The following is a 576716-nucleotide window of genomic DNA, read 5'->3' on the forward strand; positions in this document are numbered from 1 at the left end:
TGTGAAAACAGTTTGGCAGTGCTCTAACTCCTTGTGTTGGTACTCTAATTATGGCCTAACACAGCCATAGGCCTTATGATGCTTGTGTTAGAGTCACAAACCTGAGTATGAAAGCCATTTTTAATGTTAGAGTAAGACCTAAATTTTTCATGTTGATATGTAAATGGCTTTGAGGATAGTTGAGTCTCCTAGTTTAAGACCTACCAAGAGACTCTCTTGATGCTGTTACTGAGTAGCCTACTTTACATTACATGTGTACTTCCGTAGTTGAAATTGTGTAAGAATCACCATGTTAATTGTACAAAGGCTACCAGAGCTATCAGTAGCTTTACTATATCCAAATGGAGTGGCTTTTTTTGGCTAGAAAAATCCATAGTTGGGTCAATTTGATGAACTCTATTTTGTGATTGATTTTTTTTGTGAATTGAAGAAAAAATTGGAAAATATGCAAGACTTTGATGTTCCTTTTTAAACATGTTCAAAAGTTTGTATTTTAAAAAGGAAGATATAATTTGACTTTGAAGCATATCTGACTTCACTTTTAACAAGTTAAAAAATCAAGGTGCAAAATGTATCTTTTAATTTCAGTTCTAATTCGATATTTTATTTGATTAGAAGGTACTTTTCCCATCTTATTTTTCATCACAGGAGAAAACACGAAAAAAATTGGAAAGCTTCTTTTGGATTTTGGTGCTTTATAGAACACAAAGTCAGCTTTAACAACAACCAAATTTTCTTTTACACTATTAGAACTGTCAGTTGTGAAAGTTTAGTAGTTCTGCCCTCTTCTCTCTCATCTCCAAAACAGGGAAAAATGTTCCATTAACACATTGGAATATATTAACTATGAAATTCCTCTTCCAAGGATTCTTTTTTCAGCATAATACTTGAAGCTTCATATTCATCCTTCTAGTCTGCATAAAATATACAAAATTTTGGACTTACTGTTATAAAAGACAGAGGCTGTTGTGTTCTATTGTGGAATGTTAGGCTCTCAAAGAGTTAAACTAGACGTGAGAATATGTTTTCTGTACTGCTGGGCATGCTAGTTGACCTTTGCAAGCAGTAGAAGGTTTTCCATTTTTCCTTGAAATAAAAATATTTTACTTGATACAGTGATTAAATAAATCAAATGAAGCTTCAAATTATGTAAAACCTGAATAATTATTTTAAATTAAATGGTAACTTTCACTTCTGCCTTTCTGGCATAACTCAGTTTTAATGCTCATCTAATGCTGTAATGTCTCTGCTGTGTATATGGGCTGCTTGAATAAACTGTGTTAGTGTAATTTTTTGATACATGTTCAATGAAGGCAATTTTGTATTTCTAAGCTAGCTGGAAGATAAAGTTCTGTGACAAAGTTCTGTGACCTGGAGAAAAAGGAGGCAAATCAGAAGGTGTACAGGCATGGTTCCTGACTGTTGTAATGGGATACCAGGAAAGCTTCCCAACACCTGTTCAGAACATTTTCTTATATGGGTGGGTTGTGACGGAGTGGGAAAAGGCAGGTAACTTCCCCGGCTTTCTGAAGGTGCTATGCTGCAAAATGTTGTGAGTTAATGGTGAGGTGAAGTACAGTACTATTTAGCATCATGAATGTTAAAAGGAAAGCGTGGCCGTGGTGGAATAGGTTTGCGTGAGTTAAGTGTCAGCGTGGGTATGCTGTTTGCAGACCTCAGATATGCAGGTATGTTTTTGTCATCTTTCTTTCCAGATACTTAGGAAAAGTTAATTACGAAGAATATTACTTAGCCATGGTTTAGATTCCTGCAAATATGCAACTTTGTGTTTTGGCTTAAGTATGCCCTCCTAAGTGTGCATTAGACAGTTTCTAGAAAGTATCTTATTAATTACATGTTAATGCAAAGTAATACAAGGTAACTTGTAGCTTTTCTATTCAGGATGATTTAGAACTAAGAACTTGGTCTGATATGCTTTTGCTTGGCTAGTGCAAACTTCCTTAATGATTTTGAATGAAAGTTGGCTTGCAAATGCATTTGAACTCTCTAATATATTAGGATCTTGGCAGTGAGCCTAATAACTTAGAATGGTTCTTTCAGGTGAGGTATTTTGAAAGGGGTTACTGATGGAATCCACCAGGAGAATGACAGAGATATATGAAGGCATATGCACAACGATCATCTAGACAATAGTAACATTTTTTACTTAAGGAGAAGCTATTTTTTCTCCTTGCTTTAACCTGCTTTTAACCTACTTCTAGAGAAACACATTTTTTTGCACAAAATTATGAGTTATTAGTCTGATATAAAGGATGAATTCTATAAAAAATGTGTTATTTGAGGGAAGAGCTATTGAGTAAAAATCTAATTAAGAAGAAGGTTTTGAAGCAAGAGTTAATTAAAAAACAACCACCCCCACTTTGGATCGGGAGCGATCCAAGATTTCAGAAATGGTGTCTCATTTACTGATCTTTTCTAGAAAAGCTTCCATTTTCTTGAGATGAAAAATGTATCTTTGGATCAGATTTTTCTCTCCCGTTTCCTTTCAACCCTCCAGAGAATACAGGCAGGCTGAATTGCTCCTCTAATTCAATTAGCTTACCTTTGTGGGAGGAAGAGGTTGTGTGCAAGTGTATGGAATGCAAGAAAGGTGTTCATCTTGCTAAAGGAAAATATTCAGTAATACTTTTTAACCATCTGCAAGAAAACAGCAGCAAAGACAGCATGCTGAGAAAGACAGATATCTCTGGGCCTTTTGCCTCAATTCATTCACAAAAAGTATTGAACTCTTAAGAACTTAAGAACTGTGCTATTGCTGCTTCCTCTTTATATCAGGGGATGCTGATTGTGGACATAGTACTGTATAGATAAGCACAAAGGGTTCATTACTTCATATGTTGTATGCTTCTCCACCTCAGTTGCTTTCAGAAATAGAAAATCAAGTAAGGAATTAATCTAAATGGTGGCAGAGGAAAATGGAAATAGAGGCTTAACAAACAATGAAAAGCAGTTCATAGTTTACACTGAGTTTGTAGCAGGAAGGAGATTCCACTGAATCTGTGCTGTGCTAGCTAGTTAACGAATGCTCCTGAGTATTTAAAACAAACAAAATTATATCTGTGAGTGTAAATTCCAGATGAACTGTTTGATGAGCTTTCTGCTTTGCTTAGAAATAAAGGCTGTGGGAAAGGGCCCACTGAAACTGCATCCAGTCACAGTGTCGCCAGCACAGTTGTCTTATTTCTTTCCTATTATTTCCTATTTTGTTTTAATCTAGAATATGACAGAATGCTGTTAAAGTAGTATTTAATTTAATTACTGCCAAATATTAAGCTTTAGTAATTATTTCAGGTCCTATACATGTAGTTTACTAGTCTGCCTGGTTTTGCTGAAGCTTAATGGGGTGCATAACTTCAAGGAAGTTGTTTTCAGGTAGTATAGGCTGTATGTGTTTCAAATGGAAGCAGTTTCTTGTCCTACTGTAAAATTTAATTAACTAATGTTTTGTAAACCATTAAAAGATATGCCACAGAATATGGTTACAAAGAATAGACACATATGATTTAAATTCTTCTTTCAAGATTGGTCTATAAGCATGAGTACATTGGAATTGTACTAGCTGACTCCACTGAACACCTAGTGGATGTCCTACTACTTCGATGACTCTGAAATTTGCTTTTCTGAATGTACTCAACCTGTTGATTAACCTTTTGATTTTTCTTTTCCTGCAAAGACGTCAAAACCACAGACAAGGGAATGTGTCCAATGGAAGCAAACGTACTTTAGCCCTGGCAACTTGTTGTACAGGAGGAGGAGCTGTAACTGGAAAAGTTTGGGGGAATGTCACAACAGACACCTAAGACAGGAAATGCAACGAGCACCAAAATATCTCGCTAGTTCTTTTTGTGTGATATTATCTGAGCTTTGCCCTTGTGATTATTCAGCTCTGCAGCAATACTTTCTCTACTACTTCCAGATTGGAGCTAACAAAGCTTCCTCAGAAGGTTTGACAGTCCCCCTTGACACGTGCATAGTGTGGCCAGAGGTCACTGTAGCCCAGATCCACAGAAGGGAATGCGGGCTGTTATATACTTCCTGGGTTGGGAATGTACTTTGCCATTCTTCTTAAAGTGGGTTAGTTCAACAGCTGTATTAGTTGTGTACGTAGATGACCATTATTGACTATCTCATATTCAAAACATGCTTGCATATTAACAGACCATGAACACTATGGCAAAATGTTATACTATTCTCTTGTGAACTACGATTTTCGTGTGTGTGTGCGTACTCTGTGTACTTTGTGCCTGTCCTGCATGAGAGCATGTGCACATTATAGCTTTTATGCCACTTTGTTGCTGTGTCGGTACTCTGAAAAAGTGTCTGTATGATCTTAAAACTTGTTTAAACAAGTTTAGTTATCAAAAGTTAATGAGGTATGGGTTGGAAGCTAGAAATAAAGGACGAGAGAAAGAGGAAGACCTTTTCTGTGCCCAGGAAATGTCTCAGCAGAGTAGCTTTGTAGAGAGGGAACTTGACAAAAGTCATAATGGTTTTCCTCCATTATATAAAGCTCAAGTGAACTGCCACCCTATTCTTTTTCTCATGGTGCTTTCAGGTTTTTTGGGCACCCTCTCTTTTTGCAAAAGAGCAAAGCGGCGTTGTCTCTTTGCTTGTGTAGGTGCTACAAAAAACCTCTTAAAGCCTGTTGCCTCTACAAACATGCTACAAGTCTGTCGTGCTTTAGATAGTTCTTATTGCTAGCGACTTGTGAGAGAGATGTTGTTAAACAACATAAATTAATTTTTCTTCTCCATTTAATCAGATGTTCTAGGCACTTGGGTTTACTCCTTTGTAACCTCCCCCCTGCATAATTTCTTTTGAAAAACAAAGCTCTACTGGATGTTGTCCTATTGTAGCCTTCAGTGTTTCCCTCTCTTTTTCTTTCTAAGTAAATTGAAAAATTGTTTAGTTTTAGAAAATGGGGGGAAAGATATGCTAAATGATAACAGTATAGCTAAGGTAGGTATACTAAATCTCAGCAGCCTTTAACAAATAGGAGAAAAAACCATCCCACACTCTCTGATAATGTGAAGAATCTGCAATACTAAAAACCGTCCTGCAAAACACTCACGTAAATAATCCTTACTGTGGCAAGTGGTCCGATTGTTCCCAGTGCTGGTGAAAGGCAGTGGTCTGGCAGCTTTGAAGAATGAAGTCCTTTTCTTATTAGCTGGGCAAGTTTCCCAATACACTGCCTGGTCAGCCTGCTTAAACCCTGATCTGAAGAGGGAGGGATAAGCTTTCTCTCAGGATAACAGGCAGTTCAGTCTCCACAGCTCACATAATTCTTGCTTCTATTTGGAGGCTGCCAATTAGTGAAAAGTAAAGGGAGACAGTTTGCAGGAAATTGCAGCTCTAATCCACCAAACTTGCATCTGAGAAGGACCACCTCGCTGCCCTCTGCAGATTCTGGCCAGATGATGGCAAAAGACTGTGAACCTGTCAGTGCCAGTATGTCTTAGAGCGTAACGATGGGACACTCCCCACAGCCTCAAGACAAGGCACTGGGAGCAAACTGTACTCCAGCCTCCCTCTCCCATTTTCATTCACTCCCCCTCCAAGTCTGCTGTCTAGGAACAGCTTCCGTAAGGCTTGAGATGATTTCACTTGTCACTGGTGAAAAACATTGTAGCCTTTTGTGTCCATACCCCAGGGCTTCCAGGCCTGCTGTAACTGAATGCTTAACCGTCAAGAACAACTGCTGGCTTACTCAGTGGGCAAGGTCTGCATGTCCAGCTCTGACCTCAAATCTATTCCTACTTTTTAAATAAATGCAGAATCATTCTTAGTACTACTCTATCTCCTGCAATCTCTGCCCATCCCTCTCAGATGTAGGCAGCCAACAGATAATCAGAACTACTGTGGTTTTTTTTCAAGACACGGGTAATTGGAACTTCAGGACCTCCAAACCGACAGACCCAAGACTCTACCCTTCCACTGTTAGCAGTGCAAGATGTAATCCAATTTGTGGACAAGCTCCTGAGGCAAACAGGACTCACGGTACATTTCACAACTGTTTGTGAGCAGCCACCATTTGTGACAGAGGAGTGCAATAACGGTGATTAGACTGCAGAATGTGGATTTGTCCGGGGTTTACTGATGAGTTTCATCAGGTACTGGCACCAGCAGCATTGAAAGCCATAGCAAGGGTCTGGGTCGGCAGAAGGTAGCATATCAGCTGCTTGCATGTGACCCGGTGCTATTTGGGAAAAAGCTTGTACTGCTATTAGTGCTAATACTATGGTTTACTCAGGCCATGCTACCAGTCAGAAGAGTCAAAGCAGACAGACTTATCACCTTCTGTGCAGGAGGCAGGAGGGCTGCATGTAACATGGCCTCTGTTACACAAGAGGGATGTGTTCTTCAGCATGCAGTTCTTGGCAGCTGTTACTTTATTTTGAAATCAGGTAATAGACAAGGAGTTGACCATTAGTGAGACTATGAACTGCATGAGAGTGCTTGCAGAAGTCAGGCCAGGTCCAGAGGTTTTCTGGCACCTTGCTAGTCGTCATGTTTTGTCCTATGTCAAAGCGTGCTTTATCAGAAGACAGGTATTGTCTGAAAAGTTGCCTTCTCCGGCTGCACAGTTGCTAAACGTGTGGGTCCTGAGATGCTTAACAGAGCTGGCATCTTCTGATGCAGCTTCGGCTGGAACAGTCATGGGGGAAAAGACAGACCTGCCTAGAAGCTCATCCCACCAGTACTGGGGCTAGAGCTGGGATTCTCCGGGCGGGCCCGCTGACCCCGCTGGGCGCATCGGGTCGTGGGTCCCAGCCGGATGGCGGTCCCGCCCGCCGCGGCCCACAGCAGCACCTTCTCTTCCCCCGGCCCCGCTGGGGGCCCGCAGCGGCGCCGCCACCCCTTCTTGCCGCGGCCGTGAGGCGCCTCGCAGGCCGCCCCCGCCCCGGCGGGCGGCCGGGGCCGGAGTCGGTGGCCGTGGCAGGGCCCCGGGGCCACCCCGGAGGGCGGCGATGGCGGGCGCGGGGTGCGCGGCTGGCGGCGGAGCGCGGGGGGTGCGGGGGCGGGGGGGTGTGCAGCTCTCGCTAGCGCTGCTTGTGGTCACAGCCAGGCAAGCTCACATCCCATCTGGATCGCGCTCGCTCTCTCCCTTCTGCTTTCCTACCATAGAGTTGCGCTGGAAACAGAAGATAGAGGGAGTGTAGGAGCTCGCCATCTCCAAGCGATCTACATTGGGAAAAACATGGAGTCCGCTCCGGCAGCCCCCGATCCAGCAGCCAGTGAGCCGGGTAGCAGCGTCTCCGAGGCGGCCGCCGGCGCCAGGGACACCCCGGTGAACCTGGAGCCTGCCCGGAAAAGCGATGTGCCGGCTCCCGTCCGCAGGCAGAGCTACTCCAGCAGCAGCAGCAGCAGAGGTAGGGAGACTTGGGGAAGGGGGAGGGGGTCGGGGGAGTGGGATCGGGGGGTGGGTGGGAATAGGAAGAGGGGGGTAAGGCAGAAGGGGAAATGCAGCGATTTAATCCTCTGTTTTATTGCTCGTGCTTGTTGAAGACGCGTACGCAAACAAGCTACGCTTCTACCCCCTGCAAAACCTTGCAAACTTTTATAGCTTCTTTTAATTGCTGCAGGAGGAGGGACAAATGCGATGAAAATATTGAGCGGTGTTTGGTGCTCTCCTGTCTCTCTCGTTTACTCCCCGTGGTATCCGGATGGGTACCGTGCCTCTGAAATTACATAATTTTATAAATATATAAAGCAACAGCAGGAGTATTGGGATTCAAGGGAACAAACTTTTAAAGCTGCAGTGTCCTTCCTTCCCCCCACCCTTTTCTCCCCCTCGTCTGTCTCCTTTTGACAGTTTCTCAACTGGTGTGCTGTGGCTTGTTTTGAATGGGGGATCTGTGATTAAACAGGAGATTTGTGGTTTGCGGGTGACTTATTCACTCTCTTGCGCGCTGTTTTCCCTTAATTCATTTAAGTGTATCTTAAAAATTATTTCCTTGCGGAGTGGAGGATCTCGTAGCTGCTGTTGTTTCTTGGACGTGCACAACTTCGCAGAGGGTCTCTCTGCCTCCGTGGACTCTCCTTCGCCCCCCACCCCCACCCCCCCCGCCCAAATAAAGCGCTGCAAGCAAACAACCGAGCCCGGCTTTTCAGTCGCTGACTGCCTAGCCCGCTCCTGCCTTAGATTATTGCGTCTTTCAGTCGTGCGGGTTAGCTCCGAAGGTGCTGAGGAGTTTGGCTGCCGGGGGAGCGGAGCCGAGCGGAGTGGAGCGGGCCGGGCGCTCCCGCTCCCGCCGTGGGCATGGCGAGGGGCGCCGGCTTCAAACATCGCCGGAGTTTGCCGAGACGTGCGAGAGGGGGAAGGCTGCCGCTTTAATGACTTGTAAATAATTTATGAAGCGTTGCTCCTACGAGAGTGGGGAGCGCGCTAGAGAGGCTTCGCTCGGTAAAAATCACTCGGTGATGGGTAAAAATTAATTAAATAACGCTATGTAATAATACACACGGCTGTTGAAAGAGACGGCAGGCGGAGAAAAGTGTGTGCCCGGCGGGAGCGGCAGCCCCCGCCGGGGCCGGCGCGGCGATGGCCGGCCGCCGGCGGCCGTGGGGAGCCCGTCTCTCCTCGGACGGAGGGGTTTTTGGTTGTAGGTTGGAATATGGCTGATCATGTGTTGGCTTGTGTTTTACAGTATTTTTTTCCTCTTTTGGCCACACCCCCCGTTCCCAGGCAGCTTCCCACTCAGGGAATCCGCGTACAGTAAAAGCCATCGAGATGGCACGCCGAAACATTTAATTAGAGGCGATTTGCGAGGAGGGAGCGCGCAGTTAGGCGGGTGCCGAGGCGAGGAGGAGCGGGCTCGGCCGGAGGAGGCCGGGTGGCCACGGGCGTGTGTGCAGGGAGCTTTTGGCCGCGCGGGGTATATTTAGAGCTTGCGAGAGTGCATTTGGAATGCAAGCGCCTTATGTAACGAGGTTAATCAGAAACACTGGAGAAAAATGTCCTTAATTTGTCGGGAGTTCTCTGGATGTTTGTGGAGCGGTCGTAGTTGGTGGGTGTTATACAACCTCCCCGCCCCGGCTCTCCCGGCCAAGGGCTCCGGCAGCGCGGGCAGATGGCGCTGCCGGGGAGCGGGGACCCGGCGGGCTCGGGGAGGGGGGAACTTCGGGATCCCATCAATTATGTAACGCTCGGCTGTCGCTTCTGTGTCGATGCGGAAAGGGGGGGGACGGGGACGGGACCTGGGAAGAACCAGGCGGTTCCAGCAGCTAGGATGTTTTCTTTGCGGTCCCGAGTTGTTTAGGCTTTGGTACTGCTAACCTGGTGACCCATATGTCCCTCCTCCCCCGGGATTAAAGAGGGGAGGGGGGTCAGGCAGGGGCGGACGTAGGCTGACACCCGCCGGGGCTCACGCTCGCTGCAGGCAGGCAGGCAGGCAGGCACCGGGTTATGTAACCGGCTGAATGAAGAAGCGAAGGTCAGCGATGGAGGGAGGCATCCGTGTGCTGCACAATAGCGAGGGCTCCCGGGAGCGGGGGCTTTGCGGGATTTAAAGTGAAATAAAGCTTACGGCGGTAACGGGCTTGGGGAGGGAGAAGGGAGCAGGAAAAGGAGAGTGGAAGGGATTTGGGGGGGGGGGGGGGAAGAAATGTTTGAGGTTTTTCGGATGATGTAATGGAATTGGCAGAAAATACAAGTCTACTCCTAGAGTGCAAACAGTAAGAGAATTGGAGCTGGCATTCGGTGCTAATGTTGCATAAATTAGTGTATTGGAATTAAGTTGACCTACACACTACACACAGGCTGATTATGCCTTTCTAATAGTTCAATCCTGAAGATGCAGAACCATGCAGGAAAACATGACAGTATTAACAGTTTGGTCTCCTTGAAATCAGGACTGATGGGTTAAGTGTTGGGTGTCTCTATAGACTTGTAGCTCTGGGGTTGGTTTTTTATGTGGTGGGTTTTTTGTTTGTTTGTTTGTTTTAAGCTATTGAAATAGTATTTTATTTCTTGCCTTTTTTTTAGTATGGTCCTTTATTCTTATGGCAACCATGTGACCTTAATGTGTGACCAGTATAGGTGGAATTATTTTTAGAACAGCTACCTTATAAACTTATATGTTCAGCTGTGTACTGAGTTAAAGAATTTACCTGTTTGGGTCATGATTCTGCAACATGTTGTAAGCTAGCAGGTCTGGGCTCTTGTGCAATCTGTATGGAGTAGTGATAAAAATATACAGATACTTAGATATACATACACATGCACACACCTCTCTAAGTGTAAAAATCCTTGTTGTTTGATTTAGCAAACCTTCTAAACCACTAGAAATATTTTTTTCATAAATTTATTTTCATAGCTGCACCTGCTGTAGAACCACTTTGATATTTTGGAGTTTATAATAACCGGTTTACCTAGGGAAGGAAGAAAACAAGATTGTTGATGAAGAAGTGGGGAAAGTTTGTTGTGGAATAAATTCTTAAGTGAAGCTTCAGTTATTACAGTGCTAGCATTTCAAAATACCCTGTTCCTTGATACACAGACATATTCGGAGTGCCAGATCCTTACATAACTTGATTTTTTATTTTGCTAAGGTTATGCTGTTTGTATTGCTATGTAGAACGCTTCACTGAAAACATAAATGCAGGAGTGACCAAAATCACCCTTCAAATGGAGAATCGTTACCTGATATATTTAGTGTATAGGAGCATGCATGCATACCTGCATGTTTCAGAAAATTACCTGCAGTCTGATATAAAAATTGATCCTTAGAAAATTGACACCATACATAGAAAAAAGCAGGAAATGGATAAAAGGATATTTTTACTGCTGACACTAATTGTTAAGATTTTCCTAAGAGCAGTCACTGTCCAGCAGGTTGAATTTCAGTCAGCATGTGTTCTGCGACAGGGGTTTGTGGTTTGCCGTGGTTAGTAGGAGGAATGCTTCACTCACTAGCTCTGGCCCTGGACTGAGACTGCTAAGTGCCAGTCATTTCTCTTTGCAGGCTTTGACATCCACAGAGTTCTCCCCATGCTGCAGTCTAAGGCAGAATGTTCTATTAGTTGTGATTGAATAAACTATATTTTAGTAGACAACTATTGTCTCATTAAAAATAAGAAGTATATAAAAAGCTTTTTAATCTAATAAACAATGCTCTGGTTTTTTGGAACTGAGCTCTTGGTCTCAGTGGTAAGTCAATCAACAGAGAATGTCTTGCAGAAAAAGAAATTAAAAGCAGCTCTTACATCATTGGAAGATGCTATGTATAAATATTTTTATGATGCTTCATGTTTAATAATAGAAGGCTGCAGCTATGCAGGTACTTGTTCGCGTTTTATCACTTTTGAGGCACTGAGAGTATTTGCTGTTTTCCAGAAGCCTTTGGAATTTATTATCATGTCATCTGTTCAACCTGATCCTTTCTCTACTGATAAGTTGGGGGGAGGAGGGGACTTGCTTTTTGTGTTTTGTTTTAATTTGGGTGATGCTCCACAAGTAGGGTTGTGACATCATTAATGATGACATCAGTAGGTTTGTGGTAGTCTTTTCTTTAAAAAGACTTTATTGCTAGAGTTTCTCCATTTTTGGATTCAGACTATTCCATGGAGCATAGCTGCAGCACAAAATTTCATGTATTGTTTTCAGGAGTACTCTGAATTTTATAAATTTGTATGTTTTCTGTAGATTCTTTGGGTTGCCTTTGTCATCACTGGGGGCTATTCTGCGTGCACCACTGATTTAGTCCTATTTTGGTAAATGAAAAGTGCTATGAATCCTTTGAAGGACAACATAGTTTTAAATGTTTGTAGCATAGGAGCAATAATAGCAGCAGTATGTTGTTCTCTTAGGTACAACGCAGTTCTATTTCAATAAACTATAACCTAGTCTCTTATTTTATTTGCTTGAGAAACATCTCAGGAGCTCATAAACCAGTATGTAAATACTGTTACCATTCAACCAAATGCTGTAATTTTACTGAATAAAGAACATGTTTTGTAATTGAGATTAATGGGCTGTGTGACAATTTCAATTTTGGGTATAGTTCTGCATTTGAATGGGAAGGGCACTTTTGGCTTTGGGAGGTTGTCTTTTTTTTTTTATTATTTTTTCTTCTTCTAGTATTTGTTTTCAAAGTTATAAAAATGTGTGCTGAGGAAAATCTGGAATGACTCAATCTCAGTGGATTTAATCCAAGAGCTATCCCAGTGAAAAAGAGAGGGGAAAAACCCTACCTAGTTTTAAATTACTGCAATATCCCTATCACCTGTGACATTAATTAGTGAACAGGTGATCCATTCTCTGCTGAAACATTTTTAAGACTGTTTTCAGTGGCACACAGTTATAGGAACAGGTGTAAATAAAAAAATAAAAATGAAAATTGGGGGTATATCTAGACATACTGAGAAGCCTGGATGCTGTGTAGCTTAAGGATTGTTTAAAGTCTCTGTGCTTCCTTGCTTCTAAACATGAAGCAAAAGGGCTGTAGTTGGAGGCAGCAGTAACTGGTGTCTTGCAGTTGCGTAAGGCAGGGGAAGGGAAAGGGGAATGCTGGGCCCAGATAGTTTACAGGGAGCTGTCAAAATGGAAAAATACACTTGACTTAGGGCCTTCCATTTCTGTACTAGGAGGCAATTGTCACCTCCTCAGCTGTCTGTCCATCCTAGACCTTTTAGTTATAGGCACCTGTATTGTCAAAGACTTCCTGTCATCTCAGTGCCTTGGGGCAGGATATTGTGGGAGAGAAGCAGTGGCTGCTTCTCAAGTGGAGCTGAATTTTTTTTTATCTATCACAGTACACTTACACCTCGACCTGACCTCTCCAGGGAGGTTCTGTAGTTTTCTGAATTTCTGTGGCTTTTATAGAAGAGGGAGTTCCTATACGTAAGGTGTTGGAGAAACTTGGATGCATGGAAGCTTCCACACACCATATTCAGAGTTCTGCTGTCTTGTTTTCTCTTACTCTCATTCCTTTTTCAAGTATCTTGTGTTTCATCTATTGCTGAGACAGTCTTTGTAGCCTTGATAGTCACTTCTGGAAATGTATTTTACAGAGCTGTTAGCTTTAAGATTATATATATCCACAGCTGGCAGACAATCCTTGCCTCCTTACCTGCACAGATTCTTATAGATATGTAGAGGAGGGCCCTGCAGAGCAGAGTCTAAATCCTCTACTGTCACTAGATCAGTGTTACACAATTTGTGTGAGAAGCAGATCAAACTTAATTTTAAGGGTTGTTAGCTTTTTTGGCCCCAGTGTTCTGATAGGTGGCACTTCTACAGCTTTGCTGTTCTGATGATTAGAAAGCCTCTTCTTGCTTCTAACTAACTGCTTTCATGATCAGTTAGTTTGCTTACTTCTTTAAATGTTGATTATAAAATTGCCTTGGACTGAAAATGAAGAAGATGCTGTTTTTGTATTTTGTGATAGCTGAACTAACATACTGAGCTCTGTTCTCTGACTCATGGTTTAGCATATTTGTTGTAGATGGTCTGTGCTGATAGAAACACGAGAATAGCTTGGGCTGTATGTCACGAGGAGTTAATTGTATAATTTCGTGAATGTAAAGGTTGTGAATTATTCTTCATACTCTTATATGAAGTTTCATCTAGGTATGATTCATTGTCAGCAACAACTGAGCTCTTCAGAGACTAAATGTATTAGGGTGTGTACTTTTATGAAGAAATTGTGGGGCTTATTTTACAGCAGTTTAATCTTATAGTTTAGCCTCATTGCACTGTTCATTTGGAAGGATCCCCAGGTGTTTTAAACACTATTGGGAACCATTTTGCTTATTACTGAAATCCAGCCACTTCTTGTGTGGAATCTGACAGCTGTTTAATGGTGCTCAGCCATGCTAAGCAGATCAGAACAGAAAGCAAAGAATACCATACCTGATTGAAACACTCAGAGGGATTTTTAGGTACAGATAATATAATTATCTGCATTGGAATTGGGTCAAACAGCTCTATTCCTGTAGAAAATTACTAGATATTTTCAGTGGCAGTGTATGATCAAGAAATTGGTTAGCAATACCTTCCTGAAAACAATTCCCCCAGCAGTGAGATAATCAAAGATCCTGCTGCTTACCCCATTGTGATCACCAGTTGCTGAATGATCAATGTTTTCCTCAGGTATTTCTAGATGTATTAATTGCTTTGTCCCATGCTGTTATGTGAAATTTTGCAGACTGGGGGGGACACTGGGATGTTGCAGGTCTTGCTTTGTAAAGCAGATTCCTGTGCAATTGCGTTCTTTAAATAGTGAGTTGGACTGCTGTATGTGAAAAGTGCTCATATTAACAGAGGTTTTAAAAATGGTTGTAGGGGATCTGTTGACACTAAGCCAGTAGGGGATGGGGGAGGTGGGTGTCCCAGTCTTTTATTTTGAGGGTATTGGGGAGTATGGGGAAAACATAGCTCTTTTCCAGTTGTCTTCAATTTCACTTCCCATGTAATCTAGCAAAACAGAATATAAACAGAAGATCTGTAAAGGAACAAAAGTTAAAATTCATGATCAACTGAATGTACATAAATGTTTCAGTAATCATGACCAACTGCAGAGTCTTTCATTTGTAATTTAATAATTTCTATGCACTTCTAAAGGAACACACTATGAAGCTGGCTACTTCTGAGAAATTGCTGTGCTGTTACAAACAGCATTTGAGCTGGCATTATAACAGCATGATAGATAGCGAGACGGAGAACAAAGTAGCAGTTGAAACTGAGCTGAGAGAAATTGCTTGCAGAATGTGAGAAAGCGGAGTTGGATTATTATAACCTCCCTTGTAGAATCAAATTAAACCTTTTTAAAGGTTTTATTGATTTTTAGTTTATAGTTGTACTATGTATTTACCTCACATGGGTACATGAGATTAATGAGGCAGGTGTAGTGATCACGGAGTGAAAAACTGTGGTGCTGCTGTTCTTTTTAAATGTTCCATTTTGTACAGACTGTGGGATATTTACAGCATTAATTGACAATATGTCTGTGTGCTTTAGTTCTTCAACTGCTCAAATGGATTTAAAGTGTTTAATATACAGCGGCACTAGAAATGAAAACTCTTGGACTCCTAAGAAGGGAGCTTAACACAGAGCCCCCACCCCCTTTTTTACTTGCATAAAAAACCTTTAAAAGGGTGACCTCATCCAAAGAGGTGATTTGTGTGATTAATGTTGAATATATGGCCAAGAAGGCTGCAGCTGGCTTTGAAAATACGGCTGAAAGAATATTAAAAAACCCCCAAACAAACCCAAACAAAGAACCCAGACGTAGACCATTTGGCATAAGTGCTATCAAGTATGCATCCCATAGCATTGCCAACTCCTCACATATGAGAAAGGAATTTCTTTCCATAGTTATGCAGAAATGTATGCCATACACTTCCGAAATACATATGTATGCAAAACTGTAGACACCATGGAGAAGACTTAAATTATGTATTAGTGGAGCTTGACTTGACTGTTTTGGCACTGAAACGAGGTCTGTTAGATACAGTCAAAGATAAAACCAAGACCAAGGCGCGTGAAATACAGATTATAGGTTTTATTTTCCTCCTGTCATGGAAGTGTGACAATACTTTAAAGAAGGATTCCCCCTCATAGTTTCTCTTCAAAGGTAGAGGTGGGAAAAAAATGTCTTTTTATGAACTGAGAGATAGATGGCTTTGCCAAAGTCTGTACCAAATGTAAATCAGTTACAGGGCTGTGCTGCATTACATCTGTTAACTAAGGGCAGAAAGGTAAGGTTCAAACTATTCCTTTGAAAGAAGTCTTGTGATTTGATAAGATGGGCTAAAATACAGCTTTTGTTAATACTTGAAGTCAAAAACTGCCAGGATAAAGCATCGTCTAAATCCTGTGTACGTTAAAAAATAGAATAAAATTAAACCAATCTCAAAGGAAACTAGGGCATATCAAAAACCCCTTCTCTCTCTGCATCATACTTGATTTGTGTAATCTTCAAGAGAAGTTTTGTTAGTTGTTTGTCTTGTCATTATAGAAGTTAGGAAGGGTCCTTTACTGCCTGGGTTGTTACAGAGAGGCCTTTTAAAAATTCTAATGAAATACACCCCGAACTATTAACATCTGACATTGACTCATAGTGTTTCTGAGATAATACACGTAAAAGTAAGTCTATTAGCAAAAGCACAAAAGCAACTATTTCCAGGGTTGATGCTTGGAAGCATAATAGATGAAGGAACATGTACTTTCAGTCTCTAAGAATTTTTGCCAATCAGTCAGTGGCCAGCCAGTTTTTACACTTTGAGAGTCTTTAAAAAATAAACTGCGAAGTCACAGAATCACAGAATGGTAGGGATTGGAACGGACCTCTGGAGATCACCTCGTCCAACTGCACTGCTTGAGCTGGTACACCCAGAGCAGGGTGCACAGGACCATGCCCAGGCAGGGTATGAAAGTCTTCAGGGAAAGAGACCCTACAACCTCCCTGGGCAGCCTGTTCCACTGCTCCATCACTCTCACAATAAAGAAGTTTTTCCTCATATTGAGGTGGAACTTTCTGTGTTCCAGGTTGCGCCCATTGCCCCTTGTCCTGTCATTGGGCACCACTGAAAAGAGTCTGGCCCCATCCTCTTGTCACCTGCCCTTCAGATATTTATAAGTATTGATAAGATCCCCCCTCACTCTTCTCTTCTCCAGGCTGAACAAACCCAAGTCTCTCAGCCTTTCCTCATAAGGGAGATGCTCCAATCCCCTGATCATATCTGTAGCTCTCTGCTGGACTCTCTCCAGCAGTTCCCTGTCTTTATTGGGCTGGGGTCCCCAGAACTGCAGGCAGCACTCCAGATGTGGCCTCACTAGAGCAGAGTAGAGGAGGACGATAACCTCCCTTGACCTGCTAGCCACACTTGTCTAATGCAGCCCAGATTTCATTATCATTCAACACTCTTGATGTTTGTAATGGTAGATTATTTTTTGCTAAAGTCAAGTGTACTTTTAAAAGCTGAAGTAATCAGATTTTCATGAACATGAATCTGCAAAATTCAGGGGGCTGTCAACCAACACCCACAGGTCCTTTTCTGCCAGGCAGCTTTCCAGCCACTCTTCCCCAAGCCTGTATCGTTGCATGGGGTTGTTGTGACCCAAGTGCAGGACCCAGCACTTGGCCTTGTTAAAACTGATACAATTGGCCTTGGCCCATCGATCCAGCCTGTCCAGGCCCCTCAGTAGAGCTTTCCTATCCTTGAGCAGATCAACACTCCTGCCCAACTTTGTGTTGTTTGCAAACTTACTGAGGGTGCACTCGATCCCCTCATCCAGATCACTGACAAAAATATTAAACAAGACTGGCCCCAACGCTGAGCCCTGGGGAACCCCGCTCATGACCAGCTGCCAACTGGATTTAGCTGCATTCATCACAAATCTCTGGGCTTAGCCATCCAGCCAGTTCTTCATCCAGTGAAGAATACACCTGTCCAAGCCATGAGCCTCCAGCTTCTCTGGGAGGGTGCTGTGGGAAACAGTGTCAAAGGCTTTACTAAAGTCCAGGTAGATTTTATGTGTGTTTAATACGAAGTGTCATGAATGATTCTGTTGATGTCAGTAATACTACTTCACTGTATAGAGCTAGGGGTGTATGTGTAGTAAAGACAGAGGGAGAGTTGCTAGTAATCAAGAACTGCATTGTGAAATTGTTTAAGAAAAATACGAAGTTCTAATACCAATGAAATTGACTTTGGAAAAAAAGATGAATTGACTGTTGTTTTCAGGGTAGGTAGGGCTGGATGAGTAGTTATAATTACTTTTGCAGATGTATTGTTACCTTGCTATAATTTTGCGTGCGGGATCATAGTGTGGCTCTGTTGCTGGAGAAGAATTTATATCCTTACTTAAGAACAGATGTTAGGAGATGAGCAAGAATTTCCTCGTGTACGGAACTTGAGTTGCACTTGTCTGTCGCTGCATATGGAATGTGTTTGCTAAGATTACTGAAAGTTTTATTTTATAATTGCTGAAATCCTAGCTCTATACTTATAACAATCAAAAAGTCTTTTCTGTTTCCTGATGGAGAAGAAGGAGGGAGTGAATAGAGAACAAATTTTAGGGACTTACCTGTAGAAAACCTAGAAAGCTGACTGTTGAGGTGACCTGGCTTATTGGTATTTATCTCTCTAGATTTTGGCTAGTTGTCAAAATCTGTTTATGCTGTCTTGGCTGCTTCTAACAGGGTTTGACCGTATAACTGAATTATCTTCACTTTTTATTTTCTGGGTAAATTACACTATACCACTTCACCTCTTTTTAGAGATTCCTGGCTCTAGTTCATGAGAAGTTGAACTTGTTAATTTTTTTGACCATAATACTGAAATTATCATACTAGGTCAGCAGTGTCCCAGATATGCTTTAGTATGACTAGTAGTGTAATCTCCAAGGCTATGCAAAAGAACAAGGGAAGACAATTTTTTTTTTAAAGCAAAATCCTTCTAAAATTCTAGCTAGTCATTAACTTTCCACAGCAGTGCTTGCATCTCTTAGAAACAGGCTGAAGGAGTTCTGTCACTAAAATCTTTGGTTTCAATTCTCCAAAGAATGCTCCGCATACAATGTTCACCTTAGAGGGGATGAGGACAACAGATTCTGAACGCACCCAGGATCAACAGAGCAGCTAGGTTTACAGATAGCTATGAGCTTCCATTTAGTAGGCTGTACTGAGTCCCAGTGGTGGGCTTCTCTGTTCTAGCCATGAGCTGAAAATGGCCGGCTGACGTTCCCCAGTTCACCTTCCTGTTGTTTTCAGCTCAGTTTAAAGACTGTAGAAATGGCTTGTCACAGATCTCTGCAATTGGCAAGTCTCTTCTGAATTTCTTCCACATATCCTTTCTTTTCCACAGCAGAGGTTCAAAGCAGAATGTCTTTAGGGATTTGAGAGCAAATGATCACAAGTGCCTAGGTGGGGACTTGTGCCAATATACTGAAAATATTTTGTTACAATGCTTTTCTCTGCACACAGCAGAATGCACACTGGAAGCAAACTCAGCTCTGGAAACACAGCAATAGAAAATGTAAAAAGAAACCCAGAAAGGAAGTAAATGAAGCCAAAGGGGGAGCAGGGTAGTTTTGGGTAATGAACAGTAAAAGAAAGACGTGGCACTTAAGGAAGAAGTGTAATGAAAGGGCACAAAGGAAAGATGACTGATTTGGAGAGAGGCCTGAAAAAAAAATTTTTTTAGAAAAAGACTGGAGTAGTGGGGGAAGCTACAGTGGCTGTTGAGGGGAGGGGAATTTACTGCCTTATTTCTCCTAAGCAGCTCATATACTAATATTCTGTGATCCTGTCTTTACTGTGGAATGTAATAGAAAGTATTTTAGTGCGTGGTGGGTCTCAGTTAAATCTCACAGGTTTGCTTCAGCAACCTATTGTTTCCAATGAGCTCTGAGTAAATGCTTTCACCATAGATGTTGTGCTAATGTGTTATATGAATTCTTTGTCTTATCTTGATGCTGTGAAATTAGAGGCTCTTTCCCCCAGTGTGTTAAGCAGATTAAAAGGAAAGCCTGATTCTTATGGTCCAGGAACAGCGCAAATATTTTTTTTTAAAAAAAAAAGTTGTGATTTAACAGTGGGATGCTGTGAGGAGGCTTTATGAAGCAAATGCATTTTGTAACTTAAACGGTGAGATAAGATCCAAACTTCCCTTGAATAGGTTTATATTGTTTTCCCTAGTGCCTTAAATCAAGGGGAAGAGCTTGGGATTGGTAGTTTCTACTAAGATACCTTTTGTGGTTGCTGTCTTTTGAAATTAGCTTCCTAGGCAGCTGTGCAGTTCCTTCCTCAAAACCTTGCCAGTCACTAAAGGGCTATGTTTACTTTCTGGTATCCAGTCCTGGGACAGATTTTGGGCTTTTCTGAAAAGCACTAAACATCATATTAGAAGCTACTACCAGTTATTTTTTGTTTGTGAGAGAAATTGCTTTAAAAGGTAGTCAAGTGGTGGCTTTGCATGAAAAGGCATGAAATTTTGTTCACTTTGGATGAAGATTTTTGCATGAAATTTAGGATTCATGTTACTCTGTCACTTGAATTCCTGTCCTGTGTATCAGTCCCTCCTCCCTTATGGGTAGAATATATTTTAGTTGTACAAGTATTTTATTTCTGCTGACTTACTCTAATCTTATTGTCATAATGTTCCAAGACACTTTATATGGTAACAGCTTTTCTACCTGTGTGGTATTTGTCACATGAAAAGTCTAAAGCTGTAATGAAATTATTAGAGACATGACACGTGCTTAAGATAAAAAGAGTATCTTACTGTGTTTGAGCAATAGCTTAAGACATCATGTTATTGTAATATGTATTTGGGAGGGGACAGAGTAATGGTATGATGTCAGAGTGAGCATTGTACTTTTTCTGGACTCAGTTCCTATTTCTGTAGCTTTCTTATTAATTTATCTTATTTCCTACTATCAGTAGCGTTGCGCCTTGGGGACTCTTCAGGTCATGATCAGGATTGAGAAGTCATGGAATGCTTATGGACTACACTGTATGGAGGTTTAGGCTGAGATGCATTGAGTTTCAGATCAGGAGGACAGAAAAAGGCAGGAGATCAAAGAGAGCTGAGCCATTATTTCCCTGTCCCTGGAGTAAGTTAGCAGCACCAGGCCACTGAAGTGCCACAGAAGGTACATCAAGGTTTGATTTTTTAAAATTTCTTTGTTTAGGTATTTACTTCCTACAGATGGAAGGGGTAGGCATAAGTCTGGCGTTTTTCCCTCTGTCAGTGTTGGAGGAGGAGGCAGCAGCTATGCCTAAGTGGTTTTCCTTCTTATTGTCAAGCATCTGCTCTAGGTGTCCTTTCATAAGACTAGCTCTATGCAGCCACGTGTCTCTGGGATACCTGTGTGTTTTGTTGGCACAGGAAATGAGAAATCTGTGGTCTGCCACTGATACAGCAGTCTAAGCTACTGGTGTGGATGCAGCTCTGCCAGCAGAAGGGAATATTTATCCGTTTCTCATGTGTTTGGGGGAGGAGCATAGCAATGCCAGCGTAATTTTTTTTTTTCCTTAAAAATTGTCCTCTGTCAAGCTATTGCTTGTCATGCTGGAGGTAGTGAGGACTGGCGGGGGCGTTGTTTTTTTTGTCATAGCTGTGTTAGCAGAGGCTCTGCTGTATAGACAGTGCTTAATGACCTTCAGGAGATTTTAAGTATCTCCTTCTGGTTAGCCCTTATCAAGTGGCAATTATACCACTGCTCAGTGGAGTTACCTGGTTTAATTTATATGAAAGACTTCAGATGCCCCTGCAAACTGTACACTGCAGTTCTACAGTGTTCTACAAAAAGATTTTGCAGTATGGTATGTATTAAAACTTTATAAGAAATAGATAAATGGCAGGGGGGAGCAGTATTCCTCCTTTTGGTATAAATTCTTACTTGCTGTGAGGATTTTTTCAGCATGCCTTGACCACAGCAGCACAGAGAAATTTGTTTTTAGTCTATCTCATGTAGTGTCTGATCACTGCAACCACATTTAGGTGTAAATGTAAGCAGTTGAAGTTTTTGTGTAATGCTGACATTTCTATGTGATATTTGTCCAGAAAAGTAAATATTTCTACATTACTGTTTTCCAGTGTAATGTTTTCTCTGTAAACACATTGCTTTTGATTTGCATTTCTCTTTCATATTTTTCCAATATGTTTTGTTTTCAGCAGAGAGGCCTATGACTGCTGAACATTACTGAGGAAAAAAAAGTTGTAGACATAAACCAATTATATATAGGGAATAATGAAGCTATCTTAAAATTAAGACATTTGAAAATGTTAATACCTTTAAATGAGGTAACTTAAATTTTAAAACATACTGTAGATTTAAATCATATCATGAAGCTGTTCTGCATGACTTTCACCAGCCTTTTTAAGGACTAAGCTGCCTACTTGCCTCTTTTTAGAGGTTACACTTTTCTTTGTAATTTGTCTTCTAATGTGCACTTAGAATGTGTAATAGTAATACGGCAATCATTCAGTTTTGCAGAACCAGGTAGGCTCCTAGCACTGTGGAGAGATTTCTAATACAATGTAAAAACACATTATTCAAGGCACTGCCGTAATAAGTAGCCTCTTCACATTTTACTTTAGGACAATTTGGAAGAAAAGTAAATTCCTTTCAGTGGCACAGGTGTGAAATTCACTGAAGAAATTTGCTTATGAATATTCCAAATGGGAAGGTGTCCGTTCCTTCAAATTTGTTTAAAGCTTCACACAGTGAAACCGGAAGGAGGTAGTGCAGATGTGATGTGCTTTCCTGAATATCCCATTTGTTTGTCTGGATACAGGTGTCCACAGAGTTACTGTGGTCAAGAGTGGGGCAGGGTTCTGAAACATTCACACTGTTTGTTTTTTTTTAAACTGCAAGAAGCTAATTCAGTTCGTTGTCTCAGCTGAGAGTTCTTACTATGTCCATTGAGTTACCAAGGGGGAAAAGTCTTGCAGGAGAGCATAAAAGCAACAAACACAAACTCAGCCGGAATTCCTTGGTAGCAGAGTTCCATGAGGTTTAGTCTACCCGATCAAGATGTACTTAGAAATTGAAAGGGATGAATGGGCTTTAAAACTCCCTTTCTCTAGAATTACCTTCTCCTTCAGACACAGGGAAAAACACCTGTTTCTTTTCCACACACCCCCTTGCCAAGTTCAGCCATAGTATGTCTGAGGTGACCACAGTCACTGTGTGACTGTGCCTGACATATTATAGCCAGGAGCAGATATTAGCAAGAGTGAGCATTTCATGGCTCGGCAGAGCTAGGGGACGGAAGGGCATTGGGAGGGCTTTGGAAAGGGCATTGGGAGGGCTCTGGTTTGGCCACATCAAACAATACTGGAGGTTCTAAGCTTAAAATGCAAGGTTTTGCTCAACGTAAGTTGATTATATCAACCATCAAAGACTGTTTAATGTGGACTGGAGTTTCAGATCCAGGATGTGAAAAGAATTTAAATACCATATGTTATGTAACTTTAGGCTGCTAATATGAAGTTGTATTAGAGAGAAGGATTAAGGGCAAGTTTTATCCAAAGGCACTATCAGGAAGTGGAGATACCCAAAATACTGTTAGTCATCCTTTCAGCTTTTCATTAACAGTATCTTGCTGAGGCAGGTGATTGTTAAAACTGGTAAGGAAAGCTGGTTGGTAGTTCAAGTCCAAAGCTGTATTAAAGTGACCTTTCCAGCAAAGGGGAGATAGGTCAATGCCATTGGTTTTAGCCAGGGAAACAAGCATGATACGTGCTTTTTGGTTCATATGTTCAGGGAGCACTGGAGAAACCTGTGTTTGACAGGCTTCAGTGTAAAAAGGAGTATGAATCCAACCAGTTAAAATATTCTGACAAATGAAGTAACTAGTGAAAATGAGAAACATGCTAGCACAGGGAGGAGAGAACCAAAGAAGAAATTATTGGCCCCTTATGCTCATCTCTTGTACTGGGAAAATCTGGCAAATATGTTATCAGTGCATTTGGAATGGCATATTCTGGATGCAACATCTGTACACATTTGGTGAGAAGGGGGAAGGTATCCTTCAACAACAGAAGAGGGGCAGATTTGCTTGCAGCAATTGACACAGATGGATTCTCTTTCAGAGACCTGATGTTGAGATCCTTTGGGGACAACCAAGATAGAAGTCTTTCCTCAGAGCATAAGAGAACTGGTAAAAATATCAAGCCAAAGCAAAACTGTACAGGTTTCTGCTGCTTCCTTCCTGGTTCTGAACTTAGCTTAGATAAACAAATTTGAAATAGTGATAGTGCCAGCTGTCTGCCTTGAGAAGACAGGAGATTTGTGTACCTTTCAGAAGCTGTAGAAGAGATGGAATCCCAACCATCAGTAGGCTGTGGACTTTTCTCGTATCAAAACTCAAAGCACCAATTAATATAATTGAATATTGCACTGTGCATGGTGCACCACATACTTCAAGCACAGATTAAATTCTGCAGTAGGTTTGAATTAGGGCTTTTCTTCCAGAAACCAGCCCAAATAACAACAAAAAAATGTAATCTTAATATGAAGAGCTCTCACTGAGGTGTCACTGAAATCCTGTTAATAATGTAGTGACTCTCTGTTAACTCCTGTCACTGTTAGGTCAGTTAATTTCAGCTACCTGATTCCTCATGATTTTTCAGTTATATTGAAGACCATTTTTATATTCGGCTGTTAAAAAATGGTTTAGGTTTCTTACTGAGTCTCTAATTTTTGCATCTTTCCTGAGGTCACTAATGTTATGAATGAAAATTACCATTTCAGGAGTAGAAAATACCTCTTGAAATTCTATTTCCCTACCTGCTCAGTATATACACGTTGCCCTTTTGAAATAGATTGATTGCTTCCCAAGAGACTAGGGAAGCTTCTGCTCTTCTTTCTGTTTGAATCTTGATAATGCAAGTGTTACCAAGATACTATGTGTTAAATCTGCAGTGAAACAACACTGAATTTGTTCGTTTCTTTATGGTGGAAGGAAGAAGAAGAGGTTTTGCTCCTAGCATCTGTCACACCCAAGTGGGCATTGGAGTCACTTTTCTAACACAAGATTTATTTCTAAAAATGCTGTTATATTTTTTTCAAACTAGAAGCTTGTTTAAGCTTTCATTTCTGAGCTAAGCAGTTTTCTAAAGAGCTCTGTTTCCAACATGAAGACAGTGGGAGCTGCTGGATATTAAAATGTAAGTGAAATATTTATATTCCTGGAGGAAAGGTACATCTTCAGAAAAAAAATGAACATCTGCTTAATTGATAGTGACATGTGCTGTATTTCCTTTCAGTGAACACTTGTGAAAATTCATCTCCCCTTATGGGTGTGTGATTTTGAAACTCTGACCCCTTTGAATATAAGCATTTTTATAAATTATATCAGTAAGATTTTCTAAATTTGAGATTGAGTGCCAGTTAGGAAGATGGAGGTGACAAGCTAGAATTATGGTGTCATTAACCAGCCAGTAAAACATCCTGAATGTGAAGATTTCATTCAAAGCATTTAAAAAGCAGCTTTGTTAAGCAATTCTAAAATAGCAAAGAAAGGTTTTAGATAACAGCAAATGCAGGGGATGTCATGACCCATTAGCAGAGATCAACTCCTAGGCTGTTTTTTTTTAATTGACAAAATTATAACAAATGATGGACTGCTGGGATCAATATGTTGTAATGACCAATTAATGGAAACAAGGAGATGATTTTGTTTCAGAAATTTGATGTGGTGAACAACTGGAGCAGATGCAGGTATGCTCATAAATTGCTAAACTGATGTACTGAAGTACTGCTTCTGAAAGATAAACAGCTGGGGAAGAGTTTGAGGAAGTGTTGATTTTTGTCTTAGGGAGAAAAGTACTGACAATCGCACTAATAAAAATAATGTTCCAGTAGGTTATTATTTTACTGGCTTGTATTCTTTGTATGTTGAAAGTGTAATGGAACTGAGGTCACCCTCCGCTGAGAATTAATAAGCTGTGTTTCATTTGTGCCTTGTGTTGGAGTAACTTTGTTTTACTACTTTGCCTTTTTCTCCTCTGTGCTGCTTGTGTTCCAGCCTTCTCATTCTCTCACCTGTAGGTGTCTATCATTTTTATTCCGTATATATCTTATTCCTCTTTTTTAGCCAAATGTTTTTCATGTTGAGTAAACTTCATGATAGCTTAATGAAATTTAACTTTGCTCATTGCTGTCCTAACAGCCTTCCTTCTGGCTAGACAAAATTAAGCTCCAGTCTCTTTGAAGACATTCTTGTGTAGAGATTGGACAAGTAACTTTAGCTGATTGCTGAAAACAAGCTCAGATTATGAGCTGGCAGTAGTCACTACCAATTCTGAATATTAAAGAGGCAGTATCTAGTATTGGGAAAAAAGAAAACAGTATCTAGTATTCTGGGAAAGGAGTGCTTGTTACAACTAGTACTTTGGTAAAGGGAGCTGCTAGCCAAGCCTTGCTTCAAGAGGTGCCATGACCAGAGCTGTCTGGGGTTTTTTTTGCCATGAGGCTGATTACTAATGCTTTTGTTTTGTTTTTTCTTCTCTCTGTAAGACTCAGCCTGAGGGAAAGGAATGTTTTTGCGTGAAATATTCTGCAACTGAATTGCTTAGGTTAGCTGAGAGCAGACCATGGAGTCCTGCAGGTGCAGTCTACATGTATGCCCTCAGCTTACTGGAAGTGGCAATAAACATATGAAGAGGTTTAAATGGCTCTTGGAATGTTTTCTACATAACTCTTCATTTTTAAATCAATTTATTTAGAGTTTGTAAAAAGTAAAAGTAGTGCCAGCTTTTTTGTTTGCTTTCGACTTGGTGTTGCTGGATATGTGATCAGTATTGCATGGTATGAAATAGTCATGCAATGCAAATAACAGTCTTACCAAACAAGCAAAATCAAATTTGTGGGCTCCTAAATACAAAAAGAACAATATTTGTAAAACTTGTTGCTCAAAGAACAGTGTTGCCACTTCTGTCATTGATATACTATACAACCAAAACGGTGGCATTGTAATGTACATAAAAGGAATTTTTGGAGGGGGAATAATTTGGCCATTACTTAGTCACTTGCTTTAAATGATACAGTAATAGCTGCAACTTTAAAAAAAAAGAAAAAAAAGGTAATTGAATGTAGGCTTTTTTTCTTCTCCAGAGGGGCTATTACGGAATCCTAAGGAACCTGTACATTATATTGCAGATAAGGCTGCCAGTTTCTAAGCTAAGATATAAAGCGTTAGTCTCTCTAAGAGTGATTAGTGCTCTTCTTAATTTAGATTTTACAAGTAAGAGAGAGTATATTCTGATGCCTACATCAGGTTTCTCCTTACCCTTGTGTGGATATGATGTGTGTGCCAATGACACTGAAGAGTTCTGGCAGAAATTTGGGAAAATCCTAGTGGTATCCTGAGTAGATCTTGTCTCTGGAAGCATAAATCCTGAAAAGCAAGTGGAAATTGCTGTTTGGGCTGAGGAAAGGAGTGTGAAAATATTGTTTGTGTCGTAGCTGATTAATGGGTAAATTAAGAAAATGCATAATACAGACTGGGAAAGAGCAGAAGATAGGAGAAACCTGTTCTGAGAGGCTTGTGATGCCTGGAAACCAAATGAGTAATGTACTCCACAGGATTTGAGATTGCTTCAAGTATTTGATGTTGATAATAGTTACTTTAAGCCATGGTGGAATAATATGCATGCTGACTCAACTGCATTAGTTTAAGTCTGAGAACAAGTGCCATGGTGGAAGATGTTTACCTAGTTTGCTCACAAAGTCCAACTTTATGGCTGTTCTGATCCTCATTTATTCTGTAGTGGCCATGAAGCTCCAGCCATTTTCCTTGCAAACAAGCGAGTAAGGTCCGCATTATCTGTTTCCATCTGGTTTCCCTTTCTTAGTTGTCTGAAAAGCATTAGAAGCGAAGGGGGAGGTCTCCAGAGTTGATAAGAAGTGTTATTGTGTTTCACTTTCCACAGTGTTCTAATACTACTTGTCTTCAGGTATGCAACTGATACCTCTTACTCATCCAAATTACAGAACATGGAGTAGTCATCTCATGTAGGATTCATCTAACAATACATAGATGTTTGCACAGTAGATATACGTAGATCTGAATTGGTTCTTCAAAATGTCCCTTATTGTCTAACATTAAAAAGTGGGCGTTTATGTCCAGATAAAGTCAGGGAACCACCCTGAGTGTACCTGTTTCTCTCCTTTAAGTAATAAAAATTTGGTACAGTAAGCCCAGTGTGTTAGAGTACAGCAAATTTGGATATCAACATCATGGGTGTTTAAAGCTACGAGTGGGGAAGGAATCCATCTCACCAGCATGGTTTACAGGTAGGAATTGGAGATGGGTAAGTTTATTAGGGTGTACTTCCCCCACTTACAACTTCTAGGGCAAAGATAAATTGAGACCAAATGATCTCTTAGTACTTTTTTTCTTCTAGCCAATATTTTAAAAATTGTTGAGAGGTTGTGTTGAATCTTTGTGTATTTAAATGGCATAATTTTCAAATTGCTGAGCATGGCTGTCAACTCAACAAACCTGAACATGATTTTACTGAGAGATGCAGCCCTGTGTACTTGTTAATGCAGGAAGAATCCTTCCTTTCTTATAGCTGTTGCATTCTTTGCAGGCTTAATGCGGCAATCAGAAAAGTAATAATTTATTAGGAGGGAAAAAAAAAGGTTGAAATTGTATGTGGAGAATAGGTGGCCTGCTGCAGTTAGTCTGTTTCAGATACAATGCAATTATTGTCATAAACTGAGACCTCTTCAAATTCCTTTTATTCAAGCACTATATAATATTCTTCATCCTCAAGTAATTTACATCTGCCACTGACTGGGAAATATTTCAGATTGAATGAAGTGGAAAGACACTTCCAGCTCCATATATGCAATATCATTTAAATTTTTATGGCTGACTCTAGGGTCTAAATATGCTTCCATGTGCACTTATGAAGATGCTATCGGAATTTACACATTGCATAACTGAGTGTAGAATTTGGCCCTTTATGCCACTATATTTAAAAAAAAAAAAAAAAAGAAAACACCACAAGAAACACAAACCAAAAAGCCCCAAACCCAAAACCAGGAATCTTCATTAGATCGTCATAATACATATTACATTTCAAAGCTGAAAGTCTTTATTTAATTACAGTAATTAGAAATTTAACTGTTTATTTACACAGATCTCCCCATATATTCTCATTTTAGTTGCTTCTTTCTGACTCACCAAAGAATCAAATGATTTTACTCCAGAAACATTCATGGATCAATAGACTTTAAAGATTAGTAGGTCATGACCAGGTACAAAATGCATGTTGTAAAACCCAGGCTCTTATATTTGCTTGAATTCTTCCTCAAAAAAATGAGAGAAGGAGTAGCTTTGAACAACAGATCTCTTTGAATGGATTAATTCCTTGTGTATTTCAAAGGGTTGAGAATATACCAAAGAAATGACAAATGTGGAGTTAATTCCCGGTGACTTGAGAATTCAGATAGCTGACAAATAGTTTTCTTAGATAAGTCAGGATGCTGAGGATGAAAGTAAGACAGTGAAAAAGCCTGAAGAAGAGTGCTGTAATTGAGTTAAGTTTTTGTTTTTCCTTCCTTCCCACCTTCTATTGTAAATGGAGTTGCACAAAAATAGCTGCCTGTTACTTTGCCTTTTCAGTCACGTATTCCTGATTTCAGGGCTTTGTTTTCTAAGCAAGACTGGACACTAACTTCAACCTCAAATGAAGATAAATAGGACTAATTTGTGTCTGCTAAGAGTGCTTAAATTAATCTTTAACTCTTCAGCACTCAGTTACAGCCCCTGAAATGGTCTGTCTAGACTTTTTAGAGAAGCTTAACTAGATCCAAGTAGCTTTTGAAGGTGTCTCTAATAATTGTATTCCAGTGGTATGTTGCTCCACCTGCTTGTACGTGAAAATGGTGAGGTTTAAAAAGGGTGGAAGTGTTGAAATGGCAGATAAGTTAACAGTCTGAACACAGATGGAATGTAAAGTTGTGTTTGTTTCGTGTCAAAAAACTAACCATAGGATGTTTTCATTCGTTTTCCTTTTTTAGTCTCTTATCCTCAAGGTTGTCATCTTCATATTCCCTTTCATTCTCATTGTTTCATGGGGATTTCAGTTTTAGATATGTTTCCCCTCCCACCACTATTTTTTAATCCATCAGTTTTGGTCATGTTTGACAGAAGGACAGATGTTTCAAAGATAATGACATATCCACAAATTTTGTGAGAACAGGCATACAGAAGAGGCTTAATTGCATGCAATTAAAGGAAAGTACTTATTAGACACTAGAGAATCCATATAGAGGAGTGAATTTAAAAATTATTACTCTTCAGAAAAAAATGCCAGTGGAGTTTGTAATAGATAATGAGAATTAGACCTCTGTGAAATCTTACTTTAATAGTGCCAGACTCCTTGCTATGTATGCATTGGGCTGCATTTCTGATGGAGGCTTAGTAACAGTGGTAAATCTGGTTCTTCATCCGCTGGCTTACTAACGTAAAGTGCGTTTAATTCTCTTACTGCTGCAGCTAGAAAGGCTATGGACTTGCAATAACCACAAGCCCGGTATATGCACTCCAATTAGTAAATTACCTGACCAGGCCTGACCCACGGTACTGCTGGGAACTGAAAGATAATCTTCCCCAAGGCAATATTATCTGCTTTCTCCTCTTCTGGGATATTGCTGCTTTTTATTTTTATGCTGTGATATAACATGGGAACCTGTATTTGGATCAGCATATACATAGAAATTGGTATTTTGGGGGCTTGCTCTATGGATTTAATATGTCGTGAAAATGTTTTTGTTCTTCTGTATTGTTATCAAAGACATTTTGTGGGCTTTCCCTCATGCCTGTCTTTAGGGAAAAGAGATTTGTCTCTGTAGTTGCAAGGTGCGCATTGAATTTTTAGAGCCATTGACAGTTTAATTCAGGAATGATGTAATTAGGGATCCAGAGAACTGGATTCAGTGTATCCTTAAGTATTGGCTGTCCTGAGAGATACTCTGGCAGATGGTTAGTTCAAAGTGAGTTTACCTTGGGCTCAGTTTCTTTAGATTGACAGCTTTTTTTACTCAATTAAATGAGACAACTGTCAAAAGTACAGACTCTGAGTTGATGCAAATAACTCTGCGGCACAGATAAAGCTTAAATGTGTTCCTTGAGTCAGCTGAAACTGTCAGGTGCTTTGAGTAACTAGTTCAGCCAGCCAGAAAAGCACACTGGCAAGCAGAAGAAAAGGTTGGGAGGTGCCTAAAAATTAAACAACTCACAGGTTTTTATTATCTTTCTTCATTGATTTTACTTTTTATCACATACCAGTATGGCATGTTGGGAACTGTTCTTTGCTTTCACTCTTTTATTCATTTAAGTAAGGAATTCTCATTATGTTTTAATTATCCTCAGAACTTTATTTGTTGTTAACGTGCCCAAAGTCCTTAGGCTATGAAAGCATGAAAATAATGAGCTATTATGATGGATCTGTCAGGCAGTCCCCCAACTAAGTGTCCTTTGCTCTGAGATTTCAGCTGTTTGCAAATAAATTAATATGGTTTTTTCCTGGCAATTTAGAAATCCATCTGTGATGCTTAGAGCTAAAATCTAGAGTGTGCTCTTTACCCTCTCTTGCCCCCAAGAAAAGCTGAAGTAGCTCTTCCTGATGCTGATCTCACCAAGCAGGCAAGATCCTGCCTTTCTGTTCTCTCTATTCAGTCCCTGCAGCTTTGGTATCCCCATGAATTACTAGGTTTCATGAACTTTGGGGTATTGAGGAGCTCCTGTTGATGTTACACTGCTATTTGGATGACGTCTTCTCTTCACCATGCTTTATCCAAGGTAAACTGGAATTGAAACTGGTGAAAATAGACAAAATATTCTCATGGGTTAAGCAGAAGCCCCTTGTCTGCTGCTAACCTGAAAATGTGTTGCAAGCATCTTAAAAACCTAGATGTAAGTGTGGAATAAGAACAGCAGACACTGAAGAAAAAAAGCCAGAACCTGGGTTGCCTGTGGAGAAGGCTGTGATATGTGGGTACCTGCTGATGCACTTTGAAATGCAGAATGCTTGACTGTAAACTTGTTAAGACTTTTTAATACATCTTTAATAGAGAAAAGGGGAAAAATTACCTTCCCCTTACACTAGAAATTTCCCTATGAAGGAGGAGGAGTGGGACAGGGCAGGGTAAGAGCAGTGTTCGTCTCATGAAAAAGCAGATTAACTGCTCTTATCAAACCTCACAGCTTTTATAATACATTTTGTATGCTCTCAAACATGGACTTGTGGAAGTCTCATAACTTTCCATCATCTAAGATGATTAGAAAAGTTAACAAACCTGTGTGATTTTAAATTATGATGAAGTGAGCAAAAAGTCCCTTGTGAGAATGAGGTTTGGCTCTTGGTATCTAATACAAAGACAGGTTAGTTATGTTACTATAACATAGTTAGTATGTTACTATAATCATGTCCCAAGAAGCATTTTACCAATACGTTAGTAGACTTTGACTGGTAACTTCCGTTGGTTGGCTGATTGAGTGCTTTAACTTTCATTCTTCAAATATATTGGAAACGTGAAGCTTTCAAGTCCTACTTATGAAGCTTCTATGTTATTACTTAGGTGTGAACCGGGGAATCAGAAAGTCCATGTTCTACTTTGGGCACATGTTCCTTGCCAGCTTCCTGAGGCACTGCTTCCAATTGTCCCTCATATAATTATATATTACTCTGTTTCTTCAACTGTCATCGGAGTATAAGTCATAGAGGAGTTTACAACACCAAGCTCATGTAAAATAAATGTAACCAGTTCAACGTTAAGTTATATAATTAAAATTTCTTCCTCTCTCGTTAGGATGGGTATTTTCAGGACTTCTGTTGCTTGCTTGGCATTTCAGCTTGATTCTGAAAGAATCATTGTGGTCTCAAGTAAAAGAAGTCCAGTCCAATGAGTTTTGAGGGTTTTTGCATTCAAAAAAACATATAGTCACTTAATAGATTTTCATGAACTTACCTGAAAGTCTTTTTACACTAGGAGCATTAAGCGGTAATTTCAGTCTCAATGAAAATGCTGACTATAATGGAAGTTAAAGAGGACTGATGAGAACATCAAAGGCCTTGTTATGTCTATTAGGAAACAAGATGCAGAACTGTCTACAGACCTAGAGGGAAAAGGGAATGATGAAGCCAGGAGTAATTGGAAAGGTGGGTGTGGCTTGTGGGTGTAATCAACAGGCGTTGAATGTATGAGGACTGTCTGGGTTGATACAATCTTGTAGGTGGGCAGGGCTTCTGATGCCAAGCTTATATACAAAGGCTAACAGCTAGCTACTACCACTTACTTTTTTCTAGTTGAAAGAACATTTTATAGTTCACTTGCTAAAGGGAAAATTGTTGATTAGTATTACAACTGGGGGATAAGTATTTAAATCCAGTGCATTCTTCTGGCACAGCTACTTTCAAATAGGGCTGCAAAGGAACGATTCTGAAAATAAAAGTATATAATTCTTCTAGCAGATGTTGGCGGAAGAGATTCATGTTTACCTTCATGTGACCATAACTTATGGGTTGAAGAAGAGTACTTGGTCAAACCTAATTCTGAGCTTTTTCCTCTGTTGCTATCACTGAAGATTCACTTTTTCTAGAAATACTTTTGAAGGGGTGAAACAGTGAAAGTGAAAATAAAGAAAGCATTATGCCACCCATTGTCAGTCTTAACCTTTGAATTTTCTTAGCACTCTGCAGTACTGTAGAGCCAGGTCGTCTCAGAGAAGTTTGAACCTGTAGAATTGGTTTGGCCAAAGCTGTGCCATCTACTAATGGCTGAAAAGCACTTCGACCGGCTGCTTTTATCTCTAGGGAAGAGATCTACAGATCTAGAATGCTATAGTGCCTAGATCTTTAGCCACTCATCATTCTGATCATTATGTGAGTTTATTATGTTTTATTTATAGAAGTTATCACAGAATCACAGGTTGGAAGGGACCTCAGGGATCATCTAGTCCAACCTTTCTAGGAAGAGCGCAGTCTAAACAAGATGGCCCAGCAGCCTGTCCAGACGACCCTTAAAGGTGTCCAATGTGGCCGAGTCAACCACTTCCCTGGGGAGATTATTCCAGTGGTTGACTGTCCTCACTGTGAAAAGTTTTCCTCTGGTGTCCAATCGGAATCTCCCCAAGAGCAACTTGTGTCCATTTCCCCTTCTCCTCTCCATGTGACTCTGTGTAAAAAGGGAGTCTCCATCTTCTTTGCAGCTCCCCCTTAAGTACTGGTACACGGTGATGAGATCCCCTCTAAGCCTCCTTTTCTCAAGGCTGAACAAACCCACTTCTCCCAGCCTATCCTCATATGGCAGCTTCCCAGTCCTTTGATCATCTTGGTGGCCCTTCTCTGGACCCCTTCCAGCCTGTCCACACCCTTTTTGTATAGCGGGCACCAGAACTGTACACAGTACTCCAGGTGTGGCCTGACAAGCGCTGAGTAGAGTGGGATGATGACTTCTTTCTCTCTGCTGGCGATGCCCTTTTTGATGCAACCCAGCATCCTGTTGGCCTTCTTGGCCGCAGCAGCACACTGTTCGTTCATGTTGAGCTTTCTGCCCACCAGGACACCCAGGTCCCTTTCCACAGAGCTGCTCTCCAACCAGGTTATGCCTTTGAGCAACTGATGGGGCTCTCAAATTTCCTGCTGGAGTTTCCTTTAAAAGAAGAAGGAAAAAAAAACCTTTTTGTGCAATGCATGAGCAGTGAATCTGCTGGCGAATAAGGGGTTGGACTAGGCCAGCTGTGCACTCTGTAGGTGATCTGGGCACGGTCAGTTGGATCTCTTTGGATGTTGGGCTGTCCAGAGCTATTTTCTTGAGTGGTTTGTAGAATGTCTAGAAATCCCTGTTAAATTTTGTAAATCCTGCCTTTCAGCCCCAACAGGACTTGAAGTTGGAAGAAAGTGAATGTGTCATTTTCATAACCCCATTTTCATAACCCAGGTATGTAACCATTTGTACATGCCTGTTTATAAATATAAACAGATACCATATGCTTTTTTGGTTAATTTTATAAAACTATTGATTTTTCTTCACATTCCCCCTTCTTTTTTTCAGTTCCCATTCTGTTGCAGTCTGTTGTACTTTGCTTTTGAGCAGAATTATTTTTATGACTTTCAAGAGACTTCTAATGTGCTTGGCTTTTAGATGTATTAAAACATCTGTGGATGTTGCTTCAGTACCTGCTTTCGTCATGTCACAATAAGGTTTTACCTTGCAGGGTTTCAGCATATTTGCTTTAAATGGTTTTCCTTTGGAATAAAATAATCTACAAAAAGCTTTGACACATTCTATCCTTAACCTGAACTGGAGGATAAATTGTCATCAGGAGGTAATCCAGTAGAACTCAATGATGTGATCTTCTTTCCTTCTGCAATGTCCTCATTCATTTAAATTTGAAAACAAGTTTCTGTTTAGAAAAGTGAAAACTGTTCTAGCAGCGACAGAAGTTGGTTTTTACTCTCAAGTAAGCACAAGCATTTCCCAGTGAAACCTGAAAGCATTTCCTAGGCAGAAGTCAGAGTGACGTCTGGGCTCTGGCCTGGTCAGGAGGTGGCACAGCTATGCCGGCAGAACAGGGGAAGAATCTGTGGTGGTAGAAGTATCTCTTCACCTAAATGAAGCTCTTGAGCTGTGTGAAATGCAAAAAAAAAAAAAAAACCACCAACCCCGACGCCAACAACAAAACCTCAAAAAAAAAAAGCCCAGCCCCGAAAAACAAAAAGAACCCTCAACACCCCCCCCAAAAAAACAAAACCAAAAACCAAATAAAACCCCACGAATGTTTTGATATTTCAAATTTATTAGAGTGGTGTATGTAAAGGCCCTAAAATGAGACTAGAATCAGGCTCAAGGCAGCTTTTCTAGAAGTACTTCAGTTCTGAGATATTCATGTGTTTATTGCTACTCCTTTTTGTGTTTATTTTCAGATGTTAGTTGAGTTATTGTTACTTGACACTCTGTTCTGTCATCAGTGCTTATTCACCAGTTTCGGCTAAAGGTAACTCAATGACTTGCTTGTTGATAAATGATAGAAGGAAAATGGATTCACAGATTAATGTTAACTGATAGTCGTAGGCAAGCACTAATTGCAAGTGCTAAAACAGTTCCAGAACAGTGCTAATAATGCACTCTATTCTCATTTATAAGCCTCCCTGTTTTGATTTCATCACGGTACAAGCATGTGCACTTTGACTCCTCACTGCATTAAGCCCTAGAACTGTCTGTATTGCCAGTGCCTGCTGTCTGAATGCGTGTGGAGAAGAAGGGAGCCAGCTTTATTACTGAGCAGCCGTGCTTTCCTCGGGATTTGCTGTTCTTGAGCTCACTGTTAGAGTGGCTGTTACCACCAGGCTTCTGTAACAGGCAGGGTGGGGCCTTGATGTGGGAGTGACCTATCTCATTCATTATTTCTGTGCAAGAAGGGGCGGGGGGGGGGAAGCCCTGTGTCTTTAAACTTCTGTTATTTCACATGGTCTGCCTGGTGATAGACCTCTGTCCTAAACCTGCAGAGTTAAATTTACCCAGAATGACAACTGTATACTGAGGGTTTAGTTACATAACAGCAGTTGCTGTGTTTCACATTGCACTAATCCAAACACAGTGATAAAGGAGGCCATGAAAAAGCTGGCTGTTTTTGGTATGTTACATAGGCAGGAGGATAAAAAGCTTTTAAATTTTGTTTCTGCATTGCTTGAAACTATTCTCTGACTTGGGTGTTGGGCCATCCAGTGGCTTATTTAGTGCTTTAACCAATGTGTTGGCAGATAATGTTGTTTGCTGCACAACTTCATATGTTATGAAGATGGGTGAGAAGATGGTTGTGCTTGTAAGTAACATGCATACACCGCTGTATATGTTTAGATAACAGTATTAAGGCTGGCAGTGTTGTAAGGTGCTGCGGTGATTAAATACTGCTCAGCTTTCATATACTGCTCTGAAACTGTTCCTACCCCAGTTCCCCAGTGGCTTTTTCCAGCAGTACTCAGAGGAGAATCCTTCTGCTAGTGTAAAGCAATTACCTCTGCATGCTCACAAGTCCACAGTGGTCAGATCATCTATCACGCATCCTATCATAAATATGTTATGGCTCAGCCTTTGAGCCCTTCTGAGAGCACGCCCAAATGCACTGTTGAGCTCTCTTTCTGAGTGTAGGCATTCAGTTCCCCATGGGAGTGTTTGCAGAGCTTTGTTAAATAATAAAGACGTTTCTCCAACTTCTCGTGTGTTCAGTCAAAATATGAACTCTCCCAGGAGGTGAGGAAAGGCAATGGGGAGGAAGGCAGGCCGAGGATGTTGAAGGTTTGGATTCTTGAAAGGGCTTGGAGTTGGGAGACAGCTTGTTCCAGGCTGTATGTTTCCTCGAAACTTCTCGCAAATCATTGCTGAGCCCCCATGCTTCTCCGTGCCTGTTTTTGGACACCTCTGAAGCAGTAATGGTTTTTGTGTATTCTTTGCTAACATTGTGTTTGCCACTCTACAGAAAAATGAAGACCCTCTATGCCACATGAAGAGTCTGAAGGTTGGGTGTTTGTACCCGGATGATCCCTGGAGGGGGTTGTTTCTTTTTGCTGGCAAAGCGCCTGTGGCCTGCAGTGGAGCCTGGCAAAGAGCCATTAAAATCTTTCATGCTTTGTTGCACAGCGCGCTGTTAGGCTAACTTTGTAAAGGAAGCTGCAGCGTGCGAGACAGACCTGAGCACATCAGCAAGAAGGGCCCAGGGCAGAATTGCAGCAATAGTACCAGAGGGGATAACTGTCATGAAACTATACTGTGATTGTTAGGGGATTGGTTTCGGGTGTTGAGGAGAAGCCTTAGGAGTCTAGAAGAAAGAGCGTAAACCCAAGTTGTGGAAGAATGGAGGTTACCATAAACCTTGCTGGGTCTTGCCAAGTTGACATGTTAGCGTTCAGGCTCTTCAAACTTATTTGTGGTGCATTCAGAAACATTGCTGAATGTCACCGATAGTCAGAGATACCAATTAAAAAAAAAAAATTTGCAACACAGGACCCAAATGAATGTTCAGAACAGTATCTCATTATTGGTAAATACATTTTTTTATATGTTATTCTTAGCCATATAATTTATTTTTATTTTCTTAACTGTAGTCTTCCTAATAATTTTTATGCACAGAACTGTTAAAATTAGTTAAATAGCTATATGCTGGCCTTGGAAAGCATACACTGAAATTATTTGCATGGATACATTACTTTTGATCCCTCACACATCGTCTCTAAATTTAGAGCTTTTACTACTTGGTCAAGAATTCAGAAAAATATAAAAATAATTTTCTTAAGTCAGTGCTGCAGTCTGCAGTATAAGAAATCAGTGCCCAAAGTGTCCAAGAGCAAATGGTTTGCTTATTTCTGCGTCAAGCAAAGCTTACAGGAGCTAAGAATGAGCCATAATTAGATGATATTTGAGTGTTGGATGATATTGGAGATGGCGCTCACTCTTGCTACAGGATGATCTGAAAACCCCAGCATAATGGATTAAAATTTTTGTTTTATATTTTTCATTTTGGAAAGACAGAGCTCTATTTGTGAATGTTCCCTGATATTTGTCTTTTATTTGAGACCTAATGGGCTTATTTTCTCCTTTCAATGAGCACATGTAATGTTCATTCCAATTAGAAAGAGGACATATAAAACACTTGTTTGTTTTTTTTCTTCTTCTTCCTGTTCAGCTCTCCTGTGTTTCATAATTTGTGTTCCATTTCTTGGACACTGTTATATGAAGAGCCATTTTGGTTACTACTTTCAGGATGAGAAGACTCAAGAGAGTGTGACAGTGAAAAATAATGACAAGGAAAAACATGATTCCTGTCTCTTTTGAACATACTAAAAAAATATCTTTGGTTGTAGTAAATAACTGTTTCCTAGCTTCATCACTGTAGTTAATTCCAAGTTCTTAAAAAGCAGAAATGGATGAGCTAATGTGGGTCACTTCCTTTTAAAAAACTAAATCAGATATAGTACAGTTGTAGTTTAGGAGTACAAACTTGAGCTTTTAAAGCGTTAGTAAACGTAGAATTGATGCATTATATGTTTTTGCTTTAAAAAAAACGGGGGGGGGACACGACACGACAACAAGGGGAAGGGCCTGGTCTTGAGCTCTGAGTGTTAAATGAAACTGTTCTCTTAATAAAGACAACACCGCTTTCAGACACATTTTGTGTCCCTCTTTATTGATCAGCAGCTCCAATCTGTGGCTTTGGAGCAGCACTGCCATGTTGTTTAAGTACTTCATGGAGATCTGCAAAGTAAAAATGGTCTGTGCCTTTGATAGCTCATCTTCAGCTTTTTGAAACTTTTTCCTTCCCCTTCAAACGTCTATATTTGTTAGTAGGAATAATCTTCTATGTGTCAGAAGCTCTGGTTTGAGAGCAGTATCATGAAGTTGCTGTGTTTTTCAGGGTTTGGTGTTTGGTTCCCCCCCCAAATGGCCTGGGCAAGCAAAGCAGTGAAAGGTTTTTCAGATTGGGTTTTGTGGTTTTTGTGGGGTTTTTTTTGCTGCTACGGGTGACTTTTTTTCTTTAAACAAGGTAACTGTTTTCACCTCCTTATGAAAAGATACAATGTGGAGCTCCTTGTCATTTCAGCTGCAGCAACATTCATAAGAGATTTTAGCTGCAACAACATCTGTCACTGGTGTTCTGAAGTTTTCCTGGAATTTCTTGGGTGTCTGAATCCCCCCTTCCTTTTTTTTTTTTCTCTCCTGTTTGGTTTGAAGGTTAGTTTTCTTTAGGGTATCACTTTATTCCTGCCAATCTGATAAAGCTAACTTAATTAAAAATATTACCATTATATCATACAGTTCTCTTTATTAGTTTAGTCCATGGGGCTCCTTTTCTACTGGGAAATTATTTACTTCAGAACTTGTGAGAGTAGCCTTGGCGGGCTTTGTTTAATGCAGCTGCTTTAAAGCTTTCCATCAGAATAAAGTTTTTCCAGGTCTTTTATTGCAGGTACACTGTTATTCAGAGATAACTCTGATCACTCAGATCTGTGTCATTTGCTGCAGAGCAGTGCTCTGATTGGAGGTGTTTATGGCAAAGGAGACACAATGATTTGTTTTGGATGGTTGGTTATTTACCCCTTTTCTCTTTTCCTTTTCTTTCCCTTTTCCGTGCTTCCCTCCCCATATATTTTCCTTCCAAGTGAAAAAGCTGCCTTTTGCTGTATGGACTGGTAGAAGTACTTATTTTCTTCTACAAGGATTTTTTGGCTTTACTTGGCAGGAGAAGGGGGGACTGCTAGAGAAATTACATGACTATCCTCTATTTCTCACTAGCAGTTTTAAGCAGTAATATTGACAGCTTGTTCAGCGGAAGGTCTGGTCTGTAGGCTTTTATTTATACTTCCTATTCCCTATTGTGGAGGAGCCATACTGTAGTGGATGCTGGGAGCAACCTTATATATGCCATGTAATCTACAGATATAAGATAGAGGAACAGAGCAGTGTGTAAATTCTGTATTCTAAACCAAGTTGTGGTGTGACCTCATATATGTGACTTCACATCCATTCTTGTATTGCATTTTCCATCCTGTATCTGGCATACCTTATGAGTATTCTCTTTCCATGTGTTTCTGTAAAGCTTAGCATCATCCTTGATAGCTGTTTAGACCTCAGTACTACTCTGGTACAACTAATAGGTGGCAGTGAAACCCATATTATGCATTTGTTCAATACACTTAATTCTTCCATCACAGACACGTTTTTCTCTTTGCACTCTGCCAGCACATCTAATCTAGAATTCAAGTTTTTTGTTTTACTTTCAAAACCCCAATACAGACTAAACTTACATTAACACATCAGTCTGTAGAAGCAAATTGCCAATCAGTTACCGAGTGCTGCTGCATCAGTCCCAGCCTGGGCAGCTTCAAAGTCTTAGCTTATACAGTGGACACTAGGGACAAGCTGCAAGACTGAAGGCATCGCTGGATGCAACTGTGCTTGAGACATATTTTGAACCTGTTCAGTAATGATCTTTTCTTTGAGGTGTTTAAGATGGGACTGTTGTTTCCAAACGTCTGTCTTCTCAAGTATGTGACCTGATTACCTATATGCCTGTATTAGTCTGTATAAGAATTAATATTGCTTGTGCCCATAACATTTTTAGGCCCATCTCTGAATGTTGAATCCATTCTTGCGGCCAAATTCTATTCTCAGGCTAGCAGCCCTGCTGAAGCAAAAGTGAGCAGGCTTTGTCCCCCCTTATCTTGCCTATTTTGTTTTCCTGGGAAGTGACTACTGTGGCTTAGGCCATGTTTAATGCTAATGTGCAGGCGGCATTATTTTTCAAAATGCTCTGTCCTTCATAATTAAAATTCACGAACAGTTCCCCAGAGAGCCACCTGAGGTAACAGAGTCTTTTCAGTATGCCATTAATATACAGGAACACTGAATACAGGCATTTGGCTGTGTTTGCTCTTCTTTACTCTTCCCTGGCTGGTCGCCTGTATGAGTTGTGGAACAACAAAATTGAAATCTGGACAATTTATGTTTCAGTAGTGATGGGATAGCCTCTCTTTCCTTGTCACTTCACATTAAGGACCTGCCACTAATAAAACTAATTAATAACTCTTGGCTCCACGCAGAACTCTTGGACTCCCTAGTGCTGGCTCCATGCCACTGTAGCTTTTGAAGGAAGCGCTTCATCTTAGGGACAGGATGAATATTTCCCCACAGTTCTAATTGGACAAAGTGCCTCAGCATTTCAAACATAGCAGATTAGCAGGCAGTAGATACTCCAGGTAGGATCTCCTTTCTGTAGCCTTTGAGATGGTAAGCTGGGAGGGACTAGACCGTGTCTCGTTTCGGTGCTGTGACGGGGCAGGATGAGGTTGAGCACTGCATGTAAGAGGTAGTCCATGTTGTGAGGCTTCGCCCTGCACAAAGAGGGCCCTTAGGGGGGATGGATGTAACACCTGCAGAAAGCAGGATGTATAGGTAGCATAGTTCCTTGCTTGAGAGGACAATGAAGTACTCTCAAAGGGATGCCTTTGGCTGTTCTAAAATCTTCTGATGAAATGGTAGAAACTGTACTGACCAGATGACAGTCTTGCTGAAAAGTTGCATCTCTATGGGAGGCTTTGTTGGCATTGTGATGCCACTTGTGGGCGTTTTGGTTTTTTTTTTCCTTGCTACTGACATAACTAGGCCAGCAAAATTTTGTAGTATAAGCTGTGCTGTGTTACGTAAAAATATTGTTCTGCCTTCTACTCTCACCCCTCTCTTTCCCTTTAGAAATATTATTTGCTTGGGCACTCTAGCTTTGAGACCCTATCCACTGATATATTTCTGTTCAAGTCAAGGAGGTGGGCCTTGGTGGCCCTGGTGATCTGGAATGTCCTATTATATGTGTTTATTCATGAACAGCTCGTTATAAACAAGAAAGTTCTGTCTGACACCTGTGCAGTGCTCTCTGTGCATTAATTCCTGCTCAGGCAGCTGCAGTTCTTTCTTGACACCACCTTTCATACATGCTTCATTAGGAAGGGTCAATACAACAAGGAATACGGTTGAATGTGAAGCTGGCCAGAGAATTTACATCAAAGAAAATTTAATGAAAAACATCAATGTGAATGTACATAAAGAAAACAAATTGCAAACAGCAAGCCCTTTTGGATTTTCTGATGTGGCAAAAAAGTATCTAACACCTTACCACCATTTTCCTTGACTTTCTGAATGTGCCTCCATATAATTGGTGATTATTTTTTAGGCTAAGTTATTCTTCAGTGCTTTAGGAAAGGAGACGATTCAAGCTTATTAAAACAACTGAGTAGATTCATAGCTGGAAATACCAAGCATTGATTTTAATATCCCACATTGTATCAAGCAAATGAGCATCTTTTCTTCATCACACCCACCACTTTACTGTCAGTGTAAGACACAACTCATTTATTACTATTAATTTGTTATGGCTGTGGGTGTTGTTTTCTTGACAAAGGTGGATTCTCTGGCAGAACTTGTTATTCAAGTTAAATGAAGCTGGATGGGGTGGCAAATTTTGGCTTGGAGGTGGAGAAGGATAGCAGTGGTGAGACCATCTGCAAGCCTGGGTGCCTTCTAAGACTAAAGCTTTCATAACTGCTCACGGCTTGGACAAGTGCACTCTGCGCTGGGTTAAAAACTGTCTGGACAGCCGAGCCCTGAGAGCAGTAGTGAATGGAGTCAAATCCAGTTGGTGGCCAGTCAGGAGTGGTGTTCCCCAGGGCTCAGTGTTGGGGCCAGTCCTGTTCAATATCTTCATGGATGATCTGGACGAGGGGATTGAGTGCACCCTCAGTAAGTTTGCAGATGACACCAAGTTGGGCAGAAGTGTTGATCTGCTGGAGGGCAGGAAGGGCCTACAGAGGGACCTGGACAGGCTGGATCATTGGGCCAGAGCCAACGGTATGAGATTCAACAAGGCCAAGAGCCGGGTCCTGCACTTTGGTCACAACAGCCCCATGCAACGCTACAGGCTTGGGGAGGAGTGGCTGGACAGCTGCCTGGAGGAAAGAACCTGGGGGTGTTAGTTGACAGCTGGCTGAACATGAGCCAGCAGTGTGCCCGGGTGGCCAGGAGCATGTCCTGAGAAGGGCAACGAAGTTGGTGAAGAGTCTAGAGCACAAGTCTTATGAGGAGCAGCTGAGGGAATTGGGGTTGTTTAGTCGGAGGAGAGGAGGCTGGGGGGAGACCTTATCGTTCTCTACAACTACCTGTGAAAGGAGGTTGTAGCGAGTTGGGGGTCGGTCTCTTATCCCTAGTAACAAATGATAGGACGAGAGGAAACGGCCTCAAACTGTGCCAGGGGAAGTTTAGGTTGGACATTAGGAAAAACTTCTTCACCAAAAGGGTTGTCAGGCATTGGAACAGGCTGCCCAGGGAGGTGGTGGAGTCTCCATCCCTGGAGGTATTTAAAAGAAGGGTAGATGTGGTGCTTGAGGATATGGTTTAGTGGTGGACTTGGCAGTGATAGGTTAGAGGTTGGACTCGATGATCTTAAGGGTCTTTTCCAACCTTAATGATTCTATGAGTCTATGATTTGTGTGTGTGCATGGTGGGCTAGTACTCAAGAACACATTGACATGTTTTTCCTGAGTTCCTGGTGCCTCTCAGTGCTTGCAGAGCCTTTGCAGTCATGGTGGTGGAGCTGCATCAATTAATATGCATCAGGTGCTAGAAAAGGAAGGAGTGCTTCTGTTTAACTGTAGTAATGTCTCTGTTACTGGGAGGAAAATACTGTCAAATACATATGGAGTTGCTGCTTTTTCAGGTTCCCTATTCTGTTCGTTGTGTATTTGGTAAAAGATGTGAAGTGAGTCCAACTCTTTTATGATGATGTAAATCTGTAGTGCCACTGACTCCACTGTCTCTGTTTTGGAATTACACCAGTGAAACTAGAGAGAAGTATTTGCCTCCTGGTCTTGTTGCCAAGTAAACTTAAAAGTGTCAGTATTAAATTACTGAGGAGCAGCCCCTTGCTCCACAGGTCCTCGAGAAGTATTAAAATCCATGTTGTACTGTCAGACAAGAGGAAGAGTCCCTAACTCCCAGCTATATGCTTTTCCTACTCCCATTCTTCTAACATTCTCCTGGATGTTACACTTTAATCCTTTCCAGCAGAACAGCCAGTTGGCAGCCTCATGGTCTCAGAAAATATAGCAGTTGTCTCTTTGCCCCAGCATTAAAAAGGGGAAAGGTTGGCCAGAATTATGACTGGTAATTTCAGTTCCCTCATTACTGAAAAAGCTTTCAGATACTGCCATCTCCTTTAATTTTTGTCTGGATTTAAAAAATAAGAACACAGCTGAGCAGAAGTGTGTTTCTCTCCAGCTCTGTTGCACTGAGTTGTTTTCAGTTACTTACTTGTGAAGTCAGAGGTGATGTGCCAAGAGTAGGATCTGTGAGACCTGACCCTCCATTCTTCCTTGGATTTGCTGTTCCCTCTGTACCTGCTATCTGCCACCCCCCACCCCCAATCTCCCTGCTTTTGTGTCTCTTTGTGGATGATTTTTAGTAATAAAAGGGCTGCATTTTTTCTTTTGAACAGCAGTCACCTCGACAGAAATAGTTAAGCTGGGGCTGTCTTTCCCACCAGTGACTCCTTTTAAACAAATCCATGTTTTCTAGGCAAAAAAAACCCAAATAGTTTATTTCTTAGCTTAAAGACTTTTTGAAAGTGGTGTTTTAATTTTTTTGAAAGGTGTAATCCACAATAGTGTGCTGTTGGAGGAAAGCAGATACTGGGTTATTAAATTACCACTCTGATGCAAATCACCATGTAGTAGAGGAAGGCAGGAGAATGCTGCCAGCGATCAGCGATGTAGGAGAGTTGTCTTGGGGTGATTGTGCTTGAGGATTAGGAGAGAGCATCAAAGGAACTATGGGTGACAAAATGAGCTGGGTGTTTACGCAGCACCCAAGGAAATTTGGTTATGTAAATTACAGGAATGAGAAATCAGACTTCGGTAAGGCACAGGTACTGCTGAAAGCAAAGCTCTGCAAAACTTGTAATGAGAGGGCTTTGTTTCAGGGTATTGAACTATCGTTGAGATGCTTTATTCCAAGGTTATTCCATGTATAACCACACTTTGATACAATTATTTTAATTTAGAAGTGGTACTTTCAGTCAGGATCTAGGATGTGGATGGCTGCTTGCTTGGGGTTTTTGTCTCTTTCCCAGTATCTGTGCAAGTTGTTCTTAAGGAAAGTATGACATGGCTGCAGCTTCAGAAGTGCTTTGAGGTGTACTCAGCTTTAATCTATAAAAAAGGAAGTCCAAGTCTCACCACATAGTTAAATTCCTGGGTGTGTAGGAAACACCGTGCTATGTATTGCTCTAATTCTTGGAGACTGATATAAGGCAATCAGAAGCCTGGAAGTATTCCTATAACTGATTTCTCAAATGGGACTGCTGAGAGATGATAATGCAATGCTTGTTTGTGGTTAGTAGTCAGAAATGGCAGCACTTGATAGTACAGTCTTTGAAAGGTTCTCTAAAACTGTAGTCTTTACACAAAAACAACTGGTATATGTCAAATCAAAACACAGGATCAATTCCTGATTGCTGCACTGTAGTACACAGATTCTCACAGCTTATCTTTCCCTCCTGCTACAGGCAACTGCAGCTTCCTGCATCCTTTGTACACAGAAGGCAACATGGGCTGCTTAGGCAGTGCACTTTGAGGAATGCCTTCTGCAGGTTCACACCCCTTTGGTAGTCAATGTGCTTAGAGGAATAGGGGAAAAAGAATTGATTTGTCTGTAGCAACACAGTGAAATTTTTTTTTACACAAAGAGTTGTTGAAAAGGAATGTAAAAATTGAGGAGGATGTTTCAGCGAGTCACAAGCTGAAATGGAAAAGAAAATTGAAATGCTACTTAGTGCTCCAATTTGGCATACAGGTGATATTCTAAAATATCTTATTGGTTTTGTTATTGGTGTAGCTTTATTTTGGAAGTTAGGAAAAATAATAATTTAGACCCTAGTCTCCTCTAAAGATGCCTGTCTAAAAGCTCACTTGTTCAGAGAGGTGATTTATTTGACCGGGTTTGGGTGTCTTTAGAGCATTGTTCAATGCTGAGCTTACTTGTCATTTAAACTTATGTTGAATTAGAGTATTTGGAGGGTGAATACCATTTTGTATCTAACTTATATTTTTTGGCTGTTCATTCTAATGAAATAGCAGTGCAGACTTTGATTCCTGTGCATCTATTATCTATGAGAATTCCTCTCAGCTTTTGCTTCATTGTAAGATTCATTTATCAAAAAATAAAATAGTTCTTGGTTCTGTTACTTTTGATGATGATGTAAATATACAGCACTATCTGTATTGTCTAAACAAGTTGTGCATGAAGAAAAACAAAGTTATAAATCAAGATGGGAGATTTTTTACAGTGTCTTTAACTTGGGGATTCTCTTCTGTGTTGGTTTCATGCCATACACTTTATAGGTAAAATACATAATCTATTAGTAAATGAATACATGTTGGATATAACTAGTTTATTTGAAGTTGGAGGCCATGATATGTTATGATTTTGATAACACAGAAATGGAGAAGATCACTTGAAAATTGTGGGGTTTTGTACTTGCCAAAAAGTTCCTGCATTTCCTTTGAGTTTTCCATTGACAGCTGTTAGCACTGGAAATTTATCCTGTATTTTATAATCTGGACAACCTCTCAGGCTCTCTGATTTCTAGATAATGCTCTGCATGGCTATACAGACACAAAAAGTTTAATTTCCCTGATGGAGCTTTATAGTTGCAGCACTGATCTGCCATTGGGTTTATCAGAATCTAAGTGTGCAAGTGCTAGTACAGTCTGGTTTCATGTTTCCTTACAAAAGTTAATTAAATAAGGATTTATGATTTATTCACAGAAGTGCTTCAGATAAATGTAGTATGGGAATAATCTGTTGATAGCCTCTCTTGGTGGTGATGAAGATTTTATGTAATGTATATCTGCAAACAGCAAGTTCCAGCATGTTCATCTTTATGATGAACAAGACGTGGATAAGGCTGACAGGTATATAGCACAGTTTGAAAAGAGAGGAATTTCAGAAGAGGAGCTATGCAAAAGCAAAGCTGTGGTGGTTATGGAAAACACAGGCTAATTACAAGGACTTCAGTGCGGTATCTACCAGGTTATCAATACTGACAACAAATGTACAGAACTGTTTATGTGTATGTTAGTTCTTGCAACACTAAGAACAACACAAAAAGATACTAGGTAATATATTATACATGTATGAACAATATAAAGCCTGCATATAAAACCTACATAGTGATTTTATCTTAAGCTATTTTTCAAGTGTGCATAATAAATTTCCTAATAATGAATAAAAATTGAATCTAAAACTAGTGGCAGATCTCATGTTACTTCCTTGGCTGAAAACTGGTAGTCCAAGTGTATTGCCTGGCTAGGGAAGTCCCACACCCACTGATGAGCAGATGCTGAGAAAAGATGCTGGGAAAGGGATAACTACATTTGTATGTTGCTGTCACTGGAAATCTTGCAAAATGGCTTCTTACCATTCTCTCACATAAAATTGTTTTCGGAAATCCTCTCACCTCAAATGCTCTGGTTTTCCAAATACTTCATGAAAGAGCACAATAATCTATTGCTGCAGCTACAGAGTTCCAAAATACCTTCCTGGTACATTGGTTGCTATAGTTTTACCATCCTGTGATATACCTAGTTTTTGGAGCATGCAGATACCCAGGAAAAGGATGTCTGTTTTAAGACCCAAATGATCAATATTCAGTTTCACTGTCAGAAATTTGGACTAACTTAGTGTGCTTCCTATTTTAGTTTTTTTGCTCCTATTAATCTTTTTTTTTCCCCTGGGGAAAAAAATATTCAGATGTCTGCAGTACAGATTGTTCTTATAAGATCCTATAGAGACTAAAATGGTCTCTTGTGTAAAGCTTAAAATCCTAATTTGCAGTTTGCCATGATATGCTAGTGTGTTCAGTGCTTCTTTCAGGCAGGTTTATAGCTAAATACCTCACAGCAGTGCTATAATCATACTGATGAGACCCAGAATCTCTTAGGGAACTTCCTTCCCCTCCCCTGACATAAATTGTATGGTACCATGCCTGACTGCAAAAGGTATGTGTCAGAGGACCTTGGATACAGCCACTTTCTTCCTCTGAAACACCCTACATTAAGGTAAAGATACTTCATGCAATTCCAGGTAGAAATCCATGACACTAGAAAAGTTTTAGGAAAACAGTGGTGTGTTTAAAAATGCCACATACCCACAAATGGTTTTGGCCAGTGACTATATTATGTCAGTGGCTGATCTTTTTTTTTTTTTTCCTTCCTCGTTTGTGCAGTCATTTAAAGTGGGACTGTAATTTATTGACCAGTCTTGAATTCTGACACATTCAGCCTAAGGGTGAGGAATTTATATTAATGAAGAAGTTGTTTCCTAGCTTTTTAATTGGTATGGAGTAATGTTTAGCTTTGTGTAGACTTTTAGAAGTTATTTACTTGTATAAGACTTTTTTTTTCAATTCAAACCTGCAATTACTTTGCAGTGGTATTTTTATGCTTAATTGTTTTAAGCATCTGGTATTCAGCCACTTGAAGGACTGCTTCGTTTTCCATTTTGCACAAGTTCTTAAAATGCTTTTGCATGTGTTGAAGCTCTTGGCTGATCTGTTGTCTAGATTTTTAGAAATCTTTTATAGTGAAAGCATCATGTAAGTCTGTTTTACTACCTTGAAGCTGTCTGTATAGGCAGTGACATTTAGGATAAGACCTGAAGTCCATTCTATAACTCCTCCTTCCTTCCATCTATTATGTAAAAAGGATAATAACATAGTTAAGTGTCTGCCTTGTATATCAGGACATACATTACTGGTCACTGGAGTCTTGGCTGTTCTGTAGTATAGAATTGCATCAGAATAACCTAGTCTGCTGTTAATGCACGTTGGTCCTGCCTGACAGTGACATTTGGACATCACACCTATTTTCCCTGAAGGCTTTTTGTCTTCATGGAATACAAACTGTGATGACCTCTTTTCAACTTGCCAGTTTCCCACAGCATGGAGGGGATAACTAAAAGAACAGCTTAAATGGGGTAAAAGACACTTATGCTACCATTTGCTGAACAGACAGTGTTTTGCAGGCTCATGTTATAACTGAGAAGAAGCAAAGGAAGAAGGAGGCACTGGAAGTGTGGAAGGGAGATAGAGACTGGGGAAGGAGAGGAAGGCTCCTTGCTGGCCATTCAAGCTCCACTCCTGGTGGAAAAAGATATTTAAAAGGTCACTGTTTTTCTGTGATCCCTCCCCTCCCCCCCCCCCCCCCCCCCCAGTCCCAAGCGATAGAGATATTGAGAAGAGAATGCAAGTGCTTGTGATGTGCCACAGCACTAAGGCAGTGGTCTGTGTGGCTATCTGGAGTTTCATGTGAGGTAAAGAATGAGAAAAGATCTATCTTGGGGCAGTTGCTAACAAGTGCTGTGGGCTGCACAGTAACAGCATTGTGCGTGTCTCTGTTTAGCTTGGTAAGAATTTTTTTCTGCTTTAGATAGAGGCTTTTTGAGTGCAATCCTAGAACCAGTTTTGCAGTGTTTACATGAATGATACAACTTGGCTGGAGCAGAGCTTTCATCCACCTCTCCCACCTGCCTACTTGGTTTCTCTAGTATCATTTTTACCTCTTATCAATCCTTCCAAATCTGCCTGTCTTCTAGGGTGCATCTTTTACAATATATACACTGCCTCCTCACCTATGTCAACCTAAGCTCAAAAGATAGCTGATCTTTTTTAAGTATCATCTTGGAAACCTTTTTCTGCAGTAATCTTAAGTATGCAAGAGAATACAGTGGGAAGATGCTGCTGCATTATTGTATTGTATTCTTGGCTTGATAATGGAAACTCTTAAAGTAACTGAATGAAATGGGAGGAGGTTCTGTCATTTGACATTAGTCGCTCAGTGTTTTGAGGGTAACGTCTGTGCACGCACAGTGGGTGCTGTGATTTCCTAATTGCACAGCATAGGGAATCTGAATTTCTTCGATGCTTGAACCAGCTTCAGGGACTCTAGAGCAGCGGTGTGTTACAGCCTGGCTGGAACTACAATGTTTCTGCTCCCCCAGGACCAGCCATAAGAGGAAGCAGCCACTTCTGCCTGCATGATGATGAATAGCAGGCACAGTCTCTCACATGGTGGTGAGTTCCAAGTAGCTTCCTACTGAACAGCTTATTTTGGTGTACTGAGGCTTCATGCTCTGTCCCTTTAGAAACTGTTCCCTCCTTTCCCTAAAGACAACAGGATGAATGTTTCAAGTTAGTGTAACTTAGGCAAGATGGGGATTATCTTGCTATGAAGCAAGTTAATTGTTAACTTAAAAGATATTCCAGTGATCATTTTTTGGCCCAAGTTTTTTACTTTAGTATCTTAGCATTCACTGACAGAGATCGTATGCCTTTTCTAGAAGACACTTTCTGAGCCTACAGAGTAATTCTGTCATACATTCAGCAGCTTTAAACATTTGCTCTTAAATTTTTCAGATTTAAAATATGTCTATGAATGTGAAAACATGGTATTTCAGAGTTTTTGGGGAAGTTTTAAACACAGGCTTCTACATGTTAGATTTCCATTTGCAGAGATGATGATTTGTTTTTTAAATTAAAAACAATCCCCATGAACTCTAAACATCTAAGGACATATTTGTCTTTTCCTGCAGTGTAAGTGAGAACTTATATGCCTATATAAATATATACTGGCACATGTTTTATGCCTTCAAAATGGCTTGTGGGCCATAACTGAACAGAATGCTCAGTTACTATGCCTGGACTGCTTATTTAATACTTCCAAATTTAAATATTTTGTATGTGTTGGTTTGGGGTAAAAAAATGCAGTCAAAAATTAAAACTGGCAATTTATTTTTCTGAAGGAGAGTTACTCATTGGATGAAACATACGTTTCTCCAACAAACGGTCATTTTCTTTTATACTACAGACATTCCTTTTCAGTGCTTATAACTTAAGTAGGAGTACTAAGGATGTTGAATTGGGGCGTTGAATTTATCTGCAATATCTTGGTATAAGAAAATGTAATTCTGGTCTAGCAGAGAAATTTGATTTTTTTTTTCTATTTTTTAATGTGGAAGTGCAAATAAACGTGTATCATGTAGGCATGAGGTAAGCTGTTTCACTGAGAATCGGGCACATTACATAGTCTCTTGCAGTTTCTCTAACCTGGTACTGAAGTAATGTTTTATTAATGTAAATAAATAACATTCTCCTGTATTCCTGAACATCTCATAAGCTTTTCAGGCAATAGATGTTCTTGACCTGAAAATACCCTCTCTGATAAGCTTTCATACACATATTAAGGCAGACCAGCTTCTGTCACAGGTCACCTCATTTGCTAATTACTCAGAATTCAGATCAGGTATCTGCAGTGAAATTAGCATGCAGAAAGAGCGTTTCTGAAGGTGTTTTCTGCTAGAAAAAAAAAGAAGGGAGAATTTAGTGTAACATTGCATTTAGAAATGTAAAAACATTCTTATTCCCATGGACTTGGTTGCTATAGGGAATGTGGTAAAAGGGTGAATAATAATAAATAAAGTGGAAGTATTATGCTTGGAGATGGCCTGAAGTTAAAGCCTCAGAGTTACGTGGAAGGTCACTTCTTCCAAAGGCTAAAAAAGGGAAGCAACAGATTACATCTCTCCATTTGGTGGAAGCAGGAAGATCAAGGAAGGTTCAAGGAAAGTGTGCATGGAGGTAGAAGAAATTAACAGTGGCTGGAAAAACAAAAGGAATGAAAGGATTATCAATCTGGTGAGGCTTGTGGGGAATCTGTTCTTCAGATGACTTAGCTATTTAGTTGAGAGCCTGACAGGAGAGAGAAGAAAAAATCATGGGATTGATCTCTTTTCTGCCATCTGGATGATGGCTGTTTTCTCTCATGCTATTCCTTTGTATTGGTTTGTTTGGTGTCCCAGATTGATCAGCTCATAGCTAATTTCAAAATACATCCCCAGCATTCAGAACATGTTTATTCTTAGGTGATAATTTCTGGTGCAGAAGAAAAGGTTGTGATTTTTTTTTATTTCCAGCTGGAGAGTGTTTCCATATCTTTGTAGCCAACGATGCTAATGTTGTTATCTTGCCATCTCCTCTCTCCAGTACCTCAGCAAGGCAAAACTCTCTTAGGTAAATAACTTCTTACTCCCTTGCAAGTGTTTTGTCTTTCTCTATCATGGTGCTGGTATGTAATTTGGATCTTGTTAGGACTGCTTGCATCTTGAGTACTTACCTGGGCATAAGTGTCATATTGTACATATCAGATGATAGCTCTTACTCTCTGAATATATCTTTGTCCTGAAAGACTCCCATGTCTACCACTAGTAACTATGCTTTGGAGGAGAAGGCAGGCATGGGTAAACTTTCCAGTTTGTTTGCTGGAGCTCTGCTATGTACAGTGGCAAAGATCCATCACTCTCGTGCTCTTCACATGATGCTGCCTCCTTGTCTTGATAAGATGACAGTAGTCCCATTTGTCTCAATAGCTCTTTTAATATAATGAGTTGTGGTGCACCTAGTTACAGGCTCCTTTGGTACGAAACTTGGGTGGACAAAGGAGCAGCACTGGAGACTAAACTGTGAAATTGTTTACTCTAAGACAGCAGAATGGTAAGAGCTCTTAGCACTTCTTGTTAAAATACCAGACAAGAGCTTTTAGAAGTACTAGAGGAGGAGAAATGTTTCAGAAAAAGATAAGAAGGCAAATTATTGTTTCCCTCCAAAATACAGTGAAAATTTCTAAACCAAGTGCACAGTTTTATGTCTTAGACTTTGTTTCTTTGGGAATGGGACTTCAGGTCACCTGTGCAGAATCTGAAGGAGGATTGGTGGCCCAGGAACAGGAGTGGAAACAAAGCAGCACTGGTACTGTTCATCACTGTGGTACTTGGTAATGATTCTTCTGGGTAGTAACAATAATGAGTGGTTGAAAGAAGTACTTTATGTACCCTAAATAAATTGCTTCCAAAGCTCATAATTGCCACAGTTCTGGCTTTCAGTAGACCTGGTAATGAATTTTTGAGTGGTGTCCACATGTTGTGCCTGTTACTGTGCTTGACTTCCTTCCCATTTTGAGTCGTCTCATCAAGGGATGGATGTTATTATCTGAGTTGAATGTATTTGTCCAGTATTGGGTACAGTAGCGATGATGAGATTGAAATAACTCTGCAACTGACTGCAAGTGATTCACGCCCACAACTGCCACCCCCCCCACCCTCACCCCCCCTTCTGCTATATACTGATAGGTGTGTCATTTCAGATGGTACTACCTGGAAAACCCAGAATATTGATTGCAAGAATGAAAGGATACAGCAGTCTCTTAAAGGGTGCTGTTATACAAAGGAGAAAATAGATATCCTCTTGTCTTGGAAATACAGACACCACTGAGGTGCTTCGAATGCCAGAAAATGTCCTGGGTTCAGATGGGTATGATGAAGCTAAATGTCCCTTAAAGGCTCGTGGCACGTGCCTGTGATCAGAATTTGACACAGTTCTTGCCGTCTGCTGACAAAATAAAAAGGAGAAGAAGGAAGTGGGTTTGGGTTGGTTGGTGGTTTGTTTTTTCTTTTCTTTAAAGAGAAAAGTAGAGAAATCTGGAGAGACTTCACTTACATGAGCTCTTTCTATATGTATAATTTAACATGGCACCTTATATATAATTTAGTATGTGAAATAAACATAACATTTGAATTTCACAACTGGAACTCTTTTACTTGCAGAAGTGGAATTTTTTTCCATCTGTTCTTAATTTAAAAATGCAGTTTCTTAAATGAAATGAACACATATCATGACTTACAGACATTGAATCTGAAGACTAAAGATTGCATGACACCTTGTGCCCTTCCTAGGACAGTGAGCTGAACGGCAGTACAAGGTATATGTTGAATTGATGTCAGTGTCATGATGGATAAATCATTTTCATCCTGCAACAGAGCCTTATTTATAAATAGCTCTTTAATAGAATGCCTAAGTTTGCAATGATGCTTTTCAAACCCCTGAGAATACTGGCTCTTGCCTCAAAGAGCTTATAGTCTAAATTAAATAGATAACTAGGAAGAAAGGATCAAAGAAGGGAGAAGTGCAAAGGAGAGAAGCAGTGGGTGGGGGGAAGGGAGGTGGGCATAAATCTCAGGAGAGCAGGTCCTGTTTTTATATTCTTGTATCAGCTTCTTATATTTAGAAAGACTATTGTTCACTGTCATTATAATTGAAATCAGAGAATGTTTTGGAGTAGAGCTCACTGAACAGACTCACCGGTCTTGATGAGTTTTGTAGAGGAAGAGTGTTCTTTTGTGTGCAAGGAGACGAAAGGCTATCTTGGGCATTAGGAGTAGCATGAATATGCTGCTTGCAAGGGGATTTTACAATAGGTGAACAACTGGTATCAGTAAGGTTTGCTTCATCGATTTTGATTCATTCCAGCTGAGGATATAGCCCAGTGGGAGCAGTTAGGAGAAAATAATAGACCTAGAGGGGACATTTTTTACCTATGTTAAGCCTTTCGCCTTGCAATCCGAATTGCAGCTTTGCTCCTGAGTGCTTTGGCATATCATGCACAACAGAAGTGACTTACTGTGCTGGCCCTCTTGAAGAAACAGAATAAGGGTTATTCACGTTGCCTCTTCCCTGCCTTCTGACACATAGGTGTTTGACAGAGACTGCAAAAATGGGATGCTATGTTTATTTAAGGTTTCTTAGCATAGAGGAAAGAAGAGCTCAAAACAACAAAATTGATTTAGTTTGGTGCACTTGCAATTAAACAGCCACGCTGTGCTTTTTGTGTTTGTGGTTTTTCGTTCTGCAAAAAGTTTGGTTTTTATATTGTTTGTTCATCAGAGTCTTTGGAATGAAAAATAATTAAATCTGAGAGTCATTAGGCATTGATCTCTGACTTGCTGTGGTATTTATTAGCCATAATCTCTAAGCATTCACTTGCTGTCTTTTATTTTGACTACAAGGCAGTCTTGGCTTTGTTATTTCACTAATAGATCTGGTACAATTTTTACTTGTCATCATCTTGAATCTGCTCTTGCTGGAATACCAGCAGTGGTGCAGGAAGAATACTACTGGTACCTCAAGGAAGAAAGAACATGTAGAAATTGAAAGTTGAGCTGAATTGATGGATCAGCAGAAGGGGTTTAGGTGACCAAATACTAGCAAATGTAATAAGTTCGGATAAGACAAGTCCTGATCTCCCTGTTTTCATTTAATTTCCAAATAGGCTTAATGGAAAAGCAAAAAAATAGTGATGCTATATGGAGCTAAAAGTAGTAGTTATGTTTCAGTTTGTGATTTTGACCCTTCTCTTCCTCTGCATGTGTGGAAGGAAATATACATGTACGCATATGTAACGAATTAAGTAAAACTTTGAAGCCATTATAGAACCATAGAGTGGCTTGGGTTGGAAGGCACCTTCAAAGATCATCTACTCCAGTCCCCCTGCCATGGGCAGGGACATCTTTCACTAGACCGGGTTGCTCACAGCCCCATCCAATCTGGCCTTGAACACTTCCAGGGATGGGGCATCCACAGCTTCACTGGGCAACTTGTTTCACTGTCTTACCACCCTCATTGTAAAAACAAACAAACAAACCAACCCTTCCTTATATATGTATGAGGAAGGGCATTGCTTCCATGTATGTATATTAGATATATATTTCTCAGATATGACAAAGTACCTGCAAAAGTTGTAACTTATAATTCTGTTTGTAAAAGCAGAGTTTTACAAGGAGAGGCCTGACATGCAAAACTCTACCTATGTTTCTGGTTTTGTAGTCTTATCCACTGTCTTGTATTTGAATTTAAGCAGTTAGACTTCCTGGGAAGAGAGGGTAAACTAAAATTTTACATGTTAGATTTGACAGCATGTCCTGTGTTTCAAATATGCACACACATGGAGAGTTAATTCCAGGTTTGAATTTGCTATCCTCTCCCAAATTAGATATCACCTGGGAATCTTGAATCACAGTATGACAGAGAAAGTGGAAACCAACCTCACAGGATGCAGGTGATTTATCATTTACCATGATTTTATCTCTTATATTTAACATCCTGTCCACAGTGCGCTCTAGGAGGTGCCATTGTAGCTCTGGGTGAGATAGCTATGGAGGAAGTAAAGGAACCAATTTCTGGTGCAGTGCGGTAAACTAGAGTGGGGTTTCTTGTTTAATTTCATAATTTCCATAGATATTTTTCTCTTAAGAGTAAATAAATCTGCAGGTTAGAAAGTAAGTGGATGCATAGGAAATCCAAGTGGTACTTCTGGCCAGTTCATGTGTTCAGGTAAACAAATGCAATATGATTTTTACAGTAGTTAACTTTGGGAGTAAAAATCTAAAGGGTTTGTAATAGTACTTATTTTTATTACACTGCTGTTCTGTTCTGTTCTGAATAAATTGGTCAAGCTCTGAAGCTGCACAGCTCAATTAAGAGGTTCCCCCACATGCACACTGTGTTTCCTAGGTGTCTAGTAGGCAAGGTGCTTACAACCTGTTGGAAAGATTGGGGGAGAATGAGAACAATGTTATTGCAAACTGAAATCTTGGCAATCAGCTTGAGCATTGGTAGTGGATAACAGGGACTGATGGAAATTGGGGGAAGTCTGTTACTTTTCAGAGGGTGAGACAAGTTGTTGCTGCTGAGAGTGGATGTGAGTTTAGGGTCTGAAAGTAGGTGGTACTGACTTGTTCCATATCCACTGGAAATGGAAAGCAAATAAAAACCCAGAGATAGAGGATTAGAGGTTTTTAGTTTGTGGCAATTATTTTTAGAGCAGTAATGTCATTGCCATTCAGCTGCTCTCATAAAATGGTCAGAATTTATTAACGACTTACAGCCTGGTTATGGAAACTTTACAGACACTGGAGTTATGGAAAACTTTGCCTTTCAGTCCATATGCCATCAGTGATGGTTGTAAAATATTTCCAGTTCATGGAAAAGTTTGCCAGTCCAAGAGGAATTATCATATGTCAAATACAGCATCATGGTACAACTCCCAAGATGTCAAATCAATAGAAATGTAAGTATAACTAGTGAGTGTTTTTCCTTAAAAACAGTGCTAAACTCATAGCTTAAAAATGTATCTTGTGGAAGTGTGGGATTTGTATGCCATGATCTGAAGTGTAAAAATCTCTGTGCCCGTTTTCTTCAGTGCAAGGAATTTCAGTATAGAAGAGATGATCAAAATGCTCGTTACCACACCCACTTGTTATTAGGAAGGATGAGTAAGATGGTTTTAATTCCCATTGTATAAGCAGACAGTTCTGTAAGATCGGTATTGTGTCCAGGTTGTGGATATGGTGCGTACAGGTGAAATATTGTGCATTATTAAAAAGTAGTGAATTGAGAAATATTGAAGTATTGCTATTGCCACTGTACAGTGTTCATGTTCTTGACTATGCCACAACAAAACCATTCCACTTCTCATTTTCTCTTCATAATGTGCTGGTTTTATTTTATTGCGCAGCCATACCTATGTTCATGTTTTTAACTTCAAGTTACTGAAACATCTTGCCGATGTTTTTCCATTAACCTTGCTTGGATGAAGAAAACAGTGGGTTTTTATTGATTCCCTCCTTTCCTTCCCTGAATTGCTAAGCAAACACAGAGAGGAGTGAATAGCTATTTTTAAAATACCTGTTATGATTAAAAACTGTAGATAAAAGACACTGACAATTTTTCTCTCATACTGCTGCCTTGGTTGTTAGCTGTTATTGGAGCAATTTAACCTCCAGCTGGGAGGGTGGACAAGCAGCACCCTCTTGGATCTCTTTTCAGTGCAGGCCATGAAAATAGCTTTGTGGATGGCTTTATGCAGTGCCTCACCTTAGCCAGTTTTCCAAAAGCAAATTGGCCATTGCTGTATAATGTTTTATGTCAAGGAGGAGATCAGACCAGCAGCCACTTGTGCTGGAATTTCCTCTAAGTGCAATATTAGATTTTCTGTTGTGATGGTGATACCAGCTGTTATGCTAGTTGGTGTTTCCTCTGTTCCCCCTCCTGCTTTTTTTTGATTTAGCCTGAGTTGCCTCTAAATATGGCTATAGGAATCCCTACTGCAACTTGTAATGGCAGGGCAAGAAAGGGGACCCCTGAGTGTCTCAGCCTAAAAATACCATCCCTGTGGAGCTTGCTCTGTGCAGGTGTAGCTAGCAGTAATATCTTCTCTGCCTCTTCTAGTGGCAAGGCTGCATGTTGGGGCTTTTGCTGCAGGCTGGAATAGCAGAGACAGGTGGGATGTGGGCCCCAATCCCAGCCCTACAATCAGCATTTCTCTAGTGCCGTGAAACTGAACGAGAGTGGCTAAAATGTGTGCTGACTTACAAGATTCAAAGTGATACATTTTTCTGCTGGGCCTTCTTCAAGCTGTGGAAGGAAAAATAGAACAAGCTTAGGTTTTCCATAATTTTCCCCCCGTAGCTCTAAGGAGACTACACGGCAGAGATGTCTTCTCTAATCTTCTCTTCCTACCCTGCATTATTTTCTTTCCCTCCTCCTTTCCTTCTGTCTCACAGCTCCCCTCCCCACATGCATACATGCAGACTTTTGACAGCACACCAATTTTATTCTCAAGCTCTCTTTTTAGCCCACATGGGTGTCTAGTCAGTGCCTTAGCCCTGGCTAATGCACGAGAGTTTGAATAAATGTATAACAGCAGGTAGCAAGTGACTGTTGACAGGGTGACATAGTGACTTAATATCTTGTGTAATGTGATATGAAGGATGTGCCTTTTGGTGTGTATTTTCATTTTAATTTTTTTGTGTGTTTCTTAGGCAGGCATTTGTAGGCAGTTTTGAGTAATTGTCTGAAATCATTAACACGTTTATTAAATAAGGAAGCAGAGTGCATTATCTAACAAATCAATTATGTAAATGCACAAAAAGCATAAGAGATTAGTCTTTAACTGTTGCTGAACTGCATCCACTCTCCTAAATTATAGATGAAAGTGGGTTTTTTTTTCACTGTGTGTATATGTGGTGTTAGGGTCCACTTTGTGCTCTCAGAGCTTAAAGTAACAGCAATTAATTGGTGCTATTGTGCAAGAAGAGGGCATTTCTGATGTACACTAATGAACGCCAGTGTGCATACATCCTTTCTATACAGGGAAACAGATGGTCTGTAGTGAAGAACAGAAGTAATCTCAACTGGAGGGTCTGGATGACAAGATAAACTGACAGTGAAGCCCTAGCAATTTATTCTCTCATCTAGACACTGGGAAAAAAATCTCCAGGAAAATATGTTAATCTCTAGCATTTTTAGCAGTATGTTTTTTTTTCTGGTGACTTATAGTCAAATGAGACTATGCCTCTACGGTTTTACCAATCCTCCACTTCAAGTGGAGGGGAGAATAGAGCTCATCACTCACTGTGTGTGTGTAAAATTCACCCCTTTCAATTACAGCTCTATAAATGGTGTGTGTAGGGGACCATGTGGTAATAACAACACAAACTACACTGCTTCTTTTACACCCGCTGCATTTTCAGTCGTGCTCAACTGCAAAGAGAATACTCTTCTGTGATTCAGGCAACTGTGACTTATCTGCTGCTCTGAAGCATATTGCACAGAAAGAAGGAAGACTTGCATCTCATGTAAATGGTGGGTACAAGTGCAAGAGTCAGGGAAAAGGCTACATATATTTTTAGAAGTAAGTTAAGCTCATGGAAGCACTATCATTCTTCTATATTAACTACATGCATGGTCTCAAGCTTCCAGTAGGAGCTGGGGCCTTCTCAGAGGTTGTCACTGTGCAGCAGAGGAGGAGAACATATATCCTGCTAACTGGTTTTTTTTCCCCCAAAGTATTGTTTTGCTACCATGTCAGGTTCTGTACATCTTCCACAGCAGTGTGCAGAGGTTGACCACTTGCAAATGCCAGCACATGGGATGCAGAATTTCCCTATAACGTTGATTTTTCGGATGATCATAAATGCTCAAACTGTCTACAGCACAGTTGTCCTGAGGACACTCTGGAGTTTCTTCCCTACTGGAATGCTGGCACAAATAATCAATCTCTTTATTTCCATTGTTTTTATGTCTTACCCAAGCTTGAGTTCGGTTTGTGGAAGTGACTAACTTCTGTTGGCTTGACAGATCACATCCTGTTACCACAACCCAAGGTTACCTCCAAAGGAATGGAGGCAAGGAACTTTTTCTTCCTCTCTTCTGGTACTCACTCTTGTCCCCTAGTCCTGACAGGCAGTTTTGTGAAGAAAGGCTTTGTAGCCTTAACTCATTTTTGACAGACTGCATACAGTGAGTCATTACACCATGAATTGCAGGAGTTAACTTGTCATAAAATCAGTAACTACGCTACAGAGCTTAATATAAAGAATACACATTGTTTTCCTGTATTCTGACCTTGTTAGTTGGAGACAGCTATCATAATACAATTCGCTTTACCAGCGCTGTCATTTATGTCTGAATTGGCTATTTGCTGTCATTTGAAGACTTTCTGGAGTGTGTATTGCTGTAATGCTAGAAATGTGGAGATGTGGCGATTTAGCTGGAGAAAATAAATGATCTTATTGTACCTGGAAGTAGGATTGGTTTAGTTTCTCATGAAACTTTTGTTCATGAAAACCTTGTTTAAAGACAATGCCTTCCTAGGAGTTCTCAGTATTAAAGTAACAGGATGTTAAGGGTGTCGTGTTTATTAATTGTCAAAATTAAATGAATCATAGCAGAGCTAATAGATATGTCTGGTGGAGCTGAAAGATGAAGATGGAAGAGCTAGCAGATATCACCAAGGAGCTGAGAGATGCCAGGAGAGATAACAAATGTGGCTGGATGAGCTGAAGGGGGTGTGGAAAAATGCAGTCCCAGTCATTGCCTCAGGGAAGAAATAGTAAACCTTGTAGACAAAATGTCTTAAGGGAGCAGTGATGGAGGCGTCTGGTTTGTACTGTTGTCTCCAACTCTCAGTTGCAGTGTCTGCCTCTTCTTCATGAGAAGTTACCATAGTGGAATGAATGCTGTGATAGCTGGGATTTGGAATTTTATTCCTGTTTAGATTAAAAAGCAAACTGTAAAATATTATCGTGCTTGTGCTGATTCTTTCTGACCTTAGCAGTGTCCACTTGCAGCGACTTGAGAATTTTTAGCCCACAGTGTTAAAGATCTTTATCCTGCAATGATTCACTTGGGAACAGAATCCTGTACCTGGGCAGAGAGTAGGAATAAACTCAAGGTTGAAAGGTGGGTGATCCAAGTCCAGTGCTCTGCTTTCCAGGAGACTTTGGGAAAACAGATACATTGCTATGATCTGTGTGATTGTTTTAGTTCTTCTCTGTGAAGCGGGAAAAGCACTCTATGGTAATGTAAGAACGAAGCCATTGAGGTTTGCAGAGTACTCAAGTGGCTCTGATAATATGGCCACAGAAGGATTAGATACAGAATGGAACCTATATCATTAAAGTATATATTAATAAGAAAACAACATCAATATATGAAATATGGCCTTTTGAATTTATTAATATATGAAGTATATTATTAAATACAACACCCTACTTAAGGGATGTGTTTATCTGGAATGTGCAGGTGGCTGTTGCACTGAGGTTTTTAAGTGGAGATTGCACAATACCCTCTTCTGTTATTTCCAGTATGTTAAAAGCTCATTGGGTTATAATAAAAAGAATAATGGGAACACATCATAGTGCATTTAGTAAAGTATCCCATCCTTTTACAAATACTTGTTTTTGAAAACTTAGAATGAGATTTAAATTCCTGTGTGGTGTCTTTTTGAAAGGGGAGCTCACAGAGCTTTTTCAAATGATGTACTTCATACAATAAAGCTGCATAGGTATGGCACTTCTATAAAAGTTGGTTCAGAAAGTCTGCAGAACACCCCCTCATTGATACTATAAATACATCTTTGTGATGAAGCTCAAAATGTGATGAAAATATTTTGATACACTGTTGTTAACTTTTGATACATGTCTTGGCTTTAAAGATAAAAGGATTCACTCCTAGAACTTACACTCCTCTGATGTGATTAAAACCTGATAGGTGTACTGTAAATAGAATATGCTGTGTGTGCTGGTAGGTATGGCTGAATGTTTTTGAGCAGGAGGTCTCTTGCTGTGGAAAAACAGCTTTTCTTGATAAGTTGCTTGCCACTGTTTTCAGCAGCACCTCCTTTCATCTATTATTCATTTTGGAAGACTTAATAGTATGGTTTGGGTGTGGGCTGGTACCAGACATGAGTGGAGTATAACCCCTGCAAAAATAAGAGATCCACAGAGCTATCAGGGATAGAGTGGAAAACAGTACAAATGCATTGTGCTTTTTCAAAATAGTTCACCTATCCAAAAAAGAGCCACAATGTTACATGCTGTAAACTTTCTCCTGTAGCCCCCTATTTAAATGCCTGATTGAGCAGACAAAAAGATAAGTTTCTCTGCACCTTATGCCCATGTAAGGTATGATGTGAACCAAAACCCCTGTCCTCTGGTGAAGGGAGTAGATCTGTTCCCATTGTTTGATACTGATTGCAACACGGGACAGTATCTAGGAAGACTGCTTCTAATATTTATCTCTAGCCCATTAATGCAAACTAGGGTGTTTGTCGAAGGTCTATAGTTTCTTCCCCATGTTTACTGTGAGGTCTGTAGGGGTGCAGTTTGGTGTGCATTTAATGACTGTGAAGTCCTATGTGACCATGGATTTGTTGCAGCCATTATGTGCATATAGATAGATGTATTTATAGAAGAATCACTGTGAATGTGAGAAATAAGCCTTTGAAGTGTCAAGCCAAATATTCTGGAGGGAAAAAAGAAGATTTCTTGTCTACATCAGAAGCTTTCATTTCATACAGACTTGTCTCATTTTACCCAAAATATCTCCCCACAGGTTAGGAGAGCTGGAAACAATAATAATAATGGGGAATGTAGGGGGAGGGAATGTGTGTGTGAGAGGGAGAGAGAGAGAAGAGGGAAATAACAAATATCTCTGAAATGTTTTTTTCTACCTTACTCATGGCTTGTTTCTTTCCAGTAGCATTTTCTTTTACTTTGTTTGCTGTTCTGTCATAGAGCTGCAAGGGAGACAGAGCTGTGTTGCTTTCCCTTTGGTCAGACCCCTTCAGGTGTCCTACTGGCAAGTAACAAGTGATGGAGGACAGCTCCCAGTGTTCTCTGAGCAGGCTGGACCCCCTCACAGCTCTGTGATGTGATGCTAAATCAGGGTGATGGAAGGTATAAGATGGATGTGTGCTTCTCAGCTCCCAGCATGGCTGCTACCACAAAACTAGCCCAACCCTGACGTGAAGCTTTTTCTTTGTTTCGTTCCTTTCCTTTGGGAAAGAAAAGGCATACAGATACTCCATAGTCGTAAAAGAAGGTGTCCAGTAGTCTTTCATGAAGCTGCTACTGGTGATAATAAAAGTAGCCTGTGTGACTTTTGGATATGGATTAAAGCCAAGGAACATAACCGAAAGGAGGACTTTTGCAAAGCAAATTACAATACAGATGTTTTTCAAAATTAACTCTTCAGCTGATGGCAGTGGTTTTGTGCATTACTTCCATTCTAAAAATATGAAGGCATTCATTTTTATCGAGAACTGTTTCAGGCTGCAGTTCCAGGCTGGTAGGCGTCTTTGCACATGTTGCCACTGGGACATCTCAAAATCTTCAGTTGCTGCTGTCAGTGAGAAATCCTTGCTCTTTGTTAACAGGTGTAAGAAGTGACACACTGCTGCTTTTGCTGTATCTTTCTGGTTTGAACACAATTTATCCTCATTGCAATTAAAATTTTAAGTTTTGCTCTAAAAGAAATTGGTCTTGAGAGGACCATGTACAGTGCCTGTATAACCTTCAAAAACATATATTGCAAATATTTTGTGGTGTTAAGGTTGGACATTAGGAAAAACTTCTTCACCAAAAGGGTTGTCAGGCATTGGAACAGGCTGCCCGGGGAGGTGGTGGAGTCTCCATCCCTGGAGGTATTTAAAAGAAGGGTAGATGTGGTGCTTGAGGATATGGTTTAGTGGTGGACTTGGCAGTGATAGGTTAGCGGTTGGACTCGATGATCTTAAGGGTCTTTTCCAACCTCACTGATTCTGTGATTCTAAGGGTCAAAATTTACTTTCTTGCTTGTAGGTAATTACTTATATAGTGTGCGTTATTTCTGATACTATAGGTGATCTTTCTATTCTTTGTTGTTTTTAATATAATGTGTAGTATTGAATCTGAAGAAAACCACGAAGGCAAGAGGGTGGGCTTAGAAGTGGGGTGCAAGATATTTTTTAAAAATACCATATGCTTTGTAGTATTAAGTCCTTTCATGCTATGATGAAAGGTTGTGTGCTAACAGCATGTGCTGTTAAGAGGTCATTTCAGTCCTGAGCTACTAAATCCTTCCAAACAGTGTGATTTTAAACAAGATTTATGAAATCTAGCCCAGCTATTTGTGCTTTGTATTTGAAATCCATTATTTCATATCATATATTGCTGTGATCAGCGCAGTTGTTTTAGTTTTGTTCTTGGAGAGTGTTGGTAAAATAGCAGGGGCATTAATGTTTTTCTTTAGTGTCCTGGAGTCTTTAAAACCCCCCAACTTACAGTTAAAGTAGCAATAGGTTGCTAGCTGCCAGCTTTAGTACTCATTTTGAGTAATTTTAGACCCAAATTAAGCGAGCAAGAGTGTGGAATTAAGACAATGTTAAAATGTAGTCTCAAATAGCTGTAAGTATCAATAATTGCAAGTGCTTCGTCTTTTCATGGGAGCGTCTTGGTTGGACTGGGCCTGCACCTTGGCATTTGAATTGACTTGCGCTGCTGTAGGTAAATGTTAACATGCAGCAAACACTGCAGGCATATGAGCTGGCTGCCAAAAGAAGGGTATTTTTCAACTGTATCGCTGTAGCGTTGAATGAGAAGCTGAGAATATGGTTTCTTTGAGAGATTTGAAATATTAAAGAAGCCAGAAGCAATAAAGTGCACTGATTGGTTAACAGCATTTGGCTATATATCAAGACCATTTCTGGAAGTAAAACTTGTAACATAAATTACTGAATGCTGAATTACTGCAGTGTGTTAAGGATTCTTTTTAATTACAGGATGTTAAGGCTACAAAAATAAAATTCTTCAAAGTTAATCATGGAGCAAAGTAACTCCATATTTAGCTGAGCTTCAACTTCATTAAAACTGTTCAAACGGCTGATGGAACCCTAATAAGTTTTGTTCAAAGATATGACATCTTTGAAAATTTTCTACAAATCTAACTCTATTATCTTTGATACTCTCTAATTGGATATAGCGATCTCTATTCATGTTGTCTAGTGCATTGCATCGGTGATAAGGTGTTGTGAATGTGTCCTGTTGTCCTGAAATCAGCAAATCCAGGGATTGTAAGGGCTATTTTCACAGTAGTATTTAAGCCCTTCAAGGCAGTGTTTTATCATAAGGCAAGTACAAAATACGTATTTTGCCTTATATAAATGTAAAACTGCTTTGGGGAGTGGAAGACGGAGAAAAAATGGAATGAGCAACATTCTGACAGCATCAAATCATTAATGAGGGCACTGGTTCCTAAATTATTTACAGTGCGTTCCATGTGCTCATCTGTTTTAGAATTGTTAATATTGAACGTGTTGTTTGTTATATACAAATATGTTTCTCTCTTTTTCTTTTAGATTTCCTTTTTGTGATATAATTTAATTACTGATGCTGTTTACTCTCTGGAGCTGTAAAGATTTTTTTTTTCCTTCTGGAAAATGAAATCAGTAACTAATTTACTACAGAATAATATACAAGAGGCTGTTGATACTGTGTAGATGATGGAGAAGCATAGGGACATAATATTTATTGTCACAAACTGAGGTGGACCAGATATGGGCACGATGGGGAGCAGATGCTGTATTGTGTCATCTTCAGGAGGAAGCTAGCTAGTTTTTCTTCTTTGTCTTTTATATTCTTGTCTCCATCACTGCCTGGGCAGGGGAGCTGGGCAGTGTTCCAGTGCCTTCTCGCCTCTTTGGGAGCTGTTACTTTCAGGACCATCAGCTGCTCATCCTCTTTTTGGTGTCCCTTAAAGCAGCTTAAACAGCAGATACAGAAGTAGCATTTTGCCCTCTGCTGGGAAACTGGGTTTGACAAATAAGTGGTCTAAACTGTGGTGACAAACATTCTGTTTAAAGAAACTGCGCAAGCCTGAAGAAATACTCTTGAGGCTTGTAGAATATTTTTTTCTGTGCTTCATTTTCTCAGATGTTGTAGCAACAGTATAAGTTTCTGTTCTCTTTAAGTGTGTGATGTTTTTTCTCCTTTATGATATCTATTCTTTTTGTGTCAGTGTTGTCATTAGTACTCCTCTGTGGCTATTAGGCTCAGGTAAAGTCCTTCGTCCCAGTCCCTTCTAATAATATGAGAGCACTGAGCTACTGCATCCTACCCTGCCACTGTATTTATGGATCTGATTTGCAGTGTGAAATATGAAACACACACAAAGTGGAAATGGCCTTGTTTGGAAGCAGGCAAAGTACTTTTTGCATTTCTGGTGTAATTTCAGCTAAAGTTGTTGAAAGGCTAATAAAAGCAGTAATTTTTTACTTTGATGTTCTGAAATATAGTTAAGAACAATTCTTTTTTTCCACTGGTATCTTGAAATGTCCCTCAAATGAATCCCTACTTCTTGAATAATTGTAACTGTGCGTATGACCATTCCTCCTTCATATTTATCTTGTTACCAATGACATAGACTCTTTCACTACAAAGTGATAAAACTTCTCCATGAACATGATGCTTTTCATGATGTTTTGCTGGCCAAATACCTTCCTGCACACCACCAGCAATGGCAAAACCCGGTCTTCTGAAATAATATGTATATCATCTTAAAAATACCATTATAGTAGATAAACCTTATGCCTTCTCAGTGAAAAACATTGTTATGCTCAACTTTCAGCTATACAAATGAGAAAATATAAAATGAGAAGTATTAGTAAGATGAGGAAATATTGTATGGCATATTCCCTTGTATCCAAGACTCTCCATTTTACCATCAGTATTGTGATTCTATTGAACTTACTCTGAAACCGAGAGGCTGATTAACACAAAGCATCAACACAAAGCCCTTGTGCTTTGTTCATGGAAATGTAATGTATTACTGTATTTTGGAGGGTGAAATTTATAAATTTATTCTTGTCCCTGAAGTACAAAGCAGCTTTGCAAGACTTTTCAGACTCTTTCAGCCTTCTTTGATGTACGGATATTTTTAATTGTGGTTTTCAGAGCTCTTCTGTCTTGAGGTGAATGTTATCCTTGGGAGTATTTATCTGCAATATGAAAGATAGTGTGCTCTGTGGCTGGCATCCGTCAGGGATTGTAGGATTTTTGGAGTGAAAACTGTGGCTCATACAGAAAAAAATGGCATAAAAGTCCCATGGAGGACGAAGTTATTGAAGATGTTTAGACATCTATTTTCTGTTCATATACCTAGCATGTGTTAGAAGCTTTATCGGTGTTACTTAATAGTCATAAGGTACTGTGGAGGTTCTTCTTGTTAATACATTTGCCTTTGATACTCCATGAAACAAAAATTTCAGTCACTGCAACCAAGCTGAATTATCTCTTGTTTCTTACGAGTTGTCATTTTATATGCAGCTCTGCCCAGAAGAGGTAAGTGATTATTTTATTTTACTGTATCTTTCTGAAGGACCTTCTTTGCATTAAGAGAAATAGCTCAGGAGCAGGAGGCAAAATAAAGAATAGTTCCATGTTATTTCCATGATGGCTTATGAAAATGCCAAATGTATGCTTTGATTTTCTGCCCAGCTGAGAAGTTGTTTAGTTTGAAAAAACTGAATTCTCCTATTATTCATTTTGATAATTTTAATTGATTTATGAAACTTGATGATTTAAAAAAAACAACAACCCACTTATGAAGGTTGATTTTAAATCATTATGAAACCACTTTTCCTTGAGAGCTATTATCATGCTTTGTGTCACACACAGGTTGCGTACTTGTGGGATCAAGTTGCATCATCTTTCCCACCCATGTACTCGGTCTATTTTTTGTTGTTGTTTTTGTTCATGTGTGAACACATTTTCATGTGTATTATTAAATGAAACCTTGTTTAAAATTACTTGTTGTCTAAGGCTGCCGGTGAAGGGGTTTGTTTTTTTTTTTAATAACTCTTCTGCATTGTGCTTTTCCAGCTGCTTTTATACAATGTCCCACTTGATAGAAAGGGCTTGTTTGATGTAGTGTGGAAAGATTTATTGTGCCAGGATATTTGCAAATGGATGCAGATATATGCAGGTGCAGAACCCTGCCAAAAGCTTTGGTGAACATGTCTCTGGAGATCTGTCTCAACTTGGGGAGGGGAGGACGTGAATTGATGGGGTACAGAGGCACTTCCCTAAGCTTTATAGCGTTCTACTGCTCTGTGAGAAGTATTGTTTTGTACTTACGGCACGTATGTTGAAACTGTTGGATGCTGTTCCCAGCTCTGTCGCAGACTTCTGATGCAGTCACGCACAAGTTGTTTGGTGTCTCAGTGTCTCAGTTGTCGGTATTGTTGGGTTCCTGAAGGTCCTTTGATAGCACTGTAGAAGTGTGCACAGGTGCCTGTGGTGTGAATGAAGGCAATGAGATTCTTGCAATAATGGCAACTTTGTCAGGATTATTATACTAATATGTGTAAAAGCAACACTCTTAAGAATATTGCACCTTCACATTATTAAGTTCGAAGCTAAAGGGTAATAAATATAATTGTATGGTTTTAATTATATTTTAGGGTTTTTTTAATAATGTAAGTGGTTTTTCCATAATTCAGCTACAAGCATTTTAGTGTTCCTATGTTTTTTGGGTCTTGAAGAGAACACTGATAACATTCTTGGTTGTTATGTGGTACTACAATGCATAATTTGGAAAGTCTTTATTTGTATCATTTTTCTTCACATCAGACAAATCCCATCCCTTGTAATCCTTAGCGTTTCTCTGTCTTGTCAATGGTGTGCACTCAGTTTCACTTGTTTGATAATTCGAGTGTTGAAGATTATTAAATCTTTGTTGTCTTCTGAAGTAAATTGTTGGGTAATAGTGATACTAAATCTACTCAGTCATGAGATTGAGAGCCGGTTCTTTCTGCCCAGAGCTGTATTGCAGACATTGTTGAACACAGATTTGAGGCTGGAGAATCACAGTAGCTGTGAAAGTAGCTCATAGGTTAAAATTTATTGCTGTTTTGCTGTTCAAAGACTATCTTCCTTTATACGCATAAACAGGTGCTTTATGTGTATATTTACTGAATCTCAATAGTGACCTGATTTCTCACTTTTATCAGTGGATGGTGTCAACGCAGCAGTGCCATACACAAATGTCTCCTTCTTGCTATGTAACTTATTCAAGAATACAGGAAATAGATGGAAACAATTAAGCAGAGGGTAAATATCATCTGCACATATGTAGGGCAGAAGAATCAACTGTGGTAAGTGAAAGACAGCTATTTCAGTATTGAGGGACAGAGGCAGAAAGAGAGAAGGTAGCCAGCCTCCCCAGTGACCTTTTGCAAGTTAGTCAACAACTGTTGTCTTGAATAAATAGCTTATGCTGAAACTGTCCTAGTAACAGCTCTGTTTAACATCGCTGTCTGGAGCAGATTGTGGATAGCAGTGCAGGAAGAGTGATTTACAGAATGTCCTTTTATATAAGCAAGTTGGAAAAAGGACTATTGAGATACTATTTAAAAAAAACCAAACTATATCAAGGGAGGGATTGTAAGTAAGGTTAAATTAGTGTGTGAGTAGGAGATTACTTTACAAAAGTACAGGTAATGTAAAAGAAAAGTGATTGGTGAACACAGAAATGGAGAGGAGATGAAAGATGGGAATAGAGAACAAGGGAAGGTTAGGAAAAATATGAAGTTGCAACCAAGATAAACTCTGGCTTTTAGAGTTAAAGATGACAGATATTACAGTAGCTATTCATCTCTCTAGCTTGGCTGAATGCAGAGGAGTGTAAAAGTTAAGGTCCCATTAAAGGGCAGGTCAGCAGAGTGACTTCATCATTCTGTACTCCTGTTGCAATACAAGGGCTTGAAAAAGGGAATGAGATGAACTGAAGGTATACTGGAACTTAAAATCCTCCTTTTTCTTCTTTCTAGAAAGACATTATGATGATTCAGCATGAAATACAGGCAGTAATGTGCACTGCTTTGAATTGGATTTGTTTTACTTATATGTTTAAAACAGTTGCTGCTTTAAAGGTGGATATACCCAAAATTTAGGCTGTCTCCATCCAGATGAAAATTATGTAACTGAATCAGATCTCTGCCCTATTTAGTATCTCTTTTATATGACAGTGCCCTGTGTTGGCTGCTGTGAAGGAAAGTGTAAGAAAACCTACAATGCCCAATTAGGGAGTCATGTGGCCATATGTGATGTTTTTTCCATCTCAGCTGAAGACTGGCTTCTGCTGTGAAGTGTTTGGATTTCTATCCCTTCCACATTTACTGAATTCTGTGCAACATAATATTGGGTATTCTTGTTATATATCCTGTTATAGATATCCTTGTTATAACAAGGATATTCTTGTTAGCTATATAAATCTCAAAACCTTTTAAAAAGCTGGAGCACCACTTGTCTTGCGTATCTGGATCTCCATTCTTTGTCTGTCGTCTAATGTCTGTTCATGTGGTTACAACCATACTAAACATGATAAAAACATAAGCATAAAGATAAAGGTAAGATTAAAAAAAAGCAAAGAACTTTTTGTAATATACAAAGGTTCTAATGTACATTATCTTGCACAGTTCTTACAGATTAGACTAAACTATCATCATAGTTCCTGTCATAATATCAGAATTCTGTTAATTCCAGCATTTTCAGTTCAGAGGACAAAACCCACCAACCCTTCATTCAAGGATCTGGTTTTAGGTCAGGTGCTTTTTTAACATCATAGGTAATTAGAATTCTCAAATTCCCAGTTGAATTTCCCCTGTAAATTTCCAAAATACATTAGAGTCCTCACAGCCTCTGCTGTCTTTCTAACATACATAAACACACAATATGTGGCAGTTTCCAACTCTGCTGGGAATTTGTAGGTTTGCAAGTAAACATCTTTCTATTTGGCTATCAGAAGCCAGGCTCTGATGAACTGTGATAGATAGAAGCCAGTGTTCACACATACACCTGTGCTGAGACTGTTCTCCATGGAAGTGCCAAATGAAGTCTTGGTTCTTGTATGTGATTTCCCACATACACAAGTGTTTAGAGGTTGCTTCAGTTTATTCTTGGTACTTGAAAAATCTCAATATTTTTGTCAGGGCTTTTAAGCGATATTGCTTTGATATTTCTAATTGATACGCTCCAAGGAAATTAACTCTAAACCTCCTGGTGCCAGAGGATATCTCCCTACTTGATGTTGATATTCCATACTAGTTGGATTATTTTCTTAGTGTTGTCCTCCAATTGTTCCTTATTATAATGCCCAAAGAGATGATACATCAGTATCTTAGCACCCGACACCACTGCAGTTTGTCTGATAGCTGTCATTGAACTACAGGCAGTTTTAGAATGTCACATTTTTGTGTTAATAAAAGTTTTTTCCTGGCAGAGTGTTTAGGTAGTCTTTTTACCCTCTGTTGCATTGACCTGAAACTGAAGTTCAAATATACCTCAAACATTTGCCTAATCATTAAAATTAGGGAAGACCATACTCTTCTATATGGGGGAGAGCTTTTCTCTGAGGAGTGGGAGTTCAAAAGAAAAATGGGAGAAATGATAGTGAGACAAGTCACTGACTTCCTCTGATTTACAAATGGTCAAGGGACTTTCTCTGAAATACTTACGAGTAGAAACTAATTGGTTGAGCTTTCATCCAAGTTTCCAGTTGTCTGGCTTACTAAATAAAATGGAAATGGTGAAGTATAAAATTGTTCTCCAAATATAAAAAACTCTTAGCGTGCCTTGAATCAGGAGTCAAGTAAAAAGACGTTAAATTTTGGTGAGGATCATTAATGGAAATTAAGCAAACAGCTCTATTGCCAAGAGGGGAAAATTGTTTCGTAGATGAGTGATGATGTGTATCCTAATAAAAGACATGTTTTCACACCCACCAGGAACAAGACATCTTCTGTACTTTTATATCCCATCTTGTTTTGAGTAGGAAGAATATCTTTTTTAAGAAAAATGTTTTGTTATGAAAGAGAAAAGGAAAGAGGTTTTCCCACATGCAGAAGAAATTGATGAATCATTTCCATCAAAGTATGTACAAAAGCAGAGGAACATGCCATAAGAGAGAGAACAAACTCATATTTTTCAGCTGACCTTCAGCAGGGACATGATTTGGTCATGCTTTGACTGGGTTGTGACAAAGAAGTTGTCTTTAATGAGAGAAAAACAAAAATTAGGACCTCTTCGTTGGCTAGAATGCTAACTATATTGAAATACATTCTGCTGAGTTTTAAAAAGAAACAGTTAACACTGCAGTTGAAGACAACAGATCCAAGAGAGGTGACAAACAGGTGCTCACACCATACTACCTTTGCTCTGTAGTCTCCTACACCTATTGCTAGGTGGAAGGTGTGTGTTCAGGTGAGGAAGTTCAGCTGAGAGAGTCACAGCCAGAGGCTGGGTCATACAGGCAAAATCCCATTCTGAAATGGGGTTAACATGTGTGATATGAAAGGGAAAGAAAGCGGAGTGTAGGATTGTTCTGGGAGGAACTTGGGGTATGCAAAAATATTTCAAGACGGTGTTGAAGTGGGTGGCAGTCTCCCTTTTGTCTCCTCTCTTTCTTTCCTGGCATACTTTCTTGCTTCCTTGCTCCTGTCCTAGAGCATGTACCTCCACCCGATGAGCAGCAGCTTCCTCCTAGCTGCCTGTTGACACTTCCTTCTATCTGTTGGGCAGCTGCAAAATGGGAGAGAAAGGCAGCACCTTGTATCAGAGGGAAACACTAAATGGAGCCTGGATGGGAGGCAAGAAGGTGGCTGCATGGGGAAGGCATTTTTTTGTGGTTTTCAGGGGTCATGTAGTAAGGACTTTCTGCTCTCCAAACTCCAACCTATTCATCTACCTACAAGCAGGAGAGAAGGTGTTGTGGCTGGAGTAGCTGCTGGTGGCTGTTCTTGGCAGCCGTCTGCTCTGACTGTGCCTTGAGGCAGCTCTGGGGATAGATACTTGAATACAAGTTTGGGTCTCTTCCTGTACCAAGCTCTAGGTGAAACGAAATTGCTGAGAAAAGGCCAGGAGGTACGCACACCTTGGAGCTGGACAGGAACTCAATCCCTTTTGAAATGTAGTAGTGTTTTCTGTGAAGTCAGATTCCAGTATTCCATCTGCAAGCTGCTAGCTAATTGGTTTAAGAGCTTCTTGCCTTCTAATTGACTATTATTAGAAGAAATAAATTGCTTGCTGTATAATTTATTTCATAAAGTGATGTTCATCACTTTTCCTGTCGCTGACTTCAGAAGAGACCCAACCAATTGGATGCAAGGGAGCGTACCAGAGAGAGAACGGAGGGGTGGACCTGCACTCGTACCTGGCCAAAGAGCTAAGCGGAACTATTTTCATATATTTCAGAGCAGAAGGACATACAAATTGAAGGATGTGGGAGAAAGATTGCAGTGAAGTACACCAGTTCTTCCAGGGGACTAAAATAGGAAGCACTGAATTGTCTTACAGATGGAGGTATATTGGCAATATTATCTAACATCCGCACCGCCAGAAATGTGAAACCTCGAGATGGGAGGGTGTCCAGCTGCAGCAAGGAATCAGATGGGAACAGTTTCTACAAGAGGAGGCTGTTCAGAGTTATCACCAGCTAGAGACTGGTTTTATGGGCTCATCGATAAGATTAGGGGTTTCCTTAGGTGAATGAAGGCTCAGTCCAGTTAATGTAATCTGGAATCTCTGAGGTAAGCAGAAGCCTGGGAACAAGATGATATGCTCTTCTTGTCTCCTTTCTTTGCAAATTGCTTGACAGCTGAGTGGGAGAGACAGCCAGGGACAATTGAGGGAAAGGAAAAACTTAGCTTTGTTCTAATCCCTTTGTTCACTCTCTCTGGAACTTGCCCAGCTACTACCAGCTTACTTAGGTACCTTAAAAGAGGTTTCTTTTCCAAGGCCTTTCTGAGCTTAGTTGACACAACGTCATCTGAACACTCTGTAGGGTAAAATGCTGTTTGCCAAATCTGCAGGTTTTATGAGAAGATTCCTCAACTTACCCACTTAGGACATAGTTAAGATAATATACCAATAAAATTCATTTCAGCAGGAACTTCCATGCAGGATTTTTACTTGGTTTGACATGTTCGCATTAAGGTTTTGGAGGATGGTTTTTGTTTTAATGAATTACAAGGCCTTTAAGAAGTGGTATTTACCCAATATTTTATTTTAAGAAGCACGTTTACTTAGTCCTTCAACAAATGGTACAATAAACTGTCTTTTTCTTTTTAATGGTGTCCCAAGGAATGCATTAGTCCTTGAAGCTGAAATACTTTGACATCACACTGGGTGATGAGTTGCTATGGTTTCAAGGGCAGTGTTAATGCTAGAAAAAGACCACATCCTTGAAATGCGCACACAGGCAGTCCTGGACTCCTATATATTTCATGACGAGAACTTAGGAAGTAGCCTTCCATGTCAGTGGCTTCATCACAGGGCAGAAGTAGAATTTGAAGGAAGATGTGGAGCTAGATTCCTATTCATTAATAGCCATTTCCTTCAATTTGAGTAGAACTTTGTGTATGAGGCAGTTCTCAGCACTGTGATGGAAAGAAGGAAAGCTTGTGCCTAGTGCACTCTGTGTACGCAGGGGGCATTTCTAAGGCAGGCAGAAATCAGAGTGGGAGGCAGAGGATTCTTATTTTGATGGGGAGTAGACTCTTAATATAAGCCACTTGCTTATCTTCTTGAAATAAATTTTTCAACCTGCCAAAAATGGCATGTTTTTATCAGGTGCTGGTAACAACCTTAGAGTAAATGTGTATATATACTTTCTCTGAAGAAACAGTAATACAGCAGGACTTTTTTAGAATATATGTTGATTTTTAATAACAAAAAAAGAGAGATATATTAGCCACCTTGCATTACTTGGCATTTAAGTGTCTTTAAAAATAGACCCCTAATCAGTTTTCCCTTGAGTCCTTTAGAAATAGATAACCACTGTATGTTTAAAACAATACATTATTTCTCAATGCATCGTAGAAATGCAAATTCCTATGAGTTATATTTAGTGCATATATTTCTAGAAAATATGTAGTAGCTTCACTGGATATTGAAATGCATCTCTGAAAGAAAGAATGATTTCCTTAAGTCTTAGCAAGTGCCTTACTGATTTATAACGAACAAACCCTCTTCTCTACAGACAATCTATTTCTGGTCAAACAGGTACAGTTACCATGATTGACTCTTTTGTATTGTTCTCTGACATTTCAGCTCCTTCCTCAGTGTAGACAAGGATGGTTGAGAATAACTGCTATCCTTTAGAGCCGGGCTTGATTTCTCCCTATACCACATATACCTTTCCCTATTCCCCTAGATAAAACAATACAACTACTCATTAAGTCCTTTACAAGCTTCAGAAATGGGTCCCAGCCAGGTATCCTGTGAGCCCTGGGACTCTCCTGCATATCAGATGCTTTTGTAGAAATTGAGAGGTTAGGACTTGGTGTATTCACAGACACAGTGAGGGGTCCCACAGTCCTCTTCTCTTCCTTGAATTACTTGATTTGGGTTTGGTTTTTTTTGGGGGGTGGAGTGAGTGTGTCTTGATCCTTATTCCTTTACCTCAGTTTTTCAGTCTAACTGGCAACATTTGACTTCTCACAGAAAAGCTACCTGTAATTTTGGAAGTCATTATTTGATTCTTAATGAGTTTACTGATGTGTTCAGACCAGCAGGATGAAGGGAAACCGCTTGCAAATGAGCAGTGTTCATCTAGAAATTCAGCTTTCTCACCGAAGTGTTCAAGGAAGGAAATGGTGCCAGAGGAGTTCCCAAGACACTGAATTCTAAATCTCGGATTTCCAACTCAGAACAGCTGTATGTACACTGAGGCTTTTCATTTGTCATCTATCTAACAAGCTCATGGCACATATGTATATTTGCCTGTGAATTACAAGGAAATGTTTTGGAAGTCTGCAGGGAATCCAGTTAATCAATTTGATTCATTGCAGTACTTATTAGCCATGATGGCTGAGCCTCAGAAGGTTTGCCATTTTCTTTGGGTAAAGTTCACTGTATTCTAAGCCAAAATTGTTGAAATTAGTGTCTTAACTTTTATTATCCAAAGAAACTGTCAGACCTCTCTAATGGTTTCAGATGGAGTGAGACCACCTCTTCTTCTTTTTTTTTTTTTTTGTTTTAAAAAATTTCATCAGTTGAAATGCATAGTGCAGGCATACATAAATTGCAGGAGGGAGGAGTCTGAATTCAGGTCTGGGTCCTGCCCAAATCTTGTGAGGCCATTAAGGTAATCTTTTTTATTTTGTCTCTTCACCAACTGCTACTTAACAGCTTATAAAGACCTTTTGAAACTATTACTTTATGCATTAGAGATTTGCCTGTTTCCACCCTCCGCCTTTTGGGATTCTGTGAGGCTTTTTTCTTGTATGCTATGCCAACAGCAGATTTTGCCTGAGTATTCTTTTTCTCATTAACATCAATTGAAGTGAGATGTCAGAAATCCAGGATCGTTTGCAATGACAGGACAGTGCCAATGCTCTTCCTTTTATAACCCACACAAATAAAACTATGCAAAGCATCACTTCATTATTCACATTATGATAGCCTGCATAAATTACAAATCATGAGCTAGGGAAAAAAATTTTGTGATGTCCTTTGTCAAATATTCAAAGTTTAAATTTTGAGATGAAATATGAGGAAGAATAAGGAAAAATCAACATCACCAGGTGATTTTGGATATGTCTGTTTTCCTTCGTTAATAATTTTATCACAATACCGTGTTAGACTACTTAGGCAAGTGAGGATGAGTGCTGGACCATCTCTTTCTTCGCTGTTTTAGAGCAGATGTTTACTGAAAACCATGCTCATGTCTTGGGGTTTTTTTTCCCCATTCTATTTCTGTTTCCATTTCCTATTTCTGTTGAAGGTGTAGAGTTGAAATAAGATCCATTATACAGCCTTCATTTGGTAATGGATTAGGTGAAATCCTCCAGCATATCATGCACCTAGGTCCTACTAAATTGAGCAAAATGCCCAGCACACACTTTGCAGTATCAGAACCCTTGTACGTGTCATAAAAAGGACATTCTTTTTTCTTAAACTGAGAAAGTCCTCACTTCTACAACGGATTTTAAAATGTAATTCTTTATAGAGAAATAATTCAGCAGCTGTCTGTGGTTTAGTTTTCAAGCTCATGAAATTTTTGGTCTTACTTCACTGTAACTTTTTTTTATGTGAAGACCTCTGAAGAGAGCAAACACAAACATACAGTGATTATTGTAAACACTGATCTTCTTTTCATTAGGTAAAATATGGTGGTAAAATATGTGGGGTAAATTAGTGAGGTAAAATCCAGTTGAATTAAGTGGAAGGAAAGCCATGTTGTAGCATAGAGTAACTATGCCCTTTTTTATTGGATTCTGCAGACCTTGGCCTGTGGGAGCAGAATAAACCATTTTTCCTCTTGGGGACCAGCCAGAGCAGCTTCTGTCAGAGCTTAAAGCCATTCAGTTTGTCTGCACCTTCATGTGTGAATCTATTGCTCATGTTGGGATACAATAGCCCTCGAATGTGGCAGTAGGCTGTGTTCTCCAATATACCCGGACTGTGAGAACATGCTGATCAGGCACATGCTAAATACATTTCCTGGGTTAACATCTTGAGTCTTCCCACCTTTTCAAGCTACAGAAATGCTCATATGTTTCTTTGGAGAGGAAAATAGTAAGAAAAGAAAAAAGAGCTATCAACCTTTAGGTATCCCCTCAGGTCAGGTATTACAGTCATATGTCTCTTCTGTAAATAAGCATGCATTTTGGTTTAGGGAAAGCCTTTGGACATGGAAGAGGACACCTTCATTATAATGAAAGATACTTAGGAAAATTAAAGATGTTAAAGTAATAGCTACAGTTCAATACTTGTTCGAATTTATGGTCAATGGAAATTGGTAGAACTTTGTGACTTTGAGACTTAGTAAAAAAAGCCAAACCCCCCCCCCCCAAAATCCCCCAAACAAAACAAAAAACCCAAACCCACAAAGAAGATAAACCTATGTGATTTTTCTTATTTTCCTAGTTGCCTGGATTAAGGGATCTGTAGAGCACAAGTGTCTTCAACTTGCCTGGGAGAACAAGAGGCTTTTTTTTTTGCTTTGTGGGTCATGAGAAGGAAGTCTGGGCTTTGAAATGAAATAAACAGGGCAGATCGAAAGCTTGAGGTGCATTCATTTAAAGGTGTGGTTTAATGTGTATGTCTTTCCTTACTGTTCCTAGGAAGATATAAGTTTTAAAATATAGCAGGAAATGGATTAATTGTTGAGTTAATAAAAGGATCAGTGTATAGTTTAATAGGGTGTGTGGGGGAGGAGATCCAGAAAAGTAACTCTTTCTATCAAATTTGTTACAATCTAAGGGAGTTTGATGTTTTTTCTTTTCTAGATTAATAAAACACACCGCATTTACGAAGTAGCATTGCAGGGTGGTTGCAAGGCAAATTCAGCATGTTTAAGAGAAAAGGATTTCATCCCTTCCTGCAGGCAAATAATCTAGAGTTGCACCATTCATAGAACCCTTTCTTTGTATCCCAGCTTTCTGGGATGCAGGTTTCTGATGTGTCTGGAGCCAAGAGTCAATCAATGTGATAGGAATTGGAATGTACTACTTAATATCCTGTACCTATTAGTTTGTGCTTGTGTGCAATCAGCCAAGGTAATTTTTAGGTTGTTTAGAGTGTCAACAAATCACTTCAAGATGGAGGAAAATAAAGGACATTTAACAGTCACTTCACATAGTTCTTCTTAGACTGAAGTACAGTTCGGTATTAAAGATTAAAACAAAGCCAAAATATAGCCAAAGGCAGTGTTACTGTAACTCTAAATGTCATACATCCCTTACAGAAAGTATCTCTCAGATTAATTATGGAACCCCTGGATTTCAAGAAAGCAGTTATGGAGGCAGGAGGGATGGCCCTCCAGGGATAAATTGAGGATGTTTCATGCCAGCAATAAGAAATTGTTAAGGAAACTAATTGCTATGAAAGTCTTTTTAAAAATAAATAAAATAAAATACAGAGGAGTCATCAGCTTAAAGTAAGGAGGGAAAATGAAAACATTATTTGAATGCTATTTAAAGAATCAGTGGAAGAATAGAGAGGGCTTAGTGTGGTTGTGTCTGAAATGGATGGCTAGTTTAAACAATTTTTATCAGTCCTCCTTTGGAGTTACCTCTGTAGGTTTGCTGCCTACAAATGCAGCCCTTCCAAGCTCACACCACAGGCATGCTTCAAACAAAATATGTTGTGTTCTTTGTCATTTATTTGGATCTAAATCTTTTTTTATGCTATCAAATGTCATAAACTTATTTATCATACTGTGTGCTAGAGTGATTTTTCTTTTTTCTTTCTTTTTTTTTTGGTGTGAGAATTGGGGTTTTTTGTTTGGGTGGGGCTTTTTTCCCCCATAACATAGCAGCAGTACCTCGTTGGTTATGTCTGATCTGCAAATAAGAGCAGGGCTGGATTACATTTTGTCTGCACCTGTTTTTTCTGCTGTCCAGCTTGAGCAGCCCAGCTGGCCTTTACCATTTCAGGTACCACAGTTTTTTGGGATCCACGGAGTGTAAAACAATTATCAAACCATGGTGAGGTATGATCACCATGGAAGGTATTGTCTCTGAGATATATTCTGATATAAATATAAGTTAGTTTGTGAAGTGCTGCGCATTAAAGTTAGAAACATTAGAATAGGTGCACCTGTGTCCTTTGCATTCCTGTTAAGGTACTGTTTCTTGCATGATCATAATTACTTTTAAATGCTGCGTCTGATCTTATTCCGTTCCTTTAAAATCCAGAAAAATCATGGACTTACATGCTTTCAAGAATGTACGAGCACATGACAGAATAGGTTTTGTAGACTTGTGCTGATTTATGCTTAGGCTACTAGCAGGGTTCAGGTCTATGGTATAGCTGGCTGCTGCCTGGGTTATGGAGGAACTTTAATAGGCTTTTGCTGCCTGGGGACCAGTAATAGCAGAAGGAGGAAATGCAGTGAGTTGCTTTTTGGTAATAGAAGCATTGATTTACCAGATTTTCTGAAAGTCTGGAGTTGTTCTCTTGTTGGATGCAAGAGAAGGAACATTCTTTCCAGTTTGTCTGCTTCCACCTTGGGCCATTTCTGCAGTCCAGACGTCCCTCCCGCCTTGCCCTGTATCTAGAGCCTCTCTTCTTTACCCTGTAGACTCAGATAACTATGGAGCTTCCTTCTGCTCCTCCAGGGTACAAGGGTACGTGCTGTGAGAGGGCAAGAAGAGTCACCTCCTTGTTCTTTCTTCTCCTGTGCCAGTGTAATACAGTACTTTTAAGAGCAGCGGGGAAGAGGTGTCAATTTTTCTACAGTTTTAGGATTGTGCTACATCAGGTTCTGGAGACCGGACCCATTCAGTGCTAGGTGTGATGCTAGAACTGTAAAGGCACATAAAAGTGTTAGCTTGTCTTCTGGTTTTGAGGTACTTAAAATTTTGGTCATTTCTTGCGAACTTCCACCACACTATGAGAGAGGGTTATCTGTACCTCTTACCTGAGGGTCATCCTTAATCCCACCTCCTTTTTTCCCAGCAGCAGCGATCTGAGCTGCTGAAGTGCAATCGCAGACACAGTATGAGCTATAAATGTAGCTACCTGCTTCTTCTGGATGATGCTATCCCTGTTACCTTTGGTAGCACATCAGGCCATCTTCTGGTCTCACTGTTTGTATTGTCAGGCGCTTTTCTCTGCCTGTTACTTCTTTTTTTGGTTTTTGTTTCGGTTTTTTTGTGTGTCATGTCTCCCCCCTCCCAAATGCTAACTTTCCACAAATGCTAAGTTTCCACAAGAACTGCCTCTATGTGTGTTACCAGCACATGGAGAGAAGGGTAAGTGTGTGGTAAGGCAGAAACAAACACAAAACAATAGTACTTATATGGCAGATCTTGGCATTTATTGCACGGGACTGATGGTTGTGAAGATAAAGAATAAATGACAATGAGGAAAATAGAGGAAGAGATCTGTGGAGCTAGGGCTGTGTAATGGCCTTGGTGTTACAGAAGAGTGGAATACACCATGCACAGCTTGAGGCAGGACGGACTTTCTTTTTGAGGAGCACAGTTGAAGTCTCTGTAAGAAGTACGAAACAGAAGATCTCAGCTTTTGTGCCATTTACAAAGGGTTGCTGTGGCTTGCTTCGGCTTGCTTCAGCCTCATGGTTAGCCAGGGTTCAGGAGTGTGCTCCACCCTGAATGGAAGGCTGTGGAACAGGTCTGAAGACCTTGCCAAGTTACAGGAACTGACACAAAGACTTTTTTCAGTGTCTGTAAGTTGGTAATGGGCAGGTGGTTCAGCCTGAGACTGAAGTCCTTGTCTTCCCAGGAGCTTTGGGGCTTCACCAAAAATAGTTTGCCAGGAGTCAAGGATATTTGGATTTTACAGATTTGGTTTCTTGTTGTGCCAGATTTCATGCTGATGTAGGAATAAAATGTTTTTATTTAGCAAGAAAGCTTGACTGCATACTTCTGTACTTGTCGCATATTCCGATGTCATCCTCTTAGTTTAAGCCACTCTATTTTATCTTGAAATATAATCTATCAGATATGAGAAAAAGCGGAAGCGCAATATCTGTACAACTGTCTAATAAAAGCATTTCTGGTTCCTTCTTCTCAACTGACTGGTGTGCATCAGTCAGCTTAGCACATTTGCTAAGGAGCAGCCTTCGTTTGCAAATTCGTGGCTGTCAGCATGTCCTTCCTTTATTCCAGGTTTGAACCACTATCATGCCTGCTTCTTTTAACTAGGTGCAGTATGTTGCCTTGAGTAATCATCAGAAAGTACTGGTTTGTGATGATGCTGAAACACATAAATACCAAGACCAAGTGCAGTCCGAGAGCATCAGGAGTTGAAAAGTACTGCAGATGAGGGAACATGATCTCATTCATGGGTTTAAAGTTTAAATTGGTCACCAAATGGTGGAGAGAGATGAAAGTTCAGACACTCTTGGCCTCATTTCCCTGTTGCTCTACTATAAGACATGGCATGCCTGGCATGGAGCCTCAGAAGCATGGGGTGCATTCCTCTTACTCATCAGGTACTGCATATCACAGAATCACAGTTTGGGAGGGACCTCAGGGATCATCTAGTCCAACCTTTCTAGGAAGAGCACAGTCTAAACTAGATGGCCCAGCAGCCTGTCCAGACGACTCTTAAAGGTGTCCAATGTGGCCGAGTCAACCACTTCCCTGGGGAGATTATTCCAGTGGTTGACTGTCCTCACTGTGAAAAGTTTTCCTCTGGTGTCCAATCGGAATCTCCCCAAGAGCAACTTGTGTCCGTTCCCCCTTCTCCTCTCCACGTGAGTCCTACTTGCAAAAAGGGAGTCTCCATCTTCTTTGTAGCTACCCCTTAAGTACTGGTACACGGTGATGAGATCCCCTCTAAGCCTCCTTTTCTCAAGGCTGAACAAACACAGTTCTCCCAGCCTATCCTCATATGGCAGGCTTCCCAGTCCTTTGATCATCTTGGTGGCCCTTCTCTGGACCCCCTCCAGCCTGTCCACACCCTTTTTGTATAGCGGGGACCAGAACTGTACACAGTACTCCAGGTGTGGCCTGACAAGCGCTGAGTAGAGTGGGATGATGACTTCTTTCTCTCTGCTGGCGATGCCCTTTTTGATGCAACCCAGCATCCTGTTGGCCTTCTTGGCCGCAGCAGCACACTGTTTGCTCATGTTGAGCTTTCTGTCCACCAGGACCCCCAGGTCCCTTTCCACAGAGCTGCTCTCCAGCCAGGTGGATCCCAGTCTGTGCTGCACTCCCGGATTATGTTTTCCCAGGTGCATGACCTTATACTTCTTGTTGAACTTCATAAGATTCTTAAAGGCAGTTATGGCTCAAGGCAGTTTACAGAGTTTGTGAGCCAGTGGTTTGATACAGTCTGGCAAATTCCGGTTGTGCTTTCTGTTTCTGTTGACTGCCCCGTTCCTGTGGTTTGTGAGCATTTGCAAACCCTACCCTACCCTAGCAGAATACCTCCTTTCAGAATAGGGAGGAGAGTTAGAGTGTTCTAGATCTGTAATTTTTGCAAAACATTGCAGTGCAAAGCCACAAATGATGATTTCATCAACATTTTGTACATAGCCTGGTTTATGGCTCTCAGATTCGTTTCTACAGGGCTTGGCATAAAAAGACAGAAGAACATTTTCAGCAAGTGTTCCTGAGCTTGATGTGCAGGATTGACTGGAAAAAAGAACAGAATTTTGTATTTGAAATGGATGACAGGGAGGGGAAAAAGAGCAAGGCATCACACACCTCTCTGCTGCAAAGAGAAATAAGGCATGTGGCGACTGACAGATTTACGTATCCAGATAAAAACTTCCACTTTTCCAAAAGCAGAACTTTCTCTTTATGTAGTGTTAGTTTGAAAGCTTCCAGCTCCTGCTGCGCCTAATGGCGGGTATGTTTCCAGCTACTTCCTTTTCATGCCAGAAAATTGGATCATTCTCAGGTCTCCTCATTGTCATCTGGTAGCTATTCCCTTTCACTAATTTCCCCAAATGAGTTGTGGCCCACTCTGAAGACTACAGGATTCATTAGAGTGAAGCATAATAAGAATGTCCTTGGTGTTTGAACAGGAAGAAAATATCCCAAAGGCTGCCAGAGATAAAGATCACCACTGAAAGGATAAAAATGAACAATGCTTCTTGCAGGGAACCTAAAAATACAATACTTGGCTCTCTCACAGAGAGTATAGTTATTGAAATAACAACTGAATCATACAGTGCCAGGATTATTTCAGTCTCAAGAAAATGTGAAGTCTTGTAAGTTTAAACAAAATACGTATCAGGGAAAACATGGTTTCAAGTCTAAACTGTACCCTGTGTTCTGGGGCAAGCAGGGGTTTATGTGCGTGAAGGTATGAGGCTGGAACTTGCAAGATACCTTTTCAAAACTTAACTCTTCAACAGACTTCTTTAATAGCTTTGGATTAGTTGCTTAATCTTTTCATGCCTGTTTTCTGTTGGCAGGTTTTTTGAAAGTGAAAGGGGAATAACCATGCTTTTCTGCTTGAGAAAGTGGGTTATAGGTGGGTTGATTGCTGTGTTATTTCGAGTTTGCTGTGTCAATAAGACATAGAAAAAACAGGTTGAGTACACCGTGGAGTTTGTGATATTCGTCAAGCCAATTACTGTTGCCTTTAAATAGATTATTTCTTATGTGAACCTATGCTTAAGTCCCTTGCTGAGTGGTAGTTCTACATTAATAATTAAGTTTTCCTTTCTCTATTGTAACATGAATATGTGTGCATCGTATATGTACACATGTAGAAATTACATCTACCGAATGGTTCCTACATACAGTAGTCCAGCTTTTAAGGCACCATAAAGAGGCACAGCTCTGCAGATTTTATTTTACTGTGTGTAAACACATAATTTCCTGTTGTGCCCATGTTTCTGAGTCCTGCTTCAGATCATAGAGCTGGAGGAAAAAGAAGAAAAGAGGCAGCTTTTACAACTGCAGTCAGTGCAACTAATTGTTCCTACTCGGTAAGGATGTATCCCTTTTACTGGCTCTCTGATGATGGCTTTCTGTTTCTAGCTACAAGCAAATCTAATTTGCGAATGAAAAATTTCATTATAGCAGAATTTGCCTGCAAGGGAATGAAAGGAGGCACATTCAAAAGAATTCAGCAGAAAGTATAATTGCTTCTTAAAGGATGGATTTACGATTCCAATTCACAATTAAAATAACAATTCCATTTAAGTGGTACCTGTTATTTTTTAAAGGTTAGATATTCCAACAATAGCATTTTAAGGGAATAAGGCAGCTTGTGAGCAAAACGTGTGTAGGTAATTGGCAAAGCTCACTTAATATTTTCTGTTTGCTATCCAAGAGCTATTCACGATGCCACTGTAACAGTATGTTGTTGGTACAACAGAGCTGACAGTTTTCTGAGATGAAAAGGAAGAGAATGGAATTAATCACACAAACTTGATCATCCAGTCTGGCATGACCGAAAGTGAGTTCTTCTATACTTGAACTGTTTTAAATAACTTCATGTTTTATTAATTCAACTTTTTCTCTGTTAACCTCTTCTGTGCTTTCTGTCCAGAATCCCATTGTAACTTCTTGCCCTTTGACAGGCTGGCTCGATATATAGGCAGCCTTAGTATTTACTAGCTGTAGTGTACAGTAAAGAGGAGCGCTCCAGGAGCCCTGATACTGTACCATTTGTGTACATCAGGTAACTTAAAAGATGTCATGTGAAGGGTGGACATGGGTGAGTGCTAGTGCAGGGAGTTCCAGGTTGGTGAGGCAGTGCTAGTACTGGCCGTTCTGGGAAGGTCCCCCTCTGTGGCATACAGTATGCAAAATGGCTGGCTTTTTAGTATTACCCTGTAGTAGCTGGAATGTTTGTACTTTGTTTTTCTTTTTCATCCACAGATGGGCTAAGAGAAATAGAAAACTGTAACTGCTTTGTGCTGTGGTTCCTACTTTAATCATTAGCTGCAGAAAGACTAAGCTACTTGCAGAAGGGCCCAGGTTATTAATGTGCTGAGAAACATTATAATCTTAAATATAATGTATGTTTTAGAAATGTCTTAAATTTAATGTAAATGTGACTGCATAAAAATAAGCTTGTGGTTGGGAGTTTGAAGACACTGGCAGGGTTCTTGTTCAGAAGAGACAAAATAATTTTTGGTACATTTTTCTCCAAGCCTGCTTAGCTTAGCAGCCAAGTCTTCTGATGCTGTCTGCTTTGTTTGGCATCATATAGAAGGTGCCTAGCAGATCTCATGAGAGTCCTGTGTCCCTTGGGAGGGGAGAAAAGAGAGTACTAGGGGTCAAATTTTTCTTGGACTTCTCAGTCATTCATTATGGTTTTACGCTATATTTTGCCTCTTCCCTTATATCATTAGAGGCCATGTTTTGTGTCCATTGTTGGCATAGTGTTTCCTTAGGTAAGGAAGGGTGTCCTCCCTTTCTTTGTTAATGTAGTGAAATATGATTTGACCTGTATATTCCACAGTTTGGCAGTATTTTGATATGTTGGCCTCTTTTAGAGAGAAAGCAAAGGATTTGCAGAAAGATAGCATTGCTAGCTTCCAAGGAAACTGCCCTAGCTTAAATCTTCTACATATTTCATGTTAAGCTATGCATGTCTTTGTGCAGATGACACAGAATACTGGTCTTATGTTAGTTAGTAAGTGACACTTTCCTCACAGGATCACTTTGGTTCCTTTCACTGTCTTTCCACTGAAGTTGCAAATTGCATCCACTGTGGTGTAACCTTGGTATGTTGGATATTTGCCCTGAACCTATTATGAATTTGTATTTCTATCTGGAGCTTGGGTTTGCAGTGTGAGACTGTGAAGGCTCTGTGCAGCAGTTCAATCAAGCAGGAGTCCTGTAAGTACACAGTCAAAGAAGTAGAGGCACCATGAAACCATGTATCATGTCCCATGGTATTTGATGTACACCTGTTGATACCAAGAAGCCTTTCACAACTGTGGATTTCTCTCTTCTTTCAGGTTTTGACATTACTTCTGTGTCTCAGGAACATAAATTACATGCAGAAAGAGGAGGAAATGGGTATTTGAAATGTGTAAAAACACTATGAAAATGTTCAGCTGCTGCACTTCTTTAAAACTGTAGCATATGTGTTCCTCTATAGATGACATACAGTCTGTGATTGAATGGATGATTTTGTCTGTGATTACCATGGGCAAAATTTTATCACTGTTTTGAGAAGTTTGTAAGTTTAGTTCACCTTTAACAGGTTAGGAAAAGTGCTTATTTCAGAAAGGACGCAGATATACATTAAGTTTTAGTTTATTAAAAATCTTATCCCTTTTTTCAGATAGCATATTTCTTTAAAGAAAAGAATGTGGAGTTGTGATAAATTGCTCTCTTCAATATACATGACATGCGTGTAGCGTGATAAAGAGCTTTTTGTAAAGACTGAGACAAATACTGGTGGTTGACACCACCCTAGAATGGTCAGTAGGAAGAGACCTGATAGGACCTCTTGAAAAATGCACATTTTACAAGGGCTTTGTTCTAGCTTAACTTCATATCTTACTTAATTTGAAATCGCACTAACAAAGGCTTAAGAGACCACAGCAAGGAAATCATAGTTGAATTGCATGCGCTTATGATTAGTGCACTGGCACTGCATTCTAAAACCTGTTTTAATAAAAATAAGTATTCTTTATTTTCAGATTGCATTTCATAGACTGTGGCTTGGTTTTTGGCAATGAGATTTCGTGGTCTGTATGTGGTCTAAGGGACCTGGCTTTTTAGAAACCAGGAAAGATATTTAACCTGACCTTAAGTAAACTAGTGTCACGTGCCATAGGCATGATTATGTTCTGAGATGGTACACTGAGAATTTTAAAAGAATAGTTGGAAAATCCTGACTGATTTTCAGGACACTGAAATCTCCTTGGCATGCTCCTTTGCTGGAAAGCTGAATCTGACTTTCTCTCTCCACTTGCCTTTGAGCTGTACTTCTCCACTAAGTAATTGCTCCTAGTGCTGCCATTGCTTTAGTTTCTTCCTTGACTGTCTTTTTACTCATCTATCTTATTATAGTGCTTTAAGTATGACTAGACAATTCGCTCCTTTGTCTGACGTGGAAATGTTTTATCTTTGCTTTATAAACACTGACAGTGCTTTTTAGCACAGGGACTGCCAGCCAGGCTGTTTTTTCAGGCTTTTGGAGGCAACGAAGTTTTAAAACAAAAGTTTTCTTTTTCTCACAGGCTCTGAGCTTTCAGATTACAAATCACTTTCTACATGCCAATAAGCTTAGATAAGCAGAGTACATGTTAACACTGTTGTACAGATGGGGGAACCGAGATACGGGAACATTAAGAAACTTGCTAGAGGAAGTCTGTGGGAGCTGACCTTATTCTGTGAGACCCACACACCATCCTTTTTCTTGTCAGATTCTTTCTTTTTGCTTACTCAAGCCCCTCCCTCCAAGAAGTTGTTGGTACATAAGAAGAGCTTTCAGATTCTATCTGTGTATCTATATTTACCTACAGCTATGATAGTTTATTATATAGTATTCCATGTGGGACTGAAATCTTCAGTGTTTTCTAGTTTTAGAAGGCAAATGCTGCTTTGCTGGTTATCTGGCAAACTGCATTTCAGAGGCAACCTCACCAGGAAGCGAGTTCTGCAAAAAGGACAGCGAGTGTGTGGTGTGGAGCTGACTTGCATAAAGAAAGTGTTCCTTCACCTCAAGTACCCTGCAGGTCGTCAGCCTGACTGTGCTGAGCTGCACACTCTGTCCTCATCTTTGAATCAGAATCTCCAGTGTTGTTTGGTACGGTGGAGAAATCCTCTCCTGCAGGAGTGAATGTATGGAGTTAAACAGTGTAAGGAACATTTACTATTACCATGGCAACTTCAGATGATGATTTATTAGGCCATATTTTTTTCCACATTCAAGACTATGAATTTTTGTTGGTCTGAACTCTCCAGAGACTGTTTCTTGCCACTCCCTAACATATTTTTCTCCCATCCAATTCTTTGCTTCTCCTTGCTGAAATTACAGAATAATGGGCATGTGTTTGTAGCAACCTTTATGTCAGGCAAAGAAGGCTTGGACAGTTATTGCTTTATAATAAATACACTCCTACTGGTCACCACCTTGCACTGGGACACAATTCAGATGGCTGACAGAGCAATTAGGAGCAAAGGCAGCACCAGGGAGAGAGCATCACAAGTGCTAATAGAGCACACTGCAGGAAAAGAGGAGGAGGCCTTTTGGCCCAGCTAGGCTCTGTCTTTTTATTGATCTTAAATTCTCCCTCTTGCATTCATTCCTCCGTGACCAGCTCTTCCTGCTCTTGACCCTGCAATAATTGTTTCCATAGTCACCCCCAGCTGCCAGTTCTGTGCAGTTATTGCTACAACAGTGCTAGAGCTCTTCTGAATTGCAGTCCACCTTTGGCATCTGCAACCTGCTCTTCTGATGTAGCTTAGTGAGCTTGATGTAGCTTAGTGAGCTTGGCTAAATCTATCTAGTTTTATAGTCATGATATTTTTGCAAAGCCAGGGCCTCAGTGACTTCTGTGGTCATAAATACATTTGCCAGCCCTTTTGTACAGCTGTTTCAGAACAAGGACAGTGATGGCCTCTGTTGATGTCTGCACCCTAGCATATTGAAATTGTTCTTGTAGTGCTTTGCATCATAGGCAAGCCTGCTTTGTTCAGCCATTGCAATGCCAGCTAGATATAGCCCTAAGTAAAGTCTCCAGATGCAAATACAGGGGACTCAATGAATTATTCATTTTTGAGCTGCATAGACACAGTTTGAAAATCTTGAGGGTGGTGGTAACCAGGTCCAAGCAAACAAAACAAACGGAGCAGTTACCAAATACAGAATCATGAAATGAATCCTCAGAGCAGAAAAGGTCTCTCTCAAAAATCTGGCATCTTATCATGTGTCTGTCTTTATGAGCAGACAGTGATCTTTATGGCTCTAATCTCTAACAATAGTAGTCTGCAAGTAAACATTAGTTACTTCAAGTTTTGATGTCAATTTTTTAATTTGTTTTCATTCTCTGAAGTAGAGGAATGTCCTCAGGATTCTTAAATAATACAGTTGTGATACATCTTGATGTGTAAAGTAGTTGTCCCCTACCAGTTTCTGCTGGTTACTTGCCTTTTCTCAGTAAGATTTATTCATGTAATGCAGTTTCATTATCATTTGGCCATATTTATGATATTCTTTTTTTACTTGATTAACTCGTTCATTATGGACTTCCTAATGTGATAATTACATAATTATACGTGTGTTTATTTCAGTATTGATTGCATAAGCGTATAAATAGCTAATACATAGCTTTGTTCTTTAACTAATGTACCCCTGAGTTAACTATACCAGTAAGAGAATTCATACCTGTGTGGGTACTTTCCGTAACTGCTCTCAAGTGATTTAAACTTGTTTTATGAGCATGGGGCACACAGCCCTTCTCTGGAGAAGTTTCCATGTGGTGGGGTTTTTTTCTTTTTTTTTTCTCCTGGGTAATCTATACTGTGCTATTCTACAGCAGGGATATATTTTCCTGATTTTGTTTCTAAGCATATTATAAAAGTAATAAAACATAACTGTTAGGTGTAAAAGCATTAATGAACAACACAGAACCCAGTTGTAAGCATGTGGATCAAAGCCTTGCTAATATTCCTCAATATAATGACATAAGGAAGTCTGCACATAGTGGGTTTCTTGAAGTGTACGTACATCTACACAGCAACAAGGAGTGGCTTTAGGTATGAAGGACTGTCTGAAGTACAATGCTACTTCATGTTTGACAGCATCACTTCGCATTGTGCAAGTATTATCAGAACTTATATACTTGGTTTTTTTATATTGAAGACTTTGGTGTGGAGGAGGAAAATCCCACATTTTAAGTTTCAACTGTATAATACAAAAAGGTTGCTGAACAGCATATAAATTTCATCACCACCACCCCATTTGTAGGAAACATTTTTCAATTTCATCTAAAAGTACCTCCTTGCTGTTGTACGTGCTTGCAGCGCTCTGTCACACGGTTCTATTGTTTAACCTGTGCTGTTTTTTCAAAACCAAGCTAAAATAATTCATCTTTCAATGATTGTTGCGAAAGACAGTAATGTATCTCCCAGCCAGTGCTCATTAATTTGCCTGTGTCTTTTGAATTTTCACATACAACACAAGTTGGCAAGTGTGCGTGTGTTGGCTATTACTGTTACCCCATAGAAATCAGATGCGGTAGAAGAGTTGAAATCTATTCGTAGCCTAAAATTGAAAATTCCTGTTGTTGTTACTAGGAAAGTCAGCACAGTATATTGCAGTGATGTTATGAAAAACTGCTTTGCCTGACTGACCAACAGCTACAGGGTTACTTTCTATAATCTGGTGCCTGTTGGGCACGAGAAAGATTTCATTCTGGCACCTATTATACATCAGTACGTATGTCTGATGAAAAAGCTCTGTGCTAAAAGCATGTAGGAAGACAGAGACGCAGGGAAAAGGACAATGCATTTGCTGTCTCTGCCTTTTAGAATCCTTTTCTGCTTGACAATTTGAATGAACTCCCCAGGTAACAAAGTGTCTTTGACAATAGCAAAAGTAAATAAAAAAAACCACCTTTAATAACAAAAGAAAAAGGATAAGGAGAAAAAAAACAATCCCAAATATCCCAGACTGTACAGGAGCCCCAGAGAATCACTGGCTGGATTTCGCAGCTGGGGAGCTGCAGTCCCACCATTATTATCATGCTGGACAATCCCTGGGCCAGCCAGGGGGGCGGGGGGGAGAAAAAGAAAAAAGAAAGGTGGGGGGTGGGGAAGCCAAACCCAGTCCCATAAACAGATTGTTAAAACTAGTGGCAGAAAACAAACAGTGCAAACACACAAGGCTGTATTTTGCACCACTTGCATCTCTAATAGATTTCTGAAGGGACTGGAAAATGGACCTTTGCAATTTTCTACCCTGGCTTTGGTTTACCACCAGCCGGAAGCTTTTGTGCTGTGTCAAGCCCATAGATTTTTCTCTCCACCTTTGGGGCTTCCATGTGATTTGATGGAGTTGAAACTATTGCCATGAGCAATACCTCTGACCACCGTACAAACAGAAGCTGAACAGATAGTGTAAGTTTTAGAAAGATGGGTTGCTTTAGCAATGTTTCCGTGAAAACTGGAAAACCATTGAAAGGATCAAGTATAATCAAGGAAATTCACTGCTAAAGTAGGAAGCCTATATCCTACTGCAGAACTCATGCCTTCTGCTATAGGGATCTGGCTTTAGAAGTGCCCTTGATTTTTCTGCCAAGTAGTCCAGTCTTCATGTGTTGAACATAATGTTGGCAGCAGATAATATATACAGGCTAACCCTTGTGATACCTTTACTGTTTCTTTCGTGGTATAACAGCTTAATGGCATAAAGCTACCCATTTAAGTGAGAATGGAAAGAATAATTCAGAGATGAAACACATTTGCTTTGCTTTGGTGACAGCGGAATTAGCGAACAAATGCTGCTGATTGTCTCAGTCCCGTTCACAAGGAAGGCATACAATGTATGTTTACTGCTTCTGTAACATGGCGTATCAGGCCATTCCAAGGAATGACACCTTTGGGGGTGCTCGGAATTGTCATGACCTGGAGAGGGAGACATGTTCTGGAGCAAAGCAAGTCTTCACTCATTTCCAGATAGAATGCACGAGTGTGAAGTGAGTTGGCAAATACCTGTTAGCAATGGCCAGTTTCTCCAATGTCTTGTATCCAGTTGTATTACAGGAATGCTTTTAAATTATGCAGATGAAAGAATGAAATTCACCACAAATGGTGAGAGTTTTTCCAGTGATTGGAGGAGGACAAGGATTTCACCCCAAGCATTTATATTTTTTTCCAGTGAGGTGGGGTTTTTTATTTTTTCAGGAAATAAGATCAAACTCGGTCATACAAGGATCAGAGCAATTCATGCAAGATAGGAAAGAATGCTTACAACAAAAGAGAATTATTAATAGGAGAATAATTTACATCAAGGGTATAGTGGGAGTAAAGTGAATTTTGATGTTTTGAAGGTTGATTGGGTGGGTGGGCGTGTTGACAATAATAAGACAATCATGTCTTCTTCAGGAACTTACTAACAGGCTTCAAGGATTTCAAATAAAATGTACGAGTTCTGTGGAAAGTGCTCTTTCTACAACAGTAGAAGCGCAGTACAATTTTTTTTTTGTAAAAGACCAGAACATAACTTCAGTTATATGCTGACCTTTCAGATCCTGCTGTCACCAAAGTATTTTCTTTTAAATAAAATTTCCCTTTCGACATTTCTAGGATTAAACGCTACAGTTCAATTTTATTTTATCTATAACTTCAATAGCTTCTAGGAATCTTCAGGATAATATTCCCAATTTCCAGAAAATATTTCCCTCTTGCAGAGGTGTATGTCTTTGGTGTATGATGATGCATTTCAGCAATATAGACATGCAGACAAACTCCTTCACATTGGCATTTTGTCCAAGTATATCTTAAAACGTATTTTTAGTCTAGAGAAATTAAAAGTCTTGGTATGAAAGTATTAATAAACAACAGCAATCTGTAAAATTATATTGGGGGGAAAGTAGGTAAATCAATGGCGTGGTTGTTTTCCTGTACAGTTAAAATGTAAGCCCAGATGATAGGTATTTTTCTACCCCTTGTGTAACCTGGAGCAAGTCCTCAAGTGGATTCTATGTTTTTGTCACTTTATTAGCACATACACTGAAAAATCTGTTTCTGTACCAAGGCTAGTTCATACTGAGATGTAACCCAGGAAGCTGGCCTCGTTGGAAAGCTCAGCAAATAAAACAGATCCTGCTCCTCTTAAAAAGATGGTTTGATATTTAGCATTTTAGGGTTGGTTGAGTGTTCATAAAAATTAGTGACTTGAAAAGATGAAAGAGTAGCCAAGGCACTGAGAGTGTGTGTGTCTGGGAAAAAAATAGCAATAGGTTACTTAAAAATGAGCTAGCAGGGCCAGTGCTGGAAGAAGGCATGGGAAGTGAGGATTCTTGGATCCAGAGGTCCTTCCTCCAAAACTTTAACCCCCTATTTAGGCAATTATACTTTGTACTACAGAAGCTGAGGGAGCAATAGTGTCCCTCTAGCATTAGTCTGTGTAGCGTGTATGCTGGGTAATTGAACTGAGAGTGTATTTTACTCTCTGCTGTTACTGCATCCAGGTTTGTATTGGTATGTTTGTGGATGCTTTTAGAGGCTGGATGAGATGTGGACAGGCAGTCATAGCTTTTTGCAGAGTAAAGAAAATAAAGTTCTTGCTGTGTTAAATCCAAACTGATTAAATTAAATCCTAGATAGCCTGTGCATCTGAATCTTGTATTAAATTACTATACACTTGTTCCTAAACATTGAAAGGGGAAAAAAAAAACAGGCAATTAAAGGTGTTGATGACTTTTGCTTGGAAGTTTTTTCTGTTTGTAAGTTGCTAGTCTCTAAACCCTTTTGTAGAGTATTTTAAAAATTAATTTGTTTGCTATTTGCACACCATTTTGATTTTTAGGTGATTTTGGTGCCAAATTCAGCAGCAACTAAGCATGAATTTGGAGAGAGGGGAGCTTTATGGACACATGTCGCCTTTGCTCTGACACAGTCCAGCATGTCCCAGTGCAGAGGCTGAGAAGGCGTAAAATCAGATCAGTTTAACCACAGTGGGAGCTCAGCTTTAGAGAGCTGTTCCTTTGCTGTTCCTTCTGAGAATCCCTGGGGCTCAGTGAATCCGGTGGCTGAGGTGTGGAAGAAATAGACAGATACCCATGGGCTGGTAACAACTGTATCATGTTACTTCAGTATGTTTTGTAGTGTAAGCTTTCATGATAGTAATTACCCACTTCTCCCAATTTTTGTTCTTAGGGGACGGTTAAAAATAAAAACTGTATTTCCTAACATCTTATACAATATACCTCTCTGTGGTGAGGTTTTTTTCTCCGCATGTAGTAAAAGGAAGTGGAAGATGATTTTCTAGAATGAGAAAGGATGGACCTTGATTCAGATTTACTCTTTCATTGTATCTCATACTTTCACTGCATCAAAAATTATTTATCTTTTTGATATATCTAGGTATTATAACCTCTGCTGTATTTCTGTCCAAGGCTTCCTTGTTGATTAGGCCATCTGAAGAACTGTCATGTCATCCAATAGTTTTGTTTTTCAGTATTATTACTTCTGTATTATGTTGTTGTTGGTTACATAGCTATAGTTGCAGGTCTTTCTGAGTACTACCCTGAAAGATATTAAAAATCAAGCCTGCGGGCACATTTTTAAAGGTATGTATTATGAACGTGCAAGTATTAATCCATATTTATTTTTACAAACATGTTCAAACACAGTAACCAGCCCTGTGACTGTTGTGCCTGGGGAAATCTTACAGGATATCTCAGCTCAGGGAGTGTCTCAAGTGCCCTAGTTCTGGACGGGTGATCTTCATGGGAAGCTCTTGCTGTTCTAAGCACCTACAGAGAGGTAATGGGATAGTCATGTGAGTGTCCATGTTATTGCCCTGATTTTCTGCTGTCAGTAGCAAATTTTGCAACTTATGCTTTGGTGTAATGGTCTCTATAAGGATAAACAGAGCAGTCATGCTTTCAAAAGCTCAAATAACTAACTGCTGGTGCTCACAGAACACCAGTCCTCCATTTGGGAAATACCACTTGATGACAGAGTTGATGAAAGGTCCTCAGACATCAAACACATCAACTATATATAAAGAAGGGCATGCTATATATGGTCATTACTCTCTTTGGGAAGACATTCCTTCTGTTGTTGTCCTTTGCTTATTTTAGACACCCATTTCATACCTCCTCTTCAACACTTGACCCTTCAAGATAACCAATCTGTGGTGATGATCCATATTTTCTTCAGAAAACTTGGAACAAAAAGACTCTTAGTGATAGTGCTAGGAATTCCTGATTGTCTTAACTACTACATTATATCAGTGCATCTTCACCTTTATTTTACAGATATGATTCCTGGGTTTGAGAACTTCTGAACTTTGAAGTCATTTGCAGCTCCTCTTTATGACAGTTCTTTATACAGTCACAGTGTGGAGTTCAATGCACATTGTCTACCAGGATTTAATCTGAAGTTCTTTCTTGCTTCCTCCTGCAAGTTCTGCTTGAGTTGCAGCAGTCTGTGCACTAAACACAGCTAACTGCCTTATCTCGGACACATGTTTGTGGAGAATCAGTGTGAGCTGGTACAGGCATTCGACAAGGGTCAGGACTGGTTTTGACACTATTCAATATTTCTGTCAATTACTTGGAAGAATCTATCTGAATCACTGATGCTTTATTTCCAGGTAGCACAAAGAGTGGCAGAATAAGAGATAAAAAAGTAGTAGACACTTTACACAGAAAGCTGTGAATTGTTTTGCCTGTTTAAGCAGAGGGCCTGTGTAAATCAACTCACCTAAGAAAAATGTTTCAGTGGGGAAAGACTATGTCATGCAAAGCAGAGACAGCCCTCTCAGGTAACAGCTGACCACAGGCTTCTAGTGGAAGAGAACGGTGATGCAATACCTGTTTGTGTAAACAGGAATGAGAGATGGGAGAGAAGTTTTGCCTGATTATATGCCTGTGTATGTTGGCAAGACAATACTAGAATAATTCCTGTCATTCTAAGATCCATGTTTTAGGAGGGACATTGAAGTATTGGTTGAGGTTCCGAAAGCCTCCACAAAATATTTGGGATAGGAGAAAATGTTTGGTCTTCAACTACTTAGAGCATTGTCTCTTAAATTTATCAATGAAAAAACTGAGCGTCTATAGGATAGCAGTGTTTAAGAGTCTTCAGAGAAGGAAAATACTGGGTACTGAAGGACTCTCTTCAATCTAATGGAGAAAGGCAAAATGGGAACCAGTGGCTGGAACACTGGAGCAGATGAATTCAAATTGGAGAGTAGGTAAAAATGCCCAACGTTGAATGTGGTTAAACATTGGAATGGATTACTAGGAGGAACAGCTGCTGCACCATTTCCTGAAGTCTTCAGATTCAGCTTGGATGCTTTTCTGTAAGAAAAGTTTTAATCAAACAGTACTTATGGGGCTCAGTGCAGGGGTTAATGATGTGAAATGCAATGACCTATGATAGGTACATCTTGGGATATGCAAGAATAGATCATCCCACTTGTCTTTTTTTTTTACTTTAAATTCTGTGAGTTGATGGATGTCTGCTAGCAATACAGCTTGAATAACTCTTTGTACTTTGCCCTAATTCTACAACTCTTTGTACAAATTTTTCTCATTATAATCTTAAGAATACCTTACATATTATTCCTCAGCCTGTTAGCAACCCATGTGAATCCAGCCATTGGTGTTGTAAGAATTACTTGGGAAATAATTTCACTTTCTTGTACTGATAAGGTGGAAGTAATTTTGACTTTTAACTCTATGTTCTTGAAGACAAATATTATGAGTCATTCATCTATTTTCATGAGAAAATTATAATAAGTCTTGGTGGTCAGAAAATGTATCTTGGTGCTTGCATGTTCAACAGCACAGAATCCAGTACCTGGTAGCCCTTGAATTCTTCCGTTCTTTGAGGATCAGATATTGGCCACTCTAAAAAGCTTGGTTACTGCATGCAGACCATCCATCTGAACTCAAGTTTGCTGTGGTCTCACAATTCTCTGGTTTGTATTTAATGCCACTGTCTTATTTCTTCTCTGTTGCAGGATATGAAATATTAGATCCAGTGACTGTTTTTTATTTCTGACATTTATGGGAAACAAGAACAGCTTGTGAGTGTCTTCACAGAATTCTGTATGTGTGAAGAAGTATTTTTCTTTTGTGGTTTCTAATGCAGTGCAACTTACTACTGGCATATACTTAACACTAAGCACACACATAAATACTACACCATTTTATAGGCTTGAATAATGCTCCACTGAGTTGATACATCCTGGTACCCTGCAAAATAGGGAGTGTAAAGATCAGATGTTACTCTGTTTACCCACGATACTAGATGCTGATCCTGGTTGGGTCTTGGAAAGACATACCAAATGGTGATAGGGTTTGCATTCTGTCCAGTGGTATAACTAACTCATATTGCTGGAATGTTTTGTAAAGAGTCAAAAGTAAATTCACTATTTTGAGTTTGGAAATGCATTTACCTTTCTGAATATAAATTCTTTCAACAGTATACCATTGTCCCCAAATAAATAACCATCTAGCATAACTTATTTTCTTAGTAATGAAGGATATAGTTGATCATGTGTCCTGCATTTTGGTTTATATCTTGCGTATTTGATTGTGAAACTGAAATGAAATACTGAAGTTTTAAACAGTGTGGGGTTTTTGATCTGTGACAAGTCCTTAGAAATAAAAAAGCAAGAGAACTGACTGAAGGAAGGGATAATCTGAAAGGTACTCTAACTCTGGTAACTTTATACTTTGCCCTCCCAAACACCTTCTCTAAAGCCAGGAAGTATTTCTCTGTAGTACAGAATAAGGAATGTGTTAAGTCCAGTGATGTTGACTTTATTAATTTAAGTTCTGGTACAAGCTGTGCAGTAAAGCTAAAGATACCTTGTGTTATCTGTACCTGAATCCATGAACTCTTTCAAAAGATGCATAATGAGTTACACATACCGAGTATTCATTGGAAAAGGAATTGTCACTTCACCAATGTCTTGGAATCATACAATAGCAATATGATTTGAACGCTTTTGTTTCTGTGGACTTATGCTCTGATACTTACCTTGTCAATCTGACAATTCCTTGCTCTGAAGTTGGGAAAAAAAAATATAAACGCAGCACAGAATTTCTTTTGATGTCACACAGTGACAGCAATTTTTGCAGATAGAACTGCAGGAAGAATATTGCAGGTTGAAGTGCAAGGTCCCTGAATCTTTGACACTAGATGGTGGAGCCTTCCTGCTCCTCTAAGCTTTATTTTAGAATAGCTGATGAAATAAATATATACACATGGAAAAAAAATACATTGAGCTCCACACAAAAATAATTACTTTATTAAAGTGAATTGATTAGCATGCAAGCAAAAAAATAGCTGCTTTTTCCTGCAGCCTTTAATTGACAGTTGTGAAAACTGAAAATCTTCCCATTCCCTCTTCATTTCTTTTGATTTCATTTGCGCACATTTCGATTCCTATTTGTTATGACATTCTTGCAGAGATTTTGGTTAGCTTGGCAATATTTTATAGACTGTCAGAATAAATCTGTGTGATAATCTCTTGAGAAATGTAACAGATAAATTATGTCTCCATGGCCAATAAGGAGCTCTGAATGGGAATATGCTGGCAGGTTGGTACTGTTCAGATGGACAGAGTGGCAATTTGACCGGGACATGGTTGTGCTGTGAAGCACCTTGTACCGAGCAAGGTCCTTTGGGCCTTGGAGATGGCAGCAATGAAGTGCCTCATCAAGTACAAGATCCTCCTGTAGCAGGCACTTTATCACTGTTTGAACTGAGCAGGAAGAGCTGTGAAAAGGAGTGCTGTGTGGGCAGGTGGTCAGAGCTGACCCATGTTTTGCTTGGGTGGAGCAGCTAATTTATAGTCAAGTAGTGTCTGGAGTCTTGGAAGTACTATTGATGATTTCTGCATAATTAATCTGCCTGAAGATAATAATTTCAGAGCACTTGGAGTGGGGACAGGAAGTTTCCATCCTTCAGAAAGTAAATTGTAGTCCCCCAGAAAAAGCAGGTTCATGAGTAGAAAGTCCTCCCCGAGTCTGCAAAAGAGAGGAAAAGGTATCTTCAGGAGTGTGTTACTTCTCAGGCAGGTGCTTTGTTTGTGGGGATTAGTGCTGGCCTGTGTCTAATGCTAACAACCTTTTCCATTGCCAGCCATGGTAATGCAGGAAAAGCAATGTATGTTGGAAGAAGTGGAGATCTTTTTTTGCTCTTAATCAGTAGAAACAGGTATATGATCTTCTGTAAACTACAAAGGTGGTATTAAAGAGTGTGCATGGCTTTTTTGGTTGTTTTGGTTTTGTGTGTGTGGTATTTTTTTGTTTGTTTGGTTGGTTTTTTTTAAGTCAAATGCTATTTCTGAGCTCCTAGGGCTGACAGCTGTTCTAGTTTTGCTTGGGGACATTTTCACAATGTGGATTAATCAATGTTATGAACTGGGTCCATGGGGCTTTGGGAATGTAATTGGTTTCAGATGACACTTTGCTAGTCAATCTGTGAAACAGCCGAATGTTGACACAGCTGAACAATTCCAGCTGTTCCCACTCACCCCTTCTTCCCTCCCTGGACGCACCAGCCTTTTCCCTCTCTCTTGTCTCCCTTTCTTACTGTGACTTTGTAAAACAGATTTGTGATCTCAGTTTCTGTCATTTGTCTCTGCTTTGGTTTTGCTTCTTCCCAGCATGCCTTCAAAATGCATTATTTTAGGTATGGTTTTTTGGTGCCCTTTTTAATCACTTTGGGCCTAATTTGGTCTACAGGAATTAACTCTTTTGAAGCATATTTAGATGGTGCTTGAAGGTTCAGTTTACAGATAATTTGATAAGTTTGAAAATACTTCTACATTTGCTGTGACAAACCCACCTCTTCTCTCAAAAAAGCTAAGAAAGAAATTATAATAACCAAAGACAGGGACAAACCATGAGGATGCTGCATAGAGACATATTGCAGGACATGTTCTCCTGCTTTGAGGCAGGGCTGCTGTTGCTTTGCCCTAGCTGATAGCCCAGCTTTGGTACAGTTGATGACACTTCCATGCTGTGCTTTGAGACCTTAATGCCTAGTAGAAATAACTCCCCAGAAGGAAGTAGCTCAGAAATTGCCTACGCCATTTACACTTCTAGAATTAATTTTTAATGTTATTTTTCTCTTACTTCCTCTTTTTTGCCCCATTGTGTGATAACCATAGGTAAGCCCTGAATATGTCATGACGCCTACATCTGGAGTTTTTAATATGGTATCAGTGCTGTTCCCAATTTGTGGCAATAAAGAAGAACGTAAATGCAGTGCAAGACAACATGCATTAATTTTCCATGGCATTTTTCACGCTAAATGAGCTTCAGGATACTTTGCAGCAAAGACTACATCACGGCCCAGCCAGTTGTTCCATTAAAACCTGTGTGTGCAAACACCTACACGGAATTCACAAATATGGCATTTTAATGAGTAGGCCAAAACCACTGACGAGATCATCTGGCTATGTTATGAGAGCCTTGGGTCACTATATCTCTTGTAATAGGCTTATGACTAGTTTTTTAGTAGTAACTACGGTGGTGGTGATTTTCTGGTTTTAGTATTATTTTACCCGTTATGAAGTCAGACTAATCTTGGAGGACATATGCTCCCTCTTGTTTGTGTGACTCCTCTGATGGCAGACTATTCTAATTTAAAACTGATTTGTAAAAAATATACCAAAATCTGCTGGTTTTGGACAGCAGTTAGTTCTGCTGACTTTCTGGAACAGTAGAAAGCACCCATGTGTGTTGAGCTATTTTAAGTCATACCTATTGTATTAGAGTAGCATGTAATGGAATGACTGATGATGGGCTTTCTACATACTATTGCTAAGGCTTTACCTACAAATGAGTTTCTTTGACTACTATCTATGGCCTATTTAGAAAAGGAAAAACTTATACTGAAAATATAGTAGGAAAATATCCCCTCTGTGAGTATATTTCTTAGAATTATGTTGCTGAGAAAATTGCAAATCTGTGCACTCTGGTTTTCAGAGAAAGTCTTGATGTCATTAATTCCTGTTTGGTTTTTTTTTTTATTGCCAGGGTATTTAATAAGAATATCTCATAGTACAGACTTTGTGCTGACAGTGGGCACCATGAGGTTTTGTGGATCACTTGTGGGGAAGGAGATTTGGAAGGCATAAATACACTACCTAGATCTACGCAGGTCTTGTGTGTGACTAGCAGCAAGCCACTTTGCTTCTCCTTGCCTTAGAGGACCCATTTGTATGGCAGGATAAAACTTTTTAGATTTTTCTAGCTTTTTCCAGCTTTTCTTCATGCCCAGGGGATTTTGGATTCTGACTAGAAGTTCAAACCAGCATTAATATCCTTTCATTGACTGAGATCTAACTGGCAGGATTCTTCATTTCAAAATTTTTAGAAACTGTGAGAAACCCTGGACTCTATCAATAAAGACTGTAGCTTCCTTTTTTTCTGTTTTATTACTGAAGACCAGTTTTTTCAAAGCTAAAGGTAGGCAGCCGTTGGACCTTAAGCAATCATTTAAATGCACTTGCTACTTGTATGTGTGATTTGAGGTATTATCCCAGTGGTAAATTGGATCTTGCATTTAATCAAATGATATTTCAGGTATTTTGGGATTTTGTCTTTCTCTGCTGTACCAGCCCATAACTAGTTAAGCAATGTCTGCACAGAGTTGAGGAGAGAAAAGTGAAGGCTAATGCTTATATTACTTCAGAAATGAAATTAAAATGTGTTTTTTAAACTTGAGCAGACATTAAATGCATGGAGGGACATACATGCTATTCACTCTAATGTTCTTTTCATCATTCTTCAAACAACCCATAGAGGTTTTCTGCTGTGCATCTTTGACAAATCTTTCTTGTATCCCTAGTTCTCTTTTGTTATACTGAACCACTAAAGGGACTAGGTTCTTGGAAAGACAGAGGGAATGTGCACAACCAGTACAGTGTGGAAAGCCTGTCTGCGTTCTTATGTGGTTGAATACATACAATCTTAGAGCTGTCATAAGTCCAGATTTTCCCAATGTCTCTTGTCTCCTGCTAGAAATTTTGTGCAAGTAGAAAAGAAGTAATTTGGATGTTGCCTAGGATTTGCAGACCTGCGAATGCTGGATCAGTAGCACTAGTTGCAGCTAGGCTGCCTGATGCTGCCTCTGCTCAAGTCTGCTGTTTATACCCGTGGGTCTAGTGTAGAAGTGCAGTGCATTCAGCCCAGTGCATGAACAGGAAAGAACAGTGCAGGAGATGTCCTACTCAGAAATGTCAGCATTTGGTAATTTCCCCTTTTTTGAAATGGTTTATTGTTATCATACTGGAATTTAAACAATTTACTGGCTATTAGTCATTTTGGTGTATCTTCAGACACACTTGCAGAAGGAAATGCATCTTAACCTACAGTATGTTGCTAAGTGTTGTGCTTTGTCAGGTTAGTGTCACTAGCTGTAAAAAAACCAGAAAGCTAAATTAACTATTTGAGTATTTTGTGTTGCACTCTCTGGCCTGCAATAGAAAAAACAGGTTCGTCATTAGAACCTGCTCTGAGTGTACCTGCCAGGAGCGCATAAAACCTCCCCCCTTCTCTGTTTTCTATAGTGAAGTGTCTCTGCATTATCCATTTTCATTGCTTTGTCCATCTATTCCCACTAACTTCTTTGGTCATAGAAGTCTGGATGCCCTCAAGAAGCTCCTCTAATAATACAATTTTCATGAATGGGAAAGACTTACGAAAAAGTTTCTAATAATCAGTCCATTTCCAAGTTAATCTTTGGTTATCCCTAATCACTGGTTACTTTAGAAACTTAGGTAGAGCCATTACATGCCAAACTACTAGAGGAAGATTTTTACTCTGTAGGAAGGGAGAGTAATTTCCCTTGCTGCATGTCTTTCACGTTAAGTTGCCGTTAGAGGTATGGTTCTGAGGAGAGCAGCAACACATTCCATCAATACCTGCCTGCAACTTGTATCCCTAGGATCTGGGCCACGCCTGTAAAATGTTTCTGACAGGTCTGAGTTTTCCTGTGTGTGTCTGGTTCTGAGCAGGGGCTCTGGGGACTGTCACATAAGTAAAGGGGGAAGAAAGCACAGATAATATATTTTGCTAGTGTATACTCATTTGTGTATCTTCAGACATCAGGCTCTCAGAAGTCCAGGAGTGACACGTGGTAGCACAGCACTGTCTAATCACACACTTATGTTCCTGATACCCATGCACATCAAAGAGAAGTCTTCATTTCTGTTTCTTCCTTTTTTTTTTTTTTTGCCAAAGCAGAAGCTGTGGGGAGCAAGACACTAATATAATCCTCATGTCTTAATTATTTTCAATACCTGTGCAATGTTACTATTTCAAAATAAGTTAGAAAGGTCTCTTACATGTATTAAGGAAGTTGTTTTATGCTTTCACAAACCTTATTTCAGTCCTTGTTTCTGCTTTCTGGAAAAAGCACGGTAGCGACTTGCACATATTCAATGTCATGTTGCAGAAGTTTCTGCTTAAGTGTTAATCTTCAGAAGTAGATCTCAAATGTTTCACTCTCCTCCAGCATTCTGATGTCAGTCAATGCTTATTAGACCCCGTTAGAGCCCTGAGCACACTAATTTCCCTGACCAGCCTCACCTGGGACCTCCACCTGCAATCCTGCCCAAGGGCCCAGGGTTTCCTTTTAAGCTGAGGTGTGGGCCATATCAGCAGGTTTCACGTTTCCCTTTCTCTTAGAATTTAACAATGCAGTTATATATAACAACAGCCCTTCCTCAAAGAGTGATAAGAAGAGTTAACAGACCGTTAAGAAAATTTCCATCCTTGATCATATCATCCTGCACTGGTAAGTCGTTGACATTGTGGTGTGCTATTCTGCTAAATTTTTGACTCACTGGAAATACAGCTTGAGTCATAAACTCCTATATTCTGCTGTTTGCTATGTTTTGGGGCTTCTGTGTGTGTGTCTGTGTGTGTGTCTGTGTGTGTGTCTGTGTGTGTGTCTGTGTGTGTGTCTGTGTGTGTGTCTGTGTGTGTGTCTGTGTGTGTGTCTGTGTGTGTGTCTGTGTGTGTGTCTGTGTGTGTGTCTGTGTGTGTGTCTGTGTGTGTGTCTGTGTGTGTGTCTGTGTGTGTGTCAGCTCTTCCCCCAAAGAGGAAAGCTGAAAAAACAGTTCTGAGGAGCAGGCAGAGTAAGTTGCAATTCTAGGTTTTGTGCAATAAAAACCAGGAAGAACTAGTGTAGAAAGTAGGAACCTTGGCTGGTATTTCAGTGTTATGATTCTGGAGGTACAGTGAAAACAGGAGTCTGTGCTCAGCTGCTGGAAGTTTGTTGGTTTTGCTTCAATGTGCTTAGCTAATACCTAGCTTCTGCTATTAAGCAAGGGGTCTTTGAGAGCTTCACAGGTGCGCCAATAAACATTTCAGATCAAAATTTTTTCAGAAATATCAGAGTTCTGTGTTCAAATAGGGTAAAACCTGACAGTTTTGATCTCAAACTTAACAGTTCAGGTTTTAATGCATGAAACCATACCCCACATCTGCTGTGGCACCACACTCTGAGAATAACAATCATCAGAAAAATCTTTGCTGCACTGAAGTTATCATTGACAGAGATGAAATCAAGGTTAAGATACCACAATGTGTGGGAGGAAGCTGGGTGAGAATTAGCAACTTCATCTAAGGCTTTATATTTCAGCTCGCTTCCAAGTTGTCTTTCTTCCTCTGTCTCTTAGTGACTGTGAAAGAGCCATGAGAAATTTTCTGATATATATAATTTTCCCCATTATGTGACAACTCGGGATCTTTTTGAAGATAAGTTCAAATAGATTCAAGCTGATGCAGAAAAGAGGCCATTTAAGAATTCTTCATTTTTTCAAGTGGTTCACTTAATTCCACGTGCTCTGGAAGGAGGTGAGAGATTGCTCCTGGTAGAGGCCCCTGGCAGGCTGTGTAAGATGTTTCATGAAGGAAGTTCAGGCATGGTTGAGCTGGGATTACTCTGTGTGAAGAATTTGTATATAACTTGAAGGCAGAAGCAAGTTCTCTCCTCCCTTCTTTTTTCTCCCCTCCCACCTCCACTTTTCTGGCATGTTCTTTCACATCCTTAGAAAGCTATAAAAATGCCATCAGTATTTGGAAGATACAGATTCCACTGTCTCTGGGAGGCTGGGTTTGTGTATTGGCACATAAGTAATTTGTCTGTTACATCCTGATCTTGTTCCTCTTTGAAGTAAGACTTCTGTTCTCAGTCAATCTGCCTTCTGGATCCCATGTATTCTTAGGTTAAGCGTGATAAATGTGGACTGTCATTTCCTTGGTGCCCACATGCAGACCACTGCCATTAAGGTCAAAGTCTGTGACCCAAACCCTTGAACAAAATTTGGGGCTGCTCCCTGTTTTGTTGTTGACCACTCTGGCATGAAGTCCTTCCTTAGGGAGCATGTTGCTTGTTAGAGGGTAGGGTTTTGTAAACTTGATACAGTCATTTCAGATTTAGAAGTAGGGTGTCACATTTCCTACTCTCCTACTTGTCGGTACAATCTGCTGTGGGTATTTTGAGCTTCTCTTTAACCTGTTCTAGCTGTGATTTTGGCTTTCTTTGTTTCTTTCTTTCTTTGGCCTAGTCTAGCCTTTTGCTGTAGCCCGTTTCCTTAAATAAAGCACTGGAGTCATTAGCAGAAAGAGGTGCTAACTTCCCAGATAGGCGCTATGCCTGGCAAAATCAACCTCTTTCTGTCTCAAAGTACAATCTTCTTCATTGCTTATTGCTTGAAAGATGTTGTGGATGGCCTTAGATTCCTCTGCTGTAGCTCTTAAGCAGAGCTAGGAGCACCAGCTCAGAGTCCCTCTTAGCTGGCTGTCCTGGTCTCTGCTGCAGTTGCCGCAGAAAAGTCTTGCTCTAGAGCAAAGAGCTGAATACCAAATCTAGCACCTGAAACAGAACAGCTTGTGCAGGACAGACTGGGTTGCATGGTTTGATTCAGTAACATCTTGTTTCATCACACTGAGCATTTGTATCCCCATGCCAATATTCACTGATACTGTTTAAAGATGATATTGAAAGCACTTGAGAAGGGGATAAATCAAAACCTTTAGCAGCATTATCCCGGAGAAGAGAAAGCATGTTTTCTTGTGTCTGTTATATATAGTGGTGATCTCTCTGGAGTCTGAGAAAAAAGTAATTATTAAAGGAACTCGACAGGAAGGAGAACCCTCCAAATAACCCTCCAGTGTTTATTTTCCTATCACTCTATGTGCTTTGTCACCTTGTAGGATCCAGTAGTGCACCATTTTGATGACTATACAATTGAATTTTTGGTGTGTTCACTGGTCATAGCTCCCTGGATCAGGGGCTTCGCATGGCCAGATGCACCAAAGGTGGCCTTTTAGCATGGAGGGAGCTAGAAGCCAGAAATTGGGCTGGCATTTCTTGTTTATGCCCGGAGTCAGGGTCTGGAGTGCTTTCAAGAGAGACTCAATAACTCCAGCAAGACCCCACCCAGAACACCAGGAGAGCATTCAATGTGCATGCTTGGGAAGAAGGGCAAGAATAATTGGTGTCCATTAATTCAGATGTTTCTGAGTTGTTAGACAGCTACTTACTTTTTTGTGCAGCTTTTCAAAGGCTGACAGTGTTTTGTTTTGTTTGGGGTTTTTTGTTTGTTTATTGTATAACTCCAATAGAAAGGAATTCCTAAGGCATTAATTCTAAAGGATGAGGAAAGAATAAGTGGTGCCAGTTAAATTTTCATTTATTTATGCCTTATTATGGCCTGACAGTCAAAAATAATATTATTTTCCTTTTATCCTGATTTTCTCTTTTGACTGTGTATTAAAAAAACACCAGCAGTAACAAAGTGTAAAAGATTGAATTAAATCCTAGTTAGAATGACTTCACCTTAAATAGTGGAATATCTTAGATCTTCCTCTTCCTTTTTTCTTTCTCTCTGTCTACTCTACAGAGACTTGGCAGTCTCAGATACCCTTGGGTGTTCAAAGGTAGATCAGTCTGCGGCAGGGCTGCCTTTGATGTTTTCACCTACAAAACTGTCACATCACAACCTGCTCTGTTATTTCACATTGAATGTGAAAGATTCACTAAAAGGTTAATTTCAAGGCTTATTGAATTTTATACCATTAAAGTTAACACCTTTTCAAGGATGCACCTAGAATGGTTTTAGAAGGATGAGAGAAGGGGCTGGTTCTGAGTTTCTGCTGCAGCTACACAAGTGCCTGATAACCATGCGCATAAGGTGCTTGTGGATGCATAACCCCTCCATGTGGGCATGTTTCATGCTCCACTCCCTATGGAGAAAGAAGATCGGGAATTGCTATAGATATTTTAAATAATACTATATCTACCAACAATACCTTGACCCATTTGTGCATGAGGCCCTAATCTGGTCTGTGTTCAGTCTTGTCAAAGAAAAATCTGAAAGGAGAGAAACACTTCTATATGAACCTCTTGTGGGAATTTTTATAAGGGTGAGGATAATTTTGAATATCTGTTCTGATTTCTGGGGTTTAGGATTGATTTCTGGAACGATTTAGTAGAGTGATTACGAATACCTGGGTAAAATCTTTTTGAAGCATTTTTTTAAGCATTTTTTTTTCTTGGTTCTCCCTCTCCCCTTCAAAACTTATGTTTTGAGGAAATACTGTATGCTTGCAGTAAACAGGGGCTTTAATTTCTTTCTGGATGCAGTAGATTTCACTGGGGAAGGCTAAATGTACTAGATTTCAAACATAATTCTGAAAAAGAAATAGGTTTTTCTAAAATATTCTTCAAGTTGGAGAAAAATACTTGGTTATCAGTCATATCACAAATAGTGCATTTGAGAGATTTCTGAATGGACAAATGTTGAAGGAATAGGAGTTGCAGGTTAAGGTTATGTTTTAAATTGCTTTGTTTTTTTAAGAGGCAGTGGCCAAATAAGGAATTGTTTTCTGTTTTCTCTTAGTACAATGAAATCTTTAGACTCAGAAAGGGCACTTAGAAAAGAAGGCAATCTTCCCCTATTTCTCCTAGCGTAACTTGGATATATCTGATAATTGGTTCCTGAGCTCGATGCCTCCCCCCACCCCGAAGTAGTTTTTCCAAGTGAGCAGTGAGAAGTCAGATAACTCACTCTAGTGTGCTCATGTTTGTGGCATAGGGAAGGCTGGAATTACATGCTTTGTCAAGCCGTGTTCTTAAGGATGTGCCACGTTTCCTACTGTTTTAACACAGGAAATGTCTCTGGCACCAGGCAGCTCTGCTTTTCTGTGCATCCCCTAATTGTGTGTGAACTGAAGGTGCAGCTGGAGAGCACTTCATATCTAATTGGTGTGTGAAAGCTGAGGGCAGAAAAAACAATTAGGAAGTGATGGAGAACTTCAAGAAGGGCTGTAATTGAGGCAGAACTGAAATTAAAAATTGGATTGCTACTGAGCTGAAGTGAAACGGATGTGTGAAAGAAAGCTGTAAGCAGCAGAGCAGCTTAGGCTCCAAGTTCCACTAACTGCAGTGAGTTTGGAGTCTCCAAGTCCCTGGAAGGAGTGGGGATGTAGGGACCCAAGTGCCTCAGGCATACCTGATGTGGAGCTTAGCTTCCCAAGCCACTTGGCATTTTTAAGAAATATCTGTGGATCACTGTGGCTAAATTCCATGTGTTACAGGATGTCTCTGATTTTGGTCATCCCCCTCTTAATCAATTACAGTCTACTAATAACACTGGAACAAGGACTAACTGCTCCATTCAGCTACCTGGTTTTGTCTTCACTTACCAGCAAATAAAGTAGTAGAGGTACTAGGCGTACTCTTGAGTGCTATTTTAAATCTGCCTAGTCAAGAGTTTGAAGTAATTCAACAAAGGAGTTCATTTTACTGTTCAAACTGTAACAATTGCTGTGTACACTAAGTGATAATGAGGCCATTTAAAAATCCTTTTCTTGCCGCTTCTAATAATTGGATGTAGGTTTTATAAGGATGTATTAAAATGTGTATCACAGCAGCCCATTGCTGTTTTACTGTTTGGCTGAAGGGTAATGAACTCCTAATTCTTAAAAGTCTTGGTCCAACCTGTCACTTTTATTATGGCACATGTAGTAATAGCTGATTTTCATCAGTGTCTTAACACTAATTGTACCAATATAAACTTAGGTAATAGCTGTGCAAGCAGAAAGGTAGTGTGCGTGGTGAGCCTCTGTATTACCAGAATGTGCAAATTACTCAGTAAAGCCCTTACGTGAGAACCAGTGATGTGCTGTCAACAGGGTGAAGATGCAGTCCAGTTGGCCTGGTACTGGTAGGAGCTGCAGGAGGTTTGCAGAACAAAATCAGGAGGAAAGGTGAGACAAAGAGTATACCAAGAGCAACTCTGAGCAACTAGAAAGCAAGAAGTGCCTGATGTGTGCTTGCCAGGAAGAAGTTTTGGGTTTGGTTTGTTTATTTTTCTTTCCCCATTGTCTTGATGTTAGAGATCACTCTGTCCTGTCATTTTGCCAGGCATTTGCTTGTTAAGGGGGTATGTCAGCGTTTGCAGAGGGGAATTCTCATGCTGCTGGGAGAAGCTGAAACTAATGCATTAAAACTGTTACTTGAGAAACAGGTGGGCAGCCTGTGTGGAGGGTGGCCTGGCTAGCAGGTGCGATACCACTGGAATACTTTTCTTTCAGTTAGATTTAAAATGACCACCAGCCCTATTTCTTCAGACTTCCATGACCTTATTCTCCTTCCCTAGAAGCTTTCACCTCTTGCCTGAACTATGGAAAAGAGTGGGCATGGTGTGTCCTATGCTGAAGAACTACTGCATTTGTATCACAGCCGGAGCGATGTAGAGATGCATTTTTATAGATTTCATCAGATTGTGTGTGTCAATTTTTTTCACATGCATTCCTAATAGGGTTATTGCTCTACATTTTCTTGTAAGCTCATTTAGGATCTTTTTGGACAAAAGGAACTACTGAATATGCTGATATTTTCTTAACAAAGACTGTGGTTTTGATGGCCACTGTCCTCAAACTCAGACGATTTTTTTTTTTATTCACACAAAGTAGCATCCTCTTGTGTAAAAGACAAACTCTGCAGCATGTAAAGAAAATAAACTGAGTCATAAGAAGTTGGTGGGATAATATCCACCTTCTGAAGTAGTTGGCAATACAACCCTGGTGACGTTAACTTAATCCTGCCTTGTTCTTGTTTGTCTGCTTGCTATTTGCCCTGTGCATCTGTCCTGACACTCACCCCCATGCCCCCGATTTCTGTGAAGTTCAGAGGCTGTTTCTGTGGCTGCAAATGCTGGAGGAGAGGGGCTGCCGTATACTCTTTTTACCTTTTTGCTGCTTGCTGTTTAGTGAATTATGTGAACTTCTATATAGAAGTCAATAAATGCTTTTGAGCATAGACTTTTGCTGAGGCCTATCTATTCAGGCTTTCCTTCCTCTTCCTTCCTCCTACTCTGGGATGAGAACAGTACATGACAAATATCACTAGGTGGCATAGCCACCCTGGTGTACTACCCAGGTTAAACCATATTTGTAGCAACTGAGGTTTTGATTATAGTTTGAAATAATTCCTGTCTAAAAGACGCAATGTCTTGGTCTTTTGTAGCACACCCTTAACACTTAATCACTGGACTCAATCATAAGGGAGAAGGCAGATAGGCTTATGCAAGTTACAGCTGTCCTGAGAAACCTGGCCTGCTTCTGTTAAGGCAGTACAGGCAAAAAACCTGAAGATTTTGCTGGGGGGGGGGGAGGAATTTGAAATTGCATTTGCAAAGCTTCTTGAAATGTTGTTTTACCAGATGCATAACTTAATATTCCTGTTGAGTTACTGAGCTCCTGTGAATGTCTGTCTGTTTCAGTCTTTTAGAATTCATTCCAGGAAATCCAGTATATAATCCCAAGTTTAAATAAAGTATTTTATACTAGGTGCTTATGTTTTAAGCACATGCATAAGTGTTTTCACTAGAGAAATTAAGAATAGTGATGTAAAGCTTGTGCTTGAAGTTGAGTATCAGTTAAGTGTATTCTTGAGCTGGGACTTCTCTGAGTACTTGTTTATAATACTAGCTGAGGGAAACTTCATTTAAAAGGTATATGATGGTTTCTGTGTTCCTTTCTCATTTGGTAGAAATCAAAGTGTAGGATGGACTGTATGAGAGAAGTAGATGGATCTAAGTCAAGTTTACTTTGTTTTGGTTTTTTGTTTTGTGTTTTTGTTTTGTTTTTGTTTTTCAATTAGAACGTCTCTAGTCCTGAGGATTCAGAAAATTCTCAGCAATTGATAAGTGTCTATTTTTAAAGTAAACTTATTGAACTGTCATGTGTCAATTCTAAACACTTCTCTAAACCAACGTGAGTTTTCAGGCAGTAATTTGTTGGCAGTGATGTTAATTGGAGTGGTAGGGATGTGTCAAAGAATGGAATGTGGGTTTGAATTTACAATAAGAGGTTATGCCCAGAGAGGTGGTGGAGTCACCATCCCTGGAGGTGTTAAAAAAAAGTGTGGATGTGGCACTTCAGGGCATGGTTTGGGAGGCATGGTAGCGTTGGGTTGGAGGTTGGACTTGATGATCCTAGCGGTCTTTTCCAACCTTAATGATTCTATGATTCTTCTATGATTCTATTTAAAAGATTGCTGCTGTTTGAAAATAAAACATGGCTTCAATTGCATTTGTAAGGAAAGATGCTGTGAGAGTGTGGTTGTGTCATTATTATTGCTATAAATGTAGCTTGAAACCCATTCTGGTCACCTGTCAATAGCAAAATAAAAGTCTCTTTCAGGATCCCTCATCGAAATACTCCTAGAAAATCAGAATAGTCTGGTAAAATAGACCTCAGAGCTATGAACTAAACATAGGGGATTGGGGATGTCATGCCTATAATAGGAAATAAAGAGTTTTTCCAAGAGCCCCCCATTGTCAGAACACTGCATAAATATCAGATTCATTTCCACTGTGAAGAAAAAACTTCTTCATTGTAACAGGAACATTGTAACAGGTTGTGTACCACAGTGGTGACGCTAGAATAGATTTAGGGAGCCAACATATACATTCCTTTATAATGTACCATTCTTCACGTGGAGATCACGTGGAAGTATTTAAGATGGACACATTTGCATTTGCTCTGCATTCAGCCCTGTCCCTGACTCTATCCTGGTGATTTCTTGCAGTATTTATCATAATCTTGGGTCCTTGCTTAAAATAATGCTATAGGCGTCCCACACAGGAGAGAGTTGTTGAAGGGGATTTTTATGGCTCACACTGGGACTGACGTCAGGCTCGCCCACAGCCTGGAACTAGAGAAGTTCTGAAGCCATGCAGACAAGCAGTTCCTTCCTCTTGGGCAGAATAATCACAAGCAGGTTTGGCCCCCTGGCAGTGCTGCACTAGAGATTTTTTTGCAGGCAGAAAAGGAGCTTTTGTAAAATCACTGTAAGAAAATAAAACCATTCTTAGTGGAAAATGTAGCTCTTCCCTGTGCATGTCCCTTGTCTGTGCTGGTTTTTGGTTTGGTCTCTTTCTTTTTTTTTTTTTGACAGGTCTTGAAAGAGATGGTTTTTTTCTGTAATCTGTCCATTTCCCTCTTCCTTATTACTTCTGGTCTGTTGTTACTTCTAGATATGTACTTATGTACTTCTGTGTGTGCAGGTATGTTCATGTAACTATGTTGATCTGTACTAACCCTTGTTGTTCATGTGCCTTATACTTCTTTGCCCCCCCCACCCCCCTTGATTAGATACACAAAGCAGCTTGGCCAAAAGTAGATGTAAAATGTTGAAAATGTAGATGAAATCTCCATGTTATTTTTTCTCGATGTCCATTAAAAAATTCAAAGTGTTACACTCCCTGAGATGCTTGCTCTAAAGTGTTCTTGAAATGAGAAGTTAAGAAACAGACTCAGGAGACTATATTTTCTGGATCTCTCTAGACTGCCTAAAGTTAAGCCCTCTTAGCATTAATACTGCTGGAAAGAGAAGTGTTTGCTGGTTTCATCTTGACAGTGAATGTGATTTGAAGAAAGCAGGCAACACCAAGCCCAGCCAGCCATCCTCTCTTTGATTGGTGCAGCATGGAGGAGGTGAGGACAACATTGAGGGCAAACTTTTTTCTTTTCCTTCTTGCGGTGGAGAGGTCAGGTTTAGGTACACCATCTGCTTCTGCTTTTTGCATTGAAAATTTCTGTGTAGCACATTGCAAAACCCAGCTATGAGGAGTTCTTCGAGTGAAAAATTTGCATGGGTGGTGCCAGGAATTGTTCTCACTTGGGATGCAGAATTGCTCACACAAGCAACTTCATAAATTCAGTGTTGGTACCTGTGCTGAATTCAGTTGTTCTTGCTTTGACTTTCCTGAATTCCATGAGGTTTAAGTTCAGCTAAATGTGATTCAGATGGGAAGGACACCAACTAACTGTCACAGAAGTCACCTCTCCATGTATCCTTCCAGATTTTTCTTCTGTAAAAAGTTTTCAGCAGCTGAGCGTGTGAGGACTTAAGAAGTCCTGTAGCTCAGAGCTGTAAAGTAAATTTTATGTTTACTTCTTTCTTTGTTTTTGCGTGGGTATCACTAACATATCTTGGTCTGCCAGCATCAATTCTCTTGACGGTGTTGTGAAGTCCCTATGAAAATATCAATTTTGAGCAAAAACAGTAGCATTTGAACCGGTTACAGTTGGATCGGGTGATACCATAGGTCAACTTCATAGCATATCGCAAATAGAATCTGAAGCTAAACTATTTTAAGCTACCTCTGTGAAAGCAAATGTGATATAAACATTGTACGCATTACCCCTTTCATTTAAGGAAAGTATCTTCAATGTCCCCTGATTTGTTACCTGTCTTCCTGGGTACTCTGACAAGTCCTTTCCACTTCTGGGCCTGCAGGACCACTAGAATTTTGGATTTCAGAGATGTCTTCATGCAGTTTTCTGAGCTGAGAAATACCCTGTGTTTGTGTAGAGTATTGTGGACATGTAACTGGAGGCTTATTCTGGAAAACTGATCTGTGCTGACATCAGTTTTGTGCTGCTAGGAAGATGAGAAGGGCTAAGAGAAAATATAGTACTTTGACAGACTCTTTGCTTTGGGTGTGCTGCTGCTCTTATTTTGTTCATCAACCAGGATGTTGGGCCATTCGTCTCAAGTTTTGGACCTGTGCTATGTCAGCTAGGTAATAGGGTATGCTCACAGCAGTGAAGTTCCTCTGCCAGTCGTCAGCGGGAAACCCCATGACTGTGGTTAGCCCTTTTAAACAGGTGCAAATTACATTAATGGTGAAATTAAGATAGAGATTGATGCAAAATGTGTGTGTGATTGCTGACACAATTACCAGCTGAAATTTGTAAAGTGCAAGCTAGAATGGCTTTTCTGGTATGTATAATGTCTAAAACCTCTTAGATCTTATAAAATGTGGTTTTTATTCTTGGATTTTGTTAGTGATTTGCTTCCTGTTCCACCTCTTGAGAAAAATGTGGGATTAGACCACACAGCAATAAGAGAATCTGCACGAGATGAAACAAAATAGAATGGCCAAACATTGGAGGAGCATCAGCAGACACTTAGTGTTTAGATATCAAAGTTGATCAATACTGATGGTAGAAATCTCAATATAAAGATGGACTTCCTTAATGCTTGTGATTACTTGTATGTGTTTTGCAAATATGGGTGCATCCATGTGGTCTTTTCAAAGTGAAGCCCTTCTGTAGGGTATCTTTAAAACCATTCAGGCAAAATCCCCTTCAATAGGAAACAAGACCCTACGGCACTGAAAAGAGAAGCTCTTTCAGTTCTTAAATTGGCTGTAGAAGAATAACATGCAGCAGGACAGGCATGGGAAGAAAAGCTGCAGCTTTTCTTATATATATCTTTATAGCAAGAGCTATATTATGTTTCTAGCACCCAATATGGAGCTATCATTATGCCTTCCCAGCCCTTGAGAAATACAAATGAATATCCCGTGGCTGACCAGGTTCACACATTCTTATGTCAGGAAAAACAAGTTCTGGGAAATAGATGCTTTGAGACTGCTGCCAGCACCTTTTTTCCCCTTTTACAAACTATCGCAAAGCTTTGATACTTCTGTTGTCCATAGCATACTTGATTTTTGTCAGAAACTATCTGAAAATTATCAACTCTACCCAGAAGCCTACAAATCAAGGAGCACTCAGAGACATTTTAGAAAACTTTTTTTTATACTGTAGATTTGTTTCATACTATAAAATTAGTTCAAAATGGCAGGAGTGCTCTTCATGACAGCTGTGTTGTAGTCTAAAAGTTGTGTCATGATTTTAAGGTGTTTGCTGTAGTCCACGTGAAAAACCATTATTTTACTTGTATATGCACAGTAAATTAGTAGGTATTTCTGCATCTAAGTGGTTAAAAGCCAGATAATTCATGGACAACTTTGGTAGTCAGATACTGTTTTTTGCTCAGTCTTGGGTTGGTGGTTTTAATTCTTTGTGTTGCAGTTATGTTGCTTGTAGCATGAGGATGATGCTTACTGTGTTTGAAGACATGGTCTGAAAAAGTGCATTCATAGATACATAGCGTTAAAAAAGAGACCCTAGTAAACACAAATCCTGAGCATAAGTAAAATGAGGAGAAAATAAGGCGAAATTCATGAGATCACTCCCAGAGAGGGGAATGGTGAGTGTTTAAGGAGGTGTATTTTTAAGATAGTATAAGGGGAAAATATAAAGCAACAATTAACTGAGGAAAAGCTGGGAGTGACCTGTGAGATGTCCCAGTGTTGAGGGCAGTTTGGTGAAAAGCCATCTGACACGCAGTCCTTCCTCTTTTCCTTCCCTCTCCCAGTTCTTACTGGTATTTAAGCTGGTAGGAAGACTTCTGTGGTTGAAGGCCTCTAGGAAAAGTAATTAAGAAAAACCATGAAAGCAGTTATGGGGGAAGTAAAGATCAACAGCTTCTCACTAGGAAAGTAAGAGTGTTTATCCTAGACAAGGCAGACTGTCAGGTATAGGTCAAAGTGCTAGATAAGATGCAGAACCAAAAAATGGAAGCTATTGACAAAACTGTCATTGATTTAATGTGGCTGGAGCTTCGCTTACAATATGTTATGGTTTAGAGGTTCTCTCAATGCTAGTGACTTACCACCTTTTTAACAATTTCGTTAGCCCTATTTGTTTAGAATTTTTTAGCTTTTTTCTCCTGCTGTAACCGATTCTGAACAGACATGGGGAAAACGCTAGTACAGCATGTTCTGCATGGCTGCAGGCAGCTGAGCTGACAGGGACTCTTTTCTGACTTGTGAAAAATACTTGGTCACTATTAAGAGACATCTTCTGTGATTTTTCTTTTTTTTATTTTGTTTATAGAAATCAAGTTATTTTTTGAGCTATTCCAGCAACTTCAGTGCATATACACACACTGGCTTATTTTCCTTCTGTGTGTGAACATTTTTTATGTAAATAGAGAAAGCCACGTGTTAATGGTGCCATGAGTAGGTACTTGCAGGATTTAGACACAGGCCTTTTTAATGTTATAATAACCAGGTTAAGTGAAAGAAAATGTCATGTTACCCTATTACCGTTTGCAGTGTGAGATGTGTGCGATGTTTGTCTATAGTGAACTATGTAAGAAGGCAACAGGAATGGCTAGGAAGGGACGATGATGAGATATAAATTTGTCATGATATATCTGTAAGCAAAGAGTAGGGTGATATGAAAGCAGAGGGAGATGGATGGAGATGGTGTTATGAAATTGGTAGAGCTGGTGGCTAAACTTATGTTGTAAATGAAATGACAAGTCATGTGTAAACCTGTGGAAAGATGGGAGATTTTCAAAAGAATATAAATGAGTGTTGAAGAAGGAAGAAGCATGAGTAAAAAACAAACTTGGAAGCTAAAGGAAGGATGTTACTGAAAGAACAGGAGCACATTTGGCTGCACTGAAGATGGCTGACAGGTTGAGGAGAGTAACTGCAAAGTATTGATTCTGAATTATGGGTCAGAGTCTGCACTGACACCAGACTTCATCCAGGTGAGAGAGAATGAATTTGTTTTACAACTCCCATACTACATGTGGAAAAGAGTTCTTGGCAGTAAAACATCTGTGAGCTTAGAGAGGACATTAAGGTGATGGTAGTGAGTTAGGTCAGTATTTCTGATGTGTGAAAGATTAAGGCTTGACTTGTCTTGGAACAGAGTCAGAAGATGAGATGAACGAGTAGAAGTACGCAGGAAGGAAAGATAGTGGGCACTAGAAAGATACAGTGATCAAGTATTGCCATAGGGAGGAATGGATGTATTGGAGAAAGGAAAAAAGTTTGTGTCCTTTATCTTTGGTTGAAAAGGAGAGTGACATCATGGATGTGTCAGATTGAAAGGCAGGGGAAGATTGTTACACTTGCCAGTGTTCTTTGAAGAAATCATTAAAATCCTGTACAGAAAAAGATGAGATGGACAGATAGGAGTCAAATGTGGTTAAAAGACAACCATGATGGTGATGCAGGATTCAGTGAAATCAGAAGTGGTTGTTTTGCAGGGAAGCTAGCCAAACATAAGGGGTGTTTATACTGGAGGAGGTCAGCTTCTTTTTTTTTTTTAATCATTCTGTCTTCATTATAGTGGCAGAAGGACGTGGTGTGAAAGAGAGGGTGAGCCAGATGAGACTGAATCGTCTTTGATGTTTCTGGTCTTGCGTTACAGTGGCTCAGTGATATCAGTAAAAGTTAAGGGAAGATAGGAAACGGAGGTCTGAGATCAGAAAAGACTTTAGTGCTGCTATAGTATTTACTCATTTGACCTGTCACCATGGCAAAATTATCACTGAATGCAAGAGGATGTTGTTAAAAACAACAACAAAAAAACCAAAACAAAACACCCAACCGAACTACATCCCCCACCGAACAACTCGACAAAAAACCCCAGCCTATAAACTGAAATTATAGGTTATCTGTGGTAGAGAGGTTGCCATAGCTGTGTTGGCCACATAGCATGAGGGAAATGAGGGTCACTGTGAGTGGTAAAACCTTTCTAGCTGCAATAGCAGTCCTGGCTCCTACAGACTGCCTGAACACATATATAATAATTTCTGAAGTCTTAAGGTTATGATAGCTGGTCAGAAGACTATGGTTTCTGTTTGTAGATGTTAAGAGTTGCTGCAGATTTATTCCAATTTATGTGCATAGGCACCAATGTGAATTGCAACATCTCTGAGCCTGGCATAGCAAGACACTTGGTGTAGTTGTTGTTTCTAAATGTCAAAACAGTCTCTTTACCTGACTGTTCTACAGAGGAGGTGTGGTGGAAGTGTGGCTCATGGAGCCAATTACTGACTGACTAGTGATGGCTGACAGTCATTGAGAGCAACATTTTTGTCCTCATTTGGATTGCACTCAGGTCCTTGCCAGCAGTTGTGGCTGCTGGGTCTTGTGGTCAGTATGTGCTTTCTGGGCTGCTGTTGAAATGTTGCTAAAAATCCAAGGTGAAAAATACAGCTACTGATTCTAAAGTAATTTTTGCTTTCCATGGGTAGGTAAGTTTGGCCAAGCTTGGCTTTTTTAATTAAAAGCTCTGTTGTAATAAAGATGGAAAGGTATCAAGGAAGTACAAAAGGAAGTTGTATGTTGTTCTTGCATGGCTGACCATGTGCCAATTGATACAAAGTCTTCAGAACAAAGCAGCTTTTTTTCATATATGTCAGTTGATTCAGAATATGTGGGAAGTACCAAACCAAGCAATCTCCTTAGAGTAAATAATTCTTTCCCTGGCAGAAGAGGACTAGGGGAATTTATGAGCTGAACAGAGGTGGTTCTGAAAGTCTATGTGAAAAAGACCTCTTCTGCTTGTCTTTTAATTCCCCAGATGAGCTTTCTGGACTGAAGGTAGAAGCAAACTCTTGACAAATTTACTCTTGTGTTTCAGTCCTTAATGGGATATTTCTTAGAGGCCACTAGGTTACCTTGCCTAAGTGGTTTCTTTTCCCTGATGGTGTAGCAAGTAGCCTATCAAGGGCAACAACACAGAGGAATTCACTTTGTTTGCCGTTTCAGATGCTTAACTTGTTGATTGCATTCCAGCTGGTCTAAACTCAGAGCTACAAAAGAGGTAGGCCTTGGAGTGACATGTGAGTAAAGCCGCCCTTGGAAAGGTAAAAGAGCTGTAAAATTTGTGAGGCACCAAGTTCTTAAAAAACTTGTAGCCCTGATTTTCATTACTGTTCAGAGCATTCACTTTCCTGCTTAGAAATGAGTATGTTAAGTGAATTCTCCTATTTTACTGCCAAACAACCATTACTGTTGGCTTCTCTGTACACCTTCTAGAGTCTAGATCCTCTAGTAATATAGAAACTGGTGTAGCTCTGCTTGATTGCAGCACTGATTTACAGCCTTAATGATTTAAGTTGGGGCTGGTTGTATTTACCTTTAAGATGTATCCTGAGTCCTAGTTTGAATACTAGCTTTGTTGTGGGACTTGAGGTTTAGCATCTGGATATGAATTTACATTTTATGAATATTTGCTATTGCAGTGAGTCAAACAAAAGCCTCAATGGAGAGGACAGTCAGCATTTTTGGGTTAAAAACCTAGGGTTGGGACCATCCATTTTTAAGAGATTTTTATTTCTTTTTTTCCCCTAGAGCCTCCTGATAATCCACATTACCATTTAGCTGTCATTTATTGCTCCCTGGGTCTGTTGGTTTCTCAGCTTAGAAACAGCTGCTATGTGATGTGAATGATATTTTAAAGTCCTGTGATTGAGTTCTTGTGATAGCAATGTACAGAGAATTGGCAAGCTCTTGGAAACAAAATGGTATGCTTTATTTTGTCACTAGAAGTATGTTCAATCTGCTATTTGATTCTCTGTAGCATTTTGATTAAGAGCTCCAGTGAAGTTATGTGAAAAGTGAAAATCCTCTTTATCTTGTCTCTCCAAGAAAATGAGACACACACATTGTCAAAATATTTGCCTAATCTTGCAGATTTGGATAGTTGTTGTAGTTCTTCTGACAGACCAAAACAATGGTCATTAAATGAGAAGCAGATGCAGTAAGTATGCAGGCAAGCTTACTTGGATAGACTGGTGGGGAAGGGGGGGAAGATGCCAACAGTACTCACTAAGCACTGGAGAATAAAGACAAATAAAATATTTCCTTGCTATTATGCCCCATAAATAACAATTTTCCTTTAGTAATCCAAGCACTGTACTTTCATGCATCAGTGTTTTCGTATGTTCTGGTGCAATGCTGGCTTCAAATCTGGATGCTCCTTTTGGCTTACTCAAATTTCTGCCTTGCCAGGAAAGGAAAATGCCAAAGAAGTGCTTTAGCTTGCTTTTTTTTTTTCATGTTTTTGTTTGTTTGTTGAGTGATTTTTTTTTTTTCCTTGGGTTTGGTTTTTTTATTTTTTTCTTTTCTGGTTTCACTCACTGCAGCACTTTTATTTTAGGACTAAAGGACATTGCCCAGAAAGAATCTGGTTATCCTAAGTTATGGTCACAGTTTTGTGTGACTGGGGAGACAGAACTGCTCAGAGCAAAACCCTCAGTCTAGCCGTTAAATTTTGTATCAAGATGCAGAGTGTGTTTCTTTAGCAGGTAGCTAGAAAAGGTCTGTTTTGTGGTTGTAGGGCTGCTATGTGGGCTCATCAGCATATCCAAAATCTGCCTTAAGTTATGGATAGAACTAGAGTTTTCCAGCTTTACTATTGCTTCAGTTATTTACTCAAACCATAAGAATTACAGATGTGCCTTTAAGAGAACTGAATTATTACTCAGAATCTTCCTTCAGTGATTTGTGTATGCTCAAGCTCATCTATGTAATTGCTATTCTAGTGTTCATGTTCTCTTATGTATCCTTAAGTTATAGGTATTAGCTGGTGTGTGATAATTCTTCATCCCTGAGTTAAAAAAAAACTCCAAACATTGGCAATATGGTGGTGTAACACTCTGCAATTCAAATTCTGTGTCTCCCTGCTACCCAGCCTTCAAATCCTTGTATCTCCCCTAGGATTGTGCATAAATGCATGCGTGTGTACACACACACGCCAGCCTTTTTCAGCAAGAACATGAAGAAAATGCTGGTTTTGGCTTATGTGGAAGAGTGCACAATGGGGACAGGGATATCAAGGTCAAAACAATGTATTGCTTAGAGAAACAAATGTAATAGGCTGCCTCTAAGCCAAAAACAGTGTAGTTGTGCAGTATATTGCATTATAGAAGTTTCTCATTTCTAGAGGAAAGACACTGTGGGGTGATGGGTGCAAATCAGCCCATATTGACTTGGATTGCAAAAACCTCTTCTGGGTCAGATGTTTCCCGGTTTTGTGCCAGTCCATCAATGTGCGGTAACTCAGATCAGATGGCTATAAGGTCTGTTGGGAACGACCAAGTGCCTCTTTTGTGAGGGTTGTTTGTTTTTTGTTTTTTTTTAATGTATGCCGAGTGTGCTCAGGATTTAGATCTAAATGGACTAACTGCAAGGCTTTGTTCATGGGCTTACATCACACTGACTATTGCTTGAATTTATTTGTATACAATGAATTGTTACTAGAAATCACTTGCAAGGTTCAGGAGATGTCCTTCCATTTGTCTTGTGTATTATACTGCACCCCTGTCTTGTCCCACAGTTCTGCCCTCCCTGCCTTAGAAAGGGAGTCTGAGAACTGTTGCACAGAGTACATCTGCTTGCAGAAAAGGTATTGTGTTAGGTGATGCCACTGCTTGAATTTTGTTTCCTCAGGCTTTGGGGGCACGCAGAAATTGTATTGCTGGGTCCTCATTACAGTTAGTGATTTTCTAAATGGTGTTTTGCCTTGATTTCAAGGGCATCGAGTTCTTTGAGAGAATTGCAGTATTGTTAGTCCAACGTTTAGGAGATGCAGAGCATATTAAATGCTTCTGTTGCCTGTTCACAGATTCAGTATTGCCAAGCTCTAGATACAGAATAGCTAAAAGTGTCTGCTGTTGTATTGACTCTTGGGTGTCGCTATAATATTTGCCTTAGATTCTTTTCCAGTTCTTATTCTTGCTAGTTTATATAGGGTTATGCACAATTGGTAAGATATGAAATGTAACTAATTAATGATTCTTCTTGGATATGAGATACTTGGAGTCTGAGAATCTGTGGGATACATAATAGACTGTTTCAGGTATCTCTCTCTTGGGGGGGGTAGGGGGGAATGGGTCCTGCGTAAGGTAAGGAGAAAAATTTAGAAGCAGCTAGTCAGATAATAATTCTCTTTTTGTAGCTCTGTGTCAATGGAGGAGTGGTTCTTCTGGCCAAAGCTTAAAAACAGTCAAATCAACCCAATACCCATGTTTAAGCATCTGGAAAAAATATTTATAATTCTTGAGAGAAATACAACAATGTTTATCATTAACTGTGGTTAGAGAGACTTTATTCACACATGTGCAGCTCCAGTGTGAATAGATGATACATCACTGCATATAGCCTAGTGTAAATTTTGGATCTCTGTTAAGGATTTGGATGTGTTTTTCTCTCTGGGTCCATTCCTGCTGGCTAGCTGGGGCTGAAAGTACGATATGTTCAGAAATGAAGTTCTGCCTGCAAGTGACCCCACGCTACCTCTTTTTTTTTTTTCCTAATATGCTCCCCACCCCCCCAGTGTACTTCTAATATGATATAATGTTTCTCATCCTTTTGCTGCCTGAAATGTGTAACATGGGTTTATTTTAGGCAGCACCCCTGAAGTCACTGACACAGGTGGCTCTGAGTCTTGAGGGACACCGAGTCTCCAATGGAGGAACTGGCCCACTGTAGAGCACTCCTTGTAAAGCCCTTTAAATACAGAGTGAATTAAACAACCACTGTTGGAACAGGTCAGCTACATTTGATGGGAATGGAATTACACTATTCTTCACTTACTGTTGTTATAATATTGGATTTATTTATTTTACCGAATGACTATTATTTTTCTTGGAATATGAATGTTTCTTATACATACAGTGATGCATTTTAATACCTTCAAAATATAGGGAGAAATGATTGAGGCACCAAAAGTGACCTGAATTTCACTTGCAGCTTTTGAGGATTTGAATGTGTATCCTGATTTGTCTGATGCTTCTGAAAATGAGAACACTGGTGTAAGTGCCTAAGCTTGAACTCCTGACTTCCTCTTCCTCGAGGAGTAACTTGTAAGAGAAAGTTTGTCTCGAAGGAACTGTGAGTAGAAGCCTTATCTCTTCGAGTGAGGGCTCTAACTGTTAAGAGCCTCCCATTCAACATCTTCTGATTACTTTCAAACTCAAATTTAAAGCCAGTTGTAAGTTAATATAAGAGATAAGAGAAAAAAGTGTTTCTCAGATGCTCCAAATATATGTTTCCAAATATAGTTTCTCTGTACCAGCTTCAGCTAGCTTGTAAAGGGACTGTAGCAAAGCAAACTGACTTGTATTGTTTTTTTTTTTAATCAGTGAAATTAAGCTGAGGGCCAAGTGGAAGACTTTGGTTCTACTGGAATAACATCTCTGATTAGCTTGGGGCTAAATTACTAATTCTAGTGAGGGATTTTGAATTTTTCATTGGGCTTAATGTGCAAAGCGCTTAAATATTGTGTCATATTTAGTTATCTGAAATACCAGGACCCTGTGAATCTGTCTAAAAGGCTAGACCCCATAAAAATAATGCTAAAGTTTTTGCTTTAATAATCTAAACTAAACAGATATTGCCTTTACTGAAGTTTTCTGAATCAGTACTGAGCAACAGTATAATATTTGAATATTTTTAATGGGTTGAGTATTTTTGGTGTTAAGATTTCAATGCAATTTGGTACAAACAAACTTGGAGCATTGACACCGATTAAATCTTACCAAAAGCTTTAAGGTTTTCTGAATATTGTGTTCTAATGACGGAAACTTGGTGAGATACATATCTAAAAAGCAAACATGAAATACCATCTACTAAAAAGAATATAAATTGAGTTCTGGATGATGATTAGTAATCTGTACAGCCGTTAGCTTGAACTCTGTAAAATCTGGGGCTTTACAATTCAGTAGGGGGGAAAAAAGTGGACAATTTCAACAATGATAGAGGCATTGTTAGTGAGCAAAATTAAATGGTTGATGATAATCGTGATAGCCTACAAAGAATGTTATTTACAAAAGCTTGTTTTTGCATGTAATCTGACATATTCTCCCATGAGCTCGCTTATAATTCATATTCCACTTTAATATGCCTGCAAAATGTGCTTTCTTTCTGTATACGTATTATTTTCAGGATGTTATGTTTCCTTGGTGCATACACAATGAGCCTGAAATCCTGTAGGAGTGTGTTTAATTTGAAAGTTTTATCCTCTGGGCCTGGTTAATTCAAATACGAGGCTCAAAACAGTGCTGCAGTGCCGGCAGGAATGCAGGAATGGCAAATCGTCTGCACAAAGGCAACAGAGAGCCCATGCGGCTGTGATGCCTATGCTGAAAGGTGCCAATATCCTGAAGAACTCCCTTCTGAAGCTGCTCTGCTTTTGCTTCTTTCCTCTGTCAATCCTGTGCACTAAAAAAATGAACATTTGGCTAGCTTTGCTTTCCTTTATAGCCGTAGCATCATTTCTAGGGATCTCATAATTACAGCCTTCCCAGATACACTTTTATCCGGTGGCATGGTATGTAGCAGTGAACTGCTTGTCTTCATTGTTGGTGATGCAATGCCTAGACAGGATTTGAAGAGGGTTTCTTGGTGTCTTTTAAAGCTGGAAAAAAATTGATCTGTGGCCAGTATTAACCCCCACCCTACTTTTTTGGAAGATGGAAAGAATACGCTTGCTGAGTCCATCCTACTCTGAGAGCAGTAAACTATGTTTATGTCTGTAGGAATGTGAGAGCTGAGAAATTCCAGTGTGCAGCCTGCTGGAAAGCGCTGCTGGCTCATGGGCAGCAGAGGGGAGCAGGCCTTGTGACAAGGGCTTGGGGGGAAGAGAAATGAAAGGCATTTTTTATAATACCCTGGGCAGCATACGCAGGATGTTATGTCTGGCTTGGACTGGGCTGACGTGGTGCCTCAGTTGTGTGTTTTGTTTTGTTTTTTTTCTTATAATGCTGGAAAAATAGATATAAGGGAAATACAGAGATAGAAATGGAACAGAATTAAAATGAAAAGCAAGCTTTGTATTTCACAGTGAATAATTTGCACCATCTTTCCCCAAAGAAATTGGGCTGCCACTAAAATATAGGAAGCAAGTGGGATAAAATTTTCTGCAGCTTTATAGTCCACTTGAATACCCAAATTATTGCAGCCCCATTCTGTGACTTGGGAAAGGGCATGGTTGTGGGGTTGGGGAATGCCTCCAAGCAGCCCAGCTAAAGGAGAATTCCAGGTGAGTGTTAGAAAAGAGGAGACAGTAGGGTGGAGAAAAGGGATGAAAAAACCTCTTGGCTTGAGTTGGCCAAGGAACATCTCTAAGCTTGTACATAATGAAGCTCTTTGCTTAAAAGGCAATATGCATTTCCTGGAGAATCGTGTGGTACCTCTGGAGGGTGGAGTGGGTCTTACTACTTTTCCATAGCTGCTTATGAGGAACTAGAGTTTAAACTTGCTTCCTTTCCAGGAAGGGGATACAGTCAGATTTTTCTCTGGTCCCTCTGATGCTAGACCTGTCTTCAGTTCAAGTCAGAGTTCAGACTGGTACCCTTCTTAGAATAAGTCTGTCTTCCTTGGTTTTCACTTTGACCTGGTGTAAGATGGATTTCCTTTCTATTTGAAGTCTACATATACAGGCTCTATGCAGTCCTTGTCCCCCATGGAACTCACCAGTCACACTCCAAAATGTAGCCTTTATTTTTAGAAACAGAAGTGTTTAAAAGCAAAGAAGTGTATGTATGTGGGGGAAATCCCATTCAGTGCTATATAGCTGATCAACAACTGTAGGCTGTTAACTGCCTAATTTATTTCAGTGTATTAATAATGCAAGTCCCCAAGACTGATTATTGTCTCTGGAGTCTGCTGTGTGGAAGTGCTTTTCTATTCCAATGAATTCAGTAATCAAAGCCCCACTGGCAGGGCCAGTGCCGAGCATCCCTGGCTTAGAAAAGATAAGCCATGGTGTTTGGTGATGGGGTGTTTTGTTTTGTTTTGGGGGGTTCGTGCCTTTTTTTTTGTTTGGTTTTATCTCCCCTGCCCTTTATTTAGGCTGAACCTTACATTGTCCATGAATTTGTGTCCCTACTTCTGACTTTCACATACAGCCCAGATAACAAACGAAGGCTTTCTTTAATCATTTTAAATATATAGAGATAGAAGAGAATAAAAGATGCCATTATATCTGCATCTTGCTTTAAAGGAAAGTGCTTTCTCTGAAGAAAGAGCAGACAAAACATTCATTGGAGTTCATTGTGTTCTTTAGCTTTCAGAAGTTGCAGGGAAAGCGTTACTTCCCCTGCTTCTGTAGGAGTGTACTCTGGGATTTCTAGCTCAGATTTATTTTGCTGAGACTTTGGAGTCAAGTTTTTATATATATTTTTTGATGTTGGACCTAATTAGGTCCTACACATCCTTAATGCTTTTTGCTACATCTGCATTAAAGATTGCATTGCATATATTTGCATACAATTTACATTTAAAAGTTAGCAAAGCTGTGCGCAATAATCATTTTAACCAAGTACCATTGACAGTCAATATTGTGAATAAGCATCCAAAATACCTGGGGCTTTTGAGAATAAGCATACAAAGCCATGGGTGCATAAAGTCTTTTTTCTCAAGCAGTCTTGAGAAATTTGGAGTTCTTTTTTAGCATCATAAGTTTCTTGGGATATTTCCCACAAACAAGGGAGCAAGAGGAGCTTAAAGATCAGAGCCCCTGCTTTAACTAGAACCTAGATGTGCAAGACTCTGTCAAACCGTTCCAATAGTCACCAAAACTTACCCCAAGGTTTGAGCATAGAGAGTCTGGTATGAGTGCCATTGTCAGTCAGGATGCTCAGGTGTGGCATTTGTTTCTGGAACTTCAGCTTGGTCCCGCTCTGAATTTAAGCAGTAGCTGAAAAACAGATCTCTGGGATGGTCTGAGATGATTGGATTTTAGTTCTGGCATGTAAAAGATTGTTTACTAATTTCTTTTCAAAATCACTGCTAATGGTCAATGGTGGAAATGCTGAGGTCTTTCCAGTATTTTCCTGTTTTGCTATTTTTCATTTATCTCAAAAAAAGGAATCTACAAATGGCAGGAAGTCAGCAAAAGAGACAAAGCGAGTTTCCTTGCAGGTCAAAGAATCTGTGTGTGTTGACACTTTGTCCAAGAAATGCAGATTTACATCTTGAGTAGTCAATTTAAAGAACACGACAGCAGAAGTGTCTTACGTTTTACTAAGCAAAACTCAGCCTGTCATGTTTTTTTGATTGGGGTTTTTTTTTTTTTGCTTAGGGGGGATTGACATTTCTCATTTGGTGATTATGATTATGTCAAAACCTTTTCTGACTTTCTTAAAAAAAATATTACAAGAGCTTCGAGTCAGATGGTGCTTAGGCTGGTAAAGATCAGACGGAGGCATATTCATTTTAGACAGACTTCAGATCTGATTCTGTGAGGTAGAAACTAGGAGTTGGACTTTAGTGCTACAGATGAGTTGCACAAACCAGCAGTCAAATGTTAATTTATGTCTTGCCAGTTAAGTAATAAGAAAAAATATCAAGAAGGACAAATAAAAAGCTTCTACAGCCTCTCATCTGCAGGCAAATAATTTTACTTATTTGCATTTACTTATCTGACTGCTTTCATCTTTGTAGACATCATAGGCAGCTGAGGTTTGGCAAGTTGGCAAGCATATGAATTAAGGATTTGATGTTGCAATATTGAAGTTAACTAGAGCTTTTCCACTGTCTTGGTTAGATGCTTTAGAAACATGTGTTCCCCTGTTAGATTGGGAACAGAATGAATCCTCCTTTCTGAAGAATTTCCAGATAAATGGAAAGGGGTTTTAAATCATGCAACCTCTAAAACTTTGTATGACTAGTTTCTTTAGTCTGCTTCCTCTAGAAATCAAGCACAATTGAACTCATCTGAGAAGCTATGAACCGGCATACTGTTTCTATAGCAGTGTGAAATTAGCTGAGCCAGTACACTACCGTGTCTGGCAGATGATGTGGCTTCATCAACTGCAGTTGCTAACACTATACTCCTGGTATAACTAACAGGGGGTGAGGATTGCCATGTTTCCCATGTAGTCGAATTGGCTATGATTCTGTCTATACAGTGCCTTATAAAAACAAATTCATTTCACGTTAATAATCATGATAATGTATCCAATAGTACTTTGGATTGTCAGTGATGTAGATATTTACATCTCGATGAGCATGTGTGAGTAACAATTTACAAGATAGATAACTTCGGTATTTCTGAAGTCAAGGATTTTGGCCTGTTTTAGAACTTCAGTTCCTTCCTGCTTCCTCCTCTGCACTGCACTTCAGTTACTCTGAAGATGTTATAGCACATGCAGGAGGTACGCAATACCTGCCTTGCCTTTACAAGTCTAGGATAGCACGCAGTTGTGAGACTTGGCTTAGCTCCTGGATCTCTTATCTTCTTTTGTGGCTGTGGGAAAATTTGCCTGAAAATAGTTGGGTTTGCTCCTGAAAAAAAATTACTGCACTGTGTTTAAGTAATTTAATTCTATATTAACTTTGTGCTTCCTGACATTCACAATATTTTTCATAATGTCGTCTTGTCCATAGAAGCCTTTTTCAGACAAAAGGCTTTCAGAGCAGCTTTTCTGTAAGTGCATTCTATCCCATACAAATTTTGTAAAAGTAAGTTCTGAAAATGATTTTCGTATCTGCTTAGTAAAATACGAGCTTAGTTTCAAAACCCATGAACTATGAAGTGCCCCCTCCTTGAAGAGTGCTCTTCTGAGGTAACATTTCTGCTTTTATATTTACAGACAGACATTCTAATTATCTGGATGATGATAATGAATGTGTTGTTCATAACCTATTATATGAGGGCTGAAAAAGCTGGAGGGTGATTGTAGATCGTGCTCTTGTCTTAAATGATGAGAAACTAAAACATAAGAGAAGAATGCAGAAAATAGAGCATAAAAAATTAATGCTTTACTCATGAAAATGTTCCAGATTAAGCACAAAAAGGAGAGGGGAAAGGAAAACAAGCTCCCACAGTAAACAAGTGGTACTGAAACAAGTGAGAGATTTGAATCCAACTCAGAATGGTCTATGTATAATTGATGATTAGAAATTATTTTGATTGTGCTGCTCTCCTTTCTTTGTACTACCAACGCTTAACTTCACTGTAAAATTTGTCAGGAAGGAAATGAGTGGCATTTTTTTTTTTTTCAGTCCATATAAATACAATGCTGTTGTGGTTTTTGTCACCTGGGGAATTTTTTCGGACTGTTAGTTAACATGAGTTGGCTATAGCTGTGCATATCAGCTGTAAATAATTAGTTACACTGGCATTTAAATTGTTATGCTTGAAGATCAATTTTGCAATACCCTGAAATCAATTAGACCCTTGATAGTATGCAAATATTGTTTTAGACTGGTAGCAGTCTCAGGCAGGTGGCATGTATAAGCTGATATTTCCTTCACATTTTTGTCCTTCACATTTTTAATGCTGCAATGTGACTGGCAGGATTAGAGGTATAAACTTCAGGCTTTGGTGTAGGATTTAAATACTAGTAGTGAATCCCCCAGAAGAGAGGATGGGGTGGTTGCCAGAAACTGCCTGAAGACTAAAAAATGTTTGCCATTGTATAGTGGACAAAATTAAGATCTTTCAAAGTCATTCTATGGAAAGGCAGAAAATATGGGAGAGAAGGAGAGATCCCTTCCAACCTCATCTATCAAGGGATTCTGTGGCCATTAAAGATGGTCAGAGTGTTACCAAAAAACGCGGTAAAATCAGAAACAACTCTCGATAACACCAATTTAGTATTAAAGAGCAGGCATTCTTTATTCATGGCGCCGGATGCACGGGGGATCGCTCCTCCTAACATGCATGCCTTACCTTTCCCATACAATTTTATAGATCAAAAATTTACATATTCATACATATTCATTGTTGTCCTTTCTACTGATTGGTACAAACTTGCTCGTTTTATATGTAAATTACTGCGCAGGCTCAGTTGTCACCTTTTGAGTAGGTGGTATTACTTGGGTCGGTGGTCGCAATCTCCCCCTGCTAGAATTACCTTTTACCTACTTGGTTCTTAATCTTGGCAGTCCTGGCCAGTTTTCTCAGTCCACTACGCAAAACTGCATTTTGTCATCCTTTTCTGACAGAAGCACATTGTCTATTGTTTTGTTCACATTAATGATTACCTAGGGACTAAAATACAGATCAACAGATACACTGATTCGTACACTCCACGTTCCCATAATATAACAACATCCCTGGTTGATTAATTTCGTCACTTTGGTTACAAGAGGGCTGCAAGCACTGACATAAAAGGAGAGGCTGAGTGAGCTGGGTACGTTCAGCCTGCTCAGAAGAAAGTGAAAAGGTTATAGTACAGGGTGGGATCTCATTGTATTCTTTGGCTTTTTTATGGAGGGCTATAAAGAAAAGAGGCAAGCTCTTCTCAGATATGTGCACAGCAAAAGGACGATAGGCAGCAGTCTACACTTGCAGCAAGGGCAGTTGCTGCTGGATATGGGAGCGGTCAGGCACCAGAATGGGTTTCCCGGAGAGGGTGTTGGATCTCCATTCCTAGGGATTTTCAAACTCAATTGGCTGTGACCCTGAGCAACCTGAGCTATCTTTGAACTTAGCCCAATCTTTACTGGCCTATGATGAAATAAGATTTTCTTCTTACTGTTATTATAAATGACGTGTAACATTTTTGTGTCATGTGTCCCTTTGCATACACAGATCACTATTTCTACTGTAATCTGCTTATTAGTGGGTTTTATTTTGATTTATCACTAAACAGCCTTTGGCATTTAATAGCAAAGGAATGTTGTTGTAGCACATGTGACTCCAAATGTTGGAAATATGGTGGCATACATTCTTTTAGTGCATGTTTTAAGAATTACTGTTAACTTTTAAAAGGCAATATTTTGGAATTGTGAGAAATTATGCACAAAATGTCATCAGTCTCTTGTATTCATTTCATGCACAGTATAAAGATTGTTTGTAAATGATGCCATTATTTCTTAATTGTATTGCTTGGCTCTTACTCATTTAAAGAGAACTAAGTTTTTTCCAAAATAGGTTCTCTGATCTTTGGGCAATTAACATACGGCTTGTCAAACAGGTATTCAGAAATCTTTAGCATACTGTCTCTAATGCAGTTTGATGTGCATTTAATACTGGGTGAAAAATTAAGTTTATAGTCTCTGCAGTCAATCTGTCCAGCATGCAGATCTTAGAGCTGCTAATAATGCCTGTGGAGGGGAGTACAAGACAGTGTGTATAGTATAGCTGTAATGGAAGGTTAGAGAAACCTCTACAATGCTTTGCTCTTAAATTTATGCTCTGAAACAACAGAAGCAGGCTAAGCTGGGAACTTGTAAAATACTTGGCAGCCTGCCCATTTTAAGTCAAGCAGTATTTTAGAAGTCAGTTGAAATAGGGAGGTTTTACATAGCTGTTTTCTGTTTTTAGCTGTTTAACACTCAGTATTGCTCTATGTTTAGTTATGTAGGTATGGGTTAAAAACCAAATTGTTCTAAAATTTAATATCAAAAGGAAATTACTTACAAAATTGAGCTGAAGAAATAAGAACACTATCAGTTTATGGCACCTGTTGGTTACTCAGGTAAAGCCTCAGAACATTTTTTTTTTTTTTTTTGGTTAGTAGCACACAGCCGCTTCATACAGAGACGTTAATAGTAAAAAATTCCAAGGGGGATGAGCTAGCAGTGTTTGCAGTTCGTAGGTTGATTAATCTGCCTGCTTTTATTTATTTTTCTATTGATTAAGTTAATAAACTAGTAAACTCTTCTTCATGGTCTGGCCTGGTATAGCTGTATCTTTCAAGGCATGTCAGCAAATATATCAAAACGCAAAGTCTCACTAGCAAAGGGTGTTGGTTGGCTGGCTTCCAGGGGTCTGACTGTAGGCACAGGAAAGGTACATGTGCCTTTACTCTGATGGAACTTCGTTTTCCATTATCAATTACATACCTTAACAGCATAAAACACATTTCTACCGTTCTGTTTCTTTTATTTAATGAAGACGACTTGTGACCAGAATATGCCCTGGCAGAACACTAAGAGAATCAAGACAGAGATGGATGCGTTGAATCTTTAAAATCTACTCCTGTTCATTGTGTCTTGGTATTCTGTATTTAGTCTTATGGCTCTTATCCAGACTTTGAGTTTTGAAAAAGGCCTTGTAATAACTTTATTGTAATTTTATCCTGTTACCTTAAAAAAAAACAAACCACAAACTGAGAAACTGTGGCAAAGGGCATGGGCTTAGCCATTAATTGATTTATTACGCAACAGTCGTGTTCAAGTGCATTTACTGTAGTAACAGACTGGTACCAGGGTTATACTATTACACAGCTCATCAGGAAGCCACAGATTAAGAAGCTACACTAACTGCCTGTAGTGTTGTTTAGAATTTAACAGTACGAGGCTTTTAGAGCCACAGTTAATTTACTTGTGCTTTTTGCCCATGTTTTTGACACATGCATCAGTTTTATGAAAATCACTTTGGAGCTGGTTTGAAAGAACTCTGCTTGATCTTTGCATCTTGTTTGAAAAAGACCCTAAGGCCAACACAAATGTCCTGACTGATGCTTGTTGAGCCATTTGCAGGTATCCAGGATTATGCAGAAGCATAAGTAGCCTTGAGGAAAAGTTCACAAGCTTACGCTACAAAACAAGAAAAGGAAAATATTTTTTCTGCTTGTTAAAATAGTAGAAATTCTTTTTGCCTTGACATTTACTTTGTTAGTGGACGTTATATCTTCAGTGTTTAACAGCAAATTCATCTTTTCTCTATCAAGGAACGCTGTGAATACAGACACAAGTAGAATCATAGAATGGTTTGGGTTGGAAGGGACCTCTAGAGGCCAGCTAGTCCAACCACCTTGCAGTAAGCAGGGACATCTTCAGCTAGATCAGGTTGTGCAGAGCCCTGTCCAACCTGACTTTGAATGTTTCCAGGAATGGGGCCTCTACTACCTCTCTGGGCAATCCGTGCCAGTGTTGCACCACCCTCATTGTAAAAAATGCCTTCCTTATATCCAATCTAAATTGACCTTCCTTTAGTTTAAAACCATTGCCCCTTGTCCTGTCACAACAGGCCTTGCTAAAGAGATTGCCCCCATCCTGCCTATGGTCCCCCTTTAAGTACTGACAGTCCGCAATAAGGTCTCCCTGCAGCCTTCTCTTCTCCAGGCTGAACAAACCCAACTCTCTCAGCCTTTCTTCATAGGAGAGGTGCTCCAGCCCTCGGATCATTTTTGTGGCCCTTTTGAGTATAATATGTAGTTTATATAATGGAAGAAAATCTCAGAAACAGAGAAGGAAAAAACAGTATTTTCTTGTGTGTTAAGAACTGAGTGTCTGTAAGACATTCAGAAGGGTTGAAAAATCTCCACATTTTGTCCTTTGACATCTGTGAAACAGATCCTGCAGGTCAGGGGTTGTGCGTGTGTACAGCCATGTCCCAAGACAAAGGATTTTGTGATCTGCATACATTTAGAAAAGCCAGCATACAGACTTCATTGCCAGCATAGGTGGAACACAGCACGAGTTGCCCAAAGGCACAGTATGATAAAATACCACAAGCAAGTAAACTCTGTGCAGTAAGGGGAAATAGGGACAGGAAATTCTGGTCAGAAGGAGGAAATACATTTGTCTTTTTTCCCCTCACTAATCATCTGGTATTCCCTCCTTTGAGTTAGTGTGGTGTTAGGAAAATGCATCAGATCAGGACACTGGTCCATCTGTTTGTCTCTGACAGCACCATTTCAGAAGAAGATAGAAAGACCCTATATAGTGAAACAGTTCATCTTGCCCTGCTGACAGGGAGTATATTAATTATCTATATGAAGTCCAAGAGATTCTCCTAATTTCTTGGCCTTTGTAATAACCTATGGCAATAAGTTCTGCCAACTGCTACTTATGTTCGGCTAGATCTCCTCATGTCCTTTCCTGTGTGAAAGGATAAGCAGGTATATATTCTGCAACTTTAAGTTGCCAGTGTTTCATACGTATTTCTGTCCTATCTGATAATTTCTTTTCAGAATTAAGGTGCCCAGATTTCTTAAGCGTATGTGAAGTTTCGTACAGTGAAATTTCATAATGCAACCATTATGAATTTGGGGTTTTGTTCCTGCTGTAAATGTTTTTCCTGAGTGACAAACCTCAGAATGAGGGATTATGTTCCTTGGAAGTGGTATCATGATAGTTTGGGGTTTTATGGTTAAAACCAAAATGTTAAAAGAGCACATTAAGTACAAAATTTGTGCTGCTAGAGACTGGGGTTTTGCCTCTGGTTTCACTTCTCTCCTAGCATCAGTGTTCTTCCTTCCTCCTTTTCTCCTCTTACCTTGCTTTTCCTGCCCTCCCTCAAACCACACTGTGCCAGAGTAATTTCATTCTAGTCAGCCTTTCTTAAGGAGTCTGTGCATCTGAATTTAAAGAACAAGTCTGGCTGTACCTGGAGGCCAGAATAAGGTGAGGCCTGTCTCTTTAGTTCACAGAAAAATCCTGTTTACCAATGTCTTTTTTTCTTTTTCTTCTCATTATAATTGACAGCACCTTCTCAAAAATGTCTTCCACACAAAACTAGAAGCCAAGAGGAGTAGTGTAATACACCAAGGGAGCAGGGGATGAAGGACTTGGAAATTCAGGCTGTGGGTCTAATAGCTCTGTGATGAGATTATGTCACTTTGAAAGCTTTATAATCTGCCTCTGTCTCCCTTCCTGCTACTGGAAAACGTGTAAATAATACTTTTCTCACTATGGTTCCTATGGCTTTATTGAGGCTTAATTAGCAGATGCCCATAAAGCATGGGAAAAAATAATTGCTTTGTTTTTCACTTAATTGCAATGTTGCACTTAGCGATGTCAGAAGCCCATATGCTTGTTCTTCTGAGATGGTCTGTGTTGGCTGCTGCCAAGTGCTTTCTTCAGGTCACAAATTTATGAAAACTCACAGCTGAATTACTTATGCTGACTATTGTAAAAGATTTAAACAAACTGCTTATCTTATGACATCTGTATATCTCAGAAGATTTATGGTTAGTCCAGGATCTAGCAGAGGTAGTCTCTTTTCTGACATCCAGTAATATCCAGTACCACAATTACCTTAAATTTCCTTCCAAAAGGAAAACTGGTCAGATCACATTGAAGCCATTATACTCTTGTTAGTTTGTTGCAGGTGTGTGTGCAGGTAAGATAACTACAGTTTCTTATGCAGTTAATCAGCTTTGTTCATTAAATTTCCATTTTGAGAATGTTGTTTTGGGCATATCTGTTCATTGTTGGAAACCTGCCAGAGCTTGTCATACTCATTGGTCTATAAATATGTTTTTGGGTCCTCTACATCATGTCTGGAGGTATTGGCTGTGGGTGTCTAGATTCTGTCTTGACAGTAGTATAACAGGCAGATAGAGGCTGTTGGTGGCTGTGGCCGATAACAGCATGATGAGTGGCATTGACTTCTGCTCCTGTGTCAGGGCAAGTGTATGTGCAGGAAGAAATGTGCCTTTTTTTCTAACCCTTCCCTTTGCTGTTGTTGAATGTTACTTTTAATCCCAAAGCATAATCCCGTTTTCCCTTCACCTCGGCATAACCCACTTTTCACACTGCTTTCTGTTTCTAATTTGGGAGTGCAAGTGTATACCCAAAAGTATTCAGGGATCAGCAGTTACCACCTATGTGAAGTGGAGGAAGTACCTATGTAAGTAATTAACATGCATGTTTACCAACTGTCTGTTTCCAAGTGTGTCTTCTTGGCTCTGTGTATAGAAAGCATTGGAATGCATCGAGGTGTGCCTGTTGCCCATGTTGCTACAGCTGCTTTCAGGGAGTGGCAGGTTTCTTGAATAGGTGAATAAAATTAAAAAGAGGAGGAGCAGAGTATGTCAAAAGCTCCAGGGTGCTCTTCCAATACAAAAGTCAAGAAAGACGCAAAATAATACAGGGGAGAAGCCTGTGGAGCTTGATGTAACCCTTGGGTTAAAACTCAAAGGACTATTCTTAAATTAATTCACAAAGACATTGTCACTGGTAACAGAGGTTTGCCACCTGAGGAGACCAGTGTGGTGATCACTGCTAACTAATATCTACTGTCAGAGATGTGATGTGTGTGAGACACTTCTCACTTTCCACATTCGAAGGAGGAAGAATGGCATTAGTGATACTACCCATGTGCTAATAATGGTAGAAAAGGTGGCTTTTTATGGCAACCACTTTATAGGATTTCTCCATATTAAAAAAAAACGGAACAAGGGCTGTACTAGGACAAAACCAGCCCAGTACCCTGTTTCAGATAGTAACCATATGTCTAAAACATTTAATATCAAATCAGGCATAGTAATTTTAAATTCAGTATGAGCATTCTGAGGAAATGGAAACTTAATCACAGGTTGGAAGGGACCTCAGGGATCATCTAGTCCAACCTTTCTAGGAAGAGCACAGTCTAAACAAGATGGCCCAGCAGCCTGTCCAGACGACTCTTAAAGGTGTCCAACGTGGCTGAGTCAACCACTTCCCTGGGGAGATTATTCCAGTGGTTGACTGTCCTCACTGTGAAAAATTTTCCTCTGGTGTCCAATTGGAATCTCCCCAAGAGCAACTTGTGTACATTCCCCCTTCTCCTCTCCACGTGAGTCCTACTTGCAAAAAGGGAGTCTCCATCTTCTTTGTAGCTACCCCTTAAGTACTGGTACACAGTGATGAGATCCCCTCTGAGCCTCCTTTTCTCAAGGCTGAACAAACACAGTTCTCCCAGCCTATCCTCATATGGCAGGCTCCCCAATCCTTTGATCATCTTGGTGGCCCTTCTCTGGACCCCTTCCAGCCTGTCTACACCCTTTTTGTATAGGGGGGACCAGAACTGTACACAGTACTCCAGGTGTGGCTTGACAAGCGCTGAGTAGAGTGGGATGATGACTTCTTTCTCTCTGCTGGCGATGCCCTTTTTGATGCAGCCCAGCATCCTGTTGGCCTTCTTGGCCGCAGCAGCACACTGTTTGCTCATGTTGAGCTTTCTGTCCACCAGGACCCCCAGGTCCCTTTCCACAGAGCTGCTCTCCAGCCAGGTGGATCCCAGTCTGTGCTGCACTCACGGATTATGTTTTCCCAGGTACATGACCTTACACTTCTCCTTGCTGAACTTCATAAGGTTCTTGCTGGCCCACTCTTCCAGTCTATCCAGATCTTCCCCCCTCAACTTGGTGTAATCAGCAAACTTCATCAGGCTACACCTGATGCCGTTACCCAGGTCACTTATAAAGATGTTGAATAACATTGGGCCCAATATCGATCCCTGGGGACTCTACTTGTGACAGGTTGTGACTTGGAAAAGGAGCTATTTACCACCATCCTTTGGGTGCGGCCTGTCAGCCAGTTCCCCACCCACTGCACAGACCACTTGTCCAGGCCATAACGCATTAATTTCTCCAGGAGGAAGCTGGGGGGGACCGTATCAAAGGCCTTGGACAAATCCTTTCTCTTTATGAAACTATTCCTCTAATGCTTACTGTGTTTGTTCTTTTAGCACAATCTGATGTTCAAGATGAAATTATAAGAATTCCCCCTGCTGTTTCTATTGAATTTGGTTAATATAATGAGTTTTATTTTGTTTAATTTAACAATATGATTACCATGTGGCAGAAATACCACTGAGATCCCATACTTTCCATCTAATAACTGCTGCCTGTACTGTGGCATTATAACTTAAATGGTGGAGAGTATATGTCTGTCAGACATGTTAAATATTTTTCATAAAAACTTTGGACACATAATCAGTCATAAAAGCAATGTGTCTGTGACACAGAAGCCAATAATTTTATCTCCAGTGCAGAAAACTAATTTCCATGTGGCTTTCTTACTTGACCTGTGTATGCTTAAAAATTCCAAGGTGTTTGAATGACTCGGATAACATGTATTGCCTTACCTGTTGTGAAACCCAAATACTTTTGAAGAGTTATGGCTCAGACTGCTGACTCAGTAAAATGATTCACTCTGATGTTTATGATAATACAGACAGGTTCTGGGAGGGGGTTGGTCCATACTTTCTGGCAGCACCAACCACTGCCATCCCTACTTGTTCAGCATCTATATTTTAATGTTGTCTTATGCACCACTGCAATTCATCAGATCATAAGGAAGTTTTGTCTTTTTTAATTTAGATTTTTTTACTAGATTGTTTTGTTCTACTGTTTGTTACTTCTCTGTCCATAATGCTCGTTATCCGTAACCTCTCTTATGGTTTTTACCTCACGTGTTCATATCTCCTTCTGTGATCAAATGCAAAAGCTAGATACAAACGTTCTGTTTGTATGTTCTCATGTTAGTTCCAGTATCAGAATCCTGAAGTCCTAGGACAATATCCATCAGTGACTGCAGGATTTGTACTGAGTGAACGTTAGTATGGAGCATTATACTTGGTTGTTTCTTAATTTAATTTTACATACTCTTGTTCTTTAACTTTTTTCCTGCAATGTGCCTGTACGAACTGCAAAGGTCTTAGCCTTGAGGTTTGTCCAGACCTAGAAAAATGTAAGATTTAATTTTGCTGTTTGTTTTACTTGGTTCTGATCTCAAAATGAGATGGGCCTACTTGTGGGTTTGTAGGCTTGGATTTTGGTCCATCACTAATTGAAATCCCATTAAATTTAATGCCTGCTTTTGATGAATTTAAACTGCTATTTGGTTGGTGACTTAGCTCTGAGTCATGGGGCCCTCACACTTAAATGCTTGCAAGGCATGTGCCTGTGTGGATCAAACCCCAAGATGATTGCATAAGCCCCTATGAAATGAAACTGCTGATGTTTGCTCTTAGATGAGGGTTTATTTAACATCTGGAACCTATTGTGTAGCTAATATCGTTATCGCTTTTTCTTATAAAATACAAAAAAACCCCACCATACCAAACACTAATTCTCAAAGGTTATTTTTCTTTCCTGTAGAAGACCTTTACAGGTTAAAAACATTTTACAATTTTCCATCAGTTGAGTTGCACAAACTATTAAATGTTAACAGTAGAAGGTTGCTATTCCAGCTGTTAAACCATTTGAAACATTAAACGTGATACAGGAAGTTGCTTTTCCAGTCTCTTAAGTGTTTTTAAATGTTCGATAGAATTTTTAAATTCTTACCTCTTTTGCCCTCTCCAGAAATCCATCTGCAGCTCAGCTGCTCAAAACAGTTTTTGCAATCTAGGCCTGTTTAGATTTTGCTCATGAAACCAAGTGTGAAATCTGTGGCCACAAGCCAATCCCTGTCCCATAAGGCTGAAGTATTCTCAGAAGCTGAAAGAAAATGAAAGAGGAGAAAAAGCCTGTGTGTTTATAAAAGCAGATATCTGCAAAAATAATTTTTGTTTAAGCATGGATTATTTGCAGGTCATATCCAAGTGATTCAAATCCTCCTGTAAGGCTCTCTTTTTCTTCTTGACAGCCTCAGTGCTGCTGAGAGAGAAGAGTGTGCACAGTCAGGACACCAGGGTTTGCTTCTATTGCTGACTTTGTCACTGATCTGCTGGGTGACCGTGGCTGAATTGCCTTACTTCCATTTGTCGCAGTCCCCACATGTAATTGGGGTAATATTTTGTAATCTGATTATGTAAAGACTGCTTGTTGGGGGAAGCAGTTACAAGTTGACTTTTGTTATGGTGATTCGGAGTGTAAGGTTAAAATCATAAGTTCATGATAAATAGCAGCAATCCATAGAAATTTGTTACGTGGCATCCTCAGAGGAACTTGGACTCTGAAATACTAAAACTTTTGTCTGTAAAGAAGTACCATAAATTCTTCGAGGCAGGCATTCATTCACCTTACACTGGTACAGTGTCTAGCTCAAGTGCAGCCGTGGCATGTTACCATTAATAAGTAAGTTTTTCTGGTGCAGGTCTCCAAATAAGGAGAGGCTCCTGAGCCTGCTGGTAAACAGGATAGGTAATACAGAGAATTTTACACTATCTTAGGGCTGAGATTCAATTGTTTTTTTATTTTTCTCAAAAACTTTCTCACCAGATCAAGTCTATCAAACAGCCTTGCCAAATTCCTTGCTATTGCCATGGAAATTGTACTGATTTGTTGCTTGAAAATAGCATACTCCATTATTTGCGGTGTGATGATATGAGAATTTACATAGGAAAACACAGTGCAGTCTCAGAACAGAAGGAAGTTTTGAATAGGGAATGTTTCGCAAGAGATCTGAGCATGGATGCCTGCCTGCTGACCTGCCAAGAAGACCTGTAGTTCCATACGTGCAGCTACTTCTATCACTTGGTGAAGTTCTGGCCCTTGAAAGTAAACCTCCTTGGCCTCATGTGGTTGGTCAGAAATTGTCAACAAGCCCATAGCTCTGTTTCTTCTTTGAGAGGAAATGTCAAGTCCTTTCTCTCAGGATTGAAGGAGCTTTGTGCTTTTTTTTTTTTCTTTTTGCCCTTGGTCCTCAGCCCTTGACAAGGTTTGCTCTGTGTGACTCCTTCTTACTGTGAAATTAGGAAAGGAGCCAAAGGTGGTGGTCTTACTTTGTAAGCCTTTGAAGGCAGGAGTGGATGAACAATACTACAACAGCTGTTATTTTCTCTCTTCATTTTCTTTGTGGGTTTTGTGTGTGTGTTTTTCTTCCTGTTTAGGGAAAAAAATAGTAGTAGGTGGAGCAGCATCAACAGGTGAAAAATCTATCTGATGGAGAAAATAGCCTCAGTAAATGTGAAAGGGAAGCAGGCACAGGGTACTGCATGGACTCTTCTGCATGCCATTCCTTCATAAGAGGCCGTTAGCTCAAATGAGGGTAGACAGACAAGAGCTTCTGAGCCAAACTGGGACTCCTGGCAAACATGAGGCTGAGAATACCACTACGACTTAGAGACAGTGATGCAGTTGGAGGTGTGACAACCCACACAGATCAGTTTGAGCAACTGTGCTGGGGAAAGTGTTGGTTTTATCTACTGTTAAATAAGACAACATGTCTAGCTCTAAGACAGGAGAAGGATGGAGTTGGTATGATGAGCAGAGGACATGAAGAAGAAACTCCTGCTCCAAGGTCACCTTTTACCACAGGGATGAAGGATTGAAAAGAACTTCCTTGCTGCTTTTGATGGCTAAGGGCTGCTACAATCCTGGCAAGTCTCTCAGGAATGGTTCAGGAAGATCTGCTGCCATACCTGAGGCAGGCACTCATTTATCTGAGATGCTGTGCTCTGACTGCTAACAACCAGCTCAAATTGGCTTATTTTTTCACATCTGTCAGAGCGCCAGCTGCATTGTCTCAGCTGTCCCTCTCTGAACAGGGAAGTACAGACCCAGAAAAAGTTTTGGAGTCATTACTCTTATGCATTTTTTCCCCCTTAATCTTGTAGTGTGGTGGGGTTTTTTTTATTACTATTTTCTTTTTTTTTTTTCTCAAGTATGTTTAAAACACTGCTTTCCTTTGTTACCCTGAAATCTTGGAATTTTTCCAGTCTTTTCTCCTGCAGGTAGATGCTCTGTTGTGATAGTATCTTCACCGATAAAAAGGTGAAATTACCTAACTTGAATACTCCTAAATCCTCCTGGAGTATCTGCCCTTGTTAAAGTCTAAATACCTTCACAGCACCAAAGAGGGTTCTCTGCTGGAGTTGGAGGTGGGAATGAGGTAAAACAGCTGATGAATCACTCCCTATTGGGGTGGTGATGTTTTGAGTTTTAAGTCTCATGAGCTCGTCACCCTCTTCTTCCCACAAAGGGATTTGTCAGGGCCTCCACAAGGAAAATTTCTATCAGGAATGTCTATGAACCCCTGCTTGTGGTGTGTAGGAATAATATCCATAAAGACCAACACTGCTGCTGTGATCTGACACCTTCTCCTGCCAATTACTGTGTTGCCTCCTAGGTCTGGGATTGGTATATCAGCTGGCTTCTGGTTTGCACCAGAAGAGTGCTTATGTCACTGAAAGGCCATGTAACCAGCACATGATACTACTAGGTGGGATGGTTGTTAGGTGTTTGTGCATCACTTCGTGATGGGTACGGGTGTTCTCAAAGACATCTTCAAGTTAGGCGACTTGTCCCAGGTTACCCAGAAGGTCAGTGATAAAGCCAGGAATGCTACAGAAATCTTCCTGGGCTCCAGACGTAATGCTATTATGGGGTAATAAGACAAGACAACCTGAGGAGTGATAAAGGTGCCACAGCGGCCTCATGCAATGGCAGCCAGGAAACCAACCACCTCAAAGGTTTGCATGGTTATAGTGGGTCCTTGTATGATCCTCTGGGGAAACCTGTATGCTCAAGCACCTTTCTGAAATGCCTGTACACCAACACACGCAGCATGGGGAATAAACAGGAGGAACTATAGATCTGTGTGTGGTTGCAGGGCCGTAATCTCATTGCAGTCACAGAGACATGGTGGGATACCTCACATGACTGGAATGCTGTCATGGATGGCTACAGGCTTTTCAGGAAAGACAGACCAGCAAGGCGAGGTGGGGGAGTTGCTCTTTATGTGAGGGAGCAACTGGAATGCATCCAGCTCTGCCTTCGAGTGGAAGGAGAACAAGTTGAGATCCTGTGGGTAAAAATTAAGGGACAGCCAAATATAGGTGACACTGTTGTGGGCGTTTGCTACAGGCCACCTGATCAAGAAGAGGAAGTTGATGAAGCCTTCTACAGACAGCTGGAAGTAGCCTCGCAATTGCAGGCCCTGGTCCTCATGGGGGACTTCAACCACCCTGATATTTACTGGAAAAGCAACACAGCGAGCCATACACGATCCAGAAGGCTCCGGCAGAGCATCGAGGACCTCTTTTTGATACAGATGGTGGAGGAGCCAATGAGGTGAGATGTGCTGCTTGACCTTATCCTAACAAAGAAAGAAGGGCTGGTTGAGGATGTTAGAGTTGGGGGTAGCCTTGGCTGCAGTGACCATGAGATGGTCAAGTTTAGGATACTGCTAGGTAGAAGCAGGGCAAGAAGTCAGGTTACAACCCTGGACTTCAAGAGGGCCAACTTTGGCCTCTTCAAGAGGAATACCATGGCTAGGGCTCCAGAAGGCAGGGTGGGTCCACAAGAACTGGACAGTATTCAAGGACTACTTCCTCCAAGCTCAAGATCGGTGCATCCCTGTGAGGAAGAGGTCAAGCAAAGGAGCCGGGAGACCCACATGGATGAGCAAAGAGCTTCTTGAGAAACTCAAATGGAAGAGGGTGGTTCACAGTATGTGGAAAAAGGGACTGGCCACTTGGGAGGAATATAGGAATGTTGTCAGGGTATGCAGAGATGCGATGAGGAAGGCAGAGGCCTTCTTGGAATTAAATCTGTCAATGCATGTCAAAGATAACAAGAAGGGCTTCTTCAAATAAATCAGCAGTAAAATGAAGACTGGGGATACAGTGAGCCTGCTGCTGAATGAGGAAGGTGCCCTGGTGATGCAGGATGGAGAGAAGGCAGAGTTACTGAATGCCTTCTTTGCTTCAGTCTTTACTGCTAAGGCTGGCCCTCATGCATCTCAGCCCCCAGAGGTGAGAGAGAAAATGTGGAGAAAGGAAGACTTACCATCGTCTGAGAAGGATTGGGTCAGAGATCAGCTATGCAAACTGGATCCTTGCAAATCCATGGGCCCCGATGGGATGCACCCACGAGTGCTGAGGAAGCTGGCAGATGTTCTTGCTGAGCCAATCTTCATCTTTGAAAGGTCATGGAGGACAGGAGAGGGGCCTTGAGGACTGGAGGAAAGCAAATGTCATTCCAATATTCAAAAAGGGCAAGAAGGAGGACCTGGAAAACTATAGGCCAGTCAGCCTCACCTCTGTCCCTGGAAAGGTGATGGAGCAGTTCATCCTGGAGGTCATCTCAAGGCATGTAGAGGACAAGAAGCTTATCAGGAGTAGTCAACATGGATTCACCAAGGGAAGATCATGTTTGACCAACCTGATAGCCATCTGTGATGGCATGACTGGCTGGGTTGACGAAGGGAGAGCAGTGGATGTTGTCCATCTTGACTTCAGTAAGGCATTTGACACTGTCTGCCATAGCATCCTCACAGGCAAGCTAAGGAAGCATGGGTTGGATGAGTGGACAGTGAGGTGGATTGATAAGTGGCTCAACAGCAGAACTCAGAGGGTTGTGATCAATGGGGCATAGTCTGGATGGAGGCCTGTCACTAGTGGTGTTCCCCAGGGGTATGTGCTGGGTCGAGTCCTGCTCAACATATTCATCAGTGACCTGGATGATGGGATAGAGTGTAACCTCAGCAAATTTGCTGATGATACCAAGGTGGGAAGAGTGGCTGATACACCAGAAGGCTGTGCTGCCATCCAGCAAGACCTGGACAGGCTGGAGAGCTGGGCTGAGGGGAACCTCATGAAATTCAACAAAAGCAAGTGTAAGGCCCTGCATCTGGGGAGGAACAACCCCATGTACTGGTACAGGCTGGGGGCTGAACTACTGGAAAGCGGCTCTGTTGAGAAGGACGTGGGAGTGCTGGTGGACAGCAAGGTGACCATGAGCCAGCAATGGGCCCTTGTGGACAAGAAGGCCAATGGTACCCTGGGATTCATTAAAAGGAATGTGGCCAGCAGGTCGAGGGAGGTTATCCTCCCCCTCTCTTCTGCGCTAGTGAGACCACATTTGGAGTACTGTGTCCAGTTTTGGACCCCCCAGTTTAAGAAGGACAGGGAACTGCTTGAGCAAGTCCAGCGGAGATGACCAGGGGACTGGAGCATCTCCCTTATGAGGAAAGGCTGAGAGACTTGGGTTTGTTTAGCCTGGAGAAGAGAAGATGGGTGATTTCATCAGTACTTATAAGCATCTGAAGGGTGGGTGTCAGGACAACGAGCCTAGGCTCTCTTCATTAGTGCCCAATGACAGGGCAAGGGCCAATGGGCTCAAGTTGGAACACAGGAAGTTCCACCGGAATATGAGAAAAAACTTCTTTCCTGTGAGGGTGACAGAGCAGTGGAACAGGCTGCCCAGAGAGGCTGTGGAGCCTCCTTCCCTGGAGACATTCAAAACCCACCTGGATGCGTTCCTGTGCCCCCTGCTCTAGGTGTACCTGCTCAAGCAGTGGGGTTGGACAAGATGATCCCCAGAGGTCCCTTCCAACCCCTACCATTCTGTGATTATCAAAGATTACAATATGCCGATTTTCCTTTTCAGCTCACTTTCCAGGGACCAGCAAGTAGCAGTCACAAGAGTTAACAGAAACATTAATTATTTTATACTAGGAAACATTTAGGAGATGAACTAAATCATTTGTAGAAGCAAATACATTCATGTGCTTAGGAGCATTTTGCTGTGGAAGCTTTATGCTCCACATAGTAGTTAGTTACAGGTATGGTGACTCAAATGTCACACAGTCATACCCAGTTAAGCCCCAGTTTTGACATAATGTTAAATGGTCTTTGGACAGCTGTGTTATACTGACACATGATAACGGAAGTTCCTTCATGTGGAAAGCACTGTAAATGTAGGTACCTGGAGTTCAAGATTTATTGGTGAAGTGAATCTAACTATAGAAGAACAGTAGCAAGAGATTCTGTTGTGTATTTTCTCAGGTTATTTCCAGCACAGTTGTGCCTCAGCAGCACTGATGTGCTTCAAATGCCACTGTTCTGTCCTTGAAAGCACTTAACACTTTTTTTTTTACAGTTTCTAGTGGCTATTTTGGTTTCTTAGTCTTGAACTCTTGTAAGTAAACCTTTTATACTTTATACAGATAAACTTAGACCAAGTACAAATGCAATGTGCCATTGCTTAAAAAAAAGAAAGGTAACTTTCAGATGTACACACACTCTTAATGAGTCTTTTAGGTAATAAGCAATTGCATTTTTTGTTGAGATGTTCTAATTCAGTAGTAGGTATATAGAGAAATGGCTCTCAGGTGATGTTTTCAGTGACAAAGGTCCTAAAATCATAATGTTTCAAAGCAAATGACTTACAGTTTGTGAAATACAGCTCAGTATTGTTGGATGCGCTCAATAGCCTACAGTTTTGTAGTAGAGATTTCCATTAAGTAACAGGATTTTCTATAATTTTGTTTTTGTGTGGTTAAGTAGTTAATAAGGTGATCTTTCCTAGGACTTCTCATATTTACAGCTGAAAGGTGAACTATTCTACACAAAATTGGTAATGAATGCTTACATTTGAAAAGAGAAAAACCTTTATTTTTTTCAAAACAGTTAAATTCTTGGAGAGACTGTGTTTTAAACAATCTTCTAATTAAGGTGATCCTGAAAGCTGTTAATTTTGTAAATAGGCATGTATTAGTAAGAATCTCATTCTGGAGTTATTCCCACTCCTAAGTATATGCTTGGCAGTCTAATTTGTGTTTCAATTTCTTTGCTATTTTTATAACTTGTTGCTAGAACATTGCACCAATAGAAAATCCCTCATTTACTGGCTATTAGATTAAATTATTAGCCAGCCAGAACATACAATGACTATAATATGGCTTGAAAGCAATTGTTAACAGAAATGATAAAACATTTATCAGGTTCCTGATAAAAGAATCTGTTGTATCACATAAGTAAATGAAAGTTGACTTAAAATGTAAATGAACAGTGGTTTGGAATGTATGTGGGAAAACACATGCTTCTGAAGTTTTTGTTTTAAGAGAAGGTCTTGACAGTAGCATTTGCAGAGATGCAGTGAGCTGTGGTGGTATCTGGTAGGCGCCCCTCCTTTGTTTCCCTTCGGGATCCTGCTGTCTGCTGGGTGGGGGAGTAGGACTAGGCAAACAAAAAGTACTTCTTTCAGGTCCTGGCACAGGATGAGGGGATGCACACAGCCAGGTTTGGATTAGGCCTCCTGAGGGCAGGCATTTTGCTCTTCTTGATAGCACCTTGAAGAGAACACCCTGTTCTTATTACTGCCCTAATTATTTGCAAGGAGCCAGGGGAGTTACTTGTCTAAATCACTTTTGAAAAAACAATTTAAGTCCATTCACAGTAAAGTCTGATTTTGTTCTTGTCCTTGTTATGATTTCTGGCAAAGGAAATCAGTGCAATTTAAGATTCAGTACAAGGGAATGACAGATTAAAAAGATGTAATAAGTTAGTGATGTGGAAATGTGGAACAAGTCTGTGCAGCTAGCAGAGCAGGCAGATGATGCAATGAGCAATATACACACACAGTAAGGAGCAAAATGCCATGGAAACAGAACTTTGGGAAGTCCTTACCAATTGCCTCATTCCAAACTCGTAATAATGTTTTAATAGTTTCCGTTCAAGCTAACTTTACCAAATCTTCATAAACAAAAATGTAATCTGTAACAAAACCACAAATCTGTAATGGTTCTGCATATTGTAGGCCTCTGAATACAGATGACAGAAGCATGGCCCTTGTGTTAACTGCTGTTCAACAGGACATGGCACCTTTCTCAAACATCATTTCTAGTTGTGTAGATGCAGCCTGGAACAGATAGGGTTGATTGACTGTTGCAGAACATAACTGAAACATGGGGCTTACAACGAGATGGATACATCCTGGGCTGGAGAGCTTCTTCAGGCCCAACTCCTGCTCGCCATGAAAGCTGTGACTCTAAGGTGGCCAATAAAATTAATTTGCTTATATTATTTTGATCACTTCAGGTGCGGTGGCATAGAATCATTAAGATTGGAAAAGACCTCTAAGGTCATCAAGCCTAACTGTCAACTCAACACTACCCTGTCTCCTAATCTATGCCCTGAAGTGCCACGTCTACACATTTTCTGAACACCTCCAGAGATGGTGGCTCCACCACCTCTCTGGGCAGCCTGTTCCAATGCCTGACCACTCTTTCAGTGAAGAAATTTTTCCTAATATCCAATCTAAACCTCCCCTGATGCAGCTTCCTCTCGTCTTATCGCTAGCAACTTGGGCAAAAAAAACTATACCTGCCTCACTGCACTCTCCTTCCAGGTAGTTGTAGAGGGCAATGAGGTCTTCCCTTCAGCCTCCTCTCAACCTCTCATAAGACCTGCTTTCTAGACCCTTCACCAGCTTTGCCCTTCTCTAGACACGTTCCAGCAACTGAATGTCCCTCTTGTAGCGAGGGGCCTAAAACTGAACAAAATATTCAAGGTGTGGCCTCACTAGGGCTGAATACAGGGGTACGATCACTGCCCTGCTCCTGCTGGCCACACTATTCCTGATACAAGCCAGGATGCTGTTGGCTGCCTTGGCCACCTGGGCACACTGCTGGCTCGTGTTCAGCTGGCTGTTGACCAACACCCCCAGGTCCTTCTCTGCCGGGCAGCTTTCCAGCCTGTATCGTTGCATGGGGTTATTGTGACCCAAGTGCAAGACCCAGCACTTGGCCTTGTTAAAACTGATACAATTGGCCTCAACCCATCGATCCAGCCTGTCCAGGTCCCTCAGTAGAGCCTTCCTACCCTTGAGTAGATCAACACTCCTGCCCAACTTGGTGTCATCTGCAAACTTTACAGAGAGTGCGTTCAATCTCCTTGTACAGATCATTAATAAAGATATTAAACAAGACTGGCCCCAACACTGAGCCCTGGGGAACCCCGTTTGTGACTGGCCGCCAACTGGATTTAGCTCCATTGACCACAACTCTCTGGACTCGGCCATCCAGCTAGTTTTTTTACCTAGCAAAGAGTACACCTGTTCAAGCCATGACCTGTGAGGTTCTCTTGGAGGGTGCTGTGGGAAAATGCATCCGATAGCATCTTAGAATTGATCTTGACTTTTCAGACTTTCTTGTGGGATGTCTGCACTGACCAGGTGACTGAAACTGTAAAAGCTGAAGTAGTGTCAGTTGGGTTCACTGTATTACTTAGCAGCATAGAAGGGCCCATGAAATTCAGGCACCATTTGTGTGAATGGTGGAGTCCGTTTTCTTCTTTTGCTTTTTTCCTATTGTGTTGGGATGTACAGGGTTCTCATCATTATGAGAAATCACTTTCTTTGGCAAGAAATAGATATAGTGAAAGTTACAGTAGACTAACACCAATTATGCTGCAAAGACCTTTAAAAATTAGCTCTTGTGCAAACAAAGAACTGTCAAATAAAAGGAATTTTTTAGAATATATCTGATTTTAGTAGCACCTACTGTGTTTTATGTACAAAGAAAGCAAAAAATCTGGCTTCTATCTATAGTGTTACTTAATCCTCTCGAAATAAGAAGACTGATTACAAGCTGAAAGAGTGTGCTTGATGGAGCAGTGCTTTCTATTTTCTTAAATATGTAAAATCTAGAGGAAAAAGTTGAAGCACTGTAGTCTAGTCATCTGTCACAGGAATAGACTAAAGACTTCTGGATGTCTGCTGTAAATAGGATTATTTACCCCTTCCTACCTCAGAGGATAGAGGTCTTTTCAGAGCCTTTGAGGCTTAAATGGGTACTGAATTGTTGTATTAAGTAATATTAAACTCTGTAGCAGTAAATACAGTATAAGGAATGTGACCTTGAACTGCCTTTGAGAATGTGGTATTCTCTGGGAGAAGCTTTTCCTTTTTCTTCTGATACAACAAATAATTTGTGTAGTGCAGATATGCTCCAGTATTGTTCATGTTGACGTTCTAGCATGTGGATTGTTCAAGCATGTGCTTTCACCAAACATGGGAAATTAACATTTATGGTAAAAAGTAAGCGTAGTGAGTATTTTTCCCTCCCCCTTCTCTTTCAGAAAATAGATTCTGCTAAACAGCATGTAACTCTGTATAATCCCACTGTTCTGTGGTCAGGATACCAGTTGGAATAGTGCCTGAAGGGGAACTTTAAATTCTTGACAGCATTTGCTAGAAAGTCTTTGTGGAAGATTATTTAAATGTCATTTGCCTATCATTCAGAAGAAGTTATGTGGCTGATTTATGAATTGTTTTGTTTGTTTATTTTAGCCAAACTAAGCAGTAAAGTTTTATTTAGAAATATCTTAAAAAATGTGAGTTTCAAAAGCATTTAGATATGTAGTTGGCCTTTCAGTTCTAAAGGTGGCGTGGGTTTTGTTTGTCTTTAACCATGAAAATAAAGATTGTTTTGCAATGTAACAGATAATGCAAATTTATAGAAATACTCCTAATGGCAATACTCTTAGGGTTTGACAGGCACAGCCTAGCTTTTGCTTCCACTTTCTTCAGCTGGGGTCAGTTTCCAGCTTATGCGTAGGTATCAAAGGCCTACTCTGCAGAGAAACTTGCATTAAAATCTTTCTTAACCTCACTCAACCAAGTGTGTAAAGACATCTTAAACTTTTATAGTAATGTTTTTTCTCTTCTAAAGTTGGATTTGGATCCAACATTTGCAATATTTCTGTAGAAACAAAACAGATCTCATTTGCTCTGCCACGTATGACATTGGAAGGACTTCCAAGGTGAGACGTAACAAACAGTTGTTAGCCAATGGTAACAGAGGATTTGGATGCAGATTAGGAGTTCTTCACATTACTAATTTCTATAAATTACTAAACTCAATGTGTGCTCTTATTATTCTTACACAAAGCAGTTGGAGAAATACAAAACTTTTTGCAAGCTTGTGCTGTAGGATGTTGAATTCTGGTGCATTTTTTGTCGTGGTTTTATATAGAAATACATCAGCAAGAAAGAAGTATAAGAGATCACAGAAAAGTTGCCACTGTAGAGGTTCAGTTGTAACTAATTAGTTTGAATACGTTTACCATAACTTTTATCAGTTTTGCAAACACTCTTAAAATTTCTTTGTTGCACATTTGGACTAGTATGATGTATACTATCTACTGAAATATTAATATTATTCCTTTTACATTTTCAATTTTCATTTCTTAAATGCACAAACTGTAACCCACTTCTTTTCCTTTTAAAAACATAGACAGTACAGTAGTCCTATAATTGTTTAAATACACTAAATCTTGAAATAACTAAAATACAGTTTAATAGTTCGATATTCAAATAAAGATTGTAATTGAGCTTCCAGAAATCAGCTAATCTGTCATCTTTTCAGATCTTGGAAAGTGGTCATATTTTCCAGTCCAGTAAATTCAAATGAGACATTTCTAAATGACCAGTTTTAGAAGTGAACCAAAAAAAACAGAATTCTGTATGACTTCTCTTTAACCTAACCAGTGTTTTATGACTCAATACATTCAATATAGTAAGAAAGCAAATACTGAACTCGAATGCAAAGATACGAGATCTTTCTAAACGTCCTGTTATAATTTAGAAGATTTTTTTAATATGTTCTGTGATTTGTAAGCGTGTGAAAGATGCTTTGAGAGGAACATAAAATATCCAGCAGAGTGCTTGTAAAATTTATTCCAGATATTTCCTACTTTATGTAAGTTATCATCTCTGATCATCTTTGTGTGTTCAGCTTTTGGGGGAACTAGTTTACCATAGTTGATTTCTGATGGCTAGGATTAGGAATACTTCCATTGTGAAATTCAGTGAAAAAAAAACCACTAAATTTTAGTCAATTCCAAACTATTTGGCTAGCTGGGCTGTTAGAAGACCTTCAGCTTGTTCAGATCCAGAATCCAGTGCTGTGTAAATACATACCTCTTCCTAAGCTGGCATGAAGATACTGAAGGAACAACTGTGTTGCGAAGGCGGATACACCTACCGGTCTGTGAGCATTCGTTTAGTTTGTTTAATTTAGTTTTAATGTCAACGTTTTTAGTAGGTGATAAGAGATGAGGCCTGGGAGAGCCTCTTCCTTGAGGCTGAGGGCTAAGGGACCCCTCTCTTTCCCAAGAAGTTTGTGTCAGTGGTTTCTTAACAATACCTTTTCGCACATTTCTCATACACTGTTTTCAAACCTCTTTCATGATATCGTTCAGAGCAAAAGGTGGATCTTGCCTGTAGTTCGGAGCAATTGTGCACTTCAACCCTGATCTGCCATTGCAGATGCTATTGTGGAGGAACAGATGAGTCTCCTGACCTTCTCTGCAGTTCAGGATTGATTTTTTTGAGGTACCTTCTGAACAGAGCACTTCAAAATGTATTTGAATTGAACCTTGATTTAGATGATTGCTCAGGATGCTTTTAAAAATCAGCTTTGGCCTTGATAAGAAAGGGTGAAGGAAAAAGGAAGAATTTCTTACTATGTTTCAGACAGTCAGAATGTTTTAGCAAATCCAAGCCTGATTTATGTCAATGGCTGACACTGGGGGGTTCCCTATGAAGTTTGTATAATATAAAAAGAATACAAGGTGCATAGATTTTTATATGGATGAAAAAAAGGTGCATATAACCCCTGCCTTGATAACAATTTGCATCCATTAAAAAAAAAAACCAAACCAGTCCATGATTCTCAGCCAACGTAAAATCAGAGCAGACTGAGGGGCTACATAGCTAGAAGGGATGGGCTATAAGGAGTCAGGGAGATGAGCATTACAAGAGGAGGAGCAGTGGAAAGGAAGATACAGAGCATTACAGTATCGGCATGTACTAATGACCTGCAGAGCTGCTGAATATCGTGGGCTTTTTAATTTTGTTTTTTTTTCAGATAGTCCATGGGCTCCAGAACTGAAAATATGCTCATTATGAATAAAAAAAGCTAGTTTAGATCAGATGCGGAGATTTCTGAAGTGGGTTTCTTTCTCTTTATGCAGAACTGTTGGTAATTAAAATGTCTTTTTTTCAGACAGAAAGGGAACATTGTTACTAATTAGACTTAACTATTATGTGATATTAGGCAAAATATTATTTTCAGATAGCATTAAATAACAAAAGTACAGCTTAATATTGGCTGTCTGTGAGAATACTAATTTACACCCATGAGACTGCCTAAGAAGCTACTTTTATTTCCACTGTTGGAGACGAGAGTGGTTTGAAGATACGTAATGCTATGACATTGAAATCTGTAGCGTGACCACTTTTCTTATTTACGAAAGCATGGGTGATCACTTGTGACCGAATCCAGTTGTAATTTGAATTTTTATTAGGAATACGAAGTCATTAGCAAGCTGATTCTTTCCTAAGTTACCACTTGGGAATGCAAGTGTTTACATCCTGGTTTATATTTATTTGATGTTACAACATTTGCAATGCGTAAACATATGCTGATTTTTTTCCATTTTTTCCCTTTGGTAAATGGTCAATTTGACTATGGAAATACAGGACTCGGATTCCTATGACTGTGTATTGGATCATATGGACTTCATTAAGGAAGATGTAAATGAGCGTGTAGCTCTGAGTGGCTGGAAGCTGATGCACTAATGCAAGCCCCAGCAGAGACACAGTCTGCAGCTGCAGCAGGAGAGGTGGCCATCAGTTCCTGGAGGACTCCCTGGAGCTACAGTCACACCCCCATTGCCCTGCGCTCCCCTACCCAGTTAATCCAGCCATGTGCCTGCGTGCTCAGCAAGGGGGATTACTTTAAGTCTGCGTATTTTCATCTTCCCTAGGTCCAGGTCAATTTACTGGCTGGGCACAGTGAACAAGAAACAGATTGGTGTGGTGTGCTGCAGTAGCAGCCAGCTGAACCTTCATAAAAAGCAAGGCATCAATTTGAGATGTTACTATGTTTACAGGTTCTCCTGGTGGATAAATCACAGGAAACACTGGCAAAATAAACAGCCAGTTTTCCTTTTTTCCTTCTTTGTGGCAAGGTGATTATATTTAAGAAAAGCGTAGTAATTTCCATCTTTCCAGTGACACCATATGAGAGCCAGCTTAGCACTCAATAGTGACAGCAAATGCCAAAGTGGAAAAAATATTTTCATCCATCTGCACTAATCTTCTTTTACTCCAAGATTTGGGGGGGGGGGGGGGGAAGTGGGCAGGGAATGAGAGAGAGGAATCAGAAAAATCTTAAAAGCTTGGCTTAAGCTTTTAGCTTTGCCAGCTCCTTCCTTAGTCAACGAAGAAAGTGCCAGACTTCTGCATTTGTGGTGGGGATATTGGGATTTTATTAATTGGACAGTGATGCCTGCAGATGTTATTACCAAAAATAAATAACAAAATAATGTCCTTCAAAAATAGTGGAAGGAAAAAGGCATAGCTGAACAGAACTGATTCTTTTTTAAAAACAGACTGGAATACACAATGTACAACTAGAAAAAGCATAAATTCGTAACTTACTGTTGACAAACTGTAAAAGTATCCTGGTTATTTCTGCTGCTACATAATTTATGTCTTGTTATGCCATCAAATCTGTGATCACCCATGTTATTCTGAAATGCACAGATCTCTGCCTTCGGAACCCTGCTGAACTGATAACAAATACGGAAGGACTTAAATGTTGTGACTTACTCTGTTTTTGCTTTTACTTTGTTAGATGTCATGTTCTCAAGGACTTTTTTGAATAGGAAAACCTAGAGTATTTTTCTCCCTTTTAGCATTGAATCAGATCTGAAAGTCACATGCTTGCTTACTCAATAAGAGTCTTTCCTGCCCCATTGAGAGGCCATCCTTGCAGACATAAGGAAATGCTGTTTTATAGTGGCTTATGCAAATCTTCTCTCAAAGCTGCTACTTCCCATTCAGAATCTTCAGCACAGAAGCAAAAATCAAAAAAGAATTTTTATAAAATTTGTTGATACCTAAGAAAGATCTTGTTGCTGTGATATATAACGAATGGATAACAAAATTGCTGGGAAAGAAAAAAAAATTGAGAATGGACAACTTTGCAGAAGTCAGTCTCTCCCTCGGGGTGGGTCAGCTAAAAATATTGCCATGTTTTTCTACTTAAAGGAAGGCCCAGGCAAAGAACCAGAGGTAGGACAACAGGAACAAAAACATCCTTTTGAATTAATCTTTGGCAAAATAAGCCACCACTCAATATATTTTAAATGTTCCTTTAGTTTGGATTTTTTCCTCATTTCGCATCTCTGCTCTTTTATTAAGGTTAGCTGTGGGGGATTTTTCTGCATTCCATTCCCGGCCATGTGTATTTCACTGGATATTTCTGCCTCTTTTTTCCTTCTGGGGAGGAACACCAAAAGACTTACCTTGAAATTTTGCTTTGAGGCTCCTGGATTTGGGTTTTTGGATTTCTTTTCTTGTTTGTTTGTTTGAATAGTGAGTAGAGGTTTTTTTCATCCCCACTAGGTAGTGAAATAATGGCTCAGGTTTAATGGAGCAAAATAGCACAATAGATACATCAGTGTGATACGTTTAGGCAGACATAATAAAGCAGCAAGACATTGTATCAACTAGCCATACTTTAGACAGACACGAATCTTGAATTACATGAATGTGGAATCAGTAGTGACTATTTTTGTGATGATTTGTTTTTCAAAGTAACAGTCAAGTAGTTGTGAAACAAGACTTCTGTATTTTTCCCATGTGCAGTAAATATTTGAGCTTGAGGATTTTGGTTTCTAAAGCCACTGCAGATTGTGTGTTTAGACTGAGAGGTCGTATTTGAAGAAAAAAAAAAAAGTTATTTCATGTTATTCAGTGTAGTTGAAATTTTCAAGTAAAATAAGATCATTATTTTCATCAGCATCATTAGTATAATGTATGTTTTAACTCAGGCTGTTTTGGTACAAGGCAAAACTATATAAAATAAGTTCTGTACTAACAAAGTGGGCTGATCTTAGCTCTTTCTGAATTCCAGGAGTATGAGACTGCTGTGGGATGACAACCCCATTAAAATAGGGATGCTTCTATGCTGCAGTGTCTGTTGGCAAAAGAGAGCCCTGGGACCTGGTCAGTTTTACTATACCGGCTTCTGGCTTGAGTAGTTGCATTGCGCCACTACTAAGACACATAGTTTCAGGGCACAAAGAAAAATTCTTTTCTGGTTCTTTCTGTGCAATTGGAGATGTATAAGGAAACATTTTGCTTCTCAACTTCCATGCAATAATGCCTGCTGTTTAATCTACCTTGGCTTTAAAAGTGTCAATATTTAAAGTGCTATTAGTATTGTGACCCAGAGTTGATGGGCCACGTTTTCCTACTGTGTAGTTCCATATCATTCAGTACAGCAAATATCATATCTAATATAGGATATAGAATTACCCAGTGTTTCCCTTCAACTCACTGCTTAGTCAATCAACTGGTCCTACCTGACTGTTGTTTTCTAAGAATACTAGAAATAAAATGTTTTCCTTTGAATGTGTAAAATTGTAACTTTTGTGTTTGTTGTTGTTTCTCTTTGAAGAACAATGCAAAGAAAATTGTCTTGAAATTTGGTTGAAAGGTTCCTGTAGTCCACCACTAAGAAGTGGATCACTTGCTTCAAGGGTAGTAAGGGATTATTAAGCAGGACATTTATGATCTTTGCGATTCCTATACTTCTAACAGTAGGAATCTGTTGTCTCCTTGGGACAGGGATATTGCTCTTCTGCTTCTTTTTGTTGCCCAGAGAAGTGGAGTTGCCATCCTGACAAGACTAAGACACCTCTGCAATGCAAATACCTATAGCAGAAGTTAATTTGGTCGTTTAGAGACTACATCTTTCTTCAGCTGTCACTTCAAACATCACTTACACCATCACCCCAGCTACCACAACTGCCTACCTTCCTTTGGGTGCCACTCAGAGTTCTTGGAGCAAAAATATTGTCATACATTCAGGACTTCAAGATCCAGCTCTGCAATAATAAGTATAATTGCATTTGGCAGAACTTGTGTTCAGGACATAAATAGAGGGGGAAATTTGGTTGGGTTTGTTGGTTTTGTTGGGCGCTTTTTGTGTGTGTCTGTGTCTGTGTTTCTTTTTTTCTTTATTTCCAAACCTACAGCAGGTGAAATAATTATTTTGGGGGTGGGTGGGCATGTGATATCAGCTGGGGAAAACAATCCTGCTAGTAATTGCCGTGTTGTCTTTGATTAAATCACTGTTTTGAATATTCGTTTGCTTTTTCTAAAAGCTTTGTGAACCTCTATTCTGATTTCTTTTGGTTCTAATCTGAGTCTTTGTGCTTTTGGGACAAATAGTCTGAAGGTTGATGTTTTGCCAAAATGAACACTAGAGCACTTCCAAAACGAATTAAAATGAGAACTAACAAAAGCCGCTTTGCTTCTGAATGAGAAGTCTTTTAAAGAATTTAATGATCTTTAATACATAGTAATTTTCACTTTAGTTAATTTGATTTAACTTGACTTGAATGAGATTGTGCAGACAAGCACCAAGTCCATTGATTTTCTGTGGGACTTAAGCTCTTTATAAAAGTACTGGTGAAAATTATAAGGGTGTATTTGAAAATGTTGACTGCTCTTGTCCTTGGTTTAAGAAGTGCTTCAAAAAAATTGTATTTAGCTTTCATAGCACCTTTGATAGTTAAGCAGAATTTAACAAATCCACTTCTATTTTAAGATTTTCTTCTCATCATTATAGGACACATCATGGTCACTCAGAACCTGATGATGCCACTGGCTTGAAATTCAGCTCCAAAAGATGTAGCCCCCACATATCAAAGGAAGTTATCCTCATGTGCATAACATAATTAGGTTGCCAGAAGAAAGAATGTAGAGAGTCTTATACAATGTCTTCATTCCTTGTGCTTGTAAAAATTAGCTGGGTTCTGACTTGTTTACCACAGATGGAGATACTCCTCAACTGAAAAATGAATTCTGTATCTACTAATGTGGAGGTCTTGTCTGCTTTATATTTGCATGGTTTGTAGGTGCACGGAAACTTTTTTTCACTGTCCTGTTTCTGTTAACAATTATTTTAGTGTTTATAATAGTCTTTGTGGTGAATTGCACTGAAGTAGAAATTTACAGAGCTACAACTGCTGTATGATAGAGTAAGGATGAAACACAGAGAAGTAAGCATTATAGCAAATTAAGTTTGTGGTAGTGTGTGTAATAAGACAGGAAGTATAGTAAGCTAACAGCTGGCCACAGATAATTGAATAATTGGTCATGCACATGGCTGGAAGGCCATGCTGTTAATTACTAATTTATTTCCAAGATAAAGAGCATCTGCTTTCTTTCTTTAGTTTTAATAATCAGTGGTTGACAGAACACCTTCTGGGTTGTTTGTTTTGATCACTGAGATACTGATCAAAGTCATTTCTAGTCTAATAAGCCATTTATCTGGATGCAGTGACTTCAGGATTATTGGTAGGTTATTACTCTCTCTGGTGTTGTTTTCTGTGGTAATAGTGAATAGGGTTGGGAGGTACCCTGGGAGGTGGTCTTAGCTGTTCCTGTGCCTGAAGGTGGGAGCTTTATCTGGAAAGCATTCCTGACTGACAGAAGTGTGCCCACATTAACTCCAAAGATGGACGTTCTGTAATTGCTCAGATAATCCATGTCGGGTATTTGTGACATCAGATTTAAATCTGCTGTGTTGTAGTTTAAGCTCAGTTCTTCTAGTGCTATCCTCAGGAGTCAGGGAGGAAAATGTGCCGCCTCCTCTCTTTAGCAAGCTTTCAGTTATTTGGAGACTCCTGTAATATCTGTTCAGTCTTCTGGTACCTAGACCATCAATTGAATAGTTTTTCCAGCATTTCCTTACATCCATATTATCCACTCATCTTCTCTGACCTCTTTCCAGCTGAGCAGCATCTTTCAGATGCTTAGAAGCATCAGAACCTCCCTGAAGACTTTCTACCCAGTCTTTTCCCCATGTTTTGTGCAGTTGCTTACACCACCAAAGCTGAGTATTTTGCCTCTGTCCTTGCTGAATTACTGTTTTTTTCGTATCGCTCTCTAATTTGAGATCACTTGAATTCTCATCTTTATTCACGCTGCTTGTGACCCCTCTAACCTTTAGACTGTTTTGCAGACAAAGTATTTTCCTTATTGTGAAATACTGCTATTAAATACTGCTAGTAAGTGGCTGTTTCCTGAAACAATACCGGTAGAAGACTTGGTCCAGCTGGCAAAAACGCAGCCTCCTATCACACCAACATTTCTTTTTTCTCCAGAGAATAGTTGTCCTCCTAATATGTTCAGGCTTAGTTGGTATCCGATCATTCTGACCTTTGCATGGATTTAGCTGCATGTGTGTCAGTGGTCTAACTGGAACTTGTGAAGACTTTTCTTTGCCTATATAGTGTCTGTAAGCCACTATAGGACCAGCACATAATACATGTGCAAGGGGCTGTATGTCTGGGTTTAGTATATATTTTTTTCTACTGATAGTGTTAGGATTAATCAGTTGTATAGATCTGTCCAGGGCTAAGCTAGGTTAAGTCTTGAGCTTGTAGTGTCACCTCAAAATAAAACCAGGCCTGTCAGCCCTTTTTTGCCCATTGTCTTCAAGGGACTTTTCCATCTTCAGTGCTGGTAGCCCTAACCCATAGTTGACCCATCTATCACTGCAGTCATTATATTGCTAATAGTCCTTAGGGTAACATACCTGGGTGTTGCTTCTGAAAACTCATTGTTTAAATGTGTTCCTCTGCTCCCTTTTTTTCTCTTGCTTAGTACCCTAGATGTCATTTAGGGAAAAATAGGACTTTTTCCTTCCTTGATAGTCTAGGGAAATTGTCTTTAGGAAATAACTTTCAAGACATTGTTTGAGCAGAGAAATCTTCTACACAGATGATTAGTCATTAAAAGAAGTTAGCTTTAGTCTTAATATTGGCATCATCATCATCCATAAATTAGAAATATAACTGAAAAATATATTATGTATGTTAGCTTGAAGCACTGTGGGGAATTAGGCCCTTGACCTCAGTGAGAATTGAGATGAGCTCTTTAACTGTAAAGCACAAAGGTAAAAAAAGTGAGATGGGTTTTAATACCACATTTTTACTGTGTGCTTGTACATCACTTGTAACATTTACACTTGTAAATGCTGCATTACTAAATGAATATGAGTCTTCATACTTTTAATTTCTAAGCAATTGTCTTTTCTCAATAATGCCAGGGGAAAAATTTACAGAGAGCTCCTTTACCACTGTAAGCATTGTCCCTGCCAGCGCAGAGTTTTCCCTTATTCAGATTGCAGTGAGCTCAGACAAGAAAAGAGTGTGGGGTTCTAGGTACTCCCCCAGCTCTCTACAAGGCATCACTAAGAGTAGACAAAGAGATGATTTAGGTGTCTTCAGTTAACACTGAACTGATGAGGTGGTTAGAAGAAAGCAAGTGACCATGACCTGGTTCTGTGCTTCATGAAGGAGACGGGTTTGTAAGCAAAATACCTGAGGTTGGTCTTTGATTATCATCAGCTGGGAAAGAAAGGGGGTGAGGGGGGAACCCAAACCAACCAACAAAAAAACCCCTAAAATCTTGAGCTGAAGTATTCATTAGATGCTCCTAAAAGCAAAACAAATTAAAATCACTTCATAATCGCTTCATGACATGATTGTGAGATTAGACAAAGTTGTTATCTGGGAAAAGCATGTTTAATAGATGTTAAATGACAATGAAATAATTGAAAACACTTCTCATAAATTTAATTTAAAATGATGATATAAATTGCTTATATAAAAAGTATAAGAAATCCTGTTGAAGCCTTCAAATCATTGAAAATGTAGATACAGTCAAGAAAGTAATAATGCCAAGGTTTTACCAGTGGCTTAAGATGAATTGGTTTTGCAATATTTAGTATTTTTTAGAGCCTTCAGAGTAGAATTAATTTGCCTGAGCACTTCTGTTAGAGCAAAATGCTGTGGATTCCAGACCTTTTTATGTTTTTTTTCAAATTTTAGTAAATTAGCAGTTATGATTAGTAATTGGCTTGTTGGAATTATGGCACAGCTTTCTACAGGAGCTGTAATTTATAGATGAGGCTTGTGAATATGGGAATGGACACAATTCTCAACTGTATTATTGTAATTATCTTTAGAAGCAAACATTGTGATGCAGCATAGCCCAAATCTGTGGTTTTTCCCTGTCTTGCTTTCTTCTTTTGTCTTCCTGGTGATTGAAAGAGGCCTACATAAAGTGATGTAGAGTATATAGCATATTGTATATGCTTAGTAGTACCTAGCTTATATCCAGATTGTTACAAACCCAAACGAAGCATTAAGTCCAACTCCCTGCCCTTTCTGTCACTTACAAATAGACATTGATGGTAGGGCACAGGGCTTCTTATTGATTACTGGCAACTTATAATTGCACAGAAACATTCATCCATCTTTTTTTCTGAAGGTGGATGATATATTGGAAGGAAAGATACATTTGAAACTTGCAGCTGACATTCCTGCATTCAGGACGTAATTAGCATAGCAAGTGATGGGTTTTCCCACAGCTGAATACAGGTTACTGACCACAGACGTTTGGATATTGATGGCATGATTAATGGATCCTGTCATCAAATGTTGGATGGGGTGAATAGCATTACAAAGTAAAAAAAAAAAAAAGCATGTTCTAATGTAGTAATAGTAATTCTGTTGGTAATTAGATAGGAATTAAGTTGTTAAACAGTTATTAAAAATTTGTAGAAATACCTGCCAACTCTGTTAGCATCATTAATGGGGAATCAGGCCTCCAGTACTGTAAGGAATAATCTGTGATCTCCTGCATATATATATATATATATCTATAATCTCAGTATCAATTTAGTAATTAGCCTAATTCAATTTAGTAAGTTTCTTTACAATACTACAAACCAGTTTAGTGCTCTCGAGGCCTTTTTGGATATGACAGCCATACCAAATGCAAGTTCTAGGAACAGAGAGGGTTTCCTTCCTGCTCAGAGGAAGGGCTGCCTTCTTTAGGCTGCACAAAGCAGAACTAGCAGTGGAAATGCAAGAGGTGAAATCTATAGGAAAATTTAATCACAGAATCACAGGTTGGAAGGGACCTCAGGGATCATCTAGTCCAACCTTTCTAGGAAAAGCACAGTCTAGACAAGATGGCCCAGCAGCCTGTCCAGACGACTCTTGAAGTTGTCCAATGTGGCTGAGTCAACCACTTCCCTGGGGAGATTATTCCAGTGGTTGACTGTCCTCACTGTGAAAAATTTTCCTCTGGTGTCCAATTGGAATCTCCCCAAGAGCAACTTGTGTACATTCCCCCTTCTCCTCTCCACGTGAGTCCTACTTGCAAAAAGGGAGTCTCCATCTTCTTTGTAGCTACCCCTTAAGTACTGGTACACAGTGATGAGATCCCCTCTGAGCCTCCTTTTCTCAAGGCTGAACAAACACAGTTCTCCCAGCCTATCCTCATATGACAGGCTCCCCAATCCTTTGATCATCTTGGTGGCCCTTCTCTGGACCCCTTCCAGCCTGTCCACACCCTTTTTGTATAGGGGGGACCAGAACTGTACACAGTACTCCAGGTGTGGCCTGACAAGCGCTGAGTAGAGTGGGATGATGACTTCTTTCTCTCTGCTGGCGATGCCCTTTTTGATGCAACCCAGCATCCTGTTGGCCTTCTTGGCCGCAGCAGCACACTGTTTGCTCATGTTGAGCTTTCTGTCCACCAGGACGCCCAGGTCCCTTTCCACAGAGCTGCTCTCCAGCCAGGTGGATCCCAGTCTGTGCTGCACTCCCAGATTATGTTTTCCCAGGTGCATGACCTTACACTTCTCCTTGCTGAACTTCATAAGGTTCTTGCTGGCCCACTCTTCCAGTCTATCCAGATCTCCCTGCAGAGCAGCTCTCCCTTCTGCAGTGTCTACTTCCCCCCTCAACTTGGTGTAATCAGCAAACTTCATCAGGCTACACCTGATGCCGTTACCCAGGTCACTTATAAAGATGTTGAATAACATTGGGCCCAATATCGATCCCTGGGGGACTCCGCTAGTGACAGGTTGCCAGTTTGAGAAAGAGCTATTTACCACCATCCTTTGGGTGCGGCCTGTCAGCCAGTTCCCCACCCACTGCACAGACCACTTGTCCAGGCCATAATGCATTAATTTCTCCAGGAGGAGGGTATGGGGGACTGTATCAATGGCCTTGGAGAAGTCCAGGTAGACAATGTCCACTGCCCACCCCATGTCAACCAGGCAAGTCACTTTGTCATAGAAGGCTACCAGGTTTGTCAAGCATGAGCTGCCCTTAGTGAAGCCATGTTGGCTTTTCCCAATCACATGCTTCATTTGACTTGTGAGGGCCCCCAGGAGGATTCATTCCATAACTTTCCCAGGGATTGAAGTAAGGCTGATGGGCCTATAGTTACCCGGATCCTCCCTTGAGCCTTTCTTGTAGATAGGGGTAACATTTGCCTTCCTCCAGTCCCCTGGGACATCCCCCGTTCTCCATGACTTCTCAAAGATTATGGAGAGTGGCCTTGCAATGATGTCAGCCAGCTCTCTCAACACCCTCGGGTGGATGTCGTCAGGGCCCATTGATTTGTGGGGGTCAGGCTCCTGTAGTAATTCATGTACTAACTTTTCCTTCACTGATGGTGGGTCGGTGTTTGGTTCAACCAGAAATTTTGTTCCTAAAGCTGGGACCGAACAGTGCTGGTAAAGACAGAGCTAAAGAAAGTGTTGAGGACCTCTACCTTTTCAGCATCGTTGGTGATTGATTGTCCTTTTCCGTTTAACAGTGGGCCTATGTTTTCCTTCTTTTTCTGCTTGTGGTTGACATGTCTGAAGAACCCTTTCTTGTTATTTTTTATGTCTACAGCCAGTTTTAATTCAAATTGGGCTTTTGTTTTTCTAACTGCGTCTGTGCACTCTCTGGCTATGCCCTTGTAGCTCTCGGCAGATAATCCTCCACTTCTCCATCTCTGGTATGCTTCCCTTTTGGGTTTGAGTAGACCCAGGAGGTCATGGTTGAGCCATGGGGGCCTCTTGCTCTGCTTACTTCCCTTTCCTTTGTAGGGGATAAATTGGCTTTGTGCTTCCACGAGAGAGTTCTTGAATTCCCAGCACTCACTAGCACCTTTGTCTTCCATGGAAGCTTGCCATTGAATCCCTCCCAATTGAGCCCCGAGTGCACTGAAGTTTGCTCTTCTAAAATCCAGGATCCTTGTCTTAGAGCTGACCTTCAGCACACTCAGCAGGGTCCCGAACTCCACCATATTGTGGTCACTGCAGCCAAGGCTATCAGTAACTGAGATATTACAAAGCACACTTTCTGGGTTTGTGAATAGCAAGTTAAGTTCTGACCTGAAGTAGCATCAGCATTATCGTTTAGAATTAATCTTGCACCCTGCTGTTAAAAATTCACCTTAATGAACAGCAAACAAAAGGTTGCAAAGGATGGTTTTGACTGCTAAAAAAGTTGTGGTGTACTGCATCTGGCAAGACTCCTGCTGGCAAAAGCCATAATATGTATTGTTACAGGTCATATAATGGTAAATGAACACTTACTGCCTCTGTGGCAAGTGGATTGATTATTGTGTCCACCTCCAAAGAGATCTGGCTTTGTTTTACAAGTAAACGTATTTGTCCCTGCTGTGTTGAAGTCAGAAGATGAGTTCAAATACAGAGAGCTGAAAGCAAAGATGATAGTCATGTGTACAGGAGCTAGTTTCAGCTTTTAGAAAATTACCTGTCGTGTATATATATAAATAAATGACTGTGTATAAATGCACTTTTTTTTTTCTTGCAAATGTGATCATCATTATCCCCACCCCCGCACCCCCAAACCCCCCTGCAGGTCAGTGTACCTAGAATGTTATTCTGAGATAATAAGACAATATTTGATTGCCAGGCACTGACTTCGTATCATAACCTGTGGTCTAATAAAAACGTTTCTGTTGGTAAATACCATTTAGATTTTTAAATACATTTTAGCTTTCTTAGTACACTTGAGAATATTACAGGTGCAAGAAAGCCCACTTTAAAAGTTTTTCAGCTTGGAGCCTGAGGTGCAGACCTTGTCTTAACTAAAATGCCACATCCATTGCCTAAAAAGGGAATTTGAGTATTTCCACAAGGAACATTCACTGCTGTGCAACCAGGAAGGAGGGTAGAATCCCATCACCTGAGAAGGATGGCCAGCAAGATTTCTGGGGTGTGGGAGAGACAGGTGTGCTTAAATCAACACAGAAGATACAAGCTCTGGTATCTCTCAGTCTCATTTTGGGGATATCCCATGTGAAATAATGATTAATGGTCCACTAGGCCAAAATATGTGGCGATTGACTCTCTAGCTTTTAGCCATTAGAGATCAGGATGGTGAAGTTCAAGTCCTAGTTCTGCCTGATTTGGCACCCTTGTCTCTGGTAACTGCTTAAGCTACTAGACTGTTAACTGTTCTAAGGTAGTACTTTTGCAAAATTCTCAAGGCTTTTATCTGTCTTCCAGTACGGAATGGAAAGTATTTTCCAACTCTTCATAAAATACTGTTCTAGTTTTCATGCCAGCCACAACTGTAACTTCTGGCAAGAGTCAGTTTGGACTTGTCAGCACCATGATCAGGGAAAACAGAAAAGTGGCCTAAAGCTAGTTCTGCCACCCACCTCCAGAGCTGTGTCAAGCGTGCTGAGACTTAAGCCCTGCATGTGTTGTGCGTGTGCTCCCCTTAATTATATTTGACAGGGGGCTGAGAGATACCGTGTTTTGATGGAAAAGATTTTTCTTCGAATACTGATAATTTTTTTTCCTCTTACAGGCATTTGTACATATCCTTCACATGTTTATTCATACATGTGCCATGCGCAAATATTGCAAATAATGCTAGGACTGAGGTGAAAACAGCCTAGCACTGAATTATCAGGGGTCTATAAGCAGCTGATGCTCTTCCTGTGTCACTGGAAAGATATTTTACCCCAGAAACTCTGTCTGCCAATTGTGTTAGGTAAGGACCATGAGCTACATCCAAACATCTTTGATTTAATTGCTTTAAAAAGTATTTCTGATGTTGAACAACGCCTGCAGTATCTATCTTGTAGGAAAACGGTGGTAAATTATGTGCAGGAGTGGAGACTTGAACAGACCAGGGCAACCTTCGGAACAAAGCAAAACAATGCTTGCTTGGATCAGTGTCAGTGGGAAGCCACTGTGACCCTACAGTAGTTAATTTGTTTAGCATGTTGCTGCTGTTGTGCTAATTAGGTATTTCTTGAACCAAGATACTGTCAGTTCCAAGTTTCAAAACTTATTTATTTTTCTAAGGAAAACAAAAAAGGCAGATGAAAGTTTCTTGAAACTGTACGGTTCATAGCTGCCCATGTCTTTCTCTGTGCTTGGATTTTACAGCCACTACAAAGCTAGTTTTCTTTTTTCCTTTTTTTTTTCTTTTATGAAAAACACTGTGGTAGCACTAAGTCAACCTCAAAAGCAAAAATTAACAGAACTGTATTAAATTATAAGGTTTTCAGTGCTTAAAGTAAATTGACCTTTTTGATGTGGAAGGGCCTCTGCTTGCAAGCTGCATGCTCTATAGGGACCCTTCAGAGAGGTGGAAGAATGGGGGAAATGGTGGAGCCCACTGACTTTTCAAACCTGTAGGATAATAGGTTAGGTTGAGGAAGTCCTAAACTGATTCCTGGTGTTAGCATGACTTTCAGGATTGGGGAAGATACCAATTGTGATTTGCCATAAAAGCAGAAATATGCCTATTCATAGAGCAGGATGATGATACTTGTGTATGTATCTAACAGACTTGTTTACTAGTTATGAACAGTCAGCATTCTGTGCATAAATAAACCGTTATTTTTAACTCACTTTTCAGTATTAATAGGTAGGGAAGTAAATTATTCAGTGAAATTGCTAAAATCTGTGTGATCCATCCTTAGCAATTCAGTTTCCAGAGACCAAATAATTAGCTCTGTGCTCAGAAATAATCTCAAGAAATATAATGACTGTCAAGCTTGTCTTAAATAGCTTCTGTCTTCTTGGCAAAAAAATAATTTGGTCAGTCCAAAGACCAAGGAATAAAATGCTTTGGACTTATTTCTTATCAGCAGATAGTTCTTTTACATCAGGGTTATTTCTGGTGGTTGTGTTTTGGGGGGGGGTTGTTTTGTTTTGTTGTTGGTTGTGGGGGGTTTTGTTTGCCTTTTTTTGTTGTTTGTTTTAATTATTTTTTTTTATGTTCCACTGTTGAGCTTTCTGCTTCTCCTTCTGTATCACACTCAGAAATGGGCAGGCACATATCACTCCAGTATGACAGTTCGGCGGATTTTTGTATTAGTACTTTAACATGGAATTATTTTCAAACTACCCTCAGTCCCACTGTTGGTAGAATTGGGCCAGTTTGTATTCAGAATGCCAACTATAGTTGTTCACAATAATAATTTTCTGAACCAGTCAGGAGGATTTATAGGCAGCATGCCCTCTTACAGATGTTAAATTCAGGTGCAGGCTGAATTTGCCCTCATTTTTGCATGCTGAAAATTTTCAGTTTGGATCTGTGAGTCTCTGTTTCAGGCCTGTAAATGTTGCACTTTGTGTTTGTCAAGGAAGACACTAATCTACAGTTAATGCTTTGATGTGTAATACCATAGTGGTGTAAATCTGGAACAATGTAATTGTTTTAACTTTTTTCCCCCAGCATAGCCTCTATCTGCTTTTCTGAATCTTATTGTTTTAAAGAATCTCCTCTTTCTCAGTGTACTGCCTTACAGTGCTGCCTCATGAATCTAAAAAAGCTTTTAGCAGCTTCATATCCAGTTAGGCTTTGTAAGAACAGCCTCTGAGCTGGTGAATCTTCATTTACGTAAAGGACTTGGCCATGAGAAAAATTCCCTCAGTAGAATGTACTAGCAGCCATCAGTTGTCCTACCTATTGTAGGCAAGTGTGAGTCAAAAATGAGGCTAAGTAAGACTGCAGTAGTAGCAATTAGCTAGGTGCTTGTTTAACCATACAGCAAGTAATGAAGTCAGGGACTGTAATGACACATCAACTACATTACCTCATTTTCTTCTCTTGCAGACACAGAGGTTAAAAATAATGAGCCTGTCTGCCTCTCCCCATACCCCTGAGCACACTGAATCACAAGCACCTTCTTTCTAAAACAAATTTATTTCTTGCTGCCTCCTTCCCAACAAAGGCTTGGCTGTGATGAATACCAGACTTCACAGCATATTTGTCAAAGCAGTGCACCTGTGAGCGTTCCAGCATAAGATAAATTTTGGCAGGCTGAGGGAGTAGAGGGAGGTACTAGGTGAGGAATAAATCTGTGTGTTACACCAGACTGCGAATGAGCGTTCTCCTCCTAAGAATCGTCCCTCTGACAAGTTATGATAAATTACACTCTTTGTTGACACCTTCATTGTGTTATTTATGGCTCATTAATTGAATGAAAAAGGAGACTTGTAGTGCAGCAGGGGTATTGTACAATGCTTTTCCAGTAGGCTGGAACTCAAACCAAAGAATAAAAAGGGGAAAGAAAAAGATAAAGTAATATATGCATGTGTGTACTCTTCACTGAAAAGAACTAGCTGCTGTGAGATACCAGTCCAGAATTGTAGCAAGTCGTCTCAGTTCCCATAGAAGCATTCATTTCGGTCCTCCTGGAAATCCCAGTAGGAGTGTGTATGTTTGTTTTGTGCTTTCATCTTCAATTCTTATATTTGTGCTGCTCTGTGCATTGCTGAAGTCTGGGATTATCAAACCCCTATGAAGGCAAGCATCCAGCCTGTCTTTCTGACTGACCACCCCTCCCTTCCCCACCAGCAGTCTTCCCTGCTCTTACCTATTGCCCAGGGTGAGATTCTGACATGATAGTGAGCAAAAAGGAAGCATGCTGATGTGACACTGAAGAAGTATGAGATTTCTTTACTAACACAAAATTCTATTCTTTTTGGGTAATATATGCCTTATTCAGAGATGCACTAATTTGAGAAATCTTTGTGGATCCTAGCTCTCTGCTACTGCTAAAGGCTAGGTTTTTTGACCAAACATCCTATTGTGGCAGTATGGGCAGGCATTTTCTCTGAGTAGTAGTAGCGTAAACAGGAAAGGGAAAGGTACGATATCTGAGCAGGTGGCTGTCTACACTTGTTATACAAGAGGTGTCCGCAGGAAACGTAGATGAAAGTCATTGTGGGGGATGATAAAAAAGAAAGAAAAAAATCTCCTTCAGCGGATAAATACTGAGGCAGATGAGCTTGCTTTTATCAAGAATTGTAGATTTGATGCTGAGCAGTTAAAGTCTGAAATTGTTCTAACAAGCTATGTTCTAAAAGGAAATTAAGTAAACTAACTTCTGAGAGTATTTATCATGTGTGAGTGTTTCAAGACAGGAGTACTGTCAAGGAGCCTGGCCAAGGAAGGAGCATGTTTTCCTGTGCAAGGACTCTGAGATAACCAATTCAGCTCCTTACTAGAGAATACCATCTGAATTTGTCATGTTTCCATAGCCGTATGAGCAGCATTACTCATGCACTTGCTGTCTGGGGTTCCTCTCTTCCAAAGGAGTCAAGCCCTTCTGTAGTGGCAAGCTTGGGAGTTTCTTCAATCGGTCAGTGAGTGACAGGTCCCAGAGGACAGGTCTAGAAGAGGCAGTTGTTTGTCTGGGTGTCAAGAGATCCAAGTTTTGCTCTGACATAGCTGCTTAATCAGCTTTGTAGGCGCAATCAAACTTATTGAACTTTACAGCTTTGGTGTGTGTCTTTTTTCAGGTGTGAAATAAAGCTTTACTTTTCCCTTAGCTAGAGATTGAGCAAGTGGTTCTGCAGGGACAGAATTTAATCAGGTAATACTGACGGTGAAAATGAATTCCTGTTCTGACAGCTTTCGAGCCTCCCAAGTGAAATACAGGTGCAGTTCCATTATGTTCCCCTTTAAGGTTTTCCTGGGTACAGGGGTGACCTCTCCTGTGTGTCATTCTGTCAGTAGGGAAGACACAGTATTCTGCCAAACTCTTGGTAGGTGATACACAGTTCCTATGTAGGCAGCTCCCAACTGCTGCTTGTTGGAAGGCTGGTTATGTCCCTCAGTTGAAAAGTGGCCTTTGTGACTGAAACTATGATAGCAGTCTCTATAGCAGTTAAAAAAGAAATGATACTTTGTCATTTAATTTTAAGACTGTGAACTGAATGACGTTCAGAAACCTACCTTGAATCCAAACTCTTAGCTAGGTGTCAATTTGGCCTGGAGGAAAAGAGAAGAGCACTTGGGGTTGAGTGTAGGCACTGTAAGCAGTGCTGTTTACCAAGTGGTCACTGTTTTGCAACCGCAGTTGTTGGATGGAAGGCTTTGCTGTAATATACGGGTGCTGTAACCCTGCATGGTAGATAGGTTATGACTCATCGAAGGGTGCTATAGCTTTGGAGCTAGGATGGAAATGTGATGGCAGACTATAGAGGTGCAGGGCCCCACATCCCACTCCCAGCTTGCCCTTCTGTTCCCTGTGGAGTCTGCTCTTCTCTCAAAGGCTGTGCAATTCCCTGTGCTGTTAATAGGAACAGCAACAGTGCTGCCCATTGGTTTTGTTTTCCTCACTCCTCTGTATATATGATTTTAATAAAAGAGTTAATGCAGTGTAGTAGCACCATGAGCGTAAAAGCAGCGGGAATATTCTTATATTTATAGCGCTGGTCTCCGTTATCTCCCAGGGAATTTTTGCCTGCATACAGTAGAAAAAGTCTAAAAGTAAAAGCCTGGTGCGGGGAGGCCGTGCCCGCCTTCCCCGTACGGTCCTACACATCGGCCTCCGCCAGGGCCGGGGCCCTCCCCGGGGAAATGGCTGTCAGCTTCGGCTGCTGCGGGGAGCCCCCGCAGGCTGCCGTCGGCCCGCCCCCCCCGCCAGGGGCTCACTGCCGCGCGCCGCCGCTCGTGCCTGCTGCAAACCAGGGCGGCAGATGGCCTTCCCGCCACCGAGAGCGGCTAGCCAATCAGCGGCGTCGGCTGCCCGCCTGGCGGGGGCGCTGAGGCGAGGCCCTGAGGGGGCAGGCAGGCAGGGCGGGCGCTGTCGGCCGGCGAGTGGGGCGGCACGGCCCGGCCCTGCTCCGCTCCGGTCGTCCGCGGCGGCCGCTCCTGTACGTGAGGGGCTTGCCTCTTGCCTACGCCGTGTCGTGCGTAGAGCCCCTTCAGCTTCCCCCCGCCGGCACCACCGTGACTGGGAAATGGTGGTGTATGCGGTGCGGCTTCCCTCAGTGGTTAATTCCTGTCTACGGGTCTGCCCGGTAACGAGCTATTGCTTCATTTCACTGTGGGTTTTTAATTATTTCTATTCAGGTTTATGTAAAAACAATATAATTGGGGCTGTAATCATAACAAAGATGAGCTTCTAGGGTTTTTTGTTGCTGTTATGATCTAGACAATAGGGTCATTAAGAACAAGGGAGGTTCGGACCCAACATACAAGGCCTGTTTTGAATGGCAGTCCAAACCCTTGGTAAGTGGTAGCAATCTGTTGGTTACTTTTCTGTGCCTAATTCCTCAGTTAGGAAACTCTGTGCTGCTGCTAACATGTGGTAGCCAGCATAACACTGGGTTTCAGTTTAGCAGTTGATGAGTTACCAGGGTCCTTTCCCCCCCACCCCACTACATAAACCATTCCACAGCAAAGTAAAACCCTGTGGGAAGACCTGCACACAGCAGTTTGCTTGGGTTTACCACGTTCTAGAGCAGTAATTCCACACTGGAGAGGTTTAATGTTTATATATTGAAGAAGTTTTTACATTCTGTTCTCAGCTGAAATGTAATCTGGAGGCCTGGTAAACTGGTTGCTCAAGGATCTGTCCAGTGCTGGAAAGCATCCTGCCACCTTGCTTACTCTCCCTCTTCTTCCTTTATGTAGTAACTTAAATGTGAATGTTGCCTGTAGGCCTCTCTCTATCTTTCCCACCCTATGCTGCATTGCCAAAATATTAGCAGCTCCTTCTGGAGCGAGAAAGTTGAATCTTGCAGGTTGAGCGTGATCAAGGAGAAGAAAACCATATAGGCAGGAAAAGTCTAAGGGAATTCAAGTAGGGAAGAAAGTTCGCTGTGGGCAACTTTCAACTGTCAGTTTTGAAACCAGCTGTAACTAACTTCCAGTTCTGCTGAACTAGGGCAGAACCACCTGCAGCACAGCATCCTGCGCCCCCATCTTCATCCTTTGATTGGGAGCTCAGTGCTTAGCAAGATCTCTTGTTTTCTCGTTTGGAATTGTGTCCTTCCTGTAGCATTTTCCTCCCAGCCAGCTGGCTTTCTTTTTCAGTTGCAAGGGTATGTGATTTTTTGTTGTTGTTGTTTTATAGTACCAAACAAATTGAGCATTACAATATTTTTCAAAGTATTCACTGGTAGAGAATCTTTCCCACTATTTAATTTTTGATTAAAAACTACTTGTAATAACATGGGCCACGCTATTAGTACCACAAACAAATGCATGAATGAGGTGCTTTGGCTGAAATGTCCTTGAGGAGCTGCTGCTTCCTCATCACTCCTTCAGTCTTCCCTGGCTGTTAGTTTTCTAGGATTCTGACTAAGTACACTTAACAGATTTTGGCTCCCTGGCTGCAGCCATTGGTATACATTTACAGTGTGTCATGGTGAGTATGGTAGAATATCTGTATGTGCTGAGGAGCTGTAGTGAAATAATTCCAGTTTAATGCTGCCTTCAAGTTCATTTATGCCAACTTTTTTTTTTTCATTGTTGATGGGACTTGAAGGTACACACGTGGTATCTTGTCTCTGTCCCTAATAGGCATAATTTGAAAATACTTTGTTGTTTGCATGAATTTTCTTGTTCAGTCTTTCACTGTCTTGAGGTAGTTATAAACTTTCCCATATTTATTTTTTATTTTTATTGATTGTATTACTGGAACATTTGAATTGATACTCTGCATGTTTGCATGTGCCCATGCTTAATTTCCAGATGTTGATACAAAGGCTTAACCACCACAGCATGCGAAGACAGCACCATCTTTTGGGCTTCAAATACTGTAACCATGTGAGTAGATTCCCTGAATTAATTCTCCCAAATGAGACCATGAACTGTGAACTGAAGATAACTCAGGAAAAACAGTTTACAGAGTTGGCATAGCCTAACAGGCCTTTAGTTCTTGGACCATTTATAAATAAATGAGGCAGATACAGCTAGCAACATGTTCACGATCTCAAATACTAAAGCTGCTTTTTTCCTGAGGCTTACACAGCTACAGCTGTGTTCTTGTGTTTGTGACAAAAGTAGAAACCAGGTACTGTGTAGTAACAAATATGCCAGAACAAAGGGTAGTAGCACTGGTCTCTGTCTTCAAATTGAAAAACTAAGGTTTAAAATAAAAACATATTTTGATCCATCAAAATTCTTTTTAAAAATTTTGTCATCCTTGATAACAAATAGGAGCGGGCAAGATCAGCAGCTGTAATCAGCTCATGGGAGGTAAGTGCCACCCACACCAAAAAATGTTGGCTTCAGTCTCGGGCTTTCTGCCCTTTTGTTCTTTGTTGATTACAAAGCTGAAGGAGGAGGGAAAAACAACCTCCAAGTCAGTCTTACATAATACTTTGTTTTGCAGGGGTTCTACTAATCATGTCAATACCGAGCCTCTGGTTTTTGGTAATTACATTGGAAATGCCCAGTTTGTACATAGTAATTCCAACTATAATTACCATGAAATTATATAACTACAAATTACCCTGTCATGTGGATGGCCTAAATAAGCATGTACAGTACCTGCTCTGTGATAACAAATTAGAATTACATGGTTGGTTAACTACCAGTGATACGAGATTTTTGAAGTGGCCAACCAAGCTGGCTAGTTAAGTGGGGAGAAAGTGTGGGTTTTTTTCCTGATCTTTGGTTTAGATTTTCAAATAGTAGATGATTTCTTTCCTGATGCTTCCTTAAACAGGAAAAAAAAAAATTCTGACTTGGGGTTTGTTTTTAATGGATGTTTATGTTGTATTGAATTATTTGCTTGGTCACTGCCAGCTGCTGTGTTTGTTCGCCTGGGGGCCTGCTACTGCTTGTGGGACGTTGCCTGTTTGGGATTTTTTTTGTTTGTTTGTTTTTTATTTAGTGATATATTTAGTGATTTATTTAGTGATTTTTAACTGAATGTGTTAGAAAAAGGTTTCTTTGCTTTTTTTATCAAAGACCCTTTTGTCCATTTGCAGAAAAAAAAAAGTTGATCGAGAAAAGAGCTGGAGAGATTATATACAGGTACAACCTTTTCCTTTCATTAATTTTTATTTGAGGAAGGGAAAAATAATGTCTGAAAGTCATATACATCACAAAACAGGCCGTTCACTGTGTCGGAATCCCCTTCCAAAACATACACACTGTAATTCTTTCTAATGGACAAAATAGAAATGATACTGATCTTTCTCACTTGCACTTAATCTCTAACATGACATGATGGGGAAGAAAGGCACGTCTGAAAAACAGAGTCATTTGAAAGCCTAGCTAGTCTAGAACTGCAGCACCTCAAAAGAAAACCTAACTATGAAAGTGGACTTATGCTTCATGTACGGAGGAAATCTAGTGTGGCTAATAGTATTCCTTTATCATGAGAGCAGAGGTGCAACCTTGACAAATATGAAACTGGTGATATGTGGGTTTCTACTCCAGGCATGGTGGTGTACTTTTTGTAGTCATGCAGAAACAAACATACTACTGAAAATGGGTTCTGCATCTCAGTAGACATGGTATGGAGGAGGGAAGTGGGAAAGCAAAACCTCCAGATGAGTGTGGAACTCTCCACTGGGGGAAATTGGATGGAAAATCCCGGTCCTCGGTTGCGTTCTTGCGACATGTGGATGGTGTTGTCACTAAAGCCCACCAGGTGGCAGCGTGAAGAAGTTGTAGTTATATGCTGGGCCGTTTGTCTTGAAGCTGCCTTTGGGTGGTGATTTGCCATGGAAAAAATGAAATGCTGCGATCAGAACACGTTGAATATGGATTCTATTGTCTGACTGGACCTGTTTTTGAAACCGGTGTGTGAGAAGTCTTAATTCCTTTCTCTAATACACTCGTTTTGGCTTTATTTCATTGTTTTTAATCTTAGGGTATATAGTAATCTGTCCATGGAAAAGACTATGTCACTCAGGACCTAAAGTTCTTTTACTGAAGCTTAGAACTTTCTTCTTTTCGAGTGGTAATTGAATCTTTGTGCAAAGGTCCTGGCAACTGTTCTTTTCGTCTGCAAGAGTCACCACAGAGAAACGTGTAATTGAGAATAAAATGTTTGTCACTTTTCACTCTAAGCCATGCTACTTGGAAAAATGGAGCTTTCTCCAGTTGACTTTAAATTAAATTTCATACCTTGATTTGTGGTTTCTTTGGTCTACCCCTAAATAAATTAGGTAGCCACTTACATGAGAGGGAAAATTCTCAGAGAGGGGGTTCCAACCTCAGCTCTTTGTTCTTATCTAAGTTTTTCTTCTATGTTTCTTGCAGAATCTCTTCCTTATCTAGCATACTCCCTTCTGAGGGATACACGCTTACAGAAGCAACTAGTCCCAGCTAAAGTTTGCCTTGTTTACACACAATTGCAACTCCAAATGCATGGCTTCAATTCACAATAATTTATTTCTGACAGCCTCATTTGTTATTCAGTAGCTGTGACAGACGAGTAACCCTGTTACTACTGGTCATCAGTATTCCCACATGTTAATAGTGGGCTTTAGTCTGATCTTTGGAAATGGTCGTCTTTGTTGGCCAAATCCAGAGTGTGATAGACATTCCTTTGAGTTGGTGTTTCAGTTACTTATGCACTGTTCTTTTTGTTTCAAGCAGATATGAATTGTGCTATATGCAAACATAGATATATGTTTAAAAAAAGTAACACAGGAATTCTTTGCCTGGAAATTATTCAATTTTTTTTTTCTTGTTTACTGTCTACATTCTGCTTTTCTCACAGCTAGGTCCACCATGTCTATTTTTGTCTGTCATTTAATTAAATACTGTGCAAACCAATAGGATGTCTTCAGAGATTCATGCTGGGAATATCTTTTAAACAAATATCCTTTCAGGTGTGAATAAACATGATGATCAGGTACATTCCAAATTGCATAGGGGCTCTGGCTAGCATGCAGTGTTTATAGCGTGAATAATTATAATGAATAGTTTTCCATTCTCAAATTCTCCTTTTTCTCTTCTTCGTGTCATCTCTAAAGCATCCATCTTTCAGAAGGTGCTGCCTGGGAGCTTACTAGCAGAGCAGTTTCTCTTGACTGTTGTTTGGTAATTGGAACATCTCAGAAAGCTGCTGTGAGAGTTTGTGGTAATTTTGGTTTCAGTGAAGGAAGATAATTCAGTGAGCCTTTTTTTTTTTAGCTGGCTAGGTGATTAAATTCTCAGTAAGGTCAAGGATTGAATTTAGGTAGTTTCAACTTAAAAAGAAAAAAGAGAATAATTATTTAGATTATTTAAGCTACCAGAAAAATGTTTTCAGTCAGTTTTATTGCAGAGAACTTGTTTGATTACCTGAACTATACTCAAAGCTGTTAAGAGATGTGGTAAAAAAGTAATTGATTAATGGGGTTTTAATGTGGAAGAGGGTGGGATTTTTTCATCATTTTTGTACAAAAATAACTTAATTCAGATACCTGCTGATGTGACGTGTTTATGCAACCCAGATGCATTCCTCTTACAAGCAGATGATGTCTGTGCAAACATATCTTTGTTCACTGAATATGTTTTTAGGATACATGCTCTTAGTCACATTTGCTCAAACTCAAAGACTTTGCTATTAGTGTTCCTGAAAGCAGGAAAAGTCTTTCTGAGAGAAGCAACTTACTTGTTTAAGACTACAAGATTTTGTGTGATTGTCATCTGAAGAAGGGTTTTGAACTCTCTGTTCAGTCTTCATTACTTTTTCAAACCAGTAGCACAGACTTCCCTCCACAAAGTTAATATTCTGGTATCTGGGGGTATGTTACATTTACTTGCCATCCCAAAACTTTACGCATACAGATTTAATAGAAAGCTTCTTACATCACGGGACTGTGTAAATAACTGTACAAAACATCCATGGTTTAATAATCCCAAAGTAAGCTGAGGATACAAAATGTATTTCCCACTGATGCAGCACTTTCGCGTTCCAGATGTATTCAGTGTGGTCTAGTAGTTCTTTCCATAACTTCAGTGCATCAGTAATCCCATTAACACAAATAATTTTATTCTTATTTAGCTTGGTTTCTTCTTATTTTGAGCCTAAATATCACCAAAGCTAGAAAGTTACCTGGTCTGTTTGAAATGTAGCAAACTGTGATAATAAAATCGTAGCCTAAATATGAACAGGGAACCTAGTAAGTGAGAACAGGAATAGAAACAGTGATACTTCAAAACACTTCCAGTTGGTGTGCATCAGAGGACTGATTATGTCCAGCTTCCTGTGGACAGGGTGGTTTGTCTGATAGAAGTATTTATGTTCACTGACAATTTTGCGCTGTATGCTGTGCCAAAAACCATGAATCACTCACTTATTTTCATGCTGGATAACTATAAACAGCAAGCGACTGGCATTCTGTATTCACTTTGCAAATTGGTATAGAGTCTGAAGGTTACTATCTGACAGAACTCTTGTAAACAGCTTAAAAAATAACAAAATACATGTAACTGTCAAAGGAAGAGTAACCGGTGTCTGGAAATACTTAGGTTGTTTCTACAGTACTGATACTTTTCATGATCCTAATTTGTTGGTCTTTCAGACCAACAATGATACTCTGTTCTTCTAATAGTTATATTTTTCTGGTGGTCTCTGTGACTCTACCATTTTGATATTCCACTGTGTTTTCACAAGCAGGTGAAAGAGTTAAGAATGTGTAACAATTACCAGTGATCTGCTATTGCTTTATTGTTATCATCTGTTATTGCTTCATATCTGTGGTGTGAAGGTTGGTAAGACTAGATTCATAGTCTTGATAGATAATAAATAATGCTTTTCCCAGATGAGAAGCTTTATAAATGCACTCAAGAGTTCATGCTCAGTGTATAATCTTGTTGTTTCAGAATTCACTAATGATTTGGATGTATTCAGGGGTTTTATTGAGATTCTTCTCAATAAAAGAGATGAGGATTCATATAAGACTCATCTGTTGAATTTCTTGTAATTATTTTAAATTCTTAGTTATTTGTTATATGGCTTCACTTCGAATTTGTCTGCGTTCTTATTTGGGTTCTGTTCTTCTCCCCGTTCTTTCCATGCATACAATTCTCTCTGCTGCTCACAACCAGATCTAACTACAACTACCAGTACCCTGAGCTAGTCTGCTGGTTGAGTTAGAGAGGAAATGCCACCTTTATTCTGATTGGTAACTATATCGCTTTTCAAAGAGCATTGTGCAGCTAACTTCCTACAAGCACATTGCCTAAGCTAGTGAGAAAGAGTCAGAATGGTCTCAGCATACTGTAATGCTGAGATGTACTCATGGAAGTCATTGCATGACAAAAGGCTTGGCAGCTCCTGTAGAAAGAGAGACACAGGAACCACCTGAGGGAGTTTTCTGAGGTGATTGCTGTACCTAATCCAAGGTAGCTCTGCACTTAGGGAAAGATACTAATCATCTGAGCTAAGTCTGTAATGAAAGCATGCTTTAGAGAGGCTGGAAACTGAACAGCTGCCTATTGATGAAAATAGGATTGTACACATTTAAAGCTTGACTGTTCTTCACTAACTCACTGTGTATCACAAGAAGTTTCTTGTAAGAACTGGGACAGTGATTTTTTTCTCTTTGAAGTCTGTGTTAGGGAAGACATAATTACTAATGCTTCAGAAAATTATTTATCAAATGTTCTGAAACATATGTTAACTTAGTGATGAATCAGAAAAATATCTGAAGTTCATTATTTATTCTTCAGACATAGAATCATCTTATGGCCTTACATAAAGGAGAATTCTCTGCTGGTTTCATGTTTTTAAGGTAGTTTTAGAATAACCCAGGAATTGTCACTGTTTCAGGGAATGCTAATGAGTCTTTTATAGTTCAGATAAGTCAACCAACCAGTTGCCTTTAGGGCTGTGTGTTGTTTTGGCAAGTGTGCAAAGGAGGTTTTTAAGTCTATGGTATTTTGAAGTGTTATCTGGAAGAATCGTGAGCTTCAGATGAACTCTAACTTCTGGAAGTTAGGCAACTGATATGGTTCCTCAGTGAAGTATTTTATTAGCAGAGATTTTAAAGAGAAAATGTCTGAACAGTTAGAACTTGGAACTCCTAACTGGCTAAAATGTATGTTGTCAACATCTTTAACCAGTAATGTAAGCATTTTAAGTTGATTTCCCTTAGGGACGCCTGAAGAAAAACACATCTTACTATGGAGTAGCATACAACATTTCAAATGTACCATATCCATGGAAGTAGCTAGGGAATGTGCATTGCTTTTAGTGGGGTCCCATTTGAGGCTTGGCATTCAGCTTTGTAATTAGAACAAAACTATAATGTTGTAGTTGACAGTTTCGCATTCCTGTTGATTACTCTTGAATAGAGAAGGATGCTTGTAACTCATCACCTTAGAATTTACTAGTTCATTTTGTTGCATCTATTGGAAAATTCTCAGGAATTTTAATGATTACAGCTGTAGAATTTAGGCTGCAAAAAGAATTAGCCTGTAATAGTATATATTGATTATAATTTTTTCAAAAGTTCGGTTTATTTATTAATGAATAATATATCATAAAACATGTTATAAAAGATTATATATATAGAACAGCTCATGCAAAATCTTTACAATTTGTTATTAAAATAAATGCTTAGGCAGTAGTACAAAGAGTTCTTTAAAATATGCAGTTTAAGGCAGTAACTTCTGCAAATTCTTCAAATTTCTGATTTTTCTTTTCCAGTAGGTGTTCTAGCATATGGGTTTGTGGAGCAGCCAAAGTCCTAAAGATATGTCTGTTTCGATTTTAGAGATTCCATAAAAATATTGTAAATGCCAATGGTAGCTGCATTAGGCTATGTGTAGGTTTTTGTATGTATAGTCTGTCAGGCAGGAGGAATAGGTTTACGTGGTACAACATGTTTCTGATTCTGTCATACCTATGTAATAGTGATACTGACCATTTGGAGGCTCTTGTTTTGCTGACAGTCTGTTGTCCATCAGTAGCCAGTTGAGCTTGTCTTCAAGGGAAAGCATGTATGTTTCATGTTTGTATAAGCTGTTAAGAAACAGAAGCCACAAAGTCTGAAGTTTTGAATTCAGTTCTTCCTATTAACCAGATATTGGAATTGTATGAAGTATTCGCATATGATTAAAGAATGTCTTTGGTATGGTTCATCTGTTCCAGAATTGCTAAGCGAGCCAACTAATCACCAGTGCTGAACTTGTCAGCCTGTTCAGGATCAACCTGTAGTTTTTATTTTTGATAACAGAAAGAAATAGCAAGAGATTATTTTTGTTAGATTGGTTGTTTTTATAAGTAATTTTATATTGAGCTCTATGTTTGAAAGGTTCTGCATTGCAGTTTGGACCTTTTTGAGCATTCTGATATGTTAATGATAAAAATAGATCGCATGAGATGTTTAGTGCAAAAAGACCAGCATAAACTTAATGTTCAGATCATTAATTCAGTCAGCTAAATCTATTAGACTCACATGTTTGCTTGATTTGCTGAATCAGGGTACGATAGTGTCTACGGGTTTATGGTTTTTACAAGTAGCTGAAGATTGGTACAAACACAAATGGACAACACAGTTGTATGGCTACTTTATATGGTACACTGCTTTACAAGTAAGTGATACAGTGCAGCAATGCACTGGTAGGTTGGCTGCCTGCAGTGGATGGAGAGTTTCTGTGCACAATAGCTAGTCTTACACCATTTCAAGATGAGATTTTCCTTTCTGTGTAGGAAATACTGCCAATTTTGTGATAAAGAAAAAGGCTCCAATTTAGTGAACAGCCACCTCTTTTTCTTCCTTAATGGCCCACTTATGACATAGAAACAAAACCACTGTTTCCTTTTAGGTTACACCAACTATTCATTAATAGTTGTGGTGGTACATAATTTGCCAACCTTTTATATATTCAGTTCTGGAAAGGAATTGCTGTGATGAAAAGAAAATTGAGTGTTGGAAACTGTTTGGACAGTATTTTAAAAACATAAGCATTGGCAAATAAGGGGCTCCATTCATAAGCTAAACATGTAAGTCATTTTCTGTCTTGCTATTGATTAGTGCTAAGGGCATACAATCCAGGGAAGCTTTGTAAATTCCAATCAGAAAAGCGTTTGGGAAAAGTATGCTTATTGTTCCAGTCTAGGAGGTGAATGTGATTACACTGGCACGTACCACTGGTCCATTCTCTGTCTATGGAGAAAATCCTGTATTGTGCTTATCGATAGCAGTTATTTACTTCACTGTAGCTCCGAGACAGATGCTGCGTTCTGTTAGTGATGTAAGCTCCAGTGACAAGTCAAAATAAAAGACTTGTCCAATTACTTTCAGACAATAAAGATGATAGCTCCTCATTGACAGCATGTTAAATATTAATTTCTCAAACTGTGAGTTTGAAAGGCTTTGACATGTGTCAAGATTCCAACTATTTAAGAGTGGTCTTCCACAAAAATTTTTATAGACTGAAAGAGCAAATGTTAACTTGTATGACAAGCAAATAAGACTCTGTAGTCTATCTGTATTTAAAAAAAAAAATTAAATCTAACTTTCAGTGTATTCCCTGGACATAACATGGGTTATTATAGAAATGTAGCTAGCTCAAAGCTTGTTAATTGCCTTTCATTCATGCTAGGCAAATGTTCCTAAAGGTACTGTCCTAGCCAATAATAATACAAGTGAAATGAGAAAGGAATCAATGTTGTTGCTTTAAGAGCTGATAAATTCTGTATTTGCTATGTAAAGTAGAGCTTGTATAAAAACAAAATGGAAGAAATAGAATCTGTGCTTCTGAAGAAGGCAGCACTATTCAGATAACCCTTCTGAGAGGGAGGAAAGTATATCTTCTAAGATCTTCTGATACTAAAACCCTTTTACTACTGTTGAGAAAAATATCTCTGACAGAAGATTTAGCTTCTGCTAATCCTTAAGGCACTTGTTTTGACAGTCTTTATAGAAGATTTTTTCAGTAACTTCTGGTTTGTTATAAAAGAGCAATTACTGATTTGTCCTCAAGCACCTTTTTGATGCATGTTTGTTGATGAATTTCATGTATGTACAGGAATGAAGAAAAAATGCCAGCCAGAATTGTTTGCTGTGAAAAAGCAGGAAGACGTGGATTTTCTTGGATCTCCAGTTCTCTTTCTAGCTCACATGGTGCTTAGAGTCTGGATTTCATGAGTGTTACGTGGCCTGCTCAGCGGTTTGTGGAAATGGATCGTGCTTTCTCTTTACTGTGGACTATGAATTTTTGTTTCCCTTTCTAAGCATGAAGACATTTCCCTATGTTCAGAGTAATGCCCACCATTAGATTTAAATCAATCTTCTAGTAATTTGCACAGGTAACCAGAAAGTCCTGTTTTTACAGTGGTTATGCTAGTTAAAGGGAATAAACCAGCTTTCTTGAAATGCATTTGTGTTGCTTGTTCCTTTTTTATGGAGAACTCAAATATCCAATTGTATGTTCCTTTTCAAAATCAAAGATAGTACTGAGAATCCACAGAAAACAGCTTAGCTCTGTCAGTTTTCCCAGTTCTTATCTTGTAGGCTCTGTGGCTGTGCACATGCGCTCAGCTTACAGAGTAATCTAGGAAAAGAGGGCTGCATTACCCGTAGTGTCTAGGTCTAATGAAAAGGTGTCATGCTGTTTAGATGAAAAGATCTTGGATCACATTCACATGATTTCCCATCGTTCTCCTGCCAAACTGTCCTGTCCCTGATCTAGAGGAGCTGTCTATGTAGTTGACACCGTAGTTAATTCATCTGTTGGCTTTGCTTCAGAAAAGAAGTATGGCTCTTAACCAGTGTTAATATTAATAGAGTAAAATTTTTTCTTCTGATCTGAACAAAACCAAAAATTATAGAGCATACCGGAGTAATACGAAAACTATGTTTCAAAGGCAAGTCTGGCCTCTAAACCTCTTTAATATATTCAAACTTTTTTGTTTTAAGTATTTTCCTTAATTCTAATAAATATACTTCATATAAATCAATGCAGTTTGTGCTTGCTGCACAGACTATCTAAGCCATTTCAGTGGTAAATCACACTGCCTTCTCTCAAACACAATAATGTAGTGTTTGTATACTGGAACGTAGTATAATTTTTGCTCTAATATTAGACACATGCTGAAGAAGTGCATAACCCTCTTTAGTTAATTTCCTCTACGATTTAAGAAAAAAATATCCAGTTTGGGGGCAATTCAGAATGACTGCCATTTAATAGCCAAAATCTCACTCACAAGTTGGATTTGTCAGGGACCCAGCAGATGATCACACTAACAAATACATTCCTGTTTGCATTTCAGGTCTGGAGAGCAAATAGTTCTGCTCCTTTTGCCAAAGAATGTGGGTTAAATTTGCAATAAAATATGGTAATATATTTATAATGAAGGATCATTTGAGTGGTAGAGACTTCCTGACAAAGTAATCTAAGGCCAAAGAGCCAATAAAGGAATTATTCTGCCCTTTGTTACCGTAATTTTTATTCTGCCCTGACTTTCAGATTTTGGAGAAATAGTAGTTTCTGTTCCTTAGAATAACAAACCTTCCAAGAAACAGCTTGCAGAGCTCAATCTGATAAAGTTGTCTAGAAATCTCTTGAGGAAATGGGCTTCTGGTAAAATACCAGGTATTTCTCACTTCTGGCAGTTCTGGAAACGATCTGAAAAAAGCTGTTCCAGAACTAGCATGGGAAATAACTGTGGTGGAGCTGGAACATAGATATGCAAACACCTATTTCTGAGTAAAAAGTGAAAAAGTAACTATGAAGAAAAACTGGCGTTTTAGAGTCTTCAGGAAGGATTCTCTGATTCTTATGAGGAAGTTAATAATGTCAAGGGGAGGGGAAGAAGTAGCCTCTATTTTTCTTTCCAGGCATACTTTCTTTGAAAATGAAGAAAGCTATCCTCACACAAAGGCCTGTAAAAGTGCCCATGAATGGATTTAGTAGAAAAGAGCTAGAACATTGTACATGCATACTGCACACCAACTTCATGCAGAGATAGGTGGTCAGAGCTTGCTCTATTAGCTGTGCTTTCTATATCCACCATTTTTAAAAAGCAACTGCTGAATGGAGAAAATGAGAAGAAATCATAGCCTGTCCCTACTGGATGAAATGAGATCATTTTAGGAATAAAGCAGGGCCCCAGTTCCACAAGGTATGGACTAATGTGTCTCCCAGCTCCGCTTGACAAGAGTTAGGATGAAATGCAAGAAGAGCTGCAGATGTGTTCCTAGCTGTTTCTGTACAATAAGCTGTGGTGTGAATAGTGTAGTGGACTTTAACTTAGTTATGATAACTTCCAGTGACACTAACTAATCTTGACCCATTTGTTTTAATTTTACCCAAAGTCACATATGGTTGTCTAATATCTTAAGGAAGGAAGAGGTGAAGAGAATGAAGCCTACCTTTCTCTAGTTATATTGGTAAAATGTGAAATCATGTTTTTAAATAAGGGAAAATTTGTGGAAATTTATGAGGAAAAAATGTCTGATGTATTATGGCCTCTGCAAACAGAGTGATGTGGAGAATGCCAGTGAGCTGGTTGCAGCATCAGAGCTGGAATGTATCAGTTCCTTGTGTGGACAAGATGGACTAAAAGGGAATACTGTAAATGCATGTAGTTGAGAGCTGTAATTGATCATAAGCATTGGCTCTGCTACTCACAGAATCCTTGCAGAGAAACAATGGAATATGTTTTTGCTCTGTGTCACTCCAAATTATGTGAGTCTCAGTAGTCTTGGAGTCTAACTTAGTCTGTTTGATTCCTGTACTCTTGATTCTACCCCTCAAACTTCATTTTGCTATGCTAACGCAGGACTTTGGGATATACAGCAAATCTGTGCTAGTTTCAGTTTATGGTGGGTGCTTTATTGCTTTTGCGATAACCCCAAAATACTTCATGTTCAGAGCCTTTGGTATGGTGTATGGTTCTTTCATTATAAATTTGTAGTACAGTTGTTCTGAAACTCAGTCTGTCTGATTTCCTCCTCTGCATATTAATTACCACCTCTGTGCCATTATTACAGATTTTTTTCAATAATAAGAACCAAATCAAAACAGACATCTATTACTGTACTCGAGGCATTTCTTGAGTAGTTTAACAGTTGCTCCATAATCCAGCCACCCATGGTGAACAACCACAGATATTTTACTTTCATACTGGCTTTCATGCTTAGTCAAAGTTTGTAAGAACCTTGCTTTCAGACTTTTCAAGTGTAGTTTTTAAATTAAATTTTCTTCTGTGTATGAGACAAAAATTATTCGTACATGTGCCCAATGCTTAGTGAGACCGTGAGAGTCTAACTGTAAATTAGTTTCTCATATAGTTCTGTCCTGAGAATGAAACCTGGCTTCCCGACTCCACGGGTTGACCTGCATTATCTGTTTGCCCTTCTGAGGGTAAAGGAATTGATCCTCAGGGGTTCAGGGAGATGAATATAGCCTTGCCTTACCTTCTCCTGTCTGTGAGAGCCAGTTCTCATGGGTTTACAGCTGTCTGCTCCCCCCTTCCTCTCCCAGTGCTGGGCTTTTCTAGTGCCTGGTTATGGTCAGCCATTTGATCCTGAACACTATAAAGAACTGGATGAGGAAAAGAACTTTTGATCTGTTGTTTTTGGACTTAAACGATGTTATTTTTACTTCAGTGCACAATGCTTCTTTTCAGCATCCTGTCGTTTTTTCTTAGTGCCTTTGCTTTTGGTGTTTTTGGTGTTCACCAGGCTATTAAGTGCAGCTGAGGAGGGGCTAGCTCCTTCTTATGCTTGTTATTCATGACAGTATGTACCCTGAGAGAGTTGTGATGCAAAGCTAGATTTGAACTTGCAGATCTCCCACACTGCAAATGAATGGGTTGTCACCAAGTCACAGATGCTCACAGCATGATGGTGAAAAACAATGAAAGTCTTGAGGATTCTGATGACATTTCTAGTCCTATAATTGATTCAGAGCAGACTTTTGGTCAGTTACCTCATGAATATTCTTCACTAGCAGATCCGAGTTTAACTGGCTTAATATCTATCAAAGTGCTACTTCTTATTGTCATTGCTACTATATGCTGATTTTAATCACATGTGAAGCCTACAAATGTACTGGGACCTTTTAACACTTTCCACAGCACAGTATGTCTATACTTTTCCATGTACTTCCTGTACTGTAGTTAGAGGATCTTTTTTCCAAGATAGAAACAAACAAAAACACTGACTTGGGTTTGCCACATCAAGTACTTTTGATTAATTTTAATCAGGGAAGGAATAAGGAAGTTCTACATCTATTCACAAATTTTAAATGTATCTATTGCCCTAATAGTTATGCTAAAAACAAGTCTGGTGTATTTCATGATGTAAGAAAAAAAATCAGACTCAAAATGTGAAACTAAATACTAATAAATGAAAGAGTCATATTTTTTTACCCCCTATCTGTGCTGTATAGCTATATAAAAATGCAAGGAATCAATTTCTTAAAGTTAGAGGGTATAAAATTTTATAGTATTCTAGCCTTAATTAGAGGTTCACTTCCTAGAGCTACCTTTAAACACTGTGGAAAAAATGATTGTTTCTGTTTAATAGAGTTGTCTAAGCCTACTTTCACTGTTACTTTGAAGAAAAGCAGAGAGCATTGTAGGTGGACTTTGGACTTGGAGATTTGGTTGTCTGTCATAGATGTTACAGTTTTAAGTCTATTGATAGCTAATTCTATTCAGTTCGGGTACATAGTGGAATGTTAAAGGTCTCAAATATTTCTCTCCCACCCATCATACAAAATTGGTATTTTTTTTTCTAAGCAGTACTTAGTATCAAAACTCAAGACACGTTTGTGAATGTGCAATCTGTGAGTAGCAAATGAAGACGAGATTCTGCACATGTTCTGTTCGATGGGTAAGTGCACGTTAGAAAACCTGAATATGAGAGCAAATTTATTCTGGGTTTTCATTCGCATGTACCTAAGATCTGCTGAAAGACTGATCTTCCAGTGAGGTCATGCTACATGCTTTGTGTACACCCAGATAAAATGACAATCTAAAAAGGAATGCCCAAGCTCGCATTCTTTACACTTATCAACATATGTGTGGCACATATGAAAGCTGTTCACTTGAGTGGCAGTGAAGAACTGACTGGAGGGTCCATGTATAGTCTTGATTGCAAGCAATTTGCACCCTTTTGACTTTTGATCCCTTTATGTCTCTTGATTCAATCGGCTTCCACTGGTCTGCTCTGTTGAGAATGCTTAATGGCACAGTTCAGTTCACAGAGGCCTTCCATGTCTGTGGCTCTTTTCAGATTGCTTGGATTTCTCCCTTTCATGCCATCACCTATTTAATCTACCAATCTACTCTTTATCCTTCGTCTTCTCAGTTATACCTTTTCACTGTATATTTTAAATCTAAAATGTTTTGGTATTTTCTCTTAGATTAATAACAGTGTTAAAAGTTTACTACAGCATAATGGTATTATATGCAGGATCTGTATTACACACACATTTCATATACAGGATAACTATTAAAAAGCACATCAAAACAGTTTTGCATATCATAATTTTAATCTACACCTAAGAGTAGTTTGAGAGATTACCAAAGAAGCAATGGCCTAAACACAAAGCTTTATGCAGGTGCTTAACACCCACTGCAACTTCTGTTACAAGGAGGATGACTTTGTGTTCATCAGGTGGGTACTTATAAGCAGCAGGAAGCTGTGAAGACTGCTAAAATGGAAGACTTGAAACTGTTAAAGGTTTGATTAGCCTAAGAAGAAAGCTGGAGTTTTAGTACAATAGAGTTCTTCAAAATAATCTCCACTGAAGAGAATTCAGTAGGTTTTCTTTGAAGAATTCCTTTGGGAAGTGAAGCTTTGTGTTTCTACAGCTAGTTTTCAATTCCCTCTATTGGCCATGTGAAGATGGTAAGATCCTATTACCAAATACTAATTATTTCTGAGCTGTCTCTTAAAACTGTTTTCAGGGGACATTGTGAGTTTCCTTCATTTTTTAACATAATGTGCAGAGAGCATTGGTCTCATTTATTCACATACTGTTTGGTCTTAGTTTGTACTACCTACAGTTGTCTTGGCAAAGATCACTCCCACTGATGAATGACTGAGAGAAGAGATCTGTGAAGGCAGGTTTTTCCAGTTTGCCCTATGGAGCTTTGGATTAGTCAAACTTCATTAAAAAAGGCCTTATGTTCCATCAGATAATTCCCTCTCACCATACAGCCAAGAAACAAAGTTGATCACATGTGTTCTTACTAAAAAGCAAAGGAAAGAACAGTATTTAGGGCACCGCAAAAATAATGTACTTCTCTCTTAATTTCATAGCTCCCCACACCCCTCAGAATGAAAGGCAATCTATTAATCTAGTGTTGATGATAGTGCACTTGAAGGACCACAATGTGAAACACAGAAGATAAGCCAAAGAAGCAAGAGAGACCAGTTTGTGGGTTGAAAGGATTAATGTGTAAGTTGAGATGTTTTTAAAATAATATGCAAAAGTAATGTACAGAGGAAGAATTTAAGTCTCCTGATTATAGAAAAGACCCCAAATCTTTTCTTACTAACAGTATAAAAGACTGTATCGTGGACACTGTACTAACTGAAAGATGACAAGCTGCAAGATGGGTTCTCACTATGCTAGCAGTATATTATTTTGTTTTGTTTTGTTTTTTCTTTCTTGTGTTGACAGAGTTGATAGGAGTTAGGGACACCTGTACACATAGTTGTGTACTTTCCTGAAAAAGTCTTCAAGTAAGGTAGGTTGTATAATGAATTTATGCCTACCTACAGTATTTTTTGTGGGAAAAATTAATTCTTTCCCATGCAGTACTTGGTAACATAAAGCAGACATCCTAAATGCAACTTGCCTGCGAATTTGGTGTACATATTTCACACCAATTATGAAGTGAAATGCTGAGAGTGTTCTTAGTTTATGCATTGCTCACATGGAACAAAGACATTTCTCTGATTAACTTGCTTCAGTATCAAATTATCGTGACCTCATATTAGGAAATTATTTGTCATACTGGAAGAGATGCCCTTGCCCAGAAATGAGACCTATCAGAGATCATTAGTGAAAATGCAGATATTTGGGATGGTGTGGTTTTAGTCTCAAAACTTGCTTCAACATTCACAGCGTTAAACAATTCAGTGTAAGGTGGGGAAAACTTGTGTTGTTCTTAGTGCTTGATACAAAAGAAGTTCCCAGTGAGGGATAGATGAATAAAAATGTAAAGGTTCCTTTGGAATGGCTGTTCATATCACATTATTCAATTTTAAGACTACTGGCTGGATGTTGCTTTATACATCGGTTCATACATCAAGATATATAAGAATTAGACAGATTTGTGAATAAATCTGTCACAGGATTCCTTCAAGCAGTCCACTTTTCAAAATTGAGCAGACCCATTTCATTGCTAGTCTTATTGGTCCTTCCTTTGCCCTACTCATTCAGAAGTTCCCTTACCCTGACTAGACCAAAGCAAGAAAAAAAATTACTTTTGCTGTCTTTATGATGATTGCCTATGAAGTCATAATGACAAACTTTTAAAATGCCTCCTTTCATATAATACACCCTTCTATATGTATCTCTGTGCTTCTGTAAATTAATTGTTAGAGTCTCAGGTGTTTATTCTTTGGACAGAACCACTGTAGGATACCAGTGTGTTGAGAAAGCATATCTTTTTATTTGTTTAAGAAAACATGTTTGATTGTCTTTGTTTTGAGAGGGCCTCAAATATCCAGTCATCAGCTATAACATGAGTGTTAATGTCTTGTGAATTAAAAGACTAAAAGGAGAAATATAATTTATCTAATTATTCTATGCTATTCATAGCTTCTGTTGGAAACGACAAACTCTATCCTTAATCTCTAATGGAACAAGCAATTAGTTCATTTTGTAGATGTAAGGTTACATGGGATCAAGGCAAAAGCACTGGAGACAAACTGTAATGTTACGTTTGTTTAGAGATCACTTCTCACTTTGCGAGCAATTACTTTCCAGTTCATTGAGTCAGTCCATAAATCATTACTTACAAAGGACATAGAAAGGCTGATAACGTTGGACAGAGGTTGTAATCAGGCCTTATTGGGGAACTAGTAGGAGTAAGGGGAAAGTCTTCAGTGGCAGAAAACACTGTAGGTATGTATCTTGCACAACATTTTCTTTTTTTTTTTATACCTTGTTCTCCCTAAGAATCGTATCTAGGTGAAAAAGAAATGGAGGACTTGAAAAATGTCTTTGTGAGAGGTGGTTGATAAATGGTATTGTGCATAGTTTGGATGGCTGTGCTCTCTTAAAGAAAGTAGTGCTCATAAAGCATTTAATATATCATGTAGATCCAGCCTTCAAGTACTATGGACTCTGTATTACAAAGTGAATAATAGCTGCAGCTTGCTAGGGCAGTAGTTCAGCGCAGGTCATGTATTTAGAGCAGATTGCGCTCGAGAGCTGAACTCAAAAGCTTAGCAGCAGACTTCCTGAAATCTGCTTGAGTTGCCTTGAACAATATTGAATCAAAACTCAGAGCTTTTTGTCAAAAAACTTTTTTACCCCACAAGAGCTCTATGCTTCTGAAAATAGAATGGAGCCAAAATTGTTAAGATATTTATTGAATTGCCAGACATCCCAAATTGTTCTGTTCCTACAAGTTACTGCTCCTGGAAGCATCGTTAGAAGGATAGGTAGTATTCCAACAGCTAAGGTATTTTATCTGATGTTTTCTGGAAAAGTCATTCAAAACATACAAATACACAGGAATAGTTACTTACCCGTGGAACATTAGAGGTCTGGAACTGTCCTGCAGTTCTTTATCCATTCGTTTTACTTCTGAAGTATCAGTTTATGGCAGTGGCTCGTCATTTGAGCTTTGCTTTGGTTAATGGAACTTGAATTGCAGGAAATTACTCCTTTTACAGAGTTAATTTGACAGGAAATGTCTAGTCTTTTGTTTTTTTATTATAGTTTCAAGATTGAAATGAGTGTCTACATGCTTATCATTTCCCTTGTCTAATCATTTAATTACCTTGGTCTAATTTTGAAGGTGGCCAAGTGTAGTGAGAGAAAATAAAATTTCAGGGTGCGTATTGCTAGTTCTGAGGGCAGTGCAACTGTTTTGAGTTGAAAGACTAAAATATGCAGTGTTTGCTCATGGATCTGTATGACTGCGCTTAGTTTTTATAAGGTAAAATTATTTGGCAGCAATAAAGTTTTGTTAGTAAAGCTACTAAATTGAAAGAGAAGATAACAGAAATGTTGTGTTCCTGTTCAATGTCCTGGTCACATAGGTGTGCCTGCCTTTTTGTGATGGTAGCCCTGAAAACTTGGAACAAAACCCAAGAAACCCCCCCCCAACCCTAATAATATTCAAGCTTGCTTTGTCAGTATCATATAAATTATGTACTTTAAATAGTAACAACAAATATGTTACCTTGATAATTAATTTGGTGCTCCCTGTATTAGTGTTTTAGTATACTCTCTCATTTCTCATGGCTGAAGGCTGCATCTGAGTAGATTTTACATGAAAAGGAAGTTTCATGGTAGCTCAGAATAAAAATATGTGTTTCTCCCTGCAAAAATAAAACCCACTTTTCTAAAGGATAAAAGTAATTCAGTTTCTTGAAAAAGTTATGAACTAAAACAAGGGATAAGTTGATGTTTGCTGAACATTTGAAACGTACTTCTAAAATTAGTCTGGAAAGCATTCTCAAGTAATTAGCCAAAGTAACAAGTTTGGACAGACAAGTGCAGATGAGCTATAATTTTATTATTGTGGCACAAGAATATAATTTACAGCATGGATAAATTCTGGTGTCATTCTTCTGCAAATTGTGTGCTGTAATGTGTGCTACACTTGACATGGTATAGGTATGCAAATATCTGTTCTTAAAAGGGATGTGTGTGCTGTGACTGGGGGAAAGGGTTCATGGTTTCTAGTGAGTATGATGCTATATGATGTTCCAGGTGATTGTCTTCTGGCTTGTTAAAAACATCTTTGTTTACATATCTGTAGTCTTTTCATCCAAGGAATACATTATGACCAAATCTCAGCTGAAGATCTTTAAAAATATATTGATTAGCTATGCCTTACAATATCATTTTGACTTTGTGTGCATTAGAGAGATGCTACACAATGCAGCACTAGGAGGTGGAGCCTGGTAGCTGAAATTTGCATGTATGCATTTGGATTTTTCAGACAAAGACTATGCTTGTTTTAATAAATATTTTCTGTTTCATGTTACATCATGCTATGAGCACTGCTGATCTGAACACATTCTTTCCAAATCTGCGTGTTTCTAGAGTGAGTCTGCTTAACTCATATTTGAGATAGTTAAATAGCAGCAATGCCATTGGGGGTGCTTTGCTTGAATAATCCAGGTAGTAACAACTGTGTTTAAGAGGAAGAAAGATTATGTATTGGCCTTGCATAGTAGATAATTTCTTCATGCACCTATGGTGCTATAAATTGAACAGCCCAAAAGCAAGGAAATTCTGAGGAAACTTGTTCTATTTTTTTTGTGGGTTTGCTAGCAATTGATTATAATTACCGTTGTTAGCAAGTTACCTGCTGAGAATCAAACCAAATGAGGTTCCTTCTGTTGTCATTTGTAGAGCAAAGGTCTGATCCTGCATTTAGTTGTGTCTGGACAGACTGCCTCAGTCCTTTTGAGCTCTGCAATCTTCTGCCTGAGATAAACTGCAGTGTGCAGTCTTGGTGCTTTTAAAATGTGCTATTCCAAAAGGTGAAATTTCATTACATAATAATAAAACTTGGCCTACTTAAGTTAAAGGCAGATTTCCCTTTTTTTCTTTAAGAAAACACCTGCTTTCAGCGGGATGTATGATGAATGTAAAATTGTTACATAGCTCAAATATGACTTCAGCCTTTCTTTTATTTTTGTCATTTTACCTGCTATGGCTGAGGGAATACCAGTTGTTGTACTCGTCGACCCAATAGTCAGTAGGTTTAATACAGTTACCGTACGCAGGTTTGTTGTATGATGGTAACAAGTGCAAGTTTCTGTCATAAAATTAGCTGAGTTTGTTAAAATGGGAGCTTTATAGGCCATTGATGGAGAACATTGAATACTACTCATTAAATAAAATTTAACTATGGAGGGTTACTTCATTTGGAAAATTAGTCACAGCAGCACATGCAGCATACTGTTATAATGTTTGGCTCCTGAGGATGACAATGTAAAATAGATGCCAAAGGACATCTCATTATTTTGAAGCAGTGGGCTGCTGATTCTGGGCTGGCTGGCTTTTTTACTTCAAGCAGTAGGGAGATGAGCCATCAGAAGTCTTACTTAGTTGTAATGTGAAGTGATTAAATATTCCCTGCTGGTAGTTAGTTTCCTGGCTAAATAAGTATGCTGGGCTCATTTCTTATTTCTTCTCAACTAGCCGTACATCCATTTGCACCTTCCTGAAACCTTTTATAGGCCCAGGGACATATAAATCACTTTTGGTATATTCCCAGGATAGTCTCAACTAAAAAAAGGATATCAACATGAAGGACAATTGCAGTGTTGAGCTGTCATCCAGTCCCCACAGGTACCGTGAAAAATTACAACCACTAAAGTAACATTTTTCAAAATGTGACACTACTCTTAAATTTATCTTCTGCAATAAATGGGTTCTAGAGAGAATTTCTGTCCACTTGAGTACAAACTATTCTTCAAGCACTCAATAATAGATTATAGATGAATTGTATTATTAATTTGTAATAGAGTAAAGGTTTTGCTTTAGCAGTCACTTTCAGGAGCTCAGACAGTAATGTTCTCTGCTTTTCTTATAATCTTAAAGATATTTCTCTTAATAACAAAAAAAAGAAAAAAGTTCAGGATTGATCTAAAGCTGTCCAAAGCCATGAAATCTGGTGTTAAAACAGAAATAGAAGTTTTAATTCAGCCTCTTACGCTTTGGTGAATGGTCAGTGTATGCAAATCTTCCGTTGTCTGAATGTTCCTTAGAGAGAACCACCGCAATTAAAAACCTTACTGTGACTGAGAGTGCCAGCCTAATGATTAATTGTTGTTCATCATTACGCCAATTTTCTAGATCTTGAGCATGATATTAACATAGATTTAGTATGAGTTTTCTGTGGTGTTGCATAAAACTGGTTCAAAACAAATGCCAGTGAAGTGTATATCTGCAATTCCTAGAATATGAACATGACTCTTATTTATGCACTATTTATGCATCTGTTTCCCCTGCTGATGCGAAGCAAGAGCATCATTAAATTACAGGGATTCGTATTTCCACATGAAGAGGTGAAAAAAACGTTCTGTGAGGATCTACTCTATAAATATGTTGAGAGCAACTGGGGAGATTTTTTTTGTCCTACTATATATATAATGTTTTTCTTAATGGAGTCCAACAGACAGACTGTCAATCATTTATATCTTTGTATTTTAGACATAGTTGCAATCTTATGTGTAAATCAGCTGCTAAAGACTTTCTTGAAGAGGTTTTGGGAAAGAAACTGGTGAGTCCTGTGACAATGGTACAGCCCTTCATTCTGAGGATATTCCACCATTGTTTGCTGTGGGCGTTATTAGCAGAGCCAGTCACTCTAGCTCTGAGTATATTACTTTGCCAGTCTTACTGCTACACAAAACCCTAATTCTTAATACCAGAAACAGACAGAAATCAGCACAGAGAAGAAAATTCTGAATTCTTACTGTGCAGCTGAAGGTCTTCCTGTAAGAGTAACTTGCTCTATATCCAGTGCACTATGTCTGAGTTAAGAGGAAACACATTGGTGCCACTGGTGTGTTAAGTTCATATGTAAACTGCTGCACTTCAGGTATGACAATTAATGCTACTAAATACATGCTGATGGTAACCATTTACAGCTAATCTCTCCTTCATTTGTGAGAGGCAATAACAACAAAAACAGTGTAGAAGGAGAGCAAAGCCTGAAAGAATGAGATGTGACGTTCAGCTGTGTGATAGAACGTACTGCAGTGTTCAGCAACATGGGAATGTACCTCGGAATGTGTCATGATTTTAGCTGGGATAGAGTTAATTTTCTTCCCAGTAGCTGGTATAGTGCTGTGTTTTGGACATAGTATGAGAATAATATTGATAACACACTGATGTTTTAGTTGTTGCTGCGTAGTGTTTGTACTAGTCAAGGACTTTTCCAGCCTCCTGTGCTCTGCCAGGTGCACAAGAAGCCGGGGGGGGAGGGGGCACAGCCAACATAGCTGATCCAAACTGACCAAAGGGATATTCCATATCATATGACATCATGACCAGTATATTAACTGGGGCTAGTCAGCCAGGGCAAGCATCAATTGCGACTCAGGGACCAGAAGCGTCGGTTGGTGGGTGGTGAGCGGTTGCATCACTTGTTGTTTGGGTTTTTTTTTCCCCTCTCCTCCTGAGGTTTCACCTCTGTCTTTCTCTCTCTTGAATTTTCATTATGTTAGTAGTATTAGTATTACTATTACTGTTTTAATTATTAAAGTGTTCTTATCTCAACCCACAAGTTTTCTTACTTTGGCCCTTCTGGTTCTCTCCCCCATCCCACTGGGGTGGGAGGAGTGAGCGAGCAGCTGCATGGTGCTTAGTTGCTGCCTGTGGCTAAACCATGATAGAATGGTTAATGTCTACAAACTAAGCAGTTTGAGCTCCTCTACAGAAAAAAGCATTTACAGTGTTTTAGAAGCCTACAAGTATTTTCAGCTGTTTCAATGAATCTAGAGACATTTTCTGTCTCTTCTTCCAGCTCCCATCATTCATCTGTAGTTCTTTTTTCCATGTTTTTTCTTCTCAGAGCAGAAAGTGTAATGGTTGGGGTGTTTACTATTATTATTATAGCCATTTTTGTTATTTTATCCATACAAACTATTGATGCTGCTGTTATTAAGGAAATGTGACATGTCACTAAATGGCAGTTTGGAGTTTTTCCTTATGTAAAAGAAAAAAGCAAGATATTCACTCATTTGTAAAGGTGAATAATATAAGGGGCACTTAGCATAATAGACTTCTATTGTGATTGAAGGTAAAAACTGGTTTCGTAGGACCCTAACACAGTGTCTGTGTTTGCTTCAGCTCTCTCTTGTCCCTGACAGGTTGAGCCATTAATCCAAAAATCACTGAGTTTGTAGCTTTGAGATAGGATGCACTTTAAGCCACTGAGGGAGGACTCTTGTGTTTCTTGGGAGTTTGGCTCAATGCTGTGAAGAGATAACGTGCTTGTACATCCAGGAATGTGCCAGAGAGGTCTAGGAAATACATGTGTTTTGCAACACTTTTGGATTATGGGCAGTTAAGCTACCAGTATTGCTAGAGGCAGGTGTTTATTTAGAGCAGGTTTTATTTAATTCTTTGTAAATGGTTACAAAGCACTGCTGTAAAAGCAAATCGGTGCAAAAGATAATGACATTTTGCAGGACGCTTTTGTTGAGGCCCTTTGAATTTTTGTGGAGTGTCATTTTTTCACACAAGGTAACTTACATAGGCAAACACAGGAATTCACATCTTAACAAATCTCGGACAATTTTGAAGGCAAACTAATACCACTGAAGCAAGTCGTCACAATGTGGTGAAATATAGAACTGTAAGAAGTGTAGAAAACAAAATAAAGGGTTGGTTTGTTTCTATTGGTAGAAAGAAGTGAAAAGGATATCCCAATGGTTAGTTATTGCCAGGACCTTGTTGTATGTTACAGTATATTGCTTTAAACCTGCCCTTATATGGATGAGAACTATTCCTTTTGAAATTACTTTACCTTCAACTTATTTCTAAGTTGTATCCATCCTAGTTCTGCTTTTAAGCGCAAGTTAGTTTTACAGTAAATGTCATCACATTTCAGCCTATTGTACAGCACAAAATTGTTAGTTGGACTGGGTTACTTGTTTTCTGTTTCCTGAGCTGTATTCAGAGGGTAATGTCTGTTTTCTATTTGGCTGATCTGCTGTATATTTTAATGCTGAATGGTACCACTGTTTCTATTAGAAATAAATAGCGATAGTACAAAGCAAATACAATGGTATGTGTCAATACTGAGATCTAGTAAAGTGCTTGTTCAGAATTGAAAGTCATGCTTATTTCCTTGTCTTTGAAAATGTTGTAGCAGAATATTGAGCAACATGTGATACAGATGCAAGCTAACACAGGAACACAATTCTAGTAAAGGTCCAAGATTTTACCCTGGCACCCATTTTACTGAACAGACATGATTTCACTTCAACATTAAGTTGCCATCGCGCAGGATTTAGAAGGAATGCTAGTCTTTTTTCACACCTGTGGTGGATTAAGGCTGCAGTATAGATAATGTCTCCTTTCAGCATTTTTAGTGGAGAAACAAGCTGCAGACATAAACTGAGCAGAAGTTATGTGGCCTTCAGCAAATGCTTTATAGGTATATACCTCAGTTGGAAGAAAAATCAGATTTGCTTCAGTCTGTTGTATTAAAAATCTCTTAAATGTGTTTGCAAGAGGTTGTGAGCACACTCAGAGACACTTACTACAGGTAAGCTGATGTGCAAGGATGTGTTTGTGTGCCAGAACCCTTAGCTCCCAGTCAAAGTGCAAACTAATTAAATTCCATTAGTAAGTTTATTGGTGTAGAGATCTTCATCCTTTCCCCTGATGGGTGAAATACAGGACAGAAATGAAAGCTAGTTGAGGATTCTGCAGTTAAATGTATCTGGATGAAAGCCAAATCATGCTGTGCATTTCTTGTAATGCTATAAACAATCTGAACATGATGTTATCACCACTTGTTTTAGGCAGTGTTATTTTGTATCTGGTGAAAATATTCCGGAGGACTCTCATTAACGAATAAGAGGCACGTTGAGTTTATGAGGCTAGCGTACTAAGTGGATAATCTGGGAGGGAATCAAGGTTATTGTTAAGTAGAATAGATTGCTTAGAAGCTTTGGAAATTCTTTCATGAAGATTGTTCCTGTTGAGCGACTGGGTGGAAGTATGTTGGGACGTGTAGTTGAAAGCTCTTTGAAATGGCTTCAAGTTATGCTGCAGCCAGTCTTCAGAAGAGAAGAGCATGCTAACAGGACTGTAATACCTGATTTCAGTGCACTTTTTTTTTGCCATGAAAAAGCTAGACACTGCTTTAACAAAGGACCTGCTCAATAATGGATTTGGTTGTTACTGTATTAGAAATACACAGTGAAGGAAAGCAAAAGAAATGCCACCAAGGACTAGTGACTGTCCTTGTGCTTGTACCCTGAGTACAAATCATTCAACTCTAGTGAGAAGCGCCATCAATTTCTGCAAGCTGGGAAACAAGACGACCTGACTTACAGTATATTAGTTCAAGTGGGCTGCTGTGGTGAGCCTAAACATAGTTCGACACTCTAAGGATGTGAGGAACCACAGTGACTCGTGATTTTTTTCTTCTCCTGCCTCTGATTGGTTACAAAATGAAACCAAATAGTTAAGGAATTAGGTAATGAAGACATACACTTGTCCCTTGATTAAATCAAAAATATCATAATAAATTTCTTCATTTAAGTAGATTGATACAGTCACCTTGAGTATGAACACGCTTTTAGCTTGATAGTTGATATTTTCCCCAACTACTCTTTCTATCACATAGCAGCTTGGAAAACCAGAAGAGCATACTGCCTGTGCTCATAATGCATTTGGTAACCTGTTACTGTTTCCTGATAGAGTAACTTAATGGAAAGTCATGGAAAGACTTGTTAAAATAATGCTGAGTGACCTTTGAGAATTGACATATTCTACTTTCTATGTCTATCTTGGTAGGATGCTTATACACAGCACAGATTTATCTACAGTGTATAGCTATGCATATATTTCAGTGCTCAGATTATTGGAATTGAATATTTTGAAATAGCTAAACAACTTTGTAAAAACATGGGGATTTAATTCATATTTTCTTGGGGGGGGGGGGAGGGTGAAAACTTAAAATAAGCCATTTGGTTTTGTTGTGAAATTTTCTGGTAATAGTCTGCGTGTAAGGCAAGTTTTCTGAATTTTCGTTTGCAGCCATTTTGTGATACCGATATATATGCATGCGTTAAATACAGTTGGTGTGCCTGTGCAATAACCATTGGCTTTGGGGAGCTGCTCTTTATCTTCTCAGAAAACTTGAAAGGAGAAAAAGGAGTTCATAAAGTGTTGTTGTTTTCCTTTGATACAGCTTGCTCCAGGGAGCAGAGAGGAATGTGAAAAACAGGTGTCTCACAGATTTCACCAGACATTCTTGTTAAATTCTTTTGGCTCAACATGAGTTCCAGATATCCATAAAGCTTAACTCTGTTGGGCTGTGATCTAGCTCAGAGAGACAATTGCACTGAATAAGACAATATTCTATGCAGAATGAGTCTGAGTGTAATAGTGTGAGAAGATGTTTAGAAATATTGTTTTTCTTCTTGCAATGGAGCATTAAATATTCCAGTCCTGAGTAGCTTTTTAGTTAATGGTTTTTACATGTGTAACCTGCTTTTAATGAGAAAAGAAAAACAGCTGTAGTCTACTGAGGAAACTTATATGATAGTAGTTTGATTTTTAAGCTGCGCTTTGTAGAAGTAGTCTTGTGCAGGTTTTTCATGCATGACATAAAGGGAATAGGAGTAATGGAGGAGATGGGCTCCTTTGAAAAAAACAGAAGGTTTCTCTGGGAATTGCTTTCTAGACCTTAGACTTCCTCAAATCCTTAAAAAGAGTTCCTTCCATCTTTTTATTATACCACAGAGCAAACTGAATCTATATGAGGCATACAAACCACATACACCATAGGAGAAAGAGGTGACAGGAAATAAATCGGTAGCAGAGATGTCAGTTCATTGCCAGCCTATCAGTAAAATGGATGTTTGGCATTCTGGTTTGGGTTGAAAAAATCTATTTTGTTCCTTGGATATGAGATCAAAATTTTTATCTTCAGTCCAAACTGAGTAATATGTAGTGCAATGGTTCTTGTGCTTATTGTGCTTTTACTACAAGTATGAAATGCACAAGGATCTCACAAGAATGTTTTTCAGCGCAGGTACAATCGCTGTCTTGGCCAACCAGTATGTAAAAATGAATCATGTACACAACCCCTGTGGATATCATAAGTCTCAGAGCACAGAGCCTACTTCGAGTAGTTGTCTTTCAATAAAATAGTGTGGTCCCTTGAGGTCTGCAGTTTGGAGCACAGTAAACTGCTTATTGTCAATGTACTGCTGAGGAGGGGTCTGTTTCATACTTCCAGTCAGACCTGATGCAACAGTTGTTCCCCATTTCGTTATGCATGCCCTTTACTGAAGGGGATATATAGACACACTCAAAAGCGGTATGGAACTGATGCACTTAGCAAAAATTCTACTGTGTCCAGTTACTATGTAAAAAACCGGTATCCAGCAATATGTTATTGAATAACATGCTACCACATGCAATGGAAAAAACAACAAATCAATGCTGTCAGAATCCTGTATGTCTGTCTTCAGTATTTGATTTTGTCCATCTTTGTCAAAATATAATACATTTTAAATTTGGTTATTCAAAAGAGTTTATCAGACTGTGCTTCTGGTTAGTCTGATGTTTCACTTCAAAAGTTACTGCTCTCCACATCACTAATTTTGGGTTACACATTTAATAATTAAACATGTATTTAATAGTATTGTTATATGTTCCATGGATTACTTTTGGGAGAAAGTGTTTGTGGGTGTGAGAAGTATGTGGGTGCTTCCATGTGTGAGGCCAAGATTGCTACTGAGATTACTTACATCTATTGCATATGGATGTTGTGCACACAAAGCTGAAATGTGGGGGTGTGTGACAGTTAAAAATCTGTCTGCATTCAGAGGCTGATAGCTACACTCGGCAAAACCACTGGTTTCTGGTTCTCTGGGCAGTGTGGAGATTGCCTCTGAGCTTAGCTTTCAGTGGGTTTATTTCTTTATTTGGGGTTTAGATTAACTCCAGAATTCTAACATACCTCAAGACAGCCATAGTTTTCTTCATGCAATACTCAAAACTTTGCATGATTTCTACAAATTAGCTCAAAATCAAAAAAAGCTTGACCCTGGTTCATTCAGGTTGGTGAATATCTGTGACTTAAGCTTTATGATGATGCATACAAGCAAGAAGAGAAGTGTAGTTACAGATGTCACAGAGTATCACTAAATTCCAGTTACGAGTTCATTTAAATTAATTGCCATTCTATACTTGTAACACAACTTTATCCTGTACATAGTGTGCTTGATTCTCATTAGGGCTTTATAGAAGGGGGAGCTTTGAAGCTTATCATAGATAAAGAACCAAAGTCCGACAGATTGGTTCACATTAAAAATACATATTCATCTCCTGAAACTGAAATACTGCAGAGTCAACTGCAGATCGTATCTCACTGCCACCAAGATGTCAGCTCAATACTAACAGTTAAGGAAATGAATGGTTAGTGGCCTTAAATGTCTTACTGGATTCCCTTTTCTTCTGCTAGTTACTTCAAACCTGATTATAAATTTATTTTTATTCATTATTACTGAGCACCTGGTGTAAATTTTACAGGGAAATTGTAGCTGGCTGTATCTCATCAAATTAGACTTGTAGTCTTTTGTAGAGTATGGAAATGTTTCATTTTAAATTGTGTGACTTTGCTTTATGGAAACTAAGAAAGCCTAAGTGAAAAGGTTGGAGTCATGCCATATCTTAAGTTTACTGGTTTTACATTGAATGTGCCTAGACTACTTTAGGTGTCATAGTTGCTTTAAGTTCTGAACGTGGCTGAAAGCACCTGACCTTCAGAGCTGATGCCAATGGCCAAGGTTGTCATATAGTGACCTTTTGGTCTAAAGTGGGTCACGGAGGTTCATTCTGGGTGGTATGGTTTGGGCTTTTTATTCTTTGCCATGTTTGTTGTTTTGACTTTGAGGTTTTTTAAATTGCAAGAGTATATTTTGGGAATCGATTTCACTCCCAAATTCAGTTGCCGTGTTAGTAATGTGAAAATGTCCAAGAACATTGATGTTATAAATGAGCTTGCTGCCAAGATGGTTGCAGACCTTTATATCTGCCCTTGTTGCAGATACAGAGAAATAAATACTTGGCTTAATCAGCAGCAGTTACTATAGCAAATGAGCCCCAGTTGTTGTGCAACTCCTACACTTTTTCTCAGATGTAAGCTCAAATGAAGGGCGGGTTAATTTTACTATCAGATATGTTGTCTATTCAGATTATCATTTGCTTTTGCCTTTTTGAGGTTTTAGCCTTCTCTGCTGTTTTCCAGATTTTGCTATGCTTTGAATTTTTAAACCCACAGATTATCCAGTACTCATCAACCCTTGTTACTTTGCCATGACGCCCTGCTCCACCCTTCCTTAGGGAAAAAAAAATCTAGACCATTTTTGTTCTGGTGATTAGTTTCAGGTTATAGATAAATATATGTAGTAAGAAAAATTATGAATAGGAGGTCACTGATTTTTAAAAATGCTTTTTCATGCTTTCTGGAATAAATAATGACCTGATACGTAAAGAAAGGCAGAGCTGATACGACATAGAATTGCAAATATGACCATGTGTAGTATGGCTGGAGGAAGGGAGTTCATTGTCCTCTGAGGCATTTGATGCAAACCTCTATAAGACATGACAGGTTATCCTGTCATTTTAAAGTAGCATAGATAACCTAATATTTTAAAATTAAATCAGGGTTTTTTTGAGAATTGTTCATAGAAATATAGCTAAAGAAACATCTATTATCTCTGTCTTTCTCCTGAAGGGAAGGTCAAATCCTATCTCATGCGGTAAGAGCCATGCTTGTGCTACTAGATCATCACATGCTGTCTTGTGTCCCTGATTCTCTTTTACCTTGCTGACTACTAATTTTTAATGACAGCTTTTTCCTAGATGTTCATACCAGTTTGTTGCGTCAAAAGAGAATCTGAAAAGTTGCCTAAAAATGAGAACTTCTGAAATTCTGGCAAACACTGACTTAGCATGTTTTCCTACACTTTAGTGTTTCTTCCAGTCTATCAGTTTCTTCAGCCAAATGGCAGAATGATCCGAGTAGCTGATTCTAGTGTTCATGTAGCAGACTGTGATTCTGCAACTAGCTTTTTGAGGGCTTGTGGTGCTTGAGGAGGAGTAAGAGAAAGAAATAACTCTTATAATGCATCTATATTGTAACCTGCATTATCTCTGTCGTCACAGAAATGAGGCTGATGTGAGAGCTGTAAAAGTATGGTATGGAGCAAGCAGCGGAGGGGATCCATCTCATGGAACTTTAGATGCCAGCATTGAAACATTTACATTTTAACTACTTACATAGATTTTCTTCGTAGTCAGCAGAAACAAGTAGGCACTTCTAGGCTATAATTAATTTCTTCCACTGGTAGACATTTCAAATAAGTCAGTATATCATATTCTAGAAGCCCCTACGTTACTGGAGCTATATCAGATTAAGCCTTGAAGACTGGTAAATGAAAACTTTGTAAATTTCAAACCTTTTTTTGTTTGCCTGTATTTCCTTCTGCAAAACAGTTTTCCAAAATGCTAGAACTGTGTTCTGTAGCAAAACTGGAAGCTCCCTTACAGTTTTGGTAAAAGCACACTGTAAATGCCTAGAGCAAAGAGAGATTACTGATTTGTGTTACAATTGTTTATTGGTGTAGCTTTGCCACCAAACCCATCTGGAATAAACCTGATTTACACAACAAAAAAGTGCTTTTGATGATGCAGCTTCTGTCAGTTCCCTGAATATAGTAAGCTACAGAAATGAAAATAACTCACGGTGGTATAACTGCCTCTGTGGTACAGTTTTTGCTAGTATAGTACCGTTGCAAAATAAAAAGGAACAAATCACACCTCTAACCAGCAGTGCTATATGGGCAAAATTTTCTCATTCGGGAATAGGTGTAATAGAAATCTCACAGTATTAGTCATTCTTAAGCTCTTTCAACCTAAATTGAATAACGTGAAAGTAACTAAATGTATTTCCACTCCTCATGGTCTAAATCTAGCTGGAACAGCTTATGATAATTTTACATCATGCACAAAGAGAACTTTGGTCAAATCAAAACATAAATCCTCTTCCTTATTTCCAAACTAATGTACACCACATCTAACTACGATTCCTTGAGCCCTCTTGCAAGCCTCTTTCAATTTAAATATGTGTCTTTTCCTGCTATCCTTAAAAGGAAATCAGAGGCTTGCACATGAACTGTATAACCCCTGAACATTTGCTTGTGCTATCCACAGGGTGCTAATGACCCTTCCAATATTGCTTTGATCCTGCACAGTTCAGGTTAGTTGTGGGTGGCAGTTTTTATGTTACAGCCCTACAACAGTTACATCTATGGGAGTTTGGTTTTGTGGTTGTGGGAAGAGAACTGTTGGAAGGCATGAATATTTCAAAACCCTCATTATTGATTAATATGTTTTTCTCCCTTTATCTGTTCTGTTATCACTGCAAACTGATTCACAGAAGAGCCCACTCAGACAGAGATACCGACAAAGAAAAGACCCCATGTAGATTTTCTGAAGTGCTTAGCAGCCAGGAGGTGGCAGAGACACAATCTTGGTTATATTTTCCACAATACATGAGTAGATCACATTGAAGTGCTTGCTTCCAAAAATTTGGCCTTTTACTGAGAATTATGACATTTAAAGCCATTATAGTCTGAAGGCAAATACTGATCTAAAATGATATTTCTGATGTTAACAAAATGTTACTTAACTAACCAAAAATTTCTGCTGGTTTGTTTCAGTGGAGTTCTCACTGTCCATACATGACTATAGTAAAAATGGCGTTCTGCTGTTTTCTGAGCCTACTTGGTTCCTACAGTTACTCCTAAACACTATCTGGTCAGCTTTTCAGCCACAAACAATTTAATAAAATATTAACTTTATGGTGTGTACAGTATACTAATGTATACTTCATGAGGGACAATTGTGCTTTCTCTAAAAGCTGTCAATCATAGCTACATGGGAATTTCAACTGCAGCAGAAACTAGATTTTAAAAAAATCTGTTTTAACATGTCAAATTAATAAAATGTGAGTGTGGCTAAGTTTAAAATGAGTTTTTCAGGGTGCTTGCTTTTACCACATTATGACACGATGCAGATGCAGCTCATTGATCTTATCAGTGTGGCAGAGTCCTGCAAGCAGTTGTACAGTCCTGCAGAACCGTATTAAACTCAGGTGTTGTTTTATTTGTGTTGGAAGACACTCTTGGGGTGCAGGGCAAGGAACCCTTCTTTTTGCCCCATTACCTGTCAGCTATCTGATGTGACTATCATTGTGCTGGAAATCTGGTAGAAACAGCTAAGCTTTCACAAAGACATTTCTCAAAAAATGTTTATTTGACCATATTGTTATCAGTTTCATTGTGACATTTGGTTTGTGGTTTTAGGGTCTCATACCAAAAAGCAAGTAAAGGAGCTTTGCATTTTTTCCTGTATTCAAATTCAGCAGCTGCAAAATCCGTTGTCAGACGTAGAAATTTCCTCAAAGGCCAAAAAAGAGGGAAAAAAAAAAGGAAAAAAAACAGCAGTAGAGAAATGAGAAGTCGACCTTCTCACAAATAGCTTACACAATAAATATTTTAAATTCAATTTTAAGTCTTCCTTTGGATTTATCAGAGGAATGCCTATTCTTTGGTTTAGTAATCTGACTAGCTAGAGTTGGAAGTACCTTGTGCTTGTGCCTGTTTATGTGTATTTTTGCATTCCGGTGGAAGTGTAGAAAAGTGTAAACCTAAGCCCCTCACTTTGTCTTTGGTGCAGTTTATATACTGGAGATGATGCTAATATTCTAATCACCAGCTGCTTAGGGCATAGTGGAGATTAAATGGTGACAACATGCAAAAGTTTGGAAAAATGGGAAGGCTTGTGTAGGAATCTGAAATGCTACTGTTTTTTCCTGGATCCAAATAATCCTCCCAGTTACATGTAATTGTTATGCTAGCAGTTTGAAGAAGTGTTCTGATATTCCCATCAGACTAGCTCTGCCTAAAAGATGTTGAAGCTCCGTTACTGAAGGTAAGCGCAAAGTCAGTTTGTTCATTTTCAGAATACTATTAGGTCTCGTGTTAATTCTTACAATACCACCAGGAGGTTTTGTGAGGTAATGATTTAACATTTGAAGAAAACAGAACAGCCTCAATTAGCAGTTTGCCTCTTCTCACACACAAAGTCAGTAGAAAAGCAAGATTTAAGCCCTCTAGCTTTCCAAACATACTTCACCTTTGCTTCCCCCCGCCCCCCAAACTATTCAGTCTTACAGAAAGAAATTCACCTGCATTCTTCCTCAAGCAGTAAAGAAAGTTAACAGTAGCTGGATTGTTTACTGTGCCTTAAAAACTTCCTCATAACATATAATGTTTCACAAAAGCAGTTTGCTTCCAAGTTGTAATTTTGCTTCCATCTAATGTATTCTGCTTTTATTAGTTATGTACCAAGAGCAAGCTTGTAGTGTGGTAAGCACGGCAGATGTACGAAAAAGGGAGTTCTTGTTTTATACAAATCACTATTAAATATGCTAGGCAGCTTGGAAAAGACAGTTACTTTGTCCCAACCTGAGGGAAGGGAAGTAGCATGAAAAAACCTTTTGTAGTTATCTGCTGACTGGTACTTACTGGATGGTGATACCTCTGGGATGATTGTATTGATGTTTATATAATTTACCCATTTAATCATATATGAAAAATAACTATCCAATCCGTACTCCTTAAATTATAGCCTATTTTAAAGTAAATAAAATGTGTATTGAATGACAGCTGATTTTTGCACATATGGGGAAGATTAATCTGGGTGGTGAGTTTGTTTTTTAGGTTTTGGTTTGTGTTCTGTTTTAGTTTGGGGTTTTCTTTTTGGGTTTTTTTTTGGTTTTGGTTTGATTTTTTGCATTAATATCAGTTGACCATAGACTGACTGACCATTGATAACAGTAATTCAAATGTTAGTGAAAGTTTCCCACCCTTTTTAAGGCATATGTGATACTTGGCTCTTTGGTTTTGTTTTTGAAGGTAAAAAAGTTAAAGAAGCTATGACACCCTATTTCTTGAACTGATGTGTATCCTAGCAAATCAGGGTAAGCCCACAACACAAGAAGAAATGTTAATGAGGTGAAATTTCAGTGATGTTAGTGTTACTTAATTTCACTTTTAGAGTCAAATTGGGGGTAACAGAATTTTGGCAGTTTGGCAATAGCTGACTGTTTCCCATTAAAAACAGTTACAGGTAGCTTGGTTGTACACCTCTGTTCTTTTTATTTCTTCTACTGCTGTGTAAAAACCAAAAGATGCAACAATTCTCAAATGTTCTGATCAGCAAATAAACGCACAACTACACCAGAAGTAATTTGTCTTGTGATTTTTCCAGTATTTCTTGATTGTAGCAACCAATTTGGGAAGCAGGCAGATACCTGAAAAATGAATAAGAGTGGGCCATCCTATTTTAATTTTGAAAGTAATCTTTTTTTAATTTATTTGTAGAGCTGAGTGAAATCTTTTTGTCAATTCTTATTTTACTGGAACATGTTTTTCATTCTGTCTGGCACAGTGAAAAATTATAGTTAACATTTCTTTTCAAAGATGGCAGCGTTACAAAGGCTGTGACTGGGATCTGTTGACTAAGGATGAATGAAAGGATCTAGATCACAAATTCAGGGCTCACACCAGTCTGGCTAGAAATAAATTGTGAGGATGACAAGCAAAGGATCTGAATTAAGGTAGAACTCAAATGCTCAAAGGTCACATTTTATGGAGTGTAATCTCAAGTATGCATTTCTGTTAGCCTTTGGTCCCATGGAAATTTTTTGATGCCTCTCTTGTATAATTTTCAAAAACTTTTTAAGGGCAACAGGAAAGGCTAAAACTTAAACACCCATGTGTTTAAAAATTATGATTTCTAATGTATTTGGGGTGATGAAGCTTTAGATTTACATTTTTCAAATATTTTTTTGTAATGAGGTAAGATTATGAAATTTACTCTGTGCTAAGGTAACATAAAAATTTCAATAGCAGTCATAAATCATATCTGGTTTTCCCAAGCAAAACTAACAATCCCAACCTTCTCCCACATACCTTGGCAGCAAATATATAAAGGTAGTATGGGAATTGATGAGGTTTTCCTCTGTGTCTCCCTGCCAGAGAGGAAACATAAATGCTTTTCACCTGTCTCCTGGTGTGCTTTAAACTGCCAGCAGCTCTTAAAGTCTCTTCTGCATTTAAAGCAGAAGGAAAGCCCTAAAAGCTGCTGGCTATTTTTCATTATGCGTATCACATATATGTGAGTGGGCAAGTTTTGTTTCTTTCTCTCTCTCTTCATAGTTTTGGCTTGTGATCCCAGACTGCTTTTCAAACACAAAAACACCAACAGTAGGTTGTTAGGTTTCTTTTACTACTGTAGGACAGCACTAGGAAGAAAACTCAAATACCTCTGTAGCATGGAGAAATGAGTAAACTCTGTTAAAGCTTGAAATGGGCTTTACAGTGCCAGAGACACACAAATGACCAGTTTTTTCCCTCACTATCTGCAAAGACTAAGATCAGTAATGAATCACTTCACATTTGGTAAGCTTCTTTCCTCCCTATTATTTCTGGGTATTAATTCTTCTTTGGTTTCTTTGAAATTTTGGCACTGTTGCATGTTCTGGTTGGGTGGGTTCAGGGTTTTTTGGGAGGGGGGAAGTTTGGATGATACCATAAAAGTATTTCTCTTTGGACTTAGAAAAAGTAACAAGATAAATATAAACTTAAAACCAGCACCTCTCCCTCCCCCTTTTAAGAATTGTTTTTAATTATACTTACTACACAGATTGGATAATTTTCTGAAGTAGGCAATCTTGCGTTCTACAGTTTCTTCTTAGATGATGGATTAGATGTTTTCTTTTATGTTTGTTCACTGCCTGGCACTATGGATACAAATATTAATCAGTTGAAAAAAATTTAAAACGCAGCAGTGTCACACATATAACAAAGTGTCTGAAAGGGAGGAAAGACAACCTGCTTTTAATACAGTACAGTAAAGTACCTACTAAAATGTCTGTCTTGATGCTGTACAGTAGCCCACTCTAAAGAGGGAGCCTGTCATGGTTAACCGTGCCATAACTGTGGGCTGCTGATAAGGAGAACATGTTGCAGTGGCAGCTCTGCCATCTAGCAAGAATAAAATATACTTGCTTTCCGTCCTTAGCGTTGGCTTTATGCCTGTGTCTTGGACAGCTTTTCTAAAGTCTTGTTGGTTACTTGGAATTTCTGATGGAAATGTGTGACTGGTTCCGCTGGGGTAAGTAGACTGGGGAAGTGAGCAAAGATTTCTTTGACCTGTTTGTTCATTAAGCTATCGAGAAGTCCCTAAAATCCTAAAGCCATCTAGGGTCATATCGACGGTGAGATCCAGCCCTAGGCAGTACGTTTCCAGCCACCCTATTTCTGTGTGATATCCAGCACATTGAGAGAATGAGGGAAGCTACTTGCACTTTCTTTCTGTCTCCCTTGTTCTTAAGCATTTTGGCTCTAAATCTACTTAGTAACTTTCTAGCTAAATAGTAACTGCAGCATTCAGCTCTGTAGGTGTGAAAGTTTGAGCTTTGTTTTCAAGGTATTAATATAAATTGAAAGTTCTCCCATAAACTCAAAGATATGTTCCAGACTTTTCAGAATATGAAAGATTCCTGAATTTGACCTACATGGTTTTTTTTAGTAACTGTTTCTTTAGCTAGGCTTCTTGGAAGCATTCTGTAATCTTAATGCAGTTTGACACCTAGAAAAGTTATTCTTCTAGTGGGATAATTGATCAAACTTGATTTGTTATCACAGTTGAAATTCCTAATTCAATATATTCTGGATCAGATGTGCTTTGCTTTTGTGACTATTTACTATAGCTAGCAGAGATTTATTAACTGGCATCTAGAGATGCAGAAAGACCATTGCAGTTGTAGCCTCTGCACAGTTTTGTTGTGCTTTTTTAGCTCATTTGTGTTTTTATATTATAAATTGAGGATTGTGAAATGGCTTTTAAGGTCAGTTAATCCAGTTAATCAGTAAGTGCATTCCATCTTCAGCTCTTAAAACTGAGTGCATGACTAGTTACTTGAATTCAGTGGGGCTGTTTATAATTGTTTTTCATAAATGCTTTAGTGGTTGAGGCCAGGTAGCCCAGATCTTGTTGTAAGGACCCCATAGGCTTTCGGGTTTCTAGCCTGGGCTTGGTTCTGTTTGCATTCACGCTGGCATAACTCCACTGAAAAAAGCAGAATTGTATAGGAATCAGACAAACCTCTCCCCCCACCCCAGCTTTCATCTCAACTACCTCTAATCTATACTATTAATAAGAAGTCAGTGTTGTTATTTTTATAGTGGATAAGTGACTCAGTTGTACTAAATCACTGTGTGCTGAAAAATCCATATCCAAAATCTAATTAAATATTTTGTGTCTGATTCTGGTTGTATGATGTGAATCTGACTCCATGGAGATGTGTTAACTTTTTCTAGTTTTTTGAGGCCAGAGACTCTGGCCCATTGTTTGAGAGAGTGGAACGAGAGTTAGAGAGAGAGCCTGTACTTTCAGGTTTCATGGGTGTTGGTACTTGCTAAGCCACTTGTGTGTTGTCTGGTATTGAGGAGACACTTAATTGCTTTTCCATTTTAAAGCAAGGATGATGATATAGTAAAACCTGAGAGAACTGCAGGTTATAATGAATTAATCTGTAATGAATGCTGTTTGATCTGAGGATCAAAAGCATTGTAAGGGTTAAATGACTTATAGCCAAGTGAAGTGTAATGCCTATGCTTGCAGTATAATGTGAAGAAAAGATGATACTGGTTTTTTAAAAAGTGTTTGTCTCTTGAGCCAGGAAAGTATCAGCCAATTTTCAATAAATTACACCCCGCTCAATGTGGGCGGGCCATGAGTAAGGAAAGAGAAAAATCCCACTCAGTGTTAACTCTCCCTTTGGCATTTATGTCAAATGAGGTTTAGTATCAAGAGTTGTTAAAAATAGAAGCCAATTTTTTTCCTTTCAATATAATGTGACAAAAAACCCTGTTTTGGAACATGTAGCTGGTTCGGGGTTTAGAAAACTTGTCTGCCAGTCATGTCTGGGTCAGAATTGTTAGAGTTGACGAACCAGAGCCTTCACTAATCTGGGTTGTAATTTGCACTGCTATAGCTGGGAGTTTGCACTGCTTAGCCTCCTAATACAAGTGTAGAGAGAATTCCTTTCCTAGTTTCCTCTTGAGAGCTTGGGGTTGGGGAGGAATTAAACAAATCTCCACGTAGTCCTGATGTCACGATCAGTATTCTACTTTTCAGGCATTATTTGAGTTACACAACTTGGAATGTTAGGCATGTGCTTTGTAAGTGTTTAGGCATCAGAATCATTATGGATTTGTTTATGGAGATAAATTCTGCCTCTTAAGATTTGCATGTGAATTGAGGGGCAGACAGGAGTTTATACTTCGTAAGAATTATAGGAACACCTTTAAGAGTAAGTAAGCAATGCAAAGTAATCAGAAAATAAAGGGATAAATATAGTAGTTAAGCAATTCCAGGAAAAAAACTACTCATTTGTGAAATTATGTTAGTGAACAGAAGTCTTAAAAATGCTTCAGAATCACTAGTTGTTATTTTTCTACAAAATAATCAAATAGGATTGGTGCCATTACATTTCTTCACTGATCATTTCTATTTCAATAATTTAGCTATGACAATATCTGATACAATAATAAAAATCATTCTAACACTTCCTCCATTAGGTCATGTTTACTGAGACACATTTTTTACAGGTATGATTTTAAGAGTTTGAGGGTGGTTTTTTTTTTAAATTGTAGTAGTATGTATAAGTTTCAAGTTTAACGTTTTGTGCATATTAACATGGGAGTAGAGTAACCAGTAATTTTTTTAGTATATAGAGTTAGATGAGCTTTGCTTTGATCTTTCTTTGGTGTATGTATGTGGGAGACATAGATTTGGACAGTGCCTTGACATTTAACTGTCACGTCTTTAAATACAGACAAAAAATGGGTTTGTCCCTCTCTGAAGCTCTCCAGCTCTTTTAGAGAGAATGGATATTTCTGACCCTGTTAAGCTGTAACGTACAAAATTCTGTGTTTCACCTGGATGTGGAATGGATTCCTTTTTATGAGTTCATTATCTGGTTGCCACAGCCATTCAGGTTCAAGGCCCAGCCCTGCTTCAATGAGATTAGGGATTAGAACTGGGTGTTTTAGCAGTCAGGGGAACCCTGGACCAACAGGCAACTGGCTGTTCTGCATTAGAGCCCTCTCAGGCTGCCTCAGTGCTGCTCTTCTACTTTGTGTAAATAAATAATCACTAGACTAGAGCCTTTTATATGCCAATCTTGAATCCTGTGCCTTGAGCATTCAGTCTCTTTTCCAAATGGGCATGTTTCAGTTTGTGTGTTTAGTCAGTCACCATTTCACAGAAATTGCAGTACTTGTTTTATATGCCTTTCTGAAAATCTCGTCCTCTGTACATTAGTAGGCTGGGATAGTATTATTGTTCCACTTACGCTGAAGTCCCTTTAGTGCTTTTTAGAGACCAAGCTGTGTGGTACTGTTAAGTACAAATGGTGTCTATGAGAGAGATGCTTATGCGTGGTTTTGTACAAATTGCTGGGTGCCAGAGTTCCTTGTTGCAGTTTCAGTAAAGACATGATAAGAAGGAAGCTGTATATAAGAAAATTAGAAGTTCATCAGATAGTTTACCATAAATGCAAGCTGCAGGGAGACTGTAATATGTTAACGCATTTTGTCAAACTGTGGGAAACGAGAGTATGGTCATTTGATTTTACATGCAAGCTTTTCTGTGTAATCCATTGAAGTGTGTGCTTTTACAGTGTTGAAGAGAATCAGACATATTTTTCTTCTTCCACATTAAATTTCACTGGTATAAATTATTGCAAAGGCAGGATGCTGTTGGTGTTTGCTTGTATTAACAGAATCCCAAACCCCCATCTTTGGTTGTTAGGCAGGGTTTCCCGAATGCCCATTCTAATTCTCCACCAAGTTAATCTGGCATCTATAAAAAGGTCCTAATGCTTATGGCACACACTTGAATCTTAAAAGCTTCTTCAGCTCATCAGTCTCTCACCAAATGCCATGGAAAGGAATGGTACAGCTATGAGAAGGGATAGAGTCAAGAAAGCAGGGAGACTTTTGTTTTGTTCTTATCTGAGTCTGCGTGTAAGATCAGTTTGTATGTGAACTGCAGTGAACAGCGTAAACAGTGGTGGAAGAAAACAGTTGCTTTGACCGTAGCTTTAAATTCGGTGTTAAGTCAAGTCACTTCAGTTTGAGTGTTGAATAAATTAGTATTTATCAGATTATTATTACTTTGGAAGGCTAAATGTAAGCATTCTGTAACTCCATTGCTTCCTGAAGCTTACCATCCTTTGAGGTATTCAGAATTAAATTAAAAATTAAGTATTTCCCCAGCTGGGGCATCTGTACCCAGCAGAGAGTACAAACTGACAAGGAGGCTTTACAGAATGGTATAGAACCACAGAAGACGAAGTCAGTGACTTAAGAAAATACGTCTGTGCCAGGACATTCTCTAAATTTCTCTGGAGAAATCCTACAACCCTTCAAGAAAGTTGACCTCATTTGCATGTTTTGATTAGATTGCTGTCAGGCTGCTTCTGACTTCCTATGAAGAAGAGAAAAGTAGTTTTCAGAACAAGTCTCAGGAACTTCTTCATGTCAGAATACATTCCTTATAAATAACTTTATAACTGAGGAGTAAGATTCTTGTGTACTGTTTCTAAGTCTGTAGGGGAAACATGTCCAGAGTATGTTTTATCATAAGGAGGAATGCTCTCCATCTATATTCTACATTCCAGTTTAATGAAAGGATCATCAATATCCAAAGTAAATTCCTGAAGTATTTATTAGTTAACTAAACCTCTGATATTGTCACAGCTGGGAAACTATTTCTTTAAAGGGACATACGTGAAAGCATAACCTAGGGGCATGTTTCAGAGATACAAAACATTGCTTGGTTTGTAGCTCAGGTTGCTGTAATGCAGATAAAGCTTTATTGCTAATTAGTCAGTTGGCATCTTACCTTAGAGAAGCAGTGATCTCAGTTACTTCTGACTTTACTGAAATCAGTACAAACAGAGAGGGGTTTTTCCATTTTTTCCTTGCTTTAATTTTTTTTAATTTCAGTCAAAACTCTTCAGCTCTTCATTAAGACATAACTTCAGAGTTAAGCACAGAAGAATGATTTTGCCCTAGTCAGAAATTCTAGTCGTAATTTCTTTGAAAACTGTTGAGTACCAAGGTCTACAAAATTGGTACAGTGATTGACCTTTTGCCATCACTGTAAAAATACAACTAAATTGTTTGTAAAATGGGATGGGGTTTAGACAATTTTTTTTTTACATTTCTTAATTTTTCATTACTTGAAATTGCTACTTGAAAATATCCTGTTAACATGGACAGTCTTGTGTGTTTGCTTCTGGTCACTTGCATTATTTTGGTTAGGGAAGATGAAGTTATCAAAAAAAACATAAAATGAGTTAGGCAGTCTTTTGAACTTGATGATGGGTGTTTCCTTTTCTTAAGTACCTTGAAAATAGAGAAATTACACTTCTGACAGCTTTGACTTTTCTAAGAAAAAGGGAAGTTGTTCTAAGCAGTATTTCACCAACTAAAATGCATGTTAAACATGCATTGGCTGTACCCAAGGCTCTTCAGAGATGAACCGTAAAGCTCATAGTTTAAATACTTGTGCAAGTGAAGGTAAATGAATTATATTGCTTTCCACTCTCAGTATTAGAAGCAGCTATAGTTTATTTTGGTCTTCTACCATAAAAAGGTGCAAATCATATGGAGTATAGAATTACTTTGTCTTCTACTTCCTAAGTCACTTGTCTAGTATTACATGGTTTTGGCAGGGAGGGGTTGTTTCATTTTGGGTTTTTTTATCTTTTTTTTTAATATTTTTTTTTAAACAGGGGAGGGCCTGCATTTACTTTTATAAGCTGTAATACTGGATGTGGGTTGGGCTAACAAATAGCTGGTCATTTACAACAGGAGATCCTGCTGCTTACTTTGGGAGTTGGGAGCTGTCAATGTAACTCTGAGCAATGAAGTAATTAATGTGGTAGTGGGTGTTGCCTTGGCTACTGGCACTAAAGTTTAACTGTATTAGGATAAATCAGTAGGTCTGAGTCTCATGAGCCGGACAGCCTCACTTGCATGTTAGTCTGTAGATTATGTTGAAGTAACCATAATTTGGATGAAACCACAATTCCAGCCATGTCTTCGTTTTCACAACCCAGCAAAAAGTATTTTCTGCAAAACCATTTACTTGACTGCAAGTAGTCTCCTCCTGCTCCCACCTGCCCCCCAAAACACATCCACAGACAAAAATCACAGAGGAGCTCAAATGGCAGGGGGAGAAGGGGAATGCTGGTCAGTTTTACTACTTTTTTGCAATTAGAGATTAGTTTAAACCTCGTGTTTTCCTGAAGTGTTGGAAGATTTGACTCTGGTTTCATCTCAGTTTTACTAGTCTGAAAGCAGCATTGAGGAAAATGCAAGGCGTCCTGTGGCTAGTCATTACTAAGAACAAATGGTGCCAGGCGTGTTCCAGAGCTGCAGAACACATTCCTAATGACTCAGACCAGCTTTTAAGAGGGTCATAATCTATGTTGTCCTTTTTCAGTTTGAGGTAGAACTGTCTATGCCATGCATTCAGTCATGTATAGTGTACATTCCGAGCTGCAGTCTCAGTTCACTGTCAGTTGGAAAGAAGTACCAAATCACAAAAAGAACCTTACCAAAGTGCATCAGGCTGGAGTGGTATATAGCTTTCTTTCTACTCCTAGAGGTTCAGGGGGCAGAGGCTGATTTTCTGTCCTTGCATAGTTTTATTGGTATGCAGAAAGATATTCTGAAGCATCAAGTCAGGGTTACCTTTAAAACATTAGGTATCAGTTGAAGTAAAAAAGTGATAAACTTCCAGCAATGCACATCAGTGCATTCAGAAGTAAATTGTATTGGTCTCCTCTGGAATGGACAAAAAGAGAGAGAATAATTAAATGATGTGATTGTAAATACAAATTTTTTTTCTTTGCTACTATTAAAACAGTGACAACCAATTGCCTTGGTTTTTTGCTAACCTCAGTGGTAACCCTTCTATTAAATAAAATAAAACCAACATTGTTCAGGGCAACAGGCAATGGAATACCAGGAATTTTGTAAAGGTAGCATGCAGTATTCCAAGAGCTATGGGCTGTTCTGTTCCTTTGTAACTTTAAAGCTGAATTACACCACTGGAAGTCTTTATCTGTCTTTACTCTGTGTGCCATCTCATATGGCAAGTGTCTGCAGTAGTAAACAGGGAAGGACATCCTGAAAGATTTTGTCTCTTTTTATCAACAGAAGTGTGTGTTTCAGTAGGGGTTTTTTTGGTTTCTTTTTTTATCAGTTGCCAGCGAATAGTTCTTTAAATTTTATTGACTGGGGGAAGACACTGACATGTTGCAACAAGCTTTCGTAGTCCACTGGGTGTATTGATTTGTATGTGCCTGTTGGTCACCTGTTCCTCTCAAATGCTGTATGATGTAGAGAAAAGTTGGCAAGGATTTTAGAGATCTTACCAGGTTGTAACACATGCAGTGGGCTCAGTTGCATGAAGAAGCAATTTTAGACTCTTTTTATAAAGAGTTCTGTGAAAGGTTATAATCATTTCCAGTCAGCCCAAGTATAAAAGGACACTATAAGAAACAACCACAAGACCTTTAAACAGGTTGAGAATAAGGACATTTAAGGTCAGTCAGTTTCACATCTTTATGCCATTAGTCTTTAGAGACATCTGTAATTCAGGCAGTCCTAATATCCTTTGTGTTTTTCAGTTTTACATTTTGGCATCATATTCAGAACAATTTTCCAGAACATTTAAAGAGAGGAAAATAAGACCTTCGGAAACAGTACTGCAGTTTTGTTGAACTCCAGGATCCCATTTGCTTTGAGAAATATTTAAGCAGCTAAAATTGTTTCCTCTTTTAGTGGCCTAATTCAGTTTTAGAACAAGCCAATGACACTTTTTTCTTCTTGCAATTTCTATAATGTTCAGAACTTCAACACCTGCTGGCTAACAGGGAGCCTCTGACTTTGTTGTTGATTATGTATGTAGCAGAGTATGTCAACAGAAGATTGTTAGAAATTAAAAAGCAAATCTTTTGTTTTTCTTTAATTAACACCCAATGGCTTTAAATGAGACCATTTCTATCCTCAGAACTTAAGAAATTTCAAAAGTTGAGATGTATGTAACATGTGGAAGGTTGAATGACAGAATGACAGAAGACCCCATCTTAAGTGTACTTTGAGCTGCAGCTCCATCCTGACCCCATTCATAGGTCTCAAAGCTTGACAAAAGTTTTGGCTTAGTTTCCTGACCCTCTATCCTACTTGCAGGAGAGCACAAGGAATCTCTTCCCAACTCCAAATGTGCATTTGTTGAGCTATACCATTAACCTGACCCCAGCTGTCATCATACCTCTCTAGGCTGAGCAGGACAACAGAAGAACTTGAGCTTTAAAGGCCTTTAATTCACTAACCCTAGCATTGACAAAAAAATTTATGTGCTAATACTCAAAGGCTAATATTCTTCCTGGAGAGGCTAAAAGCTCGCTGATGGTTACAGTGGCTACAGTCTTTGGAAGGATTTGTGATCACTGCTGGGAATTCCAAGGTGTCCAAGCTAGAGAGTCCAACCCATCAGGCAAATCGTCTTATTGATGTTGTTTTCTGGCAGTTGTGTTCTGATATATTAATGGATCTGATATATTTTGAAAATTGTTCAGTATACCACACAGAAGGATCAATTTACTTCTCAGCACAGGCAGCTCCAGCTCAACTAATTTATAGATACTGTAAACTTCTTTAATTGATAATGGCCATATTTCATTATAACTATCTAAGCATCAAAAGAAATTATGGAGAAAGGGGGTTTCTTTGCCAAACATAAATGTGGAGGTGTTGTATACACAGAATGTCAGAGAGAAAAGAAAAAAAGGCATGTTTCCTTTATATACTACATTAATATTTCTTCATCTAAAAAGGCTGACTTCTAGCCATGAAGAGTTAACATTCATGAAGAATGTGTGAAAACCTTACATAACTTGTTCAGTCTCATCTCATGGGTGTTTCTCTGTACACTCTGCCAGAACTAATTTCATGGTTTTAAAACAACTCATGGTACAAAAAGAATACATAATGAGTTGCCGTGAGATATGATTGTTTCCCATTTGAGAGATAGAGAGACCTGTAGCTCTCCAGGACTTATTAAGAATCATTTCTCAATTAAGCATGGGATGTATTGCTTAACAAAGGCTATGTGATTCCTCTTGAATACATCAGGGTTTGGCTATGGAAAGCATACCTATTGCAAGAATTTCAGATACTCTTTGCCCTCCTTTTCCCCAACATCCTTTCCTCTGCTAGTTTATAAATTCAAAGAGACCATAAGCTTGTGTAGACAAAACCACTGACCTGGCATGGTCTGTCTTATCCTGCATTCTGAGTCCCTGTCATATCTTTGAGTTTGAAAACAGACAAAGCTTTCTGGTGCTGTCAGAAAAGTCATCTTTGAGAAAGGAAGCAGCATCCAAACTGTCAAGGTGGATACTTGCTCCCTCTCAGCCAGTGAAGCTTCACTCCTGAAGCCTGCATAGCAATAAACTACTTACCTGAGTTATCAAAAGGCATAGTCTACACAAAACGCTGGCAAAAGCAGAGTCCAGGGAAAGTAAGTTTGATGGAATGGGGTGGAGAAAAGGAATCTGTTCATTTTAAGATTAAATATTTATGGATAGATAAGTTAGGTTCCCCCATTCTGGGGAAGGCAGAAAATAATGTTACACAAAAACAATGTTATACAAAATGGGGAAATACTTTAGAAAATGTGCCCAGGGTGCAAGCCAACAGTTTGTGGCACATCTAGTCCTAGTTTGAAAAACAGCTTTCTGACTAGTGAAATGAACAAAAGAAAAAAATCATATGAAAAGAGGTTTGATTAGTTTGCTGTTACAGACGCAGTGCAATGTGGACCATAACACAACTCTTCCCATCTCTGCATTTCAGGCTGATTTGAAGCAGGGTTAAAGTTCAGTCTGCTAGCCCTGGCAAGGCCTCGTATCACTTTTTGAGGCCAGAAGTCAAAGGGGAATTAACTGGCTAATATTTGCCCAGATCTTTCCAAGCCATAAAGTGAGATTTATTTCAAAGTGCCAGAGCCACTTCAGTTCAAATGAGTTAGTGCAGCCTTAGACGCTAAGAGAAATTTATGAGGATCTTTGGACCTCCAAAACACTTCAGTAAAGCAGCTGGGATTACTGGTAAAATTTCACTGCTGTAAAAAAGTGATTTAAAACAGAAATGTGAATGGATTGAGAGGGATCTCCTCCAACATAGTACTTGGTGTTACTGTGCAGTTGTGAGACCTATTGTTTCAGTCAGCAGTCCTGAATGGAAAATTCAGTGTGATGGCTTACTGTTTGCTGCATCTCATGTGCTGGAAAGATGGAAACAAGGCAAAGATTCCTTGCTCTATCCCCTTACTTGCCCTGCTGCTCTCTAGGGAGAGTTGTTGTGGATATCCCATTTGCATCTTGAAAAGAGAGGAGAGGTTTGTGGGATGGTGCACAAATGCATCGGTTCTGTACCACCAGGTACGCATCTTAGGCACAAAGTGAGGCTTAAGTTGCAAGGAAGGGTTCTGTTCTGTCTGCTGGGCAGAAGTGGTGACATGACATGACATAGTGGCAGAATGCATGAAATAATTGAGATTAACCTTTCAAATTTTCTGTAACGGCAGGCTAGAAGTCCTGCAAGTTCTTGGAAGAACTCCAAGAAAAAATTTCCATGCTTCTTATTCCAAACACGAGTGACGAAGGAAATTTTACTTCAGTAAAAATAATTTGTGTCCCAATAGGGCATAGAACCCTTTTACAGGAAAACTATTTTTTTCACCTGCAAAACCTGTCATTTTTAATGCGGGGAGGAACCAGAAGATGTGAGGCACAAACACACGTTGATTCTCTTTTTAGAAAACCAGTGAGAATAGGGATGCAAATTAGTTCACTGTACAGATCTAATTAATCAGCTTCTCTTCTCTTCTCTTTTCTTTATTCCAGTTACCTTGAATTAGAAGTCATGTTATCCTTTGGGCTCCGACTGACTTAATGTTTTAGAAAACTGCCTGCTACTAATCTGAAAAGGAAGTCAGAAAGGGTCAATACTTTCTGTACTGTAGTTACTCTGAAACAATGACTGATTTTAGTTAGAATGGTATTCTGGGGCTATTTTGTTTCTCATATTTCAAAGCACAGCTGAAAATAAAGTGAGTGTGCCCTGAGACACTAACTGTAACATATGTTGCAGGAATGTTCTATAAACATAATCCAAACAGTTCCCCAGCATTATCTGAAGATAGAATCTAGATTTGATTATGATTTTTGACCCATCCAAGATTCAGAGTTGTCTGAGCCTGAAGTTTTTTTGGTAGTCTGTTTTGCAGGGAGAGGAAAAGAAGGAAAGATTTTGGTAGAGTAAGCAGGAAATTATTCAGCAGTTCCCTGTTATGTTGATTAAGGCGGCAGAGTTAGGCACTGAACCTGTTATTTCAGTCAAATCTTAAATTCCATTTATGTCGGTATTTTGTAAATAATTAATATGGCATTTTAAGTTAACTTGTTTCCCAATATAGCTGGAATACCGTAACAAACTGCACTGCAGTCGAGAGAAATAGCTATAGTACCATGTCTTGTTTTGAAATTATTTTTCACTTACCGGTTAAGCTGAATATTAGTGCTTCTAGGTAGCAGGTTATTAACTATATTTGCTTTTTGAAGAGAAAAGAGCTCCTTATAAAGGTGACTTTGACAGCAAAGGAAGAATTGACAGCAGTAGCCAGTTTCCTCAGGGAACAATTCCATGATTGCCCAGTCTGGTGTAAGTTTACTCTTCTACCCACTTCAGGGTAGGGGCAGGGAAGCACAGGAGGGTGTTGAGATGGGAACAGGGAAAACTTCAAATGTGGTGGAGGCTTTTAACTCTGTCAGTGCTAACAGCACCTTTCAGGACAGAGCAGCCAGAAAACCACATGGCTGAATGGGGCCTAAAACCTAGCTCTTCAGCAAATAACTCAAGAAAGCTCTTGAAGTTTTACAAAACCTTTTTTGGGGTTTTTTCCTTCAGGAAAGGAGCACTGAACATTACCTATGCAGGTGCCTATCCAGGACCCATGAGTTTTCTTCCTTGCCTGCTTACAAGGGAGCTGCTTGCGCTGATGACCTCATGCATTTTGCGAGCAGAAACCTTCTTAGTACAGTAGAGTAATTGCGTAATGTTTAGAATGGCTGAGGAACTGGGGAGGAAAAAAGCATTAAAAGATCGCTCATACACTACATAGCACTAGCTCCAAGATTTAAAAGATTATATTAACCTACATGCAGAAGTGGAAAAGCACTAGTTTATTAATTTTGCTCATTTATTAAGCCTCTGTGAGATTTTTGCAATGCAGTCCAGTTGGACTTGCCTAGTTTTTTGCTTTAACTTCAAACCAAGGACTAGATAAAGCCCAAAAGAGGATGTATACTTAAATGGTGTGCAATTCATAATTAGCGTTAGTGAAGATTTTACTTCGGCCAGTTGAGCGGGAGGCAGGATATTTTTATTTTCGAAGCTAAGGCCTTCACCTGACTACTGTGGTGCAACATTCTGGAAAAGCTGGGAATGATTGATATACATGGCCAGCTTTTATGTGTTCAGATTAACTTGGATGAACATTTATTTTTCTGGGTGCTGTGGGTGCACTGACGAGTCACTGTTAGACTCTGAATAAAATCCCAGGCTCCTAAAATTTTTCTTCAGTGTTTTTATTCTTATACTAGAATTCCAGAGAATTTCATACATCCTACCTTTGAATTTGACTTACAGCCATAGTCCATAAAAAGAGGACTGCTCAGCTAAATTTAGCCCAGTGAAGAGAGCAGGAAAATCTTTTAAGATGTCTTCTCTAACACAGTCATCTTGTCCATCCTCCCCCGCCTCCTGTTTCCTTTTCTAAGTCATGAGAAACGTTCCCATCATCTCTAACTTTTCTTGGCCAATCAAAGAATAAGTTTTAATCTTAATACCCCTCTCAAGCTATAACATATAAGGAAATACTGGTTACAAAATGCACATTTTCTTCTAGTGCAGACAAGGGAAAGTAATTTCTCATTCTCTTTTCCTCTTTTTCACTTTGGGATGCCAGTCTTGCAAATCAATATTTCATTTTGAAGGAGCCATCTTTGATGCCAGTTCTACTTATTTGCTTTGCAGTCACTGCAGTAACGCTTTGTAGCTCTGTCAGTATGTAAATTAAACCAACCATAGATAGCTTTGTGTTGCTTAATGTTCAGCTGATAAAAATTAATGTGGTGTGAAATGAGCATTTTATCTGACTGCAGATACAGTGCCGGAGTTAATTAGACTGGCAGAGCAAAATGTTATTAAACATACAGTCCCCTGATCATCAAGAGCTGGGTGAACCTCAAAAATGTGGGTTTGGGTGGGCAGTGTAATGTAAATTGACTGAGGCAGGCTCAAAGCAAACATACTGAGAATGGTGCGCTACTTCAGCAATAAGACATGACAGACTGAGCAGTAGTGCTGATGAATGCATGCCTTGGGTGCACAGAGTAAGGTACAAGGCAAGCCAAATGCTTCCAGCATGCTTGGGAAGTGCATTAATCAGCATTAACACATGATCTACAGTGTCTTATTGTCATTAAACATTGCCACTTAAGTTCAGAATTTGGTGACAGTTAAATGATCAGTAAGCCAAATCAAATAAAGCGGCAAAATATTTAATTCAGCATAAGTTATTTCAGTAGAAGTATTTTCATACATTTAGTTAGTTCTCTTGGCAGATTGCCTTGCAGCACTGGTGTAATACATTACTGTTTTCTGTAATTAAAATGATATCTTTTATTCTAGAAACTAAATATACTTCATAAATATTGGCTCACTTCTATTCTCTGAATATGAACCCTATTTTCATGCTCCCTATTCTCTGTTTATGCAGCTGGATAAATTTATGAAGCGAATCAGGAACATTAGAGTATTCACATGAAAAGCTATGTTGGATACAACCAAACATGCCTCTACTTTTGATGCTGTGGATAGGTGAGTTTGAGAGACTAGTATCCAACTTCCCCAGTATTACTCCCTAGGCAAGATGCAATGAGACTAATGGTTTTTAGCCAGTGAATCCCAGAACAATTTATGTTTTTTGGAGCACAACATTTGTTAACATATAATTGAAGACTTCAGGCTGAGGCATTTATATTCAGAGATGGGAAGCTGTAAGTCACATTTAAACATACAAGCTAACACCCAGAATTTCAGGTGTGTCTGTGGATGCTTAGGCAATCAAGTTTAAAGGAATCTGTAGAGGCAGAACAGAGGATCACCTGAGAGAAGCATGTGTTGAAAATTTTTCCAAAAGGGCTAGCTGGCATTGGGGGCTGAGATGTGCAGAGGGTGCTGCTGGGCAGTGAGAGCTCAGAGCATGCTTTTCTGCCTCCTTGTATCCTGTGAGCCCTAGAACACTGCTGAACAGCCTCAGTTTTATTTCCTTGCAACCTTCCTCTTAAATAACCTCTCTTGGTAAGCCTAGGAGTCTAACATATTTAACATATTTAACATATTTTTACCTAGGACTTTGTCCTCGCAGTTCTGTGATAAATAGTATTTCTATTAATTTCTATTATAGTATTTCTGTTAATGTCTATTAATATTATTATAGTATTTCTATTAATTTTCTATTAATTTCTATTTCTATTAATCTGATGCTTGTCTGTAATCCAGGTGATCCATTTTGTGCACTTTATCTCTATCTGCCTTTTACTTTGTTTCTGATGGTACTACGTAGGTTTATGGTCCAGTATAAAAGCATCCTCAGCTTTAAAAGAACAAGCCTTTTGTTTTCCAGTTATTAGTACATTTGTCTTATGCTACTCTCATGGCCAAATATTCCTCCAAGTTAGTGGTACTGTTTACCTCTTGGCCCTGTCATATTGCAGATCGCTTTCTGGGGCTTGCAAACTCATTATACTATAGCGTAGTGCCACGTTATTGTTGTGATTGTCTGCAGCAGGTAAAATGGGTGAACGCTACTTGTGAGTATGTTTAGGAGGAGCCCCTCATGCTTTTGCATTACATCATACTTGTCATTGAGAGTCCTACTATACTGCTTCTGAGGATTTCTGAACAGCATAGGCAGGAGACACTAAATATTAGGAGCAGGCAGCAGGACCTCAGTGGCTGATCACGAAACTATTAAAAAGGAGCAGAGGGTGGTCAGTACTTAACATGGATGCACAACTTCATATCCCCTATTAACTCTATAATTTGCTTGACACTAACTGGAACTTCCAGGCAGAATTGAAGAATTTAAGCTTTGTAGCTCAGTCACAAAGGATTTGTGAAGGTGATCAAAGAATCCTCTGAATGTTACTACAGAAACCTCTTAATAGAAGGGCTCAGGTTGCTGCTTCTACTATACATGCTTGTTACATCTAGGTGTGTCTGTGAGAAAGAGAGAGGACGATATGAGGCTGTCTCAGTATTTGCATGCACTGCTTTGGCTTCTTTATGCCTTAGCAATTTTCGATAAAATCCAACTCTCTCTTCCATTTACTTATTCATTTATTTAAAGTATCTACCACTTGAAAGGAACACTGTAAATTCCCTTCCTGTTTTCAACGGAGTTGAAATACTCAGGAAGCTGAAAGATTGTACTGGTTTCAAAACACACCCTCTTGCCCTTTCCCCTTCAAATGTCATAATTTAGTGTTGCACATCTATTAGATCCTTTAGAGAGATGCACATTGTTGTTAACTTCTTGCATGCAGCTGAAGACAGTTTGCTGGTTCAGAATTTCAGGTATGCTCTCTAAAATTCCCCTGTGCTCTCAGATATACAGATATATAACAAGAACAGTATTAACTACTGTCCTAGCCATGAATTAAGAAATTTGCAGAATTAGCTACATTTGCATGCTAATCTGGAGTGATCTATGTGCTAGATCCTATCAAGCTGTTCCATTCCATTTTTCACCATATTGAGAGGTACTCAGTTCTTTGTGGAGTTGCATTTTTCTTAGTACTGTTTTCTTTATGATTCATTCTGTTCTGTACAGGGTCTTCAGTGCATCTAGGAAGGAATCCAATTGTTCAGAACTGGTTTTGTCATCTAACCAAAGAGATCAAACCTATATCCTTAAAGCTACTGTGTGACTAGACTACTTTTGTTTTCAGTGCTTCCTTACTGGGAGATAACAATTAGCCCTGTTTCTCTACAGTAGTCTGTATTTGCTGCCTTTTACTACTGTAATGTTCCAGGCCCAATTTTCAGGTATACTGATTTTTGCATATCTGTTTCTTTTCATATAGCTGCCCAGACTTTGAACTGGCATAATTTATGAGTTAATAACTTATGGGGGGGTAGGGCCTCAGTCAGTTTGGAATTTTGAAGATGTCCAAAAATACAGAAGCTCATCTTTTCTGAACAGGAATTCTCTACTGAGAATGATCTCTTACAGATTTACCAGGTTTCTCTTTATCTAGAATTAGGCAAAACAAAAAACTAAAACAAACAAAAGCCAAAAAAATAACCAACCAACACCACCATCCGCCACCCTCCAAAAAGAAGGTAACTTCCCATTGTTTTCACGGTATCTGTTTCTGGGTTTGGTCTAAAGAGGTGCAGAGTAAAACTTCAGCTTTAAACGTCAGATTTAATGATGAGCTGAGGTTAAAATTTGGGGGTTTTTTACTTAGAATTTTTAAGATAGCTCCTACAGTGATTTGTGGGATTTGCAGCTAAGATGATTGTTGAATAAAATCATTATATTGAAGGTTTTGAGCATCACCTAATTGGCAGAAAAATTCTCTGTCCTCTAATTGAATTACTTGCTGGTTTTTTTTTTCATTTAGTCATGTTATAGTATTCATACCTTTGCTGAATTAAAAAGATGGAATATTTTGCCATGATATGAATTTGTTTTTATTTTTGTAGCTTCCAAAACAATAGAAATTAGTATAGTGGACCAAGCTGCCTTCAGTGTTTTGCAAAGCTATTTATAAAGCTCCTATCTCCAGAAAAATACTTCAATTTTTAGACTTCTTCATCCTTTTGATTCAACAGAAGAATCGCAAATCTTGCCCTTGCTTTGTGAAGTCTGAATAAGGCCCAACAGAAATAATTTGGGTATGAGAAACAGATTGCAAGATGCTGGATTTCTGAGATACTGACTTCTCTTCCCCTTGCCCAGCCCTTCTTTTCTTACAATTACTTAAATAGCAGCCCAGATCAGTAGTGACAGAATTCTGTTACACTGCAAACTATCTGTGGTATGAAATAAATTACTTCTCTTAAATTTAGCATTTAGACAGCACTGCCAAAATCTCTGCCACCTGAGACAGTTTTGGGAGAAGAGTGAGGATTAATTTATTTCTCATTTTTTGTTATTTTTGAACTGCTTTGCTGTCAAGGATTCATAGGGCTAGATCTCAAACTGGAATAAATTAACACAATTCTGCTTGCAGCAGTTCACTTGTACTGACTTCGTTCTGTAACAGAATTTGAGGGTGAGTCTGGACAAAATACTGTTTGATGGGGTCATCTGAGAGTTGTTTGGTCATCTATTACTATTACTATATTACATCTATTACTATTATTATCCTTCTTGAAGTGATTGGTGTACTGTAGCAAAAAACTACCATTGTGATAGAAATAAAGCTTTCATTTCATTTCATGTATTTAACCATGTAAGAGCCTCTATGTGAAAGACTTTTTTCCATTCAAGGCTTCCATCACTGATATAAATGTCAGTGAATTGGTCTTACAACAATTCTTTAATTCATACATGCCTGCTCATTAAGTTTAGTTGAGAAATGTAGATAGTAGTGCTTAGAATCATTTGTCTTTAGACTGCAGCCTAAGGTGTATATGCAAGTGGCAGAGATTAATTCCCTTCACTGCTTTCTCTAATTGTGTAGATTCAAACTATGCAATGTTCTGCTGTAAAAAAAAAACCACAAATACAAACTTCTACAAGATCTACAGTCCATTAGAAGATTAAAAAGTCTGTTTTTGTAATATTTGGACCCATAACACCTTTGAAATGTGGGTTCCTGCTTATTTTGCCTTTGCGCACTTACCTCCCAGCCCTGGGGAGGCGTTCAGCTCTGTGGGTTATATAACTGTGACTTGACACCATAGCCAAGTTACCAGTAGCTCTGGAGTTCAGCTTACTGAACTGTAGCAAAGTGTGAATTCTCCTTAGTACACTTGACAGTGGTGCTGACTGCACGAAGCAGCACGCTTAAGAGGATAAATGGATGACTTAGTTACAGAGCAGCTGTATTTAATGCACTAGGCTGTCGGTTACTGACTTTATGCCATTCAAGTATTGGTAAACGTGCTGAGCAGAGTCCAGAACCTGATCAGTAAAATTAATAGCTGTTTTGCCAAATGGGATTTAGGCCTTGCCACATTAACTTAGAGTTACTGTACTCAGTATTCACCTCATGGAAGCAGCACTGTCTTCCAATGATGAAATAGTGAACAGTATGTGGCCACACAGTGATTGGATTGCAGAATGAGTTTTTATTTTTACTTGTTCTTCCAAAGCCTTAAACCTTAAACTCCAAAGTTGTTTAGTTCAACCTCATTCAGTTGAATTGCTTTAAATAGAACTGATTTGTACAGGCAGGATTGTGGCACAAAGGTATATGCATTGATAAATCTGGAGTAAATGTTAATAGTGGCATACTTTTATAGATATTTGGTGAGTAGTTAGTATTTGCTAATATTCAAAAAGCTTATTTTGAAAATAAGGGCTGTGGCTGGTGTAAGAAAGGACTATGCCAATTTTCATAGTTATCCCTAGAAAAGACCCTTAAATTCACTGTACCTTCCTTTGCCTATCTGGAATATTATGGCTTATTTTTCTGTAAAATATTTGTATTAAAATACATATGTGAAAACTGTCTTTGTAGACATACAGTTAACCTAAATATTAGGACTCATCAACTCTATCAAGCCAATCTAAATAGGAAACGCCAGTTCACAGGAAAAACTACTTAAATATAAAAATCAGCAAATACGGGAAAGGTAAGTAGGTCTGTGTTTCAATAGCTCAGTGTTCCTTTAACTGTCAGTTGTAACCCAGAGGGTCACGGGAAGTTCAGAAGAGACCATGAAGTTTGTGACTAGCCAGGCTTCAGCTAACTGCATTTCATTTCAAGCAGTGGCTCAGCTCCTCTCCTGTTCACACAGGCACCTGATAAACATAGCCTGCATAGCTTGCTCTCACTCCTTGCTCGTGCAGAAAGTGTCAGCCCCCTGAGCAGCCAGAAGTAGCTCTGTGGTCCACATGGAAATGCTCACAGCAAGTCATTTCTGGCAGGCACATACCAATGGGCCCAAAAGGGCCACGTTTACAGAAAACTCAAAAGTAACACGTAAGTTTGGTGTATGAAAGTTCTCCAACCCATTGCCATGGAGAGGGCACTACCTGCATTTTGTATGGATTTAAATATCTCCAGGAGTCATACATACTAAATACAGCAGGCAGAGAGAGCAAAACTAAAGGCTTTGCTCATTGTAATGCAGGTCCCCTCCTCTGTCATATACTCATTGAAATTAGAGATGGGGTAAGTGACAGTGCTTGACAGCAGTGCAAAACCAAATATGTATGTGAGTTTACGTCTCAGTTTTAGCTTGAATCATCGTTTGCGTATCTAACAATTGCATGTGAAGATTCTGGTACTAGATTAGCACTCTTTTTGTATCGTTTTCTTTACCATTTTATGTAAAAATACACTAAATTAAATCCAGAATAATTGTTGCTGATACCTGTCCATCACAAATGTTCCTTACACATTATGAAGTGTTCCTGCAAAATTATTTCCTATCAGGAAATCCCAGTTTGCTAAAGCCAAAGCTTTTGTGTAATCAGATGTACTACTTTGTGCAAAGAGGCAATTTTCATTCAAGACTTTAGAGCCAGACCCCTGACTCACTAGCTACTACAGAACTGGAACGTCAGTCTTTCATATCCCTGATGAGTAGATACGGACTAGGTATGTCCTAGTGTCTCTTTAGTTGGAGCTGAAATAGCTGAAATAACTTAGCAGAAATAATAATGATTCAAAACATTGGGAAACATATTCTCTAATTATGCCTTTACAAGCAGTGAGTGATTGATGGGCCCCTAATGTTGCAGGCTGCAAAGTATCCTTTTGTCCTCTTAATTTCACCTGGGGAAAAGGCTGCTTAGAACACTGAGGAGACACCAGAAGTTGCAGGATAAGATTCAGATTCTGAAAATATGGGTTCAATTAGGATAAGCCCCCAAGTATTTTGATGTTGATCTGAGATTCGATCTGCAAGCCGAAACTATAAAACTTAAAAGTATGAGCTTTTTCATCAGATTTCCAGTACTACCTTCTTTGATTCACACTAAGATGTTGTTAACAAGCTTTAGTATGTCTTTCTTTTGTTCTCCAGCTTGAAGCCTAGTCAAGATCCAGAAACACAAAGACGGGCAGCGTGAGGGGTCCAGTTTCAATTACATGGCTGTGGCTTTGTTTTTTATTAGTTTTACCCTCAGCTGAAGATACAGCTTAGAGTTTATGCAGAAGGAATCCAACCTGTTTTTCATTAATGCAAACTTGTAGTCATTTCTGTATTTTTCAGAGGATTGCCAGCTGTGAGAATACATCACTTTTGGCAGTCCCAAAACAATGATGTCTGTAACTGTATTGGGTCTGTACATATCTCAAAACTGGTATTCTGCAATGCTAATTTAGGAGTGATGAGCTTTCTTTAAAGATGGCAGCAAAGAGGAAAAACACTCCCTGCTTGGTTTGCTCAAGTGAAATAAAGGATTTACGTGAGGCTTGGCATGTTCAAACTGTGCAGCAGTTTGGCACAGAGATCCATCAACTAGCCCTAACTAGGCTGATATAACTCTAGAACCATGTATTTTCATTCAGCATGTTCCTACAAACCAGCTAAATGGATGAACTCAGATTATCAGCCTGGCTGCAACTATTTTTGTGACTGAGCTAGTATTTCTGCAGGCTTCTGTGCTACCAAAATGTTTAAGCAAGAGGACGCTGTGAAGGTTTTTCTGCACCATGCTCCAACAGAGCCCGTTCTTACATCTCTTGTCAAAGCAACAGATAAATTGATCTCAGATGGTATTGAGGATTTAATGAGTTTAATAGGTGGAATAAGCGCGTTCATAAGTTGATAATGGAGTTGGAGTGGCTCCACCTTCTTCAGGATATGTGTGCCATCATTTCAAGGGTAGCTGAGGTTCTGTTTTGTCCATTTTGGAAGAAGTTGTTTATCACTTTCCCTCACATGAATTGCCTGCTTCAGTCTTCTGGACAGCTCGTGGATTAACTGTATCAACCAGTAAGTTTCATAGCTTGCCAGCCTGGGGTTTTTTTTGTATGGGTTTGGGTTTTTTTATTTATTTTTTCAGTTGTGCACTCTGGGGTCCTTTGTATTGCCATAATTTGTGGTAAAGAGCAAAACTTACAATTTGTTTCTCAAAAGGGCTAAAGACAAGCATGATGCTGTGGCTCATGGGCTGTTTTCTAGACAAAAATGGGTCTTGACATTTTTGAAGTTTATATACCCCATAAGGTGAGCTTTTGATCCCCTTTTCTCACTTGGAAGCAAGCTATGTGTAATGAATTATGCTAAAATATACTATGGTGCTGGATGACACAGCTGATGTGGTTCGTGTGACAGGTAATCACTCCATTGAAATGTTGAAGATGGCTTTTCAATTAATGAAACTGACATGGTATGAAGGTTGTAGCCTGCATATTCTGTGGAACTGTCTGGTATCCTGGCTTCTTTCACCTCCTTATAACTCTAGGGGTAGCAAAATTTGGAAATTATGTACACTGTACATTTCTTACAAATTCTATAGGGCAAAGTTCCATGTCAGAAGCGTTAGAGTATACTTTTAGGCTTTTTTAGTTTCCAGCTCTGCTAGCTAATTCTGATGTCAGTTCTAGAAAACAGTAAGAATCAAAAGCATGTCTCCAGCTAGATGACTATTTACTACCAGCTTTGCTAAGTTCAATCCAGTTTTGCAAAGTCACATAACTGTTTTTGAATTAGTACTTGGACAAATTTGTCAATGCGGGTTAGAAGAAGCGTTGTTTGAATGAAGTTTGTTACATCCACTTATATCCTTTGCAACTAGTAAAGGGCAAAGAGGTGGAGTGACTTTTCTTTGTGTTTGGGAAAGTGTAGCTTTTCTGGTTGCATTTTGAAAAGGCTTTCCCAGAAGAAAAAACAACCAAACAAACCCTCCCCAAAACAAAACCAAAAAGAGAGGAACTTGGAGACATGCCGAAGTTAACAAGCCGGTATTAGTCAAGCCGTAAAATAGATTAAAAAAAGATCCTTGAGAAATCTGAATTGATCTCTGGATTACACTTATTCCTACAAAATGCACTCCTCGATAATTGTTTTGTACTGAAGGAACAAAGTCCTGTGATATCCATCAATATAGCTTTTCGTGGAGCATGCATGTTTGTGTTAGGCACCCCTTGCTGGAGGCTATGCTTGAGCTCTGTGTCAATAGAGTCTCCACAACAGAAGCTTGTATTGACTCTTGGATTAAATTTAAGTCACTTTCTATTTCTGAGCTCAAATTCAAGAATGTGTAAGCGTGACGTGACGCTCCAGGTGTGCTTTTGTTAGATTGTGTTAAACTGTTCCTGTTTTAATACTTTTAAAGCCATTTTAATAGAATGTGAGCATTGCCAGAGAGATATTAGAGGTATATTTGTGTATTATGTGCATATGAGATTGCAGTTTGAGTTCTGCTCCTCCAAACTATTTTAAAAGAATAAATAAAGAGATGATCCACTGGAATTTGCATCCTGCTTGTTTTCCCCTTTATTTCTAGGGAAGTGTCTGTCCGCTCACAAAGGAAAGTAGTGTGTACAAAAGGATTGTTAACCCTTGCCAGTTTGAGTAGCAATGGACAAACAGTTGTTGAGGTTGTGTTTTATACAGATTTTATGGCATGGGGGTTTTGGATATTGGTGATCACTGCTTGTTTTCTAGAGTGGATTAAAAACACAGTTCTATATAATTGTCATTGTATATTGCATGTTTCATCCTCCAGCTGTGAAAGTAAGAGCATTTATTAAATAAACGTGTTCAAACTTGCAATATGCTTTATGTGGGGGCTGAAGCTTTTTGACATTAGTGGACTCAGAAAATAAGTCCACCTGCATGAGGTCAAATGAGCTCCAAGTGTAATTTATTGGATTGGGTTTTTTTTTTAGTTCACTAAAACTCTGTGTTCAAGCTAAACTTTTTTTTTTCCCCAAGCTGAGCCAATTTATCTTTAATTCAGGTAAAATAGGACATAATTTTTAAAATCCACATTCCAATGCAAAAGAATCAAACTCAGCAAAGCCACAATTATAAAATTACTTATGAAATTAAATTTCATTTTTCATGTCTGTGTTGCCACAGTCAATAAGGTTTGAAAGGGTAGGGAGTAGCACTCAATTCACTGAAGTGTGACAATTCTTCCACGTCAGTGATTTCAAGCCTAAAGGGGTTGAGATCCCGTAAGCACATTCATCCATTTGTGTTTATTAAATTAAAGCCTATGTGGATTTGCAACAACAGACTGTTCATTAACAGGAAAAGAAACTATTGCTTTACTCTTGGGACTGTTTTGGCTTTGATCCATTGATCCATTCTTGCATTGACATAAATATTAGGGTTTTGTTTGTATTTGTTTTGTTTTCTTCCTGTGAAAGATGAGACGATAAACAGCAGAAAATTATTTTGTGCTGCTTACGTTCGTATACCGTAACTAGCAAAATTAGTTATAAAGTGTAATAAAATAAATAGCACACAATGCACTAACCTGAGGGAACAAAGAATCCTGATTTTTTTCTCAGATATCTCCCCTAGAATTGTGCAATTGTTTGCCTGGTATAGGGATGTTGGGAGGAAAGGAGAAAGTAGTACACACTAAGACGACAATGTTATGTGATATATTGTTTTAACACGTTTCGACAGCACCCAAAGATGCCCAGGCAAAAGCAGTATCTTTATTGTGCAGTGCTGTCAATGGAGACATGAAAATAACAGCTGTACCTCAAAGGGTATACTATGAAACTAAGTGTCAGACAAAGGGAGAGAGTAAATCTAATTTGCAGTTTTTGAAAAGCTCCCTATTTCCCTTTTCCTTGTTTGAACAGTAATGCATATTTCAAATAATTGGAAAATATCTGTGTTATCATGTTGCCATCTGTCGCTGTACAGCAGGGCAGAGGTTTACAGGAAAAGGGTTACAGTCTTTCTGACCAGTTGATGAAGTTCCTGAGAAAGGATAGAAAGGAGGAAACATTCAGATGTTTTTGCAAGAAGCTACAGAAAGTTATGCCAAAGGATAATAGGTATAGGGGTCCCAAAGGCTGGATACTTCAGTTCAGCAGCGAGTACGATATAGGTGGAAGATGAGGGCATAATTTGAGGGATACAGGAACAATTGCTCTAGTTCTTCAGGGTGAAAAAATTGTCTGAATGTAGCAGAAGTAGGAGAGGGAGCAAAGATTCATTTTGGAATCTAAATTTTGTAGTGAGACTAAAACAATCCAAAGAAGAGAGAGGAATGATGTGATGGAGCAATCATGCACAAGGGTTTTTTTTTAGGGCGTTGGAAGTATCACCTGGAACTGGCTCATGCTGAAGAGCAGGTGTGGAATTCTGCATGGAAGGTCAGATAGAAATCCGTATTTTGCTAAGATAAAAACTGGATACAACATGGATATACCATGGTAATGGGCTGATTATTGAAGTCAAAGCTGCAGTGAATGAATGTGTGGGATTACATGACAGTATAGCCAGCAATGAGTCAGAGAAGAAGGCAGAGCCAACAGAAGACAAAAGCCACATGAAAAGGAGGGTGTGACAAGCTGTAGAAAGCATAGTTTGGTCAAGTTAATGGTGCTTCCTGGCTATGGTTAGTATTAGAGGACCTCTAGGGTGGTAGTTTAATGTAAATTGAAAAAAAACACCAGCAGCCTGTCAACGTCAGTAAACATTTCTGTTAGCACTGAAACTAGCATGTCTAAAATGGGTCATAAAAATTTTTTTTAAAGACAGATAACATTGAGAATTCAGTCTGGAAGAATGGAGCGGAATACTCCCAAACTGAATATTAGCCTGTCTTTTTCTAGCTCCTCTTTTCAAAAGTACAGGTAAGAGAGTATGTTTCAATTTTAAATCAGAATTTTTGTACCTTCTAGTTAAAACTCAAATTGTACTAAGATATGTGCTGGAGAAGAAGGTTTTGAAGTACAGTCAGGTTTGTCAGATTATGCCTACCCATCTTTTCTTGGTTTTGGCATTGAATAGAAGTTAAAGTATTGAAGCAGTTTGAAAAATATCACTCTGCTAAAAAAAAAAAAAAAAAAAAAAAAGGAGAATAAACACAGAAAATTGTATCGATGTGAGATACTTCTTAATTATAACTGTTATTTATGCCACTCAAATATAACTGTTCCCAAATATGAAGTTGGGTGCCTGAAATCTTTAACAGCTGTAGTTTTGTAAGACTGTCTTTCATACTATTCTTCTCAAGTTTTCTGCATATTCCCCCCTCCCCGTCCCGTTATGTAAGGAGTCACAAACAGTGCTCACTATGTGCCAGGATTCAACTCAGATGTACACAAGGTCTGAATGGCTCTCTGGAAGTCCCTCTTTCTCTTCATGGTCGTAGTTAAGGTTGACTGATGCATGCTTGAAGTGGCCAACACCCTGTAGAGGTGCAGGGTACCTGTGTCTCTCCTGTGAGCTATGCAGGGAGCTAAGAAAATATTTTGATGTGAAGTACCTTGGTTAGGTGCCTGGTGTTTGGGGGAGAATACGTGTATAAATCCGGGCCATGTCTCCTCTATTCTATGAGTGAAAACCAATGTATTCTGGCATAACTGTGTTTGTGCAGGCTTTTTTGCTATTGACTATGAGGCTAAAGCGCTGTTAGGTCAGCAGTCTCTGCAGTGAGCAAGAGGACAGCAGTGTCTATCCAGAGATCTGCAAGCTGTTGACTGGGATGGAAGTTCATATACTGAGACCTGGGAATTTCCAGGTGAGGAGAAAAATTGTAGCAGGTTTTTCAGCCTAAATAAAAATGTAGCAAAAGTCTTACACATGGCTTTTGATGATGAGCCCATAGTGAAGCTTGCCTTTTTGCCACTTAAGAAAATCATATAACTTAACCTGTTAGAAAGAAATTTTGGGAGTTAATAAAAGGGAGCACCTTTAATATACAAAGGCAGTGCCCAAAACAGGAAGCTAATGGCAATCACAAGCGGATGGTCTCAGATTTGAAATTCTATGGCCTTAAACTTCATGTGTCAGCCTTTTTACCAACCAGCCTGGCTGAATTACGTGTCCTGAGTTTTGTAACACATTTGCACTAGGTACAGAACTGTTGATTCACTCTAAGGAGACAAGTAGCACTTCTTTGTTGTTTAGTGACCTCTCTTTCACAATGCTAGGCTTAAAAGTCATGAAGCTACAAAGCCTAACATTATTCTTCTTTAGTATTCATGTAACCTCCTCTCTGGTTTGGGGGAGGGGGGAGAAAAAGACTTTAGAGGTGGTGATGATATGCATCCCATTGTTATGTCATGCTTCTGACGTAAGTTTGGCTTTCCAGGATCATTATTAGTTAATTGTTCTGAAAGAGATACATCTTTGGACATGGGCTATATTGCTGTGTGTTAAACCCTACAGTTATTCGGGGTTTTGGCTTCTCTGTAATTGCAATTTTTTTTCTTATAAATGTTAGTGCCAGTTTGCATGATGCTTATTTACAAGATACGGTAAGAATACCTTTCTTCATGGCTGTTTTTCTAATGCATTGAATTTGCCTGAGTGGCAATTACTTTATTTTTTGCAGTCTAGCCATCAAATAAACATGATGATTTTGCGATCATTTTTATTACTAACTCATAAAGCAGTGTCAAAGGTAAAGTATAAAAATGAGGCTTTTGTAATAACTTCCTTAGACTTTCATAATAGAGAGTTCAGGTTATCAGAGCTAAGGAAGTTAATATTTCCCTGTCATTACTGGCTTTCTTAAAAGTGTTAAAGAAGTTGTTTAGGCTGTTAAAGGGCTTTTCAGAATATGGGATTGTGATTCACGTTCCAAACCTCCCCTAAAGCTTCAGAACGTCTTGGATATGGGATTATAGATTTAAGTATATTCATGAAGCACAGTTTCACATGAAACTATGGGTTAAAGACAAAAGTGTGGATACTTAGGGTATTTAGGGACACACGACCCGGAACTCTAGTGTAAATGAGTCGTTTAGGTAGTAGTGATCTCTGAGGAAAGGGAAAGCAGATTTATTTTTTTTCCTTTTACAGGTCAGAAAAGCTTTTGGGGACTTTCACAACCTGGTGCCCTACAGTAGCTTTTGATGTGGGTCAGGTATGAATGTTTACTCTCTGGGAAAAACTGACATACTAAAATGCGGAAAGAAGGAAAGAGGGTATGCAACAAAAATACCATTTCAATTTATCATTTGTTTTTCCCTTTCTTTCCAAGACAGGCTTTGCAGTTGCCACTTAGAAACAATAGCATGCAACCTTGGAAAAAGAAGGTTCATTCTAAATGTGTTTGTGTTGGTGTTGGATAGCTGACTGTTTTTATCCCAGTGCTTATAGTAAGGCATACTTCTGCCCAGTCAAACCATGAAAACAAAACTGATGCTCTGTCAGCATCTTGGCTGCAAATAACACTCAAAACAGATTATAGGACATGCTAGGAATACAAAATAAGGTTAGAAATAATGCTTCAGCTGTGAGTTCTTCAGGCTGTGGAAATAATAGAGCATAATTTAGTAGAAGAGGAACTAGGGAGTCAGCATACATAGGAAAAAAAATGAAAGGAGCAAGAAAAATGAAGGGAAATGGAAATAGATGCAGGGGAAGTTGGCAAGTCCTGTCAGTGGTAAATTATTATGCTGACTGTAGGGAAGGACCAGAAGGGATTTAAAGAAGAGCTAGAAGTCATTCTCAAAGAGGGCAGTGACTGATCTTTGTGAAAGCTGCACTGGAAGTCCTAAGAAGATACGAAAATATATATTAGCAACTTACAAGTGAGACCAGAACAGTGCAGGCATGTGCTGCAAACTATTTACAAGCTGTTCATCCCTTTTTTGCATGCTTTGAGAGAAGACAGGCCTGCAGTCCTTCATGAAACCACATATTTTTCAGCAAAGGTCTGATATCAGTCTTGAGTTATCATTACACATCAAAACATTTAGTAATGGTAAAAAATTAACTGCAAATGCTTATTTAATTAAATTTTGCTTGGTGCTTTAGTTTATTTGGTATAGTAAAGATACCTTCCTGAATGTGACCCTCCTCAGTACTGTGGGAGGCTATAAGGTGAAGTAGCACAACACTGTGCTGGCTTTCCAGCTGTTATGGACCTCATTTCTACATATTAGGGGAGATTTGAACCCATTGTTTCAGTCAACCTTTTGTTTTCAGAAAGATGCTGTAAAAGTATGCAGCACAGCATAGGAACTGGGAACTACTCATCATTCACAATGAAGTACAGTTTAGGTTTTTGTGGCTATTCTCTACACTCCTCTGCTCGGTGTACAAATGTCTTCTCTTGTGAACCAAAAGCAGCAAGCTCAGTGAGGTAGATAAGCACACGTTTGACTTTATGCCACTTGTTGAAATGCCATAATGAAGAATGAAGCTGAAAACATGAAGTGAAACAGAATAATGACAACTCTACTGCTTTGAAAAACTGTTACTGGAAGTCTGGGAGCTTAGTGTCTGTCCTCACCATCATATCTGAGCTTTTCTATTATATATTTCACCGTGACCAAAACAACTATCCCAGTATCTTTCCTCTCTTCAGAGCATTGTGCAGATATGAATGTTGAACAACAGATTGTCGCTTCTTATTAAAGCAAATATAAGTTGAACTACATTTTCAAGAAGGTTTAAAGATGAGGTACTGTATCCAAAGGCCTACCCTTTTTTCATTACAGGTTTCCTCTCTGAGGAGCATTTAGCACTTCAGTCCTAGTCCTGCCAATAGTGAAACAGAAGAGACAACAAAATGAGAGAGAGATGTAAACTCAGCCCTCAAACAATGCAATCTCTCAGCAACCATCATGCCTAGAATACCTAAAATCAGTAAGAAACCTGGTAGGAGCACTGACATTTCTGAATAGGGTTCAGTCTGTGAGAAGCAGAGTCCTGCAATCTATTAAACAACGTGTTACAATAGTCAAGTGTAGATAGCACGAAGGGAGGCATTAGTGTACACACATCCGCACAGGAATCTTTGATGCTTTCAAATGTTCCTTGTCACCTGAAAACCAGTCAGCAGGCATCGTCTACATACTTCACAGCAGTCTACCTATCTGGGCATTTCAGTGTGACAGTAGGAAGCCTTTTGAAATGATAATGAGACATCTCAGTGTAGCTTTCATTCAATATCTATGGTTTGGGGTTTGTTTATGTGGGTGTATATAGATATGTACATACATCTGCAGACACCGCTTTGATCAAGCCAAATCTAGCTAATTTAGGATTAAATTCTGAACTTCAACATCACAAGTAAATAATGTGGCCAAAATCTCCGTAGTAGTTTGTAGAATAATAATAATAATACTCCTTAGCAGTAACTGCATAATAGAAAGAGGAATTGATATATTCATAGGTAGTAATGACAACAAAACTACAACCTTTTTAAAATTATTTTAAAAAATCTGATCATGTAACTGCTGTCCAGCGCTTTTTTTTCCTTCAAGGGAAGTTTGATTAATTTTCTGGATGCAGATAATTTTGGGGTAGAAAAGTACCCCAGTGCCCAGTATCTACCACTAGCCTGACAAATAATGATCTAATTCTGTTTGATTCTTAACTTTAAGAGAAATCTTTCTTGATCCCCTTTCTTGATGGCTTTGATCCTATGGTAGAGGAGACCCTGTAAGTGTCTTTGCATGTAACCTACTGACATGATGAGTACAATACAAGCTGTCATCTTGTGGTTCTGGTAGTTCACTGTATCACCACTAACTACTCCATTAGTAAAATACAAAATTGTAAGCATAAAATGCAAATTGTTAAAGTGAAGTATAAGAATATAAAATGTAAAACATCCTATTTTAAGGCGCATCAAATGGAAAAATGAGATATAATAGGAAAATGAGAAAGTGTAACAGGGTGTGATGCTGGCAGATACAATGGGATTGGAGGTCAAGAGGTGATTCATTTCAGAGAATGAGTGACTGCAGAGCTGTGTTGAGTGAATGACTCTCCCTGTATGCAGTATAAATTAATTAATTAATAATCAAGGGAAAGTCTTTTTAAAATATGTTTCAGATGATAGCTTTAAGTGAGTTTGATCTCTTTTAGCCAGCGAAGTCTGGTTTCTAATTAGGTTTCTATTCTTACAGTGATGGATAGGAAGTACTTTCTGAATCTATTTGACCTTCTCAGTCTGGGGAGCAAAATTATTTCCATACTCCTTAATTTCACAGGCGTTTTGCATTTGTTGCCACTGAGAACTCTCACAAACAGGGAAGAGAGTTTAAATGGTTGAGAGGCCTGCCCAACTCTGTGCACTAAGCACAAGCTTTATTACTGCTTGTTTGCCTGTGGAGTTCTCCACCCTGTACATCTGTTTCAGTATGTGTGTTATCTCTTTGAATTGGGCTTGGTGGTTACTCACAGGGAGCCTCTGCACTTGCATCTATCTTCTGCATTTCTTAATTTCTTTTGGAAATACTCTATTCTCTCACCTTATTAATGTTAAAACAAAAAAGAAGGGGATTTTATTGCTAAAGGCAGCAGAATAGTGAACTTCTTGGTAGAGTACTGTGTCTTCCCCTGCGAGTGAAAGCTAAATTAGTTCTGAGGTGCTTTTACTCAGTGGAAGCGTAATGAGAGACACCAGCCACCTCTTCATTAATAACATGCCAGTCACATTGGGAGCAGCGTACAAAGCCTGCTGGGAGAGCAGTACTACCATCAGAAGCAGGTAGGAAGCGAAAAATAGGATTAAGAGAAAGGAAACACAGGCGGAGATCAGAGCTCTAATGTTACAGGGTGTAAAGTAATTTCTCTCTGATGAGCAAGAGTGACTCAGCCTGGCTGGAAGGGCGAAGTCAGTGCTAATTTACAAGTTACCACTGCTGTAACATTATAACAGGACTAATACTGCTCAAGAAGAATTGGCAACAGTTTAGGACACAGAGTAATTTTTCTAAATGCCTGTTTATTTTTATTACCTGTTCACAGTTTATTAAGTATTTTATTTCCTTAAAAAAACTGGGATGGTTCTGAGTTCTGCAGCCTAATTCCAGAGGTTTATGTGTGATACTGCTGTATTTGTCAAACATGAGGTGCTGGAAGAACCTGAGCATGATCTCTGTTTTTATGAGAATTCCCATGGTATTTCTGCTTCCTTACTATCCTGAATTCATTCTTACATTGAACTCTTAAGGGTTAAGTTTTACATAGCAGCCAGGTAAGAGCACTGATGGTTGGTTCCTGCACTTTCGTCTTTCCATCTCTCCAAACCAGGCAAGCAGCAGAGTGAAAATCTCATAGCCACAATTGTAATATTAATATTTAGGCTTGTATGTTAAACTCCAAGGAGCTGTGGACATGGCTAAGGTGACTCTGATGTTCTGCTGTACTACAGCAAAAAAATGGAGGAGAAAGTGCTCCTGCTGGTACAGGAGCAAGAATAGACCTCATATTCTGTTGGTCCTCCTGAAACATCTGCTGACATCAACTGGCAGGAAGCCTCCTGGTTACTTAACCAAAGGTCTCATGCCTTGGCATGGGAAGCTAGCTCTAGTTTTCTGATTTTTCTAGTTTTCTAGTTTTTGTGTTTATCTGTTTCCATAGAAAAATGACTGCATTAGATCTTTGAAGGAAAGAGTAAGCTGGATTAGTTTACAGATGCAGACTGTGCTATAGAAGATTACTTTTGTTTCCCCATGTCTCCACAGGTATTTCTGAATCCATGTCATCAATCTTCAAATTCTGTGACTGGTCCTAAAATTTTTGGATTTCTAGGTTAGCTGTCCAGTGTAACAAACATAGGTTGAAAAACATTGGGTAAATTCAGGAGAGAACTGTTGTTCAGATTCTGTGGTCCAGAAACTCAGGTAAAAAACTGGTTTTGCTCAAAATCAGATGCATCAAAATGGCTGCTACTGCCTCTGTGGATGTGGATTATTTGTTACAGGGTGTATTTTTCTAAATGATTCTTTTACTCTCTGAAGGTTTAAATACTTGAAACACAAGAAGCAGAGACCACAACTTAATAAAATGTCTGCACATATGGTTAGGTATGGCTATGTCCTTCAAGAATCAGGTAGTGACAATTCTGATTGCACACACACAGATACACAGAATCATATAGGTTGGAAAAGACCTTTAAGATGATTGAGTCCAACTGGCATCCTGAATGTAATTTTCTGAACTCATTAGACCATGTCTAGCAGAGAGAGAAGGAATAGCTGTGGTTTATAACACTAATGTTTTCTTTTTTGGAGACATAATCTTGCGTCAGCTCCTATAGAAATTGCAGAGACTAAGGAATGAAGTAGGTTTATTATTTTAAACAGCAGAACCAACAGATAAAGTTACATTCATTAGATTCATTTGGCTCCTGCTGTCTGAGGAAATAAATACATGGTTCCTTGCACTGGCAAGTACATGTACACATTAAAGGATCCGTGTTGCCTGTCTGCTCAGGCAAAGCCCCATGTAAGTCAATAGGGATTTGTCTTGGGCGTCCTCAGTGTATGGGAGCAAATCCCATGAATGGGCAAGTTGCTGAGCAGCTAGTTTGTAACATAATTTTGCTTCATTTCTATTAAGAATATTCCTAAAATCACAAGTCTAATAAAACAATACCCTCTTTTTGGAAGTTTTTTAATTGTGCACAATCCTTAGCCCTGCTGTAGTCAAAAGAAGTTTGAGTACTATGACGATTCAGTCATGTAAATAGTTGGTTTATAAAAGCTCTGCCTCTTTCAGCAGGTGTCCAAATTATGCCAATCTCATGTTACTTTTGGTGCTGCCTGTGATACTTGATAAAATGCTTTAAAATGGTGGAAGTACTGGTATATATTTTATGATTTCTGCATTACCTTCTAATGACTTAAGAACACATTACAGACATAAATTGCATATTACAGCACAGTGCCCTCAGCTGTCACCTTAAAGTACTATCATCCATCTTAAATACATCAGAGTGTGAGGCTGGAGTTTCTTCTGTGCAGAAATTCAAAACTAGTAAAGCTAGAACTCGGCATTTTCTTCTGCTTATAAATCAGAAAGAGTAAATATACAATGTTGCAGAGGTTACTACTAAGGAGCTGATCACTAAATGCAGGCTGGAGCGTCTGTAAAGAGTTAAAAGTCTTTAATGGAAGCCTAATGAAAATATTTCTCGAAGTACCTTGTTGAAATCTCTGGCATTTTAGTGAAGCTCAACCATCCATATGATCCTACAGACTTTTCTGCAACAGAGTCTATTCTCCCCTGCTTCCTCCACTCCCCACCCCTCTTTGTGGTATGAAACAATATGAAGGTTTAAAGTTTGTGACAGAACTGGTAGCGCTCTGGATTGGTAGATCTTTGTCTGTTTTAAAAGTTGTCTTCACAGCTAGTAGAATTAACTCTTCAGTCCATGATAAAACTATATGGATAACCGTCCAAAAATGGCCTCTCTGCCTGATTTCTTGCTTTTTATCTTCAGCAGCTGTTTGTCATAGATTTCATGGCTATTGTCATAGATTAGAGTGTACATTCTGGCTTTACATACAAAGAAATGAGCTATGAAAGCTTCTTATGACTTGATTGCATCAGTATCAGCCAGCTGTAGCCAATACTGTGAACCCCAAGTTTTAAAAATCATGAATTTTTGACGTGGGAAAGCTTTTGGATTGAGAGGTGTGGCAGATTAACTACAGCAGTTTAACCAGAATACTTCAATACATTACCACTTCCTGCTATCCACTGTCCAGACAAAAGTCACAGACCAGAATTGGTGTTGTGTGATCCACTGCTGCTCTTTTCAGCCCAGCCTACCAAGAAAGATAGAGTCTAGTTTTCAATTTATAGTACTGTACTAAGCTGAGAAGTATGGCAGTTTGGGAGCTGGTTTATGAGTAGATTAGGTATCCCTGCTTAAATTTCCCTGATCTTCACAGGAAGAATGGGACAGTAGCATGCAGATACAGATGTCCTGTTTGAAGACACCCCCAAGTCTGTCAGAGCCCTGGAAAAAACAGGGTTTTGATTTAGGATTTCAATTATTAAGTTTAGTCTGTGAACTTAAATGATATTTAATGCTGCTGAGAGTGTTCATGGGAGTAGTAAATACTACAGACTTGGGGGGGAAGGGGTGCTCCCTTTTGTTGTATTGTGTTAATTGCTAGAGGTAGCATCAGGCCTGACACTGGAGTAGATTTGGAGCAAGGGCTCCTGCTAGTAGCATTGATAGTCGTAGCGTGAGGATCAAAAGACTGCAGTGTGTGTAATGTCTTCTTGATATTGAAAAAGTAAACACTTTTCATCAGCACATGGGAGAAATCTGGTGCACTGTTGAAGGTGAAGTTGGAGGAATTCACAAGTTCTGCAGATGAAATTTTTCTGTATCAAGAAACTTAATAATTTTGTAGAGGATTCTTCAGCCTGGCTAGTAGTATTTGGTACTTTGATACCACCCTATAAGGGTGCCCAAGCAAGGGCAAAGGGTAAATTTATAGAATTTTAAAATTTATAGTTTTAAGTGTCTGTCTTTCTGAATTATTAATCATTTGGCACTGGTTAGATATCCAACAGTACAGGCATGAAAAAATAACATGTTCTGTTAAGAAAACACTGGGAACAGATAAATCTAGGTAGCATCTTGGCTGTGTTTCAGATGTGAATACTTCACTGACAGCATTGAAGTCTTCTTTGACTTTGGCAATTTATGAATACTACAATTCCTTCTCTACTCTCCCCCCATAAAACTCCATTTGACTTTATACAGAGAAATTATGTAAGAGGAGTGTCTTTAAAGCAGTGTGAAGATAGAAAAATACCAGGTAGTCAGAATGGAAGAAACCTAAAGTATGTCTCCTTTTTCTTCTTTTCCACATTATGCTTTGTACTGTTGGTTTTTTTTCATCTATCTTGCATACAGAGAGCAGAGTAGGACAGTATGTATGGTTTTGAGGGAGTCAACATTAGGATATCCACAGTTTCTAATTATTAATGTTTTTTCCTTAACATATGCAATATAAATATCTGTGAGTGGACTGAACACCTAATAAAGATGACCACAGGTTAGACTAATCTAGTAACACGATGGACAAGTTTCATGATTATATGGTTAAAGGAACGAAGTAATGTGTTTCTTATTATGTGTGAATCAGATTAATACTAACAAGTTGTCTTAGTTATGTAGAAATTACAGACACGGGGAAAGGAAAAGCACAACAAATTACAGTATGTCTGTGCATTCATACTTGCATTTCATCAAAGCATTATAATGTTGATAGAGAATTCAAACAAACAGGAAGGAACAGGAAAAGTAGGTTTAGATTATACTTCCAGCGTGACTACTTTATGTTGTGTTTGCAATACTTCAGAAAAGCACTGTGTAGTACTTGCCTTTGTGTGATCTTCATCATTTTTCACTGTGACCACTGATAAAATTTTTATACAGATAGTTTCTGTCATTTCATATGCTCTAGAAACAAACAAACAAAAACCCAAACACCCCAACACCCCCCCCCAAGCCTGTCTTTTTACCCTGGAGAAGAAAGAGATAAAATGCATCAGCATATTGTGACACTGCACACTTGATCAAATATAGTAAGTAGGTGCCATAGCAGACAACTTCCAGCCATGCAGAATATTTTGAGAGCTGAATGTGTGTATGACCGTACCCATATTGAACAAGGCTCAATTTAGTGACATTGGAAATCTCATGTTTAACCTTAAGTATAATATAAAGCATAAATATACAATGGAGTTGTTAATAGAGCACACTAAATAACTAATGGTGTTAGCTAGAGTTTTACTTATGATAAAATTTGAACATTTAAGAGTTTAGATACCTTTTTAAAATACTGCTTTTTTCAAAGTGCGGAAAGTGTCATTGTCTCAGTACAGCCTGCAACAGTGGCGTGCAAATGCACGCCACTCCTAGTTATTGTGCTTACCTCAGCTATGAAGCTGGCAAAGCACAAAGGATGCTGCTATGGCATGTCAAGGTATAAAACTGAAGCTGTTGTTAAACCAGAAGAAGGTATGTTAATTTATCTCCATTAAAATATTCAGGATGGAAAGTGTCTGCATTGGAAGGATGAAGACACAAACAGATAGCAAAAGGAGTAATTTGGATATTTCTGAGAAGTTGGACCTGGGCCCAAATTTTATGTATCCAGCCAGCTTTAAGAAGCATCTGTTTTTCCAAAGGAAAGGCAAATATTTTGTGGGTGCCTTGTACATAAAGGGTTAGCAGCTATGGCAAACGAGCTGTGCCAGCTGCATAGTGTGGTAAACTTGGTTAATGGGTGCTTTCCTGCACCAAGCCAACTATCAACAATCAATACAAATCAGCTAGTTACAGGCAAGGTCTTTGTGTATCTATCAGAAGACTGTCTGTCTGGAGTGCTAAAAAATTATGTGGATGTAACCCTATAACATGATCCCCATCTCAGCATCCCAGCAGTAGGAAATTGTACAAGAAGCGAGAGATGAACCATCCAGAGTTACTGAATGCCAGAGAACTGAAATGTATGTCAGGCCTCTTGGACCATACATAGGTGGGTCTATTCAATGCCCCCATCTTGGTTTAAAGTAGTAGGAACTTACTACTTCTATTATTGTTGGCGTTAAGGCATCCTCTAACAGAAAGTAAAACTCCAGATAACTCTGTGCTCCACGTTTTTGGAAAAGTATTCCCAAAATGCCTGTTCCTACTAAAAGACTGTGTGCAGTGCAGTTTTACCTGCTGTCTTTTGTCAGCTTTCAGATGGCAATAGGTGTTTAGAAAGCTGATTGACCTTGATGGCTCTTTTTATAGAACATGCTATAAACGTGCTTGCTTTGTTTGCAATCTCTCTCAATCTCATTTACAAGGTCAGGACCGATGTTTTGGTTGTTTTCCCAGCAGTGTTCTACTGACCCATTTTGCCTTAATCCCCTGATGTCACTGAAATAAACTGGGGAGGGGGAAATTTCAGAACTTGAAACAATTTCCTCTGCTGTTGTGCTCTGCTGCAAATTAATTTGATACTATTATGTAAGCGTAATCATCTACTCTAATCACATCACAAGATTGAGAACAGACAGAAATAACAGAAGGGAACATTCTGGATAGCAGAAGGGAGTCAGCGGAATAGGCTGTTGGTCAGGACCTCAGCTGAACACTTCTGAGATTCAGTGTTACCAGTATTTGCTTGAGCCATTTGTATCTTCTCACACTGTTGAAGACATTTTATCTGTCTAAGAGTTGGAGCCTTTTGCTCGCTACAGTTTACTAATACTATTCATGAGCTTTAAGTTTCTGGTTTGGGTGGAAAGCTGCAAAGTGCTGGATTTTCTAGTGGAAGTTGGTAGGAAAAAAAAACAGCATTGTTTGATCTTGTTCTTCATATACTTAGCTGCATTTATGTGAATTGAATATGAGACCTTATGCTGATGCTCTGTATCCCAGTGGTTGTCCTTCTCAGAGAGTAAACAAATTCATAAACGTGAGTAAATAGACATATGCACCTATACTCGTCTCTCTAAAATGTCTCTTAGATTAATGTCACTATCAGAAGCTTACTGGCAGATGTTTCATTAAATCTTTTCTGAGTGTAGTTAACTCCTTCATCTAAAAATGGAACTTCCAGATCTTTCATTCAAGCAGAGGTCAGAGAAGAGGTAGTATTTTTCCTTGCAGATGAGTTCGACATTTGTAGGTTTTTCTTCTGCCAGTGATACTCAGTTGTGTGTAATGTTTCCCTTTTGCAGCCTATAGCAGAACAATTCAGTGAGAATTGCTCAGGCAGCATTTGGGGAACTTTTATAGGGAGCTTTGTGTGTACAAAGCATGCAGACTTGGAATCCCACTTTGGTTGTTGTCTCTTTTTGGTTTAGATGTAACAAAAGTTCATGTTGTGTAGATGCAATGCAATCTGCACTCCAGCTTGGCCTCAAAATGAGTGTAAGCAGATGTTCTCTGCAGCGTGCTTTGACTTCCTTAGTATAATTTCCTCTGGAGAAGTAAGTGGAAGGGGGGGATTACAAAATGCAACAATGTGTTTGAAGGCCTGATGGAAGCTAGTCTGAGCTGTGAGGCATTTGCTTTTATTCTTGATATTGATTAGTACTGTAGCATCACATAAACTATCCCACTAACTTATTTGGTTTTTGGTCCTCATAATGCAGTCATCCCCATCACTCCCAACCCATTGAAAATGAAGCCCCTGAAAACCCGTAGAATTTCTCAGATGTTTAAGAGCAGAATCTGTCTCTGGGACTGGATTCCAAACCATTCTACTGCTGACCTCTTGGTTAGAGCTGACTGAATACCATTTACCTTGCCAAGTCACCATGGCAGAGTCTAAACAACATTTTGGAGTCACTTGACCTTATATTCCAATTTTTGCTTCATGGGATTAATTTTATTTTTTTTAAATAGGATCGGGAGTGTGGCAGATAGGGGTTTAGAGTTACACAATATTTATTGGTATTTTTAAGAGCCAAGCCGTGTATTAGAGTAGAAAGATTGTCTGTGGCATTAAGCAGCATAATGCGTCATGGGGTGCATACGTAAAGAGTTATAAATATAATTGTCTAGGTTGCTGCTCAATTTAATGCCCAAAAAATTGTTACTGCCTAATGGTGGCCTAGTTTCTTTCAGAAATGAATTGGTGATAGGAAACCAAGATCTTTTAGAAGATTTACCATGAACTGACCTTGCAAACGCTATTAAATCTGAAAGAAAAGAGCTTTCTGGAAGAGGCAGAGCATGGCAAGGTGAAGATGAAAGATGATTTTATTACCATAGGTACACAAATGACGCAGACTTTCTTTGCATGTGCAAGAATGTGACATTTGAGTGAGATGTTGAAAACAGATGTGCTTGATGGACAAAGGAAAAGCTTCCTTGTGAATCAGTATCTTATCAAGTCCAAATAGGATTAGCGAACATTGGCTACCTTGTGGGTAGCCTTCAAAATTGGAGCAGGGGAGGCTGAAGAGACATGGTGAAGCTAACCTGTAAATAGAGCTGTTGTTAGGGAAAATAGATGTATCTGTTCAAAGAATATCAACTTCTGTGCAACAAGAATCTTCATTTACTAGGTTTCCGCTGTACAGCGAAGGACATTACCATTTCAAAGGCCCAAGTAAGCTTCTGGCTAGCAGAACCACCAGCATTATTTAACTACAGTCTGTTTCCTGAAATTGAGTCTTCCAGCCGTGGTTTTGAATTTTACTCTGCATAAGTATAAAAGGCTTTATTTCTGTCATGCAGTCTAACAAAGCAATTACTGTTATTTACCTCTGTTCACTCAAAGAGAACCATTTCACAGAGGCTGTGCTGCATTTGACAAAGCCTAACAGTATTGTTACTGCTGCCTTTAATGATTTCCTAGGCTCGGGTTCGCATCAAGGAATATGAATGGCTTTTCCAGACAAAACTGTAAGCCTTGACAGAGTGAGTGTTTTGCATTTTAAATGGACAAAGTTCTTGCACAAGATCAGTTTTTACTTTACATGCCCCTGAAGCTATTCTATTAGTCTACATTTTGTGTAAGATTATTTTGCTTTTGAATTGGTAGTGCATGTATTGTGGTTTCCACGTCCACTGGGAAGTTACGCGTTTAGTGACCCTTCTTTGAAAGCCTGATGGTAATTTATAAAACAGACCCTACAGAATAGAGTACTCAAGTGTTCCCCTACACAAAAAAAGCCTGTGGGGACAGTAATTGATTCTCTTTTTTTCTTTTTCCATCTTAACCTTTCTTCTCAGACAGTGTTTCACTTTCAGATCTATGTTTTGACTGGATGATCAGTGAATACTCAGGAATAAATTACACCTACCTGTGGAAAAACATACCTAATGTCAGTGAACTGTAACTGAAGGCAAAAACACTGAAAGAGGTCAGTCACATGGAAATCATGGGCTTGAAAATATGACAATTGGTTTCTCTTTACCCAAATATGTGGAAATCTCATAAACTGAGCAACAGAACACACTATAAAGCTATACATATACCCATTTGTGGAAATTATTTTGAAATGAGTGCTTTAAAGTAATAAAGGGCATGGGGAGATACTCTTAAAGGTTATAGTCATTGCAGATACAGTCTCATGGCTAACTTTTAACAAAACAGATGATGAGCAGGGGATGACTTGAGATTAGGCAACCAAAGAGACCATGCAGACTATGCAAGTGAAGAGTTACATCACATGGGGATTTCTCTTGACTATCTAAGCATGTACAATGCCAAGCAGATGAGTACAAGTCCTGCAGGATGATTTGGTATGGAGTCTGTCTGTCAAATTAAGCCTGTGTGGGAGAAATGGGCCAAACCCTGACTTCCTCTGTTTATGTTGAAGCTCAAGGGGCAGACGTGTTTAACTTCTCTCATTCTGCCCCTTGGGAGGACTGTGTTCCTGGCAGCTTGTGTTAATCATGCACTGTAGAAGCATTGAGAAACCAGGAACAACTGGGCTTGTCTTGGAACTATTAGGTAGTGCAAGGGAAGAAAAGTGAAATAGACTGTTCAAATGAAATTACTTCTTGTATTATTTTGAAAAACATGGGGCTTTTAAAATTATTTTAGCCAGGAAGTTTAATTTTATTGGTAATTCTTTTTCCAACAAATCCCTGAAACACTTTTTTGTATTCTCATCCATTAGATAAGTGATTGAGCTGTTGGTGAAGAGGAAGTTACACAACACAGTTAACAAGCCTTGGTCCCAGACTTAGCTCTAGTGGGTTTCCTGTTTGCTATGAATATTAAGGGTGAGAGGATATGGAGTGGGTTTTATAAGCACCTAAGCAGGCTTGAGCCTCACTCCCAAATTGTTAAATAATCTCCAGGTGAGACAAGTAGCAGACCACCCAAAGCCAGAATTTGGCTAGGTAAATGGTTACACTTGAGGAAGCTGGCTGTCCCCTGAATACAGGAGATCATTCACCCTCTATGTTCACTTTAAAACTGGCTTTGGTGTGTATTAAAATGGGCTCAGGCTTTTCCAGTGGTTTCATTTCAGTTGTTTTGTGAAGGTCTCTAATCCAGCTGGTGAATATCATTGTTAACTCAGTACTATATTTATTCCTAAAAGAACCAAGGATCCTCAACCATCAGCTCTATCCTTCAGTGTTCCTTTTAAATTCCAAATGTATGTGTAATCAGTCATGATTAAATAAGCAAGTTCATGGCTGTGATCTGTGAGACTGGATCCTGACTGTGTAATGGCAATGGTTTGCTAATTTCCTTTTTCTTCTGAAAAGGTCAAATTCTTTTAAATCCCAAGTGAATTCATGGAAGTCAAAGCCTATTCATAACTAGGAAAAAGGGAGAATTTGCCACAAAGATTATTCTCTATGAATAATTCACACAGGTCTACTTTGCATGTTACAGAGTGTGTGGCTAAAATATTTTCCTCCTATCCAGAGAGATTTCAATGAGTCTCAGTTGTTTATAGTTCGCACTGATTTGCTTCTGTAAACAGAGTGGCTGAAGAGCATACCTGATGACATTAAGCAGCTCTCTTCTCCAAATCTAGCAATGCTACTTAGAAGTCACTGACGCTGACTAGGTCAGGTCTGAAAGCATCTCCAAAAGCAAATGAGCCAATTACAGCTGGATTAGAAGAAAATGAGCTGAAATTGGAAATGCATGAAAACAGTTTAGTCATCTGCAGGTGCTAATGATACTGGGAAAAAAATGTGTTTATGGGTGGTCAGTTGCTGTCAAGGCCACTGCACCATATGCTTAGGCTGCCTGTAGCTTGCCTTTATGGTCTGTGGAGATACAGCATGTGTGAGTATTTTTGTTAGTTATCCAGCTGCCCTTATCAGCCCTAGTATCTTTTATACAGAGAAACCTAGTTAGAAAGTGCAGTTTCAATTGTTTTTTGCTAATCTCATTTAGCTTTCTTTGGAATATTCACCAATTGGTATCTTTCTGTCTTCCTGCTTGCCTTGCCAATTTTCAAGTAGTCACGTCACAGGATTGCCAATGAAATGTAAATCTGTCTAGCCTACTCTGCCTTGCCGGTCATACGTATGAGTTCAGCACTTGTTCTAAATAGGGAAGAATGTTTCAGCTATAGTAACAAAGCCTACATTTTCACAGGCCGACAGTTGAGTGTGTACTACCCAAGACAGTATTTATGAGTTTGCGCATACAGGTGGAGGTCTTCTGAGGGAAGAAGAGAGTCTTCTGTATGGAATCCTGTCTGTCTTGGTGTGAGCATAGCTGTATGCTTGGAGAAGAGGGAGGCAGAATGGTCTCAAAGAAATGTATGAATCCTCTGAGCTTTGATAGTCTTGCACTGAGCTGGGAAGTGTACCTTATGTGGCTTCTTTGGGTTTTTTGTCCCTTGAAACAACTTCAGGACATTTTTAGTAAACTGAAATTCTGAGAAAATTAAGTTTGTTCGCTGGGCAAAAAGTAGGTGAACTGTAGTTCAGCGGTTAAAAACATCCCACAAACCTTAGCAGTTAAATTTGATTGCAAAGCGGCTTTATACTAGGGGTAATTCCATTATCAACCTATCGGTAATCCAGGTAACAGGCTTGCTTAGCTTGGGATAGCCAATAACAAAGCAAAGGGAGCTGTGGTGGGCCGATGCTTAGGTTGCCTAACATTTTAAATAGGTTTTTGCAGGCTGCCTTTTTTTTCTCCTTAGAAGAACACCTCCATTGTTTGCAGAATGCCTTTGGAATTCAGCAGGGAGAAAACTCATGTAAAGAAATGTTTCATCTGTATTCTGTTCAGTTTTATTTGTGTTAAAGTGTTAAAATCATTGCCTCCCATTTTTATTTTGTGCTGTGCATGAAGGAGTTGGGAGCCTGTTTATTTAACAAATGGGTGAAGTAAGACTTGAGTTCTAACCCAAGCATGTACTGGATACCAGTACATGCTGGAGGCTGCAGAAGGCTGCACCAGGGAGCTGCCACACTATCTGGGAACATCAGTATGCCATCTCAATAGTGCCTGAAGATGTGACTCCTACCATGCATGGTTCTTGGGGAGGAAACAGAAAAGGGGTTCCATATGCTCTCTGAGAAAGGAAGAGAAAAATACTAAGTTAACATACCTACAAATCTCCCACCTCTGATTTCTAGGCTAGCACTTTTTATTCTTGAGGTTCCTTCATACCATTAGCATAAATTTAGCCTATATTTAGCAGACTAGTACTCTAGGCTTATTTCTCAGACAACTCCTGCCCCCATGAGCCATATCATAAAAAATTTATTTTGCCTTGAACCAGAAGATGTATATTGAACACCTTTGGAAGCTGGGGAAGGATAAGGTTTGTAAATGAATGGTCCCTGGGCGGGAGGCATCATCATTCTACAAGAACCCTGTTGCTGGGCTCTTGTAGCATCGCAGAGCAGCCCAGCAGCAGTAGCCTTGAGAAGCATGATCTGGTCGGGGTGCATGTAGTGGGACACCCCACACGCACCCTGAAATGTTCTCACATCTATAAGAACATTTCCAACAAGGAATACTTATTTCCACATTGGTCGGCCAATCTCTTTATGGTGGAACTTACTTATATGGTGGAGTCAGCATAATTCTTTTCTTAAAGGGTAGCCATTTAATTGAGCAAGCAGATATTTATACATATACACAAGAAATTATCTGATAACTCCCTTCATTTTTGTTTCTTATGCAAATTGGTGTTCTAACATTGTTATTTTCTAGTTATTACCAAATGTATTTATGTTTTTTGAAGTCTCTAACTGGAATTGATACCTGTTCATTATGACGGAGATACATTTTTGGTAGCTGTGTTTAAAAAAATAAGTAGAAAAAATCCATAGCAGGTAGTCTCTCTTGGTGGCTATTGCCCTTTTTACATATTCTTGTTACATTCATAAATACAATAGCTGAAAGGAGGCAAAATAATCTTTATTCAGTTCTGTCAGTCATGGCAAAATATTTCAGTGTCAGGCTTCTGGCAACATAAGAGTTCTCTGTTTAGCCATAGAGGCAGAAAATTCCTTGATACTTAGTCTGACTGCAGACTATGCTGCTGCGTAAGCAGGCACCACCTTGAGTTATCCAGGAAAAAAGTGTGCTGCAAAGTAGTAATGTAACGGCTCAACTTCTAATAATGAAAACTTTCAACATCATTAGTTGCATGCTGTGAGTGCACAGCTTGGGTGGGCATAACAGGGCGTGCTTGCTCAACATTCAAGGCTGACCTAAAATTCATTTACAAGATGGCAATTTTTGCCATTTTCTGATGTTTCCAAGTGTTAGCTGTTTACTATGTTTGCTCTTAATTATTTGTGCGATTATGAAAGGAGGAAGGCATTAGGAATGGCAGGTCATTAATGAGATGATTCTGTGCTTCATTTCACTGCTGTTTGCATTAGTACCTTGTCAGGGTGTTTTCTTTTTGCTACTTTATTTTACAAGTGTGGCAATTTCCATTGACAGAATCACTACAGCTGCTGTCAGTATTTCTGAATAAGATGGAGGAGGTGATATGTTAAATAATAATTACTCTCTAATTCCATACCTCCATTTTCAGCTGCCTGATGGTACAGGCTCCAATGGAAGTATTATCTGAGGAGTGCAAACCTGACATTATTTGCTGTCTGCAAATTGTTACCATGCCTAGACAAAATTTCTTGATGCAGGACTAAAGTCCATTATTTAAGAAGTACAGTTCGAGATTTGCCTTTTAACCAGGGTTAAATTCTTGCTTTGGAATTAATACTTTCTTTGGTTAATCACATCAATTGCCTTTTATTTTTTTTGCTGTTCTTCTGTATTCTCCAGAGGAGTAATGTGTTTGTCTAGAGAGTACATGCCGCTGACCACACAGTATAATCTCTATATGTCTGTGAAGCTGGTGTTTCCCGATCTTTCTGAAGTAAAGTGATTGTTAAAATATTAAAAAAAAAAACATGCTTCCTTCCATCACACGTACTATGGAGGAAGCCTTAGAGACTACTGTCCTTAGATGGGCCCCGGCTTGGGAATAATGCCCTCCAAATGTTAATTATCTGAGAATCTAGTGACCATTAAGAATTAATTAGCAAGGTGCCTTACAGATACATGAGTGTGTATAGATACTTAAGTATAGAAAATAATAGGATAACTTCATATCATGCTGCAAAAATTCAGTTAGAATTTCTGTTGTATGTATGCTTATTCATACATCTGATTCTAAGCGGGGAGCATGTCTGCTTTTAGATGGAGGAAAAAAAATATGTGATGTCTGTAGATGCCTTCCTTTGAAGGCAGACTTCAGACAGACTTATTTCTGGATCTATTTATTCCTCCTGGTCGTTTGTAGAGTCCACTTTTTACACATTCTCACTGCCAGATTTTCATGTGAAATGACTGCATGTGTCAACATCTCAGATTAGTTTGGGAATGAATTTTGGCTTTGTACATAAATGACTAGCCTTCATTCAAGGGAAAGTACCTTTTGTGGCTTGCTTATTTTCTGCAGCTTGGCAAAAACTCAGACTTGTTTGTAAGTCATTAGAAATATTATAGTAACGTGTGCTCAAGAATGTAGGCGAGCCCAAGCAGGGGTCTGCTGTGGAATGAAGGTATGTTGAGAATTTAGTTTGCTGGCTACAATAATATCCCATATTTATTAAATGAAATATGAAATGCAGGTGGAAGTCATCACAAAGATGTATGGCCAAGTTTGACTGCTGAAGTGGGTGCAACACACTGATTTATATCAGAGATTAATTTCAGTCCTAAGTCAAAGAGACTTGGGGGGAAAGAAAAAGAGTGTACCACCCAGCACACTCAGAATAAAAGGAAACCAATATGCTAATTGGAGTGACTGATGACAAAATAAGTCAAATATCTAAGTATTTTGTCTTATTTTTTTGTAAACGAGAGGTAAAATATAGCTACCAAAACTAAAATAACTGTTCAAGAAAGACTGGCAAGAATTAGCAATCAAATCATTGTACATGTGAAAGTTATTACAGCTAAAATAAAAAAAAAAATTTAGATCAGGGTTAATTATAAGATGATGCAGTAGTATAATTAGTATTCTTCCTATGGAGGATTATGGGTCCTTCTAAATGCCCTTTCTGATTGCCTTCTTCCCTTTTTTAATTTCCTCCTTGTCCTTTTTGATTATCTACCCCATGACCCTCAGGGCTCCTAAATGTAATACTATTGAAATAACATTTTTGTTAGAGGTGTTTTTTTATGTAGGCGATTAACCTCTTTCTTACCAAGCGCTAAGAATTTTTTTTTCTGAGAGAGCTCCACTAACCACAGAGGGACTTTCTAGGATCCCTGGAGATTTTATGCAGTGCAACTTTCTGCCTGTCCTGAAGCAGTGCTGAAGGATCTGTCAGGAACCAGTCTGCATGAGAATGAACCGCGAACTTCCTTGGAGTGTGTTTTACAGCTTGGCAAGATAAGATCCAGTGGATCTTTGATATTTCCAAGGCTGCTTCAGTGGTCTGACTATGAGCATTAGGGTTTAATATACAGGACTACTGTCAGGTATCCTTTAATATTATTTTCAGAATATTGGGGTTTTTTTAATTATTATTATTACATTTAAGAGCAATAGGCTGAGATTTTTTTCCAGGTGAGTAAGTGGAATTCAGTTACTTCTCTGGAATCCTTAAAAGGACAGCAGGACCTAACACTTTAGTCTGTTTTGGATCCCATGAGAAACAAGGATTATTTCCTTTTTACTTTTTCTCCAAATGAACTAATAAATTGTATTTTGCTGCTCAACAAACATACCTATTTAGTATGTTCTTTAAGGCTAAAATTTTTTATAAGATCACTCTGTTGGGAAGGAACATTGTTCACAACTGGACAGTCAGATGATGTTAACTTCCTGAGGGGCCTTTCAGTTAATATTCTTCAGTATATACTGCGAAACCAATGTGTGAGGGCTCAAAATATGGAGTGCCATCTGTTAATTAAACTAAGTACATCTTCTTGCTTGTTTTCATTTAATGTCCTCTACTAAAGTCTAGCAAAGAGACATCCATCTGTGTTTAGAAATTCATGTCCATTTCAGGCATGAGTTTTAGGCTAGCACTGTGGTAGTTTGAGATACTGTTTAAGATACTAGCCATTGTCTATTTTTCCAAGCTTGAATAAATGCATTACATTTCAGGAATGCAAGAAGAGTGAGGTCTTGTTTTTACCTTTCTGTGCAAACATGAATGTATAAACAGGGAAAGCATAACATGCTCTCTTCAAAATTACACTGTCTGTAACCAGTAGACTCCAATATTGGAAGTCCTTGTCTGCACTTGGGGTTTGCATGAGACTTGTCGAATTGGGCAAATCAAGGTTCCTATCATCTCAGACAATATCCCTTCCTCTATCTAGTCTGTTGAACAAAAGCATCATGTGTGTATCTTTCGCTTCAGTCTCTTTGCAGGGCTAGAAAAATTACACTTGATACTAAGTTTTCTCTTTAGTATGATCAGCATTTTAATGCTTAATGGATAGGTTATTTTTTTTGCTCTGTCGGTAATGTGAATTGAATTAACTAGTTCTCAATGCATCCCAAATCGGGTATTACAGCTGATGGGAGATTTGTAAACAGATTAAATATTTAGACTCTCTTTACAACAAAGACTGTGCTAAGACTTTCACTGAAACATTTTGATGCAATCTTTGTATAAAGGCAGTTTCTGTTGCAATTCTGTGCAGGTGTTTTGCAAAACATTCATTTAATCTGTTTGGCACTGGTGGCATTTTAGTGCAGTGGTGCTAATGCAGTGGCATTAAAACAGAGGCATTAGCATTGGTAGAGAATATAGTGAATCAGAGAGAACTTTTATAGAGAGTTTTCTACTCCGTGTTAGCTTGTGTCAAATATTGGTAAAAAATTTCACTACCCATTGTCATTTTTAAAAGTGAGAGTCAAAAGGAATTAGATGTGAAAACCCAGTTAAGTAACAGTAAATAAAGTCTGATCACTTTATCATCTTCTGCAGTGCTTGCTTAACTAAATGACTGTTAGCATGGAATTGGGTGTGCAGCACATCATGGATACCTGGAGCTGAGCTACATGATGAAAGTGGGAAATGGTTCTTTGTTTTCTGAAGTAGGCCTCCTGTTATGTTCCAAGTTTTTCAGTGATGCTTTTCATTGTTGGTAGAGAAGAATATCAAGCAGATACTAGGAAAGCCATATGTTGTTATATGTAAGGGTGGGGCCAGGAGCAGAGAAATTAAAATCTGTTTAAAAAGCTCCAATTGTTTTATGTGTTCATAGAGCTGGGTGCAAGAATACATTATCACTCCTTATTTTATCCCAGTGTGAAGGAGTTCATAAAAGTTCATCTGAAGAAGAAAAACCAACAACAAAGAGCTCTTAAAAATTTTCTGTACGAAAGTAGGTGAGATGTTGGTGTTGAATGGTTCTGAAGAAAGTAATCCTAGCTAAAGATAGAAGAAGCAGCACAGAGTTACTTTTCTGTGTGGAAAAAGATACAGATGATATTTTAGAAAAAGTGTCAGAAGTTAAAATTAATACTTTTGGAATGGATTAGGTGCATGTTACTGTGTTCTTTTTTGAAGAAATTGCTGCTTTTTTTTTTAAGCCTAGCACTTTCATGCCAATAGAATATTTTGTCTCACTGCTCTGAGAATGACAACACACATTTGGCATAAGTCATTGGATGCCACACTTAAAACATTCCTGGGTGTCTGTACTCATTTTGAAGTGTTTTAGAATGAAAAGACCCATTTTTCAGGCTGTCAAACCTGGAAGCCTAGGTAGGAAGACTACTGGGAAGTTTTCCAGTGCTGCATCTTGTCAGAGAACTGGGAGTGCTTAAAATTAGTAGCTTGACAACGGCACTGGTAGACTATAAAACCTCTCTATTGGCACTTCACAGTTAGAGGTAGTTGAACTGTGAAGTTCTGGATCACTATTTACCTATAGTCCAAGTTTTGCTCCATCGCTCATCCTATCGTCTACCTTGTTCTGTCTCAGGATGATGTAGTACATTTGCTCAGTTTGCATCATGTTTTTGAAACTGAAAGAAGGAAAAGGAACAAACTGCATGTTGTTCCTGGAATACACTGGAACCTGGCTTTCGACATGAAACAGCTGTGTGTGCAGAGCTTGCAGCCTGTATTTCTTGGGCCTAGGACACCCTTGCCTTGCTTTAATAGATTCTCTTCTTGATTCCAAAATAAGTGATTGCTTTTTTCATTTTTCCTGCTTATAAAAACCAGCTACAGCAAAAGAGCAAGAAAAAGGAAAAATGGAAGCAAAAGCACTACTTAAATTCTGCATTTTTACTAGCACAAGTGGGGAAACAGTGGATATTCCCATAATTGTAAAACTTTCTTCTTTTTGTTCTTTCTTAACCAGAACCCTAGGTTTAATTTTCTCACCAGACTGAGAACAGAGGCTCTCTTGGTCTCAAATGCAGCACAGGTTATCATGCAAATTTGAATTAAAGGTTAGATCTAGACTATGCGTATGCTGTCTTTGTTAGCCAAGGCTGATGGTGGGTTTAAGTTTGCCACGTGGATTACATGGACGATGCCTGGAGAAGGGGTGAGAGTGGGAGGCTGCGTTCCAGCCGGTTGTCTACTGTGCCTGAATTTTTGGGTTTGGCAAGTGAGATAACTGAATCAAGACTTGAACAGGAGTGTTTGGTAGTGGAGGTGATTGAGGGGCTAACTTGAAAATGTGAGAGACCCACCTGAACTGTCCGATGAGGTAGTTCTGCAAGCTGATTCTGCCTTTCTGTACTGTGTTCTAAGGCCTGATATCCTGTGTGTCAGCTGATGTCTTGCCAGCCTCTGATTTGGTAAGAAATTTACCTTTTGCTGTTGTTTGAGAAGATGCTCAGGAAGAAAATCAATTAAACCATTTTTGAAAGTTTGGGGGTTGGTTTAGTTTTCTGGTTTTGTGTTTTTGGGTTTGATTTGTGGGGTTTTCTGTGTTCATTTCTGGTGGTTTTTTTTTCCAGTTGAAACATTTAAACCCCTATGTTCTGGACTTGAGAGAGTTGTGAAAAAGTGATGATGATTGGGCTATGTTCCTTAAAATCTGTGCTTTTAATGTCTTTCCTTATATACTGGTATAACTGACATGTTTTTCATGCTTTCTGGTCTGTTGTTAAACAATGTGTAGTGGAGCTTTATGAGGCTTGAGGAGTATTGGGAGGGAACACATATGTAGTCATTCATCTTCTAAGGTGTAGTTCAAAAGGTCAGGGTTTCACAGGAAAACATGTCCTTCCCTGTGTCTTATCTTCAGTAACCTCTGCAGAGGGTATGGAATTAGGGCAAACTAGGCCCAGTTTCCTTGTAACCTGTACTGTCACTGCCTGTTTCAAGGGATTATGCAGCAGAGTAGCTAAGTTACACCTTGGAAGGGAGATGAGGATCAAGAACTTCAAAGGCCTAAGTCAGCTGCTGCCTGTGCATCAAAAAGGAAGGGTTTAATGTATGCCAGGACTGAAAATGGATACCAAGTGTTCCTTTTGGCAGGGACACTGCAGTGTGTGCTTTTGAAAACAAAAGCCTTTCTTGGGAGGGGAAGTGGTGTTTCCTGTTGTTGGTACCTGTCTTCATGGTTCAGTCTCAGAATTTGAAACATAGTTTGATTCCAGCATACTTTGCTTGACCAACACAGCCAGGTAATGTTTCTGATACCTGGGCTGTTTGCAGCCTTATCAAAACAAAAAGTCTCAATTGCTGTCTTTATCGGTATGCTTGTCACCTACACTATAGTTAGGACCCAGAAGGTGTTAACTTGACACAAAATGGGAAAAAATATTGTATAAAAGACAGTTTTCCCCAAATTGAAACTCACAAAAGATAAGGAACGCTGCTTAAAACAGAAACCACAAAAGCTGGGAAATTACAAATTACAGTTATTAGTCATTCTTTACTGGCAAAAGGAGGCAATAAAAACCCCCACATGTTCAAATATGGTGTGGCAAGTAAAGTGACTTTTCTTAATAGAGGAGGCAGTAGTGCTAGGATCTGTTCATCTTGAAAATATATACAATGAGCAGACAGCAGTGGACTACCATTTTGAGAAGGTTTTGGCATGCACAAGATTCTTTTATTACTTTGATAATATCTTTTATTATAACTGTAGAGTTGCTTTCCCTCTCTAAATTTGCTCTGGCTACACCCTGGGTACAAGAAGTGGTCTGTTTTTGTGGCTTTCAAATATTCCAGATCTTAATAACAGTAATGCTGTTACATGTAAGAAAAAGTTGTGCAAACCTTGAGGTTTGCCCAATTTAACAGAAGATGTGACATTTTAGCAAGATTTGCTTATATTCTGGATATAATGAGGAAGAGTATCCCCCTTAATGAGGTTGTTACTGCACTGTTTAAACAATTTTAAAAAATTATTGAAAGCCTTGATAAGCAGAATAATTTCTGTTCAGTGTACAGAAGCATTCCAGTCAGAAAGAAAGATAGGAGGCTGCTAGATGAGTCTCTTAACAAGCTGATTTTTCAGAGATTTTTTTTTTGTACGCTAAAGAACATGAAAGCCATGTTTAAAAATTTAAAGCCTTAATATGTTGCAGTTCTGTGGAGCAACAGAAGGAAGAAGATTTTTGCAGTGCTATAATTCTCTAAGCAGCAGCTCTTTAAATTAAGATGTTTATGACAGCTGTTTGTACTTAATGGAATGCACATTGACTTGGTCATTAATTATTGTGTTTTTTTTCTCCAGTTATTATTTGTGTTCATTGGGTCAGGTGGTTATGATCCTGCTGTTGTCAATGCAGTAAATGCACTTTAACTTAAAAAAAAAAGTCACCTTTCCGCCTCCATATTTATCTTTCCAATGGCTGAGAATTTTTTAGGAAAAGTATTCAACAACAGTGACTTGCGGAGCTTTTTTTGTAATGCAGTCATTTAACAGCTTCAAGTTGGCAGCTATCCCATCCACCTTAATCCTCTTCACAGTTTGCAAGCAGTCAGCCGAGAGCAAGAGTGCAGTAGGACTTAATAGACTCTAGTGTTTGAACTATGACGTTCACGTTTAGCTTCCAGAACTGGTCTTAAGTGCCTAGTAAAACCCTACAGCTTTCGTTTCATTAATTAGAGACTCCCTTCCACTGATTTGTGGAAAACATTGGCCAACATGTTCTTTCAGCTCAGTAAATATTTATACAACCCGTGTATGATTTTTAGTAATGAATACTGCTGATTTTCAGTGCATCCAAAAGAGGCTTTTTCCACTTACTAAGAAATTTCCTTTCTGACCCCTGCTGAGCATGGCAATTCCGGTTAGGAAAAGGTGAATTTAAATCTTGATGTTTTTTAAAGGTTTTTTTTCTGAACTCTGCCTTGCCATATCATCATTTTTCATCATATTTGCCAGGAGTTTGAGTGGAAAAAACAAAACAAAATAAAACAAAAACAAACAAACAAACAAAAACCACAGAAAAAAACCCAAAACAAACAAAAAGCCCCCCCCCCCAATCCCCCAAAAACAGTGGATAGCAATTACTAATTTAAATGAATTGGCCAATACTATCATTGAGTATCTGTCAGAAACTGAATGTTGTGCTGTGATGATATAAGTTAGGAACCTATCAGGATATATTAATATGAGCTTTCTGGGTTGTATTAGCACCTTTCAAACTTAATCCTATTTATTTTCACCCACAGAATCCTGTGAGGCAACATTATCCCTCTAATACAGATGGGGAACAGAGATTGAATGCCTGGCTCAAGGACAGTTTAAAAATCTTTGCCTTAGATGTATTGACAAAATTGCCCATCTGTATGGGAAAATATGTATACAGCTATTCACACGTATACATTTAGCTGCATATGCAAATATCTATTTTCTGCGTGCACAAATGAAAGTAGGAACCGAAGTATTGAATTCCTGTATGGAAACATCGTAACTCCTTTATGGAAATATCACAGGAGCTGCTTGGAGAATGTCTTCAGGGTTTTTAATTAGTTGTTAGTGAGTTCTTACCTTCAGAATTCCCCCAAATTACGTTTTTTCTTCCTTCAGTTGTTTCTCCTCAGTCCTTTCCTTATCTTTTGATTCAAGTACTACTCTTGGTTGCATTTATGCAGTGCTGCTGATGTTACAAAGTAGTGTGTTATTTTCATGTGAAGCATCTTAGACTGCAGGTTTCCTAGGTGTCTCATTCTTTAATGTACACGGTTCAAAGAAATAAGAAAAAATGTTAACTCTTTAAGGATTGATGGAATACTGGGTGCGCATCTTCCTGGGAATTCTTGGGTTAGCATAAATATTTTGATCATAAGAGAATGCTAAACTAACTCTGTCCAGTTTTCTGCATTGCAGTGAGGTAGAGCCATAGTAATGTCTCTTTTAAAAGTCATTTCTAAGGTAACAACCTCTCATGTTTAGACTGTAGAACACAAGAGCTGCTTGGGGACATCCCATCATTTTTTAATGCATACAGTAACCTTGATTTAACTCTAATGAGCATGAGTAACTTTTTAGTGGAGCTCATCCTATGGTTTTTTGTTCAGTTTATTACATGTATTAACTAGTAGAGACATTTCCTCTGAAGTATTTGTTACAGGCAGGCTGTATTGTCTCAAAAGTGAGCATGATAAACCTTGTTGTCTGGCTTAAGCCACATGCCAAATTACATAGTTCTTGCCCAGCAGGTCAAGGTAGCATATTCTATCCCGTACTGGTCATGTTGAAGTTACGGGAGTTTTGTTTGCATGTGGAGTGTCTGGTGGCCCCACAGGACCTTGGAATGCCTCAACTATACAGTCCTCTTTTGAAAGCAAGTTAAAAAAAAAAACAAAACCACCTGTTTCATTAGTTGGTGCCAAATCTGACAGCAGGCAAGTTTAAAAGAGGGAAGAATGCTAGATTGGTTGTAGTAAGCATGCACAGTAGTGGCAATTTAAATTTTCTCAGAAACAAATATGCAAAGTGAATCTTCAACTATTGTCAATTAGTTGATGTACAGAGGGAGCATTCACACTTTTTATCTGCATGGAACTGTATTCCCTAAATGTAAGGTTATAGGAACTCTAGGCACCTTGATTAGATGCCTAAAGTTGCCAAAAGTTGCAACTCCTTTCTTTATATAGAATACAAATACATATTATATATAAAAATATATATAACTATATAAATATTAAAATTATATATATAAAAAATATATATAAAAGATAGTGCTGTAGCAGCTCTGGGTTGGTTGATGTGGATGAGTATGGCTGATTTGCATGCTGGGGAGATCAGGTCCAGAATTGGCCGTGCTCAGCCACCCCAGCTGATGACCCCAGCGAGAGCTGCTAGGGGATTCTCCTGCCGTGAGGATCTGGCTGTGATTTGGCAATCTTTCCCTTGATCTCCAGCAAAGGATCACATTTCAGCCAATATGATTTTTGCAGTTTAGTTGCTAAATTTTCTGTATTCTCAAAGGATCATAAACCCACCTCTAAGGATGATCATCTGTAATTTCAGATTTTTATAACTGAAAGCTTTTTTCTTAAATTACATGCTTTCTATATTTTGACATTTTGGGAATAATTCAGTGGGTATCACTGCTGTCTCGGGATAATTATATAGATGTGTGGTGTACAAACACGGTAATCAATGCAAAAAGTATAAGATTATACAAAATTTACAAATATTATTCTGTATAATTTTCAAGAAGAACAGCTTTTTTGAAATCGACTCTTGTTAGGCAATATCTTATTGTTTTAGTGCAGGGAACCCAAGAAATCTTGTGAAGCAGATGTCGTTTTCTTACTGGCTTTTCACCTGTGTACCAGATAGCTCCATTCAGAGTTTTTGTGGATTATAGTTGGTAGCTCTCTTGGCCCTTTCAGCAGAGACCAATACTTCACTGCTTAAAATGCAGGAAGTCATTTAAGCACTTCAAATATTTGGATGAGAGTTTTCTTTAAATCAGTAAGACAGCTTGTGAGTTAAAAGTAAGTTTTCTCAATGAATGAGCCTGAAGAGCTAAGTTCCCTTTTACCACCCCCACCCCCCCCCCCCTTTAGATCTACTTCATCGTACTGTGAGATGAAGAGCAGTGGCAGAAGAGGCATTTCCCGGCTGCAGCTTGTTGGATTAGAGAGAACCCTTTGGTATTGAGTGTTGTCAATGCAGCAACTTTTACAAGCACTAAATTTACTTATAAAAAGTTCTTTTTTTAATTGCCCAGGGACAAACCGTTGCATGTCATGCTTTTGCCTGAAGAAAGTTTTTATATTGAAAATTTTTTTTTTTTAAAAAGAAGATGGTATAGAGTATGTCTAGAGTTTGTCAAGCCAATTGATCCTCCAGGGAATGTGCTGACTTTCAGTATGTATGGAAGATTTTTAAACCAGCTGAGCAAAATCCCTTTTCAGATAAGATGCTTTCTATTTTGTCAGTTAAGAGCATCCCCAAATCGAAATAGCTCAAACATAATTAAATCTCCTTTCCTCACTCCCTTGCCTTTTCCTCTCAACCCCCTACACAAGCCATCCCCAAAAGGATAATCCTGGCAGTGATGTCATTAGAATGAATTTATAGACCGGTGCTCAATTTTCTTGTCTTGAGCTTCAATTGCTATTGCTGTAAATTTGAGCTGTATATGTAAAGGAGTCGGGTTATGCCCTTTTCCCACCCTTGATTAATTTCCCTGGAGCCCCGAGAATAACTAATGTGGGATTATTTGGGTATTTTTTTTTTTTCTCCCTGCTACAGAGCTTCATATTGCTTCCAAGCATTCATTAAAGCTCTTGCTCTATTCCTGAGGGAACCATTGTCCTCAGGGAACAGAAAGTTAAGGAAAGAATTTTGCTGGCTAAATGTGGCTAGAGATAGTTACAGTTTCTGGCAGGTGTTGTGGATAGGGATATAATGTACAGAATAGACTGAAAAATAATCTGTTTTAACAAAATTTCTTTTTCCAAAAATAAAATTTTTTTCATTGTGATGATACTCAGTGATTTTGACTTCTAGAGAATATTTTTAATAGTTAAGATCTAAAAAAGTTAATCCAAACTTGTATCAGGAATCAGGACCTGTCATAAAAAGATTATCTTATGAACTGACTAGGCAAAGAGAGGAAGAAACAGGCTGAATTCACATGTTCTGTTGGTAGAAGATTCTAATACATAGAAGTTATGTGAATTTTGCAGTCTTTGGAGGAACTGATGGCAAAACCAGAATGTGAGTACAGGTCCCTCAAGTCTTAGGGCATAGCATACTGTTGAATCTTCACCACATAACTTCAGGCTGGCAGGTTCAATCATGCTGTGTCAATCATATCAGCTGAAATCGTAGAAACAGGTCTCTTCCCACAGGCTAGTGTATAAGAAGAAAGATACATGACACTGATAGTTTCCATGAGCTCAGTACACAGAGGGGAAAAAAAAGGCTAAAGTCAGTCTGAAACGTGCATTGGAAGATGGTTTTTTGCTTGGGGCTTATATCTAAAATTAACTTTTTTTTCTGTGCCAATTTGATGTACGTATTGAAAGTGGTAAATAGTTGTTTGAAGTACTCTGCTGCATTTCAAATTTAATGTATAATAAACAAGAACCTTTCAGATATGAAAGAACAAATGGACAAGACTAACTCAGCCAGGATCATTTGAGAGTTGGTAGGTAGTAGCCTGCTTTGCAAATCACAGTCCACAAATCTATTGGTGAAGCCTGTGTGCGTTGCAGTAGGAGATTTTGGAATGGTGGGTGCAACACATTGATTTACTGTCATATGCTGTAAACAGGAACACACATTTTCCTATTAACAGAGCTGGCAGAAGACTGGAGTAACAAGTATGGAGTCCTAACTGTAATTTTCAGGTGATTATAGCTGTGGTGTGATCATCATTTTTGTGTACAGTACACATATTCATACAGTACTTTAGGGAACTTCTTAACGTGATGTGATCTGTCCTCCTCCTCTTTATCTACAGCAGGTATTTTCCTACTTTTGAGTAGAGCTTTTAAGGGAAGCTCTTTTGATCTCCTAATGGAAGATCTTTCCTCTTAACAGAAAGGTGCTCCTGCATCCAGGATCATGGGAAATGTATTAACCTTGCCATACAATTACAGGCATGCCAGAGCCCTAATGGAAGTGGGGTGGTATCTGTGCTCTATAATTGAATAGTTAAAGCAAACAGAACCATATCTTACAATAATGAAAAGGGCCTTTGTGCTGCAAAGTAACTATGTCACTTTTGGAGCATCAATTCAGCATGTCATTTTTGTCTTACCTTCCTGAGATGGTAAATACCGCCTTTTAGTATGTTACAAAAAGCAAATGGACTCCATTCTATTTTGTTTTATTTAGTTAACTCAGATATCTCATAAGCATTTTTATGCTACAAATCCTGATATATACTTTGGGTCAACAGGATATTTAAACCTTATTGTTTCTTAAAACATAAATATATTAAGAACTGCATTTGAATTCTGGAACATAATCATCTCTGTAAAGGAATTAAGCTTTTCCATTAGTCCCTGAGTACAGGGATCTGCTGAGATTTTGACTGTACTGTGCATCAGCAACCATCACAGCAGTGCAGTGAGCACTGCAGAACAGCTGGTATCCTAAACACGTGGAAATGAAAACAGCAATGGTCTTTAATGAGAAAGGAAAACTCTGAAAAGGGGGTGTCCAATCAAATTCAGGGTGTAATTATGCTAGAAAAATGCAGTTAGATGAAAAAAATATTTCACTGATTCTTTTAGATCTGTACCACATATGAGAGAAGACAATAGGCCCCTGCCTTTAGTAAAAAATGTGTAATGTTACGGACTTTTTACTTGAGATCTGTTTCAATTTATTAATTCTGATTTCTTTAAACAAATTATCTAATGGGGATTAAACTTTTTTTTTCTGTACATGAACATTTTAAGCAAGGAGGGAGTAGGCTGCGCTTTTTGACAGACGTTGAGGTGGGTCGTAGTCTACCTTTGTCGTTTATAACTGGCACTTAGCAATTTTTATCCCTTCTATTGTGCTGTAGTATTAAATAACTGTTAAAAAGAGCAACAAGTGCAGTATTCACAAGCTGGCTAAGAGAGAATTAGAAATTTGTCAAACTCCTGTCAAGAAATGTAGTTCACCTCAGGAGCAACCAGTTTATTAATTTTGCTGGAGTTGACAGACTTTTCTCCAGAGTGTTCTCCCCTTTCCTGAAATAAGTTTAGTGATTTAAACTCAACTCTCCAGGGGCCTCAGCACTGAAGGAGTCTGAAGTCTTGAAGTGCTACTTGTGCTATATTAAAGTCTCAAATTTTGCATGAACTTCTAGCACAAATCCTTGCATCTCCTTATTTTCCCCTCATCCATTGAAGCTGATGAAGATGACATAATAGAATCTTATTTCTTTTCCTCAGGAGAGCAAAGCAATGAAAAGTTGAGATTCAACCTCAGTATATTTTGAAATAAAAAAAAAAGAAAAAGTTACCATGATAGGAGACTGCTTGGAAAAATGTGTAATTTTTGCAACAGTCGGTCTCAGAAGAATACTGAAAAGCAAATGTACAAGCACATCGCAGCTGAAGTATTCAATTGGGATAGATGAAGTAATGGGTAAGGAATCAATTTTTCTGGATCAAAATATTACCTTATAAATACTTCACAGAAACAGCTGAGCAAAGATAATGTGCTCTTTATTAAAAATATTGATGGCCTTTCAATTAAACTTAAAATCATCCTCCAGTAAGAAACTGATATCCGAAGTTGGCTTCATTTGATGCACAATGGGCCAAACTCATCCAGGGTTTTAAGTACATGAAAGTCATTGGGATGAACCAAGAAATTCAGGCAGCCTAATAAACTTCCTTCATGATCTTGAAAGGGCTTGCATGGCAAATAAACACCTTATGAGACAGCTGTCATTTGAAATCCTGCAGAAATCTACAAAACAACACTGAATTCTCTGTAGTCAGTGTGGAATTATCTATTAAGTACAATAGGATGATTTGAAAAACCTTTAGGAAACATTTATTTTCTGTTTATTCACGATGAGATCTTAGCACATACAATAATGTGACTGTAGCATATTATTACATGAACTACTTTTAGAATGGAGGCCCAAATTTCATTTCTAAAATATATGTGGGCTACAGTATGAGATGCAGCATTAAAATTCTGGTCCTCAGACACGTTATACTGCTTATCTTATGATATCTCAGTCATCTTGATGAAGTCGTGAACTGGTTGTGAAAGATGCAGCGAGAAAATCCTTGCTTGGAGAGTTCTTGAATTAAGATTGCTGCTATGAGCCAGGCAACCAGTTTATAAATACATGACTTGTAGTTATGTAAGTATGTATTTTCTGTTTCTTTGTCTGTACACTGCAGATAGTGTTTGGCTTTTGAGAATATGTAAGCACTAACTTGATGATGTCAAGTACTGTAAAAAAGCCAACCCAGTAATATCAAGGAAAACACAAAAAGTACCCATTGTGGAGTTGCCTGCTTTTTGCTGTGGGATAAATCTTAGCATTTTGGGGTTTGCCTGAATGTGGTTGTCATATTTTTGCAAACAACACAATACCACCTATAGTCAGTCTTGGAAGTTACTCAGTAAAGTGCAATCACACGGGTTGATTGTAAGTGAGAGAAGGAATTGACCAAAAAAAAAGTGCTTGCAGTTTGCAAGCATATCACCTTGTATGATTTTCCTGCTTGTTCTCAAAAGTTAACCTGGACTTTATTGTGGCTATATTTGGATCAGAGATCTCCCAGAGCAATCTGTATGTCAGACCAAATGAGGTTGATAGATCACTCGATAATGTCCTTCTACCGCACCATTTCTTCCAGCTCAGCAGAGAAGCCATATCTGTGTTGTATCGGGGGGGATTGTGCTCAGCAAAATGAAATATTTCAGCTAAAATGTACAGCAAGTTCCAACTATGTCATCACTTTCCTATATCCTTATTCATTCCCATTTTACAACCTGACCAGGTCCTTTCTACTGCCATCGGAATTGTACATTTGAATAGTCCATGGATGCATCCATTATTAGAAAAGACCATTGTCAGAGAGTTGTCCAAGCAGTATTTCTAGTAGGACAGTAGGAACTGCTTAAAGGATTTGGAATGTGGTAGTAGCAAGGTGGTGTTCTTATTGGCATGTTTGCAATATTAGTAATAATCTGTCCATTATCCTCACTTTATCCAGTAGTTAAAACTCTGTGAAGCTGAAATTTTGTTCTGACATGGATTAAGAGCATACTTGATGCCCTAATACCAGGTTTCCTTGAGGACTTCCATTTGCCAGAAATTGCCTGCTATATACAATCGCCACTGGCTTCACAAGTACCATTTCTATTTGGCCATGCAAAAGAATTGTTCTGCTGTGAATACATAAATAAATTGTAGGTGGTTATCTCTCTTACTGATGAGTGTACAAATTTAACTTCTCATAGAAAGGTGTTAGAAGGATTGTTATATATAATTTTTAATTAGGTAAATTTCGTTTATTTGAAAGAAATTATCTGTGAACACTCTCTCTTTTCGTGGTTATTCCTGAATTGGTAATGAGTTGTTGAATTTTTGAAATTATGTCAGTCTTGATTTCTTTATTTAAAGACAAATGAGCATATTTGACTAAGACCAGAAGGAGGGAGAATACTTGGATGTAACTAACTAGCAGGGCATGTTGCAGCATACCTACTAACCAAGTATTTTGGATGCCAGCTTTAATTTCAGTTCTTGTAAAAAAGAGGATAGATGCACAGATGTAGATCTGAAGTTCCTGAAGTCCAAAACAGTTCTTTCCTTTTCATGTATTTTCAGATTTTCATTTTTAAACAAAGGGGTACATACATGCAATCATTTAAAACCATGTATTCCTGTGAAAGTATACTTCAGAACATGATGCTATAACATTTTTTTCCTTTCACCTGAAGGATCCTTGGGGTTTGGTGTCAGACTGACACACAGAGCCTACCTGATGCTGACAAGTCACTCCCATCTCAACTGATGTAATATTAAATGAGTTTTAATGCAAATAGTTATACTAAGTGGAAATCTGGGTGATGGAAAGAATTGACCTTGCAACTGCTGCTAACTTCTCCAAAAGAAATACAGATAAATGCTACGTAATTGTATGAGACAAAACTGGACAAAGATGCTTCCAGGGTGTGTGCAGACATCTGTGAGTGATGACTTTTAATAGTTTTAATTAGACTAGAACTTAAGCTACTGAAAGGGCAGCTGGGTGAGAAGTGTGTAGCTAGTGCGGGAGACTGTTCTCCAGAATGTACTTGCATTTTGTAAAATTTAGACTGTCTTATGTGGCATATTAATGCCGTATCACTGTATGGTACAATATGCTATGAATGGCTTAATGCTCAACAAGACTGGGTTCTGTGATTCGTGAATATTTGTTACTTGTATTGCTGAATGCTGGAGGCCTACATCTTAAATTATTACTTTTGTATTTGCAAACACTATATGTAAAAGCAGGTGGCCCACTGCAGCACCAACATTCAGTGGGCGTGATTTCAGAAAACTGAGACGATCAGTAATTCATGAATTAAAGAAACTTATTTCTTTTTTGGGGGTTGTTTTGTTGTATTTTAGGAATGTATACAGCTTCCAGAGTTTTATGACCATATTCTACTTGTGGACAACTCAAGAATAGTTTTTTTTTTCTGGTCATAGAAATACTGAGGGGATTTTGTTGGTTGTCTCCTGCAGTGTCAGTGAGAGTGTGGAAGATAAATGGATATATTCTTAAATACAACAGATTTTATTGAAAGATATTATGGGGTAGAATAAGAAGAAAAACAATCTAAAATTATATCTTAAAACGTGTTCTAAATAGAAACCCATTATTTTTCCTTCCCTGACACAAAAATATCCATCAGATCATTTAAATCATAATCCAATATATTTAACTTTGCAATATTCTTAAGTATAATGAATTCCCATTGTGCAAAATGTAAATAACAAGGACTACAGCTACACATTTGATAGCTGTTTGGTTTTGTTTCATTTTGTTTAGGTTTATATATGTGAAGGAGCTTTGGCAACCTGTGTGAAAATGTTCACATCATAACCCTAGCTACCTGAAGGCGCAGAATTGGGGCACGGAGGCTTCTTTCATCTCCCATCTTAAGGACTGCCTCTAGGTGTGAATTGGTGTAATCAGGACCACTGCAGTCTTGTGGTTGCTATCTCAGCCAATATCTGCTGAGATACTGGGCCTGGGCCCCTCTGTGAGAATTTCAGTTTCGCTCTAAGGACAGTTAGATTTCCATGCATCTGGAGAAATGACTGAAAATGGTTAGCCTGAGCTAACGTACAGGAAGACAGCTCCCAACCTCAATTTTAATTTGTAGTTTGATAATTTTCTAGATTTTATGAAAATACTATGAACTCAACGAGTAAAAGCTCGTGCTTTTAAATATTAAGTTGTCAGTAGTGTTGAACAAGGCAGTCTGAAAGGCTTGTGTACGAATGGAGAGTGTGATGTTTAAGTAAAATGTTGCTTTGAAATTACTTCAAAAGTATTCTTGGAATGAGTGGCCCAATATGGTAGGTCTCAGACAGCAGCCAAGTAAAATGTAATTTTATGCTTCAAAATGGAGGACGAAAGGCATACTACAACCTGTACGATAGTATGGACTATGGGGTGACCAGCACACATACATGTGTGCACATGCACATGCCAAACTTGCTGCTTTTACAAATGGTGCTGTTTGACTCTTCCTAATATCAACCAGCAGGGAGTTTGCAAAAACGGTGCTGCTTGTTGAGTGGATCACATCTGCTGGGATATGTTTGTCCAAGATCACACTAAGTAGAAAGAAAGTAGAGCTGTAGTCAATGAATCAAATGGTAGGGAGGGCCAGCTGTGACAATTGATTCCCCTCAGGAAACTGCACAAATTACAGAACTTCTTGCCTGTATATCTAGTGCAAGTTAAACAAATTGTTCCCATTAGTGTGCTGATAGGACAGAGCCGTTAGCTGAAGGACATTCCGTTCCTTAAATGTCATGGGGGAAAAAAAGTATAGTGCTTACAGCAGTGGTGTCTGCTGTACTCGTGGCAATGTTCTCCTGTCACTGTTAAAACTATGTAAAGTGGTGACTTGCAGTAAGGCTCACACTTTAAGTAAATACACAATACTGAGAAAGCCTGTGACAGTTTTTGAGAAATGTTGGTTTTACTTATGCTTTGTAGTCTGTTTCAAGGACTGTAGGGTCTTGCTTGGATTTATGTGACTATGTACGTTCGGCTGGATTCTGTGAAGGTTACTGTGGTGCCCTACAAGACTATTTTGAAGTCCTTACTTTGTGATTTGCTCAGTGAATTGTGTAACTAACAGTCATTTGAGCAAAACTAATTCATGACTTCCCTATAAAGACTTCTGCTGGAAATACATTCTTACATACAAGTCTGAACTATCTTTGACTTTTAATGTGAGAAATACAGTACAAAAGTGGGATGGATGTTTAGCCTGCTTTCTGGCTGTATGTTCTGTGGTGACATTTGTCACGTAAGAACACAATGGCTATTTAATGAAGATTCTTAATTTCATTTCTTCTAATGTATGACAGTGTTTATTTGTGAGGGCAAAAGAAATGTTAAAGCTCAGAGGGACTTTCATGGAGATTGTACAAGAATGAAGAAGTGGTTAAAGACCATTAACATTGATTAAAAACATTAAGAGTTTTTTCGTAATTTTCCCAGATTTGTTCAGTACTTAATCTCACGAGAGGGAAGAAAAAAGTCAGCACTCTGTGCCAGCAGTCACATATGGTGCCAGAAACTAGTAACTATTTGTGTGTGAGATCCACACATAAAAAGATGACTCTTCAGTATCAAATCAGTGTTAACCTAAGGTTTCCACACAGCTAGGAAAAGTTGTTTACAGAAAGATTTGATACAAGGAGTGGTCAGTCATCCAGACAATATTTGGGGGAAATGGTTTGTTCAATATTAATCACAAATGAGCAGTTATTATTTTAATTTAGGGCTAACAGTAAGTGCATCTATAATAACAGTAGTATTATCTCAGCCTTAAACACAGACACTTGGATATTGAATTTGTTTCTTAAATTCTAGTTTATTTTGGAGCAGTTTTGTCATCAGAGGTTTGAAATCATGTTTGGGGTCTGTTAAGAATTTTTGATTTGGGAAAAATCGAGAAAGAATAGGGAATTCTTTTAATAAAGAATTATGTAGAAGACAAATAACTCATGATAGTGGTGTCTTCTCTCTTATGAATACTCTGTAACTTTGAAAGAATTACAGTCATTAGTAGCACCTGTGAAAACATGAATACAATTATTTTAAGGCTTATTGGGCAGGGGAGGCTGTCAGCTACTGAAAAATGAAGTCATAAAATGCCTAGATGATGTGGCAAGCCACTCACAAATCAGGAAGCCAGTCTGAGTTGCAAGGGCTAAAAAGGTCATCTATCTCAGTTAAAACAAAGTAAAAACATTCTTTTTTAAATCCTTGGGTTTTTACCTGTTTGTCTCAAATATTCTGCATCCATATGTCGTGGTTTAGCTGGCAGCTCAGCCCCACACAGCCGCTCGCTCACTCCCCCACTGGTAGATGGGGGAGAGAATCAGAAGGGTAATGCTCGTGGGTTGGGATAAGAACAGTTTAATAATTAAAATTAAAAGAAACAACAGTAGAAATGCAATGTAAAGGAGAACAACGAGAGGCGCAAAGCCCCGGGGGGGGGGAAGGGAGGGGAGAGGGGGAACGAACCGCCGAAACAAACCGCACGCGCCGCAGCCGCCTGCCGACCTGACGCCGCGCCGCCTCTGTGCTGCCACTGCCCCCCCCCAATATATTGGTCATGGTGTCACATGGTATGGAATGAACCTGCCATTGGCCAGTCGGGGTCAGCCGCCCCCACCATGGCCCTGCCCCTCCCAGCCTCCCACCGATGTGGCAGAGCGCAGGAAGCTGGAAAGGTTCCCAACCACCACAGTGAAAAGAATTAACCCCTTCTCAGCCAAAACCAGCACATTCCTCACCCCTTATTCCATACCATTTACACCATGCCCAGGTCCCATATGATGCAATACAACCGTACCAACCACCACCCCTCCCCTTCCCATCCTTTAACATAATACACAGACATCATTCCCTTGGTCTATGGACCTTACCCATAAAATGTCCATTAAAATGTCCATTGAGTTCACCCAGTCCATGACTCTGGGCTCCATCTGTCGTATCAGTCTTTCCGGGTGGGAGAGATGGTGTGTGGCGTTGGGTTGCTGCATACCGAGTCAGTCATCGTTCCATCACTGCTGCACGGCTTGTTTCATAGTTGATCTTCCATGGGTTGGGAGGCTCGTACTCTGATATCATTGATACAACACAGAGGTGACACACAATATTATATAGCAGTTCACATTGTGCCATTCAGTTCATTGACTGTTTTCACCCAAAATCAAATCCCCTTGAGGCACACATCAGATTTCTCCATCCTCCCGCATCACCCACCAAGTGCACCCAGGTCCTCGAGCAAAAGCAATCCCACGAATGGGTTTGCCTTTGCCGGAGGCAGGAAGAACCCAGACTGTTTTGCCCAACATACTTTTTGTGTGCACTACAGGGACTCTACCCCCTTCCACAGTATGTAGGATTTCTGACTGGGCAGGGCCAGCTCGGTTAGCAGATCCCCTCGTGTTGACTAACCACGTGGCTTTTGCTAAATGTGTATCCCAGTGCTTGAATGTTCCACCCCCCATCGCTCTCAGTGTAGTCTTTAACAGTCCATTGTACCGTTCAATTTTTCCAGAGCCTGGTGCGTGATAGGGGATGTGATACACCCACTCAATACTGTGCTCTTTGGCCCAGCTGTCTATGAGGTTATTTTGGAAATGAGTCCCGTTGTCTGCCTCAATTCTCTCTGGGGTGCCATGTCGCCACAGGGCTTGTTTCTCAAGACCCAGGATAGTGTTCCGGGCAGCGGCGTGGGGGACAGGATATGTTTCCAGCCAGCCAGTCGTTGTTTCTACCATTGTAAGCACATGGCGCTTGCCTTGGCGGGTCTGTGGGAGTGTGATATAGTCAATTTGCCAGGCCTCCCCATATTTATATTTCAGCCATCATCCCCCATACCACAGAGGCTTTACCCGCTTCGCTTGCTTGATTGCAGCGCATGTGTCACATTCGTGGATAACCTGTGCAATAATATCCATGGTCAAGTCCACCCCTCGATCATGAGCCCACCTGTATGTTGCATCTCTCCCTTGATGGCCTGAGGTGTCATGGGCCCACCAAGCTAGAAATAGTTCACCCTTATGCTGCCAGTCCAGATCCACCTCAGCCACTTCAATCTTGGTAGCCTGATCTACCTGCTGGTTGTTTCGATGTTCTTCAGTGGCCTGACTCTTGGGGACGTGAGCACCCACATGCCGTACCTTTACAACCAGTTTCTCTACCCAGGCAGCAATATCTTGCCACAATGTGGCGGCCCAGATGGGTTTGCCTCTGCGCTGCCAGTTGCTTTGCTTCCACTGCTGTAACCAGCCCCACAAGGCATTTGCCACCATCCAGGAGTCAGTATCGAGATAGAGCACTGGCCACTTTTCCCGTTCAGCAATGTCTAAGGCCAGCTGGATGGCCTTTACCTCTGCAAACTGGCTCAATTCACCTTCTCCTTCAGCAGTTTCTGCTACTCGTCATGTACGACTCCATACAGCAGCCTTCCATCTCCGGTGCTTTCCCACAAGGCGACAGGACCCCTCAGTGAACAGGGCACACTGCTTCTCATTTTCTGGCAGTTTGTTATAGAGTGGGGCTTCTTCAGCACGTGTCACCTCCTCCCCTGGTGATAATCCAAAATCTTTGCCTTCTGGCCAGTCCATAATCACTTCCAAGATACCTGGGCGACTGGGGTTTCCTGCTCGAGCCCGCTGGGTAATCAGTGCAACCCATTTACTCCACGTAGCATCACTTGCATAGTGTGTAGAGGGGATGTTTCCTTTGAACATCCAGCCCAGCACTGGCAGTCGGGGTGCCAGGAGCAACTGTGCTTCAGTACCAACCACTTCTGAAGCAGCTCGAACCCCTTCATATGCTGCCAATATCTCTTTTTCAGTTGGAGTATAGCAGGCTTCGAGCCCTCTGTATCCCCGACTCCAAAACTCTAGGGGTCGACCCCGGGTCTCCCCATGTGCTTTCTGCCAGAGGCTCCAGGTAGGGCCATTCTCCCCGGCTGCAGTGTAGAGCACATTTTTTACATCTTGTCCTGCCCGGACTGGCCCAAGAGCTACTGCATGAACTATTTCCTGTTTAATCTGTTCAAAGGCTTGTCGTTGCTCAGGGCCCCATTTGAACTCATTCTTTTTCCGGGTCACTTGGTAGAGAGGGCTCACGATCAGACTGTAACTTGGAATATGCATTCTCCAAAAACCCACAACGCCCAAGAAAGCTTGTGTTTCCTTTTTGCCAGTTGGTGGAGACATGGCTGCTATTTTGTTGATCACATCCATTGGAATCTGACGATGACCATCTTGCCATTTGATTCCTAAGAACTGGATTTCTCGTGCGGGTCCCTTCACCTTACTTTGGTTTATGGCAAAACCAGCTTTCAGAAGGATTTGGACTATTTTCTCTCCTTTCTCAAAAACTTCTTCCACTGTGTTGCCCCACACAATGATGTCATCAATGTATTGAAGGTGTTCTGGAGCTTCTCCCTGTTCCAGTACAGTCTGAATCAGTCCATGGCAAATGGTAGGACTGTGTTTCCACCCCTGGGGCAGTCGATTCCAGGTGTACTGGACACCCCTCCATGTGAAAGCAAACTGTGGCCTGCACTCTGCTGCCAGAGGGATTGAGAAGAATGCATTAGCAATATCAGTTGTGGCATACCACTTGGCTGCCTTTGACTCCAGTTCATATTGAAGTTCTAGCATGTCTGGCACAGCAGCACTCAATGGTGGAGTGACTTCATTCAGGCCACGATAGTCTACTGTTAGCCTCTACTCTCCATTAGACTTCTGCACTGGCCATATGGGACTGTTAAAGGGTGAGTGGGTCTTACTGGTGACTCCTTGGCTCCTCAGTTGGTGAATGAGTTTATGGATGGGGATCAGAGAGTCTCTGTTGGTGCGATATTGCCGCCGGTGCACTGCTGTGGTGGCGATTGGCACCTGTTGTTCTTTGACCTTCAGCAACCCCACCACAGAAGGGTCCTTCGAGAGACCGGGCAAGGTAGACAGCTGTTCAGTTTCCTCCGTCTCCAAGGCAGCTACACCAAAAGCCCACTTGTAACCTTTTGGGTTCTTGAAATACCCTCTCCTGAGGTAGTCTATGCCAAGGATGCACGGAGCCTCTGGGCCAGTCACAATGGGGTGCTTTTGCCACTCATTCCCAGTTAGGCTCACTTCGGCCTCCAATACAGTTAGCTCTTGGGATCCCCCTGTCACTCCAGCAATACCGATGGGTTCTGCCCCTATATAGTTTGATGGCATTAAGGCGCACTGTGCACCAATGTCCACTAAAGCTTTATACTCCAGTGGGTCGGACGTGCCAGGCCATCGGATCCACACAGTCCAGTAAGCCCGGTTATCCCTTTCCTCCACCCGGCTGGAGGCAGGGCCCCTCTAGTCCTGATCATGGCAGTCACAACTCACTTCCTGTAAATGTGAATCAGGAGTCCCTCTATTACACTTAGAAATAAAATCTGCGCTTCTACTCCTCTGTCTGGGGACTTGCTCGCTGGACACTGGAGCAGCAGCTTTCCTGGAAGAGCATCCCTGAGTGACTGTTCTTCCTTGCAGGTCATGTACTTGTGCCTGTAGGGTCGAAGTAGGCTTGCCATCCCACCTCATCATGTCCTCTCCATGGTCACGCAGGTAGAACCATAGGGTGGCCCATGGTGTGTATCCCCTTCTTTGAGCCAAAGGACGCTTATTCCTAACAGCTGAGACCCTGCTCTGTCGAGGTGGGGAGTAGGACAGATCTTCTTTGAGTTGCTGGACCTCTTGGGATAGTTTCTCCACAGCAGAGACAAGCGAGGAAGAGATATTTGTGTTGTAATCCCGGAGTCTATCTATCACCTCTGCCACCGTTGGTGTCTCGTCATCTTTCCAGGACATCACTGCCAATGAGTTTGCATGCGAAGATGGTGCGCTCCGTACAAACTTCCGCCACATGGGTCGTGTGCACTCGGCTTCACCTGGATCTGTGGATGACCGTTGATCGTCCAGGTCACCATAAATCACCTCAAGCACAGCTAATTCCCTTAGATACTGGATGCCTTTCTCCATGGTTGTCCATTTTCCTGGGCAATATGTAACATCTTCTTTAAAGGGATACCTTTCCTTCACTCCAGACAGGAGTCACCTCCAGAGGCTGAGGGCTTGTGTTTTTTTTCCAATTGCTTTGTCAACGCCCCCTTCCCCAGAAAGGGATCCCAGTTGTTTGGCTTCTTTTCCCTCTAGTTCCAGGCTACTGGCCCCATTATCCCAGCATCGGAGCAGCCAGGTGACAATGTGCTCACCTGAACGACGGCTATAATCTTTTCGCATATCTCGCAACTCGCTTAAGGACAGGGATCGGGTGGTCTCTATTTCATTTATTACTTCTCCCTCCTCTCCCCCTGATGGCCCTGGTTCTTCATCATCCCTTCCTAAACGAGTTGACGACCGCTTCCAATATTTCGTCTTGTGTATGGGGGCAACTGATACTGGTACGGGTTTATTTTCTGAGCTAGCTCCGGTACTTGTTGTGGGGGTTTGAGTGGCTGCAGTGCCTGTTGTCAGGGCTGGATTGTCTACAGTGCCAGTCACTTTGCATTTCAATCCAGAGACATTCTCTTCCCCCTGGGGGCACTGAATACTGTTGAGCAGGGCTCTGAATGCACGGGCCAGACCCCAGCATGTTGCAGTTATCTGTGTCTCTCTGGAGTTCCCAGCATAACAACATACTTTCTCCAAATACTCTACTAGTTTTTTAGGATTCTGCACTTGTTCGGGGGTGAAACTCCAAAACACTGGGGGTGCCCACTGCCCTAGGTATTTGCCCATGCTATCCCACATGCCCTGCCACTCGTAACTATCAAGCCTCGGGGCAGATTTCTGGGTAATATTCTTAAGTTGCTTAGTCAAAACCAAAACAACGTGCCCAAAAACTAACAATAAGTGCACCTTAACCACCCAAGGATGTTCAAGATACAAAATGGTTGTTGTAATAAAGGCACAGACAGCATAGAACAAAGTTGCAATGGTATTATTCTGTATTTTGTCCATATAAAGCCTCTCAGAGGAGGAGGTATAATTGCTAATTGCCTCAACAAGGTGGTATCCAAAGTACAGTAACAGTTTCAGCAAAAACCCCAAATACCAGATAAAGCTGAAAACGAGTGTTGTATAACAAATCTTGTAGGCAAAACATTACTAATCACAGCAGAACACAGCAGACTCAACAAACCAACACCGATTTTTAACACCAACTGCAAAAAGGACAACATGGTGCTGTGACCAGCAGCTGTTGTTATCTCCAACCCTTGAGCCCCACGTTGGGCGCCAAAAAGACTGTCGTGGCTTAGCGGCAGCTCAGCCCCACACAGTCGCTCGCTCACTCCCCCACTGGTAGATGGGGGAGAGAATCAGAAGGGTAACGCTCGTGGGTTGGGATAAGAACAGTTTAATAATTAAAATTAAAAGAAACAACAGTAGAAATGCAATGTAAAGGAGAACAACGAGAGGCGCAAAGCCCCGGGGGAGGGGGGAAGGGAGGGGAGAGGGGGAACGAACCGCCGGAACAAACCGCACACGCCGCAGCCGCCCGCCTCCGCGCTGCCAGTGCCCCCCCCCCAGTATACTGGTCATGGTGTCACGTGGTATGGAATGAACCTGCCATTGGCCAGTCGGGGTCAGCCGCCCCCACCAAGGCCCTGCCCCTCCCAGCCCCCTCCGCCACGCGGCAGAGCGCGGGAAGCTGGAAAGGTAGCCGACCCCCACAGTGAGGAGAATTAACCCCTTCTCAGCCGAAACCAGCACACATATTTGAGTAGAAAGTAAAACAAATGTGTTGTGGAATTTTTTCTGTAGCTAATTCTGATATAACCGTGTGATTCTAGGAGTAAGACTAAAGCAACAACTTGAAAATAAAACTCTGAATAATGGTCTGCTGGAATTTAGGTATAAGGAACAGTTGTGAATCTTAGGAGAGCAAGGCTGGAGTTTTTCAGTACTGAAGCATTTAGGTCAATCATGATTCCTGGGACTTTGGTCTTGAGAACAAAAGAATGGTGTAGACCTGCTGTAAAAGTCCTTGTTTCGCATGGTGAGCTCTTCCCATTTCAGTAAAAGCTGTGAACAAGTCTAGGAAAAACTGGAATATTATATTTATAAAATTGTGGTCATCATATTTGAAGTTATTTATAAAACAAAGGGGGGGGAAAGCTTTTTTTTTTTGCCTTTTTTTCCTCACAATTATGGAAAGTTTTCTTATTCTTGCATGCCTAGTGGCTGTTGTCCTTGATCCTTTCTATCTTAGCACACAATTTATTTCTCTTTTGAGTGAGCTATAAGCATTAGTGTCCATTAACAATTTTTTGAAACAAAATACTAAAATTACTTGGAGCACTTTCAGTATTGTGTGCTGATCATCATTGGCAGCTCTTCTGTCCTAGACAAGGACACTCTTTTGCAACATTTTGTTTGGTTAAATTAACTTAAGTTGTATTTACAGTACTTGTATGCATGTTGTTTTTACCTTGGTGACCATAAACAATGGCTCACAGAGGTCACAAAATTCCATCAAGCTAGAGATCCTTACAGACTTTAATATAAACCATTATTAAAGTTTCTAAAACAATGAACTCTCTTCTGAATACACTCAAATCCATTCTGCTTTGGTAGGTTCTCTGCAAGTGTCCGAGTGTTACATATAATCTTCCACCTTAATTGCTAGCTTTGTGTAGTGACAGAGTAAAAAAAGAAGTGGAGTGAAAGGATGAAACACAGTGAGATCCAAGCTTGTAATAAATTTTCTTTCTGATTTTACACAATATGACAGGCAGGAGGCTTAAAGTTTAAAATGTTAACTTTTTTGTTCCCAAGATTGCCAACCCATCATAAAATGACCAAAACCCAAAGCACGCTAGAGGCATAATTCTGGCTTGAGGGGAGGGTAGAAGAAATGTGGTTTGTTTTTTTTTTTTTAAATAGATATAGATACACACACCCACATGAGCAAAGCATCATATATGTATACCATCTACATAGATACACTGTTATCAGACCAATGTTAATCACCTGATTTTGTAACAAAAAGCAAAGCAAAGAAAACAAATGCAACCGGGCTTAACAGAAGTCCTGGAGATGAGTTATGAGCTTTGCCGGTGATACATGTGTTTATCCATACAAACTTCTGAGGAAGAGTTTCCTTGGAGGTTTAAGAAAATTGCACTCAAGAATACCCTCCTTTGATATTTTGCAGAGTAATGTGTTCTGCCAGACAAGGGACTTTTTACTTATCTTTCTGTACATCAAAGTATGTTTTCCCCTTCAAATGTGAGAAGTTGACAATGGTACCAGAGCAGCAGGGATCTGGGTTCACAGAGTATGTGCTTTATTATGCTTCTCTATTTAGATGGGCAACTGTGCAAAATAGCTTATGATGTATAAAATATCCAAGTGTCTTTTTGTACTCGAAGACATTGTTATCTCTATTTGAAGTTGGCTAGTGAAGGTCAGTCAGGCTTACTGCTTGCAAAAGAATATCCTGTCTCTGTTGGTAGATACCCTCTTCAAAGTTCATTGCATCCAGAAAGCTATTTTTGTAAATACCACCCATCATGGCAAATTACATATTGCTGGTGGGAGGGGGAAAGGGAATGGTGTATGAATTATCTTCATTTTAAAAAACTGATTGTTGTTGCAAAGAGCATTTCATAGCAACAGTGAAAAGTCTAAGAAGTTAATTTGTTTAAGATCTGGTGTTGATCAGGAATGTCAAATTGCACTGCTGAAGTGATAAATTCTGTGATAACTGTAATACTGAAACTTTCACTCACTGATAACCGTGGCAGTGATATATTGTGGTATTTTCATGACATTTCCTTTGCTTTACTTTGAAGTCTAGTTGGTTAAGTCAGGAAGTATTTCTGTATTAGCAACACTGAAGTTAGGGTTGTTTCTTCCTCTTTCTATTTTTTCTTTATTTGTTAAATAAGAATGGAAAGCTGACTGTTTAGGATAGTGCTAATAATCGCAAGTGGTTACATATTACTCCAGTCTATCACATTTAGAAATGAAGCCCATTAAAAAATGGGGTTTTACATTAAGTAACATTTTGTAAGGAACCAGTAGGGTTCTTGTGCTCCACTTATTAAAATAAATAAATCTTTTTCTTTCAGTGGTGTATTAGGTTTAGGTTTTATTTTATAGTGTCTATTCAAATCTATGTATAGTGTATACTCAAATCTATGTAAACTGATGGTCCAGTCCCAGAAGTATTTTCTAACGAGAGCAATCCCAGTTAATCATGCCTAATCTTGTGAAGAAAATTACTGATATATGTTGGACTTGCAGAATTAGTTTCTCAAGAGATCCTGTTGATTTCAAAAGAACTGATGAGTTGTCTGCATAAGACTTCTAGAACACAGCTCATAGGAGAGGCATTCAAACATATATGCAAGTGGGAGTTAGCACTGGCCCAAAGAAAGCCAAAGATCTTGTAACTCCCCATTTTTACATTATGTAGTTTTCAGACTGACTTGGTTTTTTTATTAGACACTCATTTCTAGGTGCTGATTATATTTCTCGAATGTTTTGAATAGTGGAGTCATTGGCTTCTGGCATTAAACTAAAACTGATGACAATGGTGTAGGAATGTGTTGCACACTTAATATTTATATTTAAAGCACTAGTTATAATGTATCTAACCTAAGTAGCTGAATATGCTGGTACATTTTTTGCTTAGTTCTTCTAGTCACTTACTGGTGTGAAAGGGAAGGCATCTTAAAAATTCGCAACTCATTTGAGCATAAGGAAAAATTCCTGATTAATTTAAATCTAATCCTGTTGAACTTGGTGGCAACATTTATCCTTGCTCCACCAGATTGCAGTTAGTCACTATAAAACCACAGTTCAAAGCTAAATATATTGGTTTCACTGCAACTACCAGTGTAAATACGAAGAAGATGCAAAAAAGCCTACCTCTAAGCTATTGCTTTAAAAGTTTATCTAAAAGTATCTGCATAAAACAGGTAGAAGAGCCTTACCAGATGGTAATTGGTAATTATTATGGAAACATCTGATTGGAAAAACCCACCACTTGTATCTAAAAAAAAAAAAGGTAGAAAAAAATTTAAGCGCTAATATTTCCATCACTGTTCCATGTATCAGGGGAAAGTAGGCCCTCAGTCAGCAAAGTCTGTTTTGTGCTGTGGCAAATCCCATTGTGAAGAGGCTGTGAGTAATCAGAAATGACAGCATAAGCACTTTCTGTACAAAGTGATTTTACAGAAAGCATTATTTTCTGAGAAGAGTATGCATATGGCTTCCATAATGCTGAAAGAGCACTGATGTTTCAATTTATTAGCACTGGTGTTGGGAGAGGAAGTTTTGAATGGTGTTCAGACTTAAGACCTTTTTCTCTGCATTTCCTATAACACAAAACATCCTTAAAATTGTAGGAGATGGCCAGATAGGCAAGAGCGGGGCAAGTGCTTCTGCCAGGGGAATGTTGGGACAGTTTGTGGTGATGAAGACTGTCAGGAACTATATGTGCTGTTCAGTGGTCACCCAAGAAGTCAAACAGCAGCAAAAATGTTCTTCCCTGGTGGAAGGACAAACGTTCTAACAGCAGCTGTAATTTCAAATTCAAAGGGTAAGGCAGACCTTTAGAAAAACCTAGAGAGAGGGGGGTTTGCACTCATACCAAAGAGTGCACAAGGTATTGTTCATGCATTTTGACATAGATATATCAGATCTCTCTGCTGCTTCTCACTCTGCCCCTCTTCTTGCCCTACACTATCGTTCCTATGACAACACTCACCTCTTTGACACACACAGCTGTTCTGTCCAGTCCGCCTACTCTGAGCCAACCAGTGATGATTGGACTGGAAGGAAAATCCAGGAAAGCTGACTCTTACAAAATACGAATGTAAAGGCTGACTTTTCCCCCTGTAGTAGCCCCTTAGGTAACTAAAAGGTTTTATTTCTGTTATTTTCCTTTTGCTCTTATTGCTTACCCTGGATCTACAGTTTGAGGTTACAACCCTAATCCCTAGCATGAGGAATGTCCAGGTTTGGCCAGGACCAGTCAGTACACACATGTAATTAAGTTCTAGTATTCTGATTTTTGTAAATTGCTTACCAGTGTCTCACATCTACAAAATTACTCAAATGAACTGCTCAGAACTTCTCTTCCCAAAGCCTGAAGCCTCTTAGCTTTTGTTTTCAGGGAAAAGAAAAGTTAAAGTGCTCACGCTTGTAGAACTTGGTGGTTCAAAACCAAAAGGCCAATAGCAACACAAGTGCAATTAAAAAAAAAATCCTCATGACATTTATGTCAAACTTGATAGCTACATATTTGGCGTTGGCATTGTGGATTTATGTATCTACAAACACGTGAAGTGTGTTTTCATGACGTGTTTTCAAACATGAGTTTGAAAACTGTCAGCTTTAGGAGTTAGCTCTAAGTTTGCAAATAAGGTATCTATATTTTTCTGAAATATTATAACCTACTGCCTCCCTGAGATGTTCCACAACAAAGAAGCCTGAAATAAAAGCCTATTTTTTCCATAGTAATTTGTTTTTGAAAGAGGTGGTTAAAGGAATAGGAGGGTAGGTAAGGAGATTCAGGTCTCTGTCTTTCATGAATAGTAAGCCAAACAATTCCAATTCCAAAATTTCATTACAAGCCTTAATCACGAATGAAATGTTTCAAATACTTGTACTGCTTCCAGTAACCTCTTTCTGTTCTCATAAAATTCCCCCAAGGAGAGTGGAGCTTAAATACTGAGGGGTCCAAGTACAGCACTAGTTATCTACTAAAGTGGAGACAGTATTGTTTGTATTCAAGCATGAATTCCAATGACATTTAACAGAGTTAATTTTATCTTTATTTGGTATTATGAATTTTGCCTCGTTCTGTTCACTCTGTTACTTTCTTTAAAATGCCTCTCAAATTTCACTGGCACTGGACCATTGTTGGTGATTGCTGCTACATGTCTGTCTAGCATAAAAACATCTTTATTACTTCAGAAAGCATATATTTAACAGCTTGGAGATATTTGCGTCTGGCTTGGATCTATGGCAAGTAATACTCATTGAGAGAGCTGTTCATTTGGTTTTAATGAGCAAAAGCTACAGCTTGCAGTGAAGGAACTACTTGAACTTCATAACGTAGCAAATGAATTGTTCTACTGCGCAAATCTGTTCTGTCTGGGTAGTTTGATGTGCACTTGTTAGTATGAGCGTGGGAAAATTTTTAACCATGGAAAGTGAAAAGGGACTTCCATAGTGGTGTTGGTATTTTCTGTTTGCATCAGCTTTGGTTTTAAAACAGCAGCATGTAGATATGCATTCCAACAACAAAATTTAAGCAATACATGTTGAAATATTTATTCATCAGGTGTAAGGATAGAATATACCATTAGAGTCTGCAGGCAAAGAAGGGAGATCCTCCCAGCTGTAATGTATGAATCATTGCAATTTTCATTCCTCTTTTATAGTGGCTGCTGTGTGTCTGCATTAAAATAGTTTCATGATGAAATACATGTCAAAAGAATTTTCAGTGGTCGTTTTGCTAACATTGGTATCATTTCTTCCCTACAGGTATTTCTGTAACAAAGAAGACTCATACATGTAAGTAATATCTTTTCATTTAGCCTTCTCTTACAAATGTAATTCATGTTAGGCTGTGCTGTGGCGTTCAGACTATTAGGTGTTGGTCTGGCCTGAGAAGGCTCCATTTTTAAAATTTCTGGTGGGTTTTCTGCTTTATAACAGTTCCAGTCCTCACCTGAAATGTCATCTAAATGAATACACAGTGCATGTGGATGTGCATTCACATATGTGTTAAGTCAGAGGGCAGAAAAAAGAAAGTTGTGAAGAAAGGCAGAATTCCTTATTCTAGGATGTATACCTTACAGCTAACTGATAATTAATATATCCAGAAAATACAGGTGAGGAGAATCGTTATTTTTTTATATGTCTGTTATATATGCCATATGATTCAAATAAAAATAAATTATTTACTTGAAAGTCTTCTGTCCCTTTCTATGCATTAATCTGTAAGGTAAATCATTCTGTGCGTGTGCTTAAGGAGCTCTTGATGACAATGAGGAGGTTATTGTTTTGCTCTCAACCATATAAGCGAACAGTCCTCATAAATAGCAACCCTGGAAATGGGTGCGGATGTGTCTATTTACTTATGTATATGTGTATTCTGAATCTTCTTCAAAGACATCGTTATTGGGGATCAACTTTCATCAACTCTGCAGTGAGTTAAAAGCACGATTCCACAAAAATGTTACGATTTGTAGCTGAAGGAGATACACTGAGATTCTTTGGCTACTGTAGGGGTCTGGAAATCTGCTAGTGCAGGAATTGTACATGCCCAGGATCTGAAACAGGAGTAGGCTAAAGCTGAGGCTATTAGTCTCATGAAAGCCTTCTAATAAAACAGGTGGTATGCTGCACAAAATTTACAAAGATATATGCATTTTAACAGGGTTATGCATTTGAAGTATGTTCACCGCAGCTTCTAGGATTAAGGTGGTGTCATAAAGTGTCTTACATTAATTTCATACTTATGTCATACTTGGTTTTAAAATGTTCATGTAATAAAAAGTCTGACTTGAGATTATGAATTCTCACCGTATACAGTTACAAAATACAGTTGCTTAATTTAAGAATTTCAAACAAGAGGCTGATTTGTATGAGTTTTGAAGCAAATGTTAAATGTCACAAACTCTTAGAGCATGATGGTCATCCTCTGCTTAGGTGGGCTTGCTGCTTAATGCATTCTTAGGGGTCAGATACTCTTTGGCTGCATGCGTACCTGGTTTCCATTTAACTTAATGGGAACTACAGATAGGCATCTGAAGGCAGAATTAGACCCTTACGTTTTTGGTGAATATTTGAGCTCATGCTGACTGAGATTGACAGTACAGGAGACTGAAGTCCTCCCTGTATCCGCAGGCCAGGCATTGTACAGACAGCTTCCTTGCACAGCCTTGCCCATGAGCTCAACTCTGGCCTGGAGCGACCACCCTCTCTAGAGGTGGTAAGTAATTTGGTATTTATGCTAGCTCAGTCTTGGGCCTCTCTTGTATAGAGGCTAATGACTGTACATGGTGGTTTGTAACACTCCACCTGGAAGTCAGCTGAAATCACCCAATACATTTTGTATACAGCAGTGCCATGTACTGACCTGCTAAAATAGTCACATCTCCAATTCTGGTATTTGATACTTTTTGTAGGGGAGATTAAATAGTAACCATGGACCTAGAGAGCAGAGGAAATATGCTCTTAAGCCATCCCAGACTAATAGTGTTGCCATCATGTCTCAGTCAATGCTATGTTTGAGGCCTGTGTTGAAAAAAATATGTATTCATCAACTGTGTTAGGTGATTAGCTACTGTTCACCATATCTGGCCTTTAATCTAGTTAAGACAGAAATTAGGGTCCCAGTCTTCTATGTTGAGAACTCTGTGCTATTTGAAGAGAACTGTCAAAGAGTAGTTCCCCAATTTATTAATAAGTTGTCATGCAATTGCTGAAGCATGAACAAAAAAGTTCCCCGAATAATGGGAAGATAAGCTTGCCCATTAAGAAAGGATTAAAATAGAAGGAGCAATATGCTGTAATTGGCATGATGAAAATGCAGGCTGCATTTGCTAGCAAATATGTATGAGGTTTCAGTCAGTTTTTGTTGAAGTTCTTTTAGAATTTATTCCTGTTATGACAAATTCTCATAGGGCAGGAATTAATGTAAATTGTGCATCTTTGGTATTTTGGCATCACATATAATAAACTTTTTTTTTCCTTATTGACTAGAATTTTTTTTATTATTGAATAGAAGAAGTAGACATCAAAATCCACCGTTTTGGAATTACTTGGAAAATAAGTTATTTTTTTATAAAGACCTAAGTGCAAAAATTACAACTCAAATCTGAGTTTTTAACAACTACAAATGAGGATGAGAAAGGCTTTGTGTATCAGGTCGATCTAGAGTTTGCCTATCACTCTGCGTCAGTATATATAACATAACCAAGTTAAGTTACATAGAGTAGGATTTCTGCAAAGACATTTCAAAAAACATTCTCACAAACACTTTGTGAAGTGTATATACATTGTCTGCACTACTCTTTAGAAATATGATGAAGTTGTCTTGTTCTAGGTTTACAATGTATGGCATATAAGGCTGTTGACTGACTGTAAACTAGCACTTATTTCTAATGACCTTTTGACTTAATTAGTGGAGTATAATGCCAGAAAGTTTGATACGTTATGCATTTGAAACATCAGATTAATCCTTTTCAGACTCCATTGTAATAGCCTTTTTAATTGTACAGATTTTTAAATCAGTGGTGGTCTGTCTCCTCTAGTTAGTTCTTCCTGGTTTTATTTTTTGAGATTTTGGGTATTTTTTACCCCCTTCTTGGCATTAGTCTGCAACAAAAGCATTCCATCAGCTTAAACTGAAGTACTGTGCTGATGACAGGCGCTCAGGTAATCTCTGAATCAAACGGTAGTTCAGTATTCATACATATGCAATATAGTGCTGAAGAAATATAGGTCTTTCATAATATAACTAGCTAAATAAAACCTGTGAGATATTCACTTTTCTTGATATAACTGATTTTATCCAAGTATTCTGTTTCATTAGCTGCTTCTCCACATCCTCTGTCTGGGTTTGAGCGATACAAAACCTGCCATTTTTAAACAAGGAGTGTAACGTTCTTCCAAGCAGCACTAAGGGAACAAATTTCGTCCACCCCAAAATGCAGTTTTTTCCCCTCAGTAGGTTAATAGGCTTTTGAGGTAAAAATTCCATGCCTTTTCTCTATCTGTAGAACTATTCTCTCTTGGGCTCACATGGTGATTTGTTAGGTTAACCATCACCTTATACAACCTTTAGTCTAGCTAAGTCAGATGGTAGAGACCAAGTCCTACCTCATCTTCCATACAAAGTGGGACTTTTGGTGTTTCAGGGGTGTTTTGACTCGAGAAAGATATGACTGACTCCTAGATTCTTTTCTGATCATTTAATTTGCACTAATATTTATACTACAACCCTCTTCCTCTCATGTTTCATGCTCTGAATAGAAAAGTACTCAGGGTGAATGGTAACTTTGATGCACAGCTTCAGCCTTCTTGCAAATTCAGACAGGCAGCGTTGTATCAGCGATAACAAAGATCTGAAATTCTGGGGAATGGAAGGCAGCAAAGGACCTGTAATTTAGTACCTGCTGACTCAGGTTTCTGCTCAGTCCTGGAATGTGTAGTATTTAATTTCTGGCATCTTAAATCTAAATTTTGCCATACTTCATGCAATGATTTTGATAGCCTCTACTAAAGGTACTTGTGACTCAGAACTATCACACAAATAAATTGCTTTATTTCTCTCCAGTTCATTTTTATATCTTGGGCACTGACTTTCTTAAATGAATTTGACTTGACAGCCTCTCAGAGTAAGGGGTGGCTTCCTGCTGATGCACCCAGAAGGCTAATATTGTAATGAATCCACAATGTAATGGAACCTTCTTTCTCTTGCTCTTTGAATTGCAATCAACCACAGTCAGAAGCTTCAAAGCAGTTTGATTATGTAGCTGGAGCTCATATCTGCTTAGAGGTCATTATTATTTGCTTACCTGACATTTTTAAGATAGAAAAACCACATAGATTTTGCAAGGCTTGCTTTCACAAAATTTTCTGTCCATGTCTCCAGAAAGCCGTGCAAGCGCTCCTACCATCCATTGGTACGTTGTTCTGCAGCAGAAAAGAGTGGGTAGCCCTAGCTCCTAGTGACACATACTTGTCAGTGCAGAGGCAGTGACCTGTGGAGGTGCTCTTACCTGGATTAGATTAGCCCAAGTGCTAGTTCAAACTAGGGGCTGCTCACTGGGTTTAACTTTCCGGTGACAGTGCACTTACAGATCACTGTCAGCACACTGAAGGTGACAGCCTTTTTGTGAGCTGAGTCCAAAACCTACAGCTGCCTATGTCATGCACTTAAACTAAATTATCACCATTTGAAGAGAAGGGAATCTCTGGCTCTCAAGAGTTGGATATTAAAGGCTGCTGCAAAATGGTGTTCAAATGTGCACCTCATTCTCTGTTCACAGCAATCTGATCAGTTAAACTGTTGGGAAGTTTAGTTTAATCTCAAACATATACATATAGAATACTTTGCATGGCTTCCTGAGGTAGAATTAGGCCAGGGCAGCTAGCTATACCTTCTCAGCACCTGGACAGGTTTGGTGTTGCCTGTCACATTTCAGCATGTTACCACTTGTTGCTACCTACTTCCTGAATTTTGACTCTTGCTTCTTTATTCTGTGTCACTGCCTGGTAACTTGTGATACTGGCAGAAACTGTGTCTGGTGATTGTGCTTAACAGATTGTATTGTGATAAGTACCACAGTGAGAAAGCCACTATTAGTGATCTGTGAACTAATTTTGTTCATCGTTTCTTATTTGTGTTTGCTTGCAATGCAAATAGATGTACTTGGGTATCACATACAGCACTGTATATTTTATATTTTCATAACCCAATATATACTGAGATTTAACAAGAAATACTTATACCAAAACCCTCTGTAGCTTAAGACTCCTTTAACTCTAAGATTTTTGCCCTTTATTCAGACTTTGGACTTCTTTGCTTTTCATGATTTACTGAAATAGTTACTCTAGATTAATTTTTCTTGAACAGTTTTGTCAGTAGGCATCTCTGTATGAATTCCCTAATTTTGAATTAAATGCTCCTTATTTACATGAAAATTATCCTTTCAGTCAATTTCTGGCAGATAAGAAATGTTTCCAAAGCTAGGCACTGATTTTAATGACATGAGCTCCTGCTGGAAAATTAAGCGTGGATTGCATGCTTTTAATTTTTGTCACTAAATAAAAGCATTTGCATGTAGAGCTTGCAGCTTTGTTGGCAAAAGGCAGAAGTAAACCCATCCCTTCTGCTACCTGAGATCCCACACCAAGCACCTATCCCAACCCCTTCCCTCTCATATCAAGCTCTGGGACTATTCCTACACTCATCTTCTAGTAGGTGTTGGTCTAGAGTATCTTGACTCTGTGTACTTCAGTGAGACTTACCTTCAGGCTAAGTGATCAATTCGTGTTTCCAGCTTATGCTCCAGTTGGAAGGTTTGATTATACCACAGGGAGATCAACTTGACTGTATACTGCCTACTATACGTACCAAGAACTCCGAAGTTTAGAGTGGCAAAGTTCAGGTGTTTCAGCAAATACCCATTATCCTGACAAGCCCCTAAGCCTTTGACTGGAGCTTGCAGTGCTGTATCTTCATTGCTACTGCAGGGTGACTAGCCAAAAAGGGGAGTGTCTCATTCTTTAGGCATAGGCATACTATCCGGAGCAGAGATCGGTTCCTAAATCATGTCCTTTGTATCTTTGGCTCCAAGCAGTTGCTAAGAAAAAGACACCGCTTGTTAGAAAATCAGAGGTTGATTTGGGGCAGGAGAGAGCTCTTCAGCTTGTCAGATGTCCAAATGTCCTAGAACCATTGTTCACCAAAGTTCCATAAGCATGTTAAGGTTTGCAGCTTAATTGAACCCAAGACCTGGAGTTCTCCTTTTCTCTGATTTTACTTTCCACATTATATTTATAGCCACTGCTACAGATTTCTCAAAGTATGTTAGTTATTTTGTTCAATTGCATTAGAGGGAAAATAACTGTGATTATTTTTTTTCTGATGTGATTTATAATTACTTAGTATGTGTACTGTGCATTATACTGGCTACTTCACCTCATGTGTTTTGTGTACCAGCTAAAGTAAGCAAATGATACTTTTCCCTCACAAAATAGGAGCTACAGAAAACTGATGGTTAATAGGATCTGCTGTTAGCACCAGGGCCTAAAGAGAACAGGTGAAAACTAAACCCTGTCCCCTGAGGCCAATAAAATAGCTGTTTGGTCCCCTGTGTGTAACCTCCTAATAACTTTACTGGGCAGCCTTAAGATCCCTTGGGGGCTTCTCTGCAAGAGCACTCCCTCTCTTTGTTCAGATTGCTTATTAAAAATGATTTTATAATGAAGTTGCCTCAAATAGCAGCTACTTTCCTACTTGTCCTTGAAGCACTGTTTGCCCTGGTGAAGAATCTGAAGACAACTATCTAGGGCTTTTCTCTTGTTCAAAACTTTTACTGAACTACTATACTTGAATTTTTTTTTCCCTGTGAGCTGAAGAAAACCTCTTCATCAGCAGCTAGATATTGTACCTTTAATTCTGCTTTGAAGCCATCTGTGTAAAAACCTTATTTTGCGTGCCAGCATCATCAGTCCCATCAGTTTTAATCCCTGCCACACAAAACACTGTGTGACCTGTTTGTTGCTTGAGACAGAATGAATGTTGCTGCCTTGTTGTGGTGGCCAAGTTATTGCTTACAGGGGCAAAGATGAAGGCATTGTCAAATAATGAGGAGAGGAGGAAATATTTTTAAAATCAGAAACTGTTTCTAGCTGGCCTGGGAGAAGGAGTATGCAGAGTGACAATGCTGCATGTTAATGTGGACTTTCATGACATGGATATAAGTGGAAATCTGTGGATGCTGTGGTTCTGCATGGTAGGTCTACAGCAGTGAAATGTTTTCTCTGTGAAAGTTCTGGTATTTGTGAGAGAGCTGGCCCTTTGCCCATGTGGAAGCAGCTGTGGGTGAAGTGTCAGGAGAACTTTTTATTAATATATGTTTTACGCCCTCACAGAATAACTGGTCAGAGATGAGACAAATTTGGTGCCTCTAATCTTCTATTAGCTACCCAAAAGCTTGGCTTCTGCCTGGGCCCCAACCCTTTGGCACAGTTGGAAGGAATATTTCGTTTTCTCTAAGGCTGATAGAACAGGCAATTAAATGCACTGCCCTGGAAGTCCCATGGGGAACTCTGTCTATTAGCTGCACTTGAAGGTAATGTCAGGTCTCTTTTGTGGTTCTGTTCTGAGTATATGGAGCAGCTTCTCTCTACATGGGATTTTTGGCTGCAACCATTAATTATGGACTTATTTTACTGTGAGTTTTCTGGTAAATACCTTAAGATAGGTTTTTCTGTGCCTTTATAGCAAAGTAGCATGCAAGCTACAGCAAGATAAAAACCTCTTAAACAAAATTAATCTGAAAATTAATTTTGGTAAATGAAAACTGATACGCATTTGGAAAATGTTAATCATCCAGTATTAAAATGTGTGTGTATGTTGGATTATAGTTCAGATACTTCTGAATTATGGTTACCTAGCAAACTCAATTAGACAAGGGAGAAGGAATGAAGTTGTCTTGAATTTTGCAGGTCTTTATCTGCGGGTAAGTCATGACCCTTTCCATGCCTTTAATACATATGAATAGAGGTTACAAATCAATAAATTTCAATTCTACTCACACTTCATTTCTTTTTCTGGTCTGTCCTGTGGAAGCGTACAAGATGGGTAGACACATTCTCCTTCACGTTTAAAAAATTATCTGGATGCCCATGTTTTAAGGAATGATGAAGTGTTGGGAAGGCATTAGGAGGTTTCTGACATTAGACACCTAAATTCTGTCATTGTGGTTGATGAATATTAAGAGATTGTGGATGTGACTCAAAAATAAATTTCAACTCTTTGTGGACAAAGGCAGTAAATACATTGGGAATGTCTGCAGTGTTCTGTTATACCCAAGTCGTGCCTTATAATTCCCTAGAAATTTGTTCTTATACCTTTTGCACCCTTCTTTTTTCTGTCTGTTAATTCCTAAGGATATTTGTCTGATATTAGAAACACAGTCATGAACACCCCTTGTGCAAAGCACTCTAACAGAAAGTACAGGACTGATCTGAATCCTATTGCAGCTGCTTTATGGATTCCTATTAGCCAAAACATGCTTTGATCAGCCATTTAAAACATATTCTCTTTTTTTTTTTTCAAGTCTCCTGTCTTTAGAACTCTCCCAGCTGTTATGTGAAGTTACAGTTGTCAGTTTGACAAGAATAGCCATCCACAATTTTGGTATGGTCATTGATTACAGAAGAGAACTGTGTTATGGGCTGAATGTAAGCTTGAAAGTATGTGATACTCTCCATGCTCTAAGACTTTAATCCAACTCTGAGAGCAGTAGAAGTTACTTTTGGCAGAGTCAGGAAATTTAAATATTGCCACCCACCCCCCCTCCCCCCAATTTTTGAGTGGCTTGGGTACCAGGAAACTGACAAATGGGACTTCTCCAAATCTGCTTTTGCATCCCAGATAATTATCAATGCAAACAATATGAAAACAAATAGGACGTGTTACTGCTCATGACTTTCCTCTTTAATATGTGGGTCGTGTATTTTGGCTCTGAATAATCTGAGTCTAGGCAGCTGTAACTATACATACAGAGAAATACCAGTACACTGAAAGCCTTTTGACTGCATCCTTTGTGATAGTTTCCTAAGAGGTAATTGCACTTGCTAAACAGGACTTAAGCAAGACTATGTCAGTTTGATTTGAACGGTTCCTTAAAGTCACCTCAGTCTTTGTAGAAAGGTAATTCTTTGTCTCTGCGAAGGGTTTGCTACCAAATACAGCGAAGTGTTGGGATTAAATTAGGATTAAAACATGATCTTTAGACCTCATTGCCCGTTTGTTCAAAGATCAAAAGTCAAGGTGTTTTCCCAAAGTAGATGATTTATTCCCATGAATGTATCACTGCTACCTTTTTTCATGCATTGAGAAGAATCTGTCCTTAGAGCTTTCTGCTCACATTCATTTCACTTCATGATATTGTTTCATATAACACAATACTGTATTTTGTTGTTGTAAGGCTGAATTCTAATGATTCTAAGCAAACCCAGTCATACAGACTTCTCCAAGGTTTGTACCTGAACCAAAAAAAGCACATTTAATTATTTGAATTTTGAAACTAGGGACTGATTCCATCATTCCTAATAGACTCATTTATTCGACAGTGCATTGCTAGGCTTGTGCAGTCGCCATTATGAAACAACTATTGAACCTGAAAAGGTCCTTTTAATGTATGTTGATGGCTAACCTTATTCAGACTGTAAAAATATTGGAAGTTTTTGCAGCCTTTCTCTGAGAACATAAACCTGGAATTATTTAAAGGTTGACTCCAGCCGGGAACACAGTTTCATGCAGACAACATACAGGGCAGCTCCTTATGGCAGATCAGGTAGTCACTCTAACTCATACTGAATAGCTTGTTCTTAACCTTATGACCAAATTATGATGATATTTGTAAAGCTCTCATTTTAAAAACAGTTTTGCTGGTCAGAGTTTTTTTCCCCCTAAATTACCTACCATGATGAAGTGTAGTAATCAATGCTCACCTAAAAAGGACAAAAAGCCTCAAAGGGCAGTGTGGGTCAGTCTGAAGAATAAAATTTGCCATTGAGACGTAGGGATAAAAACAGATTAGCCCCAAATTAAATAGAATCCTGATGGAATTGAGGATACTGACTTTTTAAAAGGCAGCATTCTTTTTCTTCCTAACAGTTGAATAGTTTTGAGGTATATTGACAAAATGCTACGCCTTTGTGTATATTGGTTAATGGTGGGGGCGGGGGGGGCAGGGGCAGGAAGAAGGGAGCAGGCAGGGAGAACAGTGCCAGCAGCTTTTCAGAAATCTTGCCAGACGTGAGTTATAGTTAAGTAGGAGTACAGGTGATTCTTGGTGTTTATATGGATCAAAAGGTGTAGTGACAGATACTTCAGCTCAAGTTTCTGAGTACATAAATGCCATCTGCGTTCACATTTGTAATTTACATGAGGGGTGGGAATATGGTCATCTGCTTACCTAAACTGTGCTCTCATACAAATTGCTTATGCAAAATTCTTCATTAAACTGAAACACTCAGAAAACATTGTGCCTGGTGTTATTTTAGTATAGCGGAGTAGTTGAATTTCATGTTGTATTTTAATAGTTGTCTTTCAGTTTAAAACAGGAGAATAAATATAGCACTTTCATGATATGACAAAACACCACAATTGTTCTGTAATGCCATAATGATTTCCTTTCAACCAACTGTATATGCACTATAAAAGCGTAGTTAAAATATGCATGATTTGGCATATACAGATGGGCTTATTAGCACACATTGAAATAAGCATCACAATATAGTAATAACTTTCCTAAATATGTTTTATACACAGAGAGGGAGAGACAGTATTAGTAAGTACCAGAATTACATCATCCAGTCTGAATACCTTTGAATTCCAGTATAAATATCCTCTGCTACTTTACCTCTTGCTATGATAAGACACCATAGTGGCAGAACCTGGATTTGGTCTTTAACCCCAATGCGGTCATCTTGCCTTAAATTACTGTATTATTTGGTTTTGGATTCACTGTTGATTTTATCAAAGGACTAGACCTCATGTAAACAGACGTTAGAGTTTTAAGGGATTGCAACAGGGACTTCAGGAAGCTTCCTGTCTTAACCTTACTGCCATTACTGGTAAAATCCTTGACTCAAATGGAAGTAGAACTGAACCTTCAATGAGTTATTGTAAAGAACTTAAGCATTAAATTAAACAGGAAGCCTTGACAAAGATGATGATGACTTCGCTGCAAAAACTAAGGCTGTTGTGAGACCTTTTTGCTATCTGGCTAAGATTTCCCTGTGTGTTTGATAGGTTCCTGTTTAAGTTTAACATAAACTATCAGTTCCGAGTTGTAGCAGTGTGACTTGCTGAACAACAGACTAGGCACACCCTCAAAGCAATTTCCTCTCCTTTTTTTTTTTTTTTTTTTTTTTTTTTGAGTTGTTTACCACCAACTTCAAAAGCCAGTTCATAACATTGGTGGTGTTCTTGCAGTTCTCTGGAAATTCAAATTAGGCTTTATTTAATCTCTATGCAACAGGGGTAGGGAAACCTCCGGTTTCAGAAAGCCAGTATATGACCAAAGCTATTTAGTGATTTCCTTTTAGATATAGTCATCAGTTGATAACCATCCTTCCCACCAATGTTTGTCTGAAGCACTGTTTCCTTATCTTTGTTACTGTTACCTAACTGATATGTAGGTGTGATACTCACTGGCTGCAAAGACAACTTCTACAGATAAGGCAAGTTTCCTGTTTAAACTCCTAACAATTCTTTCACTATGACCTGTTTTTCCTTTTCTGTGCCTATATTGCCTGCCTACTCCAGAGTTATGGTCCTTGAAATAAAAAGGTCATCCAAAAAGATGATTTTACATGCTGAGTGAGGATATAACAGTACTAAAGGCTGGCTTGAAATAATTTTCCTGTTAATAAAAACTTTTGATATTTCAAAAAATGTTTTGGGTTTTTTCTGCAGTTTTCAGGGGAAAGGTAAGAAAACCCCTTGTTAACTCAGAACAGGGTGAGTAGTCCTTCACATGGGATGGTGGTGATGTGTCTTTAAAAGACGGCCTAGAAACAAGGCAATTCAGGTACTTCAGCCTTAAATTCCCGTGTCCTGTTAACATGACTTCACCACCTAACTGTCAGCTGTTTTAGGTTTTAGTATGAAATCCTGTCCTTGATGAAGTGTAATATATATTTCTCTGGAATATTTAATCTTTGACAAGCAGCAATGTTGTCACCAAAAGATCCCTAGCTGTTTCTAACAGCAAGCTTGAGAAAAGAGGCACAGAGAACCTTGACTTGGGAACAAATAGTTTGCGAACTTATTAATTTTCTTTGGAAAACTAATACCTGGCAATCCCAGTGTGTCAAGAAAATTCCCCTTACTGCATGACGTTGGATGGGAGGTTGTATGATAGTCACTCCAGGTAGGAAGCTATCACTTGTTTTGCAAATAGACTGCTTTCTTCACTCCGGGGTTAAACCTGCAGTTAGACTGGGTTCAGCCGAGTAAGTAGTATTGTATTCTGATAAGGGCGAAACTGACAAGGCTTAAGTGTAGCTACTTACTTTCTTAACTCAAGGTATTGAGTTCCTGGTTGTGAAATTGCAAAGCTGAGCATATGAATGTGGTTGACATCTTACTATATGTTCTGATAAGCAACAAAAGACTATCTTACGTATCTATTTCTAATGCATCGTGGGTGGGTATAGGTTGTCCAGTAAATCTTATGTCTTCTGTTGTGTCAGATTTGGCTTGCATATACAAATGACTTAATGGCACTGGCATAATAAGCCTCCATAATGCTTCTCTCCAAATCAAACTTGATAGTGCTCTTTTTGACAACCAAAAGGTCTATTCAGCAGTTACAAATTGAATGAGTAAGTGTTAGTTTGACATGAAACCCTTCTGCAGGTGGGATTTGGGCAATTGTTGAGAAACTTTAATATCCACTACAAAAGTTTGTAGTACCTGTATAACTCCATTCTCCGTATTCCCTTTCCTGTCCCTCTGCTAATCCCCACACAAAATCTTTCTCCTAGGCACTTGTCATTAAAAAATGGCTCTATTTCTAAATAGATAAATTACCAAAGTGCAAATATAATCTGCCCAAAGCAAAAAAAAAAAAATAATTAATTCAGTAAACTAGTTCTAAGTGACATACCCAAAAATAACCATTCCCTTTATTAGGTTAGTTCATTGCTGGATAATAAATCCAGAAAAAGTTTTTAATTGACTATTTAAGTAGTTTTAGCTCAAGTTAGTCTTTTCTGCTTTTAGCTTCTATTGTTTTCCAGTTTGTGATCACTGAACACAGTTAAATGGACAGCCACTTTGATGGGTTTTGTGCTTCCTACACATTTGCTTCCAAATAGTTTTGAGATTATATTTCTATTATGAGTGTTGTTATTCTTAGAACTTTGAAGAGACAGAAGGAAAAGGAAAGGAGACACAAAAAGAAAGATGAAAGGCTGTAGCTACTATATACCTAAAAGTTGTGTGCTGTATTTGCACCTGTTAGGTAAGAAAAGAAACAGAAGCTTCAGCTGAAGTAGGTGGTCAAATTGTGTACAAAGGAATGGCAACAGGAACTAAGAGATTGTAAATTTTGTATTTGATCCATTAAACCTCTTAAACTTCTCTTTCCTTCCACTGAAATCCTAACTCATCACGCCACTACCTACATGCATCAAGCTAAGCATGCCCAGATTACAAGATTAGAGCAACAGTGCTAAGCCTCTTTCAAAAAAGCACTTCTAGGATACTTCCTGTAGGAATCTGCATGTAACAGCAACTACTTACTTAAACTGAATACTGTCCATACTGTACATACATGGTATGTCCAAACATACCATATTGATAAAAACATCCTTTTTCTTTAAAGGCTTCACTTTCTATGTGAAGCCTTCAGTTCTTTAATTGTTGCATTCTTGATTTTCCTCATGAGACTTTTCCTATCAGAGAAAAGACATGATCAAAGACAGGTGCAGACATAAAGGGGAAAGTGTACCTTTTGGAACTGGTAGAAAAACTGCCCTTGGTTTTAGACCCAGAAGATCCTGTTCATTGCAAAGTGGTGTAGCTTCTCCTTTTTGCCCACAGTGGTACAGCACACTGTATTTAGTTGTTTTTCACTCTATTATACAGGTATTAACTTCAGTAAGGAAAGAAGGTAGGTTCTTATTGGACTATTTGCTAATAGGGTAATACAGTTCTCCCAAACCACCCCATCCATGTGTGTTAGCTCTCTCTACTTTGTGTTATCAAATGCAGCACTCGTGTCCTTTGGCGCTTTTAAAACATCTTTATTGCAAATTAAAAGAGGTAAAAATAATTCTATTAGCTGTTGTATTTGGCCCTGCATTGTGTATTTACTATAAATGTGAATCCTAAACTTTTTGATTTTTCAATTTGATTCACAGATTTTGTGTGTGTGTACTTAGTGTTGAGAAAAGTATTTCCATTTCATTTCTAACCATGTGTTTTCATGGAAACAAACCATCTATAACACATTGTATTTCCATGAAAACACAAGCTTATTAAATGTCAAACAGTTTATGTTTTCATGGCAGTCATCTTGAAACTGGCACGCTCACTGTGTCAGTGTTTTAAGATGTGAGCTTGTAACTGTGAGAGATTATCAATGTTCAGGCATGAAAAGCTCTGAAGTCTCACACATGGAGGAGGAGAAATTAGGCTCTTGTCAACTAGCAGGTGGTGGTAATTTAGGCCTGTTTGTCTGAGGCTTGTACTAAGATAATAGAAACTCCTTGGTCTGAGCATCTTTAAATATTTAAACTGATAAAGAGGTGGCATCAGTCTTGAAGTTGGAATTTGTTCTTACTAAGGGCTGCCTATAAATATAATGGTTGAAGTGTCTCTGCACGTTTAACTTTATCACTCAGCTCAGGCATTGCAGAAATTGCTTTTAAAAGCAATGAAGCGTGAAGAAATGGCTCCACACAACTGTACGTACTCTCTGATACTGGGGCTGATGAATCTTAAGGACTATAGCAAAGGTTTGGGCATTGCCTAACTGTTTGGGAATTGTAACTGCAGGTCTATGGGTCACATTGCAACAGGCTGAAAAATTACTTTCAAAGCAGACTGGCTCCTAGAAGAGAGAGCAGAGCCTAATGGGTAAGCTTATAGCGAAAAAGTCCTGTGTCAGTAAGGTAGGGCACATTAAATGAGCTGTAGTTGATCAGTAAGTGATCCTTGTTGTATGGGAGCTGCACTCACATCAAAGTCTGTCATTGCTCTACTGACAGGTCTGGTGGGCATCAGGCTGTTAAAAAAAAATTAAGAAAGTATGTGATGCATATGGAACAAAAACAATGCAAAGGTCATAGTAAAGAGAATTTTATCTCTACTAACTAAGGCAGGAAACACTTGTACAAGAAAAGTCCTTTTAGCCTTCCTGCCCCCGTCATTCTTACACTTAAAAAAAAAACACAACACTGTCACCCTACTGATCTTGACATTTTCAGTGTATATGGGTTAAAAGGCAGTAAAATCAATTTTGCTTCTATCATGCTGTGCTATATTTTATAGTATAAACTGATGTTGATCGTGTGGTTTAATTGAATATGACTCTACTTAGAAAAGGCCCATTCTTCACATGCAGAAATTTTCAGGAGTAATTTGCAGATATGAGCTCAGTTACATAGATTACCCTATTATATTAATTTTATCCAACTATATTTTCTCTTCTTGTGCTTGTAGAAAAGCCTTTAATACATTTCGCTAGAATGAATTTTAAGTTTCACAGTGGAATTAACTAAATTGTTTGGTTTGGTTTGAACCCTAATGGATGGGATTTAAATCCAGTTTTCACATCACACAGGAAATGTCTTTCAATATATTTTTGACTCTATGACTCTATTCTGCGGTTGTCTCTTCTGTGCAGCAGAACTGAAGACAATTTCTTATTGGAAAAAGTTGTAGCACTTAGTAGCATGGTTGCTTTAAGTTCACTTACACAGAGTTTAAGGATGAGCACCTGCTCATCTTTCAAACTCTCTCTGAGGCTTATTTGTCCATACTTGTGCCTATGCAGAGTCTCATGGGGAGCTGTGAGAAAACCCAGTTTCCTAGTGTTGTGGTTTAGCCCCAGCCAGCAACTGAGCACCACACAGCCGCTCGCTCACTCCCCCCGCCCCAGTGGGATGGGGGAGAGAATCGGAAGGGCCAAATAAGAAAGCTTGTGGGTTGAGATAAGAACAGTTTAATAATTAAAATAAAACAGTAATACTAGTAATAATAATATAATTAAAAGGAAAATAACGAGAGAATGGGGTGGGTGGGTGGGTGTGAACCAAACAAAGAACAAATGATGCAACTGCTCACTACCCACCAACTGATGCCTCCAGTTCCTGAGCCACAATCGTTGCTTCCCCTGGCTAACTATTCCCAGTTAATGTACTGGGTATAATGTCATATGAAATGGAATATCCCTTTGGTCAGTTTGGATCAGCTGTCTTGGCTGTGCCCCCTCCCCTCCCGGCTCCTTGTGTGCCTGGCAGAACACGGGAGGCTGGAAAAGTCCTTGACTAGTACAAACACTACCCAGGAACAACTAAAACATCATTGTGTTATCAATATTATTCTCATACTATGTCCAAAACACAGCACTATACCAGCTACTGGGAAGAAAATTAACTCTGTCCCAGCTAAAACCATGACACCTAGTGAGCAGCTGTTCAGATATTTGTGTAAGACCATGGTTCCTCCCTTCGCAAATCAAATTGCAGAACTTGATTTTTTCATGACCATCACTTACACATAACTTTTTCAATTCTGTCCTTAACGCGTATCTCCTAGCAGCTCAATCTGTAGGTAATGACAGACATCCACCTGGTGACAAGTTTAATGATTCGTGGAATCCTAGCCCTCGGGGCACATGCTGGCTATTTATCGTTACACACAAACACAAAGCCGATAGTAAATTTATCACTCTCAGATTTAGGTGAATGAAATGAGTGTTTGATTATCTAAAAGAGGTAGTGAATGTTTATAGACATTTGCATAACAGCCATTTTTCATTTCATCTTACTGCTAGACATAGTGGATATGCAAGACTGGCTATAATTACGCTGCAATTGCCAGTATTTTATTTTTTTTTTTTTAGTGTTCACCTATATGTATTACTGTCATGGGTATTGTACCACATATCAGAATACAAGTGTGTTGGTATGAAGCTGTCATTTAATTTTAAAGGAAGGATGAAAACAATATAAGTGGTGGTGAGCCATGTCATGAACTTTGTACTGCTTATACTCTGTATTTGTATTGTGACTTTTTGCCACACACAGTAGCACAATAATTTTCCAATTTTTCGCCAGAGCAGGTTTTCTCTCTGTGTTATCTCTTACATTAACAGCATAACAGAAGGAAATTATAAAATCTTAGCCTTACCCAAAAGCCAGAGGAAGATATATTGGAGATGTATCAATATCTGTTTTTATTAACGTTGACACACTCTGTGCAAAATTGTCAGTATGTGTTTGTAATTAATTCATAGCTGAACTTGGGATAGGTCTAGCGTAAAGGCTCCAGTCTGGAACACTAAAGGCATGTCTACTTTACCAAGCTGTGCAGATGAAAGGGAGCAGATCTGTAATGGCAGAGCACTTGACACGGAGGATCTGCCATCCACACTATACCTGTTTCAGGGTGGGTCTGGTTGTTGACTTTAGAGTAGATCTAGTCTGGTCTCATGACGCCTATTCAGCTGGAGTGAATTACGTATTGTCTGGGAGTGCATCTTTCAATTTAGTTTCATTGGAAAGGAATCCTGTTCATGTGCTCTGAGGCCACTCTGTGATGCATACCAAAACATAGTGAAGCGATCGGGAGAGCTGCTTCAAAAACACGCTCCTGGTCTGAACTAAAACACTCTTGGACACACACACTAAAAAGCTGCACATGCAATTTCTGAATGGGACTAGAAAATTCCTAGCAAAGTAGTGATCGCAGTACCAACTCTGCTAAACTGCCTGTGGCAAGTCTCCTTGCTTTACTTTAGCCTTTATGTTCTCTCTGAAGTGGTCCCCATGACTGCTGCCCATTTCAGTCACATCATGGGGACAGCTGACACCTCCGCTTCTCCAGAAGCCACCCATATGTACAGATCCATTGTGAAGTGAATAGGTTTGTGAAAGGACATTGTCTTCTATAAAGATGAAATATTCCTTCGTTACACTGTATAATAACTACTGAAAGTTAATCATATTAATCATGTAGCATTGCCCCTGCTCAGAATTAACTGATGGTTGGAGAATGCTCTTTATATTGTTCTTCAGTCTGTAAAGGAAAGTCAGATTGATCTTCCGTTTTTTTCTTTATATTTGTGTGTATAGCATATCCAGTGTAAGGACCTGGAGTTCACTCCAGTATGTAAGGAAGTGCTGGAATTCAGTGTCGGTAATATTACCACATACATAGAAAACATTTATTGGGGTAGAGGGGAGAGAGGATGTTGTGTCCCCTGCACATTATGAAGATGATCACTGAAACGCACCTTTTAATGCTCTTCTGTATTATTTTTGTACAGATTTCAGACCCAAAAGCCGCATTGCTTATTATGGCCTATGTTGCTTCCATTGCTCATAGCAATGGAGATCCTGGAAGAAAAGAGGAAAACAAGGGGGTGTTCTGTAAAGAAAAGTTTTCCACACAGAACCTAATTCTTTTGCAGATGTACAGGTGTGACCTTTTTCTTGTCATTATCTATGGGCATATAGTCACTGATTCAGAAGTATTTTTGGCAGTTTAATATACTGCAGTAAAGCTTTCACTGCCTTCGGTTACTCACTTGAAATTAGTCCTAGTGAATACTAACTTGGTGTGATTTGTTACAGTGCTGACAACGTGTTGCATGGCTGAGTAGCTTGTAAAAAGGCTGTGATAATTAGCTTCCACCAGGTAGCATTTTCTTTAATATTTGAATATATGGATTGTCATTTGCTGCCAGGCTCTGCATAAGTGTATCTGTACTTCCTTGCAGTTGTCTCTTTGGTACTTTGAACAGCTCAGCAATCACTAGTGCCTTGTGCCTTCATCCATTTGCATGTTCATAGTGAGCTAAAAAAGCGTGTTCCTACCCTTCTCTTTTTATAGTGTTACATAGAAATGGGGCTCCAGAATCTTCTCAGATTCTACGAGGACATGTTTTCCTCTGAGTCACTGTTTTTGTTCTGTGGCAGTGCCAGTTCATTCTCTACGGTTGGTCTACAGTTGGTCAGTTTTGTTTCTTCACCCCAGAAGTACTAGACGTTGGTTATTTATGTTTAGGTCATCATAACTTTGGTGTTTCTTTTGAAGATCTAATCTAAACATTGCTGTCCTTTTCTGTCATTACTTTAATAGTTCTATTTATTGACACTGGTAGGTGTTTCCTTTTCCTCTAAGTCTTCATTCTCAATGGAAAGGGGAAGCCCAAGCTAAGAATGCATCTTTTTTTTTTTCCTCAAAATGTCAATATATTTAATTTTTCTAGCTTTCATCTTGTTTTTCCATGCTCTTTTGCAGACATGTTTTTGTTAATGTGAATGACAGGGAGTCATGGACAATGACCCTATTGTGGCTCATGTGTAAATGTGGTAGGGTGTCTTTTTATTTCTTTACATTTGCATTTTTGATGTATATTTATTTTTTGTTTAAAAATACATTTTAAATAATTTAAAAATCCCTTCACACTGGAAATGTGATGATTTGGCTAGGAAGGTACTCACAATGATGGTTGGTGCAACCAATAATTTTGGTTTTCAGTCCCTCACTTACACAAGCCAGTACCGACAGACCTTTAATTTACGTTGCTAGGATGGAGATATAGCCACAAGGACTGCTCTGTAATATCCTTTTAAACAGTATTTTTCATCCACCTGTAATGAAGGGTGTCTGTCTTACATTGCTGCCCATTCATCATTCCTTGGACACTTGCTGCCTCAGTCAGTTACTTCTTAAATGTGAGTTAACCTTCTAATGTGATCCTGCTCTCCTTTCTTCCTTGCTCAAACCTATTATTCCATAAACCAAGCTGTCCAACATGAATCCAGTCACCTGTGAGCACATGGTGTAGGATTTTAACATCTATTGCTTATGCTTGCTCTTCCTTGGAGCAGTGGATTTTCAGCACATCTTTATGAACAGAACAGCAGAGTCCCTAACTAACCTGAACTATTCATTATGTGCTCATGGGTTCGCTTTGTTTTCCCTCCCTGGCTTAGGACTGCACATTGTTCTCTAATTCATTCTGCAGTAAAGAATGGAACAATTACCCACAAACTCTGAAGCTCTGGCAGATGATTAATCAAAAAAAAAAAATTAACTTTGGCTGATAATGCTACTGTGTGAATTATGAGCTGGCTGTAAGCCAGGGAATACTCCTATTGTCCCCTGTACAGAAAGCCCATCCTTTCTTGACTCAGAGGCACCAGAAATAGTAAGATTTTGCACCTAATAGGATTTTAACCATTATGTTATTAAGGTTTTTAACTCCTTAGTGCAGTGTTTCTGAATCTCTTTTAGCCAGCTACCATGTGATGCTCAGGAAAAAAAAACACCCCAGAATTCCTTTGTATTTCAGTATAATTTGGCAGTTGAAGGGGGAGGCAGCAAATAAAGTGTAAAGCATTTAGGTAAACAGGTGCATTGCAAAATCTTATTGTTATAGTTACGAAGAGTTTAATTAAAAATGCCAGCCACAGAAAATTATTTTGAAGACCACTGCCAGTGACTGCAAATCAGTTCCCAACTTGAAACATACCTAGGTTTCTGTGAAGTGTATATTTACATTACTTTTACTATTGGTACTCTTTTTTGTAACGTTTTCAAAGGCCACTCTACTATGCCTTACGATGGACTGTAGCCAGCAGGCTGAGTACCACTTGGGCGACAGGGATTTTTTTTTTGGTTGTAGAGCATTAGTGATTCCAAAAGAATTTGAATGACATTAAAATTCCTGCTGCAAATGTATTTATTTCGGGAGGAAAGAATCAGTTTTGCTTACTAAACACAGACTGGTTTGCTTACTAAGTAGTATTATAAACCACTACTCTGAACTTGGATCTGTCAGCTCAGGTCATTAAAAGTCTTTCTGAATGACAATGCAAATCTGTAGTTCTGCTAGCTGGAAATAAGTATGATTTCTCTGATAAGCCTATGCAGATTTTTTTTTTCCCCCCACTGAGAAACACTGTAATGAAACCCATGCTACATAAAACCTGTTTTCACTCTGAGAAGAAACATTACCCTGTCTGTTTCTAATAATTACTTAACTGTAATGGCACACATATGCAACTGTTTTTCAGCTATCAGCGAAAGGATTGCTAGAAAAGTGCTCTACCCCCAGTAGAGGGGTGAAAAAGCAGAGGCATTGCAAAGGGGAAAGAGCCTGGGTCTGACTTGTGTGTTTTCAATTCTACTGTATGATTGCTAATTCCAAGATTGTAATTAAATCTTTAAAAATTGCCATTACAGGCAAATGGAAAAATAATCAAGACATACAGCAAATTTCTGGGGCACTAATAATTAAAGTTGTTACCAAGACTTTTCACAATGTTCTGAAATTTTCATTAACACTTTATTTCATTCCTGATGAGCACATGGTGTTTAGCCCTTTTCAAGTCTGATGTGGTGGGCTTCCAATACAGGAGACACAGCTTAGATGAGCACTCACTGTAAAGAGGTTCCTGTAAGTCCCACGTAGTGTTTAACTTGACTTTCCAACTCATACTTCACACTAAGAATTGGAAAGAATAATTTAAAGGACTCAATCCTGACTATTGGGGGGGAGGAAAGTAGTAAAATTAAGTATAAATGAAAAGATATTTTGTAGTAACTTGATCAGTCTTGGCATCAGCTTAGCTCTTGTTACCTGTATCTAAGCTAGGGTAACTGATGATGGGATTTTCCAAACATGACCTTTCATGCACATTTCTCAGCACACAGAAACAAATCCCAGTTAAAAAAAAAAATCACCACAAAATAACCCAAACCCAAAACAGCTAGTCCATAAACTACAGCATCTGAAAGGGGGCGTACCTGTGGCAAGGATGAGTTTCTCTTTTGGGGGCCTGTTGGTGGCGCAAGTTTGTCTGAAAAATGACAAATGCCAAATTTTGAGCAGAATCTGTCCCTCTGTATAATCATATCTAGGGTTGTCCTCACTACCGTCAGAGCCAAGTACTTCAGTTTTTAATATCTCAAAATCTGAACAAGGCAGAGAAGCACTCTCATCTATAGAAGGAGAACCAAGACATACAGAAACCGAAGTGATACAAATCCTTTTCCAGCTCACAGCTGTGGTATTGTGTGAATGTGCCCTACCCCCCTTCTGCCAAAATCAGCCCAGTTAGCCCTGGTCAGCAATTCTGACTGCTTAATATTTTTTCCATTAGGGAATGCTTACTTGAACTGCCTCAGAAAAGCTGTCCTACAAACAGAAATGAGGGTTGTGTCACTGCTGTGTGCTGCTGTTCTGAGGGTAAACGTTGATCCATGGACGCAGAACTAATCTGCATCTACTGCTCTAGCACTTGCTGTCCCACAGTGTGGCATGTGGGTTTTTCCTCCTACGTGGTTAAACTGGCAAGGCCAAGCGAACTCTGTCAACTGCTGTTGGAAGCAAGCTCTTTCTTCAAACTACTGGTTTAGTGGTCCAACTAATACCCCAGTTTCAGCCAGCACCATGTGTTCAGAACAGAACTTCCCCTATCTCCTGGTTATGTGATAGTCCTCCATGCTGTGTATCTCTCTTCTGAGAGATGACTTTCCAATTATTACATAGACCAACTGGGTACTATTTGTTTCCAGAGTATGCTCCTTATTTTTCATGTTTGCTGCTGGCAACATCTGTAAATAGGGAAACTTTGGCACTGGCAGCTAATTGAAATTTCTGTGGGATGAAGTAGCCCCTGCTGACACTTCAATGTTACTGCTTTGCTTTCTATTAGCAAGTTTTTATGGTGTAGATACCCAGGCTCTAACAAATGTACTGCTTTCAGATATAGCTTTAATTCAGACTGCTTGAAGTGGGAATGAGTAAAGTTGATTGATGATGATGCTTAACATTTTTTTGTGTTAATGCCTAATAATTTCCAGTCAGAAAATGTTTTTCTACTACATTGCCCACCCTCTGCAAGTTCGTTTCTCTCTCTCTTGCTATAGAACTTAATCAGATACTTACTAAATATGATCCCTTCTCCTTTGTCTTTCCTCCTCTCATGAAATCCAGGCTTGTCCTTAGTAATTGCTGCTTCATGAGACACAAAAATTAGTTTGGAAAGCCTCTCTTCTTCATTTGAAAGACTTTTACATTATTCTTTATATAGAAGAACATAGCAGTATTTATAACAATTATGAAGAAAAATATTTTCCATGCAGAAGGCCAGGCCCTGCCAGTGCTAGAAGAAGCACACTCTGGTATTTAGGAAGGAGTCTTGGGGGAAGATAAGACCATGCTTTGTAACGGAGAAAAAAAAATGAAGTATCTGAAACATGCACTGCTGCAAAGGAGATGTTTGTCGAGTTGTTGAAGACTTTCTGAATTGAGATTGCTTATCACTTCATGAAAGTTGCTCCCTGAACTTTTATATACTAGCGATATGTGTCCTTTTTCTTAGATTGCTCCATCTTTGCTTACCCTTGTCCCACCACTTTCCTCAGCAGTAGGCTACAGTGGACTGTTGTGATTCACCACTGCAGCTAGTGGCATTCTGTAGTTATTAACAAAGAAACTAGTCGAGGAATACTAGAATGAAGTATAACAATTGCAGTATTCTGGCCAAGATTGTATCACAGAAAGTTTGTATTATAATAAAAAACAATTCTAGCATAGGTAGCAATAGCAGGAACCTCACAACAGCACAAGCTTAGTATGTTCCAGCAACCAGATTAATAACCCTCCATTGGCTTTACCTCTGCGCTCTGATCACAGGTAAATGTTGTGCTACCATAACTTTACTGCTATTTTAAATCATGTTACCTGGATGCATGATAACATGTGCTAAAGTTTTAGTGAAGCAGATTTGAAGATTGTGATTTACCATTGATAACTGAATTGACCTTCTCAATAAAGGACATACAGAGTGGCCACACTGTATTTATCCATCTGGAAGGGAGAGGTGATGCTAGAGAGCCTCTGAAATCTGTGAGTGTCTCATCAAAATCTGCTTTGCAATGCAAAATTTTTAGAGTGTAAATAAAGTATATATTTCTTTAAATCCAGGCTTTCTTTATGCAGCAGCAAGTGGCAAAATAGGCCTGATGTTTTCTCATTTTTATTTTTTTTTAAACCTTCAGCAGTCACCTTTAAGAATCTGACCCTTATTCTTTCTGCTAGGGAGATAATTACTCGCAATTGCTATCCCTAGAACCAGTTAATGAATGCTACATAATAAACCGAAGTAGGGCAGTTGGATGAGAACAATGCACAGGTAGGTAAGAATATTTCATTTGGTGAGGAGATAATGAGCATGAGAACTTGTGGGTTTGTCTAAATACCACCCTCACCTCCTCTTCAGATAGCTCACACCTTGTTACTGTTCTTCCTCAATCAGTTTTTCTACTTGTTAAGTGGTGAGGGGAAGATGGTTACAAAGGGGAGAGAGGTTTCCTCAGTGGAAAGAGATTCAGGCAGAAGAGGATCCCCCCCTCTCTTTCAGATCCATCCTAAACATATTTACTTTCTCATGTGCTATTGCGTTCCTTCCAAGAGGAGGCTGATCCTGCAGGCAGAATAATCACTGCTTTCCTATGCCCAGTTTTAGTCTCCCTCTGTAAGACTTATCCCTTCCTTCCTTAACAAAAGTGTACCAAATCTAACCTTTGGAGGTGAAGACAGGATTTATTCTTGATATATCGTATTAGCACTGAAATAGAAAACAACTGTTCTAGCCCTATCACTGCTAGTCTTGCCATCTGTATTGAACACCTGCATTTTCTGGCCAAGCATTACAGTGTACCTCAGTAATATGAATCTGTCACAATGAAGTTTAATGGCTAGCACACACGCACAAAGGTAAGTGACATTGCTATCCAACTGAAGAGTATCAGTGTATAATACAAATAAGTATTTCCTTTGCCTGACAGCCTCTCCATAGCTGCAGTTTCAGAGACATAGTGCATCTGTATTTTTTAAGCCAGCACTAGGTCGTTATGAGATTGGTGTTGTGTAAAGTCATAGCAGTAGAGGCAAATGACTCAGTGACAGGAACTACTGAAGATGAACGGAGAGCCAGGCAATACACTCTTTCTGTTCTGTTTTGTTAACCTGGCTGACACACAGAAAGGAAATGGGGTCTGAAGGTTTCTGTCTTGTTAATCAAAGTATTAATTACTTAGAAATTGCAAAATTTAAGTTAGTAATATGGTTTCTGATATTCTGAACATGACTTTTTATAATGTTATGTTTGACCTGGAACCAAAATTAATTAAGGTAGAATTTCAGAAGCTAAACTCCAGTGACATCCATTATGATCTTAGCACCTGTCTTCCTTCGACTCTTTTGAAAATTTCCACCTTAATCTTTCAAAGGCATATTTAATACTCAAAATGGCAGAAGTCATAGCCAGAACAGCTTCCAGCTAGAGATGTGGTAGGAACATTATACACACCATTTGCTCATACAGGCACATACAGGCCAGCAATAGTTCCAGTATCTGTGCCAAAAAAGCTAATGAAAACATATTTGGCCATAAACTTTCCTCTGACTTGGGCAAGGGCCTATCTAAACTCTAGTTGTCTCATGTCCACTAGCTGTAAAATGGAGGTATGAAAGCAACAGTGCGAGAATAAAGTGTAATTTCTTAAGGGTTTGCAGTGAGAGACTGAGACATGATAATTGAAGAAACCTGCCATGGGCTGTATTTGCATAGGTGGGTGTATATTTTTCTTGAGTTAAATGGGCTGGTTGTGTGTGCCAAGAACTTGCCACATGTGATAAGCCAATGAGGAAACATAGCTCTGTATGTTCCACTCAGGAGGGGATAAGCTTAATGCAAAGTGCTATCTTTTCTGTAATAGTCCAGGGAAATGTGGAGAAATGCTGTCATACCCAAACCCTTGAAACAGTGAACCTGTCAAAGGGTCCACCTCCACCATGCCTGTGGCCCTTGTTCATCCAAAAATAGAAGCCTTTTTTCTTGCGTGTCATCCTTTTGCCCTGGGTAAGTGATGGAATTAGAATGGGAGTTAATTTTATCTCACTAGGGATCTTGGAAAAGCATGCCTCTTTCCTGATGCTCTCCTGACTTGTGATCTATCAGACCTTGACCCATGAAGATAGGGAGCCAAAATGAGAGGTATTGTTCAAGAACTCCCTGAACAGGGAAAACTTGGTCTCCTGCTTTTGAGCTCTAACCCTTCCTTTCCAGGCCTTCTGCTGATATATTTTTAAGATGACCTTTAGAACCTGTGTTTCAAATCTGGCAAATCTCCACCAGAAGTCAGCATTGTCAGATCAACTGTTGCAAATCATATAACTATTCTGTAAAAACCAAAATGCATTATGCCGTGATGATCAGATATTAAAGGCCTCCCAACAGTATGCCTGGTCTCCTGTGGAGTACATTAGCCAGGCCCATGCTACCTGGGAGACAAGAGTCACTTGGAAATTAATGGGTGCCTGGAGTTCTTTCCCAGCTGAAATGTAGGTCTATTAAATTGCCAGAGCTTCTCCGTGTTGCCTGAGTGCACTCCCAAGGCTGCCATTAGACTGAAGAGGAGGAAAGGGCTATTGCCCTTCTGCTATGAAGAAACCGTTATCTCCTGCAGTTCATTTGTGATGCACCCTTACAAGGCCAGTGTTTCTGAAAAGCTGACAGGCAGCCTAAAATAATATTGTCTGTCAGACCAATTACTGTCAGACAATACTGCAGAAGCTGGAAGGGCTTGCATTCATTCTTGATACAGGATGCCCAAAAGATGCTTTATGCTAGCTTTACTGCACTATGTCATATGGCTGACAGGAGAGATAAGAAAGGATTCTTTTTCATAAAGCCTGCAGATCATAATGACCGGTTCTTTAGAAGAATTACATTTAGAAAGATGTAAAGATTGGAAAGATCGAAATGTAGAATACTCAACTTCATGTAGAAGCAACCTTGTTGTCCTCTTATTCTCCCTACCATATTGCTTGTTAGTTTTCTTGGTGAATGACTAAGTCATTAACAGCTTAAAGGGGAAACTCTTCAGGCCATGGGTATTTTTTCACTTACAGCATACTTAAATTTCTGGAAACACTTCCATCAACTGCCATAAGACTAAAGTTTTGATGAGCGGAATGTGGAACTGTAGATGTACCAGAGCAAAATGCTTTCTTCTGATGAGCTAGTCTCCCAGTCAGCTGAAACTACTCAGAAGGTTTTGGTTATCTGCTTTTTGAATTAAAACTACAAGTATATCTAAATGGCATAATTCAGTACTGTGTAAAAACAGCTGTATGTGGCTGGTTTTGGGTAGCAGAACTAGTATAACTGTATTCACTGGTAATCACATGTGCTTTGGGGAAGTCAAAGGGTTTGAAAAATTATCTTTTTCCTCTGTTGTTTGCTGACCCTTAGCTGGACATGGTTACTGGCATGCATATGCGCCTGTATGTACCTGACTGTTTTGTCCGTCATTGAAACAGACAGATCACCTTCCTTGTGCAGCAATCATAGGCTTCTGAAACTTGGTGTGTCACAGCATCTTTGACTGATTTCTTGGTGTTCCAGCTGAAACCTTGCCCCAATTAGTGGGCTAGAGGTGCTGTTTGTATTGTAGGTATAAGCATGTTTAGAGCTTGCCTGACTATTCATACGTGATACTGGCTTTTAAGGTCTACATGGACATAATTGGTTGGAGGTGCTTGAAGAATTATAAACCTTGGATTTATAGTAATTGTTGTTATGTTCTTCCCCTCCATTGGTGTTTGATTTATATCTGCAAGAGTCATCCCAGAAGGAATTCAACTAGATTTCTCTTCCAGATTTTTAATTTAATTGATGGTTGTTTACACGAGTGTCCTTGCCAAAGTGAGGTGATTTGGCAGTCCTCTGGAATGTAAAGGTTAAGTATATTGATTTAATCTTTTCTCAAAGGAGTTGTTCTTTCTTTGGCAAAGCATCATCGTTTTTGTTCTTGTGTCTGCAACTTTGTTTACACGAGTTTAATGGAATTGTGTCTATACTGTACTGTAAGTGGGAGATGGCAATTTTGTATATTTCTTTCTTCATGGAGTACAGATTTTTGGACTCTCAGTTTGTTAATGAATCCTGAATTTCCCTGAGCTGTAACTCTTCAGAGCTTTCAATGTGGTAAGTACTGAAAATAAGAAGAATCTGTTCTGCCATTACATGTGCAGTTAATAGGAGCTATTCATGGTGATGGTAGGATTTTATACCCTTGTCTTCACGTGATTAGTGCTATACTTAGCTTACGAATAAGCATATCTGAATCGTTAGCTTACGAACAATGTATATAAACCATATTTCTTTTAGCGTAAGGGATAAACTTGTAACAGTTTCAGCTTTATACTTTCCTGGAGCAATGTGAATATAAAACCAGAATCGGTAATTTTGTTTTCAGAAATATGTAATTTTTTTTCTACTTATGCAGTAAGTTTATTGGTTTTTGGACCTGTAATTTTTGAGTAAGCTGTTTGTTGCAACTCAGGAATTGAATAGCATTTGGAACACCATGGCTGAAGTGTTCTTTCATTTGTTTTAGCATAGATGGGCCTTGATCAGAACAGCAGGTCTGGATGGATCACTGAGCTCGATAGGTTGCTGAGGATCTAAACTTTACAGCTCCTCTGAGCTGTATGCTGGGCCTGCCAATAGGCTGGAGCCAAGTACACCCCAAAGAGATGGTTTTGTAATTGCAAATGAAACTGGTAATATGAATCTGTCCATTGCTTTTTCTGATCACATCTTTTATTGGTTATTGATCTTTTTCCACTTTCTTTAAATTCATCAACAATTTTTCTCAGTGATCGTTTTTGTGATCTAGATCCAGACAAAGTGATCCATGTTGTAGAGCAATGGCAGCTGTATTCTAGTTCTCCTTAGTACTTTGTCTCCCTTGTGTCCATTCTGCTGGTCTTAGTTGGAAAGAAGGTGATAACAAAGCAGGTGCCCATCTGTGGGCTTCTAATCATACGTCTGCAGAATCAGATTCAGATCTGATGGTTCAGAGGCAAAGTAACTCCTACCGTAAAGTGCAATTATAATGGAGATAAATTGGGAGTGATTATGATCCTTGTAAACTTAGATGAAAAATATCTTCTGCTCTTTGTTCTCCCAGTAAAATGCTTCTTTCTGATATACCTACCCAACACATGGACTCAGTGTTAACAAATGAGGCTTCTTTTTAGGTATTTCTCATTCCTTCTTATAATGTCAAAGTTAGCAATAGATTTCCTTTTATTTTATTTTTCTTTTTCCTCATTCCTGTAGGACTCAGTCTTAAGTCAAGGATTTCTTTTGATCCATATAGACCTATAGGAAACTAATTTCAAATATTTGATGTTTCAAATATTTCATGACTCCTAAGAGTATATTGTTGGACATTTTGTTGATGGTTAAAAAAGCCAGGACCCAGCAGCCACAGGAATTTATGCCCGTTATGGAAAGTCTAGAGTGGTTTCTTTGGTATGGCAATACCAAAAAGTCTGCTGGCATACCCAGCTAAAGTACTTATAACCATATAAAGGGAATGCCTTTTAGGAATTGGATTAAAACACAGACATCACATTTTCCATCAATTAGACATTGAGAAATCCCAGACATACAGTGCTGCAAGTGAAATTAGATACCTTGGGAAACCTATTCCAAATGGAAATCTAATATGTGGGATCCTGACTCAGTCACCACTCCCTCAGTTTTTTGCCCTCCCAAAAATATATTTGGATACACTAGTAATGTAAATATAGTAACATTATACCCAGTAAATATGCACAGATTGGATCATGCCAGCTGCACTAAATGTAGCCATAGACAAACTACAGACTTGCCTATAGGTATTTTTAAAAACCTGTCAATAATGCATATTTACCGATTTTCCTATGTTACTGCAGATGTGCAGTACTACTATTTAGGGAATCATTTCAGCCAACTGTGTATTATTTATAAATGGAAAATGATGGAGTTTATGGTGAGCCTTCTGTCACAGTTATTTGGCATATGGGAATTATAAATAGGACTGGGTGATCATTGATGCACTGTGCTTTTGGCACTGTGGTCATTTCTGACCCAAAGAGAAGCCACAAGAGATAAATATAGGAAGGTCCCTACTAGCTTTTTTGTGTGTAGAAATACTGTGTGTTTTGGTTCACTCCCTGCTTAAACTGCATGCTAAATGGAGTATTTTTAACGTAATCCTTTACATGCTCCCACAGCATGGCTCTATTCAAAACAGTTTGCCCTGAAGTGTTTTGGTCAGTTCTTCATTAGGGTAGTAAAACTAGCACATAATTATCAGTACTGCTTGCCAAATGCATTTGAGAGCCCTCCTCCAGAATATCCAGGTGAAGAACCGAACAGCCAAAGTTTTAGGCCTGTGGTATAGCTTGTTTTAGATGTAATCTGAAATAACTGCTCCTGAGTACACAGTGAAGTCTTCTGCAAATCATACGCAAGAGGAAGTGGTTTCTGAACTACATGGACAGATTGCAGGCTTGGTTTGCTGTAGTACCAGGTACAAAATGGCCATCCAAATGGTACCATTTGCTTTCTCCTGGCCTAGTGAATGTGGGAAAGAATTACTAACATTACTGAAGGAGCCGTTGTTCTTTTTGACAGCTAAAGTGCAATATTTTTTAATTTTCCTAATTTCCACATCTAATAAATTCAGTTTGAAAGTCATTCTGATTCTTTTTTTTTTCTTAACTTTTTAAACACGATCTGTGATCTAGTTACATCCAGTTCTGTCTTTCCTTTGAATTTTGCTGTTTTCAGTGATAACTGGTTTCTTCATTTGAATTTAGTTGGCAGCTCTATTGATTAATGTTCTTGGTAGAATAGAATCCAGCTGTCTTCACTTAACAGTATTATAATGCAGGACAAACACTTTAGTCTGTGTCATCCATGTAAACAGTCTGTGGTTCTAAATCTGCGTAAATTAATAAAAAAAAAATGCTAGTCTGTGCTTCTTTTTTGCTATGCTTTTTTGCTATGTGGACAAAAGATGGCTCTGGGTTTTTTTCCGTAAATCATTGCAATAAGCTCGTAGGGTGTTATGTCAGTTAATGTTTAGTGAAGTATACATCGATGTTGCCAAATAAAAAGCGTTTGAGGTGTATGCATATTATTATTGTGGGAAATGTTTCTACTAGTATATTAGATAATAGGTGCAATCTGAAGAAGGAACATGTAGTTCTGTTCGTCTCCACTCCTTGTGCATCCTTTGGGTGTGGCATATAATATTAAAATGTATAGCTCAGCACATTTTCAGTTCACCTCGTTGACTAGAAGTTGTAAAGCAACATAGATTTTCTCTTGCTTTCTGTCTAGTTCTGGTGAACAAACCCAATAGACTGTTTTTCTTAATTGAGCTATTTTTTTTCCTCCTCCTTCTTCATAAAAGGATTATGTACTTAGGAGTAGTGCGCCTTTGTAACCTTGGAACTACTGAACCTTTTGCATGAAGCTGTTTTTGCAGATACAGAGAATAAAGGTAATTAATACTTTACGGGTGTGCACATGGAAACACATTTCAGATATCTAAACAGTGTTGTTAGCTGAGGAGTGCAGTGCTTAGTGAGACCCCATGTATCCATATTCTGATGCACCAGGATTTGAGATCGGATAGAACATGGGAGTTCAGTCTGTAAGTTTTGCTTTCTCAGATGTGAAAAGCTTCTTGCTTTATGATCACTTCCTCACTTCCTGAGCTTTCACCAGGTCTGTACCACTTCACAGCAGTGTTTCTACTTTCTGTGTCCAAAGACTGATCCAGACATTCCTGGGTGGACCTGAATTTTATTTTTTTTTTGATAGTCTGGAATGTTGTTTCCAGCACTTCTCTATAGGGAGGTCAGCTAGACAAATGATCAGTAGAGCTTACAATTGCTTATGATGAGTGAAAAACCACTCTAAATGGCTAAGTCTTTTTAAAAAAATCCACTTTAATGAAACATTCTGAAGCCAGGGAAATGCATATAGAGGAGGAGTGTAACAGCTTGCTCTTTATCACTAAAAACTGCAGTCTTCAAGATAGGATACCAGACATTGCTTTTGTTGAACAGGGATTTTTATCTTCCTATCCAATCACCCCCTGCCACCAGGCTTTAAAATTCTTGTTTCCCTGGTCAGAAAGCTGGTTCAGCCGCCATACCTGTGGTTTCCCTTGTATTCTGGATCTTTTCACAGAACTTGGTTTCCATAGTAAATGCTTTTCAAAAAGGCTATGGTTCAATAAAAGCACTCTGTAGTCCTTCATTTTATAAAGGAGAGCTCTCATTAACTCACTGTTGAATAACTCTTACAACCTTGGGTCTATTTGAAATGTACTCCAAATGTTCCATTACAGGCTGTCTGACACCTCATGAAACATAATATAAGCTCCATTGCTAAGTTTCTGATCTCAAGTCTTAGTCCACAAACTATTTTATCATACTTGTATTTCAACAAAATATTCTAACTGAGACAGCATGTGAGAGTTCATGTTTAGCCACACAGTCTAGAAACCAGGAGAAAGGATCAGGAAGTATTTACTGTTCAAAAAACTAGCATTTTCCAAACTTTCTGGAATAATGTGAAGCTTTTTTATTCTGCATTGCCTCTTTTAATTTTGAAAAGTTTCCTGTTTTGTTGAGACACCCCCATTTTTATTATCAGAATTAGAGGGGAAGATATGTGCACCACACTGATTCAGGGAGACCTTCTGTCCCATCTGTCTAACCCAAACATGAACCATAAGACAGAGAGCATGGGGTTAGTTTCACGGATACGGAGGAAAATTCCTTTAATCCAGTAATCCCAGTTTAGGAATGGTAACTCAGTTAGTGGGAGACCTGAAGAAATAAAGCATTGTCAGTGACAATCCTGTCCCTCATTTGTGCATGTGCCTTTTGAGTTGTGATCTTGACCATCGCTTTCCTGCAAACCCCACGGCTACAAATATGGCTCCCACAGTAGCTGACAGGCATGAGTAGGTATGCTGTGCAGACAGTACAGTATCACATCCTGCAGCACATATGCGCAACATTGCCTGCTACTAATGGGAGGAACTACAACACTCCACTCCCACTAGTCCCCTTTAGCAAAACAAAATTACCATAAAGGAATAATGATATCCATAGTAATATTGATTGGTCTTAGTAATAAGTGAAAAATAATAACGCGGAAGTAAAGTAATAACATCCTTTAAAGAGGCAAGGTTGTACTTTCAAATGTGACCTAGTTGTGTTTGGCTTGATTTTTTGAATTAGTAGTGTGAACACCAAGATACTGCAGTATTGCAGTATCCCTAATCCTAATTCTAGTAAACCCTCTGTACACCATCAGTAGTATTGTGTTGCCTTTGCCAGTCTTTTCCTATTTATATCTTTATATTCATCAGTTTGGAAAACAATTAGGCCTATCTCTGATGAGATTTTTTTTATTTTAGCAGAGTGAGAAGCATACAGGCATTTAGCTGCTCATGCTACCAGTGTCTTTTAAGTTTGTTTTTATGTCTTCACTGGATTTTGGATCATGTCAGTAATATGTCACATCTCCAGCAACAAGCACATGAAATGTAGCAGAACATTATTTCACAGTTTTGGGTGACTGTGTCCTACTCAGTATCATGAAATAATTACAAACTGAGACACTGCCATGGTATTGGTAGGACCAACTAATGCCAAGCTGGTGCTTCCTTAAGTTGGCCTTCTATTTTAATGAGAAAATGAAAGTGAAAAGGAGCTAGATGGCTGGGTGTGAAATAACTTGAGTCAGCACTGCAAGTAGTGAAAGCAAGTATTTGAACCTTTAAAGGCGAAATATCTGTAATGAACCACCTGAAAGTTTTCACCTGATGTAAGACCTCTACAAACATAGTGACTTTTGCTGTTGCTGTATGGTTATCTAACTAAAGTTATATCAGACTGTATAGCAGTACAAAACATATTCCATTTTTCTCCTGGCAAAGATAGCATCTTTTTCACTTAGGAAAAATGACAGACCTGCCTACTGTTACTATGCTGGCTGAAACTGCAGTGTGAAGCCCACCTGCTGTGTCTTTCATACAGGTAGATCGCTGATCCTGCATGGATTTTTGGGGCCAGGTTTGAGATTTAGTTCTTGTGTCAGGAAATCTGGGTCTTTGTTTATGGGCTTTATAATTGTTTCCTGTCAATTTCTTCATACAAAAATTCAGTGTGTTTCTTCCTTCTTAATACTGTTAAATGTTTTGCAGGCTTAATTTAAACATAATGATTGCTTGAAAACATTTGTTTTCTTATTTGGTTGACACAACCAAAGAAGCGTTTCTGTTGCTGTGTCTTGGCATGTTTTCAGTTTGGGATCACTGGACAAGTAAAGAGGAAGGGCTAGAGACTGTGAAGGCAAAAATAATGCACTCATTTCCCCTTGTGAAACCATGCATATTGCTCTTTGCAGAGTACCAGCCTTAAATGGAAAAGAAGTCTAATATAGAATACATGCTTTTGTGTAGCTTTGAATGCTGTATGGGAAGGCTAACATCTATATAGATTTAAAAAAAAAAAAGGCAAGATTAGGTAGAAAGTAGTAAAACCTCTGGGGCTTTGAAATGGTGTCTCTTTCCTGTAAGAGGTCAATGCGCATCTGAAAGCTTGCTGAGGGTTGGGAGGGTCTATGGGGCTCCCCTTGGAGGCTGTTTCAAGGAGATCACGCCTTCCAAACAAAATGGCTTGCAGCCCTAAGGAACACAAGGCACTCAATGCCCAGCAGTGGGCACTCCTCCCTTCTCTTAACCATTCTCCTCAGAGATCTTTAAGTGTTTCTAGGGGCTAGTTCATACATGTAATTCCTCTCCTTTTCCCAGGGGACTTTAAGACCCTGGCTGTGTAAGCATGCAAAGATACTGAGGACCCAGAATTACCTGAGTTTTTTCCCTCCTTGTATTGTGGAAAAATGCCCAGTTCCAAAATCAGTTACCATCACTGAATAGACTGGCCCTAACAGCAAGATTTGGGGACCCTTGCTATTGGATCTATAGCATACTGTAGGATGTTAGCAGACTGGCTTTACCACAGGCACGGGTACCTTCCCAACTTTGAGGGCAGCTGCCTATACTTGCTCATTTTTGGAAATGTCTCTTCTGTCCTGCGCATTGGTGAGCATTCCTGTAGTATGCCTGATTTTGAGTATAGAGCTTTCAGGATTCTGTTAGCACCAGCTCCCACTTGCTACTTGTCTCCTTTTCGCTTCAATACTGGATGGAAATACAGCAGATGTATCATAGATACTGAGGAGAGTCAAGAAACTGTCACAGAGAACGCTGTATTTTCTCGTTCTGTCAAAACTGAGGCTCAGAAAGAGTTGGCTACAGTTTTATATTGTTCGGAAACATGCTACAGGAAAACATAATCTTTAAGGAATTGCTTCTATCAGAATACCCTTTGATTTTTACCATACATCTCTTCTATATGATTTTTCAAAATTATTAAGCAGAAGGTTGTGAAGAAAAAATGATGATGATTTTCTGGGTAAAAATAGCATGAGTCTTCTCCACTTTTCACATTGAGGTAGGTTGCCCTACCTTAGCAATTTCATATTGGTAGTTCTCCTCCTATTTGATAGCAATTTCTGTTCATTTTGTGTTGTATTAACTGTCTTTAGCAGTGCTTCAGAAGCTTCCTCCCCAGCATTTTAGTGCAGATCTCATCAATATCTCTGAACTTCAGTTCTTTTCTACCTCTTTTTGAAGTTTTCTTCAGTTCTTCTATTAGAAATGATCCAGCTTCCGTTCAGATCAGATTTGTTAGAAAAAATTGTGTCATCTGTTCATTCAGCACATTGCAGCCATTTAGTCATCTGCCAAGAGCTCATTTCCATCCCTCATCTGGCTTTACCTCAGCAGTGGGCAGTCTGTCACTTTGTCTTTGATCAGTGAATTGCAGAGGTTGTTCTCGCTGCTATAATTCTGGTGATGAGATAGAGAAACTTAACATACCTTGATCTTGTACAGCCTTTTTCATCTTTCACTTTCTATCGATATTTCTTTAGTAATTATTATTTCTTTAGTACAGCTCTTCTGTCTGTTTCACTTGACAATTACTCATATATCCCAGGTATTGCAGAACACTTGGTTCTTTTATACGCAGTCCACAGAAGAGCTGTACTCCAACATGCTGGATCAGTGCTGTTTGCCCCAAAAGTGTGAGTGACCCCATTGGTTTCAGCAGGACTGCTCAGATGTGTACAGGAGGCAAGGTTTGGCCTGCTATATGCGGTGTATCTTACCCGTAGCTATCATGCAGCTTTTTCTAGATTATGTAATTGTAATAGGCTTGTAGAAGAGATGTAAGGTATAACAGCTCTGATGATGCACTTGAACTGAAAATATGAATCAATTTCAGTTGTTCATGCTAGAGAGCGGATAAATTTCTCTCTTAAAATAGCAAAAATACTATTTTGGGGAAGCAGTTCCCAGTCAGTAAAAAAAATACTCTTTGTCCTTCAGAAAAAAATTAATAGAATTATTAAAAGCAGCAGATACCTTTTTAAATTATTGGAACCTTAAAAAATCCCAACCACCTGTATTGAAATTCAAGTATTTCTGCTCATTATAGCTTTTAAGGTACATGCTTGCAATACATTTGCTTTGGAGTTGAGAAGTTTGTGTTTTAATAACTGGGGTATGTGTTAGAAACTGACTTCAGATGTGTGCTGAAGAACAGCTGCCGTGTGCTAGAGGTAACCTCCCCAGCTATAGCAGCCTTAAAGTAAAGATTAACGGTGTCTTAAATTAGCTTTGATTCTATTAGAAATGTCCCTCATACTTTATGCTCTGGAAAGGGATATGGGGAAAGAATGTCATAATGTTTCCCTGTTCTTTGACAAGCCTTTCAGTAGCCCTGTCAAAGATCCTTTAAAATTGAATAGAAATAATCAGAAATAATGTGCCTATGTAAAAAATGCTTGGTGGATTCTTTTCTGTAAGACAGGTGTATGCTAATGAGTTTTAAATTATGAGTTTAAAACGATTCTTATCAAGCAAGTGGTAGTAGCTCAGATGAAATTACTAAGATAGGAAATGAGAAGGTTTCTAAATCCTTTACCTGTTTTGCCTTCTAAATAGGATAAAAAATGATGTCTTGAGCTAAATTAATACAAATGCAGGTTGTAAAACCAGGTTTCATATGAAGCAATAGGTCATTCCCTATAGGTGGTCTGCCCTATATGCTCTGCTTTGTAATCAAATTCATCAGCTTTAGAATACTGCTCTCCTCCCTTTTAAAGTAAAAGCTGGTACTGTGCAGGTGTTCTCCTCTGAACTTGGTGATTATTTGTAAAACAATGCCCTCAGTTATTTTCCTTTGTGTGTGAATTACCTTCTCATTTTGCTTCTACTAAAATCTAATATCCTTCAATAGTGTCTCTTTATCATGTCTGATAATCAGAATTATGCAAAAGCATTATCTGTATCAATTTCATGCCCAGGAACTGTATCATAATTTATTTATCGCTTTAAGAACGTGTGCAATGTTTTGTTTGTTTGAAGTACAATAGTTGAGGCTGTATTGACTTTTGAAAATAGATCATTAAAGTTTGTTACCCTTAAAGTTGAAACATTAAAAGCCATAATCAGCCGCCATTTATTTTTCACTAACAGCATCAGAAGTAATGAATTTTCTTTGATAATTTTAAGAATGTAATAGTGCCGTGGGGGAGGACATCTGGAGTGAAGACTGCTGGAGAGGCTCTTAAGTTTCATTAGAACAGCAGCATTTGATCTGGATAAAACAGCTTGTCAGCTACATCGGAATACCAAGAAGTGAGAAATGGAAGAAATTAACAGTGATCTACTAGTACATGATTAGAGGGTATGCTAGACTTACCAATATTTTTCTTCTGCAGCTCAGAATTAATCTGAGGAGGAACTGGAAGGATGCAATATACACAGTATTTAAGACCTGTCTGTTAAGTACTGTGCTGGAAAAGGAGTCATCAGACAGGCTTAGAAGCCCACATAAGCTGTGGCTTGAAGACTAATTCTGGGGAGAGGCCTGACTTGGAACTTTGTCTTTGAAAGCATGTGTGGTTCTAAGCTTGTATTTTGCATTGAGACATAGAAAACGTGGCAGATCTTAAAATTTTTCTCATAATAGCACAAACACTCCTCAGTGCAAAGCTGTATAAGTAATGTACAGGAAATATGCTGCTGATTGGACAATGTGAACTTAGATGAATCCTGGCCTAAAAGCTGTGCTTTAAATGTGAACAATAAAACCACTATTGTCATGTGGCATTACTGACTGAAATGTCAATAGTTATAAAAAGAGTATTTCATAACACAGAATCATGGCTTCATTTGTTTGACTGGACAGATGCTTCTATTTTCCATGAAAGAAAAATAATTTCCATATTAGTTCTTTGAATGCCCAGCACAGTTTATTTGTCCCACTAAAGCTTGCATTCTTAATCTTAATCATATTCTTAAAAATAGGGAAAATTTGCTTGTAGCGTAAGAGGGAGTTCTGACATTGGGCATGACCTGGAACAATTTAAATGTTGGCATTTAAATGTTGGCATTTCACTCGGGTTAATTTTGCTCAGTCTGGCAGTGGGTGCAAGGCAAATTCAAAACATGAAGTGTCCTCATCCTTAGCTCCGTATGCAAGACTGCTTCAATTGTTCTCTGGCAACTATGACTTAGACATAGTTTCCAGAGTTTATAGGCTGAAGGGACAATTTTATTTGGCTGTCTGTAGACTGCAGACACTTAGAGCTCTCTGGTTATTCTTAAGCGTAGTTGAAGCATTCTGTTTGTCAATGTATTAGAGTATGTGCCATAAGCAGGGAGGTTAAAGAGCCCTTGGCACATGGAGTGGCAAAGGTTCCAATGGGGTATGCCTGTATAATCTTGAAGGTTGAACCATTCCTCAGGAAAAGGCCAGAACGCCGCTAAGTTCCTTCCTGATGCTGCCAGACACATTTGTGAGAAAGATTCTGAGAAAGAAATCTGTCTCGCTTCATCTCACGCACTGCTCTCTACTACCCTTTCTCCTGCCTTGGCCCTCTGTGATGATTCAAAAGAGGGCAGAAAGAGAAACTCAAGGATTAAAGACACTGAACACCACCATTTGATCAGTGTGCCTCAGGCAAAAAAACTGTTACTCATCCCTGGATAAAGACCTGAAACCAGTGGTCAGGTCAGTCATAAATTTGCTGGGGGAAGCAAGGAGGCTTGGAGCATTCTTATTAGTTCTCATTTTCCGTTCCTGTGGGAATGCATGAAAACAGGGCATCCCTGTGAGCGTTGCAATTTTTTTGGCAAATGACTGTATGCACTAATTTCAAGAACTGGACCTAATACTTTGTCAAACTCAGTTGTTGCCCATAAAACGGACTAGAAATGGTACAGGCCAAAGGCTTTTTAGACAAGTAAGAACTTTTCCAAGACTATTAATGTATTTTTCAGAATACCTTAATATTCTGACCCAGACGCTTGCACAGTCCTGCCTTCTTTCAGCAAGCCTCCAAAAGGTGCCAGCCCCTGTACAGCTGACAGCCAGTATCTCTGCATCCAGGCAATTGTTTTCATTTGTCACCAGCAGGATGTTCAGTTGTTAACTGAGCAACTTCGCAAGGGCTGTTTCTGTGCTACTGAAGCCCAAAAGTTGAGCTGATAAGGAGCAAAAGGACTTCTGAAGATTCCAAAATATGTTGAAGATGTTTCACTACAACCAACATGATCCTCTTTGAGTATGTTTACAGGGAAAGGCGGTTCTTTATGCCAAAAAAAAGATAATATGATGATGATCCTTAAAGAGGGGTCTAACAGTTACTTCTTCAAGGATAACCAGTATCTTGCTGTTCTTCGTGCTACTGACAGTGATCTCAACAGTATACCATTATACCATCCATTGACTTTTCCCCACCAAAAGGGATATACTGAACAATACGCAGCTATAGTTTTTGGCAAGCAACACTGGCCAAAAATAGCCATGTAAGATTACGTATGAAAAAGCTTTAACAGCTTTCAAACAATTTCTGCTTTCTGGCAGCATTAATCTTAGAACATTACAGAAAGATTTGATAATGTTCATCTAAGACAACTTCAAAATTGTATATACAAGAACCTCCCTGAGATCAAACAAGGACTCAGCAGTGGCAGCATGATCAGTAATCCAATACCAGTCACTTCATCACCCCATTTTAGGTATAGAGAAAAGAGAGGTGCTCCTAAGTCCAGTTTAATAACCTTGTAAGCTTTTCATGGACCCACTTGCAGTTGGTGGGAGATGATTAATTGGCCATAATCTCATCTTTCTAATAACTTTAATTCCAAAGTGTACTGCTGTTACCTTACATTTTGAAAAGCAGCAAATGTGATATGCTTTCAAGGGATTTCAAGGTGAGAGGAAACTGGGTGACAATCCAGTTGACTGGATCTTTAAAATATTTTACTGCCAACAGCATACCTGTTGATAATGACTTTGGACTTACCTTTCATCCAGATGAACTCCAAAACATTTTGTCAACTCCTACTTCATTTCACCAGGTGCAGAGCTGTAGCAGCTGTTTGGCAAAGCACAGCAACCAGTTCAACAGTTGTGGACAGCAATGTACTTAATTGGAAGTTGTGGGGTAGTTCATAAAATGGCTTGATTAAGATGTATAGCTGCAGGCCCACACTGCACAAAAGGACGCCGCCTCAGCAAGAATTTAGGAAGTTATTTTGTCTGAAGCAAAATGGTATGGTTGCAGGGTCAGCATAGTAGCAGTTTTAAATAGATGAAAAAGAGGCAACTTAATGAGGACAACCTCAGTTAGATTCATCTTCAACAGTGTGCTACTTGGAGGGCTAGAAATAAATTAAGATTAAAATAACACTAAGTCTAGCGGGGGAAATGTGTTAAGGAACAATAATTTTCTTTTTGTGGGTGTTGCATACACCAATTGGAAAGACCTTAAACAGTGTTTGTCAATAGTGGACAGAATTGTGATTTGTATTTTAAAGATTATTTAGAGCTGCAGGTTTCCTACTCTTTTGGAAATATGTAGTAAAGAAGGCTGTTGCAACTGCTGCACCTGCATAGTTTCATGTATGGTTATTGTTGTGTAAGAAACCAAAAAGGCAACAGCGCAGCTTTCTGACACTTGGAACTTGTGTGTTTTAAACTCTTGTATCTAGAGCTGCATCCCTAATATGAGCTCAGAGCTGAACATTCCACCTGATGTTAGGACATGTGATTGGGTTGCAACTGGAGAAAGGCTTCACTTTCAGTATCACCTGCTTTTTCCCATTTACCAAGTAGCTGCTGTCACCTTCTCTGGGCAGGGTTTAACTCCTCAGAGGAGCTATTTAAATGTTGATAAATTAGTTTTCTGCAGGTGTTTGAAGTACTGAAAAATACTTGAACCTTTCTAAATATTACTGCTATTTGAATCAATACAAGATTTCCTAAATATTTTAAAGATCTGTTTTCATTAAAAGCATGGGAAAACTTCAGAAAAAGAAGTAAAGATGTAGAATTATGTAAATTTATACTCACAGTCTGAGCCCTTTTGTTTTTTAAGCAAAAACATGTGGAAAACTTAGCTCTAGGTTGTTTTAAAAAAGGGAAGAAGCTGTCTCTGCTAAAACTGAAAATATGGAGGCCCTGGACGACTCATTGAGATATTTTTATATCACATTTCTCTTCCAGTAAGTGAAGTTTTCATCTCCATGGGAGAATGCAGCATGCAGTCATTTCCCTGCAAGAGGATTTGCATGCAGTTGTGTATGTGACACTGATAGAGCAGTGGGTAGATGCTGTGCCTCATAGTGGTTTGACGACTTCAGCTTCATAACAACCCTGTGTGGTTATACCTCCTTCAGTCAGGGGGTTATTATGTAACACATTTTCTTCTTTTTAGAGCATTTTTTCCTCCCTGCTCTACAGGGAAGGAAGGTAGTGGTTACATCCTATATTTATTATTGAAATCTTAAATTTTCATGATAAGGAGGTCTCAGAGTTCTTCCTGAATTAAGCCTAACCACACAGCTTTGCTTAGGCAAGAATGCAAAACATGACCCAACAGTCTGTGGAAATGCTCTCCACTAGTGTTCCAAGCTGGGACAATATAAACATCCTTCTTCAGTTAGTTGCATTTGAACTACTTCTGTTTGGGATGCCTTTGAACAAGTAGTTAGGAGTAGTTGGTTCATATTGGAAGCTGATTTTGTTACTTTGCTCAGTAGGTTTAAGACAAGGTAGAAGAGAGCTTTTCAGCATTTTCTGTCCTGTGCTTAGAATACCCAATTAAATACCAGTTCCCCGATTACTAGTGCTAATGGGCATCATAAGTGGTTTCCCTTTCTCTGTTAGCAATTCAATTTAACACTTTTTTTTTTTTTTTCCTAGCAGAGGATGAAAAGGTTGCTAGAAACAGTTGTTTCTCTCTGATTGTTGCAGAGGCTTGTGGTTAGGCTAACAAGTTGAATGCCTTTTGTATTGATACAACACAGAACAATACCTGATAAGGTTACACAATATGTTAACATCTTTAAACTAGCAATCTAACTTTTATGGTTCCTGGATGTTTGAGTGTGGTTAGAATTTAAGCTTACACTGTAGCAGACCCTTAGTGCTCACGGCTTCCCTCAGTTGTGGCAGGCCTCGGGACTGGCGCATCAGAGGAAGGTGAGAGTGCAATTGCCTTGACTTGGTTTTATTTGGTGTGAAAGGGCAGGAGCGTATCTCGCATCCTCCGGACCCCCTCGCAGTGCTCGCTGTTTCACGAGTGGTCTACCACAAGGAGGAGCACACCGCGCCTCCCGCAGAGCGACACGAAGGACCGGGAGCTGCTCCCCTGCACTGTGCCGCGGTGAGCGGGGTGCCACGCCCTGAGGGCGGCAGGCCCCAGCCCCGTGCGGGGGCCGGGCAGCCTGCTCCCCACCAGCGCCGAGTCTGAAATGCAAATTTCCATTTCGCCAAAATGGCCACTTTCTGGAGCATCAGACAGGCTGCAGTGCGGTTTTGGAACCACCCATGTTTGGGGGCACGTTCGTAAGTGGGAGATGTGCATGTGCGCCCTGCAAAGGGAGCAGGGGTGACTCGGATGTTGAGTATCAGGCCCAGCCATCGCCCTGTGACTGACTGCTGTCTTTGCTGAAGAAATGGGTGAACCTACGCTATGATCAGGGTCTACTTTGCAGGCTGCTTATTAGTCTGAACCATTAATACATACACTTGACACCTTCAGGAGGTCTTTGGCTGCAGAAATGGAAGAAAGAATTGTGTGTAAGCTGAGGCGTAGTTTCTCAGTCTGATGAAGGGCATGCAGTCTTGTGGTGTTTTGCAGGTATTTATTGAGTGCTTAAGAAAGAAGCACAGTAGAGTACAAGCTTCCAGAAAATAGGAAACATTCATTCAAGTCAAATAAACCCCTGCTGTACAAACCAGTGAGACCAATTGCGAGTCAAGTAAAATTGTAGTACAGAGCTAAGTGTTATTTGACTGGCGCGTTGTCTGTGTTATCATTGATATGGCATCTGAACTCAAGTAAGACTTTCAGTATTGCAATAGTTTGGTAAATTGGGAGGAAATGGATTCTGAATTGAATTTTCATAATGAGGTCAAACCAAGACAAAACTGAAATGCAAATAGTAATGTTTATACATCCAAAAGTCAGTTAGCAGATGGCTTTAGGTAAGATATTGATAACAAATTATAGGCTGTTTTAAGCATGCTCCTCCACTTAAAATGTCTGATGACCAATCTTCTGTAATTTTACAAAGCAACTCTTTTAAGGCATTTGTTAGAAGGCAAAATCTCTGTCGCCTGCTTATTACTGAAGCCATTTAGCACATCAGATGTCATTCCATATTATCAGTTGCATTTCAGTTGGACTGGATGCAATACAGATCAGTAATAATGTAATGCTGTGTACCTTAAGGTTAAATGTCTGACAAGACAACTAGCACTAAGGGACTGTGACATTTTCCAAGCCATAGGTCTGACATTACTTGCTGTATCAGAATGAAATGTTTACAACAATCTAATGCCACGTTACAATATATTAAGACATCGTTCTTTTCTCTTGTGCGGGCTGCAAGTTTTCTGACTGCATCTGAATTCTGCAGCAGCAGCTGGCCCACGTGTAAAAGCAGCATTTTCCAGGCTTTGAATAGCTCTGAACAGCAGTGTTAGTGGTATTTGATTCAGTCTAGGGTGTCCAGTAAGGTTTCTGTTCAGTACGTCGCAACTTTGAAACATGTGCTGTGGACAAAACTCTGTGAACACAAACCCATCTGGGAGCAGATCTGCCACTGTAACTTTTCTGAGCGGTATCTCACTACACATGTAGTGCTATTGGTAGGAATGGCTTAATGTAAGTAAGGGCGACAAACCCAGATCCAAAACTTTATGCCAAAGATTCCTGATAAATTTACAGTACTGCACCAGATAAACTCTTGGAATTTTTTTAAGTAACGAAGATATAAAACAATATTTTGCATTAACGGGGCTTGTATGACTAGACTGATAAATGGTGTTTAAATAATATCATACTGTAATAAGAACTCATTAAAGAAATAGGTGAGAATTAGCCATTAGGGGCCAGTTAATAACAGATTGTTTCAGTGTCCTTACCTCATGAAGGCTCTTTCTAAATATAGGTCTTCATTTCAAATATTAACATGCTTCCTCTGGCTTCTGTTTATCTATTTTCCCTTGTCTTATTTTCAGTAAATGAAATAATACTTCTGATTATTATGAAATGTTTAATTCTGTTCTTTATTAAATAGCTTTAATATTTCTTTATTAAATACCTTGTAATGCATCAATGCTTTTCTGCAATTTTATATTTGTGACAGTCTTTTCCAGTGGCTAAGACATGAATTGGAAAAAATGTTGGTTTTGTTAACGCAATTTTCACCAAAGTGGTGGCTTTTTTTTTTTTAAATAGGTTGGGTTTTTTTTCCTGTGTTCAGTTTTGCGCTGTCCCTTTTGTAGCGTTCGTGTGTGCATGTCAATGATGCAAAACTTCGACCTCACAAACTGACAGCGCAGTGACAGCTGATGCAATGGAATATGTGACAGTAACTCAAGCAGTGGTACAATGCTTTGTACGTTCCAAGTAAATCCTAAGAGAGTATGAACCCATCACCAGACAGATTTAAAATGTAAATGCTGAATCTGCGTGGTCCAGTCAACGACTATTAAGTGTTATGCCAAGATGTAGTTTCAATACGGTTATTTTTTTACTTAAAACAACACTTAGAAATCTTTCAGGGAGACAAAAAAAAAAACCAAAACCCAACTAGAAAGGTGAACTTGAGCAGCGGACCGAGGGACGAAACGGGAAACGCGCTGATGGTGTCTCGGGTGTTTCAGAAGCGGTGATCGTTATCGCCCGCTCTGTTACGCCTGCGGCTGCCAGGGCTGACGCCAGGGCTGACACCACAGCCCAGCCCCGGTTCGTGCCCCGCTACCTGCGTGCTCCGGGGCCCCAGCGGCCAGCAACGGCCCCCCGGAGCGGGCCGCGCCGCGCCGCACCTGCCGCGTCCGCCGCCTTCCAGGGCCGGCGGCCGAGGGCCCGGGGCGGGCGGAGCTCCCGGCGGGGGCGGTGCGGCCGGGCTCGCCCCGTGACCGGCCGCCCGCACCGCCCCTCGGCGCCGGGAGGGGAGGGAGGGGAGGGAGGGGAGGGAGCGAGCGGTGTAAACAAGGCGGGGGGCCGGGGCTGGCTTGATGTCAGCGGGTCACATGGAGCCTCTTATGGGCCGGGGCATGGTGGCGCGGCGCGGCTCTCCGCTGGCAGGCCGCGGCGGCTGCTGCTGAGCCGGCGGCGACGGTGGTTCACGACGAGGGCCTGGCCCGGCCCGCCTCCCCTTCCCGCCTCTCCGTCCGCCGCACTCCGCTCCGCTCCCCGCCGCTTCGCTCCTGACAAATGATGTGTTTTGTGCTCGCCGCGATGAAAGGTAGGCGCAGCCCACGGGACCCGCCGCGCCGCGCCATGCCGTGCCGTGGGGAACGGGGGGAGCCCGGCCCGGGAGCGGCCGCCGCTCTATCTCCCACCGGGCCGATGCCTGCCCCGCCAGCCGCAGCTGCGGGGACCCGGCCAGGCAGCCCCTGGAGCAGGGGAAGGTATTGGGGAGCTCTTGGAGAGATGGGGCGGCTCAGCCCTTCCCGTGGGCGCTGGGCAGTGTTCGGGTGCCGGCGGCCGCGCCGCGCAGGGAGTGGAGCGGGAGCCCCGCGGAGCCGCTGCACTTTAGACTGTCGTGTGCAAGTTTAGAGGGTAAGAGGTGGCTTACCCACCATCACGGCTTTTCGGAGGGAGAGGTTATGATTAATGTGGTCGGAGTCGCGTAAAGCGGAGACGAGCTGTCTGATATTTATCCAAACCCTTGTAGAAAATACATGCTGTAAAATCTGTCTCTAGCAAAGGGGAAAAGAACGTGCAGCATCCTGTAGGGAGGTGGTGGGGCTAGCGTACCATCTTAAGAGATAGCTGCTAATTTTTTAAAAGGCTTTGGAATAAAAGGGAAAATCAGAGCTACTAAGTGATTTTTTAAAAAAAAAAAAAGTGAATTTTTCACTATTTGCCGACCTGAGTCCTTAATGAGGGGCATCATCAGGCTGAGGAGAGTTAAACGAAGTTTTTGATGAGACATCAAAAGTTTAGAGGTATGCTTTCAGTCTGCCCTGTTTTCTAACAAAACGAGGTCCACAGCAGAACTTTGCTTCGTGGAAGATTTAAGGTCATAGTTGTTAAAAAAAAAAATAATCCAAAACCAGTCGCTATCTTATTTGAATACAATATTCTTTCATAATAATCTAAAGAGTATCACTGTTGGGTTTTGATTTTAATGCCCCTGCTAAAATACTAAATCTGTACTCTTTAAAGTGTTTTCCTGGATTTTGTAGGTAAAGTTTTTCTTTTTTAAGAAATAAATTACTTGGAAAAAGAAGATTGTATCCTGCTTCAGCTAGAGACTGTTTCCTTTTTCTTTCTATTTTGCAAGCGCAAAGATAATGCGCACCAATAGCAGCGTAGTGTTTGAGGCACGGTAATTTTCAATTACTAGGCTTCCTTTTCTTCTTGGAGAGGAGCCTATGTGAATAAAAAGAAAAGGACTACATTCATTAATCATTAGCCATGCTGAAGGTATTTGGCAAGAAAATGTAATTGGGTTGATTCAAATACTTGAATCTGTAACAAAAGGAAATGAATTTTTTTAAGTGCGATCTACATGGATATTTTTGCAGCCCCTTAGAATTCTGCATATTCTGATAAGAGTTTTTCAGCATATCCCTCTCAAGCCTGTTAGAACCCTGAAAACAAATAAGCTAATTAAAAAAAGAAAAAAAAGAAGCACACAAATTTAAAAAAAAAGTCAGAGGATGTAAATGTCTTGTATGCTTCTGGACAGAGACTTTAGGTATGTTGTAGAAGAGCAGGCAGATGATTTCCAGCAACTCAACTTTGAATATTTTTTTTTTTTTACTGTCTTGGGAGTTTCATTTCAACCAATTTCCCCACTGATGCAAAATCTTGACAGAGCGCAGCTTTTGGCTTTTGAAGTATAATTCCTAATGGCTTTATTATGAAAATACTTAGCTCTTTGTACTTTTTACAGACTACTTCTAAGACACATTTTATTCATGTTTCATACTATGTAGTTTTTTAGTGCATTGAAAAACTTTGTTGGTTTCTTATCCTGCCTCTAACTTGCTGGACAGGATTCAGCTGAAGGAAATGTATTGTCATTCGTCTTAAAGCGATCTTAGTGCCATGAAATAATAGATCTGCAATCCAGTATTGTGATTTGAGAGAAGTAGACAAGTAACGCAGTTTTATATAAGCTCAAAAGTACAAAGGAAAAATGTAAAATGTGTAGGTGAATTGAATATTGTATTCTCAGTGATGTTAATGGCATCTTTTGGTACTTCGGATCTTCTGCAGTTCTGGAGTTAAAGTCCAGAAAACCGTACTCTGCAGGAGAATATGGGATGTTACATATTTCCATGTTGGATTTTTTTTTTTAAAAAAGTGAAAAAGAAGAGTATTAATTCCTTTTCTGTTTCTGCTCCGGTAACACAGATTGACGCTACGTGAAATTAATCTGCGAGTCATATTTTTCATGCAATACAATGTTCTGGCAAATGTGCTTTCTTTCATTTTGAAAAGTCCTCAGACTTCCAGACTGTACAGGTTTGAATAACTAAAGATTTTGGCCAGCTGTCAGCACGTTGATAGCTAAGCTAGTATGCTTAAAGAGCTGGAAAACAGCTTAGTCCAATGAAGAGGCTGAACACGTCCTTAAGACAGGCTGCGTGATAAGAAATGTAACTTTCTGGTTTCAAGCACAGAGGAAAGAGGGTTTTTTTTCTATCTATTTCTAAGAAAATGGGCAGTGGTGAAGTATTAGAGTTTGTAATGACTGAGTAAGTATTTTGTAGACTGATGGGCTTTTAAAAATTATATATTAACTGTTGCGAGTCTGCGTAAAGGATTCAGGAAGCCTCGCATTCTTGGTTTATAATATATGCAGGAAGGTAACTGGCTGATAGCTTTAAGGGAGAGTGCTACTTTATGTGCTTACCAGTAAAAGCTTGCAAAGGAATCAGATAATTTCACCAGCATATTTAGTGGTACAGATCTTATTCCTGTGGGAGCCTTCACTGGCAGAAGCTTCAAGGTTGACTTCAAGGAGAATCATACTAAGTGCTGTGAATTGGTGAGCAAATACTCTGCATCGGAGTAGAAACATGGATTCAGTTGTCATGCCAGTACGTAACTGGAGGTGAGGCCAAGACAGAGGGAGCTAGATTCAAAAGTGTGGTATTTTACCTTTTTTTTTTTTTGGTACCTACTTTGTGAAGCGAGCCCAGTGCTGGTGAGAGCTGACGTCTTGTGCTATCATCAGGCCCAGACAGAAGGATTCGGTCTATTGATGAGTTTTTAAAGTATGAAAATTAACCTAGCAATAGTTTTACTACCCTTCATATGGACATTTTTTAATAGAGATTGCTGGGAAAGGAGATGTACATTTTCTAAGCTTTTTCTACCTGGGTGTGTTTACTGTTAAGATAGAATTTGAGCTACTAATCCTGACTGCTGCTGTGTGGGCATCTGTTGCTCTTTTGTGGAGGATGGACCAGATGAGTATTATCAGTTGTTACTGGGTTGCAAGGAAAATTGTTTCTTTCTGGGGGTCTGTGCTTGGGTTGTTAGAAATATAAGTAGTTTTATGACTGACAATGTCTCTGAATGAAAACACAATCATTTAAAAATACCTATTTAAGGAAATAGTCTGTTGGTTTCCTAATTAGTACACATGATTTTGGATCTTACTGTATTTTTTCTGATTACCCAAACTGCAGTTGGGCAGAGAAGCAGGATTTCCCTTGTTGCCTGGCTGTAGTGCTGAACAGAGCGTGCTTTACTTGCCGTGAGCTCCACGGTCCAGGCTTGGAAGAGCCAGGTTGCTTGGAGGCTATCCATCTGAGGATTTATGCAGTACTGCTTACTGCAGGTGAGCTTTTCTGAGCCTGTCAAGCCTGATCTTTTGACGTGTTTTTTGTCATGTATCTTGACACCAACCTGCCAGCACATTGGTAGTTACTCTGTTTTTTTCACCAGTAAACAACTGCCTATGGAAAAATATCTTGCCATAGTTTTAAAAAGTTGCTTTACAAATCGAAGTGTGTTCAAAGTTGCCTTCACTGTGGCACTATTGAAAGTTAAATCCAATTTAGCAAATACTCTGGTACAGAACTTCTGTTGACTAAATATTAACAGAATCTGGCCTTTGGAATTGCTAGCTGAGAGGCTATTTTTTTGCTGCTTTAATTTCCTATGACTGATCTGAATTACTTGCTTGTACCTAAGATATTTGTTGATTTACATTCACAGGATAAGATTGTTTGACGTTTATTGCTGAAATGTACTTTTCAGGCCCTTTGAAAGCCCCGTAAGTTCTGCAAGTAAAAGAAGAGCAAACCTGTCTTTATGTCTCATTCTGTGATAATCAAAGGCAGTTGCATGCTCTGTACAAGTCTCAGTTGGGGACACTCCTTTTCAAGTATGGAGAATCTGTACGTCCTGTTTAAGTCAGTGAAAACCGTGGGTGATGAACGTGTCACTAAATCAAACTGTTTAAACCTATGTACAGCTCTTGCCTAGCTAAAATGGTGAGCCTGTTCCAACTGCGTGGCAATACAATTTAAAAAATAATTCTTCTAGGATAGTTTGAATAATTGGGACAAAACTGCAGTGATCTATGGACACCATGCAAGGACTTTGATACCCCTTTTAATTAAAAAAAGAAAAACAGTACCTGAAGGGATGGGGCTGTAGAGGTGGTTGGTTAAGCATCGCTGGTGTTTGGGGTGTGGGCTCTGCACAAATATGAAATGTCATCACGTTTTATCCAGCGAGCTGATGTGGGACGTCAGGGGGAGATGGCAGCTGGTTCAGGATGTGATGGAGGGTAATGGCCTGCAGCTTTTTAGCTTGACTCTGTGGCAGGGAGGTGAATGTTTGTATTGGCATTTATTAGTTTGGGGAGTAGTGTCTAGAGACATCAGTCAAGAACTGAGTCCTCTTTGTACAGAGTACTTCCCCCAGGTGCATGAAAAAGACTGATTTCTTTACTCCTTCCCCATTATAAAGAGCCTTACAGTTTTTTTCTAGGATGATGCAGCACTCAATTTTAACCTTAAGGGGTTTTAAATCTTTCTTGCTTCTCTTGCCTACAGTACAGAAATGATTGCTGTTGTGAACTAATTACTGGCAAGGCTGTTAGTATTTCATCTTCAGTACACAAGAGAATCCTAAATTGGTATATTTGTTTCTAAACTATACATACTAAATCAGAACTGTCAAGTCTTTGTGTCTCTCCTGAGTAGATACATGCAACTTTAACTTTGCAATTCTCTATCTGGTATTAAAGAAAACTGAGATGCAGCATGTTCTTTTTTTTCTACTTTGCATTCCCATGAGGTAAGTTTTTGTGCAAAATAACTGTGTATGACAAGAATTAGTTATCAGTCAGTTGATACATTTAGAATGTTATTCTGGTTTTTAAATTTGCAATGAGGAAAAAAATTATTCACCTTTCTTGTATTTTTATGTGAGCTGAAATTTGCAATTACAGCTAATAACTCCTGAGATCAAGCAAGTACTAGTTCTCTCCATTTGTGATTTGTCTTTTCCTCAAGGACTGATAGTTAAGGGTTATACACTTAACTAATGGTGCAAAAACTCTTCTGAACCTCTCATTCCTTTTTGAAGATCAGTTTTTCTTCACTTTTTTGCAGTAAGCATTAACAGGGGAAGGGAGGATTCTGTCCTCCAAGAATAGCTATGTTGTGAGAAAAAGGTGACTCTAGATAGTGCAGACCTCTCTGCTTGTTGGATGACAAAAGTAAAAACACAGACTGAAAAGTTGAAGCAGAAAGCCTTGTTAGGGGATATGGCAGATGGACTTTCTTGTTATGCTTCATACTGTTTTAAAGGGAACATTGCCTGTGGTTAACAAAGTCTTTAGTTTGCCCAGGCGCTTTTTCACTTTTCTTGCTAGAGGCATTTAAGCTAAGAAGTTCTGCAAAATATAGGTTGGAAAGCTCAGTGCAGTTTCAGGCTGCTTCCCAGTTGCCTGCACCTTATATTGAGAACACCAGGGAGTGACTCAGGGTGGCAGTGACTCACGGGGTGTTGTGCTGCTCCCCTCTTCAGAGTGAGGTTTAGCTGCAGTAGGGAGCTTGCTGATGGGCTTGGAAAAGTCACTGCGCTGGAGAGAGCCCCTTGCGGTGCCAGCACTCTGCCACTCTGCACAGAGATTGTCTGCCCACACAGGTTCCCACACAGATTCCCCTTCCTGTGTAAAAATGTAATTAAATTAGCGTTTGCTTCCCTTTTCCTTTTTGGTGTCAGGGGAAGGTGAAGCCTTCATGCTGACAGGAGCAAATGGATATCCAGGAAAATCTGAGTCCAGTGTTGTGATTGTTAGGGCATCTGTCTTACATCGATGCGCTTGCTTTGTGGGTGTGTACTGTCCGCTTGGAAGCACAAAGCTGAAGCTGTGACTAGCCATGGAGTTGCAGTCTCTGAGATGGATAATGTTCCTTGCACTCTTTGGGTGAAGCCTAATGTGAATCTCTGACATTTGAGGTTCCCACAAATGCATGAGTAATCTAGGGGTTCCACAGCACTGTTGGGGGGGGTGTGTGTGTAGCCTGCTGCCCTCACCACCAAACATTGCCTGTTTATTTGCTGCTGTTAGTGAGTGCAGCTGGGTGCAGTTCATCTTAGTGTGAACTTACGGTGGTCAGCAGCACCCACTGCTACCACCCTTTAACGTACAGCTTGGCTCCACTACACTTAAGCAGTTGACTTCAGTAAGGTTGTGATTTCCCTGCATTTTTTTTTCTTTCCTGTGCAGTGGAATATGATGTAGGACCCATAGTTGGCTCTTCTATTTGTGCGATTCCAGCCTTGGGGCCTTTTGTCATGCTATGTACATAGCCATCTAGGCTAAAATCAATGTCGAGAGAGGTATAATCATCCCAGCTTTCATTTTAAGAGCATTTATCACAAAGCTTAATTAAAGCTACTTGGATGTAAATAAGTCTAACCTCTTCACTTCTGAACAATGCAAATAGAATAGTCAGCATACTTACAGGGTATCAGCCATGTAATTATTGTGTAATGTTTGTGTCCTTTGAACTACTGTGCTATTTATTGCCATTGAATCCTGGGACAAGGTGCTTTATAAAACCAACTGCATGACTCTTTATTTATGCACCTCAGAAGCTGTTGATCATTCTCAAACGAGGGGGTGGAAAAGCAACATTAAATCTTTACATAGACAGCTGCACTGTGACAAAGGGTTTGTCAGAGTGTTCTTTCAAACTGAAGTGACCACAAACTGGAGTTTTGTTTGGTTGACAGAGTACCATGGGTCGTGTTCCTGCGTGCCAGGATTGCTTTGCACTGGCTCTAGGTGGTGCTCATCAGAGGTGCTGCAGGCACCTGGCCCGGCAGGGTGTGCTTAGGCCACCTGCCAACTCTGCTCACACCTGGTATGTTGAGAATACCTTCTGCACTGTTGACTGAAAATAAGCAAAAGGTGCTGTCACCATTTGCACAGGCTGTCTTCTGCAATGTGCTGTTTAGTATTCTTGAAGTCCTAAAGACTTTGTTATTCATGCTGTTATTTTGTTAACTGCATGAAACAGAAACCTGGGGAAGGATGCAGTATGGATGCGGCTTCTGCTTCCAGCTCTTGCAGATACCAAGAACTGATGTATTTGGTTCTGCCGGTGCATCAACCTCTCTGCCCCAGAGGCAAAGGGGGAGGCATCTGGGGCACTGAGGTTTTCTATATACCAAGTGAGGTAGGGTGGTATTTTGAACGGCTATAGTAAAATAATCTTAAAAGGCTGGGTGGCATGCATGTGAAATGCAGTTGAAAGCTGTGTTTGTTTCAGCTGACTTTCATTCTGGACAGAATTGTCTTAGTTCTAAACAGTAATTTCAGAATAGATGAATGGGGACAGTGGGAATAGTATTGTGTGCAAGGTCTCAGGTTTTCAGTCTCTATCACAGTTTGAAAGGGGACAAGACTCTGCCCAGGCATGTGTTTGTGGTACTGCATTTCTACCTCTTCCTTCAAAGCACCAGAAAAGTCAGGATCGGTTCAACAATTTTCTCCCTTCATACAAGTATCATTTGCTGTTTAAGATGTAGTACAATTTATAAGAACCAATTAGAAATCAAGTTCTCATTGAATGCAGCACTTAAGACCCCTGGCAGCCTAATGAGAGGTGTGAATTAGGGGTTGCTTCTGTGCCATGGGTTAAGGGTGTCTAAAACTTACATGAGCTGATGTTTACCTGACTCTTAATTCTGAGGAGAGAAGTGCTCTCTTGTCCAGCCTCCTCAGCTTGGCCCTGTGCCTAATGGGACATGATTGGAAGTGTTGTTTATCTTCTCACCCCAAAAGAAGGTTAAACTCCAAGCCCCAGGTGTTCTTTGCCTGAAGCCCTTAGTCTAGGTAGAGTGTAGAAAACCAGTAAAAAGTGATCGTTGGTCATCAACATCTGGAGCTTCCTTTCCCTACATAGGCATTTGCCTGCTTTAATTCTGACTTACATTTGAACGGTATAAATTGCTCTACTACTTGACAGGAGCAGCAGTAGCTGCTCTCTTCCTGTATCAACTGTAATGTTACTCATAATGGGTGCATTTTTCCGTTCAGCTAAATTAATTAGCTTCATCTTTGTCTGTGTTTGATTTGTCAGAGTAGTTATTGTGGGAAAACACACATTTTCTAGTAAGTTTATAGTGTTTGCTTGAAGCTCAATTTGGGAATTAGTAAACCTTGTCTTCTGCACTGCAGAAAGCTGATTCTTGTGGGTTGCCACTGTTTTTTTTTTCCCTTCCTTGGACTAGCTCATTGTAGTTTACTGTAGAAATGTTTGTGTGCTGGGTGTTATGTTACTAACCAGTTTTGGAGAATGTAAATGTAAGTGAAACTACGGTTTGGTACTAGGCCTCCTACACCAGACTGGAGCACTCCTGGGTTTTGGAGGGGTGTTTGAAACTATTGCTGCAGGGTCGTGCTCTGTCACGCAGAAAGGGGCAGGTTGTTAGTGATTGTTTGGAGTAGCTGAGCTTATGCTCAGCGTTGTTTCCCTTCAAAGGGACACTCCCTGCAATTGTTAAATTGACAGATGTATTGTATTAAGCTTTGGGTAGAGTTTTTCTTGTACTGTGGGTGCATTATTGAATTAAAAGAAGTATTCGCTTAAAATATGAGCACATAAAGATGTTTATTAACTGCTGGGTAGATTCTTGTATCAACAGATAATAAAAAACCCAGACAGGTTAATTAAAGAGCCAGAGATGTTTCATTTGAGAAACCTCATATACATAGGCGCCTTCTAAATGGCTGAGGAAAACAGGCCCAGAGCATTCCTCCCTCCCCAGATGCTCCCCAGTGATAGCAGGAACAGCAGCAGTCGTTGGCAGCACCTGTGGCAGCCAGAAGCGTGGAAAGGCACTGGGCTGGTGCTAAGGTGTAGGGGCTGCAGTATGGCCAGTGGAGGGCCCAAAATAAGGAATTGATTTTCCCATTGTTCAAGGAGAATCAAAATTCTCTCCTCTCTCCTGCATGGGATGCTTCGATGGAAACCCTATGTGAAGCCTCTCAGAAATAAACAATATTTCACCCTTGCATTTTTCTTGGGTTATTTTACTGCACATGATAGAATTTGGGTGAGCACTGAGAATTAACTTTTGCCTGGACCTGAAAAAGCCCTGAAAAATGTGATGTTTCCACTGTCGCTACAGCTGGTTCTATTTAACCAGATTTCTTAAAAATATACTGGTATCTCTGGGAATAACTCAGCAGTTACCAGCCAGAAAGGTGGAGTGCAGCACCTAGATGCCCAGTCTGGCTACTGCTAGAGTGTCTCCTCCTTTAAATACATCTAGCTCCAATAGACACTTTTCATTACTGAGCTGCTAGATATTTTTGAAAAAGAGGAATCAGTATCGGTAACAAATTTGTTTAATTTTAAATTCCTTCTTCGTACTAAAAATGACTAACCTATAATATGGTTTCCTCACTTTAAAGTTTTACCTTGAAATTAAAATGTTCAAAGTAGTACATTTCTCTGGCCAGTACAGTGACAATGTATCTTTAAACTAGCTGGCTTGGAGAGGGGCATCAGCTGAGGTACTGATTTTGATTTTGTTGTGGAAACCTAGAGCTCAGTATGGGGAAACATTCCCTCTTTGCTGTTGCTGTTCCAAAATACTCTAATTTTCTTCTGATGTTTTCTCTCTCAACCACAGTGTTTGTACTTACAGAAGGGAAATATAGCCAAACATAAAGGTCACTCCAAAGCAGAGACTTTTTGAATAGCAAGATCTCACTCCAACTCTGCTCTTAGGATTGATTTAAAAGCCTTCACAAACGTGCTTCAGAATGGAAACTCTTTTGTATGTCTCACACTGGCAGCTCTAGCTTGTAGTGGTGGCAGATTTGTACTTCAGAACATGTTATTGCTGCCAATGTTGATTAGTGTTTTGTCACAGAAGTAACTAACTTTAATTTAATCTGCCTTGGTATTGTCAGTCTAAAATTTTATGTATACACTCTGCATTATGAAAAATTGTAATGCAGAGGCTACCTCTGGCTCTGGAAGTCCTGGAACTGTAAGCTGCTGGAGGCTGGCAAGTAGCCGGAGAGGTACTACTACATGCTTGCCTTGGCTTTACACAATTCCCAATACAGCTACTCCTGGTCACTCTTAGAGCCCAGACACCAGCCCAAAGTATCTAAAAGAAACTGGGGAAATGCATACTTGACTAGGTGATTATGCTTCATCTTGAATACATTCAGATATATTAGCTAATGCTTGTATTAATTTGTAATACTTGAAAAACCTGATTGGATCTTGGTTTTTAATCAAGTTATCATTCCAGAAGAGTAGCACAGTTCTTGTGGAAATTCTGAAAACAAGTTACTAAGAAATCTGACTCATAAAGCAAGTGCCTCATGAAATTTGAATGTTTAGAAGGGAAAATGACTGGCAGCTGCTCTTGTAAGCACGCTAGTTGCAATAAAGTATAGAAGTTCAACATCAAAGAGATCACCGCTTAATGTGTGTCATATTTGTACATCAAAGAGCAAATACAGGACAAAAGGAACTGAGTAGAGATACAGTTCAGCCTTGCAGACAGGTCCCTGTGGAATGCTAGAGAAAGCTGCTTTCATAGTGTGGAAATTATCTCTGGCACATCTTCCTTTCTGATTTGGGGAATACGTAAGATAAAGAATTAAAAGCAGTGTCTCAGAATCCAGTCTTGCCAATATACTAGGTATATTGAGCTTATGTGATATCAGCAGTGCTGTTTCTGTGTGTGATGTGACTCAAGTATATAAACATGGGTGACAGATGGGAAGTACATATGCAACGCTGCCATTTCACTGGGGGGAGAGGATGGGCAAAAGGTAGGTACATAAAATGCATAAATTAAAGCTAAATGTCTGCTTTTGCATTAAATTTTTAATATATTCTTATGCCTGTGGTCAAATACTGTATCATGTTGCCCAAAGAGGCTGTGGAGTCTCCGTTCTTGGAGATATTTAAACCTCAACTGGACACAACCCTGAGGTGTAGTTGACCCTGGTTTGAGCAGGGACTGCACCAAGCAATCTCCAGAGCTGCCTTCCAACATCAACTCTTCCATGATTCTGTGAGAATAACACTATAGTAAGGCAGCTGTCTACTTATAGTTTTGGCTGTGACCCCCCCTAATACAACACACAATATGGCCAAAAATGTGACCAGCTCCAGCACAGCCAAACTGATGTGCCAAAGTCCACTGAACTGGTGATTGGTTTTTTGTGGGGTTTTTTGTTTGTTTTTACTGCTTTTTCTGAGCTTTTGTAGTGTGGAAGCTGGATGTATTTTTGCTGATTTGGGCTTTTAGTAGTTTGTTGTGGTTTTGTTTTGTGTTTTTTTTTTTCTTGTTTGGGCTGGGCTTTTTTTTTGTTTTGGGGTTTTTGTTTGGTTTGGGTTGTTATTTTTTAAATCCTAAATTCTCCCTTAAATTAATGAAGAAGTTTGTGGATGCTTGCCTTAGAACTAAAGAAAAGTAATCTTGGGTATCTAGAGCACAGGTCCTCTTTCAGAACAAGGCAGGGCATGAGAAATGCATCACAGACTGCTGTTGACCAATTGGTGGTAGCATTGTGTTGAAGGCAGTGGAGACTCTGCTATTAATTTGAATATATCTATTTTCATATTAAAATGTAAAGCAGGTCACATCAGTTCTTCAGTTCCAGTCTTTCTTCTTCATTTATATTTCTTGTCTATAAATGCTGACTGCTTATGTGGTATAAAAAATGTTAATCATAAAATCCAGACTAAATCTGAATTCTCCAAAGTCCAAGTGTGCTTGGCTCAATGGTTTTAATACCAGTTTCACCTTTTCTGGAGATAGTATTATCAGCAGACTCTTATTTCTTTCATTGCAGAACTAAAAATAGTTACAATCTCATGGAATCATTAAGAAAAACAAAGGGTTTCTGTTAAAACCCATAGGGAAACCTGATTAGGCATACTACTGTACAATTCATTGATGTGCTACTATGCTTAGAGAAGTCATGCATCAGTAAGCAGAAGTCAGAATGTAAGAGGGTAAGAACAACTCCTGGCAATTGTGTAAAGACATCAAGGCTTGAAAATAACAATTTGGGGACCTCAGGAGGGACCAGCATTTGCATTGGGTGGAAGGACAGAAAGCTCTCTGGAAGGTGAGGACAGGGGGAACTGTGAAGGCTTGTGCTTAGGACTTTCTTTTGCCAGTGAAACAGCTGTAAACACCTATGATGGTGTTTTACTGGTTGCAATATTTCATACTGCTCTAGACTATCTTCTTATATTTTTAAAACGGTGTCAGGTTAAGTGTTGTTAAAATATTCTTTTGTTAATACTGTGCTTTAAATACATTTGTTCTATTAATTAACTACTTGCTTGAGATACGAAATGGATCAGCGGTCTGTGCCATTGTTTGTCTTGTTTACTTTGAGAAATATTTGTCAGCATAAATAGAAATAGTAGAAAATATAGCATAAGCAGAAATAATTGTCAGCAAGTTGTCTGTAACTATCTACTTGGAAAAGTCAGGGTCTTCCATAATGTTACTGTAAAGAGATGCAGTAGTTACGTATGTAGAGATCAGGGTGGGTGTGATATGCCAATGAATTATTCTTCTGAAAATCTTGTCAATAGTGTTACCTGGAGAAAGAATTCCATCCTGGGACAGTACATGTACCGTGACGATTCCAGGTGGCCAAGGAGGAAGAAGAAGCTATTACCACGAGCTTCTAGTACTTCAGAAACGTTAATTCGTGGCGATTTGCGGAAGATGCTACAGGGAAAATAGGATCATATTTTTCTGTTTAGAGAAAAATATACATAGCAGTTTTTAAGGAGGCATTTTTCTGTATGTGTTGCCTCGCCCTGTTCACAGGGAGAAATGAACTGTGCTTGAAGAGCTTCACTGACTAAGTGGCTTTACCTGGATCTTGGAACATGCTTGTGTCCTCCTAATATCACTGCTCACTTCTGCACACAAGGGCATTGGGGAGAGTTGAGGATGCTCAACATGCTGAAATCAAGCTTTTTCTCAGGAAATTTATTATAATTGGTTGTAAACAGTGACCATTGCTCTCAAGTAAATGTAATGGCTGTGTGTGTACCTCGCTATGAGGAATTAACAGCAGACGTGTTTGTACTGTGCTGTTAAAAGAAGGTGGAGGTTTCCTCACTCGAGTATGTCAAGTCCTGGCTTGCTAGCTGGCATAGACTGTGTTTGGAAGAGACAAGAGCTTTACATTTTAAAAAGACTAATCAAATTAATTCAATTTATATGCTAAATTAAAGGAACTTTTGAAAGGATTTACTTTTGAATTAAAAAAAAAACCCAACAACTAATTCTACAAAGACTGTTTTTCCCACCTTTAAAATACCTGAACTGTCATGTTAATAGCTTGTTATTTCAGAGAGTGTGTGTATGTGCACAGGGAGAGGTGCCAACAACTTGTAGAGTCAAAATCCCCAAATGAAATCCCTCAGTACCTGCCCCATCTTCTCTCCCCCCCATCGAATTGAATTGAAAAATTTCTTAGGGAGGTGCCAACAAAAAATAATGTTGGGCTGTGTAGCTTCTTTTCTTGGATCGTTGCCTCATTGTCAGTGATTTGGTAACTATGCTAAGTTCAAATTTTGTATTAGCAGTGGGTGGGATCTTTTTACGTGTGAATGAATATTCTGAATGGGCAACATGCACAGATGTTCACCTTGTCTCCGTGGAGCCTAAAGTTAAAGTTCTAGGAGCATGTCCAAAGCTGGCATTTCTCACATGAAAGCACTGCTGTGCTCTGGCTAAAGCATTATTTCTAAATCTGAGTAAGGTTTTGCTAGCCAAGCATATTTTTATTGGTAGAAGTTTTTGTTTTTGAGGTCTCTTATCTACTTCTAGTGTAAAAGCACCTTAATAATTGAAATTACATAGCATGACTTCAAATGTAATCACTAAATATAATGTGGGAGAAGAATTATGTTTCATTATAATTCCAGTTTTCAGAAAATGCTTTCAAAGTTGTATTAAGCTGGATACCAAAATTGTTATCACTTCGGAAAATGTTCCAAGTCTCCAGACATCTCACTAAAGTGTTTCACAAAGGACTAATTTGATGCAGCTATCTAACAGATTTATCCAAGGGGACAAAACCCAGATTGCATGCTGTTAATCTGGTGCTTTATAAACAAGAATTTAATTTTTATTCCCTTTACTTGGTTTTCAAAAATTCAGGCAGATATACAATGGGATGGTTTTTTCCCCATAAATAATTAAGCCCATTGTAAACAATGTCAGTGGAAAGTAGCCTCGAGATTTCTTTAAAGTACCTACTCATTTTTTCCTTTTACAAACAATGTCATGTCCCAAGCAGTTTGAATGCTCATAAATCATGTTAGTAGAATGGGAGAAATTATTCCAAACCTACTCTCTGTTATGCTGTTACATTTCTTCTCAAAACTTGTTTGTTATCCCAAAGACTCTAAAAGAAGCAGTTTTCCTTTAGCTTGATCATAGCAAGGAAACGTAAAGTTGGTGTAGCAGATCCTGTTTGTATTCCTCTTCATACTAGCAGAGTTGCTTCTGTGCATCAAATGTGCAAGTGGTTCCTGTCTCTGAATGCAGGCAGGCTGAGATGCTTTTGAGCAATACCTTTCTGGTAACTTTGTAGAAGAACTCTTCCTCCTTTAATATGAGCCAGTAAGGAAATGAGGCCTCTCAGTGAAGCTGTGCTTATTACTGCTACTCAAAATTATACTCTTTTGATTATGAGATCAGGTATTTGAACAACCTAATCAAAGAGAATTTAGCATGGCCTGGAAAAGTAAAAAGCATTCCCATCCAAAAAAAAAGTTGAGTGTAAATATTATGGTGCTTTTCAGGTAAAATAGTGTATAGTAATAGAATACAAGAAGAAACCAAAGGACTGCATTCTTAAAGAGAAAATACCTGTAGCACTGAAGGAATGATAATAAGCATGCATTTGTTTACCTATCTGCTAATGCCATCACAGCCGTTCCAAGTACGTTGTTCAGTTGAATTAAAGATCTACCTAAATATTTTAAGGCATTGTTTATTAACAATAACTGGTTTTAATGTCAGAGACGGTAAATTCATTTGTTTACAAAATTTATCGGATTCTTTTTAATGTTGTGGATGTTATTAACTATTAAGTAACGAACAGTTAGCCTGGCAATTTATTAAATCTCAGGATATTGCATAAATAGTCCTAGATGAGAAAAATAATCTCCAGTTTAGAAGCTAAATACCCAGTCTGATGCTCTGAACAGATGTCCTGTCATCACCTGAAAGGGGCTGTGCCAGGCAGCCACATGTTATGAATGTATTGGTGAAACTTTACCCTGACCTCTACAAAAGCCAACAGAAACAGGTTTTGTGGCAGGAGTTAAAAGGAGCAAAGCAGGCTGGAGTCCACCGCAAAGTAGTGGGCACAGGACGTATCAGTGAGTGCTCTTTAGACTCCTGAACAGCCTATAAGAGTCATAGTCACGTCTTTCATGTCCTTTCCAAGTGACCTGATATTAAGCTGGTAAAGGGCTTAAATCTGTCAAAAGTTAGACCTGTAATAACTGTCTGCTTGCAGCTGGCTGCCTGAGCTGGGGGTTTCTCTGCTGCTGGGCAGACTTTGCTTTGACCTGCCTGTTCTCCATGTAAGGTCTAGCTAGTGTACCTTCTTTCCATAGATGCTGATGGAGAACAGCAGCTCCTGAGCACCATGCTGATTGCAGAGCTCTTCTTTTCTTTGCCAGGGAAAGGAGGCTTTGCACTTTGGTGTTTAGATGAAGGTAATGTTTCACTTCCTGGATTCAGGATGCTGTCCATGTTTTCTTTATGCAGCTGAAGAGCACCTCAGAGTTGCATTAGGAATAGGTAAATCTGTATAAATACTCGCTTCTCTCTTTCCTCGTTTCTTTCTTACTGACTGCTTTAAACAAATCTTCATTCAGTTTTTGTTAATGAAAACTTTTTTTTTCTGTAGTGAATCTTTTGGACAAAGTAAATTGACATGTCATGTAGTGGCTTTGTGGTTTGCAGGTTTTTTTCTTGTTTTAAGTTGATGCAGGAGATGTATTTTGATGCTATTACACTGTGATGGATGAAAAAACTGCACTGACTTTTATCCAGGAGAGGGAAGCGAGTTGTTTTCTTTCAAGGGCTGTAGATCCACTGGAGTCTTACAGAAGTAATACCATGAAAGTGGGGAAGAACTCCTCTTTGATACTCGACTCTTTCTGTTTCAGTTGGTATAATAATGGGCTTTTGAATTAAAGGTTTGTTAAAGCTTGTATCTATTTAGGAGTATTGACAGCCGAAGCAGACTTGCTGAGACAAAATTTATATGTGTATCCAAGCCTGTTAAAATCAGAATTTGTTGGTTGTACTAATGTCTAAGCTTTAATACCACTTTCATATAGAAAGTTGCTATTTGAATTTTCAGTGAAGTAAATTTCTTAACAATATGCCTTTGAGTTATGATTTATAACTGGATTCATATAAATAAATGCTTTCAGCCAAATGCTGTTGAACTAATTCCATTTTGAAGTCGTTAATTATAGTTAGCTCATTGAAAAAAAGGAGGGGGAAAGGCATCAACTAACTCTATGAAAATGACAACAGAATCGTTTTGTAAAAAGGCTTTTGGGCCTCTTAAGCTATGAAGAGCAAGTGGTTTGGGTTGTTTTTTTTAAACAAAGCAGCGTGAACAGAAGCTAGATAATGCATTGCTATACTACAAAGACAATTTTGAACAGGCATTAATACACTTAATGCTTTTTGCTTTTTATCATGTTAAGGTCTTTGGCTTTGCAGTAAGATCTGGCTATGCAGTGAGCCTACTAGTTGGTGCATGGAAAAAAAAACTTTTTTTGATAGTAAATCCATTAACTCTTGTCAGATTGGTACATTTTCAAGGTAAATTTCTTCTGATGTACAATTGAATAACTGGTTTGCTACATTCAAACAACTTATTGTAAGAAAGAGATGTTACAGCTTTGATTTTTTTATATATGTTGTGCAAAGCTTACGATAAAGTGCTAATGGATGATCAAAACCAAAATCTAGATGCAACCAAAACGCAGTGGATTTTAATGCAACTTTTGTGAGCCTGATCATTACATCTATTAATAGGATTCCTTTTTGTCTTTTCAAGAATTTGAGAGATAAAATAACAAACCTAAGCATTGCTGATTGCAGTTTCTTAAAGATAGATTGGGAAATAAGTAGCTTTAAATATATTTAGAGTGGAGCACTTCTGCTATTTCCATCTTTATCCTTCCATTTTGGTTATTCCATTTAGGTGGATGTAAGAGTTTTCCTGCTTGGAATCTACGTTGCTCTGGGATCGCATAGGCTGCACGCAGAACTGTCGTCTCACTGAACTGCTGTGTAATTGCCTGATCTTCCTTCCTTTGCTGTCTAGTTTCTCATTTCTTTCATTTGATTACTTTCATTTCTTCTCCTTCATGTTAACGTTCTTCATCTGTAAATCACTTTCTTGTGTTCTTTCGCCTTCTTATGAAAGCAAACTGCCAGTGCCTTATTTAATCTCTTTATCAGTAGTGAGGGGTAACAACAAAACTATACATTTTAGGCCCTTCATAGCCAGCTGTTTCAGATAATCATGAAAGAATGAAAGATAGAGCCCTCTAGGACACCTCTGTGCTTTACCTTTCTATCACTGCACGCTCAGTTCTTCAAGAGATCTTTGTTCCTTTAGTAGCCTTCTGGAATAGTTCCAAGCACACCAGAGGGTCGTGGCAACTGGAAGAAACCATCTCTCCAGATGGGCTTTAATTGTCTTTCCATCTATGAAAATCCATGTCTGGTCTCTAAAGCCATGCTCCCTGCCCCTCACCCCCTACCCCTGGCAGTCTGTGCCAGGGATACCAGCACTCATTGGCACACTCGGGAAACTTAATTTGTTCTTGCTTCTTGTTTTACTTGGAGGGAAATTGCTGCTCTCAGATTCGTGGTGTTGGAGGAAGGTGATGTGGAATTACCATGCCAAGCTGCTGCAGAATCTAAAACGTGTAATTTTGTATCATGAGCTCTCTAAACATATACAAACTGTTCTGGTTGCCAGCATGATTAATAATAAATCAACCACAGGCTGGATTTTAGGAAGGTGTCATTGAAACCTCTTCCTTGCTCATAGATTGCCTAGTAAATTTGAGTTTATTAAAGTGAACTAGCATGAAGCAAGAAAGCTGTATGGAATTACTCTTAACCAAGTTGTTTTACAAAACGGTAGTTGGCATCTGAATGACATATGAGGTATACAAAACCAGAACTACAGTGAAGTGAGCTGGTCAACAAATTTTGAAACTAAATAGAAGGGAGAAAGAAAAATGCAAAAGAACATACAATTTTGTATTTCCATTAAAGATCCTTGGAACAGGGACCATCTTTTTATCTGCCTTTATACATATTATTTTTTGTGTGTATGAGGTCCTCATCCAAAACTTTGGTTCCTCAGGTCTACTGTAACAGCAGTGGTGAACAAGCTATCTTATCTGTCCTTCTCTTTTAAGTGGTTTTCAAAACCTAACACTAGTATGTTTGTTAACATAGGTAGCCAGTACACATTATTTCTTGCATATCAGGTTGCTTAGAACAGTCATCTCCAAACTTTTTTGATCATGTACCCGTATCATTAAAAATAGATTAATAAATTTGAGCATGTACCCCCAACACCTGTGTATTTATAAATTCTATACATGTAGTACTGTAGTAATATTATGTGCATTATGAAACATGCACAAAACCAGAAGTTAAAAAAGAATGAGATAGAGATGATGATTTTTGAGGTCCATGTGCTAGAAGCCTGGATTAACTGGACTGTGTGTGGTAAAGTGTACCTTTATATTCACTACCTAACTTTTGTAAAAGTCAATAGAAGTTGAGGTGGGGGAGTTCACATGGGTGGCTAGTGGGCTATAAAATCACTACATCTAATAGAACCTACTAGATAAATCTATCGATTTTGAATGTCTTGAACAGTTTTGGAAGATGTTATGTCCAATTTACATTAATTCATTGTACTTTCTTGACAAGCTACTGACTCATTATAACATGTATTTTCCACTCATCCATGAGAAGCATAAAAAAGAAAGCATTTTCCAATATGAATTAAGTTCTGCACTGTATAGTATGTTTCCATCTTCTGCCCTCCCCTCTCCCTTTGCCCAGCTCTGGCTTTTGGAAACAGATGGATATAGCTGATCCTCAGGTATAATTTAAAAATATTCCCTATGGGTTTATGCCTGGATATAGCTTGGAAATATATTGTGATTCCGTGCATCTAACCTGTGGCTTACCTAGTTTCTGAAACAAAGGAATCTCCAGACTCGGTTCAGAAACTACCTGTGGGTAATACCAGGGAAAGTGTATCCTGCAAACTGCATCATTCCTTTGTACCTCCTTGCCCTTTTAATGGCTTCATCATTTCTCTCCCTGACAACTACCCTGTGAAATTCATATGCCACCAGTGAGTTTATGTTTAGTTATCGTGTCTCTCATGATTCAAAGCTATATCAGAAGTCAAAGCATGACTATAGCTTTTCTTTCAATACTGATTAAAGTTAAAAGGAACATCTGCTTGCACAGTGATCACACTATATGGAAATATGTTTCTTTGTCACTAGCTGGTGTGTGAAACCTGAGCGGGCTGCTTACAGAAACCTGTCAGTTGTTTATACTTGATCACTACTTGAGAGCTTCACTGCTAATTAAGTAAGTTTCAATTCAAACAATTGTTTCACCTCTCTCCCCTTCTCTCTGTTTCTCAGTTTCCAAAAGACCTCCAAGATGATCTTTACCATGAACTATTGAAGCCATTTGCTATCTGACACAGAGTTTACTGGTTTTTTATTTGGCATCTTGCTTCAGTTGAATGTGGTGATTATGGAGTGCTTCTGTCTATTGTCTTTTACACCTGAAATTACCAATGGTAAACTAAAAACCAAACAGAACAGCTCAAACTTACCTGTTAAAAATCTTATGACTGTGTGTGTCTGTATTATATATGCTTGCTTCTTTCTTGTTTCGTACTTTTTATTAAATGCTCAAGGGTTGGCAATGCTATGAAGTAGAACGGTGAAACATAAATATTAATTGTGGTAAGAATATTGTCTAGAATCTCATCCTTGTTTTACTTGAAAATAATACTCAATTGTCTTGGCCACGCTGGAACAAAGACAAGACCTAAGGGATGTGCATTTGTTTGGCTGCAACTTTATTAACACATTTGGGAACAGTGCCCAGCAATAAATCATATAGTGTGAGTCATTGCTTGTTCCTTGATTGTGCCTACCTCTTTGGGAGAGCTGCCGTCAGCCCTCTCCCTCCGAGCCTGGCACTGTCCTATTGCAAGGCCACCACAGCTTTCTTGTGTATTAGGGCTAGGTGGAGGTTGGTGAAAGGGGAGGGTCGTTTCCCCACTGCACCAGATGGTAGGAGCCACAACTGCTTTTTCACAGCTTTCTCAGAAAACCACCACTGGCCTTGCTTGGTTTATTTTTCCTCTCTGCCAATGTGAAAAACCGTGGGAATGTACTTAAGATGGGTACCACCTAGGAGTGGCAAGCCCTGTACCTTCCCACTGCTCTTCCTGGGTAACACCTAATTTCAGAGGATTGATGACATCAGATAAGGAGCTAGAAGTCCTTTGTTTGCATAGGCTCCACTAAACTGCTGTCTTCAGTTTTGGGAAGACTTTAAATTTTAAGGGCAAAGATGAAAACTACAGCCCAGTTTGGTAATGCTTGTTTTCCAACTCCTCTTGCTCAGGCAGTCACGCACATAAGAGGTCTGTCTGCCCTGTTATTCTGGATTATGGCTGTAGCTTCTGCCTGGAGTAGGCATTTGCCTCTTTTCTGCTGCCTCCACTTACAATGTTAAAGTACATTGGTCAAAAAAATTCCCCATTGTTAAACTCACTGAGACAAGTGCAAAGTAGCTGAATGGTTTGAAAGGTTAGTGTTTTTGCCTTACTGGGAGGATTCAGAGCTGTGCTGTCACTAGCAAAATACTACTTTAGTGCCCTGATAGTGTATATTCCAAAAATGGGTAGTCTAATTTAGCAGTGGCATGTCTAGTTTCTTATGGTAAGGAGAACTTACCCCCACCCCTACATAAAAAAAGGATTTTCCAAAATACTAACAAGTTGCAGTATTGTAATGGTTGTATTTTGTCTGGAATAATTTATTTCTTTTCTGTGTAAAGATGATAAACTACACTCGAAGGGACTAAGAGGTAAGCAGGGTGGAACTCCACTAAAGCATGGTGATGGCAAAGTCCCAGCCTGGTCATATTTTGGCTTCATATTACCTATTCTGGGATGGAAGTACAAAAGATCAGACAGGCCCTTCTCCCTTATGTAACACTGTGCGCAACGTGGAGTTGAATATATGTTTTAGAAAAGTAATGGTGTTGATTAGTTGGTCATGAAATAATAGGCAATTTATTTCTTTAAATAAACTTAATTTTTGTGCATGCTGATTTTGAATGTCATTAATGTTGCAACAGAGCTTTTGATGGATTAATTACATCACCTGTGAGCAAATAAAAAACAGACAAATATGAAGTTCACCTGAGCTTTGACTGAGTAACTCAAAAACTATAGTTTGTTACCTGTCTTCTGAAGGTTGTCATCAGCTCAGTCATGACAACTGCCCAGATATTTGCCTTAGAGTGAGACAGTGATGTTGTTACATTTGAAATGAAGCAAATGAATTCACTGGTGCTCAGCAACAGTGACAAATCCATTTTCCGGTGCTGGATTATGGTCTTAAAATCAAAGGCATAAATTATTATTTAGTTCCTGTAATCAGTAAGCTGCTATGTTTCAAACAAAACTAGAAATATTTAGTATGTGGGCTTGGCAGTAACTTATGACAGAAGTTCAGCTGTTGTTTGAAAGCATATTTCAGCTCCTACTTGTACAGTCACTTCTCAGTGGCTCCTGCAAACTGTATTGCAGACTTAGTAAAATCTTTGTCTTGTTTGGGTATTTAAATATTGAGTATTTGAATTGATGTGTGTTTGAAAATGAGATGAACTTAAAAGGTTTGGTTCTTTTAGGTTAAGTAAATCATGTGATGGTGAAGACTGTAGATCTAACTGATATACTATACCATTTAAAGAAAGTGGGGACAAATAGCTAATATTTGTGGTTTAGTCTCTTCTTGTTTTTTAGCCTCTTCTGTCAGTGTAGGCAGAACAAGGATTAGTAATGTTAGGTCCTCTTCCTAGTCAATTTCTTGTCATCCTAGTATGAAAACTTTGTTTTATTTAATTTGTTTTGTACTTGAGTTTTGTGCTTAGATATTGTACAGGCGTATGAAAACTAGATAACGAAGTTAGTTGTGGACTTTACTTGACATTCTAAGGACAAGCAAGGTATTAGGCACTGTATAATATATTTTTCCTGTGTTTATCTGCCCTGTTGAGCTTACATCTGAAAATATATGGTAATAAACATGGCTTTCGTAGAACTGTATTTGCCTTCTCCAGCAACGTGTATAAGTGTATATTTGTGGAAAACAGGGTCTCCAATGTTCAACTCTTTGTTCCAAGCTTACTAAATGTTTCAGAATTTCTCCAGTAAAATTTTGTCAAGCTAACACACATAAACTGTGCTGAAAACTGATGGTGGCATTTAATTCCAAATAAAACTAAATGTAGGAGATGCCCTACATAGTATGAAATCCTTACAACATGTTACCAAGAAGTACACATTCTTAAAAAAATAACTTCATGGAATTCAGTAAACTTGGTTTTCTGGAATTGTATGAAGATTCTATCATCACTTCTGGAATGAACTCTTTCCTTGGGCCAGGGTTGCCAGACAGAGCCCTCTGACAATCTCTTTATCTATAGGGTTGTTAATAATGTTAATTAGTGAACTGTTTGAAAAACCAGCTTCCACAAGTTAATTTATGCATAAAACACTAAGGGATGTGTTTTACCTGTTTCACAAGTAAGGGACTGAAGTATAGCTTAAGAGATTTGGCTTGGGTCACACAAGAAGCCTGTGTCATAGCCAGGAATCAACAGATTGCCATTTTATTGCCGAACCACAAGAGTTCAGAAGATAAGTTGAACAAAAGCAGATGTAACACTGAGGATTTGAGTCTTGGGTACAATTTACAGGGTGCTTAACTCTCTGCCCATAAAACTGGAATCTGCTTTGGAAGGCCAATAATGCTTATGCATTCCTAGCAATTTAATTGCGAACTGCCAGGCTGGCTGCAGAGATTTCAGCCTGCATGTATTTCAGTGGTCTTCAGTGTAAATCCAGATAGCGCAGGATTTTCATTCTCTACTGATACTTTTTTTAACCTACTGACACAGCTTCTTAATAATGATTATTTAGAGCTGATCCCCTGGCCCAGAGGACCGAGGAAAGGGAATTTGTGTTATCCCTTTCCAGGGATTTTTAGAATGGTCAGCCCAATATCTCAAAATCATAAGGTAGGAACTAAAATCCTGAGGTTCGTATTTCAACTTTGAAGCTTTCCTTATGTTTGTGTTTGTTTTTTGAATATGTGCTCCTCTAATCTAGCAAGGACATAATAAGCTCTTGAGAAATAATAAGCTCAATAAGGCTTGAAACGCTATCTATATAAGTATTTATGTGGCTTCTATTCCTATTGATGTATCCAAGCACAGTTTAATGGATCCTCACAGACAGGAAGCCTTCAATCCTAATGTTCTACAGGTATAAACTGAATTACAGAAAGGCGTGTGCCCATCTCCATGAAGCTATATAATCATTTAACTCCTGGTGTTTTCATCTTACATTTTACAGAAGTTAGATGCACACATAACTCTGTGATAGTTATGTGACTTGCCCTGGCTCTCTCACACAATCCTTGTGACAGCACAGGGACTTGAAATCAGATCTTCTCAATCCCATAGTAGCAATCCTGCATTAGCCTGAGAGGAAGAAATGTTTCCCGTATTTCTCTGAAAGAAGACAGGCTAGAATCAGGCTAGAAGGAAAGGACAGGTTTTAGCTGTTGGAACAACTTCTTTTAGAATTGGGGTGCATTTTCTATTGTTTGATGGTTCTATGTGCATAATAATGACATTTTAAAAAGAAGTGCCTTCTAGTATCACTGGTATGCATGGGCATCATGCAAAACCCACTGGGTGATATTCCATCGTTTCTATCACACAGAAGGTGAGATTTTATTATAATGTTCCCTGCCACCCTTATGTGTCTGTTTCTGTAAACTTTTCCTTAAGTGACCCTATCATTCTGATACTGGAAGCAGTGTGTGCACAGAATTTCTTTCAGTCCTAATCCTGTGATACTTTGTGTCATGCAGTTGTATCTCTTACAGTCAGAAATTTTGGAATTGGGAATATGAGGAAGGAGAATGGGTTAGGGTCTATCCCTAATCCTACAGCTAAAGTAACACATTGGTCAACTATCCTTCCACATTGCAATTATTTTTGCACATACAGAAGACACCTCCCTGTAAATTCCTTGTGACATAAGGTTTCTGGCTAAAATTAGGTCATAGCTATTTAATTGTTCAGGTGTCTGCCCACGAGGGAGCTACAGAGAGCTCTTTCAATTCCTTGCAATCAAGTAAGTAGCAGTTACTCTCATTTATCCTCTATGGAAATAGTCCGCCAAAAATAATATGTTGATCCCTTAGCCCCTCCCTGTCACTAATCACCCTGCTCTTGTAGCTACGGACTGACTTGGCCTTCAGCACCAGAGCGTCCAAGTATCTCAGTCATTAATTTTCAACTTACAACACTTGGGTGATGTAAGAAAGCATTGTCCTCATTTCACAGCTGAGGAGTTGACACATCAAATAAGTGACTTGCTTAAAGTTTCACAGCAATACTGGACATAGAAACCAATGACTTATTCATAGACTATTCTGTTTCTTGGAAAACCAACCCTGTGTTCCTTGTCCTTCTGCCTGCTACCCCAGATCTCCTCTTTCCAATTCAGTAGACTAACAGTTTAGTTCTGTATTTAAACCTCCCATAAGCTGGCATTTCCAAAAAAATACACTCCTCCCTTGTGCGAGTACAAGCAGCATCTCTGTAGTCACGTGGGGAATTAAGTCAGGAAACTGATTCAGGTTAAAGTTAATCCCTCAAAGAACAGTTTCAACCTGAGTCGTTCCCTCATTTGGCTCTTGCAGTGCAGCTCTATAGGCACCAGGAGAAGAGGGAGAGAGGGAGGGGACGCCAGCTCCATTCAATGACTAGAGATTTCTGCTGGCTAAAATGCTTGTGGTGTTAGTGGGGTTGAGTTCTGTATTCTCCTTTCCCTGTTGGGCATGTAAATAAAATCAAAACTTTACCCACAATCAGTTCTAGTTTCTTCTTTCTTCTGAGTGCAGATTGTGTGCTCTGAATTTTCCCCATGTCTGTAGAGCACGTCCAAAGCACAGTGATGGGGCAACTGAGAAGTCCAGAGCACGGGGGAACCATTGGACGAGTTCTTACTGCAGTGATGTTGTCGACCTTCCGTATGTGGCAAGTTTTTCTTGTGTGACTGCTATCATTAAAAATGCTTGACTTTGTATAAGCTTTTTCTGTTTGAAATTAAACTATTTCTGAGGAGTTACAAACGCAACTAGGGAAGAGCACTATTACCAGGATAAGTACATTTATAAAGGCAGTGTGTAATTTAAGTGTTGCAGCTTAATGCCACATCTCACCTTGCACAACTTTGACCTGCGTAAGCCCATGCTACTTTGCCTTTCTGCCTTGAGTGGTTCTGTAGAAAATAAGACAACTTGGAATTGTGTGCATGTTTTTTGGTCTTTAGCTGGAGTATTATCTCCAGCAGTTTTCTGTTCTGAATTTCACGTGAGAGTCATACACATGGGGACAAACCCCGTTTTGCTGATCCCTCTCTCAAAAGTGGCATTTGGAGAGCTTCCAAATTGCTGTGCTGAGGTGTGCTTTCAGCTTTCAAAACAGAGTGTGTATTGAATCCTGCTGCTTCACTTGGACTGCACCATAGGAGAACCCGTAAGTGTGGAATGATGCCCCTGTCCTGACTACATCTGAGGTCCAGAAAACTTTAAATAGGGACCTTGGCATGCTAGTAACTTGGTTGTTGATGACTAAGGCAGGAAGAAGAGTGCCAATGACATTTAAAAGGAGACTGAAAGGAGGAGTTTGCATGCTTAAGAAATTGCTGCAGAAGAGAACAAAATGTGCTTTAACAACTGCTGTTAACATTTTCTGCACAGGAATGATATTTTTTTAACCTGACCTGCCCTATGACACCTGAAAATCTTCTTAGCTGTCTTTGTGGCTGAACCCTGTCACCCCACTTTTCTGCTTTTTCATCTTCTGGGTGACGTGTGAGCCTTTGCTGGGAGAGTGAGAGGGTGTTGCACATGGTCCTCAGTAAACTTCTGTTGCAAAAAAACTCTGCCCTATGTCAGCTGCAGCCAAAGTCCCTGTTCCAACCTGGCCATCTCGGAAGCCTCAGAAGAAATGTGTGTGGGATTGTTGTATTCAATTTTTTATTCAGGCCTTGCTCAAAGGCTGAAGATTGGGGCATAAATCAGCTTGGTTTTCCTCCTCCATTTAATAGAGATTGTAACGTTACAGCACAGCCACTTCGTGTAGTAGGAACCTAACAAAAATGAGATTTTAACATAGACACTAGTTCCTTTGAAGGAGGCGGTGTTAGCAATTATGATCTAGAGTAGACATTGGTAAGAACTTACCAAATAATTACAGGCTTCCTAAAGTAGTATTGTATGAGTAATTGCAGGTTTAAAAATGTTATTATGGGGAGTAGTTTATACTGAAACTTCATCCTGCTCTTTGAAACCAGAATCCATAACTCTCATCATGCCACAGCAAATGCTTGTCCTTCCCCACAGAAGAATGTAAACTTACTTTATTGTACAACAAATGTTCTGTGGTACATTATTTAAATTAGCACATAACAGAAACCTAATTGCCCACTAGGGCCCAAAGCTTTAGCTGGTGGAGATCAATGTGCTTCTACTGAAGTCAGTGTAGCAGTGTTGATTTTCACCCCTTGAGGATCCAGCTCAGCAGCTTGTTTCTATTCCAGGCATTGTTAAAGGAGATAGTGTGTTTAGAATATTAAACTATGGCATTGTCAGAGATAGTCAACTCAATTTGTGTGCAAGTGAAGAGAAATAAAGCAGTAAAACCATTATTTTTATCTGAGGATTTCAATTTACATTGTCGATTATTCATATTGACTGATCTGGTACAACAGGGAAATCATAAGCGTGGGGTCATCTTGTTGTGGTTTTAATTTCCTACGTCTGTAGTTATCTAATCCTCTCAGTGTGAGCAAGCATGATTAGTATTTATTCTTATTCTGTGTGCCAGTGCCCTGGGCCAGGTTCTGTGCTAAATCCAGAGTGACTCTCCTACTTAATTGGCATTAACTTGTGATGCAATAATATAAATAAAAACTTGTACTTTCTGTGTAAAGCACCCGCAACTCCCCAAACAGATGTCTTCTACATGGATGTTTAGGCCTGATGTTAAGGCTTGTCATATATCTGTTTTTATTTTTTATTCAGTTGGAACTTTTTCTAGCAATGTTTTCCAAATAATGCTTTGGAAAACACAATTTTGGAAAGAATCTGGCTGCTTGTTAACCATTGAGATGCTACCAGGAATGTTGTTAAAGCTGTACTACTGGTTAATAAATTGCTACAGTAAGAACAACAGCTGTCTCTCTGGAGAGTCAAGTACCAAAACGAACAATAATTCTTCACTTTGTCAAATGGTTTTTACAATTATTTGGAATGCTTGCTTAGAGAAGCTTATTTTACTTATGAATGCTCCATTCAGGAATACAGAAACTGTAGGGCTGAGCTGAGCCAACAGTTCTTTGTGGAGTTTGTTTCCTCTCCTTTCACTTCATTATTCTCAGAAGACCTCTGGCTGCTCCCCTACTTATCTCTGCTTCCATTTGTCTCCTGGGAGCTTTGAATAATCACAGTTTCAAAAGAAAATCATGCAGCAAGTATTCTTCTGAGAGTAGGAATGGGGAAGTTCTGGTTAAACATTTTGGGTCTTTATTAAGGGCAGTATAGTGACTGACTATACTGTGTGTGAGCCTTTTAAAATAGTACACTGTTAAAACAGTAAAAATTGGGAGCTGCCTGGCATTCATTCTGGTCTGTTTTCTGATGCATGCAGAACACAAGTATAGAGAGAAACATCAGCAAGAATGATGGGTAAAGACCACCTTGAAAGGGTTGAGAGATTGTCGTTCTTGGTAAGATATTGTATAGCTTCATTCAGCTCTGGCTACACAATTATTTTCTTGTCCAGACAAGGTGATGAAGTGTAGCTCATTAAATGGTTTGGATTGTCTTTGGGTAAAATTATTACAATAATACAGGTAGAATTTCTATTATTTTCTTCTAACTTTTATCAAGCCTTCTTTATTTGAGGAAACACAAATCCAATTTGCAATTGCACAAAATTCACTACTTACCAGCTTCTACCTTTTGGGGTGATTTTGTCTGTAGAACCTAGTGTTAACCACATGAAGCAAGTTGGGTTTTTTCCTTTTAATCTGTCAAATGCATTTAGCAACAATTGACTCAGTCATTTTATTCTGTAATCTCCTGCTTCTACTTTTATTCTACACAATGCGTGTATTCTGCCCAGTTCTGTGGGACATAGGATTGTCTTCTCCTTATTGTACTTTCAGACTTGTTTGAAAAAGATGTGGCTTGTTTGCAAAAAGATGTGGCTATTTTGCAGTTTTGTGATTTTTATAAACAAAAGTAATAAAGTATGAAGGCATTCTTATAAATGTTGATTGCAAATCAGCATGTCATCAAGTTCCTTGGTTTTCAGTACTGGGTATTTAAGCTTCGGTGTGGGTTTTTTTCCCCACTTAAAAACATGGGGATGCATTAAACGTGTCTCCAGAGACTTCGGTAACATGAGTCATCCCATGTTGAGGTATGGAAGCCATCCTAAAGCCGAATACCCGAGACCAGCATTCTCTTATCTCCACTGCAAAGATAACAAACATTAAAATTTTAGAATCTGATGGCCAAATGGCACAATGCCAAACATGATAGCTGTTCTTTTCCTTAAGTGGTAAATCATGTTAGATAATTCATGATGCAAACTGCTGTTATTTCTAGAGTATGTGAGCCTCTGGTGGCATAGCAGATTTTCTTACCTCTATAGGTCAGATGAGAAGGTGAACAACTTCAAGAGCAGCAAATTATGCCAGCAGCTATGCTGCAGTAGATCAGCTGATACTTCTTGCTTGTATCATTTTACTCCTCAGTGTGGTCAGAGTGGTACGGGTCTTATGTGTTGTCCTTTTTGCCTTTTTTTTTTAGGAAGAAGCAGGATTGCAAAGATAATGGGTAAAGGCACTGGAGCATTCGTGGCAATAATTTCTAAGAGTTAGAGATAAATAAGCAGGGAAAGTTGAAGACTTATCTAGGTGGGGATATTAGCATTTTGAATGCTCTCCGCACAGATGTGGTTATCGCTTAATTGACTTTACCTTAGGGAACACTAGAAAATCACTTCACAGCCATAAAGGAAAAACTTCTGCTCGTAGTCTGTAATGGCTTTGTTCTGTTGTACAAGAAACTGACGCTGTTTTACTACTGATGTCACAATGGGGAAGGGGCCTGCCTTGGACTTGCCCCACTACACAAGCTCAGTTGTGACTGTCAGCATCTTGCCCTTCCTTTATGAGTATTCTCATGATTACCTTCATTAGCTTGAATCACAGCTGTCACCTTGCCTCTCTCTTGATACAAGGAGAGAAAGTCACCACCAAGCTGAGGGAGTGGGGCCTGCCGTCTCCAGAGGCTGGTTGCTCCCAGAGTAGTCCTTTCCCCAGAAGGGCAGTGGCTGCTGTAGCTGCCATTTCAGCACAAGGCCCAGCTCATTGCCCATAAGATCAAGTTGCAGCAGCTGGTCTGGAGGTCTGTCTGCCATGCACACCCCTCCTGTCTGACAGCTGGGGCCTGCTCACCTGCCCTTTCTGTGAGTTTTGAGGCCAGTGGGGAATGCTGCATTCAGGGCTGCAGTGATTTGTGCTACAAATGGGTTTGTAATTGCTGGCTTCCCTGAGAGGTGAGGGTGATGTGCAGTGTACCCGTTTACCCACTGCACACATGGCTGCTGACAAAGCTCCCAGCTGCTGGGCTGTCCCGCTGTGCAGTTTGCCAGGAGCGGGGGAGGCATTACTCACTGATCAGATGGAGAGGGCAGGGACGTAGCCACCTTTTTTCCTGTCCCATTCCCTGTGTAATCTGTGGAGGCGAAGGAGCAACATAGGAACCAGGAGAAGGCCAATTTGTTAGTTTTGTTTCTAAACTTGCTTTTCAGTCTTCTGTCGGAAACAAAGAGAGTTATTTTGAATTTTAAAGGATTTTTGTGGAAAAAAATTTGGTTGTATAACATTTCGAGGGGCTGCAGAGAGACCTGTCATTTGCCTTAATTTGCAAAGAGCGGTCGGTCTGGTCTCTCACAAACAATACTGTGTCTATATGAATCCAGAGAGTGAATTCTCACTGAGTCCATTACTAGATGGAGATGGCTGTTTAGTGCGTGAGCACCTTTGGTTTCTCACCTTGCTGATTTGCTGAAGACAGCCACTATTGTCAGAGTTGTGCAGATGATGTTATTCACACCCTCAACTCAATGGGGTCTTTTCCTATAGAATAGTTACTTGGTTTGCTTGTAGTAACTATTTTAAAATTTGCTATCTAAGCATGTTAGGGTTTTATTGGTATTATTCCTTTAACAGCAATCTTGGTTACTCCAGGCATTGTTTAAAAGCTTATTTTTTTGCATTTCTTAAAGAGAGATTTGGCTTAGAGCAAAAAAGGGGAAAAGAATTAGGAAATCAAACCCTTCCTTTTCCTTTTTTTTTCAACCTCTCAGTTTTCCAACCTCAAATAAGTACGTGAAAGGAGTTTAACAGCTTTATATTGGATTTTGGAATGTCAGATGACTCTAATAGCCTTTGTACACAAATAACAACAGAAGAGCTGATTATTGTTTCTGGGCTCTGCGATTCACTTATGTAATCATTAATCTTGGCACTTTATCTCCAGCAGATTAGGAGGCCACTGTCATTTTGAAGGCTGCCATTAAGTAGACTTTGTTAGTGTTTAAATATGTGAAGCTTAACTTTAAGCTTCCTTAATGTATGTAATGGAGGTATCCTATGCATAGAGCATTGCAATAGAGCTATTGTGAGTTTCAGTCACATATCTGCTGCCACAATCTGACCTTGGATATCGTTTTAGGTACAATGTTTGTTAATCATCATCTGAAGACACTTTGAAAGCTTTTTAAGCATAAAGCATTAATATATCTGTTTGAAACAGCAAGCAAATTTGCTTTATCTACTGCCTTTCAGTTGGTTTAATCTCTCAGAGGCAGGAAATTAAATGCTATGAAATGAGGAGGCAAAAGAAAGGGTTTTAATGAAGGTCCTAGTGCCTAATCTAATTGTGGCAAAGGAAAAGCTTTTGCTAGACCTTTTCCCAAGTTTGTAATTTTCTAAAACATTTTTGTGGGCAACTACATTTTGTCTTTCATGATCCTTGTAATGAAATAAAGATGGCTTTCAAACACTGACTATAGTATATACAGGCATCATGAGGATATAAAGGAGCACAGAAACAGAGCTGAGTCCAGGGAGATGGTGTGAGCGTGGTTGGTGGGGGACAACACTGCAATACCTGGTTTGAAGAACATGTTGGGAAAAGAACTTTCTCTCTGGCAGGAGTGTTTTTGAGACTGCTTGATAGGCTGATGGTGGTTTTATTTTGTTGTAAGCCAAAGCCAGTAAAATTCCCATCTCCTCTGATATCATCTTTCATGTTCTTCTTCCTGGTGTAGATTCTGGGGACAGGTCATAGCATTTTCCCCCTGTGCCCTTCTACAAAAGAACATCTGAGGGAGAAGAAAAATGTGTGCCTGACTGCAGACAGGCAGAGCTGGCCACCCTCCTGCAGCTTCCCTGGCCAGCTGGGCAACCCCAGCCTGCTGCAAAAAGATGGACTGTTGTGTTACTTCATGCAAGTCAGTAAAGTACCGCTAAGATTATGAAGAAAAAAGTTCTATCACCATGAAGCTGGAGTAAAGCAGTCAGTGGTCAAGAGAAGGGGAAGGGTGTCCATTTGAAGTATGACAGAAATGCCTTGTAAAGCCCCTTCTAGGCAGTGGGAGGCTCTGGTACAAAAGCTGTGGGTAGGTAAAAATCGTCATTAGCAAGAAGCATGTGTGGCCATACTTAGTGCAGCATGTGCAGTGCCTGTTTCTATAGACCTATGTGGTAGCAGGGTCTGGCAAGCGTGCACGCATCTTATCCAGGTTGTCTTAAGTGACTGGTCAGTGTTGGAAGGAGTGTGTTGGTCTTCTCAAAGCAGTATAATTCGGTGTTCAGATAAGTTGTAGAGGTGTTAGGGAAGAGCAACGGCAAAATTATACTCTGCATCAGTTTTTCACTGTCTAGGCTGTCTTCTAGGCAATTGTAGAAGTGATGTAGCTTTCCTCTTGATTCCACATATTACACTAGTATTGCTCCCTCTGAGATGGGGCAGGGGCTGAAAGAAGCAACTTTCATGAAGAGGAAAACATGGTTATTTATTCAGCAGAGATTTGACCCTGTATCACAAAAAAGGCTATAAGCTCTTGATAATTAATGTCTGTACTTTCTAGTGTCTTCAATGTGTATCAGGAAACATGTATCAGCTGAAAATCATTGATTGGTTTTGGACTTCAGTGACATTTTCTTTGAGATGGAGGAAATGTAGGTATAATGATTCTATTTTGTGCTCCTGCCTTCAAAACTTAGGGGAGTAGCTGCCTTCAAAACCTAGAGGAGAGGACGCGGCTTCCCCTGGAGCGTCCCTCAGTTTCATTAATCTTCTAATGATCTCTGCAGAGGATTCATGAAAAGAAGCTGTGACAAACACCTGTACGCTAGAAACAGTGGTAATGGAAAGCATCCTTGGATAAAAAAAGTGACACCGTGTCAGCTAGAAAGACACAGGATACAGACTTCCAAAGAACCTCTTTTGTGAGGTTTGAGGGAATCTGGTTGTGGTTTGCTTCTGACAGCCATATATCACAGAAGGAGTTGCAGAATTCATGCTCGGTATCGACTGCCATGTGAATCCAGGAAGGAGGTGTTGGAGGGAGTTAAAAATGAGTGAGTGAAGCTAAAAGGCGTTTGACTGTTCAGAGTTCTGAAGTTGGTTTTGGTTGTTATTGTTCATCTCTTAGATGAATCATCTGAAAATGAAAATTTAAACTAGACATCTAGAGCACACCTTTGTGAGAAAGTAATGATTCTATTTGGCATACAGCATCAAAGGAAGCCTTTTTAATGACATCAAAATCATGTACAGCCAAAAAGAAAAAGAAAGTATCTTAAAAATGCAGATGTAGTCACTTCAGAATGATGGAGTTTCTAGTCTGTGTGAAATACTTTTATTTTTTTTCCTGCAACTTTTTCTTCTAGAAGTAAATTTGGGTTTTGAGTGGTTTTTCATCGAAGTATAGCTCTATTGTAAGGAAGTGGCTTTTGCACCAGCCATGTTTGCCTGGCTTTAACTTAATTGTACAAAGTCCCATTTCTCAATACACACAGTGATACATCCTGCAATTTCTGCAGAGGCCAAACCCTTAATAAAATTTGTTCAGCCTGGCAAAATGGCAGAACAAAGCTGAATCATGGCAAACACTTTGTTTAAAGGGACACTTACCTTACTGGGTTGCCCTCACTTTGTTGCCTCTTCTGCATTCGTTCCATATTCCTTTTTTTCAAACTGACTGTTGCTATCTCTGGGGAAGTATTAAAGTGGAACTTGACTTGGCCAAATAGTGAGAATAAAGGAAAGTGTGTGCACTTCGATAGAGAACGTGGTGGTGGGTTGGTAATCGGAGACAATCTCCTAGGTAGTAGTATCAGGAGTTATTAATGGTTGATCCGAAAGCTTTGTGCATATTAGTAGAAGGAATGAAATTGCAGCATTATCCACAGTTAGCTGGTGCTGTAGTCTCGCCGACCTAATGTCCCTTTAACGATTCAGGAGCCTGTCACCTTGTTAATGAATTTAGTTGAAATTGTTAATAATTTTGACACTATGTTGCAAGTGATTGGCTTTCCAGGCGGTTTTTTTTAATGTAGTAACTACAGTTATTAACTAACTGTAGTAACATTTGATTTGTGCTGCTAGGTAGCCCAATGAGACCATTAAACTGAGACATAATTTTGCAAATGGATAGCACAAATATACATAGCTTCTTAACAAATTCAAATGAGTGTAGTTTCATATTGTATAAAAGGAAGTCTAAGGCTCTCCAAGTGCCCTTTTACCCTGCTCTAAAAGGCTAGTAAAAGATCCTTCCTTAATGAAAGGTAGTGTAATTTAACCAGCAACTAAGTTACTCTCGTAATCCTGCATACAGTAACTATATGCTTTGTATAGGGACTAAAATGATTGCCTTCAAAGTATTCATCATTTAAGACTGTTTGCAACCTGTGAAAAGTCATTCAAGTAAAGGTTGTTGTGCTGTGATACTTCTAGCTGACTTGTGGAAGTGGTGCTTAAAATTGACAAGTGGCTGGTAAGTTCTTTGTTTTCCTACTGCAAGCAAATAAACAGAAAAGTTGAGATGCTCCCCTAAGCCAGTACCTTTAATTAGGGGAAAGAAGGTGACAGGGCAGTGTTGGAGTTACAAATTCCAGTCTTCAGAAGTCCAGGTCAAGCACTTGAAAGTAGGAAATTTCATATAAAATAGGGGCTCTGTGCACTAATCTGTGGAGTAAATGTCAGAGGTAATATAGATTTTTACTCCAAAATGCTACATTATTAAAATACTTTATTAAAATCAAGTCTTTATTAATTTCTTCCAGAGAATTGGGAAATTGGACAGAAGTACAAATACATTTAAGCTTTTTGGTACGCGCTTCTTTTTGGTGAAAGGGGGGAGAATGCTTTTAGTATTGTTGAGCTAGCTCCAGCAAATAAATGTACTCTGAATTATGTTCCTCTGTAAATTTCACTTTCTGTTTTCCTCTCCATTAATACTACAAAAGGGAAACCCAACATACAGACACCAGGAAGGAGAAATCAGAATAGATTAGCTTTTTCCAATGTGAGAGAAAAATAAATTGCAAAGACTACGAGAAACCTCAGTGTGATTGAGTATATAGGGGCACTTACCCTGCCTCAGGGCACACATGCATCTTGGCCTACCAGCTCTTTTTTTTCGTTTAACAGGCAATATGCATTGGTTTGTTCTAGCAGCACAGCAGTGTGGTATAGATTGTATCATAGTAGAACTGTGCTTATGCCCCTGCTGCAGGTGTTCATCTTGACAAATTCCCAAGGTTACTGGTTATCTGTAGGAAGAAATTAGGGATGTCAAAACCTAAGTGAACTCTAGAATCCTGTAAAAACATACAGCGTGGACTGACATAAATACTAGCTTGCTGCTTACTGAATAAATGCAGTAGCAAATCAGAGCAGAAAAAGTCAGTGTTGGCAGTTACTGTGGTAATGGCTCGCACCTATGTTGCTTCTAAAGGTTGTATTTTGTCAAAAGCAATGTTTTGTAGCTGTGTAATTCAACCTGTATGCTTTGTTTTTAAAAGTTAGAAAAGGAAACTAACAAAATTCAGAAAAACTAGCAGTCCTATTGCATAGTTTTGTGGCAACTTTTATCTATGCAATGCAAAATGCTGGAAATCTGTTTGTCTGGAGGTCTGCTCACTAGTTTCTTGGGTTATAAGACCAGGACCCAAGGTTTGGCAGTAAGTACCAGTCGCCTGAGATAGCTATGGGTAGAGATAAAGAATGATTATCCTGATTACGTAGATAGAGAAAATGAGACACCAACTACCACCCCCATTCACACAGCAAATCAGCACTAGAGTGAGGATTATAGTATCCATTCCTTGACATGCTGTTCGGGGCTTTGATTAAAACTATGTTATATTTTATTAGGGAGATACATGATTGCAGTGCCAGTGTGTTTTCTTTTCTTGTGAAAAACTGTTTTTCTGAATTGCTTTATTTAACAAGAATTACATTTAGCCTAGTCCTCAAATTAATCACACTCCAAACTGTGTTCATCATAGCCAGTATAACTACTGATAATTTTCAGTGAGAGGAGTGGGGTAAAGTGGTTAAATGTTTATTCATAAGCATCTGAGCCACCAAGAAAGTCAAAATATTATGGGACAAAACTGATGTTTTATGAAACTTGGAAGTCCCTTCTGACAATATTGAAATAATCAAACTAGTCTTCAAATGCTTTGTATTTGAAATGCGTAGGACATTGCATAGCGACACTTTTCCCTTTGTTCTTTCCCCGTTCTTGTTCTTTGCCATTAAGTTTGGTCACTATGTCTTGTTACTGTGCCTGTGTGTTGTGTCTAGTGAAGGAATCTTCTCCTCCACTGTAAAAAGATAGAATTTGTATTCAGAGTTGGTGCTTCGGTTTTTCATGCTTTTATCTTTTCCTCAAAAGAGTTAGCGTCATTATTATTTATCTCGCTACAGTGTTCCTCTCTTGGTGTATATTTCAGCCATCTTCATGATTTGTGTTTGATTTAAGTTCATGAAAGCAGTAGCAAAGCTGGAGCTTTCAGAACTCCCTAGACTTTGCATATTGGGAAGATGTTAGTTGTATGCCCCAGGAAGTAACGAGAGATTGATTCTCCAAAGAACTACTCTTCTGCACTCCTGGACAACTGAACACATCTGGATGTGGATTATTTTGAGCCTAGGCTGTAGTTCAGTGGTTTGATGTTATAGTTTGGTCTGTGGTATGGTTTCATAATGTGACCAGAGTCCCAAGCTAGAGTTGTCTCTACCTGTCATTCCTTCAACAAGGAAAATAAAATTAGCTAGTTTTCAGCTGCAAACTAGATTGCTGGTCTTTTTTCTTCAAAAGTACAAGGCAAAATATGTCTTCAGTTGCTTGGTGATAACAAATGTTGAGATACCAAGTTGTGTTGCTGGGTCAAAAAACAATGAGAATATTTCTGGATCGATAAAGCCAAGACTGCGGAGAGATATCAGTGTGTTACACAGAAGGAAAGTAAAAATAACTTAGTGTTGCACACATGACTGAGAGGGAGCCAACATCTCTCTGAGTTCCTCTGAAAACCCTAAATAAATTTTTAGCTTGTTTGTACTCCTAAACACTTGCAGAAGTCCTAGACTGTGTGTGTTGGGATTTCTTTTTGTTTTAATTTTTCTTTATAAGAATTAAGAATATTATGATGGTCTAGGAAGGTTTTCCAGGAATTTTCTATTTGAATATAACATTAAAAATATACATAGAGACCTCGCCACAACAGCTTCACAGAAATAGTTTTCCATACTAGAGAATCCAAACCATTTTCCATATAGCCTTCTTTCATTAGGCATTCAGGTGTCTTTGTTGAAGCCAGTGCTTCATGTAATAGTAAAGCTTCAGTTCTTTAAATTAAAATTTGTGTAAGTAAAATTTCTTGGCTTTAAGTGAAACAGTAAACATAAGTGTCAGTGATCCTGGTATGAGAATATGAGCTCTTGCTGTTTTGATGTGTCCAAATCAGTAACAGAGATTGAAAGAATTTAGTCTTATTCCTAAAAGTCAGTCTTACAAGCCCCAAAAGTGCTCAGGTTGTTCCATACTATTTATTGTGCATCTCCTTTAATACTCTTTGAAGCTGAATGTTTTTAGTGTTAAGGAGTGCTGCACAGTATCAAGTGACCTACTAAGAAGGATCCAGCTGTGTTCAGGCCCAAAGGCCTAGTCTTGGCATTGCAGCATTTCTGCCTTGTGTGTTTGAGGTGTTGCTCATACTTTACTTTTAATTAATACTTTGGTGGCCATGTTCGTTTCTACTCCACCCATCACACCCACAGACTTCAAAGGATTTGTACCAGTATAACCTCAGTATTTATTTTACTTTATTACTAGTGTGATTTCCTAAGGAAACAAGGCTTGGAGAGGTTGTTTGTGTTTGTCTGGTTTTCTGTCCATCAGCCCAATCCTCCTCTTTTCCAAAACCATTTCAACCAGGCTCAGGAGCATGAGCAGTCCCAAAGATGTGCTCTTACATGTTTCCTGAAGATTGAGAAACATACCCAGAAGGATACCCAGCTAATACTCCACTGAGGGATAGTGCACAGCCTGAGCTCAACTATGGATAGGAGAATCTGTAAAGGAGAGGAAGACACAAGGAATGCACACGTGTGCTGGGAATGCTTCTGCTGGAATTTCAACCTCCAGTAGGTCCAGTAGGACCCCAGATCTCTAGAATACCAGGCTTTGTTAGTCCTTCTCAGAAGCTACATCTACTAGCTATATCATTGCAGTCTGTAGCAGGCCTGCTTTTGGCCTGAATGCCGTTATGGTGGGGGTTGTATATAGAATAAACAAACCTTTCACACAAAGAGCGGGCAGGTAAATTCCATCAGCTCTTGATAAAACACTTACTGTGTGTTCTAAAAATACCTTAGATGTCTACCAACCAGCTGTCATCCTTAAAAGTACACGGGGTTTAAGTGTTTTAATATATGTCAGTGGACAGATGGTCACTTAATGTAGTGTATTAATGGAATGGGCAGTGCTGTGCTGCCACTGGCTTTCAGTTTAGTAGAATTGCAGTGTTTGTAAGCTGCAGGTGTTCAGAGGCAAGTAATTTGCAGGCAGCTCAAATTACTTAGGGTACATGACAGCAAATTATTTAGGTAATGAAGCTGAAAATGCAGGAAGATTAGAATATTATATAGTAAAATCATTCCTTGTTAATTCAGTTTGTGATCAGATATTATGTTGCTTTAAATACCACATTACATGCAGTACCCTTGTTTGAGTCAATGAATATGTATGAATATGTCAGTGAATATGTATGCCTCCTAATTTAATCAATATACTTACAAACAGCACTAGCAGTGATGTCTGGCAGAAACTGCATCCCTTTAGAAGCAGGTTACCCCAATTTGTATACATATCATATTTATTTCAAAGCCCTTCTGAATTCGCTGCAAAATTGTACATACCCTGTGAAGTAGGGGACAGGTGAGCCACATTCAGGGAAAAGAATTCAAACCTTTCTTGCAAAGAATGAATAACTTCTTAAGCAGTACCCTGAGACCCAGGAGATCCCAGCTGGAGTCCTGGCTGTTGTACAGATGCCACATCTAGCCTCAAGGAAAGTCCTCAGTTCAGCTAGCAATTCTTGGTTAGGGTGCTTTCCCCAGAAAGCCCATGGATCAGAGAAGGATGCTCAGTGCCTGTAGAGGTTTTGAGAAGTAGAGACCAGTCTAGCAGACTAACCAGTATGTGCTTAAGTCTGTCTTTACTGAATACAAAAGGGAAGGTGTATACCTGGAATTTCTTGATATTGTTGCCTTCAGAGCTGAGGGGTAGGAGCTTTGATGAGGAACTCCATAGAAATGCTCTTATCTCAACGGTGCCAGCGTACACAGGTGATTGGGACCCTGTGTACCACAGGAGGGGAAGGGAACACTTCCTACACAGGTTTTCCTTTCCAGAAAACGTGTTTTTCTCAATTCAGAAACAGTAAGAGGCAGTAGGATTCACCTGACTTTCACTTTCTAAAAGTTAGGCTTGTAATAAGGCATTGTTAAATTGCTTCTCTGGTGAGTGAAGAGGAGGCATCTCCACTCAAGGGTTCATCTCGCTTGTCTGGAATGAGATGAGTCATGCCCCTTCTCCCTTTTTCCTTCTTGCTTTCTCTTTCTTCTTCCCTTTCTTTTTCTCTCTCTTTCTTCCGCCCTTCCTCATTACTCTAGAAGCAGACAAGACAATTAACTTCAGCCAATTACCTAACTTTCAAGATAGCTCAGGTCAGCTAGGTGAATCTCACCTAAAAGGCAGGAATGGGGACCAATTTTTTTCTCCCATTGAAGAGCCTTTCCCAGGATACCAAATCAGAGCTTTCATACCTGTTGCAAATTAGAAAAAATAAGGTGATCTGTGTGAATGTACAATTTTAAAATAACAGTGTGAAAACAGGAGGAGGAATGAGAAAATTCTTTTTCTACCCCAAGACAATTAATTCACTAGAAACAAACACTTCATTCAGACACACTAATGGGGAGAAAAACTTCTGTCTTTGGAAAATAGTTTTTTCTTTTGAAAACTGTTTTCTTCGGGGTGGACTGGTGTATGCTTTCCTGTGTTGAGGCTCAATGTGTTTCTACATAAATGGCAGAACTGGGGAGAAAGATGCCCTGTGCTTTATTTGGCTATATGGGCTCTTGTTCTGATTGGAGTCTGTCCAAGGAGTTAGAAAGGAAGAAACTAAAGTTTATGGTAAGCTTGTACAGAACACTTCCTTACAAATACAGAGTTAGACCCCTTTCCTCCTCTACTGCTCAAACCAGTTAAGGAATAAAGCAGCATTTCATGATATGGGAATTAATAAAGGGGGAGAAGCTGTCTAGATGGGTTGGTTGGGGGAGGGAGCTTGAAAAAGGCAGGCAATCACAGTGAAACTGTTCCAGATGTGGGGAAAGAAGTGAAGCCTGGAGTAGGAGGGAATAAGGCATATTCTTCTGTTCTGAATGCCAACAAAAGATGTTGTTTAGTGCTCTCTCTGGTTGTCTGGTAGGCATGCTCACTAGGAATTAAGTGGAGGCAACTGTGTCATTTAAGCATACCAGTGCTACGTCAGACAATTGGAAAGTGAAAACACAGTGGATGGAGGAAGACGAAAGGCTCGGGAAAAACACAGCCTTTTTCTCCCCTGTAATACTTGGGCTCAAGTTCCTGTTCTGTCTGATTTTGAGCAATTCAAAGAGTCTGCACTCAAAATGAAGATCATATGATGTTACAGCAGAAGGAAGATTACCAGACGTTCCAGTGATAGGATTAGCTGTATGTTAGAGTCGCATATACTGAGAGATCTTAGTGGGTGTGAGATGCCCTTTCCTGTGGAGACCAGTTTGCCTTGTTTGACATAATTCGTAATGATTCCTACCTCCGGCCCTTAATGGCCACTTCTCTCTCTCAGGAGCCGTTTCTGTAGCAACTTGTTTGATGCTTGTGGTGGGTCTCTGTGCTTGAGCTTGCATTTGTTGCTTTTGGTGGTTTGTTTGGGCTTTTATTCCTATTCATTGCTGCCTTTGGCACAAGACATCCTCGGAACTATTCTGGAGCACTGTTATTTCAGGGTGTGAAAGATTCTTAGGCCTTTAATCTGGGAATACAAACTACATCTGTCACCTGGGTATCTATAGTGGTTTCTAAGCAACTACAAGAGGGTTGGTTTTTTTTTTTTCTGCAGTTCATATTTAAGAAATAATTTTCTCATGCATGAACCAGAATCAGCCTGAGCACCACCCCAGGAGACAGAAATTGTAAACTGTAATTTAGGCTAATTCTAGTCTAAAGCATGAATTAGAGTATTTTATATAATCTTGGAAAATACACCATGTAAATCTATGTAAGCACAGAACAGGTACAATTAATGTGAGCACAGTAAGAAGCTTTAAGTAACTCTGGGAATGTGAGAAACCAAGTTGGAACATATTCTTGACAAGTAAAAATATTTCCCACCTGCCTTATTTGCGTAAGATCAAGGTTTTAGCAAGTACATATTTGCATGTCAAAGTTAAAAGTGGGGAAAATATTTTCACCCTGGTAAGAAAAATGCATACTCTTGGCACAGGCAATTTGCATTTAGTAAGTTTAAAGTATCCAAGTCCTCTCATGCTATACAGAAAAGGTATGGACTTGCGACAGGGATTCCATTTCAATGAGTTGATTTGCAAAGGCAACCACGTGGAGCAGTAATTGATCTGATGTCTTTCTGTGCATTAATTTGTAACACAATTGTTTGTGGCAGTCCCAAGTGATTTATGCTTCCGAGTTTCATCCCACTGCCCTGTATCTCACAGTGAAGTGATTAGCTGAAGTTTTAAATGCTGCATGCTTAACTGAAAGTATCCTGAAGACGTAGTAAATTCGAGCAAATCTGAACTTCTAAAAAATACCTGATTCGGTGCTGCTGCTAAAAACACACAATGGTCGGCAAATACTGGCACAGCTGGAGCCTGTGACTCTATGGAGATTCTTTTCTAATAGTAAAGCACCCTGGAAAAAAAGTGTTTGGGACTAATTATGACACCTTTTAGATTATTAGTAACCTAGCTTTAGGCCATCACTTTGAAGGCATGCTACATTCCTTCAGAAACACTCTGCAAATGCCCTGTTGCTTAAGAAATAGGGATGGAATAGACAGGCTTCATGGGTGATTTAACTAATGTGCTGGAGACTGTAGATAAACAAGATCCAGTTATATCATATCTATTCAAAATAAGGCAGTAATTATGTATATAAAAGTGAAATAAAAAAAATACACCGCCATGCAGCTGTTGAGATAAGCCTTGTCAGTGCCCTGTCAAAGGAGGTGGAGAAGGCTGCTGATTCACTGTAGCAGAGTAGAAAAATAATCATATATTGAATCAGTAGATCTGTTCTGGAATTTGCCCACAGGATTGCGCTTTGAATTTGAACTGTATGTTATACAGATTTTGAGTTTCTGTGAATTTCATTCCGTTGTTCAGTGTGTTGATGCACACCATTTCTGCTCCAAGCTTTGTTCGTAAACGTATGATGCTCTAGTAATAATTAATGTAATCCATTAATAAAATAGCATACACTTTATTTTTCCCTTTTATTAGTTCACTTCCTGCTCCATTGTGTTTAATGTGTTAGCTGAGAGCAAAGTGAAATGAAAAGAGTGTTTGGAGGACTGCAGGGAAGAAGTATTTCCTTCCTTAAGTGTCCTAATCAGACCTTTTAATTTCAGCTTATCATTTTGTTGCTGCAGGGAAGGTGAGGGATTAAAGGTCAAGAATGCAAAGATGCTTATGATGGAAGCAGATGCGAGTGGTGTCCTGCTGCACGAAAATATTTTGAATGCTGCTGATACAGAACTGTCAGGAAAACAGCAACGTAGCCCCATAGCTGCTGCGCACTGCTTTCCTCAGCAGAGCATTTTAGGTTCCTGGGAGCAAATGGGTACTATTCAGGTACTCAGCTGCTCCAATCATTGTACTTGATGTTGTCTGGAAAATATTTTAAAGGAGTATTTATTACAGTCAGCGATGTGCTAAAACTCTTCTGGTCTTCTAGTTTATAGTTACTTTACAGTTTTGGCCTGATCCGAAGCTATGATATTGGGCTGCAATGAAATGCAGTACACAGTAGCACTGGGAGATGATCATTATTTAATAATAAGCAGTTGGTTAGGGATTTAATGACATGTAGAATGCAATGTTGGTAAGAGTGGACATGACTTTTTGAAAATAGTGTTAAGAGTGCAACTAAAGTTAAGCTAATGCATTGTAAGAAAGTTTTCGATGTGATTTTTTGTATTGTTACAGTCTGGATAGCCATAAACTGGATGAAATAAAAGGTCTCTGAAACAATCGGGCATCTTGTGAATGGCTTTCAGTTCCTCACAGAAGATTAACAGCACTTCTGATTGTTAATGTATCATGATTAGAGACACAGCAAGGGTTGCATTTGTACTCGTTTTTGGACTCAGCCAGTTCGGGAAAACTAATGTAGCCTGATCCTAACACTGTTGCAGCAGAAAAAGGGCTTTCTTGGGATTTGTTATCTACCTAATGCGTACAGTCTGTGACTGTGTGAGCACATGGAAGCACACGTAAAATGTGGACTGCTGGTCTTTGATACTGTCAAGCGCTGCCTCAGCACAGTCCTATCCAAAAATACTTGCTAGCAATATGACTGCAGCCAAAAGTAGTTGGAGAGGTATTCCTGGGCACACAGGAATCCCTTCTTAAATCCATGTATCTAGAAGGGGAGGTGCTGTGATTTAGAGATAGATGCAGAGAGTTTTCTCACACACTAAACTGAATTCAGTAGGTATGTTTTCTATGTATGCAGTTAAATTTTAAAAAATCAGGGCTTTCATATCATGTATCTCTGTGGCATTTTCCAGACTGTGCTGACTCCTTTGTTTTTGTAAGTTGACTAGAATACTGCTGTATTTTCCTCCCTCGTTTGTTCTGTGACAGCTAATACACAAATATGTACTGATAATTCACTTTCAGATATGTGAGTTTTGGATTTCTTGTGTAAAATGTAGCTGCTATTTACCTTGTTACTTCTCTTTCCAATTGACTGGTCACGTGAACTGAATGGCATGATGATGACTCCTCTGGTAAAGGTGTTACATTCATTTTCAGACAGGGGGAACTTTAAAATTACCTTTTACAATCTCACAGGAATAAGATTGGAAGGAACCTTTCTAGTGTTGTCTTGGCTCTTTGGCCAAAATATAAACTCTCCTGTTCTTTTTGGCTTTGAAATGCTGATTCTAGCCTTCTTGTGGGTTCTTAAACACCTTCTCAAATGACCCATTTTAATAACCCAAAAGCTATTATATAACGAGCAGCCATAATTTAGTCCAAAGCTCTAGGGGACCCTTGCAGTTCAGCAATGAATAGTTAATGCGGTATAATGTTTAGCAGGTTATTAGTTTTCACTGTACAAATGCTGATCAGGGAATGCTTTTATAAGGTGTTTAAAAGAAAATGTAATTAACCGGTTGCGTGCTTCTGTTGCAGCTCAAATTGAAATTATTCCATGCAAGATCTGTGGAGACAAATCATCAGGAATCCATTATGGTGTCATTACATGTGAAGGCTGCAAGGTAAGCTTCTAAAATATTAAGTCTTAAAAGAGCATTTAGCCTTTTGATAGTAATTATTTTCCTTCCTTTTTTTAAAGAGCAAGCATTGCACCAAAGTTGGATCGGTGGATTCCACTTCAAAGAATATGAAATCAGGGATTCTGAAGCATTGGTTTTGTTTGGGTTTTAATAGGGCATTTTTGTCACACACATACACAAATATATATACCTCAGGACAAGCTTGAAAAATCATGCAGTTGTGCTGTGTGTGCCATCAACTGTCTCTCAGTGAATAAAAACAGAAGAGGTACAGAAACATGATCCACTTCTAGCATACCACAAAGAATCTGTTCTGTGGATTCACTTGGGAGGGAGTTTGTGGCTCTCTTGAATCTCCCTCTCCATTTTTGCTTTGTAAATTGCTAAGGAGCTGTGTTGAAATACCTGAGAGCTCTCTGACTTCTCAGTTTTCTTTTGTAATCTGCTGCTGTTACAAATCTGTTCTGTTTGGTATGGAAGATGATGTTGCACAAATAGCACATGCTATTGGTGGTAAGCATACTCATGTCTTCCTGGAAGCAGTGCCTCTTCTTTGCACTGCAACCATTTCTGTGTTTAGGCTTTAGTTGTTTTTCATGCATTTGTACCTTCGGTAACTCTAGTGAACAAGGATTCCACCAGAAGTATCTCCTTTTTGTTTAGTTTGTCTCTCTCAACCAAGAATTAAATTGGACAATGCTAATGCTAGGCCAGAGTGCTGTCAAGCCAATCACTCCTTTTTATCACTGGTACAGAATTACAGTGTTAGTTTGGAATAACAGTGTGCACAGCTGTGCTCTAGCTTGTTGGTTTCTTCATGTATGTAACGTGTTGCAATCCCATGCTGATAGGTTTTCCACTGTTAATCTACACTTCAGGTGTGAAGAATTTATATATGTATGACAGTTTATAGTCTCCTCTCCTGACATGCTTGATACTACCACCCATCTTCAAAAAGTAACTTCCTTGCTTTCACGTTAGAGATTTCTTTTCTGTTTTTCCAAGGAAGATATTTGTGTTTTCATTAACACATTCTCTGTCTCACAGAAGTATTGGTAAGAAGGAAGGAAAAAAAAAAATCTAAGAATTTTGGAATGATACAGGACAGCACCTTCTGCCCTTCCTAACTACTGTTGCTATGGAATATGCCAGAAATGCACTAAAAATGCATTGATGATAAAGTGGTTACTTTTTTCAGCTTTATGTGGTTGAGCAGCACTTAACCAAATTTCAGCTGTTGCAGTGGCAGACATTTGCAGTGAGAATTCTGCTGTATGACTATCTCGTCAAAGAATATCAAGTTATGTTCAAGGTCCGAGACCTCTTTAATCCGTAAATGATCTGGGACTGCCTCAAGATCCATGATGAACATCGTTGTCAACAGCCTGGGGTTAGCATCATGCTAACGCTCGTCTATGCAGAAAACAGGCCTTTCTCAACATGGCTTGTTGCAGAACAGGAACAGGCTGCCAAAGGAAAGGAGAGTTGCCAGCTGTATTATCTTTCGCTGAATCTTCATGCAGGTCTTTGGCCTTGCCTTCTCCGAAGTCATGTATGTGAGAAAAGGCCCCACCAAAAGCAGCAGGGCAACTGCATGCAGAAGGAAGCAAGACCGTGCTCGCGGTCACGTTACTTAGTAAGTAGCTGGTAGGCACTTAGCACTGTGGGTAAGAGAGAGACATATCCATCGAGCACTCCTCCATCAGAGTGACTGTACTTTCCCAGGAATAAATGCGAACATGAGTTATTAGGAGAAAAGTCCTTTGTGTACCTCCAGCAGTCAGAACAACAGATGCTAGCCTGATAGTGAGAAATATGCGTGCAGTTCCTTACGCTTTAGAGCAAATGGTTCTCCTTTGAATTCTGAATAATTGAGTCCTCTGGGAGCTCTGTGGAATCCTTGGTGTGCTTCTGAGAATCCACCAGAACAGTCAGCTGGTGGGAAATGGCAGAAGGGAAGGCAAGCAAGTAAGTATGCCCAGTGCACTGAAGACCATTTGGACCTTGAAAGGAGAGTGTGCATAAGACAGTGGCCCAATGAATGAAGTTAGGCATTGTTTCCTTCTCTTGGGGTAGCAGAATAAAGTTTTCTAGCCATACAATTTCAAGCAGAATTTTAACACCAATTAATATCAACGTAGTTAACTAGGTTATTTCCCTTTCAGGAGGGAAATAACTCTGAAGCTCACTCTTCTTTAGCGCCAGAGCCCAGATGTGCAAGCAGTGACAGATTAGGGGAGTACTAGTGGGCACGAGTCACAGGAAGAGTTTAAATGATCACGGTCTAGACAGTGCTTACAATGCCCTGCTGTAGCAGATGGATTTTGTTTGTGCTACACTCTTCCACAGTAATGTCAACAAAGTCTCACCCAACAGAACTATTTTGGCTGGTGAAAAAGTTGGCATAGCTTGGCTTCTGCCAATTGAGCCAGGTGTGTATTGGTATGGGGTTTTTTCCAGCTTTTCTGTGGCTATGATCTCTGCAGGTTTGAGCATGCTTGCATTGCTCTTCATGTTATGCTAAACCTTCCTTTGTAAAAAGCACTTTGCTATGAAGACTGCGTTCCCAGTCCTGTGCTCTGATTCCTGGAGCCCATGTCCTGCAGAGAGTCCCAGAGAAGTCAGTGAGGTTCTGCACAGGTGCTACAAACCCATCCATGTGCATCAGATTGCAGGATCAGGGCCTTAGTCATCAAAAGTAAACAGATGTGTTGCTGCCCTATCAAGCCAGGCCTGTCAAGAATGATCTACAGGCAGGAACAGCAGCAGAAGCAGCAAAGTGGGCTATTTCCAGCTCTTAACAGTTTTCGGTCCAGTTTTGTAATAGTAATGTTAACTAAAGTGTTACTGTGTAGATACTAATAACCACCAGAAATATAGTTTATTTAAAACCTGAAGTCAAGTTTTTGTTGCAAAGACCTACTTCGCAATCTTAATCTGTATCGTGTGTGAAATCACAGACAAGCTCTTGTCAGATTGATTTTTGCTGATTCTGCTGCTCTTTTACAAGTTTGTGACTTGCATTTCACACAATTGAAAGTCCTCTGACCAGTTTTTGTTGTTGTATTGTGTTTCACATAACTGGAATTGAAGATTTGTAATGAAGCCAATTCGTTTTTCTTGAGAAGTTTTCATTTCCTATCTTGCTGTGATGTTACTGGCTGTTTTTATGAAGTTTGTGGCTGTGTTTTGCACAAACATCGAGTACTCCCAACCCATCAACCTATTTAGCTGAATTTGAATCTGCCTTTAAAAGATAAAATTTAACACCTCCTCTTTTCCCCCCCTATTGACAAAAATAAAGTTTTAGCCAGGCTCTGTTTTATACTTTATCTAGGAGGGCTCCTGTGGCTTATTATAAATACAGTAAATTTTGAGAGAGGTTTTTTTCTATCTGACCATTGGTGATGCCCAGTATACAACATACAATGGAGAAAAAGGGAGATGAGATTAATCATATAAGACTTTTACTCAGAAGGATGGATGAAGAATAACACAAGGACTGTACCACGACTCAGAAATAAAAGTTTATTCTCCTGTGTAGATTGGAAATGCTACTATTTTAGTAGCACTGCTGAAAAAACTAGTATCTGTGTGGAGCACTTACTCAATGGTTAGTTGTGGGAACCCGTCAACAACCTTTTGCTCTTTTTAGGGACCGTGCTGAGAAAGGAGACTGATTTGTACACATTTGTATTCTTTTCTCATAGCTGAAAGATTAATCCCATTTAGCATTGTCAGAAGCACCCAAGTGCTTCAGAAACACACAGCAAAGCATTTAGTTTGAAATTAAGTTTTTGTTAACAAACTATGGCATTTAATTTGCAGATGCAGTTACTTGCTTTTGCTGTCAATTGAATCAGCACATGCCCAACTGACTCACAGATGCAGTAGTAGGATCCTTCTATTTGCTTGACTATACGCAGTTGGTTTTATAAAACCATCCATGCAGGGCATTTCTGGGCATTTCTCATCTTGTCAAAGGTTTATAGGTCTTTAAAGTTTTAAAGGTCTACAGGCTTTTGTCTCTCGTGTCTTTTAAGACCTAAGATGGTCTTGTTCGTTGTAACTACAAGGAATGTCCATGCTGGTTACTTCAGAAAACAATACCTGGTGTATTTCAATTCCCATCTTGCATTACTTTTTTTCATTTGTTTCATTAACTAACTTTCTTTACTAGTCAATTTTTCATTACTCTATTGAACATGGAGTGTCATACTGGCTTTGCAAACATTCACCTTGAATTCATGCTTTTGAAGTTTTTCTCTTTTTTTTGCCTAGACAATGTCAAGCAAAACATGTCAGAAAAGAGATGAGCCATGTTACAGAAAGGGCTAGTCAGAAGCCTTGTATAACCCAATAAACACAATCTCCTGTCTTTATTACATATGTAAACCAACATTTTTGCTGTTTGCAGTGGCACTATAACTTTGTTATCAAATACTTCATTAACAAAGTTTGTTTATTGAACAATACTGTTGCAGCACTCTTCTTCCTTTACAACTAAAACATACTCGTTGTCATAAAATTGGGTTACAAATCCAATTTGAACGTTCACCTTTCATACAACAGTATATTTGTCTGCTGTTTCTTTAAAGAAAATTTGTGATCAGTTTGCTTTAGAAAACAGAAAAAGAACGAATCCCCCCACCTAATTGTTAATTGCTTAGAATATTGCAAAACTTAATGATACATGGAAGTCTTTAAGTATTAGCCATAAATCATGGGATTATGAATAAGCCTTTGTTGTCACAGCCTTGCATACAGTCATTCCAACACGTCTGCCATTAGGATGCAGCAAGGCAGCTGTCAGCTGTTTTCTTGTAATTAAACAGCCAATGAGCAGCTAATTAAGACATATGTGTATACAGAAGTGGAAGTGGGTATGTTAATGAACTGTAGGAATCAATTCATTAAATGAAAATTTGTCAAAAGACCAAACATGAGATCAGCATGTCAGCCTGTGCCACAGTGGAGAGGGAGTCTGTGCTGTGCCATTTGGGACACCGGGGAAGCGCAACTGGCTTTTTCCCTGCTAAGGAGCAAGGTTAGACACAAACGTCTTTAACACCAAGCAACTGAGCAGTGAAGTTATTGAAACTGTTAATAGACTTCGCAAAAACTGTTATTTACATTTCAGAGTTCTTTTTTAACAAGTTGTTATTCAAACTGACTTGCTGATGAAAAGTTCTTGTGCCCTTTTTTCCCCAAACTTGATTTCTTGGCAGCATATGAAAAACCATATATTGTGTTGTATATAAATAGGAGTCTGAAATGCAGAGATGAAGCTGTGGCTTGTAATCTGCTCTGCTCTTCTGGCACTGTGTTAATACATCTACATAAAAAGGGAGACATGCAAAGCTCAATGACGCCTCATCAAAATCAGCTGGATCTTTATACTGACATCAGAAGTAGGCAGGGCTCCCTGTCTCAAGGAGTGCTCTCTACCAGAGAGCTTGTTTCAGACCATGCCATCAGTCAGAGCGGTGTAACATGGTGATGTTTTTTAGTTTCATTCCTGTGTTTGATTGAGAGGGGTCTACTCTGCCTGTGGCCTATTAGGCAATCATCTGAATGTGAAATAAGGATTGTGAACATGTATGTAATTAAGAGCATGTGGCCTGGGCTGGTTTGCATAATGCTTGAATGTATACACGTGTACCATGCATGCATCTACCTCCTCCTTCCTGGTGGAAAAATTATAGCTAGCTCTGGGCCTCTGGCAAAAGGGAGGTAATAGAACAACAGAATATAGCACCTTTCCTTCTCTTCTTCTAATAAAAGGGGGAAAAAAACCCTAACCTATGAAGAAACTATATTTACTTACAGAAGGCTCCTATAATAGGGGCTTCCCCAAGTCTTCTAATGATATGAGAGCCCAAGGACCACCAAAAAGTTAAAAAACTCACAAATAAATTACAACAATATAAAAGAACTTTGAGAGTAGAAAAATCCTGTTTAACTTCATTGTCACTTCAGTCCCAAATCTCAGACAAGTCTATTTCTGAGCTCTGGACAAGTTTAGATTCACTTCTGACGTTTGAGGCAAGGGTTTTGTTTGGGTTTGTTTTTTGTTTGTTTTTGCTTTAGTTACTGCTGACTTTTTCAACATGACCACATAACATTGTAGAGTTTGTTTTTAAAAGCATTCTACTACATCTCTGGTTTGTAAAGTGCAAGTGCTTTTAAAGGCCCCAGTTTCAGGCAGTTCTGCTCCACTGAAAATTTAGCTTTAAGCTGTAACTTAGCTGATATAGTGTACACTAAAATGTATTGAGCAGTTGTGTCTCTAGAGAAAATCTGGAAAGCAAGCAGCCCAGTCTTTTCTCCATTATAATACTAAAAATAATCCTCAGCTTGACAAGGCTACTCTTAATAAAGAGAAATATGCCAAGCTGGCAATACAGACAGTATATGTCCCAGCTAAAGGAAGACATATAGATCTTTGAGGATATTGGGCCAGGTTCATTTTACATATTGATTAAGCTGACTTTCAGGATCTTGGTGGTAGCAGATGATTTCATACATGAGCATGTCATTCAATGCAACTGTTAAAGTGTTTGGAGTACTGAAATTTTAAGGGACTGATAATGCAGAGATGCAGCACCTTGATCAGTAAGTCACCGGTCAGGTCGATACCTAATCCTGTTTTTTCTAGTGAATTGCATTGCACTTGCATGTGTACTTGCACTGGAGTGACTGGCTCCACTAAGGCTGCTAACAGAACGGGAAATGAAGCTATCTGCTTTCCTAAGAGTTGGTTTCTCCAGAGGGATCAGTCATGATGTTGGAATGGTAGAAATTTCCATGGTATCTCAGGTTTTCTCTAGGGTGAAATGCACTTGTTCAGAGCTCAATATGTGCAATACTTTGTCTCAGTGATGATCATCTGGCTATTGACAAACATTAAAAAACAATTGAAAGTTCAATCATATAGAAACAAAGACCAGAATAAATGAGGAATGACATACAGAAAAACAGGATTAAAGATGGGCATCCTCAGTTTCCTCATTTTTTTTTTTTAACTCCATGTTTCTCTATTAAAGCTTTAATAAAAAGGGCATGATCGATGAAGACTGGTACCCTCCCCGTAAGATGGAGTGGGGGTCTTTATCTCAGTGTTTTGTCATGTTTCTGTCTGCAGGAGGTTTTCTAGGAAGTCTCTTACTTCTCATGCAGAAGTCCTTCCTGTTGTTTGTTTCACCAAGTGTCGGAACGGAGCGTGCATGTGCTGAGGGACTTCAGAATGTGGCCTTCGAATAAATAAAAAATTGGTAAAAGTCCAACTTTAATTAAAAGGTGCCCAGCCTTTCTGAGGAATTATTTTCTTTGCAGTGCTGTTAGTTAATCCATTATGTGGCAACATAAAACTAAAATACTGTGCTCACTGATCGCAAATGTCTCTTTAGAATGACTACATCTTCACAGAATCCTCGTGAAGTAGGTATTACACACACAGAGGCTTATGTTTGGACAGTCTATGGCAAAAAGACAAAATGAACTTCAAACAGCGGGCACAGTGGTTAATAACATGCACCATTCTGATGGAACCAAGTTGTAACTACTGCATAACCTTCCAGCACTAACTTTCTTTGGAGATGGGTCTACCCATTGCAGTTGGCTCAGGAAAGAGATAATACACAAAATCTGTTTCAGCTTCCCCCCCCCTCCTTAAAAACCTGCGCCAAGTTGAACAAAACCTTGGTTGTCAGTGTCAAACTAATTAAGAGAAAATATTTTTTTAAATTGTTCTTTGTAGAAGGAACTGCTCAGCATCACGCTCTGTATTTTTAGACACATACATACGCTGGTGAGGCTGAACATCAGAGCCTGCTATTGTCATCTCCAAACACAGAACAGGGTAGCAGCTGTTGAATCAACTACCAGTTGAATCCTCCCTATTTTGGAGATCTATGCTGACCAAGGAAAGATCAGAAATCAAGGAAATCTAGGTCTATAACTAGTTCTATCTCATTTGGAAAGAATCGCTGTACCATATGTAATCTGGGATCTGTAAAATCAGTGAAAAAAATGCGTAATTCCTCTACATGTCATAACTTTTTAATTAACTGTTTCCTACTAGTTACTGTTTTTTGTTTGTTTCTAGGAGAGAAAAAAAAACCCCAACCTCTTAACTTCCTTTAGTTGACTATAGTGCACTTGAACTTCATTTTCTATTAGGTATGCTACCTTTCAGAGTCTTTATTTGCTCCACCAGTTAACAGCTTCTTGATTTGTATTTTGCCATTCTATTACAGGGCTTTTTCAGGAGGAGTCAGCAAAGTAATGCTACGTACTCCTGTCCTCGTCAGAAGAACTGTTTGATTGACCGAACTAGTAGAAACCGCTGCCAACACTGTCGATTACAGAAATGCCTTGCTGTGGGGATGTCTCGAGATGGTTAGTTCTGCTAACACATAGCTTAATAGCAAAAGAGTAAAATAATGTTTAGTACACTGTGTGCTGAGCAACATAGGATTTAAAAATTAATTGTGTATTGGGCTGATAGTTGAGAACATCAAGTGGATTTTATACGTTGCTATATAGTCACATAAATATATATAAATCTGGTCATGTATGAAGTTCCTGGATTTTTTTTTTCTACTCATCTATTATAGTTTCCAGTTAAGAGCTTTGCCTCTGGTGACTTCTTAAAGATGCAGTCTAATGTTAATACTTTCTTTATGTGTACAATTTAAGTGACACACTATAGTTGCCAGTAACTCTCTGACTGCCCTACTGGTACGAATCAGAGCTGTTTCACAATATAGAGAGTTTAAATGTGTGTATAATGAATAATGTTAAAAATGCAAAGATAAAACAGCGCAGTGTTTTTTCAAAGATAGAATTCTGAAGAAAATGTGTTCAAGTTCTGTCAATATTAAACCCAAAACTATTCCTAGTGTAACAACGAAAACCCACCTCTGTAAAATAGAAGCTTATGTAACTCAGAACTGGATTTGCAGCTGATATTTGTGCACCTCCCCCATGGATGTAATGAAGCTGCCATTGCTTTCCCAATTTGAAGATCTGACTCAGTCTTTTCCCCTGCAGTAGTGACAGCAGCAGCGCTACATGTTCTACAAATACATGTGCATTACATGAGGCCCGATTACAGAGATCGCTTTCAGATTACATTTACTTCTTGAATTACAGCATCCTAAATTTTTTATTGGGCATGAAACTAAAAACCTGAAACACTTGATCAGTTAATGATGAGTTGTTCTGCCATGTTTGCTTTCCTGTAGAAAAGTACAAGGTGGTAGTCATCTTCCTAAACGATGAGGCTTTGACAGCTCATACAAGTCCCAGAAATGACATACCCTGTTCTTAGGAATTCCCTGGATGTGGCAAAACCAGTTTCTTCTGGCTTATGCTTTATAGTAATACTTCTCAAAATAGTAGTAATTTTGTGGAGAGTGATACATGCATGTGCATATAGTTTTAATAATAATTCACCAGGTAAACATTTCTGTTTGTCACAGCAAGCCACACTGAAAGCAGGTTCTGTGGTTCTTCCTGTGTGCTCTGGGCCTAATAACAATAAAGCTTGCTTTTGATATTCTTTGAGACAGATCCCCCCCGCCTATTTATGCCTAACTGTAGGTTCACCCCATAGTATGCGTATACAGCCAGCAGGAATTGAACAGACCCTCTCAGGCCAGCATACTCTGTTTTAGCTTCTGTTTTTCCAGGTAGGGTTTGAATGCTGAAAAGATGCATCTGTCAGCTTTGGTGGATATATAAGAGAAAATCTTCTCAGTATAGAAGTGGAAAGTTAATGAATTAAGCTAAAACAGTGACTTCTAATGGTCCATTTAAGGAGCATGCTAAAAAGGTCTTTTGAAGAGTAGATGCTGTAGGTATGTTACCTGTAACTGACAGAAGTGATTCTTAGGTCTGCCCATCCTGCTGATTTGCCTTTTCTACTATCTCCTTAGGTGTAGTATTTAAAGACCCAAGATAATTAAAGTGCAGTAGTGGATTTGTAGAAATATAATACATTGTATGTCTGTATTTCAGCTGTAAAGTTTGGTCGAATGTCAAAAAAGCAGAGGGACAGCCTGTATGCGGAGGTGCAGAAACATCGAATGCAGCAGCAGCAGCGAGATCATCAGCAGCAACCAGGAGAGGCAGAACCACTAACACCAACATACAATATCACCACCAATGGATTAACAGAGCTACATGATGACCTCAGTAATTACATTGATGGGCATACCCCTGAAGGTAGCAAAGCAGACTCTGCAGTTAGCAGCTTCTACTTAGACATACAGCCTTCTCCAGATCAGTCGGGTCTTGATATTAATGGAATCAAACCAGAACCAATATGTGACTACACACCAGCATCGGGCTTCTTCCCTTATTGTTCTTTTACAAATGGGGAGACCTCTCCAACTGTGTCCATGGCAGAATTAGGTAATGAGAGAGAAAAGCTTCCATTGTAATTGTCTTAATAGTACCCTTTGGATTGAAGTGACACATTAGGCCAGATGATAGCAAGAATGGTGCTTCAACACATCTGTGAGCATGTATGGTCGTTCTTCTGTGAAGTGCACAATACCCTAGCTGGGGTACACGGTGAACACCTTATGGAACTGGACTGAAAGTCCCAGGAGCTTGTGGTTGATCAGCTCTAGTAGTGTTACTTTTGTTTTCAGCCCCTGTAATAGAACCCTTTGAATACTGATTAACAAGCTAATTTTTAGTGCTGAGCAAACAGAGTATTTCTTTATTTGCAGATTATTTTTGAACATTTTATATTCTTTCTCATTACCTCAGTACTCTCATTTTCTAACAAAAAGTGATGAGGCTGATTTTCTTCTGCTCCTTACTTGTACCTGGGGAATATGAAACCAAAGCACCAATCTAATCTGAGGGCAGTTCTCCTTGCCACTGGTTGAAGAGAATCTGGCCCCAGATACTTCAGAAAATTTTTGAATGTAGCAAGTTCTGAATATTTCCCTAAGAGCCTTATAATGACCACATTAATGAGCACAGTTTACTTTAAACTCTTCCCTGAATCACTAGGACTGAATTCCACAACTATGATTTGTCAACATCTCAGACTCAAGTTCGTACGTGCTGTGTGAACTGGTTGTAAGTAAACTGGAACAGGGCATTAAGAGAAGTGGCTTTAAGATCCTAATACTTATATAAGCTGTCAGGTGTTTAAAACAGTGATTTTGCTTGCTTAAGCAACATTTTTGCTAATTATTCCATTATGAAAACCTAAAAAATAGTTTGAAAAATTAGGTATTCCAAGTTAAATTTTTCTCTTTTTGCTAACTTTTTTTTTTAATTAGAAGCAAATACATTATATGAAATTTTGCTTATTTTATTTTAGTTTATGTCCTGAGAAATTTTGCAGAGAGGAAGGGTCAAGGCGGCTTACTTTTTGACATCCTTATGTTGCTGAATACAGTCCTTAGCAATATAATTTGTTGTGACAGCCAAAATGTAGTGTCTGGCTTCAGTTCAAATAAATTCAGTTACAGATAAGTAAAAATGAGGAGAAAAACTAAGGATAAAGGCTATGCTGCCAGCTTTGTCTCAATCAAATGGTTGTTAATATTCTTGTGGGTGTTAATAAAATATCTACATTAAACCCGCAGCAAAAAGAAAAGGCTTTTACTTCCTAGGCCAGCGGTTGAGTTTGGAACGCTGGCCTAAAATAAGTTTGCCATGTTGCTTACCTTTATTTACACAGTGCTTGCATTTAAACCCTACAGAGCATGATTTGGGTGCCCAGCACTGATATTGCCAAACCATGTTTGAAGAATGTTTGTCTTCCAGACTAAGGTTTCAGTTTAGAAGGATGTGGCTGTTCAATGAAAGTATTTAGGTGTGTGCTGAAATACAGTCTAGAACTGAGGCTGACGTTTGTGAATAACGTGGTAATATTTCACCTTCTGTATCCTGCAAGGGCACAGGTATAATGCTGTCAGGTGCTGCTAGTAAGAGCACATGTTTTAAGTACACACTTGTGTTAATGAAAAAAAAAACAAACAAACCAAACCTAAAAAACCACCACCCAACCAAAAAAAACCCAACCAAACCAAACTTGCTCTGAAATATATGAAAGCTATGATAACAACCAAAGTATAAACTACCTTATATTCTACACTATTGCTTGCTCAGGTAGCACATATAATCTGATTTTAACTCAGCTGTATTGTAAAGACTTTTCAGGTAGTATCTTACATCAAACTAATAATGCAGTTAAGTATGATACTAAACAGGCTGGTGCAGCAGTTCAATTTGTAAGGAGTTGGGTTTGGTCATTATTAAACAAAGCAAGTTTCACAGAAGACCTAATGCTCAAGTCCCTCAGAATGCCCCTATATTGTTAATGACCACACTTCTTGTTCATTTTAAGCCTTTCTTTTCAGTGGCTTAACTGCAAAAGCACCAACAGCAGAATTGTCTGGGACAAGTCACCAGCCTCTACTTGTCACATCTAAAGTAGGAGAACAGACACATGTGAAGAGAAAGACAAAGTAGAAGTGGAGTTCAGATGTCTAAATGCTATTTGTGCTTTTGAAGGCGTTCCTAAGGGTTTATGGAAGGAAGTTGTATTAATAAATATAAATCTGCCTTAAGGGTCTTTTAACCAAGTACAGCAGCAGAAAATAGTTTATTTGGAGTTGTGTTGTATGGAAATTCTAAATCATGTGCGGTTTACTAAGTGACTACTCCAAAGCTGAGGAAAAAAACCCTTGAGTCTTTAGTGTGTTACATCAATTATCTGGATTCTCTAATAAGTGTATTTTCCTAGTATTTTTTCATTATATGAGCATGGAAAAGAAACAAAACTTTCTCCCTCACAGGCAGGCTGATATGGTAGTGCCCTGCTTGACATAACACTAGACAGTTGGTAGCTACCTGTATTTCTCTACTAGAAAAGTTCTGCTATATAAAACACAAATGAATTTAGGTTTCAAAGATCTACTAGCTGGCTGGCAATGCCATTACATTCCCTATACAGTATCCTGTTTTCAGCAAGGCTGTCCCCAAGGCGATTCCTGTACCCGAACTCGAGGGGTCCCTCACCTCACTCATTCGGATTTTCTCCTATGGCTCTACTTAAGAGTGTAATTCTCGGCTCAGGTTTCCAAGCTGACTTTACCTTACAGAAGGCAGCAAGGCCGCTTACTGAATTTGCAATGGTGTGAATGCTCCCTGGTTTCACCAGGTTTGCCTTGATTTTGCAGGCTTTTCGATCCCGCGAGCTTTCTTTCGCACCCGCTGCTGTGTGAGAAAGAAGCCTGTCCCCAGTAGAAGTCTGGCTATTCAAAAATAAATTGGGGTTCACCTCAGCACCTGACAAGGCGATGGAAGGGCCCCGCTCGCTCGGCTGTCTCGGCGTGTGCGCGCGCGCAGGGCGCCCTCTAGCGGCTGCGCCAGGCCCTGCAGGAGCCCTGGCCTAAGGGCCGGGTTTCTGCTTTGTTTCCCTCGAGTCTGTCAGCGGCTGGCATTACATGTGTTTATTTTCATGAAGCAAAATCCAAGGAGATCTGAAGTGGAAGCATTTTTTTCTAAGAGCCAACTCTCTCCCCGCCTTCCCCCCCCCTTGCAACTGGAACGTGTTACCTTTCTCGTGTCTGAAGGTACAGCTTTGCACTTCTAATGTGTGTCACTTTCTGGTCTTCCTTTTAGAACATCTCGCACAGAATATTTCCAAGTCACACATGGAAACTTGCCAGTACTTGAGAGAGGAGCTGCAGCAGATAACATGGCAGACTTTTCTGCAGGAAGAAATTGAGAACTATCAGAACAAGGTATAAAAAGCATGCCAAACTATGGCATGCTGTTTTTAAAGCATGGTATTTCCATAACACACTGCAAAATTCACTTTTTCACTGCTTTCCGTTTGCTATCAGGAATGTATATTTTTTGTGTGTTTTTCAAAAAAATAATATGCCGGAATCAAAAGCAGCAAGATGGTTAAGGATATCCTTTGCATTTGTGATTTTTTTACAGGTACAGGAAAAGGCAAAGCTCCTAAAAAAACAATCTATCTGTCATTGATAGATGAGGATAAGAAACCAGTTCAATTTTTCAATCCTAAATGGCATGTTATTTTCAGTTCTTAATTTGTAATCTCCCAGATCAACACCACCACCAAAAAAAGCTGAAGCCGCCAAGTTTTGTCATTTTACATCATGTGTTTTGTTTTGAGTTTATAAACACAGAATTCTGTCAGATTTCCAGCCTTCAATGCTTGGTTGTAGTCCTGATTCATTCTACAACTGTTACTCAGTGTTCCAGTTTTACCTCTAGAATAGCAGCACGCTGCTGCCGTGCTACCAGTGGGTACTGTAAGATTTACTCAGTGTTTGTATTTCCAGTATGCCTTCCATCCACAAACTACTACCACGTGGCAACTTTTGGAAAACTGTCTTGGGAAGCACCATTTAAGCACACTGTTCTTTGAACATACTTTTCATTTCCACAAAAAAATATTTAACCTTTAAGAATACCATTTTTTGCACTCATTAGGTAATTTCATTCTGAATTATTATCAACAAATTAAAAAATCACTACTTGCATGCCTCCTTTATGTTGTTAACAAGATGATCTTCATATACATATATCTTTCTATGTATCTTTTGAAGACAAGCTAGCTAGGTAATTTACGCTCTGTATGGAATGCACAAGGTTGATAGGAAAACCGTGATTATGCAGTGCTCATGTAAATTGGCATTTTCTTCTGATGCAGTGAATAAAACTGCCACTGAAATCACCAGGATCATTATACTTTGACATTTTTGGCTTATGAAGTAAAAACACTCCAACCTAGATCTTTTCTGACATCACTGAAGAAGTCTTACATGTTTGCATGGTCACTCATCCACGTGAGGCTTTGGCTTTGAGGTTAATTCCCCTTGTCTTATGAGCACAGTGTAGCCAGGAGTGCTGGAGAGAATTCACTCCACTTTTCTTTTTCAGCTCAGTTTTACTTTATAAAAATGGGCTTTCCAAACCTTGATTAGTAATTTTTGAATTTTCTTTCTCTCCCAAACAGCAAAGGGAGGTAATGTGGCAGTTATGCGCAGTCAAAATAACAGAAGCTATACAGTATGTAGTGGAATTTGCCAAACGCATTGATGGCTTTATGGAACTGTGTCAAAATGATCAAATTGTGCTTTTAAAAGCAGGTATGTGGGTCAGTTTTAAGGTCTGCTTCTATTAGTGTTGACTGAGGAAGGTGTTACCTGTATATAGTGATGGTATACACATATATACATATGTTGTACAATGATCATCTAAAGCAATGCAGGGTAAAAACCTTACAAATTGTTCAAGTCCTTGTTTGAAGTACTACACCTTCTTAGTTGCTCTGGATAGAATGAGTTCAAGTCTACATTTGAAATTTTCATTGTGAACAAAGGGAGCAATGAGTGTGTAGAGATGGAAAAGCTGGATTTGAATTTTTAATTTTGGCTTACGTATAGCAAATACCCTATTTCAAGGTAAAAATCCAGGTTGTTCTATGCAAGATGTAGAAGTAATGCAATAGTAATACAGTAATACAAACACTGGACAAAGCTGTCAAAGCTTCATGAACATAAATCTAAATGAGCTGCTTTGACTTCAGAGACTTCGTTACTCTAATAAAAAATTATTAGATTTTATTAGCATTAACCAAGTTGCTTTAGCAAAAACTTCTGAAGGGGTTTATGGGAATTTCTTTAATTCTACCAGCAAATCAAACTATGTTTTGTTATACCACAGAAACCTACTACCCTACTTGATTGATACTGAATACAGAGCGTAGGAAATTTTTAAATCCTTACTCGCTCTTTGCAACTGAAGTCTCTACTTAAATAGTCAAACATACGTTGTTTCTGTTTTAGGGTCTTTAGAGGTTGTGTTCATCAGAATGTGCCGTGCCTTTGACTCCCAGAACAACACAGTCTACTTTGATGGCAAGTACGCTAGCCCAGAGGTTTTCAAGTCCTTAGGTAAGGAAATGTCAAGTGTTGTATCTTAAAAAAACAGAATGAAAATAGTAAGGTGGAAAAGCAAGGGGACAGCTGCTTTGAAAAATTCAGGCTGTAGCATTCAAATAAAAGAGTTCCAAAGCTCAAACTGCTTATTTTGTAAGCAGTCATGCTGGCTCTGACGCCAGGCTGATTTCAGGAGTTAAAATAGCTTAACTCAGTGCAGTAAAAGACTGTTGGTGTTGGAGTTTAACACTTAGATCAGGGGAGAGCAGTTTGGACACACTTGTTAAGAACAGAAGCCCAGATTTCGTATCTAGTGTAACATTTTATATATCCTGTTGGAAGAGGCAGCAGATTTTAAGCTAATTTTGGATATACTGACGTTACTGCTTTGAAGATGTTAGTAGCATTTTGTAATATGCAAAGTCCAGTTATTTGCAGATAAAATACTCTAAATCAATTTCTTTTTGTTAAACACAGTTTATAATTTTGAATTTTTTTCTGTATAGTTTTGCTAATTTTAAAAGGATGCATTTCACTGGGTATAGATTTGGGATGTAAGCCATTTTGGAGGGCAACGAAAATATGGCAGCAGAGAACGCTGTACAATTACTAAAGGATTCTCTGCCTTTCTAAAACACCTCAAGGTACAAGGTCTGAGTGCAAACAATTCAGAGAATGCAGTATCAGATGTGGGTTCCAAGGAGACACAACTTTCATCTGTTACCAGCTACATCCAGCAATTTAGGCTGGGTTGGGGCTGAGATGTGCAGAGGAGAGCCCTCTTCCGTCAGGTTGCAATCCCCTTCAAAGCAGGGCTCCACTTCAGCAAACTGCATAACAGCATGTGCAACAGCAGCAGTAACCTGACTTACGCCTCTGCAAGCAAGAGAATGGATGAAAGGAGACAAAGATCCTTTTCTGCATGAAAAGCTTTCAGACCGTGGCTTCTCCCTTTGCTCCTGCATGTACCTTGTATGCCTCTCTCCCCTCCCTCTTCTGTGTGCTCAACAGTCTTAAAATCAGCACTTACCAAGTACACGTTTCAAACCTCCAGTCCACAGTGACATGAGAAAGTTCCATTTAGAATAGAAACAAAGCTAAACCGATTTTGAGCTTGAAAACGGCTTGGGTTTTATCTATATTTATCCCAAAAGAACCAAATGTGGAAAAGATAACAGCATGCAAAGCCTTCAGAATACTGGCTGCCAGGGAGCGGGAGCTGGGGACTCGTGGGGATGGGGTAATAAGCTCAGGCATGAGTGAGATCTCACTACCATCATTCCACAGTCCTTAAGGAGAAGACCACTCACCTACAAAGTATATTGCGTCCATTTTTCACCTCCATCAGAATAGATCAACAACTCTTGTAACTCTGAAGTAGTTTTAAACAATGTGGCATGAGCTGTACCTTCTTTTTGGCAGGTTGTGAAGACTTCATTAGTTTTGTGTTTGAATTTGGAAAAAGTCTATGTTCTATGCACCTGACAGAAGATGAGATAGCTTTGTTTTCTGCATTTGTTTTAATGTCAGCAGGTAAGAGATAAAGGTTTGCTCTAGGTTTATTTGGTAGAGGTAATTTTTATTTTGAAGTCTTTTTAAGTTTTTAAGACTATTGTGTGAAATGTCGTCATCTTTCCAATGTCTCCTTCTTGACCAAAGTTCTTATTTTAATAAACGCATTAAAACTATTAATTTAGGAATAAATTTGTTAAATTGTAAATCCTAATCTAAGCCCTTGTTTTCCAAATTTTCAAATTTGTTGAGGACTCAGCTTCTTTGCAAAGGCTTAAATGCATGCGAGTGAGACCACTGGGTCAACCTAGGTGAGACAGGCAGAAGGTAGCCACTGACTATCACAGCTTTCAAGGTATGTGAGCTTGCATCTCTAGCGGAATTCTCTCAAGCACATGCCAGAACGCTTCCAGTGTCACCTCAGGTCTGTTAAGCGGGGTTGCCATTTCAGTGTAGTGCAAAGGTACCGAGGTAGATTAGGTGCCTATCCCCACCATGAAACTGGGTACACTGAGAGTTATGGTGCCAGACATACAAGTTGCCCCAAGAGTCAGCCTGGTCTACCGTAGCCATGACTAAAATAACAATCTCAAGTAGATACACACAGTACTTCAGGTTCTGGGAAGGCTTATTAGGTCAGGTGAAACAAGATACTGGTGCAGAAAGTCAGTTTGTGTCTTACGTAACACCCAAGGAAATAAACACTCTGCTTTTAGACTGCAGCATAGTAGATTCGGGAGTGGAGGTGGAAGAGTCTGTTAGCAGCAGTGGGTTTATTGAGACTATCATAAATACATTCTCCTGCTGTTTGCCAGGTCAGAAGGATGTTAGCCCCATGTCTTAGTATGTAAGCCACAGAATCCCACAGTTCTGCAGCACAGAGGGTGTAGCAGCTAATACAACTTTGCTGCTAGGAAGTTTAAGAGCTGCTTTTTTTTTTTTTTTGGTAATAGCTGAATATATGTTTCTTATTTTTCTGTGTGTCACTGTAGATCTTAGCAAGAAGATCCACTCTAACTACTTGTTCATCATGTGACCTACTGATTTCCCACTAAAAAGTTGCTAGCTTCATTTTGTAAATACCCTGCATTTTACAGACCTTGTTAGCAAATGAATAATAGCATTAAATCTTTCTCAGATACGCTGCATTCTTCCAATTAAGGGCTTCATAAAAGTAATTTTAAATGCATGCAATAAAGACACTCCAAAACCTATTAATTTTGAAACTCATTTTCTATATAAGAATATATAAGTGGAAGGAAGGTTGCAAACAAGAAAGATGAATCTGTAAGACTTGGTACTTCCTGGTCCACTGTGATCGATGTGTGCAGTACTAGAGGTGTTAATTCTGTTTATATTAGATCGCTCATGGCTTCAGGAGAAAGTAAAAATTGAAAAACTCCAACAGAAGATCCAGCTGGCACTTCAGCATGTACTACAGAAGAACCACCGAGAAGATGGAATTCTAACAAAGGTAAGACTCCTAGTGTGCCTTGACACATGGCTGTGAAAGTATGCTTCCTTGGGAGTGGTATCCTAATGATGGTGGAAAAGCTCCTATGCAGTTAATTTGTTATTTATAAACCCAGAATTCTTTGTTCAAAATCAGGGTGCTTAGCTGAAACTATTTACTAAGAACCAGAGAGGTGAAATGATGATGTACTAGGGAACAACGTTGATAATGATCTGAAAAATACTTTAATGTTGAACTTAATGAAAAGCGATGAAGGTTTTTATCTTATTTCACCTACACGTTTCTGCCACACAGAATGAGATTTCAGTTCTACAATATCCATGCCTTAATCCTTGTGAAATCTCTGCCTGCATGGCAATTAAGTTGTTATAATATGCAATACCCAAACTAACCTTGTTTTTCAGTCTTCCATGAGAAGTTCCCCACACAGCGTTTTTCTCAGCAGTTCTTCCAAATATTGATGCCCAGGGAAGAGAAAAGAGATACTATTATGCTAATCTAAAGTATCTTCACTTACCTCTTTTAAAAATTGAAGACTGGTATAATGTTAAAAAAAGTAAATCTGAAGAATTGGGGAAGGATAGACACTTGCTTACTGAGGTATTTCCTTTTAGAATTCTGCGTAGCCAGAAAGCTTATGCTTCATTTCACACCACAGAATTAATTACAATAGAAGCAGGATGTCCACCAGCCCAAGCTTTACAGATTGTCCTCATTCCAAATCCCAGCTCATACAATTCTTTCCCGAGCATATACTTTGGATACCTTTGTTGGAAGAAAGATTCTTTTGATAAAAATAATTTACTCAGTAAATTCAGGGATTACCCTAGTGATATTTTTGAAGACAGATTTTTCTGGTCTCTTCCTTTTCACCTTATTTGGCATAAATTAAAAAAGCCTGATCTATTGCATTGCCAGTTTCCTCCACAATATTCACACTAGGTTCAAAAGTAGTCGGGACTGCCTTCTTCCAAGAGAATGACTAAGTTGCATGAGTTAAGATCCAGCCATGAAAAACTTCTGTATCAATCCAGTGCTTGGTAGGCAAGTGAGGAAATCTAATGATACATTTTCCTAGGAACTTAAAGAAAATATTATTTAACCGATAGCACTAAAGCCCTTTAGTGGCTGCCTCTTTTTCTCTTTTTTTTTTAATCTAACATAACAAACATCCGTGGCTACACATCTGAAATGCCATTGTTAAGGTAAACAGCTGATGTGAACTCAGTGTTTGGGAGAGCTTTAATCCTAAGAGCAAGCTGGGGAGGCCTGGTTCCATGTATGACCGTATGACTTCTATTCATTCTTTTACAGTTAATATGCAAAGTGTCTACTTTAAGAGCACTGTGTGGACGACATACGGAAAAGCTTATGGCATTTAAAGCAATATACCCAGACATTGTACGACTTCATTTTCCTCCACTTTACAAGGAGTTGTTCACTTCAGAATTTGAGCCAGCGATGCAAATTGATGGGTAAACGTATCACCTAAGCACTTCTAGAATGTCCGAAGTACAAACATTAAAACAAATGAAAGGAAAAGAAAAAAAAAAAAAGAAAAAGAAAACCAAGACACTTTATATGGCCCTGCACAGACCTAGGGAGCCAACACACTGCACGTCTCTTGGCGGCCGGGGTCAGGCGAAGGATGGGAAACAATGAAACAAAGTTGAACTTGTTTTTCTCATGCATATGATTTCCATTATGCCTACAAATATGGACCCTTTTTCTGTCTCAACTTCTCAATCCTTGATCTCTGTTTACACAGACTGAGAGTACTAAAGTCAGAAGGTTGTTTCCTCTTGTAGTTCACTGCCCAGACTTTTGACAGAACAATCAATTTGTTGATCAGAACAGAGAGTCCACCTAGTAATCAGCGACTGGTGTTCATTGCAGAGATTTCAGCATCAGTTTGCACAGCTTGCTCATTGTTTCATGAAGGACGATTTTTTTCACCTACCACTGTTTGCCAGTAGACAGAATGGCATGAAAAGGGTCCATAGCAATAGCAACAATAGCATTATAATATATTACAGGGTAAATGGGCATGAAGACTATATATAGCAAAAGAGATATTGTTTATATATTGTTTTAATTAATATAAAATGTAGTTACTGGTATAGCTTTTCTTGTTGAATTGATAAGGCACTTTCATTTTGCACCTTTTTCTTTAAATTAAATGCTAGCGTGTTCATTGTTGTGTTGCATGTGCACCAGAAATTCAAGTTTAACTGAAAAAGGTTTGGCAGGTACTGGTACGTTGGGAGGTATTTATGCTGCTGTTTTCCATGTTACTTTTAAAGAGAGGCTGGTCATATCCTGAGATAGCTACATAGATTTTATTTTTTTTTTTAAGAGTTGAAGATAATGACAATTTATAAATCAGCTTTTCAGCTGTTAATTTCAAAGGTACTTTTATTTTCAAATCATTCAAACCTGGATGTTTAAAGTTACATGCCTAAATTCAGATTTGGGTGCACAAGTCAAAAGCCTCATTTTCAAAGGTGCTGAGTTTCTGTGGTCAAAGTTAAACTAAGCAATTACAGATCATTTACAGATGAGTAACATGGCATCCTTGAAAAGCAGGCTGTTAAGTGTATTTCTGCCCACCATAAATCCAGGTTTGAAGGTATTTACTCAACTCTGTATTGACAGTAAAAGTACGGGTGTATAACATGTATGTGGAAGAGTCATTTTTATACATAATATTACATACTTTTGTACTCCATATTGTAAACAATGCCTTCAAACTCCAAACTCTAGACTATCAAAATCAGTTGGAGGTTTGTCTTTGACTTCAGTGAGATGAGACACTGACCCACGTTCTTCCAGCATCCAGCAGTTCAATTTCACGTAGCTTAATAGAGAAGTCTTTTGCTCTTCTTATTTAAAAAGATGCACTTTAAAGTTGATCAGACAAGAACAGACTAACAAAGCAAAGGCACACTGTTGCTAGAAAGCATTGTTCTGTACTCTGTATAATGCTTGGAAATCATTAATATCTTAAATGTGCATCCTGTAGTTCTGAAATTGTGATTCTTGTATTGCATAACCAACCAGTAAGCCAAATCTTGCAGTCATTATTAATTACCATTCCCTTTAGGAAGAATACTGTCTCTGAGCAAATCTGGCAAGTAAAACTAGTTCTGAAGGAAGCAGATTCACAATAAATGACATCACAAAATAAACCGTGGCTGTTTGAGCCAGAGGTGCATAATTGGTTTGGATGAGCTGAGGATGTGTAACTGGATGCCTTGTAGGCCTACACAAATGAAGTTTCTGATTAAGTACATAAGAAAAAGCCAGTAACATTAGAAAAGAAAAAGGAGCGAGACATTGCTTTCATTTCCAAGGATAAACAATCTCTACATATTATAGTAGTTGAGAAGTAACAGAAGCAAATAGAAGCACACTGAAGCCTATTTTAAAAAGAAGACTTAGGATAGTGGGTTGTATAAGCAAAATAGAGGTTTATTCTATGATATGGACATGCTTCCTTTGGGTTAAAATTCTGAGACACATTTAGCTGTGACACCTATTAAAAATTGTCTGCCCCATCAGGGAAGCTTACAGCTGTCTCTCATCTCTGTGGTTTGAAACACAGGGAGATTGAGCATTGTATGTCTCCCCTTCAAAGCAGTACACTCCCGCACCACGGGACGGGAACACCTGTACCTCCCTGAGCACTGGGATGGAGGCATGAGAGGGCTTTTGGAAAACCCGCAATAGACCCGTCCTTTCACTGCTCCATCCTACCTGCTCCCGAAGAAGCGGCTTGCAGCCCAGCACATGCTCCCTCCAGGCTCACTGAAATGCTTTTCCTAGAATCATTGTTTACTTTATTGGAGTAACTGGCATGATATGGTACTTTCATTCGAATGTGCGCTCCTATTTTCTAAAGCAACACTTTTAACTAACAAATGTTTTCTGAATGTGACCAGCCTTAGGTGCTAGTCCTGTAAAGATCAACTAAACTTAATTTCAGTGTCAACTAATGAATAATGAAGACCTGTACTTTTTTAAAGAGTGAGATACAACCCCTACTTCTGACAATAAGTAGACTACCAGACAAAATATTTTGGGATTAATTTTCAGTCACGTCCTTTTCTTACCTTTCCTGATGAATATTAGCACTCTACCAGCCATCTTGGTGCTAATGGTTTTGTTTGGCATCTAGTTCAATATATTTACACCCACAAGTCATTGACAACACAGATTTTTGGAGCATTTACTAACAAAATATGTAACCATAAAAAGGTTCCAGAGGGGCCTTAGCTGAAAGCCCTTTGCATCTGGAAACAGCTTGCAACGTGCTCTTCCAGGCCAGAAAGTGCTGCCATTTTTGTCCATGGGAGCTCCTGTGTACTGGCACCTTGTTAAATCAGGCTGTGCATACGTACCCCAAGTAACTCTGCTTTCCCAATCACAATTAATAGCCACTTGGCAATAGAACATTTTGTTTTGCTCTTCACAGACAAGGGGGGAAAAAAGGGATACAGCATGGCAGATGTACTGATAAGACTTCTGTTGCCAAGGAGGCTTTTATGAAACGGGGCGTACAGCAACGTCAGAGTGGCTGGTCAGAGAGAGAGCCATCCGAGAACCCAGCACAGCAGAGGGCATGCACTCTGCAGAACCTCTGGCACTATGGCCTGGTATCAGATGATCAACTGAATATTCAGTTAAAAAACATACTTTGGGTCAGTGGATATTCATATGCGTATTTTCGTCATCTGCCCAGTTCACAAGAAGTAAAAAGATAAGGATAGCTGAAGACAAAGCAATAATATCTTGGTTTTGAATGATCTGTTCCTTGGGTGTAATATCTATCCACAGAGATGTTTTCTGGCTTTCTAGGAAAGAGATACTATACTGTCATTTGAACCACCCTAATGTACTTCAACATCTCCAACATCATTTGACATTTTAAAAACTATGGGATTAGGTGAAAAGGGAAGCTGTTTTTAAGTTTGGTTGTTCTTTATTAAAGCTTACCTATCTTAGTATGGATACCAAGGTATCTGCGTGTATGTGCACCTGTGTGTGTGAGAGAGTACATTTGTGTGCGCACATGAATATATGTGTGGGTACGTGTGAGTGGCTGCTTCTAGGCTGTTAAGTGTCAATGGAATAAAGAAAATGTATTCAAAATACTTAAGTCAAAAATAGAAGGTGGAAAAAAGATTTATTCTATACAAAGCCTTGTCTGGACCACTTTAGAGAGACTTCTATTTTTTTAACCCTTCTATAAATGTTTGATGGCACTTGAAATATTCCTGCAATAAAATGTGATTTGTGTAAACATTAAAAAAAAAGATTTTGTAATGTGAAACAATGAAAGTAAGTAATGTAATTTTTCTAAAAAACAGAAAAAAACCACAAACGAACGAACTTTGTATTATTTTCATGATGGAATTTGTCTATTTGTCTTTGGAAAACTTTTTATTTCATTGAATGTGCCATAGTAGAGGTGTGGTTTTTTCTTTTTTTTTTTTTTTAACATTTTAGATTAAAGGAATAGCTGTGTTCCGACATTCCAAAATGCAAGATGACATAGCAGTTATGATTAAAAGGTTTGATTAGTAAGCTTCAATCATTGTTGCTTTTTTTGCACATGTTCTTCATTCCTCTACAGTGCAATATGTACATAGAGCACTTGCGGGTGTAACCTTGATCCCTCAGGGAAAAATACATATTTGTACAGGATTTTTGTTTCTTTTTTTTTTTCCTCTTTTCCCCTTTTTTTTTTTTTTTTGCTAAGGAATGTCGATTGAATCACTTGTCTGTTGCTGAGGGGCAGCCAGGTAATAATCCTAAACCACTGTCACAAAACATTGTTTAAATTTTGTGCCCTTTTATTATTTAAAAAAGAAAAATAAAAGTTATTTTCTGACATTCTTTGTGCTGATTGGTGAAAAAAAGGGTAAATAGATAAGCACCTTATGATTGACTTAACTGTGAATGACAATCCATCTAGCTATCAACAACAGAAGCCCTATCATTTTGGAGCTGGGGTTAAGAGTCAGAAACTAATGTGCTCAGGGATCTTCTAAAACTCTTTAACAGGGTGGCCAGTACTACTGGTGGAACAAATTACTTTTAAAAAAATATGCTAGTATTTCTTCCCTTCCCCTTCCCCCCAGGCACAAGAGAACTGGATATTTTTTTTAAACTAAATGCTCTATGCATGCCTCATTCTCTTACTCAGTTTTGCAGTATAGCTGCTCTTAGGTCTTTATTTTGTTCAAAACTAAAGTACTCCAAACAGAGCAAGGGTTTTGCAGTTATATTTTAAAAAATAAGTTCATGCTGACCCACTACAAAAAAATAATTGAAATTAATTTCAATACCCATAGGACATTTTTATAATGATAGGACTATTTTTCCAGCTGAATTTCAGCTTTTTGCAATACAAAATAGGTTTTCAATATAAAATTATTGTCAAAGGAAACAAATCAGTTTATGATAGTACAGCAAGAACGAAAAGGTAATGATTAGGTTTCGGCAATGAATCACACACAAAGGAACATAGATCTTTAGGAATACAAGAACAACTACTCAGATGTTGTCTGTCATTGGTGCGTATGCTTCACGGTAAAGCAAAAAGCCTGACTGGAAAGAAATACTGAGGCTGAAGACATTTTCATATCTAGTACATCAAATACAGCAATTCCAAGTGATTGCAATGGCACCAAAAACCAGCAATGTCTAGGAAGTCTCCAAGTACTGAACTGTAGGATTGTGGGAGCCTGTCCCAATTAGCCTTGGTTTATGGCTTCACGTTCTTTTGAAAATGCATGTAGAAAAGTAAATAAGCAACTACAAACAAAATAATAAAGATTACAAGACTGGTTAGACTGAATTTCTCCTTCAAACATGTCTGTCTTCTTGCAAAAAGCATCAGCTCTCTAGTATCTTAGATTACTGAAGGTATGTGGCTTCCAATTGCTTACTTTAGGTCGCTTAATAAAAAGGGAAGCCTGTCTTACGGTTTTACAAGCTGATGGTCAAGTTTAGCTTGGAATGGTCTTCCAAGACAGACAACTGCTTAGCAAGTATTACCTCTTGATCAGTTTGTGTTCTGGGATCCTCAGCAGAAGAAAATTCTTATTGCTGAGTAGCAGTAGAACCTATTCTTTACATCCTTGCAGATCAATTAAACACAGCACTATGCCAGCTACAGTGAAGAAAATTAACTCTATCCCAGCTAAAACCACAACACTCTTCATATGTACAATCTGTAAATTGTTTTAATAATGTAGTGGGGTGATCCAGACGTTAACAATATCTTTCTTTGGATTGGCATAGACATTCCCCAGTCTGTACTTGATGAACAAAACAGGTTGCACCGTATAAGCTGTACAAACAATATGTATTTTTTTCTCTACACATTCCTGAACTCCCCAGTGTAGGTAAATTTATCAATATAAATGTCAGAAACATCGCTTACTCTCCAATATCCAAAAATAATAAGTAATTTTCTCTTTAATATTAAATATATGAAATTCTACCTGTGCTGGCTGATTCAGATTACACAGAAGAAACATCTTTTGTTTTCCTTAGCTGGAGAAATACAACTATAGAATTATTTTTTCATTATTAATACTAATATTTATTTCTTTAAAAGTTTCATCCATTAATATATTTGAATATTAGCCTCCTCTTTTCTTTATGCTTAAATATTCCTGTCAGTAAATCATTTGGTGGAAATGAGGGCAAATGCATACAGATACCAAATACAACAAAAAGAGAAGTTTTAAAATTTAAATGAGTATTTATTTAAAAATCATTGCAGTATGTGCTTTAATCCTAGTACTGTGATAATAGCTCGCTAAATAATGCTAAGTCACTGGACTTGAGGGGGAAAATATGTTAACATTTAGGATAATATACAGTCTATCTTTGGAACTTTATTCAGGTACTAAATAGAATTTTAACATCAAAATAAAAGCTGTATTCTACCTTTTTCATGTGTAATGTTGCTGTTTATCGCGGGGGGGTTGCCTTTATCATTGGTAGAATATAGCAATAACTTTATAGCAATAAGTAGGCTATCCAAATAAGAAACAAAACATGATAAAGGCTTCACATCAATACTCATAGGCTCATTTCTTCTGCCACAATGTTCACTTGTATGTCCTCCCTCCCTCATCATCCTATTACTTCTTCAAGCTGAACTTCACAATCAAGTTGTTCAACTTTGTGTGACAGCCCACCTTTTTGTTAACATCTGCATGTTTTCAGTGTTCATATGTCCTTCCTATACTTGTTTTCCTGTAAGTCAGCGTTTCTCAAGCTTTCTGAAAGCACAATCCCTCCGGGCTATATTTCTTCATAGGGCTCTCTATGTTGGAATTACCTTACTTCTGGGGCAGGGAGTGCGAACCAGCTGTAATTACTGGCGGCATTTCCTAAATGAGGGAACTGAGCTGCTGCTAGTACTTAGTAACTCCATGGCTACTGCAAATGCTTGCAGCCAACAGCCAGCTCTTCCAGCTCCTCCACGCTGTGGCGGCTGAGCTGCAACCAGTAAGTGGGACAAGTTCCCCGGCCAGCGCGCTTGTCCAGCCAGCACAGCCACATGCTCTGCACTGGCGAACAGAGCTAGGTTTGCCTGACATAGTGTTCTGATAACAATCTAAACACTTTGGCAACTTTCAAATGGTTGTGACTTTCGTTTTGAGAAACAGTACCCTAAATTACCCCACAAAGTCTTGATGTAGATGCACAAAACTTTACAGGAACTTGCAATCTGTAATTCTATCTGTATCTAATGCAGAGAATTCATAAGCAATACAGTGAATTTTATTTCACAAAAAGGCATATGTACTGTACACCGTTCTAAATCCAAAATGTTCCTCATTTCTACACTGATTTAGAAACAAGTTACAGAACAGTGGTGAATATTTGAACTATTAGGACATTAACTGGCTGCTTCTTTATATGTAACTGTATTGTCTGCCTGCTCCTTTTCTGGAGATGTGTTTTTGTATTGGATGTTTGGGCCAGTGGGAGGCTTCAAGCTACAGTGTATTTTCCCAGATTAAATATATTTAACATACGACAAACCCCAGACAAGGCTTTTTAAAATGTATAAAGAACTGCAGTGTTAGGTGGTTTATTTGCAAACTGTTTTCAATGTTGTCCATTTTTATGGCACCTTTAACAATATTCTTGTTTCCAAAGTACAAAAAAAAGGTTAAAAATACTCTAGCCATAACTGAATGTCAAGCAATAAAAACAAATGACTTTTTGTGCATAGATTTAAAAGAAATACAAGTTTTAGACATCTGCATGTAAATGCAATCTTGTTTACTGCTTTCTTAAACTTGAGCAACTGATTCCTTATTTTACTACTAATTTAAGGACTTGTAATGGCCTGTAAACATTTTATCTTGCTCTATTCTTTCAACTCTAACTTTGTCTCTGCTTTGGAGTCATAATATTTAATGTTGTTCTGCTCACCTCTATACAGTTAACTTTTTGCTTTCATTCTGTATAGATAAAGTTATACTATAAACAGCCTACACAGTGCAAATATTTATCTCTTTATCAAATACCACATTATGCTGTATAATAACTGTTTTACTATATAATCTATTTTAGACATAGCTGTTTAGAACTAGAGTGTGCTATTTTTGTGTTTTTCTGATGTGTGGTGCTAGATAAGTTACTTTTGTGAACAAAAGCAAACCCCTTTTATTCCTAGACAATACCACCTTTGGGTCTTGTTAATTTCACTGAGTATAACTATATATAAATATATATATATTTGTATATATATATATATACACCAACATATGCCCAACAAGTACCTGTATCAGAGTACAAGATTTGGGACATGGTTTTCTCTTTAAATGCATAGTGTCATTATATAAATTATTCTATAGTATATTTAATAAGGAGAAAATTACTTCACCGGTACAGATACTTGATATCAAATGTAGAATTTTTTCTACATTATTAACATTATTAATTATTAACATTATTAAAAATCTTCTGTCCAGCTTGTTATCCTTTTGGTTGCTAAAACAGTCTGCCTGTATTGTATCAGAAAAAAGAAAAACAGCTAATCTGCCAGTATAAAGTAATTACAATATGCTGTCTGTCTGAAAGGGAGGTAGTTATTTGGCTTTTTGGGAGAGTTCTGTCCTGTAGTTGTAGCTGATATTTATAGATGTTATTCTGCTGGGTGCCTTCCTCCCTCTTTAAATAGGATCTGTACACTCTCAAACTGCAGATGTTACTAGGCCATGCCTACACACTTAGCTCCAGTTACTGTAAATAGGAATTTTCTGTAAATCTTCCGGGGTAGATGGATGGCTAAATTCAGTCCTTGGATATGCTTTATAAACTGTGCATACATATCCAAGGACAGTCATTAGCAACTAAAGTTAGTTAAGAAGTGGAATTTGCAACATTTTGTCAGGTCTGGGGGTTTTGTTTTATATTTTTCATGTATACCTTAATTTACGTAGTCATGTACCCTTAAAAGTATTCCTATCCCATTCCTTTTATTCTAGATACTGTTTTCATGTTAATTCTGAAAAACTGTTGGATATCAAATATCTAACTAGAGGAGGTAATTAACCTTTTAAATATTTATTAGAATTTTTTCTGTAATATTACTGAATTTATAAGATCTTTAGCAAAGATTTTTGAGCAATTTATTAAACACAATGTTTCTGTTTACTGCACTTTTTGATAATAGAAGGTAGTGAATTTTAAAGCCATGATTCTTGGCTTCCATGCACTGCTTTTATACCCTCAATCCAAGGAATATATATATATAAATAATTTTTTTTAAACAGCAAACATACTGTTGTCCTAAAAATAAATACAAACTTTACTGCATCGTGGGTATATTTTCATAAGTGGAATGTTTAATTGCAAACACTATCAGGACAATTATAAAAACCTCTTGAAGCTACAATCTTATTTAGATATAAGCCATGACAATTTTATTTTCCCTTGTTGATTTAAGTCACCTTTTGATATTTTCAAAGACAAAAGGAGTCGCTCTTAAAATCTGTATGTACTAACCTATACATAACGCTATGAACATGCTCTCCCTATTGTTTTAATTTTAATAGTTTGAGAAATATTTATGCAAAACCATTTGGTTAACATATATTCTCCCTGCTTACTAAATGTTCAACGTAACAAAACCAGAATAAATGCTGATTACAAATATATATCAGTTTGAAGATTAAGCACATAGACCTCACAAAACCTCGTTGAGTAATATGCTCAAATTTCTGTAAATATATACACATTTAAATGCAATTATACTGTACATGTAAATATATGCCAACTGTTATGTGTGCAGTATGTATAAATTCCTTTTCTAGCCACAATAAAACGTAAGCCATCAAGAGGAATACTAAAGTGGTATTGTACTAAACCTTTGCTAATGATCTTTACCCAATCACTTAACTTTTCACTTTCATGGACCTTTCCAACTCACTGTTATGATAGCCTGCTTATATTCAAGTTTGTTATTTTACTCAGTCCCGAAAAAAAGTATTTTGATTCATTTTGTAAATATGACTGTAAAAATAAAAGATTTAATGTTGTCTTTTAAATACTCCAATTTTCATTCTAATATGAATGTTGTTATATTGTACTTAGAAACTGTACCTTTAATATTACATTACCTTTATTAAGTGCATTGAACACATCGATTTTAGATGTGCTTTATGTACTGTTATCCTGTAATAAAACTTCAGCTTCTAATGGAAAAATCTGTCTTAATTTTTTGTCAGTAGCATCTCATTTGTTTTTCTGAATCGTGGTTTATTAGGTTTATTCCTTAAGGAATGCACCATTACAAAATTAGGCTGTGCTTCCATGTATCAGAGCTGTTTAGCACATACATCAAGTAATGTTTGGCAGCAGGGAAACAAGAAGGCTCCCAAGCACCTTTTTAAGCTCCTCTTTTGGCAAACAAGAGCTTTAAACCTCAGAAAGAATGTGGATTAATCTAGCTTCCCTCTCCTTGAAGGTGTCGTCTTGTTAGAAATCACAGTTCGCTGTATCAAGTGCAAGATACAAGAAATCTGGCTTAAGGCCTTCACAGTGACTTTGGAAATACAGCTTTGGGCTATATCTAAATGAGGATTTGTATATCAAAATTGAGGTTTTAATACAGTTTAGGCATAGCTTAGGCATCAAAATTCAAAGTTGCAACTCCCCTCTGCTATGCTAACTTTGGGGGCATCTGAATGTCAGCAGCATGCTTGGGCTTAAGACTTAAGCCATGTAAAATTCTACTTCTGCACCTACCCAGAAATGCCTTGGTTCTGACAGAGCTTCAACAGCTCAGTATTTATATGCCTGCCCATGATCCAGAAACAGGTATTAGCATTCATCTTTGAAGCACTACATCTGGAAGCAGCCTTCACCTACAGATCAAATCTACAAAAAAAAATAGCGGAAGTCGTCACTTTTGTAGAACTGTCACACTAAGTAGTACCATTTGTCCTACAGCAGCTCCATGACTAAAGCAGTCTTTGAGATGTTGAAAATCCAGATTTAATTTTCTCATCATCAGGATGATTCCTGCCCAACTTTCCACTCACAGGAGAGTTCCTAACCACCAAGATATAGTTTAGGCAACAACTGTATCAACAACTACATATATTCTATATAAAACACAGGAATTTTTCTGAAGCGAGAGACAAACCGAGGGACTCCCATGCCCGCTCATAAGGAAGGCTAAACTGCAGGTTAGGAGGTGGTGCTTTTGATCCCCAACTATTTCACTGAATGGTTGAGGTTGGCAGGATCCTCCAGATGTCACAAGCAGGGCTACCTAGGGCCAGCTGCTCAGGACCATGTCCAGATGGCTTCTGAGTATCTCCAAGGGTGGAGACTCCACAGCTTCCCTGGGCAACTTGTGCCAGTGCTTGGCACAATGAAAAAGTGTTTCCTGATGTTGAAGTTTATGCCATGGAAGTAGAAAGCTCACATGTAGGAAGTAGCACCATTTGAAAAAAAAAAAAACCACACACATGCACACACACAAAAAAAACAACCAAAAAGGACACTGCAGGTTTTAGAGAGATGCAGACTTCAATAGGATTTAACCTGCCACACTCATAGTCTGGGGCAAGTCTTCTAATCATTTGGCAATGCAACTGTTACAATACCTGGGTTTTGAAGAAACATTATTTCTTACGAAGCTACTTCCAGGACTGGGCTCTAGGTGAGGGGGACAGAAACCTTTCTGCTTCTCTGAGATACACAAGCAAAAAAAGGGCAGAATTAAAATCAAGCAGTGTCCTTAAAACTGATCTGCAAGCAAGCTAAAGCCACTCCTGAGTTGGTGGGTTTGGACATGATTTGAATCATCTCAGTATTTTTATGTATTTGTGTACAGTGCCCAGAGTTAGCTACAGGACTAGGTGCTATGAATGCTTCCATTGCTTCATGCCACAGTCCTCACTTCCTCCTTCATTCCTCCGTCTGTAGAGCTGTGAAGGGGATCACCTTTTCTTACACCACCACAAGCAAATGAGTTTCCATCACCTAGACCTACAGGTACCGAGAATATTTGAATTCCACATTTTACCAGACAGGGATACCTTATCATCAGTAAAAAGTTTTTGTGGCCCTGCCCACGTTAACCAGCAGGAAGTGAGCCAAGGAAACGGGAAGCCCAGGAGAAGAGGGAAGCTGCTAAATGCAGCAGTCTCCACGGGGCACCGCAGCCGTCCCGACACGCAGTCCCAACCCCCCCCTCAGGGACAAGCCCCCCGGCAGAGCCCAAAACCACCACCTCTGCACACTCAGGGCGGGAACTGCCGCTCGAGGCACCCAACATCTGGTCAGGGCCACACCTTAGCGAAGAACGCGGAGTCGGAGCGGAGCCCACATGCGGAGTGGCCCTACGCACACCGCATCTCCCGGCGAGGCGGGGCGGCCCGCGGCGGCGGCCACTGCGCCACCACCCCCCGCGGCAGCACTGTCTTCTGCCACGAGATGGCCGTCGCAGCCCCTCTGGCAGCTGCTCTAGGCCATGTTGCCACTGGCTGGCTCAGAACACCTGACCCCGCGCGCCGGGAGCTCTGCTACGCTGATTGGCCTGTGCCGTGAGGGAGGCTCACGCGGCTGAGAGACGAGGAGCCGGCGAACACGCTTCCCCGAGGGGCCCGCCAAGATGGCGGCCAAAGGGCAGCTGCTGACCTGGTGAGTACGGTTACCCCCCCCCCCGTCCCGGACCCAAGAGAGGGCGCCTTCGCAGCGCGGGGGCGGGAGGGTGACCCCTCGCTCCGCGCTGCCCCGCCAAGTGAGGAACGCGCCGCCCAGCCCCCCGTGCGGCGGGGACCCACATGGGCTCGGAGGGGAGGGGAGGGGAGGGGAGCGGGTTTCCCGTGGCCGCCTGGCTCCGCCCCGCCGCGCCATTTTTTGTCGTCTCTCGGTGGAGGGCGGGGGGGAGGAGGGCCGGAGGAGTAAGTGGTTTTTTTCTGACGCTGTGTGTTTATATCTGTTCAGAAGTGAGGAAAAATTAAGTAATACACATCTACGGTATGGATTTGAGGCATTGGCGATGTTTTTGTTTTTAATACGAAAAGCCCTGCAAAGAATTAGGCTTTTTAAGACTAGAGAGGTGGGTTGGTTATGAATTAGTTTATTTGTGAGGAAGATAGAAATAAATCTTTTTTCATGCCTCTCAAAATAGTTTGGGAAGATAGGTTTTGTATAAAGCTGGTACACTGGAAGGGCTATATTAAAAAAAGGACAGTTTAGAAGGTGAGACCTGTGTAGAAAACAAAAGACTTCCTTTCTGAAGAACAACATAATTTTTGTTAGACAATTTTTCTCCAAATCCCAGCAAGTTCAAGCGAATGTTTGGTTTTGATTAATGAACATCTGAAAACATGTAGCTCCATCAGAATTTCCTTCACCATGGCTAGGATTTATAACCTGTATTAATGAAATTGTCCTTTTCTGGCTACAAAGAACGTGTGTATTTTACTCTTGAAAACCAGTGGGGAATTGACAGTATATATGTAACTTCCATAAAGCAGGAATATGGAAACACTCTGTAGATAGTGTGTGTGTGTGTGTCCCTTTTTTTTTTTTTTTTAAATAAATAATTCTGTTCTTTGTCTCTCAGGGGCAGATGTGGCCTTTAATTTTTTTGTGCATTTCAGTGTTCTTGTTTTATTTTCAGGGATATTTCACCACAAAATGGCAGTGAAGTATTTTTCTCACACGAGATTTACAAAAAATATTCATTGGCTCCGAGCCTCTCTGAGCTATGGCATTTGTCAAACAGGTATATTCTGTTATGTTATAATTTTGTGCTGTTTGTCATCATCCTGTTGATGCATACCCTTACTGTTTTGGGGGAAAGCTGCACATTGTCTGGTATATAAGGATTTGTTACTGATTCCTTGGTCAAGCAGTTGGTCTGCACTTAACCTGGTGTGAAACTTCAGAAGGCAGGAAGAGACTAGGTTGGAATCTCAGATCTTTTGTGTCTTTTGGGGTGTGGGGTGGTATTTTGGTGGTTTTGGGATGGGGTTTCGGTTATTTTTGGGGGGGTGATGTTTGTTGTTGTCGGCTTTCTCTTATGTGCCAAAGAGGGATGAAGTTTAACCCACACTCTTAACTGGTTGTGGAAAGGATCCTGTAACTCATGAACCAGTCCTAATTGGTTTTAGAAATCAGTATCTTGCTGGCTGTCCATGTCTTCACACTTTGTAGATGGTTGACAATAATGTACATTGAAATCCTTTTTACTTATAACTTTTGGAAGTAGCGAACGTTGTTTATGTAGACTGCCAGTGTCTTAGGTGCAGTGGAAATGCCATTAATTCCTTGAGTAATTAAGAAACAGTACAGACTGTTAGCTGAAGAATGGGAAATGAAGTTACGTGAACACAGGTGTACGGGTGGTATTGGTTGTGCCATTTTGATGACTTTTACTTTCTTAAGTTGAGGAAGTAAACTCAACTTTAGTTTTGCATAGTGAAAAGCATAGCTTATACTGCTGGATTTCAGAAGTTGGAGGACTGTATTTAGGCTATAGTTTTTTTTAAGAAGTTGTTAAGCTGGTAGGGAGGTACAAGTGACAAGTGTCTTATGGTAGATAAACTTGACACCACAAAGAATGCAGATGAGAGACCAAGGTACCTACTGTGCTCTAAGTGGGGAATTCAGCACATGAAGAAATAATTTGTTGTAAAGGGGAATTACTGTATTTTTATGAACTGACACTGGGACGTGCATTTGAGGGGAATAACTGTCTACCTGACGTGAATCTTTGTGTCCCACATCTTTAGCTAGAGAAGGCTTTTCTGGTTCATCTCTGTTGGAGCAACTTTCATTGAACTGGCAGAGGTGAGCACAGCCCTTAGCTTGCTGCTGGATACAGTGTATATTACTATAGGATTCTGCCTTTACATGATCTAGAAAAAGGGTTTCTGTAGTAGACAAAGCTGCAGTCAAGAATGGGATTGTGTTCAGCTGTGTGTGGTAGAAGTGGGTTTGTAGCCAGAAGAGAGGTTGCAATCAGAAAAAAACAGAAATTGATAGAACTGGGTTGTGTGGCCATAGTCAAGAGGAAGACAAATGGAACCTGTTGGGGCAAATGTGAAAATAAAAGCTGGAGGAAACGTGGCAATTTTTATATTGGGGTTTCTGATAGATATTTACTAAAGTGTGTGTTCTCTCACCATTGAAGCTGTGAAGGCAGGTTGCTGATAAAATGAAGGGGAAAAATTTAAGCCGTCAGCTCAAATAAAGTATAATGCCATAAATATGGACAGAAAAGCTCTGTCAGATTATTTTGGTGTGCACCCTGATGAAGACTGTGGCAGCACTGCATACTGAAGTGATCTTGATGTGCTGCCATTTCATTCAGTGCTGAATATAGCCAATTTAAGCTGCTAGAATTTCTTGATGTTCCTACATTGGCATATCTGAGTCAGCATCTTGTCACTGCTGCAGCTTAATTAAATTTGCCAGTTTGTGCCACGAGGATGGACACATTCTCATATCCAGAGAGACAGCTGTGAAGTATTATTAAGAACTGTGGATGTGATACTGCTGAGATGTTTTCTACTGCTCAGATCATATCTTAAAAATATGCTTTTTCCAAGATCAGCAGTTAATGTTAATTTTGTTAATGTTCTTAAGAGAGAAAATATTTAAGGTCATTTTAAATAGAGCAGGGCTAAAATGGCCTTCATATACTGGAGTCATTTTAAGAACCAGCTCTATAATCTTACCTTTCTGTTGTTGTTAGGGCAGCTATGCCCCTTGCTTTAGCCCAATATTATTTTTGGCAACTGATTTCAGCATTGTTTAGAGCAGAAAATTAAACTCTTCAACCGTGTACCCTGTTTTTAGGAATTTCTTCATTGAAATTCATGTGTTACATTTAAGTAGTTAAATTTACTTCTTTTACAGTGAAAGAAAGGCTTTTTGTAGTTAAGTCTTTCTCCTTCACCATCATAACTTTGTCTCATAAATCAGACCTTTCTGAGTGCAGACTGCTTCTGAACACCAGCTATCAGTGAATGTCAAAATGTTGAGACTCTTTTATCTTTTCATTAGTAACGAATGTTTCCAGAACAAAGAATCAGAGTTTCATATTTAGCTTGTCACCTCAATATTGTGTATACAGACTAATATACACCCTGTTTGGGGCGGGGAGGAATCTTTAAACCAGTTGCAAACCTGCTGTTGGTACAATGGTTAGTCTGCTTGTCCATAAGCTTCAGAATAAGAACATTCCAATGGCATAGACTAAAATTGGAATAGTACAGAATCTCAGTGAATGTTGCTGGATTCGAAGTTTAGGCTTGTATGACTGCCTGTATTAATTCTGACAAATATTAATATTTATGTGAAAAGTGTAAGTTCCTTCATTTATTACTTTTTTTTCAGAAAGGCAAAGAAAAATCTGGAGGCATTGGCAAACTCTTTAGAAAACAGACAGGCTTATAGCATGAAGGCTGCAGATCCAGCTGAGGTGGAGGATAAAAGCACAGCTGATGATCATCCTTTTCCAGAACCTAGACTCCCCTATCCATTTACCTCTAGTTTGACTGAGAAGGAGCAGAAAACATACTTATATTTGATGACTAAGTACTCAAAAAAACCACAACATTTTCAAGTTAATGCGGCAAGGCAAAAAGAATTATTTACATACCTGGTAAGTGTTGCATATATGTACATATGAACATCACGGAGGTGGTAGTCATACAATTTTATTTTCACAAAGAGTTAAGGAAAATGTAGCGAAAATTTAATTTGTCATAATTTGCTTTCAACATAGTATTATGAATGGTAATAAAGGTTTAAAGTATTCAGGATTACTTTTTTAATATAAAATGAAAGTGTATTTAGTTATCACGTTGAAAGTGAGTGGGGTGTTTGTGGATTTTTTGTTTAGCTGATCAAACACCCACCCACCCCCAAAACAACCCATGTTTTTTATTATGAGAAGGAAGTTAAGAGTTGACCTTGCTGTGATTTTAGCATTTTCTAATGGCATGAAGCAGTCTTGTGTAATGTTAGGAGATGGATACATTTCGAGGTTATCTTTGGCAACACCCTTTACTGGGAACTTTCTTCATTAGCATGTAAGGGGACCTGTGCGTTGACCTTCTATGCTTGCAACATCAGTGCTTCTGTGAGTAGAAGGCCTCAAGTTCACATTTGTTTTCTAGTCTCAGCAATATTGTTTAAATAATGAAAGGCTATGTCTCATGTTGGTTAGAAGTATCATTGTAGTTGAATTCTGTGTAATGTAATTAATCAGCAAATGGTTTCGAGCCATTCATTTGGTCTCCCATGCTTCCTTGTTAATGGCAATTCCTTTATTTTATGCTGTTACAATGGGAACATCACTCCCAGGCAAATCAGCACCTACTGCATTGTTGTTGCTTATAATGTAATTGCTTATGAAGTCAGAGCTCAGATGTCTTTGTGGCTCTGTCACGTAAACTTGCTCCAACAATGTCTTGTAACCTTTTGTTTTATAAACCACCAGTGTATGATCAAAAGCAGCTTGCTGTTTGTTGGGGGCTGGTGTTTTGTTGTTTTGGGATTTTTTTTTTTAAAGGAAATGGGCCTTGCAAACATTTTTTTTTTTTTACTTTAAGTGAAACTCTGAACATACGCAAAGACTTGCCAAATTGAGCAGCAAGTCGAATCTGTGCCCTCCCTCATGCCATTGCCTGTGCTACCTTTCTGGACATTTTGCTGGTTACATACCTAGCCTACAGGATTTAATTGTATCTAAAAAATAGATTTTTCCTTCCCCCAGCAAATGAAAGAAGTAGTAAACAATGAAATTACAGAATTTATGAAATTTGCCCAAAATGCTGCAAAAAGCTGTGTCCAAGATTATGATGCCATCTCTGAAGATGCACTACGTTATACTGAGGTAATTACCAATACTGTGTTTAATTCCTTCTCTTCTTACATAATTATACTGGAATCATGATTATGATTGTAGGCACTGGTTATAGGGTCTGACGTTCCCTGAACTTCTGCTGATTCTATGTAGAGATGAGACGTGAGAAGTCGCCATTTCCCTTATGTTGTACAGCATGGCTTGGCCCACAGTTTCTTGTAGCCAATAAGACCAGATATAAGTGAGGTCACTGAATATGATACTGTGCAAAGATTTAGTCATCAATTAAATAAATGACATCTTTATGTTTGGAAAGGGAGAAATTACATTTTCAGTATGTATTTACATTAACAAGCTGCTCCTACAACATACGCTGCTGGACAGAATGTTAAGCTTTCCTCCACAGTAGCATGTTACAAAGTCACTTCAATCAGAGGTTTCTCAGGCTTTAGATATAATTATCTCCAAGTTTATGCTGTGTTAAATATCCACTTTGATGATTCTAAAATCAAACATGAATGCAACTTTATATATCATTCTTGCTTTAATAGCACATTTTGGGAAAAGAATTCCAGAATACAAGTTCATTAAACTTTCCCATTAGTGGGTTGACTTGATTTTGCTTGTTTTCCTCATAGTGTATTGCCTTAATTGAAATGGCCGCCTTGTATACTTTTTGTTAAAATTTCAATCTTTTCTAGTAAATGCCACATCACTTTCTTTTACAGAATAAAACAGAAAAATAAATATGTTTACTAGAGAGCAGAGCATTTAGTTGAATTCAGAAGGATTGCTTCTATTTTACTGTGACACTTTATTACGTACTTTTTTACTCACAAGATAAATTCATTCTCCCGTTAGCACACGGTTTGGGCACATGTGAGGACAAAAATCTTGTGGGTTGCCCCCCCCCCCCCCCAAATTGGGGTTGGCTTTGTAATTTTATCTTGTCATCCAGTCACAAAATGTGTCTCCAAACTTATATTCCTATTTATAGTTAAATTGATACCCTGAGTTAAAAACGAAACAGAGGCACATATTTAGTTTTAAACAATGCTTGCAGAAATAACTCAGTCTAGTTAATAATGAAAACCTAAATGTCTTAGGTAACTAGTTCAGATGTCAGAAAAAAATATCTTAGGATCTAGAATTAACATGAAATAAAGTTTCAACACGTAAGGAATCTTCCTATGTCCTTACCTTTGCAACTTCTACCTAGGACTAGTGTAAATTAGGTAGTAACAAAAAAAATGCTAGTCCCTCTGAAAGCCAAGGTAAATGAACTGAAAAGAAGCTAATTCCCTGGTTTAGCACAGCTCAAACTGTACTAAACTTTTTTTTTTTTTATGATTGGTCTGAGTCTGTGTGCATACATTGTTAGCCTTGCATGTGAAGGGTTGAGGAGAATTGAGAATATTTTTCAGTTCTGATACCAGTGATTATAAGATTATTACAGAGTTGTGCTGGTATCTCTTAAGTTTTTTTAAATACTGTCTCTAACTGGAAAAGTTGAACAAGTCTGTTAGCAGTAATCTGCTAAATAAATCTGTATCCTCTACAGAAAGTATTTGCAAATGCAACTTGCATTGCAGGAAAAACCTTTTAAATGAAACTATTATGAAAGATACAAATAGATAAACTATTTTTTCTTTTTATGTTAGGAATTTTTACGTGCTTGTATTGGACATGTGCAAATGTGTCCTGAGTTTTACACGCTTCAGGAGATCATGAGTATCATGGGAGGAAAGTTTCATACAGAGTTGACCTTTAGGCTGGAAAAAAGTCTTCTTGCAATGGTAATATCTTATGTACCTGTATTGTTTTGGTGTTACTTTCAGATAAGTATAATTACATAGGGATTGTGTTGTGCACGGATTCAGGTTTTTTACAAGTATTATTCAGTGCTTGGGTTAGGGGTTATAATTTATAATTAAAATTGTTAATGAATACATTAATGAAATTATTTTGGTAGTAAGGTTGTTAACAGCCTTCACTGTATGTTTGCAATAAAAATATTACATTAATACTATTTCTTAAATATAACACTAGCTTTATAATGCACCTGCATAAATCCTTAATATTTTTCATTATAAGTGCAATGTTGGGTCAGCATGATTTCAGTTAAAGCCATTTTCTGATACTGCTTGATTTCTTCAAGGGTACAGCAAGACGTGGTAAAACAGATTTCCCTGCTATGCCTGTTCAGCTGCCCACAGATTATAAAACTGTTACATCTATTATGACTCCAGAAAAAAAGTCTTCTATTATTCACAGTGTAAGTAGCCTTTTTATTGTGACTTTAAAGCCATATTTTGTAGAGCAGAGCAATTTGGTCCTTTTTATGTGGCAGCATTAAGTTTATTTATTTATTTATTTTAAATTTCCCCCTAATCTTACACATCTTGTAGCATAGGAGAACACACTGTACCATTATTTGTTTAATATTTCATTTATAGCAGTCAAACTGCCCTATTCAAAAGTTGGGTTATTATCTTTTGGACCTAGTGCCTGTTGAAGGGACTTCATCTGTTCCCTCAATGAAACCTTAGAGAGGTCCTTAAATTGGAACACACTGTCTGAAATCTAGATAGAATTGTTTATTACAGTGTTCCTTTTAAACTTTGCTTTGCAATTTCTAAGCTGGCCTCTCTATGTGTGAGTATGTATACATACACATGTATGTGTGTGGGTGTGAAGGCTTCTGATTTAAGAAAGAAGTCCTGAGGGTAAGAAAAAATACTTTAGACTGTCTAGTTTTCTGAACAGTTGATTAGGTTAGCTTAGCCTGGGAATTTCTTTTGCTAAACAGCATAAACTCCATTTCTGAGTTGAACAATTTTTAGATTCTATTCCACCTTGCAGTTAAATATCCGATGAGTTTTTTATACTCTAGAACTTGGGTTTTTTGCCTGTTTATTCCAGATAATTTCTTATCCACTAATTTAGGACTTTGTTCACGTATCAAAAACCATTTGCATTGTGATTGCAAAGACGCTTTTGCTTAAGTAGCAGAGCTGACACAGGAGAATGATATATACCTCAAGAGATGTTACAGCTATGAAGAGAGAATATTTCTGATGATGTCTCAGGTGGCAGAAAAAAGAACATAGCTAGCTTTTTCTTATTTCTCTGTCATGGTCCTCACTGCTCCTGGGCTTCCGTTATCTTCTTAGTCCTTGATGTTCTCCTCCCACCTCGTGAGCATTCTCAGCCTCTTCATGCCAACCTGTACTCATAATGTTTAATAATTTTATCACTTCAATTCTGAATTTGTAGTCTCCATGTGTTCATATTTGTCTTAAGATTCTTTCTATGTAATCTGTATTCAAACAGCTGGGCAGTTTTAACCAGACTTTAATGGTAGATGTCTTTATCGTGCTATTACTTAACTTGTAAGAAGATCTGTAATATATGTGTGAGTTAATCTGGGTTTTGTTTTTTGGGTTTGTTTGGTGTTTTTTTCGTTGTGGTTTTTTGTTTTGTTTTGTTTGGGGTTTGGGTTTTTTTCCTTCTGCAATGTACTCCCATATTTCATGATCATCCCAATTCCTAATCAACCTAGTAATTTAGTAATTCAGATTTATAGGAATAGACTGAAAGATACAAGTTAAGAAGATGTATTTTCTCATGCTGCAAGGTAGATACACAAGATTCAGCCAAAAACCTTCAAGGAAATCTTTTGCTTTTTCATTTGATTCTGAAGCCTGGTACTGTGGTGGTATTTGGGCTTTTGTGGGGGGCACTAATCCATGTTTGTTTGAGTTTGGGGTTTTTCTTATTAATTTAAATTTATGTGTGTGTGTCTTAAATATTTCTAAAAATTTAACTTTTTTCTCTTTAGGATGTTAGTTCAGATTCAAATGCAGAAAAACTTGCTTTGAAATACTGCCCTCAAGTTGTGTTAAGTAATCAATCATTATTTACTTTACTCAATAATCATGGACTAAACTACAAGGAACAATGGGAAATTCCAGTTTGCGTTAAAATGGTCCCTGTTGCAGGTATAGTATGTTTTTATTACCAAAATTACGCGTTTTGTCGATGAAAGCCTTTATATATTCTCATAATCCTTTCGAGCTGACTGAAGAACAGGAAATTAGAAAATCCAGTTAAACCAACTGTGGGAAATCAGAATGTAGTCTGGTTTAGTTTACACAATATAGAATAGTTTAATTTTGGTTTTATTAAAAAAGAAAGAAGCTAAGGTTAATGAAAATCATAATTGTAATTATAAGCTGATTTTTACCTTTTCTGAAGAAGTAGCACTCTAGAATGCAGCTCTAAGAAAATAGTTTCTCTTCAAGTTCTTTCATGTTTTTAATTTAAGGAATCAAACAAAGTAACAAAATTTTATTTCTTTAGTTCACACATCTTAAAGGGCAAAATTCTGAAGTTAATAGTTTTCAGTTGTCATCTGGTAAGTAGTCAGGGACCTTTTGTGTTGTAAAGAAAAATGTTTAGTCTAACTGAAGTTATAGTAAAACATGAACTTAAAAAAAATCCATTGCTATAGTTTGTCTCTCTTCAAGGAGGAAAGCTGATAGCAAGGTCATTTCATAGTTTTCTACACCTTGTTCCACCTTGCTACTGAGAATAGTAACAATCTCTAGAGGTATCACATTGCACATTGAATTTGGACATAAACCTATTTTCCACTTGTGGGGGGAGTGGGGAAAGAATCAGTTAAACGTCCTTTTGCATTTCAGAATTGTAAGTTCTGCTCCTGGGAAAGAAAAATGCAGGAAGTTGTTAAAATTATCAAGTGAACTGATTTCAATAAGCTAAAAAAGGGGAAATCTGAAGTTTTGTGAAAAAACAAAGAGCAAACATTTTCAGGAATTTGAAAGGACCTATTTACATCATAGAATAATGACTAAGTAATTAATTTCCATGGAGATCACTTTTTCCCATTTGCAACAAAAAGTGTTTTGAATAAACTGATCAATTCATCTGAAAGCTATACTTTAGTTGTCAAGTACTCCATCAGTAATATGAATGTGGATTTCTTCTCGTTAGTGTTTTTGGTTTGCTTTTTTTCTTTTTTCTTTTTTTTTAAATACACTAGGGTTTTTTTCATAATGAGTATTCCTAATGGTGATTGTCTTGGAATGGCCATGTTGTATACATTTCACAGAAATTTGTATAACAGGCTTCTGGATAGTAGTAAATAAGCTGTCAAATATCTGCAAATCTTACAAATTTTGTACTTTCCTATGTTAAATTATTTTATCTGTTACAATATGCCTGACTCCTTCTATATCAGCTTTACATTTTTAAACTTGATTTTTAGATCCAAACTAAGCACCTAAAAGGCATTCAGAATATGTTAGCAATATATACTGTTTCTTGAAAGGTTTCTCCTCTTCTTCCTTTTCCACCTTCCCTGTAACCCACCTCTTGCATCAATTATATTTTTTCATCCACAGATACCTTTTCTCTAAAACTGATAGTATGTTCACCATGTGCCTTTGCTTTCTGTATAATATTGGGCAGGGTATTGCTGTTATTTTTGGATGAATCTATGAATTTTTCATGTGTAAGTGTGTTAAGGTGTAAACAAAAGAGTGGGGCAGGAGAGCCCAGACATAGTTACTGATTAGAAGAAATATAAACTGCAGCCATCACTTTTGGGCAATGAGACTTAAAAAAAATTCATCAATGGAAGAAAAAAGATCTTTTTGAAAACACAATACATTTGATGATATAATGCAGTATAAGGAATGATGAATCCTAAATTCATGTTTTTCAAGTTCTTTATTTAGAACTGCATTTAAAATATGATCAACTGTTAATGTGGTATGTAGTGCTGCTGCGGGATTCTAATAGTTCTCACTGTATCTGGGCATACTTTTATTTTCTGTCATTAATGAATGAGAGGTTAGTTTTTCATTTCTTCTACTGTGAATGTGGAATGGATTTGACCATAAGTGGAAGTTGAAAGATTTATTATTTAAATTATAAAACAAACTTTTTTCCTTTCACTTAATACTTACTCAATATCTTTCTGTTCTTGAAAAGGTAGCAAACCAGCTAAAGTGGTTTATGTTAATTCACCCCTACTGAGAAAGGAAATGACAATAAGAGAGAGGAACCAAATCTTCCATGAAATTCCAATGGACTTCATAGCAACTAAAACATCCTATGTTTCACTTTCTGATGTATCGATGGACAAACCAGCTGAGGACAGTCTGTTTCAGTGGGATGTAGGTAGCTTCACCTGTTCTTAAAAAGAAACAAACAAAACCAAAAACCTAAGTTACTTGTTAAGTGAAAATGAATTAAAACTCAGGTTTCCTCTTGGTAGTTTTTCTACTGCTGAGTTGACCCTGTGTTTTAAAATGTCCCTCTAGTTCCTTTAAATGCTTCTATTACATCGGCTTTATTGTTTACTTCATGAAAATGTATTTTGATCAGTTTATTTCAGTGGGAAAAGTTTTATGAACTTTATTTCTCTGTTGAAAGGTCTTTGAACTCCTAGGACTTAAGATATTCCATATTAAACTCAGGAAATTTTTTTTCTCAATTACTGCACGTTTCTTCCAACAGTCAAAATATGGATAGTAGAACATTTTTCATGTTTCCAATTTGACAGTGTCTCATTTGTGATTAACACATTCTGTTTTTCGGTTTGTTTATTTTTTAAAAAATATTATTTTTTCTTCCCTATGTTAAGACATCTTCTGATACTTACCAGTACAGGAAGATTCCTCTTCCAGATGACACAGGGATGGACTTTAATGATGATGTTACAGAACTGGAAACTTTTGGAGCAACTGTGAAGCTCTCAAGAACAACTAAAATGGAAAGTGCTTTTCCTTCAGTTAGTAACACTGCTAAAGTTCTATCACATGGCCTAAAAATGGAAAAAAAAAATACATACAGCATAAACAGTGGAGGTGAAGGGGAGAAAAACACCATTTCCAAGCAAGGAGATTCAGCATGTGCCAACATGCAGCTTCCATCATTAGATGGCATTCAGTGCTTCAGCCCTGAAGAAAATCCATCTCTTAAAAGCTTTAATTCAGAGGAGGTAGGACTGAACAAAGCACAGCATGTCATGACCAAAGAAATATCAGGCAATGAAACGAAATTAAATACTCTATCTAATGCTGTTAGTTACAAGAAGGAGTCTGATGCTGCACAAAAAAATGAGACTTACACTTCTTTATGCAGTAGTGACACAGATGAAGAGCATTTGATAATTGATACAGAATGTAAAAACGCTGCTTGTTTGAAAACAACTGTACCAAATACTGTTTCTTGTACCTCCGCAGAGCCTGCTAAATCACCTTCCCCCACCCAGATTCCATTAGCAAGCAAGACTGATAGCTCAGATATCATGTATCAGGGAAAAAATACCTCCAGAAAGCCTACAAGAAAGTTGTCCAAAGAATTTGATCCTGTTGGACAGATTTTGAAAATGCAAACTGAACTTCTCAAGTCACCTTCCCAAAAAGCTAATGAGCAGCTAGTGGTGAGCTGTGATGATTCTAATGCTATGCCAGTCCACATGTTTCAATCTCCAAAAGCTTTGGTGACCTCCAGCACAGAAACTGTGCCAGCTCCTGCCTCAAATCCTAACAGCTCATCTAGAAATACCTGGACTTGGCTTTTTCAGGGAGTGCCGAAGAGTAAGTAATTGTGTTCATTGTGTATGGAGTAAAATTTCAGATTTTCAGTAAAATTTAACAGAAAACCGGTTTAACTCCTTCATGTGAAGAACATCCTTGCAGCACCTCTGTTACATTTGTTTAGAGGTGTGACCTTTTTTCTTTTTTTTAAACAGTACATTCTCTGTGAAGGAAATGAGGATTACTGTCTGGCACACATAAGGGAGCATTTTGGGAGCTGTTTGTCCACAGAGGTGTATATACTGTTTTACTTTAGAGAAACAAGAAGTTGTTATACACTAGATTTTTAAGCAGGGAAAAGTAATCATTTGGTAGTGAAATGAGTTACTTGTTCCTCAGAAATTAAAATACTGAGGAATCTGCTCTGCAAAAATAGTTTCTTGTCAATCAAAAATGGAATTATGTTACATTTTCTGTAGAAGAAAAATGTAATCAAATTACATGATTAAACTTGAAAGAAAACTTGAAATCTGGCTGTCTAAGTTCTGAGACTCCCAGTTCAGTTGCTGTTTCCTAGTTCCTAACATCTGTTCTAGAAGGCTGAGGACTCACTACAAGCCACCTCTCCAAGTTCTCAGGCATTTAGCTGGAAATTGAACCTATGCTACACTAAGACCTCAGCCAAGAACTAGAAATCTTGAAGATCTTAGGGACCATGAACTTTGAGGTTTTTGTCACATTCCTGAGATGCTTCTGAGCTCTCTACAACTGAAATCAGAAGCACCTCATCGTGTTAGGTAAATTAACTGGAAGCTAGGCAGGTTGCATCAGGACAGACACTATTTTCCTGTAATATATAATTCCAATGAATCAATGCTTTTTGGTGAGAAAACATGTTTTGCAGGTGTCTTCTGACTAGCTGTGCATTTGATCACATAGGAATTAATTAATTACTTAATCTGTATTGGAAACAGTTAACACAACTAATTCTGTTTTAATTTAAATTGTTATCACTTCCTATGTTTTTGTTGATTTAACTGAATTTTAGTAGTCAGTAAAAGACCATGCCTCCTCCTCAGTTTGAAGGATTGAGAAGCATGGTACTCTTTCTATTTCTCCTTCTCTTAAAAAGTCAGATATGGAATTCAGGTGTTTTATAATAGAAACTTTTTTTATTGAGGTAGTGAAACCAATATTGCTAAGATGCTGAAGAGTGACTGCTAAAGACAGCATAATTCTACAAATTGAAAGTTCTGTAGCAAACTGATAAACCTTTATGTGTGTCTTTTTTGCAGAAAGCCAGAACTGAGTTAAATATTTCACTAGCTGAAAAATATTTCTGGTCACTTGGGTGATAATATCTCACACAGTATACATTTATTCAAAGAGGCATATAACTTCATGTTAAATGTATTTATTCATAGCACTACAGCAATACATATTTGTAGCTGTAGTTTTGACACATATTTCTACATATCTGCAGGAAAAAAACCAGAGCTGGATAAATTTTCAATAAATAATCTTAAACAAGTTGGAGTTTATTCTTGTTTATTTAAAATGTTTTGTTAAAATATCTCCAAGGGATGCAGGGGTGTTTGTTAACCTACCTCAAAGCTGCACTTGGAGATCTAATAAGTGTTTCTTCCGATATGCTAGTATTGAAATTGCGCTTGAAGCAAATTCAATTTTGAACAGAAGCTTTTGCTACCATCCAAATATGATGTTTGAGTTATGGTGTCTCTCAGGAGGCGTTCATTGTAAATAAAATTTTTGTCTCCTTTGTGTTGAGTGACTGTGGCTTAAAAACCAGCTTTGAACTCCGCTTGTACAAGAGTGGAGTCTCACAGTTGTTTGTATAAGAAATATAATTATATTATTGTTAATAATAACAATTGATCGTATTATTTTATTATTTTTTTTACGTTGCCAAGTCTGGCAACGCAAGAAGCACTTGGACAACGCCCTCGGAGATATGGTGTGAATTTTGGGGCTGTCCTGTGCAGGGACAGGAGTTGGACTTGATGATCCTTGCAGGTCCCTTCCAACTTGAGACATTCATGATTAGGATAAAATATGTGGAATATTTTAAAATATACTCTTTAAAAAGTTATAGCGGGCATTTCCCAAATTTAGTTTATTTTTTAATACATAAGTGATTTGTGCCTAATGAGACAATTTTCACCCCAAAATCTTGTGAAACAAAACAGATCCTAATTAAAAAAAAATCTACTGCAAGAGGGGAAAAAACTAACTGCATGGTAAAGAATGTGCAAGCTTTACATTTTTCTGTTTTATTTGTTGTCTATAGGAAAGCTGCCAAATGAACTTCAGATGCTCAAAGAAGACCCTTCAGAGTATAAAGCACCTCAGGAGGGCAACCTTGTGTATAAGCTATTTAGTTTGAATGATCTGTTGTTACTTGTGCGTTGCAGTGTGCAAAAAGTGAAGTCATCGCCACGATACCATATAAAGAAAAAAACCCAGAAGGTACAGATTTTGCTGTTAGCTTTTTTGTTTTGTTTTGTTTTTTAAACAGTTGTGCTCAGCTGGCATTGCTGGGATTCCCAGTCCTTCATAGCATTTGTGTTTTCATTCAGACATTTAATTGTAACTCTACAGTGTGTGTCTTTAAGTAAATATTTGCTGTAGGAAGAGAGGATAGAATAACTTGTGGTCTCTTTAAACCTACTTGATTAGAAGATAAGCAAATGTGATTCTGCATTTCTTACTACAACTGCATTATAGTAACACAAGTGGGTAATTAGATAAACTAATGTCAGTTTGAACTGTTCTGAAGAGTTAATGCAGTAATTAGGTTTTTGGCCCAAGGCTTTGAGAATGTTCATGACCATAAATACTTTCAAGCAGGGTTCAGCCTTGCTATTGTGCCTAGTTAACCAGAGAAATAGGAGATGATAGGATGAACAACAGAGGACACATTTAAAGGTAAAAAGAGATCCTATTCATCTTAGGAAATAGTTTGTTTTAAGGAATAAAATACTTAAAATGCGAGTGTAATCCAGATATTCTTTGTAACATCAGGAGAACCAAAGCTTATTCTGGAATCCTCAATAATTTATTATTTTGTCAAGAGTCCTCTGAATCATTCAACAAATTTGGTGTGGTATCTCCCTCCCCAGAATACCAGAATTATGGTGGGTGGGCAGGCATTTTGTGAGGTGTTTATGCCTCGTTGAAATGGAGATAGATCTTTGTAACTCTGATTACTTGCCAAGATTCCATGCTCAGAATCTTATTTTGAACAAATACCGTGTCTACTATTGATCCACTGCTTATAAATGTCTGTGAATAGCTGCGTAGTTGGTTAATCAGAAACTGAGAACTGTTTATTTTTCAGAAGAGGCTTATATTTTCTCTGTTAGTGTTAACATGCAAAGATTAGCCTCTGATTTCAAATGAGAGTCCAAGCATTAGGTTCTAATTTCAAGCGAGACTCTGACAAGGGAAATAAATGGCAGGATTCCGCTAATAATAAGCAAATCAGAACTATAATAATGTAATTTTTCTTAAATTCCTGCAGAGGGCAGTAGAGCACAGAAGTGTGAACTTCAAATTAATTTAGTTGCATGGAAAAATTACTTAGTGGCAAAATTTTATTATTTGTAAAACCTTGCCTAGGCTGCTTTTTTTTGTTTTCTTGGGTCCATTTCACTTTCCTCTATATAGAGTCTCTGTAGTCCAAAGTTTGTACTGTGTGTTTCATAGAATGTGAGCCGTCACACAAAATCTGTGAAATACCTCTGTTGCTTTAGCTGTAGTGGAAGACTATGATGATCATCAACTACAGAATGTAGTTCAACTGTAGACATTTTTTGGACAGTGAGTGCTGATTTTTCTTTTATCGTCACTTTTATAGCTTACTCCAATATTCCTGTTGCCAAAACTAGAATACCAAGCCTATTATGGTGTCGAAGCTCTTACAGAAAGTGAAGTATGTCTGTTGTGGACAGAGAGTATGCTGCATTCTGAATGCTTATTTTATATTGGTAAGTTCATGTGTTGATTTTGCTTAAGAAACATGTGTGTCTGAATATTCATAGAATTAACAGAAAAAAAATACTTAAGGGTTATTTCATATGTCCTATTTATTTTACCGTCCTAATTTTGGTTTGCGCTCTTATTATGAATAAGTGCTTTGTCTTATTAGCATCATAATAGCATCGTAATCTTTGTTTTCAAGAACTGCATTTATTTGCCTTTCAAAGAGAAATGTATCTGTAAACGTGAATTTAGTGCTCTGAAGTTAGTAATCTTCATGACTTAAAGTATCTTTGGGGTTTGGGGGTTGTTTGTGTTTTGTTTTTTTTTAATGAATCATTTACAACATTAATTATTTTATTGCAGGAGTGGTAAAAATATTTATTTATGAAATGTGATCTATAAATGTATCTTATGTGAAATCTTTTTAAATAAGTTCATTATTACATACCAAAATAGAAGGTGAACGGAGGATTGGGTATGTGGTTCAGAGGGTACTGATCCCTTGGCTTTCGAGCTTGCAGATGGGAAAGGGTCAAATGTTACTTATTTTTCTTCTAAAACAAGCAATAATGTTCATATTTCTACACTGATAACATGTAGACAGATAAGATAGACAAGAATGAGGAAAAACAAGCAGGACAGTTCTGTCCTTCAGAAAGAAGAGAAATTACATGCTTTGAAAACAATGTACATATGTCTTATATCTAAGGTACTGGAAATAATTTTCTGGCTTTGCAGAAATAAAATTCCTAACAGGAAGAAGAAATACATAGTGTAAGTTTATGGAAAACTTCTTTCCATAGCTATGATACTCCTCAGGAGTTCTGAACACTGGATGGCCTTACTTAAACACAATTTCCAGGCTTTCCATTGTCAATAGTTAACATACGCATGAAATTTAATTTCCTAATATGTTATATGACTTGAAACATCCCTGTCAGAGAGATGGTCTTAATACTCCTTGTCCTGTATCACACAGCAGATGGAAACAGGAGAAAATGCAATAGAATCTTTGAATGAGAAGTAACATATATTCAGTGAGGATGAAGTGGGAAAGTAAAAATATCGCCTAGAAGAGACAGCAGTTGTAATTCAGAGCACAGAAAATAAAAGGACAATAAAGGAGGGATAAAAAGCATGGAAGTGTTAGCAGGAGGATATCTTGTAAAGATCATTCATCCAATATAAACCAAACATACTAGGAATGCAGCATTATAAGGAAAGTTTCAGTAACAAATGTCCTGTAGAAAATGCTGTATTCATGTTTGTACAACGATATTTAAACGTCAGGAAAGTTTATGTCTATTAGGATACATATGTTGTGTAGAGAAATGAAAATTATGCATATAAAGAATGTGGCCAGATTATTTTAACAACCCTTTTAGTATATGGAGAGCTCTCTGATACCAATTATCTTGTAATTAATAAGGTTTTAAAAGGGAGAATCTGCAACAAAGTGGTTAGTCAAAAAGCATTTTAGAATGTTTGGCGCTTGCTAAGGAGCGAGAGCCATCCTGTTTGTACAGTGAATGAATGTTCTGCAGTGGGGACTACCTCGCTTTCGTGTTGTAGAAAAAATTCTGGTTTTTACAGTTGTTATGGCCTATGGTTGCCTAACCTTTCCACTTGTGCGAGTTACACTTTTGCTGTTGGTGGCTCACATCAGAATACTATTTTAGGAATGCTGAGTTCTCTCTTTCCTAACTTTTACATACAAACTTTGCATCCTATCATAGAATTAAAAGGTTTATGTGAAATCTAATATATTTGAAGTTATAGTTTTGTTGATTGCAGGTATCTTCGTCATTCATATTTAATGGAAATTATGTTTCTAACTGTAAATTTTAAAAGCAATATTTGCTGTGGTTTTTCCCTTCTCTAAAAAAAATCTTCACAAAGAGCTAATTATGTACTGTTTTCCATTTCTAATTATATTTTAACGTACATTACTTGAAGCATTTCTTATCTCTCTCTTTTTTTTTTTTTTCTAACAGAACAGTATGCTGAATTGCACTGAAATTTAGCCCCCTGTAGGAAGTTTTATCAACATTTTTATTAACCTTTACAGAGTCTCAAGCAGTGTTAGGAAATTGTGAAACTTTAGGGAGGGGGCTAATCTGCTTACAAAGTACACAAACTGAAGGAATGCATGTCTAAATGCATATCTATCTAATCTCCCATCAGTTACAGCATGGCTTGTGCAGATGTTTGCAACCAGCTCATCCAGCTAACACCCCTTTTTATAGAGGCTCTCAGGAGTGTAGGAGAAGGCAGGCTGCATGCTGCAGGAGTTGTTCTGGCATAAATAGCCATCCCCTTCTGATACGGAGGTTCCTCAGTGTCTTCTTTGTAGATGCCTGCTAGCCGCAAAACAGGCATGGAGCCCTAGGCTGGCGGGCCTCCAACTCGCTCTCTCTGTTGGTGTGCTTGGGAGAAAGAGTCTTTGGGATTGAGAAATACTGGTTGTTCCAGTGGTGTGTGTTTGTCAGCTCTCAGATACGTTTCTTCCAGCACTAAACCCTGGGGTCCACAGGGGTTCTCCTTTTGCGCACTCTGAGGAAGCACGGGACTACTGTGGGTTCTCACTGTCCTGCACAGTAAATTAGTACTCCCAGCATATGGGGTAGGCCCCCTCCCACTGCTATTATGCTATTAAAAAAAAATAAAAATAAATGTCTGCTACAAATACAGAGTTGGCCTCGCAGCATGTCACCAGCTTTTGATACTGACAGAATATGTGATTTACTCAGGTAAGCAAATTGGGGACTGCAGGTTTTCGGTACTGCCATGTAATTTCCAGTAGAGGTAAATAAAAAGTGGATTTACCTCCACATAAAAAAATATATGGAAGTAAATGATCCATTTAATGAAAGAGCACCTACCACAGCTTTAAATAAGAAGCTATTATCATATTCTACTCAAGAATTCTTTCTACTCTAATTGAGAAATATTGGAAGGTAGCTATGAAATTCTGCCTTGCAGTTTGTGTTTCTGGGGAGCTGTGAAAAATAGAGTGTTGCAAGTTTCCTGATTTAGTTAGACAGCTCTTTGCAACAGAAAGCTTTGTCCTGAAACTTCAGGGACAATTCTTTAAGGGTGATAATATCACTGTATTATGGACAACTTAAAATGGGGGGAAAGTCTCATGCTTTTTCATTAATCTGATACCTGAAACTTAGAAGACTACTGCTATCATGTGTTTGGTGTAAGCAGAAAGACAGACTTGACTTCTTGGATTGCACTATAATTCAAATTATTTTAAGTGAAATATGTCCTATAATAAAGGAATTTTTGAATCAACCATAGTAGAGCCATAGACTTATTGCTCTTTTTGAAATAGCCACACAGTATGAGTGTGAAAGTATGGACCTACTGTTTGAAAACTGATCTTACCATTACCAGCACAGTATCTATGACTTGCATTCTTGTTCAGATGGTTCTGGCTGTATAGATCCTAACTGAAGCCTCTAAAATTGAAGTTTTGAGCATGTAGCAGATCTCAGTGTTAAATTGCTTAGGAGTTCTTGGATCTTGAAAAAACTTAACTCACTGTCTCCAAACATCCTTTGTATTGCCAAGTAAGTATGGATAGAGAGAGTTCTTTGGACCTTGGTCCGTGCCCCATAATTGTCCAGCATTGTTCTGTGGGAGGAATCTCGTAGCTCAGCGCAGTGACTCAGCAGAGCTGCCAGCTCAGGAGACGAGAAGGAAAAAGAAGTGTGACTATGGCCTCCTGCAGAAATTGCAAGATGTTATATTAAGTTGGATTTTTTTGTTTTGTTTTGTATGTTCTCAAAGGTGGTAGTGATTGCCTGCACAAAAGCAGAGATACTGTCATCAAACAAAGTTAAGAGTGCTGCCCTCTTCTTGCTAGTAGAGCACCTTGTTCCAATGTTGATTTAAGTCCCCTTGCTACTCAAATAGGAAATCCGGCATCTGCAAAGGGAGTAACCTCTGTGAAATGTTTCCCAAATAAGAGACTTGTATTTGATCTAAGCAGTAAATAAAGTTGTGATAAGCTTTGCTGATTAATGGCAGCATTTTACCCCAACCATTATTCACTTATTTGCATTAAGTGCCTAAACAAAACTTACTGCAAAAAGAATAGTTGATTGTCACTTGAACAGTGACCTTTATCAACCTTTAAGTATAGATTATTTGAAAAATGGGTTGGAAATAAGTACTTACTGTATGGGCAGCTTACTGAATGTCAAGTGTTTTCAATCAGTCACTTCTTAAATATAAGACACAGTAATATAAATTAAGTATGAGTAGTTCATAGATTTTGTTTGTTTGTTTTTCCTCAGCTATGTTGTCAATGAGTTTAGAAATGGAGAAGTTTCTGATTTGAGGAGAGGCTGATAATGAATGGAGAGCACAAAGGTGTTTTTGTGGTTATTTGTTTGGTTTTTTCTTTGGTTTTTTTTGTTTTTTCTTTGGGGTTTAAAAAAATTTTTTAATATATAATGACTTCAGTGTTTTTTCCCTCTAATCAGCAATGCAGAATATTAAATGTAGCTGCTTAGTCTTGCACAAAATACTGGTATCAAGAAAACTAACAAATGTACAGTGTCTAAAAGAAATGAGTTGCCCTGGTGCATTTTTTAAAAAATTTGTTAAAAATGAGAGTTCTTACTTGGTCTTCTTATGCATCATGTAACAAATTGTTAGTAATGTTGAACTTGGATTGTTAAATGCTTTGGTTTAGCAGTATTAACTGTACAACTGAAGCATTTACACTTCTCTGAGAACAGATCTGTAGTAAGGCAGTAAATTCCACTGAGTTGGTTGTATTTTATTATGCTGCCTTCTGCTCATCCTCCTTGTGCAAGCTGGAATAGAACAGATTTCTGGGACAACCTCAACATGCGAGAGAACCTGTAGGGAAGGCACAGTCACGACATCAGTGTACAAGCTATGCTAACGATCTTTATTGCTTATCAAGTGAAAACATGGGCTAGACTGTTCTTGTCAGCCTTTATTTCAAAAATGTGATGAGGAGAGCTTTGAGTTGATGCTCCTAGCTGTCAAAGACCAATAGCATTTAATGATTTGCCATGAACGAGACCTGAATTGTAAATTGTAATTTTTCAGGCAGGGGGCGTGGGGGGATCAAGAAATGAAGGTACAGAATCCCCACAAAATCAAATTGTTCAATAACACAATTGTTTGTATAAGTGTCAGAATAGAAAAACAGGTATATTAAACTCAAAAGTAAATTTGTTGTAAAAGATAAACTTTCATGATATGTCCAGTGAGGAAGCATAGTGGTAAGGATCAAAAAAACTTGAGAAGATACAAACTAACAGATGAGATTAAGGCCGTGCCAAAATGAGGTTGTATATCCCAGGCATCACCTAAGATGTAAGATTTGCTGGAATCATGGGCATCTTCCTGATATAGAAGGACAGCCCAAATGCAGATGTCTGTGCATCTATACGTTTTACTTTCTGTTATTGTGCAACATTGATAAATACTTTTTGCTGTTCTACACTGTAAAAAGGCGAAATTTTTATTCCTCTTGAAGTGCATTAGGTCTGCAAACTATGCTTTTGCATTTGTTCTCTTTTATTTTTAGTGTATTAATTGAATTAATATTTTTCAGGACGTATTGATGCTTTTACATCAAAGCTTATTATGCTAGAAAAGATTTCTCCAGAAACTTTAAGAGAAAAACTTGGATTGATTAAGTGAGTATTTTTAGGAGGTTTTTTAGCAATGTATTTGAAACCCTAACAAGCCTTGCAAGTTACTACTCTTGCAATTTTTTCTGTTTTTCACAGGCCTGCGAATTCATTAAATATACTTCATCACATTTTGAAGAAAGTGTCTGAGTAAGTGCTCTGTTCTTGTTCATTGTATTTATTTGCAATATTACCCAGGTCATCCTGTTTTTTCCGTAGAGTGCTTGTCTACTCTTTAATTTTTATTTATGCAGATACATGAAATATTTTACAGATTATTTTAGGTCTAGCGTAGCATAATGCAGTACTGTGTAAAAATGTGCTTAGGATTACAGGTTTTGTATAAATGACGCAAAATAATAAGAACTTGATTTTTATGAACCACTTAAGAGAGGAGACTGGACACTTCTGAGCTGATTAAACAGTTCACAGGTTGTAATATTATGTGTGTGGGCTGACATTTAAAATTTGGACTTCTGTTTTTGCTTAGTCTGTAGAAAGAACAAAAAAGACTAATGCTGTTTATATTCCCTTCTGCTTAGCTTAGTCAACATATACAACAGCATATGTGTCTCTCTACAACATTGCAACCTTTCTCTTGCTCCTTCCTGTCTTTATTTATTTAGCTACTTCAAGGCTTTATGTCTGCAACTGTCTTTTAATTTTTTTGTGTGTGAAACAGGTTTCTTGTACTGTGTGTGAAGCCTCTTAATTTGAATTACAGAAGAGTTTTACTACACTTGATCATTTCTGTAGCTTCATGATTTGTGACTAAGATTCTTGATATGGGCAGTTGGTTGACATTTGCCTTCCCGAAAACCTGTTTAATCCTGCATGTATTTAAAGCACATCTGTTTTCTGTGTCCATATATGCATTATACTTTTTAAGGCACTGGTTAAATAATTACAGTTTGCCAAATATGGATGGTTTTCAGTGTACCCTTAAATGTTTTGTTGAATATGATGACAATCTGTAGATTGATGATAAATTAGTACATTGTGAATACATTATAAACACACGATTTAGTCTGTATTTATCAATACAATTTAATTCACACTTTTTTGTCTATAGTCTTTTATAAAACAGGGATTGATAAGTAAGTCTCTAAAGATGTTTTTTAAGATGCATTAAGAACTTAGTAGCTATCCTGATCAGATGAAACAAAACAGAGACATTTAAATAATATATTTCATTTTTAACTTTTTAGTTTGCAGGAGGGAGATTACTTATTAACTCATGCCGCAGGTGATTCATCAGTTGGAATCTACAAGAGTTCTCTTGACAAGACAATGAGGGCATCATATAACTTACACAAAGCTCATTGTGATCTGCCTACTGTACCTGCCACTCTTTCAGTCCCATGGGTGCCACTAGATCCCAGCCTCCCTTTGGCCTATCACATGAATCATGGAAGAGTTCCATGCACCTTTCCACCTGCCCCTGGGGAAGCCATGTGGAAACAGAAGGTAGTATCACACTTGATGGAAAAATAGTTTAGCAGTTTTGGAATAATCTATTCCAAAAGTATACAGCTTGTCTATTTATCTGTCACCTTTGGGGGTCAGAGAGACCATTTAGAGTTCTGGATCCACTACCAAGAACAGGAATACCTTTTTCTTGAAAAATATTTCAGGTGAGCTTCATCTCACGTAGCTTTAAACATTAAAATACCAGGGGGGGACGGGACGGACCACCACAACGTTTAAGCCCATTATGCTGTTAACAGAGAGAAATGGAGTATTTTGTAAAATGCATCTCCACACCAGGATGGGCCTCTTCCGTAGATTGTAGGACTCATGCTGTAGAGTTGTCATTTTCTTTCTGATGACTCAAGGAGTAATGATTAGCACAACTGTAGACAGGTAAAATCAGGTAAGGTGAATTCTACTGTCAGGTTGTATCTCTTAGAGCTCTTACAGCAGTTCTTTGTGACACATTGGGGTTTTTTTTAAATACGCTTACCCCCACACCCCATTAGATAGCCAAATTCTTTCAAAGTGAAGTTTTGCATCTTTAATGTTGAACTAATAATACTTTTGAACGGGGAAAAAACCGTAGCATTTGGCGTAATTAAAAGCTTCTTAATTTATAGGCTTGCAGTAGAGCTGAAACATAGAATATTTGCATTTATAAGGATTTTCTAATTTTGCTTTTATGGTGGTGTTTTTTGTTGATGTGATTTTTCTTCAAACAGTTTCAGGAAGGACCTTTTAACCTGGCTTCCTGTTTTTTTCAATCCCACCTTCATCTCTATTTGCCCCTCTGTCTTTCCCCCAGCTCTCAAAATCTTGAGCTTGTCTGTTTCTGCTGAAATAGCCCAACATGTCTTTGATGGCTAAGATACTAAATTCTAACTAGCTTAGTGAAATAAGTAGCCGGGTAGAGGAGAGGGATCCAGATTAGTGTTTCCTCTGTGAGGACAGTAATGAGCACTCAACTGTAATATTTGATACCTGAAATCTCATGCAGATGAGAGGTTGTAAGCAAATCAGCCACACACAAAAAATTGTCAGAGCTTTTATGTTACTAGGTGTGGGATAATTGTATGGCAAAACAGAAAACCAAATGGCATTACTCCATATTGAAAGTTTAAGTACTTTCTTCAGTCCCCGCATGCCACTCTGAAATCTTTCATGTCTTAATTTACTGATTCCTCATCTCAGCGACTAGGGTGGAGCATCTTGGATCTGTTCTTGGATGTTTGTGATTTTAAATGAAGCTTGTGTAGGGATAACAGTGATTCTCTGCAGCAAAAATAAGGTTTGCTTTTGGTCGTCTGTGTTAGCTCAGTCGCACAAAATGCCGTTGATCACCTGCCTCTGGTTGCTCTGAATTCCTTCACCTCTGAGGAAACTTTCATTGCAGTTTGGGTGGCTTCCCTGACATACAGAAACTTAAATTCTCATCACTATTCTGTTCCCTATACAGTGAAACATTCATAACCACATATATATGCAATACTGTTTCTGAAATGAGTGATCTGTTATTTTGTATAGAGGCATACGTACTTTGTGTAGGCACATGGGAGTACCTTAATTTAGGAAAACACAATTTATGTGTCTCAGATGTAAATATAAAATTGTGTGTGGTTGGCTTACTCCTTTGTACTGAAAATGAACAACCTTACTTAAGAAGTAAGAGAATTTTCACATGTTATTTTTCTTCAGCATAGATTTACTCATTTGCGTAAGAGCCACATACCTAGCTTAGTGGGCTGTGGGATGCTTTTTAGGTCAAGTTATACATTTTAGCCACATCCAGATTTCATATGAGGGCAAAATAGAGTTGTGCATCTGTTCTTAATTCTCTCTTGCGCTTTGGGTTCTGCCAGAAGGAAATCCAGGCACATGGGCAAGAAAGAGGCAGGAGTGGTCAGATCCCACTGGTGACAGGAAGACCAGCTGTCCCTGTTGCCCAGCCCAGATGTGGCCTCTGAGTCTGGCTGGAATGACAAGAAGTAGAAGGCAGTTCTCTGAAGGTAGTTGTATATGTTTGTGCTTAATACAGATTTAAGATTATTAATTCTAGTTTGGTGGGGTGGTTTTTTGTTTGTTTTTTTATTCTCTCCCTTCTCTAGATGACTGGGGTGAAAGGACAGTCGGACACACCCTATGAGGGAAGGCCAGTAGCTTTGGAAACAACAGGCAATCAAGCTAAGTCTCTTAGAAATGAAGGTGTGGCTACAAAGAAGCTGAAGAATTATTACTGCAAACAAAGAATGATGAAGAAAAAGTGGAAAATGAAGTATAACAAAATGCAGCTGAAGTAGGAGTAGCTAAATCATGCTGTGATAAGTATGGCCTGGAGAAGGACAAGACAAAACAAAAAATCTGAGGCTTTCTTACAGCTTCAAAGGAGCCAGAACAAGCTGGCAGGGGAAATGGCTCCACAGCTGAAAAGTTCTATAAACCTTTAACCCTTTCTTACCTTAGTGGACACATTTCAAGTGAAAATCTCAAATTCAGTCAGAAGAAAAAAAAGGCTAATGTCTACAGCTGAGGTTAGGGGGCAAGAGTATCCTCTGTCAGTCTCAGGATTTTTTTAGAAAAAATACAGCTTGAAGAAAGAAGCAGTGGTTGTCAGCAGTATCTCATAACAACAAGAAAAATAACTTCTCAGCTTTCTTAATTCTTCCAGAATCACTACAGATTTTTATTCTAACATATTTTATAATTATGTTTTACTTTGTGTAATGTGCATAAGGGGAACAACTGATATTTAATTACTTAATCTTTTTTACACATAGTGACTGCCAGTTTCTAAATTACTTATGAAAATACATTTTCTTTTTAGGATGGTGTAACAAATGAGGTTTGGGGAACAAAAGCTGTGTTTATTTGAATAGTATGTGCCATAAATTTGCACTAGGAAACTTAGGAGTATAGCTAAAGAGTTAAAATATATTTATGTTTCCCCAAAACAAATTTTTATTTGTTTTGTTTCCATTTGTTTCCATTGGATTCTGGAGTGTCTTCAAAAATGAATATTGCAGTTATTTACTGTATTATTGAATGGCTGCAGTCTAAATCTCATATCAGATTGCACACTCATATGCAGTAGGCCTTACCTGAGGTATTAAGGTTTGCCTAGAGGAACAAGTGATTGGATCGAGGCCTTAGTCATTGTTCCAGAAACCTAACTAGACTATGCTGTACATCAGCAATTTGCTTGAAATTTAGACTTACCGTCTATGAAAAGGCCAAGCTATGTGATGACATGAAGTGTCCTAGTTAATTGTTTTGAATGTTACTATATAAACGCATTTTATTCTGTGATGTGTTTGTAGTGAACATGACTGAGGGAAGATTTCTCTGCATTACAGCTATTTTATGGGACATACTTTCAGTGTTTCATCAAACAGAATTTAAACAGAAACAGTCATTGAAATTGAGGCTTGAAAAATATATTATCTGTCATTGCTTTTGTTTCATGTTTTTTGGATTTCTGCTTATGTCTTCCATTATTAAGAGTACTGTTTTTAGAATAGCTCATGAATTCTTGAAAGTTTCAGGATTTAGTCCAATAAATTCTTGTCTCTTGGACAACACAACTATTTCAAAATGTCTGAGCCAATTTTTGTTTGGATGACGCTCTGGAGAGCTGTTTGTATGCATGCTTAAATTGCTAACATGAAAAACAAAGGCCTTAAAAGACTTGGAAGAACATCTTTACTTGGACTAAGGAAGTTACCAAGTACACACATCTGATCGAGCATTCTTCTGCTCACTGGAGCTTGACATATTTCAATGTCATGAAAGTAGAAAATATTTATGTTGTTTACTGAGGTATACCTGTTATAAAATCCTGAAGACAAATATTTTTTAAAAGGAGTTTTAAACAATGAATTATTATTAAAAACCATTCTTTGTGAATTACAGAGCATTTTCTGATTATTTTTTTCTCCCCACTGTTAGATATATTTACAGTATTATTCAGTTTATTCTTTTTGGGGCCGCCGCTGCTTTTAGCCACAGTGATACACTAATGACAAGCTGAACTGGGGTAGAGCTGTTTGCAAATTACAAGTAGTTCTGATATGAAATCCTAAATGGACTTTGTAACCTCTCATAATAGGAATACTTTAGCTGTGAGTCATTTTTGCCAGATAACTAACTCTATGTGAGGATTTGAAGCAGTTTTCAGTTTGTATATTTAAAAATTCTTGCCAGGCTTGTATCGAATTTAGTTTCTTGATGCTGTTTCATGTTAAAAGATTATGGTCTATTGTCCATGTATCTCCATGCCTAAAAAACTGGCATCTTTCTCTTAATAGTGTACTACTATACTACGCTAGTATGCTGCTAGTCATAGTGCGCTAATTGTAGTTTCTTGTCTGCTTAGAATAGGTAGGGAGTCTGTAGTTCATACACAACACGAGATGGCTTTTTAATTCACTGTTTTGTTTGTTATCTTTCTGGACTAAGTGGGACTGCAGTAATTTTCCCTGAGATGAGTTAACTGAAAGATTCTGGTTTTGTTCACATATCATGGGTGGGCGGTGGTATTTGTTTGACTCTCATTTCTGTGGAATGCGTGCTACTGAGAACTGTGGTCTGTTCGTTTTGTCATGGCCATGCAGCATGTAGATTCATAAAATTCATACACAAATTACAATTTTTAAATGCAAGTTATAATACAACAAGCTTTCTGATGCAAGAAAGGAAATTGCTGTTCTCCATTACTTTGAGGTTGTGAAAATGATTCTTGGGGATATTCCCCAAGGGGTGCGATTTAAATATTGGCACAGCACAATGTCACTTGGATTGCTCTTGGTTGTAAAAGTAGGGCGTTTTTCTGTCGTACAGATGTTTGTGGAGGCATTCCAGATCTGCATGGACATGAGAGGTAAACAGTAATTTGTTTCTGCTGGCAATTACTACCTCCTCCTCCTATCTAATATCACAGCCTTTTCCTATGTCTGAACAGCAGTCGTAGGGGTAAAATTCTTAATGTAATTTGTCTTTGTAGCCTGCCACATCCTGGTAACATCTTATTTCTCATGAGATTCTGTGGGAAGAGATGCTCATCTTAACACCACATGAGGCCCAAAACGTGTCCTTTTAGACAGGAGCCTGAAAACAGCATTAAGACAAGATGTCCTTGATTTTCTTGCAGCCAGATATCCCCATTTCCCAGAAGATTCCCTTGCTTTTCAACATGCCATGATCGGTGAAATAAAAATGTAGGATTATCAAGTGTCATGGACTAAAATCTAATGTGAGTTTGTTACTTTGCCTAAATAGCAACTTTGTAATCCAATGTGATGCCTGCGTTGGGAAATCAAATTATGTTATTTTCTCTAATAACAATTCAGCAAAAGTCTACTTAGTGAAATGGTTCTGAGAGCAGGACGTTGTTAAATGCTGATGGTCCCTCATCAGTTCAAGGCAAATGTTGTACAAAAGTATACTCCATTTATATGTGCTTCTAAAATAAAATTCTATTTAAAAGGGTTTGATATGAGGAGGAGGGAAAAGGGGATGGCATGTTTATTTCAGGCAGCAATATCTGAAATCTGAAAAAAAGAAAATGGCTAAACAAAATAATTGGTAAAAAATATTTCAGTAAAGCCAGAAAATCTGCTGGATATTAGTTGCTGGGTTGCTGCTTTTATAAAGGCTGCTCCTGAAGTGACAGTTACTTGTGCGGGAGAAAGAAGGAATACAGGGGAGGCTGACTGTTGTGATGCCACCAAAATATAAACTCCTAGATGTAACACAGGTTGTAAAGCTGTGGGAAGCAGGAAACTACAGCTGAAGAGAGTGAGCAGGCCTGGATCTTAGTCTCCGGATAACTGTTGCTCTACAGCTAACTAATACTGGTCTTTTTTATGGCCCCAACACTCTGAGTTCAGGGAAAAAAATTTCCATGGATCTCACAATCCTGTCCTATAATGTCACTCTTCAGCTCTGTGTTTGGGATGGGTTGTGCACATTTATGGTGCAATTTATATGGGTTGTTTTTAAATGTAATTACTACTTTTTGTCAATCTCTATTATAATAATATATTTTAAATATGTATCTGAAGTGCATGGTAGGATGCAACTTACCTAGTCTAAGAATCTTCTGGTTGTATTTTCCCTGGTTAGATTTTTTCTTATTTTCTTTATGTAGGTTTACCTGGTCATAAAAGGGCAGAAGTATGTGCTCTCCTGTCTTTCAGAACAGGAAGCTCTAAGTGCTGGAGAATTGGTCAAACTGATTTCACAGGGATCTCTGTATTCAGTTCTCCCTTAGCTTTTCAGTCCAGATGTTTGTAGTGTAGCACTGATGGAGCAGCCTGTGCTGCTGCTTGGGTTTATTTCATTCTGGGTGCAGGACTTTATCTTTGCTAAGTCTCATGCAACTCTTGTTGGCCCAATCGTGTAGCCTGTCTAAGTCCCTGGATCGTGGCTCATCTGTCCATTCTGACTTCTCCTTATTTGGTGTCATCTGCAGATTGGTGAAGATTGATTCCATCTTGTTATCCAGATGACTTACAAGAATACTGAGTAGTACTGGACCCAGTATCAACCCCTGAGAAGCTTTGCATGCGACCAACTGCTCATTCAGCTTTGAGCCACTAACCACTCACTAGAAATGGAAGACACCTTCTGAGACCATGAGGTTTCCCATGCTATATAAGATCACTGATATTAAGTCTGGTTCTCTCCATTCACAGGTGTTTGATATGAGCTCAAATTGATAGCTTTGTGTCACGTTCAGGCAGTTTGAGGTTAGTTTTGGAGGACTAGAGGGGGAATTCTTACTTGGCATTTGAGATTACTGGTGGACATACATCCAAAACCATGGAACTTTGATAAAGTTCTTTATCTTAGCATGCATAACTGCAATGGGATATTGGTTGTGAAATCTAACTTTATTGCTGCAGTAATAAGTGTTTTCAAACTTTATTTGCCCTAGGCAGCAATGAATCCCTTACAAACTGCTTTCATTCCTGTATGTGACTGGCTAAACCTCTTCACCTTCTCTGACTATAAAACCTTTTAGGGATACAATAGACACTATGTAAAACATGTTAGGAATAGATTTACTATGTTTTTTCTGACTTCCAACGTAGCCTAGCAACTGGAAGCACAAAGAACTTGGACCAATTGACCAGACATCCATTCCTGTGCTGGCAGGTCGGAGCTGCCAGCAGCTGATGACTCTGTCCATCAGGTGCAGTGAAGTTCAGTAGCAGACATTGAACCGTTTGAAGAGGTACTAATTTTGCTTCTGATTTGCTTGCCTTGTATTTTAAATAGCAGCCTGTCTCCAAAAGAATATAAAAATCCGTTCAGACATGGTCTTTCAGAATGTTTAGTGCTGACCTCCATTGACACTGCCTCTAGTTCTAGTAGAAGGAATCAGAGCATTTTAGGTCTCTCCCCCATCTAAGTCTGAGTGGATGCCTGACCTTCTCAGATGTCTCTCTGAGAAGTTACATAACTAAGGTCCTTCTTTCTTAACAAAATACAGCCTTTTATACAAGTGCAGGCGTAGTCCTTCCCAGAAGCATTATCATTGATTGCTATGTTATATTTCTCTGTGCTAAAAGTATATTTGCTTTTTTTTTAGTTGCTGTTAAATTGTATTTTTCTGCAGAGATTCTTAGATTTTGTTTGCAAGTTCAAATTCTATTACTCTATGCCAAAGTTATTACATGAAAATGTTTTCAAAGATACGCTGCTGTATTATATATCCCAAACTAAATTTCCTTCTTAATGCCAGAAAACAATTTTGGTGGCCAGGTGACAGTCTATTTAAGCACAGAGCATTTGAATTATGCCCTATCTAGCTTGCAGGTGGAAGATTGTCATTGACAAAAAGCTGATCCTAGCCATTCTGTGCCTTATGAAGGTCTCTGTAGATAATCTCAAGGCTGTTTTTACTTATGGCTATGTCTTGAGGCAAGCCAGTCCCCATCTATCTGTAAGATTGCCAAGACACCATTTTCCTATACCTTGCAAAGATATTTTTTGTTGTTCTTATGTAACTGCAGCAATACACTGCCAATTTCTAAACTGTTTGTAGAATAATTTAGTGTTACAATTATTAAACTTATCTCTTCTGTGGAGTGAGATGCTTACCCAGTGAGGGGGGAGGGAGGAAAGCCATGAAAAGCCCATTCTTCCACAAGATGGTAGTTTTGTATGAAGTGTAACAGTAAGGGTAATTCAGAGGAAACTTAATCTTTCTTGTTATTGTTTGTGATTAAAATATTTCCATATATAGTGAAAACACTGTCACTTTTAACTGAAAATTAGAAAGGAAAAAAGTGAATAATAGTAACTGGGGAGGGGGGCACACACTTTTACAGAACCCAGCAATATATCCCTGGTTCTTTAAATGAAATGTAGTAGCCACATCATTTTGTTTATTCACAGCATGTTTTTACAAGTGTACATTTCCTATTTTTGAATGCACTAACAGAGGAAAACTGTTAGTTTATTTTCCAATGGGCAATGTCCTTGTTCAGAAGAGCCAAAACAAAAACTGTACTGATGTTGTTGACTAAAGCTATATAATCCAATCAGCCAAGCCAGCTTCCTTCAGCTTGATGGTGGTAGTCCGCGTTACAGTTACACAGATATATCTAGAGCCAAGTTTTCCAAAAGATACATGAATACATCTCAGTTTCACTAAAACTTACTCAGAGGTACTCAGATAAACAGTTTTCCACATGTGCATGAGATTCCTCTGTTGTAATGCAGTGTGAATGGCTAGGAATGTGACATTACCTGTCTCTGCCTCAGGAATAAGCACATACCCCATCAGTGTCTCTCATTTCTTAGTTGCTGTCAAATGAATACAATTAGTGAGGAAAGAAAAAGAGCAAACTCTACCATGCCAGATATTGTCAGAACTCTTTGCACAAAGGTAATGTTCTTGACGCTTAAAAATCTAGAGTTTAAAAATAATTGTGAGTTTTAATAAACCTTGATATACTTTTGAGAGCACTTTGAGTGTTTCAAGGGTGTTTCAAGCCTTTTGATACTCAAGGACATGTGACTCAGATTACATTTTCAAAATTTTGCCTTGTCGTGAGAGCTATAGACTCCACTTCCATTCCCCATCACTGCCTTTTTCAGGCAATCCTGAATTATTGCATCACTGTGGGCTTTTTAGAAAGAGATGCCTTCAGAAAAACAACAAACATAAGACTCTCAGAGCTAGAGATACTGATGATGATGTGTAAATTCAGTCAGTTGTTCACTAGGAATGACCTGCGTGAGCACTGTGAGAATAGTTAGATTTGTATGTTTAGGTAGAAAAGGAGCCAATGAATTCCTCAACAAAACAATTCAAAGATGATAAAGTGATGCCAAATGAAGTCAGATTGTTCCCTATCTATTCAACATACACTAAAGGCAGTCCTCGGGAGGTCACAGTGGTGTTACTACCCATCCTCTGCATGAATATACTCAGAAAGTTTGGGCATTTCCTTATAAAGATCTATTGTGATCTCATAGTACACTTCCACAGTTTATACACAGGTGCCTTTAGGTGATCAGCTGTGAGAAAACAAAAATAGAGTTTTGACAAGTCTAGTGCTTTTTTGAGACCTGAATCTGAAGTAAAAAGTGGCAAACTTTATATATCTGGGCACAGAAGCAGTTGTTGGGAGCAGTTATTCTCAGTTAGAGTTTACCTTTCTGTTTCTAGGTTCATTTTCTGACTTGAGGATGCATCTGTATACCCGAGAGCGTGACTGTTTTCCCAAATACATCTACCATAAAGTCTTGCCCGTGACTGTTAATCTTGCCTCCCCTAAGGTTTGGTGCTACCACAACCGCTGCTTAGTGCATTCATGCTATGGTTTTAAAGGAATGATGCAGCATAGATGGCTTCACTGAGATTCCTTAGCTCTTCTCATGCTAGTTCTCCCTTCTGGTATACTTCAGTGTAGAAAGAGCAGCATTAAGATTTTCTGTAAATGAACTTGTAAATAACTGATGTAGCCAAATTCTGAGTTCAATATTTCTAGTGTATTTTTCAGAAACTCTTTAAGCACATCAATGAATAAAATGAGAATATTTGTTTAAAACTTAATTTCATCACTGAAAACCAGATTTGGAGTAATGATGCAAGCTTGAAAATAATTCAAGCCTCTTCATGGTTCTTACTTTAATTTGATGAGATTTGTCTATCCCATAGTTGAGTGAATAGCATGAGTGCCATCCTGTGCCAGGCCTGCTGCAATTGATGTTTCTATACATTCAAAAGTTCTACCTATCAAATCTTTGTGCAAGCAATTCAAAATTAGGGGGAAAAAACCCACCAAACCCAACAAAAAAAAAACCACACACAAAACCAAACAACGGGGAAGAATGCAAAATAATTCCTACTGAAACAAGTCACTTGTCAGTCTGTCTAGTGTGGGCTATACTGCCTGGCAGACGGAGCACTCCAACAAATATTTTAGTAGTCTGGTTGAATTTGAGCTTAAAGAAGAGGAAAGGAGGTAGCTGTCAGAACCCCATAGCTTCTTATCCCCTCTGCTGAGCAGGTAATGTAGCCATGTTAAAAACTACCTCAGTAGTCAAAACCATTTCAGAACCATGTAGGTAGCATATCCAGTGCTGTAGTTGTGCAGTTCTGTTTCCTTGATGGACAGGAGCAGCACATTAGTCTCATACAACTCTCTGGATATTCTTTGTTAATAGCAAGAGTAATAAAATTAAAAGGAGGTACAATTACCGCACATGCTACTTTGAATAAATTTTTAAATAATTTCCAAATTAACAAGTGCTAACATCAGAGTTGAAATTCTTGGCTTCTTTGTGGGTAACCTAAGCAAAATGAGCAGTAAGATTGATTAGACTGATTTGTTTAATCCAGGTGGATAAAACTTGTGATGTTTAGGTTAACATATGCTATTATGTTTAATAACATATATTAACTATGCATGTTTCAGTTAAGAAACCCGGAGAAAATATTGTACTGACACTGTCTTTATCTCTGGAGAAAAAGAAACTCATGGGTCAATAGACCTGTCATTACAGCCTTTTTTAAGAACAAGCAGTAAATTTGTATGCAGGTGCATGGGTAAGTAAGTTTGTTTCCTGCTTTCCCTAGGGAAGATATTTCACCGACATCATATTTATCAAACGAATGCATTATCTTTCATTTATCAGTTTTCTACCAGCCCAAATAGACAAACTGAGAAGGTAAAATATTGTATACATTTCTTTGGCTTTTAAAAGTCAAGTTAAATGGCTGAGGTTTCATGCTACTTTCTCTGTGTGTGTGTGTGTGCACATGTCAGACTGGCTTAAACTTTGGGTTCTAGCCTTCTATACTGGAAAAACCCTCCTGACGGCTTTCTTTGGTACAGCCTCTAGCTCCACAGAAAGGACAACAGCTGTCTGTCCTTCCATGTCTGTTCTTGTTGATCAGTCAGCTAGACTTCCACTCCCTTCCTCTGCTGTTTTGAACTCAGCTATTATAAACGCACTGTGATGGCTGCTTGGTATTGTATTCATGACTTCCTGGATTATAGTAGCATTAGGAAAATAAATAAATTAGTGTTGATGACCTGTTTGAAGATTATCTGTATCTGTACTGTCACTACAGCCTTTCCTTTCATCTCCTTAAAGGTTAAAGATCTGTTCCCTGTGTGGGCACCAGCTACTAGCATGCAGGACACAGCAGTGAAAGTTGTCTAGCTGAACTAGAAGTGTTTGCTGTAGGCTTCTTTGAAAGCAAACGTTAATGAAAAAGTTAAGTATTATATGTACTCCATGCTAAAACAATAAGCTTTTAATATATTTTTCTGATTCATTGAAGGGGGAGAGCTCTGGTTTTAGAATTCAAACCTGTGCTTCTGACCTGAAAAAGCAAGTCTTAACCTGCCTGGCAGAAACAAATCTTTTCATAACAGCTATTCCCTTTCACTCAATCAACATCCTTTTTTGAAGTCAAGTTACTTTGCCTTAAATTTTATCTAAAGCTCTAAGATGCCACTTGAAAGGGCAAAAGGACATCAGTGTAGACAGTCATATTTAATCAAAATATTGTGACATTCCTTTGTGTTGCAGGGCATCATTTGTTCCCCAGCTAGTACCTCAGCTGAGCATAATTAGGTAATGAAGGTCAGATCATGGAAGAACTTACTCAAAATACTGTTTTATGTTATTTTGTACTATAACATGCTTTAAAACAAGCAAATAATAAAAAAACTACAAAAAATTTTCCTGTTATTTCCTGTTTCCTCACAGAATCATTGATTTTAACTTATATTTTACAGCTGTGTTCCAGATTGCTGTAGTAATAATATGCTGATTTCTGTCAGTGAACTTTATTCTGCAAGTGATTTTTAAGTTCTTTTTCATGGGCCATTTCAGAGGTGGCATGATTTTAAAGAAAAAGGAGATACTTTTTGCAGTATGCAGTTACCAGCCTGCAGATTTGCTATAGGAACCAGTTGTTTAAGGATTTTTAGTGTAAGCTTAGATGGTGCTTCATTAGATTCCTTGAAAACTTTCAGAATTATTCCCCAGGATTCTTAGGGACGTGTTTAAGGTATGACAGCCTCCCTTGTACTTTGGCAGAGGCGAGGAGATTAATCCAAACCATGGGACTGTTTGTGTTCTGAGTCACTAAAGTGGAAAAAGCATGTAATGATGGGAAACAACAAAGCAGAGCTGACTCAGTCCTACATAAAACGTTTTAACACTATTCCTAGGAAAGATTCCTGAGGACTTTTGGCAGCTTCCATCTTTTATAGCTGTTTCTGTCCTTTGGCCAGACAGACCAAACTCTGTAGTGATTATTCATGCTGGTCTGTTCTGGATGATGTCAGGGCTCCTATGTGCACTAGTGATATTTCCTACAGTGTTTTCCAGTGTGGTGGCAGTCTGGGGAACATTATTGTAGAGCTGGCAGCTGTGATCGTTTTAAGTGCTGTGTCATCTAAATGGGTTCAAAAACTCTCTCAATGCTGTAATATAGACTGGTAGTCTGTTTATGCTAGCAGCATTGTGCTGATATTGCTGGGAAGGCTGAACTCATCATAGTAGTTTTGAGACATGTCTTTTTAACCTGTTAATGTATATAGGACCAAAGACAGTGTGATATCTAGATTCAGATGGAATTGCAACTCTCCAACCCTCAGTAGATTAAACTGCTTGAAGGTATTAATGATAACCTGAGAACAGAGAGTTACCTCTCTGTTTTATTTACAGCCCTTGTTTTATCTCAGATTGCATGATCTTAGGATAAAAAAAGGCAGCTGGCTATCAAGCAGGGCATCAGGAAGTCCCTGAGGGACTGAGGAAGTTCACTGAATCACGGTTATACACATAGTGACTGTTTGTATGTGCTGCGATGGTTTCATTCAGTCTAAAGACGCTGAGTTTATTCATGCCACTGTTACTGAAAAACGGGTAAAATCGGAAACAACTCTTAAACACCAATTTAGTATTAAAGAGCAGGCATTCTTTATTCACGGTGCCGGATGTATGGGGGATTGCTCCTCCTAACATGCATACCTTACACACCTTTCCCATACAATTTATAGATCAAAAATTTACATATTCATACATATTCATTGTTGTCCTTTCTACTGATTGGTACAAACTTGCTCGTTCTGTATGTAAACAACTGCACAGGCTCAGTTGTCCTTTCCCATTTTTCTCTTCTGAGTAGGTGGTATTACTTGGGTCGGTGGTCCGTGAGTTGGTGGTCGCGATCTCCCCCTGCTGGAATTACCTTTTACCTTCTTGGCTCTTAATCTTGGCAGTCCTGGCCAGTTTTCTCAGTCCACCACACGAAACCACATTTTGTCATCCTTTTCTGACAGAAGCACATTGTCTATTGTTTTGTGCACATTAATGATTACCTAGGGACTAAAATACAGATCAACAGGTACACTGATTCGTACACTCCACGTTCCCATAATATAACAACATCTCTGTTTGATTAATTTCATCACTTTGGTTACACCACCAATACCAGTACAAGGAATTTGGCAAGTGTTTCACTTCTGTTTATGTATGTATCTAGGCAACGTCTCCTAGTCACACACTAGATGATTACTCCTGTGAGGCCCACTGAAAAACCAAAATGCTAGTGATTCACGTTTTAGTTTAGCAATTGAATTATAACTCCAGACACTATTAATACTCATGATGAATGTATGCCAGAGGAGATGGATGTGTACCAAAGAACAGAAAAGTATCTGAACTGCTGGGTTGCCATTTGTTCACCATGCATATTCCTCACTGAATCTTTGTGTCACTTGAATACTCTTTGACTTACTCTAGTTAGCATGCCAAAGAGAAGGAAAGAAGATGTAATAGCCTGGACTGAGTCATGAGGAAAACAAGCATACTGCACCTTTGAAGTTGCTGGCCCATATTGTTATCTGTGTCAGCTAGGTAAGAGTAACAAAGGATCTTGCTTCCTTGTGAGCATAGATGATTCCATGTTGTATTCTGTTAACAGGGGACAGCCAGTGCCATGGGATTCCACAATGGTGACTCAGACTTTATGGATTTTGGCAACTGGTAGTGACTTTAATTCGGCTGTACAAGTGCCCTCACACAGCTTTCATCATTATTAGATTTTGTGCATGGTTAAAGGAGTTTCTTTCTGACCAAGTCCTGTAACTATAGTCTTAGCTGCTTTGCTACTCCCTTGTCTTGATTCAGACCCCAAGTCACCCAGGCACCTGGTTCTTTGTGGAGGCAAGCTGTTTGTGCCCATATGCTGAGAGTGAAAGATTCACTGAGATTGCAAGATAAAAGGATGAGGATCATGGTGTTATTTACACCAGTGATGAGGAAAATCTTTGAAAATAAATTAGCAGTCAAACAAAGGTTGGACATGCATGAAAGTGTCAGAGGAACTGAACAGCAGACAAATTAATTTGCAGATACAGAGCTGAGAAGTAGCTGAAGACAAATCCAGTGATAAGACAATGTTAAGATATATGAGGAGACTTTTGGAAGTCACATACAAGATGCAGCCAGTTGGAGGGAAAAAAAGGTAGATGTTTTACTAGCCATGAAAAGTATTTGCTGTCAGGTTCTGATGTAAGGTGTGAAGCGCTTCGAGATCCTGCGTGGGAAGTAACTGTAGAACATAATGGCTGCCACATCTTTGTCAGTTAAAATGATAGTGAAAATATATCCGTTAAACAAGGTTACGTCAGCTTTCATGTAATGTGGACTTTGTATGAAACAGATTAATATAAACTGGAAGCAATTTGGTGAATCTAATTTATTCCTGTATGTTGATGAAGTCATTTAGGTGGTTTAGCATTTTCTTTAGCAGATGCAATACTTGGTCTTTGTCCTGAAGAGTTAACAGTCAAAAGACAGGACCTGATCAGAAGGCAACAGTCTAAGATCACACAGCAAACCATAGCACTGCAAGGCATACAGTCCAGGTGTCCAGTTTCTAACCTGGATGTCCTATTCATAAGCATACTCCCTCTCTGCACCCAGACTGAACTAGCAAATGCCACCTACCTTTCTTACTGTAATGCTTCATTTGTAAAATACATGTGTAACAAAATATTAGAGATCTGGCTAGCACATAAAATCATTCCAGAGGTAAGTCTAGTTCTTTAAAAGGGATTATCTCAAGTAAATGAAATTCTGAGTGGAGAATAACATTTGTGCAGGAATGTGCATGTAGCGTAGGAATGAGATTGCACAGAATAGAACTGATCCAAGGGCTTAGGTTGTTAGGTAGAGCACATAACAAGATGTCTGGTTCTCTGATATCGTGTTAGATAAAATATGGCATTGGTATTCTGGTATTCAGTCTATTTTTCAAAATCATACAATGGAACTACAGATTTAAGATTTAAAGTAAATCATTATGGATGTTAACAAAAAAACATTGCATATTTCCCCCCCCCCAAAAAAAAAAAAAAAAAGAAAACAAAACAAACCCAAAACAAGTTAAACACTTTCACTGTTCAGAGTTTTACTAATGCAGTCTAGGTGTGCTTTCATGAGTCCTCCTTCCTTTCCTATAGCTACAGACATAATAACTTGCCAAGTTTTTATCCTGAGAACCCAACTAGCATAACTTTTAAGTTATAGTTAACTTTCTCTGTAACCTGTGATTACTCTAAGTGCTAATAACAAATCTATGTGTATTTGTATCTTGGCAGTTCCAAATTAGACCAAATAACCATGGTGCAAAAATAACACCCAGAGGTCTGCCTGATCCTTATGTTAATCAGAATGGAATTTATATTACCCTCTTGCAACATAGCACTTTCAGGGAAGCAACACTGTACATAAAGGCTCAGCCACACCTAAACCAGAAAATCCTTTGACCTGATCCTTTCCCCCCCCCCCCCAAGAAAGAAGTGTAAGTAGGCAATACATACTGACAGATTTGTAGCCTTCATAACTCCAGTGTTAATGCATCTCTGATTCTTCGTAGACAGCGTCCTGAAGGAGTGTGAGCAAGATCTGCGTAGATTAAGGAGCCAAACAATCAGGGACAGAAATGAGAGAAAAATCTATCACGAGCCAGAGTTGACCCCATATGCACTAACATGATTGCAAAGATAAAGTTTGTATCAGAGAAGAATTCAAATTGAATACTCAAGCACATCAAGCCTCCAGTAGTATAACATAAGAAGAAGATAATGACAAGAAAAATCAAAGGTGTTGGTGAGGTGGAAAACAATGGTATATTGAATTGAGAGAGAAAGGGAAAAAAAAGATAAAATTAGTATCTAACAATATTAAGCAGTAACAAAATAATGGAACAGTTAGTAATGGTAATGTCACTGAGTCTGAGAGGATGGAATAAATGGACCTTAGCATGTCCATAGGGTATAGGATGAACCAGTCACAGTGAGCTGTCAGAAGGGAAGAAGAGCAGTTAGCACAATTACATTTGTTTTTCCATCCACAGGATTCTGGGGAGCTCCAGTCAACAAAAAGTGCTCTCTCTGATTTCTGTGGTCAGCATGCAGGAAGCTGGAGATCACAAATAGGTAATTGCAGCTGAAGTACTTGCCAGTTATTTGAAATATGACCTTTTATGCAGATATTTTAAGGGGGTGTGGGGACTAAGCAATGTGAAAACAAATTGGAAAATCTTTCTTGGCGCTGCCTTACTTGCAGGCTAGTTGCAGCATGTTTCTTCAGTAAACTGTGAGGCAGGCACAGAGAGACATGGGGCTTGTGTTAAGTGCAGTCCTTGTCCCAGCCTTTTATCTAGCCTAATGGTGACAGTAGTTACTTGAATGTAGTGCTCGAGAGCAGTAGTCATGCACCAGAACCCTTTGTGACAGGTGCTGTACAAACCCTCTAGCTTTGGGTAAATCTTTAGAAATAACCTATGTGACTTACAAGCTTATGTCTCATTTTAAAAAGTGATGCAGGCACTTGGCTGCTGTTCTCCCATTGAATTAATTTCCTTTCCCTGTTTGGCAGAAAACAGAAGTCTTTCCTATTTGCACACTCTGCTGCCTTCTTCAACTCACTGGGTTTGCAGAGCTTTTTCTTAAAGTTATGAAGACTATATCGTATTTCCATGGGCAGGATCACCAGGCCTTGGTATTAGGGGATGGTTGGCTGGTCTGCCAAAAGCATTAATGTGTCTTCTGCTGGTCATACTGCTTAGATTCCCCAGCTGGTACAAGTGCCTTTGATGTCAGTTGACCTATATAAACAGATAGCAATTGAGGGAATTCATAGTATGTTTGAATATGATGTTCATATCTTCATGACTCTGAATATGGTTGCTCTTTTTTTCCTATTGTCAATCTTTTTTCTTTTGAAATTACTTCAGTCCCTCAAGCTTGTGTAAGTTCAGAGAGGCTGCTATCTATTTTAAACTGAGGTGAATGTGTGATTCTGAGATTGAATAGTTGATTATTAAGTCGGATGTTAGAGACAACATCTCTGTTCCCTTTCTGAAGCTGTTGGAATTGCTGGAAAATCTTTTTATGTTGCAGTTAATGTGGCTATAATGGTCATATCTTGATATCAAAACTTTTGCAAACTGTCCATATGAAGATCTAGTTAACCAAAATTAATGGTGGTACACGAGCTACTTCAAATTTTAAGCAGTATTGAGTTATTAAAAAAAGAACAATTTTTCTATGGAAATGGGAATAGTAGTGTCATTGGAACAGGCTGAAAGTACATGGAGCTTCAATTAAGAGAATGAATGTGTTCATCTCTGAATTAATTCATCAATATGTGACTCAGTAGATTTTATGCAGGAATGCAACTTGTATGTTGCATGTTGGCACTATGTATATGAAAATACTTTCTTCAGCTGAGGGTGTTGTGGTTATGCTTTCCTGCTTTTGCTTTAAGAAAGTTTGACAGTGGGGGTAAAAAAAATTACTCCTGAGGGATTGTGTATCCATTAGTAGGCAAATTGTTTGTCTGGCTTCTGCTCAGCTGCTTATCCCTATTTAAAGCCCCTAACGAATACTGCAGTACAGAATGGCTGTTACTTCTAGGACTGGTAAGTACTTTTGGTCAGTGAATCACCTCTCCAAGTTGCTAGTGATTTTTTTTTCCTAAGAAATCTGAGAAGCATGGGGAAATTATCTGTTTAACTGTTAGTGAGACACTGGTGGAAGTGGAATAGCCAGAAATTAATTTTTAAAGACAGGCTTATTAATATGAAGAGAAATAACCCCAGTGGCCTTGCCAAAAAGAAAGCTAACATGTCAAACTCATGCAGTACTGGCACTGATGATGTTCTCTGACAAAACCCTGTGCCATGATATGCCTCTTCCTACAGCTATCCTCTTCATGTCACTTTTGTTTATTCAGAAAAGGGCTGTTAACATCATGTTCTCCTGCAGTAACCAGTTCACCTGTCCACTCTGTTGCCTCCATGCAACATTTGAAATCTAGTGTAGCATTTCTTAATTCTCCTTTTTTGTATCTCTGGTCTTGTTTCATCCCAGCAATTACTTTGTCCCTCGCCCATGTTCTTGTGTCTGTTTTGTGCTTGCCTGCTTTTGCTACCACTGTTTTTATGCACCTGGCCAAGCTTAAAACGTTTTTACCGTCTTTGTCTGCCAGAAGACACCTCTACCTCTGTCTATGCCTATAAAAAACCCTTACAGCAGAGACAAATATCTCTTTGCAGAATCAAAACCACTCTGTGACAGTGTATTCTTAAAAGGACTACCTAAAGGTATTCACCTGCAGGGGATTAAAAAAAACACACTTAAATTGCAGGAATAACTGCATGTATTGGGAATGGGGAGCGCTTGCTTTTTTCTGAAGTATTTGAGACTGATGCCCAGTAAATTGGCCACTCTGTTGTGGTGAAACGAACCTAAAGTGATCCAACTGAAGATCTTGTTTTGCAAATACTTTTTAACTATATGTTGGTTTTGTTACCAGTGATTTATTTTTTACTACTCAGACTGGCAGCAGTTCTGATTTCCCACCCCCCATTCTGGGTGTGGCATGCCCGTTCCGGGTTGTCTGAGCATGAGTCAGTGAGGCTCAGAGCAGAACTTGTGCTTTGGTCCTCCAGCATTTATTGCTAGCCGGATATATTATTCAGACTTCTCACAGCTGAGGTACTCGGGATTCATAGACTGAACTCTAAGCCCTGATTATTAAACGCTGTTGGTGCCAAGCAGGCTCGGCTGTAGCTGCAAGCTGTCGGGAGCTCGGTTCACTGCGTATGAGCCCAGAGCAGGAGGATGCAGTTGGGCCTCGGTGGCAGCGAGCGCCCAGCGGGCGGGACATAGGGTTAGGGGTCCGGGCCGCTGGGCTGCAGCGTGGCATTCCCCCTGTGCCTGGGAATGAGGTGGTGTGCCCTGCCCGAGAGCCCCAGCAGCATCGCGGCCGTGCTGTGTCGGGGAAGACAAAGCAGAGGCTGCAACGCCGACCTGCTGTCCCAGTAACGCAGGGGAGAGGGCAGGGGGTAAGGGGGGGCTGCCTTCCCCAGGGTCACGAGGCAGCGCCGCGGGGTCCGCTTTCCTCCCGCCTGAAAGGTGGGCGGCTAGCAAGCAGCTTCCAGCGGGGCCGGGTGGCTACGGCTGAGTCCCGACCCCTGCGCCCCAGGGGCTACCCCCGGCGCCTCCTCCGGAACCTCAGGAGCCCCCCGGGCGACGAACGCGGAGGAAGAAGCCACTCCTGACCTACCCTCGCCCACCCCGTCCCTCTCGCGCTCCTGCCGCGGGAGGCGGGAGCGGCCGGGTGAGTCAGCGCCGGCTCGGGGGGGGCGCCGGGGCGGGGCGGGCCCGCCAGGCCCTACAAAAAAAAACCCGCCCGGGCCGCTGCCAGAGCAGTCGCCGCTGCCAGAGCAGTCGCCGCCGCCAGAGCCACACGCCCGCCCGCCCCGGCCAGGTGAGCGCTCGTGGGGCGCCCCTGCCCCGCCAGCGCGGCACGGAGCGGGGGGAGGCGGGGCCGCTGGGGCCGCGGGCGGGTGTCGGGCCGCGGTAGCCTCTTCCCCGGAGGGAGGGAGGGAAGGGAGTGGGCGCTGTGCGGCCGCGGAGCGGGGCGGCGGCTGGTTGCGGCTAGTGCTGCGCTCCGCTCTTTTTTCCTCTTCCTTCGGCATTACCCGGCCGTTACTTTTCTGGGCTCGGCTTCGTGACGGGCGAGGCTGCCCCCGGAGAGGTTCGTGCGCCCCACGCTAACACTGGGTGTGGCGGCAGCGCTCACGAAAGAGGAACGGGTCCCTAGCTTCATCAAACTTCACCAAATACTTTTTTCTCCTCGTTAAGGTACAGAAAGGCGTAGCTGGATTAACGATGACACTAAATTCACTTTTCAGCCCGGAGCCTCGCAGAGATTCGGGCTGTGTCTGTTGTGCCAGCCAGCCTCGCTAGCTGCTCAAGGCAGCATTTGTTCCGGTGTAGCGAGGCTGGTGTTACCCCGCGCCTGAGCCCGGTCGAGTCGCCGTGCTTGGCTCTGCCTGGGGCAGCGGCCCGTTCCCTTCTCCCCCAGGGTGTGGCTGCGAATGCTGGCACTCCTGCAGATGCAGCCGCAGCCATGGGCAGAAGAGAAGCCCTTGTGCAGGGCTTGTTCTGGGTAGCCAGTCCTTACCCGAGGTTTGCCTTTGCTCTCACTCACAGTGTGCCAGGGAGTCCTGTGCAATTCCTTGCTCACAGAGCCAGGCTTTCGGCACAGGTCTCCCACCCTGTCCCAGCCATGAGCAGAATTGCTGAGACCTTGCTGTTGCCTTTTGTATCTTGAGTCAGCTTGGACACCACTTCCTGCTCCTCAAATGAGGAGGGGAGGTAGGGCAAAGGAATGTTGCTATGTATTTTAACTGGAAGAAATGTGTAATGATTTTAGGATAGTCATGCAGGAGCAAGTTGTGTTCTTATGCATGGAAGCTTTAATTCTGTTTGATGTTAGTTGTTATGTTCATATGCAAATGGTGTGTCTGCACAGAGATGTGCAGACCCCGACACGTAGGTCAGGAATGAAAGAGTCTTTTGTAACCTCTGAGTGATCCATCCTTATGTATGTCTTCTGTTGGTGGAGCTAGTTGTGACAAGCAGCCCTAGTGAGTATGGCTTCCATTAGTTAATGTATGGAACGGTTTGCCTTGTTTAAAAAGAAGAAAGTTTTTCTGTAAAGTCTCAGAAGTGAGAATAACTTGAATTTGAAGAAATAAAAGTCCTTAATTTTGTATGTGCATAGTATCTTCCTGGAATGGAACATCTCCTGCGTTATTAGCAGTGTCTGTGGAATAGAACAGTTCAAGTATGTTTGTGGCAGTGTGGCTTAATGGTTTTTGAAATCCTTTTCTTTAAAGATAATTTTTTCTCCAAGTAGTGGCTTTAAATGATCTGCTAAACCCTATCAGGTGATTTGGGGAGATCCAGCTAGGCTCCTTTGTGCATGTGATTAGCACTGTATATAAATGAATTATTTTGAGTTATTATATTTCATTTACAGCAGACATTGTGAATCTTCCTCGCTCTCCCTCATCTCCTCTGTTGCCAGGCCTTGCCCTAGTTTTTGGAGACCTGATGCAAATGTGCTCTGAGTGAGTTTCCGTTCCCTCATTCTGGGGGATGCCTTTTCCTTGGCTCAGATGTCTGGGAACACCCTTTGCTCAGTCTCTGTCTGCAAGAGTATAAGTGCTTCTTAAAATGCTGACTCTGCTTGTTGAGCAATGTAGTTGTTTGTGCATACCTGACACTTTTTTCCATAGATTACGTGGGGTTTTTCTGCTGTAATGTACGTGAGCTATTCCAGGGTATTGAGAGATGGGGCTGGTTTTAAACACACACTCTTCTGTCACAAACAGTTATGGGGATAAGGTACTGAGCTTAGACTAGGCCCAATAAAATAACATATTTGCAAACCAGTGATTACTGTGGGGGTTGAGGTCAAAACAGATGCTGTTTCTTTTAGTAGAATAACATTATGATTTTGGACTATGTAATGTGGATTTAGGAGGAAAACCGGTTGTAGAAACTTGCCTTAAGGCATCAAAGTATTTTAGTTTACAGCTGGAAGGTAGAAGCTGATTCTTTTCCAGTGTAAGGAAGAACAAGTTAGTGCAAGCATTTTCTCTCTACATGTTCAAACCCACTCAGAGCTTGTCAAAACTACATAAAATCAGCCCATCAGAGAACAGTGGGAGTCTGTTCTCAAATACAAGGGCATTACAAAGCAGGATGTGACAAGGGATGTGTTTGTTCTCTGAGTAAAGGTCTTTCTCTGCAAAGATTCTTGCAAAAACTTCCATATTCTTTCTTTTGCCAGCTTTCTGCTGATGGGCGGTCCGTTGCTATAGCATTGTTGCGTGCTGATGATATGAACTTCCCGGTGCCAGATCTACATGAGGGTGTGTTAGTTCTGTTCCTGGATTCTGTTCAAGTGGTTTGTTCCAACAAGCCTGATTCAATGTGGTTTTTAATTGATTTAGAAACAGGAGTCTTGCAAAAAGCTGTTCAGTGATTGTTTAGTAAAAGATTATACTGCAGTTGCTTTGCTTCGGCTTTCACTGGTGTTTTTTAGTTCTTTGTGATGAGCAAGACTAAAGGACTTCAGTTGCTCATCTTTGCTATTGGTTGTAATACTATCAGAGTACAAAGGTCTCATTGTTAGGCTCTTCATTTTATTAAGAGTAACCACTAAGGATTTAATAACTCAGTAATAAGTTATCCTCCTCTAACCAGCGTGGTTAATACTGCCAACAGCAGGTAGCAGCTTACTACAACTTCTGCAGCCTATCTTTACAGGGCTGGGTTGGATTTTTGCTCTGAAAAAGGTTTATTCTCCAGTAAGTTGATGCATGACTGATTTTCATTCTCTGTCTTATTTTTCCTCCCCTGGGATATTAATTTTTCTTTGTAGTTAAGTTACTTTTGTTACTTATACCTAGGTTGCTTCAGAAGACGAAAGGTTTTCTTTCTGTATTCTAAGTGAGAAAAGGTGTGATTACAGCAATTTTGCAACAAAAGCCATGTAATTGTGTTTCTGCATTTTGTTCTCTTAACACTTGCTATATCTGCTACAAGTAAGGATTTCTTGGCTTTCCTCTTGATGTACAGGAGGTTTGCAAGAGCTAAACCAAAAAAATAAACACTTGTTCTAGAGTTTTAACCAGATCTCCATTATTAAGAAACTATTTCACACTTCACGTTGGTTCTCTGAGCTCTTGGTTTCAGATTGGTCATTGAGTAGAGAGGATTTTGGTTTGTCTAGGAAATTTGCCTGGGCAGCTAGTACTACTTGCCTGAGAAAGTTACTCTTCTGATAGTGTCGGGGCTGATGGAGGATAAAAAAAGAATCTGAAAACCAGCTGAAAGAACATACCTACGCCTAGCTGCACAATAGCTGGGAGTTGGCTTGGAGGGCATGGTATCTGGGAGCTGGATTGGGGGAACTGGTGACAGCGTGGAATTGAAGGGAGTGGCACCCAGTGAGGCTGAAAACAGTGCAATTTTGGTTCCAGGCTTAGTTATCAGTTAGTGGAATGTCACTCATCTTGAGGTCTTGCTGTCCTTTCTCTCCTACCTCTCATCAAGCCAACTCTTTTCCCTGTTTGATAATGCTCTCTATAGCTTGATTGTAGAGTTCCTGAGAAACAAGCTTTAATTCCAACAGGCAAAATAACATTTGCAGAAGGTGCCAACCTGGATGGCTAGAAGGTCGTGTGAGTAGCAGTGTCCTTCCAGTAGAGGAATTTGAGAGCAGAGTTTTGGGAATGCATCAAGCCTCTGGCTTATAACCTTTGGAAAAAATTTCCTCCTTAGTTGAGAGACCCTTCCAGTAAAACAGTAATACAGCTCTTGCAAACTTCCCTGACCAGAAACCGGAGTTGAAAAAAGACGGGGCATTGTAACATAAGCATATCACATCAGTGTTCATTTCTGCAACATGTATTACCTATCTCAGGGTTGGGTTTTTCCCTGTTTTTCTTTATACATGTTAGCAAGGCATTATGCAGGTTCTGGCAATGGAGCAATGATATTAATTGTCTTGCCTCAATGGCTGTCACTTTTGGAGCTATTGTTTTAAGAGCGTCCTTGTTACCTGGTATCTGACAATCACGTTACTGACTGGTGTTTGTCCTGTGATTCTTATTACTGGGGAGCCATGACAAAACCATACTATACTGGAGGCATTTGTGGCCTGTGTCCAGGAGGAATATAAATAGTTTCAGTGTATTCCTTGAGTACTTGAGGAACTGGGCATCTGATTTAAATGCTACTACCTGTTGCTGCTTTTTGGCTTTGAGCTGGACCAGGTTATAATGTTTCTGCACAATTTTCCTAGTGCTGAGTTGTAGGCTTAGTTGATTCTGTTTCTAAGGTAGAGATTTTCCAGTCCCTAAGTTTAGGTATTTAAAATGCAGAAGAAATGGGGGGTTTTTAAGGAGTAAAGATAAATTTTTATTGTACAATAGAATGAAGACCTCTCACTGTTCATTATTAATGGTAGTGTGGTGTGGAAACTCTTAATCTGCTTTCTTGCTTGGGATTAGCAGATTCATTGGACTACGTCACCTTCAGTGCTGCAGCGTTTTAGGACTATATAACATGCTGATATAATCATAAATATATTTAAGTCTACTTGTTTTATTTTTTTATCTTCCTCCAGCATTCTTTCAAGATGTCTACTGTCCATGAAATTTTAAGCAAGCTCAGCCTTGAAGGAGATGTAAGTAGTATTATCTAAACCAAAAAAGTTTGTTTTATTTAAATGCCACATCTTGTTTCTTTTACTGAGCTCTCTACCAACAATTGTACTGAACTGAACAGTTTACAATATTCCACACATCTCTTCTACTTAAATTTACGTTGACTAAAAACCTAGTCAGCAGTGATCAGTTTTCAGCCACAAAGCGGCTGTAAGCCATAGGACAATTATATGAGGCAACTAAATATGACAGTTCTTCTGACCGGCTGCTGTGTTAATAGTAGGAGTCTGAGGAGTGGCTCCTACCGTTGAGTCATGAGGTTCAGACAGCACTCCCTTGCTTTCTAAACTCCTTCTTTGAGAGGAGTCTAGGTGCGGCTAAGACCAGTCTTAGTCTCAGACTTGTTCAACAGTTTATTTTTTAAGGGTTGTAGAAGTAACCACTAATCAGAGTATTTGTTCTTAGTAACTGATTTGGCAGATGCCCAGGCTGGTTATGTTCAATGAGAATAATCACAGCTAGATTAACAAATAGTGCAGTTTATTAAAGCAACAGATACACAGGTTCTTTGGATTACTGGTGATAAGATTGCTGGTTACAAGACACAAATAAATGCCAAAGATAAGAGTACACTGCTAGGCTACAAGTATGCTAAACAAATATGAAGCGACTCTAATATGAAGAAAAGCAGCTCTAATATGTTAGGGATTTAAAGTGGCTCTGTAGAGGTTTCCAATCTTACCCAAAGGTGTCCTGATGGGGGGGAGAGGGCTGAGCCCATCGACTGGTCCCAGAAGTCAGAGTGGTATGCAGTGGTATCTTCCCTAACACCCTCTTTCTCTTCACATATTTTATACTATTTTTATCTTTCAGGTGGAGCTTGAGTAGCTCTAGTCATACATACCTTTATTATGATTGGTGTAAAATCTCCTCACTTTACGTTTAGAAGCGTAGACTAGAAGAAGTTGAAAGCGCATGACCAGTGAGGGGTGGTCACACCATAGAGGCGGGTAACTTTTGGGATGGAGGTGTGTTTCGGTATTATAATGATATAATGAGCAAAGTTCACCAAAAGAACAGCATTTTGTCAAAAGTATGACTGACTTTTGGCCCAGGGTAGCAAATATCCAGCGCACCAGCTCCATGGTACCTCGAGTTCCTATTTATCACAGAGCCTGGCAGCAATGCCTTCACACTGCTCCACCCTCCAGACAACTCTTCTTAGAGTCAGTATGCCAAGTTCTCCTGGCATTGCCGACATCTAAAGTTACTAGGGAACTTCTGTAGAATGGATTCCTCACATATCAGCTGCATTCCACCTTGAAAGCTTCTTCAATGCTGTACCTTTTCTAAAAACATAAGTTTAATTTCTAAGTTACCTCCAGTGATTATCCACACTGGCCAGTAGCATGAGCCATATTCATGTGCTGGGCCATATGAAGGAGATAAGAGGACAAACTAAGTGGCTAATTCACATCTGTGGTCCCTCTTTCTTCCAAAGGAACAAGTGAGTTAAAGATGATAAGAGAAGATGGAAATGTGTTCGCTTTTGCTGATATCTTCCGAGTTTTCTTTTCTTTTTCTTTTTTTTTTTTATTTTTTCCAATTAAAAATGGAGAACATTACTTAATGGAGATTAAAATATTGGTGATCTGATTCCTGTAGTGATTTTCACCAAAACCAAACTTACCTCTTGAAAAAAACTATTTTCTCAAACTTCTTTTCTCATTTTCTATTTTGAATAGTGTAAAGAATCTTAGTTTTGATTGTGTGTTTTCCACCACATCTGCATTTGCTTGATAGTTTTATTGAAATACCAGAAAGCCATGCTCTCTTTGTTTTCTTACATTGCAACATTAGATGGTAGGGTTACCAGTGTAGTGTCAGGATACCACGCCATGAATTTGTGGTTCTGTGATTGTCACTGAAGAGGAAGTGAATCTTATGCATGCATTATTTCATCATGTTGCTTATAAACTTGCTATACTTTTATAGCTGGTAACTCCAGATCTGAGCTCAGTACGAGCAAACTTTTTGGCTATTTTCGTTACTTGTTGTGAAATAAATTACACCACATGATCTTTTGAAAGAGCTGTTGCAAAGAACTGGCTAGTGCGCTGTAGGTAAGTAACAAAGCTGATTTTGTACTCCAAAAGCAGTCAAGTCTTCAGATTTCTTGGCCATGTTTGTTTCAACAGAGAATTACTTTTGGAATAATATTTGAGCAATCTATTCTCAAGGGCAGAAATGTTTTTTCCATGATGCTTGTGAGTAGTTGCAAAAGTCTAATGTTTTCCGTGTCAGCATTTTCATCAGAAATCCTGCTGTAGAGTGTAAGAAATACCAGGCAGCTGGTTTGTTCTGTAGATCCTAAGTTGGAAGCCAGAATTATTGAGCAGCTAGTTTGCATAAGGATTTGCCCAGTTCCCCTAAGCAATGATTCAGTAAGTTAACTGATGTGAAACACAGTACTTCAACCACCCATTTTTCTCAGATAAAAAGGTTTTTAACCTTGAGGGTATAGAATAGTCGCAGCTGAACCCAAGTCCTGTCTTGTGCAATAAGGAAATTGTGCATTCCGCATCAGTGGTATAGCGATTGATTTGTTTCAAGACAAAGAAACTGGCCTGCTTGCTTCAGTCTGGTATTATCTTCTTCCTCCTTTAAGGAAAAGAGGGAGTTGATCTGAAGTTAACCTCTGCTTGCAGCTTCTGCACAAGAGAGTATAGAAAGATTCTGTAAGGAAGGTATTGCTGTTATGCTTCATCCTGTGCTCCATCTTTGCACTGAGAACTGGAAGCCTATGTTTTAGTCAAGACTTTATAGGTTACTTGCTGGGTGATGTCAAGTTACTCAGTTTTCAAATGTGACTGATGATTTTTTTCAAGGACAGGGATTACTGGGATGTAGATGCCTTGAAAGGGTCCTGGTTTTTTAGACGAAATTAATCCCCTTCTGCTTTCCTGTTAGTGATATATGCTTCTCCCTCATGTTCTGCTTTTCCCAACAGGATTGAATTCATCAAGCTCAGAGGAAGTAAACCAGTTTGGAGGACCTCTGAAGCATGCCAGATATGTGGGGAGGAAAAAAAAATTTATTTATTTGCTTTAGTCTGGCCCAGACTGCTTGTGCAGTTGCACATTAGCTGGACTTCTACTGTCAGATCCTGGAAATTTCGTATTGAACTCGATGGAAAGTCAGTTGGAGAAACTCTTGTCTGAAAACATACAGTACTCACGCTGTCATATATAGTAGTACACCAGAGTAACTTGAGACCATATAGTCTGGAATTTAAATGGCTGGTTTTAATAGGCAGAATAATCACCCTGAGAAGCCTGTGGCTACTCCACAGAAGTACTCAGACAGTTACCTGAGAGAGTAAAGCATAATCTTTGTGGTTGCTGAATTTGAAGACAGTCCATTTACTCGTAGAGTAGCCAGCAAAAGGTTTCTGTCTTTTTTGGGTATACATACGTACATGGTGCTTCCTGGGTCTTCTGGCCAGTGTCAGGGGATCTGAATCCAACTTGTTGCTTACATTGAGTGGAAGGACAGAGCAAAAGATGGCTCCCAAATTGCAAATATGCTGTGTATTTTCCCAGTGTATTATATCATCTTACATAAAAATACTCTGTCCAAATGACTCAGAAAATACTTCAAGCAGAGTGGAAGGAGAGGTAACCAACTCTGCTAAGCTCACCAGGTGACTTGCTTCAGATTGTCCAGCAGTGCTGGTTAATTAGATAGAAGCGCCGCATGATTGTGTATACTAATGGGTTTTGGTTTAGGAATCTTTCAGACACACAGATTTCTCTGAGGCTGCATTGCGCATATCCATTTACTGTTTTTGTTAGCAATTTGATCTGCTAACAGGAAAGGCTGTGTGTTGTGGTGTGGCCATGGGCCAAACTGGGGCCACTTTTGCTAGATCGAGCTGATGGTAAGAGGCAAAAGAATGAATGGTTCCGTTCATTGGTGCTTTTGTTACTTCCCATCTCCACAGCACAACACAGATTGTCTCCAGAAGGTACAGTGGTTGGTACCAGAGGAATCTGTTCGGGGCAGTGTGACCTCTACAGGTTAGAGTCAAATATAGTAAAAAACCATGGCATTTTTTAGGTAAAGCTTGCCCTCCTTTTAATAATCTTCATGTAAAAAGATCCTCCAGGGACTTTAAGATAGCTTAGTCCTGTTTAAGAACCCAGCTTTCTGTTGGAGTTAAGGACTGAAACAAAAGTTTCTGGGGATCTTTACAAAGAAAGCTTAGTTGTGTTTCATTCACTTAAGAAACAACTGTGGCAATTTCAGGTGTTAGTCACTACACCTTTCTGCCAGAGGTTTAGGTCTCTAAATTGAACTCAGCAGGGTGGGATTTGTGAATATTTCTCAGCTATTTATATGAAAAACTGTGGTTCAGTTTAACCTGCCCATGGGAGGTGATGCGAGCTAAACTGTTCGCTTACACTGAACCAGTTGATAAAAATTGGATCTCTATTCTGATGACTTCTTATTTGAAGCTATAATCTTCAGGAGAGGACAGTAATAAACAGCTGATTAAATCTGATAGCTTCTAAAATGTTGTGACTATTTACTAAGTGAACTTACCTGCAAGTCCCCTTATTTTTAGCAGCAGTAATTTGAAATGTCATTTGGTTTTGTTAGCCCCAAGCTGCTTAAACCAAGTATCTGCCGGTATAGAGTTTCAAAAGGAAATTGTAACTTCTGCTTTCTAGAATGATAGGCTTTAAAGGGTTTTCTTGGTGTTATCTTTTAAAGTCCATGAGATTGGGCACAAAACTTTTTCTGACTTACTTGTTGTTAGCCTTCCATCTCCCTCTACTTTTTTTTAAATTGTAGCCTGTAATCCAAAGTAATGGCATCAAATCTCAAATACTTCAGATTTTCATGCAGATACTTAAACTTTTTTTGAATTAGCTTTCTGTAGTCGATTTCCTTCAGATCTAGCCAGAAAACTCCGAATTTCAGAATATTGAGGTTTAGTGAGTAAACTTGGAATGTGTTAGGTTTTTGCTGCAATAATATGTATCCATTTATATATATTAATTGTTATAATAAGCCTGGCTGTGAGTGGATTTCTGGACAACATGAATCAGGATAACAGAGTTTGGTGGCTCTTCGCAGAATTCCATTTTCACAGATAACCAATGGTAGTTCTTGTATTTAAAAATTTGCTGGCTAAATACCAGTTAACCAAGAGGCACATGTTTTATTAACTGCAGTGTGGACAGGATGACATGATTTAACTTTGAGCTCATTTTTCTTCTTTTTCTTCTAGCATTCTCTCCCACCAAGTGCATATGCCACAGTTAAGGCCTATTCAAATTTTGATGCTGAACGGGATGCTGCAGCCATAGAAACTGCCATCAAGACCAAAGGTGAGGAACATGGGCAAAAAACAACCAGCCAACCAACCAAATTGTACTGTGTCCCAAGACCAATGTTTTAATATCCTTACTCAAGGATGCCTGTTTTAGGAGGTGCTGGATTTCTCAGACCTCACTCATGAAATCTTGACCAAGTTAGATTTTGAACTACACACTTTGAATATGATTTTGAAGTTTGTGGCCAAGAGTTGTTGAGGTTGTCAGTGAATATGTCCATTTTTTTCTCTTGACTCATCAGTACTTCAAATTCTATTACTTTTCTGCCACTGAGAATGAGGTGTCAACTTCTGTGGCAGTGATTTGGGACAAAGCTCTGAATCAGATTTCTACTGGATTGTTGGATTTGATATTTCTTCTTCCTTTCAGTGCTCTAGACAGCTGAATAGGGATTATTTGAACACTTTTCTTCTGGGTTTTGAACCAGATGCTCATGTATCTTGTATTAATTTGGGGTCAAAGAAAGTCCTAGAAACAACAGAATATGGTTTTGGAAATCACGTTGCAGTATTTCAGAGGCAGGGCAATGTGAGAGTCATTTGCTTCTATGAGCCAGGCCCACAGGTAAGTTTCCATCTCCTTATATCAGTGTCAGGATCCTCCACCGACTATTAGGAGACCATGATGGAGTAGGGACGAGATGCAGCTGCATGGAAAAGCCTGGTATACTGAAACTATCAGGAGTACAGGAGTATGATCTACAACTCTGGAGTAATACCTTGTGGATACTCCCAGGGCAGTGATCCTCCCTCTCTCTCCTCTGCTCTGTAACAAAGAAAGGGTGTGCCACACTTTCCAGATTTCCTCCAGGCAGAAGAGCAACAGCTGGGCATAGCTGGAACTGCCAAGTCTTTTGCCTACATGTTAGGAGAAGGAGAAATTTAAAAACCAAACAGTTTTTCATCAGAAACAACTGGAGAGTCTTCCATCAGTGCCAGCAAAGCACATGTTTGACTTGCTATAAAATGTAAAATATTGCCCCTCCCTAACAAGCATGAGGCTTCCTTTCACAAGATTTCTTAATTGAACTGGAGAAATCCCTTGTCTGCTCATTGAAGTAGGTTCAGTTCTGATTTTGAATCATTTTATGGTTTTTATTTTAAAAATTCTCTTGCAAGAGAAGGAGTAAATGTCATTGTGTGTTGGCAGAAGATGCGTTGTGTGTACATAGAGTGTTGTCTAGGCTTAATCATATTTTACAGCTCTGATTATAGGGCAAATCTAAATATGTCAAATATACCATCAGACTTTCAGGATAGGTACAAATTTACACATTTTAACACTCAAGCTGTTAATGCAAAATGAAATTGTCGTATTGTAGGCAGTACAAAAGCTTTTCTAGTCAGAAAAATCAAGTTCTCATCATTTTTTCACTTTCTTCCAGTGAAGATGAGCAGTTTGAGTTTGTTTTTAAAATACATGGAAACACTTTGTTAGAAAGATGACTCCCAACCATTTGAACAAATAATAGGGAAACTTATTCATGGACCTGCATGTTTGTAGGATTTAGCTTGTCTCTGCTTATTAGCTTGTTATGCAGGAGCTTTTTTGGGAAGGTGTCTTTAAAGGGGAGAATCCTTTTATGGTTGTAATACTGAATCTTCCACCATAAAGACTCTCTCAAAGGAAGTATTGGAGGCGGGGAGGGGGAATGAAGACCAAGACTGTTAGGGCCCTTCTTCCAATTACTGTTTCCCTGTACTTTGAATGCTTGGTTACAGGATATTTTCATCTGCTAAGTCAGAAAATTTGCCAAAATGTGAGCTCTCTAAAATTTACGGGGTTTTTCCCAAATGAAAATTCTGAATCATCCAGACAAGAACTGGTTTTCTACAAACAGTGATGTAAGCAGCTATGCAGGGAAATTCTTCTGCAAGAAAAAGTTTTAAAATATTTCTGGGAAATATTTTTGTAGTTCTTGAGCTCAAAATATAACACTCATAATAAACAAACAGTACATACCCACAGCAGCTACCTTTTCCCTAGGAAGTATTACCGATTCTCTAGCAATTAGTTTGCATTTTATGCAGAGGGTAGAAATAAGCAATGTAAGTTATCGTAGAATTGTAAAGAGTAATAATGACTTCCTCATTCTGTTTTAAGATGGAGAGATATTACAGGTCAGGTTGTAAATAAATACGCAAGCTCTTTTTTGTGGTTGAGGTAGTCAGTGTCAAAAAACATGGGCATAAGAACCAAGCATTTTGGGGGCTTTACTCTATACAGGATAAAGGACCGCTGGTACCTGAAATCCAAGCCCTTTCTTTGTTTTGAAAATCTAGGTCTTTACATGCTATAATGGGTCTGTATTTCACAATTATCAAAGCAGTCTTTCAAATTGTATCCTTTATAGCAGTACTATGGGTATTTTGTCCCATGAAGTCTTATCTCTGGGAAAAAAATCATTTGGGTATACCTTCTGCATTTTTATATAAACAATACGCAAGTACGGTATTTACTGTCAGGATGGCCCATTTTTGAAAAGTTACCGTGCAATTAATCACCCAGCTGTTTCCTAATAATGCAAACTCCCTGAATCAGAGTCATGCATCTCCATTTTGGTGACTGTGTGTAAAATGGGTAAAACTTATTTTACTGGCTAAATAAAAGCCATATATTTGTTTTAGGGCAAAGATCTGGGGTAGAGTGTCTGACTCTTCTGCTCTGTATAATATCTAAATATTCCAGCATTAATTCACACTCTTCAGATAGATAGCCAACCTCTGAGGAATTATCTATTGTGGGATCTGTGGGAAATGGTGTAATGTGTTTATTGGGGCTTAGATCTATCTGCAAAAACTATACTGCACACCTATATTGCCCAGCCCTTTGCTGAGCTTTGAGCGGAGCTGAATTAAATGCAGGGGTTTATATATATATATATATATATATATATATATCCTAGAAAGGGGGATGTGCAAAAAAGGCACTAGATGATTTTATAATCAGTTTGCAGTAGTTCAGCCTAGGGTTTGCATAATGGAAATAACTTGTTAGAGTTCTGGCTTGGTCCTTTTGTAATGAAACTGGCACAGCAATGACATTTGGATGCTATTTAGTTTTTCTAGCGAATTCATCTAGTGCCTTAGCATGTCCTTTGTAAATGTTGGCTTTTTGCTGTGTAAGACAAGAGGCTGTTTTAATTTCTGTATAAAGCTCCTTTGTGCCATGTGTAGAGATTAGCTTGACTATATGAGCCTAAATAGAAGAAACTAACTAACTAGAAGAGTACTAACAGCATGTTAGGTTTCCTTTTAATTCTTTGTAGGAAAGAAGACTGCTGAAGTGTCTCTTTTTTTCTGTTTCAGAGTTATTCCCTAGCATTGTGACTTTGTGGGCCTCAAATACTTTGTTAAATAATTTTATTCTCAGACTAGGTTGTGAGTGGTTAATTACTTGTAACCTAAACCACAACCTTTCATTGAGGTCTCATGGTATGCTTTTCTACTCCATGACTGGCAGAATTCAAACACAGGCTTGTGGTAAGAAAGCACTTAGAACATACATCTATAATAAATTCATTATATCCAGAAATTGGTAAAACAATGATGAGGTGTAAACCATAACAGGTTTTCTGTAAGATTGCATTCACTGTTTCTCTAGTATATCCAACACGCCCATTACTTTCAACAGAGTTTTTAATGTTATGAAGTAAAAGTTTAGAGGAAGTCTGTTGACATGCTGGTGTGGGAGGGTAGTGCCTGAAATACACCAAACTGCATCAGTCACATATTTAGAATGTTAACAGTATCAGTAAAGAAATATCTCATTGCCAATATCCCAAACCTAAACATGGTTTGGGTTTGGTGAAATCCTGCTAAGCAAGATAGCAGAGCTGAAATTATGGTCTTGTCTTACCTACATTTTTCCCTTTGACTATAGTGGGATCAGGGTTTTATCTAAGGAAAATAAGACAATGCAGATCATGAGCTCAGTCACATAGTCCTAGGACTGTGTTGGTACCAGATAGGGTGGTGTTGAGCTCTCACAAGGGCTAATCACATGCATCTCCCACTAATAATTTGAGGCCAGCTGCAATCCCATTTCATTCATTCATGTAGACTGACGATCTCTCTAGTACCTAGATGCTGTTAGGACAGAAACAGCTTCTGGTATTCTATCCATGCTGCCTTTGAAAATGAAACTTAGGAGAACAGCATTCCAGTAAATGAGCTGAATGAATGTACACCAGCTCTTGCAAAATTAAAGTATGTTAGCTCTGTTCTCACCTGGTCCTAGAAAGTTAAGTGACTGTCCATATTATCCATTTTGTTCAGAACAATGCTGAACATTTTGGCCTGTGGAAATTAAAATACAGTCTCTCTTAAACAAAAAAACCCCAACTACCTGATCATTTTGGTTATGTTAATTTCCTCTTTTTTAGCTGATTGAGCCATAACACTGCCATCTTACCAGCACAACAGATTGCCTGTTTTAGAAGAAAAGTTGTTATTAATCAGAGAGCTTTTTTTTTTTACAATCTACTCCTCCCCCACCCACCCCATCAAATACATTTCCATCTGTAAGGAATTTTCTTTTTTTTTTTAAAAAAGTGAGCTACAGTGTCTAGTTTCCAGTTGCCCATTGATAGAAATGTGCTGATAAAATCTGCCAAGCCAAAACAAATTTGGAAATAACTTCTGTTTCATTAGCCTGAAACTTCCAGAGATTTTTAGTGAACAGCAAAGAAAAATGTTTAAGCTGCTCCACCCCACCTCAGCAGATGTGAGTCAGCATCCTGTCCATGCAGCATGATTCCCAAGTGTGAAGTACAAGCACTGATTTTTCCATTAAATGCCAGAGCAATGAGTTAACTTTGTATTTCCATCCGCAAAGCTTACGAATAAGAAACTTGGATGCAGTCGTTTGTGGGCTTCGAATCTGTGAGAATTGTGATAAAACTTGAACATGTCATTTGCCATTTTTGAATGGCAAGAATAGTTTAAATTTAGAATTTATTAGAAAGCTTAAGATATTGGCCTAGGCTGTGGCCCTGCAACAGCTGAAAAAACCAGTGTCTGCGTGTCTGTCTCTGTGTGGCCATTTCTGGACTGGGAGAATTTGTTTTCTTTTATAAAATGGGAACACTTTAAAATGTGAAGGAGCAGATTATAGCTGAAACATGCAGTCAGCATGTTTCCAGATCAAACTTTCTAACTAAGACATATGATGCTTTCCAGGGCCTTTTGGCTTTGCAGGCCAAGCTTGTGTGAGTAGGAATGCTGATGTAAGTCTGCCTCAGCATGAGCTAAGGACGCGAGGCTATCATGTACAGTATTTCATCATGAAAAATGTGAAGAGGGAGAAAGGAATTTTGGATTAGACTCATCATTTTAGATTCTGTAGCTAGGGGCTAAAAGGTCTTTTGCAACGTTCACACTTTATATGATTAATTTTATAAAATCTGTTGCAGTCTTTTGTTTCAAGTTGTGGTGAGGTTGCTTTGGGTAATAAGGAAAATAAATGTAGATGAATTCTGGCAGGGGTCTGAGCCTGCTAGTAGCTGCCCATGCAGTCCTTACTTCCTGTTTTTTATCAAAAAAACATAATTTACACTGATGTGTGTGTAAATGTGAAAGAAGCCATTCATAACACTTGCCGTAAATGGAGAGACCCAAGTCGAAACTCTGGGCTTGTTCTGACCTCTAGAGTAGAGCTACCTATTTGCTTCAAAACCTGGCATGCAACTCACCAGAAAAAATAACTAGTTACACATTATCTTTCTTCTGCAGAAGACTATGCACTGTATTAGACATGCAATATTTAGAAATAGTTTTGCCTCTTCTAAGCTTCATCCAGTCACTCCAGAAATAGTCCAAAACAAATGGTTACACAGCTATAGTGATAGGTTAGCTTGATATTTGAGTGTAACAATGATCTGTTCTGGCTGTCTCCTCTGTCCATCCGTTTATAAGCTATGCTCACTCTTCTGTTTGGAAGACTTCATTATCTGGACATTACTTCCAGCTGTGCTGTTATTTTCCACATGTGTTTGAATGGGATGTCCAGAGCTTTGGTTAATCAATAATGTTCATGAAATACAAATGGACATTTTACCTAGGGGCTGAATTCAGCAATACAGGCACAAATGTGCATTGGAGAACTGGGGAAAGGGACTCAAATTGTTTCACTTGTATCTTTTTACAAAGCATTCTAAGAAAAGTGTAGTTGTGTTTGCTATTTATATAGAGTAAGAAAATAAAATTCAAAATAAGAGTTTAGTTGAGCAAGCTAGTGTGTCCTCACCCCCAGGCCTTTGGAAATTTCAACCACCTACCATTTGATTAAGTACACCTGGGCTGACCTTTTCAGTTCTGTTCAGATACATTCAGTGTCATTGTGCCACACTGGTTTTCTTATTTGTTACCCTAACTCTTTTTTCCCCCTGGCTGCACCGTATCTGTTGCTAACAATCCTTTTGTTTTACCTTGTGGCAGGGGGGCTTCATTTCTAAACATTTTCCATTGAGTAAGGGAGACTGGCTTCATGCAAAGGCAGTTTCTCTAAGCACTCATAGTAAGAGAAAATGTTTAATAAAACGGTAATATTTAGTTAAGGGAATATAACTACAACTTGTCTGGATTTTTTTCTGCTGATATGAATAAACAAAGGGTAGCTGTCCTTGCAGAGACCGCTTTGAGAGACATGGGTGTTTGCAGGGTGTGGTAATTGTATGTCTGTTGGGTTTAAGCCCTATCTCAGGATACGGAGATAAGTCAGATGCTCCAGGTTCATCTCAAGAAGCTCAAGAGCCTCAAGTCTAACCAGGCTCTGGGATACCTTTTGAGTCGCCAAGACCAAGCTGCAGATGAGAATTGTGATGAGAGGAAGAACTGTGCCAGTCCAAAGAATGCAAGTTTAGGAGAATCCAGTTGGAGAGCAGCAAGTGAAGCGGGGAAAATGAGAGGGAGGCTGAAGGGCAAGTTAGTAGCAGTAGGCAGGAGCAAGTGGAAAAGTCACAAGATGCTGCCTGCATTAGAAAGAACACAGAGTAGTAAGTAGCTGTATCTAGGAAATAATGTGGAAATCCTGCTTTCTGTACAACATAAACTTTTTCTCTATATGCTTTGACGCGTACAGGATCCAAAGCTTTGGTGTGCGTTAGATTCTATTGACAACCAGAGTATCTAATCCTAGATGCATGCTTTGGCTTTTACCTTATAATTAATCTTAATGATGTCTTTGCATTCAGCCTGCAGTTGCATTTAAGCGCATGATTTGGAAAACTTAAGTTAAAACTAAACTTTATTGATACATAGTTCACTTAATTAAAAGATAGGTTGGGAGTTTGAGCATCCAAGTCCTCTAGGCATGCTAGTTAAAACTCAGCATGGATCTTTAAGTGGTAATTTAAAAAAAAAAAAAAGTGGCACATACATAGTTCTTCCAGGGTCAAAAAACCCTTCAGTCTTCTGGGCCTCTGAGATCCTGAGAGAATGAAATATACTGTTTTATTTTCCCATTTTTATGTTTGGAGTGATAGTTAAGTGATGATGGGTGAAATAGTAAATGCAACTGCTTTATTAAGAAGCCTTAATTGAAAACTACCAAAATGACAGGGCGAGCGTTAGTAAGTACAAGCTCATGTCAGTTTTAAAGCGTGTTGTTCTTGAGCAACTTTTTGCAGAATACTGAGTGGCGGAAAACAAGTACACAGACACACAAGTGAAGCAGAAAACAGAAGTCACAAAGCTGGTCACAAACTAGACTGTGCTGACGTCTATACATGCCTGTGTACACAAAGATCTGTATCACATCAAAAATTTGGGCTGTAACTGGTTGCACTTTCTCCAAGGCCAGGACATGACATATACTAACTAATGAGAGCTGCTGAGCTCTGCTCCAGGCAGCACATATGCTATCTTTTGAGTGTCAGAGAACATTAATACAAAGAGAACAGTAACAAGACGACTTCTTTAACTCTTTGTCTTATGTCTGTAGGTGTGGATGAGGTCACCATCATCAACATCCTGACAAACCGCAGCAATGAACAGAGGCAGGATATTTCTTTTGCCTATCAGAGGAGAACCAAAAAGGTAGGAAAATATGAAGAAACACCAAGTATTAAATATTTTTCTTATGGACACTTAAATTTTTCAGGGCATACATGTTTCACAGTTAACAGGGTATGAACTGGAGATAAGTATTTTTGGTTTATCTTTTCACTGAAATTAAAGGTGCATCTACTTTGTCCATGCTGTCACAGTCTAGGACTGGTGGGACTGAGAAATTTGTTGAGTGTGGACAACTGGGACTGAAATTTATTGGATGTGGTGGTCTCCTAGCATCTCCAGAAATCACAATGGGTGACATATCAGCCAGCCACAGGATTCCCTGGTGAAATGTGCTAAACAATATTGAACAGCCATTGATGTGAAATGCCTCAGTTTGAAGGAAAAGATGAAAGGGGGAGCTTTTAGGGGACTGATCTATTTGTGTGTGTGTTATATTTGGTTTTTTGTTTAAGACAACTCAGCATAAGGAAGGTATTATGTTTCTGTTCACAGAGCTAGCTTAAATGAGAAGAGACTGCAATCCGTTTGCTACAAATGCTGCAGACATGAAACAAAGTGATGTAATGACTTGAACTATCACTAGATATTATCCTGTCAGAAATACCTTAGGTACTGATCTATTGGTGGAGAGAAATTGTAAAATACATGCAGAATTCTCCATAATCAGTCTTGCTATCTGGAAGGCTTTTGCCTGTTTTCTTGACTTACGAATTTTGAGAATCTTCATAATTGAAGTTTTATGCCCATGATAAAGAGGAAACTTTTATAGAGTTAGTGCTATGATGAATGTATCTCTTTCAGGTTTGCCAGACCCCAAATGGTAGTCCTCCAGTAGCAGCCCGGAATGCTCATCTGAAACCAAATGTAAATCTAGAGTTAAATTTTGGAAATTTACCAGGTTCTATGCGTGGCTGATAGAGGCAGGTGCAGAAGCATGCATGAGTTGGACACATGCATGTGAGCACACACCTGTACCCTGGCAGTCATGCCCTGTGGGAACTGAGACAGCTGTGCATGTAGGTGGTCTCTGGTAGGGAAATGTGTCACTTAAAGCTTTGTTAAATGTTTTGCATGACCAAAAAATGCACAGTCAAGAAAATCTGCAACTTTTTCCATCTATTTCTCTCACCTTTTTTCCTTACTGTGACCCAAGATCAAACTGAATTTATCAAGTTTAACAAGTGCCAAAGAATAAAACAGTCTCTAGAAACAATGCAAATTCGCAGTAGAAACCACTCAGGGAAATAAAAAAATGAATGGAAAGAGAGGATGAAGTGGGATATGAAAAGGCTTATCTCCTAGGGACAGTATCTCATTACTTTCTTTGGCAATGTGTCGCGTTGTACAAGGCTGCTTGTTTTGTGTGTTGCAGGATTTTTCAATAGATCATTATAAATTTAAAAGGTCACAGATCTACCTCTCTTCATTCCTTTGAGTTAAGCTGTGTCTAACGGAAACTGTCGGTAAGCTTGAGTAACAGTGTTTGATCTATGTAATCTTTCCCCATCACCAGCGTTAGTGGAGCTACCAGTGAATACTGGGGGCTCTGTGTGTGTGTGTCTTCGTATGTGTCTGGTCAGTCCTGACTGCTGCCAATAATCTCTAACTTTGAAATGAACTGCTAATATCCAGATGCTCATTTGGAATGCTTAGTAAAACCTTGTCTCTTTGATATTCATAAATTAGTGATGTCTGTCAGTTACCTGCTTTCCATTTCTCTCTTGGAGCGCTCCTAGCCATAGCACAGAGCAACGGAGTGGAGGTCCTGCTTTCCTGGCAGGGGGGGAAGACCTTATTTCTCCAGAAGCCTGTTAATATGAGGGCAGGTGTTTGGTTCAGTTTGAGGTGATTTGTTGCAGTTCTTGTGGTAACTCCTACCGTAGTGATTTGTATTTCCTTCAGCCCTCACACTGAATTGCGAAGATTGCAAAAACTTCACTCAGCTAATTAGAATTCGTGACACTGTCCTAAAATTTATTAGGGATACATGTGGTATCTTTGCTGTTTCAGCTGGTGTCTGAAGAACCTTTTCTGACAAAAATAAATGATGGAACATTGTATCCAAAATGGAGTTATTGTACTAAACTGTTTCTTAGACTAAAGCAGCTAGATGCCCCAAACCCCCATTCACTATCTTGGTCAATCCATGCAGTAAGTGCATACAGTATTAGCATATATTAGTGCCCTGGAAATGAACTAAGTGCCTTGGCTCTTTATGTCTCTAGTACAAACTTCTTTGCAATGTTGCTGAGGTCGCTTTCTCTAACCCCTTTCTTCTGTCCCTGAAGCTCACGAATTGTTAGTGTAGAAACCAGCAATTGAAATGCAGCAATTCTCTTCTGAATGCTACAGACTTAGGGAATACATGGATCTGTGTGAACGCCAGACTTGATCCCAGGGACTTCAGTTTTGTAACTACACTACAATGAAGCTGATAATTAACATTATTCAAGTTGTTTCTCAAACCCATGAAAGAGGACATGCCTCTGACTTTATTTGCTACAGATCTGCATGCATCCTGTGAAGTGAACATATATGACTGTTTCTTTCTCTAGGGTTGACTAATAATTAACAGTAAAGACCTTGGCTACACACTTCTGGTAGTTTTCTTGAAGACAGGGATAATTTTTCTGTGCTCAGTGACAATTTTTTTCCTCTTCAGCTAGCTGTTTGGGAACTGGGTCTGTACAGTGGAGTAACTGCAGTCAATTTCCCCATGTCTCAGCTAGTAAAGGGCTGGGATAATAGGGAAAACGTAAATAATGCCATGCTTCTGGGAAAACTATGGGAGTATGGAGAAGCACCAACTGCAGGGAGTCAAACTCAGATCTGTCTGTACTTACTAGCTCCAGCAAAGTGTCAGTTCTTCAAGACTGGAGCGGAGCTGTTCAGATGTGTCTGCACCATTCTTCCCAGCGCTTTATTAGCCACGAGTGGATTTCTACTTATTTTCAAAGGATGAGAAAAAATTCCTTTGCCCTAATTTCTTTCTTAGGCTTTCACAAAAGAAAAGCTTTTTATGTTCTGTTTCCTTGTCAGTTGTGTAAGAAACGCTGTTGCAGGCTTGGAGACTTAAGGCACTACAGGCTAAATTCTGTGGAGATCAGAAGTGAGCTTTAATTTTTTTCTTCTATCTTCCCTTTTTACAGGAACTTGCTGCAGCGCTCAAGTCTGCTCTGTCAGGTCATTTGGAGGCAGTGATCTTGGGCTTGCTGAAGACACCAGCACAGTATGATGCCTCTGAATTGAAAGCTGCCATGAAGGTAAATGAGCTCTGAAATTTAAGTATGTTAGTTTGATGTCGCTGCCTCAAGAATGAGTGTGGACTTCCTATCCAAGGTCACAGTTTTCAAACATGTCCACTGATTGTTATTTTTTTTAGTACTACAGTTTAAATATCCAGCTGCAAGGCATCCAAAATGAGAGAAATTCTGGAACAATGTGATTTTAAACTGTAAATTAAATCCTCTCTTTAAGGAAAAAAATAACTTCAATCAGGTCAGGAATTACTGATAGGCTCCTCTGGCTGGTTGCTGCTTTGCTGACTGCTCTTAAAAACAATATACAGGTTCATAGTAGAGAAAAAAACACTAAGGGAGCAGCTGTTAGCTGGAGCCATTAAATCCTCTGCTAGCATTTATAGGCTTAAGCAGTAGTTCCCAGTTACTGGGTCATATCACTCATCTTGAATGAACATCCTGTAGCTGACCTGCCTCTGTGTAGAACACGAAAAGAAGGAAGATGGGGCATCAAAAGCAGCCTTTGGAGAAACAGCACAGCAGTGAGTCACTGTGTTCAGTCCCCTACAATCACAGGCAAGTGTGGAGTAGATGATAGTTCAGAAATACCTGCTCTGCAGGCCGCTGAAACAAGACTTTGAGAGGTGCTCATGCCAGTGCACTCACCTTTCTAATCAAATTAACGCTTGGGAATTTGTATTTAAAATAATCACTTAAATTCTGAATGTTCTTGATCAGGTTAATTTAAAAAAAAAAATAAAAAACAAGTATTAAAATATGTTTGTTTGAAATTCAGAACAAGACAAACAATTGATTTCTCCAGACTATTAAAAATGAGTTAAAAACCAAACAAGCAAACAGAACCACCCCCTTACCCCACCCCCCAAAAAACCCCTTCAAATCCCCAAACCCAAAGAACCAATCCAGTATGGACATGCCAACACTTTAATTATGGGCCAAATCCCTTCTTTGAGTAATCAGATGCTGCCCTCTTCTGGTTTAAGTAGAGGCTATCAGTAGCTTACTGTGAATCAGATTCGTTTGGGGTTTTTTTGTCTTACATCTGATATATTTAGGATCACCATATACTTACATAGCATTTATGCTGTATTTACAGTCCAAAGACCAAGCCATTACCTCAGAGTAGTCACAAATGTAGAATATTAAATTTCTTCCATAGGTCAGCTATTCCCAACTCACTGAGCATCTAGTCTAATGTTCTGAATGTGACTAAGCTTAAGTTTGACTTGATACATAGAGCGTAATAAGCTATGACATAGGAATCAAAGTTGGGAAAAGCAAAGTTACACATTCTGGTACACATTCTTACAAAATACTTACAAAATTGAAGATTTTGTAAATATTTAAGCCTTCATTTCTTCCCAAGATACCTATTAGAACCGCTCTGTGGAAAGCTTTCCTAATTCTCTTAGTTGTGAGCCATTTTTATAAAACTGCTTGGTTTTAGTCCTTTCATTTTATTTTCCTTCAATAGAGACACTTTTTCCAAGAGGGTAGTTTTCCACATAACTACCTCCATTTTCCACGTGTGAAAGAGTACAGCGTGAGTTTTCCCAAGATGTTACCCAGCAGACTCCTCTTGAAAGTCCTGTGGAAACCATGCCTATTTTTGCCACATACAAAAATGACATCTGTTACAGATGGGCTTAACAAACAGCATCCCTAACAGGAGGCTTAAGAGTGTTATTCTTGTCTGCTGGTGATGCTGGAAGATGATGATAATGCAATTAGCATAAACATGGTTCATTGGTAGGTAAGAAACAAAATTGAATTTAAAAAAATCACCAGTGGAGTCTATTTTTTAAGAAGTTTCTTTTCAAAATATAGAGGCATCTGGCTGACAGATGGCTTTACCAACTAGTAGCCTAGACATCCTTAGTGGTCACTGGAGAGAGAAGCATCTTCAGCTCATCCAAACTAGTGTTTTGTTCTGAGCCTGTGAGTCTCCTGTCTTTCTCCAGGAGCAAGAATATTGCAGTGTTGAAGCAATTTTTTTTTTGTTTTTTAAATTTGGCTGCTTATCTATATTAAATAATTGAACAAATTGAACAAGCTTTAGAGCACACTGATCCAGCCACATTATTTTTTAGTATCTGAGTTACCGTAAGGTTTAATTGATAGCTGATATATTTTGATGTGGTTTGTAATGCAGCTTAGTTCAAAGTACTGATTCTTCATTGACCTTGATTACAAAAATGGCTTTGAAATATATAAGAACTCTCAATTCATTCAGCTTGTTCAAAAAAATGTAAAATCTGAGTATTTAGTTTATCATACTAAATATATTTTTATTTCTTAATATCAACGTACCTAATAGTAACATTTTCATCTGTATTTGTGCATTGTGAAGTACATGGAAAATACAGACAATTCAGGAGGGGTTATTAGCTAGAAATTCAAAACATGCTTAAATCTTTGCTGACTTGGACACAAGGCCAAGGCTAATGATGGTGTCAACCTTGGCTTTGCATTTATAGTGGAGGAGTTGTATGGAGGAAGGTGGGGAAGAAAAGGTTGATTGCTGCCCATTTCCATGCTAAGAATGGGATTTTCTTCCTGTGCTCCTAGTGGACAGAAAACACTCACATGTGGGCCAGGATAAGTTGCTTTCGTGCAGTTATGCTGATGGGTAGGCCACTGAGTGTTACAGACACTCAAAACAAATGCACATTGCCCAGAGATAACATCTACAGGATCTTAAAGTTTATTGGAGTAATATTAGGCAACTGAAAATGTTCCATCTGTGCTTTGTCAGGCACAGTTAGCAAAAAATATCCCTGAATGGTTGTGAAACTGGAGTGGGAGAAAGGAGATGTCTGTAAAATATTTTTAAACCATTCAGGCATGCCTGTTCACTTCTAGCACCTAACTGAATCACGTATGTGTTGCAGGGTCTGGGAACTGATGAAGACACACTCATTGAGATCATCTGCTCACGAACAAATCAGGAGCTTTGTGAAATTAACAGGGTCTACAGGGAAAGTAAGTTTACTTTGAAAGTTTCAATGTACTATGTTTGTACACTAAGTTACTTGGATAAGTTCCGCTCAGTGTGACTCTGGTGATTAGTCACTTACACAACATCTGCTTTGGTTCTCTGGCAGCTGGACATAGGTTACTATTTTGTGCTGGTGTCCTGGATACTTGTGTGTGTATGTAGTCTCATCTTGTTGCTTGGTTGCAAATTGGAGAACATCTACTACTCATATAATTTGTGTCTTATGTAACAAGTAGGTGAATCTGAAATCTACTGAAGCATGCTTGTAAGCTTATTTGGTAGACCTGCAAGAAAAGACATGTTATCTGATTGAAGCTATAATTCTTACTTGATTGTAAGTCGATATTGCCCATTCTGGTTGGGTTTATCACAGTTCAGTGGTGCAGCTGTCCAGTGCCTATTTGTTTCTCTGACCTTCAGAGTTGAGCTTTACCACAAGTAGACTGAAATGTAGAAAATTGCTGTGTGCTTAATAGTTATCAAGCAGTTCTAGTAAGGTGCTGGCTAAGTCAGAAAGGACAAAGCAAAACCAATGTAGTCTTAATGGCCGGTATTGAAAAAAACCCAATGTATCAGCAAAGACACTGTTGCTGCTGTAGATTAGGTTGGTGCTGAAAAGAAGAGAGAATGTGATTTTGTAGCAATATGGAGTATGACCATTTGGAAAGCAATGAAAATGTTTAGCCACCAGACAAAAATCACGTACAGCATTCCTTTGGTTCATCATAACAGCTTTTGTCTTTTGCATTAAACTTGTAATTGCAGTTGCCCAGACATATATCCATGAGTGGAGAAGGCCTAAATGCTATGTTTATCGAACAACCAAACACTCATTGGCAGCTAAGAAAGATCTAACAGGTTATTGAGCATAAAACAATATTCCCTTCCTTTTAATAGTCTGACTTTCCTGTTGTCTTTCCGTGACAGACTTTGATTGCATGGGAACTCTCATGACTAGCTGGTAGCAATGTTGGTTTTGTTGTGTGCAAGCAGGCATTTGTTTTCATAGTCTTTCACATGTGACATAGATTGTAGCTGTTTGTTTAAGTGCATAAAACACAGTAATTAGCAGCTGTTCTTGTAAAGGAGCATTTGTAGGACACCATTTACTTGAAGAGAATTTTTTGTTTTCTAGTGTACAAGACAGAACTGGAAAAGGACATTATATCAGACACATCTGGTGACTTCCGCAAGCTAATGGTTGCCCTGGCCAAGGTAGGTCTGTGTTTTTCTGCTTTTCCTAATATGCCTGCCCTTTGGTAACTGACTGATGGCTGCCAGTGAAACAACTGGATTTCTGATTCACTCATAAATTTCCTTGTATTTTCACTGTCTTTTGGGGGAAAAAAATATTCAAATGTTGAAGGGCAGAATATTTTGACAGAAATGCAGCGTTGATAGCAGCAGCTTCATAATAGGGATGGAGCATACTGTTACTCATTTAGCAAAATCAGATTTTAAAAAATCAAAGAAAAAAGAATATGCATATAGCAAACTACTTACTGTCTGTTAAACTTCTAAATACTGCTATCCTTGTTTGAAGGGCAAAAGGTGTGAGAATACCTCTGTGATTGACTATGAGCTGATTGATCAAGATGCTAGGGTAAGTGCTGGTAATGACCATTAAATGTTGTAAGTTGATCAAGCTTTTGGTGATATTGAAAGTACAAATACTACGGGAATGAGAGCATTTATGAAAGTAGGTGTGTATGTCTCAGATTGTCTTGCACAGTCACGTTTGCATGCTGTTGAGGTATCTGCCACTTGCAATCCTGATACCTTCCGTTATCAGTTTTCAAAGGCTACTTACCTTCTAGTACCTATACAGAAGCTCTCTGGTATTTCCATTGGGCATATTGAGAAAGAGAGCCTTTAACAAAAGGAAACATTCATTGCGAAGACTGGTTGCAACCAAGTAATTTTGTAAGATTGAGAGAAGTATAATTGAATTTAGCAGCTGCTAATGCTTGTTTACATCTGTATCTGTCTTATTACATCTGTATCTGTCAAGAGCAGCTGTGCTGAGGTAAACAGCTAAATACAGAGTAAAACCTGTAGGTAGAGGTAAATACAAAGTAATTAGTCTTAGTCTCAGATTAGATCCATACATCTTGTCCTAGTGGTCTGCCCAATCGTGCCCTTTTGTGTTTCTCCCACTGACACAGTTCCAGTAGTGATTGTTTTCCATTAAGGAAATTGTATATCTTTGTGATGGCTTCTTGCATAACTCCTGATTTTCATGATTTTGCTTTTCATTCTAACCCTAGGAGCTCTATGATGCTGGTGTGAAGAGAAAGGGAACTGATGTCCCCAAGTGGATCAATATTATGACCGAAAGAAGTGTCCCCCACCTGCAGAAAGGTACTGTTCAAGAGGCAGATTTTTTTCCTATAAGAGAAAATTAGACTGAAGTGGTAGCTATTTTGTCTCAGATATGATTGATAGAAGTGTGAAAAGCACTCATAAAACATAGGAGATCTAATAAGTCTTAATTCATGTCCAAGCTATTATTTTTTTTCAGAAAACTTAGTTATTTCTGTGGATGTGTTAATCTCAGTTTGAATGTGTGTAGAGCTCTTTTTTTACACAGGTGTAACAATGTGCAATTATATGTCATGTAGACTGAGAACAAAAATGTTACAAATCTAGTAAACATGGCTGCACAAGACCTTGAGAAGTCCTTTAGCTTTTCCCTCTCTCCTAGGGTAGCTTAGATATGTGTTTAACTCTGACAGTGAAGACTCTCAAAACCAGCTCTGGTATTGCTGTAAGAAGCACACGGGAAAGCCATTTGAAGACTTCCCTTTTCAGGCCTGAAATCATTGTGGTTTCAAAAAATACTAGTACAGGATTAAGATGGTATTTTACCAGATTTTGTTCAAGGAAAGCAAAAAGGCCATTGCATGGTAACTTTACTATCAGCTGACAAACTCAGGCTGTACTTAAAATAAAGTTCTCAGAATGGCTTGGACAGATATTTTTTAATCATATGTTTCTGCATTGCTGTCCCTATGCTTTTTCTATTTAGATGGTTACTTTTACCAGTTCTTGGTCTGGTTTTGATTTCACCTGTTTCCTTTCTTGTGATAGTGTTTGAAAGGTACAAGAGCTACAGCCCATATGATATGTTGGAGAGCATAAAGAAGGAGGTTAAGGGAGATTTGGAGAATGCCTTCCTAAATCTTGGTGAGTTACCCTGAAGTAAATACTATCTCTAGATATCTTTTTAGTGCTCTTGCAGTGTATCATGATAAGGATAGGGCCCAGCTTCCTCTGTGTTGCTGGATGAGAAATAAAATGGGCGTGCTAGCATTATTGGATCCACTAGTGTATTTTAGGATGTTACACTTATTGAGAAGTAGCTATTTTTGCCCTCTGCAAAATATAAACCTTGCTTTCCAGATGAAAATAAAAATTCATGTGTTCTGTGATCTATTGTTAGTTCCACTTTTGATATAGAGACTAAATGGTCGTTTCCCCAAACAAAAAGGTTGGAACTATAGCTGAACACATTAAGTATTCTATATAGACATAGGCTGGAGAGAGCTCTGTGTGTGTGAGAGGAGAAGATGGGCACTGGAGGAAGCTAGAGGCTAATAAAAGAGCTGATCTGACACTGCATTCTCTGAAACGGGGAGGCAGGGTGCAAGGCTGGTACTGCAGCTGAGATGAAGATGACAAGGATGGTGCCAAGTTTAAGAGGAAAATCCATTTCAGACTAAGGGTGAACTGAAAGCTCTGTAATGCAAATGGAGAAAAAAATAGAACTCAGCCTTGAAAGGGAGGCTTCTCGTGGATTAGCATACAATGAATGTTTTCAGAAAAGAGGTTGCTTATAGAAGTGGAAGAATGAATTGTGTGTGTGGAGGAGGGCTAGCATTCTGCAGTTATACTAGCAATGGAGGGAAATACTTTCTCAGGCTGTAAGCATTTGTGGTTCAATCACAAGCTTAGCCAAACAACTTCTAAGTAACAACTCAGGTAAAAATAATTTTTCTATGTCCCCTTTTGGATAAACTTTTGCTGAAAACCTTATTTTGACTACTTTCCATGTCTTTAAAAATGGTTCCAATATTCTGTGTTCTGCTATTCCATGTATGAGCAGGATGTTTAACTATTATCTCTCTCTTCAGTCCAGTGCATTCAGAACAAGCAGCTGTATTTTGCGGACAGACTGTATGATTCCATGAAGGTAGGGAAGACTGTTCTTTCTTTCTACTAATTTTTTTTCTTGCCATTGTTTCATCAAATTTTGATTCTTTAGGCACTTTTTTCCATATGATATATGACTGGCATGTGAATAAATTAACAATGACTTTGGGTTGTTCAAAAGCATTCTTTAACAGTTATGAGCCTAGACCATCTATTTAGATGCATCTAGTATGGGGAAATACAGGGAAGGGTCTCATAATAGTGATCTGTATTAGATCTTCATTATAATTAGCAAAGTTGGACACATCTTTTGCAGGTAACCAAGAACTGGTATCAGAAAAAGCTGTTTATTGAAGTCCCCAAATAAGACACTAAATTTGCCTCAAAACATTTTTTCTCAAGAAAAGGGATGAAAGAGAAATATATGGTGACAGGCATTAGGCAATACCAGGAAGACCTCCTGGTCAGCCAAAACTGCTGCTTACAGGCTAAGTAGCTAGATTTGTGACTGGAAGTTGGTCAGACACTGCTGATGAGAAAGGTATGTTCACGCTGAAATTCCTGGATCATAATGATGACCTTAGTTAGAAGATGTAATTCATTGTATCTTTTATTGCTACATCTCAGTTGCCTGTAGTTTGCTGTCATACCATTAGGTACAGTGGCCTTTTACACATTTCAGCTATTACAGTTCTAAATATTTATCTGCTTGTAGGGCAAAGGAACCCGTGACAAGGTTCTGATCAGGATTATGATCTCCCGCTGCGAGGTTGACATGCTAAAAATTAAGAGTGAATTCAAGAGGAAATATGGAAAATCTCTCTATTATTTCATCCAGGTAACTTTTTCAGTTTTCTTTTTATACCAGTTGTATGGACCTTTGCAGCAGTCTTCACTGAATCAATTGTACCTTTAGGATTCATGGGAGGTGTGTTACAGGCTGCAGTGAGAGTAATATGTTATTATCCATGCACTGTTGAAAACCCCACCCTTAACTTTACCGTCTGCAGTTGGTACAACTCCTGGTAGCCACTTTCTTGTATACATAGGCTTTGCGCAATAAGCAGATGTGTCATGCAAGAAAATGTTGTTCACCTCTCCCTATCTTCAGATTAAAAGAAAAAAAAAACCAGAACTGCTCTGTGATTGCTGAATGAAAATAGAGCATCTAAATTGCTACTCCCTTTCACTTCATTGCCTAAGGAGTAGGCTTTTTATAGCTAGAATGATTTTTGTCCATTTCTGTGATTGGGCAGGAGCTATAGGTGCTAGGTTTTATTTAACTGGGGATATAGGTAAAGAGCTTCTGCATCTGTTTAAAAACTAGTCTTCTACCTACCCTCACAACAGCATATAATACATTCTTCCTTGTGTAGATGAAGTTGAGTCAAAATCTTAAGCCAGATCTTTTCCTGAAGATGTCAATGTTAGATTATAAGCAAACTTTCAAAGCAGTGAACTTGATGTATGATTTTTTGCAGTGATCAGTGAGAAGGAACAGAATTGAGTCCTCCAGCTTTCCTTTGTTGTGTTACTCTCTTTTTGGTTTTTTTTTTTTTTTTCCCCCTCTCCCTTCTTAGCATTGCGTTTGTATTGCAAGAATGGTAAATAATTTCAATTCACACATAAGTAAAAATCAGTCTAGATAGTCTCCAGGCTGACAAGCCTTCAACTGCAAAACAGTCTGTCCCACAGGTTTAGAATGTTAATGCATATACTTTTCATATTTTGTGACTGTTTCCTCATACGTATTTTGTACTTTTCTTCCCTTGCTTTACAGCAAGACACAAAAGGGGATTACCAGAGGGCACTGCTGAACCTCTGCGGTGGAGAGGACTGAAAGCTGTGATGGAAGAAACCCAAATCCAGAGACATGCCTTTTTTGCTCTTCATCTTACTGTAATCCTAGAAAAAAATGACTTGCTTAGCTAAGCTTGACTTGCCTTTATATCTGTAAGACCACTGATGCAGTAGGCTTTCCAGTGCTGCGTGCACATCTCTCAGCGGCAGTGGTCTGCTTGGCTCTGCTAAACATCCTAACAGTGTATCACCAGAGAAACTAACCTTCCAAAGATAAATGAGGTTACAAGTGCTTGTGAAAGACTCTGCCTCTATGTGCATTATGTTTCTAATAAAACATAAATAAAACTGAAGTTTTACTTTAAGATGGGTCTCTTCCAGACCTTTAATTTGAAAACCATGTGAACAATTGATACATATTTAGCCTTCACTGCCCATTTTCTGTGTTGTTTTTTTCCTCCCAGGGTTCACTAGTTGTGGCTAAAACCTTGTCTTCCTTGCTCAAAGCCCTTCCCCTATTTAATGATTGAGTTTCTCAGCAGAAGCAAAAACATTCTCTGGATTATTTCCCCCCCCAGCCCTGCCATAAGTGACGCTAAAACCTGACCCCCGCCTTTCTCTGCCTCTGTACACGGACCTAAGTTCAGAATCCCTCTCCAACATTTAAAACAGCCTGTCTGTAGCCCAAGTGTTTCCTTCGGAAGGCACGGGGCTGGGGCGTGCTGCGTTGGTGTGCTAGACTAGGCCGGGAAGTAAGGAGGAACGCAGTGGGTGCTGCTTATTCTAACGAGGCAGGGTTTTCCCGTCTTCCTGCTTCCCGCCGTCCCCGCTCCCCTGGGAGCAAGTTTGGGGCGGAGGCAGGGGCGCTTGTCGCTCCCTGCCGGGCTAGTAGGGCCAGGGCTCTGGGGACCAGCCGTAGCCCTCGGCGGCTGCCTGCGGCGGGGCTGCTGATGGCGGGCTGCCGATGACCAGCCGCCGCGCCTCTTGGGGGCGGTGCGGAATCGCGTCCGGCCGAGGGGACTTGGGACCGTCTGCAACGCAGCGAAGAGCCGTCAGTGGGGGTTGCAGGCGCTCGCCCTGCCCCTGCAGGTGTGCTGGGCGCTTGGGGCTCCTGTTTCCCCCGTGTGGCGACAGGTATTTCAGCCTAGTTGTAGCCGCGGTGAAGTAAGCTCACCCGATAGAATGCACTTGTCTTATTCTAACATTGTCTCCTGTTGTATGAAAGCCATATCCAAATGTTAGGAAAAAGGTGTAAAGAGCGAAGCTTTCTCTCTGGCTGCGAGGGTTGTATTTGGTCCCTCAGGCATGAATGCTGGGTGAGCAGCCATCTTGGTGTGAGGGCAAAGCCAGAGTGCTCTTTGGGTGCTGATATCCACGCACTGCCTAGCACAGAGGCCTTGGGTACATCTGTAATATAAATATTAAATAATTGTCATAAGAGGAAATAATTTCCTCCTTTCCAGCTGTTGTTTCTTTCAAAATACAAAACTGCCTGCAAATATCAGCTGCCTTCCCTCAGGCATTAACTGTTTTGTACCTGTTTCAAAGGCTGATGTATTCCTCAGAGATAATTCTGAGTCTTTTTAAATCAACCTTTCAGAAAAGTCTTGAGAAGCACACAGGAGCCTGTTTCATGCTGCTATTAAAAGGGTGAGAGATCTTGCTGAAATATCATTGGCTGTACACCACAAGGAATATTTGGTGTAAAAACACTGCAGTTGATAAAATATTGATAACTTAAATGCACAAATGATACTATTTTTCAGGAGCAGCTCCAATTTAATGCCTGATGGAGCAGTGTCATTCACACCTGTTTACAAAATGCTTCTCTATCTAGATTTGTACATTTAAAAACTATTGCTGAGATAGCAAATCACTCTTTGAATCTAATTAGGTAAGTCATCTCTATAAACTTTTCTTGCTCAAATGTGGCCCTATAAAAGAAATCAAACGGCAGGCATTTTTAGTCAGTGAAATGAACAACTAGAATTTGATGGCTAGCATGCTCACTGCTACAGGATTTTCAAAATTGCTGGCAGTCTGTCTTTGGGAGCAAGGCAATGTTAAATAAACCGGCATGATTTCAAAGGCCAGGACCATTTTTGCAGACTGTAGACTAGAAAGCAAGTTGGTCTCCTGTGAGATCTAGAAGTTTTCTAGAATGTAATTAAGGTTGCTTGTTGGCATTGTTATTTATTTCTTTTAGAAAAACCAAACCAAACCAAACCAACTTTCTCCTTTTTTTTATTACTGGCTTACTGATGTTCCAGATAGGAACAAATTTGCAAGCTCTGGTGTTGATCCTGTCATTTTGTTGCAGGCTCACTAATAGGCAAGGTAGGTCCCAGTCCATGGAGATGTATTGCAAAAGTCAAGTCTCCGGGACTTTCAAAGTCAGGAATACCTTGACGAATGGCATTTGGCGGTGTTGCACCATTTTACTAATAATTCCCAATGTGACAACTTGAACACATGATAAAAAAAATAAAATCAGGCTTCAGTTGCTGATGATATAATTTAGACTGTTACTCTAAGGACTATTTACCTTCAGAAGAAAAAAAAATTATTTAAAACTTGCCTCTCCAGATCTTTGTTGTCTCAAGAGTATATGAAGAAAGGGTCCAGTTTTAGGTCAGATCTTGGTTTAGTTTATCGTGTTTTGCTCTTTGGAGTTCCCATTCCAATAACACATGCAACAACAAAAAGTTTTCCTTTGATATTTTATACTTCGTTGGCACTGTTCTTTTGGCTATCCCAAATTACTCAACAAATAGCAGTAGTAGGATTCAATTGGATTTGTACTAGTCTTTTATCAGACCTGCTGTGTAACACAGACATTGGAATATAGAGCTGAAGAAGCGTACCTTTGGGCAAGTATCGACTTAAACACCGAGTAATGATGTTTCTAGTATGGCTGTAGGTGGTTTCCTTGGTGTGGTTTTCAGGCATATGCATAAGGGTGACTTTTACTGTTCCTTATAGAGAATTCCCTTCCTCAGATTTCAGAGAAAATCGTCTAATTCAGAGTAGGATAAAGTCACTAAATGCTTGTAAATGTGGAATAGCTGTCAGGCCTGTACTAGGCTGTGCTATTTCCTTGGTGCAAAAAATCCTTATTTCTGCAATTTGTAATGCCATCTGCACACCATCTAAGTGTCCTATAAAAGCAAGCAGTCTATTATTGCAGCACACTGATAAGGAGTAATGCAAGATGTTTTACAGGTGATAAACAGCTTTAGAATTATTTAATTAAAATAAACTGTAGTTCAGTCAAAACTTAAAGCCAGTGTTTACATTCTGGTAAAAGAAAAATTTCCTTGAAAAATAGAACCTTTGTTTAAGTGCTTGCTTTTAAAAAACTTTTTTCAGTAATATTAAAAAGGTATGTATCATATGACTTCTAAAATAGATAATGCTTGCTCTCTGAATGCGGGTATGACTGTTCATAAAGACTGTTCCTCAAGTGCAATTTTTTCTCACTGCAGTGAGGGGTGGTGGTCTCTTCAGAAGCACCAGACAAAAGCAGATTTTGGGGTTTGTTTAGGTGGGTGGGTGTCTTTCCATTTATATCCTGTTCCTTCTAGGGGAAGATAAGTGTATATGGATAGTATGTTTGGAACCAAACATTTCTATTTGCAAGTTCCTTTGGGGCATGATGTGTTAAGAAACAAGTAACTTAATATGAAATTGCAAGTCAAATGTTATTTGAGTACTGCTGTTGGTGATGCTTTTGGTGCACTGTCAGCAACTGTTCACGAGAGGGAGCTCAGAGAAAGCTTCAAGTATTTCTGCAGTCGAAACAAAACAAAACAAAAAATTCTAATATATCTCCCTATATATTATGAACTCTGCTCTCTCCAAACATTTACATTCCCTGACTCTAAGCCTTCATGTCAAATATTCAGTTTCATCTTCCAGGTTTTTTTCTGTATCTAGGAATTGGCTATGTTCTCTAGAATACTTAACCAAATTTTATAATTGCTTTCTTTTCGATGTTGGCAACACAAATGATTTCTTATATTCTAATCATGTTATGAATTTTCAAAACCTAAAGGTTTTCTATAAATAACCTTTCAAAGAGTGGATTAATAATGACAATAACTGTAAAGTAATTTTCTCCCCTTTCTTTAACAGGAAGTGGTTTGGATCTTGAAATTATCCACTGCTCCCTAATTTAAAACAGGTACTCATTCTTATTTTCTCTGCAGAAAATGAAATACATCACCATATCTTTTGCTATATTCATATTAGCACTTTACAATTTAATTGCTAGCAATTGCACACTCTACATTTTCACTATCTTTACTAATAATAAAATACATCTGCCTTTAAAGTAGGTTTTCTAAAGGAAATATTTCCATTTATCCATGTGTATTAATCTTACTTTCCTTCTCGCTCTGACTGATGTGCTCACAGCAGAGAATGTTTTCAAAATTTTAATACAGAAAGAATTTGTTCAATTATGTGAGCTGTCTTCGTTTATGTTGAGCTTATGCATTTTTAGTGCCTTAAGAAAGGAAGATATTAATTGAAATTCTTTTTTACTATGGCTTATTTAAGGTTCTGTTTAATTCTTAATAGGAAAAAAAATCATATCGTGCTATTTAAGAAGGTTGATTGGAAGGAATATATGCAGGTATGTTAATTGTGGAACAGAGTATATTGCTTGTGAATTCCTGATTCAATAGCTAGTAAGTAATTTGGCTAATACTCTTCTCTTCTCTGCTAAGTGTTCTTATGTAGGTGGTTTATACATACTTATTTTCTGGTAATGGTTTACTTGTAAGGTGAAAACAAGCTTTAAGACTTGTGGAGGCCACTTCCAAGCAAACACAGCACTTATCTGACAATCTGTTTTTATTATTATTTTAAAAATACCCATTAAGTCTATTTTATCAGTTTAGTGTAGAAATCAGGATTAATTATCTGATCCAAAATGGTCACCTTATGAAATGTTGAATTTATTAAATGTTTTGAAATTATGTTCCATGAAAGAGAAAGGTTTATTTAAAGTAGTTTTAGTACTATTTGATTTTCAAATAAATGCATCAACAACAAAAAAAAAATTCTTTCTAAAATCTTTTAGATTTGTGGAGCACAAAACATGGGTAAATATTTTGGAAAAATATTTTTTAAGTATTTTGTAATAAAAACATTAAGTATTGCTTTGCAGGTTTTCTGTGATTATATAGTGAACTAAATTTTGTTTCTGAGATAGTACTGCAATTAACTTATTACCAACATATGAACAATGATGTATTTAAATACATCAGTAAAGCAACAGTTGGCGTTGTACAATAAATACATTAATAATAGGGGATCTAAATTCTTTCCTACTTCTAGTTTTTTCTCCTCATTCAAAAAAATGGTGTTAGGAGCTCTTTAGGTATGTTTTAGGTTTTATTGTGAATTTATAGTTCTCAATTTCTTTCCACTTTGTATGAGGGTTTTTCCCTGTAAGTATGAAAGCAGAAAACAGATTGTGCTATATAGTGGTTCTGGACTGTGAGTACATCATAATGCTATTATTGCAAAGGATGAATTACAGGAGAAGTTTTTTTCTGCTCTCTTGCAAATTTTTTTTATTGCAAATGCACTCAACATTTCAAGGTTTTAATAGTTTGTTTTTAAACTCTTTATATTAAAGGATTTTATTTAGTAAATCTTCAAAATCAAGGTGAGAAGAGGATGATGTAAGTTATAATTGCATCTAGGACAGTGGAAGACTGGTTTTTTGCCTTTTTTAACGGAGAAAGTCTTACAAAAGCATCTGCTTTTTATTTTCTGATTACATTCACGTCTCACATGCTGCATCCTTGATGTGGGTAGATGGGACAATTTTCCTCCTTTTTCTGTTCCTCTTCTATCTTGGGCTAATTTATTTTACTTTGAGAAAATGGGGTTGGCCTGTCAGTTCAAAACCTGCCTGGATATGAACCATGTTAGTTTGTGTGTGTCATGTAGAAGAAAATAAAAAGCTAATAAGCTGGCGTTTGGCTTTAGTTATTTCATCCCTCCACCATTTATTGCCGTACAGAGAAGACAGGATTGTGGAGAGAAATCAAAAGTGCAGTTATTTCAGAAATAAGCTACTGTATCTGTAATGGTGATATTGGTAATGCAGTGTTTTAAAACAAGCAGTTGGAACTGGGTAGGAGCCAAAAGGCTGAAAATAATGAACTTCAGGAAGGTAACTGATGAACTGACAAAATATTCAGAGGCTGACCATGTGTGCATAAGTCAAGCTCAGATTCAGCAGCACAGAAGCTATGAAGAGAAGCTGCAATCCACTTTTCTCTTTCTTTTGTTTTAATGAATTGTGTGGCATATATTTTGGATTGGTGTAGGTCATACCTCAGAAAACAGCTTGTTGTTAGATGAAGAAGCTGCAGAGATGTCTTTCCTTGTTCTCTGTGTAAGAAACATATTTTAAAAGGATGTGAAGTTGGGTAAGTAGAAGTTAATTCACATATACAGATTGAGTCACTCTGATAAAATATTGGAAAGAAAAGAAGGGAATGTTGTGTGTAATTTATCAAACTGAACCCATGAGATGGGAAAGTAATACTGTGATCCCTGGTGTGATGTGTCTGTTAATCTGTAAAAGCCTACCTGAGCTGTCCAAGTAAGTGAAATGCTCAGCTTGAGCATTGAGTCATCTATAAATTCAGTTCTGTATCTTCAGTCTTCAATGCAGAGTATTAGGCACTCCAATGTCTTTGCTAAAAATGGTCTAGATCCTCAGTGGGAATTAGGTGTCTACATACCTTTTACTGACTGAGTCTCATACTGTATGACTGCTTCCTAATATCAGGTATTTGCCAGGTTTTGAAGTGTTGCAGGCCCTTCAGCTAGGACAGTGCTCCATTGACCTTTTTCATTGTTTCTCTTAAACAGGGCAGATATTGGGCTTGCAGGCATCCTGGCTGTTTGATCCCAGATTTTCTTTGTCTCTTAGCTTAATCTTCATCATCACATATTCTTATGCCACTAGCAAATCTAATTGTTTTAGAAAAAAACCATAACTGAAAGAATCATATTGAGTGATCACCAATTATAAATATACATGAATTGGGTTGTGAAGATGCTCTTGGTTCAGGATTAATATAGTAGATTATATGTTTTACAAGTATAGCTGTCCTCTTCTCACCCAAACAAAATGTTAGCTAACATTTTCTGCATTTTCCCGGTGTAGTTATGACTGCATGTTATGAAACAGTCTTACTAAGGTATCCTGTCCTCTGTTTAGTTAGTTTGGCAGCAGTTTGGACTCATTGATAGAAGAAAGAAAGAAACACTGTGTGGGACAGAATTATCTGGTTACTGTTCCCCTGTTGTTCTTATTTATCCAAGTAATTTCATTTATCTGTGCCTCAGTTTCCCTTTAAAATTTTATATTAATTTCTTCTTTTCAAATTAAAAAAAAAAAGTGATTCCTGATACAGCAAACCTACTACAACAGGTGATGAGCTGTTTTCATAGGTATTTTCAGCTCCCAAGTTCAGGTCTTCAGCTGCCTGGGAACCATGTTTTGAAGCTAAGATTCAATTTTCTTAGCCTATGTATTTTCCCAGGCAAGTACTTTCACAGTTGTCTGAGCTGCAGGTCTTGGTCTTACATTGCACTAGGATAATGGTGAATCTGAAAACTTGACACCGGGCATCTGAGATGAGAATATACAGTGTTTCATGAAATAAACAGAACAGCTGGTAACTGGGTGAACCCTTTAGACTGAAACATTTGGGGAAAACTTGTGTTGTGATAGGAGAACTGTTCTGTCTGACCTATGTTTTGGAATTCTTTTGGAAGTCTGCTGATCAGTGGTTCTGAGTGGGTTTTTTCTGTATCCAGTTCAAAAGGACTGCATGCTCTGCCATTTTCTCCCAAATCGATGGACCATAAAATGAGTACAGTTTTTCAGACCCATTATCCACTCTGTCTTTCGTACACATGTAGTCCATAACTTGATTACTTAGCTTTGCAGCAGAATAAAGGTTTAGTCTGCTCCTTCCTGATCCTTCTGAAGTCCCTTCATCTCTCCTCTTTTTTTTTTTCCCCTACAATTCTTTTAATTTTGCCCTCTTAACTCGTGGAGAAAAACCCCGGATAAGTCTAGACCCTTGATCTAAAGCTCAGGGACATCAGCCAAGAAGGCTGAAACTGCTTTTGGTAGTTGGGGATGTCCAAAAAGGCAGGGTAAGGGAAGGAATATTACTTTCCATAGTAAATACTATACCAGATCATTGGTATCAGATCAGCTTTGCATTAGTGTATAGATTTGCCATTAAATTTTTAAAAGGGTTGTTAGACTGATTCAAATTCAGTGTCAGATTTTCCAGATAGGCTTTCTTGGTATTAGTGGCGCTAGTGTATTCAGAGTGAATTGCAGGAAGAGTGTCAACCAACTGTCAGGATAACTGCTGCTAAAACCTCTGCTTAACTCAGCTTGGAATTTATTGTCATTTAGTGAAAATATTGGTGAGAACATAACCTTTTGTAATTTTTAATGTTTTATTGGCTATAAAATATGGAGTAAAGGAAGTAAAATAGTATCTTGGTAGGTCAGGAGCTAGACTTATGCTTCTACTTACTGATAGAATAATCAGCGGGTCATAAAGATCAGACCGCCTGCCTCCTATCTCTTCTTTTTTTTTTTTATGTGTGTGTATTCAACAATCCCTTCTTTGTGATAGTTAGGCCCATGGGAGCTTACCAAAACACCAGGCCCCTTTTGTCCAAGGGTATTAAGTTAGCTGTTCAGATCAAGAAGAATGTAGTGGAATGTAGGGTAACGCTCATGGGTTGGGATAAGAACAGTTTAACCATTAAAATTAAAAGAAACAACAATAGAAATGCAATGTAAAGGAGAACAACGAGAGGCGCAAAGCCCCGGGTGGAGGGGGAACGAACCGCCGAAACGAACCGCACGTGCCGCAGCCGCTCACCACCCGCCGACCCGACGCCGCGCCGCCTCCGCGCTGCCACTGCCCCCCCTCAATATACTGGTCATGGTGTCACATGGTATGGAATGAACCTGCCATTGGCCAGTCGGGGTCAGCCGCCCCCACCACAGCCCTGCCCCTCCCAGCCCCCCCCCACCACGCGGCAGAGCGCGGGAAGCTGGAAAGGTCCCCAACCACCACAGTGAGGAGAATTAACCCCTTCTCAGCCAAAACCAGCACATTCTCCACCCCTTATTCCATACCATTTACACCATGCCCAGGTCCCATATGATGCAATACAACCGTACCAACCACCACCCCTCCCCTTCCCATCCTTTAACATAATACACAGACATCATTCCCTTAGTTCGTGGACCTTCCCTGTAAAATGTCCATTAAAATGTCCATTGAGTTCACCCAGTCCATGACTCTGGGCTCCATCAGTTGTATCAGTCTTTCCGGGTGGGAGAGATGGTGTGTGGCGTTGGGTTGCTGCATACCGAGTCAGTCATCGTTCCATCACTGCTGCACGGCTTGTTTCATAGTTGATCTTCCATGGGTTGTGAGGCTCGTACTCTGATATCATTGATACAACACAGAGGTGACACACAGTATTATATAGCAGTTCACATTGTGCCATTCAGTTCATTGACTGTTTTCACCCAAAATCAAATCCCCTTGAGGCACACATCGGATTTCTCCATCCTCCCGCATCACCCACCAAGTGCACCCAGGTCCTCGAGCAAAAGCAATCCCACGAATGGGTTTGCCTTTTCCAGAGGCAGGAAGAACCCAGACTGTTTTGCCCAGCATACTTTTTGTGTGCACTACAGGGACTCTATCCCCTTCCACAGTATGTAGGATTTCTGACTGGGCAGGGCCAGCTCGGTTGGCAGAACCCGTCGCGTTGACTAAGCAGGTGGCTTTTGCTAAATGTGTATCCCAGTGCTTGAATGTTCCACCCCCCATCGCTCTCAGTGTAGTCTTTAACAGTCCATTGTACTGTTCAATTTTCCCAGAGCCTGGTGCGTGATAGGGGATGTGATACACCCACTCAATGCCGTGCTCTTTGGCCCAGGTGTCTATAAGGCTATTTCGGATGAGTCCCATTGTCTGCCTCAATCCTCTCTGGGGTGCCATGTCACCACAGGACTTGTTTCTCAAGACCCAGGATAGTGTTCCGGGCAGCGGCGTGGGGGACAGGATATGTTTCCAGCCAGCCAGTCGTTGTTTCTACCATTGTAAGCACATGGCGCTTGCCTTGGCGGGTCTGTGGGAGTGTGATATAGTCAATTTGCCAGGCCTCCCCATATTTATATTTCAGCTATCGTCCCCTGTACCACAGAGGCTTAACCCGCTTCGCTTACTTGATTGCAGCGCATGTGTCACATTCGTGGATAGCCTGTGCAATAATATCCATGGTCAAGTCCACCCCTTGATCACGAGCCCACCTGTATGTTGCATCTCTCCCTTGATGGCCTGAGGTGTCATGGGCCCACCGAGCTAGAAATAGTTCACCCTTATGTTGCCAGTTCAGATCCACCTCAGCCACTTCAATCTTGGCAGCCTGATCTACCTGCTGGTTGTTCCGATGTTCTTCAGTGGCCCGACTCTTGGGGACATGAGCATCCACATAATGTACCTTTACAAGCAGTTTCTCTGCCCGGGCAGCAATATCTTGCCACAATGTGACAGCCCAGATGGGTTTGCCTCTGTGCTGCCAGTTGCTTTGCTTCCACTGCTGCAGCCAGCCCCACAGGGCATTTGCCACCATCCAGGAGTCAGTATAGAGATAGAACACTGGCCACTTTTCCCATTCAGCGATGTCTAAGGCCAGCTGGATGGCCTTTACCTCTGCAAAGTGGCTCGATTCACCTTCTCCTTCAGCAGTTTCTGCTACTTGCTGTGTAGGACTCCATACAGCAGCCTTCCATCTCCGGTGCTTTCCCACAAGACGACAGGACCCATCAGTGAGCAGGGCGTATTGCTTCTCATCTTCTGGCAGTTTGTTATACAGTGGGGCTTCTTCAGCACGTGTCACCTCTGCCCCTGGTGATAATCCAAAATCTTTGCCTTCTGGCCAGTCCATAATCACTTCCAAGATTCCTGGGCGACTGGGGTTTCCTACTCGAGCCCGCTGGGTGATCAGTGCAACCCATTTACTCGATGTAGCATCACTTGCATAGTGTGTAGAGGGGATGTTTCCTTTGAACATCCAGCCCAGCACTGGCAGTCGGGGTGCCAGGAGCAACTGTGCCTCAGTACCAACCACTTCTGAAGCAGCTCGGACCCCTTCATATGCTGCCAATATCTCTTTTTCAGTTGGAGTATAGCGGGCTTCGGACCCTCTGTATCCCCGACTCCAAAACCCTAGGGGTCGACCCCAGGTCTCCCCTGGTGCTTTTTGCCAGAGGCTCCAGGTAGGGCCGTTCTCCCCGGCTGCAGTGTAGAGCACATTTTTTACATCTTGTCCTGCCCGGACTGGCCCAAGCCCTACTGCGTGAACTATTTCCTGTTTAATCTGTTCAAAGGCTTGTCGTTGCTCAGGGCCCCATTTGAAATCATTCTTCTTCCGGGTCACTTGATAGAGGGGGCTTACGATCAGACTGTAATTTGGAACATGCATTCTCCAAAAACCCACAACGCCCAAGAAAGCTTGTGTTTCCTTTTTGCTAGTTGGTGGAGACATGGCTGCTATTTTGTTGATCACATCCATTGGAATCTGACGATGACCATCTTGCCATTTGATTCCTAAGAACTGGATTTCTCGTGCGGGTCCCTTCACCTTACTTTGGTTTATGGCAAAACCAGCTTTCAGAAGGATTTGGACTATTTTCTCTCCTTTCTCAAAAACTTCTTCCGCTGTGTTGCCCCACACAATGATGTCATCAATGTATTGAAGGTGTTCTGGAGCTTCTCCCTGTTCCAGTGCAGTCTGAATCAGTCCATGGCAAATGGTAGGACTGTGTTTCCACCCCTGGGGCGGTCGATTCCAGGTGTACTGGACACCCTTCCAAGTGAAAGCAAACTGTGGCCTGCACTCTGCTGCCAGAGGGATTGAGAAGAATGCATTAGCAATATCAGTTGTGGCATACCACTTGGCTGCCTTTGACTCCAGTTCGTATTGAAGTTCTAGCATGTCTGGCACAGCAGCACTCAACGGTGGAGTGACTTCATTCAGGCCACGATAGTCTACTGTTAGCCTCCACTCTCCATTAGACTTCCGCACTGGCCATATGGGACTGTTAAAGGGTGAGTGGGTCTTACTGATGACTCCTTGGCTCCTCAGTTGGTGAATGAGTTTATGGATGGGGATCAGAGAGTCTCTGTTGGTGTGATATTGCCGCCGGTGCACTGTTGTGGTGGCGATTGGCACCTGTTGTTCTTTGACCTTCAGCAACCCCACCACAGAAGGGTCCTTCGAGAGACCGGGCAAGGTAGACAGCTGTTCAGTTTCCTCCGTCTCCAAGGCAGCTACACCAAAAGCCCACTTGTAACCTTTGGGGTCCTTGAAATACCCTCTCCTGAGGTAGTCTATGCCAAGGATGCACAGAGCCTCTGGGCCAGTCACAATGGGGTGCTTTTGCCACTCATTCCCAGTTAGGCTCACTTCGGCCTCCAATACAGTTAGCTCTTGGGATCCCCCTGTCACTCCAGCAATACCGATGGGTTCTGCCCCTATATAGTTTGATGGCATTAAGGCGCACTGTGCACCGGTGTCCACTAAAGCTTTATACTCCTGTGGGTCGGACGTGCCAGGCCATCGGATCCACACAGTCCAGTAAGCCCGGTTATCCCTTTCCTCCACCCGGCTGGAGGCAGGGCCCCTCTAGTCCTGATCATGGCAGTCACAACTCACTTCCTGCAAATGTGAATCAAGAGTCTCTCTATTAAGCTCATAAATAAAATCAGCACTTCTACTCCTCTGTCTGGGGACTTGCTCACTGGAAATTGGAGCAGCAGCTTTCCTGGAAGAGCCTCCCTGAGTGACTGTTCTTCCTTGCAGTTCATGTACTCGTGCATGTAGGGTCGAGGTAGGCTTGCCATCCCACCTCATCATGTCCTCTCCATGGTCACGCAGGTAGAACCATAGGGTGGCCCATGGTGTGTATCCCCTTCTTTGAGCCAAAGGATGCTTATTCCTAACAGCTGAGACACTGCTCTGTTGAGGTGGGGAGTAGGACAGATCTTTTTTGAGTTGCTGGACCTCTTGGGATAGTTTCTCCACAGCAAAGATGAGCGAGGAAGAGATATTTGTGTCGTAATCCCGGAGTCTATCAATCAAAGAGACCATTGGTGTCTCGTCATCTTTCCAGGACATCACTGCCAATGAGTTTGCATGCGAAGATGGTGCGCTCCGTACAAACTTCCGCCATATGGGTCGTGTGCACTTGGCTTCATCTGGATCTTTGGATGACTGTTGATCGTCCAGGTCACCATAAATCACCTCAAACAGCTAATTCCCTTAGATACTGGATGCCTTTCTCCATAGTTGTCCATTTTCCTGGGCGATATGTAACATCTTCTTTAAAAGGATACCTTTCCTTCACTCCAGACAGGAGTCACCTCCAGAGGCTGAGGGCTTGTGTTTTTTTTCCAATTGCTTTGTCAACGCCCCCTTCCCCAGAAAGCGATCCCAATTGTTTGGCTTCTTTTCCCTCTAGTTCCAGGCTACTGGCCCCATTATCCCAGCATCGGAGCAGCCAGGTGGCAATGTGCTCACCTGAACGACGGCTATAATCTTCTCGCATATCTCGCAACTCGCTTAAGGACAGGGATCGGGTGGTCTCTATTTCATTTATTATTTCTCCCTCCTCTCCCCGCGATGGCCCTGGTTCTTCATCATCCCGTTCTAAACGAGTTGATGTCCGCTTCCAATGTTTTGTCTTGTGTATGGGGGCAACTGATACTGGTACGGGTTTATTTTCTGAGCTAGCTCCGGTACTTGTTGTGGGGGTTTGAGTGGCTGCAGTGCCTGTTGTCAGGGCTGGATTGTCTACAGTGCCAGTCACTTTGCATTTCAATCCAGAGACATTCTCTTCCCCCTGGGGGCACTGAATACTGTTGAGCAGGGCTCTGAATGCACGGGCCAGACCCCAGCATGTTGCAGTTATCTGTGTCTCTCTGGAGTTCCCAGCGTAACAACATACTTTCTCCAAATATTCTACTAGTTTTTTAGGATTCTGCACTTGTTCGGGGGTGAAACTCCAAAACACTGGGGGTGCCCACTGCCCTAGGTATTTGCCCATGCTATCCCACATGCCCTGCCATTCATAACTATCAAGCCTCGGGGCAGATTTCTGGGTAATATTCTTAAGTTGCTTAGTCAAAACCAAAACAACATGCCCCAAAACTAACAATAAGTATACCTTAACCATCCAAGGATGTTCAAGATACAAACAGGTTGTTGTAATAAAGGCAGAGACATCATAGAACAAAGTTGCAAAGATACTATTCTGTATTTCCTCCATATAAAATCTCTCAGAGGAGGAGGTATAATTGCTAATTGCCTCAACAAGGTGGTATCCAAAGTACAGTAACGGTTTCAGCAAAAACCCCAAATACCAGATAAAGCTGAAAACCAGTGTTTGTATAACAAATCTTGTAGGCAAAACATTACTAATCACAGCAGAACACAGCAGACTCAACAAACCAACACCGATTTTTAACACCAACTGCAAAAAGGACAACATGGTGCTGTGACCAGCAGCTGTTGTTATCTCCAACCCTTGAGCCCCACGTTGGGCGCCAAAAGGACTGTTGTGGTTTAGCGGCAGCTCAGCCCCACACAGCCGCTCGCTCACTCCCCCACCGGTAGATGGGGGAGAGAATCAGAAGGGTACCGCTCGTGGGTTGGGATAAGAACAGTTCAATAATTAAAATTAAAAGAAACAACAGTAGAAATGCAATGTAAAGGAGAACAACGAGAGGCACAAAGCCCCGGGGGAGGGGGAAGGGGGGGAGGAGCGAAACGAACCACCGAAACAAACCGCACGCGCCGCAGCCGCTCGCCATCCACCGACCCGACGCCGCGCCGCCTCCGCGCTGCCACTGCCCGCCCTCAATATACTGGTCATGGTGTCACATGGTATGGAATGAACCTGCCATTGGCCAGTCGGGGTCAGCCGCCCCCACCACGGCCCTGCCCCTCCCAGCCCCCCCTGCCACGCCACGCGGCAGAGCGCGGGAAGCTGGAAAGGTAGCCGACCCCCACAGTGAGGAGAATTAACCCCTTCTCAGCCAAAACCAGCACTGTACCTTTCACTAAATCCTTTATGCTCCAAAGGAAAGTGTAGCTGAGTTTTCAGCCGCTAGTGTGGACAGTGACACAGATTCAGGATCACACTTGATCTGGGCTGTGAAATGCGGCTGTTCTTCAGGGCTTTCCTTTAAATTCAAGGGATGCCCTGTGTACATAGCTCACAAGACTGGCAGTATGGGGAAAATATATGAAGAACAATACATGTTTCTATTCTGGCTTTTATCCCAAGAGAACCTGGAGAGCTTCAGTAACTACTCTGGAACCTGCCTTTAATGAAGAGTAGTGACAGGCCTCAATTGTTCCAGCATATTTCCATGAAGGTTTTTTCCCCTCATACAGTGATTCATTTTTCTGTCTCTGATGTCAAGGTGGGGGGAAGATAGCTGTGTTTGTGGAGGTTTATATCTCTGCAAATCTTCTGGTATCCCCATGAGAAAGAAGTAAAGTACTCTTTGTTCATAGCTTTGGGATAGCACAGAAGAAGCATGCTTGCCATGGCTGTGCTGTTCTGAAAGGACTTTATCTCTGCAAATCTTCCTTACTTGCGCAGGGGCGATGTGACCTGCTGCTGCTCTTAGAGTGAAGTTCATTTGCTGCTGCTGTAGTGAATTGCCTTTGATAGTTTGTGCGGACATACACTCTGCTGAAATTCAGTCGTCAGCATACTGGAACACAACACCCTGTGCGTCATAGTGGAAGGGGGAAAATGGAGTTCTCTTTATACATGTGGTCTGATGGGGCAGGAGACCTAAATGGCCATCTCTCCCTGTCACTAACTGCCACCTGGCTGTTTGCTTCTAAATAAAATATAAAGAGATTTATCTCTGACAGTCTTCCAGGTCAATTATGGGTTTCCCTGCAGCATTAAATCCTTGGCTTGTAGAGCATCTTGACTATAATCTACTTAGAAACTGAACTGGTTAAATGAGAAGTTGGGTCACAGGAAAGGAAAGCAATCTTAGAACTGAACCAGCCGAGTGCTGCTCTGTTTGGCTCTCAACACTTCCTGCTGAGGAGCACAAGATCCTTTTTAAAGCCCAGTTCAACTAATGCAATATGACACTTTTATTAAATATGTAAAACCACCCAATTGTCAAGTACATACAATGTACAGCAGTACTGCTTGGCTGCAGGCAGGGATTTGCAAAGTCTGCAAAAAAAATCCCGCAAGAAATGGTGAGAGTCTGCATTGCAATACATGAAGTCCTGCAGAAGTGTACGGTACTTTTCATCTTCCTTCATTGTACCTACATGAAAGGATCATCTGGAGGGTCAGATGTTGGCATCACACCAATTCTAAATAATGGATGGTACCAACATTTGTATTATTCTTTTGTGGAGCCAGTTTACGTGTTGTTTTACTGGCTCCTAGAGCCCAAGGAAATATGATTTGGAGCCAACTCTGGTTCCATGGCTCTGGTTTGCCTAGCTCAGGAAAAAGCCAGGGCTGTTTCAGATAGGCCATCTGGCTCTCTTGAATGAGCTTATTAGTAATAGTGGAGGTGGGTCTATTAGCTTGGGACAGGAACTCAGAAACAGATGCTTTGTTTATGTGTAAAATATGGCTTCAAGCCAAAGCGCTAATCATGATTGCCTCTGAAGTGGTTCTAATCATCTGTATGAGACTGCATCGGCTCTTGTGTTGTTTGTGCAAGCTGGTAGTTTAGAGATGTTGTGTACAAGATATTTGTAGTCATAATTTCTCCAAACAGGTTAAGGCAAACATTATGAGAATCAGCATATTAATGTGCTATGTTTCAAATTAGAATTATAAACACACTTTCCTCATTGGAGGCCTAATCTGCTCGGAAGAAGCCAGATGTTTACTGATGACACCATTATTTAGAAGGACCTATCAAACTAAAACAAATTAGTGTTGTTTAACTGGAGGAAAGCCTAGTTTTATGTATCAACCTAGTAAAACAGCTCTGTGCTGAGACTGACTGAAGTAGTTTTTGTTCTTCAGGCAGCAGGCTAAACATGAATCCCAGCAGATCTGCAGGTTCCCCTTCTGACCTTAGGAAATCAAAACAAGGTGTGCCTACATTTTGATAGCCTATGTGAAATAAGTCAGAATAGGAAATGAACGGCCCTGGCTTCTTTTTACCAGAAAATTATTCTAAGGCTGAGCAAAGACTAAATATTTTTTCAGATTTCAGGTAGCGTTAGAGTAAAATAAAGGTAGAAAAATTTGTGAAAAATGGAAAATTTAGACACACTCTGTTTAATTCTTTCTCTTTTTTTCCCCTGTTTCTAATCAGGATGCATTTCTGAGAAGGGGAAATTATAACTGGCTAATGCTCATGAATGGTTAAATCAAGGTTTTATTCATAAATTCTTTCCTGTGTTTTGAAATGGTATTTTGTGATTTAAAAAAAAATGTGACAGTTTCAGGCAGGGTGGCTGTACCCATTTTTTTTCCTTTCAAATTTCTGATTCCATACCTGCTTTCCTCACAGAAATTTGGAATAAAGGCAAGTATCTCAATATGTCTCATGATCTTCAGTAAATTTTTGCTTCAGTTGGTCTCTCAGTAGAGTATATTCTTATCTGGTATAGCTTTGCATCAAAACAGCTTTGCTTTTTTCTTTCATTAGTCTTTCCCATTTTGCTAAGCTGAAAAACTGACACTGTATGTCAGTTTTGCCTGTAATGCCAGATTCTAAAAACTCATATAAGCACATGCTTATAATACTGTGCTTTTATATTATCATGAAGTTTACTTTTTTGCTAAAGCATCTGAGCTTCAGAATATGCTTAAAACTGAAGCCAAAATGGTGCTATGCCAAATACAGGTCTTCACTTTGTACAAGGAAAAAGGAAAAAAGTAAGGTAATACATGTATTGCCTCATGATCCCAGTCCTCTAAAGATGAGCTGGAATATTCAAGATAGGTGCCACACTTGTATAATTTATATCACACTGTCTGTGGATACATAAATTGATACCTTTGGTGTGGTCTGGTGGACTTGTAGAACCAGCAAATGAAAACTGCCTTTACTGAATCCTGTGTGCATGTGTGTGACTGAATTCTCAGTCTACAAAGTGGCATATTCATAATACTGTGATATACAGACTCAGAACTAGTTTACTCCATTGTTTCCTGAATTAGTGTTTCCTGAAGCAAATGTATGATAAAGGTACCAAAATAGTACAGTTATTTGCATGTAGAACAGATATAAACAGTGCCTTTGATAAAAAAAAAAAAAAGGTGGTAATCTGAAAGCTCTGTTTTAGCTATAGAAATGAACAGACCGTGAGTTACAGCTTCTTGGGATGCTAGGTGGCAAAAAGGAGAAAATAGTAAGTATGCAGCAGAACAAAATCTGGCATCATCTAGCTGTATCTGATATTAATTAAACCTTGTAATCTTTTTTTTTTCTCTTTGATTGAGCAAATGTAATGGTTGCGTAGGTAAAAGCACTCCTATCATCCTTTTGATAGTATTATAGAACTGAGCATTCTCAGTTCTCTCACTGAAATCTTCTTAGAGGTTTGGACTTGCAGGAAAGCATGATATCTCTGAGCAAAGCCTGTAACATTGCTCTTAATGTAGCCCTTTTGTGGCTAGACACTGCAGCCCATGATATGTGCAAAAATAACTCATGGTTCAAAAAACACCTCTACCCCTCCAGAGTGCAGAAGCTTAATTGGTAGAAATCCCTGCTGGACCTATCACTCTCCTATCTGTAATCTTACTGGGCATGGTTCTCAAAGCATAGAGACAAAATGAAAAGTTATTTAATTTCTCTTCTGTGCATCAGAACTTCCTGAGTGCACATAAGCCCATAAAATAAATAGTCATTCCTTTTTTAATTAGCCAGTTCCTCATTTTTGCAGCTACTTTCTTTGACAAATGCATCATTGGTTTCCCTTGATTTTCAAACTGAGGACCATGATACAAGGATATCAAAGTGGGGATCTTTTGCATGCACCAAGAGGGAGCGTTCGTGTTCCTGGCATTGTCTAGACTGTGAGTGCTGTGGTTTGTATGAGGAGTTTTATTAATAGCTATGTGGAGTTCTGTATGTTTTAGGTGTATTAATGGCTGCAGTGAGTTCTCTCTGCATTCGGTTCATAAGGAGTTCAATTACATTTGTGTCTCCATTATGAACTGGGGATGTAAAATATTACTTTGCTTAGCAATAGCATCAAACAGAAAATAGTTGAAAAATTAAAAATATAATTGAGGCCTTTTATTAAGACTACTTCAAAACTGTGCATTCTTAAATAGCATGTGCTATTTAGTTAGCTATTTGGTTAGGTGGTGTATCTTTTGTTCAGGAATGAAGAGAATATCAGGAAGTAACTGTGAGGCCGGATTCAATGGTCCTTCCCAGAAAAAAGCTCCCACTGACTCATGTTCAATAGAGACCACAGAATTTGTCTGAGAAGGAAGGAATTTTACCTTCATAGGCTGAAAATGTCTAATTAAGGGCCCAAGTGGGTTTTCTTTGAAGTCAGATGAGGCTACTGATGGAGGGAGCAACCGTTCAGCATAAGTAAAGGTGTCTGGCCCAAAAAACTTTTAACGAATGTTGCACCATGTTAAAATAATCTGAGAATCAAACACAGAACAGTAACATTTCAGTTAATGAATCTATTATGCCATGTTTCCCTAAGAAACTTGTAATTATAATTAATTACTTCAAATCCACTGCTAATCCATTTGAGCTTAGAAAAGACATGAATTTTAAAAACGTTAATTTTCTGCTGCTATGTTACTGTCTTTGAACATTTGAATATTTGAAATAACATTACAACTGAATGACTTTGATTTTATATATATCTTCAAATTCTCCTCAAGCTCTCCCATTTCGACATTCAGCTGCTGTTGAGCAAATGCTTGTAAAAATACATTGGGGGCAGGAAGAAATAGGGAGATGGTGTATTTGCATTAACAGAAAAATAATGCTGTTAATTGTATTTCAGGCTGTATTAAACAGAGATGACTGTAATTTCTACCTTGCCGTCCAACTAGTTACAGGAGCTCCAGGCCAGGTACTGCACTTCTAGCAACTGCTACCTTGAAGGCAGGAAACAGATTAGGGGAATCCACTCTGGGCAGCCAGGGAGGAATCTCTCTTCAGTCACATCGATTTTGTGGAGCTTCTAAGAGAGAACAGGTTAATTTTAGTACAGTATTAATAGTTAATGTGCCATGTGAGAAATGCAGTGTTGCATAAATAGGTGAGGAAAAGCTTGAGCTGGTCAAAGTTTCTACGCTCTTCTGCTGCAGTTTCTCATCCTCTTGCATACATGCATCTGCCAGCCTTTAACCTTTTGTGGCAACAGGCAATGGAAATGTTAGAGAAGGTACCTCTGCTGCTTGCTACCAGCCAATGTATCACACAGCAAAACTCTCATCTTATGTTGACATTAATATTAGTGGCAGTAATAATATTTGTCTGCATATAGGAAAGCATGGAAATTGTGTGCCAGGCTGTGAATACCTATGACTGTTGTTTTGATGGATCTCTGAGTATTTGGTGGTGGTTTTCTTTCTTTTCTTCAACTTCTGTCCCATGTGGGTCAGTGATTTTCAGAGGCTCTTAGGGGTTTTGTTTGGTTTTGTGTGTGGGTTATTTTTAATACACTCCTTCAGAACTCCTGTTTTAGAAAAATAGTTGAAAAATGTGGCCTAACACTCTATTAAACCCCAAAATCTAAAATGCAGATGAAAAGAAACAAATATATTTGTTTAAAAAGAAAAAAGTCAAACTGATTTGGGGATTGGCTCACATGATCCTGCTGCTTTGGCTTTTGAATTGTAGTGCATGCCTTGTCCTTCAACAGGTTCTGGTTTTCACCACAGTAACCTCTGTTTTCATATTTGATAATTTAATCCAAGTTTGCTGAAGTTACACTGCGGCCTTTAATTTTAATCTGTTTATTTTATTATTGTTAAGGGCAAAATCTAGCTCTGAAAATTTGGGATTGCCACATACGTGCAAAGTTTATATATTAAAATAAAGGTCATATTCTGTTAATATGTTGCAGAGAGATAGCAATGTATGGTAAGTGACATACTGAGGTAAAATCTAGGATATCAAACGCAGATACTGTTTAGTGTGATACTTTTAATTTGAGGTAGTTCCTGAAGGGGGAGAGGGCTGGGCATAATTGCTTCGGATTCTCTGTGTGCATTATTTATGTCTATTTATGTCTGAAAAATAATTGTGTACAGAAAAAGCACAAGGAAGGACGATGCCTTGCACACCCTCTAGAACTGAAAAATCAGGGCACACTGGCTCATTTGGGTTGAACGAAAAGACTAGAACTAAAAGCATAACTGTTCTTATTGTCTAGATGTTAGCACACTATACTTAAAGGCCTTGTATGTATTAGGAAACAAAGTGTATTTGGCTTCTAGAAGCTGATTTTTCTAACTTGCTGTATTTTGAAAGTGCAATGTTCTACTTCAGATGTCACAACAGGCATTAACAACTCACTTGAAACAGTTTTCTAAATGGATTTGGAACCTGTCTGGTACCATTTAGCTCAAATGCGGAAGCCATTGCCAGTGGGACTAGTACTGTGATTTCATTATGCATGCAGTGTTTGCAGCTGAGCACATCCATATGGTGCAAATGGAGGTGTGTTCTAGATGTCAGGAAGTGGTCAACACTCATAAAACCTGCACTTGAACTACCAGATTTCTAAATCTATGAGAAATGTTGACAGCATGGGTGAAGATACTAAATTCAGATTCCACTTCAGCAAATTTAAATTCCTCATTTTTTTGGAAAATATGTATAAATAAATTAATGGAATATGAAGTCTCTAAAGTACAACATGGATTTGACTAGGTCTAATGGTTTCTGTGAAGTGTTTAATTTCTGGTGCTACTGATGAATATTCAGGAAAATTGGTTACATCCACAACCGTTGTTTTTAAACCAAACAAATCACAGGTTAAAAGCTTTAGGTCAGGACTTTGATTTTTTTTAATTGCCGAAACAAATTTTGGCTTCGTATATTACTTTTTGCTAAGTACTGTTCTGTAGCATGCTGTCTCATGGTACATTATGAGAGATTTTTTTGTTTGTCTTTGGGCAGTTGAGTAGTGTTTCAGGTGTAGCTAAGATAGTTGTTGGTAATATTAATTTAATCAAGAACCATTTATGCTCACATTATCTTCTGTTGAAGTCAAGAAGGTTTTTTTTTAAGAGCTATTCAGTATTGGGAATGAACAAGAATCAGGACCTTGAAGTCTTTGGGCTGTGTATTGTGGAATGAAGTTCTGCTGTCTTTATTCCGGTTTAATAGCACCTTGATTTGCCAGCGTACTCCTGTGCCATTATAGGTGACAGCTTTCTGCGTTAAAAATTGCTTTTGTAAGGAAGTGTGGCAAAATCAAGTCCAAAAGTAGCTCTGTATTAGATTAAAGCAAGTGTGCGTATGAAAATGGGTTATATGGCAGGAGAAGAGATTAGCAGCTAATTAGCTGGTAATTCTTGTTAGTCAATTACAGTACTGAATGTATACACTGTCTCTATAGCATCATGTGTGTCACATACATATTCTCAATAAAAGGTTAACTTTAACTTAAATATATTTGTATTAATTGTGATTTTCCTAAGAGCATTTCTAAAAGCTATTTCTGTAATCACTATGTTGACGTTATGTGATCCGTTAATTCCAGTATTATATCTTTAGGAAGACAAGCATTGTGATTAGGAATTGACTGTACTGGAATCTTACCCTGTATCAGTGGCAATTCTCCAGTATTTCCAAATAGTAGGTATTAGTGGTAAAGTCCATGCATAATGTATCCACCATAGTGTCTTTGGATTTATTTTTTTTCCCCTGTCACCAAACTGTAGTTAAGGTACAATACTGATGGGAAAGTAACCCACCCTGTTTTGCAGGCTGGCTACTCTGTCATCCTTGATTCCTGTGTGCAGAGAAGTAGTGTTGTATAAAGATACAGACAACAACGGCGTGGATGCCAGTCTGAAGCTCTTGTGCCAAGTTGCAGCCAGTGAACTTTCTTTAATAAGGATATTCAGAAATTTCATTAGGTATAAAATGTCTTTTTTCAAGAAAGAAATTCTTGAATGGGAGTTTTTTCCCCTCCACAAAGTTGTGTGATTTTTTTTTTTTTTTGAGGAGTTACTTGGATCTTTTTTGGAGTTTCCTTATTTTGCTTTGCTCCCTGATGTGTTCTTGTGGAAAAAAAACTCAGACTCCGAATGCCTCGGGTGGCCTTGGATATGCAAATCTGTCTTGAATAGCAGAGGAGCTGATAACTCTGGCCTACAGCTCTTACACAAAAGAGACAGATTTGTCTTCTTTACCCCCTGTTTGTCTCCTCAGGAACTCTGTTCTTGGTTGACAATATAAAGCAAAATGAAGAAAAAAATGAAAAGCCTGCTCTAAGCAAAGTAAGAGAAAGGGGAGCAGGGAAAGAAAAAGCACTGCTTGTGTTTCAACCAAATAAATTGCTTACTGCAATTTTTTGATAGGTGTCTCTCTTACTGTTTTATTCTCATTAGTGGAAAGGAGAAGTAAAGTATTTCTGACAGATTTCCCAATTTTCTCCATTATCATTGGATTTGTCACAATATGTCACTTTGCAGAACAAATGCTTCAGAGGCGCCCTGAACCACTGTTACTGGAAAAAGGTATGAATTGTGTTGTCTACAATAAACTCGATATGTTAAAGAAAAGAGAAGCACTTTTGTGGATGTCGTTGGAAGGAAAGGTAGCTATTGTAAACATATAAGATGTAAAACAAATCTATCTTGTTTTTCAGAGATGTTTTATCAATGGCAGCCTTTTATTAGTCATTTAGTCAGTTTGCTATTTAAAGCTGTAAATGTTCAATTAGTGGGTTAATCCTTCTTGTAGGTTTTTACCCTTCATTTGCTGGTAATTGAGGTATTTGTTTACCTTAATTTTCTTAAATTATGTGTTTAAGAGAAATAAGTATTAACTCTTTGAAGAGCAATCGAAGATCAAAGCCTTTACAGGGTGGTTTGTCACAGAAGGTGCTATAATACACATTTCACAGCAATATAGCTAGAAAGAATTTGCTAAGCTGGTTATTAACCAGCTATTGCACACCTTTTATGTATCACTGGCTAATGCAGAAGCTAGTAAAAATAGTACTACCAACAGTTGTAAATTACTACCTTTTTTTTTTAAATCTGATCAGGTTTACAGTACAAATGAGAACTGCGATACCATAATTAGGCAACTGTGAAACTGGGAAGGACTGGTGCTTGTCTAACACAAAAACCTCTATAAAAGTTCAGCAGAGGGAATTTTTGATGTGGCAGGAGTGTTAACAGCTGCACTAAATTAGAAGCTGCCTATGGAATCCATAATAAAACAGACAGTGAAGCTTCAAACAGAATTTCCATCACTGAGTATGCCTATGTTCGAGACCCATCTCTGGTTTTTTGCTTTATAACCTTCACTCTTTCCAATTTCCTTTTTCTGGGTTTGTGTTTTAATAAACAATAATGCAATAAAAGAGTTCTCTGATGGTAATGATGTATATGCATTGCTCACCAACAAGGGCTTTTTAAAATTAATTAATAGCTTAGTAGGAAAAGTGAATTAATTGCTGCAGCAGGAGGCCAGTGAGTCTGTAGGAGTTTTGGACTTACCCAGAAAATTGATGAATTGTGAGCAGCAGAAATAAAGTTTCATTATGCTGCCCTACATAGGTGCTTCAAATGTGATTGCAGGGAGTGCCCACTGGACAGAATGTACCTCATTTCATTCCAGTAGCTCTTTTGTATCTAAAAAGGAATTCACTGAGCTTAAAGAAAATGTTCAGTGTGAAGTTTCCATTTTGTGTGTGTGTTAGTTCAGTATTTCCTATCTGTGTAGAGACCTTGTCACCAAGGTCCATACACTCCATTTTCACAGCCTCTTCCTTTTGGCCCTTGTTTTGGTGTCTTTCGCCAGACTCCTGCCAACTCTTTGTCAGAAGTCTATTGTCTTTTATCCAGGCCAGATGTGGCTGCAGTGTTATTCTTTATTTCTGTAATATTGATTCCCAGGGACTTAAATTTTATTTATTTCACTGAATGCCACCTCCCTTTCTGCCAATCTCATTGGTGTGTACCTGTTCAGCAGAGGCATGTACATTCCTTATTGATTCGTAAATAACTATGTAATACACAAATTCCTGTTCGATCCAAAGTTACCATTCTGAGAGCCTCAACTCAGCTGCTGTCAGCTCCACAGCCACTCTTCCACTTGCTGCCTCCTTGTTAAGAGTTGCAGAGTAGCTTTATATTAAATAATAGAATCAAGCAATCCCAAGAACAGCAACAGGAGTACAGCCCTTCTGCCTACGGAAATCAGTTGCCTTGAAGCCTGTCTGCACTGAAGGGTGGAGTATGGTGGAAAGAGCCCTCCTCTGTGCCCCAGAGTAAGGAGCAGCAAAGCTATGAAAGGTGATGTTGCTGCCACCAAATAAATGAGGCTCTAAGAAGGATTTCTTGAAAGGCTTGAGATTTCTTCTTGAAATGTTCTTGAATCTTTTCAAGAAAAAGATTGCTATTCAAAGGTGCTGTGACTTCAGACGTAGGGGGAAGAGCATTGCTCTGAAAAACTGAAGCAAGCAGACAGGAGCTTTTATTGTCTTCAACATGTATTTCACTTGGATTTAATAGGATGTGTATTTTATGTTAGCCAAATGCTAATTTTTTAGATAAACATTTATTGCTGTTTATCAGCTTTGTAATAGATATGTGAGTTCCTAACAGAGATGTGCTACATACATACTTAATAAATATATTTTAGGTAATCAATGAGTACTTAATGTGCAATTACTGTCTTATTAAATCTAAATTGAATGTGTGGTTTAGGAAATGGAGAGCTGGCTCTACCAGTCACATATGTCTGCATGTTTTGCTGCAGATGCTATAAAGCTAAGTTTACTAACAGTGACTTGACAGGAAATTAATGATTTTTAAAAAGCTACTTCATTTCCCCACTGAAGTTTGCCATGCGTTTCTTGCTCTGTCCTTAGCTACGAGTGAGAGTTTGATTAAATGTTCTAGGTAGTCAGATGCAAAACAGTGCTAGTGTCTTGGTAGAATGGGAAATTCCAATGTGATGATTAATGGGCAAAAATGTCGTGGCTTTGCTAGAATGTTGAAGGCAGGTAGTAACTCCTGACTGGTGGGACAATGAGCTCATGAGGAGAAAAGTTAAATGTTTTTTGTGGTGTGGGGGAGTTCACTTACACCATTCTTCTCTCCCTCCCCACCCCCTGTTTCTTTAAGGCATGGTGTTTTTACAGGGAAGCCTATGTACCAAGGAGAAAGATTGAGCAAGACTTGTTTATGGCAATATTTCAGAACAAGGTCATTGTGAGAGTGTTACTTTAAATTTGTTGTCCTACTAGATGTGTTGTCGAACATAGGGAATAAAGCAATAGGCTGACTTCCTAGGGTGTGTGAACTTCCCATCTGGTATGTGCCTTTAGTGAGCTGCAAACTCTTTTTGAGGGGGTAAACATTATCTATTCTGTTTTCAAGCTATAGATAGAGTGGACACTAAGCAGCTATGATGGGTGTGGATCTAACACTGAAAAAACATTAAAAAGGAATGGTTATCTATTCAAATACAAACCACCTGGAAAAGCAGCTGACTCCTATGTAACAAAGGCAGTTCCTGCTTTCACTGGATAGTGCCTTGTTAAGGACCCTCCTGATAAAAGGAATGGAAAGTTGTAAAAGGGCAAGAGATCTGTGTGTTTATTTCATAAATGGAAGTTGACCTAGGGGGTCACTTCAGGTAAATGTTTTTTTCTAAAGATTTGTTATTTCTTACATTTAAAACATTGGGCAAGGATGAGGTGCTTCCTAAAAAGCTCATATGCAAACCAAAATCCCATGACAGATTTTGTGATGGGGTGTTGTGAGCCATGTAGGGAGCCTAAAGACTCGGGTCAGGAGAGCTGGGCTGCAAGTTCATACTACACTACAGTATGGAGCCTCAGAACGTGAAAAGGGGTGTTTTTTAGTGCTCTTATTTCTATCTGGGCTGCAGAGACTTAAACCAGTGAACAGATTCAGGTAGCAGTGTGGTGAATGGCTAGTGGGTTAGTCAGGTACCCTATAAAATCAATGTGCGGCACGCTACAATGCTAGAAAGGTAAGGCTGACTTGTTCCAAGATGTATGACTCTTTTGGTTAATTACTCCTCTCTGACTGTATTGTGCCTATCTTTTTGTTCTCTACCATCTTCCTATTAATTCTGGTTTCCTAATTAGGTTGCTGTCTTTTTATATGTTCAGGTTAAAGCTCTCATGTAATGTAGTATCATTCTTGACCTTTTAAATGACCTCTTTTAACAATTTGGCATTGAATGAGTAAACAGTAATGAGTTTACTGTGCTTCTTTCCTCACGCTCAACTTCATCTGATGCACTGTGGCATAGTCGAGAAGGCCAATTATTTTTGAAATCATGGTAATTAGTAAAAAGGCCATGCCCTCATGGCTAGTGAGCTGAGTTAGGTATTGTTTCTGATCTCCCTCATCACTCCATGCACTGCCGTCTTGTTAGAGGTGTGAGATATGTATCATGAATACTGGGCTAAACACATTCCTGGTAGAATTACACTGAGGTCATCAGGCTGGCAGTCGAGATGAATGTGTCCTGTTTTGTTTCTAGATGACAGAGATACATGAATAAAATTGAGCAGAAGTAACTTTTTTGGAGGACAGTGACATTCTAAATATATGCACATCACTGAGTAATGACACTGCTGTTTAGCTAGCTAGATGAAGGTCCATAACTCCTGCAAGAGCTAGGTATGTCAGACCCCTGTAATTCATTAAACGAGTTTGAAAAGATACAACAACTGGCAATTTTGAAATGAGTCATTTTGATTCTTGAACAGAAATACTTTCATTTGGAAGATGTATTTCATTTGGAGGATCATCTTCATTGATGACCTGGATGAGGGGATTGAGTGTACCCTCAGTAAGTTTGCAGATGGCACCGAGCTGGGTGGAAGTGTCCATCTGCTGGAGGGCAGAAAGGCCCTACAGAGGGACCTGGACAGGCTGGATCATTAGGCCGGAGCCAACAGTATGAGATTCAACAAGGCTAAGCACTGGGTCCTGCACTTGGGTCCCAACAACCCCATGCAACGCTACAGGCTTGGGGTGGAGTGGCTGGAGAGCTGCCTGGAGGAAAAGGACCTGGGGGTGTTGGCTGACAACCACCTGAACATGAGCCAGCAGTGTGCCCGGGTGGCCAAGAAGGCCAATGGCATCCTGGCTTGTATCAGGAATAGTGTGGCCAGCAGGACCAGGGAAGTGATAGTGCCCCTGTACTCAGGCCTGGTGAGGCTGCACCTTGAGTGCTGTGTTCAGTTTTGGGCCCCTCACTACAAGAAGGACATTGAGGTCCTGGAGCATGTCCAAAGAAGGGCAACGAAGTTGGTGAAGGGTCTAGAGAACAAGCCTTATGAGGAGCAGCTGAGGGAGCTCGGGTTGTTCAGTCTGGAGAAGAGGAGGCTGAGGGGAGACCTTATCGCTCTGTACAACTACCTGAAAGGAGGTTGTAGCGAGTTGGGGGTCGGTCTCTTCTCCCTAGTAACAAGTGATAGGATGAGAGGAAATGTCCTCAAGCTGCTCCAGGGGAAGTTTAGGTTGGACATTAGAAAAAACTTCTTCACCACAAGGGTTGTCAAGCATTGGAACAGGCTGCCCAGGGAGGTGGTGGAGTCTCCATCCCTGGAGGTATTTCAAAGAAGGGTAGACATGGTGCTTGAGGATATGGTTTAGTGGTGGACTTGGCAGTTAGCGGTTGGACTCGATGATCTTAAGGATCTTTTCCAACCATAATGATACTATGATTCTATGTGTAATTGACATGCTTCACTGGTTTCTAAGATCTGTAGACTTCTCAATGCTTAAGTTGTCCCTGCAGTAATATCTTGTTTAGATCAGGTTAGCATGCTTGTGGTAGAAAAAGTATCTAATTGAAAATGAATTGTCAGGTTTTACCTTCCACCATATGTAGAGGAGTCAACAGGAAAATTTGAAAGGCTGAAATTAGATAGCTGTAACATTTCAAAGGCACAAATCTTTCAAATATATTGATGATAAAGCCAGTTTGTTTCTGACTTGTTTGCAAACAACTAATTAAGTGAACCAGATTTGAAAGGAAGATTCTGTTTGACCTCTCTGCAATGCTGGCTTACACATCCCAGTAGAGTATATGCCCTCTGTGGGTAAAACACCCACAGTAGCATCCTTCTTGTGTGATTTACAGTAAATCAAAGCAGTACAGTGCTGGTATAAAGGCAAAACTGCTGAGCTGTAGAGACAATACTATGAATTCCCTGTCATCTCAGGTGGGATAACCTGAGCTATAAGGGTAACAGAAAACCTAGTCTAGGCTGAGGTAGTCTGAAATTTTACCTGTCTTTTCTCCTTCCAACAAAAGATGCACAAAGGTATGCGTGTGTGTTGGCAAAATCAGTTGAGATAGGGCTTGCTCATTTCCTTTCACAGCATAGAGGAAATTTTCACAAAAAGGAAAATGTCTGCAGTCACACTAAGAAAGTAGGTCCTTTGTTGCTGCTGTTGAGAAGAGCTATTCCAGTCTTTCCAGAAAGACTGTTCCAGTCTACAGAAGTTATGGATAATGGAAATTTCTTAATGAAAAATGTTTTTTTCAGTTTGTCTAGAATTACTTAGAGAGCCTGCACAGTTGCTACATGTTTTAACTCAGCTTAATTTGTCACTGCTATCTGTTTTATTGATTTATAAAGCTCAGTCACTTTGATGGTAACTTGTATATTATGCCACACCCACTGGGATGATGTCTGTACATAGACCAGTTACTCTAGATTGTCTGTAAATATAGCCTGTCTTTACTGAGTGGGGTGGCTGGTCTGAAATGCTCTGAAGGAAGTACATGGATCAGTTGTGTCTGTGTTGCCTTTTGTGTAAGTTTTTGGTTACCGTGTACGCTGAACTAGCCATGCTAGTTCTGTGACACTGCTTTTTAAAGGGTTGTCTTGTGCATGTGTGATTTTAAAAACAAAAATGTTAGTAGTGGATTTGCCACAGTAACAGTTGTTTTAAAATGTTACCACTTAATATACTTTTCCTTCTGCTTCATTATTTCCATGTTGTTCACACTTTCAATACAGTTTTTAAGGTCTCTTGGAAGTGTTATCCTGTTAATATAAAAATAGTTCGTTCCCAGCATCCATGACTATTCCAGCCTATGAAAGTGAGGCAATGGAAAGTCCAGTTTTATTAAAGATGGAATAAAATAAATTTTATTCTCTTTCATTATTTACAGGTACACTTTCCAGAGCAGTTGCAGATAGAGAGATTGGACAAGTGTAGTCCACTGGACTCACTTTCAAGGGGCATGTAGTCTGAGGTGTTGATGACTTGTGGCTCTGTTACCCAAATGAGTCTGTCAGCAGTTCTGATGTATGCATGTTGGCAGCCTGTGACTTCTGAAACCTGGAACCATTCTGTCATGGAAGTAAATACCAGAAAGCAAACTCTGGAGAGAGGATCCACTGTGAGTCCTTCCAGTTTAGAAAGTTCATCCTAGCATCTTGCTCAAACTCTGTATTGGATGATTCTGAACTTTGTTATTCCTCTCTCAAAATGCCCCTGTAGCTTTCTTGAGATACAGTATTGGTTATTGTTGTTTCCTGCCTTAAGCAACTTGCTGTGTGCAGTCAAACAGCTTCATGATTCTTCTCAGGAGGTGGTAGCTTATAAGACTCCTGTATCTCTTGAGTAGTCAGGCATCTCAAAATGTGAGGCAAGTCTGTAGTGTTAGTCAGCCTCAAGAGGACCAGTGAATCCTAGAATCACAGAATGTTAGGGGTTGGAAGGGACATCTGGGGATCATCTTGTCCAACCCCCCTGCTTGAGCAGGCACACCTAGAGCAGGGGGCACAGGAACGCATCCAGGCGGGTTTTGAATGTCTCCAGGGAAGGAGACTCCAAAACCTCTCTGGGCAGCCTGTTCCACTGCTCTGTCACCCTCACAGTAAAGAAGTTTATTCTCATATTCCGGTGGAACTTCCTGTATTCCAACTTGAGCCCATTGCCCCTTGCCCTGTCATTGGGCACTAATGAAAAGAGCCTAGTCCCATCGTCCTGACACCCACCCTTTAGATATTTATAGGTATTTATGAAATCCCCCCTCAGTCTTCACTTCTCCAGGCTAAACAGACCCAAGTCTCTCAGCCTTTCCTCATGTGGGAGATGCTCCAGCCCCCTGATCATCTTGGTAGCTCTCAGCTGGACTTGCTCAAGAAGTTCCATGTCCTTCTTAAACTGGGGGGTCCAAAACTGGACACAGTACTCCAAATGTGGTCTCACTAGCGCAGAAGAGAGGGGGAGGATAACCTCCCTCGACCTGCTGGCCACATTCCTTTTGATGCATCCCAGGATACCATTGGCCTTCTTGTCCACAAGGGCACATTGTTGGTTCATGGTCAGCATGTTGTCCACCAGCACTCCCAGGTCCTTCTCAACAGGGCTGCTTTCCAGCAGGTCAAGCCCCAGCCTGTACTGGTGCATGGGGTTGTTCATCCCCAGGTGCAGGACCTTGCACTTGCTCTTGTTGAATTTCATGAGGTTCCCCTCAGCCCAGCTCTCCAACCTGTCCAGGTCTCTTTGGATGGCAGCACAGCCTTCTGGTGTATCAGCCACTCTTCCCACCTTGGTATCATCAGTGAACTTGCTGAGGTTACACTCTATCCCATCATCCAGGTCATTGATGAATATACTAAACAGGACTGGACACAGCACAGACCCCTGGGGAACACCACTAGTGACAGGCCTCCATCTAGACTCTGCCCCATTGATCATGACCCTCTGAGTTCTGTTTTTGAGCCAGTTACCAATCCACCTCACTGTCCACTCATCCAACCCACACTTCCTTAGCTTGCCTGTGAGGATGTTACGGCAGACAGTGTCAAAAGGCTTACTGAAGTCAAGATAGACTACATCCACTGCTCTCCCTTTGTCCACCAGCCAGTCATGCAATCATAGAAGGCTACCAGGTTTGGTAAACCATGATCTTCCCTTGGTGAATCCATGTTGACTACTCCTGATAAGCTTCTTGTCCTCTACATGCCTTGAGATGACCTCCAGGATGAACTGCCCCATCACCTCTCCGGGGATGGAGTTGAGGCTGATTGGCCTATAGTTTCCCAGGTCCTCCTACTTGCCCTTTTTGAATATTGGAGTGACATTTGCTTCCTCCAGTCCTCAGGCACCTCCCCTGAAGGTGAAGAGGCTTATCTTTCTGCATCTAGCTGGCTGCTTGGACTAGCATGGACTCCTTCCTCTCATCTTCCTTCCTGCCCGCTTGCATGTGCTGGGCAGGTGACCCCTACCATTTCCAGCAGTCCGTCGTAGTGTAAGCAAGGCAGAGCAGAGGGACAAAGGCGGCCTTGTTTTCTTTTAGTCCCCTATGTGATTAAGAAGAAACCTGTGACAGTCTAGCCCGAAACCCCTATTGTCAAGTGCTCAGAGATGCATCGAAGAGGCAAATATAGCTTATGAACCTACTATAAGCCCAGTTTACTGTTTGTTTGAAGGCATTTCCCACATTTATGTGTGTTTCAAATACCAATAAAGGCCTCAAAGTTAAACAGTAAGCCAGAATTGTTGACTGGGTCAGTCTTACCCCTTGTTCTAGATTCCTCCTGAGTTGAAGTTCAATGACCTAGAAGTTACATTGCTCACAACCTCTCATCTTTCCAACTCCAAAATGTGATTTAAGTTCTGTGGTGTACATTATACCTTGATGCAGCAGTCAGGAGATAAAACAGATGCTTCTTAGGACATGGTGAAATGTAAATGAACAGGACTATTGGGGGGAATCTAAGTTCTTGCCTCTTTAAATTTTTATTATTTCCCAACCAAGCTTACTGTTTTTGTTTAATCTTGCCATTCCTTTTCTTCTTCATTGTGTGCTCTTGTTCTTAGGGATATGCAAACTTTATTAGTCAGCTCAGCTTTCAAGCTCTGTGCGCTTTTGTGTTTGAGAATTGGGAATCAGGTACTTTTACAGTTAGCCTAAGGGGAGAGCTGGGCAGGAGGAGCCTTTATGAATAATCAGGGTTGACATCTCCAACGTTGTTCCTTCATTATAAATATTGTTAAAGGAGCTGTGACCACCATGGGCTCAAACAGAACAGAGCATGGAGGGGAAGAAAAAGACAGCCTTTGATATCTGCTCTTTACTAGTTATCACTCCACTGATGACACTGGCATTGACAGGTCTCTTACATTTGGCTGCCTTTTTTGGGGAAAGTTTTTCTTCTATTAGCATAATTATTCTGTCTGTTGAAGGCTGAGTTCATTGTACAAATTGTAAAGGCTGGGAACACTAGTTAATGTTGGTGCTTGTAAATTTTCTTAAATGTTGTATGCCTAATAGCTGGGTAGAGCATTCTGATTGCATCAACTGTTTTTGGCTGCCTTCCTTAACTGAATACTCCTACCATTAATGAATCGCATGGTCTTTATGAGATCCAAATGATTGTTTTGTGTCCCTCTTGCAAGTAAACATTTTTTCACTAACATGGAAGTATGCAACACTATTTAAATTAAACCTTGCTCTATGCTTTATTCTCTGGCTTTTTAATTTAATTGTGTAGGAAAACAGTTGCTCAAGCCTGGACTTTGAGTGTTTTTCCTCTTTTAGGAAACTAAAATTTATTTTTGCTTTCACAATTGAGCTTTCTACTGTATGAAATATTACTGAGAGGGAAAATTCTGTTTAGTGGGATGATTAGTTGTCCAAAGGGTTAGCACAGCTTCATGGGACATGTAGCATAATTTTTCTGTTCATAAAACACTTAGAAGCTTTAGTGGGTATAAAAGTTAAAAATACAATCAGATTATACATTCAGAATGATCTCGCTTTTGGAATATAATAGAAAATATTTGTTATTATGAGCATAGCAATTGCTTTATCAGATTCCTTCGTTCTGGCACATGTATTTTCCTTTCTTAAATCATGGACAGCTGGAATGCTTGCTGTAGTATTTAAAGTGCCCTGGGCACTTGTGCAGAAGAGTTTTTCTGCTCTACTCACAGATCCTCATCTGGCCTGGGTGTCTTCCTGGAAAAATGTCTGAAAAATTACTTGCATAGATGAACTGAGAATTTTGCTCCGTGCTCAGCATAGCTGCCAGAACATGAACAGAGAAGACAGAGAATGCTGAGAAGAGACCGTGTTTTTCAGCTGAGCTGGGGAGGAGTTGAGAGGAGGTATAGATGCTGAAATGGCCTCAAGCACTTTTTAAAATCAGAATAGCCTTCCAGGTAGCATTATATGTACCTTGAGGGCAGGAGGGGCTGGGAAGAAAGTACACTGTGTCCTAGCCAAATATGTCATCAGTCAGTCAATATGACAATTGTAGAGAAAATAGCGATGAACTGAAGTTCATCTGTTGCAGCATGTGGTTTATAGGCTTGTTGGAGCCTATGGATTTACCTCTAAATAGACTCAAAAGGTAACAAAAAGAGTCAAGTCGTAGCATGAGAAAGCTTAAATCCTCTTTATAAGGATCTCTTCTTACTCTGAAAAAATGTTTTGGTATCTACATATTGGAAAAGAATGTGTATGCCCTTTACTTGTACACAAGTGACTTTGCTTTGCATCCTGATTCAGCACTTTCTACATTTGTGGAAAATCCTTAGGCCTGGTTGCAAAGATGATGGGGTGTTATACACTGCTTGCTTGGGATAAAGTTTGTTGGCAACTTTCTGCAGAATATCTTCCTTCCTTCACTATTTTTATAGCAATGTTTTTCAATTGGCAGCTAAAACGGCACAAATACTGAGTTTAAACTAAATTATAGAAAATGTATGTTAGATATTACAGTGAGAGCATGTGTAACTGTGACAATGTGTGGGAAAGGAATGGGATATCTAAGTAGGCTGGAAAAGAACAACTGCTGGAGAATACTTGGAGTAGCCTGGGTAGCAATCTGTTATCACTTATTTTAATAGATAATTACTTCTATCTGTGACATGGGGAACAGATAGGGCAGGTCTGCAAATCTCTCCCATCTGAAATTAATATGAAATGGCATAGAACCGTCACTGGAAATCATCAACAGATCCATTTGCTTACATTTCTTCAGTCTTTAACCGTACTCTTGGAAATGACTGAAGATAGCTCGCTACTTATTCATAAACACACACACACATATTCTGGGGTAAATGGGTATGGCTTCGTTAAAGTATTGCACCCCATACCTTCATGTCCAATAAGATTTTGGACCCTAAACACTGTAATAACTAGCGCTAGTTAGTGTAGCATACATAGCTGTAAGTGTCATTAAACAAGTCTGACCATGAGGAGTGCAAAATGAATTAAATTTCCTTTTGTAAGACTCTTGGCACATATTGAAAAGTATTTTCCCATTAAGAAAAATGGAACATCAGTTTGGGCTTTTGTTTTACATGTCATTGAGATGTTGTTAAGTGTGATGAGATCCTATGAACTCTATTCAAACCATATATGCTATGACTGTGTACAAGTTAGACTGGATGAATTTCCTCTTTTATCCTTGTCTTGCAATGCAATATAGAGCCAAACTCATGACACAATTCTATGCTGGCTTTGTATTGATGAGAATGTAAAATAAGAGAAAATATAATAAAGAGCAAAACTGTAAGTCAAGCAAATTTACTAAATAAATCTGGAGAATCTGGAAAACCGTGTGAACCTGTAAAATACATGTATACACAGACAGATTTCTCCCAGAATGGTGTGCATGCAGTTTCAACAGTATTATTGACCTTGCTGGTTTTTGAAATACTGGCCAAAATCCAAATATCACACTTTCAAGTTTTCTTTTTTTTTTTTTTTTTTTTAAGTTTTTGTCCTGCCACAAGCAATCTGATGTTCAAGTAACTCTTTGCAGTTCCTTGATTTACTTTTATTGATGCTGGATTCTGTCCTGCGGATTCAAGCAAGCACTTTATTTTACTAATTTGAAGGCATCTAGTACATTCTTAATGCAGTATACACAGTAGAAAGTATTATGCACATTTTCAATCTCTTTATTAACTTTTTGTGGAAAAGTGCTTTTGACTTGATCCGTAGCTCTGCTTCTGTGGGAAGAACATGCATGTGGGAAGATGCATTTGCTTTTAATAGAAACTATCAGTTAGGCAAATACAATTATTTTACAGATTATGGATTATTTTAAAACATGCTCTTTGTTCCTTTTAAATGGGTAAAAATCAAAATTGTGTTGTTGTGTATAGAGGAGTAATGAGTATCTTACAAAAACACAGGTATTTGCTTTTCTTCTGTTAAATCACTGAAGGTGGCAGGACCCAGTTTAGATGTGTTTAAAGCTTGTTACACAATGTCCACTTTATATAGGTCCTGAGTTTTTGCTTGAAAATCATCCTGAATGTGGATGGGAAGCAGGAAGAGGAATTTCATTTAATTTGGGTTTGGTTCTTTTTTCTTTAACTTTATCAAGCTGTTTATCTGTTGCATAATTCTGAATGTAACTATTGACTTTTTTTCTTAGTGGGGTTGGAGGCAAAACCCACTGATGGCATGGCAATTCTTTTTGTATGAGAAAACAATTACAGAGATATTTTATTTGTGAGACCAAGTGTATGGATACTTTCATAATTTCTTATTGTCTGAAGATAAAGGGATGTAAATGTAGGAGCTTCGTTTTGCTAAAAGGAAATGAGTTATCTAGAGTTTTAGGTTTTGTTTTGAGCTATTTGGAGCAAGAGTACGTGCAAGGTAATCTTCCTTGACAGTTTTTGAAGTGCTAGGTGGTTTTATGCTCTTTACAGGGAAAGTCTCTGGTGTGATTTATGAGGGATTTATGGGTTGGATTTTCCCCTGTGTTTGCTTGTTAATTAACTAGTATATTTGCACCCATGAATCTTAGGAGGCCAGTATCAAGTTAAATGGGTGAAAGGGAAAGTCTTTCCCCTGCTCCAGAATTTTAAAAATACTATGATTGCTTTTTGAACTGGGATTTCTGGCTTGTATTTTCTGATGTCAGTATATTATTTGCTGTGTTAAGGGTCTATAAAAACAGTGCCAAATATAGGTGTTTTGCCTTACTGTCTCGTTTTCTTTCCTGACTTGAAGTTTGCCTTATCCTCATTTATAAAACAGGGAGCTGTGACTAAGGGACTAGTTATATCATAGCTTGATAAACCTTTGTAAAGCAACGTGCTGTTGCAAGTAATGGCCTCCATTCATTATTAGCCCAGTTGATTTTCATTTACACTTGGCTCTAACAATTAGCTTGAGCAGGTGTGAAGGTGATGGAGGGCCAGGGACGCACAGAGGTCAGCCACTGCTCTGTGTGATAAATTAACCATTATTATCTGCAGTGAAAGTGGCTCTTTACGCTTGTCAGCAGCAAACAAAGGGACAACATATCTCACATAAAGTGGAATCAGGGCCACTACTGCAAATGTAATGTGTCTGTAATTTTGTCTGGTAAATAAAGGCAAATCCTTTTGAAGTGTCACACTTCTGTGTTTCACTTCCAGGAGGTAAATCTATCATATCTTAGAGAGGTGTATATATATACATTTATGGATATTGAGTTTCAAAGCTCAAGTGGCATTTTATATTAATACATTCTAATCTGCATTAGAAACTAACCAGAAAACTATTAGCTAAGGATTTGAAACATTGAGATTTTCAGCAGACTGTAATAAGGGAATGATTTGGGACTACTGACTTTTAAATTCCTGAGTTACTACTTTAAAAACACCCATGATTTGTCTGCATTGCGTTGGCTTTCCTCTAACATTCACCTATGTTTATCCTACAAATGAATTGTAATCTTCTCCAAATCTTAAAGGTGTCCTCTTCCAAAACATGTGGAATTTGGGAGTGGATCATGTATAGTACCTCTCCCAACCCCACTATGGGATACTAATGGGTTGCAGACCCAAGAGTTCTGCTTGGGCTTGGGTAACTGCCAGTGTAGAACTGCTGCTCTACTGTTGTGAACTATTTGGTCAACTGAACTGCCAGTCTTTTACTTGTCGTCAATAAGTTATAAAGGATCTGCATGCCTTGACCCTGTGTGGAACTGAGAGAAAGTGTAAAAAGGAGAATGTGGACACTTTACTTCCCAATAAAAGTAGGGAGTACAGAGAGCTTGAATGCTTAAATTGTCTGTTCTACCCAACGCTCCCTGTCCCCCTCATTTGGTCTGTTCGTGGAAGGAAAGGTCTTACAGGATGAATGCCTGAAGCTATATTTTCATTCTTTGGCTGGCAAAATAGTCCAATAGTCCACCAGCTTGCAGTGTTTAAAGTATGTAAACTTCCTCCACTCACACAGAGTCTGTTTTAAAAATCAGTAGGAAGAATATACCGATTTTTTGTAACTTTAAGTTGTAACCACTGTTGTCTTTATAAAGAAATTTAAAAGGAACTCCCGGCTTTGTTTCAGTGTTAGCTTTGATTATCTGTGGTGGGAGGAAACATTTTCTCATCTAGTTTGGTGGACAAGAGTTGTACCATAGCATTCCTCCTAGCATTTGTATTTGCTGCTCACAGTATCTGCATATTGTTTTAGTTTGAAGTAGCATTTAATTTGTTATTGAGACTCCTTTGGTTATGTCTAGAGTGATAGTGGGTTTTCTTGAAAAGCCTTTGTTTCCAAACATGGAATACTTGCACAACTCATTTGCAGATTATGTTTATATACCAAAGCACCACTGACTTGGAATCCAAGTACTCTAGTTGACCTAGCAGTTCAACGGCTGCTTGAACTAATGACCTTCTTTGTCAGAAAGTTAAAGAATTAGTAACCAATCTTATGGAAACTTGGACTGAAATAAATGAAAAACATACTGGGGTATGAGCAGGAAGTTGTGTCATTAACCGTCCATTGTACTACTTATGCAGGAACCTCTGAGGCTGCCTATGCTGCCTGCTGCCTATGGCGTGGAATCTGCAGAGATGCCTTCTCTAGTAAGGTAAGGCCTTTCCAGTGGCAATGGTTTATTTTGTGCAATGGTTTTACTATGTAAGCGGTAATTACTTCTCAGCCTTCCCTGGGTGTAGTTAGGGATATCTGCAAAACCCTCAAAATGCTGGTGTAACTTCCTCATAAGCAATCAATTGTCCATCTATTGCCACATTGAAGTTACACTGCTGAATGAAGGGTAATGCGCTCCTCAGGAAGCAGAATGCTGTCTGTTTAGACCTGCTGCTTTTCAGAGCATGAGTGAAAGGGAAAAAGGAAAAAAAACCTAAGAGATGCCATTTGGTTGTTTTTAAGGAAGCAATGTATTTATAATAAAAAGCAAAACTCTTGCAACTAAGTGGCAGCAGTTTAGCGTTGCACAGAATCTTGTTAGAAGAAAAGTATATGTTTAATCATTTGATTTGTCAAAAGGGAGGGTTGAACTCATGGGAATAAATATAATACACATGGGTTTAATTACCATGAATGGGTAGGCAAAAACAAAGTATGCAGAACAGTACATCTACTCTTCACATGTATGTATATACATATATAATTAGAGTTGGGCAGAAAATGCATTTTTTTTATACCACCTACACTTTCCTTGTTTTTTATAAAAATAAATATTTTGATAGAAAAACATGCACCAAATCTACCATATATAGCAATTGCTGGTCATAGACAAAGATAAAAAAAAAAATCTCTGAAGTTAAACTCAAAGCAAAGAAAGGTAAAATTTTACTCATTAGAAATACATAATACCCTAATTGGGAAGGGCATAGAAAGGAATGCAAACTTTTGCTGCACATGTATGGCAGAGAAATAAGCATACTTTAGACAAATACATATCTTGTGTTATAAGCCACTAAGTGAGCTCACAGGGATCAGTGTAGTACAATCATCCAAGACGGTGTTGTAAATCAGTGTCAGGGTGGACAATACTTTTGGCCTTCTACTCTTATGGAAGCTAGAAAGTGATTGTCCCATCTGTTAGGTATCCCATAAAAGATGGTGGTTTTTTTTTTTATTTGAGCAAATCATGAAGATTAAATAAAAATATAATTTTTGTCTGAGATGTAAATGAACAGGAATAGTGCTGCAAAAATTAGGGAAGTTAACAAATGTACTTTCCAATTCCCTTGGAAATGGAAACAAACAGGAAGTGTGATATGGTAGGAAGTTAGATGCATTTGCTCTCTTGAGAGGATGTTCAGATAGTGAAAGGTCAATAAAAAACTGTTGAAATGTACTAGTCTCTTTGATCTGTATTTATAAGGAACATTTTTTCAGTTAACACACACAGGTTCAATGAATTAAAACAGCCTGCTAAGGCTGAAGATTTATCCTCTTCCCGATGTCTTTGCACAGGAAAGCATTAGTTTAGGAAGTTTATGATTTGGAGAAGATATATGTTAGACTGGGCATGATGCCAAATTTGGTCTGCTGCAGACACATCACAACCTGAGAATGTAAAGAAGGTACAGATTGCTAATGCTCAGTGATGTGCAAACATCTAGAAGTTCAGCTCAGGTAAGATTCCTGTAGCTTGAAGTAATTTCTAAATCTCTGTATTCTGGTCCCTAGTCAGAAGATCTTGTGATGTGGTTTGTTGGGTTTTTTTTCTCCTGCTGAAGAAAAGGAAGAACTACAAAACCAATTGGGAAGAAAAAGGATTGGGTCAGGTGGGTTTGTTTGGTTGTTTTTTTTTTTTTCTAACTTGTCACGCTGAAGTGAATTTTACTGAGTGGGTTTTATTGAATCTGAAATGTCTGAAGTTACTTAGTCTAGCTAACATCACAGGACAAATGTTTCCTTCTAAAACAATTCCCAACATGATCTGGAATACATTTTCATGTGAAGAACCTTATCTGCACTTAAAACTGTATGTGTGAAGCAGGCAACTGTACCTGTAAACACTGTACAAACATTGATGATGAGGTCATTTATCTCTCTTAATATTCGGAATCTGCCTTCAAACCTGTATGCAGAATCTGCCTTCAAATCTGGGAGCTTTCAGGATGTTACCTCTAATCAATCAAAAGAACAAATTTTTTATTTTGGGTCGACAAAACCTTCACTGCTTGGAGTCAGTGAAACTTTAAGATGTAAGTGTAAACTTTAGCATATGTTCAAGCCTTATGTTGAAACCCTGCCTGAAGGGAGGGGTGTGTATACACAATGACAGTCAGTAAAACATCCCAAAATTTTGCCAGGTGGCTCCCAGGGTTGATCAGTTGTGTGGTTTTTGTGTTGTTAGGGGTTTTTTTGTTTTGTTTTGGGTTTTTTTTTTGTGTTGTCTTTTTTTTGTTTTGGTGTCTTTTTTTTTTAATGGATGTATGTGATTTAAGATGACAAAAGCGAGAGTTATTTGCTGTTAAGTTTGGGGTGCATTAAAATGTTGAAAGCTACGTATACTATTGAGAAGCAAGTTGTATTTGTTCAATTTTTTTTTAAAAAAAGCTTCCCTCTCAAACCTTGAATGAGCTAATTATGTAATGCTGTTGTGAAATAATACTTTTGACTGTTGGCATTTTTTTAAAATGGCAGAAAAAAGCATGCAGCATTTAAATTACTTAGCAGCTGTATCGCTCTGAGGAGAGCAAATTTAAATTTTTCTGAAATTATTGGATTTTATAATTATCATATGTGCTGAATTAATAATTTGTGGTTTTTAATATGGTTTTGGTTTTTGTTTTTGTAAGTCTTAGGGTAATTAATCATGTCTCCCTTTCAGGAATTTATTAAGGCAGATGTGTAGCTTTAAGTACATGAACAGCATCAGCTGGTGATTATCTGCATCTTTCAAGTCAGTCGCATGCTGAAATTCCTTAGTGGATTCCACCATTGCAGTGATGTAAAGGAAATCCCTTGGTTTCCTTTTCTTTGGGTATCTAAATACTCTAGTGCAAGGCCTGGTGCTTGGAAGTTTTTAGCAATTGTTCTTAAAGATGCAAACTGCTTTTAAATTGCTTCAATGGTTTATGCACTCTCTGATTATACATAACCATTATACATTTATATTTATACACTGCAAATTGTTATATATGCTCTGTGTATCAACTATGCATAATTTTACTGATGCTTTTAGGCCAAATTGAGGTTGCAACGCTGCATCTCTGAAAGCTTATTTTTAAAGTGAGTTTTTTTCATTTTTCTCACTTAAGCAAAATTCTAGTGCCGCAAAGTAAAAATTCTATTGCTGTAAAGTAATTGTATAAGTGAGTGTCCCTGTTTAAGTGAACAGTTTATGGTTACTATATTAAAGTGAACATTTCAACTTGGCTAACACAACCACTGAATAAACACATATTGATATTATAGAACAAAATAATATATTAGTGTATTGCTCATTTGTGCTCTGATAGTCACCCTGATACTATTAGTCATGCGGGGAGTGACAAACACAATTACACTCGAGTGCTAATAGAGTGGAAGGGCAAAACTGCCTGACCTCGGCATCCTGGGTCGATTTAAATGTTTGATGTCTCATTGAATTAGTATCACAGTGTGAAAGACAAAGCTCAAACTAATGGAAATGAGCCTGGACATGCAATACTGCTGATTGGGCTGACATAATTAGAATAATATTCTTCACACAGCTAATAACAAGCAGAAGAAATAAATAACCAAGAGATAACTTAATGACTGCATGCTAAAATGCTCCTTTGAATATGCTAAGGTTAGCATTTTCTATTTACTTACAGAGCACTGGCGGAATTTTTTTCTCTGTGTAATCATTAGCTGTGGTGATCAGCTCCATACTGGTCACAAAGGCCATATGAAACTATGCAGGTTGACCTAACTTTTCCCTGCCCTCAACATCATTATTTAACCCTCGGGACATTGTTACAGATATCCACCTCTCTAGAAGATCTGCCCAATCCCACACAAAAAGAATGAGAAGAAAAAGAAAAAAAAAAAAAGCTAACATATGATGGATTCGTAAATATACCTTTGTATCTTCTTATACTCATGCCCTTGAACTCTTGAGGTACAGGGTCATGAAGTATAAATAAGTGTACAGGGCATTTGAAAAATAAATATTTATGTGGGCATGAAGTGGGATTTTGATATGTTTGATACAAAATACAGGACAATTTTTAGAATGCTTTCTGCAGTAGCTTATCTTAAATTTTATCTTTGGCAGTCTCTTATGTACTTCCTCAGCTTGAGGTGAGGTGATGTAAACACAGACTTAGGAAGGATATAGGTGAGACAGAAACAAGCAGAAAACCACTTGGTGTTACTCATCAGTTCCATCTAGACCTGTTTCTTCCTCTGTTGGCCCTAATAATGATACCTGCACCAGAAATCCAATGGCACAAAGCACATTTGCTCTAGCTTCAGGTGGACAAGTCTTTGCCATCAGTGGAACTAGTCACATATTCAACCATAAGCATGTACTTTGAGGATTTTGTAGGAGATGGGCTTTTGATTCTTAACCAGGACCTACCTGGTTATCCGACATGGAAATCAAAGCCAAAGGAATTTGCTGCCTAAGTATCAAGGAGTGTGAATCTGAGACCTAGATAAAAATACATTCAATGGATTGAGTTGATGAAAAGCTTTTTTCCTCTTTCCTACTTACAAAAGTTCACAACTTCAATTTCACCATTTTTCTTACGTGAATAATTCCTTAGACTAAAAAATGAGAAAGCAACAGCTTCCTGGAGAGGCTGAAGGTTATTTTCAACTAAAATTAGTGATGTCTCTTTGGAAGACATATACATTTTGTTTGCTGTAACAGCAAAAAAAGAGAAACATTTACCATATTAAATTTAAAGTTAAGTTTGTCTTAGAATTTGCTAAGATATGTCTTTTGGGTCAAGTCTTCAAGAGAGCAGATCCTCAGCAGGTTTCAGTCAAGTCAGGAAGATTGTAGTGTCTTTGAAAGCTGGTGCAGGAAAATTCCATTTCTTAATGCAGGATCTGGCTGTGAGCTTCACTGTACTTCTGGAGCTGTGGGCTCATTCGCAAGAGGATAGCACTGCAGCAAGAAATTGCTAATAAGATCTGACTCATTTAAATTGTGCTTATTAGTAATAACTAAAAGTTTCCAGTCTTACAACACCTAAGACAACGTATGTGGGGTTTTTTATGCCCGGTTGGCCCATAAATTCATATAATGACCAGCCTTCTATCACGAATGCACCAAAGTGGAAACCATAGTCTTAAATGAGTAAGATGTTGGATGTTGTAAACTCGCAGGTAGGAGAGTCCCAAAAGAGCATTTTAGCTTTGACCAGTGCAAGGCAGTGAAATGCTGTTCATCTGCCATGTGCCTAAGCTGACATACATCTGTTACTTCTTTTCAAATACTACTAATAAAAAGAAGGCCCAGCATTTTCAGCAAATCACATTATTTCACTTCATTAAGGGTTAAGGGTTTTATGTCAGTGTATTACCAATTCAGGCTGAGGTAGCACTGCTGAGCCAGCACATGCCACTGTATCAAGGGCTGGTACAGAGGTGGATCTCTCCTCTACTGTCAGCACAGTCACCCTCAATACTGTGAGGCTCTGTTCAAATGAGGGCTTAGGAAAGGGCTTGGTGTTTGTTTTGTAAACCAGTGCCTTTAGTAAGCACAGTTGGCGTGCAGGTAATAAGAAATACATAACTGATTCTGTGTGGAGTAAGTGACCCAAAATGGTGCTGCCCTCATCCAAAAACCACTGCCTTCTGAATGCTACTGGATTGTTTAGCTTTGCCAGCTCTTCAGACCCTGTGGAACTGCCAATGTTGACTTTGTGCTTGCCTGCTCTGGGCTGTTCCTGCATCCTTATGGAAGAAGTCCTGGCTCCCTTAGTAACAAATTCAGTACCATGTAAAAGGAGCATGAATAACTCTCTTCCCCTATAACATGGAGAAGACAGAAGCAATAAATAAAATAATTCCTATTCCCTGTGATTATGTGGAGACATTACTTTTGGGTGACTCCTCTTTTTCCTCAATCCTGCTCTTTGGCTGTGAATCCTAAACCATAAACCAGTGAGATTAACTATGGGATGACAGGTTGACTCTTGAGGTAGTTTGAATTTAAAGGTGAGGGATTATATTCTCTCTGTTAAACTAATCTGAATTTATGATGCTGAGCCACTACAACCTCTCCACTTAATCCGTTTAGATAACCTTCCAGAGCTTCTGTGAAAAATGACTGCTTTAAAACAGAAAACAGAAATAACAGTGGCCATGTATGCTGAAGGGTCGTTTATATATGGTGGGAAAAGGATAGAAAAATCTCACTGTGCTTATTTCTGTTCTCATCCACAACCAGTCAGCTTCTTCTGTGTTCTGATTTTCTACAACATTCTTCTCCTATGATCTTGAAAGATTTCAATCAAGGCTACTGAGGTAAACTGAAATCTTTTGATTAAATTGAAAGTCTTCTGGATTTGAACCAGAATGTTCTTAGTAAGCAAATGTGTGTATCAGTTGGTCCATTATTAAGAAACAACAACAAAATAAAGTGCTCATTGACTAGTTAATGGCCTGAATTAGGAGGTTTGTTTCCTTCCCAAATTTGTTAGTTGGATATTGTTATATTCTATTCTCTCTTTCTTTTTTCTTTTTCCTCCAATGGGCTTAGTCTTGATGATATCTTGTGACAGTCACTTCCACAGATAAGTACTGCATATTTTCAAAACAATAGTTCTCTAATTAAAAAAAAAAGCTTCACTCACAAAGTGTGCATCCATTTTGAACAGCAAACCCAAATATTGTTGGGACACTGGTGTCACTGGTGTTAATTACTAATAACCCCTAACCTGGAATTTGAGGTAGGGCACTTGGGGTTTTCTTATGCAGAACGTTGACAACCTTTCTGGACCACAGAACTGTGGCCTTTGCACTTCATTCAGAAAAGACAGAAACTTGAATAATAATTTGAAATAAAGTCCTTTGTGTGTTCAGCTCTCCTCGTACAAACCCTTCACTAGCAAGGAATGTATTGAAAGTAGTGGTATTCCAGTACTAGTTGAACAAAAACAGCCTTTGGCAATCTGGGCTAATAAGAATGAGGAATACTTGCAGACAAAAAATTTGTTTTGAGCAAATGTGGAAATATCACATGTAGCTGCAGATTTCATTTACTTTCATGCCATTTGATGATCTGATAATTTTTACAAAGATATACTTAAAATGCTGTTTCATGCAAAGTTCACTTTTTTCCTTGTTTAAAAAAATACTACATCTTTAATTTGCAAGCCTGTGTATTAATTTTGCTGAGAGCACCGTTTATTTCCCTTTGCTTCTACTTTATTTAAAGTCAGTTGTTGACAACTCTCAGGCATGTCAAACTCTCACCGCTAATAATTGCTTAAGGATCCCTAACTTGTATAAATGTTGGTTCCAGCTAAAAACCCCATGCAATAGCCCTGTTTGAGGGGGGGGTGGGGGGGAAGAGGTGGGGGAAAAAAAAAGAAAAAAGTCTGAGAACTTCTTCTGATGAATTTTTGATTTTCCGTCTTAACAAAGAAATGTCTGTGATTCAAAGAAATAGCTTAAAGTGATATTATAAAATAGAATATGGAGCGCACTGTTCGGAATGACTCTTCGCATTTAATGTGAGGCTGAAAAATTGTCAGTGCCTTTTTTGATTAGATGAGATTTTTTTTGTTCTTGATCTAAGAATTGAGGAGAAAAACATGCTACTTGCATTTGAATATGGTATGAGCTAGATGTAATGTGTTGAAGATAAAGCAATACCAGTACTGCCTCAAGGCGGCACCTGTATCTGTGGGTCAATGCCATTTCTCTTTAGATCGCTGCTGAGCCTCTCTCTTGGCTGCTGCTTTATTAGGCCTAATTAGGCAGGCTGTCACTTTTATTGGTGATGGAAAAGGAAGATAAGTAGATTACTTGTGTCATCTATCTCTATCCGGACGTGTCTAAAAAGTCTAAAGTGATTGCTGTGGGCCACAAATGTATTTCACAAGAGGGAGAAAAAGAAAAGAAACCTCAGAAACGTATTAAACCTCTAGAAATGACTTACCTTTGGCACTACTGTGTGTAATTTCAAACCCACAGAGAAAAGAGTTACAGTACATACATAAAGTCCTTTTGTTCAGAGGGAGAAGGTTGCCTGTAATGGTTTTTGTAATATCAAAATAATAATAATAACAATAATAATATGATTTCCACTTAAGATTCTAGTAGTGGTTCTATATATTTTTAAAAGTTAATCCAAGTTATAATAAGGGTGCAGCATCTGTGGCTGGTGGAGTGGGCTATTTTGATGACAGGCTTGTTGATGTGTTCTTCTGATAGGCTTACTGTTTGGACCATGGCTCAGGGCATCTCCGATTTATGCAGCGTGTGTATATTTTTAATGATTGCTTATAGGAATAATTATTTTCTAAGTAAAGTATCAGATATCTTCTTAGATTAATTATTGACAACTAGTATTATCAACAGCCAATCAGCATTTGCTATTCTTTGATTTGACATCTTCAGCTTTGGAAGATGATATTGCCCAGAATGTTCCTCAACAGAAAGAGCTTATTAACTATACCATTGCAGGAAGAAAATGAAACTACCTCTATATGGACTCTTATGAAAATGAAATATGATCTTCAGTTAAGGGTGTAGGCAGGGTCAGATACTAATCCTCACAAAACTTTAGGCTCAAGGATAAAACAAAGTAGTTTTTTATATTCTTTTATCTACCAAATCACAACCAGGCAGGTGATAAAATGCTTTTGGAAATGTAGATCTTTTCTTTCAGATATGTGCTCTTACTTCATCTGTTGGTGCATGCAGGCATGTGGGATACAAATATTGATCTTTCAAAATCTGATTGCAACCACAGCACAAGTAGCAGAGTGTTAGCCTAGGCACCTATAATGAATATGCCAAAGATACCTGTGTGAAGATTCTTAAAATCTGATGGGCTCTTTGACTATTAGCTGGAAGAATAAATTTATAGGTATCAGTAAAACTACTTGAGACTTAAAATCAAACTCAGTGACATCATTAGGGCAAGAGGAAAAGTTTTTCTTGGTGAAGTTTCTACTGGAGGTAGATTAAGGAACAGTAGGGCTGATGTTCGCTAATAACAACTCACTGACTCACTAGGGCCCTATTCAATATTCCTCACGCAGGAACAATCCTGTAGGCTTGAGCAATATAATTTCAATAGACTTTTCTGTGTGTAATGAGTGCTGTTTAAGGTCTTTAAATGATATCTTCTGACTGCTGCACCAATGGCATCTTTATTGAAGATTCTGCTTTCCACAGGCAGCCAGCCATTCTGTTTGCTTGGAAGCTTCCAGACTTCTCATTCATTATTCAGTTCAGGCTGTTAAAGGTTTATTTTCTTTGCCTTAAAGACCCTTCTTCACAGATGTTGCCTAATTGTATCCATACCTATTGAGACAGCTGGAAGTACAGTCTCATGGAAATCCACCATTAGGACACACAATTGCATAGGCTGCTCTAAGCCTTTTTGTGTAAGCAGGATTTTTTTGAGCCATATTGTGCTAGAAAAAATTCTAAATATAGGACAGAGAGACACTTAATGCCAGGAATTTTTAAATTAGTTTGTCTTGAAGAATTTGCAGATCATTATCAAGCTGAAGAAATTCAGAAATTGGATGCTAGTACATCATTCAACCTTTTAATATAATGTTTACTGAATACCCAGTTCTTGATTATTTGTCTTAATTGCAGTATCTAATCAGAGTGGGAGTCTTTTAAGCTCAAGGTTTGATGTATCAAGGTCTCTGAATTAGTAAGGAAATATTTTGATATGTGGTATTTGTCTTCTAAAGTTCAAAGGTTGAAACTACTTTCCTCCATAACATGCCACAGTCAACCTTTGTGTATAAAAAAAAAAGTGTGTCTAGTTACCTACATGGTAGAAATTCCCAAGAGCAGTATCATTCTTCCTTCTTGATTGGCTGGATATTGCTCAGCCCAGGGATGCGGCACACCTTTCCAGAACTTTGGCTTGTGTTCTAATTCTTGTTTCCAGTGGTGGATATGTCTTCTGGTTTTAGACCTCAGCTTTAACCATGGCACAGTACTATCCGTGCCTACCTATTTATAAGCAGACTTACCCAAGGACAATAACAGAATAGAGCTACTAATCCCAGCAGTTCATCACATGGAGAACGATACCTCAGCCTACCAAATGTAGCTGATAGGGTATTTTCATCCAGCAGTTGCTAGGAGGTCACAGGTAGGGAAAACAGCCTGAACTCCACAAGTGTGAGAGTTATTTGTCATCACTATACTCCTAGCAGGAAAGGACCAAGGTCGGATCTACTTTAAGAGATGTTTGGTTCTATAAGTTTCCCTTAATATGTTAAGAAAAAGCCAGTCTCTATATAGATATTTTGACCATCATGTTGTTTTTTGTGTGTGTCCATGTTTTGTATTTTCTTGCTGATATTCAAGGCCTTAGTACCAGAGCAGACATAGTAGATATGAATGATAAAAATGGAGTTCCTAAAAATGTTTTCCATCTTTTTGATGGCTTTGAAATACTTAGAAAAAAATTACCAGCTACAATGCAATTTTATGCTTTCAATATTAACATACCTGATTCTACAATTTCCTCACAGCATCTGAAGTTCACTGGCTTTTTGCTCATCCAACTGAGGCCATTCTCTAAAATTAGAAACTAGATGCCTCACTTGAAAGATCAGAACAACTGTGTCCTTGCTTATGGGAAGGGGAAAAAAAAGGCCTTTGCTTTTCTTTTTCCTCCTTCCCCAGAAACATGCAAACTCTCTCTATCTCTGTTCTCATGCAACGTAATACCTATTAATAACTCAAATTGTCTTTCTAATTTACTTGATCAGAAAAAGACCAGGAGTAAAGATGGCATCCTGATTTCAAAACTACATTTCTGAGAATGTCACAGGAAAGCTACCATTGCATGCCTTTTTAAAATGTAAAGGCTTCACAGGTTAAATATAGCTCATTAGAGTGGGAATATTTTCGGAATATACAGTTATAGTTAGGTTTTTGGTTATACAAATAGATGTCTCAAAATCTTAATAAGAAATACGGGATGGTGGTACTTAAGAAATACAAAATAGAACCTTTTATTATTATTTTGGATTTTTTTAGCAGGTTCTCTTTATTTGCAATGCGTGATACTTGCTTGTTTCGTGGATATGTCAGAGTAAAAGCCTTTTAGAACATTTTTATTTCCAATTTGCTTCCTAGTCAGTTAGGGTTGCATATTGATATGACCCCAGGTTCATATGATCACATGCTGCTGCAGAAAAGGACCTATATATTGATCAGTCTTGTACAAACTTTTTTCCCTTTTATGTTTGCATCCTTGCAGGTAATTCGCATGGGTTTTTTTTTTTTTATTCCATATGCACTTATCTAGGCAAGGTTGACCCTATAATTATTGCAACCTTTTAATAAATGTAGCCCAGTTAGGCTCCTGTAACTCAAAAGCATTGGACTAGCTAGCTGCATCCAATTCACTTTTAAGGGATATTCAAGATTCAAAGAGGTTCTTGATTTCAAAAGACAGCTTGCTTTTCTCTAATCATGTTTGTTTCTTCTCTTCAGGCATCGAACCAATTAAACACCAAGAAGTACTGCCTAAAAAGCCAAAGTTCAGTCCACAAAATTCTTACAGAGCTCATTGAGATCAGTTTTAAAGACTTTCAAATTTTTCAATTAAAAGCACCATATTTATCTTTTTCCTATTTCTGTGTTTCCTATAAAACCAGAGCCAAACTCTCTGCTAGCTACACTGGGCTTTGGTGGAATAGTTAACTTCCATATTTATTTCTGATTAGTTAATTTTTGTCTTTTGATATTAATGTACCTTACCTTTTTTCTTTTATTTCAGACTGATGACAGCTGTGTTGGCAATGTAGGGATATTTGTGAGCAGTCAGGTGACAAAGATAATTTTACTGAATAACTGCAGATACATAGCAGCTCTGTTGATCAGGCAGGAGTAGTTAGGAATTTCCTGCATTTTGCCTAGCACTTTTTTACACAGCACTTTGACACATCTTCCACGTTGCAAGGCCATCTGGCAAAGTCCAGCACAGAATCCAATGCATGGGTGGACCCCTGCATGGCAGCACCACAAAGTGCAATGTTTAGTCCTAGTTGCATTAATGTTTTTTTTCTTGTTTCTATCAAATCTCAATAGCATTATTTTTCGCTTTTAGAACATAAAAAGCCAGTACTAAACTGCACAAATATTATTGTTTGTATTAATGACTTCTATATCCAATTAGTGAAGATCATTATTGCGATATGTTATGACTTGAATTGCATATAAGAGGCAATAAACTAGATTCCCCGGAAGCAGCTTTATAAATAGCTTCTCTGTAGCATTCTTTGACAATACCAAGCCCTTTGGTCTATCATTTTGCCATACAGCAGACTGAATTGAATGGCACTAATGACAAGCATTTGTCACAGGGTGAAGGTTTTATTTGAGTCATACTAGAGTGAGGTGAGACCAGCAAGTACAAGTTTTCCCTGCTGCCTATCTAGGTTTCTTGTAGGACAAGAGAAGTTCAAGTTTTCTGGCTGAAACAATTTACATTTTATTGCAGGTGATATAACCTGTTTGGTAAGCACTTTTTAAGGAGAGCTACTGTATTTTAATGGACATTTAGTAGCTGGCTATCAACAGTCAGTGCTCCCTGCCTGGGGACAGCATACAAGGTTTATTAAATATTAAGAAGCTGTTCATTACTTTATGAAACTATGACAACAGAACATCTGCATATTTTGAAAACAGTAAGTTAACATTCTTTAGAATAGCTGCTTCAGTTAGGGAAAAGGACTAATGTTTGTCTGGCTAAAGATGCATAAAAATGTGGTGTCTTCTTTGAAGTTTGCTCTTTGCTCCTGCTACTTGAGAATGTTGAAATTAACCTACGCTGCTTAATTTAGAACACAAATTAAAGCACTGTGTCCTTCTAGAGAATGCAGGAAATCAGGCATCTTGGATAAACACTGTGTTTGCAATGTCTTTAAAAATCCCAATAATCTAAGAAAATCCATAGCGGTTTAGAGGTTTGTCTGTCACCAGTAATTTGGAGAGGTGACATTTATCCCTGTATGCGGCATACAGAGGCTATTCAACTTCCATTGCAAATCTCAGGGAAAAGATTAGGTCTTTGCAAAGAGATGACAAAAAGCCCACAGACTTTTTGGAAGAACTTCCTTCCCTTCAACCAGAGTTTGAGGCAAGGTGAATGCTTTCGGTCTATGGGCTGTTTGAGTAACAGAGGGGCTCTTCAGCACTGATGAAGCCAATGACATATTGTGATGAGTGTTTGTACCCACTCTAACTTATACGGGGCAATCAGAAAAGGAGAAAAAGAACCAACCCAGAGCTCTCTTTGGTCCTGATCTTGCAGTCATGCTGAGTGAGCAGAGTCGTGTTTCCATGTGGGGTAGTGTGCAGAAAAATTCCTTCAGTGGTTACCATGGGACATAAGTTCTTTTTAAGTGGATCCCTTGTGAAGTATAATGGGACAGGCAGCAAAATTATTTAGCATTAGACATGATTTTATCTTAAATGTAGGGCGTTCCAAGGATCCCAAATGTATTACCACTCAGTGATGTGCAGCTAATGTTTTAAAAGGGTCTGGAACCACAACAACTTCTAGTCTCCTATGGGCTGTAAAAGTGTTTTTCCAAGCTTTAGAGTATGGAACTAGGGAACCTATTCATGTTTTTCCAGTTCAGCACTAAAAATACTAAAAATACTGACAAAAAGAAACAACATTAGCTGGCAATAAACTTACACCAACAATGATGTCTGAAAATTTTTATGTGTGGGTCCTGAGACACATACTCAGCCAGGTACTGTGCTAAGTGCAAGAGTAATAGAAGGTGAGGAGGGACTGAGGTAGCCTTAAGTCATCTTTCTGCCTGGTACGCCAAGCCGAGTTGTTTGTGCTCTTGTGACAGTGGATAGACTGAGCAGTGGATAGAGACTGGAGTGGGACGTACAATGAAGCTCCCTGATTGAATTGGTAAAATAGACCAGAATACATATGTGGAGACTGAAGGCATTTTAGGAGGCTATAGGATAATTTTGTCACAGAAGACAGTAGGAGCTAAAGAATTTGCAAAACAGTGAAGAGCACTTAAACAGCCATAAGGAGTGTGTACTAAAGCCAATAAGATTACCCTTGTTTAAGTGGAATGTCTAATTTGATCAACGTCACTGTAGGTAGTACTGACAGCAATTGAGGCTGAACAGAGACTGGCCATTAAATCCAAAGGTTAGGGTTGTTGAGGAAATTTATTTTATTTTTAAGGTGGTCCTGCTGTCCTGGCTAGGTAGAATTCAACACTTGTAAGTCTTAGCATTTAAATTTAAAATCCATACTGATTTAAACTTGAATGAACTTGCTTGGGAGGAAAAGAAAAATCCTGTAAAGTTCTCATTCGTAAAGTTTGTTCATTACGTTCCTCTTGGTGGGATATTCCAAAGGGAAGAGGAACTTTCTGCAGGTACTGAAAAAGACTGATTTTTAATGTCAGTGAAATCTTTCCAAGAGATTACAGCCCATTTTATTTGTGATGTTCCATTATGATGCCACACTTACTTACTATTATTTGTATTATGTCACAGCCTAGACAACTTGAGCTGATTAATGAAGAGTAACTGAGCTAGGGACTTGACAAATAAGAGAGTCTCTACTTGAACAAACCACCATCTCTTTCAGTAAATGACAGCAGCAGTGGTGGCTGCTGTTACTGATTTTGGTGTAAATCTGTTTCATAGGAACCTGTAACTCCCTGACTACAAACTACTACTATCAAAGTGCAGGTGGCATTTTTACAAAGCAGTTTAGATGTGCTACCTAACATTGTACGACAAAGACACAAGCTGAATTTGAACTATCAGATTTTTATCCCACTGCTGTAACACGAACACAGTTCATTTCAGTACTTCCCTCTGGGTGATTATTCTGCTCTTTTGATAGTATTTCTGTTCTCTTGGTTCACCTGAACAGGGAAGATATGCTCATGTCTCTTGTTAAGCATGGGTGTAAGGACCTCTGCTTCCACTGGATTTGTACTGTGTTTTCTTTGCTGTCTTTCTGTTCTCCTGTTTCTCTGATCTTTTATTTGCTCTCTTTCCCCACGGACACTTCTCTTCACTCCCTCTGCCAGCAACTTTAATTGTTCTTGGCCTATACATCTTCCTTAAAAGCACCTTGCAGCCTTTCACTGTCCTCTGCATTCAGTTTCATCTGCCTTCCAAACCTTTCTGAGCTCCCTGGCTCTTTGTGGCCATATATCTCTGCGTCCCAGGCTCTCTGGAGGGTTAGAACTCTCAATATCTTTCCTTGAATCCGAGAAGGGTGAGAACCAAGTCCAGGGCACAAAATACCTGACAAAGAAGAGTCGGAATGTGTGTGAGCTCACTCTTGTCTTACTAACTCGCCACTCCGCAGCCAGTGCATGAAGGCTGTGCTAACAGATTTCCATGGTTTGATAATAGGAAAATTTTCATAAGACCTGCTCTAGTGGGATTTCTGGCAACTGTGGGTTCTTTTTAATTTGACACTTCCATCAACAGGTTGCAAAGCTTGTCAGTTAGGGAAGCGTGGAAGTAAGTCTACCCAATCAGCCAGAAAAAGCAAGGGAAGGCTGTTTAATTTCTTTCATTTGCTGCATTTAATGAAGAAACCGGTGTATGAGTGTTGTAGGGGAATGGAATAGAAAAGGGGAAGTAAAACCTCTGTGGGGAGCCAGATTTTTCATGAAATGCTTGAAGATTAACTGAGGGTGGAAAAAAAGAACTCTAGAAACTTTTCAAAAAGGAAGACATATGATGGTGCAAACTGAGGGAAATTTCTGCTTTTTCAAGCTTCCTTGAACTCAGTTTCTCATCTGTGTGTGAAGTAAAGTTTAGAGCATTTTCTGTTTTTCTGATCCTCCTTTCTACTAAGTTTGCAAGCCTCCAACTTCTCTCTGAGCCTTTACAGTGCTCTTCTCTAGTGGGAACCATCCCTTGGGTTCTTCCCCCACAAACATCTCTTTGGTTTATAAAGGAAGCATTTATATTTTGTTTTGCTGCCGTCCAAGACTGACAAATGGGTTTAGTCCCAGGCTCTTCCTTCATTATTAATGAAAAATATTGTATTACCTGAGGCTAACCCAACATTGCATTCCATTTCCAAGCCTTTGGCAACCAGCAATCTCACTGCTGTCTAAAATGCAGAGAAGAAAATCTTTTGCCTGTCCCTTTTTCCTCCTCTGCTTCTGCCTCCCCTCCCTCCCTTTAGAAATACTTTACTGCGAGAATTGCAGGATGGCTCCAATGAGTTTGTTAAGAAAGCATTGTGATAAATAAAAGTGAACATCATGCAGTCTGATTGTCACATGTTTAGGATTTAAAGTATCAATTTCTGAACATTGCAGAGATTTAACATGGGTTAATTAAACATTTACATACATGGGTAGAACAATATATTGTATGGTGCAATAATACGCACTTTAATCAGAATCTGTGGGTGTTGTGTGTTTGCTTGTTCCATGTTAATTGGTATCGTGCTGGCTCCTAGCTTAAGTCTTTGGCTCTATGGAACAGAATAGACGTGGTGTTTTAAATATTTTAATTAGGACCAGCAGTTCCTGGCTCACTCATTTCTCATTGGATTGTTTTTCATGCATGAATAAATTAGCTAACACAGAAGTACTTTGCAGAAAGTAGTTGCCCTCTAGCCATAAAATGAGTCCTGTTCATTAATACTTTAATGAAATTAGCTGTGAGCAAAATATCATTCCTTTTAACTGTGTTCTAATTTCTTAATTTTAATTAGGCACATAATTGTATACTGAAATTATCTTAATGTACAGCAAGAAAAGTTCTATCACCATGGGCTTGTGGTTGAAACTTGAGCATACTTGCAGCATATTTCAGCTTGCAATTTTTCTCTTCAACTTTTCCTAGCTAATCAAAATCTTTTCCTTACATCTTGTTATTGCAACATGATGTCAGGAACTGACTCATGCTTTTGAATATTTAGAAAATTGAGAGTGTCATCAGTGCTATGTTTTGTTGTTGGCGACATTCATTTGACAACCCCAATTTTAGGGTCCAACATAACCCAGGAGCATTTCTAGGAAGCATGGAATACACAGAACAAATTTCTTATTTTGACTTTTCCCCCTGAGGTTTTCTATGTTTTGCTAACCTCAAGTTGCTACGTGTATTTCATAATTTTACAAACTGAGATATGAAGCAGTGAGAATGTTTAAAAGCAAAGAAATTTAGATTTTGGCAGCTGTACCGTAAGTCATCTTTAGTATATAGTTTAACTAGTATAAATTAGTCCTGGTTGTTTTATAGATGCAGCTTATTTCAGCTTTGGCAGGTACTGTTCTGCTGGATTAAATTTCTTTACTGGAAAGACAAATGTATTCCAGCAAAAACATTGGTTACTGTATCTGACAGTAAGTTAGACATGAGTATTTTGAGTGAATGTCCTTATCATGTTAGAGAACTGGGAGTAGAAACACTAAACTAGTAATTTTTTTTTGAGAGCTAAGCATCTTCAATCCAAATTTATGTCAGTGGAGTTTTAAACTTCACCTTTTACTACGTTGCTCAAAACTGCAGAGAACTGGAGTAAGAAGCCAGAAATGAATCTTGAAAGTTTTAAAATACTGAAAAAGGGACATGTAAGTGTTTAGCCTTAGAGTTTTTGCATCCAGATCCATTGAAACCCACGTTTCGTATTTATCATATTCTTAAGCAGTGACTATACAGGTATGAAATGTAGACTTTGACCCAAGTAATTTTAAGATCAAATAACAGTACACTAGCATCTTGGACCTAGTGGTTTTATGTAGTGATCTCTTTCTCCTGTACAGTGTAGTATAAACTTGTCCTGCAGAAGTCTGCAGTTGTCTGTAACATACCTTCCCAGAACTCCTGAGAAATCCATAGTGCAGAATGCAGGTGAGCTCCAAGTAAGTTAGCCTCCCTTCTCCCATGGAGGTGATGTGCATTAGTGCTGTTAGCCATTTCACCGGAGTGACAGGGACTTTGTCTTTGCTGAAATTGAATTTCTAATTGAAATCCTTTTTGGTGGTATATTTCACTGCCTGCCATAATTGGCACCTGCTCTAAATAATATTGATATTTCTTATTTAAATAATGTATTACAGCTAATTGTAATACTTCATTATGCCCACAATTAAGTGAACTGAGGTTAGTTTACAATTAATACTAATACTAGTTGATGTGCAATTTGAATGTAATTTGCTGCTGTTAGCAGATTGCCGGTGGAAAGAAGAAAGCTAAGGGATTTCATGTTTCCAGTGGCAATCTTGTTTTCCTAGACAAACAATTTTAAATAAAATGTGAGTTATATTCAGATAACCAACAAAGTAATTGGACTAAGCATTCTGGTTTTATTTCTCATCAATCATTGTCATTCTTCTGTTGGTAAGCACACACTCAAAACCTCCCTTTGGAGACCTAATTCTAATTATCATCTATTAAAGATTAGTAAAATTCATGCAGCACATCTTTAATTGTTTCATGTTATGGGAGACACAAGATAAGTTCAGAAAACTCAGGCTTCACATGAGGCAATTTTCAGTATGATGCATTTGTGTCAGAATGACTAGCCTGTATTTGATTACAGATCACTCTAATAATGACAACAGACGGTCTAAAAAAAGGGGGTGGCTGGGAGTGTAATGATGTAACTTCAGCTTCTGATAAAAAATGCTACAGACTGATTATTCTGAAGAAGGGAAATCCCAAGGTATTTCTTTCTTGTAATAAAATCTGTTTGGATGTAAGTATTCAATGGCTTCCAAGTTATCTGTACCTTGAAAATTGTTTGCTGTAGTGGCAAATGACCCAGGCAGATGGACAATAGTTGGTTTTGTCTACCTCATCAGTGAAATTCTTCAGGGTCTTCCAGCATTGGAAAATGTCTATAAAATGTGCTTGAGCAGCAAATTCAATATGTATCATCACCATGCTCAGTTTGCTGACTTGAATAATCAAATTAGAAAAATGACCTATCTGTACTTCTTAGAGTCCTCTGTAATAAGACTTAAAAAGAAGTTTAAAAATGCTTCAGTCTTTGGTTTACACGATCAGATAAGACACCTTTGAATCTGTGCTGAACTGATGTTGTGTAAACTTAGGAATATCAATCTAAAACCTGCAGAGAGTCTGAAGTAAAAACCAAAACAACAAAAAAAGGGGTAAGCCCTAAGGAAATCTGAGCAATAAGCAACATAAAAGGGTGGATCAAAAGCCTGTTGCAACATCCAAGTGCTCATACTTGGGTCCCTTTCTCATTTCTGTGACAGTACAGTTACTTTGTATTTTGGAGCAAGGCAGTGGACACTAATATGGTATTCAGCTACCAGAAAGGGAATTTAGGCAGTGGGAATTAAATTACTTACATTGGAATTGGTTGAGGAAAGAAGAAATACATAAATGAGGCAGGGAGTTCACTCTGACATTATGATACGCTACCTGCATTACAGACATTTTTCTGGCACAATTAAAATTTGTGTGTCTGTGAGCAAGCATAGACTGAGGTTCATATTCCATGACCATGGGCTGAATCAAACAGCTTAGGACCTAAGGAAGGGACAATGACATATTCAGAGTCAGTTGGAAGCATGACATGGAGTAGAACTGCCACAACAGAACATGTATATGTCTCCGTGCTTTGATGATCTTAGGCTTTTGTTTTGTAGCTGTGGTGTTCAGTCCGTCATTTTTAAAATAGTAACTTGATGGATAAATTTGTTTTGTGTCCCGTCCCCCCCCGTTAGTCTACAGAAGACTTATGTTTGGATTAAACATGGTCTCTTAAAACTTTTAAGTTATATTTGTCTTAAAGTTTAGTTGCTTGTATGTTTTAAACATGGAATATAGACCTACAAAAGGCCAGAACTACAAAAACGTTGATTTCTTTGACAATTTACACTACAATATTTCTAGTTTTAGTGATCTTTTTGCCACATAATTCTAGTCTAAGTTTTTGGCTGGTTTCTTTCATTTGTTTGGTTTTTTTAAAGAATGCTACAATTTCTTAAATTGTCACCTGAGTACATTATTGCTCATTTCAAAAATTATTAAAAAAAGAAAATGTCATTAGATACCCAGAAGGAGGAGAAATGCTGGGAGTTGTGAATGCCCAACTTAAATCAGGACCAAGTAAAAAAAAATTGCCTTCCCCACTATATTTAACTTAGTCCTATGATTTCCGTGTCAGTCAGAAGCTACCTGGGATGTATGTGTTTCTTTTTGTAGAGGACCAAAAGCTAATTTTGGAGAAACTAGATTTCCTTTACCAGGTCAGAAAACAACCCAGAAGTTTCAAGTGATCTTGACAGAAGATGTTGTTGGAGTGATTTGGAAAGAGAGGTAAACAAAACATTTCAATCATGAAATCCCTTACTGAGTTATTTTTCCTTCATCCATAAGACTTCTTAGATAAAGAATTAAGAGATTCCACCTGAAAAACTCCACCCCAATCTTGTTTCCATCTATCTTTCTAAATAGCGGTATATCACGGGATTTAATTATCAACTATAACATTAGCATCAAAAATCCCTTTAGGTTCCCTGTTGTTATTCCAAGAATGCCATTTTTAAGACACCAATCACTCTCTTCAGATTGTGTCTGCCTTCAATCAGTGGCGCATCTGATTTCATTATAATTATGTTATCATTTAGATTAATCAGTATTTTGCGGTTTCAGTTGATTAGAAAATTACAAGTTGAACACAGTATTCATAATAAAAATACAAACTAGATGCTAAGTAAAAGAGTGCTGGAGAACAGTGGGTGTTTAACAGCCTGTCTCTAATTTTAAAGTCCAAAAATTACTGCTTACCGTTGCCACAACTTAGAAGAATCCCTGATAATAATAAAGCATTGACGTGTCAGAAGCTAACAGCATATTGCCTTTTGGAGGGTGGATGCTGTATATTTATACAGTTATGTAAAATTTCCTTTTACACTTGCCTTGCCAGTGTGCAGAAATCCTAACTCTGCCAGTGAACCAGCTGCTTTGAAATTCTGTATCTCTTCTCACCATAGCATTTTTCTTGGAAATTCAGAAAAACATTAAACCTTCCCTAATGCTTTCTGATGTGGCTAGCAGTTTGGGCTGATTCTCTTTTGCAGTCAGCTTTGTACACTTTGAGGTGACTTGTATTTCAAAAAGTACTGAACAGCCTTTCAGTCTGCAAATTATGGAATTATTTAATAGAATCAAAGTGTGTTATGGAGTTAGGCCTGGTGAGTCATGTGGCAGAGGATGAAAGACTAATTTTAACTGCTTGTTGCCATTCCTTCTTTAATATTGGTGTTAATCCTTCCTTTATGAAAGGAAATAGCAAATATTAGTATATCTAATAACAAAAGTGTTAGTTGGACTTGTTGGAATGTCTCTGCTATAAATAGTTTTTATAAATAAGGGGGCAAGGCATCTCCACTACAGATCAGAAGTATTTAGTAATTATGCGATAACCAGACCATTATGATTATCTAATTATGGGACAAAATGGATCAAACTGCCAGCTGTGCAGCTTGCACATTTTGCACTCCATTTACACCTTTACCATCTGTGGTTCAAGTGGTTATCTCCAGATCCAAAAAAGCTCACGTGAAAGTTTCTTTTGCTTCCTGCTTGTGCGATCTCTTTCAAAATGCTTTCTGCAGTCTTTCGTGAAGAGTTACTGTATTTTCTGAAAGAAGAGAGCATCAGTCATACCTTCTGCAAGCTCTGAGTTCTCTACAACCTTCTTCTTTATTTCCATCCAAGCATATAAACAATCCCACACATGCTGTTATATATCTGTTACAGAATCTACTTCTAATGCCGAAGGGCTGACTGCAACACTTGGCATCAAATGCTTGGGAAAGATGTCAAGTTCATAGATAAACTTCAAGTAACTTAATTCAAGCAGATAAAACAGGGTTCCTGTGCTGAGAAATTAAACAAAACCAAAGAATATTCTCCCATTTTGTATTTTTGCCAAAATGCAAAAGATGGCACTAGACATCAGGGGAAGACATTTGAGAAATCTGCATCCTGGGATCTAGCTTTCGTTTTAAATATATTAAATTTTAAAAGGTATTGCTTTTTTTAATAGGAAAAGCATTGGCTCCCTTAGTGGCTTTTCTACAAGTTAATATTCTGTTGCAGAGTATAAATTAAAAAAAAAAAACCACAACATAATTCATGGTTCTGGAGGGAAAAGTGGTGTGAGCTTCCATTGACCTTGAAAGTCCAGCCTTATAAAATGTAAAAGAGCAATGTCTGTGTTAACCACTCTCTGAAGGTTAGGTATGTTTCTCCTGTAATCATGAATATACCTAGTTGTTCTGTGGAGCCTGTAAAAATAATTTAAGAAATCTCAATCCCATCAGTATTTTTCTGGCAAATATTGTCTGACTTCACAAAAGAGATGGTGGCATGAGTGTGCTACCACAATACCACTGTTCTAAAGTACTCATTAAATGTATGCAGATGGTAGTTTCTTCCTGAAGAAGATGTATTGATGTTTACTATAATGAATATGAAATTGTTAATTGTGGATTTTGAAACTTCAGGAGGCATTTTGAGCATGCAATTTATCTTATGACAAAATTTATCCTAATAGAGTTGTGCTGAGCTCTCAGAATGACAAAACCAGCAGGGCAGTCAGGCAGACTGTCCCTGGGGAAACCTGTCTGAATACAGTCTTTCTGCCTTTTTTTTTTTTTTTTTCCTGAACTGATAGTAAAGATGCTTTGCTTGGAGCTATTAAAGGCATGGTGCTGCAAGCTGGTGACTGTAAGGGGGCCCCAGGTCTGTGAAGAACATAAGTTGTATGTTTTAAAAATCAGTTGTTGTTATTGTTGTTCTTATTTAGAAGTGTAGTCATTCCTGGTCCCTGAGATATCCCTTCAAATTAGGCCTCTTTGGGTTAATATTCTACAGCTCAGCTTTCCTGATTAAAGTGGGTATGTGCTCTGATGCAAGTGTGGTGTTCGTGCCCTCACATCCCAACCAGCAGAAGGAACGGCAGTGTGAGCCTCCTGAGGAAGCACCAACAGCCACCTCTCCTGCAGGGAGGTCGACTGTTGTCTCTCTGCTATGAAAAGGGTAGGTTTGTGGCTAGTGATAAACTGGTCTCTTGATGGTGGCTGATTTCAGTTTTGTTTGGTCAGTCTCTGGCTGAGGTCGGTCTCCTGTCTTCCTGATCTGCCTTCCCCAAGTGACTAGCTCTTGCCATGCTATAATACAAGGCTCACACAACAGAACTTGTTTGCTTGTGATGTTATCTGTTTCTGTTGTGGTTCAAGAGGAATGTGGCTTGCTGCCTGAAGAAAAATGGTCATGAGGCAATGACTTGATGTGGAAGGGAAGGTTAGGCTGAGGGGAGAAAGAGTGGAAGGTTGTATTTTGTCAGAGGAAGATGTGCAAAGTTAGGGAGAGACCTTGTCTGGAGAAAAGCAACATTTCTGTTGGGGGAAAAAGAACCAGAAGGGAGAATTCAGATGCAGAACTTTGCAAAGGGATGGAAGCTCTGCTTTTCACAGTTCCTAGAAGTACAGCTGTGCTCAAAAGCTGGTATAAATTAACATTTTCAAACACCCGAATGGATTTAAACCCATCTTTTGTAAAATTAGTGTGTGTGGATGGCTAACTTCACTGCTTCAAAACTTCAAAGTGGGAAACAGAAAAATGGAGGACTTAAAGCAATCTTAAATCAGTTGTATGCAGAATTTAATTTACTTTTCCACTTTAAAGGTTACATCTCTAAGATTGTCTGCAATCTTTTGGGGCCTTGAGATTTAGATTAATGATAACTTTTTTACATTTTATATTAATTTTAGATTTTTACCTACAACTTCCCAGGATTGAGGATGTTCTCTACCTTTTTAAAATCTTCTTAGCTTACGATGTTGGAAGAAAAGAAAAAAAAGTAACCTTTTGAGTACCCATTGAAAGACATACTGTTATTATGACAAAGATCACCAGGTGGTGCTGTTTCACATAGACGTCCAAATTGTTTTTCTGCTGTGCGAGCTGATGTTCAGTTATGGGAAGATGCACTACATTGTTAATTTTTGCTATGAAGTCTCTGAAATAAAGCAAGAACAATTTGCATGCATCCTTATTCTTTGACTTGAGCAAATGTTGGAGGCAAGGCTGCTCTGTGTGAACAGGTGCTACTAATGAACACATTCACAGAAAAACTGCTGCCTGCATAACCACCTGTATTGTATAGATAAAACTGTGTGAAGAAAATGTGGATTTGAAGCACCTGTACTAGCTTGCCAAAATGCTATGTATAAACACTCCCCTCCCCCAACCCAGAATAGAGATCTTGAAACTTTCCTCTATTTTAGTCAAGAGCTGGATGACTTACTGAGTATGTGAAGTATTATTTTGGACTGAAGTGGTTGAGTGTATCTACTTAATTTTTTTGAAACATCCCTAAGAGATCCACTTAGTTCCAACACTCATTGAAGTAAGACTAGACGTTTACTGAGGGTTTTTTCTTCTCTGCTTTACATGACTGCTTTTTTGCATTATTAATTCATTGAAAGAGGAAAAATTAAGCCAGAATAAATAACACACATGTTTAATATTGTAGTTAACCATGGGAATAAAGTCTGTAACTCAATCTTTTCCAAGGAGTGTAGAAAAATTCAGCATTGGATGTAGTTAAATACAATATATAGCTTACGAAGTTTGTTAATGTCCACGACTCATGAGCTGTCCTAACTTTTCTCCATCCAACTGACTGAGAAGACCATGCAGTGCATGCTCATTTCTCCCTTTCTCATTGAAATTGCTGACAAAAACCTAGAGATTGTTATTTCACTGCCACATCCTGCTCCCTTTTTCAGATGCTGGTTGTTAGCGCGAGGACCTGTGTTGTGCTCAGCTGTTCTGAGTAGGTGCAAAAGAGAAGGGTGGCATGGAGGATCCCAGCCTCTCTTCCTTAGAAAGCTAGTCAGAGACTAGGTTCACACTGACTCTGAGAAAACTATAAAATTATTGTCTTTTTTCACATGGATAGCATTTTGTAGCAGATCATTCTCTTAATAAGAATCAATTACCTGTTCTTTTTTTTTTCTTTGAGAATCTAGTTGCACGGAACAAGTCTCAGGGGAAGTGTAAGATTATGTTTTTAAACCATTAATTTCTTTTGATTATCATACTGCTTTCCTTGTGCTAATTGCTAAACCCTATGGGATCTCACTAACATGAGATATGGTCAGGAACAGACAACAAAATCAGAAGACAGCAGAGGTGGTGATTTTAAACCCCACTCCTAGGCTCATGGCATGGCACTTAGAAATAGAAAAGACCAGTCCATCTCTCTTCCAGCTTAGTGTTGTCCCCATAGCACATTGTGAATGCATTTCATTTCCCATGTTTTATGTCTTTCAGATGATGTAGGGAGTTTCCATGCTTTCCTGAAGAGATTGTTCCATAAACTTGTGCAATTTATTGTGAAAGGCTTTGCTGGTGTTCTACTGTAATTTCTTCATTACTGAGATATAATTATCAGTAATGTAATTATACATACTGTAAGGGATTTCTTTTCTCTCTGTAGTATTTACACCTTCTTTTAGAATCATAACCATGTTTCTTTGTAACCCTTTTAGCTAATACATACATTTGTAGTGTATTCTTTAAATGGTTCAGTATTCTTTAAGCAACCTTTTTTTCCTTTCATGAAAAAATTAATGAATCATGGTAACATATGGCTTGTTTTGAATGAAAACCTTCCAGCTGGCCAAAACCTTGCCATCAAAAAAGTTTTTTAAAGAAAAAAGGAAAGTTTTCTGAAAATGCTTGCTTTTTTCCAAATCATCAATTTTTTTGTTGTTGTTGAAGAATGGGAAATCCCCTAGTTACTGAAAGGTCAATAGTAAGTATACCTATAAATTGCTTTCTTGGAAATATTTACATATAGGTGCTCATTGTTAGCTGTTATAGATACTGTATTACGAAAGTAAAATACCTATGCAGAAGGACTATCATTCACTTGCGGCTTTTAGGGTAGTAATGATTTGCTATTCCACTTGGTGCACTGAATCTTCTTTGAGGATATTGATAGTGTTAGGCCCCTAACTTGGATGCTGTGAATCTCTCTTTTGTCCCCACTCTCTGCCCCTGTCTACAACAGTATATGTGCTTGATTGTATTACTAGCTTTTAAAGCTCTTTTTACTTTACTAATGAGAAACTTGCTCCTTTCTTTTGTGGAGGTCATCACAAAGCAACTGACAAAAGTTTCCCTGTGACTTGGAGTGCTCCAAGTAGAAGGATATTAGTGTAAAGAACTGCAGGTTTGATGTAATGAAAGAGAGAGTATTCATGCAGGATTTGTTCATCAGGGAAGGGAACTCAGTGTCTGTTGCCAAGAAACTGTCACATTTGCCTTAATTATGATTAACAACATCACATGTACCTGAGAAGATTTTTTTTTTCTCATTGACTTTTGTAGAATGTCCATGTCATTGCTAAATATTATTTCACTGACATCTGCTATTGTCGTTTTTATGATAAGAGCTGGTCTCTGGTGCATCATCCATCTATGCAGAAAAATTATTTGCGGTGCCTGAATCTATTACCAGTTTCAAATGTCTTCCTCAGCAGATTTCTCTTTTACGTAGCACCAAACTGCATTTATTTGTTCAGCTCTGAGCAGTTGTATAGTCTAATCCTGCTCAAGAAGTGAAAATTGCTTTGAACAGTGAAGAATAATGCTGTTGCTATTCTTGACCAAGGTATTTACCAGCGTATTTTTAGTTACTGGCTCTAAAGCCAATCATAATCTATACTGATGAACTGTTCAGACCTGCAGTGAATCCACTAAGTTTGCATTGTGGAGTTTGATATTTTGCTTTTTCTCTGTCTCATTTATTGTAAGAGTAATATCAATAATGCATAGTGCATTTTTTCAGAAGGAAAAATATAATCTGTTCCGTACATCATCTGCTTACGAGGATGCTTCCAAACACTTACATTCCAGGACCATGAATATGTTAGATTATTATTGTAGCAAAAGTGATTGTGGATAGAAGTGTTATAGGTTCTTATTTTACAGTAACTTTATCTTCAAAATGATTGTATTTTCTAGGAGAACCCAATAAAAATCAAGCAGAAATCAGTAGAAACCAGTGATGGTATATTCTAGGAGAAACTATGTATTAAGGAATAAGCCAGGAGAATTTAAACCCATGCTATATATATGTACATGTATATACACACAGATATATGTGTGTGTATATATATACACACACATTAATGCTGTCCAGACATTTCTAAATTCACCTCATTTCCACTTTCTCCCTGTCTTCATCTCATTGTGTTGTGCAGGTAGAGTTATTGGTCATAGTCCTCCAAAGTCAACAGTAGAGAACTCTGTCTATTCCTTGTTAATTAGACATTTAAGCTCTAATTGGCAACAGTTAAGACAATCAGTTAGTGAATGTATATAGCATTCACTCATGGGGAATTGCAAAGGTAATTGATCTAATCAACGGTTTGTACACCAGAAGCATTTACTTATTCACAGCTGAGTGGTTCTGACACCAAAGGACAACTGGTTTAGGTATTCACAGATATCCAGTATGGTGCAAAAGAGCATGGCTGCCGTTTGGGCATCTTGCTGGCTTACAGTGGGAAATATTTATATCAGCACATTTTGATTTATAGTGTACATCAAACATTCTCCATATAAATGGTTTTGTAAATGAATCTCAGTGTGTGAGAAAAACTAAATAGGTGTTTCACTGAGAGTGCCAAGCCAGATCCTAGGAAAGCTGTTAACTAATAGCCCTGTTTTCAGGGGAGTGAGTGGGGAGGGGGAGTTTCACTGAGACTTAAGAAGAGGATCCAGAACCAAATGCAAGATATTTGGGAAAAAGAAGGGAAAATTTGCGAATCTCTTTTCTTTGGAATTACTGGGAATCTGTTCTTCTTTCAGTAGTCTTTACCATATTTCTGTGTTTTGCTCTAAGTGATTTGAAAGCCAGCTTTGCACACTGCTCATCTGTCACTTGAATTACCTGGGAGCTAGTACAGTGTCTATATAGAATATTCTGTGCTGTTGTAGACAGCTGCCACATATACATTCTGGATCAATAGAAAAGTCAAACAGAAGTACGATGGCATATTGGCAGTGAGGTATAACTGTAGAAAGATGTGTTGTATGTATTCTTGGTACTTGGTGCTCATATTGCTGAACAGCTGAGCTGATTTGACCCAGTCATCACTTTCCCTGTTGGTATGCTACAGGTTTTTCACATCTGAGGGATAATTGTAGGCATTTTTCCCACTGAGGGTATAATCTGACTTGTAGTTGCTCAGGAACCAGTGTTGGGTTCGTATCCATAAAAATGCCAAGTGTCCTTAATGCATCTGAAGCTGCAATTGCAGCAAGGCAGGCTCAGCTGGCTGAGCTTAATGCCACAAATGGCAGGTGACGCCTGGCCTGCAGCCACAGTAGGGGGCCCTAGTCCTCTTTGGGATGGTACTGTGTGCACCAGAACATGGGCCAGCCTGACTTAGCTTCTCTTCCCTGAGCCACTGACCCACCCTCCTTCTTAATAGCATCTGGGAAGGAAATGAAACCCGTAGCTGCTGGGCGCATAGTGTAGCCAGCACACTTGGCAAGCATATTTTGATTCCTTTCTTGTAATCAGGAATGCATGCTACTTTTGTATACAGACAAAAAGGATCCTTTGTATTGAGGTGAATGTTAATCTTTTTCTGTGGTGTTGCTGTTAAAATCTTTGTCACATTTACCAATTGAAAAATAACTTCCCAAAATCACAAAATCTCTGATGCGGCGTTTAACCTCTGAGCCGGGAGTTGATGATGTCTGATCATGAAAAATCTTTGTTCTTGTGATTCCTGCTGAGCCTCGTAACAGTGTGCTAGATACTCTGGCGAGCTGGGCTGGAGGTGAATTAGCAGCTAGAGGGAAGGCGCTTGTGTCATAGTTATTACCCTACCTGAGAGCAGGCTGCTGTAACTCAGTTTAGGGAGTTGTGAACCTGTGGCAGTGAACTAAAGCAAGCTCTGTTCTATGTGAATGGCTTCATACTGAGTTGTATCTTGCCTTTCCCAATGGGTTATACCTGCACCTTTTCCACTAGCACTTCTTAAAAAGCTGTGCGTGAGCAGCTGAACAGAAATTAACGTCCCCAGAAAGATTAGTAGAAACTCTTTGTGCAAGCTCTCTGAACACTTCCATTGGTAGGCTTTGCAAGCTGAATGAAAATGCTGAACAATGGGTAAAAAATTTTAATATAGTAATGTGCAGGTTCTTTTAAATCAGTTCACATGAGTTTAGTGTTAAAAGCAGCCCAGTGGAGCTAGATTATGTAAATTTGAGAGCTACCCGTAAAGTTTGTCAAGTAATGCTAGTTTGGATAATACTGCAGAAACTAGACTGTTTTAGTGCATATGAAACATGTATTGCATAGCACTGTAAAAATGCAACAAAATCAACCAGAGATGGTCTTGCTGGGCCATGTGTGCTCTCGTACTAGCAATAAAACTGTTAGGAAATTTGTTGGTATGATTCAGATGAGGCCAGATCAAAGGCAGAAGTCCCATTTATTTCAGCAGGAAAAAAGAATTTACATGAGCCAGGCGAGGGTGAAGAAAAGTGACTGCATAATGCTGCTGAGATTTTGTTTCAGTCCGAAACAGCTGTATAGACGTTCTCAGAAGGCAGAGGCAATGTTATTTTAAGATAATCATATTTTACCTCTTTTAAGTTTAAAGACAAAGGGAAATTTACCTTGTGAAGCAGATACTTTCTTTTGTCACAGTTCAGTTTTTAGTGCAAGACTAAAAGCGCTAGAATTCGAAATGTGTTAATATCAGAGATATTTTTTTGTAAATTAATATGCTTAGGTGACTATATCAAGAGAGCTGCCTTGGAGGGATTTTGTGTATTTATAGAAAGGTACTAATAATTTTAAACCTCCAAAGGCTTTCAGTTAACTCAAAATCTTAAAAGGTATTCATTTTACATTGCTACATTTTCAGTCTGCTTGAGTCTTGATCTGTGCATCCAAAATCATCTTCACATGCTGTACTTCTTTCTGCAGCTCTATAGTTATCAAAAGAGAGATTGACAGGTTTGTTGGTGGTTTTTTTACAAAGAAAGTCAAAAATTTTTAAGTTTCTGTGTACAGTGATAGTATACTTGCAATGCTTTTTTATTTGACAAGGAAGATTATCGATGTAAATATATCATTGAAAAAATATCTAATATTAAAGCCTTTACTCCTCAATAGAAGGCATGGCCGATTACAGAGCTGTTAGTTATTTCTGCTGGTACAAAGTGCTAAAAACTACCTATGAAGGTACAGCTACACCTCTCAAAGAATCAACAGTCAGTTAACAAAAACTTAGAGGAAAGCAGGACAATACAGGAGATAAAAGAATGCAGCTGTTTGAGCACTATTTGCTCTAAGTAACATTTGATTTGGGGAGCTTAGCCCCTTTCCCCTGTCAGGGTTGACCTGATTAGCTTAAGGTTTCTTTTTTGGGATTTATTTTCAACTTCAGAATTATTGACAATTAGCTTTAAAAGTTGGGAACAGATTCTGAGCAATTGACAGCACTTGCTTTTCATGTTGTGACTGTGATGTGCACCCACTTAGCTTAACTGCCATACATACTATCCTTAGAAATATTGTAGCTACGTGTTCATGGTAAGATTGAGCGCATGCATAGATGTCTGCAAAATCAGTTCTTGTAGGCAGTAGTTGCAGCTGCAAACAAGTCCCAGGATATGATGGTGTTTTTCTAATTGGAGGTGTCTGAATGACTGTGGCAGTGAATGTCCTGAAATGCAATTTCTACGTTTCTCAGCTGTGAACATTTATGCTAGCTGAGTCAAGCTCAGTTTTAAGGACTAGAGCTACAGAACTCATTCATTTAGCGTATTTAAAATTCAAGTGGAAGAGGCAATTCATCTTTTTCTGAGAAAAGCAAATTTTGCTCTTCACTTTCCATAGTCCGAGTTGCTTGTGCCAAGAGAGTGGCATCACCTACTGTGGAGAAAGTGTTTGCATATGTACATGGCTGTACTCATCTGTCACCACGATCTCTTCCAGTAAGCCACACATTTCTATTATCACTTCCCTGAAAATATGCCTGACATGTCCTGTGCGGTTAGTTTGGCTGAGCTTTAATTTATACCACTGTTAGCATTTAAAAATAACTTCTGTTCTGAAAAGTTCTGGTGGTTTGAGATGCACTTGCTGCACCTAGACTTGGGAAACTGGTATCATACCTTCGAATGTGACACTGAATGACAACAGGTGTGAGTAATTAATTGTATTCAGTGATTGGGAGGAGTTTGTGTTTATATGCATAGACTGTGGGGTTTGGTTTGGATTGATTTTTAATACCCATTCAAAGAAATGTAAATTTATTTTGTTTTTCTAGATTTTACTTTACCCATGTTACTCTTGTAGCAGTTCTAAAGAACTCAGTTCTGAGCTTGCAAGAGTTCAATAAGTTGTACAGTGTGGGCAAGCTATCCGATAGCTTTGCAAAAATCTGCATGTTTTTCACTATGTGAGTGCGTATTTTTTAATATAATAATCACTGAAGTAGATGACTGAGCTCCAAGCCATTCAATTGCAAGTACTTTCAACCATGCTTAAGTAGCAGCTAAAGTAACCTTCCATGGTTTTTCAGTAAGAAAGTAACTTGCAGCTGCCATTTTTATTCAGGATGGCTTTCTCGAAAGAAGGCTGCCTGTGGCCATGTCATTGGCATTAGTCCCCATGTCAGTGACCCAAAGCCTTTTTTAAAGCTAATCTTCAGATAAACCCATGCTACGTTTAACTTTGGTATCTCTCCTGTGGGTCTCAAATCTAACCAGATGCAGCCGATCTGAATATTTCCTGCATGTTAAACAGACCATTGTAAGCCTTTTCCTCCAGGCTAGATTGTTATAAATGCTGTTTATGATCCTGCTATGACAACTGTGAAGGACATGGCAAAGAATTTATCACAAGATTATTCATCCACCATCAGAATACCTAATAAGATTCTAAATGACCCAAGATGATAATAAGATCTAGCTTGTAGCAATAAGGTATTAATAAACTGGTTTTTTCAATAAGGAATTTTCCTGGCATCATTACCCTGACATATTTGTTTTCCTTATATTTTGCTGGCAACGTAGCTCTGGTGCTTTATACAGCAAATTTATAAAAACCCATGATGTATGAAAAATACACCACATATTAAATGGAACCCATAGGTTAAAGTCAAGAGCATTCTGTTTGCCTATGCCATAAGAGGACTAGACTTTTAAGTCATAGATTCTAATTTTTCCATGCTGTTTCTCATTGTATTTAAAAATTATATATAGAATAATACATACCCTAGTGTTGAATACAAGGCCATAACTCAAATGAAGGGATTTTGTCAAAATCATAAACCCAGAAAGTGCAGCTCAAGTGATTAATGACTGGCACTGGAACTCTGAAGTCATCCTGAGCTGGAATTACACCTGCAATCCTTATTTGCAATGTCTCAAACTTTAAAACCATTAACTTCCTGGGAAAAGGAGCTTATATAATGGCATAAAAAGCTGCTTATTTCTGTTGTTGTGAAAGTGTCAGATTTAAAAAATGCATAAATGTGCAACTGGTCTGATTAGACAAATAGTCCAGGATCTTTCTGAAAATCTGATGTCAACACAGCCAGTTGCTATGTGCAGCTGACCTGCTCCCTGTTCACCTGCAACTGCTGTGCTAGGGAACTTGCAGCTTCAGTGGCCCCCACTGGCTCCAAGGGAAAGGCTCTTAATGAGAAGAAAAATTATTTCAACATGGAACTTCTGAGGAGGTGAGAGATCCCAGGTATAGGAAAGAACAGTTGTGCAAAACTACTGGTTATCCATGAAACCTATTGAACTCGTAGTGAATAGCTAAACTACCCCTTCAAAATGCAGAGCTGTTAAAGCTTGTTTAAATTTAAGTTTGCACTGGATGTTTCTGCCCTGTGCATTTATAGTAAGGGAAAGTATGAAACAGGTGAATTGGCTTGCTTAGAGCTATGACATGAGGCAGTGGCAGAATTTGTAATTCTTGGTTTCACTCACTTGCTCTGAACATCAATCTACGCTGTGGCCATGGTATTTTCCTTTGAAAAGCCAAAGGTGGGTGTATGTCTCATTATCATTTAAACTTTTATCAAAAGTTTATTCAAGCTGGAGAGAAATGAGATTTAGTGGAGAGCACCATTAATTCTAAGGCATAAGAGATTTGGATTATTTCTGCTCTTTGCTTTCACTCATGTTCCTAGGTGGAGAATTGGCTGGTTGCATTTACATTCAAATGACCTGATCACTTTGAAGGGTTGATTCGTGATAAAGTATGGGACACAAAAAGACTCGGGTCCCCTTTTCTTTTCCTTTCCTTTACTAACTTCATTTGTGAACATGGGAAGATTGCTGTGCCTTGCTTCTTTCATCTGCAAGAAACAAAACAAACGTATTTCCTACCACATGGGAAGGTTGTAAGGTAACTACCAAATATTCTGGTAATGGAAGTGCTCAGGTATTACTGGAATGGAACTTAAAATAGACGAGGTCTAATTTCTGACCCAGTAGCTGGTGCTGCATATTTGACTTCTCATTCTGGTGCAGAACCTATTTCGGGAATTCCTATTTCGGGAAATTAAAGTGATGTCTTCCTGCGAGTGCTGTGGGTATAAAGTGAATGTGTGCTGAAGTCTGTGAGTATGAAATTAAAGGATAGATCTGAACAGATAATTCTGAATGAAAAAGGAGTGGGATCAAATATTTGATCCCATTTCTTTGTCTTTTTCTGACTGGCCTCTGATTTAAGTAGTTATTCACTGAAAGTTTCTGCTTTTTAACAACTCTCTTCATAGAGGATAAGCAGGTCATTAAAATAGTTAGGTAAGTAGCAAAAAACATTGTGGGTTATTATGGTTCATCTTTGTCCTGTCTGATGGAATATAATTTGGCTCAGTCTGGGGTGTTGTTGATGGTGCTAAAATAAACGTGCCAGGAAGCTGTACTCACAACCATTGCTGGTGTTACTTTACTGCCATCATTTCTTCACCTCAACAGACTTACCAACACATTTTAAAAACACAGATCTTTAGAATTCTTCCATGATTTGTATAAACTTTGTTAATATTGTAATATGCACAGATTAGCAAAATTCTATGGAGGGGGACTTGTGGCAGTTCTGCTGAGCCCTGGGAATAGGAAATATAAAACTCCATTTGCTCTGACAAATCTTCTATGTCATCCCAACACAACCTCCTCCTCCTGCCAGCCTGTTCAGACCCTTTGCAGCCACTGCTGTATATATGTAAAAATGTAAGGAACACTATGAGGGGGAGGTGCCAGACTGAAGAACAGGAGCAGCTGTGTTAAGGATGGGTGAGGGTAGAGGGTTAAAACCAAACACTATTGCCTATTAAGCTGAGAAGAGTGCTTGTTGCCTTGGGGACTGGCACTACAGTGAATTGCTTCAGAAGGGCATTCTTTTCTAGTATTTGTTTCTGGTATGGATGATCTCCTGGAAAAGGTGTGAGTACTTATCATAGTACAGTCTGGTAGAATACCTTCCTGGGTTTGGTGCCTGCTTATTGGACTGTCCTTAAGACATGTTTGGAACGTGGGTATTTTGTGAAAGCAGATTGTGAGAGTACAGGGTGATCCTCAGTTTTCTAGGAAGTAGAAGAAGTAGTTTTCCCTTTCAACCAAAAAATAATGTTATGTGAAAGCTGCAGAGAAAGACAAAAGCAAACACTACCTAAGAAAGTGACTAATTGCGAAGAGTAGGCTTAGACCAGCACCTTGCAATGTGCCCTTAGCAAGAAATGGCATCATGTCAAGCTGAACATAGCATGGGAAATAAGAATTACAATTTCACTTTTCCTCTGCTTTTGGGAGATGTGACCTGTAGGTGGAAGAAGACTAAGGCTGTTCATCTCTCTCAGTCTGTCAGATGAACACTGCTGTTCCATAGTGCATTGTGTGGAGAGCAGAAGCATCTTTCCCAGTATTACAGCCATGGGGCTTAGGAGCTCCTTTGCACAGATCAGTTCAGAGCCATGCCCTTCAGGCAGAACCAGGAGGCAGTAAGCTGTGCAGGTGATGGGCTGAGAGGTAAAAACCCAATCAGAAATATTTGAAATGGAGATAGAGAGCTGTAGATATGGGAGGGGCAGGTCAAAAAGCAGGTTCACCTGCATTTCCTCATGCATTAATCTGTCATTGATACCCTGAAGATTTTGCAGGATTGTGGTAAACCATAATTTTGTATGCTAGAAGAGGAAGGTGTTCCAGTCCCCAGAGCCTTGCATTATGGACTGTTAGACTAGTTCTCTGCTACTATATCTGCAAGGAGTCTTCAAATGTCATTCTTCATTTTCTCTAATACTGTATGTCTTGCTGTCAGCAATGCCGTCACAATAGAGAAAGAAGGTTAAGAAAGGAGAAAAGGTGGGTAGATTTTTTTCCTTTAAGTTCTCAAAATAAATTAAGGAGAAATATTTATTTCTATAGTATTTCAAATCCACTGTGTTACTTCATCTGAGTATGTCTGCTTTCTCTGTAGTGTCATGTTTAGCTCTAGTAAGTCACAAGCATATTGAGTGCAGACAGTGGGTACAAATCTGACAGAAAGCTAATGAGCTCTCCTGTGATTATCGGTAAGGACTATGACTCATTAAATCTCATTTCCTGAGAAAGTCCACATAGGGAGAAAAAATTATCTGGAATAAAGGCCTGAAAACCTAATTCAATCAGATTTATAGGTGTCCTTGTAGTCGCTACGTAATAATCAGTGAAAACAGAGAAACTTTTTAATGAGATCTTTCAAAATGGTTAATGTCTCAGGGAGGGGTGTCTGTTTCATTTCCATTTAAGTTACAGACAAAACAGCTACCCTCCAAAACTAAACTGGCTGATGCATGTTGTGGGGTTTTTCACTTTTCATTTCAGAGGTGTAATTACAACTGACATAATAAATAGATGCTTGTGTGTAATATGATTTTTGTTCAAAACTATGCTTAAAAATGAACCTGGCCTGATCGTTATTGGATAGGTTGTGATTGCCTTGATACAGTGATTTCTTCTTGTGATGCATGGCTTTTTGGTATGTTTTTAATACATTATTTAGAGAGGAAATGTCTCTCTGCTGTTGCAGTGAAGAAGAAAGACTTGCATTGATTTTAATGAGCTTCGGCTCACCCTCTAATAGAGTAGCATTATAAAAAGTTTTTGTTTTGACAGGTTTATCTTTGTGTAGAGACGTGTGAACACAATCTCACATTATGTTGTGTACTAACAATATGTGGATGGTGACAAAGAAAGAGTTAGTGTGGTCTCACAGTGCAATAAATAGAGACCCATCATTGCCTGACAGATAGCTAAGGAACATAGGACAGTCATTCACATTTGTAACTCAGAGTGTGATCTGAAGACTTCAGCAGTTGAGCTGGCTTGTCGTCATAACTAGGCTCTTCTTGCTGTTGGGAAGGACCTCACGCTGGCTGCTAAATGTTCTGGTTTTGAACTGTTTAAATTATGGATGTGTTCCATGGATTGGGCCAAGCTGGCCACTTAGAAGCTCAGAGCTTTTGCTATTATGTTTCGTAATTCCAGCTTCTTCCAGCATCTCCTTTGCACTCTATTTGTGAGGAGCGAGCTTTCTCTTCTTTTCCTTCACAACAAGGCAATAATATTGTCACTGAAGTTATTGAGGACTTACGTGGGCATTGCAGGATGGTAAGAATAGAGTAACGTATTGATTTCCCGCTCCCCCCCCCCCCATTCTTCCTGCACACAAATTGCATGGGGCAGATGGGACTGCTAACATGCAGTTTGACTCTTGCTTTTGGGTCTTTGCAAGCATTTGAACTTATTGAGGATTTCAGCTTGAAATGTCTCCATAGTAGGACGTAATGCAGTGGTTTGAGTCTTCTGTTTTCTGAGGTTTTGTTGGGTTGGGGCTTTTTATGGGGTTTTGATTTGGTTTTGATTGAGGCTTTTTTTCCTTTTTTTGGTTTTGGGGTTTTGTGTTTGTTTTTTTTTTCTTGTGGGTTTTATGTATATGTCTGGGAGGGTGTGGGGTGTGGTATTTTGGGTTTGGTTTGTCTTTTCTTTTTTCTTCCTTTTTTTTCCTTTTTCTTTTAATTAAGTATCCCTAAATCTGCTAGATAAGTAAGAAAGCATTAATTTGGAGAAAACTTTCGTGGGATGGGATCTCTGAAAGATGCAGAACTTCATTAAACATAAAAGCATGTTAAATACTTACATATTCACCAAGACCCTCCAGTTATGCTTTTGGTCAGGATAAGAATATTTCAAAAGATCAGCTTCTGAATGAAGATGACAGGGCATCAAGGAAAGGAAGGACTGCAAAAATAAGCAGCTCTCAGACTCAAGAAAACTTGGGAGAGCAGCTCACTTCAGATATATAAACCGTGCAAGGCCATATTATGTCCTCTACATGAAAAGGAGTCACAATTTCTAGAAATTGAAATAGCATATATTAGCTTTCTGTGGTACTATGGTGTGATGATATGGTCGATCCTGCTTGGCACTAAACTGTCTTGGAACAGGGAGATTAAAGTAATGTGATTATTAAAATGACCAACAGGAATGCATAGTTCAGTTTGATCTCACAAGCTTGGATCAGAAATGAGCTCAAGTTCAACATCTGTGGAATGACAACATAGATGCATTTCTGAACACCTCAGAGTTTCTTTCAATGTTTTTATCTGAGCTTTTAGGTATATAAAACGTATTTGCTCAATTCAAATCCAGTTCTCCTGGTATGAGAATGAGGGATATTGATGTTTTATGCAGATACAGTTTAAAGTATATGGAATAAAAATAAATGTAGTGCCTGCTTTTCATGTGGGCACATTAGCAACTGTATATTTAGAACTTAGTAGTAGAAGAAAACTGATTTCTGAACATATACATCAAGGCAAATAAGCTTTGCAGCAACAGTTGTTACTTTCCTTTGATCCTACAAGGTAGCCCAGACTCATCAGCTGTAGCAGATGCAGCCTGGGTTGTGTGGGTGCATCCTCTTTGTTCTGGCAGAGCCATATTCCCAGCTGCAGCCTGCCATTTATTCTTACAGTCCTTGAGAAAAATTTCCAGAGAGTTTGGTTTTTGTGGAAGGGGTATTTACCTCCACCTTAGCTGTTGCTCAATTGCAGCTAGCACATTAGATGTCATCTGTGGGACATGCTACTCAGGAATTAAACAAAAACCTTTAGAAGAATATGCTGCAGGTTTATAACTTGAAGAAGCATTTATTAATATGAATATGTAAGGTAGAAGTTATGGAGGAGCAGTTCTTTATGTGCTATGAATCACACTTTTCTGTTTGGGAAATGAAAGTTTTTTTGAGATTCTGTGTGTTTGTCAATGGAATTTGCTCCAGGAGTGTTTTATAATGACAAAAGAAATCCTGTGCTCTGTGCAATACAAAGATGAGAAGAATCATAGAATGGTTTGAGTTGGAAGGGACCTTTAGAGGCCGTCTAGTCCAACCCCCCTGCAGTGAGCAAAGACATCTTCAACTAGATCAGGTTGTTCAGAGCCCTGTCCAACCTGACCTTGAATGTTTCCAGGGATGGGGCATCTACAACCTCTCTGGGCAACCTGTGCCAGTGTTTCAGCACCCTCATTGTGAAAAATTTCTTCCTTATATCCAGTCTAAATTGACCCCTTGTCCTGTCACAACAGGTCCTGCTAAAGAGGTTGCCCCATCCTTCCTATAGTCCCCCTTTAAGTGTACTGGAAGGCCACAATAAGGTCTCCCTGAAGCCTTCTTGTCTCCAGGCTGAACAACCCCAACTCTGTCAGCCTGTCCTTGTAGGAGAGGTGCTCCAGGCCTCAGATCATTTTTGTGGCCCTCCTCTGGATCCGCTCCGACAGTTCCATGTCCTTCTTGTGCTGAGGGCTCCAGAGCTGGATGCAGTACTCCAGGTGGGGTCTCACCAGAGCGGAGTAGAGAGGCAGAATCACCTCTCTCAACCTGCTGGCCACGCTTCTTTTGATGCAGCCCAGGACACGGTTCGTCTTCTGTGCTACAAGCGCACATTGTTGGCTCATGTCCAGCTTCTCATTCACCAGTACCCTAAAGTCTGCAGGGCTGCTCTCAATCTCTTCATCCACCAGCCTGTATTGATAGTGGGGGTTGCCCCAACCCAGGTGCAGGACCTTGCACTTGGCCTTGTTGAACCTTATGAGGTTCTCACAGGCCCACCTCTCCAGCTTGTCTAGGTCTCTTTGGATGACATCCTGTCCTTGTGGCATGTCAACTGCACCGCTGAGCTTGGTGTCATCTGCAAACTTGCTGAGGGTGCACTTGATCCCACTGTCACTGATGAAGATATTAAGTAGTACCGGTCCCCGTATGGACCCTAAGGGACCGTACAACTCCTCACCAGTCTCCATTTGGACAGCGAGCCATTGGCCACTACCCTCTGGATATGACCATCCAACCAATTCCTTATCCACCAAACAGTCCACTCATCAAATCCTTATGTCTCCAGTTTAGAGAGAAGGGTGCTGTGGGGGACTGTATCAAAGGCCTTACAGAAGTCCAGATAGATGACATGCGTTGCTCTTCCTTTGTCCACTGATGTAGTCATTGAATTCATCATTGTGCTGGTTTTGGCTGAGAAGGGGTTAATTCTTTTCACTATGGTGGCTGGGGACCTTTCCAGCTTCCTGCGCTCTGCCACATAGGCGGGAGGCTGGGAGGGGCGGGGCCGTGGTGGGGGCGGCTGACCCCGACTGGCCAATGGCATGTTCATTCCATACCATGTGACACCACGATGAGTATATTAAGGGGGGCAGTTTGCGGCTCAGGGAGGTGCAGCATTGGGTCGTCGGGTGGTGAGCGGCTGCATTGTGTGCGCTTCGTTTCAGTGGTTCATCCCTGTTCCACCGCGCCCCCCTCCCCCCCCCGGGTTTCGCGCGTCTCATCGTTTTTCTTTCCATAGCATTTTTATTGTGGTGTGTTTTTTTTTTAGTTATTAAACTGTTCTTATCTCAACCCATGAGCGTTACCTTTCTGATTCTTTCCCCCATCCCACTGGTGGGGGAGTGAGTGAGCGACTGTGTGGGGCTGAGTTGCCGGCTAAACCACAACAGTCTTTTTGGCACCCAACATGGGGCTCCAGGGTTGGAGGTAACAACAGCTGCTGGTCACAGCACCATGTTCTCATTTTTGCAGTTTGGGTTAAAAATTGGTGTTGGTTTGTTTAGTCTTCTGTGTTCTGCTGTGATTAGTAACGTTTTGCCTACGAGATTTGTTATACAAACACTCGTTTTCAGCTTTATCTGGTATTTGGGGTTTTTGCTGAAACCGTTACTGTACTTTGGATACCACCTTGTTGAGGCAATTAGCAATTATACCTCCTTCTCTGAGAGATATTATATGGACAAAATACAGAATAGTACCTTTGCAACTTTGTTCTATGATGTCTCCGCCTTTATAACAACAACCTGTTTGTATCTTGAACATCCTTGGATGGTTAAGGTATACTTATTGTTAGTTTTGGGGCATGTTGTTTTGGTTTTGACTAAGCAACTTAAGAATATTACCCAGAAATCTGCCCCAAGGCTTGATAGTTACGAGTGGCAGGGCATGTAGGATAGCATGGGCAAATACCTAGGGCAGTAGGCATCCCCGGTGTTTTGGAGTTTCACCCCTGAACAAGTGCAGAATCCTGAAAAACTAGTAGAATATTTGGAGAAAGTATGTTGTTATGCTGGGAACTCCAGAGAGACACTGGTAACTGCACCATGCTGGGGCCTGGCCCATGCGTACTGAGCCCTGCTCAACAGTATTCAGTGCTCCCAAGGGGAGGAGAATGTCTCTGGATGGAAAGGCAAAGTGACAGGCACTGAGGCCACTCAAAACCCCACGACAAGTACTGGAGCTGAATCAGTGAATCAACCCATGCCAGTATCAGTTGCCCCCATACACAAGACAAAACATTGGAAGCGGACATCAACTCGTTTAGAAAGGGATGATGAAGAAGCAGGGCCATCAGGAGAAGAGGAGGAAGAAGTCACAAATGAAATAGAGACCACCCGATCCCTGTCCTTGAGTGAATTGCGAGATATGTGAAAAGATTTCGGCCATTGTCTAGGGGAGCACATTGTCACCTGGCTGCTCCGATGCTGGGATAATGGGGCCAGCAGCCTGGACTTAGAGGAAAAAGGAGCCAAACAACTGGGATCCCTTTCTGGGGAAGGGGGTGTTGACAAAGCAATTGGAAAAAAGAACACAAGCCCTCAGCCTCTGGAGGCGACTCCTGTCTGGAGTGAAGGAAAAGTATCCTTTTAAAGATGTTACATATCGCCCAGGAAAATGGACAACCATGGAGAAAGGCATCCAGTATCTAAGGGAATTAGCTGTGCTTGAGGTGATTTATGGTGACCTGGACGATCAACGGTCATCCAAAGATCCAGATGAAGTCAAGTGCACATGACCCATGTGGCGGAAGTTTGTACGGAGCGCACCATCTTCGCATGCAAACTCATTGGCAGTGATGTCCTGGAAAGAGGACGAGGCACCAACAGTGGCGGAGGTGATTGATAGACTCCAGGATTAGGACACAAATATCTCTTCCTCACTCGTCTTTGCTGTGGAGAAACTATCCCAAGAGGTCCAGCAACTCAAAGAAGATATGTCCTGCTCCCCACCTCTACAGAGTAGTGTCTCAGCTGTTAGGAATAAGCGTCCTTTGGCTCAAAGAAGGGGATACACACCACGAGCCACCCTATGGTTCTACCTGTGTGACCATGGAGAGGACATGATGAGGTGGGATGGCAAGCCTACCTCGACCCTACAAGCACGAGTACGTGAACTGCAAGGAAGAACAGTCACTCAGGGAGGCTCTTCCAGGAAAGCTGCTGCTCCAATTTCCAGTGAGCAAGTCCCCAGACAGAGGAGTAGAAGTGCTGATTTTATTTATGAGCTTAATAGAGAGACTCTTGATTCACATTTACAGGAAGTGAGTTGTGACTGCCATGATCAGGACTAGAGGGGCCCTGCCTCCAGCCAGGTGGAGGAAAGGGATAACCAGGTTTACTGGACTGTGTGGATCTGATGGCCTGGCACATCCGACCCACAGGAGTATAAAGCTTTAGTGGACATTGGTGCACAGTGCGCCTTAATGCCATCAAACTATATAGGGGCAGAACCCATCGGTATTGCTGGAGTGACAGGGGGATCCCAAGAGCTAACTGTATTGGAGGCCGAAGTGAGCCTAACTGGGAATGAGTGGCAAAAGCACCCCATTGTGACTGGCCCAGAGGCTCTGTGCATCCTTGGCATAGACTGCCTCAGGAGAGGGTATTTCAAGGACCCCAAAGGTTACAAGTGGGCTTTTGGTGTAGCTGCCTTGGAGATGGAGGAAATGAAACAGCTGTCTACCTTGCCTGGCCTCTCGAAGGACCCTTCTGTTGTGGGGTTGCTGAAGGTCAAAAAACAACAGGTGCCAATTGCCACCACAACAGTGCACCGGCGGCAATATCACACCAACCGAGAATCTCTGATCCCCATCCATGAGCTCATTCACCAACTGAGGAGCCAAGGAGTCATCAGCAAGACCCACTCACCCTTTAACAGTCCCATATGGCCAGTGCAGAAGTCTAATGGAGAGTGGAGGCTAACAGTAGACTATCGTGGCCTGAATGAAGTCACTCCACCGTTGAGTGCTGCTGTGCCAGACATGCTAGAACTTCAGTACGAACTGGAGTCAAAGGCAGCCAAGTGGTATGCCGCAATTGATATTGCTAATGCATTCTTCTCAATCCCTCTGGCAGCAGAGTGCAGGCCACAGTTTGCTTTCACTTGGAAGGGTGTCCAGTACACCTGGAATTGACTGCCCCAGGGGTGGAAACACTGTCCTACCATTTGCCATGGACTGATTCAGACTGTACTGGAACAGGGAGAAGCTCCAGAACACCTTCAATACATTGATGACATCATTGTGTGGGGCAACACAGCGGAAGAAGTTTTTGAGAAAGGAGAGAAAATAGTCCAAATCCTTCTGAAAGCTGGTTTTGCCATAAACCAAAGTAAGGTGAAGGGACCCACACAAGAGATCCAGTTCTTAGGAATCAAATGGCAAGATGGTCGTTGTCAGATCCCAATGGATGTGATCAACAAAATAGCAGCCATGTCTCCACCAACTGGCAAAAAGGTAACACAAGCTTTCTTGGGCGTTGTGGGTTTTTGGAGAATGCATATTCCAAATTACAGTCTGATCGTAAGCCCCCTCTATCAAGTGACCTGGAAGAAGAATGATTTCAAACGGGGCCCTGAGCAACGACAAGCCTTTGAACAGATTAAACAGGAAATAGTTCACGCAGTAGGGCTTGGGCCAGTCCGGGCAGGACAAGATGTAAAAAATGTGCTCTACACTGCAGCCGGGGAGAACGGCCCTACCTGGAGCCTCTGGCAAAAAGCACCAGGGGAGACCTGGGGTCGACCCCTAGGGTTTTGGAGTCGGGGATACAGAGGGTCCGAAGCCCGCTATACTCCAACTGAAGAAGAGATATTGGCAGCATATGAAGGGGTCCGAGCTGCTTCAGAAGTGGTTGGTACTGAGGCACAGTTGCTCCTGGCACCCCGACTGCCAGTGCTGGGCTGGATGTTCAAAGGAAACATTCCCTCTACACACTATGCAAGTGATGCTACGTGGAGTAAATGGGTTGCACTGATCACCCAGCGGGCTCGAGTAGGAAACCCCAGTCGCCCAGGAATCTTGGAAGCGAGTATGGACTGACCAGAAGGCAAAGATTTTGGATTATCACCAGGGGAGGAGGTGACACGTGCTGAAGAAGCCCCACTGTATAACAAACTGCCAGAAGATGAAGATGAAGCAGTGTGCCCTGTTCACTGATGGGTCCTGTCACCTTGTGGGAAAGCACCGGAGATGGAAGGCTGCTGTATGGAGTCCTACACGACAAGTAGCAGAAACTGCTGAAGGAGAAGGTGAATTGAGCCAGTTTGCTGAGGTAAAGGCCATCCAGCTGGCCTTAGACATCGCTGAACGGGAAAAGTGGCCAGTGCTCTATCTTTATGCTGACTCCTGGATGGTGGCAAATGCCCTGTGGGGCTGGCTGCAGCAGTGGAAGCAAAGCAACTGGCAGCGCAGAGGCAAACCCATCTGGGCCGCCACATTGTGGCAAGATATTGCTGCCTGGGCAGAGAAACTGCTTGTAAAGGTACATTATGTGGATGCTCATGTCCCCAAGAGTTGGGCCACTGAAGAACATCGAAACAACCAGCAGGTAGATCAGGCTACCAAGATTGAAGTGGCTGAGGTGGATCTGGACTGGCAGCATAAGGGTGAACTATTTCTAGCTCGGTGGGCCCATGACACCTCAGGCCATCAAGGGAGAGATGCAACATACAGGTGGGCTCGTGATCAAGGGGTGGACTTGACCATGGATATTATTGCACAGGCTATCCACGAATGTGACACATGCGCCGCAATCAAGTAAGCGAAGCGGGTTAAGCCTCTGTGGTACAGGGGACGATAGCTGAAGTATAAATTTTGGGAGGCCTGGCAAATTGACTATATTACACTCCCACAATCCCACCAAGGCAAGCACCATGTGCTTACAATGGTGGAAGCAACCACTGACTGGCTGGAAATATATCCTGTCCCCCACGCCACTGCCCGGAACACTATCCTGGGTCTTGAGAAACAAGTCCTGTGGTGACATGGCACCCCAGAGAGAATTGAGTCAGACAACGGGACTCATTTCCAAAATAACCTCATAGACAGCTGGGCCAAAGAGCATGGCATTGAGTGGGTGTATCACATCCCCTATCACGCACCAGGCTCTGGGAAAATTGAACGGTACAATGGACTGTTAAAGACTACACTGAGAGCGATGGGGGGTGGAACATTCAAGCACTGGGATACACATTTAGCAAAAGCCACGTGGTTAGTCAACGCGAGGGGATCGGCCAATTGAGCTGGCCCTGCCCAGTCAGAAATCCTACATACTGTGGAAGGGGATAGAGTCCCTGTAGTGCACACAAAAAGTATGCTGGGCAAAACAGTCTGGGTTCTTCCTGCCTCTGGAAAAGGCAAACCCTTTCGTGGGATTGCTTTTGCTTGAGGACCTGGGTGCACTTGGTGGGTGATGCGGTAGGATGGAGAAATCCGATGTGTGCCTCAAGGGGATTTGATTTTGGGTGAAAACAGTCAATGAACTGAATGGCACAATGTGAACTGCTATATAATACTGTGTGTCACCTCTGTGTTGTATCAGTGATATCATAGTACAAGCCTCCCAACCCATGGAAGATAAACTGTGAAACAAGCCGTGCAGCAGTGATGGAACAATGACTGACTCGGTATGCAGCAACCCAACACCACACGCACCATCTCTCCCACCCTGAAAGACTGATACAACAGATGGAGCCCAGAGTCATGGACTGGGTGAATTCAATGGACATTTTAATGGACATTTTATGGGTAAGGTCCATAGACCAAGGGAATGATGTCTGTGTATTATGTTAAAGGATGGGAAGGGGAGGGGTGGTGGTTGGTAAGGTTGTATTGGATGGTATGGGACCTGGGCATGGTGTAAATGGTATGGAATAAGGGGTGGAGAATGTGCTGGTTTTGGCTGAGAAGGGGTTAATTCTTTTCACTGTGGTGGTTTGGGACCTTTCCAGCTTCCTGCGCTCTGCCACATCGGTGGGAGGCTGGGAGGGGCAGGGCCACGGCGGGGACAGCTGACCCTGACTGGCTAATGACATGTTCATTCCATACCATGTGACACCATGATGAGTATATTAAGGGGGGCAGTTTGCGGCTCAGGGAGGTGTGGCGTCAGGTCTGCGGGCAATGAGCGGCTGTGTTGTGTGTGGTTTGTTTCGGTGGCTTGTCCCCCTTCCCTTCTCTCCCCCACCCTCCGGTTTTGTGCGTCTTGTTTTCCTTTCCATAGCATTTTTGTTGCTATGTTTTTTTAATTTTAATTATTAAATTGTTCTTATCTCAACCCACGAGCATTATCCTTCTGATTCTCTTCCCCATCTACCAGTGGGGGAGTGAGTGAGCGACTGTGTGGGGCTGAGTTGCCGGCTAAACCACGACAATCATTCAGTGATGAATACTTACTCTGGTGGGAAGCATAGCCAAAGAAACAAAAGATTTACAGAAGTGTAAATATTCCTCTGGTAATATAACCCAAAAAGATGCTTTCCTATGTTATTCAAAAAGAGACATTTTTTTACCCTATGGTAGGAAAGGCCTAGGACCACCACCAGCAAGTAAGTTTCCTTATCTAGCACATGAGAAAATCTGCAGCTTTATATGATATTTTCAGTTATAGGTGAGTAAAGGATGGAAAAGTTAGAAGGCCAGCTTTGGGTTTTTGCTGTTTTGGTGGTGGGGTTATTGCTTTTTAAATTGGAAATTGAAACTTAATATCTGAAAGACTGAAATTGTAAAGCAATACAAAGAAATAATGTTGCCTCATTCTGGAAGTGCTTCAGTGTGATAATGCTGCAGCCTGAAGGAGACTGTGATGTCACCTTAGCTATCTTGCTCATGGTATAAGGCCTCTTCCCTAAACTGACCTTCAGTTTACCTTTGGTAAGTAAATGTGTTAGCATTCAAGCCATAGTGTCAGTTTGTCACATTGCCCCAAATTTTGTGGCAGCAGGTAAGAATAAAATGAAATGGCAATTGTTCTGGTGCTGCTTTTCCTATCTGAAATCAGTTACAAAGCCATTATCGTATAAATGCACTGTTTTCTGTGAAGGGAAAGTCACAATCCTGACACTGATTTCACATACGCAGTGTGGAAATTGAGTGATCCTTAAACTATTTTAGAAGTACATCCTGCAGCTAAACTAGTGTCAAGGATTGGGAGCAGATTTTTATATGAAGTGCATTATCAGGTGTATTTCAGCTGCGCTCCCACTGGTGAAAAGCAGGTGCATGCTGAGCTGAATCAAGCCGCTGTTAGGATTCCACCCAGCTATTCTCACTGTTTTAATTAAATTACTCTCAAAAACTGTTTGTCAAACAGGTAAAAATTCCTCATGTGTAGAGCCTGAATGTAACTTTACTTTGTTGAAAGGGAAATGTTGGAATTAATATAAGGCAATGAACTGGCTTTCTAGGGTACCTCATGAAAAAGTAAGCCTCTCCAGATTTGTCCAAGCTGATGTGATATTTGCAGAGGGAAAGAGAAGCCCTGTCTCTGACTTGTAAGGGTGGGGAACGTGGTGGGAGGAGTTAGAGCTGGCAGTCTGACAGATGAGGAGATGAGAAGGTATCAGAAAGGGATTAGCTAGGGGGACTGTGAAGATGGGTAGAAGAGTCTGTAGATTAATTTGCTGAGGTTTGAATTCTGTGACTCCATGTAAGTGCAGTTCAGTGGAAAACTGGGAGATTCCTTTTTCTTCTGTGAATGTATCTTTGGACAGGTATAGGACACTTTGTATAGATCACTGTGGGATTATGGCAAGGAGTGGTGTTGAAAGAAGTAAACAAAAATTACGGGTTTGTCCTTAGAAGCCTATCCATATTTTAGTCTCAGCTCTTTTGGGCTATGTCAGGTATCTTGATTTTTCTATCTTACTTGTATTGTCCAAGAGCCTCAAAGATGTTGCTAGTACTTGGTGGGGGATAAGATGGGAAAATGTGTAATATCATATTAGTGAACAAAAGGTTCTTATGGTCCTGTTCTCTGTGATGATTCTCTGAAGGCCTCTGTGGTCTTGTTTTGAAGTCCTTGGAAACCACAATGATGAGAGCTAGATTAACGCCTAGAAAAAATGATTAGTTATGTGATGTGTGTAACTCCATTTAATGCACGCATCAAATTGAAACTAGACCCCTTAAGGCTAATTCACTGCCTCATTAGAAGCCAGTGAAATTCCTTCAGCATCAAGTAATGTGTTTAGATGTTCTGGCTTTGGCAGGCGCTCTATTTCTGTGTAAAATGTAGAATTTTAAGGAATGTCTGGAAAAAAGTGGCCTACAAGAAAGCAGTCCAAAGGTAACAGAAGCATGGACTAATGTCAGCCATGTAGAAGCAAGATGTTGGTCAAAGGCTGAAGAACATGTGATGAAGGGGAAGAGGCTTTGATATACTAAAAATGTTCAATCATAATGAATTTATACACTATCTATGGTTTAGATAGACTTAGATAAACCTGAAATCCCTCAGATTAACATGTCAAAAGCACACACTGCATATTTGTTCCACCTAATCCTCGCTGGTAGTTCAGGCTTTTCAGAAGGGATAAATCAGGAGCAAACTAACCACGTCAGGTTACTCAGTTACTACCACAAAACTATTCTTAATCTAAAAATGTGACATCTTACACATCAGTCGTTCTGTCTGCCTGTCATTTTTTTTCACACTGTCACTGTGCAAAAGGACTGGCTTTTTGGCAAAGTGATAAGAAAATTAACAAGGTCCAATTTTTCAAATCAAAAGCTAGAACTCTGCTTTGGGGCTTCATTTTCTTTCTGAGTGTCTAATGAGGAGGGACAGGCAATTATTATTATTTATTTCACTAATTAGCATGATAATCATTCATTGTAAAACTCTTCTGTGTTAGAAATATGTTCCTTGTATACTTTGTTTAACGCAGTTTCCTTTTTATCAGACTGAACCATTGTGCATCATCTTTTATTAGTGGGGCAATGGGGGTCACTTGGAAAAAAAAAAAAGAGGGATAATTTTAGATCTGTGAAGATCATGCAACAAGAAGCAACAGTCCATAAAAGCATCACCTTTCAGTCTCTGAAGACATAATGCTTTATGATAACCATAAAACATTTTAGTGCAAAATAAATTGCCATCCTATTCAAATCCTTAAATGTACTACAGTGGATGTCACTGAAGACATACAGCTATTTTTTCCAATACTGAGATATATTTTATCATAATTTGTAGTGTAGGTGACAACTTGCACACATGATTGCGTTTTCTTGCTTAGTTAGCTTGCCAAGGTCAGAGTCCTTTGGCCTTTTATGGATGTAGAACTATTAGGAAATAAACAGGATAACCAAGTAGCATAAAAAGAAAACTTATTTTCCTAACTTCTTAGTCATATACCCTTTAAAGATTTCATAGATACTTCTTTATAAATGCTTCAACAAATTCTTCTCACTTGTAAAGCATATAGTTGATTTTTCTAATTTTCTTTCTCTCTTTCTCTATTTTGACTTCCTATTGGTTTTGGTTTAGTTTTATTTTCTTTTTTCTTTTTTAGCTAACTAGCAGTATGTTGGTTTTGGAGCTGCTCTGAGGAGAATGACGCATGGCAATTAATGGAAAATACTGCAGTTACAATTCAGCCCAGAAGTCTTGAGCCAGGTAAGCACCTCAATTTCCCCATAGCTGGACTCTTCAGATGTCATTTCATATTGTGCCACTGGTGAGGTCCTTGGAATGGGCATTCTCAAGGAGTTTCTGGAATTTCATATTCACTTGTTGCATCAAAGCAGCAGAGAAGAGGTTTTATTCTAAAGTATTTTTTTGTTCCTTCTGCTGCTGAATGTTAAAAAGTAGGACAACATGGAAAGACCATAGGAAAATGCTAGTAGTGGTGACTTATTTGGCAAAATAATTTACAAGATATGCCCTACCACATAATAGTATTTGCCTTGTCTGGTCTATTTAAATTTGATATAAAAATATGATAGTTCATTGAATTGAACGAAAAATATGTTGATAAAGTCTATATGAGCCATAGAAATGTGGTGAGACCTGGTTGGTGTCATTTATATAAATTCTATACAAGTGTGACGGAATATACATTTTTTATGCATTTTATGTGTTTGCCTTTAAAATTCACTGAAGTTTTTAAAATGCAAAATTGGTCACAATAAAACTTTAACATCTGTGTTGGGTTGCTGGGCTGAAATTGTGTCTCAAAGGAAGCCAGTGGGGTTTTAAATGTAATTAAAAATTCATCCATGAATGTTCATTTTTATGTTGATTGGTGGTGATACTGTATTTAAAAATGAGGATTCTTCCACTCTGGTGTGGAAGCCCCTTTCTTCCATGGTCAGTGAACAAAGGTTGACAGCGTTCAACATTTTGTCAAGTATCCTTAAAAGACAGATGTAAAATTGCCTGGTAGTTTGGTTCAAATAAACTTTTCCTCAGATAAAGGGTCAAATTTGAAAGGATCAGAAATCCATATGGGTTTGAGGATTCAGAAGAACAGTATTTGGGTTTGTAGACCTGTGCATTTGCATGAGCCAGCTCCTGTGAAACTCTAGGCAGCACAAGAATTTCCATTCTCCCTTTAATTGTTACTTCCAGTCAGTCATATTCACTTTAAAATGGCTTATAAAAGGTTTTAAATTATCTACTGTGTTACCAATATAGTCAAGGTTGTGCATTTGAAATAATGGGTGTTAGCCTATAACTGAAGGTTATAGGATACGAGAGGGTTATGAGCAACCTTTTAGCCTTTTGGACTGTAAACCATGTATTACTGCATCTATAATGTATAGATCCCCTATTAAACTATTTAGATACGTGTAATATAACATAACTTTCTTGATGTGTACATCATATGATTAGCAACCTATATCATGTAAGAAAATAGTTACCCAGGGAGATGGGGATATTGAGGCTTTTATTCTCTCTTTTTTTTAATGTTTTCCCTGTTGTTGCTCATGGCTTTTTGGCAGTTTATTTTAGATTTTACAAATAATAAAACCAGAAGCAGTATTAGTGTTTGGCTTTTGGATTCAACAGACATATATTTTAATTGAAATGACAATACTTAGCAACAAAATTGCTTCATTTTAACTTCACTGCATTTCTTAATCTGTGGGAACTATAATTTAAAAATAACGAATGCAACAGGGTGAATATATGGCTTCCATTAATTCCAAACACTGCTTATTTCCAGCACTTCTTAATTATTTAAATATACTTCTCAATATATTTAACTGGAGTGGAAAAATCATTCAAACCTCAGACCATTTACGATTACCAGCGTATCTGTAACTTTCCATCCAAATTACTGAAATTCAGAGCAACATTTCATTTTGAGTACCTATTTTTCCGGTGGATTAGAAAACACTCGTATAGTTGAGAAAAATATTTTGAAAGATGCAGGTTTCATAAACAACGAGCATCATAGAATGCAAATTAATAAATTAGGAGTTCTGCATGGAAATAATGTTAAAGGGCTGACCTAAATCCAAGGATATTAAGTATGGTAACTGAGAATCTGTGTTGCATCTTGCATCCTTTTATGATCTTAAAATGGCACTTTCACAGAGGAGCAGGGATCCACAGGCTATGAGGATTTCTTGATCACCCAGAACCATTGATTTTAATGTCCTTTTTGCACATCATATATGCAGGCACAGTAAGAGCTGTAAGGCCAGGTCCTCGTATTCTGTAAATGTTCGTTACCTGCTTTGTGGATCTGGTGCAAAATTTTGTCTTGTCCTTGTAGAACATTACTTTCTTCTGATTGTTGAGACTAAACACTGAGTTCCTTCCTTGGTTTTAACATAATCATTTAGCAAAATTTCATACTGGCATGGACTGGTGACAGAAAACATATGCCTGTTTATATCATGAGGCTTATAGTTGCTGGATGCAGAAAAAGCATGTAGCAGAAAACATGTAATCCTTACCACCATTTCCTGACTGTACCCAAACCCTATTAATAAGTAGCTGCATAAGACTCAAAGCTGTGTTTTGTTCTGGTGATAGAACTCCATGATGTGGTGTGCATTTTAGAGTACATGATCTGTATCCCATGACTGCACTTTCCCTGCCTTATGATGACTTGAAACTCAGCTTGAAGACTGATAGCTAGAAAAACAGATTAATATATTAATTTTTTTTTTTTTTTTGCATTCTTTTGCACTTGTTTATGTTCATATACCCCCGGGCCATAATGAAGAATTAGTTCAGACATTAAAATGTGTTGGATAATAAGCATTTGTGCAAATAAACCCTTAATTACCAAATTAATTACCAAATAAACCCTCACTTGCTGCTTAAAAAAAAAATCAAAAAAAATCTAATCAATTCCTATTGATTCTGGTCAGCAGCTCTTTTTTACAGCATGAATATGGGCTATCTATTGTTAGACTATAATCCTTCAGTAGAAATAAAAATACCAATTAAAGAACTGTTATGGCATCTATTGATTTTTCATGAGACCAAAATTAATGAACTACTTAAGAGGCTCAGGGTAATCTGATACTGACTGTAGCAGAGCAGTATGTATCTGTACTGTGTTTAGCCGTTAGCTTGCTCGTGTTTTTGCCTGCCACAGTTGCAAGTGGTGAGAGAAAGCAAGCCTTGGGCCAAAGTCTTTGTGGTCACACCTCAGGAAACTATGTGGTAGTTTTTCTTTGCTGCTGTGCCATCTGAGCAAATTTTGTCAGCATGGGAAGGGTAATGAAAGCTGGGAAAACATAAGTTACCTTGTGAGGTTGGTTTGAGAGCTGTACCCTATAACTGACAGGTTTTACTGTTGAATTCCTCCACTGACTCCAAGGTTAGCTTTCTTATTTTTCTCCAAGGTGCTCTGCACTCTGCCTTCTTCTGCATTTGCACATAAACTTTGACTTTTCTCTCTTAATGTCTTTTAAGCTGCCACACCAGCTCTTCTTATCTTTGTGATGATTTCTTTATACTTGTGATAGTGGGTTAGTTTTGGGTTTGGTTTTGTTTGGGTTTTTTTTTTTTTTCCCCCTCTTCTGTGCCAGCTCATTGGTTTCCCTCCATTGAAATTCCTCCAGTATGGGAGGAAGGGCACTCAGAGTTAATCACTCACAGGAACTCCACTCCAAGAGAAGTATGTGTTTGAGATTGAGTTTTCTAATTCCCTGTTAGCTGGTATTTTATTCCACAGCTATGTCTTCCTGTGATTGCAAGTCCATGATTCATCTCTAAACAAGTGCCAACTGTTGCTGATAGTAGTCAGTAAGTGATGACAGTCAGTAAGTGATGACACTGGGTCAAGTATGAAACTCTTTGCTCAGTTTCCATGAAAATGGAAATTTCCCAGTTCAGAGTTTAAAAAGTCAAATAAACCACGAAGACACTGGCACA

At 39.3% G+C, this 576716-nt stretch overlaps 3 protein-coding genes and 1 long non-coding RNA gene across 22 annotated transcripts; all 4 read left to right on the forward strand.

Moving 5' to 3' along the window:
• The first annotated feature begins 7088 nt into the window (after positions 1-7088).
• On the forward strand, positions 7089-397826 carry RORA (RAR related orphan receptor A). 3 transcript variants are annotated; one of them, XM_075100102.1, is made up of 11 exons: positions 7089-7394; positions 285965-285994; positions 376591-376676; positions 384953-385094; positions 386718-386924; positions 390354-390475; positions 391723-391855; positions 392555-392662; positions 394070-394180; positions 395521-395633; positions 396948-397244. In XM_075100102.1, the coding sequence occupies exons 1-11, from the start codon at positions 7223-7225 to the stop codon at positions 397110-397112; spliced, it is 1389 nt and encodes a 462-aa protein (XP_074956203.1). In that variant the 5' UTR covers positions 7089-7222; the 3' UTR covers positions 397113-397244. The 3 variants fall into 3 exon arrangements, with proteins under 3 accessions (XP_074956203.1, XP_074956204.1, XP_074956202.1); XM_075100103.1 differs by having other exon boundaries at positions 7151-7394; positions 386718-387113; positions 396948-397826; XM_075100101.1 differs by lacking the exons at positions 7089-7394; positions 285965-285994 and adding an exon at positions 331457-331763 and having other exon boundaries at positions 386718-387113.
• Positions 171042-172868, forward strand: LOC142060234 (uncharacterized). The gene is made up of 2 exons (XR_012661665.1): positions 171042-171115; positions 172794-172868. It is a non-coding gene; the product is annotated as an uncharacterized LOC142060234 (long non-coding RNA).
• An 11469-nt stretch (positions 397827-409295) lies between the features above and the next one.
• ICE2 (interactor of little elongation complex ELL subunit 2) lies at positions 409296-440222 on the forward strand. 13 transcript variants are annotated; one of them, XM_075100110.1, is made up of 17 exons: positions 409569-409823; positions 410812-410916; positions 411926-411983; positions 413535-413802; positions 414919-415038; positions 416670-416804; positions 417167-417283; positions 418850-419009; positions 421027-421211; positions 421682-422639; positions 424888-425066; positions 426457-426586; positions 432187-432271; positions 432365-432415; positions 433474-433732; positions 435598-435744; positions 440205-440222. In XM_075100110.1, the coding sequence occupies exons 2-16, from the start codon at positions 410829-410831 to the stop codon at positions 435700-435702; spliced, it is 2898 nt and encodes a 965-aa protein (XP_074956211.1). In that variant the 5' UTR covers positions 409569-409823; positions 410812-410828; the 3' UTR covers positions 435703-435744; positions 440205-440222. The 13 variants fall into 13 exon arrangements, with proteins under 13 accessions (XP_074956208.1, XP_074956214.1, XP_074956211.1 ...); XM_075100109.1 differs by lacking the exon at positions 440205-440222 and adding an exon at positions 438882-438959; XM_075100108.1 differs by lacking the exon at positions 440205-440222 and adding an exon at positions 435844-437643.
• A 7007-nt stretch (positions 440223-447229) lies between these two features.
• On the forward strand, positions 447230-484808 carry ANXA2 (annexin A2). 5 transcript variants are annotated; one of them, XM_075100120.1, is made up of 14 exons: positions 447230-448129; positions 450636-450717; positions 458777-458836; positions 464113-464212; positions 472160-472254; positions 475383-475496; positions 478385-478475; positions 479627-479706; positions 480035-480094; positions 480759-480852; positions 481582-481677; positions 482625-482683; positions 483359-483481; positions 484424-484808. In XM_075100120.1, exons 3-14 carry the CDS (start codon positions 458789-458791, stop codon positions 484481-484483), a joined length of 1020 nt encoding a protein of 339 aa, XP_074956221.1. In that variant the 5' UTR covers positions 447230-448129; positions 450636-450717; positions 458777-458788; the 3' UTR covers positions 484484-484808. The 5 variants fall into 5 exon arrangements, 3 of the variants coding, with proteins under 3 accessions (XP_074956221.1, XP_074956222.1, XP_074956220.1); XR_012661666.1 differs by lacking the exons at positions 447230-448129; positions 450636-450717 and adding an exon at positions 453938-454057 and having other exon boundaries at positions 484424-484596; positions 484654-484808; XR_012661667.1 differs by lacking the exons at positions 447230-448129; positions 450636-450717 and adding an exon at positions 454123-454434 and having other exon boundaries at positions 484424-484596; positions 484654-484808.
• The last annotated feature ends 91908 nt before the right edge of the window (positions 484809-576716 follow it).

This window comes from Phalacrocorax aristotelis, chromosome 7, assembly GCF_949628215.1.
Source record: "Phalacrocorax aristotelis chromosome 7, bGulAri2.1, whole genome shotgun sequence".
Classification (NCBI taxonomy): Eukaryota; Metazoa; Chordata; class Aves; order Suliformes; family Phalacrocoracidae; genus Phalacrocorax; species Phalacrocorax aristotelis.

Coding starts and splice junctions, on each gene's coding strand:
- RORA (XM_075100103.1), top strand. CDS start 7,223: ATGGAGTCCGCTCCGGCAGCCCCCGATCCAGCAGCCAGTGAGCCGGGT. Junction 285,995..376,590: donor AACAAAGAAGACTCATACAT/GTAAGTAATATC, acceptor CTTCTGTTGCAG/CTCAAATTGAAATTATTCCA. Junction 391,856..392,554: donor AATTGTGCTTTTAAAAGCAG/GTATGTGGGTCA, acceptor TTTCTGTTTTAG/GGTCTTTAGAGGTTGTGTTC.
- ICE2 (XM_075100105.1), top strand. CDS start 410,829: ATGGCAGTGAAGTATTTTTCTCACACGAGATTTACAAAAAATATTCAT. Junction 432,272..432,364: donor GAAAAACTTGGATTGATTAA/GTGAGTATTTTT, acceptor TGTTTTTCACAG/GCCTGCGAATTCATTAAATA. Junction 433,733..435,843: donor AAGCCATGTGGAAACAGAAG/GTAGTATCACAC, acceptor TCCCTTCTCTAG/ATGACTGGGGTGAAAGGACA.
- ANXA2 (XM_075100120.1), top strand. CDS start 458,789: ATGTCTACTGTCCATGAAATTTTAAGCAAGCTCAGCCTTGAAGGAGAT. Junction 475,497..478,384: donor AATTGAAAGCTGCCATGAAG/GTAAATGAGCTC, acceptor TATGTGTTGCAG/GGTCTGGGAACTGATGAAGA. Junction 479,707..480,034: donor TAATGGTTGCCCTGGCCAAG/GTAGGTCTGTGT, acceptor CCTTGTTTGAAG/GGCAAAAGGTGTGAGAATAC.